A 576,716-nucleotide genomic window follows, 5' to 3' on the forward strand; every position below is an offset into this window, starting at 1 on the left:
TTGACATTCCTATGGTCGTGGCGATTGGTCTAAGATGAGCCTGTGTGTCAGTCCATACCCTGTTAGAGTCCTTCCCGGGGATTTGTAAAATTTAGAACTGGCTCAGAGTTGTAGATTCTGGTAGTCATTACCTACCCCCCAGAATCTTAATCCTACTAGGCCCCCTGGAGCAGCTTTATGTGGGGTTCCATCTTATGGGAAATAGTATATTTGCTTATTATTTAGTCCCACCGGGCCTAGGTTGCTTGCCACCAAGGACCTTATAACAGAGCAAATGAGTGGAAGAACTGAGATTTGAGCCCATACGCACGATTCTAAATGAGAATAGAACCTATTAACACACCCACGGACAAAAGCTTCAACCTCATTAGTAAGCAACAGGAAAGGTAAATTAAAGAAGTTTGTGACTCCATTTTTTAAAAACCATTATAAGATTAAAGGGTTTTTGTTGTTGTTGTTGTTGTTGTTGTTTGTAATGGTAAGTACTGTCTTATTTTGTGGATGTTAAAGAATGTAAACCACTGGGTTGCCTGAGTGGCTTCACCAGTTAAGCATCTGACTCTTGATTTCAGCTCAGGTCATGATCTTACAGTTCATGGGATTGAGCCCCATGTTGGGCTCCACACTAACATCACGGAACCTGCTTGGGATTCTCTCTGCCCCCCCCTCCTTTCTCTCTCCTAAAATAAATACATAAACTTAAAAAAAATGTAAACCATCAAATATCAACAGGGGCAGGGAGCCTGGATGGCTCAGTCAATTGACCTCCAATTCTTTATCTCGGCTCAGGTGTTGATCTCAGGGTCCTGGGTTTGGGCTCCTCACTGGATGTGCAGACTACTTAAAAAAAAAAAAAAGTCAACAAGGCACTTGGCTGGTTCAATCATAGAATACGTGACACTTGATTTCAGTGTCATGAGTTCGAACCCCATGTTGGGCATAGAGATTACATTAAAAAATAAATAAAAATATCAACAGCAGCTATCATTTATTGAGTGCTAACAGGACAAACACTGTGCAAAGCAGCAAACAATGTTAACCCCTGAAACAACCAATGAAATAGATATTGTTATCTCTGGTTTAAAGATAAGATTTAGAGCGGTACCTGGGTGGCCCAGTCAATTAAACTTGTGACTCTTGATTTCAACTCAGGTCATGAACTCACAGTTTGTGGCATTGAGCCCCACGTGGGGCTCTGCACTGAGCATGGAGCCTGCTTAAGATTCACTCTCTCCCTGTCTATCTGCCCCTTCCCTGCTTGTGCCCTCTCTTTCTCTCTCTCTCAAAACAAATAAATAAACATTTTTTTAAAAAGGGTAAGATTTAGAGAGACCCATTGAACTTGCCAAGTTCTTGAAGGCACAAAGGGTGGCTCTCTGGGACCCTCTCACTCTACAAGTGAACCAAACATGTGTCAAGGGGACTAGTAAAGTAGGAGCAACAAAAAAGAGAAAACATTTAATAGAGTTTGAAGTTTGGTGTTCAAAAACTAAAAACATTAAAGTCATCACAGGGAAACATTTATTCATTAGCCTCCCTCGCAACCTATTTTCAGCTGGGTGTTATATTTACTTTGAGCTACCTTTTGCAGGGAGGGCGGGGAAGCAGGTGGCACCCTTATTATGAGGGATGGCCTCTTAGAGCCTCACTCCGGCCCATGGAGCTGGGATTCAACCCAATCTGACTCTGAAGCCTGTGCTTTTAACAAAGACTATTGGGACCCAACTTAGAGAGCAATTTAGCAAATTAAATCAATAGTGTCAGAAACATTCATAATTATTAATCTATTAAATTAAATATTGTGAAAAATTGCAAAAGCATTAATAAATGGGTTAAAAGCAGAGCTCTTCATAATAGTAAAAAAAAAATGAAATTAATGCAAATGTTTAACCATACAGGCCTTGTGAAATAAATTATGTAATGCTGCCATGGAAAATAATCTTTATGAGGACTTTAAAATAAAGTGGGAAACTAATTGTATTATATCACGTCAAATGGAGAAAAAAACAACACATAAAACTACAAAATGTAGTCAGAACTGTAAAAAAGGAAATTTTAAATGTGTGGGGGAAAAGATGGAAAAGAAACACACTTAAAAATGTTAACAGAGGGGCGCCTGGGTGGCGCAGTCGGTTAAGCGTCCGACTTCAGCCAGGTCACGATCTCACGGTCCGTGAGTTCGAGCCCCGCGTCAGGCTCTGGGCTGATGGCTCGGAGCCTGTTTCCGATTCTGTGTCTCCCTCTCTCTCTGCCCCTCCCCCGTTCATGCTCTGTCTCTCTCTGTCCCCAAAAAAATAAATACACGTTGAAAAAAAAAATTAAAAAAAAATGTTAACAGAGACTGCATTTTGGTGTGATGGGCGATTTTCTCCAATTTCTTGTAAATTTCTATAATGAGAATTTTCTCTAATGAGTATTACTTTTAAAGTAGAAATAATCTTAATAATACTTATTTTCTTAAAAAGTCAAAACAATCTTGAAAAAGGTCTTTATTTAGATAGTAAAAAATACTGAGTGATGGAGAGGCTTCACGTGAAGATATAATTATAATTGTGATTTCTCGGTGCTTAAGGCTAAGAGGAAACACCCCCAGCTATCCTTTACTTACAGTTTTCCAGTACAATGTGATGTCAATTTTTTTTGCCCCGCTGTCAGCTTGTGTGATTCAATATTAGATTTAGGAAGCATGGTCAGGGTAGACTTATTCGAAACTTATATACTTCATGAAGCATCTGGGTAGGTTATTTACGTTGCTGGATCGCTAATCCCAGAAATACCCTGGTAGTTACAGAACTCTCTGATCCTGCAGGAGCTAAATCGAAAAAAGAAAATACTATCATGGAATAAATCTACAAAGCTTATTATTGTAATTTATGAAAACTTGCTCCTTTGTTTTGGAAACACTTTCTTCTCCTGGTGTATCACCCAGTGACCATTCCCGGTTTTCCTCTGGTCATCTCTGGCTGTTCCTTCTGTCTCCTTTGAGCCTATTCACTCTGTGCTGCTCCGAAATGTACATGTTCGCCTTGTCTGTCCTAGGCCCTCTGCTCTCCTCTCTGTACCTGGACAACCACATCTACTCTCTTGGTGCCTGCTACCCTCTGCGCAGTAGCCATTTCCCTAAAAGCTAGTACTTCATAACTTAGAAACAGGCTCAGTATAAAAGTTGTCATTAGCCTTCATTTCTTAATAACAGATAGCTCTCAGAAATGGTTATCAAGGAACAGATGTATAAACCAAAGTGTTATCTTTTGACTGCCTTTTCCCTCCATCTATCTGATCACTGATGTTTCAGTGTTAAGATGAATAGGTCATCTCTTACTTTCAGTGTGATTTCTCTGAAGTTATTTCACCATGGACTAAACAACTGTCAATTTCATGTGGTACTTAAAAATATTTTTTTTAAAGTTTATTTATTTAAGAGCTAGTGAGTGTGAATGCAGGAGGAGGAGGAGGGGATTGAGAGAGAGAGAGAGAGAGAGCGAGCATATCAAAAGCAGGCTCCATGCACTGTCAGCATGGAGTCCAATGTGGGGCTTGATCTCATGACCCATGATCTGATCCTCAGATCATGACCTGAGCTGAAATCAAGAGTCTGCCACTTAACCAACTGAGCCTCTCAGGCGCCCCTCATGTAGTACTTAAAAAAATTCATCTGAGAAATCCACAAGTTTCAGAAAGCACCCAGGGGGTACAGCCACTCCATGGCTTCCCAGCTGGGCATGTCTCATGAGGGACCAGAGTGACACCTACTAAGTAGGATGTCCACTCCTGGAATGAATTGATGTATAAATGGATAACACAATAACCCCCAAGTTGTCCTTCCTGACAAAACTCCACCTGTCCTTGTAAATGGTTTAGATCAGCTACACAAACTCTCTCAGCTACACAAACACAGATAAGTATTGTCATGTCCCCACTTCCTGCCCTTATTGTGTTTGTCCAGTAGGTGGTAATCATTTCAACAGATATTTTTGAGGGCCAACTATGTGCCAGGAGCTGCGCTAGGCACTGTAGAATGCAAGTTAATTGGAACAAAAGTCTTCAAAAGTAAATCACAATTCTGTCTCCTTCCTCTAGCTTTCAGGCATGACCTGAGCTCAGCCATTACCCCCCACCCAATACAATTGCTTTGTGGCTAGAGCTCAAAGTCAAAACCAGTTGGGGCTGATGCTGTTTATTTTGTTCTTTCTTGTAACCTTTATTGCAGACTTTAACGAATCAGTAAAAACTTAGGTGCAAAAATACCCGAATTCAAAATTAGACATTCCAAATGCTCCCCAGCTAACCCACCTTAATGTTTTACATAATCTTTATTAGACCAAATACTCCTTCCACTGTCCCTTCCCACCTAGCAGCCTCTTCAGGCAGTAACATGACTTAAATGCACACGAAACCTACTTTCGCTAGACTATCGGCTTTCTGTGGCACTAAGTGAAAAAGACTGAGACACCCCCAATATCATAGCTAGCCTAGTATTTGCTTCCTCTTTCACAGCAAATTAGAGAATTTGATGATCTCTATTATTCTTCTTCATTATTTTCAAACACCGACACTGGTTTTAGCCTTGAGAGCATTTTTTTCCTCCAAGTGGCAAACAAAGGAGAGTAGACATTATTCTGCATTCATTAAAAAATAGCCTTGTGTTTATTCTCCCTGAATTTCGTATTTAGTGCCGTATGAAAGCCCTTCCTACATAGTAAATGCACAGAGCCAATGCCATCCATTCAAGAGCACCTAGGTTCTGAGGAGCAAGGCGGACTGATCAGAGCTGTGAACTAATCCCCTTCTGCATCACAGCAGCGCCATCTGCAGCGTGTGGCTGGACCCCCTCCAAGTGCTCACCACCTCCTTTAGAACTTTTACGAGCCTGCTTTTCGAAAGCATACTCATTCCATATGCAAAGGCTTGGATACATATGCACACCAACGGCCTGTATGCATGCAAAAGGTGCAGATGGGCAAAGGAAAATGAAGCCAGGGGTTTGGCACTAAGACAAATTATTAACCCCGGGAATTTTTAAAAGCCACATAGGAGTCCTATGGAAAAGCAGCCGCTCTCAGAACTGGCAATTGGAACTTATTTTCGATTTCAAAAACTGTACTTTAATCAAAGCATAAGAACAACAGCTTTTAGAGCTTCAGTTTTTTGGTTTTGTTTTCCTTTGTTTTGCATTGTTCCCTTGGAAAACAAACATCTAAAAGGTCGCAGAATTTCAACCAGCAGCACCATCACCAGATTTGATCTGTTCTCCGTGGCTCCCACCGCATACGAACCACGTCATTCTGAGCTGGTATGGTGCAAGAGAATCATAGAAGAATAGACGTCCTTAAATTAACTAACAGCTGCATGACTCTTTGTAGGAAGGGAAAGTGGGTAGAATTACAAGAAATTATAATGCATGTGCAAATATTTAATATGCCCACAATATGTATAAATACATACTAGATCTTGCAACAGATATACTAAGGCTTCTTATTAAGATCATTTATTTCAGACTAGTTTATAGAATTAAAACACTTAAGATTTTCAGGTCATATTTAGGTCTAAGGACTTCCAGAATTGGAGTCAGCATTTCTCCTTTATTCTTCTCCCATTTTTGTTTTTTATGGAGACATAATTAATATATAACATTGTGTTGGGGTTCCTGCATGGTTCAGTCGGTTAAGCATCTAACTCTTCATTTCGGTTCAGGTTGTGATCTCACAGGTTCGTGAGATGGAGCCTCGCATCGGGCTCTGTGCTGTCAGCACCAAGCCTGCTTGGGATTCTCTCTTTCCCTCTCTCTCTCTGCCCATCCCCCATGCGCGTGCATACTCTCTTTCTCTTCCTCTCAAATAAATAAACATGAAAAAAGCCTCATTGTGTCAATTTTAGGTGTACGACATAATGACTTGATAAATGTTTATATTGCAAAATGATCACCACAATAAGTTTACATCCATCAACTCACATAATTACATTTTTTTTTCTGATGAGGAGAACATTTGCGATGGACTCTCTCAGTAACTTTCAAATGTGCAATACGGTATTGTTAACTATTAGAGTCAGCTTCTCCAAATGAAGATATATGCAATTTATTCTATCCTCCGCCAAAGAATTCACTTGGAATCAACTCAGCAGACCTACTTATTTGTGAGGTGTTGGACTGAAATCAGGAGACTCTGCCTACTCCACAACCCTCAGCTTGTCCCCTCAAGCCATCTATGAACAGTCATAACTCAAGCAGTCCTCTTACAGAATATTGAGTCTTGGACGTACCCATGCATTGTTCTGTTTCTGTTACAAGGTTCAATGATCTTCCCTGAAAGAATCTGAGGTGGAGGGGGGCAGGGGAGTGGAGGGTGCAGGAGCCAGATTATGCTTCTAGAGGCATGAATGAGGGGGTCAGAGAAAGGAGATGGCATGTCAATATGACAGTGAATGAGGAAGATAGGGGTAGCTGGAGGAATAGTTAAGTTAGATCAGTGTTTCTTAAGCCTGGCTGCAAAATGGAATCACCTGGAGAGCTTTAAAAACATTCTGACACCTGGGTTCCACCCCTGTCGTTTCTGACTTAATTGTCATGAGGTGCAGCCTCCCAGGATAAAGTTTTTACAGGTGCCCAGCTGATTCTAATGAATAGCCAGAGCTGAGAACAACTGGGATGGAGAAATAATATCTTTTACAGATGGGAGCAAATTAAGCCCGTATAAATGCTGAAGAACAGAGCCATACAGAAGGAACAACTGAAGCCATATAAGGAGGCAGAGGTGATGATAATTGACATCCTGGGAGGTAGGTGAGGACGGAGTAGAAGGTAGACTATGCACTTAGAAATAAGAAGTATTCTTTCATTTTGGCAAGAGAAAGGGAGAAACGGGGGTGTGGATGGAGTCAGGGTTGAGGTTCTGCTAGCAGGATGGCAAAGGGGCAGGCTTTTTTTTTTAAATGTTTATTTTTGAGAGAGAGAGAGAAAGAGAGAGAGCGTGTGAGCGAGCAGGGGAGGGGCAGAGAGAGAGGAAGACACAGAATCCAAAGCAGGCTCCAGAATCTGAGCTGTCAGCACAGAGCCCAAAGCAAGGGTTGAACTCGTGAACTGCGAGATCATGACCTGAGCTGAAGTTGGACGCCCAACGGACTGAGCCACCCAGGTGCCCCAAAGGGCAGGCTTCTAATGAGCCTCTTGAATCACAGGAAAGAGAGGAGGGCTGGTAAGCTTGGCATTTGGAGAAGAATAGAAAGGATTTGGCAATGTTAGGTGCCTAGTTTATTAGAAACCCTGAACTTGTATGTTAGCAATATATGAAGCTGATGGTTCTTAGCATTAACATGGTTCTTAACTTTAAGAAATGGGAAAACAGTACTTTCCTAAGCACGAGATTTACATTCTTCATACCATGTTGTTAGATGGGTTCAAAGTTGGGGCACCTGGGCGGCTCAGTGGGTTAAGTGCCCCACTTTAGCTCACCTCATGATCTCACAGTTCAGTTCGTGAGTTCCAGCCCTGCATCAGGCTCTTCAGCTCTCAGTGCGGAGCCTGCTTCGAAGCCTGTCTCCCTCTCTCAAAATAAATGAATATTCAAAAAAAAAAAAAAAAGGATTCAAAGTTGAGCAGCTATGGGAAGCCGTGGGGGGACATAGTTGTGAATTAACCAATGAAATCCCTTGTAAATATATCCTCTAAATCCAAAACAAATCAACAAACTTCACTGATTTAAAGACATCAATAATAAAGAAAATGTCAACAGCATTCTACATGTTTAAGTGAGTAAAGGGTAAATTCTCTATCCTTTTACGATTGTGGCCTTCCTAAAAATGATGTAGAATCTATCTCCCCTGCATTTGCAGCAAGAGGTTTACAAATGTGTTCCACAGACTGAGATTCTCCCCGTTTCCCACAGTCATTCAGTCCCATACTCGCTGCCTTTCTGGTTTTATAATGGAGTGACTTGGTACTTGTGAAGATGTAATTTGAACATTCTGAAGTTGTGACAAAAAAATTGTAAGGAACTGAGGGATTTCCCAGGATGCAGGACCCTTAGTGCTAAAACCCAGAGTCCCAGGCAAAAGGGGAGGGTCGGTCATTCCACTGCTCTCTCCCTTCCATGACTCCTTTATTGGTGTCAAGGGCTTGCTGTCATGTGGCCTGAGAGACCAACAGAGTGCCAGGCTCGAGGTGGAAAGCCAACATGGTGAAAGGAGATTGAAGGCTACAAACTCTTCTATTAGCTTCCGTCTGCTCCATCGGGATTCTTACTGCACTGTAGGGGAGCATCCTCAAAGAGTCAACTCCTAAAACCCCTGTCCCTTTTGTCTTTGAGACCACTGGTCCTTTGAGGTATCTGTTCTTGACTTTTTTTTTTTTTTTGGTCTTGGGGCTAGTGGCCTGAGAAGGCTTCTTCCCTTCCCGAACCACATTTCTTTTCTCCTTTCATCCTCAAATAAGATCAACTAAATCAAATACATACCTTAAATTATCAGGCCAAAGCACTTTTTGATTAAGGAATTTTAAACATCTCAACACAAAGAGGGTGCTTTGCTCTTTAGAAATGGAGACCACCACCTGCCCTCTTCTGCCCTTCAACAATGGAAGCCAAGTCTTTATCAGGAGGAAACTCTGCTTTCTTCTTTATTCTACATTGTGCTTTGCTTACAAGCCAATTTTAAAATGATCAACAGATGAAAAGTCACATTCTTGAGGGAGAACAGAACAGCACTTTGTACAACAGGCTGAAAAAATGAGTTTTATCTGTACTAAACCCTCCATCCGTGTTTGTTGATTTGGTGAATAAATGAAGACAAATCAGGGTTTTTAGTGATTGAAAAGTTTCTACTCGCAACCCCCATTATTTTTTCTGCCTTCACTAAAACTTGGCAAGTGTGTATATCGCAACACTAGGTGTAAAGCTCTGGATGGAGGCTATGGATTGTACCCCGACAAAGTAAAGCAAGGCCTTTGCCATCATAATAAGCTATCCTCAATTGGGAGAATGTGGTAAAGGGAGGAAAGAAAATTACAGAGAACAGAATACCTTTTCCAAACTCACATGGCGAGTCAATCCAATTATAAAATAGAAAGGTATTAAACATGTGTGTGAAGGACCAGAGAGGAAAAAAAAAAAGTGAAGCGAATAAATTCTACACATTTATAGAATTGTAGAATTCTAAAAATTCTATGAAGATCTCCTGTAGATCTTCTGTAGAATCTCCAGATTCCTTTCCAAAGAAAACATGGTGGCTTGTGTTTTGGTTGCTTTTAAAAGTTTTTCCTAGGTTTCATGTCCCATCTTCTGGGCAGAGTCACATGCGAAAAAAACCATAAATCTGTCTCTGGAAGCCTTGAAGATTCATGTGTATCTTTGATGTTGGTGGTTTTTAGAGCCAGACCAAATATATGGCACCTTACAGAAAGCATCCCTGAATCCTCCTTGGCCACAGTTCTTTTTTCTAAAGCTCTGTATTCATGGCAGCCCCTAAATGTCTCTGTTACTCACCCCGCTCCCCATAGTGGTCCCTCTCCAACTCTTCCTTCACCCATTGATCCATTCCAAGCCGCACAAACCTGTCAGGACTCCTGTTCCTAATTGCCGACTCTGCCCGTCTGCTCTACAAGGCCGGAGAACTCCATTTATTCTCGTTTCCCACAGAGCAGAGTTTGTAGAGTCCTCTGGGGAGTGTTGTTCTCTTTTTGACTGATGTGGGAAAAAAGACTATGGAACATTTCTGGCAAATAAAATTCTCTACTTTGTTCTACTTGCATTCCTTGGTAGAGAGAATTCTCTCTGAGGGCAGATGGGGCTCAAGCCAGCATAGAAGTGAAATGGAGGTAAGGGGTGAAGAGGGATTTGTTTTTCCATTGGTCCATCCACTTGTGACAGCTGTGTAAGTTAAAATGAGAACCCACATCATCTATGTTAAGATTTGATCCGTTGAATGGCAACCTACACAAATCTTGTCTTTTCCCCATGGGGCCGATGTTATAGCCCTCATGTTCCAGTTAGTTCTTGGCTTCCCACCATCCCCATTCTGACCACCTTGGGCCTTTCCAAATGTTGTCGTTTCCTCTCACCTTAAACCTTGATAGAGCTGACCCCAGGCCAATTTGTGTGACTGTATTCTTAAGACTGTGCCCATGCTTTGGCCCAATATCTCCACTTCTGGGACTCTGCTAAAGAAATAATCAGAGATGCAGATGAATAGTTATACCTAATATAGACTTACTTGTAATAGTGAAAAAAATGGGTACAACCTAAATGTCTGCAAATAAAGAAGTGGCTAATATTTTCTGATAGGTTATATGATGAAATACATATCTATCAGAATGCTAATATCAAAGGTTATTCAACTACCTAAAATGTTTCTAATTCAGCTTTAACTAAAATCATGAATGGAAATTCTACATGAAGTATGATAGCAATTTTGTATGTGGACATATATGTATATGTGTGCAGGTATATATATATATATATATATATATATATATATATACACACACAATGCACAGATAAAACAACCACACACACAATTTGGTTGCTCCTGGGTAGTAGAAATATAGGTATTTATTTATCTTTCTGTATTTTTTCATGAGCATGTATTTATTTTATACCATAAGTGAATAAATATTATAGTAAAATAAATGAAAAAGGAAGTTCTTAGCATAGTAACTGATGAAAAGGGAAGCTTGGAAGAATACTTAACAATATGGAGTATTGGGGGCACCTGGGTGGCTCAGTCAGTGAAGCAGCCGACTCTTGATTTCGGCTCAGGTCGTGATCTAATGGTTCGGGAGTTCAAGCCCCACATCAGTCTCCATGCTGACAGTGTGGAGCCTGCTTGGGATTCTCTCTCTCTCTCTCTCTCTCTCTCTCTCTCTCTCTCTCTCTCTGCGCCTCCCCTGCTTGTGCTCTCTTTCTCTCTCTCAAAATAAATAAATAAATAAGCTTAAATAAAAAACAATATGGAACAGTTAAATAAATAAAAGTACATTCATATGTCCCATCTCCATTATGGCCACACCTCCTGCTCTTGGCTCCTGAATATGTAGGAATGTACTTGGTCACTCAGGCCCAGAATTACTCCCAGACTGCTCCTCTCTGCCCTCTCAGGATCCCGTCGCCTGCGATGTTGCGACCATTGACCTGTTACCTGCTTGGACATGACTGCCGGCATTTCTTCCTTGTTTGGAGAACCCTACTTCTCCTGCCCTGCAGTTTAGTAGAACTGGCCCCCTGCACTCCACTAAGTGTGGTCCTCAGATACCAACTTGGCCAATCAGGTACTCTATCCTCCTGGCCACAGTGATGGGTTCAGCTCAGGTGACCAGAATCCCTGCCGATAATGTTCTTCAGAAGCCACCAGAAAAACTACTATCTCTTCCTCAGGGATCAAGATCTATAAAGATAAGCCAGAGAGTCTTATGACCAGCTTTCTTTCAAGAGAATCCACATATTGTCCATGGTGGAGAGAATGATACCAACACAGATGAAGAGAGGTGAGAGATAACGAATAAGAAAGTCCTAAGGACATTGTTTGAGCTTCTGTTACTGTTTCAGCAGTAACGGAAATTGTTTTTATTTTCCTCAGTTAACAATTTTCTCCCTCTCCTCCCTCCCTTCATCCTTCCCTGCTTATCGCTATTTAAAGAAAATTTTTTCTGTTGTTAATTTTTTTCTTTTCTAAACTTGAGAAAGGGATCTGTCACTCATAACTAAAGAGTTCTGACTCAGTTACCCTACCTTGGATTTGATGACCTGGCTTTTGGAAGCAACCACTTTGCTTTTGCATGCCAAGTAAGCCTGGATTCCTTTTAGAGAAACTCTTGACTTAGAGGGCATGGTTTTATATAGAATTTTTCCCTCTATTTCTGGACATTTCTGTCTTTATTGGCCGGAAATTTCTTTCCTCCCTGCCAGTAAGAGAGTGAGATCAGACATGTATCATCTAATATTTTAAAAGCACTAAAAATTGTTTTGAAAGCATTGTTAATGACATAGAAAGATTCTCATAAAATATGACCTCAATTATGTTAAGTATGTAATAGCTAGTCACAGAAAAATACTAGAAGGAAATATATCAAAATATTAACAGCGCCTGTATCTGAGCAGGAGGATTATGGGTGATTTACACATTACATTTTCTAATTTTGTAAATGGATATGCAATTATTTTGTGATTAGAAAATAAGAGTTATTAAAATAAATACACAAATTATAATACTTTCATCCAAGGGACAATTTTGTAGTCCCTAGAAAGAATATTTTGAAGACCTTCCAGTGACATTGAAAAATGCTCATAATAGAACAGTTATAAGGGTGGACAAAACTGTATACAGTGCTGATCTCAACTATTTTATAATTATAGGTGTGTAAATAGATGCATAGGAAATTACTAAAGAAATTGCTTCAACGTGTTAATAGTCGTTACCTCTGAGTTTTGAAATCGTGGTTGGATTTTGGCTTCTTCTCCAACTTTCAGAATCAGAATTATTTTATAACTAATAAAATAGGGGTGCCTGGATGGCTCAATTGGGAGAACACGTGGCTCTTGATCTTGAGGTCATGAGTTTGAGCCCCACGTTGGGTATAGAGATCACTGAAAAAAATAAAAATAAAAACCTAAAAACATTATGATAAAGCAGTAGAATGTTACTTGGTGGAGAATGGGTTTGAGAAGGCAACTCTTCCTCATTCCTGTCCCTTTGATGTCAGAAACTCTACACCTTTCCTCCTTTTCCCTGGGCAAGGGTCGAAGTCCCCTCTATCTTTGCTGAAGGAAGGAGTGAACAGGGGTCAATTTCTGTTCTGGGCAGAAACTGAGGCTTTGTAAACTTCACAGAGATGATTCTGTCTACTTACAGCCAAGTTTCCCCTGCTTTATCTCCCAATTTAGCTATACATCACATGCACACATTTGTTTATTTACCAACAATTAAAGCAGAATTTCTCAGAAAGGAAGGAGCTAAATCTGGGGATGTAGCACAAGAAAAATATTTACATACCATATCTCGAATGCAAACCATGTTTTGCATTGTGCTAAGTATTTTATGTACATTTTCTCATTTAATCTTTTCGAAATCCCTGTGAAAAAATGCCATCGTTTCCCCCTGATTAATAGATTAGCCAAAGAGAGTCTTAGAGAGTTTTAAAATAACGTTACCAGTTCACACAGTCAATAAGGAGTAGGAGTGGAATTAAAGCAAGGCAGTGTTACTCTAAGGCCTGTGTTATTAACCAGCTGTATGGCAAACTGTGGTAATATACACCATAATTTTTGTATTAACTCTAATGCCTTCTTAATTGAGAATTGGTGAAACCCTTGCAAAAGGTGGTTAGGAGAAATTTCAGTTATTTTTCTGTGTTCATTATTGTCTGATTCTGTACCATCTGTATAAGATGCCTAACTGATATACAACAGAATGAAGACTCCTTTGGATCTAGGGTGTTAAAAATAATTGTAGGAAAAGCTCAACTTATCTGTAATTGATTGGAGCTCAGACTTTAAATACAGTGTTCAGCAGTTATGTGTGTAGTTTTAGATGCTTCTGCTCCTACCAGCTACTGTATTGATCTGTGTAGAAATGGAAGACAAGGAAGAATATTCTCTAATGTGCTCTCTGTAAAGCTCTGGATACGTTTTCCGGCTTCCCCTCTCTTTGTTCTGTGTTGCTGGCGTATGGAGCAGTTTAAAGATCATCTCAGGTTTTCTGATAGTTTTTGTTAGGGAGCAATATAGAATTTAAGACTTACATGAATAGGTTATCTCCATGTTGCCAAAATTATTGCTAGTGTGGTCCTACTTTTGAGGGCTCTAATTGGCATTACCATGGTTCTGCCCTTTGACTCTTTCATATCCATAAGAGTAGGAAATCTGTTCCAAGGAGCCAGAAAGAGCAGTGGAGTCAGTGCAGAGTCAGGGAAGGAGCCATCAGAAAGGCGGGGAAAAAGGGATGGGGACAGAACCAGGGGCTCTTCCAGTTGAATGGAGACTAGAGAAAGGAACGTTCTGCAGGATAAGATGTTCAATGGTGCTGGGGTTCCTGGGTGGCTAAATTGATTGAGCATCTGACTCTTGATTTCGTCTCAGGTCATGATCCCAGGGTTGTGGCTTTGAGCCCTGTGTTGGGGTCTGTGCTGAATGTGAAGCCTGCTTGGGATTTTCTCTCTCTCTCTCTCTTTCTCTCTCTGCCCCTCCCCTGCTTGCAGATGCTCTCTCTCTCTCTCTCTCTCTCTCTCTCTCAAAATAAATAAATAAACATTAAAAAAAAGATGGTCAATGGTGCCCAAATGTTGAGGACAGGTTAAGTGGCTAAAAACTAAGCAAACAATGTTGGCTTGGGCAATAGAGTAGGCATTCCTGGAGCAGATTCAGATGAGAGACGGAGGCAGAATTCAGGCGTCAGTGTGGCAAAGAATGAGTGGGAAGTAAGGCCCTGAATGATTCCAAGCATACTCTTCTTTCTTTGGCAGTGAAGGGCAGGGGGGACGTTTAAGCATGCCATAGAGTTGAGGGAAAGTGTGTGTATGTGTGTGTGTGCACACGTGTTCAGGAAATGAGACAGCTGGGCAGGTTTATAAACTGAGCAGGAGGCAACACATCAAGAGAGAAGAGAGGAGAGAAGGATAGTAACTACCATTGATGAGAGCTTACTATTCTAGGCACAGTGCTAGGTGATGGGACCTATGAATGTGCCTTCATATTATTTGTTTCATTTAATGCACACAGCAACCTTGGGAGGAAAGTGAGGCTCAGAGAAGGTGGGTAATTTGCCCAGGATCACACAGCTATTATTCTGGCAGATGAAACAGACAGATCTTTCTGACTCTAAAGACATAGAAGTTCTATTCATTAAAGAGAGGGAAAAGAGGAAAGGATATTTAGTGCAGAAAAGGTCCTAGAGGAGGGAGTTGAAGTTGGAATAAACAACATGGGTTAGTAAGAGAGAGGGCCATATATACCCCAGAAGCAAATCCTGTAAAAGGGATTAGAACTTCATTTCATTTTACTTCATGGATAAAAATAGCCGAGGTAGCTGACATATGTATTCAGCTAGGTTCCAGGAGACCATTGATAATTCCTGATGCTTATAGCACTTTGATTCCCTTATTGTGTCTGACTTTGGTCGTCACCAAAATGATCTCAAATAGTATCCTGTGCCCTTGCATGACTGTGTACTCCTCTAGCTCTTCCTTTTACCTGGAATTCCCTTCTTCATCGATTTATGTGTATAAAGATGGAGCCTACTAGTTCATTGGCAAGCCATATGAGACAAATACTGAGATTGAATGAATCCCATTCGAAGATCTGGTCTTTGAATTTTTATCTACCAGATTGTTGTTAGATTACATTGGCTGGGGCATGTGAAACACAGGAATTTTTAAATTCTTTAAATAAAGACCCCTAAAAGATGAGCAACACATTACAACTGAGCTTCTGTTTCATCTAAGCCATTCTAGTTGAAATTCGTGACCTACTTTATCTTGTGTTCTGTTGCCATAGTGCTTAGGTTAGATGTGTAACTAAAGAAAATTGATTTCCAGTGCAAATCTTAATTTTTATTGTGCCCTGCAGTGCTGCATAGATGATGTATGTATGATAAGTCTCACATTTAGAAGATTCCAGGGGAAGTTAAAGTATTATGGCCTCTATCTGTGGATATTAAGATAATATATTTTCTGTAGATGTGTATCATTTTCTTAAAAAAGTAACTGAGTTTATGAATATCCTTAGGCAAAAAAGAAACAGGATTTTCTGACTGCTTCAGAAGCGGTGTCCAACTTACATGGGTCAACCAGTATTTGCTAAAAAGGAAAACAATATTTATCTTGGAAAGCATAAACCTCAAGCTCAAAGATAAATGCTTGTCCCTCAAATGTCTTAATGCTTCATTTGATTTAAAAATCTGTTCTGCAAGGGCACCTAGGTGGCTCAGTCAGTTAGGCATCTGACTCTTGATTTCAGCTCAGGTCATCATCTCACAATCCATGGGTTCGAGCTCCACATCAGGCTCCGGGCTGACAGTGCAGAACCAACCTGCTTGGGATTCTGTCTCTTCCTCGCTCTCTGCCCCTCCCCCGCTCTCTCTCTAAAAATAAATATATGTAAGAAAACATCTGTTCTACGGTAAAGTGCGCATTTAGAGTTCTCAAGACCCCATCTTTTTTAAAAAACAAAAACCAAAAAACCCAGCTGGCAGACATTTCCTGTCAATGGCAGGGTATGTGTTTGACGGATGGGAGAAGAGGCCGGGCCAAGCCTACTGGGCCAACATTCCCCTCCATTCTCTGTAAATGGGAACATTTCTTTCTGAATGGCGAGGCTTTTCATTACACCAGTGATATTGTGATTTCCTAAGTGGGGAGAGCAATGAAAATGTCTTTTGTTATGTTGATGACTTTTGGAAAAGTCACTAGGTAAACCAAGAATGGGGGCTGCTTGCCTGGGGAACCAATCACGATTAGAGGGTTAGACCGTTCAGTCCCACCCCCCTGACCTCTGGGGACAGGTGAGGGGCTGGAGGTTGAATCAATCACCAGCAGCCAATGATTTAATCAACCATGCCTGTGTAATGCAACCTGCATTAAAAACCCCAAAGGAGGGGGGTTTGAAGAGCTTCCAGGTTGGTGAGCCAGAACACTTCCCCGTGCCAGCCCCTAAATCCATGGAGGCTGAAGCTCTTGTGTTCAGGACCTTGCTCTAGGTATCTTTTCATCTTGTTCATTTGTAGCCTTTAATATTCTTTTCAATAAACTGGTAATCTAGTGAATAAACTGTTTTCCTGAGTTCTGTAAGCTGCTCTAGCAAATTAATCAAACCTGAGGAGGGAGTCATGAAAACCTCCAATGTATGGCTGGTTTGGCATCTGAAGTGGGGGCAGTCTTCTGGGGCTGAGCCCTTAACCCAAGGGATCTGGCATGATCCCCAGGTTGATAGTGTCAGAATTGGGTTCAGGTTGTGGAACACCTTGGTCAGTGTCTGAGGAGAACTGAGTTAATTGCTTGGTGGGGTAGAAAAACACACACATTGTAGCACCTTGAAATTTTTTTCTCCTATATTGAATACATTCAAGTCTCCATAAATCTGGGAATTCATGGGGCAGATTACCCCCCAAACATGTTGTGTTTGGCTTACACAATTCACTTATTGCAGTTATAAAAGGAAAAAAACCCATTTCCTTCTACTTTCAACACTCTGACACCAATGTGTGGGTTTTCCACACTAAGCTATTCTCTAATTTTCAGTGGACTCCAACTGGGTGTCCTAAAGTTTCACTCAATTCTGGTGGTTTTTTTCTTTTTTAATGCTTATTTACTTATTTTGAGAGAGAGAGTGCATGAGAGCAGGGGAAGGGATGGAGAGGGAGAGAATCCCGAGCAGACCCCCTGTTGTCAGTGCAGCCTGTTGTGGGGCTTGATCTTACAAACTGAGATCATGACTTGAGCCAAAATCAAGACTCAGACTCTTAGCCAACTGGGCCCCCAGGAGCCCCTCACTCAATTCTGACACTAACCGCCTGGAGTTAGACCTCATAGGTTAAGGGTTGAGTCTCACAAAACTAAAGCCCACATCAGACGCTAATCTCAAATCCCAAGTTGTCTATGTCCCATCTATGCTTCTGATTAACTGGCTAAGATCAAGGACTCCCACAACTCCCTCCTCCAGTTTGATAATTTGTAAGAATAGCTCCCAGAACTCGGGAAATTGCTTTACTTATGATTTACTGCTTTATTATAAAGGATACAACTCTGGAACACCCAAATAGAAAAGATGCATAAGGGCAAAATATTCAGGCAAAGGCACAGGGCTACAATGATTTCTCTGGACACCCCACCTTCCCAGCAGAGGCTCTCTGAACCCAGAGGTGATGGTGGAGTGGGGCTGGGAGTTCCAATTCTCTAATCAAGAGTTTGGTTTCTAGAGCCATAAGCCCCCATTCTGGAAGAGCCAGCACATTAGCATAAACTCAGGTGTGGTTGAAAGGGGCTTAAAAAAGTGAGACCCTTCTCTCACCCCATCACTTAGGTAATTCCAAGGATTTTAGGAGTTCTGTGTCAGGAAGCTGGGCAGAGACCAGCTTATTATGTCAGGGTTACTTGTCTGGATCTTGTATGCATTTGATCTTGTTACCTTTGTCTTAAACAGTTTGGGGAAGAGACAATAAATAATAGATAAGTTATGTGGAGTACAATTATTCATCTGTTTTCATTTGTATGTAAAATATGTTTGTATTATTTATTTTACTGTATTTCTAGTTGTTTTTCACTTTTGAAGTTAAATTTATTTTTAATTTATTTTTATAAATTTATACATTTATTTTAATTTTTTTAAGTTTATTTATTCATTTGGGGAGAGAGAGAGAGTGCGGGGGAGGGGCAGAGCGAGAGGGAGAGACAGAGAATCCCAAGCAGGCTCTGTGCTGTCATCGCAGAACCTGATGCTGGGCTCCATCCCATGACCCTTAGATGGTGACCTGAGCCAAAACCAAGAGTTAGACACTCAATTGACTGAGCCACCCAGGTGCCCCGAAGTGGGCGTTTTGGCTTCACTGCAGGTGTTGGTAGTGTTGTTCAGGCTTACAGAGGGAAATGAGAAAGCCCTGAGGCCCTTTGAGCATCTCTCTAATTTCCCTTTCTTTAATTTATGGCTGCTGGTGAGTTACGGTTTACAGTTGCCATCTCTTCTTAGTTGGCTCTGTTTCTGTACTCCTCTAACAATCGTGTTTCTTCCTGAGATCTTATTTTCACACTCCTTGAGACAGACTCCACTGGGAGAGCCCAGGCTTGCTCACTGAGGTTTGCCTACGTGTTAGGGGCATGATCCTATTTATGCAAGGATGTGCTGGCTAGAGGTGCAGTGTGACGTGACTCTGCATGGCAACTGGCACACAAGAAACTACCGTTGGTTGTTTGCTAAAAAAAGGGCTTCGTGGGGGAGGGGGGAAGGCACCTACATCTTGAGATTCTGTTGGCACAGAGGAGGCCAGAGCTCCTGTGTAGTTAAGAGAGTGCATACTGGCATCATATTGTATGCGGTTCATAACTTGACTCCACCAATTACTGGCTGTGAGATCTTAGGTAAGCTACTTTACCAATCTGTGCCTCTGTTTCTTCATCTGAGAAATAGGGATAATAATAACACATATCTCGTAGTGTTGCTGGAAGAATTAAATTAGATGACATATGAAGAGCCTAGCATAGAGCTGGATGTATAATAAAGACTCAATATATTAACACTGGTTATTATAATCATAATTACGATTGTTATTTGGGTCTTTCTAGGCTCTAGCACAGTACCTTTCACATAGTAGCTTCTCAATAAATCTTTGCTGAATGAATAGATGAACCGATGACTCAATCACATACCAGTGCCTGAAATATGTAGTTGGGCTGAGTAAATCATCTCTCAGGTGGGACTTTAAAATATTATACCTAGAAACCAATAAGTGTATCATCTCCTCTTTCAAAAATCATTTCCATGATGAGATTTGCATTTCAAATGGATTTTGTATAATAGAGGTCTTCCTCCTCTCCACTCGTACCCCAGAGTAGCCCATGATGAGTCATCTGTTATTTCTCATAAGGTCCCAGTGAAAGCTGTGTTTTTCTTTACTGGCGAGGCAATTTGCAGTGGCCGTTACAAGAAAAGTCTATTATTTTTTAACTTGTTGTATTTTCTTCCCGAAAGCCATCAGTAGTGGACAAGAGGAATTTGTTATCCATATTCCTCCCAGCAATAAATACTACTTTAAATTTCCCCCTCCTTCTCTCCCCACCCCCAATCTAAGTGTGAAGGAATACAATGGAACTGTTAAGCCTAAAGTCACAGATTATAATCAAGATGATACGGAATCAAGTCCATCTGGTTCCCTCATAGAGGTGAACTGTATTGAAATGGCCAAAATATATTGCAGATCTTTGCATAGAACTTTTGCCTACCCTTCTTTCTGTTTTTCAGCATACTGTTACTCTGCTTGTCCAATGTGCCATTGCCACATATGCCATATACAGATGATCCTTAGATTTTGCAGTTCTTCAAAAAGAACTAGATTGCACTTGGTAGAAGACACTGCTCCACTACTTCAAGGGTGCTATTTTCATGTCTTCATTGTTCCCATCACCAAACAACCTTCTCTGTCATAAGCATCTTGCTTACATATCTCTTTACCTTACCCCTATAAAAAGTTTAAATTCCTACTAGTTTAGATTCTTTTCTGTTTATTATCTTTAGTTTTTATTCTTGGTTTACAAAGTGTGTTAATTCTCAGCTCCTTTTGATCATTTCAACTTTAACATGTTTTATCTACTTAACATTTCAAACTTTTATCTTTCCTATTTTGTTTAAATATTTTTCTCAGGTATAATTCTTTTTAATTTCATCATTGTTTGTTTTCTTCTGATTTTTCTTTTAAATACCTTGATGATTTTTGTCCTTTTTGATCTTATAGTTTTCTGATTTTATCTTTTATCTTTTCATATCCTTGGTTTATAACAAGCAAAAAAGGGGCACCTGGGTGGCTCAGTCAATTAAACTTCCAACTCTTGATTTTAGCTCCGGTCATGATCTCGTGATCCTGAGATCAAGCCCTGTGATGGGCTCCATGCTGAACATGAAGCCTGCTTAAGCTTCTCTCTCTCTCACTCTCTCTCTCTCTCTCTCTCTCTCTCTCTCTCTCTCTCTCTCTCTCTCCCTCTCCCCTCCCCTCTGCCCCTTGTCCCCCACTCCCTTGTGTTCTCTCTAAAAAAAAAAAAAGGGTGGCTCAGTCAGTTAAACCTCCAACTGGATCTTGGCTCAGGTCATGATCTCAAGGTTCATGGGTTTGAGCCCCATATCAGGCTCTGTGCTGACCGTGTGGAGCCTGCTTGGGATTCTCTGTCTCCTTCTCTATCTCTGCCCTTCCTCTGGTTGAGTTCTCTTTCTCCCTCTCTCTCTCAAAAATAAATAAACATGCTGATTTGAAGGGGCATAAGCACCCCAATGTTTACAGCAGTGCTATCAACAATAGCCAAATTATGGAAAGAGCCCAAATGTCCATCAACTGATGAATGGATTAAGAAGATGTGGTGTATATATATACACACATATGTGTGTGTGTGTGTACACATACATACACAACAGAATACTACGGGGTGATAAAAAGAATGAAATCTTGCCATTTGCAACAATGTGGATGGAACTGGAGGGTATAATGCTAAGTGGAATAAGTCAGTCAAAGAAATACAGACATCACATGATTTCACTCATCTGTGGAATCTGAGAAACTTAACAGATGTTCATAGGGTAAGGGAAGGAAAAATAAGATAAAAACAGGGAGCAAACCATAAAAGACTTAAATACAGAAAACAAATTGAGGGTTGATGGGGGTGGGAGAGTGGGGAAAATGAGTGATGGGCATTAAGGAAAGCACATGTTGGGATGGGTACTGAGTGTTATATGTAAGAGATGAATCACTGGATTCTACTCCTGAAGCCAAGACTACACTGTATGCTAATTAACTTGAGGGTAAAAATAAACATTAAAAAAAAATAAAAACAAACAAGAAATCTAGTTATACAGATCCAAAAGGTTTTGCTGATGAATTGGTCACAGATGGAGAGGGAAAGAAAGGAATTAGTGTTGAAAACTAGCATTTTAGCCTAAGCAAATGGGTGTGAAAAATGGTGTGATGTACTTCAGTAGAAAAAACTTAGAGAGAGGGGAGTAGGTTGAAGAGAAATAAGAGTTTCTTCTCTATCATCACCATTGCATAAAAAAAGAGCATTTTACCATTTAAAAAGGACATAGTGCAGATATTTTTATTTTTATTAAAATTTTGTTTAATGTTTATTCATTTTTGAGAGAGAGATTGTGAGTTTGCGCAAGTGGGGGGGGGCAGAGAGAAAGGGGGACAGAGGACCTGAAGTGGGCTCCCCGCTGACAGCAGAGAGCCTGACTGAGGGCTAGAAATCATGAAATGTAAGATCATGACCTCAGCCAAAGTCAGATGCTTAAAGGACTGAGCCATCCAGGCATCCCATGCAGATATTTTTAAATGAATACTTTTAAGTTTCTGAAAAAGTCATTAGATGAACACTTCTGGCATTTACATGAAAGATTTGTATTTCAGGAAAACTCACTAGGGTACCTCTATAGAGAATAGACTGAAAAGTTACAGACAGAAAGCTCCATTAGAATGGAAACCGTGGAGGTCAACTGCAATTTGGAGAAAATTTAGATGAAAGATCTGCTTACCTGTTGATAGGGAAGCTGAAGGTTGGGGAAGTCTGTCTGATGCTAGTAATGTAGATGCAAGTTTTTTCTATGTATGAAGTGGTTGAGTATTTTTTAAAGAAAAAGTGATAATGTAATGAGTTAAAAATGGTATCTACCTGTTTTAATAGGCATATTCATTTTTTTCTGAGCTTCAGAGGGGGCCTGTCTAGCTAACATGTACTTTTCTTACCATCATGTTTCATTTAGCATGGCTGTGGAGACCACATTACTCTAAAGATTGAGTCGAAATAAAGTGATAAAAATGTAGTAATTTGTAAATGTATTGGACTCATTTTAAATATTCATCAGTGAGACCACGAATTCCTTAAAAGCCACAGTGCCTTCTTTTTCGTGCAAAGGTAGCCTGTTATTTTGTTCAAAAGAGCCAACTACTCCCTGGTGACTAGCACGGCCAGTCTCTCACCCTCAGGTTCTTCACCGGCAAAATGAGGACAATGAGGTGCATGTCATAGGATTTTAAGGATATTTAATGAAAGAATGGATGTGCAAAGAAGAAAGGATTTCACACGTGTTTACCCATACTTATCTTTCTCCTCTTCCTCCTCCAGTGCCCCAGTGCTGGGTATACCCAGAGGATACTAACCGTATACGTTTGTTGAATGACCGGCTGAATGACTCGAGGCCAGAATAGTTTCCTCGTTTGTAACGCCAATGACTTGGAAAGCGTGACGGCACCTGTGAAGTGGAATGGCAATAAAGTTTTGCTCATTAAAAAAAGCACCCACGAAACTACAAATCCCGTCCTTCTTTAGGAAGCCGGCTAGCCAAGGGGCTGGCCAGGAATACGGAAGTCTGGCCCTCTTGCCCAATCACGCCGGGAAACGTACATAGCGGTGGCCAATCCTGGGGAAGTTTGCTCCCGCTCCGCGCCGAGTCCCGCCTCCGCGTTTAGCGCTGACGGGTCGTTAGTGGATAAGGCGACCGCGGAGGCGGTGCCAGCGGCGTCAGCCAGCTCGGCTTTCTAGGCTCGAGGCTCGGCTCCACCATGGCTCCCAAAGGCGGCTCCAAGCAGCAATCTGAGGAGGACCTGCTCCTGCAGGATTTCAGCCGCAACCTCTCGGCCAAGTCCTCCGCGCTCTTCTTTGGGAACGCCTTCATCGTGTCCGCCATCCCCATCTGTGAGCGCCGGGAACTGGCGGGCCGGGCAGGCCGTCAGCGGGTCGGGCTGGGCGGGGACGTGGCAGGGCCCGGCGGACTGGCGGGAGTGAGTGCTAGGGCATTTAGCCCGCGGCTGTCTCCAGCTCTCCCAGAGCACGGGGAAGGCGTGTAGCCTCTGTGGGCCTCAGTGTTCTCGTCGGGGATGGGGCTGGGCGGCATCACAGGAAAGTCCCTTGTGAACCCACTCCCAGAGATTGTGATTCATTAGTTCTGGGATGGCGGCCCCTAATCTGGAAACGACCGGATTAGGATTTTGTGCTACATGCATGTGTGACCTGCTCTGTTCCCCCCTCCCCCCACACACAGTTGTTTATCGTTACGAGTTTTAAAACTTTATCGTTAATTATTTTGGAAAAACTAACGAATTAGGCGAGAGTCAGATTCCCATTAACCTTCGACTCGAGAATTGTAGCTTTAGGTGAAACACTTCACGCTGCTGAACGTCGTTTGCCTAATTTGGTGAGAGAGTTTGGACCAATGCCAAGAGCCCGCGCTCTAAATGGTTTAAACTTTTTAATGCTATTAGGTCATTTCTAGAATTCTCACTTGGATGAAAGGACTTTGCATACTTGGGCAAAGTTGGTTCTATAGCTCAGGGTTCCCGGATTTGAATCTCCTGTCTCTCCTCCTGCTTGCACGTTTGTTAGGCAGTTAAATCGAGGTTTATTTTCTTTCGGCCTTTTAAATCCCACCGTGCCTTTAACGTGTCGTGGAGCTCTGTGCCTCCTTGATTTCATATAGCCACGTCAGCATGTAAACTATGGCTTGGGACTGCACGTGGTGTTTTGGAACAGCTGTATACTTAGTATAGTAATAATACCCTGCTGATTGAAACGGGAAGTGTGAATTGTGATTTTTGTGTGTTTTTGCTCCTGAGTTTATTCTCATTTCAGAAGAAGCAGAAATCGCATTTGGACTAGTAATGGGAAGGTTCTGTTTTTAAAGTTTTCTGAGCTGGGAAAGTTTGAGACTGTAACTTTATCACTTCTAAAGATCCACGTATACTGACCGTATTGGATTTCCTAACCTGGACTGTATTTTATAGGCTTAACTGTAATTAATTGAGCAGGCCTTTGTAGCTGGGTGGTAATGTTTTGTTCCTTTTTGTACCCCCTCCCTCCTATCTTCATTCAGGGTTATATTGGCGAATATGGCATATGGATCTTATTCAGTCTGCCGTTCTCTATAGTGTGATGACCCTAGTAAGCACTTATTTGGTAGCCTTTGCATACAAAAATGTGAAATTTGTTCTCAAGCACAAGTAAGTATATTTCTCAAGTTGAAGTATATATTACATGTTGCACTTTTTTATAGAAGAATATCTTAAAGACCATTTGTACGTCTTGTTTTCAAGAAGTATCAATTTGAGCTGTATATGCTGGGGGGAAGGCATACTAATGCTATAAAGAATTATTAACTAAGTGAAGCAGAGACCATGCTTCTGACATTGTTACGCAAGTAGGTTTTGAGGGAGACGTTCGAACAGTTAAGCACTAGCCTTAATCATGGGGTTTATCAGAAAAACAGGAGCAACTGGGTGACTCACTTGTTTAAATGTGTGACTCTTAACATAGGCTCAGGTCGTGATCTTGCCGTCATAAGATTGAGACCCATATCAGGCTCTGCTCAGCAGAACCTGCTTGGGATTCTCTCCTCCATGCCCCTCTCCCTCTCTCTGCCCCTTCCTCATGCATGCGCACCCTCTCTCTCTCTCTCAAAATAAGTAAATAAACTTCATCAGAAAAACCACCAAGTAAGTAAGTTAACATTTCTGAAGCCAAGTGGAATTCTTTCTGCAAAGAATAGTTCTGAGTTCTCCATGTACTACTTTTGGACATGAAAGAAATGGTCTTTTTTTTTTTTTTTAAACTCTGACAGATTTAATGCTAATTACAGTTTTTCTTCTAAGTGTGTGAAAATGTAAAAGAGTCTCCTATTTCTTCTATCTTAGGATCACACATAATATGAATTCTAAGTTTGTTGTCCGTATGTTAGGCTTGGGGTGACAAGGAATAGAAACATGTTTAGAGGATCTTAATTAACAGGGATTTATTGTAAGAAGCCCAGAAATGGTCTCAGTGGCTGAAAGTGGCTTCAAGAGCTTTTCTGCTGCTGTTCCGGACCCATAGGAGCTCAAGTTTGTGTGACTGCCTTTCTGCTAGACCAGCAGAGTGATCATCTTTGTCATCTTTCTGCTTGGCAGCCCTCTTCACCAACTGCCATTCCGGTTTCAGCCCACCTTGGACTCTGCTGTTCTGGGCTGTCTTTCTCGTGAGGTGTGGCCATCTGTGGATAGCGAAGGCCTCAGACCTGGGCACCCTGTATGACCCATGCTTTGTGATGTCCTTGGAATTCGGTTCTTTGAGACCTGACATCTTTTGACTTGTTTTGGGTATTATTTTTCATTAACCTTTTTGGAATTAAAATTAATGGTCTTTTTACCTTCTCATTTCTGCTTTAGGCTTCTTAAGGGCCACTGCCATGTCTTTTATGTCCCTTACAACAGTTAACGGTACATCCAGCTCAGTAAAATTTCAATGACTTACTGACTTGATTGCATAGGTTCTCTCATAGTGGAATTGTTTTCTTTAATTGTAGTTTTGATTTAATATTAAATCCTGCCACTCACATTGAAACTCCTACAGATTTACAAGGTGCATCAAAGCTCAAAGACCCAGGAAGAGGCAGAGTATGGGTAGCTGTTCGTAGGAGAGGGAAGATAGCTTATGTGTTGACAATCTGGATTCCAGTCCCAGTTGTGTTTTTTTTGTTTGTTTTTGTTTTTTTGTTTTTTAACTTTATTTCTTTATTTTTGAGAGAGAGGAGCAGAGAGGGAAAGAGAGAATCCCAAGCAGGTTCCTTGCCGCCGGTGTGGAGCCGGACACGGGGCTTGATCTCACAAACTGCAAGATCCTGACAGCCGAAATCAAGAGTCTGATGCTTAACTGGCTGAGCCACCCAGGTGCCCCCCCAGTTCTGCTGTTTTTAAATATATAGCCTTCGGCACACATTTCATCTTTTTAGTCGTTGGATTCCTGAGATGTAAAATGGGGATACTAATGGTGCCTCATAGATGGTGAGGATTAAATATGATAACACGGATAATATGTTGAGTATATAGTGTTGAGCACATAACAAATGTTTATGTGCAGTGTCAGAGACATTGAGGGTGAGAGCCTGTAGGAATTTTTTTTGAGTGGAATGAGTTAAAAAAAAATGTTTGCAAAGATGTTTTTCTTTAAGAAATTAAATAGATGGGGGGCGCCTGGGCGGCTCAGTCGGTTGGGCGTCCAACTTCGACTCATGATCTCACGGTTCTTGGGTTCGAGACCCTGTCAGCCTTGCTGACAGCTCGGAGTCTGGAGCCTGCTTCTGATTCTGTGTCTCCCTCTCCCTCTGCCCCTCCCCTGCTCATGCTCTGTCTCTCAAAAATAAATAAATGTAAACAAAAAATTAAGAAAAAAATAAATAGATGGTATTTTTTCTTTTTTTCTGGAGAGGTTCTAAAATAGATAAAAAATAATAGAAGAAAAACAGTTGATTTTGCAGGTCCTCTCATTTGGCTGATTGCTGGGCCACTGGAGTGACCCTCGTTTTGTTTCAGAGCATTCAGTGCTGCGTGAGATTTATTTTTTAAGAGCCCTAAGAGAATAGAGCTTCTTCTTGAGTTATAATAAACCTGACAGGTTGTTATATGTTTGTTAGGTGAATATAGAAGAGAAATTAACTGGTTAATCTGGTTTGGTCTCTTTGAGATGATTTGTCCTATGGACAGATGATCTGTCCTAAAGACACTTGGAGGTAGCTAACTCTTTTGCAAATAGTTTGTTCCTGTGTCCTAGCATCCTGATGGGTGTGTGTGTGTGTGTGTGTGTGTACACATACTTGTGTGTATTTTTTTCTTTCTGTTCATCTCAGAAAGGTTTCTGCTGTAAACCACATCCATTTCTTATCAGCTGGCCTTAGAAAAAGTGGTCTTATGTGAAGTTCAAGAAACACTTGAAGTTGGTTTGCTAAAGAGGTTCAGAGATCAGAGTCTCTGCCCTTAGGAGCAGGACTTTTACATAATGAATCAAGTGAAGTTGGGAATTTGTGTTTAATTTGTATCCCAGAAGCCCTGTGGTTAAAGAAATGTTGAGAACTATTGCCTTGAATGATCTTGGGCTTTCTTTTCAGGGAGCCATCCTAATTTCTCCACATCTTTCCTTGATACACTGACCAGAACTAAATATAGCACAGTAACAAGGGATTAATTAATTGAACATAGAGTGAACAGATTTCTATGTTCCACATCCTGTTGCTTTTAATACATCTCAGTATCATGTTGAACATTTTCATAGTGGGACTGTTGGTATATTTTGCTTATATCAGTTCTTCTATATTTATGGCTAACCAGTGTCTCCTATATTATCAAAAATATACCATATTGAATTTACATGTCATAAACTTTGGCAGGCTTTTTGCATTTTATCGTAGGTTAAATTTTATCCTCTCTTTGACTAGCAATCTCATAAAGTTCACCTTAAAGATTTTCTGATGAATATACATTTTAATTTTTTGTTTGACTTGTCACTGAAGATTCTGATCTGATATTTAAAAAAAATTTTTTTTAATATTTATTTTTTGCAAGAGAAAGCGCATGAGTAGGGAGGGGCAGAGAAAGAGGGAGAGAGAGAATCCCAAGCAGGTTCTGCACTGATAGTGCAGAGCCCATTTGGGACTTGAACTCACAAACCATGAGATCATGACCTGAACTGAAATCAAGAGTCCATCACTCAACTGACTGAGCCACCCAAGCACCCCTGATCTGATCTTTTGAATACCACTTCTAGCCTTTTCTGGCTGATAATATATTGTCTTTTGATACAACCAGTGGTTCATTTAATTACAAGTGCTATGGTTAATCCCTCATGTGGTATCATTTTTAGTGAAATTAGACTCTGGAGTGGAGTTAAAAGCATTACTTTAATATGTTACAGGTGTTATTTCCCTAATTCTCCTTTGTTTTTTTTAAGCCTAGTTTTATTTACTGGAATTGAAATGGTATATCATTTGCTAATACCTTACCAAATTTATTTGTTGAGCAAATAAATTTAACAAACAAACAAAATGGGGTTACAATAATTTATAAATGCATTTGACTTGTTTACCCATTTAAATACCTAAACTTTGGAAAATTATCCCCCCCCCCATTTTTTTTTTTCGAGAGCAAGAGAGTGTGCAAGCAAGGGGAGGGGCGAGAGGGGGAGGGAGAGAATCTTAAGTAGGCCCTACTCTGTGCACAGCCCTACACAGGGCTCCGTCCCACAACCCTGGGATCATGATAGAAATCATGAGTTGGACACTCAACTGACTGAGCCACCCAAGAGCCCTGGAAAATTACCCTTTTAAGCAGAATTCAAAACATATATCTAATAAACTATATTTCAGAAGTTCTTGAATTCTATTATATTTGGCTATTATAATAAAATACTTGAATTCTATTATAATATTTGGCTATTATAATAAAATAAACTTGGAATTTTCTGTCAAGATTATTTCTTGAAATGTAAAGTATCATGTAGTTGCCAATATAAGAGTACAGAGTGTTTCAGATAGTGTGATGTTCATTCCTGGAACATGTGGAAACATTTTTTCTTTTATTTTCTAGAGTAGCACAGAAGAGGGAGGATGCAGTTTCCAAAGAAGTGACTCGAAAACTTTCTGAAGCTGATAATAGAAAGATGTCTCGAAAGGAAAAGGATGAAAGGTTTGACTTCTAAAATGTTGGTGATAGTCAAAACTGGGGATACTTTGTAGAAAATAAGTGTTGGTTTCTGCCTAGAGAATGTGGATAATGGAATTGCTGGAGGTTAAACGTTGATATTGTAGAAGATATAATGGAATGACAGTTACTGACATTTTGAATTTTTACTACCACCAGAGCCATGTGAGGTAGGGCTATTATTTCCATTTTACATTTGAGGAAACAGGTACAGAAAGCTTGGGTAATTTGCACAAGGTCATAGATTAATTAGTGTGTGGTCAGTCTGTAACAAGAACACGGGCAGTGTGGCTTGAGACTTTGTACTTGTAACTGCTCTCCTGGAGTTTAGGAGCTTGCAGAACTTCATCCAGTGTTGGCTCTGCCACTTGACAGCTGTGAGACCTTGAGCACATCGCCTCACCCCTCTGGGTCTGAAGAGTTTACATTGTATTGTGTGTTAGCATTTTTAGGTGGTGGTATTTCCGTTCCTGAGCTTCCCTAGGGACATCCAGTTCTTGGTTATCTGCATTGGTTGGGAGAGAACTCTGTCTCCCGTTGCCCAAATCTGTGCCACATTTGTTAGCCCTTACCCCTCAAATTTTCCTGCCAACTGCTCTTAGAAGGCTTAATAGTCTAATAGCTGAGTAGCAGAAGTCTCTGAATGATTGAATAAACTTGTGCCTAAGAGTTGTTACATGGGCTTAATACAGTCACAAGTTGAGGTGGTTTTCATAGATCTTAAATTTTAGTGTCTGCAAAGTGCTTTGTGAAATGGAATTTTTAACCCACCTTGCTCCAGAAAGACCTTGTGGAGACTTGCAATATTAAAGTGCATATGAAACAAAACAGTACAATTTTGAAAGATCAGAAACTATTTAAAAGTAAAGATGGGTGAATAAGGACCTTGGAGTTAGTTACAGCAGTTGAGCATTGAACTTCGCTCTGAGCTTCCAAGTGTCAGGGTTAGCGTCTGAGGTCCTGCACTTTCATTTTCTGATGAGAAGCAGCATGTAAGTCCTTCTGAAAAGAAACTTTCTTGGCACTGAATCTTGGAAGGACTTTATCAAGTCGGTCCTTATTTAAGGGACGCTGAGTAACTTAAACGAATAATGTCTTTTACAGTGGTTTTGAAAAGCCACTAAAACGTTATAGAAATGGTTATCTCCTAGATCCTTTGTAAAAATTGAAGGGTACAATATATATGTGTGTTTTTAATCATTTATTTTAAGTAATCGCTACACTCAACATGGGGCTTGAACTCACAACCCCGAGATCAAGAGTTGAATGCTCTACTGACTGAGCCAGCCATGTGCCCTCTGAAGGGTACAATATTAAAATAGTGACAATGAAGGCCTTTTTTCAGGGAGCAGCTTTAATTTGGTCTGGCTGCATAGCTTTCTGATTGTGAATTTTTGCATAGCGTTAGAGGTTAGAGAATTTAGGATTTTTTTTTTAATCTTTTTACTGAATTTATAGTATTTATTAGAAAAGTGGTTCTTAAATTGGAGTATACATCATAGTTACCCATTTTCAAAGTGCTTGTTACAGCTCTGTACGTTTTAGGTGATGAATTATATCAGAGGTGGCAAATGGGTCTCCTCTTGCCTGATTTGGTCTGGCACGTGTTCTTGATCCTGGGATATGTCTCAGAATTTTTCTCAGCATGGTAGTCAGGTAGTCACTCTGAGCGAAGAAGAGTTGGAAGTGGAAATGAAATATCTTTGCCATTCGCTGGATCAGATATTTCAAAGTAGAATGAAGGGTAGGTTTTGTGGATACATAAAATGCAGTGTCAGAGGATTATAAAGTTTCTGTTCCTGTCATCAGTGGAAATTTGTGCTGTTACTATTCATCTCTTAGAAACCACAGTGGATAAAATTGTACCCAGGTCTCTACTCAGAATTGACGCTGATACCTGGGACTAAGGCTTTCACTAAGATCTAGTGTTTTTCAAAAAAAAAAAAGCTAGCATTTTTCTCCCTCAAAAGTAAGTTGTTTCAAGAGAAGGCCTATTAGCACCTCTTTGCTTAAGATGTGTATGCCTCAAAGCTGCCATCTACAAGTCACTTGGAATGGGTACTCCATGCCACTTTGAAACTGCTTTGCCATCCATTCAAGGTTGGAGATCAGCTGAGGAGAATCAGAGGTTCATTGACATTTATCCCAGGATGTGAGTGTTATTTTTTTCTCGGTCTGTCATTTAGCATTATGTGATGATAACAGTTCTTGAGTTCTCAGTCTTCCTCTTGTAGGAAGTGTTCCTTGGAAAAACGAGTCTTTGGGAGTGCTCTCCCAAACTAGATTTCTTACCAGTGAAGTTTTGGGAGAACTATTGCTGATGATAGCATTTGAGGGTTTTCATTTTTTTCCTAAATGAACCAGGATATGGATGGGGTAGAAAAAGTTCTGAAGGCTGTCCAAGACAATCCTGTGTATACACTGATATACAGTGCGTATTGGTCATGCCTGGTCGTATTGGGAGCAGGGGCAACCTGAAGGATTGAGCCCTTTCTTTCATCCAGACTGTTTTTGAAGATGGTTTTGAGTCAGGGCGTGGCAGGGAGGTAGGGAGAGGTGCTCTGATAGAGGTCGGATAATCTAAGCAACCATAGTGAAGGCATGCTAGTAACCTATTTAAGGAACCTGTCTTTTTTGGGTCTTATGCCACAGTCTTGAAAACAGGCAATTGTTCGAGTGTTTTCTAGAATTAAACCACGTTGGGCCTTTGCATCTTTCTGAGGTGGTGTTTTCTTTGATCATTGTTAAAATGGTATAATGTATTTCCTCCCAGTTCCAAGTCCTATATATTTTTAAACTTACATTTAAACTTCTCTGAAATCAGGAAGTGTGTTAGAGTTGATGGCTGTGCATTTAATGTAGTGTCTTTCACTTCTCCCAGACTTAAATAGAAGTTTTATTAGGTTGACTCTATCCATAGAATTAAGGAACTATGGCATTTATGTTTGAGACCACAAATTTCTTGTGATAAAGATAGTTTATCTCATTTAACTCCTTTACTGTCAAGCTTGTTGACTTTGTATTAGAACATTTGGTGAATAAAATGTAGGAGTTGCCAAGGACATTAGCCATAGTGCTGTCCTTAGGATTGGTGGAGGGGATCATCTGGCCCCGGAATAGTATATATCTTTTGGGAGGATAAAGTGTCAGTGGTGATGGCTTTCAGCCTTTTTGATAATGATCCACAGTAAAATACTTTGTCTTTTGACCAAATACACTCAAACATGCACATATGCAAATATTTCAAAAAATGATAATTATCTAAGATAATTATCTAATTATCCATATACTTGATATTTTTCTATTTTGTTTTTTAATGTGGGTCTCAGCCCACTCACTTGTTGTCCCTGAGTGTTGAATCCACCCTGTTGATTTCACATCCTACTAGTCACAGCCTATCCTTTTAAAAATTGCTTTACAAAGTTAACTAACCAGGTGGAATAAAGGCTCCCTTATTCACAGGCCACCTGGAATTTCCTGCTGCCTGTGTGAAGAAGTAAACGAAAAGGTTGATAAAATTTTAGTAAATTAATAAACTGTAATAAAGTGGATTAAATAAAAAAAATTTAAAAATCCTCCTAATGATCAAGCAGATTACTTGTTTGAATTATCTAAAGGTGGCTAACGGCATTTGCAAAGAAGTCGGCTTCTGTGAGCCACAGCTGGTTGTAATATTGAAGGCTGAAATCTGTAGGCTATTGAGAGTCTCAAGCCAGCAAACAGCCAGGAAAGCTTCATCTGGCTACTGATCATGGAGTTTGTTTTAGGTGAGGACCTAGAGAAAGATGTCTCTTTAGGCTGTTGATGAAACCAGGCCAATTATAATTAATCTGTCCCTTCCTGCAAAGCTCTGACTGCCTGGGAGAAAAGGTAATACACCCAGCAGCTATTTTCATTAAGAGTAAAATACCTTTTTCAATAGGAAAAGGGGCACAGTGCTGATTAAATATTAAAAACACATTCTGTTCAGTGAACTAGAGCCATGTGGCATATAAAATATTATAATACGTATTTATAAACTTGATTTGTTTGTCTGCAGAATCTTGTGGAAGAAGAATGAAGTTGCCGATTATGAAGCTACAACATTTTCCATCTTCTATAACAACACCCTATTCCTGGTCTTGGTCATTGTTGCCTCCTTCTTTATATTGAAGAACTTCAACCCCACAGTGTATCCTTTTAAAGGTTGCTTAGCATTTTTCGAAGTCTAGAAGCAGTAGTTCCTTTTGGTTTTGATTTGCCTGAGTATTTTACTATAAAGAAAAACTGTCTAGGGAATCGGTCCACTAAATAGCTCGAACTCATGAGATTGTGACCTCAGCCGAGACCGAGTCAGATGTTTAACCGACTGAACCACCCAGGCGCCCCGACAGGTGGAGTTTTTGATGTAATAAAACAGCAGACACTTCCAACTTGAATCATCTGGGAATACTAGAGTGGTTTTCCCCGAACAGTCCAGTTCTGTGACTGAGAGTAGCTCTGAACTTTCACAGCCTCTTTGCTTTCACACACCAGCTGTAGCCAAAACACTGCTGGGCGGGGGAGACTTCTTTTTCCTTTGCTCTTGGGGGGAACAAGGATAAGTTTCTTCTTCCTGCTCATATTCTTTGATTAGCTCTTCTTTAGGTTAAATGGAATTCAGATGTTTTCTTTGTGATCGTGTGTTCTAGGTTTCTGGCTCAAGTGTTTTCTTTTTAAAATTGGGACACATTTCCTGTGAATGCGCTTCATTCTTTATAGTCTTCTGTAAATTGTATTTGCAGACAATGGGACTGCACATCATTGTCATTTCATAGTGTCAGGAGGAAAACTGCATTCCATAGAGATGGGCTCTTTTTGTTTTGTTGAACTGCTTTTGGGCTTTTAATTTTTCCTTAACATTAAATTTTTACAGGAACTATATTTTGTCCATAAGTGCTTCATCAGGCCTCATCGCCCTCCTGTCTACTGGCTCTAAGTAGACCATGTCCGCTTTGCCCCCTGGCTTCGTATCTACGGGTGGCCTGTGGTATATGGAAAAGTAGCAGGGTGGTCAGAGTGAGAGACACACAAGATGTTTTTATAGTCTGGAGTTTGAGGGTTTGAAAAACCCAACAAAATGTAATTCAGTATTTGTGTATTGGCTCTTTTTTGACAGATTGTTGAAATTAAAGGAATTGGAAAGGAAACTCTGAGTACCAGGACATTTATTAAAAGGTAAAAAGTGTCATGCAGTGTGCTGTAATCACAAGAGGAGAAAATAACTTGTTTCCTTGATCTGTCAGAGGTCACAGTAACCTGGACTGAGCTGTTATTTATAATAGTAGCAAGAAGTTAATAACTGGTTCTCTGTGTTCTAACCACAATATTACAACTTTTTTTGAACCATAAATATCAGAATGAATCCTTTCCCCTGGGGATTGAACAGAAGCCTCATGTTTACCAGTCTCTGAATTTGTGATTTGAAATAACTCAAAGTTAAAAACAAGGTGTCTCCAACTTGGGGAAGAGAAACTTGTGGAAAAATTTGTTTGTTTGCTCTTCTTTCTTTCTTTCTTTCTTTCTTTCTCTTTCTTTCTTTCTCTCTTTCTCTCTTTCTCTCTTTCTCTCTTTCTCTCTTTCTCTCTTTCTCCCTCTCTGTCTGTCTTTCTGTCTTTCTGTCTTTTCTTTCTGTCTTTCTTACAGAAGAAAGGCAGCCAAGGCAATAGGCTAAAAATAGTGGACAGGCATACGAGGGTAGTCCTGTGGGATTAAAGCATATACTGTTCACTGTATAGTTTTGGTCTTGGGTGGCCAGGGAAGTCAGCTCAACACTACCATATTGGTTTGACTTGTTAAGAGACTGGAGTCATTGTGTTCCTTGACTAGGGTCTCACACCACTAGAGGAATGTTCAGTAGAGAACTACTTTCCTGAATATTGATATGTGAAAGGCCAAAGTAATATTTATGGTCTTAGTTCCAGAATTCTAAGAACTCTCCAAGGAATTGCGGTGGTTTTAGTGCTTGTCAGCATTTTTCCATTAGGACCTTGATAAATTTGACCCCTTGGTCCACAGGCTCCTATCGATTATGAGCAGAACCTCTTCACATTAACCTCTTCACCCCTGGGTCTAGCCAAGAGCAGTCTCTTGCACTTTTTAACCAGTGTGTGCAGGGATAATTACAATTTTTCTGGTGCATGCCATGATTTGAAGAAGTTTGGGAAGCTTTTTAACCTGTAATACTTAAAAGGTTATGGAATCACAAGTGATACAGGTTCATATTCTTATAACTTTGACCACACCCAGTAATTTCAAAAGAACAAACAGTACTTCAAAAGAAATACCCTATCCCTAATTTCTAACCTTACTTTTAATCTTTAGTTTCCATTTCTAAGTTTAAGGTGAATGTTGTAAATATTTGCTGTTTTGTTATAACTTTATAGAAAAGTGTTCCTCAGAAGTTCATCTTCTGTGCTATTGGATATTTTTGGTAGGCCCACATCTAAGAACTTGGAAGGAGGACAGGGGCAGGAGCACATTTGCTTAGTGACTTACATCATCATTGTCTTCATTGAGGATTATATTTCCTCATTGCTTCTAGAAGTTTGCAATTTATTTTTCTTTGGTGCATTATTATCCATAGTACTGTCACTGGATAATATGGAACTAACAGGGAAGTTGCCAGAGAGTCATTTGCAAAGTAGTGAAAGACGTAGGAGGTTTATTTTTCGTACTATGTTAACTTTTCTTGTAGATAAATAAGGGGTCAGTAGTTTGGTAGCATGGAATTTGTGTGCTAAATGCATTTGCATATTTGACAAACCATCAGGGTCTGCTATCAGCTGGGTCAAGTATTTTTTTTTTCTTTAATTGCTGGTAGAGAATTGCCACTAGATGTCAGTGTCTGTGTAGAAGGGGGGAAAATTGCCACCATTCTTACAATAGGGTGGTGAAAAAGGGCATCGGCTTAATATTCTTAATAGAATGTTTCTTGAGTTCATAAACTGAGTAATTTGTAGAAAAGCATATAAGCAAAATTTGGTTTTGTCTTGATTTTTACCTATAGCATTTTTTGGTTCTGATAATGATTTCTAACTTTCTATACTGTTAAATTTCTATGCATAAGTTTGTAAGGTATATACTCACATTGCCAATTTTCGTTCAGGATTTACTGTACAAGTACTTTACTCTTGGGAATTACAGAACTTTTCCTCATCTCTAAAATGGCTATGTGGCACATAGAATCATGATGGGCTGTATCTGGTTTAGTTCCTAAAAACCTGCTGTAGAATTTGTATTTTAAAAGACCCCATGTCCAATACCAGTAAAATAAAAAGGATTCTGCTGTAATTGAGATTAAAATCGATTAAATAGCCCCTCCCCCTACACTCCTTGTGGTAAGTAGAGGCTTAAAATGTTGGTTCATTTTACATTTTCCTATTTTTAGTTTCTCATTTACAACTTAATAAAAATCTTAGCTAGAAATTATTCTTATAAGCCAGTAAAAATCTACCGGTTGTCCTCTTTGGTAAATTATTCTAAATTGGAAAGAATAATGTACAAGGTTTGAAGTTAACCAGAATATGGAGGTTGGATTCACACCCAGAATTCTTGTGAAAGGTTTTATTGGTCAAGTATGATTAGACTTTGCTTTTTAAAATTTATATTTTCCCTTGACATCTTTGAGAGCCATATGAATAAGTACATAATCTTTATTACATTATTCGACATTACTGTTTAAATTCTTCACACATGTAAAAGTGCATCTTTGTAGTTCCTGAGATAGTAATTAAATGTCTGTGTGGCAGCGACGGGCATAGTGTGGTTCTATTACAGAGCAGCATGTCAGGCCTCTGCCAGCATGTGCCTGCCGTGTTGTCCTGCCCACCCAATTTCTGTGTTTTCAGCATGTGTGCCAGTCACTGCTGTTTCTGGAGACACAAAGGAGGCATAGACCTGGACCGATAGAGAGAGAACTAATCTACAGATCTATCTATTTAGGCTCTAGGGGATTATCTCCTACCTCTTGGGACTCTCAGGGGAATTAATTGAAGTTTAGGGTTTTTTGGGTGGTTTGTTTAGATTTTCATGGATGTGGTTAGAGACTAACTTCTCATTGGCTCTTATGAGTGTTCATTGCACCTCTTCTTTCACTTTTGCCTCTTTTTAATGGATTCTGAATTTGGATTCTTACTCAAGCTTTTTTTAACTTAAAATTTTCCCTACAGAATTTTTCATAAAATTCATCCTTAAAAGAGCACAGGACTGGAACACTGAATACTTGGGTTTTAGGCCTGGTTTCCTCATTTGCCAGGGAGTTGTGGCCTGGAAGCTGGCTGGAGTGAGGCTCTGACATCTGCTGACAGATGGTGCACTATTGATGAAGTGACAGTTCTTAAAGTGGGCAGCCAGGCACACAGCGTCTAGTTTGCATTTCCGCTGGCTGAGATTTCAGTATGCAGATGACTGCTAGCCACGTTACCCTTCGGAATGGTATGTTCTCTGCCAAGACATTCTTTCCAGAAAAGAATATGGGGGTGCATGGAAATTTTTCTTAAGGATATAACTGACATTTCTAATGTATATTTACCATGGCAGACGATTTGTCGGTCAGAAAACTAATGGCTAAGCAATAATGTTTGTATTTGGTTTTAATTGCAGGTGTTTTTAAAAAAGTTTGAGAAGCTTTAGCTTTAGTGCAGAGTATTTCTAAAATCCAATGAGAGATGATATTGTTAGCAGTTAATCATTTTCTTCATTAATAAGAGGAAAATTTTTGGATTGTTATTGAAATCTTTTAATCCTGTTTCTGTTGGGTATCATTCAGTGCTGCTTACTTGCCAACATAATTTTTATTCAGATGATTCTTCCTATCTTATGGAGGTGGGAGATATATATATATATATATATATGCATATATACACACACGCGTGCACTCTTATGATGAAAGATCAGAGAAAAACTAATTGAGATTAAGTGCACAAAATGCTTTTATTACTCTAAGCAAAGAAGTTAAATTGCAGTTCGAATTAGCCAACTTCAGCTCATTTATGCATATAGTAGTTCACTGGATTGAATACACAATGAACAACTGAAAGATGATCCATTTCCATCATTAATCTGGTACTCCTGGGCAAAAACCCAACTGTTTCCTTAGTAGAATACAGGTAGTAGTAACAAAAAAGAAAATTCATTGGTATTTCACACTAACGCTGTAAGATTTAGAACTTAATCATGAAATACATATTTGGAAATGGTGGCAGAAAATAGCATTTTAAGCTGATGGTATAATCTTTAAACGTCAAAGTGATTTCTATATGGGGTACTGGCTAGCCAGAAAATTAGAATTTTGTACATGCTCATGTGTCCAAATAGAGAGCTAGGATCCCACCCCCCAAAGTTTTCCTTCCTTACAGGTACACACAATATAGTCTCACAATTTTTCTCAAGAGACATACTCATGAGGGTAGGTAACCAGTAATGGCAAGGTTAGACTTCTGCTTCTGTGTGCAACAAGGCTAGGCCCCTTTAATCCATGCAGAGAGCTTCCATGCATTTAGTTTAGTGCATATATAATGTGGTTTACAGAATGAGGAAATTCTTTAACATTTGTTTTTCACTAGGCAAGTTAATTCACCCAGCATATTCTGAGTAGTGATAGCATTTTTCACAAAGTCCATGATTCACTTTCATGATGACTGCTCAAAAACAAGCATTATATTGTAAAATCCCAGTGCTAATTAAACAGCAAACATTTGCCTTTGTGGATATTTTACAGGTTTACTTACAAAACTGAGCATTTGTGTATTTATTTTTAAAGCTCAAATATTTAAACTTGCAGAAGCTGTGCCTACAAGCAGTCAGAAGTATAAAGCAGGTTTTAATAAAATGTAGTCAAAAGTGAACACTTCAGTTGCATGTACATTACATTTTATTCAAAGCTAAGCTTCCATAGCAGTGTAATCCTGCCTTTCGTAAATTAGCCATCCTGTCTCAAGTTAAAGATTGGGTGTTCATCCTTTATCTCTGTATGTGAATGGACAGAACGTTAATAGAATCTTAATAGAGACGCTTTGGGTCGTTTACAATACGAGGTCATTCTCGGGGCCAAGCAACAGTGAATATTTTTAAAAGGTAATGAAAGCAAATACCTAGGAATTTTAGTTTTGTTTAATGACAAGTGAGACAACCTTTGATAACCTTCATGTGAAAATGGGAAAAAAAGTAAAATTGTTTGTTCTCCCAAGTAAGACTTCTGAGTGAAGGTAGCCTCCTCTTTCTGATGCAATCCACATTGCATCTGTGGATTTTATTCATTTGAAAAAATAGATCTGTACAGCCTACTTTAAGTTACCAAGTGCCTGAAGGCACTAGGTCTTCCCCTCATATCCTTCCTATGGCATAAGCATGAGGCGTACAGAGCAATGCAAGAACAGGTGACTCCAGTCCAAGGTAAGAAAATAGAATGGATTTTCTTGGTTGTGAGTTTTCAGATGTGCTCGTTATTCAGGTGCACAGTGGTAGCGACAGCAGGTACCTCAGAATCCAGGAATACTAGAGGTTGAGCAGCAGGCTGCTAAGTGACTCAAAAGACTGGCTAGTAACACCATTCTGTACCAGTGTAGACCGCAGTTTTAACCATGCAGGTCCTATGGCTCATGCACTGCTTTATGATCTATAGTCCTTTTTGCTGTAGGGCTTGTTTCGCAATATGTTATCAATCTCATTTACCACGTGTGATGTCATCTTTGGGAGAACCTAGAGCATGAGAAGTACAAAGGATACGGTTGGTTAGTACCTGATCATTTGTTCTTTGTGCTTAATATTAAGCAAAGTCGTCTAGACTTACGTACATTTATAAACCACAACTAGAATGTAAGGTCCCTGGCAGACTGTAAGCTCCTTGAGGTCAGGGACCTTGTTTTTTTCTGTCACTGACTCTCCTATGATAAGAGTGCTTGGCTCATAGTTGGTGCTTCTAAGTATTGCTTAACTGAATAAAGGCATGCTGTGTAAATGAAATACACATGGAAATACGAGTCACATGATTTTAGATTTTCTAATGGCCACATAAAAGTGAAAAGAAACATGTGAAGTTCATAGTTTTACCCCATTTTATCTAAAACATTTCAACATGTGGTTGGTGTAGAAAATTAAGATGCTGTACGTTTTTTAAGTACAAAGTCTTTCAAATCCAGTACATGTAACACTTAGAGCACATCTGCATTCTGACAAGCTGGTTTTGTGCACTAAAAGCCACGTGTGGCTAGAGGCTAGGGTTGTGGACAGCAAAGATCTAGAGACAGAGAGATTTTTTGCCACTGGTCACAACCCTGGGGAAGGATGGGCAGGGGTTAACAGGCATCCCTCGTAGATGGAATGGCTCATGAGAGAGAAGTCTGTGAGATGAAGAAAGTGTAGAGTGGGTGGTGATGGTAGGGATAGGAAAGGGGAAATTGGGATAAACAGCGTGGAAGCCCTCAAATGCCACTTTCTGGAGTTGGGACTTGATTCTGTGCTCAGTGGGGAACCTCTCAGGACTTCTGAGCTGGGAGTGACCCTGTCAGGCACCTGGAGGTAGTTTGAAGGAGATTGAAAGGGAATGCAGATGCTAGAAATTTCTTGCTGTTGGAGCCAGAGATGATAAAAGCATGAACTAACGGGTGGCAGTGAAGTAGAAAAAGACTGGATCAGAAGGACATTTTGTAGGATGATGATGGTTTTAACGCTAGAAGGATAGAGGTGTAGATTATGGAGACAGCCACAGGAGTGGTTTGGAATACGAGAAGTTTGAAGTAGGAGGTGTTGAGTTTAAGGTGTCTAGGGGAGATCCACAGAGGCATAGCTCTGTAGGCAGCCGAGTGCAGCTGTGGGTTAGTGCTGGCAGGAGGATTGGAGTTGAGGGTTTGTGAGTCATTTGTGTAGACATGCTGAAGCCCTGGGAGAAGATGAGATCACCCAAGGCTAGCGTTTATCATGAGAGGGGGACCAAGGGCACACATTACACCATAAGAAGAGGGGCAAAGGCAGACTTTTTCACAGGAATAGACTGACCCTGTGTGGAGACTCTGGCAAAATACAAGCATGATGGCCAGTTCTGAGGTTTCGGCCTCACCCTTCCTCTGCTGCAATCATGCTGGCCCGGGTGACCTTGTCTCCACTCAACTGCTGTTCTCAAAAGCCTTAGGGTTTGGCAGAAGAGTAGAGCTACTCCGCCTAAGAAACTAGTTCTGGTTAACGTTTTCCTATCTGAAGCTAAAGGGAGAGTTTCATTTCCCACCAGCTTTGGAACCTCAGAATTGAAACTAGTGTGTTCTTTCAAACGAGACGACAATAAAGAGACCCAAATCTAGAAACTAGATTTGTGGGAAGTTTTGTCTAAAATATAATGGGTTAGCCATGTGAGGGAAAAAAAATTCTTCCATTACACCAAAATAAATTTCAGATAGAGATTTAAACATTAAAAAAAGAAACCATAAAAGTACTTGAATAAAACATGAAAAAATGTATATATAGCCTTGTAAGACTTAAAATTTTTAAGAGAAGCCATACCTCCAGAATTTTATGTGAAGTCGCCCGATTTTTTAATGTTGGCAACTGTTGTAAAACATTCTCATCCACTACAGATGACACAAACATCCCACAGGCTACCAGTTTGGCAACCTTGCTGTTCTACTGACTGGAATAATCGGTGGATTGAGGATACCAAGGAAGGAGAGCAGTGAGGGGAGATGAGCCCTGGATGTGAAGGGCCTGCCTGCTGAGAAGCCTGGATTTCTCTGAGGAGGTGATGGGGAGCCTCAGAAGGGAGAACATTGCTTCTCTCCACCTTCTAGGTGGAAGTGGGGCGGTTGGGGGCCTGTGCAGGTGATGGCTGCCTGCCTGCCTGCAGCTGTGGTTTATCCTCTCCAGTCAGCCATTTATTGAGGCTCTGACTTGTATGTCCCTCCAGTTTACGCATGGCTGAGGCACATTCCATCCCTTAGAGCAGCTGGCTTCTCGTGCCCATTAGAACTTTCCTTTAACCACTGTTGGCACTGCACACTTCCTGTCCTGCCGCCAGTCCCACCACGGCTGGGTGCCCCCAGCTGCCCAGTCACAACGGGTGGAAGTTTGCTGGGCTGGCCGGAGGTGGGAGTGGAAAGGGGGAGGGGATGATGGAGCCTCCAAGGTAGCAGCCTCCCAGCTTGGGTAGCATCCCTATTATCTTACCTTTTGAGCATCTCTTACCGCATCCTGCTATCAGCCTGAGCCTTGCTAGGGAGGAAATGCTTTGAGAAGATGACGGACTCCGGAGTTTTCGTCTGAAATACATCTTTTGCTGCCTGGAGTACTCCCACAGCCCAGGAATTCCCTCTTTTTACTGTTCCCAGGCAGTATTAACTGCCCCCTGGGATGGCAGTGGTCACTATTCGCATGATAGGAATCTCAGTTCCTCCCTTTTCTGGCTGAGCCATCAGCAAGTCATGTCTGTGTCCAAAGCCTGTGGAATCCATCCACTTCACCTCTATAGCCGCCATCCTAGCTAATCCAAGCCAGCATCTCTCGTCACCTGGACAACTGCCTTTGCCTTTCTTCATTCCACTTTCTACAAAGCAGCCAGCACAGTCTTTAAAAATTCAAATAACAGCATGTCCTTAAAACGCTCCGAAGGATTTGTTGCACATACAACAAAACTAACCTTTGTAGTGTCCTTTGAAATCCATCTCCTGCCTGACTCCACTTTAATGCATCCACTGTCCCTTTTGCTCACTACACGTTGGCCACGTTAGCCTTAGGCTGGCAGTTCCTGGAAAAAGCCAAGTTCCTAATGGTCTCCGGGCCTTCGCACTGTTCTCCACTGTGTCTGGAATGCTCTTGCTTGGGTTTTTCATATGCTGCGTTCTCCTCTTTTGGACTTCAGGATACACCTATCCCAGAGGGGCCTTTGGCACAAACATTATCTGAAGTAGGCCCACCCATTTCTCAGTCTCTGTTACAGAACCCTCTCTAGTTACCTAATAGTCCTCACATTTTGAAATTATTTCATGTTTATTATGTGCTTCTCCCACTGGAATGTAAACTCCTTAAAGCCTGGACAGTATCTTTGTCTGTTATGGTGTCTCCAGTGCCTGGTGCATAGTAGGCTCTCAAAGATCTGAATGAACTAAGGGATTGATTGATTGATTTTTTTTTTTTTTTTTTTTTTTTATCTGATTCACTCTTAGCCAGCCCGTGATCTCATGAGGGCAGAGGCCAGTTCTTTGCTCAGTACCTTCCATGCCTAGCGTGGTGCCAAACATACAATACATACTAAATAACTGTTAATGGAATTGAAATCATTGAATTTCAGTTGTGTACAGACTGTTCCTCTATTTCCTCCTTGTCACCGTGTAGTCTTATCTTTTCCCAGAACATCAGTGAAAATAAGGTAGGGGTGACTTTCATAAGAAGGAGCATTCCCCATACGGGATGGAACCCCATAGAATTCTGGGAGGAGTTGGGGGGCTGGAGAGGTTCTTCATAGCAGGGGCAGCTGCACAGCCCTAAGAAAGTGATGATGGGAAGGAGGTTGGCACCATTTATCTCCCAGCATATTCTGGGCTATTTGCCAAAAGGGTTTTTAAAAAATGTTTTAAGTTTAATCAAGTTTGTTCGCACCACCATGGGTTTCCTTTTGGAAGGGTTAACGGGGCTTGTTTCAGGGATGGGCAGGCAGGGGAGACCTTTCTGTTCCCCAGTGAGCAGTAGGAAAATAGACAACCATACCTGTTGTGGCAGGTGCTGGGTGTGGCAAGAGTAGTGGGCAGGGTCCTTAGGACCCTCAGGGCTGAGCGTGGGGCAGGCTCAGGACTGAGGTATGGCCTTTGGGGCACGGGATGGTCACAGCAGCCATTAACCTCACCCTCTCCACAGAGCCCCCAGGAACATCTCTCTCCCACTTTCTCTCTCACTACCGATGCAGGCTCCTACCAAATCCAATCCACTTCTTCCCCAGGGAAGGTGGTTAGTCCTGAATTCGCTGCTAGAAAGAGGTGATCCTGGAAATCCAAAATAGAATTTTGAGCCTATATCCTCTTAAAATGTGGGAAACATTCATTCAACAGGTATTTGATTGTTGACTAAGAGACACAGTATGCTAGGAACTGGAAAATCGGTGGAGATGCCATAAAGTCTCTGACCTCCGGGAGCTCACATTCCAGTGGGGAGACAGGTAATCCTACTACATGATCACAAATACTGTGGTGGGGAGGAGGAATACAGGATGCTATGGGAGCAGAAAGGGGTGGGGGGCTTGGCACAACGTAGATTGGCAACTATTTGGGGAAAGGAGTAATGCATAATTTCAGGTAGGTTATTAAGCAGGTTTTTATGGTCAGGCTTGGGAATTCAGTCGCCCAGTGTAACATTGCTTGGGTCTTGGAATGCACTGTCCCACATACCATCCTGAAGAATGTGCTTTGACCGTATCGCCTGTTCATAAGAGGACACCCCTGGATCCATGTCCTGTAAAAGTTCTGTTGCTTCTTGGGCCTTTGTGTACCCCCCTTATCCTAAGCACCCCCTTCCCACACCCCCCAGCTAGAAACAGATGGCCTTTCCCTCTATTAGAGGCCTTCATGCAGCTGTGACACAATGAAGGACAGAGGTGGAAAGAGATGGGACACTGCCTGGGGACATCTTCAAAGGACCATGATAGTCTCTGGAGTTTACCGGAAAGGGCTGTAGTACTTGCCTGAATGGCACCGAGGTTTTCAATGAGTTGTTCAGGAGTGGATGATCCCAGGAGCACGGAACTCACACCCTCATTTCTCAGGCACCAAGCTGGGAAGAAAGAACACTTGGTCAGGATGTCAAAACACTTCTGCTTATCGATTAGCTTATAAACACCACCTGTAACGCCAGTTGTTGCAACCAAAACTTTTGGGGGAGGACAGACCGTGCTTTCCAGGATTAAATACCTCAGCAGCAACAGCTGTCATGGAGAGGGTTTAGTACAATCTCTGCATTTGAGCTGAGGGCTTAGGGCTTGTACATTTTCTACATGAGTAGAAATGGCTGGGATATCCAATCCGGCTGTCCACGCCAGGAACACACTCTTGCTCCTGAAAACACCAGATCCTGCTTCCTGGCAGATCCCTGTGTTTCCGTTTCCATCTTGGCGCACAGTCTCCTGTCTTTCCATCTTACTCGTGCTCTTTTTTCTCATCTGTTATGTAGAGTCCTGTAGACCCTGGGTGTCTTCTTCCTTTGTTTCCTTCTACCTGTCAAACTTCTCTGGATCTCCCTAGTCTAAGATTCAACCTATGTTGATTATCTGCTTCTCACCAACCTTCCACCTCCTCTGCATCTCTAGCAACCTCCGCCCTTAAACCCTCTAGCCCCTGTCCCCTCTCTCAGCAGATGACCTGGTATCCTACTTTATGTAGAAAAGTCTGTTCTGTGGGATATTCTTCAGTAACCTACAAGCACATATATATACCCTCTGTTTTCAGATGAGGTGTCTGGTTTCTGTCCAAGACCAAAGTCTGCCCTGGATCTGACTCCTTTTGCCTTTTCTTAGACTTGTTTCATTATTGTTTCTGGCTTTCTCTCCTGAATCTTAAGTCTCTTACTGTCTTCTTCCTCTTTATCAAATTTGTCCCATTCTAAAATTAGCCTCCTCTAACCCTTCATAACTTGACTAGCTACTGCCTCACCCTTTTCCCCGTAAGCTTCTAAAAGGCATATAAAATGCCTTCCTTGCCTCCTAGTCCCCTTCTTAACTGTGTCAGAAGCCAAGTTCCCTGGGAACCTCCTTGTGGTTACAGTAGATGTCTCCATTCATAGATGTCTGGAACTAGAAGTTTCTGGAGAGTCACAGATGCAGTGTCTGCTGTACATCCTGCTAGGTGTCCTGCAGGCGCTGCACACTTCTTGCTACTTAACTACGAAGCCTGTCTTTCTTGTGTTCCCAGCCTCATTTAGTGGCCTTCCCAGCAACTGGGCCTTCCAATCCCCAAACCAGGGAGCTACCCTTAGGAACTTTTCTGAGCCCTCATTCCCTTTTAATTACTGTGTCTAGTTGATTATTCCTCCTAAATACTTCTTTAATCCGGTAGCTCTTGCATTGCAGCATGCATCAGGATCACCGAGAGGGCTTGTGAAACAGTTACTGGGTGCCATCCCGGAGTTCGTGACTCGGAAGGTCTGGACTGGGGTCTGGGGATCTGCATTTCTGCAAGCTTCCAGGTGCTGCTGCTGGTTCAGGGATCAGGCTTATTGTAAAAACTTGATTAAAATTTACCCAGTTAAAGTGTATAATTCAGTAATTTTTCATAAGTTGATCATGTGCAACCATCACCATTGATAGTTAATCCCGTTTGTACCTCCACTCCCAGTAAACCTCTAATCTATTTTGTACCCCTATAACTTTTTATTACTTCCAGACATTTCATTTAAATGGAATCCTATAACCTGGATCTTTAAGTCTGACTTCTTTCACTTAACATAATGTTTATAAGGTTCACCATGTTCTAGCACGTATTAATATTTCTTTTATTGCTGAACAGAATTCCATCCTGTGGATGTAGGACTACACTTTGAGAATCACTGCTCTGGTTCCACTGCCTACTGTCCTTATTCAGGACCTCACCTTCTCTCTCCTGCACAACTGTTTTTCCCACCTCTTGACTGGATTTTCTCTCCTTTTCCCCCATACATCTGTCACACGTCAACCAGCAATGTTTCCAGATGTAAATCTCATCATGTCACTTGCCTGGTCAAAAGTTCTTCAATATAATCATTGTCCTGTGAGACGAAGCTCTCATTTCTCACCCTGGCAAACTTACTAGAACGCTGTCTCTCCAGCTTCAGGTCTTCTCATTCCTTGCCTTGAAATTCGGGGTGCAGTAGCACTGAACTGTTTGTAAATCCTTTCCATCCCCAAACATCATGCTGTTTTCCTGCCCCTCAAGCCCTCGGCTCAAGTGTGCCCTCGACCTGGAATGTCCCTGTGCCTCACTAACACCTACTCATCATTTGAAATTCTTCATAGATGCTTCACTGCTTTCTCCCAGAGTCCTTCCCTTTGAATCCCAGGTGGGGTTAGCCCCTGCACTTAAGACTTCCATGATCCTCTGTGCCCTTCTCAATTATTTTATTACAACACTGTATTAATCTATTCTCTTGCCCACCAGGCTGTGAGATATTTGTTACTTGCACTGGGATGCTCAGCACCCAGCCCAGTACCTGTACATGGTAGGTGCTTGTTACATGTTTGTTGAATAAACACAGATGTGAATGATGGGTGGCTGTCCGGAAGCATTTCTTCTGTCCCCATCTGCTCAGGCCCTGCAACACATACTCTTAAGCAGTTAACATGCTCAGGCCTTTTAAGGCAATCACTAAATCTTTCCACGTGGACAAAATAAAACTATGAAGGCAACAGGCCAAGAGATCCAGGACTTTTTCTTTTTCTTTTTTTTTTTTTTTTTTTTTCCTTGGCTGCATTGTTTCCTGCTTTGCACTTAGAGAACTCCTTTTGGCCCTAGTGGAAGTTCTGAGGTCAAAGCAGGGCCCTGGGAAGATTATTGCCCATAAACTACCTGATGCCAGCAACAGCCAGTTTTCCTCATGGGCTGTAGGACATAGGAGGACTCACTGGGCCGAGCTGACCAGTGTGATAGGTAACACACACAGATGATTCAAGATAATTAGCGTCTAACCAAGTGTCCTTAACCGTCCTATCCAGAATGCCTATGATCAGGGTGTGAAAGCTGGCTCCCGTGCAGGTGTGTGCCTCGGGAGCTAGCCCACAGCTGGGTTCAAGGAGTTTGTTTCCTGCTAAAGGATTCCCTTCCCCCTACACCCCTTCTAGCAGATCAAAGGAAACATGCCTGGAAATCATTTCCCTCTTGGTTTGAGAGTTCTGTGCTTGAAAGCAAAACTACTTGTTTATAAAGAAAGAAAAAAAATGACAGGCAAGACATCTAGGGGCACAGAGGGAGGAAAGGGAGAATCAGAGCATGTTTTAGACTGTAAAGAGCATCTTTCATGTGTATCTAACATCTAGTGAAAGTCTAAATCTGGTAAAGGTTTCCTCTTTAGAAAGACCGTGTTCTTTCAGAGCTAAATTCAGTACTCACTGTCACGTCACTGCCTAAAACCATGTTTACGACCATATTTGAAGAATAGATGTTTCTCTCTGTGCCTGTCACTTTGACCACATGCCGAGGCTAGGAGTGGACAGAGTTTTAGGTCCAGGGTGTCTAATTCTTTGCAAAAACAGCAGCATCATTGTTACCACTTCCTGGGTACCTACTCTTTGCTTTATATCTATAATTTTGCTCTACTCAACAAATTGATAAGGTATCTATTATACCCCTTTTATAGATGAGAAAATTAATAGGTTAAATAACTTGCTCATGGTCAAATAGCTAATACTTTTTACTGTGCCTGTTAAAGTTACAGGAATGCTAATAATATCATTCTTTAGCTTTTTTGTTTTTTGAAAGAAAAGATTAAAACAAGGCCTGTATATATACTTAGGTTAAAGGATAGTCCCCTCCTCCCCAACCACCTCCCCTTTCTGTCTCTGATGGCAGCCATTTTTTTCCTGCCTTGCAACCACAGACAGATCATGCATCTAACAAATATTCTATCACGTCATTTTATTTTCATAAAACTTATCTTGAGCTTTTTATCTCATTTCGCTATCAGATTAGCCCCAATTCCTGCTATTTCTTAATCTTGAGGATTTTTTTTTCTAGACTCTACACCCATTTTATTCTTTTCTCATAACTACCATGTGGATTTTTTGTTTTTTTACCTTCAGTTTCTTTTGTAAAGTGGAGATAATGGCAGCAGATACTCTGGTAACATCTGTAAAGTAGGGCTAGTGATAGCATACATCTCATGGGAGTGTTTTGATGATTAAGGAGACAACAGTGTGTATAAAGTGCTGCTGTAGAGCAAGGAGCTGAAAGTCTCCAGTCTTGTCTTTTTAATACTTAGCCTCAAAGCCACATGTGGCAGCTGTTGGCAACATGAGGGGTGTTTGGCCTGAATCGAGACGTGCTGTGGGTATAACATACATTCTGGATTTTGAAGACGTAGTATGAAAAAATGTAAACTATCTCAACTTTTTTTCTTATTACATATTAAGATAATGTTTTGGCTATATTGGGTTAAATAAAATACATTATTAAAACTAAGTTCGCCTGTTTCCTTTTTAATTTTTTAGTATGGTCACTAGAACATTTTAAGAATGTGGTTCACATTATATTTCTATTGGACAGCACTGGTACATGTGGTTTTCAACTGTATGAGTGACCGTGACCTTTCATCGGCTCCACAGTGTTAATAAGAGGACTTTTCTTCATGGCCCCTCAGGAGGTTTCAGGGCAAACACGTTTCCCTGTGGCAGTAGCCTTGGGCCCCCGGCACAGCCCTGCTTCTGGCCTCTCACCGGCCCTGCCTCAGCTTCCACAAGGAGGGAAATTTGAGCCAGAAGACATGGATATCCCTCCATAATTGAGGGGCGCTCACCCCTGACACCGTGAGGATGTGCTTGTGTTCACTGACTTGTTCTCCTCTGAACTGTGTTATAAGGGACAGAGGAAAGAAATAACGTAGTTTTAGCATCTAGAAAATTCTGGGGAACTCTGAAAAACTTCATTTTAGATAGTATTAACTGGGAGTCTGTGCTTCTGACGTCAGTCTGCCCCTACACTAGATGTTTTATCATGACAGAGTTGTGAAAACTCTATTTTCTGTGACCTAGAAGAGCTTCCCCTCCCGGGTAGTTTTCTTACCGACAGCCAGCTGAGGTAGTGTGCACCCGAGGCGCTCAGCAATTGGGGAGAGGTCTTTTAGTTTGTTCTGCTGTTTTCGTCCCTCTTCACTTACAATTCTTTCCTTCAGCCACTGGTAGCACTAGGGAGACGAAGAGCGTTTAAAGGTTAACGTCTGGTAAGGGCTGGAGGCAAAGATTATTTAAAGTCTGTAAAATAGGAGAGCCCTCATGATGAATTCCTGAGTCTTCTTCACTAACCTTCATGTTAGTGTCGTGTTATGTAACATGTTAGTAACATGTCACCTTGTACCATGGTGACAAGGATGCCTGTGCCTTTAGGCAAAGAAATGTTCCCCACGGTCTCCTTGTTTACTGGTTCAACATAGATTGATTTTTGACTAATAGTCACCATTCAAATCCATCAACATGCACAAAAGTTGTTAGAATCCTGACATATAATCGATTATACGTAGTCTGCTAAGTGGAGGAAATGATGTTTCTCATTGCAATAGCCCAATTTTAGCATGTAGAAAAGAAATGGACGTTTCGCCAAGGTCTATTATGTTTCCTTTTTGTCAGGAAGGCCAGGTGCCAAGCTTTCTGCGCAAAGAAAGCCATTATCTTACATTCTGTTATAACTATCTTTCTGCCTCTTGCCTTCTATTTACTCCCAGTCTCCTCTTCTCACAGCAGGGCTTTATTATGAGCTCTCTCATCTTCCTAGAAGCAGACAAGGCATAACTGATAGGTACCAAGTACATTTTTAAAATTTTTAAGTGGATAAAGACTATCCCACATGTGAATTACCTTTTGTATAGCAATTGAAACTTAAAAAGGTAAGGAGGCTCAAAACGGGAAACTGTTCTTTAAAACCTGTGAGAAGAGATTGACTCTGATCCGTAGCCTGTAAAAGTGAGCTAATTTCCCCGATAGGAGAAAAATCTTTCACAACTTCTCAATGCCTTACTTTCCAGAAGGTTCTGCTCTTAAGAAATGAGGGACAATAGACTGTTCTATGCAAAACTAACACTAAGCAGCAACACCCAAAGGTAAAGAATATTTGTAAGAATGCGTTAGTCTGTTTTAGTGAAAATAACAGCAACCATCCCCCTGTGTGGCAATGTGGACTTTCTCCGCTGCCCGTGTTTGCGAAATAATTGCCACAACAGACCTTTACCTTCCCAAAGGCAATAATGGTCACAGACACGCCACCCACATGATTTCAATAAGACTGCTTGCTTTTGTTTTTGAAGTATTTTTTTCCTCACTGGAAGACAGTATTTCCAAAGAAAAGGGTAACCACATTATGTTTTATTATGATTTTTGGAATAATTTTGCAGATGTAAAAACGAGAAAGGGCAAGCTGCCCCAGTTCTGTTTGCTTCCTAGATGTCAAAGGCTTACGGTCTGGCTCCTCACTCGAGAGTTTGCTTAGGGAGATGGCCAAGAGGTCTCTCAGTCTCAGCTCTGGGAAACCTCAGCGTCTTCCAGGATGAAGGGCCGCCTGCAGCAGCTCTCCAGAGGGGACAGCTGGTGCCAGTGGTGAGGAGACGGGCACCATCATTGGGGCCCAGGGGCTTCCCTGGCCAGACCCGCGTGCTGGGTCAGAGAGCCCCTGAACTTACTTTTGCTGTCCTCAATGGGAAGACATTACCAATGCTTGCTTTAGTTTCATAACATCTTTCAGGGGACCAGTATCTCTGAGTGTTCATTCAAAGGGGAAAAAAAAGGTTGAAAACCAATAGCCAGATGATTGTTTGTTTGTTTGTTTTATCATAACTAGGAGCATTCTTGAGTTTCAGTATATGCCACACGTAAGGAATGATTGTTTTATTTATCACTTACGGAACTCCAGTTTTGAAATCTTTATCGTGTGGAATGCATTTGTACCCTCAGGATTGAGGTACAAGTTTTGCGAGTGTGTGTGTGTGTGTGTGTGTGTGTGTGGATTGATTCCACCCACGCACACACCCACACACACAAAATAATCGAGAGGCAGACTTCTAAAAGTAGCAAACATCAAACATTCATTTATTGAGTCACTCTCTCCCTACACTCAAAACACTATAAATCTCGTTGCTTTAATCATTGGAAAACACAAGCAGGCTAGGATTTTTAAAAACTAGACGCATAGTATTTATACTGCTTTCCTCACACTAAAAGAAACAAAAGTGTTTTTGGAAATAAATAGCTCTAACTGCTTTACAAGTGGGAAAATGTTAGCATAGGGAGGAGATGAGGCTTAATTAAAATATAAATATGGAAGCGAACCAGTGTTTTTTTCTAAGAAGATTGGTGGTGGGTGTGGTTGTGTGCAATAATAAACCCAGTTTGTTGACTAGGCAGCAATCTATGAATCAAAAGCTGAGGCTTTTTCTTCCAACCCTATTCTACTGCTTACCCCAGTGCCGTAGTGATGTGGTTATATGTTGACCTAACTGAATGGGAGGCAAGGATGGGCTATTTGTTCATCGCAGTCTCCGCAGTCCTGACACAGTGCTTGCCATAGAGGAGGGGCTCAGCCGATAGTACAGTGAGGGAGGAATCTGAGCAACCAGGGCTCCACGGGGTAACACCAGATCTCTCCAATGTTTCAGATCAGGCACAGACACCCCTTCCTCATTCCAGTGCAACTCTGCCGATAGTCCTGTGTGACTCCACAATGCCTGTGGATCGATTCCACATCGTTTCATAATTCACTCCTTCGCATCTCTAACAAGTCCCCAAGTTACCCTTTGAAGGTGGAGACTGACCCTTCTTCCCCCTATCCTCAGCACTCAGCACAGCCCAGCACTGAGTAGATTGTTTGCCAAAGGGGGAAAAAAAAGAGCTTTTCTGTGCAGATTAGTGGGCTGTTACTTTTATACAAAATTCTCTAAATTTTCCAAAAGCCCATTTCTTTGCCATCTCCCAATGCTGGGACCATTTTACAGGTAATGATGGGGGCCCGGTGGGGGGGGGGGGTGATGGGTAGGAGTAATCTGTGGGACTGGCCCTGAAGCCACCAGTTGGCTGTTAATAATGGATTGAAAGGCAGCAGCTGTAAAGCCATGGACAGAATCAGCCACATGTCATCTCTGGACCTTGTCTAGAATAATTAACATCCAAGATCACTGACTGTTGTCATTAAAACTTCAAAATCTCTGGCTCAAAAGAGCAGCAAAGTCTTTGATATTAAGATTGAAATCTCTAGGTAAAATGCTGAAGCTAAAAAAATTTCCTTTTGAAATTACACCATGATGTGCACTATCCTTAGTTTCTTTCTTTAAAAAAATTTTTTTCATGTTTGAGAGAGGGAGAGAGCACAAATGGGGGAGGGGCAGAGAGAGGGGAGACACAGAATCCAAAGTAGGCTCTAGGCTCTGAGCTGTCAGCACAGAGCCTGATGCAGGACTTGGACTCATGAGCTGTGAGATCATGACCTGAGCTGAAGTCGGATGTTAACTGACTGAGCCACTCAGGCGTCCCAATACTCTCAGTTTCTTCATGTGAACACCTGGAGTATTGGAACTGCCTCTTTTTTCCCATTTGACGCACCTAAGTTTGCATGTTCCCATTTTCATTTGACATTCCCATTTTCATTTATGATTTTTCTATAAGGCATTTCGCCAGCAACAGGAAAGAGCTGCCCATAAATTTTATTGTACTTTTCATTTCTATTTACAATTTCTATTTAAAAACTACATACCTGGTCTGCTGATCAGACTTTGTTGATCTTCCCTTATGGCTCACTGCACTCATTCAACAAACACTTACTGAGTACTTATCATGTGCCAGGCTCTGTGACGTTACCTGAGTTTCACTGTCCGTCCCAGAGGTATTCACAAATCACTGTCCAGTAACTTGAGAAGTGTTTTGTAGTTGGGGTGTCTCCCTCCGTGATTGCCTCAGAAGCCATGCTTATACTGCCTCCTTGGGGAAAATGCCCCTAACAATGGTGCATAATGTGAGCCGGTCATAGCACTTTACCCTTTGGGCTGTCATTGGTCTAACAGGTTGGCACATGACCCAGGCTTGGCCAGTCTTCTCTGAAGTCATAAAGAAAAGATAGATCGCTATTCTCTCATGTTACATACCTTTACAGATATAAACCTGCAAACACCAGCTTTCCTGCTCCTGGCCTCATAGGGAGGACCCATTTGCAGTAGAAGATGATGCACACATGCAGAGAGAAATAGAGGAGATGGGGAGTCCTGACACTGTACAAGTTTATGGATGGAGTCAACCCTGAGACTGTCCCCATCCTGCTCTTCCCAGTGAGTGTCTGTCCTCCTTCCTTGATTAAATTAGTTTGAATTAAGTTCTGTGGCTTGCAAATGGAGAATTCTGACTCTGTAAGAAGTGTTAATGGGATAATAGAGGAAGATGCAAATGATTCAGTTTTATAAAGTGAGGACAGGCTTCATAGAGGTGAAGAATACCAAGCTTTGTCTTTAGAGATTAGGGCTTCTGCAGCAGAATGAAAAGGAGGGCATTTCTAGGAGGCAGAGAACAGTGCGTTTTGGGTGAACAATATAGTAATACAATATAGGGAGAGACAATAGAAGAGTGTGCACAACTTAGATCCCAAGGGTACTTCCTTGGATGCTTTTCTGTTGAATTTGGGTTTTGTCCTATAAGCAATAAGTGGGAAGTGAGTAACAGATTTTAAGCAGAGCTATGATATGGTCAGATTAGTCTTTTATTATTTTATTTTATTTTTTAAAATTTTTATTTACTTTCAGTGAGAGACAGAGAGCAAGTGGAGGAGGGGCAGAGAGAGAGGGAGACAGAAACCCAAGCAGGCTCTGCACTGATAGGGCAATGTGGGGCTCCAACTCGCAAACCGTGAGATCATGATGTGAATCGAAATCAAGAGTCAGACGCTTAACTGACTGAGCCACCCAGGCGCCCCAGATTAGTCTTTTAGAAAGATAATTGGTCACCGTGATGGGCAGTTGGCAAAAGGGGAAAAAAAAATCAGAGAGTATAGATAGGAGGTTACTGCAGCAAAATAGGTAAGAAATGACAATCTGAACAAGGGCTGTGCAGGGGATGGGCCATAGAAAGTCAGGATGTGACCTGGAGGAGTGGGTGCCCCACTGGACAAGAGAAGGGAGGGAGAAGAGTCTGACATAACCCTTGGCTTCTGACTGGGATGGCCAGATGGAGGGTGGAGGCACTGTTAACTATGAAGGAAGGTCAGGTTCTGGGGGCGGGGGTGGGGGGGGGTGAGGGGAGACAATAGATTCCACTAGGCATGACTAATGCCCATGGGAGATGTCTAACAGACGTGAAGAAGTAGGAGTATACAGCTCAGCAGTGGAGACAGAGCTGATGACAAAAGATCTAGAAGTCATTGTTAGAGCATTGGGCCAGATGCAGCCTCCAGAAAACCCCTGGGTAATACTGCTTTCTAAAAGACCCCTAGATAGGTTTTGTTCTCACTGTGTTAATTTACCTTCAAATACAAGTTCAGTACTTACAACGGCAAGAAATATCAGTGTCTATTTTATTGGTATGACTTACAATAGCTGATGTGAAACGCCAGCCATTCTATTTGGGGTGGGGGGAGGTAAAAGTTGCTCACTGACTTATCTACTTGCCTAGCGCTCTATCTTTATTTTCTTTATTTTTAATTTTTTTTGCTTCAATTACTCTATTCAAGTGGCCTTTCTAAGCGCACATATAGCACTATGGAAAATACTCAGGCTAATGATTTAGGAAGCCTTGAGAGTCTGGAGCTCTAAAGAAGCTGCTTTGGGATCAGATAGATGCCTTTCACCTGTTGAAAGCCTTTCACGTTTATTGTTAAGGATGTTTCAATAGATGTTGGCTTTATCAACGTCAACAATAGAAATATTTTTCTGAGTTGCTTTTGGACTTAGCCATCTTCAAGTACTTCGTCTCTCTTTTTATTATTTATTTATTTAATTTCTTTTTTATTATTTATTTATTTAATTTCTTCTTTTGTTGGGTTTTTTGTTTTTCTTTTTTTTTTTTAGCTGTTTGTAAGCTTTTCCCAAACAATGATGGAGGTCAACCAATCAACGCTCCAAATACAGTGTAGCTACTTCTTCCTTCATTAAAAACCTGGGTTTGCAGGGAAACAAAAATGTCTCAGGGGGAGATAAACCGAGAGCCAAGACACCCGGGTTCTAGTATAAACTCTATCTGACTCTGTGCTCTTAGATTGTTATCTTACCTCTGTGCTGGCTCAGTTTCTACATCTGAAAAGGTTTACCCTCTTGTATGGCATATGTGGAAGTACTTTGAGTGTTTTAAAACGTCTCTGAAAGAATGTAAGACAACATGCCTATCTACAACTGATCAAGAGTCATCTGTATCCATTCACGTTTGTGCGGATAAAAGGAGATGAGTAAAGACAGCCCTGGGCGTGGCACATAGTAGGTGCTCAGTAAAATCGCACTTTTCAGTGCTTCCCTTCCATCTTCACTCATTCCTCACCATTTTTGTTTCATACCTTCCCTAAGATGCTTTTAGTCTTTCCTTGCTAATATATTTAAACTTGGTTCAGAACAATCTGCAGTTTTCAGAAGCAAGACCACAATTAATATTCTAGGATAATTACATCTTGTGACAATGCTAAGCTAGGAACAGCCCTGTCACCATGCTTTAGGAGATATTTATAGTGTATTATTTTAGAGAACAAACTAGCTAATAGGTCAACTGTAACAAGCAGAAAGGAGAGCGGGAGACGCAGAACCTTGAGACTGTTCTGATTAGCGAAGCACATAGTGGTCCCAGACAATTGATTACAGGGTTGGTGGTTTGAGCCTGACTTGAGCTGTTCCCCTGCTAACTTTGGAGGCAAGAGGCAGTGTCAGACTTCGGCTTTCTCTTAGGGGGCTTTGGTGTGTCAGTTTTAAAAATGTCTTTATTCTCTCTCCATTGACATTACCATTTGTGATTCTAATGTTATTATACATTGTCTCAAGTTTTTAAAAACAGACATGTTAATGATAATAATAAAAATGAGGGATGTATGGAGTACTCTACAATGAATTAATCATCCAGATACTCTGAATGGAGGTAATTTTATGTCACTGCTGTTGAATACCTTTATGCTTCAGAGAAGAATTTAAACTGTAAGACTCAGCGGCCAGTTGACCCTGTGAAAATACCAGCCTTGAGCCTGAGTGTCAGATCCTTGCTTGGCTATGCATTGGCTTCCCAAAGCCTCCCTCCTTAACCTGCCCCCCCCCCCACCCCCCACCCCACACAGTAAACAACATCAACCAACCTCAGGCCATACTCAGCTACAATTGGTCAGGCCCAACTGTTTGGTCAAATAAAGTCAAAATAGATCCTCTTATAAAGAAAAGGGATTTTACATTTCATCAGTTTCAAAGCAGGAATGAAATGCCTTCTTTAACCTAAGAATAACAGCTAGGGATTTGATCCCCCGTAAGTGCAACCAGGTCATTGGGCACTTCCTCCTCGTCCCCAGAGAATTTTCTGTGCTGACAGATTCTGAACGCCTGACTGACGCCCAGCCAGGAGCAGAGGCCTCCCCGGGGCTCAGGAGAGCCTGCCTAAAGACAGTGGCCCGGCCGGCCAAGGCCGCGCTGTGCCTGAGCCAGGAAGCCACAGGCTGCTGCCAAGCTGCTGTGTTCAGTCTTCTTCCCTCTCTCCCATCCCCAGACTCTCTCTCTAGAAGTGGAGGAAAGTACCTTCAGCGAAGCCCTAGAACTTTCAGGCACTCCATTTCCATATTTTCCTGAGATGATTCCACAGGCAAGTGGAGACCACGTCATTGCTCCAACTCCTGCAGAAGAAGGAAACTGAATATGGTGCTTGTGCAAACTGAGAGCAAAAGTGTGGGAGTACTTAAACAGGACTTGGGTAGTTATAGGAAAACAGCCAGTCAGATAAGTCAGTATACTTCTTTCCATTACATTTTAGTTATTTACAAGTTGTGCTTCATTTTAAAATTTCTTTTAATGTTTATTTATTTTTGAGAGGGAGAGAGAGAGGAACAGGGCCTGAGCAGGGGACGGGGAGAGAGTGAGGGAGACACAATCTGAACCAGGCTCCGGGCTCTGAGCTCTCAGTACAGAGTCCAATGCAGGGCTCAAACCCATGCACCATGAGATCATGGCCTGAGCCGAAGCGGGACGCTTAACTGACTGGGCCACCCAGGCGCCCCGGTCGTGCTTCATTTTTATAAACCAGTTGAACATGTCCTGTCAGTTGTAGGGAGCAGGCCTTGTCTTCAGGCCAAACAAGCCTGAAACTGTGGCTCATTCATAATTTCCTGATGTCCAAAATTGACGTCTCTTTTTATACTCAGAGACAAGCACTATGACTTGCACAGGAGGATGCGTCAGTGCTTCTCTGGTCCACTCTGCGCGAATAGTGCCTGGTACATAGAAGCCCCGTGCCTGCTGCATGTTGGACACACAGCAAGTGCCAGCAATTGTAACTGTTATTGCTGTTGAATTTTCTATTCTTTTTTTTCCCCTCAGCCAGTACTTTTCCTGCTCTATAGTTTAGGAACCTCTATTTTTTAGGAAGAAAGTTATCTCTGAACGGTGTTTTCATAAATAAGTCTGGACACGGCTTATTCATATTTTTCTGATAGTCCAAAATTCTTATGTATATGTTGCATATATATTTCTTTCCTTGAAATTATGACATCTACCTTCATAGATACGCAGTGCTAGGCTTGTCAGGTATTCTAGAACTCCCCGTGTCTAACTTCTAACAGGCACGGAGTTGAAGATTTAGATGTATATACCCATAATTTTTTTTTTTTTTTGGAAAGGCAGTTATAATCTACTCAAAGATGCCTGCCTTGACTAGAGAAGCACCCTACGAAAAAATGAGTTCATTCCTTGTTTCTGCCCTTCTTTCTATATGCAGTTTTTGGAACACCTACAGAGTACAGCTTATACGCCAGTCACAATTTACAACTGATTGGATTTCATCAGTAATACCCTATAGACTACCCTTTAGGGACTTCCGATGTCTTTACAGTCTCTGAAATGGAGAGTTCTTACAATCTCTATGTTAATTAGGAACATTAAGGAAAGCATTTCAGTAATACTTTTTTTCCAGATCACTGATACTTCTATTGTTAAAAATAATCAGTAAATTTGATTGTGAAGATTACCTATTTTATGGTAGAGCTCGGGTAGCTGAACCTCCACTTTCTCTCTCTGAAAAAGATGGTACTCAGCTTGTTCACAGACCGGTGGGATCATATTGAACTGCCTTGCTACAGAATAGGCTTCCTGGGGAGAAATAAAATTGCAGCTGAATTGATACTGATGAGAAATAAGGCTGCCCTGTGATTCGTATGCATGAGCAAACTTCGTTTTAGTGAAATCAATAGAAACCAAGAAACATGTAGGATGCCAAATAATAAGCGATGTTAAGGCCATCAATCTCACTAAGAGCAATATCAAATGCAAGAAATCCTTATTCTTTGGGAGGGTCTGGACCGAGTAAAGTCCAGGGCAAATAAGTCAAAGTGTGAATCGTAATAGTCCATGATAAAACCTATAATTTAAGTTCCTAAAGAAATAACTCACACTAACATATAAAGATTAGCATGTTATAAACAGTATAGTCATTTAACACAGTTTTTAAAAAGGCAGCCAGACTATTTTGTTCATGTATGTCACTAGCTGGGGAATCCATTGTATCCTCTTGCCACTGAAGAACATGACAGAATATGATTCTTGTTAGAGACCTGCACCTTCACTGTTGTATTGTGACCTGATGAGATCCGGCCCCATATCCATCTCTGTAACGACAGAATTGATCATAGCATTCTAGTGCCAGGGTGATTGTTAAGAACGTTTGCGAAAGGCCTTGCAATTTACACATTGTATCTGAAAAATAATAATAAGGTATTTAATGGCCGTTTAAAAACAGAAATGAAATTACCATGATCTCCATAGCACTCCACCGGGAGGTCCCCCAGTACATTGCCATTCCTTGGTTTATCACATGTGTCATGGCTCGAACAATTTCTGTAGAAGCCCAAACAGCATTTCATTAGTTTCTCTAATTCTCAGAGTTATGTGATCTTTTTTTTTTTTCCGCCTGCCCAAATGTTAGAAGCTTAATGCAATTATTTGTTTTATTAATAGAATTACTTTGACACCGGTGACAACATAATAGTCTAACATGAAATATTGACGGTGTGGAGGCTGCTGGTACTTTTGGATAATTCGACTTTCCATTTTCGGTTTGCAGCAATACCACTAAATGATATTAAAAACATAATGACCACTTTAAGTTCTTCCTTTACTTTTATTACTTCATGGTTGCTGGCCTGATTAAAGGACATATGATTAAACCTTTCTCAAAACCTGGGTACCTTGTTCACCAAAATAAGAAGAGGAAGCATTTATCTTGACTGTGTAGAATGTAAGGTCACTGAGGATAGAAGGCCTGTCTTCGTGTGTTGGATTTGCAGAGCTGGGCCTCACACAGGGTGTCTGTTTAATAGAGATGACTCAACAACAATGTGTTTAGCAGAAAGATAAACATATTAAATGCTGAACAAACAGCTGAGCCACAGTGGCTCCCAGCCCACAATGGCACACCCTGTCCTTGACCACTTTGAACTAAACTTTATTCTAAGACATCCATGTGATGCGTTTCACCAGGGCCTGTTTGTGGCCCCACTGAGTTTGCTCATCAGCTTCTTTCAGCTTGACATCACATTTCCTAAACGGGAGAATGAATCCTTTCCCCAGAGAGCTAGAGTTGAGCTAATTCTCCTGGCACCAGCCAGATGTGATACAAAACCAGAGACCATGGAGAACCTCACGCTCAATGGCGTGGAAAAAGTCAAAGACGTGGCTGGATTTCTTTTACAAAGCGGGTCAAAACACCTAGGATGCCAGGTTATTTGACAATTTTCAAGGGGTTGCAGGCCTCATACTTCTCTGTGTCCTACTAATACCCGTAGGGTACATGTCTTTCAGAAAAAGCAAATCCTTGTCTCAAAGTTGAGTTGAAGTGGATATATTCTTATTTTATTTGTCACAAGCAAATTGGTATCTAAATGGGTAGGGGACAGGATATGGAGTGAAACAGCCAGGGTTAGAGACTTGGCTTTCTTGCTTGTTTGGCTTTTAAATTGCCCTTGGTTTATTTGTTTGGACGATGGGAATGCTTTTACTCACCATCGTCTTCTCAACAGAGGTGGAATTTGGCTGATAAGAAAAATATTTTTCTTTCTTGGAGAGAGACTCCTACGTATCAGGTAAGAACTCAGTAATCACCCAGCAACTAAAACTCTAAGGTCCTTCTCCCTTATAAAGCAAATGAGATACAAAAAAAAAAGCTACTTGAAACACTTTCCTCTTATTATACAAATGGAAATGAGCGCTTTTGATGAACATTTCTAGAAGTAGAAAGCCATCATTTAAATCTCTCCCCAGAAGTTTTCACTCTGCTCCGACACTTCCACGGTTGCACCGGCCCCCTTCCTTTCACATCCTGTTTCATTCAGAGCTCAGGAGTTCATTCCATCAGCAGTATTCATTAAGTGTCTGTAGCGCCGGGTGTTGGGGATATTGTGGTGAATCAAACATGTTGGTAAATACGGATGAGGTAAACAGGGAATAAACTGAACCCAAGACACTCCCCTATCTCTATTCTGTAATCAGTAAAATGAGCATAGGACAGTTTAATGGCTTGGCCACATCGTTGTCACTGAGGCTTTGACAAGAGCAGTTAAAGTCAAGTGGCGGTTGTGACTTCCTGTACCTTCCCTCACTTATTCACCATACACGTATTGAAAACCTAATTATTTGCCAGGGACTGGGCCAGCTGCTGGGTTCATCTGTGAGCAAAACACATACAGAGCTCCTGGACTCAGGGAGTTTAGAGTTGAGAGGAGGAAGAATGGGGACATACACAAGTAAGTAATTACAAAATGTGAAGTGTTATGAAGAAAACAAACAGGGGGCTGAGATAAGGAATGAGGTCAAGGAGGGTCTCCCCAAGGAGGAAGGTGTAGGCATCAAGAATAAAAAAGGAGCCAGCCACGTGAAGCGCAAGGAAAGAACATTCTAGGCAGATGGAACAGCATGCACAGGACAGAGCTTAGGGAGTTCTGGCAAAAAAGTAATCTAGCCATTGTGGCAGGAGCTTACTTAGGAAGGAAGGAGGACGGGGTAGAAGATACAGTTGGCAGAGGGCAAGCCATGTTGTTTGTATGTTATTCAAAGCTTAATGGGAAGTTAGCATTCTCTAGGTAAGGAAATGAGAGGATGTCGTTTACATTTTTGAACACTATTTCTGCCTCTGCTACAGGGAATCTGTTGTGAGGGGGAGGGATTGCAGGAAGCAGGAAGATCTTCAGGAAGGAATGCAGTGTTCCAGGCAGGAGATGAGGGTGGTGGTAGTAAAGACAGCAAAACATGGATGGATTCAAAATATATTTTGGAGGTAGAATCCACCAGACTTGAGGATGGACTGAATGTAGCAAATGAGGGAAAGGAAGGAATCAAGGCGATCCCCCAGATATCTGGCCATTTACAGGGATGAGGAAGACTGAGGGGCAACAGGTTTAGAGAGAAAAATTAAGGGTTCTCTTTTCTTTTCTTTTTTTTTTTTTAAGAGAGAGAGAGAGTGAGTGGGGGAGAGGGGCAAAGAGAGAGAGGGAATCCCAAGCAGGCTCCATGCTGAGTGCTGAGCCTGACACGGGACTCAATCCCACAACCCTGGGATCATGACCTGAGCCGAAATCAAGAGTCAGACGCTCAAGTGACCGAGCCAACCAGGCACCCCAAGAGTTCCTCTTTGGACGTGAAACATATGAAAATGCCTGTGAGATCCTAAAGGGGAAAATATCAGGTAGAAATCAGTGGACAAACGACATGGTCAGCAACCCGGGCAGGAGAAGATATGTTTATCAGTGATCAGTCTGTTAGTTGTATTTAAATTCACAGAAGTGGATGAGCCTACATACGGGGAGTCTGTCAAGAAAACAGAAAAGGTTCTACAAGCCAGCCCAGGAGTCAAAGGGGACACTGCAGGGTTCCAGTTTATCAGCTGCCAGAGGAGTGGGAAGGAAGCCAGGGTATGGGATGTTTCAGAGTCAAGAGCAGACAGTGCTCTGAGAAGGACCTGTGCCCACAGAGTGGAACACTGTGAGCGTTCAGATCAGAGGTCACTAAAACAGTGCCTGCTGGGTTTGGCCAAACAGTAGGGAGGTCCTTGTAGGTTATGAGAAGAACTGTTTCAGTGTCAGTTGTGCGATGGGACCACAGCCAGGCTGGAGCAGATGGAAAAAAAGGGTGTGGGGAAGACGGGCTTTCGGCATAACCTGAGTGGACTCTTTCAAGTTTGGAAGTGAATGAAACACAGAAATGGCTCAATGGCTGAAGGGGTACTGAGGGTCAAAGGAGAGATTTATTGTGAAGATGGGAGATGTGAAAAGTAAGCCTGTGTCCCATTGGAGTGATGTAAAAGGGCGGGGGGGGGGGGGAGGGATTGTTGATGATCCCTGCTGGGGGCTAGGCCAGAAGGGAGAGAAAGACTTGTTACAGTGAGATAGAGGACGGGCAAAGTACCCATGAGGTGCAGAGGACACTTCTTCCAGATGGTGGAACCCTAACAAGTTTGTCAAACTCACTGGGGGAAGACATGGGAGCTCCCGACGAATTCTATTCCCAATAAGCTATCACTCAAGTGAGAAAGAGGTGGGTGTGAGGACAAGGTAAGCATGAGTGGTTCAGAGTATGGACAAGCCGATGCAAGACTTTCTAATGCCCCAAATCTTTTAGTTGCCCCAAATTTCTTGCTCCTCCCGGATTTGTTGGGCTTCTGACTCTGGCAGAATGAGGAACTCTTGGTAGTTCTTATCCTTGCAGGAGGCTGCAGCACTGAATGCAGGCAAAAATGGCGGGAGAACTGAGGGGCCGCAGTTGGAGATTCATGTTGCCATAGATTAAAAATTAAACTTAATGAATGTTAAATTTGTTTTCCTTCCTTCCTTCCTTCCTTCCTTCCTTCCTTCCTTCCTTCCTTCCTTCTTTCCTTCCTTCCTTCCTCCCTCCCTCCCTCCCTTCCTCCCTCCCTCCCTTCCTCCCTTCCTCCCTTCCATCAGAGAAAAATCCCCCAAGTTGTTTAGCCATGTAGCAAGAACTTGCCATACTGCTATGGCTGAAGGGGGCTTTTACACAATTCTACTGTTTAAGGACACAAGAGGGCAGCATTGTTGAAAGAAAAAAATCAACTGAGTCTAGGTGGTTTTACTCCTGTCTCCTGGAGAGGCGGTTTAAAAGCACCCCTGTCACGGCATGCATTCCAGGTGGGAAAAGGATGTTAGGAAGGTTTTTATGTGCATTGTAATACACCTGCCTCTGGGAAAGGATATGCAGACAAACATGATTAAATCTGGCAACCCAGGACAGAATGCAACTCCCTCTGCTTTTCCAGGAAGCGGTGGTTTTCATCAGGGACTGCACATTAAAACACACTACAACATGAAAACTATACTATCAGACCTCCACTGAAGTTCTTTTATATCAGAATCTTTAGATGTGAGGCCCCAGCATCAGCAGTTTAAAAACTCATCCCAGGTGATTCTAGAGTGCAGCCAGGGTTTAGAACCACTGTGCTTGTCTATACCAATCTTAGCTAAGTGTACTCCCTGCCCCGCAGCCCCCTGGCCCCCCAGCAGGATCAACAGCATCTGGAAACTTGTTAGAAATGCAAATTCCAGGGTCTTACTCTAGACCTACTGAATTACAAACTCGGGGTGGGGGGGGGGGGTGGGCAGCAGTCTGTGTTTTAAGCAGCCCTGCAAGCAATTCTGGTGTGTTTTGAGAATCACTGCTTCATCCCATTCCTAAGTAAGCCATTACAGGGTGTATAAACTTCCTCCCACATTTCCTCTTCTGCTCTTTCATCTAAATGCTTCATACTGTAATTTAAGCTTTAATTATTTGCTGTAGTACACATGCAAACAGTCACTATGACATCCATGCGCACACACACACACACACACACACACTTTGGTATACATTGAAGTCACCCAAGGAATTTGATGAAAAGGCAGAGGTCCAGATCCTAGCCTACTTCCATGTGCCTAGGCCTTTGTGTTATTTTCATTGGCTCTCAAACCTCAAAGTTTGAGAAACTCTAAGCTTATTGAAAAAACTCTCTCTAAGCTATTGAAAAACGTTGTTAAATGTTCCCCGTGTACTCCTTTCCAGGTTGAAACATTCATTATTCTTTGACCCAAGGGCCACAGACAAGCTCTCTCTTACTCTCTGTATCCTTAGCACGCAGCTGGCCCTCTGTAAATGCTGCAAGTCAGTTTTGTTCCTGGGGGTATTCCATTTCATCATTTGTAAAGTGAGGACGACATTGATCCCGTGGCATTCTTCAAAGCTTGACCTGAGATAATGTGTGTAGATCAATTTGTGAAATCTAAAATTGTAACACAAATGAGAAACAAGCAAGCAGGATGTGGCCCCGGTTGTTTCTTCCCAAATAGGCTCAGATTTTAGTTACAAAATTTTAGTTACAAAAAAATTAAAATGTTGACATTCTTCTTGCAATAATGTAGGTCATCTGTATTTTAAAATATGTATTTTATGGTAAAGGACTTCATAAAATTGTTTATTTTGAGTGCAAAAAATGTGTTGATAAACATGTTTTTTAATTGGTCCTTATACAACAAAATAGTTGCTTCCATTAAACTGATTTTCATGGGAAATGTACCCAATAGCTTTGAAAGTTGTAAGCAAATAGTTACACTGCATGAACAATAAACCATAAGAACCACAGATAAAAATATGCAGAAATTAGTGTTTTGATCAAATAAAATGGACTCAAGTTAATCTGGCCACAGTGACACGGAATAATAAAAACAAAAGAAACCTCAGAGATAATCCAGTGCAGTTTCCTCTTACCCTAGATGAGGAAACAGGCTAGAAGCTCATTGTGTTAAGGTATATTTAAAATATTTCAAAAATGCTTCCAAAAATGTTAACAGTGAAATACACAAAATAATAATTGTACTATATGGTGGAACTCTACATAATTTTGTTCTCCATTTTCCAAGATTCCTGGAAATTTCTGGAAACGTGTTGTCATACTTTTACAATATAAAAAAGACAAAAAGGATATTCCCTAGCAAACAAAGGTACCGCTTTAAAACACCAATGTTGTAGATTAATTCACAAATATTTTCAACCGAATGAAATTGCCATTGTTAGAATTCAGAAATGGTTTGCTATTGATAGTCTCATTCATATGGTTCAACCTGATCCTGTCTTTTTTCAGAGGAGAGGACAATGGTGGAGGCTTGGTTTCATCCAAGGAGTTATAGACACTAATAAAAAAAATAAGTCTAAACTTGGGCACACTTTTTACTCCAAACCAGCTGTTTGTTTATTTAACTACCGTTGTTTATTTGTCTATTTAATTTCAGAAACTTCCGGTGGAGGGTTTATAATGGTGCCTCTTTGTGGCTTAGAGGTTTCTCCTTGCTTTATCAATCTATTATCTTCCTGGCTGTGGAGAATCCTCCCTCAGTGCCCAACTGAGTGTCTGGAGACAGAGAACTACCCTTTCTTATAGGAATGGAAACAATGGAGTACATCACGTTCAGCCTTGAAGCTTTGCTGACTGAGGAAAGCCTGACTTTTTTTTGCCTCACAGAGCACACACCAGGATTCAGGAGACATGGTTTTGTCCCATCACTGTCACTACCTTGGGAATATCCCTTGACCTTGCTGGATCTCAGTTTCTTCAACACAGGTGAGCAGACTGATATTAACTGAGCACACAGGTAATGTTTCTTAAACCTGTTTTGGTGGATAATATGTTAACTTCCATTTCACTGGTGAAGAAGCTGAGGCTCAGAAAGAGTCACTTGGCAAGTTCTTAGCAGAGAGTCTATGAGGACACTTCTAGCTTTGAAGTTCTAGAAGGCTTTGTGTATAGTGCACTGTGGCAGAAGGTGGGCTGGGGACCAAAAAATAATAGGGTGTTTGCTTAATTCCACTGTGTATCTGTGAACATGAAATGCCTTGTGTGTGGTTATATCCAGCCCTTTGCATTTAATACATGATGCCTATCATTCTTGCGTGATGTGTATGAATGACTTGGGAAATGTAAGCTCTTTTTGCTTCCTTGAAGAAAGATTTCCAATTTGAGGACTCTTTGAAAAAAGAGCCAAAAAAGGGATTGTGTCTGCATCTGAGCTGTTGAAACTCAGAAAAAAAGTGGTCTTCACAAGATAGCTTATAAAGAATAGCATTCTGGGTCAAGACATAGGCCAAAACGATCAGAATAGACAAGATTCAAGAGACTAGAAAGCGATACGTGGACTGAGCCAAGTCAGTAAAACCTTTCAAATTAAACCTTGTTCAAAACTCTGACCCCAGAATGGAGCTATATCTCTCTGAGGACAATGCATTGTTCTTACCCTGTAGCTACCCTGTCCCTAAAGGGAACATGGTCCTCAACCAAACACTGTATTTCCTGGACACTTAGAACTGGGCCTCTGATATTGCCCAGATGTGATTTCTGGATCTTATTCTGAAATGTGGAATAAGTTACTGACATGGGACACTTTTAGTCTCACTCTGACCTGAAGTCCAAAGGACCTGAACAAAAACAGTAGTTGGTAAGTACCTGTAAGTTCCAAAGTGAGTCACTGGACCACCTATGTAGGACTGGTAAAAAGGCCTGGCCATCTTTAGCCTAACATCCACCTTGAAAGAATAAATGGGTGGAGGCTGAGAGATAATTTAGTTGGATTTGAGTTCCATGGCATCTCCCCACCTCCTTCTGTGATGCCTCTCTCCCCTTCCACGTTTCACCTCCTCTCAAACGAAATAAAACTCCAGAACCAAAAAATTCCCATTTGCAGAGCTTGCAAATAAGAGCAGCTCCCGGAAGCAAGAGCCTGAAATTGCTGTGGCTTTTCCAGAACAGACACTGCTGTTCTGGGGACTCCTCATTCCTTTTCAGCTCCCCCTACAGAGCGGGGAAGCTATGCGATGCTGTATGCTTTTAATATGATTTCTTCCTCCACCAGACATGTGCCCTTTAACCCTAGCAAAAGAGCAACTGTTCATTTTACACTTAGATAAATATGGCCAAGCGACTTGCCTAAGGCAATGACAGAACTTTCTTTCGGTGCTGCTATATCCTCATTATTTCCCTGTAATTCTCTTATCGCCACCTCCAATCTTTCCAGCTTTTCACCTAGCCACTACAGCCTGATGATACTCTCCAAGAAATAATTATGTAGAACGTGGTTCATAAAATCCTACCTCTTCCTTCAACATAATCTAAATATGGCCCTACTATTTCCTACTAAAATGAGGTTATTCCAAACTATCAGTTTGGAATACCTATATTTGGCTAATAGTAAATGATAGTAAAGAGATGATTTCTGCCCTGATGAAAAGGAGGTAGCTTCCACGATGAGTACAGTGCTGTGCTTATATATGTCAAATTCTACAGATTTGTGAACAGTGGAATGAATTCCAATTCACTTAAAAAAATTAAAAATGGGAGTAAATAAACCCATTGCCTTAAATTTGGTTTGGAGCAAAGCAACGAATAAACAGACTTTTAAACATTTAAGTTAACTGAAATTCCAGGGTTGTGCAAATTTCCTAAATACCTAACTTATATCTTCATCTGTAAAGCTAAAAGTTATACCATCAGTGGATTGTAGGAAACTAGCCTACAGCCTAAGTTCCCTTTGACAATGTTACTAGTCAATCTTTAAAAAAGGAATTTTTATAGTTTGCACATGGGTCTTTTTCTGACGTGGGATATCTCTCTGATACAAATGAAAATGTTAAAATTAGAGAAAAGATTTTCTTTCCTTCTGCCAAAACGTCTAAAGTTTTGCTTTTGCCAATTAAGCCCCACAGATTTTATCATAGAACATGGCTGTCTTAGTCTGTTCAGGTTGTTATAACAAAAATACCATAAACATATAACAAAAATACCACAGGTGGCTTAAACAACATTCACTTCTTATAGTCTAGGGCTAAGAAATATAGTATCAGGGCTCTGACAGATTCAGTGTCTGGTGAAATCTCACTTCCCGGTCGGCAGACAGCCATCTTTTTGCCGTGTCCTCACAGGCATGAGGGAGATTGCTGGGGTCTTATTTACAAGGGAAATGATCCCATTCATGAGGACTTTACCCTCATGACCCAATTACCTACCAAAAGTCCTACCTCCTAATACCATCACGTTGGGAATTACGTTTCAACATATGAATTTTAGGGTAACACAAACCTTAGTTTACAGCAAACGCCAAGATAATTTTGGTCTAGAAAATTCTAAAGCAGGTGTTACCAGCTGCTTATTACTGCCATAGGTGACATGCCTGTGAACACCTGACTTTAAATAACCTTTAAATTTCCCCCAGTCAATGTAACAGAATGAATGATCTATGAAATGTATGCAGAAATGAAAAAAAAAATTAACCTGCCATGTAGATTTATTTAGTAGAACCAACTTATTTTAATTTAAAACCAGCTAAGTGAAAACTTTCTTATATATCAGGAATAATTATGGTAGAAGATAATTCTGGCATATGACAATAACACCTAATCAGCAACACATAGAAAGGTAAGATAGATGTTATAGAGACCCCCTCATTTAGCCATAATATACAAACGATCTAAAGATGATATCTTTGAGAATGATCATCTTTGTATTTCGTGATCTGCAGTTTTACTTACTGATAAATGAGGATGTATCTAGCTTCTTGATGTATGAGATTCTGGGTTGTTTTTTTTTTTAATATATAAGTAAATTATTAAAAGCTCAATGGAAAGTTTTTAAATTGTAAAAGATTTACCAGCTCTTGTCACTGGAAGTGTAGAGGTTATATATGCTTCAGATTGATTGTTCCAACAAATCACTGAGGACCAACTTTTTTCTCACTCTGCTATCCCCATACTGGTTTCCTCTGTAGCATTAATGTGGCTCTCAGCGGTGTCTATGGCCATGTGCTTCCCTGTCCATACTTAGCAGGGCCCTTTTGCCTCAGTGTTCCGACTCCTGAGATTCACTCTGATTAGTCTGTTTGGGGCACGTGAACCACTGACTCTGACCAAAGGTAAAAAAGGGACTAATTGGTTTACCATAACCCAGAACCCACATCGGAACCAAGGACCAGCAAGGGGAGAGGAAGCGGCTTTCCTATGGGTCACTTGGTGGTTTGGGGGCAGGGTCACCACCCACATGAACACCTGGGTATCTGAGAAAAGAGAGATGATTACTTAGCAGACAACCCACAATTTCCACTGTGCTCTGATCAGGACTGGTTGGGCATGCCAAAAACAGAGGGACAGGAAGAAGGCTAACTCTATTGAGTACTTATAATTCGCTGGTCTCTATCGTGGACATGTTTATCAACATTATTGCATCTAAATTCTACTACAGCCCTCTGAGGTGGTATTACTACATTTCGATTTCACAGTTGAAGAAATTGAGGCTCAGAAAGATGAAAAACTTGATGAAACCAAGTTTCCACTTTTTCGCCAAAGCCAGCCTCACCCACTGATCCTCATACTCAAACAAAATGAAGCAAAATCTCTCTTTCCCTTTCTCCTCATCCATGTTTATATATTTCATGCCCATTCCTTTGGCTTTGCTATTTGAAGCACATAGAGGGTTAATAACTGGCCTAAATAGGCCTTTAGGTATGTACTATCAAAAAACTCACTAAGAAACAGTTTCCAAATGTTCATTGAAATACTAAAAAATAAATTTAACCCCCACCCATCCTACATGGTGCCTGATATTTGTATATTCATTATTAGTGGAATATTTTTATAGCAGGGAGCCTCTGCCATTGCCTTGTAGATATCTGACTCAAGCCTTGAATTTCTGATCTTTTCAGTTGTGAGATGTCACCGTCATTGGCCACACAGATGTGGAATCCCGACCTGTAGCTGCTTATTCTATTATCCCGTCTGGAGCCTTGTGTGTGTACAGCTGTCTGAGTGTCAGCTCCTTGGGACACGCTTTTAACTTTATTCTGAAAGGAATTCTATCTTGTCGATGTAAGAATAAAGCAAGCAGGTTGGCAGAGGATCGATAAGAGTAAAAAAAAATATTTATCCTAATGAGATTTTCTACTGGCAAATCCATTTTATGCTGTAACAGGAAGCAATCTTTACTGCTTCTTTAAAGATGTAGAGCTGGCCTTACTTCCTGGTTCCACCACGGGAGACATCTGAGAGAAGATGCTATCTTAATCTCAGTGATGCCAAAGCCTCCATTCCAACGGCAGATGCCACTTACTGGAGCCCCAAATCCCTGTTGGCTCTGCAGAGCTTATCTATATTTGGCAGGTATCTGGTAACTAACCAAAGACAACTAACTAAAAGGCAACTTTTAAACTTGATACGGTGGAGTGGGATGATTTTTCTCAGCTCTTCAACAGTGAACTACCTGGTAAAGAGGGAAAACTCACTCTGTTCATGTTTAAAGCCAGGCACCTGCTGCTCTGTGTGTTAAAACATAAGGCCGGCTCAGTGGTGGCTGGGCCACTTTCACTGCAAGAGCCATGTGGCAAGAGGCTAGTCTGTCCCCCTGGGTCTGCCCTGGGATGCTCATGTTCTTTTCCTTGTGTCTGTTTCACTGTTCCACATGTTGTCTGTCTGTATCTGAAGCCCTTAATCTCTTTCTTACAGGCTTTCTTTCCTATTTTTCACCTTCTTCCCCATTCCCCACTCAAGGATGGATGTTTCCCCTGACTTTCCTTATTAGAATCTTCTGCTAAGAGAGAATTTACCAAGTTTTTTCAGGGTAAGACAATGCTTCTTAAACGCTTCTAACACATGAGCCACCAAAGTGGCCACAACAGCAAATGTTATTAGACAGATTTGGCTTTACCATAAAAATTTATGCAAATGGCTATTCTACACCATGCTATAAAGTATTTGCTTTAAAACAATAAGAATGTTTTTCTTTACACGTCTTTGAGTAAAACTGACATGGAAGGAAAATGTCTTCTGTTTAGTCTGTGGCTTTTCCAGCTCCCGTCACCCTCCCATATCCACCTTTTCCACACATAGCCAACTTCCTTGTGCTTCAGGGGAAAGGCTTGCCTAGTTGTAAGGCAAAGAGCGGCAAGAATGGGGTCAGTGACTGAAAAGTTGTAATGAATTGTCCCTCTTGGGGGCTGGTCTTTAATTAGACACAAAACCCTAGTTTGACCTAGTCCTTTTTGCTCTGAACTTTTGTATATGTCCATGCCACATTTTGTGAGGCTCCCTCACATAAATATAACGGTCTTCTGTCTTCTGGAGTATTAAGAATAACAATGAACAGTAATTTAGCACTTATAATGCACCTAAACTGGGGCGTCTGGGTGGCTCAGTCGGTTGAGCATCCAACTTCAGCCCAGGTAGTTATCATGAACCATAATTATCTTATGGTTCATGAGTTCAAGCCCTGCGTCAGGTTTTGTGCTGACAGTGAGGAACCTGCTTCCGATTCTCTGTCTCCCTCTCTCTGCCCATCCCCTGCTCATTCTCTCTCTCTCTCTCTCGCTCTCACTCTCTAAAATAAATAAATATTAAAAAAATTTTTTTAAAAAAAGCACCTGGACTTTTTCGAAACACTTTACATATATTAATGCAACCATCACAACAAAGATCTTACAAAAAAGGACTGTGATTGTTACTCTTATTTCTTATTTTGCACATGAGAAAACTGAGGCACAAAGAAGGTGAATAAATGGCTCAAGGATACTCAACTAGTAGGTGGAAGCAAGCAGTCTGGCTCTAGTCTGCTTTTAAGCAGGACATTTCAGTATTTTAGAAATTTCAGACACTGACAGATTTGTATGGGCAGAGTAGACCAGAAGCCCTGATAGAGCATGACAGGTTATACTAAAGGGATGAAATGCTAACTACATAACTCCTTCACGAGCTGACAGGAACCATTTTGTTTTCTGAGATCGCTCATTTCATACGGGTGCCTGCCCAGTGTGTATGTATAACCACATGGTGCTTCTCTGTGACACAGCGACATGGACCATTTCTCTTCCCTACTTGGCCTTCATTGCCTTTTACACATGAACCTCTTTCAATGTGGGAAGTTGACAGGATACACAGAACCATGGAGAAGGAGATCATTAGTTCCCGAATTGTTCTTCTCTCTTGAACTACCATCGACAACGTAAGGCGGCAAAAAGGAAGTGCGAAATGGAGGAAGAAGCATCATGCTGTACACGTGAAAAAGGAGGAGTGCCTAATTCCAGCTAAGGGGATCAGGATGTCTTCCTAGGGGACATTTCAGGCCAAGGAAACAATGAGCAGTGCTTCTTGATTTCAAAAATGTTTTTGCTTCCCAACATGTTTGTTTTTTTTTTTTAAGTTTATCAGGTAAAATAAGTACCTGTGCTTCAAAGCTGTTATGTTATTAAAAAAAAATATGTAATAGAACTCAGATCCTGGCTGCAAAATACTATACTCCATTAAAAGGGCCAGGGCTCCTTGGAGAAATGGCTGGTTACAGGGCTGGGGAAAGCACAGGTGAGCTTGGAACATTTTGTGCTGGGAAAGCAAAAGTCCTCGAAAAACAAACATGGAGGCACGTCAGGTGATGATGGAAGACATGGCCAAGATACGTCGGATGTACACGTTGGGGGCAGCTGGAGTAACAAAATAGATAATGATAGTAATGAATTCGAAATCATAGAATAACATCAGAATCTATGAGTTCATATTGATATAAATAATTGAAAAAATTGAATAACTATTCAATAATTGAATAAATAAATACAAGGGGAGAAGGGAAAGCACTTCATTACAGTAGAATGCCAACCGAAAAAATGTAAGTATGATAGAAATAGAAAATCACCATTTGGCAAACACCACAGTACTTTTTTTCAGGCAGGAATCATTGAGGAATGCTAAAATTAAGTAGGCAAAAGTGTGATGAGAAACAGGATATTTGCACAGTTCCTAAGTATTTTCCCCAAACATACTCATTAGGTATATAACCATATACATACTTTATATTAGGCAATACAGGACATACTACAGGAAAAAGAGTAACTCTACAGAGGAGAAATCTGGTAGACATCATCTTAACCACACGATCAAAGTTAACATCCTCAGTAACAGGGAAAATGAACATTATGTGCACCCTACCGCCAATATGAAGCACCAGAAAGGACACAACATCACTTGTGTGGTACTCCGGCCCAAAATGTCTTCATCACTAGCAAATATCTGAAAATTGTCAACTGAGGGACATTCTACAAAAGAACTGGCTAATTACTTCCTAAACTGTCAAGATTGAGAGAGACCAAGGAATGGATCCAGCTTAAAGGAGACCAAAGACCCAGGAAGACGAGCTGCAATGTGTGATCTTAAAGTAGAAATGGACCAGAAAGGAATATTAGTGAGACAATCAGAGAGCTACAAATAAGGTCTGTAGATTATGTATTATTATTGTGTCAGTGCTAATTTCTAGATATTAATAATTGTACTCTGGTTATGTAAGATGTTAACACTTGAAGGCATCTGGGTGAGGGGTACGTAGGAATCTTTTTTACCGTTTTTACTGCTTTTTAATGTTTGAAATTCTATCAGTGGATGGTTTAAAATAGCAAAATAAAATATATTCAATAAATAGAAACTTTAAAAATAGTAAGATGTAAAATAAATGGAAATTATGTGTTCTTCTCATCCTGCAACAGATTATATAGCACAGCCTGCTTTAGAGGTTTCTGAGGAAAGAAGTCTGGCTCAGCACAGCTTGTTTGGGAGATGGCGGGTAGGTCTCTGGTGCTGGCATGTTTCTGGAGGGAGGCAGTGAGAGATGGGTTGGCTTCTGATCGTGGAATCAGGAGTAGGAGAACTTGACTGTGTATTTATAAACCCCAAGGACTGTGCCTGGACCTTGACAGCCACGAGATCATAGTTAATACTGACAACTCAATACCCCTGGCATTTTTATCTCATCTGTGTGTGTATGTGTGTGGTTATTGATTGACTCCTCGGCTGTGTCAAAGTAATACGTGCACATCACGTACAGAGTCCGTGCTAAAAGGCTTGTAACCAAAAGCCGCAGACCTTTGACTCTGCTTGTACCCCAGAGGTAACCACTTACAACATACATTCTTTATTCTAGTATTAATCTCTACATTTCTCAATAATATTTACGCATTACTCCCTTGGTCCTGCTTTTTTAGACATTATCAGTTGACCTCTAGTGGAGGTCAGAGTTTTAGCTCCCGTTCATACACTGTTCTATCCTATCTTCTCAATATATTCACATCTCAGTTTAGGGTCAAGTTCATATTCTATGTTTCCATTTTTTTTAAGAGACATTTTTTTAAATGTTTATTTATTTTGAGAGAGAGAGAGAGAGTGCACAAGCAGGAGAGGGGCAGAGAGAGAGAGAGACAGAGAGAGAGAGAGAGACAGAGAGAGAGAATCCCAAGCAGGCTCCATGCTGTCAGCACACAGCCTGATATGGGACTTGATCCCACAAACCGTGAGCCTGAGGCAAATCATGACCTGAGCCGAAATCAAGAGTTGGACGCTTAACCGACTGAGCCACCCCGATGCCCCAATTCTGTTTTCTTTTTAATGACTACCTACTTAACATCCACTAGTGAGCAAAGTAGTTTACAATGATTATATTTTCTTCCCTCTATAACTTTTCATTTCGCCTTTAGTTGACATTTTCTTCATTAACAGTTTTATTTGGAGCTTTACTAAATCTCCCCATACTTTGTGCAAATGTCTCTCCATACAGTTTTGCACACGGTCAAGCCTGTGAGAAACTGAGTTCCTTTTTTCTTTTTCCTGGCAACGTCCCACCAAGAGCCTGCCGTCCTCCTGCTCCAGCCTACACTGCTTGCTCTCCGTGCCGCTGCACAGCTGTCGTGCTGTCACCTCTCTTCCTGTCACCCTGGAAATTCCCTTCTTCCTTTAAATGAGTTGGATCCGATGGCTTCCTCTTTGTGGTGTTATTCTCTCATTTTGGTGGAGCACAGTTTCCAAGTAGCTTTTGAGGAGTTGTGTTTGGGAGAGGAGAAAGTCAAAATGTTATGATTTCCTCAGCCTTGGCTGTGGTTTGCTCCCCATCGCTTTGACTAGGATTTTGAAGTCTTGCCACATGGTGTTCTGGGTCTCAGTTGTGCTGCCGAGAACCCTATACAATCCTTATTCTCAGTCCTTCATAGTCTCTGGAATATTCTCGGATGTGTTCCCTCATCTTTTCAGTTGTGAAATTTCATTATGATGTTCCTTTGTGTGAATCTTTATTCATTCATTGTCCTGGGTACTTGACAGGCACTGACAATCTGGAGACTAATGCTCTTCAAATCTGGAGATTTTCTTGTATTATTATTATTATTATTATTATTATTATTATTATTGATAACTGCCTCTCCTCCATTTTATCTGTTCTCTCTAGAAATCTTTTAGTTAAATAGCTGTTGGACTTCCTGGACAAAAATCTTAATTTTGTTATTTTTTCACTCCTATCGTCCATGTCTTTCCTTCCCCCCGCATTCTGAAATATTTCCTCAACTTTAATGTCCAGCATGTTTATTGACTTTTACAATTTTCCAGATTTTTAGCCATTATATTTTCTAATCTGTATAAATATTTTTCCCAATTCTGTCTTGTTGATCTTTCATTCTGCTCTTGTTCCGTCAATGCAGTATCTTTTCTTATCTTCCCAAGCATATTAACTGTATTTTCTTTGGAATTTTCGGTTAATTATTCTGTTTTCTTCTATTTGGGCTTTAAAAAAAAAATTCATGCTGTGGGCTCTCTTTGAATGTTGGGTAATCCTTGGGTTTCTGTTCATGTTTACGAGTAAAGGGCTAAAACTGTGTTTGGTTGGCATTTATCAACTGGTGCAAGTCACTGTGAAAACAATAAGGGGATTTGCCACTTTTCCCCACGGGGGTTATTTTCCCCAACGGTGTCTGTATCTGTTAGATATTTTTTCTTGGAAAAAAAAAAATACTCTCTAGAGAAGTATTCTCTCAACTTCTGCCTGGGGCAAGTGTAACCTGGCTAGAGTGACCTGGCAGTAAGTGAGAGGAGACGTCTGAGGTCTAACTTCATAATCTTTTTTTAATTTTTTTTCCCCCCAGCCTAGCCCCAACTTCCCGTCTGGTATCTGCTAGACTATAGCCCCCTCAGCCATTTGCTCTAGTTTATGTCCCCCTTGCTTCCTTCATTGGAGGCGAAAGGCAGGACCTTGCCTGCAGACCTGGGTAATAGACATTCTTAATATCATTTAAAATCATAAATACAGCCTCCATAGATCTCAATCGAAAGTCCAAACTCAACTACTTTTCCTTTTCCTAGCTGGGACCTGCTTAGAGGAGCAGGCTACAGGAAGGGGCAGTGAGATGGGACGTGGCTGGTCTATTTCTCTACTTCCTTCTTCGCCTCTGTGCCCTTCTCCTACCACATCGGGGTGTTCACCTCCAGCCCCCAAGATTCTAGGAGGCTGTCCTAGAGGATCAACGCCCAAAGAAGCCCACACAGGAAACATTCAGAGATGCCCTCTCTGTCACCCCCAGAGGAGGCATACCTTTTTACCATACCACTAAAGGAGAGAACCAGCCCACTTTTCCATGTCTAGGTTTGCCAGGACACGAGTCAGCTCCCAAGCTGCTATACTCCTTAACTGTGGGGCTCACATTTTAAACAATCTGAGTAGCCTTGCAATTCTCCACCCTCAGCCAGGGTTGAAGTGAAGGGGCAGTCCTTTACCTCCTAAGGTGGGATGGTGCTCACAGCATAGTTTTCTCCAGGTATGCCCTTCTCACGAGATCCTCTCTCCTCCTCTCACTCAACCTTTATATTCTTGAAGCAAGTGAGTGGGCTCCAGAGTGATGGCACTGAGATTTGGGGAGGAGAATGGAAAGCTCATCTTTACTGAAGAATGTCCACTTATAAATGGAGAAAGGTTGCAACCCTATTCCAACCACTGGTGTGGTCAGGAATCTTCAGTGGATGCTAAAACCAGGTTGTGGAGGACGAGGCTATTCATATTGTCTCAGAATCACATACTCAGGTTATTTATTAACTACCAAGACAAAGAAGTACCATCATGCTGGGAAAACCTGGCAGATGTCATCTCAACTAAGTGATTGACCTAACCATGGCCCATAATGGGACAAAGGGACACTCCTGGGTTCTCTGAAGGACACACTGAGAAGGACCTAGCATCATCTGTGTAGTTTTCTTGCCAAAAATTTTTACTCTTGATCTAATCATGAAAAAATGATCAGACAATCCAGACTGAGAGACATTCTCCAAAACAATTGACTTGGAATTTTTTTTAACGTCAATATCATTAGAGAGAAAAAAAATGGTGGAGGAACCATTTTAGACTAAAAGAGATTAAAAAGCCATGACACTAAATACAAGCTGGGCTTCTTAATTAAATCATGGATCCAGTTAGAGTAAGAGAAGATGGCAGCGGAGTAGGAGAATCCTAGGCTTGCCTCATCCTATGAATACAATTAGGTAACTATCACATCATCCTAAATATCCAAGAAATTTATCTGAAGACTGGCAGAACAAATCCCGCAGCTAAAGGTAGAGAAGAGGCCACATTGAAGAAGGTAGTAGGAAGTGTGGAGATGCAGCTTAGAAGAGAAACAGATTGTGGAGACTGTGGTGAGGAGGGAGCCATGGTCACGGAGAAGGGTGAAAGACTAACACATGGGAATGCACAGAGAAAATGAATCCCTATAGCAATTGGCTGGAGAGTCAGAGGGCCCAGATTTTGTGAGTTCTTGCAACCAGTAGGGCTTGAAGCCTGGAGTTTTAAAGCTCAGTGTGCTTGGCTCTTGGAGAGCTTGGAGGACATTGGGGCTGCTCTTAGAGAAAAGGCAGGGCAAACAGCCCAAAGACATATAGCATGAAACGGTGATCTGAAAAGCGACTGGGGCACAAAGAGGGAAGGCTATTTGCTCACCTTGGAGGGTGTCCTAGAGAGCAGCATTCATGGAGAGACCTCTCTAGGAACAAAGGAACTGGCAGGTGCCATTTCCTTCCCTGCCCCTCAGCATAAGCACAGAGCCACCTGCAGAAACCAACGTAGCACTGACACCCACTATCTAACTTGCTTATACCAAGCCCCATACTCCTGTGTTCTGGAAGAACTGCCCTTCCAAGTCACTCTTACCTCAGTTCCACCAACAGGCACTCTACCCCAGAAGACCATCCCAAACCCCTGCCAACACTATGTCTCTCAAACCAGGAGTTTTGGAAGGCTCCAATTCTAGTAACTGTGGCGACAGGTCTCATTTCACAAGCAGACCAGAGCACACGTAGTAAAAACATGCCACATTCAGGCCAGGGACCAAACACTGCCAAACAGGCAAAGAGCCTCTGCAGACAACCAGCCTTAAGGATAAAGCAACCAAGACATAACAGCAGAGCACATGTGGCATGCTTTGAAGACACTTTGGAAGCACCAGGCCCTGGGGAACAAGGGATACTACACACCGTAGGATACTAAAGGACCTCATCTTTATAAAGCCATTACCCTCAAGAACAGGAGACAGAGCTGACTTTCCTAACACAGAGAAGCAGGCATAGAGGATTAGACAAAATGAGAAGACAGAGGAATTTGTCCCATAAGAAAGAACAGGGCAAGGCCATGGCTGGAGATCTAAGTGAAATAAATATAAATAACATGACTGTTGAAGAGTTAAAGCATTGATCATGAAGATACTCACTAGACTCGAGAAAAGAGGGGAAGACATCAGATAATTAACACAGAGATAAAGAATAACATAGCAGAGATAAAGGACTGAAGTGAAATGAAAAATATGTTGATGGAATGAACAGCAGGATGGAAGAAGCAGAGAAATGAAGGACCTAGAAGGACCTAGAAGACAGTAGTGGAAAGTAATCAAGCTGAACAAAAGAGAGAAAAAGAATTATGTAAAATAATAATAGACTTAGGGAAGTCAGTGTCTCTGTCAAATATAATAACGTTTGTATTCTAGGAGTCCCAGAAGAAGAGAAAGGAAAGGAGGCAGAGAATTTATTTGAAGAAATAATAGCTGAAAGTTTCCCTAATCTAGGGAAGGAAACAGATAACCAGATCCAAGAGGCACAGAACCCCCAACAAAATCAACACAAGCGGATCCACACCAAAGTATACTATAATTAAAATGGCAAAATATAGTGATAAAGGAAAAAATATAAGCAACAGAACAAAAGAAGACAGTTATAAAGAAAGGAAACATCGTAAGGCTATCAATGTATTTTTCAGTAGAAAGTTTCCAAGCCAGAAAGGAGTGGCATGATATAGTCAAAGTGCTGAATGGGAAAAACTTGCAGCCAAGAATACTCTACCCAGCAAGGCTATCATTCAGAATAGGAGAAATAAAGAGTGTTCTAGACAAACAAAAACTAAAAGAGTTCACAACCACTACACCAGCCCTGCAGGAAATATTAAAGGGGACTCTTGGGGTTGAAAGAAAAGACCAAAAATGACAGCAGGAATGTAGAAAAAACAAAAGCAGTAAAAGTGAATATTTTGGTAACAATTCAGTCAAGGAGCTCACAAAATAAAAGGATGTAAAGATGACACCATAGGGGCACCTGGGTGGTTTAGTGGGTTGAGTGTCTGACTTTGGCTCAGGTCGTGATCTCATGATTCATGAGTTTGAGCCTTGCATTGGGCTCGCTGCTGTCAATGTGGAGCCTGCTTCAGATCCTGTGTCTCCCACTCCCTCTGCCCCTCCCCTGCTGGTGCTCTGTCTCTCAAAAAAATAAATATTAAAAAAAAAAAGGTAACACCATATCCCTAAAATGTAGGGAGGAGAGAAGTAAAGAATGGGTTCAAATATAAATGACCATCAACTCAATACAGATTGCTATCTGCAGAAGATGTTACATACAAACCTAATGGTAACCACAAATCAAAACTACTAATAAACATGCAAAGAATAGAGGGAAAGAAACCCAAATATATCACTAAAGAAAACCAGCAAACCATGAAAGAGAGAAAGACAAGAAAGGATCAGAGAAAATCTTCAGAACAACCACAACACACTTAATAAAATGGGAATAAACACCTATCAATAATTACTTTGAATGTAAATGAACTAAATGCTCCAATCAAAAGATAGACGGTGACGAAATGGTTTTTAAAAAAAAAAAACACATCTATATTCTGCCTAAAAGAGACTCATTTTATTCGTTTTTATTTATTTTTTTTAATGTTTATTTATTTTTGAGAAAGAGAGAGTGAGTGTGTGTGTGTGGGGGGGGGCTGGTGCAGAGAGAGAGGAAGACACCGAATCCAAAGCAGGCTCCAGGCTCTGAGCTGTCAACACAGAGCCCGACGTAGGGCTTGAACTCACGAACTTGAACTCATGATCTCTCTCACGTGAGATCATGACCTGAGCCGAAGTCGGACTCTGCTTAACCAACTGAGCCACCCAGGCGCCTCTAAAAGAGACTCATTTGAGACCCAAAGGCATCTGCACTTTGAAAGTGAGAAGGTGGAGAAACATTTATTATGCAAATGGATGTCAAAAGAAAGGTGGAGTAACACTACTTATACTGAACAAAATACTTAATTTTTATTAGTTTTAAAGTCTATTTATTTATTATTTTATTTTTTTGAGAGAGAGAGAGAGAGAGAGCTCACAAGCAGGGGAGAGAGGGAGACATAGGATCCAAAGCAGGCTCTGTGCTGACAGCAGTGAGCCCAATGTGGAGCTCAAATTCATGAACTGTGAAATCATCACCTGAGCCAAAGTAGGACGCTTCATCAACTGAGCCACCCAGGTGCCCCCTAAAGTTTATTTATTTTGAAAAAGAGAATGAGCAGGGTGGGGGCAGAGAAAGAGAGGGGACAGAGGATTGGAAGTGGGCTCTGTGCTAACAGCAGAGAGCCTGATGCAGGGCTCGAACTCACAAACTGTGAGGTCATGACCTGAGCTGAAGTCTCTTAATCAACTGACACTTAACCAACTGAGCCACCTAGGTGCTGCTGGGCAAAATAGACTTTAAAACAATGATGGTAACAAGGGTGAAGAAAGGCACTATATCATAATAAAGGGGACAATTCAATAAAAAGATACAACAATGGTAAATATCTATGCACCCAACATCGGAGCACCCAAATACATAAAGCAGCTAATAACAAACATAAAGGAAGTAACTGATATTAATACAATAATAGTAGGGGACTTTAACACCCCACTTACATCAATAGATGGATCATCTAAACAGAAAACAAGGAAACAATACTTTTAATGACATATTGGACCAGATGGATTTAACAGATATAGTCAGAACATTCCATCCTAAAACAGCAGAATACACATTCTTTTCAAGTGCACATGGAACATTCTCCAGAACAGATCACATATTAGACCACAAAACAAGACTTAAATTCCAAAAGATTGAAGTCATACCATGCCATCTTTACTGACCACAATGCTATGAAACCGTAAGTCAATCACAAGAAAAAATCTGCAAAGACCACAAATACATGGAGGTTAAATAACATGCTGCTAAACAATAAATGGGCCAACCAGGATATCAAAGAATAAATTAAAAAGTACATGGAAACAGGAGCACCTGGGTGCCTCAGTCAGTCAGGCGTCTGAGTTTGACTTAGTTCATGATCTCATGGTTTGTGAGTTTGAGCCCCACCTTGGGCTCTGTGCTGACAGCTCAGAGCCTGGAGCCTGCTTTGGATTCTGTGTCTCCCTCTCTCTCTGGCCCTCCCATGCTTGTGTTCTGTCTCTGTCTCTCTCTCAAAAATAAATAAATAAATATTAAATTTTTTTTATAAAGTACATGGAAACAAATGAAAATGAAAACACAATGGTTCAAAACCTTTGCAACACAGCAAAAGTAGTTCTAAGAGGGAAGTTTATAGCCTCAAGAAGCAAGACAAATCTCACATTTACAACCTAATCTAATGTGTAAAGGAGCTAGAAAAAGAACAACAAATGGAACCTAAAGCCAGCAGAAGGAAGAAAATAATAAAGATGAAAGCAGAAATAAATGATAAAGGAACTAAAAACAATAGAACAGATCAATGAAACCAGGAGCCGGTTCTTGGAAAAGATCAGTAAAAATGATAACCTCTAGCCAGACTTCTCAAGAAAACAAAAGAAAGGACTCAAATAAATAAAATCACAAATGAGAGAGGAGAAATAACAACCAACACCACAGATATACAAATTATAAGACAATAATTATAAGACAATATTATGAAAAACTATATGCCAAATAAATTGGAAAACCTAGAAGAAATGAATAAATTCCTAAGAACATCCAACCCCCCAAAATTGAAACTGGAAGAAAGAAAATTTGAACACATTGATTACCACCAAAAAATTGAATCGGTAATCAAAAAACTCCCAACGAACAAAAGACAGATGCCTTCACAGGTGAATTCTACCAAATATTTATTTTTTTTAAAAAAAAAATTTTTTTTCAACGTTTATTTATTTTTGGGACAGAGAGAGACAGAGCATGAATGGGGGAGGGGCAGAGAGAGAGGGAGACACAGAATCGGAAACAGGCTCCAGGCTCCGAGCCATCAGCCCAGAGCCCGACGCGGGGCTCGGACTCACGGACCGCGAGATCGTGACCTGGCTGAAGTCGGACGCTTAACCGACTGTGCCACCCAGGCGCCCCTCTACCAAATATTTAAAGAAGAGTTAATACTTATTCTTCCCAAACTATTCCAAAACAAAAACAAAACAAACAAACAACAAAAAACAGAAGAGGAAGGAAAACTTCCAAATTCATCCTATGAGGCCAGTAATTACTCTGATACCAAAACCAGATAAAGACACACAAAAAGAGAACTATAGGCCAGTAACTCTAATGAACATAGATGCAAAAATCCTCCACAAAATACCAGTAAACCAAATCCACCAATACATTAAAAAAAATCATTTACTATGATCAAGTGGGATTTATTCCTGGGTTGCAGGAGTGGTTCAGTATTTGTAAATCAATCAGCATGATACATCACGTCAATAAGAGAAAGGATAATGGCACAAAAACAGACACATAGACCAATGGAATAGAATAGAAACCCCAGAACTAGACCCACAAATGTATGGCCAACTCATCTTTGACAAAGCAGGAAAGAACATCCAATGGAAAAAAGACAGCCTCTTTAACAAATGGTGCTGGGAGAACTGGACAGCAACATGCAGAAGGTTGAAACTAGACCACTTTCTCACACCATTCACAAAAATAAACTCAAAATGGATAAAGGACCTAAATGTGAGACAGGAAACCATCAAAACCTTAGAGGAGAAAGCAGGAAAAGACCTCTCTGACCTCAGCCGTAGCAATCTCTTACTCGACACATCCCCAAAGGCAAGGGAATTAAAAGCAAAAGTGAATTACTGGGACCTTATGAAGATAAAAAGCTTCTGCACAGCAAAGGAAACAACCAACAAAACTAAAAGGCAACCAACGGAATGGGAAAAGATATTCACAAATGACATATCGGCCAAAGGGCTAGTATCCAAAATCTATAAAGAGCTCACCAAACTCCACACCCGAAAAACAAATAACCCAGTGAAGAAATGGGCAGAAAACATGAATAGACACTTCTCTAAAGAAGACATCCGGATGGCCAACAGGCACATGAAAAGATGTTCAGCGTCGCTCCTTATCAGGGCAATACAAATCAAAACCACACTCAGGTATCACCTCACGCCAGTCAGAGTGGCCAAAATGAACAAATCAGGAGACTATAGATGCTGGAGAGGATGTGGAGAAACGGGAACTCTCTTGCACTGTTGGTGGGAATGCAAATTGGTACAGCCGCTCTGGAAAGCAGTGTGGAGGTTCCTCAGAAAATTAAAAATAGACCTACCCTATGACCCAGCAATAGCACTGCTAGGAATTTATCCAAGGGATACAGGAGTACTGATGCATAGGGCCACTTGTACCCCAATGTTCATAGCAGCACTCTCAACAATAGCCAAATTATGGAAAGAGCCTAAATGTCCATCAACTGATGAATGGATAAAGAAATTGTGGTTTATATACACAATGGAATATTACGTGGCAATGAGAAAAAATGAAATATGGCCTTTTGTAGCAACGTGGATGGAACTGGAGAGTGTGATGCTAAGTGAAATAAGCCATACAGAGAAAGACAGATACCATATGGTTTCACTCTTATGTGGATCCTGAGAAACTTAACAGGAACCCATGGGGGAGGGGAAGGAAAAAAAAAAAAAGAGGTTAGAATGGGAGAGAGCCAAAGCATAAGAGACTGTTAAAAACTGAGAACAAACTGAGGGTTGATGGGGGGTGGGAGGGAGGAGAGGGTGGGTGATGGGTATTGAGGAGGGCATCTTTTGGGATGAGCACTGGGTGTTGTATGGAAACCAATTTGTCAATAAATTTCATAAAAAATAAATAAATAAATAAATAAATAAATAAATAAATAAGAGAAAGGATAAGATCCATATGATCATTTCAATAGGTGAAGAAAAAGCATTTGACAAAGTACAACAAAGTAGGTTTAGAGGGAACATACCTCAACATAATTAAAGGCCATATATGAAAAACCTACAGCAAACATCATCTCAATGCAGAAAAACAGAGCCTTTCCCCTAAAGTCAGGAACAAGACAAAGATGTCCACTCTCACTACCTTTATTCATCATAGTACTGGAAGTCCTAGCCACACCAGTCAGATAACAAAAAAGAAATAAAAGGCATCGAAATCAGTATGAAGAAGTAAAAATTTCACTATTGGCAGATGACATGATACTATATATAGAAAACCTGAAAGACTCCACCAAAGAGCTGCTAGAACTGATAAACAAATTCAGTAAAGCCACAGGATACAAAACCAATGTACAGAAATGTTGCATTTCTTTTTCCTTAATTTTTTTTTTTTTTAGAGTGAGCAGGGGAGGGGCAGAGAGAGAGGGAGACATAGAATCTGAAGCAGACTCCAGGCTCTGACCTCTTAGCACAGAGTTTGATGGGGGGCTAGAACCATGAACTGTAAGGTCATAACCTGAGCCAAAGTAGGACGCTTAACTGACTGAGCCACCCAGGTGCCCCGAAATTGGTTGCATTTCTACACACCAAAAATGAAGCAGCAAAAAGAGAAATTAAGAAAACAATCCCATTTACAACTGCACCCAAAATAATAAGATTCGTAGGAATAAACCTAACCAAAGAGGTAAAAGACCCGTACTCTGGAAACTAAAATACTGAGAAAAGAAATTGCACAGAACACCAAGAAATGGAAAGATGTTCCATGCTCACAGATTGGAAGAAAAAATATTGTTAAAATGTCTATGCTACCCAAAGCCATGTACACTTTTAGTGCAATCCCTATAAAAATATCAACAGCATTTTTCACAGAACTAGAATAAACAATCCTAAAATTTGTAGGGGAACACCAAAGACCCTGAATAGCCAAAGCAATCTGGAAAAAGAAAAGCTAGAGGCATCACAGTTCTGGACTTCAAGTTATATTACAAAACTGTAGTAATCAAGACAGCGTGGTACAAGACGGTGTGGTACAAAAATAGATATATACATCAATGGAACACAATAGAAAATCCAGAAATAAACCCACAATTATATGGTCAATTAATCTTCAACAAAGCAGGAAAAAATATTCAATGGGAAAAAGACAGTCTCTTCAACAAATGTATTGGGAGAACTGGACAGCGATGTGCACAAGAATGAAACTGGACCACATTCTTAATCCATACACAAAAATAAATTCAAAATGGACTAAAGACCTAAATGTGAAATCTGAAACCATAAAAGTCCCAGAGGAGAACACAGGCAGTAACTTCTTTGGCAAGGGAAACAGAAACAAAAATAAACTATTGGGACTGTATCAAAATACAAAGCTTCTGCACAGTGAAGGAAACAATCAACAAAACTAAAAGGCAACCTATGGAACAGGAGAAGATATTTGCAAATGACATATCCAATAAGAGGATAGTGTCCAAAATATATAAAGAACTTATAAAACTCACCATCACAGGGGTGCCTGGGTGGCTCTGCCGGTTAAGCCTCCAACTCTTGATTTCTGCTCAGGTCATGGTCTCATGTCATGAGATCAAACACTGCAATGGGCTCCGTGCTGCATGTGGAACCTGCTTAAGGTTCTCTCCCTTTGCCTCTCTCCCACTCATGCTCGCACTCTCTCTCTCAAAATAAAACTCAGCATCCCCAAAACAATTAATCCAATTAAAAAATGGACAGAAGACATGAGTAGACATTTCTCCAAAGTAGACATCCAGATGGCCACCAGACACATGAAAAAATGCTCATCATCACTTATCATCAGGGAAGGCAAATCAAAACCACAATAAGATATCACCTCACACCTGTCAGAATGGTTAAACAATGTAAGAAACAACAAGTGTTAGTGAGGATGTGGAGAAAAAGGAACTCTCATGCACTGTTGGTGGGAATGCAAACTGGTGCAGCCACTTAGGAAAACAGTACGGAGGTTTCTCAAAAATTTAAAAATAGAACTTGAAAAAATAAACACCCAATATTATTCTCCTATATTTACCAAATTGTGCTGTGATCCCACAATTGCACTACTGGGCATTTACCCAAAGAATACAAAAAAACCAATTCAAAGGGATACATACATCCCTATGTTCATAGCAGCATTGTTGGCAATAGCCAAAATATGGAAGCAGCCCAAGTGTCCACTGATGAATGGATAAAGATGTGGGATGTGGTGTGTGTGTGTGTGTGTGTGCGCGAAATAGAATATTACTCAGCCATAAAAAATAATGAAATCTTGTCATTTGCAATGAAATGGATGGAGCTAGAGTATAATGCTAAAGTGAAATAAGTCAGAGAAAGCCAAATATCATATGATTTCACTTATATGTGTAATTTAAGAAACAAAACAAGTGAACAAAGGTAAAAAGAGAGAGAGAGAGAGAGAAATCAAGAAACAGATTCTTAACTATAGAGAACTGATGGTTACCATGGGTGAAATAGGTGATGGGGATTAAAATAAAAACTTTAAAAATAATAACTAGTATATATTGAACATCTATATGTACTATCTACAATGCTTTATAATTATTATAATATTCAATCTGCACTAACACATATTGAGGTGTTCATTTCGAGTTAGAGATGAGGACACACAGAAGGAGAAATTCAAATTAACTTTCTTAAAGCACAGGGTTTGTTAAGAGTTACTGTCAGGACAAAGAACTATCTATGCATTTTCAGAGTCCTTGCATTGTTCAGTATACCATGTTGACTTATGATCTATTTCGATGCTCTTTTTCATTGTTATATGTACAAGAGGCTTTGGTCTTAAAATCTTGACTGTATCAAAAGTTGTAATAGGATGTAATACTACCAGAACTGATAAAATGATTTGGATTTTGTTGATGTAGTAGAAAAAACGTTAGTTTTAATTTTGAAATAAAACATGAATTTGAAAAAAATCGTGGATCCACTTCCCTTTCAAAAATAAAAACAAAAACAACTAAATCCTATAAAGGACATTTTAGGAACAATGAATATGGCTTGCATATTAGATAACAGTGGTATATCCATGTACAAGTTTTTTTTCAATATATGAAATTTATTGTCAAATTGGTTTCCATACAACACCCAGTGCTCATCCCAAAAGGTGCCCTCCTCAATACCCATCACCCACCTTCCCCTCCCTCCCACCCCCCATCAACCCTCAGTTTGTTCTCAGTTTTTAAGAGTCTCTTATGCTTTGGCTCTCTCCCATTCTAACCTCTTTTTTTTTCCCCTCCCCTCCCCCATGGGTTTCTGTTAAGTTTCTCAGGATCCACATAAGAGTGAAAACATATGGTATCTGTCTTTCTCTGTATGGCTTATTTCACTTAGCATCACACTCTCCAGTTCTATCCACGTTGCTACAGAGGGCCATATTTCATTCTTTCTCATTGCCACGTAGTACTCCGTTGTGTATATAAACCACAGTTTCTTTACCCATTCATCAGTTGATGGACATTTAGGCTCTTTCCATAATTTGGCTATTGTTGAGAGTGCTGCTATAAACATTGGGGTACAAGTGCCCCTATGCATCCATGTACAAGTTAATAACTGTGTAACGGTTATATAGAAGAATGCCTTGTTCTCAGGAGATAGAAGAAAGTATTTATGGGCAAATGTCACAATGACAGCAGGAGAGGGCAAAATAGAGGCAAAACACAGCACAATTTGGTAAATATAGGAGAATAATATTAGGTGTTTATTTTTTCAACGTTTCTGTAGGTTTTTAAGTTCTCAAAATAAAACATTGAGGGAAGGAAAAACAGGGACCCAGCTCTTGCTCATTTCCTCTGCAAATATACAAATAAAGATTTGGCATCTCTCTTTGAAATTTCTTTTCAATCCTGTCTTGGTGCCTGGCTCAAACTTCAGTTATTACACCTTGTTATGCATCTATATTCCTAACACGGTAAATATATGTAAGAGCAATAACAACCTCAAAATATTTGTACAGGGCATTAAAATTTACAAAACATCTCCTCTTATACTACTTCATGTTATCTTCACAACAATCTTAGAAATAGCTAGGCAAGGTAATGTTTTTATTCTTGCCATTTTCCGGGTGAAAAACCAAGAAGCAGAAAGTCTGAGCAACTCAGTCAAATTCACACACCCAAGATTAGCACCGTCTTCCTCTGATTGCAGACCCTGTAGTTTTTCACAATACATATTAAGCACCCCAAAGGGGGAAGTGGGTTAACAATGGCATTTATTTTCTCATTGCTTCATTTTTTTTTCCCCAGAAAGAGATTTACGTGTGTTTGTTTATCCCCACTATCTGAGAATTCCAGATTAGCAATGACAGAGGTGGCTCTGCTCACCCTAGTGAATCAGCATGCTGGGAAACCCTGAGTGAGATGCTGCAAAGTGACAGGCTGCTAACATCCCCAGCCCCACCTTCCTGGGCTAGGGTGTTGGATAATGTGTCTCCAATTCCTACCCGTGTCACTGCAGATCAGCTGGAGCACAATAAGAAATTTACCGAGATTAATTCCCCTGAGACTGAGTTGACATCCCCTCAGAATATGGCGGTAATTCTTGTCACAACTCCAGGGAAATGACAAAGCACACAGAAGGAAGTTCACATGAGTCACAGACCCACAGCTTCAGAATACTAAGTGGCTCCGTCTCCACCTGACAGCTGGGGTGAGCAGAAGCCATCTCTGTTCGTTCGTGTTCTCTCACTCTCTCTTTTTCTTGACTGAGAACAACTTAAGAACAAAAGAAAACCAAAAAACCATCCTTTCTGAGCTTGGTGAGGGCCACAGATTTGTGGTGAGGAAGTACCATAGGCTCCCAGACACATGGCCCACATTTCCTTTTTTGTATCTTACTGGTAGGGGTTACCTCTCTTCTGCCTTCACTGTTGACTTCAGATGTGAAGAGAGGGCAAGGAGGGGGAGACAATAGAGGGAGTAGCTAAATTGCATAGAATATAAGCATATTCTTCTCCAGCATCTTCCATTCTAACCAGGACATTATGAAATGAGGTTGGGAATCTTCAACATCCAAAGAGAGCACAAGATACAGTACTCGATGATTACAAATTGTCTGGAACATAATTTTCTTTAAAGCCAGCTCATCACATATTTTCTGCAGCCTTGGCAATCTTAATTTCTCAGTATGCTCTAGTAAAGGTAGTGTTAGGAAAGCTCCTGTCCTCTCTATGGAACCCAGTTGGAACAAGATAATTTGTTAGCCACGGCTCTGACGCCTATCAGAGTGATCCACCTTCAGGACTTCGGGGGCCTCTGTTAACTCTGGACAGGTTTTCAATGGCCCTGGAAGGCTGCACATCTGAAGCAGCATGTCACCTACTAAGAGTGGTGAACTCTGTAATGTGCCTTTGCTATGTTACTTAAGATCAGTTCTGCTCAAGACAGCAAGAGAAATGAGGATAAATGAAACCATGTAGAGAAACAGGTAGCTTGTGAAACACAGGAAGAATTCACATAATGCATATGGTATGACTAAGTGGATTAGTAACCTCTGAGTCACGGCAGACATAGACAAAGTAGGAAACCTGTGTGCTGAGCAGAGAGGTGGAAGGATGGAAAAATGTGATGTTCACCATGCATGTAGTATGCACATGACACCCAACGTTCAAGATATACTAAATATACATGAAATATACGAGGATTCAAATAAGGTCTTAAATCAGCCCCGTTTGGTGATCCCCTTCTGGCTTCAAAAATCCTGTGCACAAGAAATGCAGAGTCCACGGCTACGTCAGGCTACAGCTATCAGGTGAGCTACAGCTAACGGCCAGGTGAATTTGTCCCTGAGAGCAAGAAAGCAAGTGTATGATTGACCCAGACACCTCCTGTCTACTGAGCTGTCTTGCCCAAATCTCAAATATGATCATCATAATACACCCTCATAGGGAAGGACACTGTGGCATAGAGAGAGGACAGGCCATATGACCACTGCGTGCCGTAGGATTTAGATAGTTGGGTCCCTCTACCTGCTTATACTCAATCCTAATTGTTTCAATTGCCCCATCTCTCCCCTCTTGCTTCTCACTACGCTTTTTACTTGATTTAATAAACCATGTGATGCATGCATCTTAATTTGTTGGGTGAGCCTTTCTGTTTTGGGACCTTCAGGATTGCCTGGTGGTGGACTTGGAGGCTACTAATGCATCAAGGTCACTTCCCACATGACAAATTCACAGCAGGACCACACACACAATAACAACACAACAACAAAAGACACAGCTTTAACTTTTTAAGGAATTACCATGTACTAAGCAACATTCTAAGCATTTTGTATATATCATTCCAAAAAATCCTAATTACCCTATAAAGGAGAGATTAATACCTGAATTTTATAGATAAGGAAACTAAGGAAAAGAGAGGTTAAACAATGGGTCTAAAATGACACAACTAGGAAGAAGTGGAAAGATGATCAGAATTAGGGTCTTATTCCAAAATTAGGTCCTTCCCATTTTGTAGGAGGCCAAGCTATTCCCCCCCATATCCTTCTTAGACTTCCCTTGGACACCTTATCTACCCCTCATACTTTCTTTTCTTTTTTTTTTTTTTTTATGAAATTCATTGTCAAATTGGTTTCCATACAACAGCCAGTGCTCATCCCAACAGGTGCCCTCCTCAATACCCATCACCCACCCTCCCCGCCCTCCCACCCCCCCATCAGCCCTCAGTTTGCTCTCAGTTTTTAAGAGTCTCTTATGTTTTGGCTCCCTCCTTCTCTAGCCTTTTTTTTTTCCTTCCCCTCCCCCATGGTCTTCTGTTAAGTTTCTCAGGATCCACATAAGAGTGAAAACATATGGTGTCTGTCTTTCTATCCTCCTCCCAGGATTTATTTTTTCTTCATACTATGATCACCATCTATTGTAACTCAATTAGTAACTTATTGCCTGTCTCCCCCACAAGAATGTAATTTCTATAGAGGCAGGATGTTTGCCTAATTTATTAACTTCTGCTTCTTCTAGTGCATGAAAAGTGCTAGTCAATGAATATCAACTGAATGAGTAAGTAAATCCTGTTACTGACTTTTTTCTAGGTATATTTTTGAAAATAAAATCACAGTCTCAAGATTACCTTTTGACTGAATATATTAACCCCAGAAAACCTATGATTACATTAACTGTAAAGGGCATGGAGCATTTCAGAACAAAACTCCAGGGAGAAACAACGGGCTAGAAGAAAATTCCATTGCCAACTCTGTATGTTAATTTCTACGTGGCCTCCCTGAAGACCCTAGTTGTTTCTGCAGCCTGGCCACCTTTATGTGATTTTCATCACATTATAATTTCAGGGCCTTGGACTTCCCCTATGGTTACCTCTGAGAAGGAATCCAGAAAAAGTGGATTTTTATATGTATGTGAATTATATGGAACATTCTAGAAAAGGGGCTTATGCTTGCTTGCTCTCCTATACCCACATTATTAACTCATTCAGAAGTCACTGTCTGTGTTGTCTCCATTTCCAGGTAAGGACACTGAGCCTCAGTGGGTTGTAACTCGCCCTGGGTATACACTCTAACAAGTGGCAAGGCCAGAAGCTGTGTTCCCCATCTAATGTCCTGCAGTCCACTTTGCAGAAATACTGTCCTAATAGGAAGGAGGAGTACAGTGAGTAGAAACATGAGATTTTCTAAAAAGCCATACCAGAGACTGAAAGAACCCACGTGAACCCATCCAGCTCTAATGCTGTTTCTTAGAATGAATGAAATAAATTTCTCTTTTTATTAGGGGCGCCTGGGTGGCTCAGTCAGTTAAGTGTCCAACTTCAGCTCAGGTCATGATCTCGTGGTTCACGAGTTCAAGCCCTGCATCAGGCTCTGTGCTGACAGCTCAGAGCCTGGAGCCTGCTTCAGATTCTGTGTCTCCCTCTCTCTCTGCCCCTCCCTCACTCATGCTCTCTCTCTCTCTCAAAAATAAATGAACATTAAAAAGATTTTTAAACAATTTCTTTTTTTATTAAATGTATTGTTTTATAAAGGATAAAACATTAGCTGAATAGGTCTAAGGTAGCAGTCCAATTTTTGGTGAATTTGTAGTTAAAATGGAAATAAAACTGATTTAGTAAAATTGGAACACTTTTTTTTTTCCTCGCCATAGGGTTGGTAGGGTTTGGCTCATCTTCTTGGATACAAAAATAATTTTCTCCAAATCACTATCTTGAAAACTCAGCTGTCCCAGCCTTTCAACCAAAATGTTAAACTGATCTGATTGGCACTCAAGGCTCTCAGGAGCATCCTGGCTAGGGGTCATAAATGAAATGCATTAGATAATTTTAATTTGATATAGTAATCCTCAGGAGCAACTGAACTGCCAAAGAATCACCCTCCATTCATTTCTGCTCATTTAGGTATCAGTCAGATTTCTAGAGAAAGACCTGGCATCTGGATGTGGCTGCTGTTGCTGATGAGGAAAAATGGAATGTAAGAGTGTCCTGGGGATGTTTACCAGCAATCTGTCCTTAGCATCATCCTGAAATGTTGAACCAGATCAGACACCAGAATGCTTATAGATGTTAGGAAACCAAAATAGGTTTTAAGTGGAGAAAAATAAAGTTGGATCTATTTAACTTTAAAGCTTCACTCATTCAATCTTCAAACACTTGTTCACTTATTCATCCAATCGTTTATCCATTCATCCATCCATCCATCCATCCATCCATTCATCCATCCATCCATCCACACAATAAATATTTATTGAGCTCCTACTCTGTGTCTTGTGCTCTGCTAGCCTGGAAATAGAGTTTATAGAACTGTGTGGTCAAATTTAGTTCTCAGCAGCCACATGTGGCTATTAAACATTTGAAATGTGGCTGACCCAAATTAAGACATGCCATAAAAGTGAAAAACACAACAGATTTCAAAGGCTTAGTGTGAAAGAAAAATCTCATTAAAAATTTTTGTATTGATTGCATGTTGAAACGATGTTTTTACATATTGGGTTAAATTTTTTAATTTTTTAAATGTGTATCTATTTTTGAGAGAGAGAGTGTGAGCAGTGGAGGTGCAGAGACACAGAATCTGAAACTGGCTCCAGGCTTTGAACTGTCAGCACAGAGCCCAACGTGGGGCTCAAACTCACAAACTGTAAGATCATGACCTGAGCTGAAGTTGGACACTTAAACTGACTGAGCCACCCAGGTGCCCCATGTTGGGTTAAATTTAAAAAATATATATATATATTTATTTATTTATTTACTGGGGCACCTGGGTGGCTCAATCAGTTAAGCATCTGACTCTTGATTTTGGCTCAGGTCACGATCTCATTCATGGTTCATGAGATCAGGCTCTGTGTCAGGCTCTGCACTGACAATGTGGAGCCTGCTTTGGATTCTCTCTCTCTCTCCCTCTCTGCTCTTCCCCTGTGCACATGCTCTCTCTCTCCCTCAAAATAAATAAACATTTTTATTTTATTTTATTTATTTTTAAAATGTAATTTATTGTCAAGTTGTCTAACAAACAGTATCTACAGTATGCTCTTGGTTTTGGGGGTAGACTCCCGTGATTAAATAAACATTTTTAAAAAATAAAATTAAAAATACATATGTATGTATTTTTTAAAGATTTTATTTTACTATTTTTTAAAACTGTGTATTTAGTTTCTTTCTTTCTTTAAATTTTATTTTAGAATGAGAGAGTGTGAGCAGAGGGGAGGGACAGAGGGAAAGAGAGAGAAAATCTTAAGTAGGCTCCAAGCTCAGCTCGGAACCCAGTGCGGGGCTCAGTTCCATGACCCTGGGGTCATGATCTGACCTGAAATCAAGTCAGTCACTCAACCAACTGAGCCACCCAGCACCCCTAAAGATTTTATTTTATTTTATTTTATTTTATTTTTATTTATTTAATTTTTTTTCAATATATGAAATTTATTGTCAAATTGGTTTCCATACAACACCCAGTGCTCATCCCAAAAGGTGCCCTCCTCAATACCCATCACCCACCCTCCCCTCCCTCCCACCCCCCATCAACCCTCAGTTTGTTCTCAGTTTTTAAGAGTCTCTTATGCTAAAGATTTTATTTTTAAGTAATCTCTGCACCCAACATGGGGCTTAAACTCACAACCCTGAAATCAAGAGTCACATGCTCTATCAACTAAGCCAGCCAGGTGCCCCTAAAATATATTTCTATAATTATTCTCATCTGTTTTTTTTTTTTTTTACCTTTTGAATATAGCTAACAGAAAATTCGAAATATATGTGTGGGTTGCATAATATTTCGATTGGACAGCGCTGCTAGTGACTATTTGCAGAAGATTTCTTCCTGCTCTTATTATGGTTTGGAGGAAAGATTGAGAGAGTGTCTTTCCGGGAAGATAATAAAATATAAAGGCAGAAGAGATGATCCATTGTGCTTAGATGATATTTCTAGGTTTTATGTCATTAAATTTTTGTTCTGAAAACTTTGCTTTGGATAGGAATTATCTAGGAATTGAAGAACATGTAGAAAATTTGGGATGCTGCAATACTGGCTACTTTCTGGTATTTTCTGAGCTGTAACTGGACATCCTAGAAACCTGAATATCCATGGATTCCTGCTTGCCTATGGCGACACTAAATAAAATGGCTTAGAAGGAAGTAAATATTTATGGAATGGGTTGTTTGACGTGATGATACTGTGGGGACTAAGTGAAGCTAACATTGATCTTGCCTCTCTTATGTAAAAAAGATATCCTGTGTTGTTTATGTCTGCATTAACCTGCTAGCAGGAAAAAAATAAATAATTTGAACTGTAATTAGGTTGGGAGTAACATCTAATGACTAAGGGAGTCTGTGAGATTAACTAGTTTTGGCAAAAAGCTCTAAATAAAAGTTAGAGCTCAATTCCAAATGTTTTTTAAATTAAAATATGATTTAATTTAAAAATCGTCATATTCTCTCAGATCAACAAATTAATGGGATTTCCTCTTTCCTTTTTAAAAAGCTATGTATACAAAAAGGGGTCCTCTCTCTCTTCTGTTATTCACGAGTAGTACATGATTTGTAGACTCCTCTCCTGCCCTCAGTCATATTCAATCACTTCCTCCCTGGAGCAATGAGAAGAATATAGAGAGACAAATTAGCCTAGCACTTGGGCATGACAGAAAGCCAAACCAAAAAACTCCTAGTGTAGGTCCTCAGACACACAAATGCTCTGTGTCTATCCCTGTCTAGCATGACTCGTGTTGGAATGAGCTTTCTTTTGTCTAATAAGCTCAAGAGAAGGTTTTGAAATACATGCAATACATGCTGGGATTTATGGAAATGAGAGAATTAAGAATATGAGTGGCACCGAGCACAAGGAACTGTCAGGGACTCTACTGGTAAGAACACAGCAGCATAAAGAAAGAAGAAATGGGAGTGGGGCTGATTTTTTCTGGGACTGGAACACATGCCATCGATGCCAGATATCGTAGCAGAGACAGATGGCATGGCAGATGCTGTGAAAGAAAAATGACTTACTACTAGGTGAACCAGAAAAAATAAACAAGAAGGACAGAGGAAAAAGTCCACAAGTTCCCCTCTGTTGTCAGAAACATCTTCCCATGGCTATAAAATATAATCGCATCCCATAGGGTTGCAGATTGCAAAGTAAGTGTCTTACTACTTTCTCCACTGATTGCACACTTAGAATTTACAGCTATTCTTTTGAGAGGACTCGCTTTCTGTCTATTGGTTTTTCAAGCAAGAAGCGAAGACAACAACAAATTGGATATATGATGCCTACATATTATGAAGAAGATGCTACTGCTAATCTTTCTTGGCTCAGTTGGTTGCTGTGTGATATGTAGAACCCGGATGAAACTCGTCTTGGTTTATTTTAGAAATGTCCCCAATTAACATCCTTTCAAGGTGCAAATCAAAGGGGTTGGCATTTTAATAAATTTTTTAAAAACATGTCTTAGAAAGCTGGGCTGGGCTCTTTCATTACGTCCTTGGGGTTTAAAACAGGTGCCTATAAAAATCCTGTTAGCATGTGTTGTGGCCCCATGGAGTTCATAGGAATGGTTGAAACCAATAAAAATGATTTTCAAATGCTAAGGGTCTAATATGGGATACCCAGACACACACATACAGCACAGTGCCAACATACGTAGATTTAATATAGGAAAATTCATCAATAGGCACTTGGCAACCACTGTTGCATCACTTATATTAGACAGGAATGGAAGCAATCAAGCCTAAAATCGTCAATCTGAGTTGCTGAAATAAAGACAAGTGTGTGAATGATATTAAGGATTTTCTGGCCATTACAAAAAAAAAAGGGCTGGGGACTGGCAGGTATCCAATGATGGTTTTGTCATATTTGCAGAAGAAATTGAATGATTAAAAGAATATAGAGTAACGTTGGCTAACAAAGAACTACTGTGGGGCCTTTAAGGGTAATTTTGATTATATATAACATTTACTTTCTGTAGTGTTTTTAGAAACACTAATAGCTCTCTAAGGTAGACCCCCATTGTATATGTATAACTTTCACTCACACACTTGTGACTTTATAAAATCATTGCAAAAATGAATCTTAATAACATGGAAGCCAGAAATAGCTTAGACACCTCCCCCCCTCCCATTTTTAGGGGAGCAAATGCACCCAAGGCCTCCTGGCAATCCCTATTTCTCATTTTCTTCTTATTTCCTATTTCTTCTTCCGTTGGCCGGATCAGCCCTGTCCTCTGCTACAGTAAAGTAGAAGACACTACATGCAGAGAATGGGTTTCCAAAGACTAGTATCAAACTGGCATTTCCATCAGGCCCACCTTGGAACAAGTAAGCGTACCAAGTTTGAGGATACACATTTTCTGAAAGCCAGGGAGAAATTATAGGGAAGCTCTTTCAATCTGGAACAAGTCCTACTTGAGGAATTTCTGTGCTACATTCCTACTAAATCCTCCCAGAGAAATAAGTCTCAGAGCCTGAGGGACCAGCTAAGAGCAGATCCCTTCTTGGGGGAGGGTGGGGAGAGCTGACTACATTCCAGCATCAAGTGGTTGATGGCTGCAGGGCTACAAAATTCCACGTTCCTTGACCTAATCATCAACAAATGCAAATTTCTATGGTCTGACATCCTTCCTTAGACTTCTGAACTTGGACATTGACTCTTGATAAAATGGTTGACAAAATATTCTGCTCTGTGGAATTTTCTATGAGAAACTCAGGGAAAATTAAAATGTTCTCTGATTCTAGCAAAGGCCGGACAATGTTGTAATTACAAATTCTATGGGGTAGCAATTTTGTGTGTTTAATGTTAACACTCTGAAGCTCCCTTCTAAAAAATTTCAACACATAATCAGTGTTCATACTGCAGACACCATTATCATATCGGTATCACATAGCTTAGATCCTAATTGAGAACTTCTCCCTTCTAGAGGTATATAATGCAAATTATAATGTTTTCTGCTTGAGAGACTCCCGCATTCTGTCTCTACAATTAGACATGAGGGTGGGGCGGGGACAAAATGGGAAAAAAAAAAAAAATCTGAAAAATCCTATACATGATGTAATTTAATTGCAAAGGACTCTTTCCCAAGGAGGAAGACAATGCCACAAGCACTTAAAATGGGAAGCAATTTCAGTTTTTCACAGCCCCCACTAAATAGTATTTTATTTGACACTTTTGTTCATCAGATAGCTTTAGTGTTCTCTTTTTATGTGTCATTGGGAGGAGGGTGACGTCATGTTATCCTTGCGATGAGCACTTCTTACTCTAATAAGATGTTTATGGTTGCTTTAAAACCTCTTTTTTACTTTGATAAAAATATGTATTTCTAGATTATTTCCAGAGATCATTCTTTTTTTAAAATGTTTATTTTTGAGAGAGAGAGAGAAAGAGTGAATGTGTATTGGGGCGGGGGGGGGGGGGGGGACAGAGAGATAAAGACACAGAATCAAAGTAGGCTCCAGGCTCTGAGCTGTCAGCACAAAGCCCGACAGGGGCTCAAACCCACGAACCGTGAGTTTATGACCTGAGCTGAAGCTGGACACTTAACTGACTGAGCCACCCAGGCATTTATGAATTTCGAACACTGCTATTCCTTTATAATAAACTGATTTTCTCAGAATTAAAAAAGCAGAAAACTCTAGGAGAAAATTAGACGTATAAATACTTATATTTTAACATTTCTCTGTAGTTGCACAAGAGATAAACGGCAAGGAAAATAATTTCCATGATATTCTTTTGTCAGAAATGCAACCTACCAAAAAACTCAGATATGCTTTCGTATGTACAATCATTTGGAACCTCTGTAACTTCTATAACCCTATAGCAAGAATAAACCTTTATAGAACCTGATTTATTCCAAGACCCTGGACTACTTTTTGAATCATCAAGGACAAATTTATCGTCAGTGTAATTTTTTGTTGATTACTATATTCTAAGTCCTTGAAACTGCGTAAATGTATGTCATATTGTAAACCTCAAATGACTTTTTGCCCTTTTCCCCCCGAAAATCTTTGTTCTCATTCACCTCAGGTAAGTCGAATCCATGCCTGCAAATCTCAATTAACTAGGACATTGTTATTAATTTGTCCTCCCAAACTATTTTCTTCCTCATTCATCTTAGGTAGCCTCCATAAATAAATGCAAATTGAAGAAAATTTAGTTTTAGGAACATTTTCAAAGTTTCCTTGGGGAGATGCCTATTGTCTTAAATTAGTTGTAACAGGAAGGCGATAGAATGTTGTAGCTCCTTGAGAATCAAAACCCAAATTGCAATGAAGAGCCTCATTTTGAAGTAGTCATTCTTATAAAACCTCTGCTCATGGCACCACTGAGCACTTGTTACCACAGATTGGAAGCTAATCAGACCCAGTCATTACAAAAGAGAAAGATCATCAAGGGACTCCCTCCAAAATAATGATGGCTGGGTTATAAACTCCCCTTCCAATTAATTTTATTGGTTTAGTTGATGAAATAACAGAAGGGAAATGAACCTGGAAAAAGTGAGCACTGTACCCGGCAGGAGCCACAACCCCAATGCCTGGGACTGCGTACAAAATGAATGAAAATGCAGGACGCAGAGCTTTGCTTTGAGGGTAAATACCGAGGCCAAAAGGCATCCCCTGGAAAGTTTTTAATTTTCCATATGCAATCAACTAAGTCTGAATAGACTTCATTTCCTGCCGTTAGTGAAAGAAGTCGTCAAGCTAGAATCAATAACTCAAGAGTCACTTATCAAATTTTGTCACTCACCTTCCATGGGGGTGTTACTGTCTGGTCGATTTGCAAAGACTACATCCACATACTCGAGCTGCAGCCTCTGGAGGGAGCCCTTCAATCCTGGGAACAGAGGCAGGAAAAATCCAAAAAATGTAAGTGTAATAAGCACTATTAGAAGTAGTTGAAGTTTGGTTTCCTTTAAAAAATTTACTTTAAAAAAAAAAAAAGCACTGGGGCACCTGGATGGCTCAGTCTGTTGAGCGTCTGACTCTTGATTTCAGCTCAGGTCATGATCTCACAGTTTGTTAGATCAAGCCCCACGTCGGGCTCTGCACTGACAGCATGGAGCTTGCTTGGGATATTCTCTCTCTCTCTCTCTCTCTCTCTCTCTCTCTCTGCCCCTTCCCTGCTCGTGTGCCTGCTCCCTCTCTCCTCTTTCAGCATAAAAAAATAAACTTAAAAAAAAAAGCACTGAATTAATTTCAAAAAGACATGGAATACAATGAGGTATTAATTGGCCCCTAGAACCTTTAAAAAATATATTGGGGCACCTGGGTGGCTCAGTTGGCTAAGTGTCCGACTCTTGATTTCTGCTCAGGTCATAATGTCACAGTTTGTGGGCTAGAGCCTGGCATCAGGCTCTCTGCTGATAGACTGGAGCTTGCTTGAGATTCTCTCTCCCTCTCTCTTTGCCCCACCCCTGCTCATGTGCACGCTCTCTTGCAAAATAAACAAACATTTAGAACAGATATATAGATATAGATAAAGATACATATCTCAAAGGCTGACTTTGTCCTTCACAAAGAGGAGTCTTATAACTTTCTCAGTAACTTCAGTACTCCTACCCCACCAGAAAAAAAACATACTCAGTAATGATCTTTCATAGTGACTCATCTGTGGCAGTATCTAGAAGCAAAGTTTAGAATAAAAAGTAGCCTACGAGTTTAACTTCTTCCTGAAAAGTGGGATGGGATACATTTATTGCACATCAAAAACATTAAAATGGTATAAATAAGAAATAAGTGACTGCCAAATCCATCTTAACGTACACATGGGTTGTAACAGGAATAAAAGGATTGGCAAATGAAGGTTTTGCTCAACATTTTACTAAGTGGAACAAAGCTTGAAGAACGTTAAATATAGCTGAGCTCTACCATTTCTATTATTCCCTTTCTTTGGGGAAGAAACAAAAACACAAGAAGCTATAAAGACTTAGGGCATATAAAGGAGAGAGTGAGAGCTTAAAAAAAATCTGGAACCAATAATCTAAGTTCCAACCTAGCCATTTGGTTACATTCCTGTGACTATGCAGAAAAAAAAAATATTTAAATTCAGTAAAATTAATACTTCCCTGAAATAGAATGTATTGTATATAATATTATGCAACCAAAAGGAGGACAGTTCAAGAATCATTTTATCTCATTTCCATGAGACACAGCATTTCCTTATCAGCCTATTTAATTCCTCAGGAAGACCGGTGGTTTTTCTCTTTTTATTATAGGCATAAAATTAATTGCATGTTAAATGAGGCTCTTATACATTTAAATTTGGCTCATTTAAATTTGATTTTTCAAACTGGTTTACCAGCCAGCCACAATTACTTTTCTGACAGGAAAATGAAGTTGTTGGATATAGTTCCGGAAATATTTTTCATTCATTGAGAAAGGATTGTCTGTGTTGATGGCTTCTTAAAAGAAGGATTGATGAAGAGATTAAGGCAGACAGGTGTTATAAGTTCCAATGCCCGCTCTCAAAAAACTGCAGTGACTTTCAGGCCCAGAGGGTCACCAGCTCTCTCAAGGGGCAGCTTGAAATAAAATCTACCTTAAAAAGCACTATGATATAAGCCACTTTTTAGAAGCAATTATACATATGGAGGAAGTAAGGGAGGACAGGATAACCAAGTGAACAAATAATAGAGTATCACAGGTTGGAAAGGTTGGAAATCTGTGCTCTAGCATGCTGCATGATTCAACTTGGGTTATTTGACCTTTTTTTGGGGGGGGGGGTGTGACTCAGGTCTCTAATCTGCCGCGGAGATAACAATACTTACTACCTTCAGGATCACTGCTCCAGAGAGCAAATAAAACCAGCCGTCAAGCACTTTGTTAGTGTAATAGTCTGTAGAAATGTGGTGATTATCACAGTGGTGCTCACATCTGGAAAGGTTTAGAATCAGAGGTGCCAAAGACTAAATGCTAAAGATTTTCAGTGGACCTCCTGGTTCTGGAGGGAGGCATTTAGTGACAGTTCTGGCCCATGCTTGGCCCTGGAAACAAGTGTCCTCCTTTCTGATAATGGCCCTATCCCTCAGTGTCTCTTCTAAACAGCTCAATGTGGGCAGAGCAACCAGGAGAAAAAGCTACAGCTGGCTTGGCCACTTTGTAGTGCTATGTGATCGGCTATGACTTGAGTCATTTACTCTCCCATGCCCTAAGCATGTGCTAAATCCCAATTTGATCCTCAAACTGTGCTGGGCTCTGGAGGTATAAAGATGCATGGACACTGTATTTATTTCCAAAGAGCAAGCAGTGCATAGTGAGAGCATCTGTTGGCACGGGTTCATTGCTCAAGGTAATAACGTGTACCCACTAATAACGGCATGCACTTGATATGAAGGTCAGTCTCATTGTATTTGGTCATTCCTCACCTCTCAATTCTTTCTCTGGAAGGCATTTATTTTTCCTTGATATTTAGGCTGAGATTCAAGTGTATTCATGTGAGAATAAAAGAAATAATGTGCTGCATCACGTCAGTGATCCACCTGAACTCCCACTCTGACTTTGAAGTGAAGTAGGAGGAGATTGTGTCTTTCAGAGATCCTGTCCCCTAACTTCGAAAATGTCAATCATATAAAAGTCTTGAAATCCACGGTGTACATTTTTGGGTTTTACTGTCTGTGAGATGGAAAGTCATTGGTAAGGGGCTGGGACATGAGGAAATAGGAGTTAAGCAGGGGAAATGACATTATCAGATCGCCATTTGAGCTGGCCATGGGCCTGCTGAGGACGATCTGTCACAGGCAAGGGTGAAAGCGGGGAGGGAGGCCAGTGAGCAGGTCACCAAGTCGGTAAGAAGTGTGCAAATTCCGGACAAGTTGTGGAAGTAGCAATAAGAGGACTTGCTGTTGTGCTGGATACAGAGCGTGGAGGTCAAAGAATCAGGGATGACTCTTAGCTTTTTGGCCTGAAAAGTGACGTGACCGTTAGTAAGATGGGGAAGTCAGGGAGAGCAGGTTGGTGGGAGCCGTGGTCTGAGCCACTTAAGTCTGGGCAGCACATCAGTCAAGCACATGGAGCTCTTGGCAGCTGGATGGACCAGCCTGGCAACCAAAGGCCAGGTCTGTGTGCAGGTGAGGAACGGAGTTTGGGATCCAGGGTATTCATTCAGGCTGGCCTGAATGACCTTGCTGATGTTGCTTAGCCTCTTTGGGCCTTTGGTTTCCTCATCTGTCCAAAGACAAAATAGAGTTAAATGACCTTTCTGCTTTAATGCTTCATGTGACTACAAACCAAATCAGGCACTCCTGTCCTTTCCTGTTTGGATGCTCTAATCTTGTAGAAATAAACTATAGCAACATAAAGACATGCTCAACAAATGTCTCCTTGAAAGCTATTTAGGGTTTATCTCTAATAAGCAAATAGTCATGTTCCAGCTGCACTTAGGAAATGTTTGTTGAGCACTGGCTTGGGGCCAGGTATTGTTTTAAGTTTAAGTAGACGTGCAAAAATACGTTAACCTTGGCTGCCGAGGAACATCCGGGCAGCTAATCACAACTTAAGGGAGATAAGTGCACCAGTGCAGTGAATGCACTTGCTGAAGGCACTTTTGACTTTAGTCTGTCCCTCAGCACCAACCCAGTGTCTGTGGGAGCAAATATAGGAGAAGCAGGAGAAAAGCTCCCTGTCCTGGAGATGTCTACGAGTTAACTGGCAATTCCTCAAAAGTCCACAGGATAGTAAGTTATGTTATATAAAGAAAATAGCTTTCAAGTGAGAAAAGAAATCTAAGTTCATTTTCCTTTTAGGTTCTGCAGATTAACAGGAACTCTATGGTTCATAAGGTAAACTTTAATTCAATTCAAGCCTATTTCACAGGCATCTAAAGAAATATGCCCATTCCAGATGTTAAGCAGACTGGCATGGTCAGACATGGATCAGATGTTCAGTGTTGCCCGTTGAACTGTGTAGAAACAAGGAAATCCATAGTTTGGAGATTCTTCAAGGGTTCTACTTGAATATGCGGTGTCTACACACTTGCTTTCCTTTCTAGCTTGAAAAACAAATGTTGCCTTCAACGATGGCCACTCTTTCCCTATATAATTTTCCACCTTCTCGGCAGACCTCTCAGTCATAATTTAAGACATGTCTGTTTATTTTTATAAGGATTGTGCTGTATTAGAATAATCCATGTGGCTGCACCTCGCATTATGAAACATGGTTATCCTGAGTGGGTGATTTCAGTTTAGTATGAACATGGAACACTGGGAAGGAATCTGTGGTGAATCCATCAAGAAATTTAATCTTTAACTGAAAAAGTCATAAGTTATCTTTTTAAAATAAAAGTTCAGATAACTGGGTTTAACATTTGCCATTCATTAAAAAGTTTTAAGCAGTACTTTCTCAGATTATTTTCCTCTTCTACTCCTAAAATAATGATAGTGGGTTTGTGTTTTGAATCATATAACAAAACTGTCATTCATCTGGAGGACAAACATACACTAAGACATAACCTTTGCCTGTAAAAGTATACAGTTTATGTAATCTTACAATTTGACTTACCACACTATCATATTTTTTCATATAAGATACTAAGAAAATTTGATCTGCTAAATTTTAATCCTGGAAAAAATTGGGGCTTCAAGAGTATTTGTGGAATGGCTGAATGAATAGAATTTCAAAGCTTAATAAGAACTTGGGATTCTAAATGGCTATAATAAACCTATTAGTGAAATTTCTACCTTCTTCTTGTGAATCCAAGAAGCATGTTGTTCCTAATTGGCTTTAAGTGAAGGACCTTGAGCTCACTGAAACGGTCTTTCATATGAATTTTTTAAAAACTGCATTATGTACAAGACAAGCTCATTTTATATACTCTGTAAACCAGCTCAGGTGGCCAAAGTCACCCAGCATTCAAGTGGCCTGAATTGTACATGAATTGAACTTCTGTCTTGTCTTCTAAGAACACTTAAAAATATATATATTATATATATTAAAAATAATATATTATATATATAATTTATTGTCAGTAATATATAATATATATAAATTATATAAATATATATGTATATAAATATTTATATAAATACATATTTATATAAATATTTATATATAAATTTTTAAATTTATAAATAAATATATAAATATATATCAATTATATATATATAATTCATTGTCAAGTTAGCTAATAAACAATATATACAGTGTGCTCTTGGCTTTGGGAGTAGATTCCCCTGATTTATCGCTTACATACAACACTCAGTGCTCATCCCAACAAGTGTTCTCCTCAATGCCCATCACCCATTTTCCCCTCGCCTCTGCACCCCCCCGTCAACCCTCAGTTTGTTCTCTGTATTTAAGAGTGTCTTAGGTTTTGCCTTCCTCTCTGTTTGAAAGTATTTTTCCCCCTTCCCTTCCCCATGGTCTTCTGTTAAGTTTCTCAAATTCCACATATAAGTGAAAACATATAGTATCTGTTTTTTTCGAACTGACTTGTTTCACTTAGCATAATACTCTCCAGTTCCATCCACGTTGCTGCAAATGGCAAGATTTCATTCTTTCTCATTGTCACATGATATTCCATTATATATATAAACCACATCTTCTTTATCCATTCATCAGTTGATGGACATTTGGGCTCAAAGAACACTTTTTAAATTTAATGTGCATATGAATCTCCGATGTTCAATAAAGTCACCTTCATCACAAAACAAATACCAATGAAATCCAAGGATAATGATTTGTAAACCTCTTCAAATTTTATTTGAGGCCTAGGAATCTAATGTACACTCCCCCCCACCTTTTTTTTCTGCAAAATTCACTCAATTCCCTGATATCAGCCTGCCTAGAAATATCCTTTCAGCTGACTCTTTTGGACTCATGAACATCTTTCTCTTAGGCTGAAACTATGACCTGCAAAATAAACAGTAACAACATACTAATAAATAATCCCAATTCTTTCTCAGTCTCAAAAGTTTGAAATGTGTTAAAGTTTGAATCTGGGTCATTTTGAATTTTCAGCTGAACTGGTTTATCCATCCTGAGAGATTAGTTCCTAAGAGAATTCCTGACTTCTTTAAAGGGACAGAGAATTTAAGGTTTTTCTGTTACGTTGTCTGGGGCTTGCAGAAAACTGATTTAAAAAAGAGAATTTTGAAATTATGAACACACTGGTAAATACTGAAGCAATGGAGATGCAGTAAAAAGCACAGCGGCTTCCTCCATTCTTTCTTTCCTTGATTTTATATTCTCGTTGATTGCCATCCTGTACCATTTTCTGAATCTCTTTTTTAATCGATTTGGGTTAGATTAAAAAGAAAAGAGAAACAAGAACTTTCCAGGCAGCACACCGCTGCCTTGTTTTTCTGCTTAGTACAACAAGCTTACACGAGTTACTTCTCTTTGGGAGGGGGCAGTTATTTCTTATGGACAGGTTTCACGGTAGATGACTCAAGTCACGGGGGCAAGACTAGAGCAGGAATAGTAACAGTTTTAAGAGGCAGGCTGGATTTTACTTTGCAAGGTCAAAGTGGGCATTATGGCCTGAGAAGGGATTTAGTTTGGTTTAGGAATGTGAAAGCTTTCTCTAGTGCTAGAATGTACTTATTCCTTGTGGCAGCCTTAGAACGTTACTTGGTAAAAGGGGCCCTTAACCATGATATGAAGACTAACAGTGGTACTGTTAAGAATGATGACATAATGACAAAAATAACATTTATTAAGTGCTTATTATGTGATGGATATTGTGCTCAATGTGAATTCTCTAAAATCAGTTTCTGTATAGTAATGTTGTAAGTAGGAATATTTATAGCCCTTTGTATAATCAAGAAGATGGAGGCTTAGTAAGGTTGAATAACTTGCACAAAGTCCCCTAGCTCCTAAATGACATAGTTGAAACTTGAACCACTGTTTGTCTGGTTTCAAAGCCCAATGCTTAGAAATATATTAAAAATTAGTTAGTGAGGGGCGCCTGGGTGGTGCAGTCGGTTAAGCGTCCGACTTCAGCCAGGTCACGATCTCGCGGTCCGTGAGTTTGAGCCCCGCGTCAGGCTCTGGGCTGATGGCTCAGAGCCTGGAGCCTGTTTCAGATTCTGTGTCTCCCTCTCTCTCTGCCCCTCCCCCGTTCATGCTCTGTCTCTCTCTGTCCCAAAAATAAATAAACGTTGAAAAAAAAAAATTAAAAAAAAAAAATTAGTGAGAAATACCAAACTCATACAAACACTTTGCAAGTGTCAAACACTTTGGAAACAACTGAATGATATATTTATTACTGTTAACAAATTTATATATAATTTATAATTATATACATATATAATTATAAATTATATATATTAACTATATACACATGTAATTAATATATAAATTATACATATTAATTATATATGTGTTATGTATATAATATATAAATTTATATATAATTTATATAAATATATAGAGTATAATTTTATATATTTATAATTTTATATAAATATATTATATATAAATATATGGATTATATATAAATTATAAATATATAAAAATTTGTATATATATAAATTTGTATGCATATACATTTATATATATATATATATTATTATTATTATTATTATTATATAGATTCTCCAAGATCTGGCTTAAAAAACTTTCTATTTTGTTCAATTTTTAATTTTTTAATTTTTATATTTTTAAAGTAATCTCTATATCCAATGTGGAGCTCTAACTCATAACGCTGAGATCAGGAGGGACATACTCTACTGAATGAGCCAGCCAGTCGCTCCAGAAGTCTTCTTTTTAAATTAAATGACTGAATACCAAAACTATTTTTTTTTTCCCCTAGTGGAAGTCCAAGATCTTTCCAATAGTTCTCTTTACACATTAATAAAGAACTCCAGTTTCTAAATTGGGATGAATGTCTTCACATTAGATATTATTCTTCAGATTAGGTTCATGGGGAGGGAAAAAACTTTATAATGAAATGAGAGCCTGGAAGAAAATATTTGCAACATATGTAACTGACAGAAGTGAACATTATTAATATACAAAAAGCTCCTAAAAATTAATAAGATCAAGACAAACAACTCAAAAGAAAAACAGCTTAAGAATACGAAAAGTTAATTCTCAGAGAAAGCACAAAATTATAAAAAGTAGCTCAAATTCATTAATAAATAAATGTATAACTAAACAAATAAATTAACTCATCCATCGGATTGGTATATTCCTTTTTAGAAAATAATTTAAAATACGCATTCTTCTTTGACCTAATAATGCTGTCTCCAGTATCGATCACATTTACATAAGGACAGCCATTTGTATGATATTCTGTAATACCAAAACCAAGAAATAACCTGCAAATCATGTGTACATGTGCATGTGTATGTGGGTGTGTATATGTCTAAAATGTATTTCAATTATAGAAAAAAGTAAACTTTTGGTTAATATGTATAGCTTGATTCCATTGGTTTCATACCTATGTTTTTGTATTTATAAGTAAGTGTGGATAGATAGATAGATAGATAGATAGATCGATCAATTTAACTGTGGGAATAAGTTGGGAGGACAGGTACCAGACTGTCACACTGTGAGATGAGATGAGGTAAGGAAAAGGAGGACTTCTTTATTATTTTTAAAATGCTGAGATTAGAGAGTATTTCATGTTTTTATTGACTTTGGCATTTCATAAATGAAACTAATTATAAAAAGAAGAAAAATCATCTGTCTTAATAATTAATCAGGAACCTAAAGTATAAAAATCTTGTATTTATACAGCTCCATCTAACATCTTTCTCTTATTGCAAAAGGTAGAAGTGTAACAGTTTTTGTAATACATAGACAAACAAGAAATACATAAAAATTCCTCACAATTCTTATAGTCTTCCCAATGAAGTAGAGTAGTACTCTACTACGTAAGAGTTCTAGAAGACTGTACTATTTCCTGTTCATTTCCAGGCTCTACAAAGTTTTTAGTACAATTACAAAAGCAATGCCTCTCTGAATCAGTTACAAATCCCTTACAAATGCACTGAAAATAATAAAGTATCTGGGAATAAAGTTAACTAAGGAGGTAAAGACCTATGCTCCAAAAACCATAATACACTGATGAAAAAAACTGAAGATGACACAAACAAATGTAAACATACTGCATACTCAGTAATTGGGAGAAAAATTTTGTTAAAATGTCCACACTACCAAAGCAATCTATACACTAATGCAATCCCTATCAAAACACCAACTGCATTTTTCACAGAACTAGAACAAATAATCCTAAAGCTTGTATGGACCCACTAAAGATCCTGAATAGCCAAAGTCGTCTTGAAAGAGAAGGACAAACTGGAGGTATCACAATCCCAGATTTCAAGATATACTACAAAGCTGTAGTAATCAAAACAGTATGGTACTGATACAAAAGTAGACATGGATATCAATAGAACAGAATAGAGAGCCCAGAAATAATTCCATGAATATATGGTCAATTAATCTATGACAAAGGAGGCAAGAATATGCAATGGAAAAAAGATAGTCTCTTAGACAAATGTCCAGTTTGGGAAAACTGGACAGCTACATATGAAGGAACGAAATTGGACTTTCTTACACAATAACAAATTCAAAATGAATTAAAGACCTAAATGTGAGCCCTGAAACTATAAAATGTAGAAGAACACGTAGGCAGTAATCAGTAATCTCTTTGACATCTGCCACAGAAACATTTTTCTACAGATGTCACCTTTGACAAAGGAAACAAAAGCAAAAATAAACTATTAGGACCACCCCAAAATAAAAAGCTTTTGTACAGCGAAAAAACCGCCAACAAAACAAAAGACAATTCTCTAGATGGGAGGAGATATTTGCCAATGATATATCCAATAAGGGGTTAATAGTCAAAATATATAAAGAATTTATACAGGGGCGCCTGGGTGGCTCAGTCGGTTAAGCGTCCAACTTCAGCTCAGGTCACGATCTCACGGTCCGTGAGTTTGAGCCCCGCGTCGGGCTCTGGGCTGATGGCTCAGAGCCTGGAGCCTGCTTCCCATTCTGTGTCTCCCTCTCTCTCTGCCCCTCCCCCGTTCATGCTCTGTCTCTCTCTGTCTCAAAAATAAATAAACGTTAAAAAAAATTAAAAAAAAAAAGAATTTATACAATTCAACACCAAATAAGACAAATATTCCAACTAAAAAATGGGCAGAAGACATGCACAGACATTTCCCCAAAGAATATAGGTAGATGGCCAACAGGCACATGAAAAAATACTCAACATCACTCATCAACAAGGAAATGCAAATCAAAGTCACAATGAGATACCACCTCATACCTGTCAGAATAGCTAAAATCAACAACACAAGAAACAACAGGCATTGCCCAGGATGTGAAGAAAGGGGAACTCTCTTGCACTGTTGGTGGGAATGCAAACTGGTGCAGCCACTCTGGAAAACAGCATGGAGGTTCCTCAAAGAATTAAAAATAGAATTACCATATCATCTAGTAATTCTACTCCCGGGTATTCACCCAAAGAATACAAAAACACTCATTTGAAAAGATACATGCACCACTATGTTTATTGCAGCATAATTTACAACAGCCACCATATGGACGCTCTCTGAGTATTCTTCCATAGATGAATGGATTAAGGAGAGGCTGTATATATATATACAATAGAACACTACACAGCTATGAAGAAAGAATGAAATCTTGCCATTTGCAACATGAATGGATCTAGAGGGCATCACGCTATGTGAAATAAGTCGGTCAGGGAAAGATGAATACCATACAATTTCATTCGTATGTGGAATTTAAGAAACAAAACAAATGTACACAGAAAGGCAAACCAAGAGACACACTCTTAAATATAGGGAACAAACTGGTGGTTACTAGAGGACAGGTGGGGGGAGGGATAGGTAAAATAGGCAAAGGGAATTAAGAATACACTTATCGTGATAAGCACCAAGTCATGTATGGAATTGCTGAATCACTATACTGTACATCTGAAACCAATAAAACACTGTATGCTAATTGAATTGTAATTAAAAACACAAAAATTTAAACTAAGGTAAAACTATCATCGCCTTAGCATATATCCACCCAAAACCTAGTATGTAGATATTCACAGCAGTATTATTCATAAGTCAAAAAATGAAAACAACCCAAATGTACATCAACATGAATGGATGTAACAAAATGATGAATGGATAAACAAAATGGGGCCTATCCATACAATGGAATTTTATTTGGCAGTAAAAATGATACGTTATGATACATGTTACAACATGAACATTATGCTAAGTGAAAAAAGCTAGTCACAAACGATTACACATTATATGATCTCATTCATATAAAATATCGAGAATTGGCAAATCTATAGAGACAAAAGTAGATTAGTGGTTACTTGGGGCTGTGGAGGAGGGTAGAGAGAGGGTGGGAACTGACTGCAAGTGGGTACTAGGAATTAGGAAATTTTTAAAATTGAATTTAGTGATGATCACACAACTCTGTTATGCTCAGAACCAGTGAATTGTACACTTTAAATGGGTGGACTTTTATGTTATATAAATTATATCTCAATTAAAACCTTTTAGAAAGTCTTAGGGAAGTGTTTTATTAATGTCAGCCTGGCTGTAAGGGAGAAGAGTTCTAGAAAATTTGCCCTTTTTCTTTGTGTTCTATTGTCTTCTCTGTATCACCACACTCCTACATTAAACCCCAGAGAGATTGTGGTTGATTATGATTCTTTTTATGGAAATTCCTCCCACCCCCCCCCCCACCCCCCACCCCCCACCCCCCGCCGCAATGGGTTTTGAACCCTTTTGGTTGATACCTTTCTGGAATCAGCAGCCCACAAATGAAGATAAAATGGAAGCAGCTGTACCTACCTTCGATAATATGTTTTCTTGACAGCCCTCTTTCCGTTTCAGCTCTAACAAGAAAGAAAAGCAAATGACTTTGAGTGGGGGTGTGCTTTCTCTTTCAAATTACTGTTTCAAAAGTACAGAGGAATACTCATTCTAGATTGAATTGCTAATTTTATACCCTGTTCTTGGCAAATTCTGTACTGCAGGCTGAGGAGAGAAGGCTGGTGGGCAACACACTGAGCCCCTTTTCTTTGGAGATCCAGGTGATGAATTAACCATGACGCTCATCACACAATATTAATAACTCAGCCATACACACCCCATCCACATATAACATGACACACAGCTCAGCCTTCCTACCTTGTTCTTAATCAATCCCCCCCCAAAAAACACCTTGACATAAGTTTGTGAGCTACTGATAACATTAGCTTTTCTGAGAAGGTAAGCAAATTTGGAAGTGCCTTTTGACTTTCAAAAGAAATCTAACAATTACTTTCTGTTAAAATGTGACGCAAGTCTTTCTTACATCAGTATCCTAAGAAGACAAACATTTAACCAGGACTTTTGTCTTCTCAGACAAGCTTCAAGATCTGGCCAATTAGAAAGAAATATGGTCCTTGTGTTTCAAAGTATTCATGAAATGTTTCTTCAACATCAATACCTTTGGCATCCTCTTTTTAAAACACAGTAGTTTACTCTTTGCCTTTGGTGATGTTTTATCTTTTATAAAAACATTGACGATTATTGTAGGTAGTACTTTACTATGTAACGACTCTTGCAGATTATCTTCCTCTCTGTTTCTTTCTAAAGCATAGGCAAGGTTTTAAGTACCACTGCACTAAGCAACAGCTACACGAATCAGGGCACAGACAATGTAAATCTGTATTTCTCATGGGCACCATGTTGCTTTATTTTTATATAGGTTCCGGTAGTAATAAAAATCTAAATTCCATCTTTCTGTCTTCATAGTCATCATAAACAGACTCAAAAACAGTAATAAAATATGAGTGTGTGTGTGTACACATACACATTTTGATTAGAAGACTCCAAAGGAGAGGTCCTCTGTCTCCAATTGTAACTATTCCCTCTCAATTATAGGGAGGCAAATAAGATTTGGTTGGTTTGTGTTTGTTTTTGTTTCTTTGTTAAGACTCCATAGTTGTGATTTCTACAAAAAGGTATATGAAACAGCTTGCTGTTTTCTTACATGTTTGTCAAAAAGGCCAGACTTCTAAGTTCTGTTGAATCATGTAAGTACCAGTTCAAACACCAGTAGATTCATCAGAGGCCAATTCATCTTGCGAAAATTGTTTGCATCCTACAACAGAGAAAGGACCTCTCTTTCATTTGCCTGCCAGTGAGTGATATAGTAGCTTCTGTTATTCTCCAAAAGGCGGTCCTTTTGATCAACACGTTTGGAGCCTTCTGCAAAAATGACCAGAGACAGGGGCGCCTGGGTGGCTCAGTTGGTTAGGCGTCCCACTTCGGCTCAGGTCATGATCTCACAGTTCGTGAGTTCGAGCCCCGCATCGGGCTCTGTGCTGACAGCTCAGAGCCTGGAGCCTGTTTCAGATTCTGTGTCTCCCTCTCTCTCTGCCCCTTCCCTACTCATGCTGTGTCTCTCTCTGTCTCAAAAATAAATAAACATTAAAAAATAATTTTAAAAAAAATGACCAGAGACGTACACGTGGGGTCAGACAAGATATTTTCATCTTTGCATTCCGTGGAAGTCTCTGACTTTTGGCAGATTTGAGTAGCTTTTCTCCTGGGATGCTATGTGCTTATTTTCTTTTCCCAAAATTTGAACTGTATTTTGGAAATGGTTCTTAGAATGAGGTTGGTATTTGAAAATCTCCGTGAATCACTTAGTAACAAGTGACCACTAACTTTCTTTGGGGCATCTTGCTAACATTGAATCCTAGGCTAATTGCCATTTCCTTCAGGGCAGGAAAAATACTCTTTCTCTCCAATCCAATTAATTTTAGTACATTAGATGTAAAATGGTTGCCCAAAAGGATAAAAGCATGAGCTACTAGTTGTCTCCTGTCAAGTAGGGAAAAGAAAAGGTATTTAACTTACTTTCCACCCCAGTAGAGTTTGGTTGTTATGACCAGGCTGGACCTCCTGTACGTTAGACAAACACACACAGAGAAATATTAAGTAAATTGCTGGTTATTGTACTGAGTCAGGATATTATAGCATTGGAAAGAATTTATCGTACCTCCCATTTAAAAAAAATTGGTAAAGTGGTAAATCTGTTCATTCGTGTCACTGAAATATGGGGACAAGGGGAAGGTGGTGAGTGGGGATGTGAAGTCAGATCCTAGGCGAAGAGGTTGAAGGGAAGTGACCTATACCTGGAGGGATAGGAGAAGGAGGCTGTGACACAAGCCACCGGTTCAGGGGGGGGTGTGGTGAAGAGGGTGAGTGGTAGACATGGAGGGGCAGAAATGGTAAATGAGAGGGTGAGTGAACTGGCATAAAGGATGGATTGCTTTAGTAGCACCAGCTAATACTTATTTAGCATCTGACATAACGTTGATTGAACGTGAGTTTTCCTGGGGCTAAATCCTCTGCCAAGGACCACGGGCCCTAGTGGCTCTGAGTTATTATGCTTTCCAACCATCACATTCACAGGCAGGAACTGATTGCATGGAAATATGAATGATAAAGTAAATTATAATAATCAATAAATAGGGATAAAATTTCTTTGAGTGTCCTATTAAATGGAAATGTTATTTTAGGAAAACAGTGCTAAAATTTTTAACGCAAGGTTTTAACCACTTTACTCCTAAGGGAATGAACCGCGGAAATCTTGTCAGCAAACTAATTGCCTTCTCAAAACCACACACAGGGCAGGAAATGGCAATCGTCTCGTCATGATGGTGGAATAAGAAACATGTCTTGAGACCTACAGCCATATGATTTAAAATCGGGAGGCAGATCTCAGTATAATTCAGTTTCTCCAAGTATGTAATTCAATTGAACTGGTCTAGGAAAAAAAATCCTTTGAGATTCAAAGGTTAAGACCGAACTTTGGGACTATTTGAAATAAGGCATTCATAATTCCATCAGCTGTAGAGCTGATGCCCTGGGGCCCGCAGGTATGAGAGCCTCGTAAGATTAATGATAACCAATGGGGAACAAGGGTGACAATTCCGACAGCTTAGCTGCAACAAGAAAAATTTGTAGGAAATGTCAGCAACCCCATCCCACTGAAGTTAATTCCCTGAAAAGTAATTTGAATCACTGTAATGGAAGCTCTACAGATACACGCATCTGGAGATTACACACCGCAGAAGGGCTGATGTACTTTCCAGGTTCATCCATCAACCTCACGATACCTAGTGTAGCGGCAATCTGCCCCGGGGGAGCCAGATCTCTGTTAGCAAACATTTTCACAGCTTCAACAAAAGGCTGGATGGAATATTATGAAAAATTAATGCAGTCCTCTCGATTATTCCGAGAGGCTGCACACTCTATGCAAATACCATCATGGACTTCTGTTTTCAAAGTTAGGCCTTCTGGAAAACGTTTGGGTGATGCGGGTGTGCACACTAACATGTAGGCTCAAAGAGCAAGAATAGACAGCAACCTGGCAGATGACCAGTGACCATCACGGAGGCATTTCCAGCAACTCTTCTGAGTGGGTGGAGAACGATAATGTGAGTATTTTATACCGATATAGCACAACTTTCAAAATACTCTGGCATACTTTATCTCACTTTCACAGTACAGCACTTCATGAACAGTTACGCCGTCCATTTTGCAGGTGGGGAAACTGAGACTCAGAGAAGTGAGGTAGCTGGCACAGTGGGCAAGTGGTGGTCCTGGGACTAGAAGCCAAGTGTGCCAGTTGAAATTGCTTTTATAGACTCCGTACTAGGATGATACGGTCTATCTTTCCACCAGCCTTGTAGGGGCAGCTGTGTGCTGATTTCAATATTCTGTAGCATGGTGACAGCTTGGGTTTTTATTTGCAAGACTGAAAGGCAGTTTGTAAAAAAAAAAAAAAAAAACATGTTAATCCGTTTTCCTGTAGGTGTATAATAGGCTCTGCAAACTGTGGAGAGTGATGGTTAGGTGCCCTCTGGGTGTTGAGGGGAAAGAGCTCCTGCACTGATGTTCCGCTCCTTCCTCAGGTGCTCTGTCAGCCTACACCTCGCTGCACAGCTCACCAGGGCTGTTAGTGGGCTCATCTCTAGGGTCTCTGTTTTGGGTTGAGTTGTGTCCCCTAAAAAGACATGGTAAAGTCCTAACCCCCAGTAGTACCTCAGAGAGTGAGCTTATTTGGAAATACGATCATTACAGATGTAATTAGTTAAATTAAGATGAGGTGATGAGGTTATACTGGAGTAGGGTGAGTCCTTAATCCAATATGACTGGTGTCCTTTTAAGAAGATGCACAGACACACATGAGGGGAGGACGCCATCTGATGACGGAGGCAGAGGTTGAGCGCAGGCCCAAGATTGCCCGCAAAAGCCAAAAGCTAGGAAGGGGCAAGGAAGGGTTCTATCCAGACTTACAGAAAGAGCAGGACACTGCTCAAACCTTGATGTTGCACTTCTGGCCTAGAGAACTGTGACAGAACACATATCTGAAGCCAGCACTTTGTTCCAGGAGCCCTAGGGAAGTGATTTCGGTGATGGACAGACCAGCCTTGTGAGTGGGAAGGTTACTCAGGCAAGGTGGAGGACTGGGCAGGAATATGAAAATTCTTCCATATTTAAGGGTGAATATCGTTTTTTCCTAATCCCCTTATAATCCCTGGAGTAGGGGAGGAGGAGAAAGAAGGGAGAGAAAGTAGGTCATTGAACTTCTTTTGTTCACATCTCCATAAACTTCTGGGTCTCCATTTCCACTAATACTACAGAGCTGTTGTTTATTTGGCCAATGGCAAATCTGCCAGACCAGAAGAGGACCCAGACTTGTTCCGTGGTCTTTGCCTGATTCTGTACTCCTGCCGGGGAAGAAGTGGCTGTCATGGTTGACACGCATAGTGAAATGGAGGGGGATTGCCGCCCCACGCCCCACAGAGGCAGCGTTCCTCTTTACCACTGGATACGAACACCATGGAATGGGATGCAACCCCTCAAGGACAGCAGATGAAGCACTTCCCTGAACGCCCAGATAATAGGGCTCCTGGCACACATCAGAGACGCGGGCTAATTGTGTTCAGATAAGAGAGCTTTGTGGTATTTATCACAAGGACTTCTCTTTTCATCACTTCTTTGCATCCAGAGTTGTCAATAAGATGAACAGTGAACATAAGTACATGTATATAATCAGCTCCCTATCAGCTGTCTTTCTTCACCAAATTATCACAAACAGTGGTGAGAAACCATGGAAATAACCCTTTCTTTTATGCATGAGTATCTCATGAACCTCCCCTCCTCTCTGCTCAACCCCATGGTAAGTCATTGTGATCAATGACTAGTCAATACTTACTAAAGCACAAATAATGAACTTGTTAGTATTTATTTCCAAACCACTATAAATCGTTTCTTCACCAAAAATTGACTTTTTTTTTTTTTACAGCCTTTTGTTTAGTTGTCATGCAATTTTATTTTTCCTTCTCTGGGACAAAATAATAACAGTCTTTTGAAAGAGAAGTACATGATTATGGTGAATGCATTACCTCCAGCCTTTCTTCTTGATGATGCTCCCCAGAATCACTTCAGCCCTGGAAGGGAAACAGATAATAGCTCAGGATACAATGTCCTGGAAACACAAGAGTCAATCCAAAAACACAAGAGCCATTCGTTGTTTGAACTCTCAGTGCCTACATGTCCTGAAAATAGAAGCTGCTCTCGGCTAGTAGCACAGTTTCCGCTGTTTCTGCTTGTGCCTGCAGAATCCTACTCCTGGAGCATTCCAGAAGCACCTGCCAAATCCTGACACACTGGCAGGAGACCGCCTGTGGTCCTGATACTAAGAAACAACAGAGTCACTTGGCAGTTCGGTGCTTTTGAACCGCTGATCCCATTTATAAATATCCTGCTTGGCGGAGTCCAGTGGGAGTCAAGGTTACCCTTCTAATTGCTGTGGTTTTCAATTGTGACCAGGGAGGACAATGAGACCTTGTCCTATTTAGATAGAAAATACGGATTCCCCCGAGATCTTGCAGGATGAAAAAACAAACAAACAAACAAACAAACAAAGCAAGCAAACAAAACAAACCATGTGGGTGTTTCGATGTCCCAAAGGCTAGGGCTGCAGATGCAGTGGCCCACATAGAGAATGTCCTGGGTTCTAGTGACAAGTGTTGCCACAGAAGGAAGGTGCAGGGAGATGTAGAGAAGTGTTCTTCCCGCCCCTACAGTGGGTCGTGGAGAGGTACAGCGAAGACATCTCCGCTGTCTTCTCCCCTCCACCTACCTGAGCCAGGACCCAAGGTTAAGGAGACTGAAGTTTTATTGTAGGTCCCTCCCGGTCAGATCAATGTTGTAAGAAGCAGGTGGGCTCTCAGAGGCTTTGTGAATGGGGACATAAATGGAATTAGCACTTTGTTCATTGGGGTCCTATAGATGGGGAATTGTCACTAAACACTGTTTATCTTAGCTGAAAGTTCTGTCTGTGTTGGAGTACCCAGCCTGGCATTAACCATGCTGCAGGGTAGCTATGGAGCATGCTCCAGACAGACATGCAGGGGACGTTACACCAGTGTTCTCTTCCCCAGCCCTCTGTTTCTGACACTGTCTTTTGCAACTTTGCATTTCATAGCGGGAACCTAGCTCAGTTGCACACTGGACAGTCAGTCAGTAATTAACCAGGACTGACTATCAATCATAGTAGAAATACAAACAGGACTTCCCTTTTCCAAACTTAGCAGGATTCAACAAAAGAAGAAAACACTGAGAAAGGCTCAGATGTGGGAAGGAGGAAGGCCTTATCAATTGTATTTCCTCTCCTTGGACTCAACAGAAAACATCAGGGACGTGGGCTCTGAACTTCCCCGATCGTCCTCAAACATAGATTTGCCGTTGAGAAGGAGGAAACCACGCAAGGACAACACAGATTGGGCAACGATGAACCTGATTCCTCGAGTCCAGCAGTTTGATTGTGCTCCTCGCCTGGAAGAAGGTGCTGGGGAGTGAGGCCTGTGGAGGATTAGGCGCCACAGTCCTGGTAGAAAATGGCAGAGCTGCTCAAACAGTCCTGGGAGCTACGTGAGTCAGTCTGTCTGTGTTGGCAGCAGGTGGCCAAGGTGCGCCAGTTCTGTTCTGAGACGTGCTTCTCGTGTCAGGACGTAGAGGGCATGAACCTTGAGGTCTCCCCAAGGGCACATTCCCCACATGGTGTGACGAGCAGTGAGCCCAGTGTCAGAGCCCGGAACCTGTTCTCAGGGCCGTGGGAAGGTTGTAGTTGGTGTGGCTTCTCCAGCAAGGCCCTTTTGCAGTCCTCTCTGTCCTCAGAATGGGGTCTGAAACGCCCTCTCACAAAATATACTAAATTTCTTGGCATCTTTGAGGACCCCTCCTTTAATCTCTGATCTACTTGTCATGCTAGGTGGAGGGATGGGCCTGCAGACAGGAAAAGCAGTCCCTGGTTCCCTGCAGAGAGGACGTCCCAGTTTCCCTGAAGGGTTGAGTAACTACGAGACATGGTTACGAAATAGCAAGACTAGCTTTTGAACAACTACACTGGAATCTGCTCCTTTATTTCCTCACTCCTATATCCAACTAATACTTCTTTTTTTAAAAAAAAAATGTTTATTATTTATTTTGGGGGGGGGGAGAAGGGACAGAGGGAGACAGCGAGAGAGAAGGAGAGAGAGAGTCCCAAGCAGGCTCTGCACTGTCAGCACAAGGCCCAACACGTGGCTTGAACTCACAAACCGTGAGATCATGACCTGAGCCAAAATCAAGAGTCGGACACTTAACTGACTAAGCCACCCAGGCATCCCTCCAACTAACATTTCTTGATCTTCACTGCCACCACTCTGGTCCCAGCCGCCTCTGCCCCTCAGGAAGGCTATGGCAATTGTTTGCAGTCCATTCTTCATACACGGGTCAAGGATAGGAAGGTTTGGGGTGGGGGGGGGTGGGCAGAAGGGGCCAGAGGCAGCCAATATCCCCAGCTCTGGTGAAGGGGCTAGTGGAAGGGAGAAAAGCAACACCACCAAAGCGTGTGGGAAGGGCAGACCCTTCTCACCAGCATGACAGCAATGGCCTGGGCAGATTCTTGGTGCCACAAATACCACGTGAGGGACACAAGGAGGCACTGACTCACTTTCCAGCAGCATAGACTTCAGCAGTATCGAAGAGATTAACCCCACTTTCGTAGGCAATTGTCATCAGCCGTTCGGCAACCTGCAAGAGGATGTAAAGGTCAGTCAGAAAAAAACAAATGTTTGCTAAACCTAGGAAGCAAGCAACGTTGAATCCTCTGGTGGTGTTTAAGAACACTGAAATCTCCCTCCTTGTTTTTATCAGTCGTAAAACAATGAGAAAAAAAAAAAAAGAAGATTCTACCAGCATATATAGGATAAAAGTATCCTTTCCCTCAGATAGAGACTGGGCACTACGGGAGACTTCCTTCAGTGCAGGGATTAGTCAGCCCTCAGGAGCATCGAGGTAAGGTGGATGGATTTGTGTTGCTCACTCTGCCCGGAAGATCTGGTCTGACAACATTCCCTGTGGCAGCATCATCTCTCTGACAAAGAGGGTCAGTTGTATCACCGGCGACTCCATTTCTCTTCTTCCTCCTTTCTCTCCAAGCTAATGGGTTTTGGCAGCTGGGTGACTCCTGACCTAAAAGCGTGTGCCTTTTTTCCTTGAGGCTTAGAGGACTGCGCTGATGAACCAGAGGCTAGACAGAGTCATGACTGTTGTAAAACTCACGCCACCCACAGCTGAGCAAAACCCCAGCCGCTGTCACAGAGCAACCAGCCAGCTGAATGGCACTGGGTACCCCGGGCCCCCACCCGTCAGCCTGCAGATATACCTCCAAGCATCTCGTTCCTTCCTTTGTGCTGCTGAGTGCAAGGGGCAGGCGTGACAGAAGAGTACAGGCGTCGCTAGAGACAACAGCTTGAGGGAGAGCTAGAGAGGGATAGCAGTGGAGAGGGGACATTTTCCCATTTTGCTGCTAGACTTATGGGCCAACTGAAAAATGACACATCTCACAAATAATTAAAATTGATTTTTCCATTATGTTTTTGATTGTGGGCTAAGGGTGCTTCATCAGCATTTCCAAGATAAACTGTTTTCCTGTTGTTTTTAAAATCGGCATATCAAGAAAATTATTAGGCTAGCAAAAAAGGGAGTCCATGCCAATCTTTTAGAGTAATAGCAGCAAAAATGTGATTACTGCTTTTAATTTGCTACCATTATGACATTTCTCCAAAGGAGAAATGGAAAGTTAAGACAAGTATAGTTTTTCCCATCGTGACTGCCCTACGTTTAGGAAATTACTGTGCTTATATCGTATGTTATCCTCGTGTTATGTCACACCACATACTAGCGGATTATTATTGGGAAAGAGGCCTTATATTATCTAGAGAGAAATTTTAAGATAAGATAAGGAATCCTGGATGGAAATTTGGACTAAGTAATGGCTGAAATGTTTCCCAACCATAAAGTTTAAAGACCTGAATGTGAAAGAATGAAGTCACTGACTTAACAAAAACTGTTTTCTGGCCTTGAGTGTACCACTTACTGGAGAAATGAACGTGGACAAGACCATTTGAGCTCTTTCTATTTCAGCTTTTTCATCTGCAAAAAGAGGACAATTCTGTTCAGGACCTCCAGGTAGCCAACAGGCCTCAGTAGAAGTAGACACCTCCCTTCCAACGTGGCATGGCGGGCCTGCAAATAAGTGGTTCCAGGGAAGGTCATGTGACACCTTTGGGCCAATGAGATGCAGGGACAGATATGCTGAGGCTTCTGGCAACATCTTTCCATGTTCTTACAGGGTTTCTAGAAGAACACCTTTTTCCCTAGAGTTGCTGTTCTGAGTAAGGCTTAGAATTTCTGCAGCTGTCTTACTACCTGAGGAGGATGTCGCTATACAAAGGAACACAGGGCCTTCCCAGGGAATCCCTGGGAAACGCAGTGAGGCCACTGATGGAGTCCACCCTGAAGCTTGCCCTATATCTACACTTCTAGTATGAAAATCAAAATACTTTTCCCATACTGGTTGAACCAATTTGACTTGAATTTATTGTTACCTACAATTCAAGAAACCCTCACTAGCTTATAGGTAAGAAAATCTAAGTAAAACTCTGAAAGTTAAGTGCTATAAGGTATTATTATTTACAGGAGTAACATCTCTCCTGGCTTTATGATGAAGCCAAATCATCTTTGGGGGGCACCTCACGGAATTATGTGTTGTGGTGTGTGGGTCCTTTTGATAATATCCCTGTCCAGTGGCTATTTAACACACAGGTGGATTCTCCCAGCAATAGGGATGTCATCACCTCCTGAGGCAGGACTCACGGTTGTGTCACTCAGCACATCACAACGTGGTCATTCTGGGATTCAAAATTTGTACCTGCTTTGTGCTGAGCTCACGTGAAGCAGAGAGAAGGCAGAAAAATCGGGAAGGTGTATTTATTGCTATTGGTCTGCATTTTTCCCACATGGAAATGGCTGAGCTCAGGCAAGTCAGCTGCTGGTGGGACTGTGGTCTCCCTGTACCTTCCTGTCTTCTCCTTGCTGGCATTCTCTCTGCAGGGACCTGAGGAAAGTCACAGCTCTTCTTTGGAAGGACACTAGCCATTTGTCTGGTCTGCATCTGAGGTGAGGGCCTGTGCAGCCATTCATGATAGTGTCATTGTGCAGTTTTTAGAACGGTAATTTTGAAATGATGTATTTCAGAGCCCAGCCTAGCACACTCTGACCTGGGCAAGCTGGGCTCGTGGTAGCAGAGAGCAGATGCTGTAAAGGGGAGGGCAAACGTGAAAGGGGAAATGGTGCCCTTAACGGTTGGCCCCTCTGCTCCTAAAGCGAAGATATTTTTGTCTGTTTCTCCTCTCAGTACTGTAACAGGAAGGAGAAGGTGCTGCACGTGCTGGATACGGTGGACTATTAATTTGAGATCCCCCTCCCTGTCACCTACGTTCTATGTGACTTGAGCCTGTGGCCACTGTGTTGATATTTGTGGACTTGCCTCTGTGCTCCACACACCCTACCTGATGCCAGTCAGAGGGCCCCATAATGAACCCGGTGATGGCCACCCAGATCCTCCTTCAGAACAGAAGGACTTCTCCCCCTCACTGCTAGGAGTGTTGCCATCAGATGGCCTGCAGCTGTCGGTTCTCTCTGGAAATTGCACTTGGCTAAGCACGGCTGCCTAGCCCAAGGTGAGACCTGCTTCCCAGGGCGGCCTCTCTCCAATGATTGGTCAAACAAAGGATACAAATGCTCAGTCCTCTTGTCCCAACCTGGGACAACTTTGCAGGGCCATCTCAGCGTTGGGGCTCCCCATGGGGTCAGGTGTGGTCATTGTTGAGACTGCATCATGGCCCAACTTTCTAGTAACGGTTCTGTATGCTAATCTCCAGTGCAGTCTGCCTTCCAAAGCATCCTCCCCATGACAACCTCTCTGTGGCGACCTAGGCCCAATACTGGGGACATGCATTCAGACAGAGGAGAATGTGCAGATAAGACTCTACCCCTCCCCGCCCCGAATCTGTTAAAAAAACACTGGTGACCTTGGGAGCTGTAGAAAAGACCCTCTGTTCCCCCGAGCTTCTCCTTAGGAATGATAGTAAGAACTACCTTTATAAAGAGCTGGTTCGGGGCCAGGCACCGGGCTGAACACTTCACAGGTATCGTCTCATTAATCTTAATCACAATCCTGCTGAGTAGGGGCTCTCCCCTGCAGTTTATGGATGTGGCAACTGTTAGTAAATGTTAGTAAATCTGGTGGCAGAGTGGGCTGGATCCCACTGAGCGTATCCACTCAGACATGCTATCCCAGACTCCTCAGTGGTGCGCAGGCAGGCAAAAAAGGATCAGAGGGACTTGAGGACAGTGTCCTTGGGGGGTTATTGCTGTTCAAGGCCTGCATGACTCACTTGTGCCAAAAAGACATTCCTTAAACGCGGTGATAAGAATATCACTTTGGTAAGCCCTGTTTTGAACGTACAAACCAAGATTTAAAGGAATTTTACAGTAAATAAACTATTACAGCTGCCATTATTGGGTGTCTGCTACCTACGAGTCAAAGGGCTATATAAACATCTCATATGTGGAACATGGTTAGTCCTTTCAACAAACCTCCAATGTAAACTTTATCATCCCACTTTACATCAGAGGGACTGAGGCTCAGAGAGGTTGGATTAACTTGTCCAAGCCAGGGTGACCAACTGTCTTTTTTTGTCCAGGACTGAGAGGTCCCATGCTAATAAGGCAAAGTTCCTACAAACTAGAACCAGTTGGTCATGGTAGGTGGAGCTAAAACACACACACACACACACACACACACACACACACACACACACACCAGCAATGAAATCTTTCCATAAAGCTACTAAATATTAATTGCAAATTGGTTTGTTCTCTAACAATTGAACCTGCACATATAATAGATAGATAGCCCCAAGGGCTATTAATAGTCTAAATGTGAAAAATACAAGGAGATAAAACTGAAAATAATCTTTGATTCAGTCTTAACCACTTCGCGTGATTGAAACATTATCCTTATAAAATGCCAGGACCCCAGGAAGAAGACTCCCACTGTACAGCTTTACATTTTCTTTGATCAGCAATATGGAAGCCAAAAGTAACTTACCTCATCTGAAATTTGACCTCCAAATGTCACCCATGTTCCTAGAAAATAAATATTTGCACATTATTTATAATCATTTTTCTCTTTAAAAATTATTTACTTATTTATTTATTTTAAGAGAGACAGAGAGAACGACTGGGGGAGTGGCAGAGAGAGAGAGAAGGAGCGAGAGAATCCCAAGCGGGCTCCACATCGTCAGCACGGAGCCCGTTGTGGGGCTCAAACCCATGGACCGTGAGATCATGACCTGAGCCAAAACCAAGAGTCAGATGTGTAACTGACTGAGCCATCCAAGGTACTGAACATTTTTCTAATATTATATAATATTATATATAATTTTTCTTGCAACAGGGCTACTTCAGTTGGTTGTTCACAAAGGTATCTGGATAAGGGGCACACGGGGTTCCTGGATGAAGTCCAGCCGCCCTCCTCCCCTTGGGAAATACTCCAGCAGGGGTCTGCATCCCTCTGGAGGAAGGGCTGTCTTTCTTCACCCAAAGGCCCCATCTATGCTATGGCAGCCCTGTCCTACAAAACACTTTTTCTTCTGCTACGGGACCATGAAGGCTAGTGTGCAAGAGTGCAGGGCAACCAAGCCCATTTTGGCTACACATGCATTGTCGCGGAAGCCACCAGTTCAGAAGGCACAAGGGAAAAGGTACACGAGGCCACCATTTCTGAACACGAAGGTGAGACCTTGCGTTATGGTTCTTCCCTTCTTTACCCCCAACAAAGGACTCTGTTTTGTGTTCCCTATTACTTTTCCAAAGGTATCCTCTCAGATGTCCTTCCTCTCCATGCTTTCAAGCCCCAAAAGGTGACACTTAAGCACCTTCTCTGTTTGAGCCTGTTACTCCAGGGTGGAAATCTCCATCGGTTTGGGGATGGAGTCAAGAGCTGGAGTGAGGACTGGGAAGGCAGGGCGAGAGAGGCATAATCAGCAGCCAAAGATCTGCATTTAAAAGCAAGAGGGGGGCACCTGGGTGGCTCAGTTGGTTAAGCTCTGACTTTGGCTCAGGTCATGATCTCACGGTCTGTGAGATCGAGCCCCGTGTCAGGCTCTGTGCTGACAGCTCGGAGCCTGACACCTGCTTGGGATTCTGCGTCTCCCTCTCTCTGTTCATTCCCTGCTTGCACACGTTCTCTCTCAAAAATAAATAAAGATTAAGAGCAAGAGGGAAGCAGACTTAGTGGGCTCTCCCCACACCAGTCTACAGTCACCGCAACCATTCATTCCCTCTTTGATCCGTTTTTTGTCTTTAGCCCGAATTGCATGCCTGGCAAAGGCATTGCACCCAAATGCTGGGGACGGTGAGATGATCGACCTAGTTCCTCCCTCTCAGGAGCTCACAGTTGACAATAGCACAAGGCTAAACCCAGGCGAACACAAGGCAGGAAGGGAGGGAGTGCTCTACTAGACTGGTGGGAGGTGGCAGTCAAGAAAGACTTCTTGGAAGAGGTGACATTTTGGTTGAGCTGCACGGGAGGTTACTGAATGATGAAGGAAGGAACAGGCATTCCCAGGGAAAGCCAGAGGGCAGAAGCATCAGTGTGTGCTGACAAGCTGTGGCGGGCCATTCCACAGAGTGAGGAGACGTGATGCAGACAGGCAGGGGGGCAAGAGCGAGAGCCAGGGCACAAGTGGCATGTGTGGGGCATACAAAGACATGTGTCTGAAATCTTTGGTTCTGCATTTCCTAACAGCGAGAGCCCCCATGCTCACACCTCACAAATGGTCACAGGAATCCGAGAAACGTGTATACTTTGATCTCTGATCATTTCATAAGCTTCCAAGACAGTTTTATCATCCCTACTTCCAGATAAGGAATCCAACATCAGTCAATCTATTAAGTGAAATATGCAGGACTTCCCAGACAGGCCTGGCTTCAAGAAGGGTATCCTTTTCACTGCATCGCGCGGCCTCATGAGAATACTTCCGAATTAATTACCGCATTTGGATTCCACACTCCACAGAAACACGCCGATATCATCGGACCTTTTCTCTTCTTTGTTCTCAGGGACTATGAATTATTTTCCTGTCCCACCCTCCATCCCCGGAGGTTCCAAATGCTTGCAGACTTGTTGTGTCTGGCTAGAACAATGTCGACCTGCTTGGTATTTTAATATATTTTGAATAAGGTACCATTATTTAAATAATTAGGAAATTTTCCTTTAAAATGTCTGATTTCCAGTTTCTCTGAACCACAGAAGACTAGTGTCCCCACAAGGCAGACATGCCCTGAACAGTGCCCTCTGTGTAAGGGTTATGCCCTCCCTAGGTAGCGAGCACCCACACACCTTCCTTTGCATCCAACATTGGAATCAAATAGCAGTTATTTACTACTACACATTTACTGCTATTTTTCTTACTGTAAAATTAAGAAAAAGATGAGCTTGTGCATCTTCTAACAAAGAGAGTTGAGTATAAAAAAAGAAAGATAGGAGCGCACTTTTTGTGGGGGTTGGAGGGGTTGGATGCGAAGAATATCCAAACAGAGACTGTGCGCCCAGAAAAATTACAACTTAAGGCACCATAATAAAACCAGCCATGACGGGTGCACAGAAAAGATGGGCGCTGAAAAACTTAATGGATTGAAGAAACGGTCGCGTGTGTTTTCCAACAAGAAGAAAATAAGCGATCTCCTGTGAAATGTAATTCTCAATTAAAGAAAAAAATCGCCTGGGCATCAAAACCTTTTTACAGACAAATGCTTTTATAAGAGTTTCTTTTGAATGCAGCAGAAGTCCAGAGCATAAACAAGCGTTTGCAAACGTTAGTGTAACCAGAAACATTGTAGCTCAGCATGTTCAAACTAGGGTTGAGAACTTTCAGGGTAAGTTCAGTCACTGGTGGTACTTTCTACTGTAGCAAATGAGAACGTGGATGTAAGAGCAGACCTTTAGCTGTATTTATTTGTGATGCGGGGAGAATTTTGGAGGGGTCTGAGAACTTTTAGACAAGGAGTCCCTGAAAGGCAAAACATCGGGAAATGGCTTCTGTGGTACTGAGGTCTCAGACCAATGGAGGTAGAACACACTATTCCCAGCTATGAGTGTTACCGCAAGATGAGGCTCCCGCAGAGGGGAGGGCTGATGTTGGATCTTCAAGCAACAGACTGGAGGTGGCACTATTTTGTAAGGGCACTATACATAAGTCCATTAATTTCAGCACTCATTAGGAATTGCTTTGGGCTACAAAGCTGAAATGGGACAAGTAATTAGTACCACGGATTAGCTAGTCTTCTGTATCTTTGAGCAAAATCAGGTCAGTGTTGGGTTGATAAATTTGCTGGCTTACTTGTGCTGTGAAACTGAAAGAGATTTCTTGTAACTGTTCATGTCATCAGAGGGAAAAGTCCTAGCTCCACTCAGCAGCAAAGACTGGCCCAAAGTTGCAAGCTTCTTACTGATATTACAACCCATTTACACCTTTTGAATATTTCTCTACAGGGCTATTTGCAAGTATTTGTACAAAGGTCTCGTTTGTTTCTCTCAGTCCCGATCACGTAAGAGTCTTTGGGAAATTCATTTGTTTAGGAATAATGTGGTCCACTTGCCCATGTTGAAATCAGTTTCCAGAAATGAAAATAATAGCTTGAAATTCATTTTCCACAACTGGGCCATTGAATACTGGCTTACAAACTTTATGAAAAGAAACCACCATTATTCAGCTTACCTTCCTTGGTTAATTTTTGATAGCACAAATGAAGGGCTGTCATTTAAAATTCTCGAGCAATAGTACAAAATGGTACTGAAGACTGAATATGATAATGTTGAAAACTGGGATTGCACACACATCTTGGAGATCACCTTACTGGTAACCATCATTTACAAAGATGCGATCCATATTGGGAGAGCCTATGTTTAGAAGAAGCTTTATTCCAAAATAAATCTGAAAACAACTACCTACCACTCCCAGTTGAAGTATTTAAGGCTACATTCTATATATCATGGTGAAAAGGTATAGGGTCTGATTGACATTTTGGTTCAGAAGAAGTAGGTGTCACGCTTCCGATTTCAAATCAAAGCAGTAATGAATTATGAAAAAAAATAGCAATAAATGTTTTTCTTTTTCAGTTAGTTAAAACATCTTAATATAAGTAGAATATGGGCATCACATATATATTTACACTCAGTTACATGCCTACACTATAACTTAGCAAAAACAGAGTTTGGTTCTATTTCGGGGACTTGGTTATTCTTATATTCAGCTTACTTAGTTCAGGTATGCTACCTCTCTGGTCCTTCAGACATTTCCTACCCATTTATCTTATAGTTATTTGCTGACAAACTTCTACATCTTTTACAAGGAAGTAAGCTATCTGAGGGTTAGGATTTTATTCCATTCATCTTATGTCCACAGCCCTAGAACAGAAGAAGTGAGTCAGTCCTTAGAGGATGGTCAGTAAGTTTTGGTGAAATTGGATGTAATTGCCTCTTTGCTGGTAATCCACAAAAATACTGGGATAGTTTCCCACCAAACAAACATGTTTGTTTTGACTTACAGAAACATGAGTAATGCTTGTCAACAGCTCTTCTAGTCCTTGGGTGATTGATATATTTCTCCCTGACCCCAGGAGCCCAGCTAGCCAGGCCCCCTCCCGGAGAAGGGCAAGGGAAGGCCCTTCTCCCTGGCTGCAGGGCCTCCAGTGAGGAGGGGGTGACCCAGTGCAGGCAGAGTTCACCAGCCACCCCCAATGAAGACCTACCACTTACCAATAGGGTGAATTCCTTTCTGATGGGGAGCTATCAAGCAGCATCCTTCAGACAGGAGAATGCTGCTTGTACGATTTTATTCTTTACTGCTCCTCTCCAGAAAATATAAGGTGGTTTATTAGTTAATGTCATTCTCAGAAACCCTCTGTGACAAGTTTCTTAATCATTTTTCTGCTTCTAATGAGAACATGCCTTCTCGAGACCTAGAATGGTGTATGATTACTTCACTGTGAAATCTTAAATTAGTGGGATGTTACTTAGAAGATAACTTTACTAAACTGACACTTGTTATTTCTAACCTTTTACAAGCAGAGTATAAAGAGAACTTTGAACTGTTATTATGTCTTCTGATGAAACTCCTTGATACATCAAGGAACATATGCTTTGAAAATCTGTTTGTATCCGGAGCACACAGCTATGATGGCATAGAAAAATTACTGAACTGTAAAAAAAAAGAAAACTTCCTTTGCACATGTATCCATGCACACACATAACCACACACACACCCTATCTTGGTTACTTGGTTGCTTTGCTGGTGGTTTACAGGGTAATTGCTTGTTATTCATTCAGGAAACATGTTTATCATTTAAATAACCTCCTTGCTTGAGTAGGCAGAGATATTTCGACATTTAGAATGTAATAATGTTTTCAAGTAGGCTACCTCCCTTTAAAATATACATCATCCTAGTGCCCTCATTACAAGCAGGATATTAACATTGGTACAGTTAAATTGTAGACCCTTTCTGAAGTTCAGTGTCTATTTCTGTCCCAGCGTCCTACACAGGATCCAGCATTGCATTTAGGCATCACGTCTCCTTGGTCTCCTCTGATCTGTGACAGCTCTTGAGTCTTCCCTTGTCTTTCACGACCTTGATGTTTCTCAAGAGTCCCAATCAAGTACTTGTAGAATGTCCCTCAATTTGCGTTTGAGTCACTTTAAGGTTATAGATTTGGTGACCTCCTTTTCTATATTGCAGTTTGACCTGCTTATGGCCTGGATTTTTTTTTTATAACTATCAGGAAAGGAATCTATAAATGCAATTGTAATATTTATTATGTCACAGGTAATTTTTCTGTTCTCTCTCATTCAGCTAGTATTTATTGAGTATACCATGTGGAAGGCATTATACCTAAATGATCAGTATGCAACAGTGAACAAAACTAAAAATTACTTCTGGAGTAGATTTATGAGGAAAGACAAAATAATAAGAAAAAATAAATATGCAGTACTTATTTATGAATGTTAATTTTATAAGGCAATAAAACATAAAATACATAGTGTTTACTGACGACCGTTAAAGAGAGTCATTTTTATAAGGCAGGGATGCGGTATATGAAATGTCAGGGGGTGAGCCTTGAGATTTTAGATAGGGTAGTCTGATAAAGTTCGCAAAGAAAGTGATTTTGGAGAAAAGATGCAAAGAAAGTGGATGAGCTCACCGTGCAGCCGTCTGAAGGCAGCGTTCCGGTCTCAGGGTGAATAATGGAGAAGGGGGCTCGCTTGCCTTTTCGAGGTCAGTGAGGAGGCCAGTACGGTCAGAGAAGAAAAAGTAAGGTCCGAGAAGTCAGAGAGAACAGATCACGTGGGGTCATGTCAGTCTTAGGAAGGACCCTGGACAGGCCAATACCAACAGAGAAGTGACACAGTCTGACCCTTCTCAAAGTGGAGCATCTGTGGTAGGGAGGTCACAGCTCTGAGGCTAAGTCTGAAACACAAGCACCAGCTGGAAGGCTGTTGTGAAAATCCAGGTGAGACAGGACAATGGTTGTGGGTCTGAGGTGGTAGTAGTAGCAAGGATGGGAGAAGTACTTGAATTTTGGATAGACTTTGAAGGACAGCCAATAGGATTGGCTGATCAAAAGGATGTAGGGTATGAGAGAAGGTGAGACTTTATTTTTTAAAAAAAAATTTTAATGTTTATTTATTTGAGAGAAAGAGAGAAAGAGAGAGACAGAGTGTGAGCTGGGGAAGGGGCAGAGAAAGGCAGACACAGAAACCAAAGCAGGCTCCAGGCTCCGAGCTGTGAGCACAGAGCCTGACTTGGGGCTCAAACTCATCAACTGTGGGATCATGACCTGAGCTGAAGTCAGGTGCTTAACTGACTGAGCCACCCAGGTGCCCCAGAGAGAAGATGAGACTTTAAAGACAACACCAAGGTCAGAGGAAGGGGAGAATGGAGAACCAATTCAACACATTTCATTATGGATTTAACAATTCTTGTTTTGCAAGTAGAGCACATGCCAACTCTAGGTAGTCAAGGCTGACCAAACGGTCAAAGGGTGTTTAATCTGGAGGTGTGTGGAGTTACGAATCTGTTATATCGCTGAAAAGTTTAAAGTTAGAAGTTGAAAACCCAGATCTCATTGAACTTAGACAACTCACTGGGCAAAATTAATGTGTTTACTATCTCATTTGAATAGAATGATTCCCAGAGAAATGTGGAGCTGGAGGGAGGGGCATCCCCCCTAACCTGCACTGGAAAGCAAGAAATCATGTGAGCCCAGGACCAGTGCTGACTTGGAGGAGGGGGCACTCAGCTGTTGGCCACCGCCTGAGATCAGGTCCGGAGAATGACCCTGCAGGCCCTTTCCTGTCTGAGCTTCAGGCTGAGTCTCTGGAGAACGGAACCCTCTCCCATGTCCTTGTGCCCCAATCCTGCTTATTCTTCAGCCTCAGAATTCAGTGCTGCAAGACGCAGTTCCCTAACACTTCCTCCGGTGAGTCAGAATGAGTATTTTAGATCTTGTTCCATTAATTCTGTGTTCCTGAGAATGTCCCAACCTCTTGATTTCTCGTTTCCTTGCAGAAAATTGGGGACCTCGGGCTTCCTTCGTCTCTAATTTCACGATTCTGTGGCTGGACTTTGAGGGGAGTCACGCCATTCACTCTCCCCCTACCACTCTGAACAAACCGCTCTTACTGTACTGACCACATTGTTTTGCAGTTACATACTTTCTTTTCTCATGCGACTTCCCCATCAACTGTCCTGAGGGCAAGGACCGAGTTTAATTTAAAATTTTTAACCCTAGCCATTGAAGTGGAGGCTGCACACAGTAGGTACTTAATAATCATCTGTTGAATCAGTAAGTAAACATTTTGGAAGCATGTGCATTCCAGCCCTAGTGAGAAAGGGTCTCCAACCCAAGACTGCGTGCAGCGTGTTGATCGTTTCCCCCATTCGCTACCGTGGATGAGGGGTCGTGGTCTTCGGCTCTGGCTGCACATCTGTATAGCTTGGGGAGCTTTACAGGGTGACTTTTTTATGGTCCCTCACCAGACCAGATACATCAGAATCTCTGGGAACAGGACCTTGGCATCAGAATGTTTAAAAGATCCTCTGGTGACTCCAGTTGCAGCCAGGGTTGAGGACCCCAGTGCTCGACGCTTCTCATACTGAGATATTAGTATCTCCTCCTTTTCTTTATACCTGTGTGGCCCCTACAGATAAACTAGACACGGGTCTATGTCTGGGGGCCTGGGACACAGCTGAAGGTTCTATCTTTTTCAAATGGTGCAGACAAAACGTTCTTCCCTGTTCTGGTTTGCATCTGTTGATGTTTTCCACAGAGCCTGGCCCTTATTTTTGGATCCAAGCTGCAGCCTGGTTTTTCATTTTTGGCTTCTAGTGTATTGCTAATGAGCATCTGGCCTGAGTTAACAAATACGATAACAACGTAGCCTTTTCTTTTTTACTTTGATTACTTCTTCTTGCAAGAACCAGTAATACCACTCCAGCTCTGGGGAAGGGGGAGGTTGAGGGGGCTGCTTTCACACCTGCACTTCAATAAAAGAACTTGAAATAGCAATGAAACTAGGTAAGGAAGGGGCAAAGACCATGTGGAATAAAAGTGGGCTTTCAGACAGGTTCCTTATCGTAAATGGGGAGTAGGATTCCCATCTACAGGCAACTCTGGAAGATCTGAAGAGTTCCACATATTTTATAGATGAGGAGGTGAAATGATAGAGAAGTGTCTTTCCACGGTTGGTCAGTGGTGGGGCCTCCAAGGCCATGGTCTCTCCCAGCCCCGGGCTGCTTTCTGGTAATGATGCCTCCCCTACAACCCCACTACTCTGCTCCAGATAAGTGGTATGCATAGTGGCTGCTGGAAATGCTTGTAACAACACCTTCTTTCATGAAACTTCCTATGTTTTCCCTCTGCCAAATGCCTCCTCCACTGAACCTTCCTTCTGATGAGCTTTAAACCAGTTTCTGCCCCCAGATTGCCTCATCTGTGGTGTAAGAATGGCATACACTTGCCCCCAATCTTCTGAGCCACCTCCATGCTCGCAGATTCTCTCAACTCAACCTCAGGACACGTTTAGCTTGACTTCCCATAAGACCTCATCACAAAACCATCCTGGGCTTTAAGCTCTCAAACCCTTAAGAACCCCAGAGCCAAGGCTAAGGGCTGAGCAATAATGACATGTGCCTGTCATTGAAGGAATTCTGGGGCACGGGATACCAGTGGGCAAGGCAGTGGCAAAGGGGAGTCAGTCTTGGATTACGCAAGGCTGGGGTGGGGGTGTCTGGCCTCCCAGAAAACCTGTGGGGAGTTGGACCCTGGACCTCGTCTAATGCCTGCACATAGGCTTGATGTTTTGAGGGTTAAATGGCTGGGACTGATGTAAGCTTCTTCATGATCCTTATTGAGAACGTACAGATATTTGATATTTTCCTTCTTTCTTTGATTTAAAGTCTTATGTACTTCATTGTGCAGGGATGCCGCCAGCTCCGTTTTGTTTTAAGATTTGTTTCAGGGCAAATCTGCCTGCAACCATTTTGTTTTGTTTTCCCATGAATCTGCTCAGTACGTTTAAAGACAAGGAAGTAGTGATGGAAGTGTTGGATGGGGGGGCGGGGAGCGGGTATGGAGATTAGAAGAAACAGTTTTGCATTATAAAGCAGAATTGTGGGGTTGACACTACTCAAATGGGGCTCTTGTGAATGACATTTCACTGCTCTCAGTCTTCCACCAGAAAACGATAATCCCTCCCCGACATTTAGGGGTTAGAATTAGTAATACATGGTAATTTAAATCCATGGCTTAAGCCCCTTTAACTTCCTTATGGAGCTAGGACTCCTGCACCTTGAGCCTATTATGAAAAGTTAAGATGAAGCCAAAAAGATTCTCAGATGATTTATTTTCTCCGTGTGTTTTAATTTTGGGCCCACACTATTGAAATGAATATTAAAACTTTTATAACCGGAAGCATTTTTTAAAAATCATTATTACTTCCCTGGGAAATCCATTCATAAACAAGGGTTTCACCAAATTATAGCTCTTCCTACTTCCTGAACATGAAAAAGAGGCTGTGTTCATATTTTGTTAGTATTTTGTATTAAGTTTCTCGGTTAAAATTCCTCATATTTTCATGTACTGATAATTACATGCTGAAAATTATTTCTTACAGTGAAGTTTCCAGGGTGCTTATAACCACCAAGCATCATTCAGATGCTTTATTCATTTTGGTTCTTTGGAAGAACTCCTATAAGAAATGTACAGAATAGTGAATGTAGGTGAAATAACACAGTATTAGAATAAAATCAGATAACTACTATGGGACACCAGGGTTAAATGGCAATTGCTGGGTTTTGTTTTTCAACAAATTAAAGTATTCCCAATATCTTCTTTAAAAATGGGATCTGCTAATGGGGAGCCTGGGTGGCGCAGTCGGTTAAGCGTCCGACATCAGCCAGGACCGCGATCTCGCGGTCCGTGAGTTCGAGCCCCGCGTCGGGCTCTGGGCTGATGGCTCAGAGCCTGGAGCCTGTTTCCGATTCTGTGTCTCCCTCTCTCTCTGCCCCTCCCCCGTTCATGCTCTGTCTCTCTCTGTCCCAAAAATAAATAAACGTTGAAAAAAAAAATTAAAAAATAAATAAATAAATAAAAATGGGATCTGCTATTAAGATTCAAAGTCCTTTTTTTAAATTTTTTTTTTTCTGTGAATTCACAGGGCCTGGAACATAGTATACATTCAAATATATATGTGTGTGTGTGTGTGTGTGTGTGTGTGTGTGTATATATATATATATATAGTGTGTGTGTATATGTGTGTATATATATGTACTTATATATGTATATATATACATATATATGCTTATATATGTATATTTATATATTTTTTTAATTTTTTATTTTTATTTATTTATTAATTTATATTTATTTTTGAGAGAGACAGAGACAGTGTGAGTTGGGGAGGAGCAGACAGAGAGGGAGAGAAAGAATCTCCAGTAGGCTCTACACTGTCCGCGTGGAGCCCCACATGGGGCTCGAACTCACAAAAACCATGAGATCATGACCTGAGCAGAAACCAAGAATTGGACGCCTAACTGACTGAGCCACCAAGATGCTCCCGTTCAAATATATTTTTAATTTATTTTTTATCTTTTGCCTTTCCACAGAAGTTAACTATAAATGAGAACTGTCTAGAAAACAACATTGTCAAGAAGTCTGAAAGTTGTAACCTCCTTTATGCTTTCTTTTATCTCTGAAAAATTTATGTCTAATCTTTTTATATTTGTGCAGGGGTATAGTTTTTTCGAAGGTTCAGTGAGTTCTCGTCTCTCCAAACAGTAAAAGTTTTGAATAACTCTGTTGTGTCTGTACATAAAAACTATGGGGTATGTTCATAGGACTATCAGGATATGCTAGGAGATAAATGTTAATTCCATGGCAAGGCAAAGAAACTTTTAGTGAAAAGAAGATAAGGGTAATACGTTGTAATAAGGAATGAAAAACACTTTGTGATAGTCTTCAAATTTTTCCTGTTGGAGTCTGAGCTTAATGATTTTATAGTATTAAATGAGTTTATAGTATTAAGTATTACTAATGAAAGTAGGAATACAAAATGATTCACACATTTTTCGACTAAGAAGTTTTTGAAATACAGAGAAATTAAAACTGAGGAAATATGTAAGGAATAATTTAGCAAAAACCTAAAGATTAAAAAGTCCCCAATCTTGTTACACTCAAATTAACTCAGTTCTCATTTCCCTGTAGATTTATGATTTTAGATATAAAAATTAGCTTATTTTATCTATCTCTGATTGCTACCAACTGTTAATGATTTCAGCTTTGTTCTTTTTTTTTTTTTTCTCAATCTGTAACATCCTTTTCCTAATGGGAAACTCATAGCTGTATTGAGTGGATGGGGTATTTTTGCATCTTCCATAGAGCTATACATGAGTGTTTTTTAATGCATTACTTCTAACTAAGTGACACAGGCCTTCCCTTTTCAGAAATTATGTATGGAAATTTATCATGTTAAAGAAGAAAAGGAAGCAATAATAAATCAAAAGCATGTTGATATATTTGTAATCTTTAGGAGATCCCATTCAATCCAAACTCTAATAGAGTCATTCTCCTTTGAAATGGTATATTATGCTATACTGAAAAAGTAATTAGGATATGAGAGAAGCCCAGAACAGCTCCTGGAAGCCTGATTTGGACACTGATGTTCCCAGCCAGGCTTTGGCATTGAGGTGATGGCACTATAACCACATAGTCCCAATTTTACAGGAATGGAAGGAAACTCCCTAAGGTACTGTATGAAAATATATCTATAGGGGTGCCTGCATGGTTTAGTTGGTTAAGCGTCCGACTCTGGCTCAGGTCATGATCTCACGGTTCACGATTTCAAGACCCACGTCAGGCTCTGTGCTGACAGCTCAGAGCCTGGAGCCTTCTTCCGATTCTGTCTCCCTCTCTCTCTGCCCCTCCCCTGCTCACTCTCTCTCTCTCTCTCTCGAAAATAAACATTTAAAAATATATATATATAACTTTAGGTAACCACAGACATCAAAGAATACAAAAGTGATATTTCTGTGTCAATAATATTTTGGATTATTCTCAAAAACAGAAGACAGGCCTTCTTGAGACATTTTCAAAACTACTAACATCTTAGCATAATCTTATCTCCCCAGAGACTATATAAAACCTGGTACATAGGAGGGACTTAGTGTTTTATGAATGAATGAATTCAAGAACAGCAGATAAGAAATGATCAGCATAGAAGTAATGTTCAATACATTTTTTATTGCCTGCTGATCTTCTTTTCATTAATTCATTGCTTGGAAACAAATTAGTCTATATGACTCCATCTATGGCCCTTATGAGTTAGTAATCTGTGTATCCACCAACTAGTACATTAGCACATACAATGAAAGAACATTCCATGCAAACTAGTGCAGCCACTCTGGAAAACAGTATGGAGGTTCCTCAAAAAATTAAAAATAGAAATACCCTATGACCCAGCAATTGCCCTACTAGGTATTTATCCAAGGGATATAGGTGTGCTGTTTTGAAGGGGCACATGCACCCCAATGTTTATAGCAGTGCTATCAACAATAGTAAAAGTATGGAAAGAGCCCAAATGTCCATTGACAGATAAATGGATTAAGAAGACATGGTATATATATACAATGGAGTATTACTTGGCAATCAAAAAGAATGAAATCTAGAACAAATATTGTTAAAATGTCGATACTACCCAAAGCAATCTACACATTCAATGCAATCCCTATCAAGTAACACCAGCATTCTTCACAGAGCTAGAACAAATAATCCTAAAGTTTGTGTGGAACCAGAAAAGACCCCAAATAGCCAAACCAATATTAAAAAAGAAAACCAAAGCAGGAGGCATCACAATCCCAGACTTCAAGCTATACTACAAAGCTGCAATCATCAAGACAGTATGGTACTGGCATAAGAACAGACACTCAGATCAATGGAACAGAATAGAGAACCCAGAAATGAACCCACAAACGTATGGCCAACTAATCTTTAACAAAGCAGGAAAGAATATCCAATGGAATAAAGACAGTCTCTTCAGCAAGTGGTGTTGGGAAAACTAGACAGTGACATGCAGAAGCATGAACCTGGACCACTTTCTTACACCACACACAAAAATAAACTCAAGATGGATGAAAGACCTAAATGTAAGACAGGAAGTCATCAAAATCCTCGAGGAGAAAGCAGGCAAAAACCTCTTTGATCTTGGCCACAGCAACTTCTTACTCAACACGTCTCTGGAGGCAAGGGAAACAAAAGCAAAAATGAACTACTGGGACCTCATCAAAATAAAACCTTCTGCACAGTGAAGGAAACAAGCAGCAAAACTAAAAGGTAACCGACAGAATGGGAGAAGATATTTGCAAATGACGTATCAGATAAAGGGTTAGTATCCAAAATCTATAAAGAACTTATCAAACTCAATCCCCAAAAAACAAACAATCCAGTGAAGAAATGGGCAAAAGACATGAATTGACACTTCTCCAAGGAAGACATCCAGATGGCCAACTGACACATGAAAAAATGCTCAACATCACTCATCATCAGGGAAATACAAATCAAAGTCACAATGAGATACCACCTTACACCTGTCAGAATGGCTAACATTAACAACTCAGGCAACAACAGATGTTGGCGAGGATACGGAGAAAGAGGATCTCTTTTGCATTGTTGGTGGGAATGCAAGCTGGTATAGCCACTCCAGAAAACAGTATGGAGGTTCCTCAAAAAACTAAAAATAGAACTACCCTACGACCCAGCAATTGCACTACTAGGCATTTATCCACAGGATACAGGTGTGCTGTTTCGAAGGGACATATGCACCCCCGTGTTTATAGCAGCACTATCAACAATAGCCAAAGTATGGAAAGAGCCCAAATGTCCATCAATGGCTGAATGGATGAAGAAAATGTGGTAAATACACACACACACACACACACACACACACACACACACACAATGGAGTATTACTTGACAATCAAAAAGAATGAAATCTTGCCATTTGCAACTACGTGGATGGAACTGGAGGGTATTATGATAAGTGATGTTAATCAGAGAAAGGCAAAAATCATAAGATTTCACTGATATGAGGACTTTAAGAGACAAAACAGATGAACATAAGGGAAGGGAAACAACAATAATATAAAAACAGGGAGGGGGACAAAACAGAAGAGACTCATAAATATGGAGAACAAACAGAGGGTTACTGGAGGGTTTGTGGGAGGGGGGATGGGCTAAGTGGTAAGGGGCATTAAGGAATGTACTCCTGAAATCATTGTTGCACTATATGCTAACTAATTTGGATGTAAATTTTTAAAAATAAAAAATAAAATTAAAAAAGTAAAAAACAAAAATAAAATAAATGAAGTAGAAAAAAAAAGAATGAAATCTTACCATTCACAACTACATAGATGGAACTGGAGGGTATTATGCGAAGCGAAATTAGTCAGAGAAAGACAAATACATGACTTCACTCATATGAGGAATTTAAGATACAAAACAGATGAACATAAGGGAAGGGAAGCAAAAATGATACAAAACACGGAGGGGGACAAAACATAAAAAACTGTTAAATACAGAGAATAAACAAAGGGTTTCTGGAGGGGTTGTAGGAGGAGGGATGGTCTAAATAAATAAGGGGCATTATGGAATCTACTCCTGAAATCATTGCTAACTAACTTGGATGTAAATTAAACTACATAAAATGAAAGAAAAGAAAAGAGAAGAGAAGAGAAAAGAAAAGAAAAGAAAAGAGAAGAAAAGAAAGAATGAACGAACATTCTAGAAGGGGTCTTGGAGGCTGCCATGGATCTGGGACTCATCGTAGAATAACACCTGTATTTGCCCTCTTAAAGCACTGATAGCCTCTTGTTACTCCTTCTGCTACGCTAGCACCAGGGGCCCTGGTTTCAGGAAACAAGGGAGAGTCTTCCCAGAAGAAACTCCTGAGGTAGCAAAAAGATCCACCTGGTGACTCTCCATCTTTGAGCATTTTGTGATTAGTCAAGACCCTTAGGGGCTACTCCCTATGAGGGACTAGAGCTGTCTATTAACTAGGAAAGAATACATAATCGTGGTGAAGAATGTGCTACCAGAAGATCTGGTACATACAGTGCCTCATGGGTCCTGAAGGTCAACAGAGAGCTCTGCCCACTCTCCACAAAGAGAGGGAGTCTGTCCGTCTTATTCATCATTGTCCCTCCTCTCCCCAGAACAGAGCTCACTTTTGCAGGTTAACTCTCTCTCAAGTCCTGAAATTATTTCTCTTAATTTGCAACAATCCTAAAATGTGTCCATGGATAAATAGGTTGACTTTGAAGACTTTGATCATCTCTAAAACGAAGGATGACACCCACTCCAGGATCGCTGTGAGAATTCTGTGAGACGATGATAAAGCCAGCCAACGCTTTTTCAAGAACTCGCATTGTGCCAGCCATTGTGCTAAACACTTTATAGACGTCACGTCACTTGAAACTCAGGACCACTCTGGGCTCTCGAGTGTATTTGTTGGGAGTAGCTCAGCCAGGATGTAAGCCCAGGCACTCTGGCTCCACAGCCCATGCTCTAAATGATTTCAACAGCATGTATCAAGTGTTTAGTACAGTACTACACATACAAAGGATGCTCACTAAATGTTACTTCCCTTCTTATCTTCCAAAGAGGTACTATTTAAAGCACCAAAAGTTCCATAAGAAGATAAATGACTTTTCCAGAGACCACAGCGAAAGGCAAAGTCAACATTGGAATGTATCAACTCTAACAGTATACCCACCTTAACAAAGCTTAGGAAAACTTATTATTTATTTTGGATTATTCTGAAGCGACCCATGGAGAGTGGTGGATAGACTAAAACATTCAAAAATGCCACAGAATTTTTGAATTTTAATTGGAGGCCAAAGCTAAATGAAAAACAAACTCCACACTTGGCATTTGCTTCTTTCAACTGGACACCAAAATTGCCTCCTCTAGGGCTGTGCCTCTTGCACACTGCCTCGGAAGTGAAATTTCTCAGGTGCTCAAAGCTTCCGTCTTAATTTTTTTTTTTTTTAAAGTTTATTCAGGGGCGCCTGGGTGGCTCAGTCGGTTGGGCGTCCGACTTCGGCTCAGGTCACGATCTCGCGGTCCGTGAGTTCGAGCCCCGCGTCGGGCTCTGTGCTGACCGCCTGGAGCCTGTTTCAGATTCTGTGTCTCCCTCTCTCTCTGACCCTCCCTCGTTCATGCTCTGTCTCTCTCTGTCTCAAAAATAAATAAATGTTAAAAAAAATTTTTTTTAATAAAAAGTTTATTCATTTGGGGCACCTGGGTGGCTCAGTCAGTTAAGTGTCCAACTTCGGCTCAGGTCATGATCTCACAGTTTGTGAGTTTGAGCCCCGCGTCAGGCTCTGTGCTGACAGCTCAGAGCATGGAGCCTGCATCACATTCTGTGTCTCCCCGTCTCTCGGCTCCTCTCCTGCTCATGCTCTGTCTCTCAATAATAAATAAATGTTTAAAAAAGATTTTTTTAATAAAAAAATAAAAAGTTTATTCATTTTTGAGAGACAGAGAGACTGGACACGAGCGGGGGAGGGGCAGAGAGAGAGGGTGACACAGAGTCTGAAGCAGGTTCCAGGCTCCGAGCTGTCAGCACAGAGCCTGACGCGGGGCTTGAACCCACGAACTGTAAGATCATGACCTAAGCTGAAGTTGGCCACTTAACTGACTGAGCCACCCAGGTGCCCTTCAAAGCTTCCCTCTTAAACCCAGCCATGTGATGAACAAGTAACTCAGCCGGTGAGCCAGGGTTGCCCCCTCAACTGTTCAGAAGCAGAGTTTGGAGCTCCTTGTCCAGGTCAGTGATTCTCAACACTGGCCCAATTAATAGAACCACTTGGAAGCTCATGCCCTGCTACACCCCAGAGAGTCTGATTTACTTGGTCTGAGGAAGAGCCCAGGCACAGGTATTTTTCAAAATCTCCCATGTGACTGTGATGGCAGCTGGAGTAAAAAACGTCCAGGCAGCAGTTGGGACATCACTGGAATGGACTCACTCCTTCTACAAGATCCCAGTATGACATTAAGTGCAGGGCCCAGAGAGTGAAGAACAATTCAGCAAAGAAGGTTGAAAGTGGCCTTCACCCCAAACTCAAGGCTGTAATGTCTTGCAGAGTTTTTAGCCCTGACCAAATAAAGGGTTACAGACTATTCTTTCAAGGTTCTCTCTTTGGTGCTTTGCCCTTCATTTTATTAGTACTATTAACCTTGTGCAAAAATCCCAGTGGCAGTAAATGACTGTAGCGAAAATAGCTTAGTAGGAAGAAAAAACGGGTGAAATAAAAAAGAGCGTCAGCAGTCTCATTTTCTGGGACAAGATGACAAGGACCACCAATCCTGACAGAGGAGGGTGCAAGTGTGACACATCAGTCTGATGGGGTCAAGGTGGAATTTCTCCCACTGGTGCCGTGTAGAATGATTAATTCAATATGGAGATCTAAAAGCTTAACAGAAGTCTAGGCAGAGACGGGCTACTAGATCATTATCCCATTCCTGCATATTTTATTAAGTCTAGATAACTCTTGATTTTCCTTTAATAGGTTTTCATGTCTATGGAACCCATATTCAAACAGAAATTAAAAATTCATTCCAAAGACAAACATAAGAACATTTTCAATTTTTTGTGTCACCATTCCCCACAGAGGTCATTGAGAATCCATGGTCTTCTTCATATGGCTCAGTGGGACCATTGGAGACTGACACAGAAGCCACTGATCGATCTAAGATGTCAAGGCTTCTTAAAGTTACGCTGGTATAGAAACTATATACATTTAGCACACCTTGGATATTGCAAACTCCCAAGTATAAACCTCAATTAAAAAAATGTATGCATGACAGGCAGTGACTCTTAGATGGAAAGGTAGAAAATGTTGATGGAGTGGAAACAGAAGACCACGAAAGTGCCAAGAGACATGGAACTGAACTGGGGCACAAGAGAACTTGGGTGGAGGTGTGCCTCAATCCTATTCCAAACATATATATAAAAGATCTGGTGATTAGCCTCTGTGTAGCTGCTAGAATTTCTCATTCTTGCTCATCTTGTACAGTTACCTTCCCTCATACACTCTGTCCTTAAACTCTTCACTTTCTTCCAGTCTACTCTGTCTTCAATTCCTTCCTTGACCAGGAAGGTTAGGATGGCTGAATGATGTGATTGAGTATGTAAAAGCTTCTCTTACCCTGTTCTCAGCTCCATTGTCTCCCTGTTCTTTTATTGCAGCTGCCTGGCAAAAATCCCCACCCGGATCAATCTGACTGTCTGGCTCTCATCACCCATAACCAAGATGCTGAGCCGTGCTGGAGAAAATCACAGAAGACAGAGACGGACGTGTTGTAAATTCTCGGTCTACAGTAACTATGCACTGATGGGCTCTGTTTTTGGATCATTTTCCTCCACTGTTTGGATTTCAAAGATGCTCTACTTTTCTCAGCCTCAGGCCCCACTTTTTCTTCTTCCAGCATCAGCAGACCACTCACACTTCCTGCTTCACTGAGAACATAAAAGCAGACAAATTACTCTCCCCTCTATTTCTTGCTCCTAAGTCCAGCAACCTACCCACCACAGACACAATGGATGTCCTGCCCATTTCCCAGTGGTCTCCAGCTGCCTGAGGACTCCCTCTGGGATGCAGACACCCCACCTCCTTCACCCTCAGATGGGTGTGTACTCATCGTTGGCTCCTCAGTTAAGGGATCATGAACTAAGATGACACCCATCCTTTCCCCCTCTCTTCCTGTCACTGTGGAAGAGGCTTCCTTCTATCCGAGACCTGTTTCTCCATGGATCCTCTGGGTCCTAGCCCCTTGCTCCTTCTTAGGGAGCTCACTCCACCAATTATCACCGCTCATTACTGTATCTTTTCTTTGCCTGAATTCTACTTTGTTCATTTAATATTAATTTTACACCATCACCTCACCTCCTTTTTGTTCATGTTTGTCTGATTTTTATTTGCCCATTCCTATATTTTCCGTTTATTTTTGCCCTTTAATGTAAAGAACATATCTAGAAACCAGCATTTTTTTTTTTTTTTTTTTTTTTACCGAATCTCTAAAACTTTGCAATTTGTTATGCTGACACCTATTTTAGGCCATTTTTCTGAGATTTTATTTTATGCTTTTAAAAACATTTCCTTTTGTGTTTTCTTTACCAATCTTTTGCTAATTTGATCAAGCCTCATTTACTCACAACTGCCATATGTGTTCTGTGTAGGCTGTCTGTCTAGGTACACAGTATGATGAACTGGGCTCACAGTTAGTGAGCAAGTAACTGATGGTTACATTTAATCTTCTGTAAAAGCCAGGATATTGAGTCCGGTGCAGCGAGTCCGGTGCAGCCTCTCTTTTTGCCTCTATTTCCAGTCCTAATTTGCTGTCTGCTGTGACCACTGCGACCGGAGTGAGCTTCCTAAAATGCATCTGGCCAAGTGACTCCCCATCACAAAACAGATCAATTCCAAGCTTTGTGGCATGGCCTCCAATGTTCTTCATCATCTTTCCAAAGTCCTCTCTTATCATTTTCTCTCCCTATATAATTCTTCCTCCAGGCTGTGCTAACTTAGACTTCCTCCACGCTTTTCTTCCTGAGTTTATCACTTCATTTAGAAAATACTTATCGAGGCCCCATCATTCCCCCAGAACCATGCCAGATGGTGGGGTCAAAATGGCAAATGATAATAATGGTCTCTGTTTCCTGGGGCTCCCAGTCCAGTGGGGAAGACAGAAAAACACTCGAACAATTACAGCACAGGACCCAAAAGGCCACACACACCACGGTAAGAGGGGTTGCAATGGGGACTAATAGGAAGCCTCTAGCTGGACCTGGAAGGTCAGGAAAGCAACACTCAAGCCTAGATCTGAGTGAGGGTCAAGTGAGAAATTAAAAAAAAAAAAAGAAAAGTAAAGAAAGAAAAAGAAATGGCTGTAGATTTCTTTCATATCACCCTAACAGATTCCCCTGCATCCCTCAAAATCCCACTGCCTCGCCCAGCACCTTCCCTGACTCCCCAGAAGAGGTGGTCACTTCCTCATCTGTGCCATTTCTGTGTCTTACCTCTCTATCCTCTGCCTCTCTACTCCTAGCACTGTTACTAGCACTAGTCACTGTTACACTGCTTTTTACCTTGTTTACTCTTTGGCCTCGCCCTTTCCTACCCTACTGTCCTCTCTTACTCGGCTGTCTCTTCCTCCAGGAAGCCTTCCACGACCTGCCCACCTCTCCCTTAGGCAGTCCTCATATGCGTTCCCACAGCACCTCAGATTTCTCTCAGAGCACTGGTCACACTGTGATTCACTCATTCATTCATTCATTCCATGAATGAGACATACTGAACGCCTTCTCTGATCTAGGCATGTGATCTGAACGGATAATCCAGCAAGAAATAAGTCAGACTGAAAAAGCTCACCAGCAAACATAAATACAGGGTGTCCCCTGGGAGCACAAAGACCAGAGATGTAATCCATCCCAGGAATCTGGTCGCTGCCCCCCCCCACCCCCTCCCCTGCACTCACTCACTGTGTGAGGCCAGGCAGTGGTGCTCTGGTGCATCTTCCCTCCCTTTCCTCCAGCACAGCGTCTGGCACATCTTCACGCAATCCACGAACGTGAGAATGAATGAGGGGTGCCAGCCTCCGTGCTTTATGAGGACGATCAAATCTGTCGTCATGGTTCCTGGCCCCCTCAGAGCTCACAAACTAAGATGCACCAGCAGGGCCGGGACAAGCCAACCGCCCCTCCCAGGAAGGTGCTGAAAGGGAGGGTGACTGCTCTGCTCCTCTCCCTTGGCCCCGGGAATGATGTGACAGTAACAGAGGCACAGACAGCCGCTTCCAGAACTGTGTCTCAGGACCAGTCCTGTCTCCTCTCTTCAGCCAGTGGTTACACGTTTCTGCTTTGCCATATCTGCCGAGCAGGCTGCACTTTCTGCCCAGCAAGGGCTGAAGGACAGAGCAGCATTGAGCAGCATGGGGATGCTTGGGAGGGAAGGGGAGTGAGCGACCGGAAAGAAAAACGACAAAGTCCCACAGAAAACTTGTTTCCAGTCACCATAAGCAGAGCCCCGCCAGCACGTTCCATCCTTCTGCTTCCTCCTGCACAGCCTGAAGGGAGCCCCATGGCTAGGCCGTCAGCTCTAACTCAGCTACAGCTCGTTCCCTCCTCACGTTTTCTATAATTACATGTTGGGTAGCCTCTCCCCCCTTCCCATTTTAATTAGTCGTCAGACGTAAAATGACCACTGATGGTATTTTCTGCTTTGCTCTTCGGGAGGTTTTGCGTATTTTTGTCATCCAGGTGTTAGGATGACGTTCTTATTTGTAAATGAGCCTGGGGCTCTCTGATCCTTCAACACTTGGGGGCCAATGTAAAGGAGAGTATATTAAAAAGACGAAGGGACGTATTTCCCCTCTGGAGGAAAAGTATTGTCGATTAGGCAAACTGAGGGAGCAAGAAATGAACACCACCGAGGTCACCAGGCTCTGCGTGTACCTCACACTGTAGAAAAGCCTGGGAGACAGTCGTTTTTAACCTTGGCCGCCAAAGGCATAGAAAAACTCAGAAAAGCAAAAATAAGGGTGGGGGAGGGTTTTCCGGTTCCAAGGATTTGTCTGAACTCGGAGCAGAGGAACACAGTGCTTTTTACGCAAGGGTCCTTTAAATTTCCTTTGGGCATCTGCATTCTGTAGATTTAAGCCCTTCTGCAGCTTCAGGGCTGGTTCTTGGTTGACTGGATTCCTTCAGTAACTGGTTCAGGGACAGATACATACGCCAGCCGGAACCAATATTTATAGGAGGCTTGGGGCTGCTACAGCCATCTTGTCGCTCTAAGGGCAGCCTGAGAATGAGACCTCCAGCGTGCAGAGTTCACAGTCTGATCCCTGGATCAGGCCATTAAAGTGTCCACTGCCCACACGAGGCTAGACTTTTCTGTTTTGGCTTAAGCTGAGGTTTTCACTTTGCTTTGGCCGAGTTTTCTGTTCACTTATTCAAGAAGGCTTCTGACGGATTCACACTCAACAGACATAAAAGGAGTTGGGATTTTATTCCTAATTTCATCCAGCTGAGGCCTCTAAGGCATAGGTATGAAACGCCATGCATTTCCCCTCCTGTGTGGACCCACAGCCGGTCACCCCCTCAGGCATGTGTGCCGCCCTCCGAGGGCTCCCCTCAGCCCCATACTCTCTTAATCTGAGCACCCAATTCCACAGAAGGTCAGCACCCCAACGGATGGGTCCCTCGAATTCTAGCCTCACAATTAGAGGAACTCAACTTTGCTGATTGAAATTCAGGAACTTTCTCAAACTTCCATTTGGGTTTTTATGGTTTAAGAAAATAGTCTTTTTTTTTTTAATTTTTTTTTTCAACGTTTATTTATTTTTGGGACAGAGAGAGACAGAGCATGAACGGGCGAGGGGCAGAGAGAGAGGGAGACACAGAATCGGAAACAGGCTCCAGGATCCGGGCCATCAGCCCAGAGCCCGACACGGGGCTCGAACTCACGGACCGCGAGATCGTGACCTGGCTGAAGCCGGACGCTTAACCGACTGCGCCACCCAGGCGCCCCAAGAAAATAGTCTTATAAGTGTAATCTTTATAAAATTCGTGTACAGGGCAAATGCCAGGTAAACAACACGAATAGACTTGCATGTACATAAGGTGTGCCTTCGTCAGGCTTCTTCTTAGAGTAGAGGAACCACAGGCAGGACTAGCTGACGTCTTTAGGGCAATGTGCCCAGGAGGTTAAGTCGGGAGTTAGGAGCTTCCTTCAGGGCATCCAGGGGAACACAAAAGGTCTGCACTCACTTGTATTCTTACTTGGAAATCTATTCCAGGGAGAGTGCACTGGGCCATGGGCCATGAGATGTGCATTCTGGCCCCCATGCTGTCTGTGGAGCTGTGATTGCCTGCCCTGAGTGATTCCCGGAGTCATTCCGACACCCCCATTCTCCAGTTCTACAGTAGACTGTGGGCATTTTCACCCAGCTGCCACTCTGGAGACATGCGGAACTTGATCACTGCCCACATCATGACTGTTAGAGCTAGAATGAGCCTCCCATGTCTGGTCCAGCCATTCACTTCTCGAGGAGGAACCTGAGGCCAGGAAGAGGCTGTGGGCACTTGGAGGCTGCGGGTGGAGAAGAAGTAAGGATCAGGTGGCTGGCTAGTGGCCGGGCCAGAGGCAGGAGGTGTGGGCTCTGCTGTCTCTACCACTGGACTTGGACAAGACATTTCCCCTCTTTCTGATGAGGGAGCCTAAGGCAAGTTACCCGTGCTGCCATTGCCTGTCCCCCCAGGTGGGATATGTGTGATATTCCCCGGGCACTCCTGACTGCCCAAGAACAAAGGAAAGGGAAAAACAAATGGTTAACTGATGGAGATCACAGTCATACAGGACAGGAGTCTCCATCAGTTCACAAATATCTTAGTAAATTACAAGAAAAAGGCCATGTTATCAGTAGCCTAATCTTCAGAAACCTATAGACTCAGTTTCCTGGACCTCCGACATCACCTTCCCTTCTGGAGTGATGCGGGGAACAAAGACAAGAAGAAAATGGTAGGTCAGATTAAACTTCCTTATAACCTGCAGCTCACTGACGAATACTTGAGGCAAATACAGACTGAACCATTTCTCCAGGAACCCCCTACTGTCCTACTGTTAATGCCTGACTAGAGGGAAAACAACTTTAGCTTGACAAGAGCAAGGCCTCCAGTATCTTAGGAGTCTTCTTTGACATATCAAAGTCCCTCTGGAGCCCTTCCTCTTGCCCTTACCTCCCTCAACTCCATAGTATATAACCAGTCACTCCTCACAATTCCAGTGCAGCTCTTCCTGCCTGTGGGTCCTCTCCCCGTGCTTTAATAAAATCCCCTTGTTGCAACAAAGATGTCTCAAGAATTCTTTCTTGGCCATCAACTCCAGACCCCCACCACTCCAACCCCCCATCATCCCTGCCTCTGTTTTTCTCATCTGTATAGGGGGTGGTGACTGCAAGGACTAATGACCCCTCTCATACGTGTGAGACCCTGTGGATAATTATCAGTTCCAGCAAACGGCCTGCGTCTGGGTCTCTCTCTGGAGGACCTTCTCGCCCCCGCTACCTGACGGTTGTACAAAGACTGGCTTCATTTGTCAATCATAGGTTAGGAAGTGAGGACCATTCATCCTTGTAAAAGTGGGGGGTGAAGATGGGGTTGTTAGAGACTCCTTTGTTTTCTCTTCCCAAGCTCTTCCCTGGCCCCAGCTCTGAGGCAGCTGCTCTCTCCGGCTGGCTCTATCTTAGCTCCTAATACACTCTAGGAGGGAAGGCAAAGGCACACGGCCCGCAGTCACTGGCCATTCACAGTATAAGCAGGTTCTCAGCAAACCTTATGCATTGAATTGATGAAAGTAGGAAATGAGGAAGAAATGCTCTAAAACAATCTCGTACAAGTACAAATGCCTGCTCAGTTTTAATGTGTAGGCACCACGGCAGTTATTCAAGGTAGACTTTCCAGCCCCAGATTCTCTTGTCGTATGTTTGTTATCCACGCAGTGTTTCAATTTTGTGGGTATTTTGGTCTTAAGATAACTCACTGTGTCAGGAAGAAAAATTGGTAAACTCTCTAAGGGAAGAAACTGTACTTTTTAAATTGTTTCTCAAGTGTCTTAGAGGCACTTCATAAATATTTGTTGTGTTGTTATAATAATAGGCAAAGTGGCTCGTTTACACTGGCCTTGCTACAAGAATGAGACTCACGAAGGGTGTCACAAAAATAATGTCATCCATGTGAAATATTTAATGTCATCTTCTCCTAGTGTCAGAATATTTAGTTCAGTGAGAGCATCTCTCAGGCAGAGGCAGACAGGCCAGTACATTCTGCACATATGCAACACATTAAAAAGAAGCCCACAAGGTTTATTCTTACGACTCACCGCTTTTGCTCTGGAAGGTTGCCCTGATCAGGGAAGGGCATAAGGCAAGACAGGCCCAGGTGGCGGGTGCTGAATGGAAGGGAAGGCGAGCTCAATCTGGGCAGATTCTCCTCTGGGAGCCTGCCGGTCAGGTGGAGATGCCTCAGGCCAGCTCCAGGGGCTAGCAGGAGGGGGTCACAGATGCTGGCTCCTGGCTCACCAGTCCCAGGTCATACCCGTCTCAGTCTCCTTCCACCTGGTTGGGGCAATGGCTTCCAACCCTGTCACCGTCTCAGAATCATTAGTGAGGCCTTTTAAAAACATCTGCAGCCGGAGTGGGCCTCAGGGGCTTCTCACTCCAGAGGCCTGGATAGAGACTGGCTACCTGCATTTTTTAAAGCACCACACGTAATTCTGATGTGCAGTCACAGTGGAGAAGAAACACCTCTTGAGAGAGTCAGTGTAGGCTCTCCAAGGTGTTAAATATTTTACTCTAGGAGAATGAAGTGTGAAGGGCTGCCTAAAGAACACAAAACATGCTGAAGGTAGAGGCAGTTTGCACAAGCCCTGTAAGTTACAGCCTCAAGGCTTGTGTAAAACAGGGCCCTGGAGACATGGGATGTTCCTTTTCACTGCTTACACCCAGACCTAACCCTGTCTGGTAGCACTGAAGAAAACGCCCTTCCTGACCAGAGAACAGCCCAGACCTCCTGTGGGATGATGGTATTATTAATTTTTTTTAAGTTTATCTACTATTTTGAGAGAGACAGAGAGAGCATGACAGTGCGAGTAAGGGCAGAGAGGGAGAGAGAGAGAATCCCAGGCAGGCTCCGTGCAGAGGCCAATGAGAGGCTCTATGACTGCGATCATGACTTGAGCCGAAATCAAGAGTCAGATGGTTAACCGACTGAGCCACCCGGGCGCCCAGGATGATGGTATTCTATAGCATTCTATGAGCATGTGACCACATATCCCCCCATCTGTGTTCCCTCATCTCCCTATATCATGTGTCACTTCCTGGAAACATCTGGCCGCTTGGCTTGCCACACACACCTGTGTGATGTTTTAAAAAAACTAGCAAAATGTTTTCATTAGTCAGGGTTCTCTAGGGAAACTGAATCTTGTAATTTTTTTTATATAATTCCTTATTATATACCTTTTTATATGTAAATATTTATATAATTATACTAAAATATAAAATCTCTTTCTATATAGACTTGTGTATATAGATAGATATATATATATATATATATATCCATCTCAATAGACATATACATATAGATTTACTCTAAGGAATTAGCTCACATTATTGGAAGGCTGAGAAGTCCCAAGATCTGACATCTGCAAGCTGGAGACCCAAGAGAACTGCTGTGTAGATTCAGTCCATGTCTGGAGGCCTGAGAATGGGAAGAGCCCATGGTTTCCGTTCTAGTCCAAAAGCCAGCAGGCTTGAGAGCAGAGAAGAAACAATATTTCTGTGCAAGTCCAAAGGTCTGAAACGTCTGCTGTTCCAGCTCAAAGCACTCAGGCGGGAGGAGTTCCCCTCCTCCAAGGAGGGTCAGCCTTTTTGTACTATTCAGGCTTCAATTGACTGAATGAGGACCACCCAACCCACATTCGGCAGGGCCATCCAGGGCCTTCCGGCTTTACTTAGTCTACCAATTCAAATGTTAATCCCACCCAAAAACACCCTCAGGACACTCCCAGATTAATGTTTGACTACAAATCCGGGCACCCTGTGGCCCAGGCAAGCTGACAAATAAAATGAACCACCACAAGCCTTTTTTCTTGCAAACATCTTATCTGGAGGGAAGCAAGTGTATCCCAGAGTACACAGTGCAGGGTAAAGTCAGCCTCTTTCAAGCACCTGTAGGAGCAGCTACCCACTATGGTGTGTCACTTCCCATGGCATCAGTCAGACAGGCCTCTGCTTCTAATGTGAGACCGTGTGGGGTAACTCAGAGTGTGGGCAGATACCCTTCTAACTGTTGATACAGCTCTGAGCCCCACCCCAGGCTGGACTCCATGTCACTGTGTATGCAGCACATCCCCTGGCCCCTAACCCACTCTGGGACAATCCTCAACATTGGACCTTTCTGTGTCCTCTCCCCACTTGCCACCTCCCACTTCCACTTGGCCTTCACTGTTTCGGCATTGATACGCTGCTGGAAAAAACCCAAAGAACTGGGCTGGCTGGTCCTCAGCGATTCGTGACTTCTAACTTCAGCTGGATCTTCACTATCACCCCGTGTGCTTTTTGCCATTACTTAGCCAATGATCCATCTATCTTGTCAGCCATTCAATAAACACTGTTGATCGCCTACTACTTGCCAGATATTGTGTTCTGCTAAAGATACAACAAGGGTACAGGAAAAAACAGAGTTGGTCTCTGCTCTCAGGGAGCATACAGCCTGACAGACTCTAGAAGGCAGATGCCCTAAATCTGCCCCAAAAGGCCAGTCCTCTGTATTCGCAGGTGACCTCAATGACAAGCACAGGTTTGCCTTGCTAGAAGTTCCTGGGTCTCTGTTTGCAGCCCAGAGCTCCTTCCATTACTCCTTATGCCCTCTGGATCTCTGAAACCAGAAGCTGAAGGGCTCAGGGTGCTCGGGTGGCTCGGTCAGTTATGCGTCCAACTTCGGCTCAGGTCATGATCTTGCAGTTCATGAGTTTGAGCCCTGCATAGAGCTCTGAGCTGATGGTGTGGAGTCTGCTTGGGATTCTTTCTCTCTCCCTGCCCCCCCCCCCCCCGCCCCTCCCTCACTTGCACTTTCTCTAAGTAAATAGATAACACTTAAAAAATAAATAAATAAATTGAAGGTCTCTCTGGTCACTGCCCCCACAAGGCTCCTGCTTCTTCAAGCCCTCCTTCCTCTTACTGTTCCTTCTGCATTTCTCCCTTCTGAGATTTTAGCTCCTCTACCTTGATGCCCCATCCGGGAACCCTAGCAACCTCCCCTGCTCAGGGAGACTTCTCATTCTGCATTCCCAAGTTGCCAAATCCTGTTTATTCTTCTTCCTAAATAATTCTCTCCTTTCCGAATATCTTTAATGCTTCCTGTAGTACTGCCTCATCACTTGACTCCTAATTCCTCTCCTTGTCTCCAGTCTCAACCCTTTCCCTCAAGCCAGCCTTCATATCGCTGTCAGAAACAAGCCTACTACACTGGACGATGTCCTGCTCTTGATCCAAGTGCTTAAGTGGCTTTTCACAGCTAGAATAGGATTTTCAAACTTTTTGGGTGTTTTGGGTTTTTCTGGCAGAAGGATCTTTCCTGCCCACCTCCTTCAAAATGGAATCTGAAGCCCTACAGAGAAATGAGCTATTAAGCCATGAAAAGACATGGAGGAACCGTAAACGCATACTGCTAAGTGATAAAGCCAATATGAAAAGGTTACATACTGTGTGATGTCCATACTCTATGAAATTCTGGAAAACACGCAACTATGGAGATAGTAGAAGAATCAGTGGTTGCCAGGGGTGAGCGGGAGGGAGAGATAAATAGGCAGAGCACAGAGGAGTTTTAGGGCAGTGAGATTACCTGTATGATACTATAATGAGGATTATACATTATTATACATTTGTCTAAACCCACAGAACATACGACACCAAGAGTTATGCACACACCTAAGGTAACTACAGTTTGGGTGATACTGACGTGTCAACGTAGGACTGTCACAAAGGTGACACTCTGGTATGGGATGTTGATAGTGGGGCAGGCAGTGTATATCTGGGGCAAGGGGAGCCATCTATCCTTTCTACTCAATTTTGCAGTGAACCCAGAATTGCTCTAAAACATACAGTCATTGGGGCACGTGGGTGGCTCAGTCAGCTGAGCATCTGGTTTGGATCACGATCCCAGGGTTGTGGGATCAAGCTCCACATTGGGATCAGTGCTGAGTATGGAGCCTGCTTAAGATTCTCTCCTCTCTCCCTCTACCTCTCTCCCCCACTCATATGCTCTGTCTCTAAAACAAAAAAAAAATAAAAAAAATAAAAAATAAAAGATGGTCAATTATTACACATTGCATTAAAATTTTTTAATTTATAGGTGGCTCAGTCAGTTAAATGTCTGACTTCGGCTCAGGTCATGGTCTCATGGTCCGTGAGTTCGAGCCCCGTGTCGGGCTCTGTGCTGACAGCTCAGAGCCTGGAGCCTGCTTCAGATTGTGTCTCCCTCTCTCTCTGCCCCTCTCCTGCTCACTCTCTCTTTCTCTCTCTCAAAAATAAACATAATTTTAATTTACATTTAAAATATAAATTTACTTTAAAAAGTTTACATTTAAATTTACATTAAAATTTGTTCTATTTATCTTTACCTTTAGAAAAAGTGGAGCTCCTTTGATAAAGGCTGTGGCAATGGAAGAAAAAGGGTGGAGTGAGATGGAGCCCTGTCTGTGTCTCACCCCCAAGCGTTCCCTTGTGACCTGGGGACCTCAGGACTTGGAGGAACACCAGAGATGCAGAAGACATGAGCTAAATGACTTAGCAAGGTAAACAAGGGCTCTCATGGTCAGGCCTGGCTTTCCTTCCAGGCACATTCCTCGTGGTTCCCTGACACCCTGCCTTCACAATATTCTACACAAACACTAGCATTTCTCCAAGCACCTCCTGCTCCACGGGGTCTCCCTCCAGGCTCGTGCTTCTCCCTCTGTCTTGAATCCTTTGCCCTTTCTCCACTTGGTGATTTCCTGCAAGTCTCAACTCTATAGCAGCACCTTCTCTTGTGAAGTTCTCCCCAAGTTCTTCAGGAGACTTTCCTCAGGCTTGGTTCATCTTATCCTGGCATCTGGCAAACGTACTGTCTGTTTCCACACGCCTAACTCCTACTGTGTGAGCGATGTGAGAGCAGGATCCTTGCTGCTTTCATCTTGGTATCCCCTATAACCAGCAAAATGTCTGGCTTCCTAAGCGTTTGCTGAGAATGAATGAGTAAACGAATGAACAAATGAATGAGTGAATACATCAACTCGACTCTTCCTGTCTCAGAAGATGATCCCACATTCTAGGAGATGATTTTCACTCACTCCTCGGTAGATTTACTTTTTTTGCCACAAGCTTCTTTGACGTTGGGGCTTGATAGCACTGGTCAATGTATTTACAAACCAGGCCAGCCATCAGCAACCCATAGATGGGTTTGGCCGCTTAATTTCTTCCCACATTTCAATAGCTGGCAGAGCCATGGGCCTTCAGAGGTGTCTTCAGTTTATCCTTAAGTGATTTCACCTTTCTGTTCCCATTTACACATGTTCTTAGTTTATGAAAAGGAAGCTTGCCAGCCTGTCCTCTGGTAGAACAGAAAGTCAGGACTGTTAGCTTTAACTATGACCTTTAGAATATTTAGATAAAAGACAACTGTAATGGTGTGATTGCTTGGTACATTTATGTATCTACTTATTTTTATTTTCTTTTGAGAGAGAGACAGCACACGTGAGTGCCTGCGGGTGGGGCAGAGGGAGAATCTTAAGCATGCTCCATGCCCCGTGCGGAGTCTGACCTGGGGATCGATCTTACAACCATGAGATCATGACCTGGGCCAAAATCACGAGTCGAATGCTTAGCCCCTGCTTGGTACATTTGATACCTAATTTCCAAAGCCTCAGTTGAACATGGGCTGTAACTGAGCAGACATCCTGAGCCTGCAGCGGTAAAACTGGCTCCTCCTGGATTTGAGAGCTGGGGTCTGCAGAGCCAGATAGATTAAGCCTGGTACATATTCCTTTCTATGATGTTTTCCGTCTTCTCTGGCTTACAGAGGCCTTTAGAAAAGCGCTCAAAAAAATGCTCATTCAACCAAACGTTTTACCTGTTTTGAATTAAGTCAGTCCCATGAACTTCTTTGTTTCCTCCTATTTTTCATGCAATGTCTTATCACAAGTGTTTAGGCTCTCAGAAAAACGTAAAGCTCAAATCAGGACTTGCTACAGCTGAATCAGAGTTCTGTTTCAAAGTTCACCAAAATACCAATAGCACACACACACACTGGGTTTTTTAAAAACTATAGTCTGCCCTCTGGAGACTCATTTCCATGTGGCCCTTCAGAAACACCTGGATTTTTTTTTATAACTTGAAGGGCTTTGGCTTGAGTTTTCTATGTACTTTTGACTAACTTACTTTCCTCCATAGATACGGACTCTATGAGATCATTGGTCTATGATTTTTTCACTATATTTCTTAATTTATATTTATAGGTAATTTCTTTCAAAAACAAATAGTGAATAATTATTTACCATAAAGCACATTCTTAAAAAGACTAAGGTCAGACTATCTCTGATAATGACCCTCCAGAGTCTTTCAAAGACAAGTAAATGACAACAAGATCAGAGCCATAAATTACGCAAGTGTCAAATTTCCTTTGACTTACGGTAATCGAAGACCACCCTCACCACCCAAATCATATCATTAGGGAGAATCAGAAAAACTCGGGCGTCGATAGCCTTCAATATCTTTGAAATACAGTAAAAGGAGGCAGAATTGCCACTACCTTTAATTCATTCACTACCATCCCCTCCCTGGTCCCCACACTCTCGTTCAACAGGGGCCAAGAAATCCGTCCAATGCTTTCTTGGTGCCTGCTCACCACTTTGAATCCCACATCACCAGGCCCCAATGTTGTAGTTGCTTAGCCACCCCTAGTCATTCTCTCCTGGCTCTGAAAATTTTAGCTCTGGCTCAGTGTCCCTCTCTTCAATATTAATTTTGTCATACTTTAGAGTGATTTCAGGGACTTCAAAGATAATCCTTCCCTGCGCCTTTATCTCTCGGTTTCTTGACCTCCTCCTCTCCACCGATCTTGTCTTCTTTTTTTTTTTTTTTTTTTAATTTTTTTTTTTAACATTTATTTATTTTTGAGACAGAGAGAGACAGAGCATGAACGGGGGAGGTGCCGAGAGAGAAGGAGACACAGAATCAGAAGCAGTCTCTAGGCTCTGAGCCATCAGCCCAGAGCCCAACGCGGGGCTCGAACTCACGGGCCACGAGATCGTGACCTGAGCCGAAGTCGGAAGCTCAACCGACTGAGCCACCCAGGCGCCCCCTGATCTTGTCTTCAACACAACCTCAGCCACCCTCTGCCCATGGACACATCTTAGACTTGTTACTACCCAAACTGAATGTCCCAAACCTCAGTTTCAAGCATCCTCCTTTCTAACTGCCACTTTCTATCCTTCAAACTTACTGTCTCTACTGCTCTTATTCCAACAATGCTCTGGTCCTTCTGTTTGTACAATTCATCAATCCTACCCATTTTCTATTGTCCTGCCATCTCCTCATTTACTTGTGGATCATAACCCTGGATTTAGTCCTCATTTTCCTCTCTGCTCGGTTTAAACTCTGAGGTCCACCATTATAATCATCCCTTTCCATAAACTCTCGGTTTCTTGGCTTCTCTTTTTCATCATATGCCCTTGAAAAACCCCATCTGAACACCTGAGTGTGGCTGCAGGAAAAACACCCAGCCACAGAGATGGTCTCACTTCTAATTTATTAGCATGAATCTCAAGCAGATCCTTCATGCCATCCAGCCACTCTGACGTATCCCTCGGTCCATACACCCTTCTGCTCTCCTGGATGTCCTCTTTCTCACCCGACTTTCAACACCTGCTTCCCATCATCACTAACAGCCGATGACCCTTGCTCCTGATTTGCACTGAGAATATAGAAGCAACAAAAGAACGTCTACGAGATACCGCCAACCCACCTAGCAGCTTCAAAGCGCATGTACTCTGCCTGCTTTCAAGTTACTCTCTTCTTGTGTCTTCAAGAAATCATTCTAGGTATTTTTCTCTCCTCTCCTACATTATTTTTTTTTCCTTCTCAAAAGGATTTCCTTCTCAGCGTACAAATACGCTGTCATTTCTTCCATGTGTAAGAGCACTCTCTCTGACTGTGCCCGCCTATCCGTCTGCCTCTCCATTCTCTGCTTCCTTTTATAGACAGAGTCATGAAAAGTGTATCCACCAACTATTTACTTCCCATGCTCTCTTCAATCATGCATGAGCTCTCCACCTCCCCAAACTGATCTTTTCAAAGTCATCAGTGACCGCCTTGCTGCTGTACGATTAATTCTTGGACCTCATCTTGCTTGACCCGTGAGCAGCATTTGATAGGGTTGGTCACTTTAAATAATTTCCTCCTTTAAATAATTTCTTCAGCTGGATTCCAGGCCTCTGCGTTCTCCTGGTTCTCTGCCTACTGCCCTGACTGCTTCTTTTCAGTTTTCTTGATTGGCTTTTGCTCATTTTCCTGATTTCTTAATGGTGGATTCCCCAGGTCTCGGACCCCGTGCTCTTGTGTTTCATCTATACTCAGTCCCATAGCGTTCTCATCCAGTCTTATGGCTTAAACAGCATCCTCACGTTGATGACTTTCGAGTCATGTACGTGACCCACGCCTCTTCTCTAAAGTCCAGATTCATACACCCATTTACCTATTTGACCTTTTTGTCTTGGATATCTAACAGGTATCAGAAACAATACATCCCAAATCAATCTCCCTTCTCCCCCTCTCTAAATCTTTCCTCCTTCCTTCTCCCACATCTCATTTGCTGGTAGCTGCATCCTTTCCGCTGTTCAAGCAAACCCTCCCACCCCCGTCATCTTTGCCTCTCCTCCTTTGTCCTCCACTCCACAAAGAATCAAACAAAGAATCTGCCAGCCTCTACCTTCAAAGCAGAGCCGTAATCTGATCACTTGTCGGCATCTCCTCAGCTGCCATCACGGTCTAGACCCTCTTAGGTTACAAGGATAGTTCTCACGGTGTCAAAAGGTCCAAACACCAGGGCTGCTTTTTCTCATATGTGGGAGAAATCAGGAAGCCTTATTCCCTCCCCAAGTCTCATACTCACATTTCACCATTTCAGACTCATTCTCATGCTGTTACCATTGCCATCTCTAACTTAGTCTTGTTTAGATATTAACATTTTCTGGGAAGAATAATATATGTATTTACATATATATATTATTTATATATATTGCCCCAGAGTATTTAAGGTACATTATAAAAGTACACAAAATACGTAACAATAGAAAAAAATAAGCAAGTAAATTAGGCAAAGGGAAAATAAGGATAGAAAAAAAATCCAGATGAAGCTATAGGCGGGTGAGCGTACAAATGCATACAATGAGGTTCTTCACCTTTGCTGAACGTGAGTAACAGGGAAGTTTCTTCCACTAAGGTGTGCTTTTATGATCAGATTTGTTTCTGCTTGATGGGCCCCATATGGCATCATGAGCACAGTGGCTCTTTGGGCCTAGAGACGGAGAGGGCTGCGTTGGGCAGGAAAGGCTCAGAGGAGAAGGGGAGCAATGTTAGTCAGGAAGTCCCTCCTTACCTGAGACCGGGTCTCAACATAATCCTAGTCACTCCTTTAGTGTTCTCCCCAGTCTCCCACCTCCCGGGCCATCCCCACAGGATACCCCTGGTACTTACCAAGACCCAAGCAAGAAACTCTGAGTCCTGATTTTCCAAGATTCCTAGAATAAAAATAAAGCAACACATGGTCATGACTTTGTCAGGTGAAACTATCCACATTTAACTAGGAATACTGTATCTCCCTTTGGACATTGTTTTTGACTAGAGTTGTGGTAAAGATAGAACTGCAGGTGCAGGTTTGTGGTCCTGGGAAGAGTCTTTTGTCTCCATCTGGGTGCTGAGAGGCTCAAAATGTGCTCAGGCTCAGCACAAGATGAAAATGTCCCCCACTAAATTCAGCTTTTCAGGCCTGAATGATCTTCTTTACCCATTTGTTTACAAATCTATTTTCTCTCTCTCCTTCTAGAATGTGAGTTCCCTGGGGCGCCTGGGTGGCGCAGTCCGTTAAGCGTCCGACTTCAGCCAGGTCACGATCTCGCGGTCCGTGAGTTCGAGCCCCGCGTCGGGCTCTGGGCTGATGGCTCAGAGCCTGGAGCCTGTTTCTGATTCTGTGTCTCCCTCTCTCTCTGCCCCTCCCCCGTTCATGCTCTGTCTCTCTCTGTCCCAAAAATAAATAAACGTTGAAAAAAAAAATTAGAATGTGAGTTCCTTGAGGGCAAAATTTGTATTTTATTCACCATCCAGTCATTCGTTATTCATTTTTCATTTATCACCAGAACCTGACACACAGCATACCCTTAATAAATATTTGTTGGCTGAGTAACCAACAAACTGATTTCTAAAACAGAATATTATTACTAATGGTTGGGAATTATTAGAAGAATAAATTCAAAATGATCCTTTAGGCTATTTAAACTAACTTACAGATATCTCTTGACTTATGATGGGGTTATGTCCTGAGAAACCCAACCTAAGTTGGAAATATCACAAGTTGAAAATGCATGGAATTCACCTAACCCAGCAAACATCATAGCTTAGCCGAGCCTATCTTAAACATTCACAGAACACTTAGGTTAGCCTATAATTGAGCAAAATCATCGAACGCAAAGTCTGTTTTATAATAAAGTGTTGAGTATCTCATGTAACTTATTGACTACTGTACAGGGAGGAGGAGGAGGAAGGAGGAGGAGGAAGAAGGAAGAAGAGGAGGAGGAGGAAGAGGAAGAGGAAGGAGGAGGAGGAGGAGGAAGAGGAGGAGGGAGGAGGAAGGAGGAGGAGGAAGGAGGAGGAGGAAGGAGGAGGAGGAAGGAGGAGGAGGAGGAGGAGGAGGAGGAGGGTTGGACGGGTCTACAATGGTTGCAAGTATATTGGCTATTTACCTTCCTGATCGCAGGGCTGCCCGGGAGCTGCAGCCTCCTGCCCAGCATCATGAGACAGTATCCTAACATGTATTTCTAGCCTGGGAAAAGGTCCAAATTCAAAGTCAGAAGTATGGTTTCTACTGAATGCACATGCCTTTCACACCATCACAAAATCAAAAAAAACCTTAAGTCAAACCATCATAAGTTGGGGGAGCCTCTCATGTCTTTATGAAAGGCTCCATAAAATTGCTACAAGGTCAGATAATGGGGCACCTGGGTGGCTCAGTCGGTTGAGCATCTAACTGTTGATTTTGGCTCTGGTCACGATCTCTCAGTTCACGGGATTGAGCCCTGCATCAGGCTTTGCGCTGACAATGCAGAGCCTGCTTGGGATTCTCTCTCTCCCTCTCTCTCTCCCTCCCCCCCCTCTCCTCCTCCCCTTGCTTGTGCTCTTTCTCACACAAAATAAACAAACATTTAAAAAACCCTTTTTTTTAAAGATCAGATAGTCCTTTTTAACTGATTATTTTTTCCTTCATCAATCCCTTTGATTTTCATCCCTAAAAGCTTATCAAAAAGAGGGGATATATTTTCACTCTCTAAATAGAGAACTAAGCACTCTAGTCTTCATTGTAAGGTATTCCGTGGAGACCCACACCCATCCCATCTTCCTGCCATTTCTGCCAAACAGCTGTCATAGAAGAGATCAAATTCTCAGAGAATGCCTCATAGAACCTTGTAGGGGTCTAATGTGAGGAGGTGAAGCTTAAATAATTGATCGTGGTAGAAAAGTACACCCCTGACTCTCTGATCAGATGCTCTTAGGAGAACACAATCCCCCAGCCCCTGCCCGTTTCTACCCCAAACAAGATAGCACAGACTTTTCCAACTGCCACATAGCTCAGTTCTTCTAAGTGCTCTCTTGATTCTTCCACAGTTTGGCTTCTTTAGAGGCAGTAACTAGTGCTCTCACTTTTCTATTTCTTTCCCCCGTTTATTATTCCTGTCTATAAAATGCTGCCTAAGCAACACATTGAGTTTCATAGCATAGTCCAAAGTGCATTATGCTGCAAGGAGTTGAAAGACCTGGGTCTGCGACCTATTGTTGAAATTAGCCAGGTAACCTCTGGGGTTCAATTTCTTCACTGGTAAAATGAAATATTAATGCCTGGGCCATTCATCTAGCATCACGTCTGTGGGATCGGAATGTGATGATGCATGCTGAGGTGTTGCAGAGCAGACAAATGCAAAGCATAATTATTTTTGGTGTTTTCGGACTCTGCACCCCCTCTCACAGACCTAGTGCTACATTTTCCCATTTGAAGTGGGTGAATCCACCTGGAAGGAAACTATTGCATAAACGAGTGTGTGAAAAACACTTTGAACAACTGAATAGGAGAAAACTAACTGAACTTCTCCCACGGAAATAGTTTGCGTAAGAAATGATCCTTTGAGGGGCGCCTGGGTGGCGCAGTCGGTTAAGCGTCCGACTTCAGCCAGGTCACGATCTCGCGGTCCGTGAGTTCGAGCCCCGCGTCGGGCTCTGAGCTGATGGCTCAGAGCCTGGAGCCTGCTTCCGATTCTGTGTCTCCCTCTCTCTCTGCCCGTCCCCCGTTCATGCTCTGTCTCTCTGTCCCAAAAATAAATAAACGTTGAAAAAAAAAATTTTAAAAAAGAAATGATCCTTTGAGTAGTTTCTCAGAGAACCACAGGATATAAAATCAGAAGATTTTTCTTTTAGTCTAAAAGTCTGATTTTAAAAGATAGAAATATAGAACCAAAGCTCTATAGTAGGGAGAATAAAAAAGACTACACCAAGACAAAAAAGTGTATATATATACATATATGCATATGTATATATATATATGAAATAAATATTAAAAAATAAAATCATAAAAAATTTAAAAAAACATAAGTGCAGTCAACCCTTGAACAACACAGATTTGAACTGCATGGGTCCATCATACATGGATTTTTTTTTAAAGTAAATACAGTACAGTACTACAAATATATTTTCTCTTCCTTATGATTTTCATAATAACATTTTCTCCTCTCTAGCTCACCTTATTGTAAAGATACAGTATATCATACAAAAATATACAAAATATGTGTTGACTGCTTATGTTATCAGTAAGGCTTCCAGTCAACAATAGGCCATTAGCAGTCGGGGTTTTGGGGACTCAGAAATTATACACAGACTTTCAACTGCGCAGGGGGTCTGTGCTCCTAACCTTCACATTGTTCAAGTGTCAACTCTATGTGTGTAACTAACAGTCTTCCAGGTGGAGATATTCAATACTGACGCCTCAGGAAGAACTTACTGAGAGGTCACCGCATTCCAAGTGATGTGCAGCTCATGGAGATACAGAGGGGAACCCATTCTGGCTTTCTACCTCCAGGGAGCTCTCTATCCTCTACCTTTTCCGAGGGGCACAGAAAAATATCCACGTAACTACCATATAGTGAGGTATGTCCTCCCTGGATGTCTTTGGAAGAATACGAAAGGGCTATCTCAGACCTGTATTCACGTAACTATGTAGGTGTCATGGGAAAAAAAATCTCAGTAAGAATTTCCACCTAATTTTAATCTTTCCATGATTCAGAGGACAAAAGGGAGTGCAGAAAACTATGCGGAGCAAGACACTGCTGTGACAAAATCAAAGAGGACAAGGTCCTGTCACTGGGTACTTACTGAACAACATCCCAGCACCAAGGTGGGGAGACCTGACCTATTTTCCTTATGACAGTGACTTAGGAAGATAATGATCACTCTGCTATGGGTTTGGAAGGCCAAACTTGAGAAACGAGAATTGTCAGCAAAAAACAAACTGCAAAGTAGCAAGTACTAAATGTGGCCCATTTTCTTGCCATTGATGTTTAAACACCCAGGCCAGCTTTTCCGGAATGAAGGCCTTAGAATATTTTGCGCTATGTGAAAAGTTCCATGACAAATGTTGATCCAGAGGTGACAGATCACGCATTGAACTTGGGTGTTTTTATTTCCTTTAACTCTCTCTAAATGTCTTCGTTCTCTACAGGGAATGGCGATGAAACTCCGGTGATTGTTTTTCAAGTGAGAGACATTTTCTGTCTCTCACGGAGCCCTATCTGGTCTCTAAATCCACTGCCCTTACTGTGTCCAGCGGTGAGTCTCTGTGAGACTCCTACCTTGTAAGACATTCTTAACACGTGATGATACTTCTCGTTCTGTAGATGTAGAAGGTGGGAGGAACCAGCTCCCTCCAGTTCAGCTCACAGAATTCCAACACAATTTCCGTGATCACGGAATGGAGGTGTTGCAATTGTCCACATATTCTGATCCATTTCAGCTCTGCTGGGTAACAGAAATCCAAACACTGGACCTATTTGATCCAATGAGTACAAATGATATTATCAAGGCTTGTTTGTGTGGCTATCACACCAGATAATGGTCAGGTTTACATACCGTGCTAGGCTGTAACAGATGCCACGGAATGTTCTTCACCCCACATATGGAGTTTTCATAACTACTTCGTGATCTTGCATGACTTTATGCAACAGAACAGCTTTACAGAATTTCATTTTATTTTCTAATTCCTCAGCGTTCGCACAATTGAGGCTACATAAACATTCTGTGAACACATCCAATTTCTAATTAGATTGAATTTCTTTCCCTTTTGATTCAAAATAGTCTCACTGCACTGGTTTACCTATTTTATCTGTGTCAGATATGCCAGAAGGAAGACTCACCGTGTCCATTTTTAGTATCTGCTCCTGTTCAACTCAAAATAAAAGCTCCTCTTTCCCAGGTGAACCTGGGCCGCTCTGCTGCTAATATTAGAAATGAATGACATCAATATGGGGGAACAGGACACTTAGCTTTGTCAGTCAAATGCTGGAAACCCTAAATCTGAAATCAGAGCTTCAGGAAAGAGTTATCTGGAAAAGGGATACAGGTTCTTGAGAACACCACGATTGCATCTCTCTCCCTCCCTCTCTCTCTCTCTCTTTTTCCTGTAGGCTGGACTGTCCCCTCCATGAACGCGCGCCTGAACTTATTTTAAGCCGAAGGTTAGTTCTGTGACAGAAGCATTAAATATAATTCCTAGTGGCATTTTGTGAAGCATCCGTCAGGCTCTTTTTGAATTTAAAGCAATAATGGAGCGGTGAGAACTGAAATCAGGGGTCACGTAGGCACAGTATTACAAGCCACTCCCAGGCTGCAGTTCCTTTACAAATCACAGATGCCAAGGGGCGCCTGGGTGGCTTAGTCGGTTAAGCATCCGATTTCAGCTCAGGTCATGATCTCGCGGTTCATGAATTCGAGCCCTGCATAGGGCTTTGTGCTCACAGCTCAGAGCCTGGAGCCTGCTTCAGATCCTGTCTCCCTCTCTCTCTGCCCCTCCCCCATTCATGCTCTGTCTCTCTTTGTCTCTCAAAAATAAATAAATGATAAAAAAGAAAATTTAGACAAATCACAGATGCTAAGAGGGGAAGATCAGCAGCCCAAGCGTCTTGTCTTAAATTGTTTGCTCCTGAACACCCATGTGTTGGACATCATTCACAGTTGTAAACAGCTCGGCAAAGAGGAGTAGCTAGCTAAATTATGTACCTTGCGTTTGGCCAGGAAAGCAACACAACGTCGCCTGGGACACAGGGGATGACTAAAAGCACAGGAGTTTGGCTGGACCTGTTTTCATGTGCTCAGGTCATTCTGTCAATCTGCTGGCTCATCTATTGGAACATCTTTCTGATCCCTGAATCACACCCTGCTGTTCTGAGGTGCCTCACCTGGAAGTTACTAGCCAAATCCAGGGGAGGGATTTTTTTTTTTTTTTTTAAGAAATGTACATTTAACCTTTCTTGAAAAACCCAGAGCCAAAGTAGTATCTGTCTGTCTGTCAGTCAGCTGGTTTTGATGGTTGTACAAGCACACACATTTTGACAGTCGTGAAGGTAACTACAAATGGTAATAATACTTTCTTATGAGGGCATCGTTCATCACTGCTAGTAAGTGAGTAATGACTCATTTGGAAACCACCAGGCACAAAATTGATGTAGCCATGCATTTTGATGACAGACATTGTCATGCAGTGGAATGAAACTGTGTTTCATTCCTACCTTCACTTAAGTAGCAACAAAGTAGAATGGGATTCTATCAGATGCTTTGATTTAATGGTTTCAGTCTTTTGTCAGTTGTAAATTCCAGCTAGATTCTCATTTTCACTGAATATACAAAATCATCTGCTGACCTATAGATTCTAGAGAAGTCTAAAGAAGCATGGCAAAAAGAGACTTCCCTATACTTAATTGATTAGTTCAGTAGTGATACACCAAGTTTCAGCTATAAACCAAGCCTTGCATTAGGGGTGGGAATGGGCTGAGTAGCAAGATAGTTGCTATTCTCATGGAGCTCACATAATAGAAAGGGAAACAGATATTAAATAGTGACTTAATAATCTGATTGTAATGCTAAATAGAAGGACACTATGCCCTAAGTATAAAATTGGGATGTTGGGAAGCTGACCTGGTCTGGATGGTTAGGAAAAGCTTTTCTAGGGAAGAAGCATTTAACCTGAGATCCAAAGGAGGAATAGAAAGTAACTTAATGGAAAGAATAGGGCTTAGCATTCTAGGCAAAGTGAACAGAATGTGCAGATGCTCAGAGGCTGGAGGAAGCACCTGTAATTGAAGAACTAAAAGAAGGACAGGGCAGTGGAAGAGGAGAGTGTGAGTGACTCTAGCTGAGCGGTAGGGGTCACAGGAAGAAGATGAAACAGGGTCTTACAGGTCAGGTTATGTTATCAATTTTAGACTTAATAGGACAGAGTTACGGAAAACTACTGGAAAACGTAGAGGAAATGGGTTGAAAGGAAGGCACGAAGAGGAGCTAGGAGGCTACTTTGTTAATCCTGATGAGAAATGATGGTACCTTGAATTCCGATTGAGCAGAGATAGGAGAATGGGGGAAGTTTCCAGATATTCTTAGCAGGCAAACTCTAGAGGACTTGGTGTTTGGTTAAAGATGAGGATGAAAGAGAAGAAGAAATGGGCCATTCTCAGATTTCCGACTCTGGCAGCTGGGTGAAGAGGGGTGCTTTTCACCGAAGTAGGGTTCATTTAGGAAATAGAAGGGTTTGACTCACCTTTGTGCATTTGGGCAAAGAGATTTGCATGAGATATCCAAGCTAGTTGCCCGGAGCTCAGAGTAAGGAGAGGGTGTTCTGGGTACAGAAGGTAAAAGGGGCCAGGGGCTGGGGCCAGCTGTCAAGGGAGAGAGTGTTCAGTGAGAGAAGAGGGGCCAAGCCCAGCCCTGAGAAGCTCCACATTGTGCGTGGCAGAGAGGATGCACGCAGACAAAGGAGACCGAGAAGGAGCGGCAGAGATGTAGAATGGGAAAGTGTTGGTGGAGAAGCCAAAGGTGGAGGTGGTTTCAGTGGGGCGTGAGTGACCAGCAGTGTTGAAGGCTGCAGAGCGATCCAGACCCGGGAGGAGGGAGAAATGCCCTTTCCTGTTCAGCCCTGCGGGGACTGCTGGGACTCCCGCAGCAGTCATCCCGGGGGCCCGAGAATGGGAGGCGTGGAACCATGCTCACCAGCCGCGGGTGACCTTGTGCAGGGTACTTAGCCTTTTGAAGCCTGTCTCCTCAGTCATATGTGCAGATATTAATAGCCCACTACTTTTTTGTTTTTGATGATTAAGTGAGAAAATATAAATGCAGCACCAATGCCAGCATGTTTCAGTGTTCAATAAATGTTAGTTGCTCTCTGCCCTTATTTCCTAGGAAAAAATGGTGCCTTAAACACGAACCCCGGTAGGGTTCTGGTTCTGGCGCCGAAGCTGGTAGGAGGCCACTTCTGTGACTTGCAAGGCCAGCTTCGCTTCCCCTACCCTAGGATCCTCTTTGTGCTTAGACACTGTGCTTAGACACTGCAACCATCCCGAATCTATTATGTGCAAATTGGGAGTCATTTTGCTAGAATCGTTAGAAAAGTGGGAAGCAGGGGATAAAGATAGATAAGGGAGACAAAGGAGAAGGTGGCACTTTGTTGGCAAAGGCAGTTTGGGGATGTCAGGTGGGTCTGAGGAATTTTGAACAGTTCTTCTGGGATCACCAGGAGGGATGAGATGGAGATATGACATAAGGTTGTACGGATAGGGCTATACAAACTTGGGTGTTCTGCAGGGGTGTGGTGGGGACTGAGAAACGGTTGCCCAGGTCTAGTTATTGCTTAAATAAAAGTTATTCTGCTTTTACTATCTCAAGGAACCCAAGACATCAGAATAGCTGGAAATCAAGAACTCAGATTTTCAAATCAGAAGAATGTAGGACCTTTATCTGGGGGGGCACATAATTTGGAGGTTCACGAACTTGGAATGGAAAAGATACATTTTTGTTTTTCACCAACTTCTTACTGAAACTTAGCATCTCCTGCAATTATGAATATAGGCAAGAAACCATAGAAGTACCTATGTTACTGGTGACTGTGCCACCAACAGAAATTATAGGCATTTTTCTGTCATCATCAGTTACTTCAGAGAGCTCAAAAAATTACACTCCTGGTCCCTGGAAATGGTGGTATTCCACCTGCCCCTAGAGCTGGTTATTTAATATACTAATAAAGAAATGTTTTACTAGGTTACAAATTCGGATTTTAGGTATTTTGAACTGTATTTCAATTTAATTGGAATCCTGTGTATTTTAGGTTATATACTTAACAGCTATTTTTTTGAGGAGTCTGTAGGCTTCACCAGATTGCTGGTGTGGGGGGGGGGGTCTATGCATCAAGAATCTTGGATACAGATTAAAGATAAAGGTTGTTTAAAAATGCCTTTGGGCATTCATCTGCCACAAAGCAATGTGGGTTTGCAAGCATCTCTTTCAAACTGGGAGGGAAGACATTCCTGAAAAATATTTGAAAGCAAAATTAAATATGCAAAACCCCACTGCTACTATTTAAAAATGTGTGTAATGTTGTTGAAACTGTTAATGTTCTGGTATCTCTATTTGTTTCATTTTAGTAAGTTAAAAAAGATTTCTTAGGCCCTTACTGGATCTACTTCCAAAATCAGGCCCACTGCTTGCGTTCTCTCTGCTTGGACAAAAATCCTGGTCTCTGAGGTCTTACATTACAGGCTTCATCCACCCACCTGCAAGGTGGAAAAGCCATGTTTACCCCCTGAGGAAGAGGAGAGAGGAGAGGATTTGCCAGTCTTGGGGCTCTGGGGCCTTAGCAACAAGTGGCTTGTCTCATGCACAATATTTCTTGTATAAAACACTTCACTTTAATGTGATTTATTCATTCAACAATTTCATATTCCATTTCATATTTTTGTGTTTGTTTTAATATAAAAGTATGTTTCCTCCCTAAATCTTCAAGCAAGCCTGTTGTCTCAGAGATGCCCCATGTTGGTCCCATGGCCTTACTGGGTGCCCCTGGGCATTCTCTGCTGTCCCCGTTTGAAAGGCCTGGCTATAAACTACTGTCAGTCATTTACACCTTAGTGTGAAAGAGATTCAAACCTTTTTCTTACATCACTTTGGAGAGATTTGAAGGAACAGATCAAGAAATAAAGCACTAACTATCTGAGGGAGATGGAGAGGACAATGAAGGTGGGATAGAGGGAGGAAGGAAGCTGGGTGAAGAAAGCAGGCCCTCCAAAGGGGAGAACCCTCTTTGCCCCTTCTAAATTTCATTCAAGATCACATCTCTCCTCATGATGGCATGGTCACACTGTCTTATATATCATACACATACTTGCCATTTTCAAAGCTAAGAAGAGAAAAATCGAAAGGTTTCAAAGTTCTCTTCACCCAAATGGTGATGATTTCTTTTCAAAGAAATTCCACACAGTGAAGCAAAGGTAGAGCTTTCCCTGGCATCCGCTTTGTAACGAGGGCTATGATTAGTTTCCACTGTAATGAGCCGTGCAGCTTTCAAAGGCAAAATGTAACAAGAAAGCACCTGCAGTAGGAGCTCCAAGCTCCACAGCCTTTCAGTTCCATTTACTGTGGGCGAATCCGTTGCTTTCTGGAGAGAAAGCAAAGTCAGCAATATGATGGAGACGGAGGCATGAACCGGACTGAGGGGCCGGTTGATATTTAGATATGCGCTTTAATCAAAAGTAAATGCTTTCAGCCGTAAGGCATCGGTTTGCCTTTCAGTTTCCTTGACAGAGGAATGGAAAATTAACGCCTGTTTTCTCTGTGCGTTCACGTCTTTCACATCTGCTGCCAGGGTGCCATATATCACAGCGCGTATTATACTTCATTCTGCACAAGGTTGTTGCTCCTTCCAGAGGGAGCTCTGTGAGGCTCGGGACTGTGTCTAATGCACCTGCTCTTTCCAACGCGCAGCACAGGGCTGGGTGCAGAGTAGGTGTTCGGCGATGCTCACGGTGGGTGCTCTGATGCCAGTATTGGCTGCGGCTGAAGACTGCATTGTCACTTGCTTGTTTTGCTCTTGTTGGCTAGGGACGCTCTGTGGTTTACTGGAAAACACCAGCCAGCACAGTGCAGTGGTGGAGTATGACACAGAGCACAAGTGCCTCTGCCACGTCCTACGGGTGAAGCCCTGGGAAAGTTACGGAATCTCTCCGTGCCCCATCTGTTCCTGGTGATAATAATAGCAACTACCTCCCGGGGTTGTCGTGAGGATTAAAGCATTTAAGGCAGTGCTTGGCACGTCATGGTAGATGCTGTCTAAGTGCAAGCTGTTATCACACAGACACAGGTTGGAATTCAAGCTGTGGTCCTGGGCATCTCGTTTCACCTCGTACAGGTTCCCTCTTCTGTAAAATGAGTTTCTCCGCTCTCCCTGAGGAGAGGGACACAGTGGACGTTGAGGCCTCTCACTCTTTTTTTTTCCAACCGATACAGGTGTTAGGGCTGCTTCTCCTAATCTCACAAGAGGCCGGAGCTTAGGAACCTGCTTAGCAGGATGCTTTCTGTCTCCACCCATACCTTTCCTCTTCTCCCCCTTGCCCTTCTGCTAACTCCTGCCCTCTGACATTTACAGCCTCAGAGCCTGGGGGGGGGGGGGGGGGGGTTGCTAAAGGAGGAGTCACGACCAGGGTCTACTTCTATGCTCAGTCTTAATCTTACTCTTTCTTCCAGCCAGCTCAGCATTTTAAACCACCTGCATCCCGACTTCTCCATAGCTACTACCAGGGCAGACCCTTGTGCCCAAAGGCTCCCTACCTGCTCTTTGGCCTCCAGGTTCTCTCTGTTCTTTGATCAGCCTTACCACCTTCTTATTTGTATGCAGTAACTTGTTCATGTCCTATCACCTTTCCTCAGTTACAAAGTACTCAATAGGATCCAAGCCTGATCTGTGTTTGACTTTATAACAAAACATGTTGCGCTGTGAGGTACAAGTAAATATTTCACTGACTAAATGAATGTTCAAATGACTAAGTCTGAGGAGCCTTTCTTACCTCCTTGATGCGAACTTCCAGAGTTAGATATTATTTTAGTCCTAATTGTTTTGTGTTTAGATTGACCATAAAGATTCAAGTGGCCTACTAAACGTCATGGTGCAATAAGGCATTAAAAAGAAACAAAAGGCAGGCATATTAGAAAGGAGTAACTAAAACTCTCATTGCAGACCACATGATTGTCTATGTAGAAAAATCCCAAATAATTTACGAAAAGGCTCCTAGAACTAATAAGTGAATTTAGCTAGTTTGAGGATATACGGTCAATATATAAAAGTCAAGTGTATTCCTAGCAATAAACGATTGGAATTTGAGATTAAAAAAAAAAAACAACACTACTTGCAATAGCAGCCTAAGACTGAAATATTTGTTTACAAATCTATAAAAACATGGTCAGTATCTATATGCTGAAAATGACAAAACACGGAAGAAATGAGAAGACCTAACTAAATGGAGAGATACTCCAAGTTGATGGCTTGCAAGACAATACTGTGAAGATGTCAATTTCTGTCAATTTGATGTCTGAAGTAAATATAATCCTAATTCCTATCCTAGCAATTTGTTTTATAGACATCAAGGTGATTCTTAAATATATATGGTAAGGTCAAGAAACTGGAATTATGCAAAACAATTTTTTTTTTAATTTGAGAGAGAGAGAGGGAGTAGGGGAGAGGGGCAGAGGGGGAGAGAGAGAGAACCCCAAGCAGGCTCCACACTCAGCTCAGAGCCCCACTCGGGGCTCAATCCCACAACCCTGTGATCATGACCTGAGCCGATTTTAAGGGTTGGACACCCAACCGACTGAGCCACCCAGGCGCTCCTCGAAACAATTTTAAAAAGAACACCAAAGTTGGAATGACTCACAGTACCTGATTTCAAGATTTTACATAAAGCTAGAGTAATCAAAGTGGTGCGGTATTGTTAAAAGGAACGAAGCACATAAAAATGGAACAGAATAGACGGTAAGTGGAGCAGAATAAACAGGCCAGAAATAGCCCCATGAGTATAGTCAACTGATTTTTGACAAAGGTGCAAAGATAATTCATTGGAGAAAGGATAGTCCTTGCAAGAAATAAGGCTAGAACAATTGTTATATGGAAGAAAACGAATAAGGTTACAAGCCTCACACCTTATACCAAAATTAAAATGGATGATACATCTAAGTGTAAAACAAAACCACAAAACTTGTAGGAGAAAAAAATGAGAAAAATCTCTGAGACTTTAGGTTTGGCAAGAGTTTTTAGATGTAGTACCAAAAGGATGATCCATTAAAAAAACTGAAAAATTGGGCTTTACAAAAATGTAAAAGTCTTGCTCCATGAAAGGAACCAGTGGGAAAAATGAAAAGACAAACTGTGCTGCAAAAGCCCACTAAAAGATTGCCAGCGTACTGAACAGCACTTCACCAAAGAAGATATTTGGATGGCAAACAAGCACATGAAAAAATGCTTGGCATCACTGGACACTGGAGAAATACAAATGAAAACCATAATGAGATACCACTACATGCTTGTTCGAATGTATAAGATAAAAACAAAACCAAAAGCGAACACAATGCCAAGCATGGGCGAAGATGCATTGCTGGTGGAAACGCGAAACGAGACAGCCCTCTCAATCATTTTGAGAGTTTCTTACAAAGTTAAATATACCCATACCGAATGACTCCACAATTCCACGCCTAGGTATCTACCCAGGTGAACTGAAAACTCCTGTTCACACAAACAGCTAGAGGCAAATGTTTATAGCAGCTTTATTCATAATCACCCCAAAGTGGAAACCACCCAGAAACCCGTCAACTGATGAATGGATAAAACAAGTAGGGAGCATTCACACAGTGGAATATTATCCAACAATAAAAAGAAATGAAGTTTCGATTCATGATTCACATGATAACATGAATGCATTTTAAATGCATTTTGCTAAGTGAAAGAAGCTAGGCTTCCAAAGCTACGTATTGTCTGAGTCTACTTCTATAACATTCTGGAAAAGACTATAAGGACAGAAAACATGAATAGTTACTAGGGGTTGGAGGTGGGTGGAGAGGACTGCAAAGAGGGGGTATGAGGGAATTTGGGGGGGGGTAATCGAAATGTTCTGTATGGTACACTGTGGTGAACTGACTGCAATTATCAAAATCCATACAACTGTGAGAACACAAAAAGTGAATTTGACTCCATGCAAATTAAAAAAAAAAAATCTACCAGGTGGTCAGAGGAACCCAAGACGACATGCACACTGTGAGAAACGAATGTAACTGTATGGACAAAAAAAAACCTGACTTCACTAACTTCAGAAGAGTCTTTTGACTGGAGACCATAAGGCTAAGAATAAAAAGAACTGTAACCAAACACTGAACTCTAGTCGCCAAATTTGTTTCTCGCGGGGGCAAGGGTAATTCTGAAATTACGGCTGACAAACAAGAAATGTAGTGAGTGAACAGTAGACCCAGAAATGGAACAAAAACGGGAGAAAATTGAGGACCCCTTGAGGCCAACATCCTTGTATCATTTAATTTCATTTTATCTTAAGTACCCTCATATCGCCAGAACATTGGTTTTTGTTTGTTTGTTTGCTTTTTTTACTTTCTAATTCAGCAAATGTTTACTCAGAAGCTGCGAGGATGCATCAAGAGTTAGTAACTGACAAGCAACTAACAAGAGTTAGATGAGGCTAAATGAAGGCTCTTTCTCTTCGGAATCATAGATAAGGGCACCTGGGTGGCTCAGTTGGTGGAGTGTTAGTTTCTTCATCTCAGCTCAGGTCCTGATCCCGGGCTGTGGGATCAAGTCACACTTCAGGCTCTGTGCACTGAGCCTGCAGCCTACTTAAGATTCTCTCTCTCTCCCTCTCTGTTCTCTCCCCTGCTCATGCTCTTTCTCTAAAACAGATAGCTAGATAATTCGGTAGCTAGACAGATAGAATAACAGATAAAACAAAACAAAACAAAAAAAACCAAAAAAACCTATCCTGGTGGCTGTGAAAATGGAATGTGGTTGGCCCAGGGATGGGAGCCAGGACTTACAAGGCTATTCACAACTAGCTGCACTGCTCTCTATCCTACTCATAGGATAGCCATTATAAATGGCTAATGATTGGTCAGGCTGAAGTTCTGGTTTCAGTTCATCTTCATTCTTCCACCTCTACTTTGGTCTTTGTATTCTATTTGATATCTTAGTTTGCTATGTCTCCGAGTGGGGACATTGCATCTCATTTGATGGTGTCAGCCGTGCAGTAACACCAACAGGGATCTGTGCCTGTCACTCAAAGAACACCCGCCACAGCCATGAGAATTTCTCTCTGTGCCAATCCTTTCTGACTTTATTTCATACAAAGGGGAAGCTCTTTTTTACAGATCCATGAAAGGATCATGAAAGGAAGGGAGAGAAGACCACCAGTCTCTCGTGAAACTGTAAGGAATCAGATGAATACGTTCTTTAGGATCATAAAACAAAAATCTTATTGAAATCCTCTTGAAAATGGAATCAAAGCTACCTTTCCTTGGGCTTGGGTAAAGTTTTACGCATGCAAATAATTTTTAAAAATTGACTTCAGGGGCGCCTGGGTGGCGCAGTCGGTTAGGCATCCGACTTCAGCCAGGTCACGATCTCGCGGTCCGTGAGTTCGAGCCCCGCGTCGGGCTCTGGGCTGATGGCTCAGAGCCTGGAGCCTGTTTCCGATTCTGTGTCTCCCTCTCTCTCTGCCCCTCCCCCGTTCATGCTCTGTCTCTCTCTGTCCCAAAAATAAATAAACGTTGAAAAAAAAATTAAAAAAAAAATTGACTTCAGGCATTTTAAATTAATCACTGCATGGCAGCTATGGAACTCTGTGAAATAACTTTGCCTTATGCTTTTGTGAATTAATCCATCCTAGGAAACTAAAGTAATTAATTTCAGTTGGTTAAACTCAATAGCGGTACTTCATTCAAGTCGACTGACTTAACTGGTTCTAAGCAAGATTTAGGTAACAGAAATTCATAGGATAGTGCCAATATCGATGGCAAAAGTAGCTGGGGACCTGACAATTCTTTGATGTGGCCCCAAAGAAGTCAGTTTCCAACACCAGAATCACCATCGTATGACAAGAAGGAAAATCATTGTGGAAAGTACGTGCAATGGCAGTCAAATAGCTGCTTATTTTAATCAAACTCCAATGAAGCCTAATTTTTTTTGACAATTCAATGTTGTCAGTTGAGGAAAGCTTTGGATCCACTTTGTACCTTCCTGGGTATTTGACAGCTATATCTTTGACTTTTAAAGTGGAAAAGCACAGGACACATGGGTGGCTCGGTGGGTTGAGCGATGGACTTCAGCTCAGGTCATGATCTCGAGGCTGGTGAGCTTGAGATCCACTGGGCTCGCTGTTGTCAGCACGGAGCCACTTGAGACCCTCTGTCCCCGCACTCTCTGCCCCTCACCCCCCTCTCAAAAATAAACAAACATCAAAATAAATAAATAAAATGGAAAAGCACAGCTAATTATATTTTTCACTTATTAGGTAAACAGAAACATGCTTTAGTTATTTTCCCTATACCTGAACTCAGCTTAAATTTTTTTTTTTAACGTTTATTTATTTTTGAGACAGAGAAAGACAGAGCATGAGTGGGGGAGGGTCACAGAAAGGGAGACAGAATCTGAAACAGGCTCCAGGCTCTGAGCTGTCAGCACAGAGCCTGACGCAGGGCCCGAACTCGTGGACCGTGAGATCAGGACCTGAGCCGAAGTCGGCCGCTTAACCGGCTGAGTCACCCAGGGGCCCCTGAACTCAGCTTAATGATAGCAAATATTTATAGGGCACCTATCACATGCCAGCTTCACGCCAGGTGCTTTTATACATAATTCAAGCATATAAAGGCCAGTAGTCTTTCCAAGTAGACCCTCTTGGGTCTGTTTCATCTGGGAGGAAATGGAGGCTGAGAGAGGCTAAATAAGGAGCCAAGGCCCCACACATCTGGCGCTGGGCAGGGCCGGGGCAGAATTCTGTCTGTCGCTCAGGTGTGTGTTCTTCCGCTGCACCTTGCTGCCTTCATGTGGCCTTTCCAACTGAAATGACCCAACCATCACCTGTTTCCTAGAGGGATTATTAGCAGGACTGGGGTCTCTGCCTGGCTTGGATCATTTTTGGAGACCTAGAGAAGAGAGAAAAGGAGTTTCTGTGGCTCCTGCTAGGCATGCACACCCGCTCCTGACGTCTGTTCCGGATCCCCCACACCCTGACGGCCACTTTCCACAGTCTCCCCGTGGTGGGTGCCGTGGCAGCGGTGGGGGCCTGTGAACTGCCACTCAGCTCAGGCTTCTCCCCATCAGCCTTCACATAGAGACAGCAGGGGAAGAAAATAGAAGAAAATGTACAACTCACATTGGTTCAAAATGCAACAGAACTTTGGAAAAGGGAAAAAAAAATGAAGTCATCTTCATGCTTTGCTGAGTGGAGATGGGATGACCAATGGCGCCTAAACAGACCTTATTCACAACTTGTGGGGTGTGGGGACAAGGGCTTGGAAAGGCGAACAGAAAGGAAAGTTGGAAAGAGCTGCGGTTGTCTTGTCTGAAAAAGAAGACTGGACCAAGAATGATTTTTAGTGTAATTCAATCCAACAAACACTTTGGAACTACTGCAGGCCAAGGAGCTCAGGACATAAACCTGACTAAACTGGATCTCCAAAGCAGATTATTCATTTGTCCAGTAGATGTTTATTGAGCACCTACTGTTAAGGCAGGCACTCTTCCAGGCAGTGAACAAAACAGATCGAGTGCCTGACCTCATAAAGCTTACGTTCTAACGGGGCAGTCCACAGCGATCAAGTGGCACAGAAATAACTTCAGTGAATAAGCTGCTTTCAAAGCATGATGCTGGAAAATGGCAGCCACTCTGAGGAGGTGACCTCTGAGCAGGGACCTGAGGGAGAGGAAGGAACCAGCCTTAAAAAGATCTTGGGGAAGAATTCTAGGCAGACACATAAGGCCCTGAGGTAGGGACACATTTAAAGAGAAGAAAGGAGGTGAGTATGGTGGAGGTGTGTGTGTGTGTGTGTGTGTGTGTGTGTGTGTGTGTGTGTGAGAGAGAGAGAGAGAGAGAGCGAGCACGCTGAGGTTAGAGAGGGATGGCAGCCAGGACTTACAAGGCTATTAGCAACCAACTTCACTGCTCTCTGTCCAGGCACAGGAGAGAGAAATGGTCCCACAATTGCTCTGGTCTGTATACTAAGAGCGATTTTATTGAAATAGAGCTGTAAACAGAGCAGACTAACCTTCCCCAGAGAACTTTTGGAAGAGGACTGAGATATGGTGGATCAGGCTTCCCTGGGGGCCAGGCCATGCCTCCCCTCATTGCCGAGGTTTTGGTGTTTGGAACCTACGGTTGCCTCATTGCACACCTCTGGGGACACATTTTATCCTACGTGCATAACCTCCTCTTCCCAATTGTACAGTTCAGTGGTCCTGTCTTGGGCTCCCCGCTTCCCCTCTGCACACCTCTTTCCTTTATAGTATTCTCCCTTGCCCCTTCTGGTCTCAAGTATCTTCAGGTCTCAGGCTCTGTCTCCTGTCTCTTTATCAAATTCCACACTCAGCAAAGTCTGAACAACTCTTTCTCACTAAGGTGTAAAAGACCAACAGGATAGAGTACTGCCTGGGGTACGCTATGGTCCTGAGGAATTAGGAAGAATGGCTCTTTGCATTTGCATCTGTTTGGAATGCTTTCCTCACATTTCACTCAGTGTTTTCACCCAAGACCCAGCCCCCAAATTCCTTCTCAAGGAGTCTCCCTAGGGATGAGCTAATTCTTTCACAGAGCTTGCGGCTCAACTCTGCTTTTCCTGTGTTATTGTGTGTTGTCTGGATGATCTGTCTGCCCATAAGCTCATGGACTTGTTGAGGATAGATTCCATGTTTCATGAATCTGTTCCCAGGCCTTGGCATGATGATGCCAGGCTCATTGCGACTGACTGACCTAGGAGACAGGAAGGCTCTTAAGAGCTGGTTACTTTAATCACAGTAGGCTATGGTCTTCACAGAGTTAAGTTGAATTAAGACTTTTTAGAAAATCTTCCTTCCTTGATAGTCCTGCATTTACAATTTTTAGTTCTTCAATATTATAAGTATTGCTGCTTAGATTTCTACCAATTTAAGATGTATTTGTCGACAAATTCCCTCTTTTAAAACCCAAAGACTCCAGGGGCGCCTGGGTGGCTCAGTCAGTTGAGCGTCTGACTTCAGCTCAGGTCATGATCTCATAGTCCGTGAGTTCGAGCCCCACGTCAGGCTCTGTGCTGACAGCTCAGACCCTAGAACCTGCTTTGGATTCTGTGTCTCCCTCACCCTGCCCTTCCCCCACTCATGCCCTGTCTCTCTCTCTGTCAAAAATTAATAAACATTAAAAATATATATAAAATCCAAATATTCCAAATAGGATTAAGTCCATTCATTTATACACATTTATTGTGTCACTGCTCTGTGTTAAATATTGTCCCATTGCCCACACCAAAATACTGAGGAGTTTACAAGGAAATGCTTTTCTTCCATATAATGAATCAAGAGTCCCAAGTCAAGACCTGATAATCCTACTTCTTTTTCTTTTTAAGTTTTATTTATTTAAGTAATCTCTATACCCAACGTGGGGCTTGAACTCACAATCCTGAGATCAAGAGTCACATGTTCTACCGACTGAGGCAACCAGGTGCCCCCTGATAATCCTACTTTTAATAATCTATCTAAAAGAAACATATAGACATCTGGAATTAGGTTTAAGTACAAAAATATTGATTATAGTCATTATAATCATTCAAAAAAACTACCCAGTAATAGGAGAAGAATCAAATTAAGTTTCATCAATATCAAGGATTATTATGTAACCATTTAAAATTATGTTTTAAAAGGTTTTTAATTTTATTTGAGAGAGAGCACACATGAATGGGGGAGAGGGGCAGAGGGAAAGAGAGGGAGGAAGGGGGAGAGAGAGAGAGAGAGAGAGAGAATTTTAGGGAGACTCCACGCTCAGCATGGAGCGTGATGTGGGGCTTAATCCCATGACCCTGGGATCATGACATTAGCTGAAATCACAAGTCAGACACTTAACCAACTGAGTCACCCAGGTGCCCCTAAAACAATCTTATTAACACAAGAAAATGTTTACATTACTATGCTAAATGAAAAAAAGCAGGATGTAAACTTTGTTGCAATAGGATCTTTAAAAAATGCATGGAAGAAAGGCTAGGAGAAAATTCACTAAAAATTCAGATACTGATGGTCCTTCTAGGTGATAATGATTGGCTTTTAGTTTCTGTATATTTTCTAAATTTTTTGTACTGAGCATTTATTGCTTTTATAGTGGAAACAAGAAAGTTACTGTACTTCAAAAACAGAACCACCTCCCCCTAGATGCTAAGATCAACCACAGAAAGGGATGGGGACAACTTCATGGGCAAGATGAGGCCAAGCGTGCGTTGCCAGGGCATAGAGGGCAGGCTGGCAGTCTGGGGATGCTGGTCCCTGCAAGGGATTATTGGCAAGAGTCGCTACCAGGCAATGGGAGGGTGTAGGAGACGCATTTTAGGATAGCTCTATCTGGCCTAGGCCAAGCCTAAAATAGAATAGTGATTTCTTCATGTGTCGGCAAGTACACGACAAAGGCTCTGGTCCCAGCCTGACTGTACAGCGAGCAAGAATTGCCTCCCTGGGTTTCCCCATACGGGTAGTGAGCTTCTAGCCTCAGCGGGGTTCACTTTTCTTTGGCCATTTTTGCCGTTTAAGAGTTAGTTATTAGTGTGGATTATCACCATCCAGCAATGTTAATTAAGCAATCATCACCAGGAGCTGAACCTTGGAGGCCTGGACTATAAAGTTTATAGCAGATCTCCAAAGGCTATAGAAACCCAACCCTGACCCTGACCACGAACAAAGCACCCACCTACAGCCTGGGACTCCCCGTGAGCTCTCTTGAGCTTTGCTCCTGAATCTCAAGTTCAAATCTTTTATGGCTGACACCTTCCTTTCTCATTCTCCCCCAAAGAGACACACTTAGTAACAGCAAAACCATCAAACTGTTTTGTGTAGACTCATTTCTGACCAATCTCCTCCTCCCCTCTATCACTAAATAAATAAATAAATAAATAAATAAATAAATAAATTTACAGTTGAAAGTGGAAACAAGGACACAGGGAGGTACAGCATTGGAAAGTGGAAGGTGGAGTTAGCAGCCAAGACCCCGCTGGCTTTAAGGCTGGGGTCCACCCCTCCCAAGCACCAGAATGTAGTCCTAATCATCCTCCCCAAGCCTCAATGTCTTCATCTGTTATACAGGGCCGGCCCTAACCTGCTTACAGATTTTCTACATATAGAAAATATACAGAGTTTTAGAGTTCTTTATAAATGTCATTGACATGATAATGACCCTTGGGATTAATAGTTTTGGGAATGGCGGCCTACGTCAAAACAAGTGGGGGGAAAATCCATTATGAGTGTGCTTTCAAGGGAAACAAGGGGCTTAGGTCCTATGGGCTGATGGACAGATTTTGTAGCAAAATCAAATCATTCACACTGTTAAGAACTCGGCTGAAATGTTCTATATAGCCGGTTACATGGGAAAAAAAGGATTAAGAAATGCTGAACAGAAGTGAAGACAAACATTTTGTGAAGAGAAAAAGGTTCTTAGTCTTTGTTCATTGAGATCTGCACTCAAATTCAGCTCAAGAAAAGAAGTTAGGAAGTGATTTCACTTAAATTATAAAGGTAATGAATGATGTGTATAGGGGGAAGTCAGGAAAAATTGGATGGAGGAAGAAAAGCTAAAATCGCATTGAACCGAAGTTTCTTTGTGCAAATGCAAGTTGTTTCATAAATAGTTCTGAGACTCCTTATTTCATTCATTTATACAATAAATATGTGTTCAACATCTCTGATGTTCAGGGGCTGACAACGTAGTAGAAAAGACAGTCACAGTCCCTGACCGCGTGGTCTTTAAATCTAGTTGAGGAGGTAAGTATTACACAAATAATTATGTTATTACATTGTGTTATTACAAAGGAAAAGAATAGGGTAGAGTGAGCACATGTCCTGTGTTGCCAACAGTCCAGTGGATCACAGCCCAAAGTATCCCCATTATGAAGCCCCTCAAGAAGTTACTGTGAGACCTTAGAACCAAAAAGGGGCGAATTTATTCTGAGCATTTAAGATGGAGAGCTAGGGCTCTTAAGGCAGTCCTTTGAACACTTGATTAGGGCTATTTTACCTATTCTCTATAAGCCTTCATTTCCACATCTCTAAGATGGGTATTTCCTAGTTTTGGTCTCATAAGATCACTGAAGCCAACTTAAAAAATTACTCATGCAGAAAGCCTAACTCAGTGCCCAACAAACAGTAAGCACTCAATCGGTGTTAACTATTATAATTATCTTAATAGCTATTATCTAACAGACATGAACTCAGAAACTTGCAAGCGATTTTTCTGGTTGGCTCAGAGTCAAATTTGTGACCCACAGGACATCAATTTGTTTGTCATCATAGTGTGCTTTTTAATCTCATTCTTGGCTCCATTCTTGGCTCTTGGTCACTACTCTTTTTTTTTTTTTTCTTGACTGAAATAATACATGGTATGGGTGAATGGACAGATGGAGGAAAGAGGATTGGCTGGATAAATGAATAAAATCTCTCTAACTAAGTCAAGAAATAGCTCTTTTAGCTAGACAAATAGTGCTCAGGAGTTGGACATTTGCTCCACAATTTCACAGAACAAGGAGAACCAGGACTCACATTAGCTCATTCCTTGGCTTTTATATATATTCTGCCATGAGCAGGTATATTGATTCCAAGTTAACAATGAATAGATCTAAATGTTATAAACAACAACAACAATGACAGCAAGATTCAAGTAAACAGCCGACCCACTAGGTAGATTTAGAAAATGTGTTATAGGGGTACCTGGGTGGCTCAGTCGGTTGACCATCTGACTTTGGCTCAGGTCATGATCTCACAGTTCGTGAGTTCCAGCCCCACATCAGGCTCTGTGCTGACAGCGGGGAGCCTGGAGCCTGCTTTGGATTCTGTGTCTCCCTCTCTTTCTGCCCTCTCCTGCTCATGCTCTGTCTCTCTCTCTCTCAAAAATAAACAAACATTAAAAAAAATTTTTTTTAAAAGGTGTTGTAGATGAAAATCTGCATGTGCTTCTATCCTCTTTTGTCTTTCTTTCTGTAGATATAGTACAAAGGAAGCTGCCAAGGTAATCGCATTATTGAGTTCAGCCAATGGCTACTTACGTTACCAGACCCTTGGATACATATACACACAGGTGATCTTTCCTTTAAGAACTCTAGTATAGAGCTCTTGCTAGCTATAATGTTGTGCGTTGTTATTTAGGAAAAATCATTGTAAGGTAGAGCAAAAATCCTAAATCTAGAAATGGAATACATGAATTTTGGCCCCATTTAACTAGACACCATACATTTTGGTTAACCCAGATTGGCCTGTTGCTTGATACATAATTCTTTATGGGGAACCCCTCCTCTTTTAACTTTCAAAGGTGTCCTACTTTGAATGATAAATTATGTGGTCACCCTAACCTAATCCAGCTACTAATATGTGACCTTGAGACTCAGACAGAAAGGAAAATAGAATCCTCTTCTGCCAGAGAGAGGAAGAGAAGACAAGAACTAAGTCAGAGGTTAAGTGCCTAAGCACTTCTCACTTTCCCTGACCTGCCCACTGTGGTTAAGATTGGCCAGAGGATAAGGAAAGATTAAAAATAACCACAGAGGGGCACCTGGGTGGCTCCATAGGTTAAGTATCCGACTTTGGCTCAGGTCATGATCTCACAGTTTGTGAGTTCGAGCCCTGCATTGGGCTCCCTGCATTGGGCTCCCTGCGGTCAGTACAGAGACCATTGTGAATGCTCTGTCTCCCTCTCTGTCTGTCTGTCTGTCTCTCTCCCCCCTCCGCCTCAAAAATAAACTAACATTAAAAAAGAAAGAGGGGGGAAAAAAGGACTAACCAGAGAGGTTTGTGGGAACTTCAGACCATGTATTTGCTCCTTGGGCCCCAGGGTTCCCAGGAGAATTCCAGGTCCTGGTGGGACACTTCACAATAACCTTGTGTAGCCAGCAGAGCAGGACAGCACAGTGGTCTGGAAGTTTCCGAAGCTGCTTCTCACTCACTAACACCATTTTAGGAAGAAGGAAAAAGGAAGGAAGAGAGATCCATGATAGAAAGTTTGGTCTTTAATTTTTTTTTTCAAGTTTTACTTATTTTTGAGAGAGAGAGCATGAGTTGGGGAGAGGCAGAGAGAGAGGGAGACACAGAATCTGAAGCAGGCTCCAGGCTCTGAGCTGTCAGCACAGAGCCTGATGCAGGGCTCGAACTCACAGACCGTGAGATCATGACCTGAGCTGAAGTCAGATGCTTAACCGACTGAGTCACCCAGGCACCCCAAAAGTTTGGTCTTTTAAATCAGAAGAGACAGAAGTAGCTTCATATGGGAGACATTAAGTTTCCCCTCAACTGCCATCAGCAAGAATGGAGACCTCAAAGAAAAATAAGATCAGCTATAGGAAACAGATAAAGTCCTTTTTTTCTCCCCACATCTAAATGGAGGGGGCAAATATCATCCTATCTATATTTATATCCTCAGAGCTCAGCACAAGGCCAGGGGCAGGCAGGGCCATCAATTCAACAAATTCCTGTTGAATGGAGATTCTAGCTTCAAATCACAGGGGGGAAAAAGGACAAGAAAGTCCTGGACTATTTGAGTATAATCCTGCACAAATATTAAAAAGCCTTCCTGAAATAATATTCATAGCTATAGTTACCATAACAGGAGGGAGAAAGAGAAACAACCAAAGAATTCAGAGAATCATCTTTGTCAACTACTGAGCCTTAGACAGAACTATCTCTCCCCATGGTATCATATTCCAAGCTGCTCTCCAATATTACAAGGATTTAGCCTTCCTTAATAGCACTTTACATAGGCTACTGCCAGAGGCAAGCTAATAGAGTACAGTCTTTATTGATCTTACTTAGATAAGGGAATCCCTGTGTCTCAATCTTTACCAGTTGAACAAAGCACATCCTGAATAATTACATATCATTGCTTTGTCTGCTCTGCAAAAGGAGAAAAAAAATACACTGTAGATTTATTATTACAATGGTGGATGTTGGAGGAATGCGGATTCAGTTCTTTGAGAACCTATTTCTTTAACTCTGGGCATTTTGATGATAATTATATCTAAATTCCCTAAAATAAACATTTTCAATGAACATATTGGTAATCCAAAAGGATGTTTACAAAAAGAGCTTGTGTGAAATTTGGGAATAAACCCATTTCTTTTCTCTCAGTGCACAGAAAAATACATCCTTTAGAGTAAGCTGTTAATATATTGTTTCTATATCTAGATTATTAGATTCTGGTAGTAATATTAGTCTCAAGGATTACGAAACACTATGATTATTGCTTTTTGTAACATGGTTCCACCCACAACACTTTTTCTTTTCTTTCTTTTTTTTTTTTTTTTTTAAAGCTAAATGCAATTTGCTTTCCCAAATCCTTTTCTAACTCGTGTAAAAAATAAAGTTGAAAATCTTTAGGGAGACTTTGCCCTTTTCTCTTAATAGTGCCTTGCCAAGCAGTCATTCTTTTACAAATGTAAAGAGGAACTGTTTTGGAATTAGTTTTAAATTTAATTTGGCTCGTTTTGGAGAGAGTACCTTGGGAAATTGGCTATACGCCTTTGTTGCTGTTCTGCAAAAAGTGCGGATTCCACTGGGTGGCTGGGGCCTTGGTGCAGGGAATCGCTTGCCAAAGGGAAAGTGGGCTCTAATTGTTAGACAAAGAGAATGGAAATCTGGGCTCAGACCCTCCTGGTGGCATTTCTGTGGATTAAATGAACGAACTTGGACACTGATGGGTCAAAGTAGCCTCATTGCAACACCAAGATGCATCTATTAGCTGAGCCACCCTCAACTGGATTTCACTGCCTTCCTATAAAAATAGAAAAAAGAGACGATCAAAACCCAATTCAGTGACCCATTAGGTACATTTTCAATGTGGAGGGCTGGTCCAACCGTAGAACATCCAGTGTAGAACTGCTGTGAAATCTAACTTGCGGCTGGTTCACCAGGATCTGTGTGTTCTACGCACACACGCGCGCGCGCGCACACACGCACACACATGCATAAAGCAGAACTAACATCTAAAAAGTGGCCAATATCTGTAATAGGGAAGAAGAGTTGGCCCTGAAGGACACTTTCTGGATAGTGTTTCTTTTTATGTTCTATCTCAGCTTGAGATTTTCTGTTTATTTACAGAAAGCCCTCTAATTTGATTCAAGATATTTATGAATAAGTGGTGGTTAAGTCAGAGGTCATCTGCATCTAAACCTGGGGATCAGGCCACCGACAAACAAGAATTCTATAAGCCCCTTGGGAAGGAGATCTCCTTAATAGGAAACCTTAAAGATCAGTAATTTCCCTCTGTGCAGCCATTCCTGAGGATTTATTGAGTAGCCCTTGGGTATCACTGATTCAGATTCTGGGGGTATAGAGGCAGGGAGGCCACCAAGTAGACAAGAATCCATTTATGACAATGCAGCACACAGCAGAGCTAAGGAGGAGGTGGGATGGGAGCAGAGAAGAGGTTGGGGACCTCTGCTTGGTGGTGTTTGGAAGAAGCTTCCCAGGAAGGAAGGCTCTGAGCTAAGTAAGACTTGGGGAGAGGAGGTATTCAGCAGGTAAAGAAGTAAGGGAAGGTGTTCTGAGCAGAGGAACCAGTTTGAGCAGAGAGATGCACCCAAACAAGAAAGTACATGGTGTGGTTAACAGATGAACCATGGGTCAAAACAGAACTGGGCGCCTTGAAATAGCTAGAAGGGTCAATTGGGGCTAAGGTCAGAAGGGCTTGAATGCCACGTTTAACCAATTTCAAGTCTAACCTGTGGGTGACATGGAGCTATTAGTATTTAAGCAAGGATAAAATATCACCCAATTTGCATTTCAGAAAGATACTGACAGCAGTGTGGAGGATGGATTGGAGGAGGCAGTGATTGGAGGGAGGGAGATCATTTGGGAGGTGATTTTTGTAGTCTGAAGAAGAAAGCATCAGAGTCTAAACCAGAGCAGATGCCTTTGATTGCCAAGACTTCTGTAAGGGACCTGGGGTACAGGATCTGTTGTCTTTGTAGACTGCAGAGCCCTACAGGCTTGCAAAACCATTGCTTGTGTGCTTAGTGAATGAAGGGAGCCAATCCAGGAAACATCCTCAGGAAATGCAAGCATTTTTTAGCAGTAACATCAAACCTGAATCTTATCTCTTTTCTGTCACTGACAGATAACTTATTTTCCTCCCTATGGGGCATCAAAAACAAACGAAAAGCTCACATTTGGGAATCACGTGAAGAATTAACTATGGATTCATCTTGACTCTCAAGTGCTTAGAACTGTGGCCATCACAAGGGTCTCCCTTACCATGAGGTACACGGGGGCGTAACGCTGCCTCTATGGGGTAGAGAGAATAACAACTAATGATGATAACTGGGCTGGATGATGGAGGGCAAGCCCCCAAAGGAAGAGTTATGGTTTAGAAGGTAGTGGAGTAATATGGTTTTGCTTCTGAAGTGGATGATTGCAGATTGTTTTACAACTGAATGATTTTTATCTCTCTGCTCCTGGTGATGGAAAATGCTCCCAGTGATAAGACTTGCCCTCCCCTTAAATTTTACTTTGTGGTCTGCCTTTTCTAGGCAGATTCTTATTCATCAAAAATGGCTTCTGGCACCATTGGAATGGTTGTGCTCAGTACTCTGTGCAGCGTGCATTTCCATCTCCAGCCAATTTGGGCATCTCTTTAGGGGGGTCATAGTCTCACAGACTGTGTTGGCAGGACTCGGGACACACAGACCTTCCCCTGGATGACTTCACTGCGTCCTGTTATTACCAGCTGCTTGCAGTATGCTGTTGCCTCTCCAGTGAGAACTCACTGAAGACAATCCTGTCTTAGAGTTCTCAGCCTATAATAGAGCTTCAGCACATATTTGGTGACAGAGCTCTTGTGTGGGTTCCCTGAAAACCCACAAGATGGCCCAGGTTCTACCGTCACACATGCCCCAGTCTATCCCACCACTTCCTTACCACACCACCATCTGCATCCCGGAATGGAAAGCAGGATTGCTTCTGCAAAGAACTTTTTCCACGGTTTTTGTGGGTGGCCATTCCATACGGCACACCTAACATGACTGAAACACCAGGAGGACTGTGGGATCCTTGCAAACAAGCAGCCTCCAGGGGCTTCTTATATTTATTAGCAAGAGGGGGAAATGCAGGCTGCTGGTCCAGGAAAATAATCATGGAAAACAGGAGTGTAAGCTAAGTAAGAAATTAGCTACCCAGAGGTTCCCCCCAGATACCAGCAGAGTCCATGTGTATGGGGGAGGGGAGCATTGAAGAAAGAGAGCGTGGTGGGCAGGAAACTGATGTAAAGAAGATGCAACCCAGATTACGTGTCTAGGTCCTGGCCAGTGTGACTGTTCAGTCCTAAAACAAATCCGCCCATCCCTCAGTGCTCTGGGGCAGCGGTCTCCAAAATGGATGTATGTGCCCCTTAAGACAGCCTGTTGCCATGGGAGAAGAAAAATTAGAAGTATTTGCATGTTTAATCCTTTCTTTTAACATGTTCTACTTTTTTGTATATTCTATACTTACTATAGTATTAGCATAGTAGTACATGCCTATATCTTAAAAATAAGTATTTGTGTATCAGAAGCGCCTGCTTTTCCTGATTAAGACGCACAATAAAAGCAGTGAGAGACATCTGCCATGGTACAAAGAAGCCACATGTTAGAAGTCTTGTTTCCAAGGGCCTACATTCTGGTTAGGGAGCTGAACAAACAGATCCACCAAAACATGCACTCGGTAGTTGTTTTTCCGCAGGTAAACACACCCACAATTAGCACGGCAGTGGTTCTCGAAGATTAGGACAGATGTGGGGAAAAGAACTAGAATAGAGAGGAGAAGTAAAAGCATCCCTCTAGGGAGGTAATAGGATGGGTCTCTCTGAGGGTTTGAGGTTGTCATTTGTGTGCAAATGGGGTTCTTCAAATACCAAAGGAAAAGCGTCCTTAATGTCTTTGTGGAAGGAAATGACAAGGAAACACAGACATCTCCATACAGGCTGTCAGGAGCCAAGTCATTACAGTTTCCCAGGAGGCGGGGAGTGTTCTTATAAAGCAGAAAAGAAAGGCACGGAAAACTCTGATAATTCCATTTCTTTACAAAGGCAGCTTAGCTTCCCACGTGAACCATTCTGGAGCTTTTTCTTCAAGTTAGTCCAAACTACACATGGAGACATCTCAGAAGTTTGAGGAGTAAAGAGATTCAAATCGGCACAGTAGGTAGCCAGGTGCTCATGGTAATGTTCTTTTTACAGAGAACTGTGCCAACCTCTACATACGCCGCCTCATTTACTCCTTATATGTGAAAAACATAAATTGGTATCTCCCCCATTTTTCAGAGAACACGGAGTCACAGAGAGTTTCAGTGACCGACGCAAGGTCTCTCCGCTAGTAGTGTTAAAGTGAGAGTCCATCCGACCCTGCCTGAGATGCCACGTCATGCAGCTCTCAAAAGCTTTCCAAGATGGCACCCACCTTCTGATCACCCAGTGTGGTTTCTGGTAGCCAGAGTGTATTACTTCTCTTGCCTCGAGGCACAGTGGCGATTCCTACTCTTTAGCACAATATTTTTACATGTACACATCAATATATTCTAGTAAATACCACCAGACTAGCAGCCAGCAGTCATCCCAAATGTTTTATAATTCTACCATATGTGTTTGATTGTGTCATTACGTCGCCTGTCCTAATTAAGATGAAAGGAATCTGAATCGAAGTAACTGGTTATGTGAATGCCAGAGCCACCAAAATAGAACCACCATGAACCTCAGTCTCCCCAGGCCCAAGGCTATTTGTATAAACTTCCCGAGTGATTACATGTCTGCTGTCCACCCCTACGTTTACAAGGATTGGTGTTGCAACGGTTGAGAAATTAATATTCCTGTCAAATATATTCCCGGACTGATAACGTTTATCCAGAGAACTTGGGGCAGTGGAATGTTTTATGTTTTATTACATTGTGTATTTGCCACGAAGCTTTAGATCCTTCTACAGTGTTCTTTTGGCCCTATAATTGGTGGCAGGGCCTGAAGTCATGGAAGGCACAGAGGAGTAAGTAGAGATATTGAACATTTTATCTGGTTGACTGCTCCTGCCGTGTTGTGACTGAGATCTCCGGTAACAGAGGCTACCTCTAAGCAAACCCTGGTGAGACATGTTTGCCTTGCTCCGGTGGGAAAGATGCATGTTAACAATAGGAGAATGAAAGTGTCTTCCCTGTTCGATATTTCTATTTTGAATTTTGGTTTTAGAGCTTTCTGGGGGTTTTAGTCCAACAAAATTAAACAAAAGAGAGTTTCTAACTGCTTTTTAGAACTTGCATAGCCTACGTGTGGAAATAGATCCATCCGAGCTCGCTCCACCTGCCTGGGACCAGCAAGATGAGTGCCAGCTACGCAGGAAAAGTCATGTAGAGCCAATAAACGTATTAAGATGATTAGAGCTCCCTTCAGAGAAGAGAAACAAACCAGCCCTGGCCAAACAGGGATGCTCTTCGGCCTTTCAAGATCATCTAAATGAGGTTTACTATCCTTTCAGAGCACCAAGCTTGGGCAGGACTGAGTAGGTGCATGGTAGTAGGGAACACAAGATGTAGAAAGAAGGAGGCGTCCGTCTCTATGGTCCTTTTCTTGCCTGCCCAATCTCCCAGGCTCACGCCCTTGGCAGTATACATGTGTAAGCCTGGAAAGAGAGAGCTTCCTACAGTGAAACACTTTGTGCTGGGAGTGTTTATTTGAAGTCCACAAACTATTGTTTCCTTAGGAGAAAAAAGGAAAGAATAGAAATTGTAACGCCAGCTTCCTTGTGAAAAGAGTTGGTTGAAACCCACAGCTTTCCCAAATCAAAACTCGTGGTTTTGAGACCGCAAGTTACAATGTGGCTGAAAATTTATTGATTCGGTACGCAAAGGGAAGAACGAGGCATTGTCCTGAGAAATGAAAACTCGGCTGTGTATAGCGAGCGTTTGTATCTGGAAGGAACGATTGCAACACTCTTATGATTAAAGAGTGTTGAGTCCATTACTTCAATATTTTGAACAGAGAAGCTGAAGAAAACTAATTTAGGGAAGTTCTACTTTACATCTGAATGTCATATGAAGCAGAATGGCAGAATACTAACAGTAGCTTGCATGTAAAATGGCTCACCAATCACTGTCTTTGGCTATTTGAGACTATTTCGATGTTTGCAATGAGCAGCTTTCAATAACACCGGATGATTGACATATAATTATTATGTTCATTTATATCCTGGGCCATTTCCAAGTTTCACTGAACACTGGAGCAGGAACTCCTACTGCATTCTTTCTTGGACTTGAAGAGGACAGAATAAAACTGGGAAACAAAAACATGCAAAAACTGGAAAATAATTGGTAGTTAACAGGGACGCGTGCAGAGACTACATTCGGGGTGCTGCACTGAGGGGTGGCACGGGGGGTGAACAGCTTCACATGAGGCAAACATGTCAACTTCCTCTATGTGATTTGGTCTCAAATGTTTGTCGTTGTTTTTTTCCCTCTCCAGCCTCCCAGGGCTTATCTTCACTGCGTTCAGTACAGTTCAGAAGTTGGCAAATGGCCGTGGAGGCAGTTCCCTCCCTGGCACAAATCAGCCAAAGAAGTTTCTCTTCACCTCTCCTCTGCCCAGCGTCAACACTGTGTGATATCCCCAACGGCCAAAACACCTCCACTGCTTTTTGTTCCTATCTTAGCCCAACTGCCCCCGCCACTTCTGGTCCCTACCTTTGAAAATAGATTTCACCCTTGTGGGCTCATTTTTAGAACATGGTAGAATCAACATTTGTCTCACTCGAGCTCCCTCACTACTGCTGAGCTCTACTCTACAGGAATCTAGCAGAGAGCACGCGGCTAATAAAAATGGAGTGTTGATTTAGCATAAGCCAAATCTTGCCTCCAGAAAACAGCAACTGTGTATTTGCATAGCGCTGTCTCATTTGAACCCAGTACATTCATTATTCTCACTTAAAGTGGGCAGGGTAGGTATTGTTCTCATCTCATGGATGTCTAATGAATGCTCCGGGGGTTAACCGACTTTGCAGAGAAGAAATGGAGGGATGGAGTCTGGCCTCAAGCCCAACTCATTGATGCCTGGACTTGTATTCTTGCCCTGTGCCATGCTCTCAGCTGGTGAAGAAGAGGTATTAACGATAAGAAAAATCCTTCTCTCTTTAGCATCTTCTACTTGGTGCTGCTGTGGTGACCGCTTTCAGCTTGGCAACTTAAGACAGGTTCCAGTTTATGCAGAGGAACAGACTCATCACCTATCCCTTAACTCAGTCAAGCTCTGTGCTTTCGAACACCTTGTGTTCAACCCTCCCTGGAACGGGGGAAAGGAGGGAGAAATAAGACCTCACCGCTTATTCTGTCGCACACTGGCGGTCATTATTTAATTCGGAGCATTTATTGAGAACACAAGGATGGGAAGCTTGATCCTCGCGTCGAAAGCACTGTCCTGTCGTGGGCAGACACAGACAGTACTTTGCAATAACTGCTGCAGAACAGCAAAGCGAGAGGGAACTAGATGCTGACGTGTGCTTGCTGGGGCAGTAAGGAAGGGAGTCGAGTCTGGATTAGTGAGAGGAGGGTCCACAGAAGAGGCAGGACCTGGCGGGAAGGTGGGATTTAAGCAGCCACGTGGGGGAGGAGGGTCTCCCCGAATAAAGGGTAAGGCTGCAAAAGTAGAGAAGTGGAGACGAAAAGGGTGCGGGGTTGCTCCGAGGAATGGGATGCGTCTAAGGAACAAACAAACACACCAGAGAGACCATAAAGTGATGTCATGTTAAAAGTAAGCTCAAGTCATTTTGACAGATGAACTACTCCGAGGTAAGTAAAGGGCCTCTTGAGAGAACCACCACTAACAGTTGCCACGCCCAGCCTCGACTAGTTACGTAGGGAGGGAAAAGAGAGCAAAACATGCCTTACAGAATGTCATATGCAGCCTAGGTATCTCCAATATCATTCTAACTTACGAGTAAAGCAACAGCATAGTTTAAAGTAGGCTTAACGGAAAAATAAGCAGTAAAAAGCCTAGGTATCTCCAAGACATGCACAGTCCAATATGGTAGCCACTCACCACAGAGCGTTCGTGATCACTCGAAATGTGGCTACTCCAAAATGACAAAATACATATCAAATTTCAAAGACTTAGTAGAGAAAAAGGATAGGTCACGTCTCCTTGAATATTTTTATACTGTTTACACGTTGAAATACTATTTTTGATACATTGGGTGAAACAAAATATTTTATTAAACTTTTAAAAATAAATAAATGAGAATAAGTTCAGCCCTGTCCATCCAGAGGAGTATCATCTCCTGCAAAGCAATCCCCTTGGGAGTCTTAACGCTAATTCTCATAACCCTGCCTCGTACAAGCTGGTCTTGGAACTCCTCTTTAGGGGGGGACCTTTCCACGTCCTTCCAACCCTGATATACATTTCTGATTATTCCCAAGAGTGCTCTAGGTTTTTTTAATAGCCAGCTAAAATGAATGAGAACTCTGTTTTCCCTATTCCCTACTATCCATTTCCTCTACGTCACATGTGCCAACAATTTATCGAGTGTTTGTTAGGTCCTAACTAAATATGGTTTTATGCACTTTACAAGTGACCTCTCTTTTAATTAAGCTGTCTTAGCAGGCAGAAAACGGCATTATCCCTAATTTATAGAAGGGCCAACAGAGGCTTCAAAGGTTCATTTGACCAAGTCTCTCAGACTCACACAGACTTCACACAGGTGTGTCCCACTCTTCACCAGTGCGCCATATTACCTCTCCACTTGTCCCTCTTTTCTCGTTACGCTTGCTGTTCCCTCTCCCGGAATGACCACTCCTCTTTTTCTTCGCTGCTAAATTTCTGCTCCTCCTTTAGAACGCAGGCTAAAGTGTAACCTTTTAACCAACTCCTCTAGGAAGAATCAGTGTGCGGTCTGTCCTCTCTGCGTAAATAACCTTGGTCTCTGTCTCTGTAAGAGTACCTGCGTTTCACTGTAATTTTTCTGCCTGGATGATCATCTCCTCAGTAGATTGTGACTTCTTTGTTATTCAGCTTTGTATTCATAGTTCCTTGCATGGGCTATCTGGCACCAGTAGAAACTTAATACTTTTTGAATAATTGGATGTAGATCAAGCCTGACCCTAAAGATGATGCTAATGAAGAGATCCATAGAGTTTCTTGACAGCATATTTGAAATAAGCAGGTGGACCACCATAAGCGATTATTCTGAAAGACTTCATTGGGGTGTGCAGGTTCTAATTTGTTTTTTTTTTTTTAATTTTGTTTAACGTTTATTTTTGAAGGAGAGAGAGACAGAGCATGAGTGGGGGAGGAGCAGAGAGAGAAGAAGACACAGAATCCAAAGCAGGCTCCAGGCTCTGAGCTGTCAGCACAGAGCCCGACGTGGGACTCACACTCACAAACCGCGAGATCATGACCTGAGCCGAAGTCGGACGCTCAACCGACTGAGCCACCCAGGCGCCCCTCTAGTTTGCTTTTTTATTTGAGGAAGACAACACCAAATTACTGAGTGGTAAGAGTGGATTAGGTAATCCAGAAAAGCTACCCAACCAAAGAGGGTAAAAAAGCTGGACAAGATAAAAGCACATATGTTTGAGGGCATCAGAAAGGGAATAGGTCAGTGTAGAATTTCTGAACCAGGCTCTGGGAGAAGCCAGAAACCCAGAGCAATAAGCTTGGCCTTGACAGCAGCTCTACCCCCAGGGGCTTCTGCTGGTAAGCAAAGGAAAAAAGTTGTAAGCTGCACAGCACTTTGGACATCCTCCCCAGGCTCGGGGACACATCAGGAGAACTGGATGTGGGAGGGTGCTTGGTAAACTCTCTCCACTTTGGTTTGGGGCCCTGAGTAGCCAAACCCCAGAAGGAAGAGCAAATTGGAAATAGACTGGTCTTTGAAGAGACGCAGCCCAGCTTTGAGTCCCCCCAAGTCCTGAAACTGGATTAATATGATTTGACACTTTCCTAACACCTAGGAAGCATAGGAAAACTCCAGGCCTCGATGGCTTCATTAGTGAGTTCTATCAAATATTGCAGTATTTGAGAAACAACACCCATTGCACATAAGCTTCCAGAAAGCAGAAAAAGGGAACGTTCCTACTTCATGTTATGAGGCCAACACAACCTTGGTATCAATACTGGACCAGACCTCATGAGAAAGGAAAATTACTGGCCAATCTCACTCATGAACATGGATGCCACGGTCCTAAGCAAAATGTTAGCAAATTAAGTCCGGCAGGAAATGGAAAGGATAACATATCACGGCCCAGTTAAATTTGTATCAGGGATGGAAGAGTAAAATCCTATGATCATTCCAACAGGTCCACCAAAGGTATTTATTTATATTATCATCCATACAGGCTTAAGAAAAAAAAAATTAGCAAACTGGGACTAGAAGGGAACTTCCCTAATCTGATAAAGGGCATCTCAAAAATCCTATAGCAAGTATTATATATACTTATTGTTGAAATATTGAAAGCCTTCCCTTAGAGACTGGGAGTAAGAAAAAGATGCCCATTAGTAAGACTATATCCAACCAAACCAGTACAGTAAGGCTAGAAATAAAAGGTATAACACTCAGAAAGGAGAGAATGAATGAAAACCATGAGCGTAGATGTAGAAGAGTATCTTTCTAAAACAGGAGACTATTGTTTGATTCCAAACCTTCCTTTTATACTGGGACACAAATTCTAAGTAGAATTTTTTTTTTTTAAAAAAAACTGTTTTGGGGGAGAGTAAGCAAATACTGTATCAAATTCTCACCGGTTGCATATCTGTCAGACGCTGCTCTATGCCCCGAGGATACCACATTGAATAAGGCAAAAGCTTTTTCATCTGGCTGAAGAGACTGAAGATAAACAAGCAACCAGATAAATATACCATATCTTTTCATATAATGATATGGTGCAGTGGGTTACGGCTAGGGCAGTGGCTGGCAAGAGCGATTACTTTAGATGGTGGGTGGGACTTCCTCTCTGAGGGGGAGAACATGAACAGTGCATGAGAATTCATGGTGAATAATGAAAACGTTTCAATTCTTTTCTCTAAACAATTTGATCCTTATGAGAATGGTGGGTACAGCCTTTAATTAACAGAACACCCGCTGACAAGGTATTTTTATTTATGAAGATCATAAACATTCTCCTTTTCATGATCCATAGGTTTTGGGGCACCTGCACACTACAGGGGCTAAGGCATCTGTTAATAATTATTTTTTTAAGTTTATTTATTTATTTTTGCAAGAGGGAGGTGGGGGCAGAGAGAGAGAGGGAGACAGAGAATCCCAAGCGGGCTTCGTGGTGTCAGCACAGAGCCCAATGTGGGGCTTGAACTCATGAACCGTGAGAGCATGACGTAAGCTGAAATCAAGAGTCAGATGCTTAACTGACTGAGCCACCCAGGTGCCCCAGTTAAATATTATTATTATCTTTGTGGTGTTCTATCTCTTCTCCCCTGTGCCACCACTTTCCACTGCCCCCTACCTACAGCCAAGTCACATGCTGTTTTGAAAAAGGTAAATGCTAGTGGAGGCTACTTTAGGTGCAGTGAGCTCTGGAATAAAATGACTTGATTGGTCAATGTCTGAGGTAGGTCTAGAACCCCATTCCATTAGGATCTTGCCATTTAGGATTTTTTTGTCCCCTAGGTGTAAGGAGGTGCATGGAATTCTTGTTCTCCAATTGAGAATTCCTCCTCCAGCATCGTATAGACAGATGTTGAACCCAGAACTCAGTCATTTCAAAGACAGTTACTCAGGAGAGATGAATAGATGAAGCGCTTCTCTCAAATTAGAGAAGTTCTTTTAGCTTTCTTAAAGCAGCGCAATTTGTTTCCAAAGCTCCTCTCTTTTCTTAGTTCTAACGTTTCTGAAATTACAAAACCGAAAAAGCCTAAAACATAAAAGCAAAACTTCTATCAACAGGCCAGGGGAACAAATGAAGGTACCATTGATTGAGTGCCCCCAAACCATGATAGAATCTTATCAAGTTAATCTTTGCTCTAGATGCAATTATCCTTATTCTGTAGATGAGGAAACAGGTTCAGAGAGGTTAAGGTTAAATAACTTGTCCAAGGCCACCCCAGTAGAGAATTACAAGACTGAGATTCTAATCTGGGTATCCAAATTCCAGCTGAATTCCAGCAACTATTTGCCACTGTACCACACTGCTTTCTTGACCTTCAGAGATCACTGTCTCAGAATGCCTATGCCCATTTCCCATTGTATTTCTTAAGAAAAGGTGAAAATATGCTCTTTTTAAAAGCAGAGAATCTCCCCCTCTTCCCCATGAGTATCAGAAGCTAAACCACACATCTAAATTGGAGGTCTAATGGCATTCTCCGGCTTTAGTCATTTACAGATGACTCTTGTTCTGGAAAAGCTTGTAACAGGGAAGTGGGGAGAAAGCATTTTCAGTCACTGTAGAGAGAGTCAACAAAGAAAAATGGAGTTTCTTATCTGCTAAGGGGAAGAGTTCAAACATCCTCTCTTTTTCAGTCCCAACTAATCAAATAAACCTTTAGTATAAAAACCTTTCATTTTATAGACAGGTTGATCTGAGAGAGTCATGAGCATACTGCCTTTAAAAATCTGTAGGTTTTTTTTTTTAAGTCAGGAAATGCTTAGACTCCCCCAAATTAGCCTCTCCTATACATGACTGGCAGCCCAGAATTTCCAACTTCCCATTCCTGTGCACCTATAAATTCTGCCAATGGAATAGCCATCAGTCCTGGGCTGCTCAGGGGCACACTGCCAGCAACAGACTCTACCAGAAACTTCTGATCTTAACTGGAGCTGCTTTCTTGGGTTTGGAGAAAGCCCTTTCATTTCTAGACAGAAAACATACAAGCAACTAACCAGTTTCCCATTGTGTCATTCTTGTTACTGTCTTTGCCTGTCTGTACTCCATTTGGCAAGGGGCCAAATTTGTCCCAAAGGAAATATGTCTGTGGAGGGCAGGGGTCAACAACCCTTTTACTATAAATATTTTCAGCTTTTCATGCAGGCCATATGGTCTGTGTTGCAACTATTCAACTCTGCCCCTGTAGCACTAAAGCAGCCATAAACAACATGCAAATTATGGGTGTGGCTATGTTTCAATAACACTTTTTCACAAAACAGATGGTGGGCTGGACTGGGACCCCCCAACTGTAGTTTGCAAAACCCTCGTATAGAATAATTGTTTCCCTAAGCCCATAAATGGGTGGTTCTCAACGTGTGGCCCTCAGATCAGCAGAATGAGCAGTACCTGGAAAACTGATAGAAATGCAAATCATCAAACTTTGGCAAGTATCAGCATCACCTGGCAGGGTTGCTAAAGCAGAGAATGCTGGGCTCCAATCCCAGTATTTCTGATTCAGTAGGTCTGGGCTGGGGCCTGAGAATTTGCCTTCCTCACAAGTTCCCAGAGGACAGGATGCTGTAGGTCTGGGACCACACTTTGAGAACCACTGCAATCAATAGATGTTTTCCTACACTTAGGATCTGGGGATCTTAGGTGGTCATAAGAATGCAGTGGTACCAGGAGCTAGAGGGGCAGGAGCAGCTGGGAGATTCAGACCTGCCTGTGCTAATCAACTTCCCGCTGGGGTGAGAGTAGGATAGCCAAGGAAGCAAAAGGAGCCAAGGTCATGGCAAGGTGAGAAGCTTCTGGAGCTGGTACTGCCAGGAAGCTCTGCAGAGGGAAAAGCTTTGAGACGGATGAACCGTCCCCTTTCCGTGCAGCTGTAGCCACCTAGCTGACTGCATGTGCTTGTGTCCAGGCATAGGAGAGAAGAGGGGAACTTTCTAAGGCATGTAAGGAATGCACAGGGAGAATTTACAAAGACCTAGCTTGCCATAAGAGGTCTGCAGCCCCTTCGTTTTGCCCTGGTATCAGATCACATGCTTTCAGACTGGACTCGCAAGGCACACACTTGTGGAACAGCCGGGTATCATGAAACATCCGGACAGGAGTAAGGGGAGGGAACAGCCCATCAGGCTAGCTCTAGTCTCTCTTACGAGCCAGGGAGAACTGAGATTCCTTAATCTTTAAATGCCCCTGATGTGAAAGGACAGACTCATCCAAGCCAGAGGCTGGTGTGTCAGAGCTTGGATACTAAGCCCTCGACTCTCATGAGCTTGTCAAGGGATTTGCAGGCCAGCTGGCAAGCAAATGCCAGAGATAGTGAGGCCTGGTCCACAGGATGTGAGGTATGCGGCATGCCCTTGGGGTTCTGCCAGGAAGAATGTAAATGGACAGAACTGTTTCCATGGCCATTTGGTCAAACGTGTATTACGTAATTCACCCCTGCCCCGCCGGGATGCTGGCTGGGTTGAGGCCCACACTAGCACCGCCCAAAGAGCAGACTGAAGAGAATCAGCTCAAAGTCACAAGGTATTGGGATAGACAGGGTTGGAAAATTATTAGGATGTCCAGAGCTTAATGTTGGAACCAGATCCAGGACCTCTGAACCTAATTTGACTCCGGGTTCCTGTTAAAGATCTGGCTCAGATCTTGTCTCACAACGAAAACTCTAGATAGACGGTTGCACCTCCTATGCTTTTTGCTGGCTTACAGAGTTCTAGCACTGGTTACCATGCCTGTATGTCAATCGGCAGTTACCAGGAGATGGGTGATGCCACCTTGGGCTTCAAGCCCAAATTGACTAGGTGTTTCCCACACGTGGACAATAGAGAGCAACACTTTGACCACAGGTGTTTCTTTTTTCTACAAAAATAAAACTCAGCATAAACAGCAAATGTTTCCAAAATTCACAAATGGAACCTGAATTTAGAGTAAATCGAAAAAACAAAACATATCTGAGGTTAATCTTCTTCACCATTTAATTTAGCCCTGAATGTATTCATTCTTCACTAGGGAAAGACTTTTTTTTTATTCACCTAGAATGCTTTAAATAATGATAATAATAATAATAATAATAATAATAATAATAAAGGTCCATATCTTACACCTATCTCCAAGATCTCACCTACTCGTTCACTCACTATTTCAGGGTTCAAAGGTGCTCGTGTCTAAACACTGATTCACCTGCATGGCTTCCCTGTTTTTTAAATAGATCTATATTGTTACTAGTGAATATCTAGATTTTTCTTCCTAAATTGGTGAATCCAGACCTATCTAATAATTTCTTTTTTAATTTTAAAAATATGAAAAATGACAAATACTTAAAAACCACTGTAATTCAACAATAGGGAAAAGGTTAAGGGCCTCACACTACAGCTTTACGATGGAATATACGTGGCCATCAAACGTGTTTTAGAATACGATATAGGGACACCACACACCAGGTTAAAAGACAGGAGTCTGCACTTTCAGCAGAGAACACGGAGCCATCCTGAACCTCCTGTGTCATTTTCCCTTGCTCTTGGTCTCCATTCCATCCCTGTCCTCTTTGGTTTCTAACCTTTAGGCTTGCCTCTCATTCTTGCTCTGTGCTCACTCCCTGGGATTCTGTCATACCATTCAGCTCCCCTAGATTCATCCCCCAGAGTTTCCTGCCCTGGGCTGCTTTAGTACCCACCCTGCTCCATGGGTTTCAGACCCCTGGGACCTCAACCCTGCATCACCCACACACCCAGCACCCTGACCACATGTGCCCTGCCCCAGTCAACCTCTTAGAACACATAGAGCCCGTTCACTTTTAGGAAGAAGAATTTGCAGTTTCGTGGAGATTGTAGAGCAGCATGTTGGCTCTCTCTAAAAAAAAAAGAATCAGGCTCAGATTTGCCAAGGTCAGCAAAGGATGGAGACTTGATATGGAAGAGAAGCTGGGCTTTGTGGCCGTGAATCTTGTGCTCCAAGATTCATTGTTCCTTTGGGATGTCTAAGAATGGTGGTGGCCACCACTCATTGGTAAGAAGTCTTAGAGGATCTGGGCTCAATTTAGTAAAGGAGATTTCCTCAGAGAGGTGAGGTAACTTCAACCAATGCTCTGTACCTAATGAGTAAATTGGGTTCAGTCTGACTTTGATATTGACAGTGACAGTTGAATCATTTGCATCTGTTACTTGGAAGCATGGAAGCAGCAGAAAGGGTCCTATCATCTTTTTAGGTTCCTTCTTAGAGGCCTAGTGAGGTGATCAAATCTTTAATGATTTTATGACCAGAAAAAAATACTTCAAAAAAAAATCAAATTCAATCTGCAGAATAAAATAAATACACAAAATAGAAAGTACTCACTTTAATTTATACATATACTTAATTAGCTAGACATCATAGGGAAATTGTTGCTTATGAGCATGAATACACTTCCAAAAGATTCTAACATTCTGAAAAATTTCAATAATTTACTTTGCTATCTTTATTTTTTTAATTATTACTTAAGCTTCATTTGCTGGTTTTACCTGTAATAATATTCTATCAGTTTCCTTCACTATAATTTATTTTTGCCTTCATTACCCCTGCTAGGTAACGATATCACACCTGATTTTTTTTTTTTTATCTAACTTTGAATCAATTTTCAAAACATGCTCTTTTGAAAAATGTATTAAAATAATCAATTTTTATTTTAGGCAATATCTACACCTTCAACTTTCTTTTTCCTCCATTCAGTCTTTCTTTTTCCTCCATTCAGCCAAATCCTCCTTTTGTCTACAGGGGAAGGCAAACTTCTCTCACAAGTTCTTTCTAGAGTAATAAAGATCTTGAAGGCATTGAAGTCCATTTGGTCTGCGTGAGTGATACGGCCTGCTGGTCAGACAAGATTCCTAGGGCAGCTTCTGTCTCATTCCTGGAGCTGAGCTTCCTCTGGTCACGTGTTTCTCAAACACTGGCATTTCCCTCTAAGCACGACTTGGAAAGCCATGAAGGCATGCTGACTGGCACCTTGGCATTGGCAGGAAGAACCAAAGTCTTATAGACATTAAAGATGTGAAGGCAAGATCTACTTCCACAAATCTTGCCGAGATTAAATTCATGAGGAGGCTGGGATGGCAAAAAGCCCAGTTCAAACAATTTTAGGCTTTCTTGTTTACTTTTCCTTCCCCCAGGGTCAGCGATTGCAAAAGTGCGGAAGTAGGGCAAATAACCTTTGTGGCATCTTACACTTGTTCCTGTACCTTTAAAAGCCTTCTAGATCCCCTTACTCCTCAGGGGCCATGCTCTACTGCTAGCAGAAGAAAATCTATGTGATATATCCATTCATTTGTAAGGTTATCCCATTCCAAAAGAGATTTCAGTACAATGGACGTTTTCTGAGGACTGAATTTATTCTAAAGGAAGAAAGAGTATTGTGGTTCCTGTGCAGCAGGAGGGTATATGTGACACAAGAAGCCTGTCTCAGCATTTCTCAGACTATATTCCTTGGCACCAAGTGACATGCCTCCCACACGGGCGATCCCTGCCTCAAGAAATGTCTTCACTTCCCTTCCTTCCTTTCCATTCATTGCATTTAGCATGCTGTTCTCTTGTGTCTTCCTAAGTCTGTCTCCCTGGAAGTGGATTATTCCTATTGCACTCCATTTCTCTTTTGTGCATAGCTCCAGGAGCAGATTGTCTCTATACCGACCTCTGGTCTGGGACCCAGAACCTTCTGAGCATTAAAGGAATGTGATAAAGCTGGAGGCAATCTTGCCTTTCCCATACCCCTCTCTTTTCTATTGGGCTGCAGAAAAGACAGACGCTCAGGCAAGCAGTTGACTTCAGAAGTATTTTCTTAAAGTTAAATATAATCTTAGTCACTTTAGAATACGTTATACAAGCCAGAGGTAAAGCAAGTGCTATGTCAGCTGCAACCGCTCAGGGTTTCTGCCATTTTCCCACAGGTGCCCATTCGGTCCTTCGATACCTAGTTTTTCATGACCATTTTCAGCAAAAGGTCAGTGTGTTTATTTCACTGCAGAGCAAAAAGTGTCTACCCTTGTAATTCTTTAAGCAGACTCTTCAAATTAGGTACAGACCAGTCTCCAGCATTTGCTATTTTCTGAAACAAATCTACTCTGGAGTTCGTCTGTCTTGAAAAGGAACCACCCGAGTACTAAACACCCTTCAAAAGACATCTTGTCTAGCTGTCAGAAAGGGAAAATTCAAAGCTGCCCTGATGGTGACAGACTGTGGCATCCCTGCCAGCGTCTGGAAACCTGGATGCTGTCAAGTGGCAGAGCTGGGAGGTTTAAAACCAGCTCAGAAGCGAAAAAACTCCGTTGGAAACCACCCATCTCTGCCATTGCCTATCAAGCTGGCAAAAGAATCAAACTGAGAATATTTTTTTCTTTTTGGCTGGCATATTGAAATCTGTAAACCTCTTTCTGTAGAACAGAAGCTGTTGAGGGTTTATTTTTTCCTGACTTGAGTTAGAGCACATGGAAAGAGCCTGAAATCTAATTTTGCCAACTATCAGAGTGGGGTGGGGTTGGGTGGTGAGAGTTTATCTTTGTAGTGACGTTTCTGGCCACACTGGTAACTGGCCTTCTATCGCTGGGTCCACCGCTTTAGTGAGATGAGACGTTCTGTAAATGTCTCCACGGAGCCTATTAGGGAAGCATCTCCCAGACTGTGTGTCTCCTAGGAGGGTACCCACATAAGAATGCCTGCATGTGAGAAATGTGACCCCCAACTTTGGGACAGAGCGAATGCTCTTGTTCTCTCGGTCACTGGAGGCACCACCCTCTTAACCACACTGTCCTGGCCCACCTCCTCATTTCCGCGGTATGTAAAATACCTTACATTGCTTACATTCCATACATGCCTTACATTCCCCTCAGTGGTGGCCCCTGGGGCTGTCTCTGAAACTCCATGCACTTTGGTAGATCTCATGCTGTTCCCTCAGTCTGAAATGCTCTTCCCTCTTTTGCTGAAATCTCCATTCTTTAACCAATATTCTTGGCTGTCCTCAAAAATTGTTTTCTTTTTCTACCCTGTTATAAGTTAACTTGGAGGCCACTGTTTCCCTCAGCAGACTGTGCCCCTTGAGTGGGGACCTTGAGAGCAGTCTATTTTGTGTGTTTCTATACCTAGCATTCTGCATTATTCCTATAATATTTGAGGTTGAATACATGTTTCAGGAAGGAAGGAAGGAAGGAGGGGAGAGGGGAGGCTGTTTCACCGTTCTCCCTCGATTCCAATCTCTCTAAGGCTATATGTTATTTACCTTTGAGTTTACACCTCATCCCCTACCTCACTCAATTTAGCAATGGTTTCATATAAGTTCTCTAGGATTTGGTTTGACCTGGAGACTGAGATCTAATCCTGGTTTTCTATGAACTAGTTGTATTGTTTTGAAGGCCTGGGCCCTAGTTTTCTTAAATCTAACTCAAAAGGATTCAAAATATCATTCAGGGCTTCCCAAATGAATGCTAAGTACCAAAAGGAATGCATATCACCTCCAAAAATAAATATTGGCCACGTATAGAATATATGATTCACAAACCAAATCAAGGCACCCTGAAGGAGAATGGTGGTATTTCTCTATAATCCAAACCAGCCAAGAAGCCAAAGCTGCTACACTGTGGTTGCCTTGGTTTTCTGTTCTCCTTGCTGGCACAGAGGATAAGAGGAAGATTCTGGAGAAGTACTAAATGCGTTTAGAAGCCTCAGCTGATGGGAAGGTGTCAGGAAGCAGAAAGTCATCTTGCTGCAACGTGACTGTTCAGCGGCTGACGTACTTGCAGTGGCAACCCCCGTACCTAGAATCACGAGGCATAAAAAAGGAAGCTGCTGGAAATGTGACTTGGAGCAACCATATTCTTTCAGGCACTCAAGCTAAAACCTTGGCTTCTGCTCTGGTCTGAGTGTTCTGTCCCCCCCAGTTTCATGTCTTGAATTACTACCGTCCATTATGATGGTATGAGTAGGTGGGGTCTTTGGTTATGAGGTGCTTATGGCTTAATGAGGTCAATGCCCTTATGAAACGAACCTCAGAGAGCTCCCTCACCCCCTTCCACCAAGTGGAGACACAGCGTGAAGTCTGCGTCTCAGAGGAGAGCCCTCACCCAACCATGCTGGCACCACAATCGTGGACTTCCAGCCTCCTGTGAAGAAATGAATTTCCACTGTTTATACGCCATCCCTTCTGCGGTCTTTGGTTGTGGCAGCCCAAAGGCGCTAAGATGGCATCCGTCCTGGCTTTTCCCTTCAGCTCACTCTTCCACACCCAACCCATCTGAAGTAATTCCTTTCTGTTTTACCTTCAAAACACACCGGGGGCCGGATCATTTCTCCTGACCTCCACTGCCACCATCCCTTGCAAAGATCATTACAACAGCCTCACCACAGTCTCCCTTCCTCAGCGGTCAGAGGAATGTTGCTAAAACACAAGTCAGATCCCAAAGCTGCTCTGCTCAGAACCCTCCAGGGGATTCCCACCTCCTGCCATACAAAGGCCTACAGGAGAGTCGTGCCCCCAGCCCCTGCTGCTTGCCTGGCTGCCTCTGTTATTCTCCATGGCTTCTCTCTAGACACCACCCAGCCTCCTTGCTTTTCCTCCGTATTCTGGGCACGCTCCTACTCCGGGCACTGGCACAGGCTGCCCCTCTACCTGGTGCTCTTCCCTAGGATCGTGGGATGAACCCCCAACTTCCTTCAGCTCGAGTCACCTTCCCAAGGGTGCCTTCCCTAACTACTCAGTTAAAAAATAGTTTCCACACCAACACCCCATCCACCGTCCTCCATTTTTATGCCCTTACCACCACCTAATATAGTACACATTTTCCTCATCATTTATTTTCTATTCTCTCCCAAATAAAATGTGAGCCTCATGAGGGCAGGATTTTTTTTTTTTTTTGGATTTCTATTTTTTTGCTGTATCCCCAGTTCCTGGAACAGGGTTGGCAAGTGTAATAGGGGCCTAGGAAATACTTGAGTGAGTGAGTGGCACAGGGTAGCTCGCAGAACTCACAGGGGGATGCTAGAACCCAGTATGGAAGTGATCAGCAACCTGGCTTTTCCCAGTGTCACCTGACTCGACAGCACTGCCATGGGACACTCGCAGTGTCCCAGACTTCTTCCCAGAGGGGTTAAAACAAATGAATCAGCAAGGTCCCCTCAAACCCCCTGATTGTGGGTGGTTGGCTAGAAATCCCATAAGAAGCATGATCTGGGGGTTTTCAGCAGAAACTGTGAGAGACAGCCTTTGACTCTGGAGTGGCTTCCGCAGTGGCTCAACGTGTTGGGAGATATTCTATTTTCTCTCCTGAGCTCCCCTCTTTCTGTTCATGGTCCTCTACTCCTGGCTGTGGTTGAGGCTGGCTTGGCTCTTGGCTCTCCTGGTTCCTGGGCTTAGAGCCACCTCGAGGCACAGGAGAGTCTGACCAGCAAACATGTTCTGAGAATCAACCATCAGCTAGGCACTGTGCTGGGTTCCAGGGACCCCAAAATGAACCAGTCAAGGACTGGGCTCTCTAGGAACCTAAGACTCCCCTTGGGCAGAAGAGGTGGATGCACACAGAAGGGAAACGGCCAAGCAGGACCCCATCTATGTGTTGAATGAGTGATGCAAGGCTGGAGTTCAGATGAGGGGCGAGGGAAGCCTGGGCCAGGGGTGTCCAAAGGTTAGTGGAGGAAACAGGGTTTAAGCTGGACTGAAGGGCTGAGAGGAAACAGGCCAACCCAAAGGAGCACGTTTTCTGGAAAACCCAAACATCTGTACATACTTCAGCACCTAAATTCAAGGGGCAAAATTGCGGCGTGAGTGAGGTCAGGGGGCCTCCTTCAAGCTCTGAGCTAGAAGCACTTGCCTTCTTTCTGTGTGGACTCTACATGTGGAGCAGCTTCTCGGCACAGCGGCTCCCACTCCCACCTCCTCTAACTTTTGTTCTGGGATCATGGGGGTGTCCTCTCTGGCAGACCCAAACGTGGATAATCTCCACTTCGAAGCTCTGGGACATTCAGATCCTGAAGAGCTTGTAGCCTTTACTTCTCTCCTGAGTCTGTTCCTACAACTTGGTTCCAGAAAATCTATTTTCTTCATAATCTGCTTTGTTTCTTTTCCAAATTTCTGAAGTTTGTCCTGAAGATAAAGCCTCTCTGCATGTCCACATGCACATTAATCATCCTTGTTCAAAAACCCAGGCAAACTGCTCACCAGCACCTTCTATAGCACCTCCCTGGAGACTTTCCCATGAATATTTACACTGACAGTGTCTCTCTCCGTGCAACACTACTGGGACCAACCATTCCTGCCCGAAGAAAAGTTGAGGTAAGTTATAAAAATAGGGAGACGCACCGAGAATAAACCAGCTTTTCTCAGCACTTTCCATGAGCTTAGCTTGTTCTTCTGGAAACTTTACTGGGCCTTTCTTAAGTAATGAAATTGGAGAGCTATTTTCCCAGGCTGCCATGGCTTGAGTTTTCTTTGCTTCTCTGTCTCCTACACATAAAGGTGTTTCCACCTCTGCATGGGACCTCTTTCATCTCATGGCAGGCATTTCTTTCCTTTGCTGTCAATTCGCCTCGTCAACTTTCATTCCCCCTCACTCTTACCTCACACACAAAGCGGAGGCTGCCAGCTTGGACTTCCTCAGGGTCCCCTCCTCCAAAGTATCCTCACTTCTTTGTTGTTGTTTTTGTGGGTTTCGCTGACCCATCATCCTTCCCCACTTTTCAGCTAACAGCATCCTGGTTTTCCTCAAGAACTCTTGGACACTGGGTTCACATGACTTAGGAGGGGCCCATCCCACCACTAACTCAAGACAGGGGCATGTGACCAGCCAAAGCCAATCAGTTCTCCTTTTCCTCTAACTGGAATCGTTGGTCAGGAATGAGCATGTGAACTCAGTTGGCTAAGACAGATTAGTTCTGAAAATGGTATTCCAATGAGAGAGTGCCTCCTGAGAGCCTCCGTGCCTGAGGGTACGAACAGAGACACACGGAGCTCAGAGATGGAGGGAGATTTCGTCCTAATTCTCTTGATCCCACTGCTCTTAAAACTAGATCCATCCTTAGACATTTCAGTTATTGAGCCAATTAACTTCCCTCATTTGTTCAAGCAGCTTGTTTCATTATGCAAGCTAGTGGTTAATTTCTACTCGTGCTGTTATTTGCAACAAAACAAGGGTCCTGCCCCTATCTGGGGAAAAAGTGTCCTTCCTATGGACCAATGTCTTTGTTCACATCTCCTCCTATCTCCTTGGGTAAACTTATTCTACTATCTCCTTTCTCAGGTCCAGTGCCTTGGGTTTTGCTCAGTCGTATTCTGTTCTTGCAACCCCCGGACCCTCCCTTTTCTTCCCAGCCACGCTTACTGATAGTCATCTGATCTCAGAGGCTTTCCTTCTTTGCCTCCCATTACTCTTCATTAGAGTCTAGCGTCTAGCGTCTGTCTAGCGTCTTCCCTTGTACTTCATTAAAACTGTGCTCATTAAAACCAGACGTGACCTCCCAACAGTCCTTTCCTGTGGCTGACCCTTCATCCTTGTCTTCTTTAACTCCCCACAGGATGTTACAGCGCTGGCCTCACCTGCCTATTCATCCTCTTTCCTGTTTGTGCTCTGCAGTCTCTGAACTTTGTTTTCTAATCTCTGCTGACCCGGCCTCTTCTGTCCCCCTTGCAAAGTCTGGAGACAAGGGCCTGGCCTCAGCTCTCCTCCCCTCTCTCCTCCTGAGTATGACATCATCTACTCCAGTGTTTTCCACTGTTGCTCACACACTGCCTCTACTCTTCAGTTCCATTTGGGCATTTCCAACTGCCCGTGGATACCCTGCAGACATTACAGGGGCCTCAAGCTTATGGAGCCCCACACATAGTAGATGCTCAATAAAGAACTGTTAAAAGAATAAATTAAAGCATCCTCAAAATGTAATTTTGAACACCGAATCCAAGGCACACAGAATTTTCTGCCTAACCAGCAAAAAAGTATTTCAAGCTTCTGTTCTTGGCAACTTTGGTTTCCCCACTACCTACTGTTCCTTCAAGTGCCTACTTGTCCTTCAAATATCAACTCCAGTATTCTTCTGGGAAACCTTCCCTGGACAACTCATACCTTTACGTGTACCACACACACAGACACAATATTTTCTTTCACCCCTGCACTCCACAACATTTCATAGTTCACTTGAAAAGGAATACAACATTTATTATATTGTTTTGATTTGGCTAGTATGTTTCTGTTTGTGTCAGGAGACAATGAGCAGGTTCTGGTCTGGTCTCCGATGCTCATCAGCCATGTGAGGCTGGGAAAGTCATTTACCTTCCAGAGCATCAATTTCCTCACCTAACAAATGGAGGCAATAATGTCAGCCCAGCTTCGTACAGAGCGTCTGGGAGTGAGAGGCTGTAGACAGAAGAGCTTTGCAAGCTCTGCAAAGAACAGAGGGCCAGGACACTGCATTCTGTTCCCTGCTCTGCTCCTCACCAGCCCTGCAAACTAGAGTTAGTCTCTTGTTTGAAGAAATTCAAGTTATTGAAGATAGAGGATAATGCGCATGAAATTGCTTTGTGAACTGTGAGGGCCTTAATGCAAGGCATTGCTACATTATTATTTTTGCCTTACCTGATGGACTCTGAATACCAAACTAAAGTGTATCAGTGCCAACAGTCCACAAAGGGAGAAGTGAGGGAGACTTACATATTGAGTATTGTCCTTGTATATTTATAACACAGGAATGATATCGGCTTGACATTTTTAATTTATATTGCCTATCACAAGAGCTCACTTTTACTGAGCACTTACTCTGAACAGCAAGCTAAGCGCTTAGTCTCCATTAAAAAAAAAAAATCTAACCTTTACAAAACTTAGAAGCAGAGATTGTTAATACTCCCGCTTTACACGTAAGGAAAGCGAGGCTTAGCAAAGCTGACTGACTGTCACAAGGGGCAGAGTGGGGCAGGGGACCCGCATCGGTCTCAGTGGGACCAAAGTCGGTGCCCTGCACCACGGCACTCTGCCGCCTGTCTCTACTGAGGAGGACAAAGGGCCACTGGCGCCCAGTGCTCGGGGGTGCTGACAGCTTGCTGAGGACAGAATCCCGCTTCTCAGTTTTCTTCCCACTCGACCATAAAGGCTGTTATTTCTGCTGCAATTTCCCCCACAGGAGGCTCTTGGGCTGGAATGATCTCGCACTACGAATTAAACCTCAATATCAATATACTTTCTAAAAATTGACGTTTGACAAATAAACACTGCTACGTACAAAGTGTCATGAACAGATCACGCTTCCCAAGGCAACTAAAATGTTCTCTGAGGGTGGGTCAAGCTCTAAAGTAGTTTAGAAACCCACGGCCAAAGTCAGCGAGGGGAGCAGGCCAAGCAAGTGAGTCTCTGCTCCTCCCGTCTATCCCTTGCTCCTCTTCCAACGTGAGGGCAGCACATTCACAGCAGAGCCACACGATCAAAGAGTTTACGAACGGGAAGTCTTTCAGAGATAAACTCATCCTCCCGCCTCATTTTCTGAGAAAACTGAGGCCCAGAGATGTTCAGTGAATTTCCTAAGGCCACTCAGCTGGCAACCATGTCATCCCTGTCTCTTGCATGCGTGACATGTAAGATCTAACTCATCTAATGTTCGCTACAACTCTGTAAGATAGGTACTGTTATCATTCCCATTTTACGGATGAAGAAACTGAGGTATAGAGAGGTTGGGCGACTTGCCCAGTGAAGGCACAGCCAAGAGTCTCTCCCAGGCTTTTTGGCTCCTCTTGACTGTTTCTTTCTTCTGGATCTTCAACAACCCACTCCATTTTCACACAGGACAGACACAGCCAGGGAACCCATCTCTTGTCTGGCTGGTACAGATCAGACAGAAGCCCTTAAGACTTCCTCCTCTGATCGACGCCCGAGGAAGTTAAATTCTTTTTGTTTCTGCTCATCAAGGCCTACCACAGTGGGGACAAGAAAGGCCATTTGGTCCAGGGCCAAGGACCAGGAAAGGTCATATTTAGACCTCTGACATTCCTCTTACAGTCTGAGAGACATAGAAAAAATGGACAAAAATTATCCTCATCGCACAGCCTAACAACATAGCTTATCTTTTTTTAAAGTTTATTTATTTTGAGAGAGAGAAAAAGAGCATGTGTGCATGCATGTGGGGGAGGGGCAGAGAGCGAGGGAGAGGGAGAATCCCAAGCAGGCTCTGCACTGTCAGTGTGGAGCCTGATGTGGGGCTCGAACTCACAAACCGTGAGGTCATGACCTAAGCCAAAACCAAGAGTTGGATGCTTAACTGACTGAGCCACCCAGGCGCCCCACAACATAGTGTATCTTAAAAAGTGGTTTTCTTTTTTAACATAAATTCTTTTGTTGTTCCATGACTGACAATTATTTTACACTTATATTTTATGTTGATGGGGCAGATTTATAGGATATAAACATTTCAAAGCACTTAGCTTTTGTAGCTTTTGTTTTGCATTTCTCCTTTTTTTCTTGTCTTTATGGTGAGGCTCCCCCTGAGCTCTGAGCGGCTTTGACTCTCACTTCCCTGAAGCCTCTCCAAATTATTCTTTACGGAAAATAAAAATGAGATTAAGCTCTCCATTTAAGTATAGGCTGCAACAAGAGAGATTAAATCTGTCCCGATATCATACACCCTGGCTCTCAGGAAATTTCCAAGGCTTTTCCAAGGCGGTGTTCTTCCCTCCGCCAGCTGTAATTGTTTCTCAGTAGATAAAATTGCTTTGTGGATTTGCCCTGTTCTGTTGGGATGAAGTAACAGAAGGAGACAGTTTCAGCTGCTCAGTTGCCTTGAAATCTTGTGTTTGGCCTACAAGCTCAGGGCTCCTGTTTCTTCCAAGTTAAAAAGTTACTAACTGGTCAGCTGCCGCCCTGTGAAACTGACACAGGTTTTACCTTTGCGCTAATAAACATGCCACCCAGAGGCAAAAGCAGTAAACAAAATCTCACTATGTGCCTGACCTGTGCTAACATCCCAGGCCTGCCTTCCAGTAGCTGATGCCTTGTAAGAGAGAGAAGGCGGGAGAGAGAACTAGTATCAGGGGCTCACACAGCCATGATCTGAAGTCTCTCCGGGCACTGACAGGCATTCACACACCGTTCCTAATGTTCCTTCACAGCCTCGTCTTGGCGCTCCCCAACCCCAAGCCGTCCTGCGTTCCAGCTATACCAAATCTCTGATTTCTCCCTGCAGTGTTGTGCTATTTCTTTTGCCTAGCGTGTCTTTTGGATCAGAGTCCTTGTTCTTGGAGGGTCTTCTGCCACCTGGCAAACTCCTACTCATCCTTTTAAATCCAGCTCAAAAGCTCATACATAATAGCTCACACATATTGTCTGCCATGTGCCACACGTTGTTCTGAGTCCGTCGCTCGTGTTAATTCAGAACTCAATGGTTCTCAAAGTGTAGCAACCTGTGCCAGCATCAGCATCACCTGGGAGCTGGCTAGAAAGGCAAACTCGAGAGGCTCACCCTAGACGGATTGGATCTGAAACCGACTCAGAGCAATTTGTGTCTTAACAAGCCCTCTAGGTGATTCTGACAGGCACTCAAGGCAGAAAACCAGTAGCTTAACTCATTTAATCCTGACAATAGTCTTAGGAGATACATATTTTAATTCACTTTACAGCTGAGGCACAGAGAGGTGAAATAATTTACCCAAGGCCATACTCTTAACTACCCAACATTCTTCTATTCAGTGTTCTTCTCTCCATTTTTTTTTTTGCCCTCTATGAAGAAATACCTCTCTCCTCTAAATTGTCTTCCTTTCTGTGTTCCCCGGGATGTTGTATCCAATCTACAACCTCTCTTTTCACATTCTATTATTTTTCTATTAAGAATTTTTTTAACGTTTATTTAATTTTTGAGGCTGGAGGGGGAGGGAGAAAAAGAATGAGTGGGGGAGGGGCAGAGAGAGGAGACACAGAACCCTAAGCAGGCTCCAGGCTGTGAGCTGTCTGCACGGAGCCGGACGTGGGGCTAGAACCCACGAACTGTGAGATCATGACCTGAGCTGAAATAAGATGCTCAGTGGACTGAGCGTCCCCCCAGGCGCCCCCACATTCTATTATTGTAATAAATGACTGTTTTGCAATAAAAGTTTGGTTTGCAGGAGACCAGTGAGGCCCTCCAGGACAGGGATGTTGCAAGTAATTCATCTGAAACCTTGTGCTTCATCTGGCCTAGCTGGTCGATCAACATTTGTTTAATGAAGGAAAACATGAAACAATCACAAGGTTTTATCCACACTTTGGGGGAATAAAATAAGTTTGAAATCATTTTGAATATTCTCTAAGGAGCAAAGATTTATAGATTCAGCCTCCTTGTTTTCATCGCCTCCTGGTTATCCAGGATAGTTTTTGTGAGGAAAATTGGCTTGGGCTGTGTTCCTGCTGCGTGCAGTTAGAATGAGCACCGTAATTCATTTCAACACCTATTGGCTACACTGAGTATTTATTCTACGTAAAACCCTGTGAAAACTGAGGGTAAGATTTAATTGGGTCTTACTCAAATTGATTAACATTGCAATTATTTTAAGCCGCAATCCCGATTTTTTTCACATGGGAAAAGTCTGCCCAGAGTGTCCCCTGCCAACCCTTTTAAATTGTGATTCTCGGGGCGCCTGGGTGGCGCAGTCGGTTAAGCGTCCGACTTCAGCCAGGTCACGATCTCGCGGTCCGTGAGTTCGAGCCCCGCGTCGGGCTCTGGGCTGATGGCTCGGAGCCTGGGGCCTGCTTCCGATTCTGTGTCTCCCTCTCTCTCTGCCCCTCCCCCGTTCATGCTCTGTCTCTCTCTGTCCCAAAATAAATAAACATTGAAAAAAAAAATTTTTTTTTAAATTGTGATTCTCAAAAGCTGTCATAGACCCTAGTCCGAGGTAACTATTTTCCTCTAAATAGTCACAGTATTAGCATGTGAGACAATCTCGAGAGGAAGGAATAACGTACTGACCTGCTCAGGGTATTTGAGCAGAAACATAGAATGGGGGAGAGCTGGGGAGAGGTAGGAATCAACATTTGTTGGACTTCACCCTTGACCCTCACAGTGATCCTGTGTTGGCCAATGTTGATCCCAACTTGTTCAGGTAAGGAAACTCAAGCTCAAGAGGTTACTTTCTATTCACAAAGTCACAGAGCTGGTAAGTGGCAATTTGGAGATTTGAACCTGAGTCTGCTGTCTCCCAGGATATGCTGTTTACTAACCAATATTCTTGACCTCTTGAGGGGGATGGTGGGAGAGGCACGATTCATGGAGTGCTTTAATTTCTAAATCCTGGAGGTCAGGCACCAACCCTTCGGCATCGTTTGTCTCATGTCTCCCTCCCTGTCCAGTGACCTGTTCAGTCCAACACACCAGTTTCTATCACATAGAGTTTGTATAGATTCCATACCAGAACCCCCACTCTTCTAAGTGCCCTATAGCATTATAAACATATCCTCTGAATGCTTCATCTTATAATCCTGGCACTGGGCTTTTGGTATTGATTATTTTGGGGCTAAAAAAAAAATATCTTCAGTGGTGCCTGGGTGGCTCAGTTGGCTAAGCATTCGGCTTTGGCTCCCGTCATGATCTCACAGTTCATGGGTTCATGCCCCTCGTCAGGATCTGTGCTGACAGCTCAGAGCCTGGAGCCTGCTTCGGATTCTGTGTCTCCCTGTCTCACATTCTGTCTCTCAAAAATAAATAAATGTTGGAGATAAAATTTCAGGCAGAATAATACATTTCACAACAATTGACAAAGGACTGCACTTTGCAACCACATTCTCAACTTCCCAGAGCCTTATTTGAAGCACCTCTTGTTTTGGTGACTCTGCTTCTTCTCCCTGACATTGTCCCACAGGCCTCCTTCCCTGAGGAGCTTCGAGAGTGGACAGCCCAGACCTGTGGGATTCAGTACAGAAGTCAGAGGAGAATAAATGCAGGTGGGGGTTCAGCTTCACAGTCAATTCCTCCCCCACTTCTAGGGTCAAATGCAGCAGCATCCAGTGTCCTAACCCAGGAAGGAGAATCTGAGCCCTGCACTGGGAAATCATGGTAAGAAGCATGGATTGCTCAGGGGAGTTCAAAGTGGCACCACTCTGGTGTCCCTACTTGTTAAAACTTTATTTTGCATGAAATTCAATATATTCTATTTCTTTCCCAAATGGAAACAACTTTAATGGCATCTGGTGTATCTTTTGCCTTCAAACCTGATTGGTCTATGAAATACTTTTATATTTCTAAGGCTAATCTGCTACGATGCGACGGGGCAACGTGAGAATGGACAAAAATACTCTGAAGATTCACATAAGGCAAATGACATGAAGATTTGAACATAAGTTTTATGGAAGACAAAACTACCATTTTTTTCCTTAAATCAAATGATAATCGTTAACTGATAAAATCACTCTATCATTACTAGATGACCAAGCATATAAGACCCAGATTCTCTGTGGATTCTGTTTTCTGAACTGTCTGGAAGAAGCTCTCCCTCTAAATTCAGGGGCTTCTCCTACAGTAAAATGTGAGTTGAAATATGTATCAATGTGTGGTGAGGTTTGATGAAGGAGCTAGGCTGGTAGTTCCTTCCTTTTTCCCTTATTTAATTCTGTTCTACCTACTCCTTTTAAAAACGTATTTGCAATTTACAACACAAGCAATGCACTTTTACTCTACTTGGAGTTGGAGAGAGAACTCAGATATCCTGTGACTCAGCTATTCCCTCCCATGCATTTAAGAGAAACAAATACGTGCTCACAAAAAGATATGAACAGGAATGTTCACGGTGGCCTGATTACTAATAACTCAAAACTGGAAACAACCCTTATGTCCACCAACAATAAAACGTGTAAATAAACCATGGTATATTCATATAATGGAATATCATATGGAAATGCAAAGCTCAAACTGCTGATATACACAATAACATAGATGAATCTCAAACACAAAATATTTAGTTTCACTTACGAGGACCTTACGAACCGGGAAGGCTAATCTACAGTAACAGATGTCAGAAGGGTGGTTATCTCCGGGGAGGGGGCACTGACTGGAAGAGGTATGAGGTTAGCTGGCAGGGAGATGGAAATGTTTATAGATATTGAACTGCCTGTGTTCCATGTGTATATGCATAAGGAAAAATTCATCAAGTTGTACACTGAATATTTGTGCAGTGTACCATATATAACTTATACATCAGTAAGAGTATTAAAAAAAACAAAGAGCTGCACCAAGAAAACCTACCCACTGATGTTTTACCAAGAAGTCTGGGGACACAGTAATCCCAGTATTTCCTTTGCTAAGGGGCACACTGGAGGCCACATTGACCATTGTCTTATATACTGCTGTTATGTTAGATTTAGTTTCCTTTCTTTAAAAAAAAAAAAAAGTGTATTCATTTACTTTGAGAGAGAGACAGTGTGTGAACAGGGGAGGGGCAGAGAGAGAGGAGAGGGAGAATCCTAAGCATGCTCCATGGGGTCAGGGCACAGAGCCTGACTCGGGGCTTGAACTCACAATCAGGGAGATCATGACATGAACCGAAATCAAGATCAGACACTTAATCGCTTAATCGACTGAGCCACTCAAGCGCCCTGCTTTGGTTTTCCTTTGAATTCTCATTCCAATCTGGGAGGGGTGCAGAACAGGTATTTTAGTGTGAGATCATACTGCAAATAGATGTCAAAGTTGGAATCACATCCAGGACATGTTGAAGCCAAAGGGGGTGCTCTAGCCATTCTACTGAGCTGCTTTCCAAGGCAAACTTTATTTGCAAATAAAGGTGAGCAAGCACACTCTCTCCAAACAATGACAACAACAAAGGGTAGACTTGTTTTTCATCTAAGACACTGGCTGGCTTTGGGTGGCTGAGGTGGGGGGGGGGGCAGGGAGGGTCCCTTTCATGAATAGATGCATTCACTGAGATTTCAGGGGCACAGGGAACCGCTCCCTACCCAGGAAACTGCCTCCCAGGGTTGCCAGATAAAATACAGGATGCCCAGTTAAGTTTGAATTTCACACAAACAATGGCTTTATTTTTTGACATACGTATGTCCAAAGTTTGCACAGGATTCTTACACTCGTTGAAAAAATTATTTGTGACTTATGTGAAGTCCACAGTGAAGCGGGAAATAGTGTTTTTATTTGCTACATTTGGCTACATTTGGCACTGTTTCCTTCCCACCTTTTTTCATGATCCCTGCGAGTCCTAGAGCCTTTCATTTCACAGTCAGGGCTTAGAGGTAACTACAAAAAGCCAAGCACACACATAAACACAACTTCGAAAGCAGCTTCGATGAGAATGTTGGGGTTTCGGGGTGTAGGAAGGGACCCTGTGGAGAAATTGTCACCAAAAATTCTACCTTCTTCATTTTTTTGGTAAAAGATCTTCAAATTTCAAGAAGTTGGGGTGGGGGAGGTCGCCTGTGTTTATAAATGAATTATGACCCAGTTCCTTTTCATTTCTGGCTTATCTGGGCACCGTGCTGGAGACTGGGAGGAGGCAGGGAGACACCATAGGCCCTCGCAAGCCTACAAGATGTTGCTTTACTTGGCAATTTGTTAAGGGAAATAAAGAGTCTCCTCAAAATTTCCAGCTGCTAAAATAGCACCAGCTATAATTTTTGAATTATCCTTTTTTTTTTTTTTGAGCAGGGAAGATTGCTTTTTCATGTTCTCTAGACAATTTTTTCTATAAACACTCTGTGTTAAGTTAGATAACTCTGAGATCCCACTTACTGGGGAGGGGAACTGTTAAAGGTACTAATCATTCAGGCAACAACTTTTATGAAGTACAGAAATCTCTGTCATGTTTCCATCTCAATTCAAGAGTCTACTCAACCTGGGGCACCTGGTTGACTCTTAATTTTGGCTCAGGTCATGATCTCACAGTTCGTGAGGATTGAGCCCCGCATTGGGCTCCCCGTGCTAGAGCCTGCCTGGGATTCCCTCTCTCTGCCCCTCGCCCTGCTCGTGTGTGCATGCGCACTCTCTCTCAAAATAAAGAAACATTAAAAAAAAAAAAAAAACCTGTCCAGGTAAGTGGGTTAGCCATGGTGATACGATTGACTTTCTCCTTCTCTTGCAGGTTTCCTGTAACACTCCAGGGACCAGGTCCTTTCCTTCTGCTCACGAGATGCTATTCTCAGTAGCTAAATAGGACTATTTGTGAGAGATATGTGGTTTAAGTTTAAATGCGGTGAGACCTTAAAAATGAGACACACACAACCTGTATACCGCACAAGAGGTCACGGTGAGCTAAGTAGATTCCCATTTGAATGTTATTAAAATTAAGATGCAGAGACACTAGATTCTGCTTCCAATCGGGTGAGAATTCCAAATTATAGCTTTAAACGTGGGTTCCGGTGGCACTGCAGCAGTCTTTGCTGCAGGCTGGGGTGTCATTTAAGAAATGAGATGCTGGCAAACCTAAATTCCTGATGTGGAGTTCTCCCTCAGATGACCTTCTAGGAGGAGATCGTGGCTGCTGAGAGCTGGACGTGCCACCCCCACTGCAGAGGGCCCATCATGCCTGACTTTATCAACCCCGCAACCTCAGGAGGTCGAAAATTCTGTTCTCTATTTCCTTATGCTTTAATGGATGTTTATTGAGCACCTACCATACACCAGGCTCTTGTAGGTGCTAGGGGTACAACAGTGAGCTTCAGCGTACCTGCAGAGTCCCTACTGTTAAGGTGTTCACGCTTCAGGAGAGGGGACAAACAACAGAGCGGTGACTAAATGCACAATTCCAGATTTTCTCCCAACACTGTTCACTAGCATCATCCCTCTACGCTTTCCACTTCTGCTCAATCATTCAAAGTTCACCCTCTTTCCACCCTGTCATTTGTTTTCAACACGACAGGAGAGAAGGAGAAAACAAACAGTCGCGAAAGAGAAACTGTAGACCATAAAGGTTTGCTATTTTCCATCTTCACTGTTCAGGAAAATGTCATATTGCATGCATAGTGCACATACTCTGATATTTATCCATCGGTTCTAATTTTTGAGGGCCAAGAACTTTTGCTTTTATTAATTTTTGTCAGAAGGCCAAGTATAGGACAAAAAAACTAAGTGTACAATAGGGAGAAAAAGGCTGAGGAGAGAAGCATTCTCCCCTCACTCCCAGCCTTGCTAAACAGTGAGCCCACCCGCCAACCCATAAGTGGGTTCATCTCTTAAGCTTTCCCAGTCTGCACAAAGAAGTTAATTTCTGCGGTTTTTCAAAACTTGTTTGCCTGGGTTATGTCTGGTCTGTATCCATTTGAATTGTATGAGATGGTGAACTCTTGGAGGCTGGGACCCTGTCTATTTTCATTCAATTTAGAAAGGGCAAAGCGGGGGCTAAATGCCCTGCAAGATCATGAGCAATCAGGAGTAGAAATTCAAGATGAAAAGGCTCAGGCCCTTCCTAACAAAATGGTTTGTTTGGCCCTGGCCCAAAGCCCTTCCAAACCACAGCAGACAGAAGAACACAATGCATGGCTCAGCGGGAGCCCGAACTCAAAGGAAAACGAAGAGAAAATATCTGAATACGAAAGCATGCAATCACTATGATTACAATTGTGAAAAGTAAGGGGACATAAGAGAGAACATCAGAGGGGGTGCAAAGCTCAGAGAAGTGCTGTCTTGGAAAGGGAGAATCTGAGGAGAGGAAAATGCCTTAAACCTGTTGCTAACATATCGCAGGGCTAAAAGTTTAGTGGCAACTTGTTTCCTTAGATCAGGAGATGAGCCTCTTGCACTCATTTGTCTCCTATTCTACTCTGCACACCACGCAGGAACCAACAGTTATCGGTACTATGTACCAGGTACCAGACACATGTACTACCTTTAAGCATCTTAACCCCCTTCCAATGTAGGTGTCATTGTTACCACCGTCTTCATTTTCCCCAGTTTATTAATGGGAAACCAAAAGGTTCAGCAAACTGACTGGGGTCACACATTAAGTAGTGGGTAGAGGCAGGACTTGAACCCTCACCTTGTGAGTCCAAAGCCCTGCTTTTAACTCTTACACTACCCAGCCTAGATTTGGGACAAGCTTCTTGTCTCTGAAACGAAAACACTAGAAAAACCCTAATTTCCTCTTCCTTTTCCCAGCTCAAGACTCAGCCCCTCAAGTTAATTATGTTACATTTCATTTCTGGAGAAAATGCTAGATCTTCAACACTAATGGACTGTGTCTGGGGATATTTAACTTCGGCTTACCTCTTTCCTAATATCCTAACCTGCATCCCCACCCCCAACCATGATCTCTTTTTTAACGCTCTTCCCTAACAACCTAAAGGTACTTTTAATGAAGTAAAGTTTTGAATATTGCCTCTTTCCCCGCTCAGATGGCTATGTTTGTTTGTGACGCAGCTTTGACCCGGACCGAGGCATTTGGTTTCTGTCATGAGGGGCACCTGCTCCGAATTAATTCCTCCTCTGCATTGTCATGAGCCGATGATCATTTGATATTCATCAAAGGACTTGGTTTCCTGCTCAGCTGAGGCCTGAGGGGAGAATTCCTGACATGAAAAATGGACTGAGCTTAACTGGAACTAAGCACTCTAGCCTGGTGTTCAAACACACCTCATTTATCACACATACATCTCAATCGCTCAGAGAGGGTAGAGGACTGTGCCGGTTCAGACTCTTAATTGTACAATTCAGCCTGAAGCCAGACGAATGAAGCAGACTGCCTCTGATGCTTCCTTCAGACTGGGGACGCTGTGCCCACTTGGGATGCTACCCTGCTGTCTCCCTTGGAATTATAAGCAGTGAGCAGGTAGTGACTGAAAGACTTGGGAAGAACGCCAAGTATTGTGTGGAACAGAAGTATTCAAGTATCAAATATGTAAGCAAAGCACCCCTAAGCCACTAAACCAGATTTGTAGTTTGTCACTTGTGTCTAGCTGTTGAAATGGAAATGGAGTGATGGAGTCTCGCCTCTGAACATTCTGGTCTTCTGTCTTGGAGAGCAGGGGTTAAGGTGGAGATCCTGCAGCCCTCTCTGGAGCTGCCTTGAAAACACCCCTAATCATCAGAAATACAACTGCTGAAGTGTACAATTCACAGATGACTTAACACTTATTCCTGCATTAAGCAGTATGCTCGGTCATATTTAATTAAATGATTGGTAAATGACTATGATAAAATGCTAACGGAGAACATTTTCAATTAATAATGTAATTGCTTTTGGGCTGGACATACAGTCAGAGAAGGAAAAACAAATGAACAAATAAGTAACTACCCAGGCACTAAAACCTTCTAGGCTGAATTTGGTAAAGCATAACCGCTTGGCTGACTAGAGCATTTGAATACATTTTTCAAAGAATTACATATGTTTACCTAATACACAATAGTGTTATTAATTTTAAATGTGATCTGGGGCTGAATTAATTATTTTTTCTGAGACAATGTAATGGTTTCTCCAGTTAACGTAATTAACTTCACATCGGGCATCCATGCATTCACACTGGAGTGCCAATTACACAAATTCATTTTCAATGCTCTTTCTGTGGCAGCTCAGGAGGCAATACCCTGACTCTCTACTCACATGGCCAGAAAATCGGCTTCCACAGACCCCATTGGAGACAGCTGTGAGAGCTGAGCTGGCCTTCTCAGGGTGGACTGCTCCTATTCTCAGAATGGGTCTTTAATTCCTGCTGAATTTGCCAACAGAAGACCTTACTATAAATAAGTCATTAAAACATGTGTGTGTGAGAGAGTAAAATTCTACATAGAAGCCAGTGGATGCACAACGCGATACAAAATGGGATCGTCCACAGAATACATCTTTCCCCTTTTTCACTCAATAATGATAAGGATATCTATACTGCCAACAGAAACAATAATGGTACTTACCACCAATTGAGTATTCTGTGTGCTCTGTTGCATGCATTTTACATGCATTAACTCAAACCTTACATCAACCCATAAACAAGATACTCTTACTATTTCCAATTTTCATATGAGGAAACTGAGCTACAGAGAGAGGTTAATTAAGGTCACACATAACTAGCAAGGATTAAAATCCAGGTAATTTGTCTCCAGCAATCTAGTTCTTAAATTCAGTGCCTCACTGCCTCAGTAAGAGCAAGGATATAAAGGTTTAACAAGTAATTATATGTTTGACTGAGCTCACAGGAACACAGGATTGATGTCAAAGTTTCCCTTTGCATTTAACGGTTCCTTTGTTCTCTTTTCCTATCTGCGTAGTTGCTTCTGATCACAACAGTAATCGTATGACAATTTAGAAAATTTAGACAGTATGGAAGAACACAAATAAGGAAAATCACCCATAATCCCATCATGATACACGTTCCCATTTTTGACAGGTAGATAAAAAGATAGGTAGGTAGTTAGACATATACAGCTGTACACATGGACATATACGTACATGTATAGATAAGGATAGAGATATAAAATAAGGCTCCATGAGAATAGTATCTTTGTCCATTTTATTTACTGTGGTATTTCAAGTTTCTAGAACAATGCTTAGCATAGGGTGGGGGGTCAGTAACATTTGTTGAATGAATATAAATAATGCACTTACTGATTCCAAAAATATTTACCGAGAGCCTTCTCTATGTCAGCCACTGTTCTGGACACTGGGGTTGGAACAGTGATAAACAGAGATCCCATCCCTATGGGGGGTAGCGGGCAGTGGCCAACAATAAACAAGTAAATAAATTACATATATGCTTGTGCTTGAGTGCATGTGTTTATATGCACATACATACCCACATATGCACATCAAGTGATAATATCATATGATAAGCTTCATGAAGAAAAATAAAGCAGGGAAGGGGGTTACAGAATGTGGAAGGGGATGGGGTAGCAATACGAAGTAGAGAGCCAGCAAAGACCTCGCGGAGAAGGTACCATTTGAGATGAGACATGAAATTGGTCAAGAAGGGTCACATGGATGGCTGGGGAAGGACAGGCAGGGAGATGCCAGTGCAAAGGTGTGGAGCAGGATTGGGCTTGATCTGTTGGGGGAACATCCAGGAGGCCGATGTGGCAGATGCAGAGTGAGTAGAGGTGGGAAGAATGACAAGAGCCAGGAATTATTGTGGAGCTGGGGATGTCCAATCATGTAGGGCTTTGTTGGACCATTGTGAAGCCTTTGGCTTTGACTCTGAGTGAATGGGGAGTCACTGGAGGATTCTGCACAGAGCAGTGGAGCAGGAGAGAAAAAGAAGAGTCAAGAATGATTCTAAAGTTTGGCTTTTATGACTGGAAGGATGGAGACAGGGAATTGAGATGAGGGATGCTGGAAGAAAGGCAGTTTGGATGGGACTAGGGGGAGAAGAGTCTGGTTCTAGATACACAAAAATCTGAGGTCCAAGTAGAGAGGTCAAGTGGGCAGTTGCATATACATATCTAGAGCGTGAGGGAGATTTTCAGGCTGGATACAGTGATGTGAATATCTAATTACAAAATTTAGATTATTTTATGAATATGGTAATCTACTATTTTCATTTAACAATATATTATGAAAATTTTCTGATGTGGTTAAAATTACATATATTTAAAATGAGTTCAATCTAACACTTAAGAATAGTCCTAGAAAGCCACATTTGTTATCTTGTTTAACCCTCACACAAACACCACGGTGTAGATATTGCGATGCTCATTTACGAATGAGGAAAATTAGGCTTGAATGGGGTAAAATGACCTGCTCACGGTCACCACCAGCACATGGGAGGCTAGAATACAAATAAGGATTTTCTAGGGCTTTTTCTACCACACTACGTTTGCTGCTAAGGTGACATTCCTATTTTCACTTTTCTCAAACTATGACAAATCTATAGAAAGTTTATTGCAGTTAAATATCCGTTAAGTATCTCAGGATGTTGGTCAAAAATAGAATCTATAATGACACACTACGTATTGCATAACATGGTGATGTGCAGCTTTTATCTAATCTGATCATTTGCAGATGGCATAAATTCACATAATGATGCACACACACCATGGTGATCATTTCCTCACTGTTACATAAGAAAATTGCTTATTGCTTTCCTGGCATTCCTTGCTCATTTTTGTCCTCTTGGATCCTGGTTGAAGGTCACTGACCTTCCTAATCCGGAGGCAATAAGAGTCTACAGATCTGAGCTGATGAGCTGGAAGGAAACCATTGTTTATTCATAGGGCTTCAACTTCTGAAATTTCTTAAAGCACCAATGGCAATGTGTTATGGGAGAGGAAAAACAAGGTGTAAGGTCATCACAAATTCTCTTAGAGTCATGGAAGCAGGGCTTCTGATGTCCCTCCCGAGTCATAGCCTGAGGCTCATGGTACCACAGGATGCTGAGAGGACAAACTAGGCAAAGTAAAAAGAAGTCATGAGCTCATACAGAAGAGCAGGTGAGTGTCCCCTGGCAAAATTTGTATTTTTCGGCCATGCGGGGGGTTGCATTCATTTTTCAACAGAATGACTCAAATGATCCAATTTAGAAAGGAGGCCTGCAGGTAAGATATACTCCTCTTCAGAGTAGGGCTGGGGTGGTGCTGCTGCCCATCACATTCCCAGGAAATAAGCCCAAGATTTGTTTATTTCAAAATACTTTTTTTTAAACCAAATCATGCAAGGCATTTTCTTTTTGAGTACCCTAGGATATTCTGTCCTTAAAATACTCCTGTTTTATGCATAGCAGTTACATAGTTCTTGGTTGATAAACTTTATGAGTTCATAGTTTAAAACAATAGTGGGGCGCCTGGGTGGCTCAGTCGGTTGAGCGTCCGACTTCAGCTCAGGTCATGATCTCGGGATCTATCTGTGAGTTCGAGCCCCGCATCGGGCTCTGTGCTGACCGCTCAGGGCCTGGAGCCTGCTTCGGATTCTGTGTCTCCCTCTCTCTCTGCCCCTCCCTTGCTCATGCTCTGTCTCTCTCTGTCTCAAAACTAAATAACACCATTAAAAAAATAATATAAAAAAAATATTGATAAGTTCTACTGATTCTCAAGGACTTTTTATCCACCAGACTACCAGGGAAGTGTTTTTAAAAACTAACTCATTTCATCCTCTTTGAAGCCATGTTTCACTGAGGGGAACTGAGTCATCTTTTCTGAGGCCACACAGTGGTAAGAGGGGGAGCTGGAAGCATAATCTAAAGGGCAGTCCAGTCCCTTTCTTCAAAAAAATGGGGGTGGTTCAGTCTGTTGAGTGTCCGACTTGATTTCAGCTCAGATTATGATCTCACAGTTTGTGGGGTCAAGTCCCACATCGGGCTCTGCGCTGACAGTGCAGAGCCTGCTTGGGATCCTCTCTCTCCCCCTACCCATTCCCCTGCCCCACTCACGTGTGCACTCTTACTCTTTCCCCAAATAGATAAATAAACATGAAAAAAATGAGGGGGAAAATGTTGAGGGAAATTGAGTGTAATCATTTCCACAGGTGTATGCAGTGTTTTCTAATTTGCTTGAAAACCTCTAGCCTTTCCCAAGGGTTTTCCAAGGAAATTGCAGAGATCCAAGTGGGTGCAAGCCAGTCTGTAGTGTCTGGGAAGCAACACGAGGAAGGGGAATGGAAGGACATAGCAGAAGGTGAGAACACGGTGAGTGAGGCTCTGGCTTCCTCTGGGCTCCCCCTCTGGTCTCCCACTCCGGCTTCTCTGTTGTCCTTCTCTCAGAAGGAATTAGAACACAATTCCCTTTTTCCCTACCTCCTTCCCATGGAAGAAATGGAACTTTTAAAACCCTAGACAGCCTTTGATGGAGGGATAGAAATGACCAACCAAAATTATGGCATGACATTAAGCGTTTTTTTGTTTTCATCTTTTTTGGTCATAGTTGGTTTGATTTAAGTGACGGTATAATGTGGAAGAATCAAGAAGAAATCTCAAGCCTTATTTGGCCCAAAGTTCCAATCCTTTCAAATAAATCCATGTGGGATTCTGGAGAAGATGGCAAGGTAGGAAGAGCCTAAGCTCACCTTTCCCACAGATACAACTAGCTGACACCCACATCAGTGTAAATAACCCAGAAATGATGTGAAGACTGGCAGACCAGACTCTCCACAGCTAATGTGGAGGTGAGGCCATGCCAAAGAGGGTAGGAAGGGTAGACATGCTGTCAGGAGATAATTGGACCAGGGGGACTGTCCTCAGGAGGAAGGGACCGGTTAAGCTCAGAGAAGGGAGGGAAACAGACCCTCACACCAGAAACCCCAGGCAAAGGGAACCTGCATGGGTAAGATGACATTTGACTTTCAAAATCTGAGGGGAAGAATTTCTCAAATTCTTACAATCAGCAGGGCCTCACACCTGCAACTGTAAAAATCAGCTGACTCAGCTCTAGGAAAGCTGGAAGGCTAAGAGGAAACTGAGGCCCTCCCCTTAAAGAGACAGCACAACAAACGGCCCCATGGAGATACAGCACAGAAGCAGCAGTCTGAAAACCACCTGGGGTATATGAGAAGGAGATTTACTTTACTAACCTCAGAGTGTGTACTAGAGAGGCAAGGATCACTGGGAGACTTCCAGGAACGAAGGAGTTGGTGGCCCCTATTTCCACTCCCCACCCCCCAGCCTGGACGCACAGACACCTGTGGGAACTGGCAAAGGGCCAACGCTCACCTAATTTGCTAATAGTGTGCCCTACCCCCATGTTCTCCTGTGGACATGGCCCCTCCTCCCCCCACCGCCCAGCCAGCTCTCTGCTCCCACAGCAAACCTCTGCCAACCTTGCTGACGCTGCCACCCCAGCCCCCAAGTCTCCGGCAAGCCTGCCCCTTCCAGTATGCCCTTGGCTAGAGCCCATCCAAAGTGGTGCCAGGAGTCTGGCGGTGTGCAAGCAGCCCCAACAGGGACCAGCAGCACTCCAAAGTGACTTCTGCCCTGTGGAGAGGAGAAGCTAACCACACACACGAGTCTGACCTCAGGCCACATCCACCAACAAAAGCTTCTCAGGGGACAGCACAGGGACGGCACTCTTTGGTTCAGTGCTACCGCATCTCTGGAAAACACTTGGTATGACTCAACTCAAGCCCAAGGCAGCCCCAGACTGGCCCACTAACAACACAAGGACCAAACCCTGCCTGCCCACCACAGGCAAAGAAAGCCATTTTAGACAACTGGACTGAAGGCAGACAGGACTCAGCCACAACACTAGTATGCATGCAGCACACATAGGAGACACCTGTGAAGCACCAGGTTCTGGTGAACAAGGGACAGTGCACTACAGGGCACTACAAGACCCCTTCTTTATAAGGCCAATACTTTCAAGAGCAGGAGACATAGCTGACTTTCCTAACACATAGAAACAGACACAGAGAGTCAGGCAAAACGAGGAGACAGATGAATATGTCCTAAATGAAAGAACAGGACAAAAATCACATCAAGAAGAGCTAAACAAAACAGATAAGCAATATGCCTGACAAAGAACTTCAGTGGTCATAAAGATACTCATTGGGCTTGAGAAAAGAGTGGAGAACCTCACTGAGATGTTTAACAAAGAGAAAACAAAAGAACCAATCAGAGATGAAGAACTTAATAACTGAAATTAAAAATACACTAGAGGGAATAAATAGACTAGAGGAGGCAGAAGAATGGATCAGTGACCTGGAGGACAGAGTAATGGAAAGCAATCAAGCTGAACAGGAAAGAGAGAAAAATATACAGAATGAAAATAGATTTAAGGAACTCAGTGACACAAGCAGGCATCATAACATTCACATTATAGGGATTCCAGAAGGAGAAGAGACAGAAAAGGGGGCAGAATATGTATTTAAAGAAATAATAGCTGACAACTTCCTGAATCTAGGGAATAGAATCCAGATCCAAGAGGCATAGAGAGGCCCCCAACAAAATCAACCCAAGGAGGTCCACACCAAGGCACATAGTAATTAACATAGGAAGAAGTAGTGATAAAGAGAGAATTTTAAAAGCAACAAGAGAAAATAAAACAGTTACATATAAGGGAGACCCCACAAGGCTATCAGTGCATTTTTCAGCAGGAACTCTGCAGGCCACAAGGGAATGGCATGTATATTCCAAGTACTGAATGGGAAAAGCCTGCAGCCAAGAGTACTTTATTCAGCAAGGCTATCACTAAGAATAGAAGAAGAGATAAAGAGTTTCCCAGACATGATCGCTAAACCAGCTCTATAGAAAATTGTAAAAGGCACTGTGAGTGGAATGGAAAGACCATAAGCAGGAATAAGAAAAGGAGGAAGCAAAAAAGCAGTAAAATTAAGTGTATCTATAAAAATCAGTCGAGGGATCCACAAAATAAAAGGATGTACAGTATGACACCATCCATATACCTAAAGCACGGGAGATTGGGAGAAGAGTAAAGAACACATTCAAACTTAAGTGACCATCAAGTTAATATAGACTGCTATATACAGAAGATGTTATATATAAACCTAATGGTAACCACAAGTCAAAAACCAGAAATAGATATGCAAAAACTAAAGAGCAAGGAACCCAAATATATCACTAAAGAAAGTCAACAAACAATGAGAGAAGAAAATGAGAATAAAAGAACAGAGAACTACAAAAACAACCATAAAGCAAGTAACAAAATGGCAGTAAATACATACTTCTCAATAATTACTTCAAATGTAAATGGACAAAATGCTCCAATCAAAAGACATAGGGAGATAGAATAAATAAAAAAGCAAGACTCATCTATATGCTTCCCACAAGGACTCATTTCAGAATTAGAGACACATACAGATTGAAAGTGAAGGGGTGGAAAAGCATTAATCATGCAAATTGAAGTGAAAAAAAAGCCAATATAAGTAGCAATACTTATATTGGAAAAAAATAGACTTTAAAACAAAGACTATAACAAGAGATATAGAAAGATACTATATAACCATAAATGGAACACTCCAACAAAAAAGATACAACAATTATAAGTATTTATATACCCAACATGAAAGCACCCAAATACATAAAACAACTATTAACAAACATGAAGGAAATAATCGATAGCAATACAATAATAGTAGGGGACCTTAACACCTCACTTACATCAATGGACAGATCATTCAAACAGAAAATTAACAAAGAAACAGTGGCTTTGAATGATACATTGGTCTAATAGATATATTCAAAACATTTTGTCCTAAAACAGCAAAATACACATTTTTTCAAGGACACATGAAACATTGTCTAGAATAGATCACATATTAAGCCACAACACAAACCTCAACAAATTCAGAAAGATTGAAGTCACACCATGCATCTTTTCCAACCATGATGGTATGAAATAGAAATCACCCACAAGAAAAAATCTGGAAGAATGAAATATATGGAGGTGAAATAACATGGTACTAAATAATGAATGGGTCAACCAAGAAATCAAAGAGGAAATCAAAAGATACATGGAGACAAATGAAAATGAAAGCACAATGGTCCAAAATCTTTGGGATGCACCGAAAGCTGTTCTAAGAGGGAAGTTTACAGCAGTACAGGGTTACCTCAAGAAGCAAGAAAAATCTCAAACAACCTAACCTTACACATAAAGGAGCTGGAACAAGAAGAAACAAAACCTAGAACCAGCAGAAGAAGGTAAATAATAAAGATTACAGCAAAAATAAATGATATAGAAACTAAAAAAAACCCAATAGAACAGACCAATGAAACCAGGAGCTGGTTCTTTGAAAAGGTTAATAAAATTGATTAACCTTTAGCCAGACTCATTACAAAAAAAAAGGGAGAGAGAAATAAAGAAGACTCAAACAAAATCAGAAAAAGAAGAAAGAACTGATACCACAGAAATACAAAGGATTATAAGAGGATATTATGAAAAATCAGATGCCAACAAATTAAACAACCTAGAAGAAATGGATAAATTCCTAGAAATATAGAACATCCCAAAACTGAATCAGGAAGAAATAGAAAATTTGAACAGACTGATTACCAGCAAAGAAAATGAATCAGTAATCAAAAAACTCCTAGCAAACCCAAAGTTCAGAACCAGATGGCTTCATAGGTCATTTCTACCAAACATTTAAAGAGGCATTAATACAAATTCTTCTCAAACTATTCCAAAAAAGTAGAAGAGGAAGGAAATTTTCCAAAATCATTCTATGAGGCCAGCATTACCCTGATTCCAAAACCAGATAAAGGCCCTACAAGAAAAGAGAACTACAGGCCAATTTCTCTGATGAACATAGATGTGAACATCCTCAACAAAATATTAGCAAACTGAATCCAACAATGCATTAAGAGAATCATTCATCACGATCAAGTGGCATTTATTCCTGGGATGCAAGGTGGTTTAACATTTACAAATCAATCAATATAATACATCACATCCATAAGAGAAAAGATAAAAACTATACAATCATTTCTATAGATGAAGAAAAAGCATTTGACAAAGTACAGCTTCCATTTACGATCAACAACAACAAAAAAAACCCTCAACAAGTTTAGAGGGAACATTCCTCAACATATTAAAGGCCATATAAGAAAAACCCACAGGTGGCATTATATTCAATGGTGAAAAACTGAGAGCTTTTCCCTTAAGATCCGGAACAAGATAAGGATGTCTACTCTCCTCACTTTTATTCAAGATAGTACTGGAAATCCTACCCGTAGCAATAGGACAAGAAATAAAAGGCATCCAAACTGATAAGGAAGAAGTAAAGCTGCCATTATTTGCAGATGACATGATATCATGTATAGAAAACCCTAAAGATTCCACTAAAACACTACTAGAACTGATAAATGAATTTAATAAGGTCACAGGATACAAAACCAACATACAAAAATCCATTACATTCCTATCCACTAATAATGAATAAGCAAAAAGAGAAATTAAGAAAATAATTCCGTTTTACAATTGCACAGAAAATAATATCTTGGAATAAACTTAGCCAAGGAGGTGAAAGACCTGTACTCTGAAAACTATAAAACATTGATGAAAGAAGTTGAAGATGACACAAATAAATGGAAAGATATTCCATGCTTATGGATTAGAAGAACAAAGATTGTTAAAATGTCCGTACTACCCAAAGCTATCTAAAGATTTAATGTAATCCCTATCAAAATACCAACAGCATTTTTCACAGAATTAGAACAAAGAATCCTAAAATTTGTATGGAACTACAAAAGACCCTGAATAGCCAAAGCAATCTTGAGAAAGAAGAATAAAACTGGAGGTTTCACAATTTCAAATTTCAAGATATACCACAGAATTGTGGTATACATATAGATCATTGGAACAGAATAGAGAGCCTAGAAATAAACCCACAAGTGTGTGGTCAATTAATCTTTGGCAAAGCAGGCAAGAATATGTGATAGGAAAAAGTTTCTTTAACAAATGATGCTGGAAAAACTGCACAGCAACATGCAAAAGAATAAAACTGGACCACTTTTTTACATCACACACAATAATAAACTCAAATTGCTTTAAGGACCTAAATATGAGACCTGAAACCATAAAAATCCTAGAAGAGAACACAGGCAGTAAATTCTCTGACATTGGTTGTACCAACATTTTTCTAGTATGCCTCTTGAGACAAGGGAAACAAAAGCAAAATAAACTATTGGGACTACATTCAAATAAAAAGTTTCTGCACAGCAAAGGAAACAATCAACAAGACTGAAAGACAACCTAATGGGAGAAAATATTTGCAAATTACATATCTGATAAAAGGTTGGTATCCAAATTATATAGAGTTCATAATAGAGTTCATACAACTCAACACCAAAACCAAACAATCTAATGAAAAAGTGGGCATAAGATATGAACAGACATTTCTCCAAAGAGTCTGTTCTCCATAAAGATGGCCAACAGATACATGAAAAGATGCTCAACATCACTCATCATCGGGGAAATGCAAATCAAACTACAATGAGATATCATTATACACTGTCAGAATGGCTAAAATCAACAACACAGGAAACACCAAGTGTTGACGAGAATGTGAAGAAAAAGGAACCCTCGTGCACTATTGGTGGGAATGAAAACTGGTGCAGCTACTATGGAAAACCGTATGAGTTTCCTCAAAAAATTACAAATAGAATTACCATATGATCCAGTAATTCCACTATTAGGTATTTACCCAAAGAATATGAAAACACTAATTTGCAAAGATATATTCACCCCTATATTTATTGCAGCATTATTTATAACAGCATTATGAAGGCAACCCAAGTGTCCATCGTAGATGAATGGATTTAAAAGAGGTGGTGTGTGTGTGTGTGTGTGTGTGTGTGTGTGTGTAATATTATTCAACCATAAAAAAGAATGAAATCTTGCCATTTGCAACAACATGGATGGACCTGGAAGGTATAATGCTAAGTGAAATAAGTCAGAGAAAGACAAATACCATATGATTTCACTCCTGTGTGAAATTTAAGAAACAAAACAAATGAACAAAGAAAAATGGACAAACTGGAAAACACACTCTTAACTACAGGTTACAAACTGATGGTTACAAGAGGGGAGGTTGGTGGGGCGATATGTGAAATAGGTGAAGGGGATTAAGAGCACACTTATCATGATGAGCACGAAGTAATGTATATAATTTTTGAATCACATTATTATATGGCTGAAACTAGTATAAAACTGTGTTTTCTATACTGGGATTAAAATAAAATAAAATTTAAAAAAATGTTGTTAAGGACCAATTTCACATATCATTGGTGTCCTTTCTTAAAAAAAAATAATGAGGATAACATCAAACAAGTAGAGATTATTTGGCAAGGTAAAGAAAAATAATAAACCCATATGCAGAGAGATTCATGGGGCTCAAAGGATGAAAAGTTTTATTATTCTAAGCCTTTGCTATCTAATATGATGGATACTAGCCATGTGTGTCTATTGTTCACTTGAAATGTAGCTAATGCAACTGAGAAGGTGAATTTTTAATATTACTTAATTTTAATTAAATTTAAAAATTTGTACTCAATTCAGCTATCTTCAGTATGTCTGGACCAACTTGGAAATGTGAATGAACGTTTTCAAATATAAACTTTGTGAAAGTTAAATACAGATAAAGGATTTCTGATAAAAATTTAACATCCAAATTGAGGGTTTGGTTTTGTTTTTAGTAGGCTCCATGCCCAACACAGGGCTTGAACTCACAGCCCCGAGATTGAGACTCACATACTCTACTGACTGAGCCAGCCAAGTGCCCCCAAATTGAGTGTTTTAAGTTTAAAATACCCACCAGACAGGTCTGGATGGCTCAGTCGGTTAAGTGTCCAACTTTGGCTCAGGTCATGATCTCATGGTCTGTGGGTTCGTGTCCCTCATCAGGCTCTGTGCTGACAGCTCAGAGCCTAAGCCTACTTTTGATTCTGTGTCTCCCTCTTTCTGCCCCTCCCCTGCCCATGCTCAGTCTCTGTCTCTTAAAAATAAAATGTTAAAAAAACTTTAATAAAATACCCATCAGATTTTGTAGTACGAAAAAATAATGTAAAATATCTCAATAATTTTTATATTCATTATATATCAAAATGGTAGTATCACAGATACAGTAGATTAAATATGTTATTAAAATGATTATCACCCACTTCTTTTTATATTTTTTTACCATGGCTACTAGAAAATTTTAAATTACATATGTAGTTTCATTATATTTCTATTGGAGAGTGATAGTCTAAAACGTCCTACAGTTTGTTAATTAAACCGTATCAAATGGTACTGTGAGCATCAAATAGGTTTTGGTGATTTTTAGTTGTATAAATGAGAAAATAGTAAAAATCTTGTACTACACACCACACAGAGTCACTAGATTTGTGAAACATTACACTGTCATAGAGAAAGCAAGAAATGGAATTCTTAAGTGTCTAATAAAAACAATTAACAGTTCTCCCTATAGCTCAAATATTATGGCTTTCTTTTCTACTTGCATCTCTCTCCAAAGTTCTCACTCGATGCAGGATGAGCCTCTTCTCAGACCGGCCAAAGGATTCACTGTGGCAACTTCCAGCATTTTTATTAAGAGTCAACATGCATTGATTCAAGCCTGGTAACAGAACCCAGAGTCTTCAGAACAAGGGTGGGTAAGAGAGACAGACCGACAGGGAGGTGTGAGTGTGTGCTCATGAAACATTCCTATTTCATGACTTTGGCCACTGAGACTTTGTTTCTTCCACATCACCATGTCGAACAAAACACCCACCCACGTCACAACACACAGGAGGCATTGTGCCAGCTGAGTGGGCAGTTGTAGGAACTCCCTATTGCTATGACTTGAGAAGACAAAGCCCACAAGACAGAGGCATTCTTCCTGAGAGCTACTTCTGAAGCCACAGTCCCTCTCCTCTGACCTACTCTTGTCTCTGTAGGATTGCATCATTGCTGGAAAATCCAGAGAAACGTTGCTCTTTGAGCTCTTCTTTAAGCTGGTAAAAGTCATTTCTGCAGAAACTTGTGCAGCCAGTAAGGGAAATTTGCTTAGAACCCTAATGTGTACTTTGTGGGGCCAGTGGTGATAAATCCCCAAATTAACTGCAGATTTGACTTGTGCTGCATTTTGTCGTATTATTTTCGTGAAAGCTCCGAGAAAGGGAGCTCTGAGACTTATTTAATTTGTAAGTTTGAAAAACCAGGAGCCTCTTGGGTTTACAAAGGCAGTGAGTGAAAATCAGGAAGTGTGGGTTTATTAGTGCCTGACTGCTGATGTCACCCAGGGTCTCTGTGACTCCGCCTTCCCATTAGCAATTTCGGGTGGATGATCCCTGCCTAAGGCCAAGGGAATAATATAAACAACTTTAAGTGAGCTCTGGAAGAAATTATCATATTTGGAAAATGAAGGCCGACTTTATTTTCTGTGGTCACCACCTTTGCCTTACCTGATGCATTGTGGAAATTGGTTTTGCTCTGTGAAAAGCATTCGAGCTCACTTTCATCCCCTCGATAAGTGATATATTGAGATTGGTTTCCAGGATTTTCTTCAGTGATTTCTAACTTGGGGTCACAATTTCTGCAGTATGAAATTCCGAGCAGTTTAGGATAATAAAATAATAATACCTGAGGTTCTGAGGGTTCAAAATCAAACCCCCCCATGTGACTACAGGTAAATACCAAAAAAACATGTACATTCTATGGAATACTCCTAAGTTAAAATTTGAGTTTTTGAGTCATAGAGTACATTTTTTTAAATGTGTATTTTTGAGAGAGACACAGAGAGAGAGAGAGCGAGAGAGCGAGCGAGCAAGCATGAGTGGGGGAGGGGCAGAGAGAGGAAGACAGAAAATCCCAAGCAGGCTCTGCACTGTCAGCACAGAGCCTGATGCGGGGCTTGAGTTCACAAGTTGTGAAATGACTTGAGCCGAAACCAAGAGTCGGATGCTTAACGCACTCTTGGTTTCAGCTCAGGTCATCTCAGAGGGCTTTCGAGGGCCTCTGCATTAATGCTTATGAGACTGAGTTAGAATCTAAGGACATGAGTCTCATTTCAATGCTGGCAACTGGTATAAATTAAAATAGTAGATTCTTTGGTGATGTATCATGCATTCTGTTGAAAACATTTAGATCTTTCCAATCTGCATTTGTTTCTTCAAAAATGATGGCACAAGTGTGAGCATACTCTTAAAAATCTTAAACAAATTGCACTGCAGGATCTGTTTGTGTGATACATTATTAATCTTTCAGACTGAAACATGAATCGCTATAACTCGGGTCTAGCAAACACTGAAATATCAATTGACTTCGTCTCAAATGCGTTATCCCAAGGCAGCCAATTAGGAATGCCTTCAGACTTTCTCTCATCTGACACTATAAATGAATAATAACTGGTCTCGTAAGCTAGATTCTTGAATGGAAATCTTTCATTTGGACATTGTAGTGTGAGCTATATTCTTAAAGTTGCAGGTTTTGTTGGATGGAAATCTGAACACAAACCTATTGAGTCAAAGTAGATATATCCCAAGTTGTAATGCCTTAGTTTCTCTGGAACTAAATAGGGATGCATACTGAGTTGAATGTTGAATATTCAGTTGAATGTACTCGACTTGCCTGACTGGAACTGATCTTTTTTGGGGATGGGTGCGAGGATACGCTTAAACGGGATTGGTGAGGTTATCTCAATTCTCCACGTGAGACAGCAACTGAGATGTAGGTTTAGGCAAAGTTGGGACACAGGAATGATGACCCACTTGATTCGGTCTTTGGGGCTTTATTCCAATGCTCCTCAAATTTCCTCCCCTACTTCCTAACTGAACCTTTAGGAAAGGGTAATTGATGTTTTTAACTCACTGTGTTGGGCCAGGTGATTTGAGGCTTAAATGTTTTGAAAGATGCTATTGTAATACCTCCTTGGTAGGCAGCCTCTAGCATCTCCCAGTGATCCCTGCCTCCCAGTGTTCACACCCTTGTGTAATCCCCTCCCTCTGATTGTAGGCTGGACCCGGAGACTGGTTCCTAACAAATAGAATATAGTGAAATGATGGCTTCTCTCTACCTTCTCTTGCTCACTCATTCTGACGGAAGCCAGCCTCCATGTCGTGAGCTGCTCCATAGACAGGCCCATGTGGCAAGGAAATGAAGGAGGCCTCTGGCCAATAACCAGCAAGCAGCCATCAAATGTTCAAGCCTGCCAAGAGTAACATGAGGGAGTCTGGACGTGGATCTTCCAACAGCTGAGCCTAGAGACGACTGAGGCCCAGACCTACACCTTGTCTGTCAGCTCCTAAGATGCCCTGAGCCAGAGGACCCACCTAAGCTATACCTGGATTCTTGGTCCTCAGAAACTGTGAGATAATAGATGTGATTTGGGGGCACCTGGGTGGTTCAGTCAGTTAAGTGTCCGACTCTTAATTTCGGCTCAGGTCACGATCTCACGGTTTGTGGGATCAAGCCCCATGATGGGCTCTGCACTGACAGCGTGGAGCCTGCTTAGGATTCCCTCTCTCCCTCTCTCTCTCTGCCCCTCCCCTACTCATGCTCTCTCTCTTTCTCTCTAAAAATAAAGAAACGTTAAAAAAATAAATACGATTTTAAGCCACTAAATTTTAGAGTCGTTTGTTATGCAGCAATAGACAACTAATACAACCTACAACACCTTTCATAATAATGTATTCACTTGACTGTGAGCGTCTTGAGGCTAGGGTCTGGGCCAGATTCGTCTTTGCATGACTGGAAACTTGGCACACAGCCTGGCACATAGCAGAAGCTCAGGAGATATGTGAGAAAAGGAAAAGGAAGAGAAGGAGAAAAGGACAGAGAAAGGGGGAGAGAATGGGGAAAAAGATAGGTGTCCACGAAAGAATGGAAGCTCAAGCTGACGGAAAGCTGAGAATTAACAGCTGACCACCTGAAGAACACTCAGTTGACAGATTTTACCTCCACTTCTAACTAATTTTCTATTTGGTGAACAACCTCCCAATTGCTCGTAGCAGAGTTCTTCTTCCAGTGGCTATGCACTGGAATCATCTGAGGAGCTTTTTGTCACCCATGGGAGTGCAGAGTGCCAGAATCGCTCTCTTAGTGCAGAGGGACTCAGGCACCTGCGCCTCCCCCGGCTGACATGCCCAGCCTCAGCAGCAGCACAAAGGCAGTCCAGACCAGGCTTGGTAACATGCAGCCAATCCCACGCCACGGTCTTAGGTGCCCACGGGGAATCCCTGAGGCAGACACTTGCCAGAGAACAGCGAAAATGGCAGAAAGGAGCTAGCTGAATGTTAATGGGGCTACAACCTTTCCCTGCCCAGTATCTGCCAAAGCCTTTTGTCCGTGTGTGGGGGTTGTTTCCTTTTCGGGCCACTCACCTGCGGTCTGGGCAGCAAGGAGCATCAAGGGAACATGGAAGAGATCTATTGAATGTGACCCCAAGGGTAGAGGATGGAGGCATGGATGTTACTGGGAGATTTGGTAAAGAAAAGACAGCCAACAATGGCGGGGGTTGTCCCACGGTTTAGTGTGGTTCCTGCCACTAAAGTATCATATAGGGGAGAAAGGTCCAAACCGGGGTGAGGACTTGGGGTGAATTCTGAGCTCTTTTTCAACTGGGTCAACTCTGTGTGGACATGATGACATATTCACTGAAGCATCTTTCCCTTACAGTTCCTGTACCTCAACCTTCCCCATCCCTGCCTCTACTCCCATGACCATCTTATTTTTTAAATGTTTTATTTTTGAGAGAGAGAGCGAGCGAGCAAGTGAGCATGAGTAAGGGAGGGGCATAAAGGGAGGGAAACAGAACCCGAAGCAGGGTCCAGGCTCCAAGCCATCAGCACAGAGCCTGACGTGGGGCTTGAACCCACAAACCCCAAGATCATGACCTGAGCTGAAGTTGGATGCTTAACCAACTGAGCCACCCAGGCGCCCCATGACCATCACATTTTAGAAGACAGAGCTACAGTATTCACAGCTGTAGCTGTGACTGTGACACCACAGAATGCAGACGTTCACCTCCAGAGAAGAGGGGAGGCGCTGGGCACAAATAAAGCTTTGGAAGAATCTGTGATTAGGCACAGCCCATATTCCTCCCAGCCTGTGCGCAACAACAGTCTCTGAAGAGGGAAGGAAGGGTACCAGACATCGATGTGGGTCCCTGAGAGGAGCTCCCAGGAGAAGTGTTATTGGCAGATACTCAGGGAGGTCAGGGTGACAGTGGGTCTGAGAGCAGAAATGCGGCCCAGGATGCAGCAACATACCCCGGTGCCCTGGCCCTCATTGTGGACTTGAGCTGGGATGGCTGGTAGGAAGTCTGGGCAGATAAGCCTGAGCCACTTCCCGGAGCTCCTCGGTGGATGGAGACGCTAGCCCCAGCCCTGACAGAGGCACAGTCCAGAGGAAAAGCAGGGAGAGACCCTAACTTGCCTGAGATTGCTTCGTCCACACACTGGGATGGGGGACAGGATCAGTAGAATGAACCACAGTTACAGAGAAATCAAGAATGTCACAGATCTAACACAGCTTACTTGACAGGGTAATGTTCGCCCACCTTAGAGCTTTCCATTTATTGAGAGGATAGATCAGAGAATTTACGGAAGGACGGGAGCTTCCGGTCATAATCTACTACCCCAGGGCCCTCCACCCTCGAACAGGCCAGAGGGAATTTTCTGTGTGAGTCCAGGAGTTTGTACTACCAGTTAAACCCTACATGAGGACAAACAAAGAAAAGGAAAATGGGGTGGGGGGGGCGGGGGGCGGTGAACAACAAGACTGTAAGTGCTGAATTAGAGATAAAGTAGAATTTAATGCACTGACGTCAGGTGGATGCTGGGAGATGGTGGACGGAGCCCAGCACACCATACAGCATGATGGAAAGCCTGCATCTGTTCACGCACACCTCGTCCTCAGAATCCCACGCACTCCCGTGACGTCGAGCTCGCCTTTGTTACCACAGAGCTGTCCGCTTAGCCCTGACTCTTCCGTTTTGGAGGATTCTGTTTGCTTTCATTGCTCACCTTCCCCAGCTCACGCAGCACGGTGTTGCCAACCGGGAGCATAACAATAGCATTGTTGTGTCTGCTCTGAGATCTCTTGAGCAACTGCAAAGACGTTTCTTAGGAGAGCTTCCGGATTAGTTCAGGTATTCACGTGCTTTCCATACTAGGTGATTAAAAAATTAAGTTGCTCTCCCTCCCAACCATGTATTCCTCTGTGCAATTCCATTCCTTCCCCGAATGCCTGCTCTGGCACCCCATGCACATCGCTCACAGAACCTTTAATGCCCAGTGTTCCAACCCGGGAGTCCCTCTTCTGCTCCCCTCTGCTGGGGAGGGCAGAGGCTGCCTCTGTCAGTACCTCCCTCAGGACCTCCCCCAGGGCCAGGGACAAAGCAGGATGGAGCAATTCTCTAATTCAGCCAGGTCTTACTGAATACTTAGTAGAATTTTGGTCCGGGGTCTCTGACACCACACATATAATATTTTCCAGGGAATTTTGGTGAATCATAAACAGGTCTTAACTTCTGAAATGCTTTATTTTTATTCCTCGCTCATCCCCAGGAGGAAATGGCTATGAAGTAATTTAGAATTCCAGTTTTCTTCACTCAACCTCCCAGGAAAATGCTCTATGAACAAAAATCTAAATGTTTTAAGAACACTCCTTTCCTGAGAATTTTCCCCCAAGAAGGAAGCCGCCTTTCTTAACTGATCTGTTTGATGAATTCGTTTTATCTCATTTATTTAAAATTCAAAACAAACAAACTTGCATTTCTGTGTGCTCAGCACCAAGCCACAGTTTAATGATCCTGACATGTTCCCTGTCTGCTAAGGTTTTTCAGAATAAAGTGATGGCAGGTGCAGGTAACAGTAACATAAAAATAACAAGATAAGCATCCAAACGTTGGCACATGTGAAACCGCACATTTAGCTTTGCATTTTAAAAAGAGTTTGAAAAAGATAAACAAAATCCCAAGTGAGTACTGTCTTAACAAGTTCAGAAATTACTTAGCTAACTGCAGTAGGGCTTAGTCTACGTAGGAATTAATAGGGAGACAAAGAAATTACAAAGAGGAGGAAAGAACTCAGTAGGAACTGAAAAATAAAGAAAGCAGCCGCTGGAAAACATGAAATAGATGTAGTGGGATGGAAGATCACCAACAAGTCCCTCAGTGCTAAAGATGATCTTTTCCTCTTTGGAAGGTACTTGGGACACAAATAGCTTAACCAGGGGATGTTGCTATGACCTCCTGTGGAACCTGAGTGGGACTACTCTTGGGCTGGTGGTCTATACAGTGCAGGACTGGAGACGGAAAAGGCAGTTTCGGTGGCAGTCCCACCGAAACGGGAACGTGACATGAATGTACCGCTTCAAGATTTCTCTGCATTTGGTTTTTCTTCCACTTGCCCCCCATAATCTCACAAGGACAAATTAGTGCCTCTAGAACTGATTACCATTTCCATTCGTCAAGGTAGTGTAACGGAGTGTTTAAGCATTCAGGAGCTATATACCCAAGTACAAGGTACTTACCCTCCCTGTGTCTCAGTTTCCTCATCTGTGAAATGGGGAAAAGAGCAGCTACCTCATAGGGTCACTGGGTCATTGCGAGTAGATGCAAAGTGCTCGGAACAGCGTCTGATATACAGAGCGCTCAGTGCACGTGGACAGTCGTCATCACCACCCTCACCATGCTGCCATCAATATCACCATCATTCTCATCCTTGCCACCATACTGGGTAAAGGTGGGGCTGCAAACTCAAATGCTGCTTCCATGGGGCCAGATACGTAACAAAAATGAGAAAAGCAGCCAGGTATGCAATAGGAAGTGAAGGAGACTGTGGCTATTTACAGAACACATGCTTGTTTAATGTAAGTAATACAATTAAAATATTTAAAATCTCTATGCTTGCCAAAATTAAACAGATCTTAAGTCCAGATGTTAGTTTATGACCTCTGGTACGATACAATCAACAGTCTCCTCGGTAATATCCTTACAGTATAAAAACAAAGAGGGAGGCATAAGAGACTCTTAATACAGAGAACAAACTGAGGGCTGCTGGAGAGGAGGTGGGTGGGGGGATGGGCTAAATGGGTGATGGGCGTTAAGGAGGGGACTTGTTGGGATGAGCACTGCGTGTTACATGTAAGTGATGAATCACTAAATTCTACTGAAACCATTATTATACTCTATGCTAACTAACTAGGATTTAAATGAAATAAATTAAAAAAAAAACACACAACACATCCTTACAGCAAACCCCAAGGATGAATTCCTTATATGGTTTCTCCTAAAGTGCTTCAGTATGGGCTGATATCATCACCTAGTGAACGTCATTCTGCTTTAGTCCAGAGGAGAGTTTTGGAAGGCCCAGGGGAATAGAAGAACTCTCCATAAATACTAATTTTTAAGCTGAGCTTTTGAAATGGAGACGCATCAAAGATGAACACCATAAAAGGAAGCTTCTTTACTTTCACTCAGTGGAGGCCCCGATCTAATTACTTGCCTCATAGGGAATCACGTCCATTCCCATGGATTCAATAACAATATTGAATTTATGTTGATGAGGCCCAAATTTCTTTCTTCAGACCCGAGCCCTCTTCTGAGCTTCAGACACAATCATTTTTATATAGTTCCACATGTCATAGGCAGATTTCTTAACCTTTCATGGCCAGAATGCAACTCAATTTGTTTTACCCTAAAATCTGTTCCTCAGCTCAGTAAATGACACCATCATCCTCCCAATTACTCAGACCAGAAAGCAGGGAAGACGGTCTCATGTCCAATTTGCCAGCAAGAAATGTCATGCCATCTCCAATCTAAGCCTCAGTTCCAACAACTGCCCCGGATCTCTGCCGCCGTGGCCCTCATCTAATCACCAGCACCTCTTGCCTGGGCTGCGGCAATAGTCCCTCATCTGGTGGGCTTCTCCTCCTGCCCCTCTCCACACCATTTTCCCAAGCCAATGTCTTGTCTTTCTCCACTCACGACTTTTGCATACACTGCTTTCACTCTCTGGACTCCCCCTCTTGACTATCTCGTTTTTGGACCTCAGCTTAAATGTCACAGCTTCAAAAAGCCCACCCTGAGCACCCAATCTTAAAATAAGTCTCCTCTTGTGATTTTTTTTTTAGCTCTGCCCCTTGTGGTCTTTTTCTGTTACAGCTCTTACCACTTCCTACATTCTTTTATTAATGTATTTGTTTTTTGCTTGCTTGCACCTTGAGAACAGGGGCCCTGTGTACCCTATTTTGTGTCTCCACTGTCTAGAACAACGTCTGGCTCTTTGGTAGACAGATAGATGTTCCTTATATATTTCCTGAATTAAAAAAAAAAAGAAAAACGGTCGAGAATGCTCCTGATTCCTCTCTTTCTGCTTTCATTGGCTCTACCCTGTTGGATCCATACTGCACACATTGACAATTTCCCCTGGAAATCTCACAGCAGCACTAGGTTAAAGTGTATGAAGATACAGGAATCGTGAAATAATTTAAAGGTCATAACTTTGAAGAACTAGAAATTCATGTCTGAAAGAGAACTATCACTCAGAAATGATGGACAAGCTTTCTCAATTAGTTGTTATGTGAATCTGAAAGAACTTGAAGGCTTGAAATTTCCAGATTCCTTAAGTGCTGTTTTGACAAAGCTTTTCACAGAGGCAATCAAATGCTATAATGGATCCATTTCTGTACACAATGCGCTAACTGTGGATCCGTTTCTTATATGAAACCAAACAAGCCCCATTCTATTGATTCTCGAACTCTCTCCAGTGAATCAGTTTCTCATCGCTGACAAACCCATTTAAGACAGAGACATCTCAGAGTCTTAGGGAGCCTGCAAAGGACTCAAGCCCAGTAAAATGACCTTCTTCTCCAACAGTAAGCAGTGGTGTCCTAACCCACCTGTGATGGCTGATTCCCAGGGGCTGAAAACTGCATTTCAGCTGAGATAGAGGTGACCAATGATCTCATTTCTCCTGGGATTATTTCAGTGCTGTGTGCCCTGTTTTTCTGGTTTCCACTGCTCTCTTTGTCACATTCCAAATACTGAATCGTACTTTTCGCCTGGTCCTTGAAGCTAAATGTCTTTTAATTTGTCTTCTTTCAGACTTATTAAAATTTGCATTACCTTTTTATAACCTTACAGGTAAAACGCTAATAAATACATGTTTCCTATTTCAGGATTTTTTTTTGTCTTTATATAGTTATACCACATAGACTTGGCATACCATAGAAGAGATGTACTCTGAAAAGAAAATAATGTCATTTTGTTTCCCTCTCTCTCTCTCTCTCTCTCTCTCTATCTCAGGAGAGTTGGGTTTATTCTATCACTCTGATCACTCATAAATTTTAAGATTGTGGCAGGCTGACAAAACAACCAGGTGGGCAAGATGTCTGAAAATTCATCTGATGAATTATTGTGAAGGCTATAACAGAAAAAAACAAAAACCCTATCTCCATAACATTAATCAGCTTCTGCCTTTTTCCTAGACTCCTTTACATTTGACTTTTTCATTTTTGATGATTATCAGGGCTAGCATTAGATAATCACTTATTATGAATAAGATAATTTACATATATTATTTAATTCTTACACTAACCCTGAGGCTTTAGCATAACTGCTTTTTTAGAAAAAAAAATGGTACTAAGATTCTTCTGATTATAAAGCATTTAAGAGACACTGTCATGATTGCAACTTAAATCTTGGTCAACTACAAATGCTGTCCTTCTTCCTCCAGGCATCACTCTCCTTAATGAGGTGTATCTTGTTCCTTATGTGGGAGAGACGATGCTCCTGCTAATTTATTTCTTCACAGGCTGCAACGTGACCACAGCTTTTCATGGATCACATATACATCAGCACTTTGTATACTATAAATTCCATGATTTCCTCTGAGCTTCTCTCCTACCAGTCCAAAAATAACGAAATGCAGACCTTACACTGTAGTAGATTTGCTTTATTTCCTTTCAGGTGTGGGCTATAAGAACTCTTTGCTAATAACTACTCCAGAGCATATAATTAACTCTATGAACACGGAAAACATACTTATCCGACAGTAACAGATGCAAATACGTCGCTGCTTACGTTCGTTTAACTGAAGCTTGCACTCCCCCATTTGTGCCTTTCGGAACGATGAGATGGATGCAAAAATTAGGCTCAGCGAAACTGGATTTGTTTTAATTCAGTTACCTTTATGGTGCAATGCTGCCAGGAAGGCAGCACCAGACAGCTTCATTGATTTATTTTTTTCTCCTTACTTTCTCTCGGTCTCTTCTCTTTTCCTTCACCTCTTTCATATACAGGCTAAAGTTGGTGATTAGTCCTCTGTTTCTAGTTCAGATTAAGGTTCGTAGACAATATTCCCAGTTGGGGAAGAGTCCTTGCGCCAAGCTCTCCCCAAGTGCCCCAACAGCCACATCCCCGCTATTATCCTGCCCTTCTATCTGTCCCCACCCTCCGGCAACTGACAGCTAAAACCCTGCTGCAGCCAACTTAGCAACCCTGCATCTATTAGAGTTTGTTCCAGCAAAATGTAACAACGCAAATAGCTTCTCACATTTCTATTACCTTGGGTCCAGGGATCTTAGATGGAACATTCGCAAACTAAAATATTTTTGTTTTGTAGCCCATAATGTGTTCACAAATCCATAAATCTGTTTTAAATTCAAGTTTCATAATCTCAACTTCCAGAGCTCTTGAGTGTCCATGAACTTGAGTTTTTCCTCATGTTAACAAAGATAGGGTATTTCTTTATTCTCAATTATATAATAAACTTAGAGAATTAAGGAACATAATAAAAGAAAAAGTAGCCAAATTAAAACACAACTTTAAAACTGGTACATTTGTTTTTAAAACCTCATTCTACTTTTTTCTCCCCAAACATTATTAATGGAGTAATTCGTTTTTCCCCTTTGTCACTGGGAAAGGAGAATTATAGTGCCTTCTAAATCTCATCCACTGCCTGCTGAGCAAAGCATGCAATTAAAGTACAAATAAATAAAACAAATTATGCTATTTATTTGTTTATACTTCTCATTCTGGAAAGGAGTTTAGACAGCTTATTGTTTACTATAGGGGAGAATGCCTAGGAACAATGTAATTTTAGTTGGTTCGGCCTGTTTAGAATGTGAGCTTGGGAGGAAGGGGCCATACTTCTGGGGTGCCCTATATGGATACCCAAAAGGTAAATTTTCCATTTTCACCATGGAGGATAAAGAGTAATTGGGGGTGATCAGCAAAATAAGCTGGAAGAAGCAAAAATTTATACCAAAGAAATCTTTTTAACATTCAGTAGTTGTGTGAAGTTGTAAACTTTATTTATCCTTTAATGACCCATGGCGCCCTTATCCCCCGTTAATGGACACCGTATGTTTCTGTTTCTTTCTTGAACGGGTATTAGGCGTATTGTGTTGGATTCAGATGTGATTGCCCCTTTTGACACAATGGGATATGGGACACCTTTCTGGCAAGGGTAAGGCCTTTGAAGAAATAGAGGGCATTATTATCAATTATCAAAGAAAGAGGCCAGCCTCAGAACTTGGACAACTAATGTTGGACAGGAGGGGGTAGGGAAGCCTCTGTTTCTGGACCTCACCCTCTGGGTCTAGACTTAGTGGTAAGCAGAGGGCTGGACCTGGATATAAGGCATCATGGGCTCTCAGAGGACAATTTTAGAACCTGATCTTATTTAATTGTATGCTATTCTCTCAGTTTATTTCTTTTCTATTTTTATTTTTATCTCTTAGCTGGTATTTCACAAAGTATAGCCTTTGGTCAGACCAGAATCATCCTAGATGTATTAAAACAGAATCTTTGGGATTACGGCCTTGTTATCAGATTAAATGGGCCCTCCAATTTGAGATTCACTGCCCTGGTCTTTAGAAAAGGCTAGTTTAAATATTCCCATCTTTTCAGCCATGACTGTGAGCAGATATTAGGTATGCTTGTGGTGACACATGTGGTAAGAATGCTAAGAAGGAGCACCCAGCACCTAAGACCTATGGGCAAGGGGTGAGTGGTCAATGACAGCTAGTGGTAGTTTCTGAAAAGACAAAGTAGCTCTTGGCCGGAAGAAGAGAACCAGAGCAAGGAAGAATCTGGGCTGGGAAGTGGAGGAGTCCTTTTCCACAAGGTAATTTGCCCTCTCTTCCCAACCTTAGAGGACAGAGTTTGATTTTATTAGGGGAAATGGTCCTTTCCTTTTCAATCCTATATTATTTGTGGTTCACACAAATGACCACTTTAAAAAGTTAACCAGAGAGAATTCAAGAGGCAATGATACAGATTCTTCTAATAAAAAGAAGCTTTGGGTGGGTGTCCCTGGCCAAGACAAGCTCCACTGAAAGCACCAAAAGAAGAAAAGGGGCTGTGTTCCAAAGAAAGGGTTTCTTCAGGCTGTTCTAGAAGAGGACTCTGATTGCCTGTCAAAGAAGATTGGACGGACTCAAGCCCCTGAGGTGCTAGCAAATGATGGAGTAGGAAAGTGAGCACGTAGTATCTCAGCCAGGTCGTTAACTGCTAAAAACATCGAGAGGAAGCTGAACCTGTCAAAGCAGATCTTCACTCTCCAGTAAGAAGAGGCAGGATACATTTCTCCACTTACAAGTTCTTTGTTTTCTTTGACTTCCCAGTATTTCTTGATCTATACGTTTAAGTAAATTAGCCATTATGGTGTCACTGTAAATAAGTAGCCTTTTTGTATACTCACTGGTGTTTGTTCCCTGGGCTCAGTAAATTCTCCAGTCCTAAAGATGCTGCTGCCTACACCACAGTGCTTTTGAGGCCATCAGAAATAGCAGTCAGCCATGGGGGCCAAGAAGGGAAGGTCTCAGTAGGAGTAAAAACCCACCGGGGACGTTCCGGCAAGGTCCGCATCCTCCCATCAGCTGAGGACACTGAAAGAGCCCTGACCTTGGAGGCCAGTTCACTGAATGAAGCTTCTCTGTAGCCAAAGAGGCTTAGTCACACCTTCTCCTCTGACCCCAGGTCTCTGAGGAGTCTTCACGGAATCATCATAAACTCCCACATGGCTGCTCGCCTGCTTACAGCAGTCACCCAGGGGATCTCTGACCAGAAGCTGATCCTTCCTAAGGCCGAGGCAGCAGTGGCATCATCTGAAAGCTTGTTAGGAATGCAGAATCCCAGGCCCCTCTCCAGACCTACTGAATTTTAGCCAGAATCCTTAGAGTTAATGATTAAACCTGAATCCTTAAATTTAAGAAATACAAAGCTGAAGCAGCTAGAGAGCTCTGTATTTGGAGCCGATTTTATGCAGGAAGATCTAAGTTCAGTCTGGACGGCAGACATCGAATGAGAAGGTCGGGACAGGAAGGCAGACACAATTCTTCACAACAAAGGGAGTCTGTGCACATTATGTTGTATATAAACGTTTATTCCTCAATGTGTACGTAAACTGCACCAACTTTAATCATGAATGATTGATCTTTGGGAGAAGTAACTGTATCTAATTCCACTGCTCAAAGCTATGTTATCAGGCGGAATCCTCCCTGTGCTCCTCAGGGTGGTGAGAGCATCTCAGAGAGCATGGAAAGTGGACACCCCCCGCCCGCCACCTCCCTCCTAAAGTCCCCTGGGAAGTCAGTCCAGCCCAGGGTTGCTCTGCCCTGGTTGTTCATCAGAAACACCTGGGAGCACTCAAAACCACCACCATCCCGGCCCCACCTTGGACCGGTCAAATGGGAATTTCTAGGTTTGAGGCTCTGGGCAGGGAGATTTTAAAAATCTCTGGGGTTTGCAGGCCAGGCTAACTCACAGTTAAGAAATGAACAGTGCGTCAGAGACCACAGGGGCGTGGGAAAGTGGCATTTACATGTGTTCCTAGGGCAACCCAGGGGATGAAGTTCCACGGTGTAGAGACAGGAGGAGCTCGGGAGGCTCACGGACACGGGATGACTAGACACCGGGGTTTGTCCACAAGAGGACCCCACACGAAGAGCTGAATGCCTTTTGGTGCTTTCCCTTGGATGAAGAAAACAGGCAATGCAGCTTATGGTCATCCGCTTTCCAGTTGAACATTTTCATTCCTTTTAGGTCTCTCCAACCCTGGAATGTAGTCTACCCTCTATCACCACCCATGGTGTTGGCAGCGTAGAGAAAAGAAAGAAATGTGGATGTAAAGTGAAGTTTCGCTTCCCCCACTTTCACACTTACTTTGAAATTTGTGTGTTTGTTGACAACAGGGTATTATTGAGGGGCTTCAGCCAGGGGGGCAGGGTGGTGTCCCTGAAGAAGCTGAGGGCACCACAAGCTCCACTGGGAACATGGGGGAGCTGTGGGGGTCAAGGAGCAGATGCCAGGAATGGCTGTGATGTGGGTATGGGAGAAATCTTTCCTGACATCCACTAGCTGGTATTCATCAAGTTGATGGCTGTGACCCATTAGTTTGTCATGAAATCCATTTTAAAGGTCACATCCAGTGTTCTTAAGCAGGATGAAATGGCATGGACTAGAATAGAAAATATCAGAGCTCACAGCCCATCCACCATTATAAGGCTAATTAGTGTTTTTTTAAACTTTGGCTTATAGTATGCATGTACATGTATATGTGCATTGGTATACAATAGAACCCGTATTTCTTTCTATGGTCAAGCATTTGAGAACCACTGAATTGCATTTATTTGCAGCGGAATAAAAGATAAACTTTATTGGACACTGTCCGTGGGTACAGCTCTCCGTGGTGCCATGATACAGGCGACAGGGAAGATAAGCCATCATCTCAGCCTGACAGAATTCAGGCTGCGAGAACAGGCAGAAGAGGGGCAGAAGGTCTAACAGCCTGTGCACTGATGTGCAGGGGCAGGGGGCGGGCCTTAACTGCAGGACAAACTCAGACAGTGTTGTTAAGATGGGGAGAACAGAGCTTGTCACCAGAGCATTTTCTTGCTACTCACCCCCAAACTTAAATATAGTCTGATGGGCTTATGGATCTGAAAAGAGCTTGACCCATTGTCTACACCTGGTTTTTATTTTATAAGTTTCCTTCATTGAGACTCGATAACTTTCTACCAGTTTCAACCCTATCATTTATCCACGAAGGGAGGTATGTTGCTCCAAGGAAACTAGTATTACTATCTATTATAAATACATATCTTTAAATCATCACTTTACATTACAAAAGACATTTTTGCATTTCTGATAAAGTCATCGAGTTTATACGTGCATTTCATATGATTAAATTTACCAGAAAAATAAGCTTGAATGTACAAATATGCTACATTTTCCAGACTGTGTATTGCATTCAGGGAGGAGTGTCTTTTTCATTAATAATTATTTGATAAAATCAAGATGTCTCTATTCACCTTAATTTGGGGGGGTGGGGAGTGTGGGAGGTGATAGCAGAGTCTAGTTCTCTCAATAAGAAACAACAGGGGCGCCTGGGTGGCTCAGTCGGTTAAGCGTCCGTCTTCGGCTCAGGTCACGATCTCACCGTCTGTGAGTTCAAGCCCCGCGTGGGGCTCTGGGCTGATGGCTCAGAGCCTGGAGCCTGCTTCCGATTCTGTGTCTCCCTCTCTCTCTGCCCCTCCCCCGTTCATGCTCAGTCTCTGTCTCAAAAATAAATAAACGTTAAAAAAAATTAAAAAAAAAAGAAACAACAATAACAGAAGTGGAACACCCTACTATTATGTACAAGGAAGATACAACTGCTATCTGGGCAGCAAAGATGGCCAACGAAGAAACAGCAGTAAAGGTCTGGGCAGACTCTCAAATTATAAAACCCTTTTCCTCTCCTCACACTCACTGACTTGGCCCATCCGTTGAGATGATCACACACCCACTGAAGATGCAGGTGGTGATTCTGCCCACAAGGTCCCTGAATTGGCTGTTCATTTCAGATAGCCTGGTCTGAGGGTGTAGGGAGGACATGCCAGCTGGAAATGGGAAGGAGGTACCTGGAACTCTCAGAAAAGGAGCTTCCCATTGGGGATGGTGGGTTGCGGAGGTTTTCAAAGCCCCCAAACTCCGGAAGAGGTGTTGTGTGGTTAACACAATGGCTTCTCCCCCTTTCCAGAAGGAATCCTGCCTGAATCACTGCTAAGAACTTAAGGGATCATAATTATTTAGCTTATCCAGAAGTCAGTTCCCAGTGGATTTTTCCTTTTACCGGAGTTGGATGGTAGTCAAGACGGACTTTTCCACTGGGCCCCAGTGAAGGATAGTGTGGAGCCACACTTTCATCTGGGCAACAAGATGTGTATGATTCTTTTGTGAATCCCTCAGAAGTGCTTCTGCCACAAGTATTGAGAAAGAACGCTTCCCTTAATTTCCCTTTGATAGGAATCATGATAATATACAGCCGTCTACCTTCAGAAATTGTGTTTATATTACGTTATGATTATGGAAACATATTCGATGTTTATGACAACCTTTAGAGGGAAATTGAACAGATATTATCATCTACCATCACAGATGAGAGAACAAAGACACAGACACTTGATAAGAGGATAGGAGTCTCCCTCGTGTAATCAGGTAGCAGAAAAGACCAAATGAATCAGATTATACTGTCGTCCAGCATCACCTCTTTCCAGGACCTCTCACAGAGTGGAGACAAGCAGTCATGAAACCAGGACTGGGGCTCCTCATCCCTGGTGGGCTATGAGCTCCCTACCCTTGTCTCTGATACTGTGGGTGGCAGGAGTGCAAAGGCAAGAGGAGGCACCCACAGCGGGGCAGGTCTGAGGCTATTACTATCACACGCCCTGCTGCTGGCCTGAATAAACCGTCAGTAGACTACAGACACATGTGCTATTGGAACTACAACAGGCTGGCCTTTGGGCTGGACTGAAGTAAGCAGAGTCGTGGGGAGAGGCCCCAGTAACACAAGCACTGGGGCTACACATGTGAAATTCAAATGATGGCTTTGCCACTTATTACTCATGAGGCTTTGGGCAGGCACTTCACCTCTCTGAGCCTCAACTCCTCTTATATAAAATGGGATGGCAGTTAACATTCAGGGCCAACGTAAAATCAGAAACTTACACATAGTAGGCACTTAAATAATTGGAGGGAGAGTGTTATTACTATTATCTCAGACCCCAGCTGGGGCATACTATACTAGGAAGAGACTCTGTTGCCACAAGTTTCATTATGGCAAGTAAATAAAATAGTCCTTATGTTCCAGGATGTCAAAAAAGAATGGCTAGGATATCAAATATTCTGAAATATTTGATAAAATAGAGATACCACGCTTATATGTGGCCTGTAATATTGAAGTCCACATTTTTGCTTTCTTGGGAAAAACTTCACAATCATTTAGTGTAGACCAGCACCCCTGGTTCATTCATATCCTTAACCAGGCCAGGTTCCTGCCTGCCTTCAAACTTGGGTGCCTCCGTATCCTTCATCATGTCCTTGGCAGTGAATAATTTTCCTCTCCTGGGAATTTCTCTATATTCTGGCTAAATCTTCTTTAAGGCATGTGTCAGAAGTGTTGGTGGGGTCTGGGTAGTATGGTGGTGACCCAGGAGTGCCTGGTCCCACACTGTGGCATTCCACCTGCCCATCCCCATGCCCCATGAGATGCCAAGGGAGACACACGCACAGTATCAGGACTAACATGAGCGGCAACGAGCATAACGCTCATGCTGCTGTTGGCTGGGGGTCCACTGGAGGTCCCAAAGCAGAATCATGGAGACCGGCAGTGAGGATATGAACAAGGATAAAAATCTAAAAGGTCTGGGGGCACCTGGGTGGCTCATTCAGTTAAGTGTCTGACTTCAGCTCAGGTCATGATCTCACGGTTGGAGAGTTTGAGCCCCACATTGAGCTTTGCACTGACAGCACAGAGCTTGCTTGGGATTCTCTCTCTCTTTCTCTCTCTGCCCCTCCCCCACTTGGCTCACTTGCTCACGCTTGCGCTCTCTCTCTCTCTTTCAGAATAACAAATAAACTTAAAAAAAAAAAACCCCAAAGATTTAAAATGTCTGTGTGCTCCTTGTTCTGCTTACACCTGAAATTGATCACACTCTGGGAAGTTTAATGAAATGAAAGGAAGTGGAAATGGCAACAAAAGTAAAAGGACTGGCTTCCCAAGCTAAAGTGGGCCATCACTTTTCAAACTAAAAGGAAGAAAAGAGAGTTCTGTGCTCACACGCAAAACCTTTGAACATGCAGCGATCCTGCCCACTGGCAAACCGGCAGCCTTGACCCAAATCGTGTGTCCTGGAACTTGACCAATCAGCATGGAGACTCCCTCTCTGCAAGGCTTGCAGTGAGGGGAGGGGCGCTGAGAGGTGCACCTTCCCTGTCTCTGGAGGCCGCCAGTACGGCTATGGCAGTATGTATCATCTAGTGACTTGTGCCATCATTGCGTGGAACACAATCATCCTCCCGACCAGATTATAAACTTCCTAAGAATGGGATCTGCTGTTAGTTCATACTGCACAGGGTCTCAGAGAGATCGGGGTAAAGGAGGAAACGGAGGATTTACCAAACATGTGCCATATCACTGTGCTAGGCGCTCAATCTATCACTGTGTTTAACTCCCGTCTATTCATTCGAGGCGGCCATAGGGCATCACCCCACGCTGCAGGTACTGTGGCTCTGCTAGGGAACTTCACTAGCGGAGAAGCAGTGATCACCAGTGCCTCTGGAGTCCCGGGGGGGGGGGGGGGGGGAGGAGAAAAGGAAGAAGGAATAGGAAACAGAAGGAAGAGTGGGGGGATAAGAGAAAAGGAGGACTGAGGGGAGGAAAGATAAAGGAAAAAAGAAGAAAGTGAGAGCAAGTCAAACCACGGTTATTCGGTTCTCTGACTCCAGTAAGAAATGCTCTGGTCTCTGCTGGCAGATAGCTCCAAAGCCATCAATCACTACTCCTGGAAACAGCAGCTTCCTCTCCCCACAACCTCCAACTACAGCGCCTCAGCTGATTTATTTCCTACTTAGCTCACTTATAGATAATGATAATGAAATTTTATTTCTAGAAGAGTTTTGACCTTTTATGGCAGAAGTAGACAATTTGAATAATTTCTGGGCATCTAAATGCCATGCGGCTTATGTGAGATTTAGTAAGGTGGGTGGCAAAGGCAAAAAAAAAAACACAAAAAAGAGGCAAGACACTCTGATTTTTACCAATTCTGTCACACTGTAGCAGCATTCTCACTGGCTCCTATGCCCAGTCCAGGCCATCAACACGTACTCTAAGTTCCTCTGCACGTATCACAAAACTTTTAGTTTTGAAATTGTGGTCCTTGACTATCATCATTTGAAACTTGCTTATAAACCCAGGTACACGAAGCTGTGTATATCAACTCACTGAACCCCACAACTGGTTCAGCACACTGGGCTGCTCAGGTGGGTGTCCTTCCTTCTGTCCCACTCCTTGTATTTCTTTCTCAAGTTAGAGCACTTGTTCAAAAGAGAAAAACCTCCCTAAGAAGAGGGGTGAGCTATAATCTCTCCTAAAATTTCCAAAAATCATCTCCTTGTTCATCCTTGGAAATTTCAGGACCACATATGTACAAATAAATTGTTCTAATTTTTCATCACTATAAACATCAACAGCCAAACTTCCTTGATCTTTGCCATCCTGAAGAGGTAAAAATCCACGAATCATCAGAATTAAGCTTTATCTGATCTTCAAGTTGCTGACCAGAACTTTAGGCTGTAGACGAGCTTAAAAGAATTCTGGTGTTTTCTCCCATCAGTTATGAAACTAATTCAATAATAGCCAAGATTTTAGCACTATAATTAGTAGTATTGTTAATCTTAAAGATGCTCTTAGTAACAAAAATTAGACAAATAATTACAGTTCTTTGAGTTGTAACCAATGTTACTGATATTTTACTCCCAAGGAGATAAGTACAAATCAATCTCATAAAAATGACATCTCACAGTAAAATGTAAGATGCACAATGTTGGCCAAAGGGGTGTCCAGCTATTTTTTTCATATTTGTATAATGCAAAATAAATAAATGAACAAAACCCTCCAAACCAGAGAGCTTTACAGCACCCTCCTTTGACAGATTTTAGTATTTTTAAAAAGGCACTTGTGCTATTATCAAAGTACAATTTGATTAATTAGCTAATGTTTTATAATAGGCTTATGTTATAAAATCCCCAAGAGGTGAAATGCTGACAGTGAGAAGAAAAATGGAAGCTCTTTCTCAAGGCATTTTGCTATTAGCTAAAAACTACATGTTCCAAAGGCAACAATGTGTAGGAAAAGGAATCCTCATACACCATTGGTGGAATGCAAAGAGTGGTGCAGTCACTCACGAAAACAGTGTGGAGGTTCCTGAAGAAATTAAAAATAAATAGAATTACTATTGATCCCATAATTCTACTACCAGCTATTTGCCCAAAGAAAATGAAAACACTAATTCAAAAAGAGATATGCACCCCTATGTTTAGTGCATTATGTACAATAGCCAAGATATGAAAGCAATCTAAGTGTCCATCAATAGAGGTATAAAGAAGAGGTAGTATATAGATACAATGGAATATTTTTCAGCCTTAAGAAAATGAAATCTTGCCACTTGCTAACGACATGGATGGATCTGATGGTTATAATAATTGAAATAAGTCAGAGAAAAATATCATTTCACTCAAATGTGGAATTTAAGAAAGAAACAAAAAGGAAAAAGAGAGGAACAAAAAAAAAAAAAAACAGACTCTTAAATACAGAGAACAAACAGGTGGTTTCCAAAGGGAAGGGGGGTGAAATAGGTGAAGGAGATTAAGAGTACACTTATTATGATGAGCACTGAGTAATGTATAGAAATGTTGAATTGCTATATGGTATGCCACATTGTGTGTTAATTACACTGGAATTTTTAAAATGCAAAAAATAAAATTTTTTTTTACATGTCCCAAAGCCTGGATTCCTGCCTCAATTATTCCTTACCTGGAGGCCCAAAAAATGTCTGGATATGAAAGGATGAATATTTTTAATGCCTAATTTTGAAAATGTCCTATGTACTAGGCAACATGCTAGGAGTAAATAGAGCTGTAGCCCTCAACTGTAGGGAACTCACCATCTAGGGAAAAGCAGACATGGATAGGAATAATTTAATAACATTGGAGGATAATGGAGTGTCATGTGATAAGTAATCGATATAATCAATTATAATCCATATGTGTATAAAGTGTTGACTCAAAGCCACTCTCCTGGGGGTGCCTGGGCAGCTCAGTCGGTGAAGTGTCTGACTCTTAACTTTGGCTCAGGTCATTCCTGGGATGGAGCCTCACATCAGGCTCTGTGCTGACAGGGTGGAGCCTGTTTGGCATTCTCTCTCCTGTCTTTCTGTCCCCCCCCCCCCCCCGCCACCCCCCGCTCATGTGCTCTTTCTCTCTCAAAATAAATAAATAAACTTAAAAAAAAAAAAAGCCACTCTCCCTGGATAGAGGCAGAAGCAGAGGCAAAGTGGTGAAAGAGGAAAGCAGGAGAGTTATGTAAACTTGTAGAGGGGAGGAGGTGGAAGGGAGATACGGTTAGACCTTTCCAGGTGAACGAATAAGGGAAAGAGCATTCCAGGATGAAGGGAAAGCAGGGGAAAGCCACAGAGGTGTGGGAAAGAATAGCGTGTTTGGAGAATCTGTAAGCACCTCAAGAGAAGGCTCCAGTAGGAATGAGCTCACGGAGAGCTTTCTTTGTCATGCAGGGACACTGGGGTTTTACCCTCTAAGCAGGGAAGTAACGTGATTGGATTTGTTTCTAGAAGCAGAATTTAGTAATTTAGGAGCAAGCTCACGCATGGATTTGGAGAAGGGCAAGGCTGTAGTCAGGGAAATGACCCACTCAGGGGAATGATCAGGAGGAAAGTGTATGATTTTAGTGCTGAAGTAAGAAAATCTGGAAGTTAGGGGAATACAGATGGAATATTCCAGGTTTGGGCTTCGAAGTCCACAATAGATGCATGTGATCAGCGAGTTCTGATGGGCGTAGTGGGGAGAGTCTCAGGTAAGAGTTGGTGCCGAAAAAAAGATGGATAGGTTGTGAAGAGTAGGCCCAAAGGGGAAGCAAGGGACCATGATTACTGACTGAGGTTGACTTCTATTTATAGGAGGAAAAACAAACAAACAAAAAACCCAAAGTTAAAATGCAAAAAACCCCAAAACTCCAAAGGAAAACCAAGGATTAAACTAACACTGGGCAGCTTTTTAGATGCTGGGCACTGTGCTAGACAACATTGTAGCCCTTTCATGTCTTAATGCTCACAAGATCTACCGCCCGCGTCCTGTAACTGTGGTCCTTAGTTTCGCAAATGCAGAAATTGAGCTCAGATAAAATAACTTGTCTGAAGCTTCACGATTCACAAGAGCAAGGTGGAGTTTTTTGTTCCCAGGTTTGTGTAACTCTGCACCCATGCTGTGAGTGAGATTCAAGAAAGGAGAAGGCCCTTCCATAGGTCCTGCTATTGAGAAGCCCACAGTGGCATTTCAGCAACACATCACGCATTTGTTCAAAAAGCCCGGAGCCAGAGGGGAGAACCTGTGGGTCAGTGAAAGGTGCTCATTGATGGTGCCACTGGTCCACTGGACTCTGCAGCTCTATTTCCCCGGGGCCTGTGCTGCCACAACTGGGAGTGGTCGTCTTTTTTTTTTTTCTAAAACAAAGAAAGGAGCACACTCTCCACACCCAAATAAATTCCAGAGAGATCAAGGATTTAAATGTAAAAACAGAAACAAACAACAACAACAAAAAAAACCCCAACCAACCAACAACAAAAACATGAAAGTTTTAGAAGAAAATTTGGAATTTAAAAAATGATCTGGACTTTCCAAGAATGCACGAACTCCAACGCCTGATCATCTGATGACGTAAAAACTAAACATTTCCGGAAAAAAGACCAACAGCCCAACTGAAAAGTAAACACATTCACAGAAAGCTGAATAAAAGAAACACAAGTGAATTTTGAATGTGTGAAAAGATGTAAATTAAAACTTCACATCGATACCACTTTTTACCTATCAGATTAGCAAAGAGCAAAAAATTTGATATTATTATTCATTATTGCGCATGGGAAATAGGCATGCTCAAACATTATCAGGAGTGTATTATGAAGCAATCTTATTACAGAGCAATTTGGCAACACACGTGAAAAGTTTAAACAGACATTACATTTGATCATGTGATTTCACTTCTAGAAATTTTTCCTATGAATATACCTGTACCTAAAAATGCATGTATCTTGCTTTTGAGTGCAGCTATTGTGTATGTATATGTGCATGTGTGTGCATGCACAGAAAAGAACTAGAAACAATTTATTCATTGGCAGGGACCATCCTATGACAACTACAGTATAGCTAAACATAGAATATTCTCCTAAGATGAATGAGGCAGATATATACTGATGTGACCTGATCTTCAAGATACATTCTTTTTAAAAAAATATTTATTTATTTATTTTGAGAGAGAGAGAGAGAGAGAGAGAGAGAGAGAGAGTCAGTCAGCACAGAGTCTGACGCAGGGCTTGAACTCACAAACCCTGAGATCATGATCTGAGCCGAAATCAAGAGTTGGACAGTTAATCCACTCAGCCACTCAGGTGCCCCTCCAAGATATATTTTTAAGGAAAAAAAGCCAGATGAAGAACAATGGATATAGATGCCATTGTTTTTAAGGAAAAAAGGTATACACACATATACACGTATGTTTATGTGCACAGGTGTATACTTGTATATTCACAGACTATTAAAATGCATGGAACACAAGTAACAGTCCAAGGTAGAGAAGCCAAGAACAGGTTAAGGTGGGAGATTTATTTGTCACTCTGTACCATTTATTGTTTCACTCTGTGCATTTATTTCTTCTTCCAGAATAAAAGGAGTAGGGGAAGGAAGGCACAGGGAGTGAGAAATGATGTGTAAGAGGGAGGGAAGCGGAGGAGCACGACTCAAACAGATTTTAGCTCTGTTCCCATTTTATCTCAAGCCAGCTTCGAGGATCTTTGAGGCTTTACACTGGTAAGGCCAACTCCACAGAGGGTTGGCTAAGGAACCAAGGAAAAGATAACTTTGAGAACTGTTTTATAGGTAGGCTTCCGACCAAACGTGGTTCTCTAAAATTAAAAATGAAAATCATAAAATCCAAGGGTGAAACTGGTCTCCTAAGAGGAAGTCACAAATCATATGCACAACTCTGTTGCTATTTTGCTTAATCAACCTAAGGATAAAGCAGCTTTCATGACAATCAAACACTTTGAAACAATGGGTTTGTATCACAATGGCCATATTTTCTCAAAGAAAAATCAGGCCTCTTGGTCTGACCATGTTGTGAGCGCAGGGTGGAAATCACGGCATTTCCAGGAAGGGTTTAAGTGTACTGCGTACAGAGACCTCGACACCATTTGTCAAGTGCAGACATGGTTCATTTCAGAAGCCAAGATGTTCTCTATGGAAATCTGTGCTTGTACCGGAATGAACCAGGACAAATACTGGTTGGAACTGACCCACGCGCTAGGGGGCGCACTAACCCATTGCGAACAGACCTTTCAAAGGGAATGCAATGCACAGGTATATGGGTAAATACGGTACAACTGAGGCTGTTAAAGGGAGAAGGCAGAAGGGATCCACCGAGAAGAGAGATTAGATGACTAAACTTGGTGAAAACTGGTGAAGGAGTGGGATCCTTGTGTGAAAGCAAAAAACCTGGCGTCAAATTACTTATGCCTGACCTTTTTACTCATACATAAAGTTTCATTAGTGTTTTCTCTTTTAAAATATACCTTTCAAATAAAGGAATGTCCACAATCTCTAATTAAGAATCCAAACATATAAAGAATCCAAACACATAAAACAACAGCAACACACACACAATTTTAATCTAAAAAACTCATATACAATTCATGGCTTTTTTCTTTTTTTTAATACAATTTGTCAAGAGATGGAAGTGGTCAGAGTTAAGCTGAGTGGGGGCACGTATTCACATGTGGCAAATTAGAGAAAGGCTGCAGGGAAGTCCTACCGCATTCCATCCTTAGAGCCCCGAGCTCAGGCACCTTCTGAGGGGAACAGAGCAGGGAGAAATTTCTAGATCCCTGCTGACGCCTGTAGGCGGTAGACCTCCATCCCCACCCCCACCCTCACCCCGCCTCTTTTAATGGTCCCAGTGGGTCTCAGGGCACAAGACTTCGAGGAAAAACTCAACTCCTTGCTGCCAAAACTTGGCCCACAGCGAATTCATCAACACTCGGGGTTTCTAGGTGTCTAGAGCTCCAGTAAATATTCTAAAACAATTTGGGACTTAGACATAAGGTTGCTTTTATTTTGCCACATTAGGATATGACAAACACGCAAATGAAATGCCCACCACCATCTGCTATCACCGGGGCTTCATAAATTAAAAAATACCTTTCGATACCACAAAAAGTGAAAGAAAATACTCTTAAATTGTGCTTTAAAAATCATGTATATGCTCTCCTTTGTATCAATGAGTATGAGTTTATATGTAAAAGTATTTTCTAAATCATCTTAAGAAGGAATTAAAAGGGATTCTTGTAGATTGAATGGTTAGCCTTGAAGAAAACTTCGCTCTGTTGTCCTAGTTTTTCTCATCCAGCCACGTACTGTGGAAAATTTCTTCCTGAACCAGCACAGTACTTGTGCTGTCGACTGGGCCCCACCGATCTGCACAACACCGGCCCCGTTCCTGCCTTTCCTCAGCCTGACCCCGACTCTTCTCTAGCAGCCCCTGGATGCCATGCCCCACACAGGACAGCATTGCCCACTGTCAGACCATCTATGGGGCAAATGAGACTCAGTGTTCAGAAAGAATCTCAGGATGGTTTGAAAGAACTGCTCAGAAAATGTTTGTTTGCAGAGATGAATCCATCACTTCAAGTCTTCTAGGAGCACATTTCCAGTGCCTGAGTGTTGACAGTGGACAAGGAGGGCCTGTCCAGCAGTTGCCCTGGCGCTAGAGTCATATCCACAGCCCAAGAACCTCTTCCTGGGCTGAGGTGTTGGCTGTACTCAGGATAAGGAGGAGGTTCAGTCTCCTTGCCGTTTTCATTACCAAAGAGCTTTAAGAAGAGATAAGCTACGCTCTCAAAGAGGAACATCAAAATAATATAACCTAGAAACAGGAATCCTGGGGGTTTTGCTACAAAGCCTATAAGGCCCGCAAGCTTCAAGAAGGCCTGTGGTGTGCCCTGGGTGGACACAAGTCAGTGAGGTCAGGTTTACCAGAAGTACTGCAGGACCACTAAAAAAGCGTCAGGGACCACAGAAGAGGATGCTGGGAGAACTCATTCATTCGACAGACATTTTCTTTGTGTCAGGCATAGTCTTAGGAGATTGATGAAAGAATGATCACTGCTTGGGGCAGGTGATGTACTGTGACTGGTAACAATTGGAGGCAAAAACTTCTCGGCTTTTCTTTGGAGCCCATCTTTCTCCATTAAGGACAATTTTCTCCAGGTGAAAATGTCAGCAGAAATGCCTCAAAGTGGGACTGAGACCCAGCATTTGGAGAAGTGTAAAATAGCCCTTGTGGCTATTCAAACAAACAAACAAAAGCAATTCTAGAAGGCTTCTGGGTCATCATCTGTGAGCTTAGAGACCCAGACTCTAGAACCTGTCAAGGGTCTGGGAGAAATTACGGGGAGCAGAACTGCTTGCAGGCAGAGACAGGCAAATGCTGCCCTGATTTCTCAAAATGAGCAAGAATGGGCCCCGGAAACTTGACATTGGTACCTCTGATGTTGATTCAGGACCAGTGATATGCACTTAGCAGAGACAGAGGTGATAACTCGCAATTAGCCACTAGCAGGGATAAGCATACAAAGCTAGTCCTATTTGCTCACTTCTGTTTACTATGAAAGTGTGGCAGATGGGATATAGTTAGCAAGAAAGCAAGTTTTAAATTTTTCCTGTAAGTATCTGAGGGTCTCATTTTCAGGAAACTTAATCTAATTATATGTGGGGAAAGTCAATGAAATTTCTAAGATTTCAAAGTTTTGCAAAGAAAACTTGGTCTCAGTAAGGATTTCTTTCTTTATTGGCTCCCCTTTCCCTGGGGTGAATTATAAGCTCTGGGTTTATGCAAATGTCAGTGTTGAATGAAGAAAGGTATTTACTTCTACGTCTTAATATAGCGGGGTCTGGACTCCCTTGAAATGTAGAATAGACTTAAGATAAAGGACAGTTGCCTCTATGTCCACATCTGCTAAGTCTCTGATTTGGTCCTTCTACTGTCTTCTATTGGGTTGTCTCTGCCCTTCTGTTCTCTGGTGTCCTGTCTACACACGTAAAATGACTTCGACCTTCAATGCGCTTTCTCACCTAAATTCCCACTTTACTTGGGATACTAGGTGAGTTCAGCTGCTTGCTCACTCACTCTCCTTGGGGCTACAGAAAGCTCTGTGTGCCCACACTATCCTCAGCCCATACCCCTGGTGCATACAGCCTGTCTGCAAAGCAGCTTCCTTCCAGAGCTCCACCTGGGCAGCAGGTCCCTGTTTCCTCTACTCTTGGATCCCTAAAGGTGGTGTTCAATCATCTCCATCCTCTTCTTGCCTTGACCTGTGGCTGTTGTCAGGGGAGCATCTAATCCTTTTCACTTTCTCCTTCCCCTTAGCAGCTTAGAGTATCTGTATTTGCATCCACACAAGGGGGAGAGGGGAAAGAGGCAGGAGAATGGGGACACACTCTGTCTGGTCTCAAGGCATTTTAAGTATTTTTCCTTGTCCTTTGACTTTTTGATCCTTAAACAATTTCGCTTTTGGTTCCAAAACTCCCTTGAAGTATTGCAGAGCTCAAGCTGACTGGCCGAATGCAAAGTGGTCACCAGCAAAAAAAAAAAAAAAAGGGGGCGGCAAAAGCAAATTTGTTTAAAACTCACTGTAACTTCCTATCTGGAAAAGACTTACAATAGCAAATCTGAAAAATACACAAAGGTAGACTCATTCGCCATTTTGATACTAGATATTCTACATATACTAGATTGGGAGATTACAGAAATGGTGAAAATATCAAACACCTCCATTCCAATAAGGCAAAGACTCACCACATGGGCTGTGGACACAAGTGGTTTTATAGCTGACTGAAAAATTTGCTAGAAGGTTCTTGAATTATAGATCAATTTCTGCCTGGGAGGAGATCGTTAATGCTGTGCAACACAGTTTTGTACTGTACTGCATTCTGTTCAACAACTCCATTAATGATTTTGCTGAGAACAGAAGATGTGATTACTGAATTTGTAGTTGGCTCATAGCTAGGAAAGACAGACTGGCCACAACAATGGGCCAAGACTAACTTGATGAAACTCAACTCCATAATAATTAGGTCTTGTAGTTATGTTGAATATAATAATGTCACAGCTACAAGATAGAGGTGGTCCAGGAAAATGGTACAGGGGCACAAAATTCATATCCTAGAAGACTTCACCGTACTAGTAATATGTTCCAAAAGGGAGACATGACAGTTGGGAAATCTAGTGGATTTGGGCTGTGTTAACAGAAGATCTGTGTTAGTAGTGTCCAGAGAAGTATTCATCTTGTTGTAGTTCATCCTGGAAAACTACATCTTCCTTCAATCCAACTTCCAAGTGTTACAGTTCCTCCTCAAAAGCAAACCATAGCCCTTCACTGCCTCCAAAACAAAGCTCAAAGTCTTTTCATGGTGTACCACGTCCTTCATGATCTGCTTCAACTATCCAGCCTCCTTTACCACTGTTTTGGTCTCCTTCCACATGCATTTTTGTGCCTTTGTTACTCTCCGTCCAGGTCTTCCTTGTCTAAATTTTCACCTCTGCTAGGAGGTATGGGAAAATGCGGATAGGAAGGGATGCTGACTAGTGGCCCAAAACTTTGGGGTAGTGGAAAGGTGCAGGCAACAGAATTCCATGGATTCAGGAGCTGGACAGAATGAGGACCCAGAGGAAGTATGAGGCAAAGACAAGAGTTATGCAAAATTAGAGAAGTCCAATGCTGGGTGGGTGTCAAAAGGAGACATCAAAACTACGGCAAAGAGATAAGAATTTGAAGAAAGAGAGGTAAGTGGGGAGAAAGAGGGCCGCCTACCTGGAATGCCTGTCACCTTTGCTATCGTAATTATCTCCCCATACCTTTTTGGTATTTATCTTTTCCGTCTCTCTTGACTCTAAGACAGAGCTGACCACTCTCTTCTCTGTGGCAACTCTGTACGTTGAATATTTCTCTATTAGATCCCATATGGCCCAGATTTTCAATTATTGGTGTATATTTCCAATTCTCACATTACACTGAATACTTCCTTGATGATGGGGCTGTGATTTACCCATGCAATCTTAGGGTCTAGCCGATAGTACTATATCTGCACCAAAGCATCTGGCACACAGCACACAAACCCTAACACTCACACATACATTTATATTATATACACACACACATATTTATACAAATATGTATATGTGTTTAATAAATGGTGGATCTATCTTGTTAAATCTCGCTTGAAAACCATACTTCTCAAGGTATCATGCCAATATTAGCATATAAGAATCAGTACACCTTTATCTCATCGTAAAAGAATCAACTTCAAAAAAAAATTATTGAGTAGAAAATGCTTTTCAATCCATGTTCTGAGTTAGTCATATCTCCTAAAAGGCATTTAGATCGTATGGTGTCATTTTGTACGCTTATGACTACTTAGTACCTATTTAGATAAATTTTAAGTCTTCTACTGAGGGGAAATAATCTATCTTAATACAAAATACTTCCACTGTTCTTCAACCTTGAATATGTGATTGGCTGAATCCCTACCACAGAAACGTGCTATTTTATTATTGCTGTCACATTTGCCTTTACCATATTTATATATATGCTAAATTTGGTCGAATAAACGTTGAAAAGTATTATGTTTTACTTAGACACAGAGAGGTTCATGGGCCACCATTCTTGTCAATTACTTTTTTTTTTAAGTTTCTTTTTGAGAGAGAGTGTGAGCAAGCAGGAGTGGGGAGAGGCAGAGAGAGAGGGAGAGAGAGAGAGAGAGAAGCCCAAGCAGGCTCTGTGCTATCAGCGTGAACCTGATGCAGGGCTCAAACCCATGAACCATGAGATCATGACCTGAGCCAAAATCAAGAGTCAGATGCTTAACTCACTGAGCCACCCAGGTGCTCCTTGTCAATTATTTCTTATCTGCTTTTCAGAGCATGGAGTCTGAGCTACAACATTATAAATGTTCCTTCTACTCTTAATACTACTAAGTTTCAGTCATTCATTTATTCTACAAATATCAATTGGGTACCCACTACGTATTAGGTGCTATTTGAAGTGCTGGGAATACAACAAGTAACAGAACTGACAACATCCTACCCTCAGGGCTTTATGTTCTAGTAGGAAGAACAGAAAAAAAAAAAAACCACAAATAAATATAGCTTATTACACCAAGTAGTGACAAATGCTATAAAGAAAAATAAGTGGAGTAAGGAGGATAGAGAATAACAGTGATTAATTACAATTTTAGATAGGTGTCCAGACGATATCTCAAAGGGTAGGTAATATTTGAGCAGAGAACTGAATGAAGTGAGGGAGGGTGGGATGAAGGGAAGGAGGAGTGCCAATTTCTGGGATGAGAGCATTCTAGGTGGAGGAAACAGCAAGTGTAAAAACCCTGAGGTAGGAGCACGCTTGGAATGCTTGAGGAAAGGACAGACCTTATCACCGTTAGTAGGGTGAATGGGGAGCTACGAACTGAGGTTGGCGAAGTTGCCAGAGGCCAGATTTTATAGAGTCAGAGTGGGATTTCAGATTTCATTCTCAGTGTGATGGGAAGTCATTGGAGGTTTGAACGGCCTGTGACATGATGTGATTTGAATTTTAAAAGGGTCACTCTAGCTGCTGAGAAAGGGGGAGCAGTATAAAGCCAGTTGCTGCTAGATGGTAAGGAATATGGCAGGACTCCTGCAATCTGCGTTAACTTCTTTCTTCATTTTGTTGTAGAAAAAAAGCTCTTGTTCAGCAAATCTACCCTCCCAAGTGTCTACCCTCTGGGAGGATTGTCTTATGAGCAGCCCCATGATGACAGCAAGTCCTCATCTATTGGTGTCAGCAAAAAAGGCAGATCTGTCTGTCTTCTCATCCTTTGCACTCTGGTCTGGGACTTCCTCAAGAGGCTGACACTTGTCTTGTATTGGCTTGAGTCAATGGAAGCCCCTATGGATCAGTTTCAGAGCTTCTCTATTAATAGAATTTATCAACGTTTATTTATTTTTGGGACAGAGAGAGACAGAGCATGAACGGGGGAGGGGCAGAGAGAGAGGGAGACACAGAATCGGAAACAGGCTCCGGGCTCCGAGCCATCAGCCCAGAGCCTGATGCGGGGCTCGAACTCACGGACCGCGAGATCGTGGCCTGGCTGAAGTCGGACGCTTAACCGACTGCGCCACCCAGGCCCCTCTATTAATAGAATTTATGAGACCCTAAATTGCCTGACATTTTCCTTCCTAGGAACTCAGTTTATTAAACCAAATCCAACATGACAGTGTGTCAGATCTGCTGATTGACTGCACTGTGAAAGAAGAGGGGCAGAAAGACCATGTCTGTGGACCTCGGGGCCTTGTCCTCTACCTGATTTTTCACGCATGACTAACTTTATGATACCTGAACAAGATCCACCTATTGTAAGGTTAGAGTGCTGACCCATACAAGGCAGTATGCATTCTTGGCCACTGACCAATGCTGGGTAGGGAGGGCTCTGCCCAAACCATTCACAATGTGGTCTACAATTGGCAAAGTGGCCAATTCTACTTCCTGTAATGGTCACATAAGCTCCTGTCAGAATGATCCTCCTGAAGATAACAACTATAAACTCTGGAGAAAATATAAAACAACAACTACCTGAAGGCACTGAAGAACAATCAAAACAAGATACATTCTGGGGAGTGTCAGGAGAAACACTCTGCCATAGACCCTGAGTGTCCCTGCGTGTTCTTTCTAGGTGTGCCTACGATGGAAGGCCATGACTGCTTATGACTTGGGCCATTACTCAGGACTGAATTTGCAGTGAGCAAATGAGGGATTACACAAGGTCTCCCTGAGACAAACAACAAGCTTTTTCACTACATAACACGAAAGAGTTCGGTTCCCCAAACTCAGTGTTCCTGTCCTGTAATGTATCCCACTGTGCAGTACAGGCATCCATCTGGGCCCACGGAGCCATCCGTGTGGGACTTGCGGGCAAGGGAAATCAACGCCAGCATGTGGAGACCCATAATTCTTACTGTGCCAGGAGTAATAAAGCCCTCCTTTCTGACCCACGGAACAGTGACTGGTTTATTTATTGGCTGGTAAGCAGGATAAAATAAAATCTCAGACTTGGACAGAAGGGAGTCGACACTTGAAAGAAGGGAATGGCACTGGCTAGACCTCCCATTTTCATGACTTCTGGCTTGACAGGTTTCAGTCCATGCCATGTGGAATGGCAAAGACTCTGATAGAAAGCCTGCAGTCTTTCTGGTTTAAAGACTCAGAGGGCAAAGTTTGGACAACCACACCCGCTGGAAAGTGAGAGGGAAATCACAGAAATGAGAGCCAGAGGGAGGAACTATAAATTCTGTCTATTAATTCTGCCCAAATGTCTGGCTGACCTCCGCACCATGCATTTGCAAGGCAGACTCCAGATGGCCCAGGAGAGACTACAATTTCAGAAATGAGATTGCAGCTGCTGCCCAGGAGACAGAGTTTGCACTCTGAATTCAATTATGTTAAGTGGCTGCTGTAACAACAACAACAACTCTTTAGAGAAACAGAATAGCATCCGGAATCTCTACAACACTTACAATGTCCAGAATATAATCCAAAGTTACTCGACACACAATGAAACAAGAAAATAGAACGCATTCTCAAGATTTAAAAACACAAACAAAAAACCCAACAGAGAAGGACCCTGAGATGACCTAGACATTGGAATTAGCAGATGAGGATGTGGAAGCAACGATTATCTCTCTGTTCAAGAGTGAAAAGGAAAACATGCTCATCGTGAATAAAAAGGCAATTTCGGTTCACAAGTAGAAGCTATGTATTTCTTTACAAGGTGCAAATTCCAGAATTAAGTAACACAACTTATGGGAAAATAATCATTAGATGAGTTTAACATTAGAATGGAGACAGAAGAAAAAATAAATTTGGAGCTCCATAAATAGAAGTTGCCCAATTAGAATAAAAGAAAAAACAAACCCGGATTTTAAGAAATGATCAGACCCTCAAGGACTCAGGGGAGAATATTCAAAGGTCTAACATACATGTTATAGAATGTGAGAGAAATTCAATTTAAAAAGTAATTACTGGAAATTTCCCACATTTGGCAAAGACATTAATTTACAGATTCAAGAAGGTCAGCAAACTAAACAGGATGAATACAAAGAAAACCATCTCCAGGCACATTATACTCAAAGAGCTAAAAAGCAAATATATAGAAAAACACTTGACTAAAGCCAGGCACATGACATATTATCAACAGGGTAACAATGACCCAAGTCATCTAATTTATCAACACAAACTGTAGAGGCCGGAGACCAGTGGAAGAACCTCTTCAAATTACTGAGGAAAAAAATTCGATTTAGAATTCTGTATCCTGAAAAAAGACAGTATAAAAATATTTTCAGATAAAGGAAAACTTATTCCCACCAGATCTTTAATGTAAGAAATGCTAAAGGAGTATAGCATTTCAGGTAGAAAGAAAATAATACTAGACAGAAGATTTTTAGGAAGGAACAGTGCTAGAAATGGTAAATATGTGGATAAATATAAAAGATGATTTTTTTTCTTTCAATTTCTTTACAATCATTTGACTCTATGAAATAAAAATTATAGCATTGTCCTCAGGGTTTAAAGTGTATATAATCTAGGGGCGCCTGGGTGGCTCAGTCGGTTGAGCGTCCAACTTCAGCTCAGGTCATGATCTCACAGTTCGTGAGTTCAAGCCCCGTGTGGGACTCTGTGCTGACAGCTCAGAGCCTGGAGCCTGCTTTGGATTCTGTGTCTCCCTCTCTCCCTGCCCCTTCCCCACTCATGCTCTGTCTCCCTCTGTCTCTCAAAAATGAATAAACGTTAAAAAATTTTTTTTAAGTATATATAATCTAAATGGTATGGGTGGCTGTAAATGGACCTATACATTTGCAAAGTTTCTACATTATTTAGAGTTAATATTTTAGCATGGTACGTATAGACTATAAAGAATTAAGGGATGTGTATTATACTTCCTAGAGAAACCACTTAAAAATAATGTAAAGTTGTGTAGCTAAAAAGACACCAAGTAAACTAAAATACATTTCTTTAAAAAACACAATTTTAAAATGCCAAAATAAGACAGTAAGGAAGAACAAAAGATCAAAAAGCAAAAGGACAAACAGAAAACATAGTCCAAACATAAATCCAACATTATCAACCATCATTAAGTGTTAATAAATGAAACACTGACTAAAAGGCAGGATTTGTTAGAATGAATGAAAACACAAGATCCAAATGTATGCTGTCTTTAAGAGATGCACTTTATATATACAAGTAGGTGGGAAGTAAATGGATGGAGAAAGTTACACACTGCTGGCAGTAAAAAGAAGGCTGGGGTGGCCATACTAAGGTATATTAACATAAGAAAAAGTAGACTTGAAGACAAACAGTGGTATCAGAAATAAAGTGACACATTTAATAATGATAAAAAGGTTAATTCGTCAGGAAGACATAATAGTCACAAATATAGAAATCCTAAAAATAGGCCTTCAAAATGTACGACACAATTAAAAATGAAAGAGAAGTAAGCCATTCTACTTTCAACAATGGCTAAAACAACTAGAACCAAAGAGTGTGAGTTAAAAATATCCTGGTCTAGGGGCGCCTGGGTGGCTTGGTCGGTTAAGCGTCCGACTTCGGCTCAGGTCATGATCTCGCGGTCCGTGAGTTCAAGCCCCGCGTCGGGCTCTGCGCTGACCGCTCAGAGCCTGGAGCCTGTTTCAGATTCTGTGTCTCCCTCTCTCTCTGCCCCTCCCCTGTTCATGCTCTGTCTCTCTCTCTCTCTCTCTCTCTCAAAAATAAATAAACGTTAAAAAAAAATTAAAAAAAAAATATCCCGGTCTACATTGAAGGCCCCCAGTTAGAAAGCCCAACCTGTACAACTACTTGTGACAGGGTTCTGGAGACATGCTTGGAATTTCGCATATTGGACCTAAGTGTCCAGAATAAGCGAGACATGTCCGTCACGGTACCAACCATGTCTCTGGTTCCATTTCATGGAAAGTGTCATACTCATGACCTTACTGAAGCAGCACGAAGAAAGTCAAGATCATGAGAATCCCATATTCTGCTATTCCCACCCTACTGCACGGAAAGCTTGTTGGGGCTAGAATGGGCACTCCCTACAGGCACTGAGAGGTCTATATTCTCGCCAGCGTTCTGTGACATATGGGGTCAAGGACTCTGCCTGCACAGACTGGCCATAAGCTGGACCTATCTGATGCTCTCTCACAGACCTTTTAGCTAGGAGATACTGAGAAAATGAGGTTGTTAGTAGGCAGTACTGGACCTGAAAAGATGTATAGAAATGTCATGGCAAAGAGAGTTATGAGTTATGTGTTACAAATAGGCAGATCCAATCTGCTAGGTGAAAAAAACACAGGAAAGAAGAAAGAAAGTCAGACGTACAGAAGTAGAGAGCAGACACCCAGAGAGTAGCTAAGTCTGACTGGTGGAGAAGCCCCCACCACTAGTGGATGATGTACCAACTCCTGTTTCTGGAATCTCTAGGGCTGCCTGGTATCCACCGTGGGGGAGAACTGGCTGTTCTATGGTTATTTTCCTTGGAGTCCTAGGAGACTTGTCATCCATGGGCTATTACATAATGGGTATCCAAACAGTAAACCTCATCTTACTTGAGGCAAAGCAAAGGGGCCTTTGTTTTGTGCAATTAAAAAACCTAATTAGGTCAAAGTTATTAATAAAATTCAAGCTCTGCTCGATGCTTACCAACTCTAGGAGTTGATATTATAATTTTAATTTGGTGAAGGCATTAATTTACAGATTCAAGAAGGTCAGCAAACTCCAAGCGAGATAAATACAAAGAAAATCATCCCCAGGCATATTACAACCAAACTGCTAAAAACAAGAGATAAAGAGAAAAACCTGAATGCAGCCAAAGACACAGGACAATCTTAGGCTTTCATGTTACGCTGAAGCCTTTATGTTCCTTAATGTAGAAGCGGCACTATTTTAAAAAATAAAATTTGCGGGGCGCCTGGGTGGCGCAGTCGGTTAAGCGTCCGACTTCAGCCAGGTCACGATCTCGCGGTCTGGGAGTTCGAGCCCCGCGTCAGGCTCTGGGCTGATGGCTCAGAGCCTGGAGCCAGTTTCCGATTCTGTGTCTCCCTCTCTCTATGCCCCTCCCCCGTTCATGCTCTGTCTCTCTCTGTCCCAAAAATAAATAAACGTTGAAAAAAAAAAAAAAATTAAAAAAAAAAAAAAATAAATAAATAAAATTTGCATTTCTTAATATATAAAATTTATTTTTTAACATGAAACAAATAGTCAAAGGAAACCAAGAGAACTTATTTAATTTCTAAATCTTTCTAAAATGCATTAAATAATAGTATCCATTTCTTCCTGGTCTATGAGTCACGTTTATTTTGAAAGAGACTTGTAAGAGACATATGTTTCTCAATAAAGTCTAACAATAAAAATAGTGGCATGTATACTGCAGTTTATAAATAAGAATGGGCACAGACTAGAACTAGATCCATAACTTGCTATAGAGTAGTTACCGAGGTACAGAAAAATGTAGAAGCTCCAGCACCAGAGTCAGACAAAATGGAAAAGCCAAGACCCAGACCCAGTTATCTACCTACAAGATATCAGAATAGCTCCTCTGAGCCTCGGTTTCCTCCTCTGTAAGACTGCAATAATAGTAACATCTACCTCATGTGGCTTTGTAAGGATTAAACGAAACAATAGGTATTAGAGTGCTTCACATCCCATCTGGCACGGAACGAATCCTCAGTGAGTGAAACTTGTCGTGCCTTGCACTGCTGGGCTTACCCAGCAAAAGCAGCTCAGTGCCATGAAGTTGGGGACTGCACCCTCATAAGCCCTTGCTTGGAGGGGGGCAGGGGAGGGGAGACATGCAGAGAAGGGAGAGTTTGAAGAAGGTCCAAGTAGCATTGCAGGGGAGTCGATAAGAAAACAAGCTCTTCTGGCTCTCGCTCTCAAGGACAGGATTTCAGAAGGGCCTGGGGTAAGCCTCTCAGGGGAGGGACTACTCTTGCCTTTATAGCCCTGGTGCACGATAGAGGCCCTGGCCTCTATCATAAATGTCAGTTGAATGAACGAACAATGTTGCGATGAAGAGCCGTGACGAAATGGTTACGGCCGTGAGGGTGTGGGACAAAGTGCCCCGACTGGCGAAGCCCCAAACGGGGGTGGCCTTGGGCATCTGGCTCCCACTTGGTGCCAGTGAGAGAACTCTGTCAGCCAGGTAAGTGTGAGGCATCAAGTTATCATCCTTGGCACAAAGTAGGTGCTCAATAATATCTACTGTATGATGAATATATAAATAAATAGGGCTTCCTCTGAAAAACCAGTTCACCGGGGCGCCTGGGTGGCTCAGTTGGTTGCACATCTGACTTCAGCTCATGTCATGATCTCATAGTCTGTGGGTTCGAGCCCCGCATTGGGCTCTGTGCTGGCAGCTCAGAGCCTGGAGCCTGCTTTGGATTCTCTCTCTCTCTCTCTCTCTCTCTCTCTCTCTCTCTCTCTCTCTCTGCCACTCACACTCTGTCTCTCTCTCAAAAATAAACGTTAAAAAAAATTTGAAAAAAAAAAAGTTCACCAAAATCACTAAACTGTCACTGATTCATGGAAAACAGATGTGGGCAACATTTGTGGATGTTATTGATGGATAGGAATTCTAGAACAGTCTTAAATGGAATCGCTTTGTACTTCTCTATATTGCTTCCTAATTAAAGTGCCTTGCAACATAGATCACTTTAGAAAATATACCTTGGCCTACCAAAGGTTTGAGAGAACCAAACTGTTGCCAAGGACAGGATGAACTTGAATTATTTAAATGAAAATACTTGTCTATCCATTCAGCTCAAAAAGATGCTGACCTAACAGCCTCTAGGTTTTGGCTTTTACTTTCCTAATAATTCTGACTCACATTTCTGACAAGACCCTGAAAACGCACCCGATTCTTCATGTATTTTCATAAAACATATGTGTTACCCTGGGAGCAAATGTTTAAAAATGCAAAATAAATTGTTCCAGTTTTTGACAATTATTCTACAGGAGGTTCCTTGGCTTTAAGAAGCAGAAATAACGCTTATGTGAAAGAATAAAAAAAAAAATGCTCTACGTGTTTGAAATGCTGTAAAAATCACGAGAATTTTGTTTCTTTATAATACCTGTTACAAAGCCATTTCCATAATGATTCTCTTTTTGGTCGTTCTAAAAGCAGCATGATGTATGAAAAAGGCAGCCTTGGGGTAGAAATGCAAATTCCTATTATTATAAAAGTATGGAAAGATTGTTTGGGACCAAGAAAGCCAAGGTCTGCCTAGGCTATTATAACAGGAACCAATATGGAATTGCCACATGCAATGTTCCTAATGCACTTCTCTGGGTATTTCACAATAAGCCATTACCATGGCAACTTAACCTCCAACCACACAAAAGAAACACCTCAAATTCTTTCTCCAGAATGACACAAATCTCACATAGGATCAAGGGATTTGTTTTAAAAATACTTCTCTAATGCTATTTTTAATGGCTAAAAGAGAGATTTAGGAAGGGGGTGGTCAGTGTAGACAGAATAAAGATGAACCAAATACATGAATGATTGTTAAACATTTCTGCAGCTTTAAATGGCTGGAAGTTCTACTGTAATGAGGTAAATAAATACCTATCTGTGTACATTGGTGGAAGGAGTGTAGTGAACGTGTCATTTTCACCCCCAAATACCGGTAGAAGAGAAGTGTTGCAGTTTTATGCCGTTTTGAAAGGCACTTCCAACCCACTCCAGCCTTTGTCCTTAATATCTGCCATTTTATTTAAAGAATCTTCCTGGCAACCAGTCACTTAAGTGCATACACCAATGTAGGGGGAAGAAGAACTCATTTCCAATGTGAGTCCCAAACCATGAAAAATTAAGAAGGATTCAGGAGTCAAAGAGTGGAGGGTAAGTCGGCCAGATAGCCCAGGGACCCGTTGACCAGGGTACAAGAGGCAGCCAGTAAGAAAACACAGCTAGTTAACACAGATTCACCCTCTTGGAAAAAAAAAAACCCAGAAAATATGGGCTTCCTCTTGGCACATCACAGCATCATCTTTTAATAAAAGGAAAGCTGATATGCCATAATCCAAGCAGCTTCCTCTATAGCACAATGTCTCCCTCAAATAGGTCAGGCCTGATGTGAGCTAAGGCAGCAGGCTCAGTAAGTAAGATACTCGGGGACCTTGGAAGCCCTTTGAGTCGTCCAGTAATTCCTTTGTTCCTGAATGTCGTGTTTCTGGTGGAAAATCTCTTGGAAACCTGTGGTTCTGCTAAATATTAAAGTGCTGCACACAGGTGGGTGAGAATGTGTGAAGCTTTATATTATATATATACATATATATGTGTATACATATGTATATACACATATATACATATACATATATATGAAGCTTTATTACATATAATATATATATATTACATATATATATATATATATATATATATATAGTAATTTTTTGACAGAGAGAGAAAGAGGCCATGTGTGCATGGCAGGGAGGAGCAGAGGGAGAGGGGGAGAGAGAGAGAATCTCAAGCAGGCTCCACACTCAGCTCAGAGCCCAACTCAAGGCTCAATCCTATGAACCTGGGATCATGACCTGAGCCAAAATTATGACTGGGACACTCAACTGACTGAGCCGCCCAGGTGCCCCCTGTGTGAAGCTTTAAAAATCATTCTGTGGTCCTAGGTATTTGAGTGCCTGCCTTACTATACATATTTTGAGTTCAGTCACATCGAACATTCATTTAACATACTCGAATTCAACAAAGGCACTGTGTCAGAGAAGTGAAAGGAGCAGAAATAACTCAAGCTGTTCTGTTGATGATTTCCTTCATCCAAAGACTGTTCTGGGATGATATAAGTCTGGTGTTCCCTCAGTGGGACCCGTTCTGTGGCTGACACAGAGCAAGCGCTTCCCTTGGCTTAAGGGACCCTGAAGTTCATGGCCCTTAAACACAGGCTGACTTCTTCACTTGCTGTTCAACAGTACAGGAGGAAAAAGTAGACTCGGGGGTGGTACAGTGACCTCCAAGGTGGAATGTTCCTAAAGGATTTTCAAGGGTAATTTTGACAATACCTGCCTTTCTCCTTACCTGCTAACTTTGGAGCATAATTGACGTATAAGATACACCTCTACAATTTTTAATTTTAGGATATATCAGAGGACCATGACTTTCTAGAACCAGACTTCATGGTCTCTTTAAAATATTGTTTTCATTACCTGAAATTTAAAACAAAATTCAAAAAAATATCCAGTTTATAAATAGAGGCTCAAAAGTTTATTTGCAAGCTGGCTGTTTGGAACTCAGAATGCATTTTGCTATAAAAACAAATGTTATAAACGGTGCAAAAGGTATGTGGGTTCCCAGAATAGCCTACATACATCTTTGTTGTGAAATTTATATGTTTGCAAAGGAAGAGTAGAAGGAAAGGGTAAAAAGGGCATAGAAAGGGGTACAGGGTAAAATGGCTAAGAGCACTCGAGCCAGGCTATCTGTGTTCAAATGCCATCACTCACTAGCTTTTGGCCTTGACAAGTTCATCTCCCTGTGTCTCAGTTTGCTCATCTGTGAAATGGGGCTTAGAGAATGTTTCTCTCAGACACACGTGTAAGGATACAATCAGCCAATATAATGCATGCTGTACAGAAAAAGGGCTCTGTGTTTGCTCCCAGGGTTGTTTTCTCTGAGTGTGAACGGCTCGCATACACTCCTGAGAGGAGGAATTCTCAGATCTTAACCAAACCATGCCTAGTACAGAAATATCCGCTCTAATGAGTATTTGTTTTAGCTTGAAAGGAAGAAAAGGAGAGGGATGTGCTGAAGGGAAGGAAGCTTGTGAAATGTTCCTGCTCTCTCTTCTTTCCTTGGTCAACCACCGTGCTGACCCTATTCTGCTCTCTTCCAGTCCAGGGATGTCTGCAGCAAGAGGAAGATGAGGACATGGTGAGAGGGAGGCTTGCTCCCCGGAGCCCACTGGGCAAACCTCATGGAAGCAGGTTTATAGAGCAGCCCCCGAGCAGTAAGCCCAAGGGTCAAGTGAGAGCTCCTCCTATCTACTTCCTGGGGCTCACCCCTCCACCCTGTCTCCCCACACGCAGCCTGTCAAGCAGTCACCGCACACAGTGATGCTGGGTGGCCTCTCACCTTCTGGATCTTCTCCGTGATCTCTCAAATGTTCTCCGTGGGAACACGGCAAAAGGTTGTGGGTTGTATGCAGGTGACAATAGCTAGAATCCTGTATAGACCCTCACCACTTTCTCGACCTCGAGAAAAGCGCCCTCAAATAAAACATATTTGGGGGAAGAAAATAGTATTTCCTGACCTCTTTCAGTGCATTAAAGCACATACCAATTGCTTGCACCATCCATCCATCCATCCATCCATCCATCCATCCATCCATCCACTTATTCAATAAATCTGTAGTGTTTAGGATTATGAGAATACCTTTTTTAGGATTTTTTTTTGACAATACCTTTTTTAAGATTTTGAGAATACCTTTTGGAATTTCAGATAGTACATATTTATAATATGATATTTAAATTTTTAAGGGGTTACTATGAAGTGTAGTTACCATTCTGTGTATGCAAAGTCAGATGCATAATAAAGCGGTTACTATAAAGTTTTTAATATTCAAAAACAGGAAAATAATCCTTTTGTTTCTTTTTGTTTAAGGGAAATTTCCTGGCTTCAAGGAACTCACAGTTTCGATCAGGGAGAACAAACAAAACAGTCAGCCTTGATTAGGGGGAGCCTTATTCGTCTCCAGTTGTTGACAAACCAAAGCTTTGTTTTTCAGTGCAGCTGGACCACAGCAGAGAAGCCTACAGTTTACAGAGTATGGCTCCCTAGCCTCCTGTGTGCACAATGCCGTCTGATGGCCTGGAGAATCCTCAGAGTACGCGGAAAGGACACATGGTGTCTCTAAACACACTTTTAATTATCTGGAATGGACCCAGCTCTGCTACTGCCCTGAGTGAGTATGCTGGTCATATGTATGTACAAGATGCTCATGGAGTTGGGGAGAGCTTTCACAATCAACATTAACACTACTTCATTAAGGGGTGCCTGGGTGGCTCAGTTGGTTGAGCATCTGGCTTCAGCTTATAATCTTGCGGTTTGTGAGTTCGAGCCCTGCGTCGGGCTCTGTGCTGACGGCTCACAGTCTGGAGCCTGCTTTGGATTCTGTGTCTCCCTCCCTTTTTGCCCCTCCCCCACTCACATTCTGTCTCTCTCTCTCTCAAAACTAAACAACAAACACTAAAACAAACACTTGGTGATATGCATTTAACTTTCCTTTATGCCTTTTCATGGCTTGTACATTTCTTTTTTTAGCACTGAATAATATTCTGTTGTCTGGATTAAAACAGCTCTAAAAAAAAAAAAGCCCATTTAAAAAACAAAAAACAAAAAAACAAAAACTACTTCATCAGAAGAGACTGCACACTTATTTGAAAATCTCGAATACATGGTATTAACAGTGAAGCCCTGTTTCTAAGCTTTGTGTTTTCCTCCATTGGATTGAGCACTTGATTACCAGGGTATTTGGAACAATTGGAAAAAAAGAGATTGCGAGAGAATATACAATAGGAAATGTTGACGAGCAGGACTCTTCGTTTTCCTTTCACTAGCCTATGTCTAAGAAATAAACATGGAGGCCTAAGTCGGTGCTGTTTGAGAGGGTGCTTTTTTTCTCCGAGCTCTCAAGCTGTGCTAAGTGAGGTTGTACGCGGTTCACCAGGAGATCTGACCACCGCGTTCCAAGCACTGTAAGAGTGTCCTTTGCCGCACTTTTAAATTAGGTGTGGCCACATGACTTACAAGGCCAAACGATGTGTGAGCGGAGGTGACAGGCATCACTTCTGGGCAGCAGCTCTAAGAGCCAGGGGTGCCGCTTGCCATACTCTATTAGTTTGCCGTAGGTCTCAGAGGCAGCTGCTTGTTCGCTTAGGGCCCCAGAGTCAGGACTCCCGGAGCGAACCCCCAGCTGACCCATGAAGAGATCCAATGTTAGCTTAAATAAGCCTTATGCTTGAAGCTGCCGAGACTTGGGGCTGTTTGCTCCTGTAGCCTAACTCGGACTCCAGGTTCTAACAAACAAAATGTGGGCCAGGAGACCTCTGCCTCACTGCCAGTCTGACTGTGTAGAAATCACTGGAAGGATTCCTCCTGTGTATTTCCACATTGGTCTGTTGCTCCCCGTGTAATTTATCTTTTAATCTCAAAGCTCTTGGCTAGCCTTTGACCTCTGATAAACATAACTTTATCTTTTATGGTTGCTGTTGTTGATTTTGTGTTTGTTTTTGAAGCAGCGGCAAGGTGCGAAGGAAGAAGCAGCTCTAAACGGGTGAATAGAGAGTGGAGATTGTTGGTTTACCAACTCTGCCATTAACCATCTGTGCGACCTCTGCACAAAGCATTGATGTTTTGGAACCTCGGTTTCCCCCAAGTAGCATAGGCAACTTGGATTAGACCCCAGATGGCAAAGTAGCATCCCGTGATGAATTATACCCAGCCCTGAGATAGGTTTTGTTCAGTTCACATGGTGAGGGGTGGGGGTTCCCTACCCCCCCTTTTCATTAAACCATGACAACATAAAAATCGATATTCTGCTTGCTTGCTTTTTCACCTGCATTCATTCAACAACTGTTTATTGAGGGCTTCCTGTGTGCCCCTCATGCTTCTAAGCAGGTTAACAGTTATACACAAGACAGGCTAAAAAAAATCCATGCCCTCCTGGAGCTGACATTTTAGAGGATTTCCAGTTTCTCTTCACTGGAGCATCCAGCAACATCAAGCCCATATTTCCACACAGCAAGGACTTTAGTGAAGCTGGGGAACAGCTGTACCTCCAGACTGGGCATTGGGTCCCACCTCTGCAGGGTGGGGAAGGACTGGCCAGGTGCTCGTTTTCCCTGCCTGTGCCTGTGGGTAGCTGCATTTGGACGCTCGGACTGAGTGACCTCTCAGAGTCCTTCATTCGTAACAGCCAGGATTATAAAGTCTATGCCACATAAAATAAAAATGAGTATTTCCCAGTACATGACAGAAACTCTATATCTTCATACTGTTACGAATTGTGTAAGTTTGGCTGCAGGTATATGTAGAAAAGGAAATGGCCTCTGCCCTCTCTCCCTCTTCACCCCAGTATCTCTCACTTGACTGACTCTTCTAGGAAGAAAGAAAGACACCTGTCACACTCCCTATCTCCGTCTCCATCCTGCTCCCTGCCTCCCGGTGTCACTGCTGTCCTGGCGGGCGTTTATTCTGGATGCAAATTAGCTTTGTAAATAACCAAGGCTGCATATACCTTAGGTCTCTTAAATATTTAACTACCTGTCTAAAATTGTAGTTCAGCAGTTGGGTAGAAGTTAGCATATCACTTTAACAAGATTCTGGAAAGTCCTCTGTTTGCAACGTTATTTACTAACTGCATGGTCGTTCTCCTTTGCAGGGAGTCCAAGAAGGCATGTGGGTGCAGAGTAATGGTTATGTGTTTCAGCTCCAATGGGAACAGGCTTTGTGGAAAATATGTGGGCTGGTAGACACTAAAAAATTATTTGCGAGGTTATTGTAAGTCATCTGTACTAAAGCCATCCTTTCCCCTCCTCCTTCCTTTTCTTGTCCTTTTGCTCTCTTTCTCCCCTCTTCCTTTGATGGGATCGTAGATGAGTCATCTTTTTGAGTAATTTCGTTATTAAGTAGCAGGGTTAACGATATCAAGAGAAGACAGAGGTAAGACGGAGCACCAAAGCTATTAACACATGCATTAATGGATAGATCCACACGTATCTACACCCACAGTGCACACACATATATTCCATTACTCAAGTGAAAGACAATTAAAAGGTCATTTTTCTCTGTAAACATTTTCATCTCAAAGCTGAGACACAGTAAGCCAAGTTTCCACCAGAGCATAATTTCATAACCAAATTATAAAAGCTTGAAAATAGCAAGACACAATGGAAACCCTGCCATAATCTTAATTACACTGTCACCAGACACAATGTTAAAATGTACACATAAATGTTCCTTTTTAATCCTATGAATTAGTTCTGGAGATGTGTCTAGAATTATCTTTCTAATGCCTGACATACCTATCCCACCTCAGAGCAGAACTATTACTCTAGGTTCCAGATCAAAGTAGGTTCTGTTCAGTCAAGTTTCTAGAAATATCCCCCTGAAGTTGAAAACCATCACCACATATTAATGAGAATAAAAATAATTTCAGCAACATTAATTGAGCACTTGTTATGTTTTAGGCACTGTGATAAGCAGGCTACCTGCCTCATCTCATATAATCACCAAGACTACCTTCTGACATGGTCCTCCTGCAGGTGATTTTCCATTTGGGCCCTCCCCCCAGTTTCACTCTCGCATCTTCCTTCACCCTGAACAGTGCCATGGTGCTGACCTTTACGGATGTCATCTTCTGACTTCCTATAGTGGGATAAGAGTGAAGTCTAGGTATTTATTCTCCCAGCTCTGTCTCTTTGGGGCCCTGTGTTGGCATTATTTTTCTATTACCCCAGCTCCTGTCAGGGGCCCTCTCCCATGGTTACCACACTCTTATCAGCTTCCAGTAACTTCTCCCCATCCTCATATCTTCAGACATGGAACTGCTTTGCTATTCCCAGGAAGCAGCTTTACTGTCCTTTCTTGAGTGCTCTTAATTCTGCCTACACTCTTGCCATTAGTCCCTTAGTAAATGCTCTCAATTCCTTTGAGTACGCCATCTATTTTCTGGACCCTGAATAATATAGTACTCCCATTTCCCTTTTATAGATTGAGGAAAAATTTGAGGCTCTGACATGTTATGTGACTTGTCCAAGATTGCATAGATGGTAAACACCAGAGTCAAGATTTAAACGGAGATCAGCCCAGGCCCTTACCCAATCCAGCGTCTGGGGTCTGGAACAGAATCCTCATTGTGTTGGTTTTCCACAGGTTTCAAGAAAAGGATCTGGATTTCCAGCCCAAGAAGAGGAGCTGGCTTTCCTTTAGCACTGTGGAGCTGGGCCATGCTTTTCTAAAGCTACTTGGCTTCTCTGCACCTTGGTCTCCTCTATAAAATGGGGGAAAGACTCGCTCTGCTTATTGCTCAGGATTCTTGTAAGAATCAAAGTGAGATAATAGATAAGGAAGCACCTTAAAGAGATGTGAGGGCTTTGTAAGTGTAAGGTATTTATCCTCAGGTTATACACTTTGTAACAGTAGTAAAGTGTAGATCTCTCTGGGGTGCCTGGGTGGCTCAGTCGGTTAAGCATCCAACTTCGGCTCAGGTCATGGTCTCACGGTCTGTAGGTCTGAGCCCCGCGTCGGGCTCTGTGCTGACAGTTCAGAGCCTGGAGCCTCTTCGGATTCTATGTCTCCCTCTCTCTGCCCCTCCCCTGCTCACACTCTCTTTCTCTCAAAAAACAAACATTAAAAAAATTTTAAAAGATGCAGATCTCTCCAAATATTTGTGTGTGTGTGTGTGTGTGTGTGTGCGCACACACATGTGGAATTTATGTCTTATTCATTTTGTAGGTCAAAACACCATTGCGCTTCCAGGGTACAAACCTTTGTTAGGGTATCTACTGTTATTTGTCCACAGTTCAAATTTGCACATGTTCCAACTATTAGGATCCCACATTTATATACAATCATTTTATTTTATTTTATTTTTATATATAATTTATTGTCAAATTGGTTTCCATACATACCCAGTGCTCATCCCAACAGGTGCCCTCCTCAATGCCCATCACCCACTTTCCCCTATCCCCCTCTTCAACCTGCAGTTTGTTCTCAGTATTTAAGAGTCCTACAGTTTGCCTCCTTCCCTCTTTGTAACTTTTTTCCCCCCTTCCCCTCCCCCGCTGGTCTTCTGTTAAGTTTCTCAGGATCCACATAGGAGTGAAAACATATGGTATCTGTCTTTCTCTGCCTGGATTATTTCACTTAGCATAACACTCTCCAGTTCCATCCATGTTGCTACAAAAGGCCAGATTTCATTCTTTCTCATTGCCAAGTAGTATTCCATTGTGTATATAAACCACAATTTCTTTATCTATTCATCAGTTGATGGACATTTAGGCTCTTTCCATCATTTGGCTATTGTTGAAAGTGCTGGTATAAACATTGGGGTACAAGTGCCCCTATGCATCAGCACTCCTGTATCCCTTGGATAAATTCCTAGCAGTGCTATTGCTGGGTCATAGGGTAGGTCTATTTTTAATTTTTTGAGGAACCTCCACACTGTTTTCCAGAGTGGCTGCACCAGTTTGCATTCCCACCAACAGTGCAAGAGGGTTCAATCATTTTAAAAAGAAAATTTCATTCATCATTGATAATTCTATGTATAACAAGACATACCTATAACTTTAGGGAATATGATAATGTAGGGATGAGGGTGCATTTCATAAAACGGCTGTACTCACATGAACAGGTAAGGAACCGTTTTTCTTAAATTGGGCCCATTTATATTACAGATACAAAATACGTATGAGTCATAGTTGAGATAAAAAATAAAAGGCTTCCGTAAGGGATGGTGAAAAGATGGATTCTACTCCTTGAGATCAGCTGGGAGGTAGGTAGATATTTGACAATATTCTAGGACACTGGCCTGCAGTGGGAATCAGTGCTTAAAACTACAAAGCTTCAGGTCGTGAGGAATTCCAAGCCACCTTGGTAAGCAAGATGCTGTAGAAGTGGTGGCCAGGTGGGCTCCCAGACTCCCTCAGCAACTTAGCTCGTGTTACATTGTCAGATAGAGGCAAAGCCAGAGCTCCTGCGTGTACCCTGGTCACCAGTCCACTCTGCTTACCGATCCAATGATGATCATCTCCTCCCCTCAAGACAAGGGTGCCTCAAGAGATCAAAAGAGGCACTGCGGTGCCTGGGTGGCTCAGTCAGTTAAGCATCCAACTTCAGCCTAGGTCATGATCTGGCTGTTCCCGAGTTGAAGCCCTGCATCGGGCTCTGTGCTGACAGCTCAGAGCCTGGAGTTTGTTTCAGATTCTGTGTCTCCCTCTCTCTCTCTCTGCCCCTTCCCCACTCACACTCTGTCTCTCTCAAAGATAAGCATAAAAAAAAAAAGAGGCACTTATTCAGCCCCACTCAGATAAGCCTCTCCTTTGGCCACCATCCCAGCTTCTTCTCTGCTCTTGAGAATATCATCTAATTGTTTGATGCCTCAATTTTCCTATCAACAAACTATGTACCAGCTTCCTCTTTCTCGCTCACAAGATTGCTGAAGATTTTTTTTGAGACCCCTAAAAATGTTGCCACAGAAAGATGAAGGGCAATTAATTCGTTGTATCTTGTGCTGGAGTTATCCATGAACTTGTCCCATGTTCCTAACCTATGGCTAGCTTTTAATTAGACAATAGGCATTTGGCATTTAGTGTCTTTGATGCTCAAGATCCTGACTCAGGGCCATGAAGGCTACTCATCACTGAAGGTTGTGTTCACGGTGCTTTCTTGTTATGCAGACATTTTGAGGCATGATGCAGAGGCTGGCCTCTGGAGTCAGGCAGATTGGGTAACGTTTGATTGATTTCCTCTCTAAGCCTCAGTTTACTCACCTATAAAATGATGATTATAGCATCAATCTCCTAGGGATGTTTAGAGTTTTAAATAGAATAGATGTAAGCACTTAGCAATGTGCCTATACACTTTAAGACCCCAATGAATGTTAACCCCCCCGTATATTTTTGACATAGCATTTAATATATTACTAAATTTACTTACATTTTTGTCTTTTCATCTCTACCTCCTACTCTGCCCTTCTTCCAGTGCTCTGAACTGTGCCTAGTATATAGCAGGTGCTCCATAAATTTTGGATGAATCAGTCAAGGAAAAATACAAGATGGGGTCCCTGCACTCCAGAAAATTACTATCAAGTTGGCAGATAAGACATTTACCCACCAGATAACTAGTAATTATGCTTGGCAGAAGGTAAGAGGCACGTAAATTGTATACACAGAGGCAAGAAAGTAAGAATCCTTCTCAACAGATGGGAAAGAAAGGCTCTATGAAGAAGGGGGCTTGGAGCTTAAATCATTACCCCTTCAGTTGGTCAATGCTCACTGAGAATGTCATTGCATGCTCTGGTCACTGAAACTTCTGTTTCCTCTCTGCTTTCCTGGTTTTAGCTTAGTAGGATGCAGTATTAGTTTCTGATTGTTGTTGTAATGAATTACCACAAACTTAACGATCTTGAAACAATACAAATTTATTCTCTTGCACTTCTGAAGGTCAGAAGTCCCAAATCAGTTTCACTGTCAAGATGCAGACAGGGCTGGTCCCTTCTGGAGGCACTAGATGAGAACCTATCTCCTTGCCTTTTCCAGCATCTACAGCTTTTTTCGTTCGTTGCCTCTCTGCCCTGTCCTCCATCCGCAAAGCCAGTAGCATCACATCTTCAAATCTCTTATCACTTCTGTCGTTCAATAGCCTTCTGACTCTTCCCTGCCAGCCTCTTGTAAAGATACTTGTGATTAAATCGAAGACCTACTCAGATAATCCAGGATAATCTCCCCATCTCAAGAGCCTTAACTTAATCACATCTGCAGTCCTTTTTGCCATGTAAGGTAACATTCACAGGTTCCAGGGATTAGGACTTGGATATGTTTGGAAGCCATTATTCAGCCTACCACAGTAGCCAACAAAATAGAGGAGAGAGGAAGTGCCGACCAAACACTTGGATTTTTTCCAGTCCATCTTAATATTGAATCCAGCAAATGTGTCAGTGAATTAATATGACACACACATCCTTGTCATAATTGTCTACCATTAGTCAGAATTTGCTTAATGTCCTCTACTGAGTTACATTTGAATGTACAGATCTGAGCTAATGTTTGCTACTGACACTCTGGGAGTATAAGATAGTCAATATTTCCTATGAAATAGAAACGTGAAGCAAAAGAGGCCAAAGGTATTGGTAGGGTGAGGGGTTAAGGAGACCTGGAGGCAGGGAGAGGAAGAGTCACAATGTGAGTGAAGCCTTCAGGGATCATTCTGGCTGGAGCCAGGCTTGTGGCCATTTCTGTCAGAAAAGGCAGCTGCTGACATTTCCCCTTCCCTGAGAGAAATCTCCACAAACCATGGGGAGGTGGCCAAATGAGCAGCCATCCTGCACCCTCTGAGCTTGCAATAATCATCCTATTTCCTTGGAGTTTGGGCCATTCAAATAAACATAGATCTATGCTCATTACTAGGAGATATTTGATATTTCCACGACATACATCCTTTGGGAAAATTTAATTTATTTTAGCACATTAAACGTGTCCTTCTTTCCGATACTCTCAATACTTCCCTTTCCACGCTATTTGAAACTTCTGGGAACTTGTCTTGTTCAAGGTAAAGGTGTAGCCTTGTTTCCCGTGTAAGTGTAAAATCCACATCCTCTACCAGAGGTTATGTTCTACATGTATGTGGTCGCGGTCTCTGTCACCTCCCTTACTCAAGGAAGACATCCACGCTGCCAGCTGTCCCCTAAAACCACCTTAACGCCACAATGGTACACGCCACTAGGCTCTGCCCATTCTAATAACATCATGTTTCCATAGCTACTAATGCATTTCATGGGGGTGGGGAAGCATAGAGCAGTTTGAAATGATAGGTAACAGGAGGCAAGCAAGTAGCATAAACAAAGTGTGTGATGGGTGGGGTGCTCCAAAGCGGATTGCTGCACGTGTGAGCATATGGAGATTGGCTTATGCATGGAGAACTATCAACAGGCTGCAGAGCTTCAGGTCCCCCCGCCACACCCCCCCCCCCCCCCCGCAGTGAGCCCTTGAATGCTTAAGAGGAAGGGACGCACGGGCACAACTTCATTATTTGTAGTCAATAAATAGAACTGAATAAAAGTAGGGGTATACAGGCGTGCTCCTGAGTCCCTCTGCCCTGCACATGGGGTTGGAATAACATCCTAAGGTGCACCTTTTCCTCTTCTCTCTTTCACAGACTGGTCATCATCCCGAGGTACTCTTGTCATATTGCTCGCTACAGAAGGATACGCAGTGACCACGGGCTGTCTTGCTGGCCACGCCCCAATCCCTCATCTGGGAGCTAAGGACACCTCTGGACCAGGTCAGCTGTGTGTGCAGACGCGTGTCACCTTCCCTGGGGCTGTACTCCCTCCAGGCTGGGCCCCTCTCCACCCCACAAAGCTCCCCTGTTCTCCCCTTAGATGGTAGGATTCAAGCCTCACCTTCTCGTTGAAGCCTTGCTGATAATTCTCTGGTCAGAATGGACCTCTCTCTTCCCTTCCTGCCCACAACATATGCCCTTACCTCACCTCATTGGACTACAAACACCACTCAGTTTTCTTTATCCCACAGCTTTCAACTCTACTCCTTGAACCTGCCTTTTCTCAGCTTCCACTGAGGCTATGTTGGGTCAGTTTCATACCTTTTCAGTCACTTTTCTTAAAACTTTCTCAGGCTCAGCCCTGTTTCTTTTTAAATGTCAACCTCCTATCTAATTCATTTCTCTCTTCTCTTCCCATCCCTGACCCTACCATAATCAAGATACCATTGGCACATGAGAATGGAAGAAGACAGGGCCTTCTGCCCCTTAGACACCACTCCCCCTCTTCCTGGCATGCTTCTTCTGGTGTTAGTCCAGGAAAACAAGGGATAAAGAGAGACAGAGACGTCTTGCTCTTCTGCTTGTGGAGAGTTCCAGTCCTTTCCACATCTAGGGCCTAACTACTGTCCTGGGTTGTCTTCTTAGAGCTCAGAAGGTGTAGCCTTTTATGAAATTAGTCTGTCAACCCTCAGCTGATAGATTCTTACCACCTCCTCTGATGTGTACTCCCTGCACCATGGAGAAATCTCTAGCCTACAGTCTTACCTGTTGGGCTTCAGTTTCTAGGGTCTGCAGCTCCAACTGAATCCTGACTTCACACCTGTTCATACTTCCTCATGCCCTTGCCCCATGTGGCACCTGCCGTCTTTCCCCTGACCCTTCCTCCACATGCCAGCAATTGCCAATGGCTTGAAAACTAACAGGATGGCATCCATTACCAGCCCTGGTTTGGGGGATGGTAGACAGTTATAGCAGAATTTTGAGCGCTTTTCCTGTAGCCTCACTCTTGGCTTCGGGGTGGGAGGAAACATACCCTATATGCCGTTGTTGGTCGGTGGGAGAAGGAAGAACACTTCCCTACTCCACAAGGAGACTTCTCATTATCTCGCCGTTGCCCTCTCCATATTCATCTGGGAGGAGGGGGTAGAGAAATAGTGCTGGGACTGGTTGCTGAAATCCTGCTCTCAGCAAGCCCTGGGGGAGGTGGCTGACCACCGTCCTGGGCAACTGTCTGTACAGTACTAGTCTCATTCCCTAAGTGATGGGAGACATCGCACTCGACACCTAGCTTTCTCTCTAGTTCCTAGTATTATGAAGCCCCAGTCTTCTGCCCCTGCTTTCTCTGGCTTGTGACATTTGACAATCAGGTTAATCACAAAGACGGGAGGAGGACTAAGGAACCTCCAGCTGTCGCCTTGCTCCTCCTTTTGGGAACATAAGTCAACTACCTTCTCTTTCTCTGATGCTGACCACCAGGACTGGGTGAGTCAGGATCCATGGTTTATAACATTGAATGTGATAGAGTTTTCTAATTCTACTGAGCAATCTCTATTACTTCCGTTATTCTCAATTCAGTTAAGCAGGTGAATCTTGTCTCCCCACTAAGGTAAAAAGCTGAGATGATCCTCAAATAGTAAGTACAGTATTCAGTATTTCTTTTGCTTCATGCAGGGACTACCAGAGTGCTATGCACACAACAGATAGGGACTAAATAAAGGTTTGTTGGCTTGAGGGAGGACAGCATGAGCAACAGACTCCAGAAGCCTATACTGTAGCAATCTGTGGTGGCTGTCTACTGCCACAGTGAACCAAAGAGGCCAACACCTCTGTGGTAAAGAGCGCTGGAGCCTCCCTCAAGCCCAAAAGGCTATGTCCACGTGACACTCAAGATTAATTCCCTCCATCAAAAACTCAAACAATCCAGAATTAAAACCCAGATTTCTAGAATCACAGAAATAAGATACTCATATGATTGAATGCTTGCCTTTTACTTAAAAAAATGATTTATTGTTTGCAACTCCGTACAGTGCCAGAGAGAGTTAGGTAAAGCAGGGAGAAAGTCAACAGCTAGCATTCCTGAAGGAATGTTTGTGTTCCAGCTTTGAAATTTGAAGGAGGGGGGCTGGTAAGTATTTTTGTTTTTCTTCTTTGAAAGGGAAACACAAGGAAAATAAGGACTGGATCTCTAACTAAAAGGGAAAAATAGCTTTTAGTAAAAATCTGAAAGCAAATGCTAGTAAATCCTCAGGATATGTGTACATTCCAGTTTTTTTATGTTGACACACAGTATCTCCTAAATTGTAAAGTTCCACCAATTGAAAATGTACCATCCATTTAACAGGAGCTGTTCAGAGCAAAGAAACATGACCAGAAGAACTCCTGGTATTGATCATAAGACATTTCCTAATGTGAACAGGATAGAACTAAAACGTTGAACTATTAAGATCAGTGTTGTTCTGGGCCTTTTGCTTAATCTTCTTTACAGCCTGGAAGGCAGATATTGTCACCGTCTACATTTGCTGATGAAAAGGTAACCCAGCATCAAAGACAGTGTAAGTGGCGGAGTTGGATTCAAAAAGGCTAACGATCGTAGCAAATAGCCCCAGATTAGCACTTCTGCAGGTAAGACCTTCATTGTTAGCATCATGGGCTTGTCTACAAGATATCTGACCATTCCCCACCACTTACATCCCTGTCTCCCCAGTTCAAGCCACCTTCTCCTGACTGCAGCATCTGATTGGCCCCTTGACTTGCTCTTGTCCCCCTCCAGTGAGCAATCCTTACAAAGCCCACACAGATCTTGTCACTCCTCAACTCAAGATCCTGAAATGGCTCCATCCCACTCAGAATTAAACCAAAGTCCTCATCACGGCCCACAAGGCTCTCCCAATCTGGCTCTGGGCTGCTACTCTCCCTCCCTGGCTCATTCCAAGCTCATTGGACTCATAACTGTTTTTGGATGCAGCAAGGACACTCAGGGCCTTTGAACTTGCTGTTTCCTCTCTCTGGATTGATTTTCCTCCAGATGCTCAGAAGGCTCACTCTCTCATCTTCTTCCAGCCTACAGTGCAAAGTTATCAAAAAACATCCCTGTCCATCCTCTTTAAATAGGACTTTCTGCCCCTTGCTCTGCTTATCTTCATAGTAGGTGTCACCTCCTGATAGGCTAAACATTTTTTTTGTTTCTTCCTCTCCCTCTTCTAAAATGTAAACTATTTTATTTTTTAAATTATTTTTTAAATGTTTGTTTATTTTTGAGAAAGAGAGAATACCAGTGGGGGAGGGGCAGAGAGAGGGAGAGAAGGGATCTGAAGTGGGCTCTGCTCTGAGAGCAGACAGCGTTCGATGTGGGGCTTGAACTTACAAACCATGAGATCATGACGTGAGCCACCCAGGTGCCCCTAAAATGTAAACTTTTAAATTTTTTTTAATGTTTTTATTTTTGAGGGAGAAAGAGAGAGGCAGAGCGTGAGCAGGGGAAGGGCAGAGAGAGAGAGGGGGACACAGAATCTGAAGCAGGCTCCAGGCTCTGAGCTGTCAGCACAGAGCCTGACACGGGGCTTGAACTCATCAACTGTGAGAAAGTGACCTGAGCCAAAGTTGGACACTTAACCGACTGAGCCACCCAGGCACCCCTACACCGTGAACTTTTTAAAGGCAAAGACTGTTTTGTTCACCCCTGATCCTCAACACCCAGAACAGCACCTGGCATCGAGTGCTCAGGAAATATTTGTTGAGTGCATCCATTCATTAGAAATCCTATCAACCTTGGTAGCTAAGAATACATATATATATGAGCATAATGCTCTGCTAGGATCTATTCTCTACAACCCCTACTCCATTCTGAATAATCATAAGATGAGAAAGATTTAAGGCCAATAGTTTAATAATGAGACAGATCTGTCCACTAACTCCTGCTACACTGTGGTTAGAACAGTGCGTGAGAGTTTAGTAATAATGTGGTCCATCAACAGCCTCTCCAAAACAGCGTTGCTCTGCCTTACCCCTACATCTGTACTTTCCTTGGCCTCAGTTCTCTCTCAAAGGGACAGTAACAGCACCAGGATAACTTCACAGTCCTTAATTTTCTCTTTATACACAGCTCTGTACTACCAAACTCAGCTTCAATTTTAATAACATTCTCTCTTGTTCTAAATCAAAGTGGAGACATTTAATCATTCTTTTGAGAAATAAGTGCACCTGGGAGAGGAAGGTTTTAACCAAATAAATAATTTCTATTGTTGTGAAGGCGGAACAAAAAAGAAATGATGGGAAAATTCAAGTAAAAAGAGTTCCTTATTTCCGTAAAAATAAATTCTCTCTTAAGACAAATATATGCAGTTTCTGCATGGCTATGCCTGGGGACTCCTATCTCTGCAGCATGAAGAATTTATCCTCTTCCTCGTCCTTCTTTGGTTGGCTGACTTCCCATCTTGAAATGATGCCTAGATTGTCCTTCCTGCCCAACCTGTGCATCTTCCAAAATACACACAAAGCAAGTAAGAATCGCAGACCATAAGCTCAAGTGTTTGGGAAATATAGCACGTTAACGTTTTTCCATAAATTAATTTCAACGCAGGGAGCCCTTCTGCCAAGCTGACAAGAAATTCTACCTTCAGATGATATTGGCTCTCTTCTTGCCCTCTCCATGCCACTTGGGTTGTCTTAGGTCCCAGGGTCTTACCCTCCCAGGGAACCCTCCCACCACTGCTCATCTGTCCACTTTACCCCAGAGATTACACAGTGGTTGATTATGCACCTTCCACACAACACAGGAAGCTTCATAGATCTCGGGGGAGGTTGAGCCCCTGACTGGGGATCCAGTCTATACCACAGGGCCATTCCCTATGAGATCCTATCACAATCTTTGCATGCTATCAGGGACCAAGGCTTATGGGGCCTCAGACTTCCGGCCGAACCTCCCATCTAGCAGAATCTCAACTTAATCTGAGATATGCCTTTTCTCTCAAAACTGGTTCTCTTCAAGTGACCGAGGCTTTTGGAAACAAAAGACACACTTTCTGCAAGTAAGGAGGCACAAGCTACTTGCTTGAACAAAGACAAAAATGCGGAGGTGCAGGGAGAAACCACATATATTAATATCTTTAAATGGTCTCACCACATCTGCCCCAATGCAACCAATACAGAAGATCCCTCCTCGTTCATGCACCTCAGAAGAAAAGGGTAGATAGCTCAGTGTGGGCTGGAGGGACTGGATCTGGATTTGGAGTATCAAGTGGTCCTGCGCCTAAGTCCTCAGGGAATTCAGACCCTCAGGTTGCTGCAGCCATTGAGAAAAAGCCAGAGTGACTGGATGTGCCTCGACAAGACTTAGCCAGCTCTATTCGCACATGATGTTCTGTTCAAAATCCAAGTCACTGAGGGGCTTTTGGAATTGTTATATCCCGTATTTTAATTGACCAATACATACCTGTATTATTTATCAATATAAATAATTTTCCCCTGAAGTATAGTTTGCATGGAGGTAGTCCCTCTTTACGACGTAATCCGCTGACTACCACAAGGAATCTAGGTTTATAAACCACCTTGCTTTCAATGTCCCCTTCTTTGTCAAGGATCAAGCAAGAACTCGAGAATCACCATCTGACACAGACCCACGTTCTTCGCAGAAAAACAACACAAACAAAGACTCAGGCAGTCCCTGCACGATTCTCCCTCAGGACCCTGCACACAGCTGCACTTTCGTCTTTCCTAACAACACAGTGTATGGCCAGCAGATGCTTCTCAAGGACATGTGCGTTGTTAAGGGTGAGAATAAGACAAATGTTACAAGCGTCGTGAATCCCTGTCTCAACCCTGCCATTTTTAGTCTTCTTCCCTGTAAGCCATGCGATTTGAGGTATCGCCTCATATTCTTTTCTGGTACAAGGCCAGGTGTAAGTAGATATAACAGACACGATGGGGGACAGCAAGCACAGGTCAGGCTTTTCAGCAGCCAAGGTCAAAAGCAGATAGGATTCTTGCCTTCAAAGGAAAGAAAACTCTTCATGACTGTCAAGAGGACAAGTCGGGTAGAGAACGAAGCCTGCACCAAAAGTCAAGAGAGTATATTGTAATACAATCCCCTGGAAGACTTTGAAGCTTATAAAAATGAAATCATTGTCCATTTCTCATCACCCACCCAACAAACTTCTATTGGTCACCTACAACAAGCCAGACATTGTGCTACACGGGGAATGACTAAAATATGAATATTCTCATGCAAAAACAAACTTTTAAAAAAGACCTATTGCAATGCTATCACCATATGCTTTAGAGCCTCATCTATTTTTGTCCCCATGTTATTGGTATTGATAATTATGATGGATAACAATGGGTATTTTACATGCATTATTTCATACAATCTTTCAAACAACCCCATAAAGGATTACCAGGTCCATCTTACAAACACTGGGGTACAGGGAAGTTAAGTAATTTGCTAGTGAAGACAAAGCTGGGTAAACAAATGTTGTAGTACCCTTGGCTACTAGGCCGTGGAATCATTTGCTACTATTATCCATGTTTTGTGTTTGTACCTTAAACACACACACACACTTTGCTGGACTAAATATTTATCCAAAAAAATCAACTGTACAATATCTGTTTCCTCTCTGAGCTGCATGTAACTTTAGCTACTGTAAATACCTAAAGATGCACTTATTCCCACTCAAGACAAATTTCTAATAATATGAAATACAAAAAAAAAAATCCACATCATCTCTCAATTTCCTGCAGCCTATGGATGCTGGGATCAGCCCTGAGCTCAAGTATACATTCCTTGTGCTACTATACTGATCTAGTCCTGTCTTTGCCCTGGTTTTCTGGATAGAGTCACAATGAAGGACACCAAGCACCTGGACCATTCCACCGCCTCATGCTAAAAAAGGGAAACAGAATCCTGCCAATGTTAGAGTTTTTTTGTTCTGAGTTGCCCTTGGCATAAATACATGCTGGTCACTATAGGAAAATATTGGTCAGAAGCTGTCTGAACTTAAAATTGAAAACAAAAGACTACACAACATGTCATTAGGTTTTGTTTTTGTGCCTCAGTTGCTGTAATTGAAAAAGGGCATAATATTACTTCTACCTCCTTTCAAAGTTCTCCTCAAAGATAAAAAATAATATTAAGTTCTTTCAATTCCTTGGTTAAAATGTTTACATGAGACAATCAACAAAGATTTTAGTAACATAGAATGTTATTCAGACATTCTGATAATGATTGTATTTGTCTTTTGTTAAACCCTGTCCCCAAAGCCTTTCCATCTCAAAATATCAAGTGGTCAAATGGCTAACATCCTTAGCAGCAATAACCAACAAGAAAAATCATAAACATTTTATGACTATGTCTATTGCTACAACTAGTCGCTGCTAAAAGTCAAATACTTTGATCAATGGTATTATCGTGCGATCGTATTGCCTTCTTGCTGAAAAATGAAATGGAAGCGTACTTGTTAAACTCATCACATTTGCTTCATTAGTGGTCATCGATGACCTATAACCAGGCAGAGTTCATTACTGCAATAAACATACAGACTTCAGTTGGTTTATCTTTCTTTTCTTTGGTCAACATTAAGCAATGTTGTCAGTGTTGTATTTGTGTTAGGACAATGTCTTCTCTACGTTAGAATACAGACCCTGTTGGCGGTAATTTAGGGGAGAGCAAAGACAGGTCTGGCTCCTTCCCTCCCTGCTCTCAGGGTACTACAAGTAGTGTTTGGTGTTCACTGGTGGCTCTAAATACACTGTTACATATATACAAAGGCGATGTGATGGAATTGGAAAGGTACATGGAGTTGTCCATCCCTGTGAGGGATTATAGAGCAATACTTGTCTAGTCCCATTTTATTATTTAAGTAGGTTTCCCACCTAGCACGGAGCCCAGTGTGGAAACTGAACTCACCACTTGAGATAGAGACTTGAGCTGAGATCAAGGGTTGGCTGCCCAGCCAACGGAGACACCCAGGCGCCCCTCATTCCCATTTTAGAATTACTTCCTCCACACTGCATTCTAACAGATGCCTTGCATCCAGCTCTAGAGTTCGGGGTGGTAGCACAGTCCATGACCTGCAAGGTTCCCTAAGAGGTCACTTCCTCACTCCCCTCTCACCGGAGCATTGCCTCCCTAACACCCTCCAAGAAACACTATCTGGCCGTGAGAGACTCAAGTACACGCCAAAGTTGTGTTTTAACTCTTGACTCCCTATTTCTGAATTCTCAAAGCTTCCTGATTCCCAGTGAATCTTTTCTTCTAGCTCACTTTGTGCCCACTAATATTTCTCCCCCAGTTTGATACAATCTGGTACTTAATGCTTGCATTCCGAGAGAGGGTATATAGATTTGAATGATTTGGCACCAAGAGTGCTATCTTCAAAGCCCACTACTCTAGACCTTGACAGAGGAGCTGGGGGCCTTTGGAAAGGGATGGAAAGAACTGAGGAACAGCCCCCTTCCTCTATTGGTATGTGAGACAAAGATTCACAGAGGAAAACTGCATAAGATTAAAACATTTGAAAGTTTGTGTCAGAATAAGGACGCCTGGGTGGCTCAGTCAGTTAAGCATCTGACTTTGGCTCAGGTCATGATCTCACAGTCCGTGGGTTTGAACCCCACGTCGGACTCTGTGCTGACAGCTCAGAGCCTTGAGTCTGCTTCAGATTCTGTGTCTCCCTCTCTCTCTACCCCTCCCCTGCTCCTGCTCTCAAAAATAAATATTAAAAAAATTTTTTTAATAAAATTTGTGTTAGAATATATGCAAATTTTGTAAATAAGAAGAAAAGCCTTTCTGTGATTAAAATGACTGGTCAACATAATGGCTTCAAGAGAACAATAGTTAATAGAAGGGTTCAGAAAAAGAATTTCACATCTCTGCAAGAAACTCCTTTCCTCCCCCACAAGGTTGTTACAACCACATTAACGAGGTAGGAACAGCAGGGGCTTTATGGAAGGTCTGTTATAGGATGTGCACAGAGCCTCACAGATGCATCATGTCAGGAAGAAAGACACGCTGCTTCAGCTCCTGCCACCCCACATGCTATAGGATGGAGTGGGATTCACATCTCACTGATTAGTTATGAAATTTGGATGAAGATATATTTAATATTTGGGGGGGGGAGAGAGAAAGAAAGTGGGGGAGGAAAAGAGAGAGAGGGAGACACAGAATCCGAAGCAGGCTCCAGGCTCTGAGCTGTCAGCACAGAACCCAACGCAGGGCTCGAAGTCATGAACTGTGAGATCATGACCTGAGCCAAAGTCTGACGCTTAAGTGACTGAGTCACCCAGGTGCCTCCATCCATAGGTTTTTCTATTAATGTCCACCTCCAAATCTTCTCATTTGTACTTAGATCATAAAAGAAAGGCAAAAAAAAAAAAAAAAGCAAAAAGGGGTATCTCCAGTAGCTGTTAGCTTGAGGGGCTAGCAAGCAGAACAGACTCAAGCGATAACTGCCATTACAGTCACTGCCAAGGTCAAGATAATACTGTTTCAACTTTTTCACACTGGAGCTGTATGTTGTGACCAGGAATTTTTATTCTGATTGGAAACCTAAGCTGTAGCCATCCACAGAGAAAATCCCCAGTGCCCTGCATTTTCAGTGACCTCATTCTTCCTTTTGCGGTCTTGCCTCGCCTAAATCAGTCTTAGATGTTAGAGAAAGTGAGGAGGATGTAATGCTTGATACTCTGGGTCCCTTTAACTCTCCCCTCTCTTGCATAACATAGCACCATGGTATTACAGTAAGCTGCACACCAGCCCCTGGAAGTTGTTCATGCCCTCATTTCTGAAACCTATGAATAGGCTACCCAATGTAGTAAAGGAGACTTTGGGGAGGTGATTAAGTTAAAGATTTCGAGATGGGGAGATTATCCTGGATTAGCTGGGTGGACCCAGTGTTTTCATAGGAGTCCTTGTAGGAGGGAGGCAGGCAGATCAAAGTGAGGAAAAGGAGATGTGAAGACAGAAACAGATGTGGAAAGATGTGCTTTGAAGGAGCCACAAGCTATAAAATGCAAGTGTCCTTGAGGAGCCGGAGAAGGCAAGGACACGAACTTCTACTTTGGAGCCTCCAGAAAGAGCACGGACCTCCTGACACCTTGATTTTAGACTCCCGACTTCCAGAACCGTTGGTGAAGGCACTAACTTGGTAGTTTGTTGCGGCAGCAATAGGAAAACGACTATGTTATGCAGTGTCCAGGTTTGCTTCCTAAGCATACTTGCTGTTTCCCCTTCTAAATTACCTCTCTTTCTGAAACAGGACTGTGGAAGGTCCTGCCTAAGGGAAACAATTCCTGGAATCTGACATTCTCAGGCAAGTACACACTCACTTCTCTGGGTAAGGGGTGACCCAGGGCTTTCGTGGACTAAGATGGGAGCCTCCTGATTTCAGAAGATGGCTTTGGGAGAAACTGTGTTTGGGTAAAAGTGAAACCCCAAACTTCTTCCTTGCAAATGAAAGAGAGGCCATTATTAAGAGAGAAGTTGTACGTCAGACCATGAATTTCCCAACTCTTTTTGTTTTAGTTCATAGATCTTCTCTTAAAACTGAACAAATATGTTTTCCATCAAGACGAAAACCCTGTGAAATCAAACAAAGACTCTCCGAGCATTTCCAGTCTTTTCAGTATATGCAAAGACTCCATAATGCAGAGGTGCTTGTGAATGAGGAGGTAGGTGATAGAGTATTAGTGAGTCAAAAGGCCTGTTTTCATCAAAATGCCTCAGAGGAATTCTTTGCTGGTTCTTGAGTTGAAAGAGGAGTAGCATTCATTAAAGCCACGCTATTTACACAGTCAGTTTTTATAACCAGCTTGTTGCTGTGGTCTCAGGCCAAAGACTCTAACAACAAAAACCCAGTAACATAAAAACCAAGTTTAAAGTGGAAATTAATTTCAAAGAAATGGAAAAGAGTGTGCTTTATTAGCATATGTTCTTCAGGAAAAAGCTCGCTTTTCTTATATAAGAGCTCTGTTAAACCAGATGGGCCTTCTAGTAGATAGAAACTCATCATGGAGAACTCTGTGGTTGGAATTTCCTGCAGCTAAGTCCCTTCAGGGCCACTGTCTTGGAAGATGCTAATTACCAACACAGAAGACTTTTCTTGTTATTAATACTGGTTCTGTACAATTGCCTTGATCTTTAAACCGGGAAGATTAAAAAAAAAACTTCCCTATAAGAGGGTATCAGAAAGCAAGTGAATCCTATTATCAGCTATTAGGTTTTTCTATTTGGATACCCAACTACCACTGAAACCTATAGATTAGATATGCACTTATTTAACCCAACAGACTTCAACTGTTCTTGTAACCTTTAGAGCCAATGATCTCTTAAGAGTTGCTATGTATCAGCACAGTCACCCTCCGTGATTTTAATAAGTTATAATTTTAAAACATATTTCTCAGGAATTTTTTCCAAAGATTAGTTCAAAGTGTTAAAAATGGTTTCTCCCCCGGGGCGCCTGGGTGGCTCAGTGGGTTGAGTGCCCGACTTCTGCTCAGGTCATGATCTCACCGCTCATGAGTTCGAGCCCCACGTTGGGCTCTGTGCTGACAGCTCAGAGCCTGGAGTTTACTTCCTATTCTGTGTCTCCCTCTCTCTCTTCTCCTAACCCACTCGCATTCTGTCTCTGTCTCTCTCAAAAATAAACATTAAAAAAATATATTTTTTTTAAAAACATGGTTTCCCCCCCTAAAAACAGTAAGCATGGCCATAAAATGCAAACAAGGGGACAAAGCAGGTTTCTGTTATTAGGTGATCTTGCTATTCCTTACTGAGAAGTCTAGGCCTTTCCTTGGAATTGTATCCAGTTCTGGGTGGCCTAAAGAAGATGTAGACATTGTACAGGGGCTTTAAAGGAGCATCCTCATTACTGTGGGGAATCAGAAAATGAAATCTAGGAGGAAAAAACTGGAACCATCCTGAAAATTAGGAGGCTAAATGTTAGTAATGGTTTTCAAGTTCGGGAACACTTATGGACAAAGAAATTATAGCTATATCATTTTCAGTTCAACAGGGACAGGCCAAGAAGCTTCCAGAAGCTTCCAGCGCACCTTGAAAGGGGCCAAGTCAATTGCCAGAAGGAATTTTGTCATGGTCAAAAAAAATTTTTTTTTTAGACTCTTGGATGGTCTAGCAACAGAACAGTCAGGCCAGGTGAGCAGGTGCTGGACCAGAATGGGAGGGATCTCCTGCCTCAGGCATCAATAGTAGGTTGACATCTTCCAGCAGGCCTCTGGGTGCCTCCCCTTGCCTTACTGCTCCACCCTTGCCACCTTGCCCCTCATTCTATCTTCACTTTCCAAAATGACATGACTGTTAGGGTCCAGACCACAGACAAGAGTTCTCAAATACCCTCACTTGATGGCTTCCTTGGGAGGTTTCAGAGCTTAATGAATGATTCTAATTCTTAGGAAGAAGAGCCAATTTTTTTTTTTTCATGACTGCTGTGAAAGGGGATTACACAATATTTCTTTAGGGGCCTTTACAAGTAGCTGCTGCACAGCACAAATTGGAAAAACAGGACAGATTTCTCATGAGGGCTGGACCAGATGGCCTGTGCGAGTGCTCTCAGAGTCCTCCCTAGTTGTCGATTCCAAGAAAAAGCATCACTGCTGGGCTTCTGTTTTGGTTTCCAATCTGAGTAACTGAAAATCAACCTGCAATGAGGATTTTTAAATGTATTTTGATTCTGACTCTCAGGAGCAGACTTTCAAAGTAATCTCTAAAAGCATGGAGGAGAGTAACGTCTGTTCAGTACTGAATGTCCCAATGAGCATTTCATATCCCAGGTTGACATGGAGCACTGTCCCATCATCTGAGCCCATGGTTTTGTAGGTCTCTGAGACACCAGTTCTGTAGAAACTGTGACACTAAGCACACTATCTTCTAGAACTGAATTTTCATCCAGTTTCAGAACAATGTACAAGTAGAGAGAGCCAGGGAGCTCCTCTGGGGTCCTCACAATTCTGTAATAGATGGAGAAAGTTTCTTTGGCTCTCTTACTGCACAATAAGGCTTTGCTTCTTCTAAAGAAAAGTTTGAACTGGAAACTGCGCATTTGTATAGAAGAAAATTGCCCTTTCTAGAAGCATTTTATGTACTGTCCTTTTCGATGTTGAAAAATGGAGGGTAACCAAGAGGCTACAGTGTAGAAGCTTAAGGCAAGTAAGGAATCCTGCTCCTGCAGTCAGGACACCTGAGTTTGGTCTTGACTCTCCCATCACCTCCTTAAGTAACTTTGATGAAGAAACTGGCCATTCTGTATAAAATAATAGGACTGAATTGGACGGCATCTAAAGTTCCTTCAGCACTAGCCTCCACTACAAATTTACTTATTTCTAGTGATCACATAAGATTAAAAATTCTAAGTATTGAAATGGATATTTTTAAGACTTTTGCCTTAAGTTCTTCACTCTCTATCACTGTTTATTTTCTAATTCTGAAGAGCAGGAAACTGGTGACCAAAACATTTTTTAACATACGACAATGATTAATTGGCAACATTGAATAATTTTTTTTATCATAGTCTAATAATGACTACCAGAATGGCTTTGATATTCCTGTAAAGTAGGAATTAATGCTTCTGAATTCAATTCTTCTCATACCGGGGTTTTCTCTCCTAAAAGGAATGTCAAATTCAAAAAAAAAAAAAAGCCAAGAATCCTATGTTTTGATCAGATTCACTGGACCTAAATCTCATTCCATTCAATATACTAATGACAGATTATATACTTGAAGAAATGAGTTTGAAAATTCAAAGTCAAATATATGAATCTGATTTCCCTTGTGAACATAATGGGATTTCTTTCCTCCCTTCAGAACATTTCTCAAAATTACCACAAGTTCAAGTATTTGCAGAATTTTCTTTAAAGAAAGGATTTCTATAAAAGGAGTACACTTCTGAAGGGGGGCATTGCGTGGATTGGGGTTAGAGACTTCATCTGCAACAACCCAGTTGAAGATTACAGCTGGAAGATGAGCTGTTTCTGGAAACACTTTGGAAAGATTCCTTCGCTTGTATGTGCCCCACACATGCACACACACAGGCGCACGCGCGTGCACACACACACACACACACACACACTCTTCCAGAACCATGGAACTGGAACGACGTTTGCCTAACAACTTCCGGGAGGCTGCCTCCCCTCCTACCATTTTCTCACCAGCCCATGGATGCCAGACTTCTGACTGCTGTCTTGCAGAGGTGGAATAAACTCTATGAGACTGAATCAGCAACTAATTTTCAGGAAGGTTTCTCCACCTCCCCATTCTCACCATTTTGCTTTGAGGAAGAGAGGAAAGCCCATGCTATCAGTGGAAACGACAACGGTACTCTTAAAAAAAAAAAAAAAAAAAAACCCTGACATTCTAAAAAACCAAGCTGCTCTCTTCTCTGGACTGAAATCAAATATTTCTATTTGAAACACAGCCACAGAGCAGGCTCTTCTCTTCCCCCCTCTTCAGCCCACCTATTTCCTCCCACTTTTCTCCATACGCATGTGCGCAAACACACACACATACACACATTCGGTGCCTTTTACGTAATCGGCTGACAAGACTGATCTTTCACTTCAATTGCTTTGATTCAAAACCTGCCCACCATTCGTGGGAGGTAAGGAACGGTGGATGACACGTGTGCTTTAATAAAGAGGCTGCGAAAGGAGGAGCATGGGAAAAGCATCTGGTCTGAGTCTCCTGTGTAGTCTCGATTCTCTGTAGGAAAAGAGGGAATGCTACGGAATTAAAGCACATTCTCTTACCTCACATTTACAACTCCGCAAATTGTTTTTGGAACAACTGCCAGGTTAATCCTTTCTTAACAGAACTTTAAGGAGGCAACCTGTTCAAAAATCAGCAACCTCCATTGCTGCTGTTCACCTGATGCCTCAAACGGGTTCCCCTGGCCTCCGAGGTGCCATAATCTGACCCTTCTTTACCTACAAGATGCTCTCTCCCCCACTTCCCTGCACGGACCCTCTGCCCTATTCTATGGTTTCTCAACCCTGCAAGTGCAGTCTTTGGGACATGCTGCCCACCTGCTGTAGCCTGTTCCCCTCCTGCTCTGGGCCCATCTTGGCGTTTCTCCTTCTTCAATGCCAAGCTTCCCTGGCTTTTCTCATGTGACCTCTCCCTGACTCCTACAGCCCCTGCTAAATGAGGTCTCTTCAAACTATAGCAACAATCCTTCTTTGTATCACTCACATATGCAGCCTTTTTGTGTACATACCTAGTCGCACCAAACTGTAAAGACTCAAGAGACAACCCTCCCACTTGGCATTTACAATAGCATCCCACAGACATAGCCGTTCATTTTCCAAGCATTTATCGAGTAACTCTCATGTGCCAGGTGCCAGATTAGATTCCGGGGTTACAGAGATGAATAAAATCCAAAACTCAAGCTGCTCACAGACTGCCGGGGAAGACACGGATGCAAATAGATAATAGCAACAGTATGCCATCAATAATCTCCATCCCAGAAGTAAGAACCAGTTGCAGTGGGGGCACGAAAGAGCGAGTATTTAATGCTAAGTGGAGTGGAGCCGGGCAAGGTTTTATTGAGAAGGTTATGCTAGTGTTTGGTCTTGGGGAATCCATAGGAGTTTGCCTGGTCAAGTGAGGTAGGAGAATTCTAGAATAGAACAGCCAGAACGGGAAATGATACAGAAGCACCAAAAAACCAAGAAGGTTCCGGGCACTGTGATGGGTCCTCTCCCAAGTAGGTACTTCTGAGAATGCACGTGGTCATCAGAGGAAAGATGAGAACAGAGTCACAACTGGGAAAAAATGATGGAAGCCACACCATGAAGGACCTCAGGTGCCAGGTTAGGTACTTTGGATTTTTATTCCCTGAGCTACTGAATGGCACTGAAGGAATTTGAGGATAATGTTGTAATCTGAAGTTATCTAATGCATGCTAAAAATAAGGACAACAACCTGACTTTTTTTAAACCATTCATCCACCAAAGGACAAACTGAAATATCCAAACCATGGAATAAAAAGAAATGAACTGAGACACACAGCAATTCTGTTGGGTCTGAAGAGAATTATACTGAGTGGAAAAAAAAAATCCCCAAAGATTACAAATTGTATGATTCCATTTACATAAAATGTTCTTGAAGAAAGAAAATTATGGAGCCAGATCGGAGAGCGGTGGTTGCCAAAGACTATGTAGGGATTGGGGAAGGTTATACGGATGTGGTTACAAAGGGGAAGCATGAGGGACCCTCGTGGTGATGGAATAATTCTGATTCTTCACTGTGGTGGTGGTTACACAAACTTCTACATGCGATAAAACTGCATGGACATACAAAGATACACACATACGAATACACGTGTACTGGTAAAATCTGAATAAGTTCTGTGGATTATGGCAATGTCAATTAATTGGTTTTGAGGTTGTGCTATAGTTATACAAGATGTTACCACTAGAGAAAACTGGATTAAGGGTACACAAAAGCTTTCCATATTTTTCTTACAAATTCCTGTGAATCTGTACTTATTTCAAAAACACTTTTAAGTGACCAAAATGGTACAAGGCGATTAACCTAAAAAACTGGGAAAAGTGGGGTGCGTGGGTGGCTCAGTCAGTTAAACATCTGACTTTGGCTCAGATCATGATCTTGCAGCCTGTGGGTTCGAGCCCTACATTGGGCTCTGTGCTGACAGCTCAGAGCCTGGAGCCTGCTTCTGATTCTGTGTTTCCCTCTCTCTGCCCCTCCCCTGCTTGCTGTGTCTCTCTCTCTCTCTCTCTCTCTCTCTCTCTCTCTCTCTCTCTCTCAGAGATAAACATTAAAAAGCTAAATAAAACAAAAAAAAACTGGAAAAAGTAACTTCTTAAAGTGGAATTTAAAGATTATTGCTCAACAATATTGATTCTTTTTTTTTTTTTTTTTTTTGGGACAGAGAGAGACAGAGCATGAACGGGGGAGAGGCAGAGAGAGAGGGAGACACAGAATCGGAAACAGGCTCCAGGCTCTGAGCCATCAGCCCAGAGCCCGACGCGGGGCTCGAACTCACGGACCGCGAGATCGTGACCTGGCTGAAGTCGGACGCTTAACCGACTGCGCCACCCAGGTGCCCCTACAGCAAAAAGTTTTATTGATATGGGTGTATATATTACAGGTAAGATTTTTCTCAATGAATTGAGTCCATCAATATTCAAATTGTTCTAGGACTAAAGTAACAATATCAGAATGGGGGTGGGTAGATATCAGTACAAATATGCTCAAATCTGAATGACAAAAGTCCTGAGACCATGTCAAATATTAGTAGTATCATTGTAAAAAGTTATTTTAAAAAAGACACCCAACCACCCAAATAAGCAAAACCAAAAAACAAAACAAAACAAAAAAAAAAAAACAACCCAAAAAACAAATCTGACTTAACTTCTATTCTCAGTGATTTGGCTTCCTTATGATGAAATGTACGTACGGATCTACATCGATCATGTATGGTTACAGAGCATACATCAAACTTTAACACAGTGTGATGAACTCGGATTTAAAACACACACAAAACTAAAATAAAGCAACTCTCCTGCATTAACAAAGCACAAGTGTAAAAACTGTAAGAAACACAATAGTCTTATGTTGTTTACATACAGGATAGTCCCCAGAATAACAGGTGGAATCTTGTTCTCTTGGGCTAAAAGTAGCCTTTGAATAGCAGATTTTTCTAGTGGATTTTTTTTTTATCCTCAGCCTTGAAACAATAGCTAACTTTAAGCAAGCTTTTAGCACAATGGTGCTGTGAAGGTTATTGAGTATTTATTCTTGCAGAATTCAGATGCTTCACACAAGTATAAATTAATTCTTTCTAAATCCCAAGTTCATGAGTTCCTGATTAATGAACGGTAATCATGGGCTATTATAGGAGTTGGGCTTTCGAAATTATAAGGTGAGGGCATCTGGGCAGCTCAGTCAGTTAAATCCTCTCGGTTTTGGCTGAGGTCATGATCTCACAGTTCATGGGTTCAAGTCCCACACTGGGCTCTGTGTGACAGCACACAGCCTGCTTGGGATTCTCTGTCTCCCTCTCTCTGTCCCTTCCCCACTTGCACTCTCTTTCTCAAATAAATAAGCATTAAAACATAAAAATTATAAAGCATCAGGTAAGTAAGAGGCATTCTACTCTTTTATCAGGGTTGTAACAAGTAGGTCCTCAATGTCCAGGTAGCACCTGAGGGAAGTCCCTGGGTTGGCAGATAGATGGCAGATATGGGCACATTTTCACTCATGCCCCAAGATGCAGGTGTAATTCTGGAACTGAAGCAGGGACAGTAGCCTCAAGGTGAAGAAGTTAGCCCAGGCATGACCATCATCTTCCCCAAATAAAGTCTTCCTACGAATGTCTCCTAATAGATTTTATGATTTGTTTTCTTGCTTGTGGTCTGCTTCCCCAACCTGAATGTAAGCCTCAAACCTGTCTGCTGTCTGCACCTTTGGGAGCCCAGTTCTAGTAGGGCTCCTAGTACAGAATAGCTGCTCAATAAATATTTGTTGACTAAAATACCTCTTCACTCTGTAACACTGCTTTTAGATAAAAAAGAAAAGTGAGTGGTGGATACTTTTCAAATTCTGATGAAAGCTATGAGCCCTCCCCTTGGCAAAAAGATGAATGAAAAGACACTGGGTTTTTTTTGTTGTTGTTGCTGTTGTTGGTTTTTTTTTTTTTTATTCTGTAGAATTTATAAATCCTAGCTTAAGCTATTCCTATGGAAATCATTTTCAAGGATGACAAGGTTATTGTAAACACAGTTAGCCACTTTTTTAAATTTTTGCTATTTGTTATCAATAACACATGCTATTTTAGTGACATTAAGGACAAAGAAAATGATAATTTGGCTAATAATAACATTTCTATCCCGTTTTTTTTCTTATAAAGTGCAGAGCTTGTCTCTCGCCCTCCCTCTCTCTTTCTCTCTCCAACCCTAAGTGTACATTTGGCATAATTTCAACCTCTTTCCTAAAGGCACTGAGTGGAATTTGAAGGAGAGAGGGGTTAAGTCGCATTCACACACACAGAGAACCACCTGCCTGTCATGGGTAGGATGGTTCAGAATAAAAGGCAAGTGGAGAATCTTGTCCAGTCACCATAAGTCACAAAGGAGTCTAAGAATACTGAAAAACGCAGATGGCTAACTTTTTGTCAGAAAAGAGCTGTCCTTAGTTGCCAGGAATGGAAGGTGCCCACGTGAATCTTACTCGCACACTGAGCTTTTGTAAAGAGAGACAGTTATTATCCAACCTGAGCTGAGCTGCACATATCACCAGAAAAACCTTCCTGGATATCTCCTGCCTTCTGAGAAGCTTCGCAAAACCAAACTCTTCCAACACAATGATCCATAAGCAACTATGAAACTCTGCCACAAGAAAGGAAGGGTATTACTTTTTATTTCTTCTGGTTTACAGAAACAAAGCTCATGGTGCTGCTAGAATGCTGGCGGCCACCATTCAAGTGACCTCTGCGATCCGCCTGATCTCCGAGAGTCCCATTCCTAGGGGCCCTGCTGATCAAGACAGCAGCTTGTCTTCCCTCACAGCAGCCGGACTGCAGGCAGACCAGAGCCCTCAGGGCAGGGTTGGGTGTGTGCCACACAAGTCAGCTGCGATACAAAATGCCAATGCACTGGAGGCTGCGGTCTCAGTTAGCTAACAGTCACTGTGGGCCCCCCGTCCCCACCATGTAAACACTGGGAAAAACAGAGTTGCATGAAGGTAGGCTGCTAGCATCCTTCCGGGTTGGGGCAAAAGCTTTCGCTATGGTATTTTAGTGCCTCCCCCAAGCACATGGCTTGCTTTCTTAATGGCTCAAAAATCCACCAAAACAACAGTGCCTGGTGCTTTTGCAAGGAGGAGCTCTCCAGTACCTCTACAAAGAAACTTTTTCAAGGGTAACTTTTGTAGAAATGGGTTTAAATGCCTATTGCAGAAACCCCACGTGGGAAGCCTGAGGTGTGCATTATGTTCATTGCATCAAGTTCCTTTCATCCTGAAACCTGGCTCCTAACAGAGATGAGGGATAGTTAAATGTGAGTAATTGACAAAATCGTATCTGCAAAGTAGAATAACCAAAGCCTTTGGAAGATGCCTCATTAGCTTCTCTCCTCTACCTCTGCAACCACGTTGAGACTAGAAGGACAGCAGTTTTAAAGAAATAAAGCCAGGAGGGCTCAGTGCAAGACAGCATGAGAAGGCAGGAGTCACATAATTGAATAATGAAATTTTCTACTTATCAAATTTAAGTCATTCTCTATGAAAGAGAGCATCAACTAGTACTGGGAAGGCCTCCAGCTATGGAAAATAAGCTAGAGGAAGAGGGGTCTTAAAAATTTATGAGGAAACGCATATTAACACGAATGACTTTTTCTCCGTATGTCACAAGAAGGTCTCCATTTTATTCCGAGTGGTAATTTAGATTTAAATGTGTCAGTGTTCAACCTAATCTACCTTTATAGGCGTTTCTTCCTGCAACAAAACTTCCTTAAGAGCTTGCACAGCATTTGCTGCCTTAGTCTTTCGAAAGCTAAATAAGAATGCAGTACTAGATGGGAAACTAATTTGAATAGTATAAGCACAGAAACTACAGGCTGCACCATAAACTAGGACCAACACATTTGCTGTTGAAAAACTACCCTGATCTCAATACCAGTTTCCAGCAGTTGTGTTAGTCTCTGCAGACTGGAATTCATTCAACTGCTAAAGGTGTTCGTAACACTTTAGAATATACAAAATGGGCTGCATTTTTTAAAAAATACCACACACACACACACACACACACACACACACAACACAACACAACCTCTTTGGGTGTCCCCTCTCCTAAGGAGCTATTTTAGAGACACCTGAGTATTCTAAATTAAGCAACCCATCCATGGGCAAGTCACTTCTCAAAACCGATGAACTGTCCCCCAGTGCACCTGTATAGAACACAGAAACCCCGGGCAGATGGAATCTTACATCCATACCTATATTTCATGCCAGTCTGCTTTGCGGTGGACTCTTTGAGAGAAATGTGATGCTGAGGGGTGAACGTCCCCAGGCTGCGCGCGATGATAGCGACCGTGCGGAATTTGGCCCGGGCTGCGTTCACCACATTGGGGGCGGTGGAGCTCTGCTTGCTCAGAAGTCGGTCCTCACCATTCCGGCTCTTCAAATTGTGCTCTGTGCAGGCTATGGAGACTTGCATTGCTTCCCCGGGCAGCGCACGGTCCCTCTCAGAACCCCAGAACACAGGCAGTCACGAGAGGTTGAGCAGCTGGGGGGGTTTCTGCTCGTCTTTTAACCCCTCCTTGCTCCCCCTTCCTGGGGATGCCGTCAGACGAGTCCTCGCGGCAGAGGACTTCAGAGCCGGGCAAGTGGCAGGAGTGGCTGCGGTGCAGAACAGAGTCCCAGGCACCGAGAGAAGTAAACAGCCAGCCCTGAAGTTGTCACAGCAGCTGGAGCGCGGATCAGGCTCACAAATCTTCCCGGGCAGTAATCTCGGCTGATTAGACTGCCAAATCCATGCAGTCGGGAGGCTCTTGCAGACGCCTAAAGCTGAGCATTCGCGCTGACTGCCGGGGCCGGTCCACCGTGTCTGAATGCGGGCTCGCCTCTGGGCGATGGCTCAAATCCACGCAGGCATATACCGCAAGATGCGCCGCCAGCACGCTCTGGACCTCAGGCAGGATGCTCAACTGGCACGCGGAGCATCCAAGAAGCAGCTAATCACAAGCTGGTCCCCAGGGACCGGTGGTCTCCATCCACTCAGACTGTCAGCTTCTTCCCCTCCCCGCCCCACTCCGGGAGGTCTGGGGTGGGGGGGGAGGGGGAGTGCTCAAGACCCCTCCCCACTCATTTTCAGGCGAAAGCCTGGGTTGCTGAGCCCACACTGACAAATGTTTGCAGCTGCACAGAAGCGCAGGCTGGCCCCTTTAAAGAGCTCCTAGCCTTTGTGTGCGACAAGGCAGGGACCACTTTCACCAGACACTTGCTTTAACAGAATCTGGAGGGCAGCTCATAAAGGGGGGGGGGGGGTCTGCCTAGATTCAGACCAAATCTTGCTGCAGCACAACAGTTGGAAGTGGGGGAAGGCAGAGTGGGGGTGCTTCTGCCACGGAACATGCCAGTGAATTAACACGTGAATACTCTGTGACTGGCTTACTAAAACACTACTTGAAATCCCTGTTATTAGCCTTGTTAGAGTTCATTTCCCCTTCCCGCGTTATTCCTGAAGACGGTAAGTTTGAAGTTTCTTGAAAAACCACAGTGCAGACTTTTTGGAGTCAGCTAACTTGCCGTAAAAATCTATTCTGGATCTCAGAGGACCAGGGATAGGGGGAGAGGCAGCAATTTGGCACCACCCAGAAGGGGGCTACACAGGGTGAGCAGCAGGTCCACCCACCCAGAAAGTCCAGGCCAGGCGGCTGGAACTATGTCCATTGCCCACCAGTCACTCAGGGCCACTGGTGATGACAAACACTGTCCCCAAGTCAGGGGTGGGCAGCAAAACACTCCGCTCGACTTTGAATCCACGTGAGGTAGAAACATTGTGTGGTTCAGTGTCAGGTACAAAGCAATGGCTCAAAATATGTGGTTGAACAAAACTAAGCATCAGTTGGCTGATGAACACTTTATCTCTCCGTTTGAAACGCATGGAAGCCAGACTCCTTTTATAGGCGCCCTTACAATAAAATTGTGGCTTCTGCAAGATCAGTTTTCTGAACGTGGTCCCCAACAGACATTGCTGTCCAGTGAAAAGGAACAGGGCTTAAATTGACAACATTTGTGAGCACCATCTCTGTGCTAGGCAATAGAAACATGGTGGGGGGGTGGGGGGGGGGGTTGAAGCACTGTCCTTCTCCCTCAAGGAACAGGCAATCTGTGTGGGAAGGACAAAGCATCCAGTCTTAAAGGGGCTAATTAACAAGTCAGAGGTGCATCAGTGTTCAAATGAGTGGTACAGGCACTAAATATGTTAAGAGTTAAGCAGAGGAGTAATTACAGAAGGCTGGAGAAAAGTTCTTTGATTCATTCCCCACACTTCTACCGAATCTCTATCAGGTACCTGGCTCTACTTGTTGCTAAGGTACAAAGATGGCTTAGATAGAGTCTGGACCGCAAGGAGCTCGTGGGTTCCCAGGCAACCTTCGAAGAGGAGCAGGATTTTGCACAGGGCATGAATCTGATTAGCAGGAGAGGAGGAAGGTGGTCTTCCAAGGGGTTGGCAAGTGTGGGGAGAATACACATTCTGTCAATGTCTGTGTGATTGAAACAACAACAACAACAACAACAAACAGGTCTGACCACTTCTTGCCAAATTAAGTTATAAGAATGAATTAAAAAAATTGTTTTTTTACTATTTATTTTTGACAGAGAGAGAGAGAGAGAGAGAGAGAGAGAGAGAGAGACGCAGACCATGAGCAGGGAGGGGCAGAGAGAAAGGGAGACACAGAATCTGAAGCAGGCTACAGGCTCCGAGCTGTCAGCACAGAGCCCGACGGGGGGCTCGAACTCACAGACCGCGAGATCATGACCTGAGCCAAAGTCAGACGCTCAACCGACTGAGCCACCCAGACACCCCAAGAATGAAGTTTTTAAGCAGAGTATGTGCTTATTTTGGATTCTAATCCAGAGATGAATCTTAACGTTTTATAACCTGCAGATAAGGTTTAAATCACATTGTGGAAGCTCAATCCTTAATCCTTCATGACTTTAAAAAATAAATATACGACCTAACGCTCAGTGGTTGGGAAATAGCTTTCAGATGCGATGAGGGATGTGGAAAAGGACAAATGATGCTTTCTTTTTCCCTTGGCTCCAAGGAGGGAGTTCTTGATGAGCTCTGTGTTCCCTGGAATAAATAACAGTGGGCAGAGAGGAAGCAGATCATTAGAACCTTTGTGTTTTCACACGAAGCTGGCTCATCGGAGATGATCGATGTGAATCAGGAGAAGAGGAAGAAGTGGGAGGCATCAAAAGGAAGAGCTCAGAAAGAGAGGAAAACAAAGCAGCCTGGAAGGTGAGACAGAGCCTGGTGATCCCTATAGGCCCGGACGGCCAGGAGCTTGCCTGGGCACTGACGGAGGGGAAGGAGGTGTGAGAAGGTGGCCGAGGGCTGATGAAGTAGTGCCACCAAGTTCCCAGGGAGGGGGGAGGAGGGAGGGCCAGAGATCAGCACCGTTAGCCAACATGGCTAACGCAGTTCGCTAACCCAAACCAGAGCAGGGGTGAGGTTAGCAGAACAAAACCTACAAGGCCGAGTGCCTCAGAGTCCCCTTCCTACCTCTCACAGGACTGAGCCCAGTGCCTTATGCCTAGCAGGCCCTCTCCGTATGAATAATTGAAAGAGGGAGATAAGGAAGCAAAGGAAAGAACACGGCAGGAAGGGAGGAAGGAAAGCATATGGGAAGATGCCAAATTCTTGGATAAACTTGATTCCTTAAAAAGAAGGAAAAAGAAAAAAAAATCCTGCACGTTCTAGCTTCACACAGCCTGCTTACTTTAAAGGAGCCAATAATTGCCCCACATTCACATCTGCACCCCTTGTGTATTGACAAGTGTCTGCCTTTAGTCTGCCTCAAAGAGAATCAAAGAATGGAGACCAGAGAAGCGCTCCGGTGCAAGCTTCTTTCTTGCTACCCGCAGTGTGCCTTTTCAGATCTGACACCACACGGGCTTTGATAGCCAGCCAGCAGCTCGGTGACTTCCCCAGCTGTGCTCACCCTTCCCAGCATTAATGGAGCAGTAGGTCTCAGGGGCCAGGGAATTACATAGTTGGCTGTGAGCAGCTCATTTCTAATAAGTTTGTGCTAACAGGCCACGTGCTAATTAAGGTGGGGAAATTAGAGATGTGTCCTGTTATTGTCATACAATAGGATTTGGAGGAATTATTAACATTATTTTGGGTTCAGATAAGACCCACAGACAATGATATAAGGATAGACGTAGACATAAATGTAAATGCAGGGCGCCTGGGTGGCTCAGTTGGTCAAGTGTCCAACTTCGGCTCAGGTCATGATCTCAAGGTTCATGGGCTTGAGCCCCGCATTGGGCTCCGTGCTGACAGCTCAAAGCCTGGATCCTGCTTCCGATTCTGGGTCTCCCTTTCTCTCTGCCCCTCCCCTGCTTGCTGTCTCTCTCTGTCTCAAAAATAAATTAAAAATTTTTTTAAACTCTTAAATTAAAAAAAAAAAAGTAGATGCAAATGTGAGATCTATTGTTATGGGTTGAATTGGGTCCCTCCACCAAGTTCGTATGACGAAGTCCTAACTCTCAGGAAGTACCTCAGAATATGAATGTATTGGAGACACAGTCCTTAAAGAGGTAATTAAAGTAAAATGAGGTCATTAAGGCAGGCCCGAATCCAATATGACTTATGTCTTTATAAGAGGAGATTCAGACACATACACAGACGGAAGGAAGCCTCTGAAGACACACGGAGAAGACAGCCATCTGCAACCCAAAGAAAGAGGCCGCAGAAGAAACCAACCCTGTCGATACCCTGGTCTTGAACTTCTAGCCTCCAGAATCAAGAAAACATAAATTTCTATTGTTTCAGTCCACTAATCTACCCTATTTTGTTTGTTGGAGGCGGGGTGGGAATTCAGAGAGAGAGACAGAGAGAGGGAGGGAGAGTGAGCACTCGTGCAGGGGAGGGGCAGAAGGAGACAGAGAAAATCTTAAGCAGGCTGCACGCCCAGGCTCAGCGGGGCTTGATCCCATAACCAACGGTGAGATTGTGAGCTAAGCTGAAATCAAGAGTCGGAGGCGAGGTGCCTGGGTGGCTCAGTCATTAAGCAACCGACTCTTGATTTGGGCTCAGGTCATGAACTCACAACAGTCATGATCTCAGTTTATGAGGCCCAGCCCTGCCTGGGGAGCCCACTTGGATTCTCTGTCTCTTCTCTCTCTGCCCTTCCCCCTGCTCACACACGTGCTCTCTTTCTGAAAATTAATAAACGTATTTTAAGAAAGAGTTAGACATTTAACTCACTTAACTGATTGAGCCACCCAGGTGCACCCCATCTGTAGTAACTTGTTATAGCAGCCCTCACAAACCAGTACAGATATTAGATATTGTTTGATTTAAATTTTTTTAAAAAAATGTTTATTTTGAGACAGAGAGAGCAGGGAAGGGGCGGAGAGAGAAGGAGAGAAAGAGAATCCCAAGCAGGCTCCCCACTGCCAGCCCAGAGCCCGATGCAGGGCTCGATCCTATGAACTGTGAGATCATGACATGAGCCTAAACCAAGAGTAGAATGCTTAACTGACTGAGCCATCCAGGTGCCCCCATGTTTTTAATTCTTATAACTGGTCAAGAGAAATGACCGGAGCACTCTAAAGAAGATGCTCCTGAAAGTCATAATTAGACGACAGGGATATTATTGTGCCACTCCGTATGTCCCGAGCCAATGTTACAAATGTGCTACAAAGAAGACCTCCAGATAGAACTCTGTGCCTTTGTTCCTTTCCACAAAGTTGTAAAGCCTCTACATGGTAACTCTTGATACAAGAAGTGGTGCTTTTTAAGGCATTTCTAGCACTTTCCCCTGTTCTTAATGATCTCCTTATTCTGTCAATTTTCCCTTTCAAGGGCTCGCTTTATACTGGGCATGTGTAATCAGCACCCCCAGATGTGTCACGAGGTGGTAGAGAGAGGCCTGCGGGCAAAGACCCAGATTCCAAACCCAGCTCTGTCACTCTGCCTCTGACCCCGGGTGTCATTATAGCTCTCTGCCTCTGTTCTCTCATCTGACATATGAGAGGGCTCCATATAGATTCCACAGGGTGCTTTCACAGAGAGCTGTGGAGGTTACAAGATCACAGGGAGCCAAATTATCACTTACTCTGAGATTTCACCTGTGTCTCAGCCGGTCTTGATTCAGTACCCAATATTCGGAATTCTTGGGCGTTAATGTCGAAGGGTCATTGAGTCATGGCAGAGCTGGTTAGGAACAGTCCATAGGCTACTTAACCTGCACCCTAGCCTCTCATGATCAGCAAAGAGTCTTCCTGGCCACATGGGAGGACTCGAGAGCGTGGGGTCAGCTAGAGCTGGGGGTGAATCCCAGCTCTGCCCTGCCCGTTCCTTGCGTGCCACTGAGCAGGCTGCTCCACCTCCCTGCACCTCAGAATCTTCACCAAAAGAATGGTGCAAGGACATGCCTCTTTGGGTAATTACAGAAATTGCACAAAATAGGCACTTGATAACTGCTAAGTACCATCTCGATTTACTAGAAGCAAGGGCTGTTGGGAAGTCCTTTATTAAGCCAGCTCACCAGGAGACCCCGGCAATTACTAACACCGGTAAGACTTACACTACGCCTCCTATAGCCTAGGAGTTCTTACCAACACTCCCCGTGTATTAACTCATTTAATTAGCACGTAATCCCATGGGGAGGTAATAGGTTTTCAACACCACTCTATAGATGAGGAAACATGAGACACAGCGAAGTTAAATGACCTGCCCAAGGTGACACAGGCAGGAAGCTGCACAGCTGGGGTTTACTCAGGGTAGCCTGGCTCCAGAGACTTGGTTCTCAACGCTGTGCATACTGCTTCTCCCTGAAAGAGCCTCCTTGTGAGAAGGGCCTTAAATAGTGCCATTTTATGGGGGCGCCTGGGTGGCTCAGTCGGTTACGTCTGACTCTTGGTTTCAGCTCAGGTCACGATCTCACAGTTTCGTGAGTTTGAGTCCCGTGTCAGGCTCTGTGCTGTCAGCGTGGAGCCTGCTTACCATTCTCTCTCTGTCTCTCTCTGTCCTTCCCCCACTCATGCAGTCTCTCTCTCAAAAATAAATAAACTGACAAACAATAAATAAATAGTGCCATTTTATGAATTTTTAAAGGCTTTATTCTTACTATGAGTGAGGGGCAAAATTCAATATTAAAATTCTGAACATTTTGGAAAAATCAAATCATCCATAGCTTGGTAGCTATCAACTTTTTAAAATACTTCATAATACTTTATTCTTAATGCTCAAGAAAACATCTATTCCCAGTTAGCTGGCACACTTCTGATTAACTCAATTTCTTACAAGTAATGTCACAACAAAGGCTTTTTGCTGGGTCCACTTAGAATTTGTGGTTTATATGCTATCGGCAACCAGAGCCAGTGGGGGCCAGGAAACATTCAATTATGCAGCCAGACAAAACCGGATTCATTCAAAACAGAAAAGAATCTGCTACTATCTCAAGAATTTTAAACATGCAAGCATACAGATGGCAAGCCACTTTATGTGCCTGTTATTTGTGGTTAAAAGAGCTTGTTAGGATGAGAGTTTGCCATTTATCAGAAATTCTTAACGTCTGGGTTTGGAGAACAATTTATTATATTCTGACGAATTGAGCCAGCCATGAAGGTAACGATGGGCCTACATTTGCTTGGGAACAGGGTTTGGAATAACAGAGAAAGCAAGATTGAGAGGCCAAACTGGAAATTCTTGAGGCTCTGACGAATAGAAGAAACTTCCAGATATCAACCCTTCTGCTACTCTGGAAGAAAGTTTCACCAGAGAACCCCCACTACGAAACAGAGGACGAACTCAATACACATTTTCTCACACCACTGGCCACATGTCGAAAACAAAAACATGATTAAAGGATAGTTAAGCTTTTCAATTAACACTCGAACCATACTCACAGCCACAGATAAATGTTTCCTTAGTTGGAAATTTGTGACATATCAGATGGTCGGCAAGGTCTCCATATTTGTCCATTACTTTATACGTTCAAGATGAGGTGCTACAGTGCTATAGGAAGCAAGTGTGGAAAAATAGGAAATTCACAATTCAGATGGTTTTGTTCAGGCCTCTTCATGGTAGATAATTTCTCATAAGCTCATCTAGAACTTGGGCATAGAGCTGGGTGGGGGGGGAACAGGGACATATGGTCTGTTTGCTTTTGCAAATGTTTTTAATTCCTCCTCAATTATTAGCCATTAGTATGATTTCTGTCATTGCCTTACAATAGAGTAAGTTGGTCAGAAATATTTGTCAATTTAAGATTTCATTAACCTTAAGAAAGACACATTATTGTTTTGTATACCATTAAAATAAAAACTGTGGTCAATTAGTTATGACACAATGCTTTTCTTTTCTTTAAACTTTGTATTTTAAAGTTATCAAAAGAGTTGTTTTAGAATTAGTTGGGATTTCCTGCCCAAAATTTTACTCTTGTACATACAGGAGGGGGAAAATATAAGAGAAATTGGTTAAGGTACTCCCCAACGTGTTCACATTTAGAAATTGATGCTTCACTTCTGCTTCTTTTACTCTGTCATCATCGTCCACATCTTTTTCCACAATCATCCTTTGTGTTGGTGACGTGGCAATTTTTTGAAAACATACTCAATAGGCCCTGAATAGCTAAAGCCATCTTGAAAAAGAATAAAGATGGTGGTATCACAATCCCAGATTTCAGGATATATTATAAAGCTGTAATAATCAAAACAGTATGGGACTGGCACCAAATATAGACACATAGGTCAACAGAATAGAGTCCAGAAGTAAACCCATGCTTATATGGCCAATTAATCTATGAAAAACAAGGCAAGAATACACACAAAAAATAGTCTTTTCAACAAATGGTGTTGAGGAAACTGGACAGCTACAAGCAAAATAAGGAAATTGGACCATTTTCTTCCACCATATACACACAAAAAACTCAAAATGGATTAAAAACCTAAATGTGAGGCCTGAAATCATAAAATGAGTAAATCAGTAATCTCTTGGACATTAGCTGTAGAGAACTATTTATGGATAGGTCTCCTGAGACAAGGGAAACAAGAACAAAGTTAATAATGGGACTACACCAAAGTAAAAGCTTCTGCAGAGCAAAGGAAACCATCCACAAAACAAAAAGACAACTGAATGAATGGGAGAGTATATTTGCAAATGACATCCATAAGGGGTTAATATCCAAAACATGTAAAGAACTTATGTAACTCAATACCAAAAACAAACAAACAAAAAACAAAAACAAATAATCCCATTAAAATAGGCAGAGGACTTAGATATTTCCCAAAGCAGACATACAGATGGCAAACAGACACATGAAAAAATGCTCAACATCACTAATCATTAGGGAAATGCAAATTAAAACCACAATGAGATCACTTTATACCTGTCAAGAAACAACAAGTGTTGGTGAGAATGTGAAGAAAATCAAACCCTCATGCACTGTTGGATGGGAATGCAAATTGGTGCAGCCAAGATAGAAAAGTCAAAAAGATTACAAATAAAATTACCGTATGATCCATATGATCCACCTTTACTAGGTATTTATTCTTTACCTCCAAAAAAATCAATAACATGAATTTGAAAAGATACATGCACCCTGATGTTTATTGCACCATTATTTACAATAGCCAAGATATGGAAGCAACCCAAGTGTCCATCAACTGATGAATGGATCAAGAAGAGGTATTTATACACACACACACACACACACACACACACACACACACACACACAATGGAATATTACTAAGCCATAAAAAAGAATAAAATCTTCCATTAGCAACAACATGGATGGACCCAGAGTGTATAGTATGAAGTGAAATAAGTCAGAGAAAGATGAATACCATATGACTTCACTTACATGTGGAACTTAAGAAACACATGAACAAATGATAAAAGAGATAAAAAAGTAGTCGTAAATACAGAGAACAAACTAGTGGTTCCCAGAGGAGAAATGGGTAGGGGGGATGGATGAAATAGATAAAGGAGATTAAGAACACACTTAGCTTGATGAGCACTGAGAAATGAGTAGAACTGTTGAATCATTATATTGTACACCTAAAACTAATATAACATCATATATTAATTACACCTGAATTTGACAAAACACACATACTCAACTATTGTCTCCGGAACTTTTCTCCAAGCTGTTGATACCCACTCTGAAAGTTGTAATGCACACTTACGGTCATTGACAGCCACATTATGATGGTCACCTAGCCAGCAGCAATAGGAAATATCACAATATCACCAAAGGAACCATATGTGCTTCAGAGAACTGATGAAATATAACGATTTCTAAAATCATATATTGTAAACTCTTATTTCATGGCCATTTAAACCTAAAATATATAGAAAGGGGGAAGGTAAAATTTTTTCAGCACCCACTATGTGCCAGGCATTGTGTCAAAGGCTTCTATATCCACTATCTCATTCCAGAGGAAAGGGAAAAAAGAATCCACCTTTGTTAAACATCTAAGTTAATTGGGCTCTCAACTAAGTACCCTATAGATGGAATTACAGAACCATTCATCTTCACCCTTGCAAAACTAAGAAGTGAATCAGACGCCAGAAGGGCTTTCTACATGAAGTCATCCTTGCCTGATGGGGATGAGAAAAATAAGCAATCTGAAGGCCTTTCTAAAAATACATCAATGGGTTAAAACTTCCTTGTTTCAGTCAGATATGTTGGGCTTTTTAGGGTGAGAAAAAGTATTGTCATTCTACTTCATATCTAATGTATTTTTTCAATGTTTATTTTTGAGAGAGAAAGAGACAGAGCATGAGCAGGGGAGTGACAGAGAGACAGAGACAGAGAGACAGACAGAATTCTAAGCAGGCTCCAGGCTCTACGCTGTTAGCACAGAGCCCAATGCGGGGCTCAAACTCACAGACTGCGAGGTCATGCCCTGAGCTGAAGCCGGAGGCCACCCAGGTGCCCCTAAGGTATTTTTATAAAAGATGTATTCTCTCAGGGCACCTGGGTGGCTTAGCCAGTTAAGCGTCTGACTGTGGCTCAGGGCATGATCTTGAGATCCCTGAGTTTAAGCCTTGCACCGGGCTCTGTGCTGACAGCTCAGAGCCTGGAGCCTGCTTCAGATTCTGTGTCTACCTCTCTCTCTGCCCCTCCCCCACTCACACTCTGTCTCTGTCTCTCTCTCAAAATTAAATAACCACTAAAAATATTACAAAAAAAAAAAAAGATGTATTCTCTGACTTCTTTGTTCCATTCATTCTCAAGGGGGAGTTGTTGTAAAAAGCAGATCTAAGATCCTAGGAGATTCCTTCTCATTTAAGTCCTTCCTTTTGACAGTTCACACAGAAAGTCCATGGAGACAACTCCTTAGGCTTTCATCACATTTAAAATAAAACTCATTTAGGGGCGCTTAAGGATTAAGTCTCACTCTGTGCTCTATCAAGCCCTGTATTGTCTGAAGTTTTTATCGTGGATCATTCTTGTAAATAAAATACATTTTTAAAATTATTTTTCTATCATAGCCTTATCGCAAATTCATCTAAGAGAAAACAGGAATACATGAAAGCATGAAGGAAAAAAGTCACGTTAATCCAGACTTTCGATTTTTAGCATTTTTGTCAGTATCTTTTGGCTTGCACATTTGTATTTGCCACACGTAGCTCTGTGGTTGTTGTTATTGATGTTGCTGTTGTTGTTTTATATAATAGAATCTTTTTCAGTGTATGTGTCAACTACCTCATGCTATCATTTTGGATTTGTTCCTCTGTCTTTTCATTTTCATACAGCATCTGCCCTTAAATCAATTATGTGTCATCACCATGCATTGATTACCAGGTCAATATGTATCGTTCACTGTCCAGTTGACAAGTTCTATATCCCGATGAAGCAAAGAGGTGAAGGGTTCAGTCCCTCCCCATACGGTTCCCTTCCTGATTGGGGAGTGTGCAGAGACATTCACTGATGACTAGCTGTCTACCCTGCATGTCGGAATGAGTGATCTAGCTGATGTACACTCTAGAGGAAGAGATCACTAGAGGTCAGAGCAGTTACAGAGACTATAGTGGTGTCAGAAAAGATTGGGCATTAAGGACAGGGAAGAACCTAGGCAAGGAAAGAAAATTGGTGAGGGAGGCTACATGAGCAGAGGAAATATTTTTTAGCAAGGATGGGGAGGTTGAGGAGCCTCTTAGAGAAAAATGAGCAAAGTTCTCTGGATGGAACCTTATTTGAAAAAAGGATTTATGTAAGAAATGATGCAAAGCAAATGTACATGAATCAACTAGAGCCTGCTGAGGACAGCCGGAATAACAGTGTGGGCAAGACTCAGGGAGGTTGCAGGGAGGTTGAAGGTAGAAAGTTTAGCAAGAATTCGGGTCTGTGGGGAGGAGTATAAGCAGCATTTTTGGAAGATCACCCTGAAGGCCAACAGAGTGGTCCAGTAGGAGATTGCTGGAATCTGCCAGCTGTAAGATGAAACTTGCTGATGAAAGAATGGTACTTCTTACTTCCAGTCCTCACAGGAAGAGTATGAAAAAACATTCACAATGCACTGTGTGCTCAAAACAAAACAAAAACCCAGTTCACAAAACAATATGTATAGTATGAGCCTATTTTGACGAAGCAAAATTTATCTATCTCTGCAGAGAAATAAAGGGATATACCCCGATATATTTGGTACGTTGGGTATATTTGAGATCCCCAAATATTATCAGTGGTTACCTGTGAGTGGCAGAAGTGTGGGTAATTTTTGTTTCCTTATTTTGATAGTATATTATTTTCTGCTGCAGGTATATATCCCGTTTGTATTATTGAACAACAACAAAAAAGTGATATCCATAGAAAACGAAATGATGTTTGAAGCAATGAGGAGTCTGTGGGTATACTTATCATGAATGGAAGGCTAAGATTTTTTCTTTTCTATTTCACAGCACCCAGTACTGTGAGATAAATGGAACCAAACCAACCCAGTTTATTTTTTTAGCAAACAAGTATCGAGGAATAGATTATCCAGGATGTGACCATTAAGCTATGCTAACTGATGTGGAGAACCATTTATTAAATCAAATCACTCTTTTGCTATCGATCTCTCATGGATTCCTGCTGGGGAGGCAGGCAGGAGTTGTCTGGCCCTCTAAGGACAGTAATAATTAAACATGGAATATTAAGGGTATTTTTGGTAATACTATCATTTCTGCCAACCTAAGCCTCATTGACCCTCCCTAGAGTTAGTCTCTACTAAAGGAAAGAGAACCTATATAGGTTCATAGTTAAATCACATTAATGTGAGCTGAGCCCCTTAAGAGAAAAGGCATGCCTCAACCTATCAGACAGCTGTGCAGACAGGTGCTTTATGAATTCCCAGTGGCTGAATAAATGAATTGATACCAACCTCTGGGTAATGCTAGAACTCAGTGGAAATATGTCATATAGAAATCAAATAACTAAGTTGAAATTTCTGAGACATCTCTAATCATTGTGGTTTGTCCCAGTATTCTGCATTCACCCTTTACCCCAACTCCTACTTGTTGTATACATAGTCGGCTATGGTGATGAAATGAGAGGAGAGAGTAATACAATATGGTATTTCTGTATAGATGTTAGGAAATATCAGGAAAGGAATAGGAATGACGAGAGGACTGGGGAAGAAAAGAACTTTAGCCAAAATCAAATGTAGGGAAGGATTTGAAGACAGACATGAAGCTTGAGCCTAATCTGCTAACTGAATTCCACGGGAGGTGGTTGGTCTATTGGGAAAAGATCAATGTATTAGTTTCCATTGGTGTTGTCCCAAATTATCACAGAGTTGGTGACTTAAGACAACGGAAATGTATTCTCACAATTCTGGAAGCCAGAAGTTTTAAATCAAGGTGTGATTTAAAACTTGCTGTGTTCCCTACAAGGCTCTAGGGGAAATTCAGCCCCTGCCTCTTTCAGCTTCTGGTGGCTCATCAGCATTCCCTGTGACTATCTCTCCGTTCTCTGACTCCACCTACAAATGTCCTTTTCCTCCCTGTGTCTTTGTCTTCTCTTGTGTCTCTTTTAAGGACACTTATCTTTGGATTTAGGGCCCACCTAGGTTGATCTCATCTCAAGATCTTCAGATTCATTACATCTGCAAAGACACCTTTTCCAAATAAATTCACATTCACAGGTTTCAGGGATTAGGATATGAACACACCCATTTAGGGACAACCATTCAACTGACCACTGCTATTTTGCAGAAAGCACGTGTTAAATGGGAGGGAGGTGAGGGAAAGACGAGGAGAGGAAGCAGCAAGACCAGATTTGCTTTCTGGACTGACAAGAGAACAAAGTTGAAGATGCAACAAAACAGCCCAAGCCTGTATGGAGACAAAAACTCGGAGTACAGGTTTGAGAGCTCCCATCTGAGAGTGGTTTCTTTGATGGGATGAAAACAAAAAGAAACAAGAAGAATCCTCATAGGTAAAATATGGGAAGGTGGGCCTGCCCATGCCCTACAGTGTCTCTTTGCCCAGAGACAACCATACTGGCTCAGATAGAGAGATGAAAGGATCCACTAACGTATCATCAATAACCATACCCTGGGTGAGAATCCACTAAACCAGAGGGCTTCTCTGGAAAAAGCACTGGCTCAGGAATGGAGAGAGAATGGCATAGGGACTACTTGGGAATTAGAAATAGCATGACACAATACTATGGAATTTATGAAGCATACAAGCTCTGGAAGAAATAGCAAAGCATTGATACAACCATAATTGGTTGGTTTTTATTTTTACCATTTTCCTGATCAAAAGTACCCCCAAGTGTTTTTTTAATGGATGCCTTTCTTTTTGGTAAAAGTGCGAACGATCACGTCAGCAGAGATATATGTTAGAAGCTGGGAGTCATAGCATCATGTGGTGCAGGACTAGAGCAGCTCAAGAATCAGTTGGAGCTCAAGTCCCAGACTCAGTTATGAGAATAGAGGATTTGAATCACGGGACTTACGATGATGTCAAGGAGCAAGGAATGGCATTAAATCTAAAAGGACTAGATACTTCTCATTAAAAAAGAAGCTTGGCATCTGGACAATTTAAGGCAGTTGTAGTATTCAGCAGAATGGTCACTGAGGTCAGAGTGAATCAGTCTCTAAAACAGAAGCATAATTCTGAAAATCAATACTAAATCAAAGGACTTGTTAATCCCCATAAATCAAGATTTTCAGAACTTATTACAAGTCAAGATTTATGAGAAATTAAAAGTACTTTGGTTTAATATTAAGACATTAACACTATATAAATCAATTTTAACACTGTATCATTGAGATTATAAAATATAAAGATGTATTTGTTTATATACTAGTACAGATAGTACTATATATACTATGGGACAGTACATTATATTGTTATTTTTTATATAATACAGTATATAGTAGTACAAAGGATGGAGAATAAATGGTACATGGAACCATAGTAGAGCAAAATTTCTACATTTTAACAGATTTAAGTTAATTAACTTATACATAAGATTAAGTTAGATTGTGGTAAGTTTAAAGTACATATTGTAATCATTAGAGCAACCCAGTAAAAAATAACTTAAAGAAATAGTTTCTACAGTCAAAGGAATAAAAGTGTTTAACAGAAAGAAGGTAATCAAAAAAACTAAAGGTTGACTACAACTAATAAATTAATTTAGCAAGGTCACAGAATATAAGATCAATATACAAAAATCAATCGTATTTTTATACTAGCCATCAACAATCCAAAATTAGTTAAAATTTGCAAAAAATCAAAGAAAATAAAATACTTAAAAATAAAGAAATTCAAGTCTCGTAAACTGAATACTACAAAATATTACTGAGAAGTTGAAGAAGATCTAAATAATGTTAAGGATCACAGATTGGAATAGTTACTATTATCAAGATGGCAACTGTCCCCAAATTGATTTAGAAATTCAAAATATTCTCTATAAAAATTCAGCTGGATTTTGTAAAACTTGACAAGCTGATTCTAAAATTTATATGGAAATGCAATAAATTTAAACAGCTGAAATAATTTTGAAAAAGGACTATAAGACTTACGTTATCTAATTCAAAACTTACTACCAAGCTATATTAACCAACAGAGTGTGGTATTGGCAAAGGATAGGCATATAGAGTAATGGAAGGGAACTGAGAGTTCAGAAATAAGTCCCCATATTTGTGGTCAATTGGTTTTCAACCATGGCACCCAACAAAATTCAACTGGGAACCAACGGTCTTTTAAAAAAAAAAAATGTTGCTAGTACAATTGGATATTCCCATGCAGAAAAACAAAGACCTTACACTCTTACCTTACATCCTGCACAAAAATCAAATCAAAATAGTTCATAGACTTAAAGAGTTAAGACTCTAAACCATCAAGAAGCAAACATAGGATAAATCTTTGTGAACTTGTGTTTGGCAAAGATAGGACACCAAAAGTACACCCCGTAACAGAAAAGCAATGATAAATTGGACTCCCTAAAAAGAAAAACCACTTCACTTAAGAACAGATCGCGAAGACATAGACCAATTTAAAATTTTCCAAGTCTATACATGGTAAAGAGGTTGTATCCAAAATACATAAAGAACACCAATAACTAAATAAAAAGATAATCCAACTTAAGAAATGGACAGAAGACTTTAATAGATATTTCACCAAAGAAATAGGATAGAGATGTGAATGGCTAACAAGCACCTAAGGAGAAGCTGAACCTCATTAGTTACTAAGGAAAAACACAAAACACTACAATGAGACACTCCTATACACCCAGTAAAAATGCTATAATTTTTTAAAAATTTAACCAAGAGTCAGTGATGGTATGGAGGAACTGGAACTGAAATCCTCATGCATTGGTGGTGAGGATGTCAAATTTCCCACCATGGAAAATAGTCTGATTGCTTCTAAAAAGTGAAGCACAAATTTACCATATGACCAAGGAATTCCACTCTTAGGTATGAAAACATATGGCTACGTAAAGACATGTACATGAATGTTCATAACATTCATAACAACCAAACCCAGAAACTTATCCAAAGATCCATCAAATGGCAAGTGGATAAACAAAATGTGTTGTATTTATATAATTCTATTCAGCAATTATGAGAATGAACTACTGATACATGCAACATGAGTCATCCTCAAAAACATTACACTAAGGAAAAGAAGCTAGACAAAAAGGCTGTGTATTATACTATTCTATGTTTATGACAAGTCTAGAAAGGCAAATTTATGGAGACAAAAACAGACCAGAGGTTACTTGGGTCTGGTAGTGAAAACAGGGATTGACTGCTAATAGGCACAAGGAAATTTTTTGATATTATAGGAAGGTTCTAAAACTGAATTTTTGTTATTGTTGTACAATTCTATAAATTTATTAAAATCATGGAGTTATATATTTGTTTTGGGTGAATATTATGGTATGTAAGTTATACCTCATAAATCTGTTAAGACAGAAAACAAAGTGCCATGCCATGATGTAGAATAAATCTAGCACTAAAAACAAGCCAACAAAAACATGATTTTTCTGAGAGGTTTTGTTATCTTTAAGGACCCGATTTCTACTTCCAATCAGAAGCAAAGATTGGGAGTCTGAACACAGAATTTAGTACAAGCCATAGTAGACAGATGTCAGAGAAGAGGTCTGGAAAGTTTCTAAGAGGAGTTGCAAGACAGGATCAGAAAGAACAATGAGTTTAGTTGCTGTGGGGTTGTCCGGAAGAGTCTGCTTCATCTATCACATGGCTGACATAGTAGAATCCCTAACAAGGTTGAGGGAGGATCCAAGGGCATCCCAAAGAAGTTCCACACTGGGCCCACACTGGATCTGCACTAGTGTGGAAGGATGGCAGACCAGCAATGGCAGAAAAACAATGGCCAAGGGTGGTGCTAGATGCAGCCTCATAGAGTCACCCCCATTATGGAATGAGTCGACAAAGCAGCCAAGGATCATCAGGGTCTCCACAGCACATGGGAGGTCACAGAGCACTGAGCTGGATACTGAGGCAGTGCAAAGTTTGCAGTCATGGATACTGGAATGCTCCCTAAGCCCAGATAGGACAACTTTTAGACATAGCGGGTAGGCAAGGAACAACTCAGAGGAGAGTAACAAGAACCTGGTGGAGGGCATGAAGACCACCTCTGATAAGGAGCTGTAATTTTCAACTAGCTAAATATTTATCCAAACTCCTCTTTGAGAAATGGATTAATTACCTTAGAATACCAAGTTATGGGCTTTCTACTGCCCTTAGTGGGACTAGGGACTTTAGAACCAGAGGAGGACAGCCAATAAAAATTCCTTTTTCTGACCACTGACGAACATTTCCAAGATGTAAAAGGTTCCCAGTGAGCTGAAGAACTAATGCTGGTCACCTTTGACCTCAGGCTTTGATCTGCTGGGAAGAACATCCTTTGCCCCCCCAAGAGCCAGCCCTTCTGGGTTTAAAGTGGCCTCAACGTATCAGATTAGGAAGTCCCTTTGTCTCTATCGGGGTCTGAGCAGATGGACAAGGCGCCCCAGAGACAATGGCTGGGGCAGGATCTTCTTGTCACTGGAATCTTACCACTTTTGGCCTCAGTCTAAACCCGTAGTTACAGGAGGCCCTGCCCGGGTGTTGAAATGGTTTGATTCTGCAGCAAGCACAATGAGTCACTAGATCCCAAGAGTGTTCTTTGGTTTATGCCCCAGGTGTTTTCTAGGTTCATTTACAGATCAATTAACCATTTGTAACTCTTTAAGTGACATTTTGAAGTGAGAGATCATTAAACAAAACCAATTGGAAGCAGAGTCATTCCATTTCCCCGCTAGTCAGACTGGATTGTCTGTATAAACCACTGTCGTGTTCCACATCCAGAAGGGGATTTGCCATTCCACAGCTAACATTATTTAGGCCCAGTGCTCACTCACTCAACAGCATGGCACATTATTTACAGCAATAAGGTTGTTTGTTATAAAAGTTGTCTTGTGGGGGAAGGGGAGAAAGGATATTTGGATTTCTAATGTTTTTGGCTTAGGGCTTTTTCTTTTAACTGAGTAGGAGTGAGTTATTTAATATTAAGTGTAGGTAAATGAAAAAAACATGTCCCTTTCAGGACATGATTTTAATTTCCCTGTAATCATTCTTAATTGTTAACTATCTTCTGAAATTCAAAAGGCTGTCATGTGGAGGAGGGAAGACATTTGGGAACGTTGTTACATAGGACAGAAACAGGACCAAGGAGAACTGGCAACAGGCAGGCTGGGGACATTGTAAAGAAGGCCCCATTGCCAATGTGGGTTGCTCAACAACCCATCAGGCTGCCCACCTAGAGATCTGGTAATCTTGTTGTCAATGGATGTACTCAAATTGTGGCCACGAAACCAGATGGCAGTACATGATACAGGAAATAGAGTATTTACTTCTCTGAATGGTAGTTGCATTCCATGGGCTCTTCAGGTGGTAAGAAACTAAATCGTGCTTAGATGACTTGGGTTCATTCTTCTGGCATGTTCAATATCCCTTCTCCCTTCTGATAATAGCATGTTATGCTTCAAGTGAGATAGACCCCATTCCCAGTCTCCTAGTAAGGGCATGTGACCCAGTCAATAAGAGTTTCACTGCCCAAGTTACAGTGATTGACTCAGGATAGTCATGTGCCCCCAATCATTCAATCATACTTAATCCTGGGACTTCTATTAGAAAACAGAAATTCTTCCTTCCAGACTTGTGACTCCTTAAGCCCTAAAACCACCTAGGGCTATTTCAAGGAAAAGACCTGCTTGAAAATAAAGTGGATGGTAATTAGGGAAATCATCTTCTCTAGTGGCCTCCCTCAGCAGGTGGTATCTGCTTTTTCCCATTCTGGTGCTTTACCCACCATTTTGTAGTGACTCAGCTACTGGGTCTCTGCTTCTATTGTTTCCAGGATTATAGACTAAGTGCAAACCTCCTATTCAAAATTTTTTAAAAATTTCCTTATGTTTATTTATTGAGAGACAGAACACCAGTAGGGGAGGGGCACAGAGAGAGGAGACACAGAATCTGAAGCAGGCTCCAGGCTCTGAGCTGTCAGCACAGAGCCCAACACGGGCTGAAACCCATGCACCATGAGATCATGACCTGAGCCAAAGTCAGATGCCCAACCAACTGAGCCACCCAGGAACCCCTCAAATTCTTTAAGAGAAGAACCTGACCTCACCAACCAGTCACCATCCATGTGATACACCCAAGTAAACGTTGGCTCTTAAACTCGACCACCATGAAAAAGCCATCTTTATGTCAGGGACTGTTATAAACTGAATATTTGTGCGCCCCCCCCCCTCCCCCCGTGGTCCAGTTCATATGTTGAAGCCTTGACCAGCAATGTGATAGTATTTGGAGGTGGGGCCTCTGGGAGATAATTGGGTTTAGATGAGGTGATGAGGGTGGGGCTCCCGTGATAGGATTTGTGTCCTTATAAGACAAGACCAGAGCTTCAAACTTTTAAAAAAAAAATTTTTTTTTTTAATTTTTTTTTTCAACGTTTATTTATTTTTGGGACAGAGAGAGACAGAGCATGAACGGGGGAGGGGCAGAGAGAGAGGGAGGGAGACACGAATCCAAAGCAGGCTCCAGGCTCTGAGCCATCAGCCCATAGCCCGATGCGGGGCTCAAACTCACGGACCGCGAGATCGTGACCTGAGCTGAAGTCAGACGCTTAACCGACTGAGCCACCCAGGCACCCCAAACTTTTTTTTTTTAATGTAAAGATATTGTAGACATGGAAGCTGTCTTCAGAACGTGGCTCTAGGCCTGAACCAGATCCACCCCCCCCCCCCCCACCAAACAGTTGTCAATGTTCTTTCCAATTCCAGTTTTCTAGAATCCTTTTTTCTATTGTTTGAATTGTTTGAATTTTTATTAGCGTTGTGATGTTTCCCCTAAGGATTGATAAAGGAAATTGCCTAATGCATTCTGCTCTTTCCCTCACCTATTACCCAGTATTTGTTTCACTAAGAACTTAGGAGTTTTTCACAAGAAGGTGATCAAAAACAAAACTATAGAGGCTGCTTTTAGGCAATAAGTTTGAGCAATGGAAACTTGAGCAAGCCAACAGGGCCCACAGTGACCACCGAGCTGACACAAACAGGCTCCTTAAGCGACCCACTTTGAAATATCCATAGGCCCTAATGGGCCATTTACAACCAGGCACAGTTCCTAAGATTACCAAAAAAGGGAAAATTCCATACAATCCCATACTTCCTCATTCCATCCTACAATTACAGCCCCCCCCCCCCACCACCTTGAGGCAGACATTCTCTCCTTTGCTGTCCTGCCCACTGCTCCCTTGCAGTGTATTCAGTAAACTTTTATCTGTTTTGTTCTACCTTGGGTGAATTCTTTCACTGCCTCTGCTGCTGGCCCCAAGCTATAGGGACGCCCCAGGCTTGTCTGATGTAACATGGTGACTCAGTCCGGTCCCAGCAGGAAAAAAGATGGCGCAGTCATGGGTCATCTGAAGAGAGTTTGTAACAGAGACAATTGACAAGACAAAACAGGAATATCCCTTAAGATAAGTATATCCCTAAACCGCAGTGCCTCAGGCCTTGTAACAGGTGGGTCCATTACCACTCCTAAGTCTGAAGGGCTGATTGGAAGAAGTCATTACCAGAACCCAGAGACAGAGTGGGCTGACAGAACCTGTGATCCTCATCTGAAGGAAATAGCCAGTTCACGGGAATAAACATAGCCCTGCCCTCTATCTCCTGCCAATTGGCTGAAACCAACTGGAAGCCAGAAGCCCCGGGAACCTCCTACAAGTACAAAACACAGCAGAAAAGGGTAGGAGTGGGTCTGGAGGGGTAAATGGAAACTATTCAATACACATAGGGGAAAAAGTACTTAAGCTACCTTTTCCTTTATGCGGGCAAAAATAGTTCAACCCATCACGGTCTACTGAGAAGTCTTATCCCAGTAGGCTGACCCAGTACTGCTTTTGGCATAAAGCAGAGGACAATGCCCACCCAGGGAGCTTCCACTCACACTGGTGGGCTAGCTTGCCCAGCCGTAGGGGCTCATGAAAGGAGAAACCACACACTTCATTAACAGCACAGTGACCCTGGAGGAGACAACAGTCTCGAGTGATCTGCTCAAGGTGACACCAGTCACAAAGGCTGGCCACGTCATTCTCAAGGCATTTTCTAAGAGGTAGGTGAATAGAACACTTCCATTCATTCTGTCAAATACCTCATTTTAATTACAATGTGGAGAAATATTATGGTTAAAAAGTAGGAAGTGAAAAATACAGAAAAGAAAGGTCAGGTTTCCAGAAGTATTATCTTGCATTTCAGATTCAAACAGGAAGACCATATGTACTGAAAACGTAACACTTTTTCATTTTTTAATTTAAAATTAATCCACTCAACCCTAAAAACACAAATAAATGCACTAAAATTTATTCACTCAGCAATCAAACTGGGACTGCATTTTTTTCCCCCTTTTTCTAGGGAGGATCTAATATGGGAGAGAAATCACATTGATTCTCCCATCTATTAAACAAATATTTACTGAACATTTACCACACGCTGGGCACTGATGTAGGTACTGAGAACAGAAAGAATGGCCTAAGGTAAACAAGGCCCATCATTCCCTTAATCAGCTTAAGCTCTAGTAAAATGGACATACACAGGGTCCCCTGGGTGGCTCACAATATTGAGCTTATGACTTGATTTTGGCTCAGGTCATAATCCCAGGATCATGGGATTCAACCCTGTGTCAGGTTCTGTGCTGAGTGTGGAGCCTGCCTGAGATTCTCCTTCTGCCCCTCTCCCCCTCTCATGCATGCTCTCTTAAAAAAAAAAAAAAGATGGACACAGAAACAGCTAACCACAACCCAGGGCAGAATGAAATACATGCTAAAAACAGTTCAGTGGCTTTGGTGGGAGGAAATGCCAAGCAGAAATTCATGCTGACAAAAGGGAAATCACAGAAAGCTGATAGAGGGGACAATGCTAGCTCTGGGCTTTAAACGATGAGCAGGGGCACCTGGGTGGCTCAGTTGGTTGATAGTCTGACTTCGGCTCAGGTCTTGATCTCAAGGTTCCTGAGCTTGAGCCCCACATGAAGCTCACTGCTACAAGTGCGGAGTCCGCTTCGGATCCTCTGTCCCCCTGTTCCTCTGTCCCTCCCCTGTCATGCTCTCTCTTAAAAAAAAATTTTTTAACGGTGAGCAGGATAATGTTAGAGGGCACAGTGGCCCATTCTTAGATACCTCAAGTCAGGGTCAAGCTTGAACAGAGACACAGATGCATAAAGTGTTGGGTAAATGGATACCAAAGGGGGCAGTGTGACATAGCCGCATGGGGGGGGGAGGTGACACAGGGTGTCAGGGGGAGGTGGAGCAGGACAGAGGTGTGGAGTCAAACCACAGAGAATCTTACATACCAGCTTACTTAGGAGGTAATAGGAGGTCTAATGGGGGCCATATCTGGTTCAGATGAACGTTACATATATTTTTTGAGGTTGTATCTTGAGCAACATGGTCTGTAACAGCTCTTGTTGCCTCTTGTCTGTGCCCAATTTGCTTCCCTGACAGTAAAATCTGTAGTGCATTCATCCCTTATGTGCCACGTTAAATCACTGCAACCAAAATGATATTAATGGCCTCAAACTGTAAATAAGATCTGGCTCAGAGCACCCCCATGGATAATGGAAGTAGTTCAATACCAACCAGACGAAGGAGCTAGAATGAAAGTGGTTTGTTGGAACAAAGTAGCCTATAAATAGTCATACTGGGGCAGATAGGCCACGTTGCTAAAAGGCCCTCCAACTAATCGGCTGAATGTTCCATAAATCAGTATGAATGTGGGGCCGGTGGGGGGGGGGGGAAGTGGGGGATGCTGCGTGTCACCCACACAGTCAGCTCTGCAGGGGAAGGAGAGGGAGGCTGCTAATTAATCTTCACAGTCTGCCATTGTAGCTCACTGCAGTTTCCTTTTCTACCAGGGCAATTGGTATTAAAAATAAAGAAAAAGCCAGTGTGCTTCCTTTATAGGCTAGATTACCTAACCCCAAAGGCTAAATGGGAAACGCTTCGGATTGTGATGTTAAAGAACACTAGAAGATGGACAGGAGGTGGTGGGAAATCCTACCAACCATTGCAAAGTTACCCCAGCTGGGCTCTTAGCAACTAATACTTCACCTGCCTTAAGGCTCCGTTAACAAAACGGAGCTAAATGAAAGGTCACATTTTCAGTGGTGAGCCTCTGTAACTAAATATCAAATATTGGGTCGCCCTTGTGCAGGGTTCACACGGAGACTTCACATAAGCCTGCGGAGAACTGCAAATAGCCCTTGAGGAGTACTTCCGCTCTGCAAACACTGCAGACACCTGAGCAGCAGTGAAGACAACTCTGGGAGCCTGCTTTGCCTTAGTGTGGGTGAGCCAAGTGGCGTCCACATGTGGGCATTCTCTGCTGCCCCAGGAAAATGCTTTCCTGGGGGTGGGGGGGTCCGATCGTTTGGCAAGGGATCTGCACAATGTTAACAGCCCCATCCCTGCCGCCAGTGCCTGACCTGGAGGAGAGGTCAGCGTGTCCCAGCTCCCAGCTGACAGACATGTGGTCCTGCTGCAAGCGGGTAGTGGAAAAAGGCCTTCCCTGGCCAGAATATTCCAAATAAGTTGTCACAGAAACTGCCTTTAGCCCCTCCTCGCTTTTTTTAATATTTTAGTTTTTTTCGGAGTAACACAGTGATCTGTCGAACCTCTTTATACATCTGGCTGCAAAAATATCAGAAGTTTACTAGATGCATCGTATCTTTACGCATTAATGTTCAGAGGGAAGGAAAAATGGAAATGTGCCTGCCTTTTGTCTTTTTTTTAAAGAGGCCTCAGTTTCCCCTCATGTTTTTTTTAAATGTTATTTTTGAGAGAGAAAGAGAGATAACATAAACAGGGGAGGGGCAGAGAGGGAGGGGGACAGAGGATCTGAAGCAGGCTCTGTGCTGACAGCAGAGAGCCCGGTGCAGGACTCGAACTCATGAACCACAAGATCATGACCTGACGTGAAGTCCAACACTCAACCAGCTAGGCCACCCAGGCACCCCTGAAGTCAGACACTTAGCCACCTGAGCAATCCAGGCACCTCTCCCCTCACGGCTTATTGATGGAAGGCATCACCTGCTCATACCTAAACCAATCACACGACCAGGAGCACGAGCCTCCATGTTTGGCTTAAACCAGTGGTTCGAACTGGAGAGGGTGTTAGAATCATGTAGAAGCCTTAAGAAACACACAATCCTGTCCTTTTCCAGGATTTCTGGCTCAGTAAGTCTGGAATGGGGTCTGAGGATTTATATTTCTAACAAGTTCCAAGATTGAGGTTAATGCTGCCGGTCTACATGGGGAGAATACAACTCAGACGAGTGCACTTTCACCCGGTACCTTCCTGTGGGGAGGAAAAGTGACCAAATCAGGTTCCCTCAGCAAGGAAAAGGGTGGGCATGTTGCTGTTGAATGGTGACCAAGGTCTTCTGAATCAGAAGCCAGCTGCTAACACCTGAACCGCTTCACAAAGAGGCATCTTTTAAGGTGTAGGTTGATTCTGGCTCCTGGCTCACCTGGTTAATAGCACTCAGTGCCTACTCCCAACAAGCCCAGGGCCAGAACTGAGGCAGAGCTAATGCCAGAGATGGCCAATGGCCCACAGCACAGGACGGAGCCCAGGGGAGCCCGTGGAGAGGGTACAGTTACCAAAGCATCAGTTTGGAGTCCAGCTTCTTCAGGAAAGTAGCTCTACTCTCTGAGATCACAGGATAGAAACAAAATAAAACAAACAATCAAATGATGATCTTAAACTGCTCCCTTAAACTGAAATACGCCAGACTTCATAAACAAGCCTGGCACACCAGCCTGCCTTTGAAGTGTCTTCTGTGTGTGTTCAGTAACACCCAAGTATTTAATTACAGCTACGTTAGAAGCCAGGCCAAATATTACTGCTCCATCAGTGCTCTGCGAGAACACAAACCGTTTAATAATCTGTTAATTTGACCCTTTCTCGGCCACTCCTCACAAGCGAAGGCTTGCTCTCCGAACAGTTTTGATTTTCATTAGCTTAGGGTTTAGGCTGTGTTAGGAAGGAATACCTAGGGTTGTTTAACAGAATTCAGACGTGAGGTGACTAATGGGTGAGCTCATTCAGATAACCCAGTAGGCAGGACATAAAAGCTTACAAAGTGATGTGTATTGGGAAACTGTTGATTCTCTTTTGCCCCAAGTCCCCATCCAAGCTACCGCACTAAGATAAGAGTCTTTCCTAAGTACTTTGGGGATTAGGATGGGAAGCATTATAAGTAATGCATCTTGGGCACTCAGCTTTCCACAGCCACCTTATCTCCAGGGCCCGGGGTATTTTTTTCCCATATATTTGAAGTGAGCCAAGAGGCACTTCTAATCTATTTGCCATTTCTAGAGAATACTTTAAAGGCGGTCTCAGTAACTCTGTATATTGAAGGAAGAGAAAAATATTTGGTATACCATACTAATACTGACTTTCAACGAAAGATGTCAGCTGCTTGAAATAAAGGGCTGTCAAAGACAAATCCATTAGCTGTGCCTTTCTCCTTTAGATTTAGGCAGAATTTGAAACACCAAAAGGATGAGCAACAAAAGAATAAAAATGTTGGCTCATCAACTATACACAGTATTGCTCTGTTTTCCACCCAGCGGGAAAGCAAGGGTTTTAGCTCTGGTATGAATAATATTCAACATCGTTGCATTCCCAGGAGACAGATCCACATGTACATGGCTCTCTGCCTGGGCACATGTGTCCCTCTTACGAGATGTTGAAGCAGTGTCTCAGGCAAGTGTCCTTGGCTGTAGGACTCCATGATGCCTTCCATCAGGGAAAGCCAGGTGCTTCTCAATTGCCAGGCCAAGTGTGTAAGAACTTTCCATTTCTTGGGAGTCATCACAGCTCAGTAAAAAGGCCCAACTCATCAGCAATGAGGAAACGAGAATTGTCATCAGAGTGGACCAGGGCAGAGGGAGCAGCCTTCTAAAGAAGGCTATGTGACAAATACAAGCTCTGGGTCTCCAACACTCCAACACAGCTTGGACTTAACACAGGTTTTGACACTTAGCGTGGTTTTACCTACAATAGGTCAGGCAAACTATAAATTTTCATAGACAGCTTTGAAGTATAGTTAACAGCCTAAATTTCAATTTCATAGAATATCTAATCTCAAGAAGCACATCTATGGAAATGTGAGGCTCCTTCTTGATGTTTGACCATACGTTTACATTTTAGAATGTATGAACAGATTTACTTTTTCTGTCTGTATAAATCTATCCACTGAATAGGTAGGAATCCCCTTACCAGATCATCCTCTGAGGCCACCTATACATAGAGAGAAACTCCTCCCAGGCCCAGACCCAGGAATGCGGCCAGATGGACAAAAACTATCAGTTCTCCTGGGAATGCTGACAGGTACTCTATCCAGGGGCAAAAATGTTTCCATATCTCTGCCAGCATTGTGATATATGCCCAAACATTTAATACAATTGCTGTATTCTTAGAACGTCCTCCCTCCCTCCCTCCTTCCCTTCCTCTTCCAAAGCATTTAAGACGACAGCAGAACATACTACCTCAACTTAGAGATGGCAAATCACAAATGCAAATTAGAGGGCATGTCACCACCCCGATTCGGTCTGAGCTTATCATTTTCCAACACATAAACTCAATCACTTATAGTTGGAAGAAGGGACAAACCTTAGAGAAAACATGTGAAAATGCATCAAATGTCATTAAGAATGCTTTATTCAAATGCATCCATAAGGCAAAAGTTGAATACCATTTAAGTAACTGCGTTTTAGAGCAGGCAACTGTTCCCTTGTGTACCCCTGTTTGAGTTGGAGGTCTGAGTCTAGGAAATGAACCTGGACTTGAAGGGGGAAACCAGCTTCACCTCTGAGCAGTCCGGGAAGGCCATGCGAGGTCCTGGGAGTTAGAGCAACGCAGCAAATACAGGTAGGGGGCTGAAGAAAGAGCTAGAACCACTCAGATGGAAGCCAAGAGGCAGCTGTTGTGCTACCGAAAAAGTAGAGAACAGAGCACCAGGAAACTAACCAGGTCAAACCAAGAGAGAGCAGAGAAATGTGAGCCCAGAAGCAGGGAGGGCCACGCAGTGTCCAGCAGCCCACAAGCCTGTATGAATATGGTCCTACGCCTCCTTCGAGGCTGCTGTGGCCAGTTTCAAAAGCAATCCTTCCCTTAACATGCTTCAAAGCCTCTAATTTACAAGTGGGTTGCATTTTATGGACTATGAATCTTAGAATTAATCATGTTTCTCACTCTTCTGGGTCACCAAGAAGCTCAAAGTTCGTTTTTCTCGTGTAAGTACAGAGAACTTTTTGTTGTACATTTCTCCATACTAACTTTAGCCCTAGTGTTTTTTTAAATGTTTGTTCTGAATAATCCAGTGAAGAAATGGGCAGAAAACATGAATAGACACTTCTCTAGAGAAGACATCCAGATGGCCAACAGGCACATGGAAAGATGCTCAACGTCGCTCCTCATCAGGGAGATACAAATCAAAACCACACTCAGATATCACCTCACGCCAGTCAGAGTGGCTAAAATGAACAAATCAGGAGACTATAGATGCTGGAGAGGATGTGGAGAAACGGGAACCCTCTTGCACTGTTGGTGGGAATGCGAACTGGTGCAGCCGCTCTGGAAAACAGTGTGGAGGGTCCTCAAAAAATTAAAAACAGACCTGCCCTATGACCCAGCAGTAGCACTGCTAGGAATTTACCCAAGGGATACCGGAGTACTGATGCATAGGGGCACTTGTACCCCAATGTATATAGCAGCACTCTCAACAATAGCCAAATTGTGGGAAAAGCCTAAATGTCCATCAACTGATGAATGGGTAAAGAAATTGTGTTTTACATACACAATGGAGTACTACGTGGCAATGAGAAAGAATGAAATATGGCCTTTTGTAGCAACGTGGATGGAACTGGAGAGTGTGATGCTAAGTGAAATAAGTCCTACAGAGAAAGACAGATACCATATGTTTTCACTCTTATGTGGATCCTGAGAAACTTAACAGAAGACCATGGGGAGAGGCAGGAAAAGAAAAAAAAAGGTTAGAGAGGGAGGGAACCAAAACACAACAGACTCTTAAAAACTGAGAACAAAATGAGGGTTGATGGGGGGGTGGGAGGGTGGGGGGGGTGGGTGATGGGTATTGAGGAGGGCACCTTTTGGGATGAGCACTGGGTGTTGGATGGAAACCAATTTGACAATAAATTTCATATTAAAAAAAAATAAAGTTGTTCTGACTCTAAAAAGAAAGATGTTTGTTTTGAGAGAGAGCATGCACACATGAGCGGGGGGGGGGGGGAGAGAGCCGGGGGGGGGGAGAGAGAGCCGGGGGGGGGAGAGAGAGAGACGTGGGGGGGGAGAGAGAGACGTGGGGGGGGGAGAGAGAGACGTGGGGGGGGGAGAGAGAGACGTGGGGGGGGAGAGAGAGACGTGGGGGGGGAGAGAGAGACGTGGGGGGGGAGAGAGAGACGTGGGGGGGGAGAGAGAGACGTGGGGGGGGAGAGAGAGACGTGGGGGGGGGAGAGAGAGACGTGGGGGGGGAGAGAGAGACGTGGGGGGGGAGAGAGAGACGTGGGGGGGGAGAGAGAGACGTGGGGGGGGAGAGAGACGTGGGGGGGGAGAGAGACGTGGGGGGGGAGGGAGAGACGTGGGGGGGGAGGGAGAGACGTGGGGGGGGAGGGAGAGACGTGGGGGGGGGAGAGAGAGACGTGGGGGGGGGAGAGAGAGACGTGGGGGGGGAGAGAGAGACGTGGGGGGAGAGAGAGAGACGTGGGGGGGGAGAGAGAGACGTGGGGGGGGGGAGAGAGAGACGTGGGGGGGGGAGAGAGAGACGTGGGGGGGGAGAGAGAGACGTGGGGGGGAGAGAGAGACATGGGGGGGAGAGAGACGTGGGGGGGAGAGAGAGAGACGGGGGGGAGAGAGAGAGACGGGGGGGAGAGAGAGAGAGACGGGGGGAGAGAGAGAGAGACGGGGGGGAGAGAGAGAGAGACGGGGGGGAGAGAGAGAGACGGGGGGGAGAGAGAGAGACGGGGGGGGGGAGAGAGAGAGACGGGGGGAGAGAGAGAGACGGGGGGGAGAGAGAGACGGGGGGGAGAGAGACGGGGGGGAGAGAGACGGGGGGGAGAGAGACGGGGGGGAGAGAGACGGGGGGGAGAGAGACGGGGGGGAGAGAGACGGGGGGGAGAGAGACGGGGGAGACGGGGAGAGACAGAGAGAGAGATGAGAGAGATGAGAGAGAGAGAGAGAGAGAGACAGAGACGGGGGGAGAGGGAGAGAGAGAGAGAGAGAGAGAGAGAGAGAGAGACGGGGGAGACGGGGAGAGACAGAGAGAGAGACGGGGGAGAGAGAGAGAGAGAGACAGAGACGGGGGGAGAGAGAGAGAGAGAGATGGGGGGGAGAGAGAGAGAGAGACAGGGAGAGATGGGGAGAGAGAGAGAGAGAGAGACGGGGGAGAGAGAGAGAGAGAGAGACGGGGGAGAGAGAGAGAGAGAGAGACGGGGGAGAGAGAGAGAGAGAGAGACGGGGGAGAGACGGAGAGAGAGAGAGAGAGAGAGACGGGGGAGAGACGGGGGGAGAGACGGGGAGAGAGAGAGAGAGAGAGACGGGGGAGAGAGAGAGAGAGAGAGAGAGAGGGGGGAGACGGGGGGGGAGAGACGGGGGGGGAGAGACGGGGGGGAGAGACGGGGGGGGAGAGACGGGGGGGGAGAGACGGGGGGGGGAGAGACGGGGGGGGAGAGACGGGGGGGGAGAGACGGGGGGGGAGAGACGGGGGGGGGAGAGACGGGGGGGGAGACGGGGGGGGGAGACGGGGGGGGGGGAGACGGGGGGGGAGAGACGGGGGGGGAGAGACGGGGGGGAGAGACGGGGGGGGAGAGACGGGGGGGGAGAGACGGGGGGGGAGAGACGGGGGGGGAGAGACGGGGGGGGGAGAGACGGGGGGGGAGAGACGGGGGGGGAGAGACGGGGGGGGAGAGACGGGGGGGGAGAGACGGGGGGGGAGAGACGGGGGGAGAGAGACGGGGGGAGAGAGACGGGGGGAGAGAGACGGGGGGAGAGAGACGGGGGGAGAGAGACGGGGGGAGAGAGAGACGGGAGAGAGAGAGAGATTGATTCCCAAGCAGGCTCCACACTGTCAGTGCACAGCCCGACACAGGGCTTGAACCCACCAACTGTGAGATCATGACCTGAGCTGAGATCAAGAGTAGGATGCTTAACTTACTGAGCCACCCAGGTGCCCCCCTAGTGTTAATCCTGGTCCTGTTCCTATTAACCTTTCACTCCACCCAGGATCCTTTGTAGATTTCTGCTAATTACCTTAAATATTAGTAATAGGCACAATTAGGCAATTGAGCATATTCACTTTCACATGATTTGCACTGTACAACTTTGGCATAGGACCATTGCTTGGAATTCAGAACATATTTTACCACAGAAATCACTTAAAGACTATCTCACTTAATGTACTCTCACTTAAATGTACATTGTAAGCATATTCAAGTGGTCTCTTTGCTGGTCATGTCCCCTAGCATCCAGCTTTTAAGTGGCACCTAGCAAGTCACTCGTTAGTAATCCAAACTCTTCAATGAAATGGGTTTCTAAATTCGGGTTTCTATTTTTCATAAATACCTCCCTATGAGCACCAAAATAACTTTTGGTTATGCATCAAAGAGTGATGTGAAATAAAGGAGATTCAAGAGAAGCCCGTGCAGGCAAAATTTTTAAATGAACAGGGATTCCTCATACACTCACAAAACTACTTCTCAATTTCTAGCAAGATAACTGAAGTTTGAAGGAATATTCTGGTTATAGGACCTGAGGCATTATCCTATAGACGGCTTGGGTGTTGAGAGAGGTCTGTGACATCTGTCATCCGTTCATCCGCAGAGTGTTGGCTGATCTAGCTGAGAGGGCAGACGTGCTCTCTTCTCTCACCCCCGAGGCCACCCATTCGGGGCAGAGGGCCCTCCTTCTGGGTCCCAGACCGGGATGGTGGCCCAACGGTCAAAACCATCAGCTCTCCCGGGAGTGCTGACAGCTGCTCTATCCAGGGGTAAAAAAGAGAATGGCTTCTCACTGACACGAAGTACGCCTCATCCACATGCCACACCACACACTCGGGAACACCACCCTTTGCAGAGTGGTTGCACAAAAACCTTGTTGAACAAGTAAACGGTATTAGCTGGAACCCTGGGATCTGGGAGCAAAGATCCATATGGCACACAACAGAGGGAAGAGGAGAAAATGAAATCCCTTTTCCTAAAAAGCTGGCTTTGGGCAAATTTATTAAATGGGCTTTGAGACAGACCTGACTTGGATCTAAACTCCACCACTTATAAGCTCTTTGAATTCTCTTTTTCTCTGTTGAAAAGAGAACTGCCCCTGTGGTGTCATAGGGCCAACCACCCTGGTACACTGGATTCCTTCCTCCCTTCCCTTCTCCAAGTGTTTGATCTTGCCCTCTTCTACACTGTCCATTTCTCCCTCCAAACTGGATCGTTCCCGACAGCATTCAAAGGTGCTACAGAAACCGCGGTTTAAAAAAAACAAAAACAAAAACAAAAAACAGACAAAGGATCTCCCAGACCCCACATCCCTCCAGTCACCATGTTATTCACTCACACATAATAGAAATCCTCTCAAAGTTCTCAACCTGATCAAACTCCCTCCTGGCTTCACTCCGACAGCTTTTGTCAAGGGCATCAATGATCTGCATTTGGCTGAATCCAGCGGTCCATTTTCAGCTCATCCTACGGAGATCTTACTAACGCGGATTCCCCCAAAGGGTTGTGTTCCCCATTCCGTACTGTGGAGCCAGGGCTGAGAGACGCCTGCCGAACTAGACTTTCCCAGGGACTCTTACCACCCCCACAACCACTTGTGGCCATGGCATTAGTTCTTGCCAATGGACAGGGATCAGCTCACACTACATCCTACAGAGCCTAGTAAGGAGTTTAGATTTTCTTCTAAGATTGATAGGAAGTCATTAGACTGTTTTTAGCAAGGTGTTCTTTCTCCTTGAACCTGCAAAGCTCCTTCCTGGACAGATCCTGTGCATTCACTCTTCCTTATTCCCTCTTATCATAGACCTTTACATGGCCAGCTACTTCTTATTCTTAGCATTCCAGGTCTCTGTCAAAGACATCGTCACTAACTTACAACTCCAATAGCATACCTTCCATCACCTCTCACTCTAGTTTTCTCCATAACATTTATCATTGCCTGCCATTATTAGATTCACTTATTTTCAGACTCCGTGGTACATCAGAATCACCTGGGCACTTGCTACAATTACAGATTTCTGTCCCTAAGCCCCCGGAACTCAGGAGGTCCGGGAAGGTGCCCAGTAATTTGAATTTAACCAGATGACTGACCCGCAGTTAGGCTCCTCAGATATGCACATGAACTCCTGGTCCAGTCAAAACGTGCTGCCCTCCACGCTCAACCCCCAGGATTCAAATGACTCATTTTCGAAGAGGAGGGATCTCTGTTAAGGGAGGACTTTTAGCACAGGACTTCACCTGGTTTAAGTAGAGGGAAAGAGCCATCTGGCTGGGCAGCTTGTTTCTCTAGAACATTTCTGAATTATTCCAACTGCACAAATCCTGTTCCTAAAGCCCTAAAGTCATTGTGTAACTTTGAGTAGGTCACTTCACCTCAGTGAGCTTCCGTCATCACTTCTATAAAATAAGATGATCTGGAACTATAGATCAGCTTTGACCCCGCTCAACCACAGGGAGTCTTAACTACAGACACTCATTCTAGAGTGTTTATACTTTTAAGCAAGAACACACAATAAGAGGCAAATGTTGTGAAACAGAGGTGTTTGTTACAAAAGGGAAATGTCACTATAGGCTCTCAGAACCATGTAACAACTTCCCCCTGGCACCGAATCGCCAGTTAAATAAAAGTATTTTCAAAAGCCAAGTACTGTAGAAGTACCAGGGAGTTCTGAACATTTGACCATATATTTCTGTGCTTGCAAATCCTAAGAACCTGGGCACTTATCACTGTAGCATAAAAAGGATTTAGAACAGAGCCACCCCAAACAGAAGAAATTAAAGCAGAAATGCTCCATTGCAATTAGTAAACTTGACAAACCCTTAAAACTCGAACTGCCAAGTGGAGAGGAACAGGCTACCATTGTTTTATTGATTACAGCTTGACAAGTTGTACAATTTTTGTTAAGGCATTCAAAAGAGAGGAAATTAAGAGGGGAAAAATAAAGTCTCCTCAGGAGGACAGCATCAAGACAATGTAGGTGGGGGAAATTAAAGAAATGGCCACGACCTCATTTCATCAGAAAGTATTTGTTAGGCCAAGTACTATGCTGGGAATTAGAGATATGAAAGTTAGAAAAAAATCCCTGTCCTCAGGGCCGACAATAGCAATATTATAAACAGACAATAGCAATACAGTCAGTGGAGACACAGGGGAGTCTATGTCCACTCTGCTGGGGGGAGGCCAGAGAGGTTCTCCCACAGAAGCTTCCCTCAACTGGGCCTTCAAGGATGAGTAAGAGTTTGCCAGGAGTATAAGGGGGGGTGGGGTGGTAGGGAAGCCCACCAGGTGCAGGAAATAACACAGGAAAACACTAATTGGGTTATTATATTCGTATGTTTCTCTCAGCCATTGGGATCAGCCCTGGCTGCTGATAGCTTTGGGAGTTACTATGGCCAAGAGAGAGCAACAGAAGTAGTGGTGTGCCAGTTTCAGCCCTAGACCCCATGAGGCTTGGCACGTTTTCAAAGATAGCTCAGACCCCTGGAACCATGTAAACAAGCCCAGGCTAGTTTTCTGGAGGATGAGCAACCATGTGGAAGAGAGTCATTCCAAACCAGCCAGCCCAGCCAATCTGCCAACTCGCCATAGATGCATGTCTGAGTGTAGCCAAGATAACTCTGACCTGGTCAAGATCAATAAATTTTCTCCTGGTCAACTACAGACTCCTGAGCTATAATAAGTGGTTGTTGTTTTAAGCTACTAAATTTTGGAATGCTTTCTTACACATTTATACATAGGTTGGAAACAGCTCCTTCCAATTTGAGTTTACAATAATTTTATTAAACAGGGTTAAGAAAAATAATTAACTGAGTCCTAACTTAATGTAGTCATCAGCCTCTCAGAGTTTTCATCAATTCTAAGCCATCATGGTTTCACTTAGAGTCCTTCAATAATGCAGTTCTCCTAACCTAAATCAACATCACAGATAAACTTAAAAAAAGAAATTCTTGTTATCACTTCTGTTCATCAATGCTCATCACATTCATTAACTCTCCTGCCTGTTCCTGATCAAACACAACAGACGAAACCAGTTATCTTACCAACACAACCTCCCAGAAGAGCTCAGTAAAAATAGGTAAAAGTAATATTCCTTTTTTTCACCGCAATACATTCTGTAATAAGACACAATATACATCAATGACAAAGCATAAAATGTTGGGCTTCTATCACTGCCTTTGTTAACTTCTAGTTTAGATGTTGCCTGGTTTTGACTTGCATATACAGATTCCACTCCTAGTTCTAGCTTTTGGTAGAAGTACACACTGAAAATTTTCCATGACTACATTGAATTGAGTCCAAGTGGCCCATTGAGACAAATGAATCATCCAAAAGCCCAACTGCTAAGAGTGATTTTAGGGGATTCAGGTACAGCCACATATCCAAACATAGAACCCCATGGTGTCTCTATGCATTCTACTAGGTAACTTTTTATCCCTGCAGAAATCAGAAATACAATTTTCCTCTTCTAAAGGAGAACGTGGAAATTTGAAAACTCTAAATCCCTTCTTGTCCAAGCCTGATTACTATAACTCATTATTACTAACTCATCAGTTATAATTCAGTCTGGACAAGGAAACTACCACACAGAGCATACAACAGAACCTAAAACTCTGTTCACTCAGTTTTGTATTGCAAAATGCTTTTCTCTGGGCAGAGAATATGTATGTTTATTTATGTATTTATGTATGTATATTTATACATAAATATTATATTAATAATATATATGTATATATAATTATATACATATTATATATTTATATAAATATATTACATATAATAATATGTATGTATACACACACACACACCTATTTACAACCCAGTGAATTAAATGAAGAGCCTTGTTAACTCACCTGTCAGTCCATGGGCAAGGTTGCAGGTGGGATTAAGAGAAGAAATTTTGAGAGATTATCCTGGATTATCTAGATGGGCCTAATGTCATCACAGGAATCCTTGTAAAAGGGAGGCAGGATGATCAAAATGAGAAAAAGGATATTTGAAGACAAAACTAGAGGTTGTAGTGACACATCTTGAGGACAGAGGAAAAATCCAAGAGCCAACAAGCATAGTTGGCCTCTAGAAGCTGAGAAAGGCAAGGAAATGGATTTCTCCCTGAAGCCTCCAGAAGAGGGCATATTAATCTTAGACGTCTGACCTCCAGAACCATAAGGGAATAAATCTGCGTTGTTGTAAACCACTACATTTGTTGTAATTTGTTACAGCAGTGATAGGAAATAAATACATTCAAGACATCTTAAAGGATGGGCATGGGTGGAGCATACGGGAAATTTTCAGAATGACTCCACGTTTGGCCACCCAGGTGCAATCATAAATGGGGAGCCCATGGCAGGTCTGTGGAAGTTATGGCCTCCGTGGGGATTGTGGTCAAACACTTGGTGGCTTGGGGCCACTCCTGAATAGTGGGGTCTTGAGAGGAGAGCTACATCACTGTCTCTGATCACTGTGACTTCTGAGAGTAATGGCTCCTACCTCACCTCTACTTTCCAAATCTTGTGCAAGTTTGCCTCCTAGTCCAAGTTAAGGAAAGGCAGATCTGGCAAAGGTAATTCCCAGTCTTAAAAAGCAACAGTAATGCCACCATGACAAAATACACCCAAGCTTTGGAGGTTTCCCCATGAAAGGCCCAGACAGCTCACTCCTCAGTAAAGCTCAAAATCAACAAACCCCACACATAGGCTTGGAGCTTCCAATCAGGGTTTTAGTTTCTCACTCTTAAAAATAAGCACTCGAGGATTATCAAATATCTGGCAAAGCCTTAAATGTGAAAAACATATCAAAACAGGGCAATCAATATCAAAGCTGAGAAAAGCAACTAAAAAAGAGACTATGCAGAGAAGAAAATGTAATAATGACAACTGAAATCAGTGGTTTATTTAAGAGGCTAAGAGACTTTCTCCTTCTCTCTCTCTCTGCCCCTACCCAACTTACATGCACATACTCTCTCTCTGTCTCTCTCTCTCAAACATTTTTTTAAAAAGGCTAACAGAAAAATATTGCAGCCATGAAATACTATTAACAGGGTGCTCCTAAAAGTGAACTTGCAGAAAACTAAAAAAAGCTCTCAGAAATTTGAAACATGCTATCTGAAATGAAAAAAAAATTAATGGAATGATTGAAAGGTAAAGTTTTTCAGAAAGAAGATCTTGAAAAGGGATAGAAAGTAAGAGAGAAAATATAAAATGATTAGAGGACCAGAGCAGCAAATCCATCATCATAACAGAAGCACCAGAAAGAGAACAGAGAAAGCATAGAGGGGGAGGGTGGGAACCAACAAAATAATTTAAGAACCTTTCCCAGAATGGAGGACCCGAGTTTCCAGATTAAAAGGACCTGACCCACAGAGCACACAGCACAGAGGATACAAATCATCCCACACCAAGTGATTTCATCAAAGTTTCAGAATATGGGAGCCAAAGAAGGGATTCTACAAGCTTCTAGAGGTTTAGAATTAACATCAACAGGCCAGATACAAGGGTTTACGTATCCGGACTGCTTTCTACTTCTTCATGGCAACATTGAAAGGTAGAAGACTACAGAGAAATGTCTTCCAAACCTTGAAGGTAAATTATTCCCAACATAGAACTCTTTATCCAGGTAATCCCTCGATCAAGAGGAAAATAGAGATAATTTGAGACATTCAAGGGTTAAAACATTCACCCCCCCCCCCTCAGGCACCTTTTCTAAGACACTGGAAGGAATAAACGTGAGGGGATAATCTATGAAAAATAAAAACATAGGAGAAAAGAGAGAGAGAGAGAGAGAGAGAGAGAGAGAGAGAGAGAGAGAGAGAAGAGCTCCAACACAGGATCCTGTTGAAGGAACTGTCCCTGACAGTGGGAAGGTGGTGTTAGAATGAAGCAATGCAGAGGCCGGCACAATGGGAACAGCAGGACTCAGGAGCCACTCTCCCCCAAATGGCCTTCTAACCCAACTATGCTCTGGACAATGTGTTCCAACAAGAAATAAATCAAGACGAAGAAATACACTTAGACCAGGGAGCAAGGGGCCAACTCAGAGGGCACAGCATATTCCTGGCATGACAGCACAGGCAGTCCCAGGATGTCATCAGTGTAAAAGATCCTGAGAATGTGCAGTCCACAGGGGAGAACAGAGGCCTCCAGGATGTCTACAAGGGAAAAAAAGGGAGCCAACTACCTGAGGTATTTAATTGTGCGCGACATTGTGTTGAGAAACCATTGGAATCTGTGGGGGGAGTTTATAACTGGTATGAAGAAAATTAAGCAGATTTTAAAAGGCAATTATTAGTGCAGGAAAAAGCTAGAAGATGAAAACATAATCATAATGAACTATAGAGTTGGTGTTCTTGGCCAACTTCCAACTGCCAACATTTGCACACAGCAGGCTGGAAGTGCTGAGGAATTAACGGTCCTTGGGAGCAGCCTTCCACAAATGACTGATAGGAGCTGGTATAAATACCCCAGCTGCCTCACCCTCCAGGTGGGAGGACACGGAGTGGTGAGTTCCACGCCATTTCCCAGAGTGCCCCCCACCACCCCAATGCATGAAGCTCCAATTACCTGTAGTGGTGAGCACTTGACAATGCACCCTTTATTACTCCCTTCCCTTCCTTGATCACTACCTTATTCCCCTATTGGTGTCCCCTGTGCCTCCCTCGTATACTGCTTGTACCAGAATCCTGGTGTCAGGGTCTGCCCTGGAGAACCCATATAGTAAAATGTCAGGGGATAAAATTTTCACAGGGATAGTAATGTAAGCAGTGAATATGTATTTAATCAGAAATTGGAGGAGAATTCTATTAGGATACTAGGGGAAGAGACGTGGAGTGGATGGTGATCTAAGGGAGTTAAGCCCTCCTCTACCACATTAGACATAGGTTAGGTCGCAGATGGATTAATCAAAAGAGAACAGTATTCACATCTTATATAAAAGTATGGAGATCTGGAAATTCAGGAAGGAACAGTTTGAAGAGTCAAAAGTGGTTGTCTCAGGGACCAGGGAGTTAGAAAAATGGAGAGGTTGGGGCAAGAAATTGCCTTAGGTGACACATAACTCCTTTAATACCATTTGACTTTTAAATTGTACTATTATTTTTAATAGCATCACTGCTTGCATGTACTTTTTTGATATAACTTAAGTCATATAATAAAGGAATTAAGGAAGGAGAAAAGGGAGAGAGAGGAGGAAAGAAGTTTTTAAAAAAAGACAAAGATAAAGGACACTAGCTCTCTCAGATATGTCAAAGTGTTTTACAACTGAAATTGCCTTTCTTCTGCTGAACTGCAGCTCCTTAACCCCAAAGCTTGTGTTCAATCCAAAGCTGGGAAAATATATTTTGGAGAACTATGAAGTCATAAAATATGTCTATTATAGGAAATATTTTTAAGACCATGAATTATACCTGCTATTACTCACTTAAGTTATAAATAAACTCAGTGTGTGTGTCTGTGTGTGTCTGTCTGTGTGTGTCTGTCTGTGTCTGTCTGTCTGTCTCTGTCTGCATGTGTCTGTCTCTGTGTCTGTATGGGTCTGTCTCTGTGTCTGTGTGGGTCTGTCTCTGTGTCTGTGTGGGTCTGTCTCTGTGTCTGTGTGGGTCTGTCTCTGTGTCTGTGTGGGTCTGTCTCTGTGTCTGTGTGGGTCTGTCTCTGTGTCTGTGTGGGTCTGTCTCTGTGTCTGTGTGGGTCTGTGTGCGTGTGTGTGTCTGTGTCTGTGTGTCTGTGTCTGTGTGTGTGTGTCTGTGTGTGTGTGTCTGTGTGTCTGTGTCTGTGTGTCTGTGTCTGTGTGTCTGTGTCTGTGTGTCTGCATGGGTCTGTGTCTGCGTGGGTCTGTGTCTGCGTGGGTCTGTGTCTGTGTGGGTCTGTGGGTCTGTGTGTGTGTGTCTGTGTGTGTCTGTGTCTGCGTGTGTCTGTGTCTGCGTGTGTCTGTGTCTGCGTGTGTCTGTGTCTGCGTGTGTCTGTGTCTGCGTGTGTCTGTGTCTGCGTGTGTCTGTGTCTGCGTATGTGGGTCTGTGTGGGTCTGTGGGTCTGTGTGTGGGTCTGTGTCTGTGTGTGTCTGTGTCTGTGTCTGTGTGTCTGTGTGTGTCTGTGTGTCTGTGTGTGTCTGTGTGTGTGTGTCTGTGTGTGTGTGTCTGTGTGTGTGTGTCTGTGTGTGTGTGTCTGTGTGTGTGTGTCTGTGTGTGTGTGTGTCTCATTCTCTTTCCTTGTTTCCCTCATGATGTTTTTCCTGTAGCTATTGGAGTTTAAAAAATCTCTCCGGCTCATGAAGACTTGTTTTCCTCCCATCCTTTCAAAGACACTCATCCCCTTTCTGAGTAAATGCCCAGCAAGGGGGTACAGACCTGCTCCCCATCAGTTTGGAGCACAGAGGACAAGAAAGAGGAACAAGACCAAGTACTGTTTTTATGTACTTGCTTTTTTCAATGTACTTGCTTTGCTACATCCTGTGGAGGAGACGGATAATGAATATAAATCAAGTCACTGCCAATTATGATAAATGCCATGAAAGAAATGGTGGCCTGTGAATGAGAGCAAGTACAAAAGGAAGCCCTTAGACGAGGCCCTGAGCACGGCCTCTCTGAGGACTGCAAATGCCTGTGGAAGACCATTCCAGAGGCTCTGGCCCAGAGCCTGGGCTGACATTTAAAGAGGTGGCAATCAGCGTGGAGGAATGGTAGCCTGGGAAGGAAACCAGCTTGGGAGGGAAGAGGAACCGGACAAGGTTAACTACTTGACAGTTTCACTCAGCACTGACTCTACTAGCTGAGTGCGGAGAGGCCCGCGCTAACAGCAACAAAATGGATTTTCTTAGTGATCATTTGGAAGGACAGACTACTCCCTTTAAATTTATCTTTTTATCTTTACATTACGCTTGAAAGGACAGACAATAAAAACTATTTCCCCAATGACTACAAAAAAAGCCAAGAAAGTAGCAGAATGGCTCCTTTATGTATAAATTCATTATGTATTTCACAGGCAGTAGAGGGTGTGCCTTCATCCTCTAGAGAGAACTGAGTAGTAGATAGAATCCTCTTAGGTTTATTGCCGGTCCCACACTAATATTTGATCAAAACACTTGATTTTCCATTATCTTTCTGAAATGGGAGTTACAACATTCTCTTTTCTCTCCACCCCTCCCCTGCAAAGTGTTAAAACTTAAGGAACCTTTCCTTTTCTGCCTACCTCAAGTCAAGGTCCTATGTGGCATGAAAGCAAAGTGTTATTGTAGACATTTTTCATAAGAACTTTATTGTCAGCTAGTTTATAGTCTGAGCATTCGTGCATAATTTCACATCGCAACATATTGTTCATTTTTCATAATTTTAGATCACAGGCAAGAATGTGCCAGTGAGCCGAATCGAAGACAAAAGGCAATGCCATTTGGAAAAATTACCCGTGTTTTTCTAGAGTCAACTCCTGGAAATTGATGACAAACCACAAATGTTCAGTCTAAACAATCAATCTGAAAGAGACAAACCTGTAACCAAAAATGAGGTTATTAAGCTCAAAGGTTATGAATCGAAGGTAATTGTAGGATCATTTGAATTCTACCAAACCTTCAACTGGGGTTCAGACTTACACTTTTCTCTCTTTTTGCTACTTGTCATTTGTTAGCAGCCAAAGCAGAGCCCGGAAGATCCCTCCGGACCTATCAGGAGTGATGGGATTGTCCTCAGAAGAGCTTTCTGAACTCCATGATGGTTGCCCCACCAGGATCTGCAGCTCACCTTCTCTGCTGTGCCTCCCGCCCACCAGGCTAACAGTCTCACTCACTTATTCCCTCTCTCAGTCTGTCATCTCCTTACTTGTTCGACCAAAGGCTGTTAACCCCATACTCCAAGGGAGACGTTGTTCTAGGAGATGGGAATACAGTGGGATAGGACAGAAAGGGCCCTGGCTCAGACAGCCTCACCCCATAGAGAAGAGAGTCAGAAAAGGAAGAAACTAACTCTGAAGAAGGGGACAGAGGAGGTACTGGGGCAGGGGATGACTGGAGAATGGGGGCAGCTTTAGACTGAGTAGTCAGGGAAGGTCTCTCTGAGGAGGGGACATTTGATCTGAGACATTAAATGGGGAGAAGAAAACAACCGCTTAGTGGAGGCAGGTCAAGCATTGCAGGCTGAGCTGCAAAATCATTGTTTCTACAAGTTACAAAACAACATGTGTAATGTGTGCGTGTTCATGTGTGTTCCTGTGTGTGTGTGTGTGTGTGTGTGTGTGTGTGTGTGTATTAATGGAAGGCTGTTCCTCAAAACATCAACAAGCATTTTCTGTGAGGTAAAAATACAGGCACCTTTTATTCTTTCCTTTACATTTGTTGCTATTTCCAACGAATCTACAATTAACATTAAATGCTTATGTAGTAAAAAAGCAACTACTCTGAAAAGTTCCATTTTCTTAAGAACAGTAAAATATAAATTCTTTTTTTTAATTTTTTCAACGTTTATTTATTTTTGGGACAGAGAGAGACAGAGCATGAACGGGGGAGGGGCAGAGAGAGAGGGAGACACAGAATCAGAAGCAGGCTCCAGGCTCTGAGCCATCAGCCCAGAGCCCGATGCGGGGCTCGAACTCACGGACCGCGAGATCGTGACCTGGCTGAAGTCGGACGCTTAACCGACTGCGCCACCCAGGCGCCCCATGAACAGTAAAATATAAATTCTGGCAAAATGACTATTTTTGTCCATTTAGTAAGCCTCGATTAGACTTCTAAAATTCAAAATCCAAAATCTGAGCCAATTCCAGTCACATTGGACTGCAATTTGCCCTGCTATCATCTAGGAACATAAATTATTTAGAAGTAATTCAAAGAAAGTGGTTCGTTCACTGAAGGGCTTGGAAACCATCAACTGTTCAAGCTGCTCCTGTCGGCTTCCTGTTCCAAGCATCCTACAGACAGCAAATGGCTATCTACCTGCACTCCTCACAAAGAGCACAGCCCTAACTCTGCCCCAGGTCATTGCCTGCACTTAAGAACAATGTTCTTTTAACTCCGCCTTTTACCAGGTCCTGCTTCACTCTTTGCCCCAGTCAGGAAACTGGTGAGCAGTTTGGCACGGTACAGTAAATATAACATGTTGGAACGAACTAAGAAGTCATTACGTGCCTCCTTATAAAGGCTAGAATCCTAAAATCGTGGAGTAGATTGACGATTCTGCAGAATAAACCATTCCCATTTGCAGGCAGGTCTATCCCGTGACCAGACACCACAGTGAAAGAGCAAGGGAGTGGCTACGTGGAGGGAGGCTGTGAGTGAACACACAGAAGGGTGCCAGGAGCAGAGGTTAAGAGAGGGCAATGTCTGAAAACTGTTTTCATGGAGAGGATTTTAGGTAAGTGCAAACTGTCAGGTGTGATATGATCAGGAAAGGTGCGGTCTGAGGGTTCTTCTGCATTTTCATCCACCTGGCAATGCCTGGAGCACCTCTAAAGGGCTGTGATGACACCTGTATGTTGGAAGTTCCCACCACATTCACAGACCTGTGGTCCCCAAACCCGATTCATACTTGCAGCCATCTGGGGGGGGGGGGTCTTTCTGAAAAAGGGAAGATGCCTGAATGTTGTCCCCAGAGCCCACGATTCAGCCAGTCTGGGTTGGAACTTCAGGATCTGTGTTCCTTCAAATCTTCCGCAGGTGACACAACCGGGTTTGGGAACCTGAGCTTCCGAGGTTGGGGAACCTGAGCTTCCGAGGAGCTAAGCTGGCGGGCCCTCAGTTCAGCAATGGCAGCCAGAGGTGCAACTCTATGGTGGAACTCTCTCAGTGAGCCTGGGTGGCTCAGTTGGCCGAATGCTGACTTCGGCTCAGGTGATGATCTCGCGGTCCGTGAGTTCGAGCCCCAGGTCGGGCTCTGTGCTGACCGCTCAGAGCCTGGAGCCCACTTTGGATTCTGTGTCTCCCTCTCTCTCTGCCCCTCCCCTGCTCATTTTCTCTCTTGCGCGTGCGTGCTCTCTCTCAAAAATGAATATTAAAAAAAGAAAAAAAATTGGTTTAAGACAAAATTTTCCAACACAAAGATTTTTATTTTCCTCCTGAGCACGTACCACTAAATAATATATGTTTGAATTAGTATTACCCACATATGCTCCACAACAGCAAAGATACTAACGTGCTTTGCTTATTCCTAACTGTATCCAAAATGGTTCCTAAAACAGTGCCTGACAGATTTTAGTGCCAAACTATTATATTTCGAACGAACATAAGAGTTGAACCATGAGACTTCAGACTTCCGCAGAGCATAGCTATCCTCTGGAAGACATGACCGCCCCAAGGTGTAATAATCCTCAAAGCCCTCTTAGATCAAGAAAGTCAGAAAGTAAGCCAGAAAAAAGAAAAGAAAAAAAAAAGGAAAAATTTAAAGAAAACCTTTTCTCTACAGCTTTTGTGTTTTTCTGAAAAATCAAAAAGTTTTACATTAGGGTTTTATTTTTAGAATGGTGACTCAGGTATTTGAGCATTTACTGATTACGACCCGCCCTTCATTCTCCCCTTCCTTCTCCCTGCCCTTCATGGCTTATAAAACTCTAGTTATGGTTATATTTTATCTTAAAAATTCATAGTTCCAGACAAAAATTCCTATACACTCGGGAAAAACATTATGGCCTCACTCTGAAATGAACACCCAGTCTTGCATTTCTGCCTCCTGGGGCATTCACAAAGACAGGAAAAATAATTCTGTGCCTTCTTCCCATGCAGGCTTCTGCTTGTTCATCAGCTGTAGAAATTCTTGGCCACGCCAGTCCCCTCTTAGCCAAGCCTGAGGTGTAGGAGGAGTGCCGGCCCTGCTGGGAAGTTTGTTTCTTTTTCTACAGGAATAAACCTAACTCATTGGCCTTCTTACACAAAAGCATCAGGACAGAGGCAAGTAAGAGCCCTTCTGAAAAGATCTAGCTTCCTGGACACGGAGATCCAAAATGGAAGTACTAGTAAGTCACCAGTATTTCCTTGTTGAAAGAGAAATTAACATTTGCCAGAATTCAGAATAATTTTATCTATTTTTAGCTTCCCTTGCATATGTTCACCACCTGTGTAAATCAAGTCTACATTTGCACTTAACGGATGGGGGTGACAGTTTTGATGAGCAAAAGGGCCTAGGAGGCAAGTGATCGATCTCACAGTTCCAAGACACTTGCGTTTACTATTAATGTCTAAGTCAAACCATCGACAGGTTTCTACGTACTGTAACGTCACATTTATAACTAGATTATGCACGAGACATCATTTTCTTCCTTCCTTCCTTTCCTCCTTCCTTTATTTCTCATACGATAGCATGAGTAAATGGCTATGATCTAATATTTGGAAATGTCGTACTTTCTTCCTTTCCTTCCCACTCACAACACCTTCTCCAGCAACTGACTTTACATTTACACATTCGTATTCTACCTTAGGGACAAATTCTTCTCGTTAACTATGAAGCAAACAAACAAAAATATTTTCCTTGGTAAGGAATACGTATTTTAAAACCTATAAATGAGTATTGTGGTTAAAGCTTTCTAGACTTCAGTGAGAGGTACTCCAGAGGTCTTGAGAACAGAGCTCTCAATACGTCATTTCTTTTTAAGTATGTAACCCTCTAAAACGATCAGTGAAAACATGATGATGTTTATACATTCCCTTAAGTGATTTGCCAAGCTGAACTTTGAATTAAAGAATTCACTAGGAGTCTTGTGATAAGACAGATTGGTAAAGAAAACAATTTTGGGTGGTGAAGACAAGTATTCTTTTTTTTTTTTAATTTTTTTTTCAACGTTTATTTTTATTTTTGGGACAGAGAGAGACAGAGCATGAACAGGGGAGGGGCAGAGAGAGAGGGAGACACAGAATCGGAAACAGGCTCCAGGCTCTGAGCCATCAGCCCAGAGCCTGACGCGGGGCTCGAACTCCCGGACCGCGAGATCGTGACCTGGCTGAAGTCAGACGCTTAACCGACTGCGCCACCCAGGCGCCCCATCTTTTTAATGTGTTGGCCTCTGTAACTGTTTATATATCACTACCTCTGTCCAGAAAATAATGTAACTCATAGATTACAGAATTATTACCAAATTACCTACTTTGAATTTCAAATAAATACAGCAACTCCAGTTTCTTCACAATATTGGTCATTTGTTGAATCAACAAGTTATTTTTTTCTTAAGTAAATAAACTAAAAAATCCAAGTCAAGTGATATATTAAACTACAATGAAAATGAGAAAAGCATACTTAGGAATGTTAAGATTTGTAAGGGTGCTTCCTCAAGTCAGGGTCTTAGATTAACGCTTACATTAAAACCTGTATCTTATTGTAATAAGATGCATTACATGAGGGAAAACAGTAAAGAAGAACATTTACTTATAGTAGCAGTTGGCAACATGCCAACATACCCTCAGTCTTTTTACTCTTTTTGCTATTTAAACACCTGTGACTTATCAGGAAAACAAAGAGCCTTATAAAAATGGTTTTCTCAATTGTGCAATAGTCTTCGGAGTCCAGATCTACAAAAGCCTCTGAATAGCCACGAAATGATAGAATATTTGTCTCTCATGTGAAATGTTTCTCACCCCAACTTTTTCCCTTTTTTGTGAGTAGTGCCATCATGCATAGGGTTGCTTAATCAAAACCCACAGTGCTTACCCTTGCCCTGCTCTCCCTCACTCCCCCCATTGGTCCATCAGCAAGTCCTTTGTTGGTACATACAAAATACATCTTGGATGGGGCGCTTGGGTGGCTCAGTCGGTTGAGTGTCCGACTTCAGCTCAGGTCATGATCTCGCAGTTCGTGAGTTCGAGCCTCGCATTGGGCTCTGTGCTGACACCTCAGAGCCTGGAGCCTGCTTCAGATTCTGTGTCTCCCTCTCTCTCTGCCCCTTCCCTGCTTATGCTCTCTGTCTCTCAGAAATGAATAAACGTTAAAAAAATTAAAAAAAAAAACATCTTGGAGCCCTGCATTTCCTTCTATCTGTCCTGCCTCTACTTGGCCCATCCTGGTCATTTCTAGTACAGGCCGCAGCAAGGGACCCCACCTTGCTCTTCTCCAATGCATTCTCCACCCAGCAGAGGAGTGATCATTATAAATGTTTACTTATTTATTTTGAGAAAGGGTGTCTGGGAGGGAGAAGGGCAAAGAGAGAGGGAAACAGAGGATCTAAAGCAGGCTATGCGCTGACAGCAGAGAGCCTGTTGTGGGGCTCAAATCCATGAACTGTGAGAACATGACCTGAGCTGAAGTCAGACACTTAACCGAGACACCGAGGCACCCCAGTGATCATCTTAAAACAGGACTCAACTACTGTTACATCCATTCCTTGCCTTGAAGCCTTCACGTGGGGACATACAGGTAAAGGTGGCAGCTTAAAACATACAATGAATTTTATTCTCTCCCAAACCTCACTAAATCCATAGGAAAGGGATTTCAAAAAGACAAACTCAAAAAGATAGGGCAAGAAGAAAAGGAAGGCACAATAATAAAATTCTGGAAGCTAGGAAGCAATGGAAAGTGAAAAGGGTCAGCAGTTTTGAGAAAGAGGTTTCCTACGCTAGCAAGGGAAGGCCAAGAGACAACCTCATTTACACTGCAGAATCCTAAAAAATGGCTCATAAAATGGCGGCACCAGATACCTTAGAGAGTGGGATGAATGGGGAATAAAGTAAGGAACATTGTCCAAAGCTATAAGAAGTCCATCCCCTACGCTCTGTGACTGGGCAGCTCTTGTCCCTCCCACCTGCTCCCAGTGGGAAGTTCAGCTCTAGGAAGAATAATGGGATATGCGAGCACCAGGCACAGTTGAGGGTAATGGTAGGATACTGAAAACAGAGGAAAAATGAAGTCAGGCCTGATGTATGCTTAGACCTCCCAGCCCTCTTTCTCAGGCCTGCACTCTCCAGAAAGAGTTTGGAAAAACTTATCAGGGAATGTGACCAGTCCAGAGGAAAGACCTCAAGTGACTAACATCAGGAGTCTCCCACAAAAATATCCCAGCCAGATCACCTTTGGTGTGATCTGCTGGGAGTTAACAGGCCCCCATCCGCAAGCTCCAAGTTTCCAATCAGCTTTTAGGTCATCCACTCGTAAATGTGAGCAGACAAAAAAAACAAAAAATCTTACCACCTACTTAATGAAAGACTAATAAGAGAGAGAAATTGTAAAAGGCGGCAGGGAGAGACTGTTTGAAGAAACAACTATGTAGAGAGAAGAAAACAGAACACTCTTACTAGTGGCTCTATAGATATAAGAGAAAATGAAGAGAAAGAAGAGAATGCCTTTTTTTTTAAAGGAACATCTAGAGAACAAAAAATGAGATCTGTAAATTAAAAACAGGATAGGAAAAAATAAGAAGTCAATAAAAAAAAATTTGATAAAGTTGAGGGCATCTCCCAGAAAGCTAAAAGGACTGGATGCTAAATAGGAGAAAAAAACAATAAGAATGTTCAACAGTTCAGGAAGCCTTACATTTCAATTAGAGGACTTCTAAAAAGAGAGAAGAGAAAACATAAAACAGAGGGACGGAAATCAACAATAAAATAATTTAAGAAAACTTTCCAGGCAGAAGGACAGGAATGCTCAGACTGAAAGGGCCCACAGCACGCCCAGCACAATGGATAGAAATAGGTTCGCACCATGCCACATGCGGTATGAGAGCTCAGTTTACTAGGGCCAAGGAGATGATCTTAAAAGCTTCCAAAGAGGGGTGCCTGGGTGGCGCAGTCTGTTAAGCGTCCGACTTCAGCCAGGTCACGATCTCGCGGTCCGTGAGGTCGGGCTCTGGGCTGATGGCTCGGAGCCTGGAGCCTGTTTCCGATTCTGTGTCTCCCTCTCTCTCTGCCCCTCCCCCGTTCATGCTCTGTCTCTCTCTGTCCCAAAAATAAATAAACGTTGGAAAAAAAAAAATTAAAAAAAAAAAGCTTCCAAAGAGAAAATAAAAAATCAGCTATATATAAAGGACAAAGAATCAAAATAACTCTGGATGGTTCAACAGCAACACTAGAAGATAGAAATGACACAACAATGCCTTCCCAAATCTGAAATGATTTCTGGTGTAGAAATCCATACTGCCAGATTATTAAGCAAGTGGGAAGACACAATAAAGATCTGTTTGGCCAGGTAGCTTTATTTCCCCTGATCCTTTTTCCAGGAAACTATTGGAAGATACACCCCAGGAGAAGGAGGGATAAAACCACACAGGGAAAGCTAGGGGATGGAGGAAACCAGTCCAACAAGGGAGGGCGGGAGTGGTGAGAGCTGGGCTGGAGGCACAGAGGCCGACCCCAAAGGGTATAGCTCAGAAGAATTCAGGAGAGCCTTCTTTGAGAATGTGAGTGGATATTTTGAGAGGATATTTTGATAAAGAAGTACTTGAGATTGAATACAGGGCGCCTGGGTGGCTCAGTCAGTTAACTGACTCTCAGTTTCAGCTCAGGTCATGATCTCATAGTTGTAAGGTCAAGCCCCACATCGGGCTCTGTGCTGCCAGTCCCAGGCCTGCTTAGGATTCTCTCTCTCCCTCTCTCTTTGCATCTCCCCAACGCATGCATGCACACACTCTTTTGCTCTCCGAGTAATTAAATAAACTTAAAAAAAAAAAAGGATACATACATGGGAAATATACTTCACTCAAAAAGCAAAGTTATTGTTAATTTCAGGAAAAGCAGAAGATTGTATGGGATAAGAAAATGTGATTATGAGTAATCGCAGCCCAGCCATGAATAGTGTTTGCAAAGTCTTAAGTAGTGAATATTGCTTTAATCCAACTGAAGGTAAATCTGTATTAGAAGGAAAGATTTATCTGTGTCCAGGGCAGGAGAAAAAAAGAAAGCGATCATACCCCAAGTACCATAAACACAGACAAGGGCCAACACATCTGTCTTGGAGTAGAAAGCAGCTGTCCTCCATGGAGAAGGGGAAATAAGAGAGGCAGAAAGACTTTTTCCCAGCAGAACTGAAGAACTAAAGTATGTGCACACAATTTTAAACCAGCCTTTTTTGTTAAAGCAAATCTCTTTACGATATTGTGTAATCATCTACATCTCACAATCAGGACAATACATCCCTGACTTCTTTTTCTGAAGGACTGCTTCCCACAATTATCCTTAATCTCATCATCCTACAAGTTTACTTCATAGCATGAGTTGGGCATATTTATTTGCCTAACTTTTTTTAAAGGTATTTTGAAGCGGGGGTGGGGGGGGCCAGCGGGGGGAGAATGAGTGGGGTGGGGGCAGGGAGAGGGAGAGAGAGAGAATCCCAAGAGGACTCCGTCTTGTCAGCGTGGAGCTGGATGCGGAGCTCAATCCCACAAACTGTGAGATCCTGACCTGAGCCAAAATCAAGAGTCGGAAGCTTAACCAACTGAGTCATCCAGCTGCCCTACATGCTTATTTTGATGTTGACTTGTTTGTTGACTTATTTACATATGAGAGGGAGAGGTAGACAAGTCTCTTTATCACTATATACCCAATGCCACTGTATATTCCACATCGTGGTCCCTAAAAACTGAGAAGTGAAGGAATAAATGAACACATGGTCTTAAATAGGCCAATGTGTCAGTGCCACAAAGAATTTTAAAACCTCCTGGAAAGGAGCTCATGAAGCTCATGCCTAATTTCAAACTTTGTAGATGGGGAATCCAGGTATCAGAAGAATGAGTATCGTTGAGGACTTGCCCAAGTAAATAAACGTTGTAATAGAGTGAGCATCCAGACACAGGCCCCTGATCTCCAGGCCAATGTTTTCCCAGGACACAAGCCTGCCTCAAGAGTGCCCGCTTTCAGATTAATTCGTGAGTGTTATAATATTCCGTAAGTCCTGACATTACAAAATAAAACATGTATACTCAAATTTTGATAAATTGCAAAACAAAAACAAAGCCATAAAACCTTCTTCCCCTTCCCTAGGTCTATTAGCAGCGGCACAAAATTTGTCGTGAGTTCTTTGTCAACGTGCAAAGCATACTGGGGCTTTCTAGGTATGGTTTGGGTTTCTGCACTTTGAAAGTCAGGCTTACATAATTAGATAGGCCTGTGACCTTCTATTTACAAGCCAAATGTTCAGCACTAGGCCTTGAAACATAATCAAGTCCTCAATAAATATGCATTAAACGTTAAATGGAATGCTTTCCTAGGTTACACCAGCTATCCCATTTTTGGGCATCAGATGCCTCCTACATAAGCAGATAGTCTCTGCTTTAAAAAAATCCTGGCTTTTTAAATTATAGATTGCAGGGTAGGCACTATCCTGCCACCTAAACATAATCCTCCGGGCACAGCTGATACTTACCAACACCCAACTGACAAGGAAACCAGGGTTCACCACAGTCAAATGGGGTGATCTTTACTACACGTCTGCTTTCCTCCATGGTCTCTCTTGCGTATCCTTCTGCATATCCCTTTACTTCAGACCTCCAGTACCTTCCTGCTTTCTTAACCCCATCTTCCTGTCACACTAGGGCATCACCTTACATCATTTAGCTCCTCCACTGAGGATGCTTCAGGATGAGTAAGTGCTGTCCTTTCCATTAATTCGGCCCACATAATTGCATCAGGTCTTTTAGCGCTAAACATAGAAAGAAAGCTAGTCTTGTTCCTTGTTAAACAGGGTTTCAAGCCTCACCTTTGAAGAGAATGTGTGCGGGGCTGGGCACCCTCAGAGCCTTCCCCACGAAAGAGGGGAAGAGTGGCTGTAGGGTCCGGTCCAGTGCCCTCTTCCTGAACTCCATGCTGGCACAGCACCTGCTCAGTGAGCCCCTGACCGCCCACTGGGGTTCCGGCAGGCTGTGGGACTCGCAGGCTTCAGTTTCACTAAAGACTCTGCAAACCACTGGAGGCCCTCCAACACAGGGCAATGCAAAGAGGAGAGAGGCGCTCTCCCCAGCTCTCACCTCCTGAGCTAGCACATCCGCACCGGTTTCTGGTGGGACAGGACAGGACTCAGAAAAGGCAGGCTATGGAGAAGAGGGTAGGAATAGCAGATGCCATGTGAAAGCCAACCAGGCTGGTTGCTGACACCCACATGAGACACCTCTGGAGGCTTCCACAAACGCTGGAGGAAAACAGGACAGTGAGGAGGAGGCAAAACCATCACGTGCTGCTGTCATGTTCAAAGCACATCATAGGGCAAGGGATAAGAGATGTGTGGCTTTCTGTGAGTCACCAGGTTTTAGCCACCTACCGCCTCCTAACCAGCACTTGTTCTTCTTCTCCCATCCCTATCCCCGGAGGACCGTGCACAACCTGAGGGCAAGGTAAGCACCTGCCCTCTCACCAGCTCGGCGACTGCCAAGCAACTGGTGCTCCATCAAGGGGAGGAATGGGTGAACGGATGAACAGAGGGACAGAATCCAACCACTGTGGTACAAGCAATTATTGTACAAAACCTTAAGGGAGAAGGTGTTTCTGATGTTTAACTTCACTGTATGCAACCAGAAGGGAAGTTTAACATCGTGTCCTCCAGTTACCTCCCCCTCTTCCGTGTCTCTAGGATGCCACCGCTAAGTGGACGGTCGATTCCCACGTCAGTTGCCGACTCGGTGCGTCTTTCAGACCTTGAACCACCGACCTGACAGAAGGACTGGAGGGGAAGGCCATGTGTGAGCAGAAAAGCTCTGTTCAAGGAGTGGCCTCCTTCCACACAGCTTGCTCAAAGGGCAGGGGTGGCATCCTGGAAGGGTGGTGCGGGTGTGGGTTAAGAAGTGATCACTGTGCTTGCTAATGGGGGCCCCCCACTCCCATTACCCGAAGAGAACAGTCACTTGGTGTCAGTGTGCCTGGGGTTCATGACAAGCATTTCTTTTTACTAATTGCATGACCAGAAGCAAATCTTTTCACTTCTCTGGGTCCCGTTTTCCTCCTTTCCTAAAATTGGAAAAGGCCCATCTTTCCTACCTCACCTAACATTAAATCAACCCAGAATCCTATGATAAGTTGCATGTTATATACACAAGGTATATAAATATATTTATTTGTATATATAAATATTTATAGAAGATTCCCATTCTAGGCCAGCGGTATCACAAAAAAAGAATTCTGACTGCAATCAGAGGGACAATGTTTTTCCAGTCTCAGAATTGTCACACTTGACTGAATCCTTGGTATGGATATATTCCAAGCACCTTTTTTTTTTTCTAAGTCAAAGTTTAAGGGCCTATTAAATGCCTTTGAGAGCAATGTTCTTTGCCATTTTCCTTGAAGTTAGATTCTTACAAATGGTGGGCCATTTCAGCACTAAATCAAAATAGGTTCATGTTGTAAAAGAGTAAAAGCGACTTTTTTCCCTGCACCGGCTGCCAATCAGTGCATTAATGGCCTATACTTGTTCACACAAAAACCAAACGGATACATTCTTTTTGCTAACTTAGATTATTGAAACCATTCAAAAACTAGAATAGAATAACCCGAAAGTAGCTTTTTTTCTTTTTTTAAAATCTCTACTTGAAACTGTTTACATGCTTTTAGTTCCATGCAATCCCCACCAGCCCCAGGCTCTGGGTTTTTCTCTTTTAATAAATGTTTATCCCTCATGTCAGTGTCGCATGGTCCACCATGGTTTGATTTGCCCCAAAGTCAAAACACTCTCTTGATCATTGTGCACAGAATTAATCAAGACTGACAGGACTATTAATGGTGCTTCTCGCGCAAGAGGAAGGAAGAGAGCCTGGCAGTCAGGCCTTGGCTGCAGGCTGTTTCCTGAATCTGGGGTGAAAGGAGAACCCCCAAAACATGGAAGGTTGTTCACAAGCTTTTGGAGAGAAGGTCCTGGAGGCCCAGCTGCGGGCATGGGACTTCAACTTCGGAGTTACGGCAACTCCCGGCAAATGCATATCTAATGGGACATTATGACCAGCCTGTTTCAGAGCCACCCTAAAAGGGACTTCTCCCCTGGAGGGAGGAGCAGGCCTATTAGTGATTAGCTCCTTTTTTTATATATATCAATAATAAATGCCAGAGCATCTCAGGCATTCGTATATTTTTTATTTATTTATTTTTTAATTTTTTTCAACGTTTATTTATTTTTGGGACAGAGAGACAGAGCATGAACGGGCGAGGGGCAGAGAGAGAGGGAGACACAGAATCGGAAACAGGCTCCAGGCTCCGAGCCATCAGCCCAGAGCCCGACGCGGGGCTCGAACTCACGGACCGCGAGATCGTGACCTGGCTGAAGTCGACGCTTAACCGACTGCGCCACCCAGGCGCCCCTCGTATATTTTTTAAATGAGAAGAAAATCAGTTCTGTATGCTCTATACCCCTGGCACCAAACTAACGAAGGAGTTGCTGGTTTTCTTTGTTCACACCAAACTCTGGTGAAAACTCAAGAACTTTTAAGAAGAACAAAAACCTTTTCAGGCTAAGTTGGGAGAAGTTCTTTTTACTCAAGTCTGCAGAAAATCATTTTGAAAACTCAGAAAATGGAATTCTTGGCTTATTTTACTCCGGTTTCCTGACGGTAGATCTCAAAACATCGTGTGACATGAGCTTTAAGCCCTATCAACTTTTCTGTGGCTGTTGTTTTCACACATTTGGGAGAAGCCAAGGTGATGGTAATCATGTCACCCAAATGAATAGCACGACCTCCGAGTTGCAACTTCTACAAATTCATCAAAATAGGGACCAAGTCTCCAACGCTTGCTGATTCTAAGCAACATCTTTGTACTTTCTCGTAACATAGCAATCCTTGTGGGATCTGACTCACTGAAACGCTGCTGCATCATTACTTTGGGTTGGAAATGTTGTTTTCATGCCTTCTGCAGATGTCAGCCGCCTGGCCCTGACACTCTAATTCCGTCTCTACAGCCTGCAAGGCCATTGTCGACAAATGGTTAGGATTACACTATTCTGGTTCTATTGTGGCTGAAGAGAAAACAAGCCCCTGGACAAATAAGAGTTTGATCCCCCAGGTTTGTCATGCAAAACCTAAAATCGCTTCATACGTTGGGATGCTGGTGGAAAGCACTCAGGCTTTGAAGACCAACAGATCTGAGCTTAACCCTGGCTTAACACCTTCTGGCTGGGTGACCCCCGACAATTTTCTCAATTTCTCGGAGTATCAGTCTTCCCATCTGTTAAAAGAGGTAACAACACCTCTTCTGTCCAGAGCCAGGAAGAATTCAAATAAGATAATCAGCCAAAAGCCCAGTGTCTGTCACTAAGTAGGCCCCCAGCAAACGTTACTCTCTCCCCCAACCCACCCTGTCTCCACACAGACCACTACTCTGCCACATTCTTGAAAAGGGTTGACACTAGATAATCTTCTGAACGAGTTTAATCAGCTGCTATTCATTCTACTTTTGCCCCAAATCTAAGAACCAGATACACAAATAGACATTTAGACACTCAGAAACATTTAGACACTCATGAAACATTTAGACACTCAGAAAACATTTGATGGATAAAGAAATGGAAGCACCAGTCCCAGGACATCCAAGGTAGCTTAGGAACAGGGCTAGTCTACATTCATGCTAGCTCTTAGTGGCAGTCTCCAGCAATCAGTACTTACCCATCAAGGACCTTCTTTAATCTTCATTCCCTAACCACCCTCTTTCCCAGAGATACTAGACATTTCTGATTTCCTCAACAACTAATAAGTGCCTCTGATCTCCATGAAGCAGCTAGGGTTACTGTCTTGAGTTATCAAGTCCAAGCCTAAAATATCATTTAACTTCCTCACCTTATTGGGTAAACTAAGATATTCTAAATACTCACTCAACCCCACCAGTACTTCCGAGGACCTCCAAAAGCCAAGAAACCCCAATTGTATAACCCTACACCATAAACAAAGGCTTTTCCAGAACCAGAAGAAAAACCCCAAAACGTATTAGGTTGAACCATATGAAATGATCATTCTCGTAGGTCAAGACGGTCAAATGTCAGCCATTTTATGTAGTTTAATCTAGTACCTCACAGAGCACCAGCCAACAAACCATAGGTACTTTGCTTTCCCACAGAAACAACAGGACCACGTCCCCTCTCTCCTTGAAAAATCTTCCATGGCTTCCATTCCATATAAACCCCTTGGCAAGCACAAGAGGTCACTCTCACCCCCAGCCTGGCCTCCCTCCAGACTCCCCTCCTCCTTCGTCCTTAAAGCCTATGCTGCCTCCATGGCTGGTCTTTGAGCACCAACACACCCACCTAGCACTCTCTCACCTCAGGGCCTTTGATCAAGATGCTCTGTCCATGCGGAATATCCTTTCTGTCTCTGTGGGTTCGCAGACTGGTCCCCATACACCGAGGGCAAGGAGAGACTGAAGAAAGTGGCAGGCCACTCCAGAATGGTAGGTGGTAGTTTGAAAAAGCAAAGGGAACTAACTTCTCAGGCTTGTCTCTGGCAGACACAAGAGGCATAGATCTCCACACCTGACACACAGCATCTTTGAAGTTTATATAGTTAACTGGGTCTCAACAACCCATTATTCTCTCAAGGCCGTGTCCTTGAAATGGCTCCCACTTGTGAATAATTGGCAGAACGTACATCCCATTAACAGGGGATGGGGAAGAGCCTCCAGGTGCCCTTCCCAGCCCCAGGGTCAGCTGGAGGTCATGTCCTCTCCATGACCTTCCCCAACAGTCTCCACTTCTTGTCAAATGCTTGGTGGTCTTTTAATCTGCACTTGAAAAGATAGCAACTCTCCTAAACTTTTCCTAGTCTCCCCCGCCTCCCAACCCCCACCCCATCAGACTTTGCCTGTCACCTCAGTGTTCCCTTAACATCTGCTTGACCTCCACTTTAGCACCTACTATAGCATGTCTTGTGTTATGTGGATTTCTAGGTTCAACTTCCCAACAGACTTTAAGCCCTGTGAAAGGAGAAACTCAGTTTCTCCAACTTGCGTTCCGCAGACTTGAGCCCGGCACCTTGCACCCAGCAGGTGGTCATTAAATGGTGATTGCCTTGAGTCCTGATTGGGGTTCACCAACCAACTTTCCATGACTTATGCCTTGCTCAATATCAAGTACAAGGGCGTGGGTCTTGCTTATCTCCACCTCTGCCATTCAATATCTGATCTACATTCTGCAAGTTACCTAATTTCTATAGCCTCCGTCTTCTCATCTCACAAACAGACTCATAGTTTCTGCTTTTCAGAGTTCATACAAAGGTTAAATGAAATAACATGGGAAGCATGCACAGTGTAGTGCCTGTCACAGAGTAAGCACTCAGGAACAAGAACAAGTACAATGTTATCCCTTTTATAATAATTATGATCGCCTCTTAAACAATTAACTGATAGGCACTGGGTTTAAAGAGAGAGTCGTGCCAGAAGCAGATAGAGGAGTAGACATTTTCAAAGGAGACTTTCCACCCTGAAAGACTGGGGTTGGAAGGTCCTGCTAATGTGGGCGACACAGCCTGATGTGTTTGATGCAAACACACCAATCCCACCATCCCCAGGTGACGAGAATGAATTTTTTCCACCTTTATTTCTCACATCCACTGGGAAGATAGGAGTGCATCTGAGCTTTTAAGAAATTAGGGTCTGGCGGGGCGCCTGGGTGGCGCAGTCGGTTAAGCGTCCGGCTACAGCCAGGTCACGATCTCGCGGTCCGTGAGTTCGAGCCCCGCGTCGGGCTCTGGGCTGATGGCTCAGAGCCTGGAGCCTGTTTCCGATTCTGTGTCTCCCTCTCTCTCTGCCCCTCCCCCGTTCATGCTCTGTCTCTCTCTGTCCCAAAAATAAATAAACGTTGAAAAAAAAAAAAAGAAATTAGGGTCTGGCTTCAACCAAACTGTGAATGCTTTGTAAATCATTCCATTTCGCTGCCACCGGAGAACACTGGAGGGTGGTTTCCTGACTTTGTTCAGCCTCTGGTCGGGCCCACAATTTTTTAGCCGGACGCCCTGCCCAGAAGTCACGGCAGCAGTAACCACCTGCTTGGAGCTAACAAAGTCTCCCCATCTTCCAAAACTGGGGGCGATGACAGGAAGCTGGGGAATGTCAGTGTTTAAAGAGGCTTCCATTTTTCTTTTTATCTTGGGTGGGGAGAGAGAAGGAGTACTGCTTATTACTTATTATCAGATTCCCCCAAACAAAGGCGAACACAGGTGGAAAGAGTTTCCCCACAAGCCCCAGCCTCCAAGGGGGAAAGTGGGGCATCCGCCGCTTACCCCAGAGGCTGTGCAGAGATGTGGTGTGTAGTCTCCCTCACAGGGTCTTCCAGTGAGCACGTGCGTGCACACACACACACACACACACACACACGAGGCTTATGAAAGGGCAAGAAGGCTGATAGGACTCTAAGCTACTAAGAGAATGCAGGCCCAGGACCGTGGGACAGCTCCCTCCCCTTGACTCCACACTCAGCCCATCACGAATCTGACTGGTTTTTGTCACTAAGTAGCTTTGAAATCCGGCACTGACCTCCCTGCTTCCCCACTTGCCCCATTAAATCCAGTCTACAAACGGCAGGCAGAGTGCTGTTATTTTAAAACATCACTCTCGGGGGCGCCTGGGTGGCGCAGTCGGTTGGGCATCCGGCTTCAGCCAGGTCACGATCTCGCAGTCCGTGAGTTCGAGCCCCGCATCGGGCTCTGGGCTGATGGCTCAGAGCCTGGAGCCTGCTTCCGATTCTGTGTCTCCCTCTCTCTCTGCCCATCCCCCGTTCATGCTCTGTCTCTCTCTGTCCCCAAAAATAAATAAATGTTGAAAAAAATAAAAAATAAAAAAAAATAATAAAACATCACTCTCCACGTCTTAAAAGCCTCTCTCAGCTCCCCAACTGCCCTACAGGTACAGTCACAACTCTTCAGGGTCCACAAAGCCCCATGGCCCAGCCCTCCTCCATCTCCGCCAGGGGCTCCTCTCACCACGTTCCCTCTCGCCCTCTCTATGTGCTGTGCTCTCACAGACCTTGCCTTCCCAGACCCTCCCATCCCAGGCCTGCACCCCTGCTGTCCCCACCCTGCCGCAGTGCTCACATCCTCTCCCTGCTTCTCCTCCAGATCTCAGCCCAATCACTGCCCTTCCTGACTAGATCAAACTTCTTTGCAATAAACTCTCTGAGTAAAAAGTATCATCTTTTACCACTTGGCGGTGGGGGCAAATTTATAGTCGTTTGTCTAATTCTATCCCCACTGTGTCCCCCAACTAGACAGCTCCTCAAGTGCCCGCATCAGCCCATTTCTTTTTTCTTACATTTTTTTAATGTTTATTTATTTATAAGAGAGAGAGAGAGAGAGAGAGCACCATCAGGGGAGGGGTAGAGAGAGGGAGGGAAACAGAGAATCTGAAACAGGCTCCAGGCTCTGAGCTGTCAGCACAGAGCCCGATGCGGGACTCAAACTCATGCACTGTGAGATCATGACCTGAGCCGAAGTCACTTAACTGAGCCACCCAGGCACCACCCCCACCCCCATCAGTCCGTTTCTGCCCCACCAGGTCTATCCCTGCCTCTCGGCCTATGCCTGCGCGTAGTAGGAGCTTCACAATTAGCTGTTGGTTATTGCATGATTGCAAGGGAAAACATTTTCTCTTCTATTCATTAAAAAATACCTACACTGTCTTCCATAGTGCCTGAAACCATCACTAAAACTGTATCCCCTTTATAATGTGGAGGATTTTCAAGTCTTCTGGAGAGGACAATACGATGAAATGGTCTCTGGGAAGGAGTTGAAAGGTTTTCTCTGCTCACACCTGAGCAGTCCAGGCAAAGCAGGCCCTGCCTCTCCCACGGCACTGCAGCAGCCCGTGCTGTTTCCATCACTCCCTCTCCTAGATCCACCTTCCTAGGATACATTACCACCAGCTTTTGGGACAAGGAAGATACTTGATTCTTGGCAAGAACTAACATGTTTGAGGGGACATGAAGTTTCCTGACACGGTGTCCTTTCACCTCAGGAAAGACCCTCTGCCAGTATGTTTGGATCCCTGCAATCTGGAGGGGAAAGCTCCGGAGGCAGCACCACCCTCTCGGCCCCATTTCCCTTCCCTTTTTGATCTGAGAGCTCAGCCTCTTCCTCTGACTCGGGCCCAGCCCCTCCTCTGAGCATCTTCCTGTGAACGGCTCTTGCTGAGCCTGCTACATCTCAGATGAGAAACTCCGCTGGGCAGCCTGCCACATGCTTGGACACCATCTGGGATCGTCACATAGACACAAGCGTATCCCTGCGTTTCCTGGAGTCATTCATTTCCTTTGAGTAATTACCACAGAATTATGAGAAGCATTGAGGTAAGCAAGTCACTTGGCCATGGGTAAGTAAACTAGCTTATTTTTTCATTACCGCATCATCTATTTTGACCTTCACGGAGGCATAACATGAGAACAAAGAGCAAACTGGATGCCTTTTCCACAATAGCTCTTAATTGATCACCCTGTATGTGTGCATTGACCTAGCACCTGGGGTTGTGGGGCAGATTTCAGAATTGAGTCAATTACATTAGGCCTGAAAGGCATCTGTCTGCCTCTTCTGATGCTACTCGGAAGAATCCACTGCTGATTACCCAGAAATCCAACTCACTGCATTGACCATGTGTCTAAAAATAATGCATGTTTGCATATTCCAAATATTAATCATGGCAGATCATTACTCAAAACATCAGAAAGGAATAATTTTCTGGAAAGCATCAGGCAGTAAGCAAGCCTTGAAGACAATTTCTAATCAGTAATTCATTTTGTGACTCCTTTCCTCATTTTCCCCCTTTGATTTGTAGTCCTCGGAATAAGGTGTTAAAAAGTACAACTTCAACGCCCTAATTTGGTTCTTGTCCCTGACTAATCTACACTCTTGTACTCAGCATGAACAAGAGATACACCCCACTACACTCCCACACTCCCATTTCTTGCTGCCTACACTCACACTGAGGGCCACCTCAGATCTCCCCTTGTTGGACATCAAATACAGACTGACGACTCATATTTCGTTACCATTTACAAAGGAATTTTTCACTCCTTTTTTATAATGTTTGAAATCTCCACCCTGATTTGTTAAACCCTGATTCCTGGACCAAACATTGTAAAAAATCATACTTTGAGGCACCTGCCCACTCGTTTCCCTACCCCATGTCCTCTTTGAGCAGATGGAAAAAAAAAAGGGAACTTGAATATGGCAGGGAAGTTTCCAGAAGAGCAGTTGTGTAGCTAAGACAGACTGAAGATCACCTCCAGATGCAGGACCTGCCCGGGGCTGTACTCGCAGGGGTACAGTGAAGGGTAGAAAAAGCACAACGTCTGGCATCAGAAGGCATGGCTTTCAGTCCCAGTGCTGCAAAACTTACTCCTGTGACTTTCAGGGCAGTCTCCAGACTTGGTTTGGTGATGGGTGGGGTGCCATTTTAGTTAGTGTGGCTGCTCCTAGCAGCCTGGCACAAAATGTGATCAATAACTGTCTTTCAGATGAGTGGATGAATTAATGATGTGAGTGTTTTATAAATGTTAAGCGGTTGGGGCGCCTGGGCGGCGCAGTCGGTTAAGCGTCCGGCTTCAGCCAGGTCACGATCTCGCGGTCCGTGAGTTCGAGCCCCGCGTCGGGCTCTGGGCTGATGGCTCAGAGCCTGGAGCCTGTTTCCGATTCTGTGTCTCCCTCTCTCTCTGCCCCTCGCCCGTTCATGCTCTGTCTCTCTCTGTCCCAAAAACAAATAAATAAAAAACGTTGAAAAAATTAAAAAAAAATAAATGTTAAGCGGTATAGCCTCCTGCTTTCGTTAGTGCAAGCTAGACAAACAACCTCCATCTCCTCTAGCCCTACTGCCTCCAAAAAGCACAGACAGAACCTGGGAGGAATTACCCAAATGTTGTGTAGCACAGAAGCAATCGTGCTCACTGCCTAAGAGATGGAGGGGCAGGAGGACTGTAATCCAGGATAGCATGAAAACCAAGGATGCAAATCGACACACATTCAAATCTAGCCTGAATTTTGTTCTTGATCCCAAGTCCCAGAAAAAGTGAAATGTACACAAATTTTGATGGAGGGACAAATGTCTTCTTAGAGCAGGACCAAACTCTAAAACAGAGAGAGAAAGCAGAGGTGTTCCTGGTCAGCAAGCCACCCTCCTGAGCAGCAACCCTGGGCTTGCCAACAGGGGCTCTGCCCATGCCTCGTTGCCTTCCAAGTCAATAATCCAATATGCCTTGACAGTTGCTTAATGAGCATTCGTGATGAGTCCAGACCATTGTAGATGTCCTGCTGGGGGGGAAAGGGAAAATCGGCACAATCTACTAATGATTCCTAGCTTTGAGAAAGTAACAGCAAGGCAACATTTTAAAGATCTCTCTCAAACGCTCTCCAGTGTGGAATATAGAATCCATTAGTGTGAAATTAGTTCCTTTTGATTTCCATCACCTGCTCTAAGCTACAATTTTTCTTTCTGCCACTCTTAAATAAGGTTTACTATGTGATGAATGACATGAACAAGATGCTAGAGGTGTTTAACCTTAAGAGAATAAACTCTTTGAAATTAATTTAGCGGCCTTGCCGGCACACCTATAATGAACATGTTTGTAAGCCTCCCACAACATGCTTCTGTATGCCTCTGTGCTGTGATGGAATTTTCCAGATAGTTTGTGTTCTGTTCACATATGTGGCCTGCTATGGAGTATTTATATTCCCAGGTTCTAGAAAGTATCTGTGTCAGTATGAACTGAAATGCCTGCAATCTATAGCTTGTCTAAAATATCAAAACCATAGCATCTGTCATTGATATTCAGGAAATATTTACACAACTGTTTTATTCTCAAAGACTCTGCTTTTTTTTTTAATTTTTTTTTTCAACGTTTATTTTTTATTTTTGGGACAGAGAGAGAGCATGAACGGGGGAGGGGCAGAGAGAGAGGGAGACACAGAATCGGAAACAGGCTCCAGGCTCTGAGCCATCAGCCCAGAGCCCGACGCGGGGCTCGAACTCACGGACCGCGAGATCGTGACCTGGCTGAAGTCGGACGCTTAACCGACTGCGCCACCCAGGCGCCCCTCAAAGACTCTGCTTTTATACTAAGGTTGATTGACATGGGTGTTGGCTTATCAATTATTTATAAGCATTGAAATAATGCAGTAGCTCTTCAGGATCCTGTCCCCAAAAGACAGCACTCTCCACCCTTCCGGATAAACCCCAAACAGGATACAAACGCAGTCTATCTCCCAGTCTATTTACCTTTGCACATGCTATTTGCTCTGCCTAGAAGGCCCATCCCAATCCAACTCCATCTCAACTGCCACATTTCTTCCAGAAGCCTTCCCTGGCCCTTGCTCCTCTTCCCACCAAGCTAAACTGTGTCTTCTCTGAGTAACAGTAACTCCAAACACACTCTATGACATTTATCACCTCTACATGTTATTGTATACAAATGTACTTCTCCATTTGACTGTTTCTTTAAAAAAAAAAAGTTTAAAAAACATAGAATCTATTCCTCTTTCAGCTGAATACATGAATACTGAATATATGAATAACAATGGATGGTTATCCACGGAGGCAGGGCTGAGGAATACCTGCCTGTTAGGCATTTTTTGTTACAGCGAGTCTTGAAATCTATACCCCTGAAATAAATATTACATAGCTGATGTTTCCGGTTAGGTCTCATTAGCTATCACTTCCAATTTGTAAGAATAGTGAGGTGTCACTATGCAACTTTTGGCTTACCTTGTGTATACAGCATGCCCCTAAATAGTAAGAGCGCTGGCTAATTAGTGGCCATTGAGGTAAAAGGGCAGGTGGTCAGAACAGGGGCTCTCAGACAGCTGACTTACTCAGAATTAACATTTTGTTCTATTTGCTCACAGCATGGAGTTCAGCTCATCAGCAGCATGGGCAAGTGTTTTTTCCCTCCTTATTAACATAAACACTCATAACACACACAGAGTACAACACAGGAACACCTCTCTCCCTCTGAGTTGCCAGAGATGTTCTTAGCCAAGCGTGTTAATGATTCCAAAGGGGCATTCAGAAATTTAAAGGCCCTTAATGAACATGCTCTCCGCTCCCCCCCACCCATACCCCTTCTAGTCTCTCAAGATGCTGTTATTTTTAACTCCACGCTGCTACAGCTGCTCTTCAGAGAAAGCCAAGCGGAAACAGAGGCGCAGCCCTGTTCACAGGATGAGAAGCAAGTCCTGGGAAGCATGGCGTGAAAAAGAGAGGACGTTGGCAAGGGCAGGCATCAGAGAGGAGTTCAAAACATCTCTTGGAAATACGAACTGTTACAGGATCAAGTAGGACCAGAGGCAATCTTAAGGAATGGGAAATCATGATGATCAACCTACTTCCCAAACTTGGGGTGCAGGAGGGGACACTCCCAGCCCTGATCAAAGAAATGGACAAGGATTCAGTATGACAACTCTAAGGAAGCTGAGAGTTTTGCCAACTGGTAATCACATAAAAATCTTAGCGGCCACTATATATTTTAACCTAAACCAAAACCTCCAAACCAAAGTTAACTCTTCGTCTTTACTCTGATATACAACTCTTGGTCTGTGTTAACTTAGGACTTTGGAACCAAAGGAGCAAATTCCAAGGTCAAAAGAAGCTAACTAGTTTGGGAATTTCTTTTTTTTTTTTTTTTCCCCTGGTGGCTTTTCTCAGCACCAATTTTAACCTAATTTCACCCAAGTAAAATTGCTTGATTTGCTCTCATTCTCTTCTTACTAAGCAGAAATGGTTCTGGTTGACAAACGTTCCTAAAGTTAGCCTGAATCATCCTGTGAATGGCACCCCTGGGGTTGTGTGACAGGAAGATTTGCTTGAATAAAACCAGCGAAGCCCTCTCTCTAAGCATTTCCTTTCCTGGTTTGACTTTTTTTTATTTAAAATTTTTTTTTCAACGTTTTTTATTTATTTTTGGGACAGAGCGAGACAGAGCATGAACGGGGGAGGGGCAGAGAGAGAGGGAGACACAGAATCGGAAACAGGCTCCAGGCTCTGAGCCATCAGCCCAGAGCCCGACACGGGGCTCCAACCCACAGACCGTGAGATTGTGACCTGGCTGAAGTTGGACGCTTAACCGACTGCGCCACCCAGGCGCCCCTGGTTTGACTTTTTAATTCACTTTCACTGGGCACAACTTACATGGACTCTATTCTTCTGTCCGTCCGGAAAGATAGCGTTTCATGTAGCAGCATCAGTGTGCGTTAGCTTTGCATTGTTCATGTTTAATATTTTCATTTCCAAAATAAATATGGATCACTTGAGATCTCAACAAAAAACAGATGGCACACTCAAATTAGTGAAGTCAAACCAGGTTTATTTGCATAGGTGTGGAAGAATCACAAGAGACACCGCGGTACCCAGGGCGAGCAACAGCAGAGAGGAAGAAGCAATTGCCAGTATCAGGATGCAGAGAGTCACATAAGAAAGACTGTCATGAGTTCCTTGTCCAAAACTTAAAACATGTGGTCGGGACATACAGTCAGCCTAAGGTGATCCCTGCGAGCAAAGAGTCAGTACCCCAACCTCACTTTCCTCCCCGACTGCTGGGGCTTCCCACTGGCCAAACCAGATGGTAAGGACTCCCACGTAAGCCATGCAGGTCAGCTTTCTGGGGCAGAAAGCAAGGTGGAGAAGTGGGGAGAGAGGATCTGGAGAAGCAAATAGAAGATAACTGGCACAAAATAGAAGGTTTATTTTTTTTAATGCAAATTTAATACTTTTTTTTCACCTCAAACAGTTACAAAGTCATAGCCTGAACTTCTTCATTTCCAACCCTTTCCAGGGACAATGTCAGATCCTGCAAACTTCTTTTAAGACAGTCTTTGAAAAACATTAATACAAAATAGGAATTCCTGAGGATTTTTACTTATGTGAGTCCTTCTTTTTTATTGACATGTTTTTCATGTCAATTTTTTGGCCAAGAAATAAAATGTAAAAGGATTGAAATCTAAAAATACCACCACAAAGCTTTGCTATTCACATAACTAAGTTTAGAATGTTCAGATAAAATTACAATCCTCCTTCCTCCCCATCTTTCCACATTCATTGAACAACTACTATGTCCCTAAGTACCCTGTAATACACAGAGATGCAAAGATAAATAAAAACAAACCTTACCTATGTTGGCCTAATCAAAAAAGATGGCAGATGGGTAGACAATTGATTTCTGTTTGTTTTTAGATCACAAAGGGTAGCTCACAAGGTGTCACTGGCTCCGGCCTTGGTCTGATTTTGGCCTCACTGATGTTTCTAAGCTCCTTCTCTCAGTTCTTCCTCCTCATAGTGCTTATTTGACTCCTCATGAAGTTTCTCTTTGTGGTAGGAAAATGGTGATAGGACTCCAAGCCTCCTACCCTCACACCCACAAACCCAGAGTCAAAGTGATGTCTACGTGTCAAGTAAAATTCTGGGTTCACTCTGGGCAGGTTTAAATTACCCTTAAACCAATCACTGGAACCAGGAAAATGAGATGCTCTGATTAATTTAAGTCAACAAGAGTGCATGATTTGGGTTGACTATGGAGACAATCCAACCCCAACATCCTGATAATGGAGGAGGGACAGATCCCCAAGGGACAATCTGATAGCTGTTGGTGAAATGAATGCCAGGGAAGCAACCATCACAACATCAAGACATATGCAAGCCTAAGAAATCTTTTTTATGGTTATCTTTTCAAGTGGTTTACAAAAATCACATAAACATGTAATTATCAGTTGCCTGAGCATGTAAGAGACATCTAATTTCGGTGTCATATATATTGGCTATTTCATTGAAAATTTTCTCTTTTGCCTAAATGCCACAATTGGAAAAGCAAAGAAAATCAATTGGCATCTGTTTCAAAGTTATCAACCTAGCTGCCCAATTCGCAAGCCTTTATTTCTCCTCAACTTGGTAGAAGTGGAAAATTTATGTCAGTTCTAGACAGAAGGAAGTGTGTCTTCTATGTTTCAAGAACTTTGAGAATATTTGTAAGATGTAATAAATGCAAGACCAGATTTAAAAAAGAGTTTATCAAACCCTGAGTCATGACTTAAAAAGGAATTGTCCACCTGGACAGTAAGGGGTGGGACCCTGAGCCAAACTTGTACAAGTGGCAAAAGCTACAGAAAAGGAAAGGCCATGTAGAAATTAGTTAGGAGAGCAAACATCAGCCCTCTACTGCCCGGGAGTGGGTGACTCCTAATCATGTAGTCAATGAGATGCTTGGAAAGAGGATAGAGCTCATAACTTATGCATGCAATAATAATCATATGAAAATAAACTTGTTTCGACAGACGCAGCTTTTGGCTTCATAGCTGAACTTAACGATAGTGGATATCCCACTGACAACTTGGTTTCTGATCTAAATTCTTTCTTTCACTCTTTACCCACCCCTAAAATATTGAAGAAAACCCTAAATAAACTCAGTTTGGACCGATCTGCAATTCCAGCAATGAGTGAAAAGAGAGCCCCCTGAAGGCATGAATAGAAGTCACTGAATATATGCAGAATCACAGAAGTTGAAAGGAAGGGGATGTGAAGAATCAAAACAAATGTTTTCCTATGAAAGAGGCTTGCTGAAAATACAGAGTAAACTTTAGAAATCTTTATAATTTCAGTGAGATTTTAAAAGGCATTGTGTTTCATTAAAAAGAAAGAATCTGGATTAGAAAAATATACTTTAATATAAAAACTAAAATTACTGGGGGCATCTGGGGTGCCTGAGTGCCTCAGTGGGTTGAGCATCCAACTCTTGGTTTTGGCTCACGTCATGATCCCAGGGTTGTGGGATCAAGCTCTGCGTTGGGCTCCAAGCTGAGCATGGAGTCTGCTTAGGATTCTCTCTCTCTCTCTCTCTCTCTCTCTGTCTCTCTCACCTCCCTCCTTCCCTCCCTCTCTCCCTCTGCTCCTCTCCCCTGCTCTCTCTCTCTCTCAAAACAAAACCAAACAAGCCAGAATTACTGAATTTTAGGATACCTCATTAGCACCAATGAGGCTGTTGGGTACCATAGAAAACAAACCATGATTTGAAGACAGTGTCAAGAAACTATCCCAAGAATAAAAATTGTATTTGTTAAGAAACTATGCCATGTACTTTGAAAATACATTAATATATTTCATCTTCAGAGTGTTGTTTTAAGCAAGGATTAGTATCATTATTATTCACATTTTATAGTTGAGGGAAATGCTCCAGACATTTAAGTATGTTACCCAACAGCAAACACGCAATTATTAATGCAGACTGGATATGGGTTTTAAACCCACCGCGACTTTACTCAATAGCCCGTGCTCTAGTTTCACAAGTAAGCTCCTCGAGATCCTCAAGAAATGGATAGCATTTCTATACTATCTAAATTATTCTAGACCAGGGGTCAGCAAACTTACTCTATAAAAAGCCAGAGAATAAATATTTTCAACTTTGTGGACCTCACAGTCTCTGTTACAACCACTCAGCTCTGCCACTGTAGGGAGAAAGCAGCCGCAGGCACTAAATTAATGGTCATGGCAGTCTCCCAATAAAACTTTATTTACAAAAACAAGCGGTAGGTCAGATTTGGCCTGTGTGCCATAGTTTGCCAACCCATCCATATGCTAGAGCATGTAAGAGATGAGAACATAATCATTTTTCATGAAACTATCACATACCAAATAATCATGCACAAAATTTTTTAATTCTCTCACATATAAAAATGCAAAGTACAGGGGCCCCTGGGTGGCTCAGTCGGTTAAGCGTCCAGCTTTGGCTCAGGTCATGATCTCACAGTTCGTGAATTGGAGCCCCACATGGGGCTCTCTGCTGTCAGTGCAGATCCTGCCTGAGATCCTCTGTCTCCCTCTCTCTCTGCCCTACTCCCCCTCTCAGAAATAAATAAACATAAAAGAAAAAATAAGTACAAAGTACAAATAAAATTTTTGCAAAATGACACTGACAGGAAGACCATTACACAGTGACTAAATAGGGTTCATTCTAGTGGTATAAGGAGGTCTAACTTTTTAAAATCTATTATTATAATAATATAAATAAAATAAATGAAACATATCAGTTCATCAGATAAGTTTTTTCAGAATTCAACATCCATTTCTAACTTAAAAAATCTTGGTAAAAACCAAATAACAGTATTTAATATGATAAACAGTATCTATGCCAAAAATTGTGGACATTGTAAAAAAAGACTTAAATACTAAGACATGTCCATGAGAATCAGAGATAAAGATAGCCTTTCCCAACACTGTTAACGTTATTTTGAAAGTTCTAGCTGAAGCAGTATGATCAGAAAAAAAATATTAGAAAGTAGAAGCCAAAATTATAATAATTTGCAGATGATATAATTGCAATGAGAACTAATAACAAGTAAAAAAGCAAGTTACAAGGGAAGTCATCACTCCATCCTCACAAAAAATAAAATGCTGAATAACTGAAAATCAATAACTCTTCTTTGGACAAGTGAAAACACAGAATCACAGCTTACTGCAGCACAAGCCCAGAAGGAGAAACTTCCATGGGAACCAGTGCCAGGGTAGGAAAACCTAACTTGTAATTAATGAAATGCTGGAGGCTCAGTGTGGACAATTCTGAGAATTAAAGACTCAAGGTGGGGATGACTCTTATGGGGGTAACCTACTTTAGTTAGTTTTATCTCCAGGAGCTCTGCCAGAGTCTCACAGTGAAGATCAGAGAAGAGAAAAATCTGGCTTCTGGCAGGAGGAGAAAAAGTAACCATTTTGAAATATGCCAAAGCATTCTGTTCAACAAGCTCTGCCCTCAAAAGAAACTATTTTACCAGAGATTAACCTACTTGGTATTTTATTATAGCATAACTGACCTAGAAGAAAAACTATATCCAACTCCAGCTCCTTCCAGCCACCAGAATGGTAAAGAAAATCTTTCAACAGAAAACAACAACAAAAGAAACGAGTTCCACACAAAGAAATAGTAACTACAAGGTGCCTGGGTGGCTCAGTTGGTTGAGCGTCCAGCTTCGGCTCAGGTCATGATCTCACAGTTTCGTGGCTTTAAGCCCCGCATCAGGCTCTGTGCTGACAGAGCAGAGCCTGCTTTGGATCCTCTGTCCCCCTCTCTCTCTGCCCCTCCCTGCTTATGCTCTCTTTCTCTTTTCTTTTTCTTTCTTTTTTTTTTTCAATTTTTTTAAACGTTTTATTTATTTTGAGACAGAGAGAGACAGAGCATGAATGGGGGAGGGGCAGAGAGAGAGGGAGACACAGAATCGGAAGCAGGCTGCAGGCTCTGAGCCATTAGCCCAGAGCCCGACGCGGGGCTCGAACTCACGGACCGCGAGATCATGACCTGAGCTAAAGTCGGCCGCTTAACCGACTGCGCCACCCAGGCGCCCCTATGCTCTCTTTCTCAAAAATAAGTACACCTTAAAAAAATAATAGCTACATACATAGGTTATAGATAAATACAAAGTTTTTTTCTTAGTATTTTAAATCTTTTTAAAGGATAATTGACTGTTAAATTAAAAATGATAGTGCCATATTATGGGTTGTATAATACGTGTAGAAGTAGAGAGCATGAGAACAATTGTACAAAGACTGGGAAGTGAGAGATAGAAGCACACTTTGTAAGGTTGCTGCACTATATGTAAAATCCTGTATTATCACTTGAAGGTTGACCATGATAAATTAAAGATATATACTAATACCCTAAAATAACCACTAAAATAACAAAAGAAAGAGTGATAGCCAATAAACCAAAAAGGGAGGAAAAATGGAATCATAAAATATAATCCAAAAAGCAAAAGGGAACACAGAACAGATAAGATAAATAGAAAACAATTTCAACCATTATATTTAAATTAAAACATATGAATAATCATATTAAATGCAACTGGTCTAAACAACCCAATTAAAAAGAACAGAAACTGTCAAGTTGAATAATAATAAAAAAAACACCCAATTGTATACTATCTAAAGAGATTTACTTTAAAATTTAAAGACACAAGTCAAAACAAAAAGGATTGAAAAAGATATACCAATCATAATACTAATCTAAAGAAAGGACTAGCTATATTAATATCAGACAAAATTGATTTCGAGGTAAAGTATATTACTAGGATCATAGACCCTCATTTCATATTGATAAAAGCATCAATTTATCATGTGACATAATATAAATATTTATATACTTAATAACAGAGCTTCAAAATGCATGAAGCAAAAACTGATAGAATTGTAAAGAAAAATCCACAATTATATTTGGAGTATTTAATACCTCTCCTCTATAATCAGTAAAAAAAAAAAAAAGATGTAGAGAATCTGTAATGATATAGAAGACTTGAATAGTATTAGCAACCTACTTGCCATAATTGACATTTATAAAAAATTCTACCTAAGGACTTCCGGAGAAGATGGTGGAGTAGGAGGACCCTAAGCTCACCTCATTCCATATATACAACTATAGATAACAGTCACATCAGTGTAATAACTCATAAAACGATGCAAAGACTGGCAGAACAAACTCAACAACTAAATGTAGAAAACAGACCACACTGAAGAGGGTAGGAAGGGTAGAGAGGCAGTCGGGAGCTAAACCTTGGGGTCTGTCCACTAGAGAGAGGGAGCTGCAGGTGTGAAAAGGGGGAAGGAAACAGACTATTGCACCAGGACTAAGCACCATGAAGAAGACAAATCAACATAGCTTTGGCTTTGAAAATCAGAAGGCTGCATTTCATGAGTTCTTACAACCAGCAGGACATAAAACCTGGAACTTTGAAAATCAGTGGGATCAGCTCTGGAAGAGGCCAGAGGGAGACAGAAAACTGAGTCCCTGCTCTTAAAGAGACAGCACAAAAAAACGGTCTTTGGAAATACAACATAGAAGCAGCAGTTTGAAAAACACTTGCCTCAGTTCTGGCATTGCAGGTCCCCTCCCCCAGAAGGCCAGCACAAACACTGCCAACACCATGTCTCAACTGCACATTTTGCAGGGCCTTGATCCTGACAGCAACAGCAGATGGTCACCTCCTGCAGAGGATTCATGTACCTTGTTATAAATGCACACCCCACTCATATGCATTTCATGGAGTGGCCGCGGCCTGTCCTAGTCTCAGGAGTGGCTGTGGAAGAGGACATGCGCCACCTCGTTAAAAGTGCCTGCCCCATCCACTACTTTTGACAGCAAGAGATGTAGCTGACTTTCCTAACACACAGAAACAAACACTGGGAGTTAGACAAAATGAGTAGACAGAGGGATATTTCCCAAATGAAAAAACAGGGAAAATCATAGCAAGAAACCTAAGCAAAATGGAGATAAATAATATACCTGACAGAGGATTTGAAGTAGTGATCATATACATACACAGTGCACTTGAGAAAAGAGTGGAGGACATCAGTGAGACCCTTACCAAAGAGATTTTAAAAAGAACCAATCAGAGATGAAGAACACAATGACTGAAATTAAAAATACATTATATGGAATAAATAGCAGGCCAGAAGAGACAGAAGAACTAATCAGTGACCTAGAGGATAGAGTAATGCAAAGTAATCAGCAGGTGAGGAAAAAAAAAAGTATGAAGAAGGATTTAGATTTAGGGAACAAGTTGATTCCATCAAGCCTAATAATATTCCCATTATAGGGATCCCAGAAGAGAGAGAAAAAGGGACAGAAAATTTATTTGAAGAAATAATAGCTGGAAACTTCCTGAATTTGAGGAAGGAAACAGAAACTCAAATCTAGAAGCGTAGAGATTCCCCCAATAAAATCAACCTAGGAGGTCCACACCAAGACACAGAGTAACTAAAATGGCAAAAAGTAGGGATAAAGAAAAATTTTTAAGTTTGCAAGAGAAAAGAAGCCAGTTACATACAAAGGCAATCTCTAAGGTTATCAGCAGATTTTTCAATAGAAACTTTGCAGGCCAAAAGGGAGGGGCATGATCTATTCAAAGGGCTAAAAGGGATATCTAGCAAGGCTATCATTCAGAATAGAAGGGAAGATAAAAGGTTTCCCAGAAAAACAAAAGTTAAAGGAATTCATGACTACTAACCAGGCTTCAAGAAATGTTAAGTGAGTGGACTTAACTCTGTGAGTGGAAAACAAAAACCATAAGTAAGAGTAAGAAAAATAGGAAGCAGAAAAGCAGTAAAAATAAGTGTACCTGTAAAGATCAGTGAAAGGACTCACAAAGTAAAAGGACGTAAAGTATGACACCATATACATAAAACGTGAGGAAAAAAGGAGTAAAGAATGGACTCAAACTTAAGCAACTATTAATGTAGGCTTCTATATACAGAAGCTGTTATACCACCTAATGGTAACCACAAATCAAAAACCAATAAAAGATATGCAAAAAAAAAAAATGAAGAGAAAGGAATCCAAGTATTTGCTAAAGAAAGTCAACTTACACAGAGAGAAGAGAGCAAGGGAAGAAAGGAATAGAGATCCATAACAACAAATATAAAACAAATAACAAAATGGCAGTAAATACATACCTGTCAATAATTATTTTAAATGTGAAGAACCAGGGATGCCTAGATGGCTCAGTTAAGTGTTCGACTTTTGATTTTGGCTCAGGTCTTGTCTTCACAGTTAGTGAGTTCTGGCCCTACACTGGGCTCTGCGTTGACAGTGTGAGCCTGCTTGGGAGTCTTACTCTCTCGCTCTCTCTCTCTGACCGTCCTCACCTTCCCCACTCATTCTCTCTCTCAAAATAAATAAATGAACTTTAACAAATTAAATGTAAAGGACTAATGATCCAATCAAAAGACATAGGATGAGGGGTGTCTGGGTGACTCAGTCAGTTAGGCCACCAACTCTTGGTTTCAGCTCAGGTCATGATCTCATGGTCAGTGAGTTTGAGCCCCACATCAGACTGTGCACTGACTACACGGAGCATGCTTGGGATTCTCTTTCTCCCTCTCTCTCAAAATAAATAAATAGACTTGAAAAATATTTTTTAAAAAAGAGATAGGATGACAGAATGGATAAAAAAACGAGGACCATTTATATGCTGCCTACAAGGACTCTCTTCAGACTTAAAGATGTCTGCAGATTGAAAGCGGGGAGGGATACGGAAATATTTATCATGCCAATAGATATGAAAAGGAAGCCTAGGTAACAATGCTTGTATCAGATAATATCAACGTTAAAACAAAAGCTGCAACAAGAGACAAAAAAGGACACTATATAATCATAAAGGGGACAATCCAACAAGAAGACATAACAACTGTAAATATGTATGTACTCAACATGAGAGCACCCAAATACATAAAACACTTAATAACAAATATAAAAGAACTAATCAATAGTAAAACAATAATAGTATAGGACTTTAACACCCTACTTACATCAATGGACAGATGAGAACACAATGGTCCAACATCTTTGGGATGCAGGAAAAGCAGTCTAAGAGGGAAGTTTATAGAATACAGACCTACCTCAAGAAGCAAGAAAAATCACAATTAATTTACACGTAAAGGAGCTAAAAAAAAAAAGAACAAACAAAACCCAAATCTAGCAGAAAAAAAGGAAATCATAAAGATTAGGGCAGAAATAAATGATATGGAAACTAAGAAAATAATAGAACAGATCAATGAAACCACAAGCTGTTTCTTTGAAAAAAAATCAATAAAATTTATAAACCTATAACCAGACTTATTAAAAAGAGAGAGAGAGATGGGTGGGGGCAGGGAGAGAATTGAAATAAAATCAGAAACGAAGAGGAGAAATAACAATACCACAGAAATACAAAGGAATGTAAGAGAATATTATCAAAAATTACAATGCCGGAAGATTCTCAAGATGGCGACGTAGGAGGACGCTGGGCTCACCGCGCGTCCTGCTGATCACTTAGATTCCATCTACACCTGCCAAAATAACCCAGAAAACCGCCAGAGGATTAGCAGAACTGAGTCGCCGGAGCCAAGCACAGACGAGAGGCCCACGGAAGAGGGTAGGAAGGGCGGCGAGGCGGTGCGCGCTCCATGGACTGGCGGGAGGGAGCCGGGGCGGAGGGGCGGCTCGCCGGCCAAGCAGAGCCCCCGAGTCTGGCTTGCAAAAGCGGAGAGGCCGGGCGGACTGTGTTCCAACAGCAAGCGCGACTTAGCGTCTGGGAGGACATAAGTTAGCAGCTCTGCTCGGAAAGCAGGAAGGCTGGAGGACAAAGGGAGGGAGAGCTGCTGAGCCCCCGGACGACAGAGCTCAGTTTGGCGGGGAACAAAGGCGCTCGACAGCGCCATCTCCCCCGCCCATCCCCCAGCCAAAATCCCAAAGGGAACCAGTTCCTGCCAGGGAACTTGCTCGCTCCGCACAAACACCCAACTCTGTGCTTCGGCGGACCCAAACCTCCGGCAGCGGATCTGACTCCCTCCCGCTGCCAAAGGGCCCCTCCTGAAGTGGATCACTTAAGGAGAAGCGAGCTAAGCCTGCCCCTCCTGCCCCCGTGCACCTTGCCTACCCACCCCAGCTAATACGCCAGATCCCCAGCATCACAAGCCTGGCAGGGTGCAAGTAGCCCAGATGGGCCATGCCACCCCACAGTGAATCCCGCCCCTAGGAGAGGGGAAGAGAAGGCACACACCAGTCTGACTGTGGCCCCAGCAGTGGACTGGGGGCAGACATCAGGTCTGACTGCGGCCCCGCCCACCAACTCCAGTTATACACCACAGCACAGGGGAAGTGCCCTGCAGGTCCTCACCACGCCAGGGACTATCCAAAATGACCAAGCGGAAGAATTCCCCTAAGAAGAATCTCCAGGAAATAACAACAGCTAATGAGCTGATCAAAAAGGATTTAAATAATATAACAGAAAGTGAATTTAGAATAATAGTCATAAAATTAATCGCTGGGCTTGAAAACAGTATACAGGACAGCAGAGAATCTCTTGCTACAGAGATCAAGGGACTAAGGAACAGTCACGAGGAGCTGAAAAACGCTTTAAATGAAATGCAAAACAAAATGGAAACCACCACGGCTCAGATTGAAGAAGCAGAGGAGAGAATAGGTGAACTAGAAGATAAAGTTATGGAAAAAGAGGAAGCTGAGAGAAAGAGAGATAAAAAAATCCAGGAGTATGAGGGGAAAATTAGAGAACTAAGTGATACACTAAAAAGAAATAATATACGCATAATTGGTATCCCAGAGGAGGAAGAGAGAGGGAAAGGTGCTGAAGGGGTACTTGAAGAAATCATAGCTGAGAACTTCCCTGAACTGGGGAAGGAAAAAGGCATTGAAATCCAAGAGGCACAGAGAACTCCCTTCAGACGTAACTTGAATCGATCTTCTGCACGACATATCATAGTGAAACTGGCAAAATACAAGGATAAAGAGAAAATTCTGAAAGCAGCAAGGGGTAAACGTGCCCTCACATATAAAGGGAGACCTATAAGACTCGTGACTGATCTCTCTTTTGAAACTTGGCAGGCCAGAAAGAATTGGCAAGAGATTTTCAGGGTGCTAGACAGAAAAAATATGCAGCCGAGAATCCTTTATCCAGCAAGTCTGTCATTTAGAATAGAAGGAGAGATAAAGGTCTTCCCAAACAAACAAAAACTGAAGGAATTTGTCACCACTAAACCAGCCCTACAAGAGATCCTAAGGGGGACCCTGTGAGACAAAGTACCAGAGGCATCACTACAAGCATAAAACATACAGACATCACAATGACTCTAAACCCGTATCTTTCTATAACAACACTGAATGTAAATGGATTAAATGCGCCAACCAAAAGACATAGGGTATCAGAATGGATAAAAAAACAAGACCCATCTATTTGCTGTCTACAAGAGACTCATTTTAGACCTGAGGACACCTTTAGATTGAGAGTGAGGGGATGGAGAACTATTTATCATGCAACTGGAAGCCAAAAGAAAGCTGGAGTAGCCATACTTTTATCAGACAAACTAGACTTTAAATTAAAGGCTGTAACAAGAGATGAAGAAGGACATTATATAATAGTTACAGGGTCTATCCATCAGGAAGAGCTAACAATTATAAATGTCTATGCGCCGAATACCGGAGCCCCCAAATATATAAAACAATTACTCATAAACATAAGCAACCTTATTGATAAGAATGTGGTAATTGCAGGGGACTTTAACACCCCACTTACAGAAATGGATAGATCATCTAGACACACGGTCAATAAAGAAACAAGGGCCCTGAATGAGACATTGGATCAGATGGACTTGACAGATATATTTAGAACTCTGCATCCCAAAGCAACAGAATATACTTTCTTCTCGAGTGCACATGGAACATTCTCCAAGATAGATCATATACTGGGTCACAAAACAGCCCTTCATAAGTTTACAAGAATTGAAATTATACCATGCATACTTTCAGACCACAATGCTATGAAGCTTGAAATCAACCACAGAAAAAAGTCTGGAAAACCTCCAAAAGCATGGAGGTTAAAGAACACCCTACTAACGAATGAGTGGGTCAACCAGGCAATTAGAGAAGAAATTAAAAAATATATGGAAACAAACGAAAATGAAAATACAACAATCCAAACGCTTTGGGACGCAGCGAAGGCAGCCCTGAGAGGAAAATACATTGCAATCCAGGCCTATCTCAAGAAACAAGAAAAATCCCAAATACAAAATCTAACAGCACACCTAAAGGAACTAGAAGCAGAACAGCAAAGGCAGCCTAAACCCAGCAGAAGAAGAGAAATAATAAAGATCAGAGCAGAAATAAACAATATAGAATCTAAAAAAACTGTAGAGCAGATCAACGAAACCAAGAGTTGGTTTTTTGAAAAAATAAACAAAATTGACAAACCTCTAGCCAGGCTTCTCAAAAAGAAAAGGGAGATGACCCAAATAGATAAAATCATGAATGAAAATGGAATTATTACAACCAATCCCTCAGAGATACAAACAATTATCAGGGAATACTATGAAAAATTATATGCCAACAAATTGGACAACCTGGAAGAAATGGACAAATTCCTGAACACCCACACACTTCCAAAACTCAATCAGGAGGAAATAGAAAGCTTGAACAGACCCATAACCAGCGAAGAAATTGAATCGGTTATCAAAAATCTCCCAACAAATAAGAGTCCAGGACCAGATGGCTTCCCAGGGGAGTTCTACCAGACGTTTAAAGCAGAGATAATACCTATCCTTCTCAAGCTATTCCAAGAAATAGAAAGGGAAGGAAAACTTCCAGACTCATTCTATGAAGCCAGTATTACTTTGATTCCTAAACCAGACAGAGACCCAGTAAAAAAAGAGAACTACAGGCCAATATCCCTGATGAATATGGATGCAAAAATTCTCAATAAGATACTAGCAAATCAAATTCAACGGCATATAAAAAGAATTATTCACCATGATCAAGTGGGATTCATTCCTGGGATGCAGGGCTGGTTCAACATTCGCAAATCAATCAACGTGATACATCACATTAACAAAAAAAAAGATAAGAACCATATGATCCTATCAATCGATGCAGAAAAGGCCTTTGACAAAATCCAGCACCCTTTCTTAATAAAAACCCTTGAGAAAGTCGGGATAGAAGGAACATACTTAAAGATCATAAAAGCCATTTATGAAAAGCCCACAGCTAACATCATCCTCAATGGGGAAAAACTGAGAGCTTTTTCCCTGAGATCAGGAACACGACAGGGATGCCCACTCTCACCGCTGTTGTTTAACATAGTGCTGGAAGTTCTAGCATCAGCAATCAGACAACAAAAGGAAATCAAAGGCATCCAAATTGGCAAAGATGAAGTCAAGCTTTCGCTTTTTGCAGATGACATGATATTATACATGGAAAATCCGATAGACTCCACCAAAAGTCTGCTAGAACTGATACAGGAATTCAGCAAAGTTGCAGGATACAAAATCAATGTACAGAAATCAGTTGCATTCTTATACACTAACAATGAAGCAACAGAAAGACAAATAAAGAAACTGATCCCATTCACAATTGCACCAAGAAGCATAAAATACCTAGGAATAAATCTAACCAAAGATGTAAAGGATCTGTATGCTGAAAACTATAGAAAGCTTATGAAGGAAATTGAAGAAGATTTAAAGAAATGGAAAGACATTCCCTGCTCATGGATTGGAAAAATAAATATTGTCAAAATGTCAATACTACCCAAAGCTATCTACACATTCAATGCAATCCCAATCAAAATTGCACCAGCATTCTTCTCGAAACTAGAACAAGCAATCCTAAAATTCATATGGAACCACAAAAGGCCCCGAATAGCCAAAGGAATTTTGAAGAAGAAGACCAAAGCAGGAGGCATCACAATCCCAGACTTTAGCCTCTACTACAAAGCTGTCATCATCAAGACAGCATGGTATTGGCACAAAAACAGACACATAGACCAATGGAATAGAATAGAAACTCCAGAACTAGACCCACAAACGTATGGCCAACTCATCTTTGACAAAGCAGGAAAGAACATCCAATGGAAAAAAGACAGCCTCTTTAACAAATGGTGCTGGGAGAACTGGACAGCAACATGCAGAAGGTTGAAACTAGACCACTTTCTCACACCATTCACAAAAATAAACTCAAAATGGATAAAGGACCTAAATGTGAGACAGGAAACCATCAAAACCTTAGAGGAGAAAGCAGGAAAAGACCTCTCTGACCTCAGCCGTAGCAATCTCTTACTCGACACATCCCCAAAGGCAAGTGAATTAAAAGCAAAAGTGAATTACTGGGACCTTATGAAGATAAAAAGCTTCTGCACAGCAAAGGAAACAACCAACAAAACTAAAAGGCAACCAACGGAATGGGAAAAGATATTTGCAAATGACATATCGGACAAAGGGCTAGTATCTAAAATCTATAAAGAGCTCACCAAACTCCACACCCGAAAAACAAATAACCCAGTGAAGAAATGGGCAGAAAACATGAATAGACACTTCTCTAAAGAAGACATCCGGATGGCCAACAGGCACATGAAAAGATGTTCAGCGTCGCTCCTTATCAGGGAAATACAAATCAAAACCACACTCAGGTATCACCTCACGCCAGTCAGAGTGGCCAAAATGAACAAATCAGGAGACTATAGATGCTGGAGAGGATGTGGAGAAACGGGAACCCTCTTGCACTGTTGGTGGGAATGCAAATTGGTGCAGCCGCTCTGGAAAGCAGTGTGGAGGTTCCTCAGAAAATTAAAAATAGACCTACCCTATGAACCAGCAATAGCACTGCTAGGAATTTATCCAAGGGATACAGGAGTACTGATGCATAGGGCCACTTGTACCCCAATGTTCATAGCAGCACTCTCAACAATAGCCAAATTATGAAAGAGCCTAAATGTCCATCAACTGATGAATGGATAAAGAAATTGTGGTTTATATACACAATGGAATATTACATGGCAATGAGAAAAAATGAAATATGGCCTTTTGTAGCAACGTGGATGGAACTGGAGAGTGTGATGCTAAGTGAAATAAGCCATACAGAGAAAGACAGATACCATATGTTTTCACTCTTATATGGATCCTGAGAAACTTAAACAGGAACCCATGGGGGAGGGGAAGGAAAAAAAAAAAAGAGGTTAGAGTGCGAGAGAACCAAAGCATAAGAGACTGTTGAAAACTGAGAACAAACTGGGGGTTGATGGGGGGTGGGAGGGAGGAGAGGGTGGGTGATGGGGATTGAGGAGGGCACCTTTTGAGATGAGCACTGGGTGTTGTATGGAAACCAATTTGTCAATAAATTTCATGTAAAAAAAAATTACAATGCCAACAAGCTGGACAACCTAGAAGAAATGGATACATTCTTAAAATTATATCACCTACCAAAACTGAGGCAGAAAGAAATAAAAAAATTGAACGGACTGATTACCAGCAATGAAATTGAATCAGTAATCAAAAAACTCCCAACAAACAAAACTCCAGGACCAGATAGTTTCATGGGTGAATTCTACCAAACTTTTAAAGAAGAGTTAATACCTATTCTTCTCAAACTTTTCCAAAAAATAGAAAAGGAAGGAAAACTTCCAAATTCATTCTATAAGACCAGAATTACCCTGATACCAAAACCAGATAAAGAGAACAGCAGATCAATATCTTTAATGAATATAGATGCAAAAATCCTCAACAAAATATTAGTAAACTGAATCCAACAACACATTAAAAAAATCATTCACCACAATCAGGTGGGATTTCTTCCTGGGTCGCAAAGGTGGCTCAGCATTCACAAATAAATCAATGTGATACATCACATCAGCAAGAGAGAGGACAAAAACCACATGATCATTTCAATAGATGCAGAAAAAGCATTTGACAAAGTACAACATCCATTCATGATAAAAACCCTCAAAAAAGTAGGGTTAGAGGGAATATACCTTAACATAATAAAGGCCTTATACGAAAAACCCATAGTGAGCATCATATTCAACAGTGAAAAGCTGAGAGCTTTTCCCCTAAGGTCAGGAACAAGATAAAGATGTCCACTGTCACACTTTTATTCAACATAGTAGTGAAGTCCTACCCACAGCAATTAGACAACCTAAAGATATAAAAAGCATCCAAATCAGTAAGGAAGAAGTAAAACTTTAACCATTTGCAGATAATACTATACAAAACACTAATTCAAAGACACATGTGCACCCCTATGTTTATTGCAGCATTACTTACAATAGCAACCTAAGTGTCCAAAGGTAGGTGAATGGATAAAGAAGAAGTGGTACACACACACACACACACACACACACACACTGGAATATTATTTAGCTATAAAGAAGAATGAAATCTTGCCATTTGCAACGATATGGATGGAGCTAGAGAGCATAATGCTAAGTGAAAGAAGCCAGTCAGAGAAAGACGAATACCATATGAATTTATTCATATGTGGAATTTAAGAAACCAAACAAATGAACAGAGAGAAAACAAAAAAGAGACAGACCAAAAAATAGACTTTTAACATAAAGAGCAAATTGATGGTTATCAGAGGGGAGGCGTGTGAGGGGATAGGTGAAGAAAATTAAGAATACATTAATCCTGATGAGCACTGAGTAGTATATGGAATTGTTGAATCACTACATTGTATACCTGAAACAACATAACGCTGTATGTTAACTACACTGTCATTAACAATTTTTTTTAATTAAAAACCTTAAAAGCAGAACACCCATTATTTTCAAGTGCTCAAAACACATTTATCAAGATGATCATATTCTAGACTATTAAAACAAAAGTCCCAATTACCCCAAAATTGAAATCATAGAAAATATGTTCTGTAGTCCCATTGGCATTAAACGAGAAATTAATAACAGAGTGATCACTTAAATACCCTCAAAGACTTGTACAAGACTGCTAATGGCAACTTGAAACTCCCAAATACCTATCAAAAGGAGAATACACAGATTGCAATCCACCCATACAGTGGATTACCATTCAGCAATAAAAAGAATGAACTTGTACTATGCACAATAGATGAATCTCAAAATAATTTTGCTGAGTCAAAAAAAAAAAGCCAGACCAAAAAAAAAAAAAAGAGTGTATACTACATGATTCCATTTATATAAAGTTTTACAAAATTCAAAGTAATCTAAAGTTACAGAAAGCAGATCAGTGATTGCTTTGGGATGGAGAGGGGGGACATGAAGGAACATTCCTAAGGAATGAAGCTCTTAACTATAAAAATTCAGGTATTAGCACTCAGGAGGGGAAGACATTTGGAGAGTCAGAATTCTTTTCCTTCTCTTCAAATTCAGTTCTCGTCTGGGAGGCTTTCCTCATCTGGCATTTAAGATTATGCCTGTGGCTCTCTGTTCATGGTGAGAGCGTTAAATGAGAAGTGATAGGCATATAAAAAATTAGGGAAAACAGGGGTGCCTGGGTGGCTCAGTCAGCTAAGCGTCCGACTTCGGTTCAGGTCATGACCTCACAGTTCGTGAATTCGAGCCCTGCATCGGGCTCTGTGCTGACAGCTCAGAGCCTGGAGCCTGCTTTGGATTCTGTGTCTCCCTCTCTCTCTGCTCCTCCCCTGCTCGGCTCTGTCTCTCTCTCTCCTTCAAAAATAAATAAAAACATTTTTAAAAATTTTGTTTAATTTGGGAAAACAAAAATGCAGCAAAAGAAAATGTCATGAACAGCTAGTAAGTAGTTCTTCATTTAGGTTTATATCTGTGGGACAATAAAGATTTTAAGTGGTTTTTAATTCATTTCCCTTATATGATAATAACTTTGTCTGGACCCATTTTGTCAACCTCTGATTATGCCCTTTCCCCACTTACAATAATTGCATTATGTGTCTCTAAATTGGATTCATAAAAAATATGGGGGTCACATGTAGGTTTCACTGATAGGAGCAGCCAGTTTGAAGAACAAAAGACGAGAGAGCATTTAACAATGCCCCATGGAAGGAAGCATTCCTACGAAATCATCTTCAAATGAAACTCATGCCCCAGTCAGGAACAGTGCCACTGTAAAGCAAATTGGCCCTGAGATGGGAGCTCAGTTTCCGTGCAAAGACTGAATAACTAGGTTCCCCGGTGACAGATCACAAAATCATAAGGTGCTGACATTTGAAAACCATGGAACTCATATGGCTGCTGCAGGGATGGGGCAGATCCTCACTTGACCAGCTGTTGCCATGAGGTCCTTTCTGTATGTTCTTGATCTGATGCTCTGAGGTGACTCCTCTGTGATCTAACCGGTAGGTATTTATTTCTACGAGTCAATTATAAATGAATCCACCTTTTCTGCACATCTCTAGCAAGTGCAGAAATTCTCAAGTTATAAATCTCGTGTCTGCATTTTGGAGGAGGCGTGCCTATATATCATTTCTCTAGCATGCGTCTATTTCAAGCCATTTCCAAACTGCTTTCCTCTTTCCTAGGCATCCCTTTATTTGGCCCATACACAGCCCTGTTATGTCAGCAGGGCCAGTGTGATTGTTCCCATTTTACAGAAGAAGAATCGGGCTCAGAGAGGTTGAGTGGTTTGCCCTCAGTCTCACAAGCTGGCAGACACCTAACTGTTCAACAAACGACAGCCATTTACTTTCTTTAATTCATGTTTGTACCTTAGAAATGATTGCCTGTATTTAGAAATAGGCTAAATTGATTCTTTTTTCTACTTTTTGGACTTGTTTATGCTTTTGTGCTGTCATGAGGAACATGTGAACTTCTATAAGTGAAGAATACAATAATACATAGAGCTGAGCCTTTTCTGTTTAACAAAGAGTAAGAAAAAAAATCACAATCTACAGGTCCTAGTGGCAGAAAGAGACAGGAAGGCAATTGGAAGTAATTTGCGGCTATACCGAGGATGGAGAGGCAGTGGGAGAAGAGACGAAAGGAAGAAGGGCTTGCAAATACTCTAGCAAGTTGCCAGGGAAAACCAGCAAAAGCAAAGCAGGGAAGGTGAGGCCGTGAAATTCACAGAACTCCCTGGGACTGAAGATTTTGATGAATCAGACAACACAGCTCAGATATTAATTATAATTGAACTTCTTTAGTATACTTGTATGTATTTTCCCAAAATAAGTGTTTTAAAATTATTGTTTTAATAATTCCTTTTGGGTTATCATTTACCCAAACCCTGTGTCTGTCCAAAGACTTCTTCAATTCAACATTATTATCTGAATCTGGAAGAGATTTGAATGGTGATGTATTTTGCAAAGGAATACGACTGTACTCCACTCTGCCCCAACAAAGTGATCTTAGCATATGTCTTCTCAGTTTACTGAGGGTCCCATATTGCCCATCCACTTGGGAGACAGATACTTCCTGACCTGTCTCTGAAAAGTATAAAGCATGGACCATTGTGAAGTTTCAACTAACAACTACTAGAAGCAATAAGCTTTCCTATTCCTGAATTTCGAGATTGCATCCATTTAACCACACATTCATTTTATGGGTATTCTAGAGATTTAACTGATAGAAAGATAAAGGGGGACATAAAAGATGAAATGAGAAAGAAGCTTTTCATGACTTATCAATACATGAGCACTGGCCCCAGCATCCCATCCCCCAGCACCCTTTTACTAAAACGCTGGGTTTAGCAATGTGGTGGTGCAGCACATACCAGCCAAAACAATAACATTCTGTCCTTTGTAGGGGTACGTGGAGCTCCTGACCCACCACCTGCTGCTTCTTCTAGCACTGCCGATGGATCGGTGCTTACTCTCTTGGGGTTGAGGGAAAGCCTGTATCTGTGAGATGGCTGCCTGGATTTAGGCAGGTAGCTCTCATTGTGGGACAAGTTGACTGGACTACACAGGAATTGGGATAGGTCCTGAATCCTCAGTCCCATGATACCATCAGCCGAGCTCCCATGATGCTACTCCTACCCAAGAAGTATCACAAGGCCACCGTTCCTGGTCAGTTATGGAGGCTGAGAATGTGTCAGCTAAAGGGACACGATGATCATTCAACATGAACAAAAGTACCATGAATACTCTGGGAGAACAAGAAAAGTGTATCCTTGGATTTATCTTGAGGCCAGGCACATTCCAGAGCCAAGGGCCTTGCTCATCCAACTGCATCCACAGCTGGCAAGGGCCTCTACCTGTCAAAGCTTGGCCAGGCTCTGATGCTCATGAGAACTCATCCACCCCAGAGGGCATGGAGTCCTCTGGAGAGAAGGGGTCACAACTGTCTGTCTGATATTCTCTCAAATCACTCAGAAAATAATAAATTAAGTCCACCTACAGGAAAACAGCTTGGCTTCCAGGGCCTCAGGGCGTACGAGAAGAGGAAAATGCAAAATGGTAATTACAGTTGAGACATCATTAAAGTCTGTTTATACATTTTCAAACATACGTTGTTAAATATTTTTTAGAAAGAAAGTTTCAGAACAGTGTGAAACATATTATCCCATGAATGCAAATTTTTAAATGTTTAAGTTAGTAGAAGCACAGGAAAAATAATCTGAAAGAATATGCCACAAACTATTTTAAAATTATGACCAAATTTGACTTTCGTTTTCTAAATTGTACACTCTGTATCATTTTAAATTTTATTTACAATGAGCGTTTATTTCTTCTAAAACAGAAGATATGAATAAATCTTTTAAATGAAGTCAAGCCTTTGAAGAATATTTAATAACATGGAAATTTTTCTCAAAAAATCATAATATAAAACAATATGTATATAATATGGTATTGATTAAATACTAAAAGGAAATCCATTAAAATACTAAGAGTAAGTAATTTCTGGGTGAATGGATTGAAGGCGATTTTTTATTTTTTCTTTTTCCACATTTTCCAGTTTTCTAGAATTATGACATTTATAATCAGGGCAGGGGGGACACAACAAGATAAGCCATAAAAAGGGAGTAAATAACTCTCTGACAATAACCTATCTAGGGAAATTGGGAAAAGACCTATCCAAGTAGGTAATGGCCCTAAGATGTCTGAACTATTCATAGCAATTCACCAAGGCAGGGGGCGCCTGGGTGGCTCAGTCGGTTGAGCGCCTGACTTCAGCTCAGGTAATGATCTCATGGTTTGTGTGTTCGAACCCGGCATCGGGCTCTGTGCTGACAGCTCAGAGCCTGGAGCCTGCTTTGGATTCTGTGTCTCCCTCTCTTTCTGCCCCTCCCCACTTGTGCTCTGTCTCTGTCTCTCAAAAATAAAAATATTAAAAAAATTTTTTTTTGAACAATAAAAAAAGAAATTCACCAAGGGGATGGCAGCAAATTTTTCTCAGAGGGAACTATGTGCAAAAGGACATGGAGCAAGAAAGAGGATGAGGCGTGTAGTCAGGAAACGTCATGTGAGCTTGTGAAGTGGGAAGGGGTGAAATTGACAAGAAATTAAACTATAAGGTGGGGCGCAATGAAGGAGCACGTATGCTGTGTTAAAGAATCTGGAGTTGAATCTGTAAGCCAAGGCAGCCACTGATGGATTTAAAGTAGGGGAATGACATGATTTGATTGGCTTTGAATTCACTGGCCTCACTATGGATGAGGGAGTGAAACACAAGAAGACTAAAGTAGACAGATAAGGCTTTGCAGTGGTAAGGTAGGAAATAATGAGGATGAAGCCAGATTCAAGAGATCATTACAGAATCAAACAGATAGGACTTAATGACTTACTGGAAGCATGTGGGGCAGGGGTTGGAGTGAAGGATGAGTCCAGCAGGATGCTCAGGTTTTTTGATCTCAATGATTATATACTTCACAGTATTCTTTTCCAAGACATAGGGATGGAAGGATGGAAGGAGTATAAGACAGAGACTGGGGGTGGGGAGGTAAATGAATAATTTGTTTCATTGTGGATATGCTGAGTTGAAGGGACTATGGGCCATCCCAGTGGAAATATCCAACTGGCAGGCAATAAGAACAGTATGGATCTTAGGGGCGCCTGGGTGGCTCAGTCGGTTGAGCGTCCGACTTCAGCTCAGGTCACGATCTCGCGGTCCGTGAGTTCAAGCCCCGCGTCGGGCTCTGGGCTGATGGCTCGGAGCCTGGAGCCTGCTTCCGACTCTGTGTCTCCCTCTCTCTCTTCCCCTCCCCCGTTCATGCTCTGTCTCTCTCTGTCTCAAAAATAAATAAACGTAAAAAAAAAAAATTAAAAAAAAAAACAGTATGGATCTGGCAGTCAGAAGAGACAGTAGACAAGAGACAAAGATTTCAGAGCTACAAGTTATAAGTAATAATTCATTTGCCAAGGGTGTGGATGAGATAACCCATGGGAGAACATACAAAGGGAAAAGGAAAGTTGGCTGAGCATGGAGCTCTCAGCAGAACCACTGTTAGAGGATCCATGATGAAAGAGAACCCAGTCAGAATGAAGTCAAAGAGGGAGTCAAAATACTCAGGAGAGCAATGTTCTGAAAGTCAAGAGAGGTGTACGAAAGAGAGGGAGAGTTCAAAGGCCAAGCCAAACAAGGCTGGAAACCTCTTTGTTGGCTGTTAGGAAAAGCAAACTCCAGGCCATGCTCCTGGAGTGATGGAGGTTGGAGGCTACAGGGCAAGGAGGAAAGAAGCTGAGTGGAAATGAGAAGATGGATGCAGGTAGGACAGGCAGGAATGAGGCCAAGCAGCAGCAGGAGTATAGTGCATTGGAGAGGGTCTCACCGTGTTTTTAAAAAGGGAGGCACTTGAACAGGTTTGTATTCTGAGGGGGCAGAGGCAGAGTAAAAGAACCTAGAAGAAAGGAGATAATAGATGGCTCCAGGCCCTGGAGGGATGTGCTCCACAGCGTGGCCTGGGAGAGGGTGTTGGCTCTGAATGGGAGGGGAACCCACTGACAATATGGGGGAATAAGGACAGGAACTGATACAGATAATGCAGTAGATTGAAAGTCTCAGTTTTAAGGCAGATCTTGAGGATGGTCTCTAATTTCTTCCCAGAGAAAAAGACAAGGTCATCGGGTAGGACTCAGACAATCTAAGAAGGGAACTTGAGGGGTGCCTGGGTGGCTCAGTTGAGCAATCAACTCTTGATTTTGGTTCAGGTCATGATCTCATGGTTCCTGTCAGGCTCCATCTCGAGCATGCAGCCTGCTTGGGATTCTCTCTCTCCTTCTCTCTCTGCCTCTCTCCCCAGCTCACATTCTTTCTAAAATAAATAAATAAATAAATTATATTATATATTATGTATTTATATAAATATATTATTTATATATTTATATAAATATATATGTATTTATATAAATAATATATTTACATAAATAATATATTTATATTATATAAATAATATATTTATATAAATTAATATATTTTATATATAAATACATAAATAATATATTATTTATGTATTTATATAAATATATATGTATTTATATAAATACATAAATAATATATTTATATAAATATAAATGTTTATATAAATACATATTTATATATTTTTATATATTTATATTTATATAAAATGAAAAGAATGTATTTATATAAATACATATATGTATTTATATATACATATATGTATTTATATAAATACATATATGTATTTGTATATACATATATGTATTTATATATATACATATATATATTTATATAAATGTATAATGTATACATATATGTATATATAAATGTATAAATACATTTATATAAATACATAAATAAAAATGTATTCATATAAATATGTATTTATATATATATACACATATATATATAATAAAAAGAAGGGAGCTTGAAATAGGACTGAAATGTTGAAGTAGCAAGTAAAATTGAACTGTCAGAGTCAAGGAATAGGATCATGAAGCATTAGCGAGGCCCCCACTGAGGCTGGTCATTGGAAACTTGAGGTCCACCAACTGGCAAGATGATGTGATTCTTTCCTCTATGATTCTCAGCTGTTGCCCATGTATGGATGCAGAGAAAAGAATACAGTAAAACCTTGGTTTGTGAGCATAATTTGTTCTGGAAACATGCTTGTAATCCAAACCACTTGTATATCAAAGCAAATTTCCCCATAAGAAATACTGGAAACTCAGATGATTCATTCCACAACCCAAAAATATTCATATAAAAATGATTACAATACTGTAATATAATACAAAATAATAAAGAAAATATAAAGAAAAATAAGTTAATCTGCACTTACCTTTGAAAACCATGACTGGTGTGAGGGAGACAAGAGAGAGGAGGGTTATTGTGTAGGATGACTTTCACTATCACTAATGCAATCACTGCTATCTATTGGCTTAATGGAATCTTTTTCTGCTTGGGGACCATTGTATATGCTTGCATGGATATTGACTACAGTACAGTATTAATAAACTCTTGTCATATACTGTATTTAATGGAACTGGCAATAAGGCAGCAGAGGAAAGGGTCTATATCTGCAGGCAGCCTGACCTAGAGTGAAGCAAAGCATTCCTAAGCTTACTCTTGTATAGAAAAGCGAAGGACTGTCCATAGGTGCTTTGAAGTGACGAAGTTGTGGGCAGTGCCAGTTGTGGGCACCTTCCAATGTTCTAAAAAATCACGGATTTCTGCCAAACACCACAGCCTGAGACTGAGCATCCGAGCATGGGAGACAATTACCCACAATGCCACAGTGAGAGAGACAGAGAGAGAGAGAGAGAGAGAGAAGAAACATTGGCTCAGTTGTGATCATGTGACATTCAGGGTCACATACTATTCATATTGCGAGACATTGTTCGTTTCCCAAGTTGAAATTTATTAGAAATGTTTGCTCATTTTACGGAACACTCGCAGAACAAGTTATGCACAATCCAAGGTTTTACTGTATTTAAGTATTTCCAAGGCTGAGAATTTAGAACTTGGGATTTGCAAGACCAGAATCACAGGGCTGGGAAATAGAGAAGGAATTAGCCCAGCGATTGCTGAGGTGGGTCTTGTATGCTTGGCTGGCTGGGGAAAAGAAGAAGTCCAGGATACTGCTGGTAACCAGAGATGGTGAGGCAGGAAGATGGCCAGGGGCACAGGCCGGCTGGTGGGAAAGGTGGCTGTGGGGAAAAGGAATCCCAGAGCCCAGAACATCATAAGGCACGTGACCAGAACGCCTCATGAGCTTTCGAAGAAGTGGCAAAAGGGGGTGGAGTGTCAACCAAGGTCATTGAAGATCACCAGTGGTGACTCACTGGGGAGTGGCCGTAAGACCTCTGGACCTGTAGTCAGGAGTCCTGGGTTTCAATTTCATCCCTGCCACTTCTTGTCTGCATGACCTTGAGCTTACCCTCACGCTTCCTGGGTTTTTGTTCCCTTGTAAGAATAGAGATATGAGGCACTGCAAATATTAAATTACATGTGGGGGCTCCTGCCATGTGGCTGGCCTCCATCTACAGTGACTGGATCTGGGGAATGGCATGTCAGGCATGGAAATGGGGGCATCAGGGCCCAGTGACTTGAGGGAAGATGGCCCAAAGAATATGGGAAAGGAGAGAGGAGAAGCGATCTGGGGAGAGCAGATACATTTTGACAGCTTCCCAGTTTTGCTTTGAGTTGACCTTACTACGAAGTGGTACAGGCAAAGAGAAGCTGCCCTGAGAGATATTTTGGTCATGATAGTCTGCAAAAGCTGACAGCTTTATTTCACTTGATTTACGACGACTGTTTAAAAAACACGGCCAACTTTGTTCTGAGAGACCTCGTTCTTGAACCCACCTCCTCCTGCCCGCTCCAGGCAGCCACTCCATCAATTACCCCCTCCTGCCAGCATTCCCCATCTCTCCTCCACTGGCAACTTCTCTTTGGCCTCCAAATACCCTGCAGCTCTCTCCAGTCTCTGTCCGCTTCCTCATGAACCACACTTGGGACCAGCACAGAGCTGAACAAAATATAAGACTTCCTCTGGGTAGAAGAGGGACCTGGAACTGCACCAAACTGATCCCAGCCAGGTCTGACAGGGGCAGAATCTAAAATGGCAAGAAACAAGGTCAGAATGGAAGATGGGTGCACAAAGGAGGCAGGAGCATGAAGACAGAAGGAAATAACCATCTTCTTCCCTTACTTTTAATTCATCTCTCTGTACTGTGTAAACCTTTGGCTGACTCGATTTCTTTGGGGAACAAGACATGGTAGATATACATAAGCATATTACACTCATATAATAACAATAACAATATGACACATACATAGCATTTACTAAGTACCATGATTTGTTCCATGTTTGTTCCATATGTTAACCTCTTTAAAGCACACAACCATCCCATGAGGTAGGTATTATTATTATCCCTATTTTAGAGATGAGGGAAATGAGGGGCACAAGAGTTTAAGTAACTTGTTCAAAGTCACATACTTAGTAAGGAATAGATATGGTGGCCAAACCCAGGAAGTCTAGGTCTTTACTATTTTGTAGAGCATTCATGCCTATACTTTTTCTCATTTTGTCCTCATAAGAATGTTGAGAGGTCCAGATGGCATGTCTAATGATGCTCGTTACCATTTAGCAGATAAGAAAGCTGAGCAGATAAGAAAGCTGAGGAAAAAGGTAATTGTTTGAGGTCCTATTTAGGAGATGGCAGAGTTAGGAACTTCTGGTTCTCTACTACAAATCCCTGCCACTGTGGAGTTAGAGATGAGGGAAGAGAAGCTGGTGTCTGAGACAGTGATAGACAGACAGTAGGGATCCAGGAAGGGTACAAAGCCAGGCTGGCTAAAAGGTGAATCCTCAGGGGCAGCTTGATACAAGCTCTGACAAGATGAGTTTGGTGCTAGAAGCTTCTCTGGCCATACACATGAATGTACTGTCACTGCTTTAAATGGTTAGTTCAGGATTTCTGAAGTGCACCTATTCTTTTTTTTTTTTAACGTTTGTTTATTTTGAGAGAGAGAGAGAGAGAGAGAGAGAGAGAGCAAGCAGGGGAAGGGTAGAGAGGGAGGGAGAGAATCTCAAGCAGGTGCTGCATTGTCAGTGTGAAGCCTGATGCAGAGCTTGATCCCAGGAAGCAAGAGATCATGACCTGAGCAATCAAGGCTGAGATGATTAACCAACCAAGCTTCCCACATGCCCCTGAAGTGCCCCTATGCTTTAAAAAAATTTTTTTAAATATTTATTTACTTTTGAGAGAGAGACAGACAGAGTGCGAGTGGGGGAGGTGCAGAGAGAGAAGGAGACACAGAATCCGAAGCAGGCTCCAGGCTCTGAGCTGTCAGCACAGAGCCCGACGTGGGGCTCGAACTCACGGACTGCAAGATCATGACCTGAGCCCAAGTGTGACTGAGCCACCCATGCGTCCGTGAAGTGCCTATATTCTTAAAGGCAGTGGTAGATCCTCCAGTGCGTGTGACAATCCCAACAAGAGTCCTAGTCTGGGTGCTGATGGCACCACTGTCCTAAACCCTATGGCCTCAATGACTTTGTCTCCATCTTCAACTTCATCCTCCTTCATTGTGTCCCAGGAGACGTAAGTCCTACCCCTTTTTAAAGCTCTCACCTCCTTGACTTGCTGCTGTCTCCCCTGGCTCTCTCCCTGGGCTCCCTACACCCTTCGTTGTAGGCATCCTCAAGGCCTCATTTACTTCTAGCTCTGTGCACTTCCCAGATGGTCTCATTTCACTTCATGACTTCCAATATTGTTTTTAAAGTATTATTTAAATCAATTATTGCAGGGCTAAAAAATCATATTAAAGGCTGACACTAAAATTCTTTTTTGAATGAAACTATTCATTTAGGAAAATACCCTATTGGGCTTCTTGGGTGGAAATAGACAAAACCCAGGGCAAAATCCGGAAAGACAGGGCTGAGCATAAGGAGGACCAAACTCATTTTCTTCAGAAAATGGGAGGGGTTTTAGAAACGAGTGCAGAGGGTAGAGGGTTCCCAAGGGGAGAAGTAGAGATGAGTGGCATGAACTCGTGCTTCAGAGAGTTGGTAGAAATGGCTGAGGGACTCTTTAAAAAGAGGAATGTTCCTAGGTCAGTGTTATTTCCATATTTGCAATGTAAAGCCCCTCAGTTTCCCCTGATCTTCAATAAATTCTACTACCAATAAAGGACTTGTGTGAGCCTGTTTCTATGAACTCTCTTCTCCAAAATAAGGACAATTGCTGCTGATTCAGTGTCTAGATAAATGAGGTGTGGAATAGGGGCAGTGCCCGGGAGATTCTAGACAATCCACACACTAAACTATTTAATGAGGGACTTCTAAATTCTTAGATATATGGTAGAGAGTATTGGACTTGCCATGAGTGAGGAAACAGAGCCTACATTCATCTTGCACGGGCCTTAAGAAATATGGAAAGCCTACTACACCATAATGCAATTATAAAGTGAATAATTTGCACAGGGTAAATGTTTTAAATTATAGCAAAACAGTAAAAGGAAGGAATACAAATTATAATGCCAACCCCCAATACAATCATTATTAACACTTCAGTGTACAACTCTCCACTCTCTCTCCCAACAAAACTTTTCACATAATTTCATATATTTTCATCACTTTCATAGACTTCATGTACTTTCCATATATTCCAATATCTTTCCCAAATTCTAGACCCATCTTTTCAAGTTTACATCTATTCAACATTCAACTCGATATGTCCCAAATTGAGTTCAACATCATCCCTCCCAAACAGAATCCCCTCACTCCAACCCTCCCTGTCTTTCCTCTTTTCATTAATGACAAGACCATTTCGCTCATGAAGGCTTGGAGCCATCTTTGACTCCTCCTTTCATTCCCCACTCCTCCCCCAACACCAGTGAGGCACCAAGTTTAAGGAGTTAAACCTCCATGGTGTTTCTCTGGTTCAACTGTTCACAGCACCACCACCTTATGTACCACCACCTTGGCTAGCTTCCTCATTCATACCCTCATCTCTTCATGACTGGACTTCTGGATAAGCTTCCTAGATGGAAGCCTCCCACCTTTATTCCTTCTAGTAAACCCATCACATCACTGCTTGACTGATAGTCCACAAGTAGAGCATTATCAAGTCACTCCATTGCTAGAAACTTTCAGTGGCTCCCCATTGCCCAGCAACATAAAAACCAACTTCCCCCCAGTGGCATCCAGGATTCCCCTAAATGCAATCTTTTCCCCATCAAGTTAGATTACTAAATTACTCCCCCGGAATAAATTTCATATTTTTCCCTTCTAAACTTTGTCCCTTTTGATAGTTCACCCATCTGTTATAGGCTGACTTGTGTCTTTCTAAAATCCACATGTTGATGTCCTAATACCCAGTACCTCAGAATGTGACTGCATTTAGAGATGGGGCCTCTAAAGAAGGAATTAAGGTAAAATGAGGTCATATGGGTAGGTTCTAACCTAATATTACTGATGTTCTTAGAAGAAGGACAATTAAGATTATGATGCAGACAGAGGGTGGACCATGTTAGGACACAGCGAAAAGGCAACTATTTGTAAACCAAGGAGAGAGTTCTCAGAAGAAACCAAAGCCGCTGGCACCTTGATCTTGGACTTCTAGCCTCCAGGACTGTGAGAGAATTATTTTTGTAGCTATTTTCTGTTGTTGATATTTCATTGTAGCTGCCCTAGCAAACTCATACACAACCCTTCAAGGTCCATCTCTATTTCTAACGTCTCCATTTTCTTTTCTCTATTCTTGGGACCTATGGTACTCTGTTACTGTTCATTTGCCTACTTGATCTGCTATGTGATGTCCGGGATTGTGCCTTGTCCCCCACAATAGACTATGTTTTATTCATCTCTATAGTCATCACTGTGCCTAACTCAGAACCTTGCAAAGGGTACATACCCCAAACGTACTTATTGGATTGTGTTAAAAGGAATTTTATTGCAGAATAATCTTTTCAAGTATTACTATATTCAAAAAAAGGAATAAAATGAATTATTATAAGCAGGAGCAAAAATGTCATACATATTCTACATGTCCTCCAAGTACCAAGCATTTTTCTCTGACATTGAATATCCAAGGAAAGAAAGTTATTAAGCAAAGTAAATGGTTATAATTTTTAAAGTTTTGATAGGTAAGTACCTCCCTTTCTACATTATAACATGCACTACGTCCATGGCCAGCCAGTGTGGCATAGTGAGACAACCATTGGTTTATGAGTCTGACTAATCTGGCTCCGCACCTGGCTCTGCCATTCACTAGCTATACGACCGTTATCAGAGTAGTTCACCTCCAGGGCTGTTTTCTTATCTGTAAAGCAAAATGTCTGTAACGATTTTATAGGACTGCTGTGAGGACCGAATTAAAAATAAGGTTAGAGAGCTTGCGTTGGAATTCCAGCTTTCCCCCATTTATCAGCTAATGACCTCTGACAAGTTACTTGATCCCACGAAGCCTCAGCTTTCTCAGTTATAAGAGGAGGATTGTGGCAATAATAGTTCCGACCTAATACGGCTGCTTACATGGATACCTGAAAGAGTAAATATGTAATATGTGTCAATATAGTAAGTCGATATTAAAGTGCCTAATGCAGAGGCACCTGGGTGGCTCAGTCGGTTAAGTGTCTGACTTTAGCTCAGCTCATGATCTCACAGTCCACGAGTTCGAGCCCCACGTCGGGCTCTGTGCTGACAGCTCAGAGCCTGGAGCCTGTTTCAGATTCCATCTCTCTCTCTCTCTCCACGCCTCCTCCACTAGCACTCTGTCTCTCTCTCTCTCTCATTCTCTTTCTCAAAAATAAACATTAAAAAAAATTTTTTAAGTGCCTAATGCAGAGACTACCACATACAGAATATCCAATAAGTAGCATTTTTATTACTATTACTCGCACCAGGAGGATTTACATCAAAACCACAACTACTATCATGAAGGAAACGCGGTCTTTATTGTATGTAGTCAATCATAGTTTCTAAGAGAGGATTCCAGTATTTGAAGCAATGTAATCTTCTCCTGAATGAAAGTAGTTTTGAGCTACAACACTGACAAAGCTGTAGACAATCTCATCACTTTTCATCTATTCTATCGATGCCTTTGGTGTCTGCAGTTACCCTCCTCTTCAAGCAGCCACAACTCTGTATCATAGTTTTTTCGTGCAAAGATGAACAGAGAGATAACGCTCATGGTGAAATTGGCTCAGCTGTATAACACGTACTTTCTGAGGGATCCCAAAATGGGCTGCTCCCCCAACCTAAAAGCACTTGCATATGTGCGGGCCCTTCAATACGAAGCAAAAAGAGCAATCAGCCAGAAAAACTCAGGAGGGGTATAAACCAGGAAATAATAAAGGCCATTTTAAAAAATGCCTGCTGTTTTACAAAAACTTGTTTATAGCCTCCTTTTGGGAATGGGGAGAAAAAGCAAATATGGATTATAATTTTTTTCAATAGTGGGTATTTACATATGATTTTTGGTAATAGCACAGGACTCTAGATTCTCATCTTAAATCCCTACCATTTAGAAAACTCTACTGAATCAAGCACATATTAAGAGCTTGTAAATACTCCTTGAATTTCAATTAAGAAGTTAATATCTATTCCAATGACCTCAGGCTAGTAAAACCTTAGACAATATTGGTAATTCTCAACCAGAGTGAGCCAACAGGAATCCATCACATTATCTGGTTAAAAAAATCAAAGAGAAATAAATGTATTTTAAAAAGAAAGAAACAGGGGCGCCTGGGTGGCGCAGTCGGTTAAGCCTCCGACTTCAGCCAGGTCACGATCTCGCGGTCCGTGAGTTCGAGCCCCGCGGCGGGCTCTGGGCTGATGGCTCAGAGCCTGGAGCCTGTTTCCGATTCTGTGTCTCCCTCTCTCTCTGCCCCTCCCCCGTTCATGCTCTGTCTCTCTCTGTCCCAAAAATAAATAAACGTTGAAAAAAAAATTTTTTTTTAAGAAATAAACATATTTAGTCAAAAAACATTTATTCTGGATCTATAATATGCCAAGCACACAGGCTTTCAAAAAATAAAGATAAACTAGATCCTCTATCCTCTCAAGATTGAATATCTCCCAATTTAATGAACTTTCAAGAAAGAGAATTCTAGAAGTGTTTCCTTGCCTTCCTACCATGTTGATCCATAAAACAATGGGAGAGATTTGTAAGAAGGAGAAAGCTAAGCTTCTGGCCTTTTCCACTGTGCTATATCTCCTCTTCTCCCCACTAGTACTTGGAAGAATAGCCTCTCAACTTTGTGGAAAATTTCCAGAGCAAAACCTGAGTCATCGAACACTGGAGCCAGAGGTCCCTTGGTTGGTCAGGTAGGTGGTTGCCTCATTCTCAACCCTATTAGGGGTCTATCAGCTCAGTTGCAGTTTTCAAAATAGCATTCTCCTGTCCCCCAAATTGTATATGTTCCGGATGGGTATGAAGGGTGAAATATGCCTGTAGCAGCATTCCTAGTTAAGAACTATTGGCATGGAAGATTTTGATATAATCTATAGGAATGCAAGGAACTTGCCTAAGATCACAGCAGAACCCCACATCCATCTCTCCTTACTGCAAATACCAAGCTTTCTCTAATTCTGGAATCTCAGGATGAGCTCTAGAGAGTCTGGTGACCCACCTAAAATTGTATGTAAAATTTGGTTATGTATGCATAAGTACATTTAGCAGGGGAGGAGATCCATGGTTGTTAACAGATTCTCAAAAGGATCCACCACCCGAAATACTTAAGAATCAAAAGTTCAAATTTGCATTGGCTATTTCTCAAGCAATGCTACAGAATCTCTGGGTAGAGGGAGGCAGGACAGGCCACATATGACTGGGAATTAGAATGCTTACATACTGTGATTTGAAGAAGGTAGTATAAGCCCCACTCTGTAAGAGCCCCGCAATGTACTCCCAGTCTTTTGCCTGAAATCTTGTACATTAATGGACTTTGCCCTATTCAAATTAGATGCTCATGAAGAAACAGCATAACTTGTTATCACACACAATGGAGATGAAGTCACCATATTGCTTCCAAAATGCGCAGATTTGAAGTATGGGGAAGAGGAAGAGAAACCACAGGGGCCCCGCGCAGAAGAATGGGGACAGGTCCAAGAGAAAAGAGTGTGAATATAGGAGAGAGGTGGGCCTCCAAAACCCAAGCCACCCCTGTCCTCCTTAATGACATATATTGAAGGGCACAAATCCAAACCCACTGCAGCAGATCAGAAGCCACGTGAGCTCATCATTTGGTAGAGACCACTCTATGCTCTGTGGCATCCTCCGTCAAATAAATAGTTCAATAAATAAACAACTCACTCACGCACACGACAGCCAAAGAAGCATCATGTCGACTTGAAGGATTCCATTTACATTTTGAGGAGGAGTTGGATAACTAGTATCTGGCAGAGTTAGCTAGAAGCTGGCATATCGTCTAAAGATGAAAGCTCACTGACAGACGCCCCCGCACTGGCTGCCCAAGTCACAGGCCTTCCCAGTGCCTCTTTACACCCCTGCATTGGTGGCTCTGTGCCTTCTGCTCTCCCTGGGCTGCTGTGGAGGGGGCCAATGGAAGCAACCATATTTGCTAAATATCAGCTCCTCCAGCCCTTCTGGACCCCACCCACCACTGACATTTAGGGGCATCTAGTCACCTTTAAGAAACAGGCCTAAAGAAGGATTTGGCAGATATGTAGGTTTCTGGTTTCCTTTGACTGTATGTTCATACTTTCCTTTGACTTTATGCTGATTCTATATGTTGACGTTGATACTTTGACTATATGCAGAAACGATCAAGGTGGCAGGGAAGGGCTCATCCCATTTCTTACTGGGTGAAGAAGAAGGGCCATTCTCTACTGGGAGAAGACTATTTTATTTTGTAGAGTGCCCATAGATCCTGCTGATGAGGTACCCTCTGACAGCTGTCCACACAGCTAAAAAGGCCCTCCTGCTGAATTCTTATCAAGGGACTAGCTATGAAAAGCAGCTCCTCCTTATAAACCCTGTATGTAGTACTGTCAGCCATATAATGTTTCTAATTCCTGCCTGCAAACAAACCATTAAAAATCAAGATTACTTGAAAGGGGCAAAAATAGAAAACACCAAGAATTAATTCCTAAAGTTATGTTCAGTGAAATTGGAAACAAGAAGGTTAGACTTGAACAGCATCTTTGTTTCCCAATGGACAGTGTAACAGTTAGGGTTATTTATTTATTTTAAGGAATTGGTTATGCAATTTATTTGTTGCATAAATAAAGAGGAGATATTTATTTTAAGGAATTGGTTCATGCAATTATCGAGGCCAAGTCCCACAGTCTGTCATCTACAAGCTGGAGACCCAGGAAAGCCAGTGGTGCTGTTCTAGTCCAAATCCACAAGCCTGAGAACCAGGAAAGCTGATGGGGTAAGTCCTAGCCTGAGAACAGGAAAAGACTAATGTCTCCACTCAGCACTCAGGCGGATAGCAAATTCTCCCATTTTCTGTCTTTTTGTTCTATTCAAGGTCTCAACTGATTGGACGCTGTCCACTCACACTGAAATGCTAGTCTCTTCCAGAAACACACTCACAGACACACCCAGAACAATGTTTAACCAAATATCTGGGCATCCCTTGGTCCTATGAAGATGACACATTAAAATGAACCATCATTGGAGCGCCCGGGTGGCTCAGTCGGTTAAGCGTCCAACTTCAGCTCAGATCATGATCTCACAGTTTGTGAGTTTGAGCCCCGCATTGGGCTCTGTGCTGACAGCTCAGAGCCTGGAGCCTGCTTCAGATTCTGTGTGTGTCTCTCTCTCTGCCTCTCCCCCACTCGTGCTCTCTCTCTCTCTCTCTCTCTCTCTCTCTCAGTCCTTTGGCCTGAGCTTCTTATCTCCTTGTCTTGTCTTGCTATATGACTTCACAATGACTACATCAGTTTACCTGGAAAGGATCCTATCTTCCCTCAGTAACCATTTGCCACTGACCACTGGCCTAGATATAAGTCACCAACCACTTCACCATCCTTAATTCTCTTTTCAAGAATTCCATTTGAATTACATAACAGGAGAAGGCTTAAAAATTCTGTTATGAAACTCCACTGACTCTGTGCCTGTCACACCCCACCAGAGGAGAGTGTTTGCTCACAGTATCTGTTTTAATAACAGCTTCTGATAAATACAGATACCAAGAAAATTGTCAGGTTTATGTGTGAATCCACTGGGCATCAAACGTTCATCTTGTTCCTAGTTCAAGGATCATTCTCTAATTTTCTTTGAATCCTGTATATTTTAAAAATTATATATGCTCAATATATTGCCAAGAAATACAAACCCAGTCTAATGTGTCCAGGTTGAACTGAAATGCACTTATAATTTCTTAAATTAAATGAAATTTAATAATTTTTTATTAAACAACCTCCTTGCCTGACACACACATTCTCAGATACATTCTGCTCCCAGGAACCTCTTAAAACTTACTCAGGTTGATCGATTTGAAGACCTCAGAGTAGTCTGTGCTCTTTAAGGGAAGTTTTCAAAATGGAATCCACCAATCGTTTGGGTATTTTTGTCACTGCTTTCAAAAGGAATTTCCAGAAACTTTCCAGAGAGGATAATTATTTATGTACATAAAGACTTCAGGCTCTGTGGTGTTTCAGCTCTCTGGAGGCTGGAAGGAACATGGAGAGCCCTTGAAATAAACTCTCAGAGCACAAGAGTACATACACATTGAACCTTCTTTGAGATTAATTCATTCAAAGAAGAAAATGTTAGGCAAACATGAAGAACTGTCTTTCGGGAGGACAGAGTTCACACTCATCCTTTGGAGGGCCTAATGATATAAAATTGCATAAAATGAGTACTGCCACTAAATGAAAAGTATAAATCTCTTTCCCTCTCGCTGGCCCATTCCCTCAAGGAGATTCTTTCAGGCATTCTGCTTTATAGCCTGTGCTAATTTTTCCATAGACAAAGGACCACTGGGGAGAAATTCATATTTAAAATGTAGCCATATGGATTAGAATTCTTCCAGAAAGCTACTGTTCAATGACATTTATAGGAAAGAGAAACCGATATAGTCCATTCTTAACTCTTACAATGATATTCCTGGAAAGGGTGTCATAGGTCAAAATGATAGAGATGGAAACTAATGTGGTGTGTGTGTGTGTGTGTGTGTGTGTGTGTGTGTGAAGTTTCTGATGCTCAGATTAAATAGAAGTGGCCCTAAGCAACATACTTAAGCAACTACAAATTTCTATCCTCATGTAGATCTCGCAAAGGTATAGACAACATAATCGGGTAAGCACAGAAACTCTGAGCAGATAGGCTGCAATAACCTCTAAACCATGAGTCAGGAAGTATCCTAGCAGCAACGCTTTGCCCAGTTCACTCCCAGAGACCATTGTGTGAAGACCCCACTTTAGAGAAGAAGTATAGCCGATCAGACACAACATACTCAGATCCAAGAGAAATGGGAGGCTGGGGCCTTGCAAACCCAGAGAGAAACCATTCTTGACATAAGTGGTCCTCAGCAGTAGAGGAAAAAAGGGCCTCTTCAGAAATGTGACTGATAGGGACACCGCTTAAAATTAACTTTGAACAGAGACTAAAAGAAAAAGGCAGTTAGAAATATTCAAGTATCCCATGCAAGAACATCTCAAGAAGAGAAATACAAACAGAACAAAAACAGAAACTGTTTTTTCTAGGTTTTTTTTTTTTTTTTTGAGAGAGAGAGAGCTCATGCACGTGTGCAAGTGGGGAAGAGGGGCAGAGCGAGAGAGAGAGAGAGAGAGAGAGAGAGAGAGAGAGAGAGAGAATATTAAGTAGGTTCCTTGCTTAATGTGGAGCCCAACACAGGCTGGGATCCCACAACCCTGGGATCATGACCTGAACCAAAATCAAGAGTCAGACGCTTAACAGTCTGAGCCACCCAGGTGCTTCTCAGAAACTATTCTAATCAGCCCTGACTAAGGCTTTTGCCAGTTCCTTTTTGAAAAGAGACAGAACATCATTTGTTTATTGTTTATAGGTAGGCTTAAAATCACTACATAGGGTTTCCATTCTATAGAATGGGTTCAAGCATTTTCAATTAATTCTTTTACCATCTTCCACAGGTCCTAGCACAACCTGCATAAATGAAAATACTGGGGTTGAATGAACTTTGTCACTTGTCTGGTGAACTCAAGATTCTGACTCAGAGTGAACACATTAAGGCAGTATCATTCCTTACAAAATGTTGCTTTAAGCGCTTATTAATATCTGGGGGTCCTATTAGATACAAACGGATAATGTAAAGATTTAAGTATATATAAATCAACTTAACGTAGCACAATAATGCCAAATAAAATTGTTTCATATTATACAGTCTAAAGGTGTTTCGTATAAAACTCATTCCTTGCCTTATTTCTACCGGGAAAGAAATGAAGAAGCACATTCATCAGAGTCATGGAATTAAGAAGTGTCGTACAGGCCCTTGGACAAGGAGTTCTAGAATTCTAGGCCTGTGGATAGGATGGTCCAGAAAGGGGGAGCAGCTGGATGAATACACCACTTGGGTCCCAAGGACCCTTTGCCCTGTTGGGGTCAGAGGACAGTCCCGGACTGCCTGGGGCATGTCAGTCACACTGTCCTGAAGGGACCGTCCAGCACAACCAAGTGGTACCCATGTTCTGGACAATTCCCAAATATCCTGCCAAACTAAACCACTGCAAATATAAACAGGTTCATAAAAATCCTATTAAGTCTTTACAGTTACATACACAAAAAGCTCAATCTTCTGGGAGAACTTTAATAGGAAGAGAGAAGCTTAAATGGAATAAAGATCTTGTCATAAAATGACTGACCAAATCATTCATTCCACACGTTCGCTCTACCAATTTGAACTATACATTTAGTTGAAAGCGGTATCTGTGCAATAATGCAATTACCACAAAAGCTAAAAAACTATCTGCAAACAGCTAGTAGGTAAGATTTGAAAGCACTTCAACAGATTTAAAACCACGTAAGAGGACAGAGGTCTTACTGAATAGCATTAATTAGGGTTGTTTTCAAGTATATTAAATTATTGCTTACATATATATATAATTTAAATTTTTTCTAGTATAATGATAAAAATGACAAATAGGTTGACATCATTTATTTGGGGGTTACCTGATACTTTTGAATCTCACTCTGTTATTGCCCCTCCAGTTCTCCCACACAATTTCTGTAAAGATCCTTACATTACCATTTGGTTTTTTAGTTTTTGGGGGGTTTTTAAATTTTATTTTGAGAGAGTATGAGCAAGGGAGGGTCAGAGAGAGAGGGAGGGAGGGAGAGAGAGAGAGAGAGAGAGAGAGAGAGAGAGAGAATCCCAAGCAGGCTGCATGCTATCAGTGCAGAGCTGGACGCAGGGCTCAATCTCACCAACTGTGAGATCATGACCTGAGCCAAAATCAAGAGTTGGACACTTAACTGATGGAGCCACCCAGGCACCCTTTATTCGTATCCTCCTTACACTTTGCTCCCCTTCACGACTCCCCCCTATCAAACGCTAAGACCTTCAGCACCTTTGAATGTACTAGAAACTGCGTGCCGGCTTCCAGAGACCGCAGGACTTCAAGGCAGGAAATACGTGCCACCTCATCTCCACTTTGTTCCATGCCGTGACACTGAGAATTATTTGGATACTATACTTAAAAGTAAAGACCAGCATGTTATTTGCAATGTTACCCTTTTCTCATTACTTCTCCAGTTCATGTTGATATATTATCTCTACTTCAGGTGAGGACATGTCCCTCTTTCTCTTGTAATATATGCATGTTCACGGAACATCTGCATGTAGGGGAACAAATGAGGGACGTGAACTCCAGCCAGAAGCCGGGTGATTCCGACACTGCGGTCCCCAGAATCACAACAGGCTTCCTTCCGCACATGAGCACAGCCTGAGAACCCCTCACACACCTTCCAGGAGCCACTCCGCGACCCAGAGGGGAGGCTCTGTGTGAGCGCAGTAAACAAGTCCCTGATTCAGCAAGATTCCAAATGGTATCCAAAAGTGAGAACTAATCACGTGTGAAAACGAAAACAAGGAGAGCTCAGAAGTACAACACGGAATTAAACACAAGTAGACGAGTGACGTTAAAGATAAATCTAAACAAAAACATAAAATATAACAAAACATCATGTGCTCGGAAGGGGAAAGGTGCCTATAACCCAAAAGATCTGTAAAGGAGATAGGAGGTGTGTCAATAGAGTAAACTTCACACTAGAGTAAACTTCACTCCTCTGGTTGGTAAGGAGTGTTGGCTCAATACATCAAACACGAAGTGCTGCTGACTCTGGAGATGGCCACCTCTTCAACCTCATTGAAGTTCTGTCTCTCCCTTCTCTTGAATCTCTAGGCTGAGCACAGAGTGAGACCTTTGCTGCAGGCCTAAGACCTGCACACACACAATATCACATGCCTGTGTCCGTTGGTGACCAGCAAACACAGGCCAGCCTGTGCTTACAGTCCAGGTTATGACATAATGCTGTGGTCACATATTAGCTCTCATTAGGCTCTCCTTTCACATTAAAAGGATTTTAGACATCATCCCCAGGACCGGGGGTGTAGGTTTTCAATTCTTCTTACGTAAGCATGTGTAATCTCTTTCTATTCAGGATGCCGGTAAAATTCATTTTCCCTTTTGCTGGACTAGCTACAAAGAAAGATGGAATGTCGTAAAGATTCAGTGGTATAAACCAACAGAAAGCTTTAGTGGGAAAAATACACTGCAAAAGGAGACTCCAGTCTGAGATCCAACACCCTCACTGGGGACTGTATGACCCAGATCAACATCCTCTCGGACCTGGATAGGGCAAACACCCTGAGCAACAAACACAGCAAAATGTTCTGAACCTCAAAAAAAATCCCATAACCCCTTTACAGATGTTTTTGTGTCCCATTCACCTTTCTGCTCCCAGGCAAACCAACTCATACACCAGGCATCATGCTAGATGCCAGGGAAACAAGATGAATTAAGAACAACTAAATTCCCCCTCCAGGTACCTTCAGGTCTAATGAGAGAAATGATCATGTATACAAATAATTACAAGCAGAGGCATATGGGGAGGAACAGAGCTAATGGGGCACAGGTGGGAAAATGATCAATTCTTCTGAAGAGAGCTGTCTCATTTGTGACACTTAAACCTTCCCAGCTTGGATACAGAACGATGTGAGGATCAAATGGGGTATAATATGTGAAAGCACTTTGAATAGCACAATGCTCTCTTCTCTTCAGGGCACTCATCTTGTTTCCTATTCCTCTTATCCGGTCACATCTGAGCTGCAGTGTTGGGCACACTGTCAACAGCCAAAGGAGAGGTAGGGCAAGGCATACTTCATACCTCACCATTTTCCCTAATTAATTCACTGTATTTAGGTAATTGATTTTGAAAGGCAGCCCTCCCTGAAGCCAACGGTCGAGAATCAGATCGAGAAGGATAATATGCAATGGCTCCACGCCCAGCATTGACTTTTGTACATTAGTATGCATCTGCATCCAACTCCTCAGCTGGAAGACACGGTAACAAGTGATGAGTCACCTTGTAGATCGTAAGCTCGTATGCACACAAAATGAATCTTTGTACCACGGCACCCGTGCAACATTTGGCCTTGATTTATAATTCTGTACGAAGTTTGCCATTGCTGCCAAAAGGTAATGAAATCATAAGATAAAGTTGAATTAAAAGTGCTTCTTCATTTAAATGTCTACACCCAGCAAAAAGTTATGGCTGGATCTGAACCAACACAAAGACAAAACTCGTATTTCTCTTTCCCTAATCATAGGGCTTAGCTGGTGCCAGGAATCTGCTCATTGTGGTAATTTAATCACCGGGACCAAATAATGCTTCTCATTGACTTGAAAAATAACTGGACATTGGAGAATAGCATGCGTAAAAATGATCTTCGGTGAGGTACATTCTGACATCTCCTTCATAGCAGAGTTTTATTTACAAGTTATTAAATCAACCCCACTGCTGGGTAGTAATTTGATACTTGATGATCATTATTCCTACACTTTCACCATGAACTTGACACGGTGGTTGACCAGAGTCTCTACTATTTGACTTGATTCAAGGTAAATGAACTATGTAGAATTTTTTTTAATGCCATAGTTCGTTGGAGAACCTGAAAAAAATCCATAAAAGTGAAGATTCTTGCCTTGAGTTGACCTTTCAATACCGAGCTATTCTATGGGATAATGGAGATGGTCTGTTTCTTCACTGTACAATACAGTAGCGACTAGCCTCTTGTGGATATTGAGCATATGAAATACGGTTAATGCTACTGAGAAATGAAATTCTAATTTAATATTAATTACCTTTAACTTAAATAGCCACAGGTGACTAGTTGGCTGCCATATAGGATACCCTAGTATGAGTCCTATGTTCAAATACCATTGAATAAACCACATCTAAACCTACGTCTTAAAAGCGGTTTTCTAAACTACCTAAGTATGATTCTTCTGCAATTTGTTGTTAACTTCAGAGCACCTTAGTTTTGTGAACTACATCATTGAGTTTCTAGAATGGTGTTCCTTATTCTCCTCATCTTATTTCTATCTTAGATAAATGTCAGTGGAGATTTTAGCTTCCTCTGGTTCAGAGTCGAGCAGCTAATCAAAGGAAGGCGATGAAGAGTTGTTTTTATTCATTTGGAGCCAACAGAGTGGGCAGACTCTTCCAAAGGCAAGCTCTTTGGTGGCCTTTTTTTTGTAACCCAAGGGTATGAGTTACTAAAGATGTCATAGTGCTGGCTGGCAAATGGCCTCACTTGGAGCTACCGGCAGGAATGATCTGAAGGAACTTCACAGATACCGTATGACTACGAGGGATGTTAGCAACTACCTTATCTGTCCCAAGTAAGAGACTCCATGTCTTAATAGCATCTGTGATTCTCATCGCTTCTCGGCCTTTTGGCTAAGATCAAGTGTAATAGCATCTGTGATTCTCTCCATCCTGACTCTAAAGTGCTGAAGACTCAGATGAATGTACAATGAAAATAATATAACAGTGCTCTCTAGACAGTCAGAAGGAAAGAGATTAAAGGCAGCTGATGGGAGGTTTTGTTTTCAGAGCTAGTTGGTCATGCATTTAGCATGTTTTACAGGTAGCAGGTGGTCAGAATTATTAGCTGATCGTTTGCATAATTGATAGGCCTGGAATTGGAAGAAATAGTAAATTTACCCATTGCACAAAAATAAATAAGTTTAGGTTATTTGCATATCTTCCTCGCTTAAAAACATCCAGTATAAATACGTCCTAAATACTCAATCTATTCAATTTGGCCTCAAGCAATGTTTAGAGACCCACTTGATTATTTCATATGATGAAAGTACTTCAGACGTGAGTTTTTCAACGACTTCTTTCATGTACCCAACACTGCAGATCAGGTATCTCAAGCATGGTGTTCTAAACGTTTGTTCTGAGGCTTTGTGAATTCTTGGAATGCTTTCAATGTGTAAATTAAAAAAAAACCCTCAAAACCATGTCATATCTAACAAAATTGTGTGAGTAGTTTTTTTTTTGAAATATAGGTAATGCACACAGTATTTTTAACAGGTAAAAGTTCAAATGCCTCACCAATAACCTGTCACTCATTTTCATCTGAACTTATATATATAGATATTTCATATTTAAGTAAAAGACCAATCGTCTTATGAAAAGTACAAAGCACTGATGCTTTGCTTATGAGGACCAGCCTTCACAGATTATGCAGAAACCCATATGTGGATAGAATTAAACATTCTCCAATGTGTAGAGAGCTATTCATATTCAAAAAGAAAATATTAACAAAACTGCAATAGTAGCTAGATCTAAAATCAACACGAAATGTCGTTAAGGGGGTGGGAGAGAACCTTCCTCTGACCAGAGCCTAGCACATCCATATTAGGACACTGGAAGTCAGATAACAACATTCTCTTTCTTGGTATCAGTCTTGGGGGTGTGGGGGTGGGGTGGATTGCAGTGTGGGTGAACAAATTACTCTGTCTTTCAGTTTGGTCATCAGTAAAGGGCCATTAAAACTAATGTGAAACAAGAAAGACAAACATAGAGTAAAGGTCACAGGGCTTTTTAAAAGGGCACAGAAGGTAAGGGATGGAGGCAATACAGTTGATGTGAGGGATTTGGTAAACACTCCCTAGGGCCCGCCCCGCATGCACAGGGCCTTCCAATGTCTGTAGCAGAGGAGATAAGGGCCAGCCTTAGAGGAGAGTCTTGAACTGCTTAAAAGTGATGCATTTGAGGTTACTGTGAGTTAACGAATTATAGCAAAGAGATAATTGCCTCAGGAATGTAGTAGTTTAAGGAGCTGCTTTAAAGCCAGAAAAGAGAGAAAAGATTTGAGAGTGCAGTGGCTCTCTCTGAGGCTTCTTTTCATGTGAATGAGAAGGTGGATGATTTAAGTGATTCTGTGGAAGCACTTCAGAGACACAAGAGCCAAAAGCCACAGCAGCTGCTGCAGAGTTGTGCCCTTCTTCCTCCTTCCTGATGCCAGAGTGCCAGACCTTGGGGCCTCACCACATCAATGAGCATTTTCTCTTCTACACAACGTCTGATGTACGTGTGGAAATGAAGACCAGAATGCAGCCAGCAAAGCTCTACCAGAATACATTCTGTTCATTGAACCCGCCTAAATCACGCGATCCATGCTTTCTTCTCCTTTCCGTTCTACTGTCCTTGCAGCTGTCCCCAGCCCTCTCCCCTGCATTAACAAACTAGCTCTCTAGCAACTTCCTATGCACAGCTTGTCCAAAAACATCTTCTTAGGATATAAACTGGATCTCATCACTTCTTACCTATGAATCCTTCAACAGTTTTCATGACCAGCCCCTCCAAAGATCTTCCATTCCTTCCTCTCCAGTGCTCTCCTCACCAAGAAGGTTTGGGGGGAGCAAGGAGAAAGAAAAACAGGAGAAGGAAGATGGAGACAAGTGACTACCTGCTCCCAAGTTCCACTCCACGATGTTAGGTGCTTTATAGCTGTAACATTATTTAATCTTCTTCATAATCCTGTGGGATAGATATTATTATTTCCTTTTCACTGATGAAAAGTAAATGTGTAGAAGGCATAAATAAGTTGTGTAAGTGATCTATTTAGTAAGCCTTAGAACCAACATTTGATTCATATCTGTCTCCAAAAGTTGCTTTTATAACCATCACCTCTAAACCTTCAGATATACTATTCCCTTTGGATCAAATGCTCTACCAGTCTTAGACCGACTGTCAAACTCTTATTCATCCTACAAAACCCTGCACATGAATCTCCAACTATTCAAAGTCATTCCGGACTCTCAAAAGAGTATTCATCACTTGCTCTACTACATTATGGCTATGTCTTAAGTAGCAACATTGCATGTATCATACTAGACTCTAATTATCTGGTTGATATGGTTCTTTCCCCTACTGAACTGCTCTTGGAATTGCTTAAAGTCAGGAACCATATCTTTCCTGTTGTGGGCTTAGTGATTGGCATACTGCCCAGGGCGCAGCTGGTGTTTAGTCAATCTTTTTTTAATCTGAAACTTCTATGGTGAAAAGAGTAAAGTGGTAGATCCAAAACCTTTGGTTAAATTCTTAACTAGAACTTAGCAAACCGTCTGCGTGACTGTTAGCAGATTGCTTAACCTCCTAGGCCTCAGAAAACTTATTTGCAAAATTACTCGAGGGAAAGGGGGAGATATTAAATGGTCTCTAATATCTCCTCAGATTCCAAAATCCTATTCACTTACCCTTTGCATACAGAGAGGGCATGGAAGGAGAACTTCTATAATCAGACACAAAATGAAACATGGCATTTGTATAATTGTACTTACGGCACAGTTGATGGAACTTAACCATATTTATTGGGGCAACGGAGGGGGAGGCTAACTACTTTATAAATAAACCACTTTGTGAGTTTTTAATGTGTTCCTTATTAAATATACATTACTTTCCATACTAAATTAAGTAGCATTTAAAGCCAATGTTTCCTTTCATACCTTTAGTTAAATGAGATTCCTGTTTATTTTAGTCATGTGATTAAGTAGCTCAAGCTACTAGGGATGTAGACTAATAGAGGAAAATATCCTCTACACATGAAAAGTTAGAGGATTTAGAGCAAGAGGAGAATTAAGAATCAAGCCCAAAGCCCAAGGAATGGAGACAGCACATCACTGGTTAATAGTGGAGTAGCCTCTTTCCCAATTGTCAGGTGACTGACCAACTGCAATCTTATTGCCATGAGTTCATTGCCATGCTACCTTATGATATGTCCATCCCCTCCAGATGTGATCATTAGAGAGTGTGGTCAACATATGTAGGTTGCCTTCCCATAAACTACTTCCCTCTTCTCACACCAAGAGTATTCTGCCTCTTCCTTCTCAGCCAGGTAGTTTAGGAAGGGCTGAGCATGATGCTACAGAAGTCAATCGGCATCATCCATTGCCAAGAGGCGGTCAGTGGTCCAGAAGTGGAAGGGACAGCCAATCAAAACAAGGGAATCAATAAGAAGATGCAAATTCTAGGAGAAGAAAGCTCCTTCTTTCTGCTTTCTAAAAGTGAATGAGAACATTTGTCAGCCATCTTGAAGATGAGAGGAGGGGCTGCCTCAGACCTGGACCCGACAGTGGGGTCGTTGCCAAAAAGGGTCACAGATTCAGATGGAGAGACCAGGTCCTGTCCACAATGGTTATACCTTGAATCTGCCCTTTCCTGAAGTTTTCCCTACCTCTGGACTTTTTAGTTAAGTGCACCAGCCAGTTTCCTTTATTACTTAAGCCAGTTTATATATATATATATATATATATATATATATACACACACATATATATATACACACACATATATATATACACACACACACGTATATATCCAGTAGAGATGGTCTATGCTATTCAAAGTTATCTATAAAATAGAAGCATTTTGACAGAATGCACCTCAATTTTTTATCTACATAAAGACCCCAATTTTTCTTCAGGTTAACTTCTGAACAAGATTCTTTTTCTATAAACTTCACTACAAATTGGACTGATGAATTCCAATACTTGTTTCAGATCTGAGGTATATCAAAAAAAGAACTTCAAAAGCACATATCTTAAATTCTTAAAATCTAATTTTAATTTCAATTTTCCACCCTTTTATAAGAGAAATATACACACACATTTGGAAATCGGGAATAGAAGAAGGGGAAAAAACTGTCCACATTCCTACCACCTAAAAATAACAACTGCTGATATCTGGTTGTTGTGTTTTGTTTTTTGTTTGTTTGGTTTTTTCTATTCTTTGTGCAATGCTTTTAAAAAATATAATTGGAAGGGTGCCTGGGTGGCTCAGTCAGTTGAACATCTGACTCTTAATTTCAGCTCAGGTAATGATCATAGGGTCTTGGGATCAAGCCCCATGTAAGGCTCCATGCTGAGCATGGCGCCTGCTTGAGATTCTCTCTCTCTCTCTCTCTCTCTCTCCCCCCGTCCCTCCCCCACTTGCATGCATGCTCTCTCTCTCTCTAAGATAAAATCAATACAAATAATTTTTTAAAATAAATAAAAGAAAAATATAATTGGGTCCATTATGATTTTTAGTATAACCATTTTTTTTGGTTTAAAAAGTGAACTTCAGAGGAAGCCATCAAAATCCTCAAGGAGAAAGCAGGCAAAAACCTCTTTGATCTAGGCTGCAGCAACTTCTTACTCAACACGCCTCTGGGGGCAAGGGAAACAAAAGCAAAAATGAACTACTGGAAACCTCATCAAAATAAAAAGCTTCTGCACAGTGAAGGAAGCAATCAGCAAAACTAAAAGGTAACTGACAGAATTGAAGAAGATATTTGCAAATGGCATATCGATAAAAGGTTAGTATCCAAAATCTATAAAGAACTTACCAAACTCAACACCCTCCCCCCCCAAAATAATCCAGTGAAGATATGGGCAAAAGACATGAATAAACACTTCTCCAAAGAAGACATCCAGATGGCCAACCGACACATGAAAAAATGCTCAACATCACTCATCATCAGGGAAATAGAAATCAAAACCACAATGAGATACCACCTCACACCTGTCAGAATGGCTAACATGAACAACTCAGGCAACCACAGATGTTGGCGAGGATGCGGGGAAAGAGGATCTCTTTTGCATTGGTGGGAATGCAAGCTGGTGCAGCCACTCTGGAAAACAGTATGGAGGTTCCTCAAAAAACTAAAAATAGAACTACCCTACAACCCAGCAATTGCACTACTAGGCATTTATCCACGGGATACAGGTGTGCTGTTTCAGAGGGACACATGAACCCCCATGTTTATAGCAGCACTATCCACAATAGCCAAAGTATGGAAAGAGCCCAAATGTCCCTCGATGGATGAACGGATAAAGAAGACGTGGTATATACATATACAATGGAGTATTACTCGGCAATCAAAAAGAATGAAATCTTGCCATTTGCAACTACGTGGATAGAACTGGAGGGTATTATGCTAAGTGAAATTAGTCAGTCAGAGAAAGACAAAAATCATATGACTTCACTCATATGAGGACTTGAAGAGACAAAACAGATGAACCTAAGGGAAGGGAAACAAAAATAATATAAAAACAGGGAGGGGGACAAAACAGAAGAGACTCATAAATATGGAGAACAAACTGAGGGTTACTGGAGGGGGTGTGGGAGGGGGGATGGGCTAAATGGGTATTAAGGAATTAAGGGGCATTAAGGAATCTACTCCTGAAATCATTGTTTCACTATAAGCTAACTAATTTGGATGTAAATTTAAAAAATAAAAAATAAAACAAGTTATATAAATAAATAAATAAATAAATAAATAAATAAATAAATAAAATTATTTTTAAAAGACTAAAAAAAGTGAACTTCAGGTCAACATATTTAAATGACCTTCAGGTGAACATATTTAAATGATGTGGAACATTCTACACGCACAGACACAATCTAAGCAAGTAGAATTGCTGAAGAAAATATTACAAAGTAAATATATATGCAGGTTTAAAACCTAGAAAGGGAAATCCCCAGATGTGAAAACAAAGGGAGCATCAAAGTCAGAAACAGTAGGGTAAGGACATAGTGTCTTCCTACCCTCCCTCTGGGGGCAGAGAAGCTCTGTTTCACGAGGCAAACATGGACAACTCTATGAGCATCATTTTGAATAATCTAGCTTTATAAATACCATCAGAAAATCTTTCTGTATTCTGGTCACAAGTTGGGCTAATTTAAGTTTTCAAATATGTTTTTTTTTATATTTTTTTCTATGTTCCTAGTAGGAGGAAATCCAGAGAAGCTGCTCAGTGGATGGTTGTCAGACAGAGTTCTGTTAACTAGGAGCTCAGAATTAACTTTAAAATTTTTCCTACATATGTACATGGGCCTTTGCTTTCTTCTATCAAGTAGATCTCTATGTATAAAGTGAAATCTGTATCTCTCTGTTCTTGCTAAGGTTAAGAGTGACTTCCATGTTCCTAAATTCAAGGTCTACTCTTCGTCCACATCCTGCTTGACACATCAGCAGTATTTAACATAGCTGATCCCCTGCCTCTTCATTTAGCTCCTGACACCACATTCCCCCATGGTTCCCCTGCCTCTCGGAGTGTTCACCCCCAGGCTTCTTTGCTGTTCCTCCTCATCTCCTTCACCTCCTAGCATTAGACAGGCTGGTCTCAAGGCTTTATACTTGCATGCTAGATGGATGACTCCAAGACTTATATCTTTATATCCTGAATATAATTCTCCAGACCAGACCTCTCTCATAAACTCCAGACTCTTGTTTACTTGACATCTTCCCTTGGTTGTCTAACAGGCATTTTGATGTCTCACGTCCACAAACCGAACTCCTACTCTTCTTCCCATGAGATCTGCTCCCTTGCAATCTTACTCATCTCATTTAAGGGCAACTCAACTGTCTCAATTTCCTAGGCCAAGAAACTTAAAGTCATCTTTGGGTTATTCCTTTTATCACACATTACATCCAGTTTGTAGTGCTCTTAAGTCTACTCTTAAAATTGATCCCTTTCAGGGCGCCTGGGTGGCGCAGTCAGTTAAGCGTCCGACTTCAGCCAGGTCACGATCTCGCGGTCCGTGAGTTCGAGCCCCGCGTCAGTCTCTGGGCTGATGGCTCAGAGCCTGGAGCCTGTTTCCGATTCTGTGTCTCCCTCTCTCTCTGCCCCTCCCCCGTTCATGCTCTGTCTCTCTCTGTCCCAAAAATAAATAAATGTTGAAAAAAAAAATTGATCCCTTTCTACCCTGGTCCAAGCTATTGTTACCTCTTGTCTGGATCATTATAGTAACTTCCTAATCAGTAACCCTTCTTCTAATGTTTAGTCTATTTTCCAACTTAGCTGTCAGAGTTATCCTGTTATTCATTCCATGATGATTTTGGTAAAAAATAAATCATGTAGCTCTCCTGCTCAATACTTTGCAAAATCTTCTCTCTCCTAGGACTAGAAGCCAACATCATTTTTTTTAATTTCAATTCCAATATAGCTAACATACAGTGTTATGTTAGTTTCAGGTGTACAAAATAGTGATTCAACAATTCCATGCACCACCTGGCGCTCATCACAAGTGCCCTCCATAATCCCCATCACCTATTTCACCCATGCCCATACCACCCTCCCCTCTGATAACCATCGGTTTATTCTGTATAATTAAGGGTCTGTTTCTTGGTTTACATCTCTCTCTCTCTCTTTTTTATTCTTGGCTCATTTGTTTCTTAAATTCCACATACGAGTAAAATCATATGGTGTTTGTCTTTCTCGGACTGATTTATTTCACTTGGCATTATACTTTCTAGCTCCATCTATGTCGTTGCAAATGGAAAGATTTCATTCTTTTTACAGCTTTTTACAGCTGAATAATAGAATATTATTCTATTATATAGAATATTAGAATATATAGAATATATAATAGAATATATAATAGAATATATTATATAGAATATATTAGCATATATAGAATAATAGAATATTATTCTATTATATGCATATACCACTTCCACTTCTTTATCCATTCATCTATCGATGGACACTTGGGCTGTTCCATAACTTGGCTATTGTAAAAAATGCTGCTATACATATAGATGTGCATGTATTGCTTTGAATTAGTGTTTTTGTATTTTGGGGGTGAATATCCAATAGCGAAATTACTGAATTGTAGGGTAGTTCTATTTTTGACGTTTTGAGGAATCTCCTATACCAGTTTTAGAAGCCCACATCTTTTAAATGACCTACAAAGACCAGCATGACTTGGCTTCTGTGCAGGGAAGTATTAAGCTTGATCAAAGAAAGCATTGGCCCTTTGCCCCCAGCTCCTGGGAGGTAACCTCTAAGCCCTTGGAATGTTCTACCCAACAAGAGTATCTTTGTTTGCCTGGACACTTTGGACCCTGCTGAACGGTGTATACTAAATGTATGGTTTATAGTGAGGCCTTGGGCCACTGGGAATCCGCTCATTCTTCACATGGACTGAGCACCAAGGTCACCCATGCAGGTGGTCAGTGTGTCTATAGGGCCAATCTCCAGCGAAAAGTCTGGAGACCAAGTCTTGGGTAAGTTGCCCTGGCTGACAATACTCTGTCCATATTGTCGCACACTGTTTCAGGGGGAAATGTGCTTTCCACATAACTCCACGGGGACAAGACAACTAGAAGCCCTAACTGGTTCTCCTGGACTCCATCCTGGGCCCCTTTTCTCAATGGTGATTTTAATCTGTATCTTTTTGCTGCAATAAAATATAACTGTAAATATAACACTTGACTGAATTCTGTGAGTCCTTCTAGTGAAGCATATATATACTCTCATTCTAGGCCTTTACACATACTGTGCCCTCTGTCTGGAGTATTCTTCCCCCAAGAAACCCAGGTGATTGTCCTTTTCACCTCCTTCAGATATTTATTCAAATACTGTCTTCTCAGTGAGGCCTTCCCTGACTAAACTGTTTAAAATTGTAACTGTCCACTAACACATACACTCTCCCTTCCTCCATGGTATGTGTTTCTGCAGAGGTCTTATCTTTTCTGAAATGTTATATACTTTATTTAGTTAGCTCATTGTCTACCTAATCCTAACTAGAATGAAATCTTCAAGAAAACAGGGAACTTACTGTTTTTCTCTGTTTTGTTCATTGCTGTGTCTCCCAGAATAGTGTATAACACAAGTGAGAACTTGGTAATAGCTCTTGAATGAAAGAATGAATCCGTGTATACTGGGGAGGAAATAAGGTAAATAGTTCAACCAAAAATCGACCCAAAACAGCAAGGACTGATTAGTGGCCCTAGAAAAGAACTTCATAAAGAGGGCCACTGATGAATTATAAAATAAGGATTAGTAGACTTGGCTACATGAGCCTGATTTTCTATCTTCTAAGAAACTGTGTTTTGGATCACCCAACATTCTAAACGGGTCATGAGACATAAGAGGGATAATATTTACCCACATAGGACATCCAGAAACCAAGAACTGGTGAAAATAGAGTAAAAAAATGGTAGGTCCTTGGAGAAGAAGTGGTTTTGAGGACCCGTTCATTGTCACTGAGGCCCACTCAGGTTCCCTCAGGCAATGAAACCCCTTGAATGGAAAAGTGTGACCCTACTGTCGCTATTGCCCAGTCCCACCAACACTGAGTAGAATAGGTCTGGTGTTTCTCAGGATGTAAAGCGTGGCCAGAATAAAGTGAGAAACCCCACAATGACTCAATGACCTAATGATACCACCAAGGTAGCATCCTCTAACTGCTAATCTCCAGCTGAAGAGTTTCTTAGTTACAGGCCAGATTATTCCTGGGAAAGTCTGATCTATACCAAGAATAAGAGGTCTAATCAGAACTCACAATCATCCATAATTACTGTGTAGAGAGAGAATCCTTTAGTGTATTTAGGATGGTGGGTCATCTAGGAATCCCAACAGGATGGCTGACCCTATAGATTTGTCTCCCATCTTTTGGGAGATGACATATAAATGTTATAATGATATGATGAACCTCTTGCAATGAGATAAAAACCAAAAATGATCAGGACAAGAGTAAACCAACAAGGGCTAGCTGATGGGATTGATGGACAAGGGGTAGAAAGGGGAAGAATTCATGGTGGAAGGGGTGATAAAGAAGAGACCTATGGCTCTGTAACATTGGTACATAAGAACCACATCTAGGAGAAATGAGGAATATGCCCAGAGGGAAGACCATGAGTATTTTGTCTGGTCTCTGTAACTCAGGACCCCCTTGTGGATAGGGCTGCACAGTGACATCACAGAGAACTTTCTGGAGGAAAGTACAGTGACGCCTTCATGAATGCAGTGAGGTAAATAAATGAATGAAAAGTGAAACAAGATGAATGTCTGAGGAGAAACAAAAATAAAGTGGGCTTATGACATTATGATAGGTATGAAAGGCAACTTCAACCGTCTTAAAATGCAACCTATTTCCTATGAGAACAATGTTGTCCCCAAGTACCACTATCTCAAAGGAGGACATTGGGAGGCTTTTAGTAAAAAGAGAAAGGTAGGAAGTAAATGGCAGGAGACTATGGGTGGAGAGTCTGGCGGAGCAATTCCTTGTATCGGATAATCCAGCTGATTGTCAGCGAAGAATGAAGGCTTATTTGTTATACTCCTGCCTAATAATTCATTTACTCAGCAAATGTTTACTGAGTTCTACACTAGAGACTAGATTCTAGGGATGAAGCAATTAGCCACACAGATAAGATCCCTGTCTTCCTGGGGCTCACACGCTAGTGGGAGAGACAGACATTACAGAAATAAACAAATCAGAGTGCTAAGAGAAAAAAACAGGCAGAAAGGAAGGAGGTACTAATTTGATGAATCTTAGAAAGAAGTTACAGTGAGGATTCAGCTCTCGGGAAATTATGCATGGAGGTGCCAGTCATGCACAATGGTCATCTCAGGAGCAATGACAGCTCCTTTTTAAAGCCTTAACCACCTTCCAAGTGTATGTGTTGTCATTGTGTGCTGAATTATAGAGTGCTGCAAAATTACAAAAGCAGTGACCTGTTACAAACCCTTTCAATGCTAAAGCAGAGCTTAGATACCTAATGAGCTACACATTCTACACCCACAGTCTTCAATTGTCAGAGCCTCTAAAACATTCTGCCTTTACAAATTAAAAGGATCATCATGAGGGAAAAAATAGACTAAAGACAACTGGGTCAAAAACTCCTTGTCTAAAGATAGTCCATATACCCCACTGGGCACCTGAGTTTCCCTGGCTGCTGGGCAGCACACTACCTCCTCCTCTCCCACAGCGGGCTCACTGGGACCTTGGGCCAGAATCCACGCCATCCCTCTGGAGACTGTTTGTGCCAGGCCCCTCCCTTTGCTGCTGCTCCAGCCTTTTGGAGGTGTCTCTGGGCCCGTTTCCTTGGTACTTGCCTTTGGAGCTGGAGAGCACCTGCTGACCCTCCCAGCCCTCTTCGCTCTGCGTGTCTGTGCTCACAGGGCCTGACTCCAGTTCCTGGTAACTCAACAGCCCCACCGCCAGCACACTCCCCTCAGCGGATATGTTGAGCAGAAGAACACAGATGACTGAATTTATGTGGGTCAATTAGGTCCGTACGTCTTTGAAATCCGCCTCAGCCTTGGACCTAAAGTCCAAGATGAAAACGTTGTGGCCCTTGTTGGGTAGCTGCGGAAGACATGGGCTTGGACGCGGAACTGGGAGCAGTAACCAGCAGACTGTAGGACAAGCACAGCAATTAGGCGGCACGACAGCACCACCTCCCAACCCCAAGCAGAAATTACGAAGAGTCACGGCCCTTTTCCCACCCACCTCCTCCCTGAGCTAAATTTAATTCCAGCCTGAACTGCTCCAGATTGACGGAAACTAAAAAGACATGACAACTAAACTGTGATCCTAAACCGGATCTAGTACTAGTGGAGAAAAAAAAACATTGCTTGAAAGGGCATTACTGTGTCAGCTGACGAAATTGGAATACAGATGGTATACATCATATAAAAGTAGCATACCATGGAAATGTAACTGAAGTTGGAAATCGTGTAGGGGTGTATGTAAGGGTTAAAGGGCCATAACATACGTAATTTACTCTCAAACTTACTCTCTTGGAAAAACAAATTGGGAGGTTGGGGGGAGGGGTGCAGGGAGCAAGCACGTAAGAAAATGTGCAAAGGTTAACGCAATTGGGGCAAAATCTTCACAATATGTTAAAAAATCAAGTGCCTAAAAATTCTTTGTTATAAGTTCCTGTGAGACTGAAATTATTTTCAAAATAATTTTTTTTTATAATCTGGTTTTAAGAACTAGGTAGGTTGTCTAAAAATAGCTCCTCTACTACCTGGACTGTCATGATTAGAGGTTCATTTCTTTGGATGTGACATATCTGCAGACCACCCCAATTTCTCCACATCAACTGGGTCCACTTTGTTTTCTCCTTTTGAAAACAAAATGTCCTTTTGCTTCATAATTGTTTGAAACACAAAGACTTAGAACATATCTTCATCTGAACATTGGCATACATCACAAGATATATAACTGAAATCTTAGGGAGTATCAGTTCATAATTAGCTAGGGACAGGCAGAGGAATCACTAGAAAAGAAGCTAAAGCAATAGGTGTGGAGAGGTGTCCCGTGTAAATGAAAATGAACCATGAATACAGAGGAGGAAGGGCACCATTATTCCTCCACCTCTTAATTTGGTGCTGAGCCAGACCTGAGGGGTAATGTTCTACAAACTACCGTGGAATCTAAGCTGCTAGCCTTCTCTCTGACAACGCTGATGACCCTCTCCTTCCAGATTCCCTACACCTGCTCCATCTCAACTGTGCAACAAGGTGCCTGCAACCAAGATGGGGCAAAAGACATCAATAAAACATTCTCTAAAGCAAGGCCAAGGAGGTGAGGCGTATGCCTTTCTTTTCTCCACCAGCCATGCCCCAGAGGTTTGTGGTGGGCTTCAGAATCCCCCGTGTTGGAAACTCCCAGACACAGAAATTTGCTCTATCAAATATCTAACTTATATAGGTTATAATAACATAGGCTTGCTATGGATCAGGCTTCTCAGAATCCTGAGAATATGCTGGCCATAATTTATTTTTTTCTCGCTATAGGACATTTGCCACGTGGTACCAAAAAAGATACTTCTTAATTTCCAGAATCAAGGAAAAGATACAGATTAGAATTTAAATTCTGGTCTAGGATTATCTGGGGAAAGTGTAAAGATTTCTGCCAGCTGTGGTTAAGGAACCCGGGGGCTTAATTTTCTTTATGAAATAGCGCATCCTAGTGGCATTCTCAGAAACTGCAGGGCAATTCAGAAGTCTTCCCCCCGTCCCCTCCCCCCACCTTGAGTGAGTACATATTGGACCTACAGTAGCTCCTTGGTCAGAAAAACCAGGTCTCAGTGCTATTTCTTTTTTTTTTTTAAACCGCCATCAAGAATTTCTATACGAGAAAACGTGGGTTCATATAACCCACTCTTGTTCTGGAGCCGTGAATTTCAAATGTTTTTATTCAGTTACATAAACAAAGCAACTTTTCCCTTGGAAAAACACAAGTGGAAATTTCAAAACAGAACAGAAATAATATTTCAACTCCAAGTGGCAGCATCTCTCACTTTTGCTTAAATTTTAAAGCATGTTCTATCTAAACTGACACTTTTAAAACCTACTTATTTTAGAACTTGTGTTACATTCAAAAGGAAATAAACATTCTGCTCCATTCTGAATAGGCCCCTTTCACTAAGCCTTCGAGCCCCTTCACCAGCAGCCTATTCAGATTTCAGGTCATCACACACGTTCTGGGTCTGAACCATCTCCCTGTCACTGAAGTTCCTCCAGAAATGTTGAGGCCAGGAGAGCCACAGAGGGCTCAGAGCAAATTAGCACAGGCCTCGCGACTGACCAAAATTAGGCCAGTCTAAAATAAACCATGTAGGGGTTTTTTTTAATGTAGAAAATATAACCCCCTGCACAGGGAGCATGTATTAGTTTTTATTTATTTATTTTTTTTTTAAATTTTTTAGCCTTTTAATTTTCACGGTCATGGCCATAGCTCCTTTTCAAGTAGGTCTGAGTGCGCCAAGCATTTTGTGAAAAAAGTAGGTCACGGGAATGCATTGCAAAGGGATTTTGTTTGGGGGTTAGAAGTGGGGGGCTGGAAAGAAGACAGTGAGTTCGATTTGGGAATAGAAATAATTTTCAGTTTCTACGCTGTACTATGGAAATGATGAAAAGGAGGAAGAGCAAGATGGGGACAGTCTTTCCTGAGTGCCCACTATTTGTGCCTTTGCATGAATATTATTATCCCGTGAAGGAGTGTTTGTTTTCATTTTATGGGTAAGGAAGCCAGAGATCAGAGAAAGAGGGAAGAAGGAAGGTGGACTTCAAATCCCGAAGCTGGGACATCATCTTATCCCTAGGACACAACCCAGGAAAAGGTTTTCAGAGTGAAAATAATTCTACTTGTCCTTAGAATCTCCATTGAGAGACCAGTGAAAACTATCAGTTAACGAATGCTCTTAGTCACTTTGCCCCACCTCTTTGAGAAAGCAGTCGAGTGAGTGAGGTTTCTCTCTAGCTTTCCTATCCTCTTCCTCAGTTCCTTCCCTCCTAAGTCCCCGTACGTCAACTTGTAGCTCCGTACCTGTGCCCTGACACACAAGCTTTCCTCTTGATCTGGTCTAGAAACTTTCTTTCTGCCTTCTCTGTTTTCAGGTCAGGTCTGGCCAATATCTTGTCTTTGCCTCGGTCAGCTGCCTCTTAGCTTGGATTAATACTTCTATTTTAACAGCACTGATGCCTCTAGTTGGAGAACATCTCAGATACTGTGGCAAGCTGATGGGAGAGGTATTGTGAGCTGGTGTCAGTTTTGGGCTTTTAATTATATTCTGTTTCAAATATTTCTGTTCTGGCCACAATGCTAGGCACTGGAAATACACAGATTGATAAAAGATTATCTTTACCTTCATATACACCATTTGGAGAGTAATTTATTACAATGCTTCATGAAGCTGTTTTGGGCTATGCGTGAGGTGAAAGGAAAAAACCCCACATTTTCTCAATAGATCCTAAGGACAGCTTCCAATAGAAGAAAAAATTATAAAAGCAAGTGAGGAAAGGAGGGTGGTATGCCCAGTGTTTTGCAAAACTCAATTTGTAGGTGTTATTTTTCCCCCCCTCTCTTTGTTAGATACATTGTTATACACATTTCCTTTCAACCCTCTGGAAACTGACTACATCCTGGGTTCCCAAGATTGGCTGAGAAGGAGGTTGGAGCAAGAGAACTCAGTCTCCCAATCCGGCAGGGGGTGACCTAAGCCATGTGTGACTTCATTATAGTCTTACAACAGTGTTGTAAGGTAACTTCAACTGGGTCCATTTTACAGATGAGGAAACTGAGGATCAGCAAGGTTAGGTAACATACTGCGTCTAAGACACAGGAGCAAATATGAAGTTAGAGCACTATTAGTGGGGGAAGGAGAAGTCCCTACTTCTTGCTCTTTAATGTCTTTCTTTCTGCTCCCCAACTTCTAAATAGATGCACCCCAGTCAAGCAATACACATGTACTGAGCACTGTCAAAGGGAGGATTGCAAAATATTATAAGCTCTGGTCCTTGGTCCTCAAGGTAACAGCAACATAATTTTGAGAATAAGACACACACACAGATACACACGTGCACACACACACACACACACACACACAAATAACTAACAATCCAAGTCTATGTGGAACAAAGACAGGTCATTCTGTAAGAGAGAAGACTGTGAGTTGGATTTGCCTAGGCAAGGAGGATGTATAAGAATATTCTAGTTGCAGCAAGTTATGATGAGTGGAGACCCAGTGGTCCAGGGCAGGAGTGGAGGATCTGTGTGCAGAGCAATAGGACCCAAGCAGGTTGCAGAGCAGAGCAAAAAAGACAGGTGACCAGAAAAGTAGACCAGAGCAGGATGGTGAATGTGACCGGGACTGCAGCATGCCCAGGAAGCAGTGTGGGCACACGGGCGTGTGCACACGTGCGTGCATGGATGAGCATGGGCTGGGATGGGAACTAGGGGGCTGGGAGTAAATATGGAGAGTGTAGAGAAAGCACTGGACTGGGTCCCGAGGTACAGGGGTTCTCGTCCCAGCTTTGCTGCTGGCTGCAAATGCAACCTCAGGCTAGTCACCCAACATTGCAGCCTTGCTTCTCTTCAGCTGTAAGACCAGAAATTGGAGATCATCTCCAAGATCTGTCAGTAATCTTAAGACATCCCCCTGCCTCTCCTTTTCTTCTGCTCCTTCTTCACCATCAGCTCCAGAATATGAGAAGTGTTCTCTTTGGTTTGCAAATAGCATAACTTTTTTTTTTTTTTTGAGAAACAATTAGTTCAATGCATGAATCTGGACAAGCCCTGTTACTGTAAAAGAATCATTAATAGGGAATCATCATTAATAGGGAATTTTTAAAGTGTAAATAATCTCAAACTGATGTTTCTATTAAGCCAATGTCATTTCTTCGCTAGCCACCTGCTTGCTTTCGCTGAATTATTTTTTGCGGCAATGCCACTGTTAATGTTAGGGGCTCCACAGTAAAGAGCCCTAGGAACCTCACTGCTGTGTTTACTGTAAGGATTTTTTTTTTAATTTTTTTTCGACATTTATTTTTGGGACAGAGAGAGACAGAGCATGAACGGGGGAGGGGCAGAGAGAGAAAGAGACACAGAATCGGAAACAGGTTCCAGGCTCTGAGCCATCAGCCCAGAGCCTGATACGGGGCTCGAACTCATGGACCGCGAGATCGTGACCTGGCTGAAGTCGGACGCTTAACCGACTGCACCACCCAGGCGCCCCACTGTAAGGATATTTTTGAGGATGTTACTAATTACATAAAGAAGAACCATGAGAGAAATTTTGCTCCGGTATCCAGATTAAAAAAAAGATGTGCCAACACTGCTCAAGTTGCCTATCCTTAACTACCTCAAGGACTCCATGACTGTTGTAAAGAGCTCCATTTCACTATCTACAATTTGGTGCTGCTGGGAAGCACAGAGCGAAATCTGGTCCAAGCACATGGCTTGCTCAACTCACCCCGGGCAACATGTCTTCCCTGGCTGCTCTTAATCTTTCTTGAACTCATTTCTTCCTCTTTGTTATTTTTATCTTTCTGAATTATATGCATTTGGGTACCTTAAATACCTCTGGAAACAAAGAAGTTTAAAAATAAATACAGGGGCGCCTGGGTGGCGCAGTCGGTTAAGCATCCGACTTCAGCCAGGTCACGATCTCGCGGTCCGTGAGTTCGAGCCCCGCGTCAGGCTCTGGGCTGATGGCTCGGAGCCTGGAGCCTGTTTCCGATTCTGTGTCTCCCTCTCTCTCTGCCCCTCCCCCATTCATGCTCTGTCTCTGTCCCAAAAATAAATAAAAACGTTGAAAAAAAAATTTAAAAAAATAAATAAATAAATAAATAAATAAATACAAATAAATAAATAAATAGATAAATAGATAAATAAATAAATAACTTCATGCAACTGAAAGCTTTGTTTTCTAGACCAGAGGCCAGCAAACTGTGGCCTATTGGCCAAATCCAGTTGTTTTTGTATGGTCCTCAAGTTAAGATTGCCCTGTACATTTTTTCAACGTTTGGGAGAAAAAAGGAAGATGGCTTATGATGTGCAGAAATTATGTAAAACTCAGTGTCATAATTCAGTGCCCATAAAGTTTTATTGGAACACAGCCACACCCACTCGTTCACTTACTGTCAATGATTGGTTTCACCCTCCCACAGCAGAGTTCAGTAGCTATGACAAAGGTGGATGTGGCCCCTGGCCTAAAATATTTACTACCTGGACTTTTACAGAAAAAAAATTGCTGATCCCTGAATTAGACTTTCATTTTACATCTGTGTAAGTTCCTCCCGGCTAATTATAAAATTGCTTCAAAGCTCGGTGTTTGCTGCATCCTTACTCAGTCTAGATATTTTTTGTGTTTTGTCCATAAAACTATCTCTCAGTGTACTTTAACCTCGACCTAAGCTCAGGTTTATTATCTGGCTCAGATTTCAATGCTGTGTAATAGAGACAATTGACTTTGTGCCTCTTAGAAATGACTAAAGGACTCTCTTGGGTAACTATTTTATAGACACTAATAAAATGAATCCACAAAAACCTTCTATTTTTGCAGAAAATTCTAAGCCAACAGAAGGATCTACACAGCAACTTGGCACTTTTTACACCACGTTCAAACAATTCCCTCCAGTTTCTTTTCAGTTGATACATGTGTTTGCATATTTACTGATTTTTTTCCTCTCCTGGTCACCCTCAGTTAGAAATAAAACAAGTCTCCATGGAAACACAACAGAATGCTCTCTCACAGATGATCGAGGGACCCAAGCAGCTGGTATTGGGCTGAAGGCTGCAGTGGCATCTGACCAAATTAGGAAGAGAAAACAGCTCACCGGCTCCTTCAGACCTCTCAGAATTCTAAAGCTCAGCATGAAAACCTACACAGATTGTGAATTACTGCAGATTTCTTTTTATTCCTTCTTTTCTTTCTGAGAGATGTTCTATCTTATCATGTGATATTCTTATATTCTTATAAAGTATTCTGTCTTACCCCTGTGTACATTTCAGCCATAGGGGTTTTCATCCCGTCCCCTAGAATGAATGACAGAGTCTACAAAATAAGCAGGAGAGGAGCTTCTATCAATGAGCACCTGCTGTGTGTCAGGCACTTACATGTCACAGCCAGATTAATGTCACACAGTTTGTAAAGCAGAAGAGCTAGGATTTGAACTCTCTTCTGGTTAACTCTAAAGCCCATTCTCTTTCCAGTACACATGAAATAATATCCTTCAGAAAGAAGAAAATAGAAAAGGCAAGATGAAACAAGGTATTTTGTTTGACAAAGCCATGGTTGGAGGGCAGTTGGAAATCAGGATAAGGAAATAAGAATACGAAATTCACCTTCTCACTTAATACTAAGTTTATGAGAAGTCACAGCCAATATGATTTCACTCATATATAGGATTTAAGAAACAAAACAAATGAACAAAGGGGGAAAAAACCAAGAAACAGACTCAACTCTAGAAAACAAACTGATGGTTATGGGGGAAGGTGGGTGGGGTGGGTGAGATAGGTGAAGGGGATTAAAAGTACACATATCATGATGAGCACCGAGTCATGTACAGAACTGCTGAATCACTATATTGTACACCTGAAACTAATATAACATTCATTGTGTGTCAACTATACTGGAATTAGAGTAAAACACTTAAAAAGCAAAAAAGAAGTCACGGCCAAAAGCCAAGTTGGTGTTAGAACAGAGAGAAGCTGGGTTCTCTTCCCTAAAAATCCCTCCCTAATGTTCAGAGGAGGATGTTTTAAATAAGGGTGAGTAATAAGGGTCTTGAAAGAATAGACAAATTACTATGGGAATCTAGAGAAAGGAGACGTGCTTCAGGTTGGAGGGAGGGGGACGGGAGGAATAATGGAGGAAGGGGTGGTAAAGCACAGCAACCCATCATAATACAGAGCTTTGGCTCTTCCCTGGGGCCATGTATCCATTTAACTGAACTTGTGTCTCCTCAAATTCTGGTCCCGGAGCTGCACTCTTCTAGGTCCCACTTGTTACTAGTGTTGCCGAGTGAAACAGAACCTTGCCCAAGAGCCCATCTCTGTGACAGGACCAAGCACCCTCAAGGTCACAGAGCCTTGTTCCCCAAGCCTTATGAAGAGTCACCTTGGAACCGTATTCTCAAATCATGGAGTATGGGATTGACAGGGGGGCCTCCAGGGCCAGACTGGGGGATGGCTGCTCCCCTCAAGCAGGTGGGCTCCAGGCCCCCAGCTTCAACAAGGACACCCTTGCTTTTACCTACTTGAGGAGGGATCATTCCTCTGCTTCAGAACCATTTAAAAACATATTCAGAACCTATCTTCGTCTGAACATTGGCACACATCACAAGAGGTCTAACTGACATTCAAACCAGGACTCCTGAGAGAAAGACGCATGTCCTCTGAAGGTTTATAAAGAGTTCATGGCTGGGACGCCTGGGTGGCTCAGTAAGTTTGGTGGCTGACTTCGGCTCAGGTCATGATCTCACAGCTCATGAGTTCAAGCCCCGCGTAGGGCTCTGTGCTGACAGCTCAGAGCCTGGAGCCTGCTTCAGATTCTGTGTCTCCCTCTCTTTCTTTTTCTCCCCTGCTCGCTCTCTCTCTCTCTCAAAAATAAACATTAACAAAAAAAAATTCAAGAGTTCGTGGTAAAACCACCCATCCTGTGACAGAGATGCAGAGAGAGATTTTTTTTTTTAATGAAACAGTTCATCCTCAACTGATCTACATTCAGACATCACCATCCTGCCACCACTGAGGGTCAAGGAAAGCGTAGAGAAGAGAATGGGAGGAGATGGAGAGAGAAGACAGCTCCTTCTTGTGGAAGCCAGATTCAGGAAAGGTGATTGAGGAACATCAGCATCTCCTCCATCACGGTGTATGGAGCCATGAGTTCTCTTGGAAAGGTGGATAGATTCTTCATAGGCTCCATTTCCAAAGCATGTTGGGGTGGGCTGTGGTATGTTTATAATCTCCGTAAACCTAGAAGAGTTCCTCTTCTGCATGAGCCCTTTATTGCATAAAGAGTCTGTGTGAAACACATTGCTCTCCACAGAAAGAAGTCATTTCGTTGCAAATTGCTTTATTAGCCAAATTAGATGATAAAACTAGGGCAGTATCTACTACCCTAAAATAGACCTTTAGATTATGGAAAAGTGAAATCATTGGAGACATCATGTCCATGCAAAAACAATCTTACTCTGGAGAAGGAAAAGCTTTGACTTGAGCTGGGACAGCCGTTCTTCACGAGTGTTAAATTCTTTTTTCCGTTTTCAACACCCTTGTCCTTCTGAATGGCTTTTGCTCAGTTTCTTGGATATTTAAAACTCTAGGCATTTGTCAGGCAAGCATTAGTGCCGGTGCCCCTGGGTGATTCAGCTAAGCACAGGCATGTCTTAGCGAGGTTTGGACAATAATTGCTCTGACAAAGAATGATAACTTCCCATCTCAGAACAATTTATGAAGATTACACACCCAACCCCACACCAGGGGAAAACTTCTCCCTTTTGTTAATCTTTCACAGAATAAATGATGGTGTTGGAAGTTTAGAGAACAGCCAGTAATTTATCTCAGGCTGCAATGATAAAAAGTGCCGTCGTTTCAAGAAGAACTTGTTCGTGAGCTACTTTATTAACCATTAGCACAGACCACATGATTCAGACTTAGAAGAAAATAACAGCCTTAACATCCAGGCAGCCTATTAAAAATTCCTACTCTTAATTTATAAATTCCCTTAAGAAGAATAGAGCCCCCATTCTTCATTAAGACCTGCTACGTCACCTACCTCCTCAAAGCCAAAGATATTATTTCTACAGGCAACACACGGTTAGGATCCTCCACAGAGAGCCTGACTATCCTCTATGTAACCCTTTAAGCAAAGAGAAAGTAGACAATATAGAGCGCAAGAAACTAAGGCAGACCAAGAAGAGGGCTCCCTGCATTCATTTTTCTTTTCCTTTTTCCACACAGTGTTTGCTTTGTTATTTCAGTCCTTATTTCTTTAACAACAAGAACCCTTGACTTCCGTGCAGTGCCCTGGTTGAATAACATTGCAACCGGCCAGTACCTGTAAGCCATGCCCGTCTCTGCTCTGGTGGTTTCCTGCAATGAAATTCCATGGACACGTAAAAACTTCTCCAAATATTTCCGTTCCGCTGCTCCACTAGGCCTCACCGGCCAGCAGGCTGCCTGAGGTGGAGGCTTGGTCACTGCTACGTGCCGTCTACATTTCAGAGCCGATTCACTGGATTTGGGCAGACCCAGCTTGGGGCTGGGGATGTCTGCACAGGCAGGTTTATACAGATGCATGTTTCCAAAACCCAAGAACGCAAAGCTAATTTCACAGTACTTAGCTCTGAGACTGGCTGTATCTTGCTATGATTACTTGGGTTATCTGGCTTTGGTGTGTCCCTAAAAGGGATCAGCTCGTTTTCCTTAGCTGCCCCTTACTATTTTTTGTATGTGAGCAGACTCTGGAGTCCCCAGCAGAGCTCCTAGATACATGTCTCTGTTGAAACCTTAGAAAACAAAACAAAACAAAACAAAACAAAACCCTGACAAAGTCCAATCCCTTTTCTTGTCCCCGTTAAGTTCCCAAAGTCAAGCTTCAGCAACTATGTATTGGCCCCTGGGGAAAAAATACGGGCACTCTTTCCCATGTCTTTCTATTTAGGTAAAAGGAAATATTTGGGTGGGATATAGGCCAAATGTTCTGTTCTCATAAGGATCATAAGGCCTTGGGGATGATTCATGAGTGTGTAATGAGACCTTTCTAAGTACTTCATAATCAAATAATTTATTATACTAGAGACATGATTCATTTGGGTAGAAGGTCCATCAGTCTTTTTCTTTTTAAGATGTTGCTATCAAGTGATAGGAAATATCAATAGGATGGTTGTAAAAAGCAAAAGGCCTACACAAATAGGACCAGTGATTTTTGACAGAGATGTACGAGTGATTCGATAGAAAAAGGATAAGCTTTTCAACAAATGGTACTGGAGCAGTTGGACACCCATAAGCAAAAACAAACAAAAACAAATGAGCCCTGACTTCAACTTCATATTTATACAAAAAAATAAATCAAACTGTGTCAGAGACATAGATATAAACCATAAAACTTCTAGGAAAAAAACAGAGGAGAAAATCTTCAAGACCTAGGGATAAGTGAAGAATTCTTAGAGCTGACACCAAAAACACAGCCCATAAAAGAAAAAATTAGTAAAGTAGATGCCATCAACATTCAAAACTTTTTCTCCATGAAAGACCCTGTAAAGAGGATATGAAAACAACTGGGACTGGGAGGAAGTATTTGCAAACCATGTCCAACAAAGGGCTTATATCCAGAACATACAAAGAAGTCTCAAAACTCAACAATAAAAACATAAACACTCCAATCAGCTGGTGGACAAAAGACATTAACAGATGTTTCACTGAAGAAAATATACGGATGGAAAATAAGCACGTGAAAATAAGTTCCACATCATTAGCTATTAGGGAAATGCAGATTAAGCCCATGAGATATTACTACACACACCAGACTAGCTAAATAAAAATACCAATAACACCACATGCTGGCAAAGATTCAGAGAAACTGAATCACTCACACATTGTTGGGGGAGATGTACATCGGAAAAGAGTATGGCAATTTCTTATAAAACTACACATACCAAACCTACCATAGGACACAGTAGTTGTACTCTTGGGTTATTTCCCCCAGAGAAATGAAATCTATGTTGACACAGAGAAACTATACACAGATGTCCATAACAGGTTTATTCAAAATAGCCAAAAACTGGAAACAACCCCAATTTCCTATAACAGGTGAATGGTTAAACTGTGGCGTATCCACACTATGGAGTAGTATTCAGCAATAAAAAGGAATGAACTACTGATATGCGCAACGACTTGAATGGATCTCAAGGGAATTTGCTGAGTGGAAAAAAGCCAAATTACACATATCAAATAGGACTCATTTTCTCTCCCTTTCCCCCACCATATCACAAACACTCCTTCCCAGCTTCCCAATTTTCCTGGGGAAAATCATTACTTACCTGGTTTTCTAATTGTTCAATATATGTCTTATCTTGCCAATGTTTCAATAAGGTCCTTAAGAGAAAAAAAAAATCATCATACTGCATGATTCCATCTAGATCACATTCTTTAACTGATAGAATGACACACATGGATAACCAATTAGTGGTTTCCAGGGGTTAGAGAATTGGAAAGAGAGGGAGGTGGCTCAGTCTATAAAAGGGTAGATGAGGGATTCTTGTGCTGGAATTGTTGTGTCTTGACTATGGTGGTGGCCACATCACTCTACCTGTGTGATAAAATGGCCTGGAGCTCACACACACACACACACACACACACACACACAAATGAGTGCATGCAAAACTAGTGAAATCTGAATAAGGTCAGTGGCTTGCATCACCATCAATTTCCTAATTGTAATAGTGAACTATAGTTATGTAAGGTATCATCATTGGGAGTAACTGGGTGAAGGAATTTCTCCGTATTGTTCCTTACAACTGCATGTGACTCAGTAATGATCTCAACAGAAAAAGTCAAAAAGAGAAAACAAAAAGTCCCTCACATAAGGGTCTTTTCGCTTTGTGATCCCAGCTGCGTCTCTCCTCCAGCGACCACTCCTGGGCATAAAGGGTTCATCCAATCCAACAGGCTTCCTATTCCCACCCCACCCATCACCATGGCTTTGCTCACATGAGCTCCCCCACCCCATGTCCTGTGAGAGCTCACCTCCTCTAGGAATTCTTGCCCCACCTCCTAGACCCTGGTATATGATTACCTCTTGAAATTCCTCTTGCAATTCATTTCTAAAGCACTCACTTGACACCTCTAAACTGTTTCCAAACATTTGTACAAACCTGATGATTTCTGTCCTATTTTTGGACCACGTTTACCATTATTTATTTACTATTTGGAATTCACCTGCTTTTTTTTTTAACCTAAATGAATATATTTAGTGTTATGAGCTGCATGTTTGTATCCCTCCCCCAAATTCACATGTTGAGATCTAATCTATGATGGCATTGGGAAGTGAGACCTTTGGGAGATAACTAGATCATGAGGGTAGAGCCCTCATGAAGGGGATTAGTTCCTTCCTAAGTAGAGGCCAGAGAGCTAGCTAGCTCTCTTTCCACCGTGTGAGGACACAGCAAAAGATGGCTGTCTATAAACCAGGAAGAGGGTTCTGGCCCAAATCCAACCATGCTGTCACCCTGGGCTTGGAGTTCCCAACCACTAGAACTGTGAGAAATAAACGTTTGTTGCTGAAACCACACAGTCTGTAGTAATTTCCTATAGCAGCCCAAGCTAAGAAATTTGGTAAGGAAACCTTGTATTACTTGCATTACACATAGAAAACCTTTATCACTTGAAATAAAAGAGAGCGTAGCCTGTAGAAAATAAGTGTAATAAAAATGAAGAATATTATTAAACTGCCAGGCACTGTTGGTGTCCAAAGTTGCTGACCCGAGTCCTACCTCTTTTTGCTTTTTATATCAGAAATTAAAAGGTATTATTAGGTGTTTAGCACAAATCTGAGACTTTTTTTCTCCTTTCTCCTGTTAATGTTTTAAAGGTAATCAGAAGAATTGACAGGAAATTGACACAGGAATACACCACCTTTACAATATGAATCCAAGTTAATGCCCCATCCGTGTCACCTCCTTGTCTGCCAGTGGTACTGGTACCTCCTTTGGGAGACACGGACTCATAACACATTGTCCCCGAGTACTAGATACCTCCTCCTGCAAGTGCACATCTAACTCCCCATCCAAGCTATAAGCTCTTTGAAGAGACGGACAGACTCTATCTGGTATAAGTTTTAACCTCCATCATAACCAGCATGGTATTTTGTGCTCAGTCAACATTTCATAGATATTAAGAGTTCGCCTGCTTGAATTTTAAAATTCCAAAAGCTACTCTTGTCAATCTTTCCATTTTCAAGCTCGCAGCCAAAGCTGAATCTCAGGGGAGAAATAAGAGCTTAGAGAGAGGGGGCCAGGAAAAGTTAGAAGAGGACACAAGCAGCAGGATGGAGTCGGGGACAAACAGGCGTGCCCAAGTAAAGTTGTACCTACTGTTCCACCACTTACACTAGCCCATGGTTGCATCTGACTTTGTGAGCCGTGGAAGTGGCTCCCCAGTGGGAATACCCAACAAGGAAGAAGCAGAGGTGAAGTGAAAGAAGTCATGGAAAATGAGACATGAGCCCTGTTCAACACATCACTCTCTTTTTCTGCCCTCTGAATATGGAGCCAAGCCCAGGAGAGGACAGAGGGATGAGAAAGCCAAGATTTGTCTGAAACCAACATCTCTTTTCATTAAGTTCTAAAAGCTGATCACTGTCATAAAAGGTCCCAGTTTGAAGGTGGGGAGTAAATATATATATATATATATATATATATATATATATATATGATTTTTTTTAAGTAATCTCTACACCCAACACGGGGCTCAAACTCACAATCCTGAGATCAAGAGTTGCACACGCTACTGACTGGGCAGCCCGGTGCCCCAAATAAAAACTATGTTTATAAGAGAACTTTAAGCCCCTTTGGCTGTCAATGCAAATCTTGCAAATGTACAATACTATAAGAAATGCCCCTGAGCAGCTGACAGGGGCAGTTAATGTCTGCTTTGCTGTCTTTCTCTGTCTCAGGAATGACTACCATATACTGTTCAGAATCTTTAAATACTATGTAATCTCAGTGTGGAGAAAAAGTGACAAGACCACTGAGGACAGAGATGTTTCTGGTCATGTTCTTCTGATGGGATGCTGAGAATCAGAAGTCACAAATAGAAGCTCATATAGCTCTGGGTGGTGAGCAGGCTTTAAACACACCTGTTCAAGCATTCATAGGTAACAATGTAACCATGGGCAGGCCTTGACATCTCTGGCCCCTTAGTTTCTTTATTGGCTCAGACTTAGGTAATCTCTTAAGATTCTTCTAGGTCTGGTGTTCTGTGAATCATAAAAACAACTTGGGGGTGCCTGGGTGACTCAGTCGGTTGAGCGTCCAACTTCAGCTCAGGTCATGATCTCTCAGTTCGTGAGTTCGAGCCCCGCGTTGGGCTCTGTGCTGACAGCTCAGAGCCTGGAGTCTGCTTCAGATTCTGTGTCTCCCTCTCTCTCTGCCCCTTCCCCGCTCATGCTCTGTCTCTCTCTGTCTCTCAAAAATGAATAAATGTTAAAAAAAAACAAACAAACCTACTTAGGCTAGGGGGCACCTGGGTGGTTCAGTCAGTTAAGTGTCTGACTTCAGCTCAGGTCATGATCTCACAGCTCATGGGTTCGAGCCCTACGTCGGGCTCTGTGCTGACAGCTCAGGGCCTGGAGCCTGCTTTGGATTCTGTGTCTCCCCCTTGCTCTGCCCCTACCCTGTTCACACTCTCTCTCTGTCTCTGTCTCTCTCTCTCTCTCTCTCTCAAAAATAAGTAAACATTAAAAAAAATTTTTAAGAAGAAAAACTACTTGTACTAGACATTCTACAGAGGTGAGGATCCTGCCTGTGTTGACTGGAGAGGCTTGGAGGCTATGAATTATTAGCTAGCTCTCTGACACCGGGACCCAGGAGATTGCTGCTATTATTCTTGGAATATACCAGTCACACATATAGCCTGCTTTAAAATTTTTCTTGGCTAAAGAGATGGCCTGTTAAACACTATATCTTGGATTTATGGGAACATCACAGTCATCTAAAAATTGTCTTGGCCTACAATCGAAAACTGAGGCCAGAGCCAGTGGGCCTGGGACAAGGAGACTGTGTTTCCATGGCTGGGGTGAAGGAGGGCTGGCTCTGCTCAAATGAGTTTGGACAAGGGACACCAGACCACAGATCAGAGCCTGTCTCTCTATTCCAATCATTTATGGGAACTGTGGCTCTTACTCCCGCTCAGGGGTCTGCTGGCTAGTGCTCTGCAGGCGATGCTGTGATAAGAGAGCAGTCACCTGACCGAGATGTCTGCCTTGTTCCACTGGGAGTCATCACAGGGCTTTCTCCTCTTGTCATTGCCATCTTCTCCCCACCTTTGCAGAAGCACCTGGGAGTCTAGTTGTGTGCAGTGAGACCACAGGTAAATATGTGAGTGTCATATCAATGCAACACGATGAAGAAAACCTCACCCCTGCCCTTGAGGAGTTCCCAGGAGGGAGAGGAGAGACCAGTAAAGCTTATAAAGCAGTGAGCTATGAGCTAGGGCCAATCCGTCTCACCTCCTTTTAGGACGAAATGTTCCTAATAATAGACAACAGCAGTTCCGATGGGATTGGGGAGAGAACACATGTGACAGTGCGAGGGATGACAGCATGGGACAAATGGAAAGCCCTGCCCAGCCAGCCTCAGCTCTGAAGGCAGGGCCTCCCCTCAGTCCCAGTCTCCTTTACATCTTTTCCTTATCCCTGCTGCTTGTATATTATGTACTTTTTCATTATAACATAAAGCAGCCCCTCCTCAATGTACAATCATATTTCTAATACATACAGAGGCATATACATTATAGCCTTGCTTTACAAAAATGAAGCATACTTATGGATGACCACATGTACAGGTCTCTTCCTTGGCCTATGAAGGGCTTATGGGCGGGGCTGACCCTTGGGATTTCACTGGCATCCTGCATTTATCCCACACTGACCCATATCCACAACCAGAAAGCATCTTTGAGTAGAGTTTGCCATTTGCAGCAAAATCTCCCCTTATCACTTTGAGGGTAACCATCTTGTTCTTTCTGCAAAAGGTCCCCCCCAAAATGCCAAAACGTGGCCTTTAGTCTGAGACTAATGCAATGGAAATGACCAATGGGACCCAATGTGCAAAAGGGTGCCCTGTGGCCAGAAATACCTTGAAAGGTGGCTGTTGGGGACACAGAGTACCTTGGAAAAGAGGCAGGTGAGGAGGAAGGAAGGGTGAGAGAAGGGGCCACAGTCCTATTATACAGGTTTTACACTTTCTTTTTAAGTAATCTTGGGCCATTAAAGGTTTGAAACCAGGATAGTATTATGGTTATAAGCTGTTGAGTCATTACTGAAGTAATGCTCTCAGGATGCTAAGAACATGCTCCTCCCTTATCCCAGCCTGCATTGGCCATGGAGTGGGGGTGGAATATAGTGGAAAGTGCATGGGCTGCAAAATCAGAAAGACTTAGATTCGAACCCTACCCTTTACAGCACACTAGTGGATTGACCACGGGCACTTGCTGAGCTCCAATTAATTCCTCTGGAAAATACACCTTTCCATATTACCTCATAAGGTTGTTGTGAAGATAAAAGGAAGCACAGTGTTTGGTGTGCCCGGCTCAGAATGCACAGCCCAATAAATGGTGGTTATTGTTATAATATCTGTGGCATTACACAAGGCCAAGGACTGCCTTGGGCATTGTCGTCGGTGTGGATGGCGCCCCCTAGTGTCACACAGCAGCGAAAGCTTTACGTGGCCGACCTAGTAGATGCAGCAAGCAGTCATTTTCAGGGGACATCGATGCTATGAGTTGCATGACTTCAAAATGATGGGATGGCTTTAAATATATGACTTCCTCTTTTCTAAAGAGAAGGGAAATATTATCTAATAAAGTTGATTTGCTCTTCATCTGGCAAGAAATCCCCCCATCACTCCTTAAGCATCTACTCAGAAAGCAGATTTGAACGTTGCAGAGAATCCCACATCTCCATGGTCCCTGCTCCATGTGCTCTGCCATAGGCTCACCCATCTTCCACACATTATCCTTTTCGGGTCAGGAACGTATCAGAGACAAGGCTGGGAGTCTGGGACACAGAGCGGCACCATGAAAAGTGAATCCCAGCTATAAAAGCAAGGCCTAATAACATACACGTTCAGTTTTGTGATACAATGCACTGCTGTGAGGTCTTCTTGGCATCATTCCAGCTGAACCAATCTACCTCTTCATCATCTTCTTCCAGGCATGTAACAATAATCTAAAAAATCTAGGATTCTAACTACAGCTCTAAGAAATCTTGGAAATCACCTGGTTTAGGGCACCTGGGTGGCTCAGTTGGTTAAGCATCCAACTCTGGATTTCAGCTCAGGTCATGAACCCAGGGTAGTGAAACTGAGCCCCATGTGGGACTCCACACTGAGCATGGAGCCTGGTTAAGATTCTCTCTCCCTCTCCCTCTGCCCCTCCATGGCTCACACTTGCTCGCGTGTGTGCACACATACTCCACGCTCTCTCTCTCTTTCTCTCTCTCTCTCAAAACAAAAAAGGAAATAAAAGATAAGAGAAGAAAAGAAAAAGGAAAAGAAGAAAAAGAAAAAGAAAAGAAATCGACTGGTTCAATTCTCTTGTTTTACAAATAAGGAAAAAACATCCAGACCAACCGGGCAACATTTAGAATCAGTTATTGTGAGGACTGGAATAAAATGCAAGTTTCCAGGAGCATGGGCTTAGAGGTAGACAGACAGATTTAAATCCTTGGCTGATAATATGCTACTGTGTAATGCGAGTGTCTCTGAGTTTTTAGTTTCTTCCTCATAAAAACAGGGGGAAAAACACTACTTCCACAAAGTGAGCTAAATCAGTCTATATTTTTTAAATTTTTTTTACTGTTTTTAAATTTTTTACTGTTTGAGAGAGAGAGAGAGGGGGAGAGAGAGAGAGACAGAGTGTGAGTGGGGGAGGGGCAGAGAGAGAGGAAGACACAGAATCTGAAGCAGACTCCAGGCTCCGAGCTATCAGCCCAGAGCCCGATGTGGGGCTCGAACCCGCCAATCATGAGCTCCTGACCTAGGCTAGAGTCGGTGCTCAACCAACTGAGCCATCCAGGTACCCCCAGTTTATATATTTTAAATCTCCAAATACACCGCACCGCCTCTTGCAATGTCATTTCACCATGTAATAATTGTGAATGTTTAACCATTGACCGATGTTCCAAGGAATACTGTTGAAAACATGATCCACTGGAAAGCCCTCCGTGTATTTCTGCTGTGGAAGACAAAGGAATAGCTTCATTTTGCTTACTTTATTTGTGACAGAATGTTCTGTCTGTGGGGAAATTTATAAAACATAGAGTACAAGGGTCCCATCCACATTTTGAAAAATTGTGTTCTTCATGGTTTGCTCTTCTAAAATCTCTAAGGAGTATTCCAAGATAAACTCCAATGTGAAGCAATTTCAGCATTTGGCATTTTCCCAAACACATTCAAATGCTAGCTCAAATAAAGTAACGACCGAATTTTTTAGAGGTCACCTGTTTAGCAGCCTTGCTAGATAGAACACAACCGAGAATAAACAAATGAACAAATAAGACATCACAAAGCCCCAGTCCCAAACCTCCTGGGAGGGCACCTCAGTTTATAAACCATTTACTCTCTCTTGGTCATAATTCAAGCACAACGAAGCTTCTTATTTCCCACTCCCCAGCAGAGTAAGGGTAGCAAATGAGATGAAAAAGCTATTAGAGAGGCAGGCATATTGACAGCAGCAAGAAAAATTTACAGCAAGACGCGGATACAGAAAAAGTAATGGAGGGGGTGAAATACAGAAGACAAAATTTAAGAGCGAATAAAGCCTCTGATTTTCAAGGCAAAGAGTTCTATATTCCTTAATCGTCCCCGAGGACAGTTTAACATAGCACAATAGCTGACATTTACTAAGATAAACTAGAGTTGTCGAGTTGTTTCTTCAGGTTTAAAAAGTTAAAAATAGAGCCTTGACTGTGAAATTAGGAAGTTTCAGGTACTGGGGAAATCGCTTGAGTGAAAATTTCCATTCTCTGACAGTGTCAGATGAGCAAGGCCTAATTGTGACTAATCTCCGCATTTAGAAATAGTGTCTTGCCCCTTCTCACAAACTTCTTTCCATCACTAGCAACTTGGTGGTTTAGCTGATGACTAGCCTAAGAAGAGATCAGCTTTGTTCTTGAGCTACAGAGCACGCATTTTCTTTCCCTTGCCCCTTCCTCCCTGCCTCCTTGCTGGCTCATGGTCTCACGAGCTCCTGCACCTTCCTTGTAAAAATCCACCAAAACGGTGCATCTTGTGTTTATTTTTTCCTGACATTTCTCTTCCTTGTCTCCTTACCTCCAGGCAGAACTAATTACTCCTTTCTTTCCATAGCATTCCATTTCTACTTCTCATACGGCACCAATAAAACTTTATTGTGGTCTTGTCTTTTCTGAAAGGACTCCAAGATTACTCAGAGCAAGGACCCTATCTTATGTGCCCTACATCCCCAGAATTGAACATAATAGATGATCGAAACTCTTGAATGAAGTTCTGCTTAATTTTCTAGTTTGCTTGTTAGGAATTCTTTCAATAATACATAAACAGTAATATAAGAGCAATCCTAAATTCTGAATATTGACTTCATCGGATATTCATTTAACTGGAAATACTTTAAAAAACACATTTCAATTTGATACTTCTTTGCCATTTCTTTTGGATAGATGACCATCTGGAACCTAAAGTATTATAAACAGATTTAAGCATTTAATGTTTTGTTCAACAAGCAACTGGTGTTTGGATCACATCATTCAAATTACTGCACTTAGAGACAGAAAGAGCTGATCTTTCAAATGCATTCCACTTATGGAATAGTTTGCCCTGACTACACCTCCTTAGTCCCTGAGGTAATTAAATAATTCAACAGCCCTTTTGGACAACTTGTCTCATACTTAATGTTTATTGCTATAATCAAATAAGAAGATGAAGCTATAGAATACACGTTGGACTTTGACAAGTGAACTATTATAAATATTTGTAATAATTTGTAATAATTTTTTTAAAAAAGTATATTGAATACAAACCCAAATTCTCTTAACCAATTTTTCCTCAAATTCCTCACCATTCCACACAAAAATATGCACGTATCTTGTGTGAGGCTCTTGTTGAGCCAGGGAAGGAATGCCAGGACATCATAAATGATAAGCCATATTATTTAATAATATTACATTCAAAACCATATTGGATCCTGCTGCTGAGAACAGAGTGACCGGCTTGTCTGTTGTCAAGACTCCTGTAGGTGCCTTCCAGAAAAGCGCGAGTGTTAATTGAATGAACATGCTGTCATAGAAGCTCTTCTTAAAAACACACCTGACCAGTTCTGAAATAACAGACGAAATTAATGAGCCCTCTTGGCTCTCAACAAGTGCTCTCCGACTTCTGTTTCCATGTGCCTGATCCCGCCTCATAAGATATCAGCGTGCGTCTGTGGCGCCAGCGCCTTTGGCTGTCACCATGGGAAGAGATGACCTCCTGCCCTGCAGCAACTCCATCTCACAGCCGAGTGGAGGAGGAATAAAACACGAACTGCAGGAAGCTCCTGCTCACCCACCCATCAGTGATCTTTAGGGCAATAAGAAAAATTCTAAGAGGTTCAAAATGGGAGCTGAGCACTCATGGATTGATGTAAGCAAGGCTGTGTTCCAAGTCCTTGCCAAGCTTATAGCAGATCACCATCTACGGGTTTCTGAGGGATACTAGGCTTCTCAGTAAAACAGGAAAAGAAGTTCCAATTAGAGAAGCCAAAAGAGACTGACCCACCATGTGGCTATCGCCAGGTGGGTGCGTCAGGCTTTGAACAAAGAGAATGGCCTTGAGGGTAAAGAAATGCCCTTCATCTCTCCCTGTTATAAGAAACAGACTCTGCCTCAGCACTTCCTTTATTCTGCTCTGACCATGGCTTTGTGACAGAGTCTGGCCAGCTGTTCATCATGCTCATTTCTCTCTTCCTAGGCATGCATTTGGACTCCATTTCCATCCTCCCTTGAAGTTCAGAACGGTCATGTGATTGAGTGCCAGTCAATGTCACTTCTGCCTGCAGGTGCCACTTATAGGCCTGGGCCATAAAGTACCTTTCAAATCAACCTCCAAACTCTCTTCTGTCTGCTGGATCGATGTCAATTCTCAGTCACTAGCCAGCTTAGAAAACAAAAGCAAAAATGACAGAACTTTCATCAGCCTGGATTTCACCTGATGGGACAATCCTACTCTTGACTGGGCTCCCATGAGTAAGAAATAAACTTTCTTAGGTCAAGTCACTGAACCTGCAGGATTTAGCAGCAGGAGTGTCCCTTAATAAGATCAATGGACTCTATTTAGTGAGGGGCATTCACTTTTAGCCTAACCATAATAAGCATTCAAGAACTCTTCCTAGATTGGGAACCAGAATCAGATATCTGGTCTGGAGCTAAATTTAATTTCCTGGTGAGAAATATTTGGCAAGTTTCTGTTTGCAATTAGCTTGTGATGTGTGTACCAAGGCACATGAAACCCCCAACCTCTCTTGCCTTGGAATGGAGATTTTTCTTCCAAACTGAAAGACTTGATGCCTGATGACTCAAGAGGCTGTGGGGGGAGGAAACATCACTTCAATCATCATCTCCAGACAGATGTGAGCATGTGTTTCTCAAAACCACACTGCATCCTCCCAGAGAGCAGAAAAGCACCTAAAACAACAGCAAGAATCTCTGGCAGCACATTAGCATGTGCCATTTAGTGATGACCACGAGCTAAAATTGGAAAGGTCAAGGCAGCTGTTGCTGTGTAATGTTTGCCTCCTCTTGGAGTTGTGTGAGAGAGAGATGGCCAAAGACCCTGACTTAAACCAAAGATCTGAAATTCAGTTAAATTCATCTAATAGAGGATTCCATGTGAGGGCTTCCAGAGCCTCTGCTCTCACACAGCTCTTTTGATGGAAATAACTTCCATGGAGAGAAGCCTGAATAAATACCGAAATTCACAGTCCATTGTATCATGCAGCCCTTTGCTCTCCATCTGAGGGACTTTTTTGCCATCTAAGCTGCTCTCCAGCCCCCACCCCCAGCCCTTGGCTAGACTCATGTAAGGCCAAACTCAAGGACCTCAAACAGGGAGAAGGAGCTATGACTCCCACATCCCTCATCAAGGAACCTTATACTGTGATGGAAAGTGAAAGGTAAAATTACTCAAGTGATATCTCAGTAGCGATCTATAATCAAGCCAAATGAGGGAAAGGGAGTGTTCTGTGGGGTTAAGAGGTGACATCTGCCACCCAACCACCCAGGTTCAAGTTCTGGCTCTGTCACTTACTTGACTTGGACCCAAGGCAGTATATTTTGTAAGCCTTCCTCCCATGAAGTGGAGATAACAATAGCCACCTGGTTGATTATTGGTAGGGATTAAACTGAATGGCCAAAGGAAAGTGCCCAGTAGATAATAAGGATTCAATAAGCACTTCCTGATATTAAGAAACAAGGCAAGATTCCTAAACCAGACAGAGACCCAGTAAAAAAAGAGAACTACAGGCCAATATCTCTGATGAATATGGATGCAAAAATTCTCAATAAGATACTAGCAAATCGAATTCAACAGCATATAAAAAGAATTATTCACCATGATCAAGAGGGATTCATTCCTGGGATACAGGGCTGGTTCAACATTCGCAAATCAATCAATGTGATACATCACATTAATAAAAGAAAAGATAAGAACCATATGATCCTGTCAATTGATGCAGAAAAGGCCTTTGACAAAATCCAGCACCCTTTCTGAATAAAAACCCTAGAGAAAGTCGGGATAGAAGGAACATACTTAAAGATCATAAAAGCCATTTATGAAAAGCCCACAGCTAACATCATCCTCAATGGGGAAAAACTGAGAGCTTTTTCCCTGAGATCAGGAACACGATAGGGATGTCCACTCTCACCGCTGTTGTTTAACATAGTGTTGGAAGTTCTAGCATCAGCAATCAGACAACAAAAGGAAATCAAAGGCATCAAAATTGGCAGAGATGAAGTTAAGCTTTCACTTTTTGCAGAATGACATGATATTATATATGGAAAATCCGATAGACTCCACCAGAAGTCTGCAAATTTAGCAAAGTTGCAAGATACAAAGTCAATGTACAGAAATCAGTTGCATTCTTATACACTAACAATGAAACAACAGAAAGACAAATAAAGAAACTGATCCCATTCACAATTGCACCAAGAAGCATAAAATAGCTAGGAATAAATCTAACCAAAGATGTAAAAGATCTGTATGCTGAAAACTATAGAAAGCTTATGAAGGAAATTGAAGAAGACATAAAGAAATGGAAAAACATTCCGTGCTCATGGATTGGAAGAATAAATATTGTCAAAATGTCAATACTGCCCAAAGCTATCTACACATTCAATGCAATCCCAATCAAAATTGCACCAGCATTCTTCTCGAAACTAGAACAAGCAATCCTAAAATTCATATGGAACCACAAAAGGCCCCAAATAGCCAAAGTAATTTTGAAGAAGACCAAAGCAGGAGGCATCACAATCCCAGACTTTAGCCTCTACTACAAAGCTGTCATCATCAAAACAGCATGGTATTGGCACAAAAACAGACACATAGACCAATGGAATAGAATAGAAACCCCAGAACTAGACCCACAAACGTATGGCCAACTAATCTTTGACAAAGCAGGAAAGAACATCCAATGGAAAAAAGACAGTCTCTTTAACAAATGGTGCTGGGAGAACTGGACAGCAACATGCAGAAGATTGAAACTAGACCACTTTCTCACACCATTCACAAAAATAAACTCAAAATGGATAAAGGACCTGAATGTGAGACAGGAAACCATCAAAACCTTAGAGGAGAAAGCAGGAAAAGACCTCTCTGACCTCAGCCGTAGCAATCTCTTACTCAACACATCCCCAAAGGCAAGGGAATTAAAAGCAAAAGTGAACTATTGGGACCTCATGAAGATAAAAAGCTTCTTCACAGCAAAGGAAACAACCAACAAAACTAAAAGGCAACCAACGGAATGGGAAAAGATATTTGCAAATGACATATCAGACAAAGGGCTAGTATCCAAAATCTATAAAGAGCTCACCAAACTCCACACCCGAAAAACAAATAACCCAGTGAAGAAATGGGCAGAAAACATGAATAGACACTTCTCTAAAGAAGACATCCGGATGGCCAACAGGCACATGAAAAGATGTTCAGCATCACTCCTTATCAGGGAAATACAAATCAAAACCACACTGAGATACCACTTCACGCCAGTCAGAGTGGCTAAAATGAACAAATCAGGAGACTATAGATGCTGGAGAGGATGTGGAGAAACGGGAACCCTCTTGCACTGTTGGTGGCAATGCATATTGGTGCAGCCACTCTGGAAAACAGTGTGGAGGTTCCTCAAAAAATTAAAAATAGACCTACCCTATGACCCACCAATAGCTCTGCTAGGAATTTACCCAAGGGATATAGGAGTGCTGATGCATAGGGGCACTTGTACCCCAATGTTTATAGCAGCACTTTCAACAATAGCCAAGTTATGGAAAGAGCCTAAATGTCCATCAACTGATGAATGGATTAAAAAATTGTGGTTTAGGGGCGCCTGTGTGGCTCAGTCAGTTAAGTGTCCAACTTCGGCTCAGGTCATGATCTCACGATCCGTGAGTTCGAGCCCTGCGTCAGGCTCTGTGCTGACAGCTCAGAGTCTGGAGCCCTTTTCAGATTCTGTGTCTCCCTCTCTCTCTGCGCCTCCCCTGTTCATGCTCTGTCTCTCTTTGTCTCAAAAATAAATAAACGTTAAAAAAAATTTTTTTTAATTGTGGTTTATATACACAATGGAGTACTACGTGGCAATGAGAAAGAATGAAATATGGCCCTTTGTAGCAACATGGATGGAACTAGAGAGTGTTATGCTAAGTGAAATAAGCCATATAGAGAGAGACAGATACCATATGGTTTCACTCTTATGTGGATCCTGAGAAACTTAACAGAAACCCATGGGGGAGGGGAAGGAAAAAAAAAAAGAGGTTAGAGTGGGAGAGAGCCAAAGCATAAGAGACTCTTAAAAACTGAGAACAAACTGAGGGTTGATGGGGGGTGGGAGGGAGGGGAGGGTGGGTGATGGGTATTGAGGAGGGCACCTGTTGGGATGAGCACTGGGTGTTGTATGGAAACCAATTTGACAATAAACTTCATATATTGAAAGAAAAAAAAAAAAAAGAAGAAAGGCAAGGGGCACCTAAGCGACTCGGTTGAGCGTCTGACTTCAGCTCAGGTCATGATTTCATGGTTTGTGAGTTTAAGCCCCACAACAGGCTCACTTCTGTCAGCATAGAGCCTGCTTTGGATCCTCTGTTCCCTTCTCACTGCCCCTCCCTGATGTGCACTCTCTCAAAAATAAATAAACATAAAAGAAAAAAAAAAAAACAAGATAGATGGTCTGGTCTTTGTCAGTGTACCCAAGAAACCTGTCCAGGATCTGGGAAAGAAATATGGTGGGATTTACCCCTATGTTTACTAGAAAAGCAGATTAGAGTTCATCATTTTCTCAAGCCATGTTCTAGACTGAATTACAGCCAATGTCTCAGAACAGAGGTAATAAAAATAATAGCCAACATATAGTTAGTAGTTTATAACATACCATTTCACCTATGCACTTTCATCTAATCTTTAAAATTGTAGACAATAACTCAGATGCTTTTATTTCCGTCCTATAGATGGAGAAATTAAAGCTCAGAGAGGAGAGATGATTTGCTGAAATTGGCACAACTGGCCCACAAAAGAGCCAGAATTTAAACCCAGACCTCTCTATTTTAGAGACAAGGGGCCAATCCACTGTGCATGGAGAGAGGACATGTCAGAAAGACATTTGATCCTTGTTAATCAGAAAAGATTTTAAATGAGGGCGTAAGTGAAAATCTTAGAAGAACAGAGTTCTAAGTGAAGCAAGGATGGAAGCAGCAAGTCCTGCTGTTCTCTTATGGCTGGGGAATTTTCCCAGGTTAGGGAGCTCACAGAAGGAATCCAACAAAAAGAAGAGTACGGGGATAAAATAACAGAAGGCCCTTTAAAAGGGGGAATGGTAATAATAGCATTTGCTGAACGGCCCTCTCCCTGCAGTCACCGCTGTGCTAAAACTTTTATAGATGTTCTCCCACTTAATCTTCCCCACCCTATGAATGTGCAGTAGTGTTATTCCCATGTACAATGGAGGAGACTGAGATCAAGGTCACGTAGAGAACGTGTAGTAGAATCAGGATTTGGACCTAGGTTGGCCTGACATCAGAGCTTATGTTAGCCTGCCCACAGTTTATGTAGTCCCTGAGGCTCACAGAGAAGGCAAGATACACAACATCCCTCATTGGCTGATACCAGAAGTGCACTGTAAGCTGCAGGGCAAATTAAAAGATTAATCAATGAAGCTGTATAAAATAAAATTAATCTGTATAAAATGAAAGTGGGGCGCCTGGGTGGCTCAGTCGGTTAAGCGTCCGACTTCAGCTCAGGTCATGATCTCACAGTTCGTGGGTTCAAGCCCCGCGTTGGGCTCTGTGCTGACAGCTCAGAGCCTGGAGCCTGCTTCGGATTCTGTGTCTCCCTCTCTGTCTGCCCCACCCCCACTCGCACTCTGTCTCTCTCTCTCTCTCTCTCTCTCAAAAATAAACATTAAAAAAATAATAATAAAATAAAATGAAACTAAGCCATAAAACTGAGGCTAAATTTTAAAATCACAGCATGATGTTACCCCAACCCATGGGAAGCAGAACATTCAGTATGTAGAGAAAGAGCTAGGAAGGCTGACCTTAGACAGGGAGTAGCATAGCAATGGCTCAAACAGGTAACCTGGAATAGAGATGAGCATAGCCAACAAAGAAACAGTCCAGGAAATACTCTACCCCCTTCATGGGAAAAGAAGAAAAAATAATCAACACTAGACTGAAAGTGAATAAGCAGAGCCATACTCTTCACCCCTGAGGGCTGTAGGTTAAAAGTCTGTGGGGCTGCTGTATGAATTAAATGGAAAGATATAGATGTGACATGTCACAGGTGCTTAATAAATGTGAAGGAGATAAAATAGTCTTTGTGTACCATGTTCAGAATTTCTGTCAGATCTGAGTTCCACGTCTACTCATATTCAGTGAATATTTTCCTCTAAGTTGACTCACTTGTTTTAAAACTTAGTCTAGGGGTGCTTGGGTGGCTCAGCTGGCTAAGCATCTGACTCTTGGTTTCAGCTCAGGTCATGATCTCAAGGTTCATGAGTTCAAGCCCCATGTCAGGCTCTGCGCTGACAGTGAAGAGCCTGCTTGGGATTTTCTCTCTCCCTCTGCCCCTCCCCTGCTCGTATCTTTTCTTTCAAAATAAGTAAATAAACTTAAAAAAAAAAAAAAAAAACCTTAGCCTTGTCCTCTGCCCTAACAGCCATGAATCTGCAGGTTTGAGGTATAAGCTATACGTTTCTTCCCAATATTCATGAAAATAAATATAAAACCATTAGCACAGAGGATAATGTATGTGAAAGCATTTCATAAACAGGGACATTACAGATTGAAGGTGTTTGTGTAACTCTGTCTCCTTCTTTCAAAGAAAACTTTAGTGGCGCCTGGCTGGCTCAGTCAGTAGAGCATGCAACTCTCGACCTCAGGGTTGTGGGTTCAAGCCCCACGTCGGGTGTAGAGATTACTTAAAAATAAAATCTTAAAAAAAAAGAAAAGAAAACTTAAAAATAATCAAACATATCCACGAATGGTCAACCAATCGCTAAAATAATTCACTTTAAAAATCAGAGAATTTTCTACTGCTCCTACACTTCAAAACAAAGCATCAACATGTTTCCTTTTCCTTGCAGAGACAACACAAAGGCACAATCTCTGTGAAGGTCAGTGAGCAGGAAATCAAACGCTACCCCTTTACTCTGGATTATGATATCGTGATACCAAGTAGGCTCAGAGCTCAAAAGAGCCTGAGAGATCATCTTGTCTAGTATTCTCATATTACAGAGGAGACATTGAGTCCTGGAGAATTTTAAAACCTTATTACAATCAGGGCAAAATGGAATCTGAATCATGGATGCAAGCCCCTCAACGAATGCTGCTGTCATTACATGAGCCCACTCCCCAGAATGGCAGAAGCCAAGAGGAGCCATTCCTCCTCTTCAGGGGAACCAGGGCTTCTGCGCTCTCCCTAATCCACTGACATCCAGTTGGAAAGAAATGTGTGGGCAAGTTAGAAGACTAAGACATAGACGCTGCCTTCAGTGTGTCCACAATCCTTCAGAATGAATTGGACACACACAAATATGACCCAAAATTGAGAAACTGCCTTGACTTTCCCAAGTAACCCAAAAGGCAGTCACAGGGATGCAGAAGGAAGCCAGCACCTATGTATTTGGCTACTACTGTGGAGGTTGGTGTGCCTGCCCAGGGATGCCTACTTGCAACTCACCACCCTGGGGGTACAGCGGCACAGAACACTGACAGCCTCATGGCCCTACGTCAAAGGATATCATCGTCACCTTTAGAAACCATAGCAATCCCACCCTTCCCCAAGGGCTGCTGCTGGGATCTTGGGAACTTTCTCTAATTAATCAAATGCCTGTCTTACTGAGGTTCACCCTCCCACTCACCCAGGCATTCAATAGTCTAAGATTTGCACTAACATACAAAACAACAGAACAAAGAACTAGGAAGCAATCTTTCTAGCTCATGGTCTAATTAAGCTACACAAAAACACCTTCATGTTCTAACATGTCTAGAAACGCACCTCTAGGTGACTTCTCATATAAACATTGCATGCTTGCTATAAGAAACATGTATCACCTTTTAGAAAAGAGCTTTTTCTTTAATAACCAAAGAATCTAATCAATGGTATTTTCTAACAAAAATAATATTGGCTTAAAAATTTAGGGGCGCCTGGGTGGCTCAGTCGGTTAAGCGTCCGACTTCAGCTCAGGTCATGATCTCATGGTTCGTGAATTGAGGCCCCGCATCGGGCTCTGTGCTGACAGCTCAGAGCCTGGAGCCTGCTTCGGACTCTGTCTCCCTCTCTCTCCGCTCCTGCCCTGCTCACACTCTGTCTCTGTCTCTCAGAAAGTGAATAAACGCTAAAAAAAATTTTTTTTTAGTTATTCCATTGTAGCACATTTCTATCTCTCTATATTCTGTCCCTGATATCATTTTACTGATGCTGTCCACTATGCCCTAGGTCATTAGAGGAGGAGTAGGGGGCAGGGGACCAAAACTGATTGAGTGTCCAGTCTTCACCAGATGTTTTTTATAATTTCATGGAATTTGCACAACAGTCTTCTCAGCTAGGTATTCTTACACCCGTTTGCAGAATGAGAGTAGAGTTCGTACCCTCCAGAAAGGGGAGGCATCTCTAATAATAGACCCAGTAATAGTCGCATGATAAAAACAAGGCATGGAGCGTGTGTCAGGAACTCTGTTAAGGACTTTCATATAACAATGCACTTACTATGCACCAGACTCCATGTGCTTTCCTTATTTAAAAGTCATTTTATCTGCATAATAACTGTACAGAATTGGTATTCTCATTATCCACCTTTAACAGCTGAAGAAACTAGGTCACACAGCTGGTCAGTGGCAGAGCCGGGGCTTGAACCCAGCAGCCTGGCTCCTGGACTATGGCCTTAACCTCCAAACCAACTGTGTCAGGCAAGGGGCCTGCCCAGAGCCGCTGGTCAGTAGGTGACACTACTGGAACGCAGCCTGTAGACCACGGGACTCCAGAGGTATGTTCTTCACCACCAGGCTCCATCAACACTTCCCTTTGCCAAAGCTAACAGCTGCATTTATTGGCCTTGACCTGTCTTATTCCTCTTTGGGGTCATGGCTTTATTACTTGCATTACATACTTTATCTCTCCACTGGACTCTTCCTTTCTGCCAAAAAATATCTACAGACCAGCTTTCTCCTACAAACTTCTCCCTGAACCCTGATTGAGACTTCAAATATCATCCACTCTCTTCTTCTCTATTGCCTCTTCTTGAGAAGAGTCTACACACACTGCCTCCCCTCCCTGTCTAGTCTCTGCTTGACTCCCAAGTCTCTGAAAATGATCTCCTCTCCTTCATTCTCCTGGCCACACTCCTGGCTCCAGCCTGCAAGAACCTTTCCGAACAAAAAAAGCAGCTCTCCATTTCCATTTCACACTTTCATACTTCTGTGACCTTGCTCACACTCTTCCCTCTACACGTATTGCCTTCTCCAGCCCCGACCTCCTCTTGCTCAAGTCCTGCTCACTTTCCAAGTCCAGATCCAAGCACTCCAGCTGAAAGCACTCACTCCTTCTGAGCTTTATGGACTTTATGATCCCTCAAGAATCTTGAGGACAGGATTCTTACCTAATTCATCTTTGTGTCAGCTACAGGGTCTTGTACAAAGAGGAGTCTCAATCAGTGGTTGTTAAATGTTCACTCACTGATCTCAGGCTTGATTCTCAACTCCAGATCTCCCTGCATAAACTCAACCCAGAGGTTACTAAGCTCATGGATCACCTGCTGCCCTATTGGCAGGAAATGAATCCACCAAAACCGACGTTGGAGAACTACTTGTCCTCACGCAGAACTACATCTGATCCTCTGGAAGCAGGCAGAAGTAAATGATTTCTAAGAAGTCAAGGAGTTTTGACAGCAGAAAGAGGAAATACTAGAAATGTGGCCCAGTGTAACTCTCTGGTTAAGAAGAAACATTCATTAAGATGGTAGAAATCACTGTTGAAATGCTACAGCTAAATGTTCATTTGTGTGTTGACTTGCCCCACTGAATGTCCCCAGTCATTTCAATTTAATAGGTTCACTCAGCTATGGTTTGGAATGTTAATACTGTATTAAAAAGTACTTAAAAGCTCTTTGTATTCTATCCCCAAGTCATTTTTCCCCAGGAGGATGGTGACTGTATGAATCCCCAGAAAGCCTCTATTAAGAACACAGTGGTATCCCATAAATATTAATTGAGCACAACAGGATCCTCTCAGCTGTCAGGTGCCAGGTGAGGTGCACATTTTTGCCAGGTATGTTAAGAGTCACCCCATCCTTAATTACCTGCATAAGCTTTCGACACACCATGAACAATATGGGGTCACATCGCAACCTTTTAGAGAATTCGGAAACAAAATATATTACTCTTTTCAAATCATTTGTACGTTATCTCACTTAATTTTTACTAACGGTCCCTTATAATGCTATTAGTCCTCTTTCGCAGTCAAAGAAATTGAGACTCAAAAAAGTTAATTAACTTACCTAACAACTTGTTTAACTATAAAAATCAGTGCTATAGGGCAGGGATTAAAGAGTGCCCCTGTGATGAGCACCAAGTAATGTATAGAATTGTTGAAGCACCATATTGTACATATGAAACTAATATAGCACTGTATGTTAATTACATTGGGATCTTAAAAGCTTAATTAAAAAAACCCTCAATGCTATGGATTCCATATAAACACTATGCGTATAGAGAAAGCAATGAAATAGGTATCCCCAAATATTGCTGGTAGCAGAGCACATTGAGAAAATATTTTCAAAAAGCAATTTATGATGTACATTAAGAATAAATATGTATGTGTTTGTATATATGTGTATGTAATGTAGTATGTATAACATTCACCCATTAATTATTCTTCTAGAAGTAGAGCCTAAGAAAATAACCAGAGATATATTTTTCAAATCTGATATAAAGACATTATTATAATATTATTTATGATAATGATAAACACTAAACAAAATAAGAATAGCTAAGCAATAATATAATAAGATATAGTCCTTAGAAAGAAATTTTTAAGCTGTCTTTAAGATAATAAAATGGACTGGCATAATATTAAGTGAAAAAAAAGGTAGAAAACAAAATGTATAGAATGATTCCAATTCAGAAGGCTGGGGGAAAGCACACCAATTATTAACAGTATTGCCTTTCTTCTTTATATGTGTTTGCTTTCAAATTTTTCTACCTTGTTTAGATGCTGCTTTTGTAATCTGAAAAAAAAATGCTATTAAAAACAATAAATAAACTCTTTAAAACTCATATCTATAGTTACACAAGAACTTAAAGCCAACTTTTTGCCTCCAACCTCAGGACGCTGGCCCCTGCACCACTCTTTCTCACTATGCAGAGAAATGGTGCATAAAATACACCAGGATCACAGGGTGATCAGTCAACTCTGTAAAGTGGCCAATCAGTATGAAGCAATTATATTAGATTGTTTCATATGTAATCCTATGTAGATACAGATCTCTCCCCGGAAAGGGGGTCAGAACCATTTCCCACAAAACGAATGTGCTTTCTCTGCCCTGCTTCCTGCAATTTTATTTCTTAAATATACCAGGACGGCTGGGGCCCTCTCAATTTCTAATGCTTTCATTTAATCATTTAATAATACTCTTTTTTCAAATATAGGTTATTATTGAATCTGAGGATAAGACAATTCTCAAATCCCTCATGAACTAGAATTAACTTGCTGGAAAATATTGTCACTCCATCCTCTCAGAAAGGAAATTAGAGTTAGAGCCCTCTAGCATTTTCCTATTGATGGCCATTAACCAACAACCCATAAAATCCTTGCCCATAGCAAATGTGTATATCTTCAAGGACTCTTCAATGCATTTCATATTCTGTCCTATAAGTCAGGTTTCACAGATGAATACATTTGTTCTTATTTTAATCATATTTATATTCTACATACAGGTCTCTAATGGAATTATCACTCTTGGGCTATGCTTTTCATCTATAAATGAAAGAAAAGCAGGTGGCTTGGGGGAGTGCACATTCTACTACTTACATTACTATTTAAGGGGATTGTACCATTAGTCATGGTCATTATCCTAATGATCTCAAGGACTCAACTGAGGTCGGTAGTCCCAACACTGTGGTATAAAAAGGAAAAGAGCTGACAATGAGAACTCTTTTTCTGAGATATGCATGTACAGAGCTCTGAGATAAATCTAATTTATAAATGGACTTAGTTCCAACTGCACACACTAGTTTCCTCCTAGGAAATCATGTTGCAAAAATAAAGGGGGAGGAGAATTTTTTTGCTGCTTTTGATGGTGTAAGATAGAAATGATTTTCACTCTTCTTGAACTTCTCACTAAACAAAGGACACCCAAAGTTACTGCAAATCAACGATTAATAACCCTGCCCCACAGATTACCATAGAAACCATTAATTCTGGGTCATGTCTTCTGACTAAAGGACAAGTTAGTATTGTTTGAGTAAAGCAAAAAAAGAGTAGATATTAGTTTCTTCCCAAGAGTTGCTGGCTAAATCTGGTTACCTTAATGAATATTCCCCTCTGACCTGATAAATGTTATTCCACCATCAGATAACAGAGTAGGAATTTTATGATCATAAAACAGAACATAAAACCGAATCATAAAATTCCTGTGTAAGACTGCTTTAAGGAGTCTTTACTCCTTTATTCCTTTAAGCTTCTGGTCTACAGTAAGTAAAAGAATGTGTTACGGAAGGAAATCATTATCAGGGCTTTGCCACTTAACTCTCTTTCCAGAAGCTCATTAATGATAGCTCTAAGATTTATAGATGTGAAGTCCAACACTGACAGGTCATTCAAGCTTTCTCTGACTTGAGGCCATTCTCTTTGGTCCTTCCTCCTTGTACCCCAAATGTAAGCACGACAGCTTACAAGAGCTTCAGACAAATCACTCTGGCCATAAATAGTAAATGTATTTCACAGAACATTTCTAGAAACTTTATCTTGTTCTATTTCTTAAATGTTGATTTTTAAATAGTGGCTTAGATTTGGAAATATCTATTTTATTCCTGCCATGAAAAGGGAATGGAAAAAGGGAAATTCGGGCATTTAGAAGTGTGTACTCCAACAAGTGGTTAGTCTACAGGCATCAATTGCTAAATCAATTGATTTCATGGCCAGATAAACTTTTCTATAGTGTCCTTTTGGAATTAGAAACATAAAAATAGGGACAGTGCAGAGCACACTGGGATGCTTTAGTAAGTACATTCCAGAATGTCCATACTACTACACAGTTTCTACAAAAGAAGTTTTCTATACTTTGACCATTTCATTTCTGATTAATTTTTATTACCATCTAATGAAAATAGTTATTTCAGGCTTTATTTTCACAATAACTTTCTTTGCAAAATTATCCTTTTCCTAAGAGATGTTTTTTGTAGCAATTGGGAATAAGCACTCTTAAATTTCAGGACTCAGACCACTTTTACTCAGTGCATTTTGCCTTATAACATTAAGATTTGCGAAATTATTTCTGTTCTGCAGTATTTGAAGCTGAGGCTGAGAAAAGAACAGAAATTAAATCTAGAGAGATTCCCCACTTTTTTGAAATGTGCCCTTTGTCCTGATGCTGTCTTCCTTACTCAGAGGAGGGTCTCAGACCCCCATATTGGGGTCAGATTGGGTCATATTGCAGATTGCACATTGGGTCATATTGGGTGTTCTACTCTGCACTCCGATTGCCAGACTAAGTTGTCATTCAACAAAGTCACACTATTCAACTGTACACTTTGCAAACAAGCAAAACACATTTCCCTCCTTCATCCCCAAGTTCTCAAGGTAAAGGAAGTGCAAAACGACTGCAAAGTCTTTTTTGTTGCTATGGTGGAAAGGGGCATTTTCCTGCAATCTTTGAGCTCCTCTGATTTTCACTTAAAAGAGATCTGAATGCCATACCCTCTGCTCCTGCCAGCCCTTGAGGGTCTTTTGCCTCCTTACACGGGGTGTCTTTTGAGTAACAATCCAGGGAGCATTATTTGCCATTTTCGCCAAGTTCCTGCTCTGTGGTTACGCATTTGGGAGTGTCAATCATCCATGAAACAATTAGAGCCATTAAGATCTCCAGCAGCACGGGAAAAGAAATCCGGCATCCACTCTGAAGAGTGGAGTCTCCCGAAGCACGCGCCGAGAGGGGCGGAGGCTTACCTGTGGGGCATGCCGGCAGTGTGAGCGGCGGTGTGCTCGCTGGACAGGTCGTAGAGTTTTAGGTACCAGTTCATCTCCACTTCGCGCACCAGAGCCAGCTGGCGAGCCCTGAGCTGGGTTTGCCCCGTGGGGCTGAGGCTGCGGTCTTTCTCATTCTCTGAGGCTTTCTTGGGAGATTTGTCTTTGCCCCCCGTGGAAAGCCCAGATTGTCTCCTGAACTTGGGATTCTCTTCTGAGATCTGACTCCCGGCTGCCCCGGTCCGGGCCGCCAGCATCCTGGAGCTTTCGTGTCTATCAGAGACGACTCTGAGTCACTGTCGTCAAAGTAATTTGAATTGATTTTTCTGTCTCCCTCGTCCTCCCCGTCCTCCCCCATCCCCTTAACCTTATCCTGCAGCAACGCTGTAATTGAGCCAGGTCTGTGGCTGGGGGATGAAAGGCTATCTCTAACTTTCCTGAGGAAGGGCTAGGGCGGCCACTACCTGTGCTACCTTGGAACGTGGAAATTTAAAAAAAAAAAAAAAAACAACCCCTAGCAACTTTGTAATGCTGAAGCTGTTACGGTGCTGTTTCTTCTTCAAAGTTTGGACTTGACTCATTTTAAAAATACGGAACCTGAGATCATTAAGGCTGGTAAATTATATTTGGTCATCATGTCAGAGTTATATTTAAAAACAGACGTCTAGAGGTTCATTAGCCATTCTTAATTAGAGTCCCTTTAGAGTTTTAAACGTTTTGGTGTGAATTTCCTCGAATAAGTTTCACAATATCAATGCAAGGGGAGGATCATTCCTCTCGTGTAAGCCTTAAAATAATATTTTTAACTTATCTCATGATCCTTTGGGAGAGGACGGCTTTTTGAACGTCAGTGAACCACATAATATATGTCAAACATTCTTTCATTCCTAATGAAGAAAGGTAGGGCCACCATCAGGGCTTCGGTAACTGACCCTTTCCATACTTTTGAGGGATGGAAGGCCTGAGAATCACGTTACAACTAAATAGACTGAGGCTGAAGCTGCCGTAACCAAACTAGGAGGCTGAAAGGAAGTGGAAAGAGCCAGTGTGTGCACATATAGACGTGGGGGTGTATGTGCTCAGAGCCCATGAAAACCAGCCCTGAAGATGGAAAGAAAGTTCAGTTAATGGCCCTGTACTCAAGACCCATGTGACTGACCCACACATGCCCACCAATCAGTCCTAGCTCAAGGGACGATGACATTAGTGCCCACCTATGTGTCTACTACAAAGTTGTTTGATGAGCCGCTAAGCCCAGGCATCCCCCCAATCAACCTCAGTCCTTCCTATATCAACTACTCAGTGTTGGCTACATCTAAAGAACTTGAGACAGTTTGTGAATTTGTCTATCCAATAAAAATCAGGGGCACCTGGGTGGCTCAGTCGGTTAAGCACCCGACTTCTGCTCAGGTCACGATTTCACGGTTCGTGAGTTCGAGCCCTGCGTCGGGCTCTGTGCTGACAGCTCAGAGCCTGAAGCCTGCTTCAGATTCTGTCCCCCTCTCTCTACCCCCCCACTCAAAAATAAAGAAACATGAAAAAAAATTTTTTAATTAGAGAGGGAATGTGAGGTTTTATAGCCTCTGCGAATGACAGGGGAGAAAAGAGGAAAGACAAGGTTCTTCTTAAAAAGTTGACTCCTGTGGAAATCATAGAGATGTCTTTGAAGATGCCCATGGTTGCTAATTAATCAAAGCTGAGAATGAGAGGACAGCAAATCATATCATGTGGACTCTCCCGTATTTAGGCAACAGATGTTTAATATTAATATCTAGTAAACTAGGATTAGAACTATGACCATAAAGCAATGTAACACCTGAAATATTGACCAAAGAGCAAGGAGGCAGCTGCTACCAAGTTATGGGGTCTATCCTACCCAGCACTGAGGAGGCTTACGAATGTTTAGCACCAACAGCTGCAACCTCTCCAATTCCTCACCCTGCCCTCCAACCCTTGAGCCATCAAGGAGCTCTGACAACAATGGTATCCAATAGACTTCTCAAAGTGTGGACTCTGAGGACAGTCTCCCTACTTTGATATTGTTGGTCATGTGTCAATTGGGGACTCTGTAGTGGAGCTGGGGAGAGGGAAATACATTCATTCAGCCAAAGGTGCTTCCCAGGTCCCTTGGCTTGCCTTTCTTAGGAGGCAGTGCTATTGTGTTAAGGAGCTCTGCTGTAAAGTCAGACTGCTTGGGTCTGAAACCTAACTCCATCACTTACCTGCTCTATGAACTCAGGCAAGTTACTTAACCCCACTATGTTTTCCTTTGCTCATCTATAAAGACAGGAATAATTATCTACCTGTGGCAGTTTTAAAACATAGCCCTCATTCTTTTTTATGGATGAATAATATTCCATTGTCTAAACGTACCACAATTTCTTTATCCATTCATCCATCAATGGACACAGGTTGTTTCCGTTATCTTGGCTATTGTAAACTATACTGCAGTGAACAATGGGGTACAGATATCTTTTCAAGTTAATGTTTTTGTTTTCTTTGAATTAATAACTAGAAGTGGGATTGCTAGGTCATATGGTAGTTCTAGTTTAACATTTTTTTAGGAAATAAACTAAGTGTCCACCAATGGATAAAAGGATAAAGAAATTGTGATTGTACACACACAGAGACACATATGCAACGGAATATTATTCAGCCATAAAAAAGAAAGCTTGCAATTTGTGACAACATGGATGGACCCCAGAGCATTATGCTAAGTGAAATAAATCAGACAGAGAGAGACAAATACCATATTATCTCTCTTATATGTGGAACCAAAAAAAAAAAAAAAGGAAAGAAAAAGAAAGCTCATAGATACAGAGATTAGATCGGTGCTTGTCAGAGGCAGGGTGGTGGGGTGGGAGAAATAAATTGTTTTTTTAAATGTAATCTATATATTTTTTAGCCAATATGTGTGTGTGTATCTGTATCTTTATAAATCTTGGATTCAGTCTTTTATTTATTCATTATAATTTTTGAAGTTCTACCTAGGAGGTCCCCAACAGTAAGCTAAGCACTATGCAGTATTGAAGGAGAATGAACAAGGCTGAACCTTACAGTATTGAGCTAAGGAAGATTCACATGCTAATTAAAAAAAAAGAGAGAGAAGCCATGTAACTTAAGGAAAGACACTGAAATATAATAGCAAGTGTATACCATAGAGATTTCCCCAGTCCTTCTCCAAAAAGGCTTTTCTCAGGTAATACATACATACTGAAATTATATGTATGTTATATATATATAGAGAGAGAGAAGTTTATATATATAAACTTGATTAATATATATATAGAATAATATATATTGTATTATATATAATATAAACTTTGATATAGATATAGATATAGATATAGATATATAGATATACATATAAGTTTTTGAGGGAAGGAAGGAAGGAAAGGAGAAAAAAAAAATGAGTAGGACTGAGTCAGGAGGGGAAAATCGGGCATAGCCTGGGCACAGGCTAAAGCTGGTTGTCTACAGGCAGTCAGGAAAGGAAGACGATGGAACTCCAGGGGCACAAAAGGAAAAAAAAAAATAACAAAATAAAATGAAAAGACAAAAAGGAGACAAACCTCAAGCAGAATGAAGAAAAAAGGTCTTAATTGAGGGGGGGAAGGCATATTAAAAATTAGAAACAAAAATAAATGTAACTACAGAAATAGCAGTATTTAAAATTAACAAGAAAAACAGAAAAACACATGACCCTCAAATTCTTTGACTCTCCTTCCATTGACAGGTGGATGTATTTTCCTTCCCCTGATTCTGGGTGGACTTCTGATTGCTTTGATCAGTAAAATATACCAGAAGTGATGCTATGTCAGAAAGGCCAGATGGCTTTCACCCATCATTGTTGGAACGATCATCCTGGGGAAACCAGCTGCCATGTAAGGAACCTGACTACCTTGAGATTGCCATGGCGGACAGTCACGTGAAGGTGCTCTGATCAGTAGCACCCGATGAGCTCCCAGACAATAGCCAACATCAACCACCAACGCTCTGAGCCAGCCAGCTTGGGTGTCCAGGCACAGCTGGTCCTTCAGATGACGGCAGTCCCAGCCAACACCAGACAGCAACTGCATGAGACACCCCGAGTGAGAACAGCCCACCCAAGTCCATCCCCAAACCCTAACCTCCAAAATTGTAAGATAAGTGATTGCTTTATTACCCCCATTAAGTTTTAAGGTTTATTGTGCAGCAATAGTAACCAGGGTATTACTCATACCCTTATGATAAACATTTCACAAAATATGTGTGAAACTTAGAACAGTATCTAGCATATATAAACATTTAATAGATATTAATGACTTATTCTCCAAGTTAGATGCTATTAAAACACTCGAATTCAAACTTTCTGCTTATGTTTCCCTTTTAAAAATTTGAAAAACTATCAACTTAAACATTTTTAAATATATTTGTCATCATAAAGTTAAAAAGTGGCAAAGATGCCATGTCCAGCATATAAGTATTGCTGTTTTAAAAATAAAGTTGTTATGCCACTATCTCAAATGTATCCAGTGGAATTTAAATCCCATGGCTACTTGATATCTATCACCAAACATTTAAAAAATTCATGAACACTCTCTTCTTTAGCAGTTGGAAATTTTACATTCTTCCTTTTTCTCCCTGAACTTGTTTTTCTAGTCCATTTCTCACCCAGAATTTTATTCTGATATAAAATATTAGCATGCTTGAAAATATTTTACAGATGATACTATCAAATAATTCTGCAAGGAAAACAAATATAAATAAAACTGTTAAAAATTTTATTTTCTTTTTTTTTAACATTTATCATTTTTGGGAGACAGAAAGTGAGTGGGTGCAGAGAGTGTGAGGGAGACACAGAATCCAAAGGAGGCTCCAGGCTCTGAACTGTGAGCACAGAGCCCCATGTGGGGCTCAAACCCATGAAACATGAGATCATGACCTGAGCTGAAGTTGGACACTTAACTGACTGAGCCACCCAGGTGCCCCCAAATTTTTATTTTCTATATCCATAAGACTATATGTGTTATACGCCAGTCAGAGTGGCTAAAATGAACAAATCAGGAGACTATAGATGCTGGAGAGGATGTGGAGAAATGGGAACCCTCTTGCACTGTTGGTGGGAATGCAAATTGGTGCAGCCATTCTGGAAAACAGTGTGGAGGTTCCTCAAAAAATTGAAAATGATCTACCCTATGACCCAGCAATAGCACTGCTAGGAATTTACCCAAGGGATACAGGAGTTCTGATGCATAGGGGCACTTGTACCCCAATGTTTATAGCAGCACTTTAAACAATAGCCAAATTATGGAAAGAGCCTAAATGTCCATCAACTGATGAATGGATAAAGAAATTGTGGTTTATATACACAATGGAATACTACGTGACAGTGAGAAAGAATGAAATATGGCCTTTTGTAGCAACGTGGATGGAATTGGAGAGTGTTATGCTAAGTGAAATAAGTCATACAGAGAAAGACAGATACCATATATTTTCACTCCTATGTGGATCCTGAGAAACTTAACAGAAGACCATGGGGGAGGGGAAGGAGAAAAAAAAAAGGTTAGAGAGGGAGGGAGCCAAACCATAAGAGACTCTTAAAAATTGAGAATAAACTGACGGTTAATGGGGGGTGGGAGGGAGGGGAGGGTGGGTGATGGGTATTGAGGAGGGCACCTGTTGGGATGAGCACTGGGTGTTGTATGGAAACCAATTTGACAATAAATTTCATATAAAAAAAAGACTATACGTGTTATAAAATGTCCTAGAAATTGAATTATCGTGACAATTATTAGACATAACTGATCAAAATTAGATATTCCAAATTTTGAAAAATTATTGCTTACCATAAGAAGTAAAATTATATTTAAAATGTATCTTTATTTTTTTATTTTTAAATTTTATTTATTTATTTAAGTAATATCTATACCAAACATGGGGCTCAAACTCATGATCCCTAGATCAATCATCGCATGTTCCTCCAAATGAACCAGCCAGGTGCCCCAGAAATGTATCTTTTCATGACATGGATAGGGTGGAGTTTTTTTTTTCTGAATTAGGTCATGTATCCATAGAGTAATATTCTTCACTGGTAGAATGGGATAAGATTCAACATCAATTCTAGTCTCTCTTTTTTTTTTTTTTCATTTTTAAAGATACATGTTCTGAGAACTTTGTTCATATAAATGGAAATGGAAGGCTTTTTTTTATTATAATGAAATTATTCGGTTCTTTAAATGTCTTCTCAGATACATATGAAAATCACAATGCTGTATCATTTAACAATGTGTTAAAGATCCATCCAGCAACATCTCTGAGATGGAGAGCTTATGGAAGGAGATGACTGAAGAGTGAAACAAACAGTTTTATGTAGTAAAAGGATTGCTCTGGCTGCTTTGCTGGAACAGACTGCAGGCAGGGGCAAGCAGAAGGAAGACTAGTAGAGGTTGTTGCAATGACCTAAGAGAGAGGAGAGAGATGATGGCAGCATAGACATGGTGAATCGTGGCCGTAATAAAAAGGTGTAAAACTGTGTACCTATTTCGAAGGTGACAAGCATAGAATTTCCTGGTGCATTGGTGCCAGGAAAGCAGGTATAAAAGAATGATGGGAAGGTTTTTGGCCTGAGCCACTTGCTGAGACAGGGCAGAGGCAGGTGGATTGAGTTTGCTGGGTGCATGTGGGCATAGTTTTTCTATTCACTCACATATTCACCATTTTTAATGCTCTTGGTGTCTTCCCAAAGATCCACGTTTCCACTCACTTTCATTTCCTACAGTCAGAACTTCCCTGAACAGTTCTTTTAGGCCTGCTAACAAGAAATTCTCTTTTATCTGAAAATATGTTATTTCAGCTTCTTTCTTGAAAGGTATTCACTCTGAGTTCTTTATCTTCCATCACTTTGAAGATGTTTTTTCATTGTTTTCCGGCCTCTGCATTTTCTGATGAGAAATCAATGGTCAAGTCATTTTTCCCTTATCTGCAATCTCCTACACTGTTTTAAATATTTTCTTTTTATCTTTGGTTCTGATTAGTTTGACTATCATGTGCTCCAGTTTTGTACTTGTTCTGCTTCAGTTTGCTTAGCTTCTTGAATCTATAAATTTCTGTCTTTTACTAAATTTAAGAATGTTTTGGCCATTATTTTTACAGTCTCTCTCCTCTTCTCAGGGACAGCAATGACACATATATTAGGTCTTTTGAAATTGTTCCTTGTGTCCCTGAGGCTCCGTTCATTCTTTTCTTTTTTGTTTCTCTCTTCTCTGGATTGTACAGTTTTATCGATTATTCTTCAAGCTCACTTTTTCATTTCTATTCTAAGTGCATCCTGTAACCCTTTAATTCCAGATAATATATTATTCAGTTCTGGAATTTTCATTTGGTTATTTTCTAGATTACTCTGATGAGATTTCTTAGCTTTTCATTCCCTGAAAGCTTATTGTCCTTTACCTCATTGAGCATAGTAATAATAGCTGATTTAAAATACTTATCTGGTCTTTCTTTCTCTCATCATTCCAAAGTTTTAGCCAGTCTACACGCATAACTGACAGGTAAGTTTCTCTAAAATAGGAAAATAGACAGATGGAGAGAGGGGCAAGAGAAACCTGCTCTAATTATATCTCTCTCGTGCTCAAAACCCTTCAGTGTTTTCCTTACACCATAAAATACTGCTGAAACTCATCAAATTGATTTTAAAGGCCAGTCACTATCTCTGTCCAGTCTGCTTTTTCAATTTCATGTGTAGCTGCTTCTCTGCACAAAGTGTATTCCAACTAGATTGCCTCACTCCTGGTTCCCCTAAAGTGCCTGCTGCTTCACACCACATTTTTATCATTCCTTTCCCTTTCTCCCTATCAGTAAAGCTCTCTGCCTACCCCTTTTCCAATTTCTGCATTGAGATTCCAGGCTATCATAAAGCTTCCTCTGATCCCGACAGCCTGCAGGGAGCATTTTCTCTCCTGCTCTTATCATGGCTATGGGCGAGCTAATTAGGATATGCTGTTCTACATGGCTTTACGACAATTTTACTACTGTCTTGACCATCTGCTCCCTTTACTGTATGTCTTGCCCCCTATCACCTGCCCTTAATCCGTCTCCCTTTCACCCCCCTCTTTGAGGTCCCACCTTTCAGGCACACCTTCAGCATCTTACCCACTGGATCTTTTCCCTTCACCATGGGTTCTTGAAAGTCAATGACAGGGCCAGGAACCTAAAAAAGGTTTTGTTTCGGAGCATCTGGGTGGCTCAGTCAGTTGAGCGTCCGACTTCAGGTCAGGTCATGATCTTGTGGCTCCTGAGTTCCAACCCCAAGTCAGACTCTGTGCTGATGGCTCAGAACCTGGAGCCTGCTTCGGATTCTGGGTCTCCCTCTCTCTCTGCCCCTCCCCTGCTTGCACTTGGTCTCTCTCTCTCTCTCTCTCTCTCTCTCTCTCAAAAATAAATAACCCTTAAAAAATTTCTTTAAAGGTTTTGTTTTGCTTTATTTCTAGAAAATCCTATGTAAATAGTAAGAGAGAAAGCTTAGAACATAGTCATCAAGAGGGGAAGGACATTCGATTGCATGATTATTATTTTCTTCCTCTCCCTTCCCTCAGGGCCAAGAAGAAACTAGAGGCCAAATGAGAGTATTGGAGTAGACTTGATTAGGCCTGAGGTGCCACTGGCCCTACTTGCTCTGTGTGCAAGAAGGTATCTGAGTGACAAGGAAGCAATGGCTGATGGAGGTGTTTGGCCAGGTAGACTGAAGGGGGGGCCTCCCTGAGTCGTGCACATCAAGGTAACCCAATATGTTGTGAAACTGGGCCACTGTGGGGAGGGAAGAGAGTGCTGTTATTAATAGTCACATAGAAACAACAGGCAAAAACGGTAATGTCCTTCCAAACAGGAGGTATACGCATCCCACACATACCCTGAGCGTGATGTAGAACAGCAACCTAAAGGTTTCTCTAGCAGTGGTCCCTCCCACATAAGGCGCGCAGAAATGACAGACAGAAGCCAGCATCCAGGAAAGCTGGGCTCAAGACAAGGGAACTGCAAAGTGCCCTGCTGTGGGCCCTGGTGCAAGGGAAGGTGTCTCGCCCCTGGGGGACTGGCAGCCTCAAGAGCAGGCATGTCAGGACGAGGACGGCACCGGCACCAGACGCACCTCCCACAGTCAAGAAAATATGTAAGGTCCCTAGAAACTTAGAATTACCCCAAGAAGGGAGGTAAGGAGACAATCTGAAACTGACTGAGTTGCCATTCAAAAGTGACTACCTGGAATTGGCAGCATTTCTGCTCTGCTCTCAAAGGAAATGAAGGTTTTTATGAGCTAGACACTGAGGGATGAGTGATGTTCTTGTATCCTTGCCATGAATTCAAATGTTTATTATTTTTTAAAGTTCATTTATTTATTTTGAGAGAGAACACGAGTGTGAACAGTAGGGGAGGAAGAGAGAGAGAGAGAGAGAGAGAGAGAATCCCAAGCAGGCTCCACATGGTCAGAGTAGAGCCCAACACAAGGCTTAAACTCACGAACCATGAGATCATGACCTGAGCCAAAGTCAAGAGTCGAATGCTTAATAGACTAAGCCACCCAGGCACTGTCCCACACACCCCCCCCGCCACTGCCCCACTGTGTTTTCAGTTGTTTTCCATTCTCATCCTAAGATGATCGATACTTTTATTACTGTCAAGGTTCCTCTGTCTTCTGAACTTGGTAGAACCCAGTAGAAGCTATGAGGCCATTTCCGGATAAGTGAAACACATCGGCAGACCGGCAGGGCTGCATTTATAGGCTATGACGGGCAGAGCACAAGGGTACTAACCTCCAACTCTCAGCAAGGAGAAGTTTGAGCCAGAGCCTTTTCCAAATGAGGGCTGCTACTACTGGTCAGAATAACAACATCTATCACAACAACCCATAGCCATGTAGTTACAGATCTGAATGGTTGTCATGTATTCTCACTGCGGGTTCCATCCTTAGATGAGGAGATGTCGGCCCAGAAAGGTTCTGTGACTTGCTCTACTTTCAGCTCCTTTGAAAGAATCAAAGCCGGATGCTGTGTTTCACCAGTAATGTGGATTCATTCCAGGAACAAACTCTGTGCACTGAATTTAAGAGGTCAGTTCCTGTCACTCCTGCTTTATGATGTTAATAAACGCACACTGCTCCACTAAAGTTTTGGGTTTTATTCTTTACCTGCCTGTTGCAAGGTTGGTTTCTTCTTTCCTGTTAATTTGCTAACCATGAATTACTATGGGTCATCTTTATTACCTTTTAAATACTTAACACTGTATAGTGAGTCACTTTGTATTCCTACTGCATTTCTGCTGCTTTAATATGCTACACATTTCTTTTTTTTTAAGTTTATGTATTTATTTTGAGAGAGAGAGAGAGAGAGAGAGAGAGAGAGAATGAGTGGGGGAGGGGCAGAGAGAGAGCGTGAATCCCAAGCAGGCTTCTCACTGTCGGCATGGAGCCGGATGCGGGGTTCTAACTCACAAACCAGGAGATCATGACCTGATCCAAAATCAAGAGTTGGATGCTTAACTCACTGAGCCCTAATATGCTACACGTTTCTTTTGGAATGTCATCATTGAAAGAAAATACAATTCCTCTTCATAGATTTTAGAACATTGCTACTTATAAAGCAAGGAGCAATCCTCTCTGAAAATAAAGTGTTTGGCAAACAAAGAAAACACATCGAAGCTGTCAATGAAATGTGTGCTGAAGGCTATGCCATCTCTGTAATCACTGCTTCAAGGAAATTTGAAGAAAAAAAAACTATTCTGTATAAGCCTTCAGCAGCCTCTTATAGAATCTAGAGACAGAGAGGTAGAAATCATCTACATTTTCTCCATCTCCTTCCCTTTAAAGAAGGACTGAGCATAATCCCAAAAAGGAAAAGTCACGAGCATGAAAAATGGGAGGTAATTATTTTCTTGTTTTCAAAAGCAGACAAGTCTGGGGCACCTGGGTGACTCAGTCAGTTAAGTGTCCGACTTCAGCTCAGGTCATGATCTCACGGTTCGTGAGTTCGAGCCCTGGGTCGGGCTCCGTGCTGACAGCTCAAAGCCAGGAACCTGCTTAGGATTCTGTGTCTCCCTTTCTCTCTGCACCTCCCCTGCTTGTGCTCTGTCTCTCTCTCTCTCTCTCTCTCAAAAATAAATAAAACATTAAAAAAATTTTAATAAAAAACGTGTAGACAAGTTCTAATGATAGTTAGACAACCAGAATCAATGACATTCTGTGATCTTACAGGAAACATTTAAATGTCAGGCCAAAGTAACCTGTCCCAACTATTGCCCAGTAATCCTGTAATTTACTCAGACTTGTTTCTTTAAAGCTTGAAAGATGACTCCACAGACTTAAAGGGTCTTCTAGCTCATAAACACTATTCGAGGAGCCCAATCTTTAAGTCACTCCTCCCTTGTTGGAGCATTGCTGCAGTGATGACTTTGGCCCAGTTCCTATAAAGGTCTCATTGCCTCAATTCCCATCCTGGGGCCTGAGCCCAGTTCAGTCACTCGCAACAGAAATAATATACCAGGGCTCTTAGCGTGTGGTTCGGTATGAACTCAAGTATTCTGTCAGCCCTACATTGGAAATGCAAATAACGGCCCACATTTCTGATGCATTCACACCTTCATAGACAGACACTGCCTCACTATCTGGGATAAACAGTGACTCCATTTCCTACCCATTCTGGATCCTCAGGATTGCATTTGTGTAAGATTAAACTCAACCAGGGGAGCCTGGGTGGCTCAGTCGGTTAAGTGTCTCAGGTCACGATCTCATGGTTTGTGAGATCCCCCGCTTGCACTCTCTCTCTCAAAAATAAATAACAAACATTAAGCTTTGTGCTGACAGCTCAGAGCCTGGAGCCTGCTTTGGATTCTGTGTGTCCCTCTCTCTGTCCCTCCCCTGCTTGCACTCTCCCTCTCTCAAAAATAAATAATAAACATTAAAAAAAATTTTAAATGGCTTAAATTCAACCAAATATTTTGAGGAAGCCCCTCACTGATATTTCCCATTGTGATGATCACATTGTTTCAAGTTAAGGGGAGCCTCATTAATGAAATCCACAAATGTTATTGATGAGAAAGTAAATGGCAAAAGTAAAACACGATATGTATTTAAGGAAGTGGCTGTCTACTGAAAAGATAGCATGAAGAGCAGAAGTGGTTTAGCAGGATTTCACATGAGACACAGGTGGTGGATCCAGGCTCTCCTGAATAGGAGCGATGTGACCCGGGGACATTGTCTAACCTCTCTGAGTCCCAGTATCCCCATTGGCACCAGAAGGAAATACAGATGACGATGTTTCTATGAAGATTACAGATATTAAATGTATAGCACCTGGGACATAGAAAGTGCTCTAGTAAAACCATAGACATTGTTATGATGACATCTGGTCATTTATTGTGATATTATTTACATTTTAACGCCTAGAGTATTTTTCAAGTGTGTCAAAGTACACTTGCTTTATTTGACTGTAATAAATACACATGGAAGAGCTTGGCCCAATACTTTTTTGGTCCCAATTTTTTCTCAGAGTCTAAAAGCTGATTTATACTATTATGGCCCAATACTCACAAAGTTTAAGGCATGTCAGCAGGGAATATTTCATTCCAAAATGTCCAGACCTTATTTAGGAACCAGTCCACACAGGCTAGTTAATGGAGGGGAGACTGGAAAAAAAGAGGTTGCCCTATAAATATCTGAAGTGCCTGAAAAGGGCTAAGATGCCATGGCTGGCCAGGACATGAACTGGGAGAATACAGAAGTCAGAACCAGTAGGGCAAGCAGACCTGGCCACACCAACATCGAAGTGACAGGAGTTCCAGCCATTTGCAGGGCTGCGGACTCTCCAGAGCTACTCAGAACACTCCCATCATCCCTATAAAAGATCTTGAAAAAGGCTAAGGGACATTATGAAACTTCCAGTTGCTGTAAGAGACGGTAACTCATTTTGTTTTTTCATACTCATATGATCAATGCTCGGAGAAGCTTTTGCTACTCAAAGTGCAGTCCAAGGATCAGCAGTTTGGGTAGCACTTGAGAACTTCTTAGAAGTGCAGAATTACTCCAGACCCACTGAACCAGGACGTATATTTTAACAAGATCGCCCAGGTGATTCATATGCATATAGAAGTTTGAGAAGCACTAATCTGCATGTACTGGGAGACTGTGTATATGAAGAGGTTGAACAGGGAGAATGCATTTTGACTAATACAGAAGAAACTGAGACCTAGAGAGTTCAATAACTTTCCTAAGATCACCCAAGCCTGTCTGATTCTAAAATTCATGTTCTTTCATTATTGAGTAGCTGCTCTTTAAACATGAGTTGGAGGTCTGTTGAAGAATATGCTTTGTATATAAAACTTCCTTCTGATTATTGGAGGTCAGCAGGATTAACACAGATGTTCCCAGGTGGAGATGAAGGAGAATAAAGATTACATTCAAGACGAATTTAGGACTCTCTCCTAAAGCACCACAGACTCTGCCATCTACAGGTGAGAACTATGTGTGAATGCACTTTGCCTCAAACCCTCAGACCCCACTCCTGGCTTTGAGCTCCTCTCGTGGCCATAGTTTTTGCTTCCTGCCTCACAGAAACTGATACATGCCTCCCCTTGCCCTGATGCCCAGTGCTGAGGTACATTTACATTTTCCCAAGGATTCTTTCGTGAGTTATAACTGAAAAGTAAGTATGAAATGCTGGCATTAACAACATTTAACAAATATTTCAGACTTATAACCCATTTTCTTTTTTTTTTTTTTTAAGATTTTTTTTTTCTTCAAAGTTTATTTATTTTTGGGACAGAGAGAGACAGAGCATGAATGGGGGAGGGGCAGAGAGAGAGGGAGACACAGAATCGGAAACAGGCTCCAGGCTCTGAGCCATCAGCCCAGAGCCCGACGCGAGGCTCGAACTCGCAGACCGCGAGATCGTGACCTGGCTGAAGTCGGACGCTCAACCGACTGCGCCACCCAGGCACCCCCCATTTTCTTTTTTAAACATAATTTTTAAAAGAGAGGCAAGTAAACTCCTACTAAAGATAATAAGCCAGATTCAGCAAAGGATGGTATGATCCTTTAAACAGATAAGCTTCCCATTAGGGGCTAGAGAGGTCACCCTCAGCAAATGGGAGGTGAGAATACGGAGATTGCACATGATTGCTGTGATGTGGAAGAGAGAAATATGGTGGCTAAAGAGAAGGAGGTGTTGAGGGGGGGTGTTTTAAAGATAGGAAAGCCCGGGGCACCTGGGTGGCTCAGTCAGTTAAGCGTCCAACTTTGGCTCAGGTCATGATCTCACAGTCTATGGGTTCAAGCCCCACATCGGGCTCTGTGCTGACAACTCAGAGCCTAGAGCCTGCAGCCTGCTTCAGATTCTGTGTCTCCCTCTCTCTCTCTGTCCCTCCCCCGCTCACACTCTGTCTCTCTCTTTCTCTCAAAAATAAACAAACATTTTTAAAAAATAAAATAAAGATAGGAAGGTCTTAGGCAACTTTGACTGCTGGAAGGAAGGGAGAAACTGTGTGAGGGACAGTCTGAAGACTATAGAGAGAGACAACAACAGACACAACAAGGTCCCCAGGTGGATGGGATCATAAAATCCAGAGTGCAAGTAGACAAACTGGTCTCAGGCAGGGGCTGGAAAACTTGTTAATATAAGAGGAGAAATGGGGGGAGGATAGAAGCAGATGCAGGAAGGTTTTAGGCTTAATGGAAGGAGGTGAAGTGGTTCCCTTCTAGTGGCCTCTGTTCTCTCTGTGTTGTAGGAATGAAGGGATCACTTCATTCTGGGGGTGAAGGAATCATTGGAGAGTCCATGTGTTTGAGGAGAGTGAATGTGCACAATCACTTTTCAGCAGGAAACCAATGGCATGCTCAAAGAGTATCATTATAGGCCTGGATAATGTGGCCACCAATATGAACAGGACTGTCACTAAAGAGGGTCAGTTATGGGGCAAGTCAGTTAGATGTGGGTTGGGTTGGGGGGTGGGTGCGAAGCACCCAGGAGCTAGCAATAATGGGCAAGAAAAGGGAAGTGCAACCTTGAGAGCTGGAGCCATGAAGGGGGAATTGCCCAGCAGAGACATTAGTCAGACTTATGGTGAGGCAGAGAGGAAACAGGGAAATAGAGGACCCGACTTCTCTGTCCTCTTTCCATCTGGTTCTTCTGCTAGTGCCTCCCTTGACAAAACCCAACAGGAAGCCAGAGGGCAAGGAGCCCGAAGATGTTGCCTGTTGAGGTCAATCAGTGCCCAGAAAAGATATAGGTGGAGAATCTATCCACAGTAGAAACAGCAAATAACCAGCAAGTGGAGAATGTTTGAAATGGCCACTGGTGGAGGATGGATGAAATTACTGCCAAGGAACAGGGCTTGCCTGAAGTTGGGAGCCATGAATGGATAGTGGCCTTTATCAGTGCAGGCCCATGATTATCTCCTGGAGTGCTCAGGAGTACAGGTGTAAGCATAGAGAAATGGGATGTTTTGGTTGACCCAGGGTTGGGATTTTTCAGGCAGGTGGGGGAGCGCAATGGGAGTGAGGAAGTTGGCACTGGGAAAATATGTGATGGATAATTACATGTAAGATGTGAGAACAAGATCAAAAAGAGGAAACTGCTGATGAAAAAAGGAGAAGTTCAAGTCCTTGAAGGCCAGCCCAGGAGTATATTGCTGTGCTTCTCAGTAATCTCAGAAGGGTCAATGCATCTCTGGGCAGACAAGAGGCTGAGACCAATACTGGGATTTAGTTCTGCTCACTGTACCTGCCCTCATGGATATCTTTGGGTTGTGTTTGTTTTTGCCTGGCACGTCTTTTTTTATTGGTAAACTGCAAGTCCTCTGTTCCACATAGATATCATTGGACTATAAATCACAAGGCCCACCTGGTTCCTGTTCCTATTGGTGGCCACATCATCCAGGCCTATATATTCTGAGAACTGTGGTATGCTACTTACATGCTACTGTGTTCTCACCCAAGGAATGAACACATATCCTAATAAAATCCAATCAGAGTCCTTCCATAGGGTGTGAAATATGGACATGGTGGGGAGAACAGGTCTCTTTCTGTTGGATTGTAAGCCTAAACTTGCCAGGGTCCAACTTGGCTCTCAGGTAGAGAAACCCTATCAGAAGCAGGAGGAAAACTAAAAGGCTAATATTCAAAAAAACAGAGCAGAAGAGCTGAAAGATGTGGAGGAAAAGGCCTGAGGACACCTTGTGAGCCCCTTGTCCAGCCATGTGTGGATCTATCTTTTGGACATCCTGCTTTCATGGGACTAGGACATCTCTTTTGTGCATTAGCTGGTCTTTACTAGATTTCAGCTGGTTTTTATTGGGTTTCTGCTGTTTTCCACCAAAAAAGTGCTGAGTAATATAATAGTCTGAACATGTCAGAAATGCCCCACTTGCCCCTGGAATTGGTTGGTCATTCAGAAATCCAAGCAGGATTTGGGATAAACATCCCTGGACTCTTTGAATCCCCTGAAGGGTTCCGGCTGTTTTCCACCCTGAGGCCCCACTGCTCTTTTACTTTCCTCAGGCCGAGCTTAAGGGTCATGGTGACACATAGGCCAGCAGCTACCTGGGTTTATTCCATCTTTCACCTTGGAGCTGATTCAATCCAGTGTTGGAGCAGCTTGTCAGGGAATGATAACAATACAAAGAATCTCGGAATCATAGGCTTTTCAGGCCCCCCGGTGTGTTGAGCTGGCCAAGCCCCTTAATTTTACAGATGGGTAAACTGATACCAAGAGGGCCTAGGAGACTTGCCCATGATTGCCTAACTATAAACCAGTAGAGGAGGTGAGGGAAAGGATATAATATTTATTGAACGGTATTGAGTGCTTACCATATGCCACACATTGTGAGCTTTATATAAGCCTCTTTGTCCTCAAACCATCCTGCAATGTGGATTTATGACTACCATTTTCCAGATGAGGACACTGAGGGTTATAGGTTTTCAATAACATGCCAGGGGCAAGTTAATGGCTGGGCTGGAATCCATGCCTTGGTCTCTCTGCCCCAAGACCTCCCAGTCTCTTTTAAATTCCACAGGGCCAGCTCCCTATTACAAAGAGAGAATAAAAATCTGAAGAAGAGTTATAATATAGCTTTACTTTGAAAACTTCTCAACTTGCTGGGATACATAGAAAGTTGGCCTTTTTCATTGTCTTTCCACCATAAAATATTTCTAGTTGTGACCTTTGGAGAAAATCTTAGAATATAATGTGGCCTTAAAGAACAAAATATGTTACGAAAACTCCAGGCTTCCAAATAGCTTTTGCCATTATTACAATGGAATAGGAAGAAAAAAATAGAAGAGTCTTTCACTGTCAGAATAAAATGTAGCTGACTTCTGCCAAAGCAGTTATTCCTGGAATGTCTAATTATTAAACCAGAGGCTATTATCAAGAAGTCAAGCATTTCATTCTCTTCATTCTGGCAAGAAGTCCTTAGGAAGCTCAATTCACAAACAGAGGAAAATCTCTTCCTGAGAACTGTGCAAAATTCAGCTTTATTTGAAAGAAAATCCTGCCATCTCCTTGGCAAGAGCTGTATAACATGCACAGTATATAAAACAAGATGACTCAAAGGGCCCAAATTTCTTCCTGGGGCCTCCAGGCTTCCTTGAAGGCCTGGGCCTGCCCCAACTCAACTTTAAAGGGCATGCCAGTGACAGCAAAAAAAAAAAAAAAAAAAAAAAAAAATCAAAGAGGTACAGGGCTCACCAGCTCACCGTTCCTGTGACTCCAACAACCCTAGATTCTTAAATGTTTCCATTTCTATTATTATTAATTATAGTTAATATTTATTGAGCACTGACCACGTGCTGTGTGTTATGCTAAGCATTTGACATGCATTTTCTCATTTAAATACCACAACTTTATATCTCCACTTTGGAAATGAGGAAATTGAGGCTTGAGAAGATTGTGTAACTTGCTTGAGAGAAAACCTCTGTTTTTTGCCTCCTGGTGAATCAGAGTGAAGCTGTTAGGCTTAGGTCCCTCAGAGGGAAAAGAGAAGGGAAGGAAAGAAGCCAACCTTCTTAGCATCTACTATGTGTCCAACACTATGCTAGGCACTTTGTTTCTTGTCTCTCTCTTCTCACAAAAACTCTGGTTTTTATAAACAACCTAATTTTCTATAAGAGTTCGTGGAGAGAGAGATTAAGTAACCAGACCATAGTTAGCAGATAGTTGAGTAATTATTGTACAGATCACGTATTCTAAACATCCCTTTCTACATATGCCCTAAGCGTGTAGAGGATTTAAGTCCTGGCTCTGTGATGCAAGCTGCCGGATCTTGGGCAAGTCCCTAATAATCCCGTTAAGTCAACAAGGTCAACTAAGATAATGTATGGGGATCCTTACTACATTCCACTTTTCCACACACAGCTCCCTCCTCTCGTTTCTGGCACTTCTGTCAGAGCCCTCCTCGCTTGGCAATGCTCCTTAGTGGCTTATGTGGGGTGGGGGTGGGGGGGATGGGCACCAGACTGTCTCGAGAGCCCCAAGGGATGACACATTCCATAGAACCCACATCTTGGAGCGGAGTTGGCACTAATCTATTTAGTAAATGTTGACTATTGAAGATCTCCTGCTGTTTTCAGTCATAGGAACTAGAGATGTCTTTGCAAAGTCCTGAATCCCTTAAGAGGTCATTTGACCTGCTGGTCACTTTTGGGTGACTTTAGTCTTGTTGCTTCAGAAACCCTGGCCACAAACATAACGGCCTCTTTAAAATTCAAGCTACTAAAGCAATGACCTCCCCCCTCACACCTCAGATATCCATTATTATATTCCTTTGCAAAGCTACCTCCTCCAGCAAACATTGATTAGATTTTATTTTTTGACATCTCATCTTCAGCAAAAATTTGGGAAGATATAAAGGAAGGTGCACTCATACCCAATCATGTGGCATTCAGTCACAGTAAGAATGAGGTGGTCCCAGAGCTAAAGATTTGCCTTTCTGGTCCTCAAGTCAAGTAAACATGGCCTATCATGTATCATGTTCAGGTGACCCCCACAGATGAGAACCCCACTGCACTGACTGAGCAGGGATCAACAGTGCAGGTCAGTCAGGGAGAACATGTACAGAGGGCCATTTTATAGGGTGATGCCTGAGTCAGTATCATTGGGTGAGGAAATTTAGACCTACACTGCTCTTGAGCTAGGCATTTTACTAATACCACAGAGTATAAGAACAAAAGTTCTCAAAGGATTAAAAAGAATATAACACAGGTCACTCACAAGACATACAGTTTCACACTAATTCTCCAAGTGCAGTTGCTTGACCGGAAGCATTAACATCACCTGGAAACTTGTTCGAAACTTAAATTCTCAGGCCTCAGAATTAGTGTGTCAGCACCAATCTGGCAGCCCCATTTCGTGTCCTCCTACAAGAGAAATACCATGCTAGCCAATAGAGACTATTTGCTCACTGGATGCACTTCTAGAATCAGGGCCCTACCACAAAGCCCTGAAACAACCCTGTAGTCATGAGTCCTGAAGCTTCTGGACATCTAGTCAACTCCATGCACAAGGAGGTGGGGGTACAGAAGGCATCATGAAGGTGAGAATGGGAGACCAGAGCCTATACCAGACCTGGTCCAAGCCCAGAGCACCCTTCTCAGATGGCACTAGAGGCCCTGACTAAAACTAATCTCACCAGAGAGTCACTTACAAAATTTTGAGGAAGTGACTCAGTTGGTTGAACGTCCGACTCTTGGTTTCAGCTCAGGTCATGATCTCACGGTTTCGTGAGTTCAAGCCCCACATAAGGCTCTGTGCTGGCTGCACTGAGCCTGCTTGGGACTCTCTCTCTCTCCCTCTCTCTCTGTCCCTCCCCCACTTGCGCTGTTTCTGTCTCTCTCAAAATAAATAAATAAATTTAAAAAAAAAAAAGAAAGAAAGAAACTTTTGAGGAAGAGATTTCAAAGTACAAAAGCCCTTGGGACCATGGGGACAGAGAAGAGAGGAGTAGTAGATGGCATGGGGAGCCCCGCTTGCCCAGGCCTTGGGACAGTAATGCTGTTGGCTTCTGTCTGCACAGGCTGCCCCCGCTTATTAATTAGAACCAGACTCTACTGCTCCTAGGCCAGTCTTTGCAGCCTCCACAGAGACCAGGATAGCACTTCTCATGTGAGAAAAACTCAGTAAAGTTTGCTAATTGCTCCACACATAAATCTTACTGTTGTTTTTAACTAAAGGAAAAAACATGTTATTTATGGTCTAAATTAACCACCTCCACTCACCGTGGGAAGCTTGTCTAAGTCACAAGGCAATCACAGCAAGTCAGTAGCACACCTGAGACTGGGGGATTATTAATCAGGTCTTTCTGACTCTGGACACCTGCTCCTTCTACTATATCATGTTGCTTTGGGACCATCAGAAGTTTCAGAGAACTGAACTTGGGAAGGTTGGGTTAGGAACCCATATACAGTATAGGAGGAGTCAAAAATTTCTCTGGTAAGAATCCCTGAAACAAAAGGGTCTACAAAACTATAGCTATAGCAGTAGGTTTCCTCTCCCCTCATTTAGATGGCAGTGTTTTTTTTTTTTTAAGTTTTATTTATTTATTTTGAGAGAGAGAGAGAGAGAGAGAGAGAGAGAGAGAGAGAGAATCCCAAGGAGGACCCATGCTGTTAGCACAGAGCCCTACAGAGGCTCCATCTTATGAACAGTGAGATCATGACCTGAGCTGAAACCCAGAGTCCAGACGCTTAACTGACTGAGCCACCCAGGCACCCCAACTGCAGTGAGTTTTAAAACAAATTATTTGACCCTCCCCCTACAGAAGGTGGAGTCTAATTCCTCTCCCCTGAATATGGGCTGGCTTTACCAATTCATTTCTAATAACTTGAATGTAGCAAAAGAGACACTTGCTATCTTCCAAGGTAGGTTAGAGAAGGCAATAGAGCTCCTTCCTGGTTTCTCTCTCTCTCTCTCTCTCTCTCTCTCTCTCTCTCTCTCTCTCTCTCTCCCTCTCTCCATGTCTTGCAAGCCCTCCACCAACATATAAAAGAAGTCTGGATTTCCTGAAGCCACTTTACTGAAGAGATCCCATAGAAATGGTGACACATGGCCATGGAGCTCCAGTTGTTCCAGACCCCGCCTTTCTGAGTCTCCCCAGCAACAACCACCAGACATGAATGGGCAGCATTCAGATAATTCCATGCCTCTGCCTTCAATCTGCCAAAGCTGACATCAAACGGATTAGAGACAGACTTCCCCAGACAAGCTCTGGCTAAGTTACCGACTTACAAGCAAAATACTGTTGTTGTTTTAAGCTACTAAGTTTTTAAATGGTTTGTTAACACAGAATTCCATAACTAGAACATGGCCCCAATCAAAAGAGGTGAATGGTACCCAGTGAAAAGTAGAGGAAAACCGGCAAATGTTAACACTTAGAGAGGGTGATTTTCAGTATCTATAACTGACTTATTTTTGCCTTTTTACCCCAGTAAACATATGGACAATTATGCAAAAATCCTCCCTGTCAGGGTTTCAAAGAAGCCAATAAAATCAGGAAGGTAAGTATTGATACCTCTTAGAGTTGCCCACGACATTTGAATATTTTATTCTAAATGAGATTTTCATATTCAGATCAAAATTACTGTGAAATCAATTCGGGATTTTTTCCCCCAAAGACTTCTCTTTTGCTGGTATTTTACAGATTTTTGGGGTGGAGGAAAAGTTTACTTTGTGGTCTATTTATGGATATCCTTGTTGATGATTTTTGCTTGTTCTGCTTAGAGAATCCATTGATTTTACACTCTGGCATATCTTCTGGTTTTCCCAGAGCCCAAACTGTTGTATCTCAATTGGCTTCTTCTCTCTACCCAAACTTGTCCTGCTGATTCCTCTTTTAGAATGAGTGGCTCCCAATTTTGGTTTCCCCACTGAAGCCTCCTGAATCAGTCAACCACTCTTCCCTGTCTTTAAAGTCCTAAGTGTGATACCCATTCAAGCCTCCTAGGCCCTGGCTTGGTCCAGAACCCTTGGCCTCTTGCTTTTCTACCATGATCACGCTCCTGTCCCAATACTTCCCTTGTTTCTTTTGTGGATAATTATAATCCTCTCCTAACTGGTTTTCTTGTTTCCAGTACCTTTCATCTGGAATCCAGGTACCGTGTTAGAATCTGGCATATCTTTCTCAAACGACAATTTCACCAAGTCACCAGTGCCTCTAGAGTCCGGACCAAGCACATGATAGCACAAGGCCATTCACGTTCTGGCCATTGTCCCCTCAAGCCTCATAACACACACTTTCCTCTTTCCGTAGCATTTTTCCCCAATAATACCACTGTATGTATGGTTTTCTAAACACACCATATTGTTTTAGGCCCTTTTGTGTTTAGAAACATTGCTCTCTCTTTTCTCTCCTCATGACACAACCACATGTGGAACTCCTATTTATCCTCCAAAATACATTTCACCTGTCACCTCTTTTAAGAAGCCTTCCCTGACCCTCCATAAAGAGTTGCCATCTCTTCTACCTCGTACACGCTTCTGTGGCTGCACAGGCTACAGTGAGAGAATCTAGGTATTTACACATCAGCCTCCCCTACTGGACCTTGATCTCCTTGGGGGAGACTGCCCTACTCATCACTGTGCCTCAGAGCCTCACATAGAGTCATCTACCAAAGGGACTCAATAAATGTTTCTTTCAATTAAGTAGGGCAGAATAAAATGAACAACCATTCAGTGGTGGATTCTTAAATGATGGACCAAGTGCCCTTGAAAAAACAGCCTCTGGTAGCTAGCCAGGCACACCTTAACTTATAAAGTTTATATCACAATAACAAAACTCCAACTTCATCAACAGCATGGAGGTGAGTGACTGAGCTGATTCAAACAGAGATGAGAGGAATAGGGGCACCACATGAACATAAACCATTTTGGGAGTAAGTTTTGTTAGGTTCACAGCTCATGTAATTCTGGTTGGAATTAACAAGACTTATAAACTATAAGAGCCAGAGAGTCATCGCTATCTTGTCCATAGCTCCGGTCTGATCTGATCTTAGATTAATAGTTCTGAGTTTAATCTTCACACTTTAATAAAAATATAAACAAGTTGAACTGGATCTAAAGAAGAAAATAATCATTATTAAGATTTGGAAAATAGAAATGATAGGAAAACATTAAAGATGTTCAAGAACCAATTTCACTTGTAGAAATTAACCGTAAGAAATTAACTAAGAACGTGCACAAAATATTTGCTACAATATAGTTTGTAAGGACATTTTTTTAATCATGAAAAAAAATGAAAACACTTAAGTGACCAAACGAAGAGATCAGATAATTAAACATCCATAAATTTGATAGCCAAGAGATGGAAATATAGAAATGGAGTTATATTCAATGATATAGTTATTGAAGCAATTAGATTATAATCCAGTAAAATTCCATTTTATAAGTTTACATATGGCAGAAAACACTCTGAAGGAAAATGCAGCAAAATTTTGGAAGTAATTATCTCTGAGAGTTTGAATTTAGATTTTTTTTGTTTTGCTTATCTGTATATTCTATGTTTTCTAAAATCACCATGCACTACTATGTGGAATTTTTTAAATTAAAGTGAAATAGTGGTAGAAATTAGCTTGATTTAGCAGCAGATGTAATTAGGAAACCTCTATAAACTTGGCTTCCCATGAACATAAAATAGACAAATGGGTAAATTAGACATAAGGCCAAAGCTAAGCTGGAATAAAGACAAGGAGATTCTATAACACCCGGTTGAGGAATTTAATCTTTATTTTGTAAGAAATACGGAACATCGAATATTTTTGTTCAGAAGAGCGACTCAAACAAAACTGTTATTTAGAAAAATATTTCACAGGTGGAATTGGGCTTTGTGGCTAATTGGAAGGAAAAGGGGAAAGTAGAAGCCAGTGTTTCCAACTATAAAAGGTTTGAACCCTAAGACATGGGACAGACAATAATGGCTTGGACAAGTCCAGAGAAAGACAGGGAAGAATTTGGAAATGCAGAAGAAAGGTAATGAATAAGCTGGACTTGAATCGTGCTCTAGCAATCAGGCAACTGCTACTATTCACTCCTGGAAACTTGAAGTGGATGTTCCTCAGAGGAAAGAATAGGAAGGAAGGAAGGAAGGAAGGAAGGAAGGAAGGAAGGAAGGAAGGAAGGAAGGAAGGAAGGAAGGAAGGAAGGGCAGGAGGGAGGGAGGGAGGGAGGAAGGAAGGAAAGAAAGAAGGAAAGAAGGAAAGAAGGCAGGGAGGAGGAAGGGAGGGTTTGTACATGTGGAGTTGACACAATTCTTGTAAGTTTCAGATTTCCTAGGCCAAGATTAGATTTTGGAGGCTGGACTTAATAGAAAGTTAAGTCTGGAGAAAGATTAAACTGAGTCTCTGAAGAAAGACCTATCAAAGAATCAGAATAAACTACACAGAAAGCAATTCCTTTAATCCTGAGCAACTAAAGCTGAAAATATATTAAAGGATCACAAAACCTGAAAAAAAAAGAGCAAAGGAAATAAGAAGCACAATATTTGTAAAATCTCTTCACTGATATTTTAATAATTCTTTATAATTTATCCTTTGCCTTCTTCCAAAGAGGTGGCTTGTTTTATCCCTTTAATGTATTCATAGTCATTTATAATTTCAGATAAGCCCTTTTGGTTCATTCCAAACTGGGTTTTAGTGAAAAATAACTGAAATGAATGCTGATGTGATTTCTCATTGACTCCATTATCTCCACTCCAGGCTGGAAACTTGGTACAATGAAACAACATTCTGTATAATCATTAACCTCAAAGGGCATGTTATTAATTAAAGGATGTAAGACTCGTCTGCATCCTGAGTATTAGAAGAGAGATAAATGTTTAAATAGAAGAGCCTGCCCATTTATAAGAACTGTGGGAAAATTTACTTGACCAAGAAGTAATTGCTTGGTGTTCTGTTGGAAAACCATTTTACACTGATTACCTGTGAGCAAATGACTTACCCACCCCCCCAACAGTATGAGGACAGACTGATTTAAAACTTTACATAAATCTGAATTCATTTCCTCTGATTTTTCTGGAAAGAGAGAAGCCTGCAGACCCATGCAGATGTCTAAGCTTTGATTGTGAATACCATCCAGCTCCCTTTACATAAGCCAGACAGATGTTTTGGGAAAATGGATCTAGTCATCTGGATTTGAATAGAGGCATTTTCTTAAATGACAGCAATGAGCCCAACCAACATATGTCATCAAAAGTGTTGGTCTCCAACTGAGATGTCAGAGAGAAGATCTGACAGTCATAACCCCCAAGTGATGGGGAAAGTATCTTAAGAGACATTACCAAATACATTCTAGAAAGTCTGCAGTGCTGGGCAGATTGCAGAGCTTGTGGTTCATATGACTCAGAAGCTACTTTTTTTGAAGATATTTCTTAACAGAACCACAGTGAGGACAGCATGTGGCCCAGGTCTGTGAGGCGAGGGGCATAATTACATAGACTCCAGTGTTTCATGTAAAGCTCTTTTTAAATGTTTTTTTAAATTTTACTTCCAGATTTAATGAGCTATAATTGACAAAGAAAAATTGTATATATTTAAGGTGTGATGTTTTGATATATTAATACATCGTGAAATGATTACCACAGTCAAGCTAATTAACACATCATCACCTCATATACTTGCCATTTATGTGTACGTGTGGTGAGAAAACTTATGATCTACTCATAGCACATTTCAATAACACAATGCAGTATCATTAACTAAAGTCATCATGCTGTGCCTTACATCCCCAGAACTAATTCATCCTGTATAACAACCTTTGTACCCTTTGAACAACATCTCTGGGCTGCCTCACTGTCTGTTTAGCCGTACCACTTTTCTAAAAACTTTTATAACCACTTCCCCACACTAAATTCCCTCTATTGAACTACCCAGTGAGGACTCTGTTTTCCTGGTTAGATGCTGACTCATACAATGTACTATCCCACTGGTCTGGAGACAGAGTGGGAGAAAAGTGTGGTAAGGAAGAGTAGAAATGCTGAGTAGCCCTTCTGTGAGAGGGGTCTGGAGTGGCCACAGGAAAGGAGCCTGGTGCCATAGGGAGCCAGTTGGCTCCAGTGTGGGAGTCCAAGCTCATTTTGTGACCACCTCTGGCATCTGTACATCTTTTCCACTTTGGCAATCTCAGCTAAGAGGCTTAGAGGTGCTAGATACTCCACTGCCCCAAGTGAACAGCCAACATTTGGCCTGCCTGCCTCTTCAGGGCTATGTCACCCCTGGTTTCCATGTCTGAGCACAGGTCAGGATACATCCTGTGGGTTCCTCCTGTAGGGGAGAAAAAATTTTCCCTCCAACTCTTAGGCTCAGCAGCTGGGGACCCTGTTAAATAAACTGACAAAAGACAGATTAACGAGATAAAAACAGAGTTTATTAACAAGTACAGTACATACACATGCAGAGGAAACTCAGTGATGAGTAACTCAAAGAGATGGTCTAGAACTTGGGCTTATATAGCATCTAAACAAAGAACAAGAAGTTTGTAGAGAAATGACAAGACAAAGGAAAGGGGTGCAGGCTTCTAGAGTTAGCAAACTTTGAGAAGATAAATATATGGAGGGAAACTAATAGAAGATAAGGTTCAAGTCTGTAAGGTTTGTTGGGTAGATTCATCTCAGTGCCATCTCTGCGCTGTTAAGAGTCTAGAGTTGTCTCTAATGATTAAGACTCTATCTCTGATTTTAAGCAATGGTAGGAAAGGTACAGAACTTTTTTGGCAACTGTTTCTCAATTATCTTCAGCTCAAAATAATCCTTATGCCAAAGTGCCATATTTGCAGTGGCATATTCTGATCCCCCAAACTCTCCTTATGGTTCTCTGTTGCCTCAACTTTCCCCATTTCCCCCCAATACACTTCATTAACTGTGACAAAAGGTAGAATTTTCAGGATCCTCAGACCAATTCTGCAGCCGGAAAAGAGAATCCCCACAAGTGGATGTACCTTGTGGTGACACATCCAGTCCATTACATGTTCCACGGCCCCTTCTCCACTGCCTATCAGGATAATTTCCCTCATGTCATCATTAACCAGAAAACTTCATCCTGTCTCTTCTAGGTGATAAAAATGCTGCTGTACTTCCTACCATCCCAATAATTTGCTTTAAACCAGCCTAAGTAAGGCACTACAAAGAGTGGGTTTGGATCTTAAATATGTGACCTCTTGTGGATGGAGTCTTAAAATTCTCCATAACCTATAACCCACATGTAGTCTGTCTCTGAGACATTTCATTCTTGTAATATTTTCTTAATATGTTCTACCCTCTACGGACACCTTCTCTGAGGTTCCCACATGCCATAAAATCTTTGTTTTTGATTGCCTGGTAACATGAACACAGGTCACACTGCTTGTCTTCCTGTCTGTTCAAGGCCATCTGGCCAGGGTCCAACTAGAGTCCACAGATCCAGTGCTGCTTGAGTCATTTGACCAACTTTGCCATATCCCTTTGATAACTGACGATTCAGGACATGTACCTCTCTCCAAAGGTTGGCCTTCTGGCATCTCCTCCTGGAATTCTCTGCAGAAACCAGTCTGGTACCTTACCTAGCAAGGCAGAGTCCCCCGTTTTCTGGCTGAAACACTGTCACCGTGTTTCTTGCTGAAAATCTAGTCCCAAGACTACAGCTATTTTCCTTTCATTTCTCCCTTTCTGAAAGTATTCAGAACCCTTTTGTCACTCACGATGGATCCAGTGGTGTATTCAACACCTCCCTCCTAAGAGTTCAGATACCATGATGACCTCTCCTTTTGATTCAGATGCACTGGACGCCACAGCACAGTTCAACATCTCTAACACTGGCCCAACCAAAAGCAATCAGGTATTCTCTCCTTATGGGGTGATTATCTACAAGCCCCATGAAGGGGGGCAATGGAGGAAAATTCTACATGGCCATATCAGCAAAGCAACTGGGTAAGCACATGCATGTTCATGGAGTTTCGATTTTATTCAAAGACATGGAGAAACAAACTGAGGTGTCTGATCATTTAAAACTGTATAAAAATTAATACGGATGTTAAGAGTAGAAAAATATTTACATGTATTTTTAAGACAAAATGAGAGAATTCAAAAGTATATCAATGGTCAGCTTCAGGCTAAGTCCTTCATTCCCTTAGAGGTGTGCATTCTTTCTTTTCCACTTATAAGGATCCAAGGATCAAAGCAGTAAGAGCTCTCATAGTCCATGCCTTCTTGCACTGTGAGGGATTTTCCAACCATGTACTTCCTCCCACCAAAAGAAATCTTTCACATCACTTACTGCACCAAAACTTACGGGGAAATAGGGCCATGGATAAATGGTTCAGGAAAACTCTCCTCAAGAAGAACTTTTGCTTCTTTCTCTCTAAGTGGAAATAAAGAATCCCCAAGAGGAAACCACAGGGTGTAAATCTAGGGAAAGAGGCCTCCTAACCTCCTACTGGAGGCCAAACTTAAAAAAGAAAAAAACAAGAAAATTTTCAAGGTTCATAAATGGGCCCAGCTGATCAAGAAGGGAATACAGCTGGGATGTCTGCACTGTTGAGATTTGGAACCAGTCAATTCTTTGCTGTGAGGGAGAGTCCTATGCTCTTTTGGATATTTTAGTAGCATCCCTGGACTCTCCAGTCACCAGATACCAACAGCACTAAATACTCAGTTGTCACAATCAAAAATGTCTCCAGACATTGCCAGTGTGCCCACGGTTGAAAACCATTGAGTGAAGTTAAGGAAAGTGTAGCTTAGCTAGCAATAAAATATTTTATTTCTTAGAGTGTCCTCTGTGCTACATATATCACCATGGATTTAGGGAGAGTGCAATGTCCATAGTAGATGTGACAAAATTCAAAATGCAAAGATTTAGACCCCTTGCTGGCCATCATCCTCAGGACTAACTCTACCTGAACTGAGTACTAATGAAAGGTAGGAATTATCCTAGTTTCACTAGGGCCATGTACAGCTGGACAGGCTGGGCACTGCACAATTCCAGAAGGTGCTATTCACATAGACTATGATATGAATGGTGCTCCCTGCAGTTGTGCAATACAACAGCCCTGGATGTCACAATGTTTCAGCCATCTGTCTCCTGTCTGGTAGAGAGAATCTTAGGAAAAAGAAGAAACAAAACTAGTACACAATATATATGGGTCAGGAAATCATGACTCACCATCTGAGCTTTAAAATGGGATACCGCTTCCAGATGGCATCACATTCTCAAAAATTAAAAGAGAGCTTCACATCTAAAATATCTTGCAACAAAAATTTATTTTACATTTCTTTTTTGTTCTCAGGACTCTCCTGGATTCCTTGAGAACATTAGAGAAATGGTGCAGTACAATGGAGTAAGCCTGGGATTTCTCATGAGAAGATCTAGATGTGACGTATATTCCTACCACCTAAAAGCCCTGCATTGGCTTTCCAGTGGTTAAGTTGGAAATGATGGTAATTGTTCCTGTCCCAGAGTGTTGTGAGGATTAACAAAGAAGTGAGACAATGCGTGTGCATGTGCATTGTAAAGGGTAAAGTACAATCCCAAGGCTGCTCAGTTTCACAAATAGCTGATGTCACTTGATAGCTTGCCAAAGATTTGAGACTTTTTTTCAAAATGTCAAAGACATCTGTCTTCTAAAAGGTATTCATTTTTAACATTTTTGGAAATCCTCTCATCCATGTAATTTTAATTTTTGTTGTTCCTATTTTATATTACTTTATGCTTACAGGTCATAAAATTTCTCTTACTGATGGAGACTAAACAAATAGACTGATGACTAGGATGTTAAAAGAAAGTGGCATTTTATAGAAGCCTTTTTAGCGTTTGCCCAAAAGAGAGTATAATTGTCTACACTTATCCTAAGAATACTTTTTTTTACTAACTATAAAAGCAATGTATGATCATTATGAAAGATTTTAAAAAGTAAGGAAGACAGTAACGACCATCACAATTCCACTCTTCTAAAATAACCCCCCAATGTCACATTTCATCCATTCTTTTGTTATAAAAAATATTATATATTGTTGAGATTATACCATAGACCCGGCTCTTGCTTCTTCTTTTCTATATTATACAACAAAGTCATTAAAAACCCTAGAAATATTTTAATGGCTACATAAGATTCCTGCAAATGAATGTTTCATAATTTATGAACTATTATCCCACCAACAATTTTCATGTTTCTTTTGCATCCACCTTTTTTTTTTTTTTTTCTAAATTCCTAGAAGTGGAACCAAAGGGTCTGAATTTCAATTTGCTACCAAAAAGGTCCTGGTCTCAGTTTGGTACCAGATTAAAAAAAAAAAAGCCATATGAATTTTCACACCTTTTAGCAATATGAGGATGCACTGATTGGAATACACTAACCAGAACTAAGTATGCTTGGTTTTAATGTGTATCCTTTTAATTTCCATATATTTGATATGTGATTTTATTAGTCACTATTACCTCCTCTTACTTCTATGCTCTGCTCATTTATTTTTATGGTGTCTCAGTGTTTTAATTGATATGTATGAATTCTTTATATATAAAGGTTATTCATCACTTATCTCTAACATTTGGGTAAAGAACATCCCAGACTATTTTTTTTTCCTTTAGTATTGCATGCTTTTTTTGATGTTGTACTTTTAATCTTGATGTGATCCAAACCACTAGCATTTTTCTTGTAATTTCTTCTGTTACTTTTAAGTTTAGGAAAAACTTTATTTGTATCCTGAGACCAAACATCTATATTTATCTATATGATCTTTAGTGTCATTCTTTTTATAATTACCTAAAATTCACATTGGCTTATTGCACCAGAGAAGGAGGGAGGAACTCCAAAACAAACAAGCAAAATGATAAATACATACATACATATATACACACACGTATATTTTTAATATATTTGAATACATATATATATACATATATATGTGTGTGTGTGTGTGTGTGTATACACACACACACACACACACACACACACATATATGTACATATATTCAAATTCTTGGCTTTGAGTATAAAAATAGGCTTTTCAAATCCAAAGTAGAAAAAGCATTCTTGAAGACAGAGTCCTTTTGATCTTTCAAGAGCTTCTCATTTCAAGAGGTAAAAAAAACAAAAACAAAAACAAAAACAAAAACAAAAAAAAAAACAACCCTGGAAGATCAGAAGCACAGATTTTAAACTAGTAAGCAGAGGGCACAGAAGCACGAGTGAGACCTATAAGAACGGAAGTAAGAATCCCTTCTGGACTGGGAGGCGCTAGGAGCCAAACACAAGAGTCCCAGGATGGAAACTTCCCAGTTTGTGAAGGACAAACACTCCAAGGATTCAGCGTTCAGGTGCCCAGAGCCACTTGGAGCAGCCACATTAGAGTAAAAATGGCAGCACCGTGGGTTTAAGAACAGAGCTCCCCACGAGGGCCCGAGAGAGTGATAGATCTGGGTGCTTTCCGTAGCCGCCCCCCCCCCCCCCCGCCCGCCAAAAAAAAAAAAGACCTGCGGAAAGTAACAGAAAATGGAAGGTGGGCCTGGCCGGGGCAAGAGCAGATTGGGGCAGGGCTGTGGCGTGAGCAGTGGAGCCCGAGAGGCGGCAGTGAGGCTGCCCCGAGTCAGGAGGGAGAGAGCTCCTCAGCTAGGGACATTCGGAGTAGGCACAGTGTACAGAGAAGCCAACCACCTGACAAGCCTCGCCTTGGTAGGGCCAGCAGAAGGATCCACTTCTGAGACCGAATTCCCACGCTAAGGCCATGCCTGACCCCGTGGAGGAACTAGGTGGGCCCGGTGCGCAGGAAAGACAGAGGAAAGAAAAACCCTAAGAGACTGAGTTCTTGGAGAAGTGACTGAGTTACCGAGAATTAGCCAGATTAAGTTTAACACTCTCAGAGAAAACAGGGGCTCATGGGCCATATTAATATTATAATGTGAATATTATAATCCTAGAAACATAGAGAATATAAATACACATATAAATATATAATAAATATTAATATATTTTAAGTATATATAATATGTAACTCATATATTTATACCTCCTTTCCCACTGATTGGGATACCACCTTCATCATGTTAAATACATATACATGTATTACATATACTGACATATGTTTGTGGACAGTTTGGCTCCATTTATCTGCCCACTGTTCTAAGATGGTATTTAACAGATTTAGGCACAGCAACTCATGCTTGCTTAGTCTTCAGCTTTCGTTTCAACTGTATTCAGGTCCTGTATTTTCCTGCAGCCCTCTCTTAAAAGCTGCTTACTGCTTAAATCGAATCAGTCCCTTAGATATCCCCCATTAATAAATCACATCATCTCCACATTCCTCAGCATACCTATCAATTGAGAATATTCAGGAATGTCTCTAAAGGCCCCTTAGGCTCAGGACTCTTCAATATCACTAACTATAATACAACAAATAGATTAAAAGTCTAGAATGAATGAAACCATTATCTGGGCACTAGTTTTACTGCATCAACACCTCAATAAACATGAGATTTGAAAATGTGTAACCTAAGGCATTTTTTCTATAGCCCTTTTTTTTTCTCTTTCTGTCCTTGTTGGATAGGATTCTTGGAGGTTACTAAGATAGAAATTATCCGCGTTCAAATCAGGTGGAAAAGAAAGACACAACTTTGACCTAGAAGAATGTGACACTTTGGATTGTGAAAGGAGAATAAATAACATTTTCTCATATGAGCCTCTGTCCCGGGAGGTCTTAGGTTATTAAATATAACTGCTCGAACAAATAGTATTTCTCCTCCTGGGAGAACTGGCTCTCGTTCTGCTACTCCCAGGACAAGCTGTGCAAAGCCAATTAGTCAAACAGCCTGCACCAGATTAAAACCCTCTCCTGACTCCTCTGGAAAAGCCTAGTTAGGCCTCCGTTAAAATCACCCGGGACAGCCTTACCTATCTGGAACGTGACGCCAGCCAAAGGAAGCCGTGTGCCATGGCCTATCTGCTGGAAGCACATGGCTGTAGTGGGCTGTCTGTCTATTCAGTTTCAAGTGTTCCTTATTCATAAGAGCCCTCTGTTGAATCAAGTCCTTCAACGAGCCTCCCTTCGTCCAGTCTCCTTTGGACTACAACTGTTCCCAAAATTCAGTTCTAAAGTCATATATTAGTAGACCCAGAAAGGGTCTCAGGCACAGTTTTCGTCCAATCTTCCTTTTACAGGTGAGGTCCTGAGAAACATGGTCACTTGCCCGAAGTAACAACAGAGCCCTGACCAAGGTGGAACTAGAACTCAGGCCTGCCGAGTCCCAGTCCAGGGCTCTTCGTACTGACATTTTGCCCTCCTCTCTTTCACTGTCTCCCCTGGAGGTGGGAGAGAGAAATGGCACCTTTGGGGGAAAGGAGACAGCATCTTTATTTACCCATACACTACCGTGCTCACAGTTTCCAGAGATCCCTAAATCCATGAGAATGTCAAGGGCCCCCCGCCCCACGTACTCAACTAATGGACAGAGATTTCACTGATTTTAATTTGTGATGCAACTATTCTTTTTAATTGATCCAGTCATTTTTTAATGTTTTATTTATTTTCAAGAGAGTGCAAGCGGGAGTGCCTGGGTGGATCAGTCAGTTGGGCATCCAACTTCGGCTCTGGTCATGATCTCATGGCTCATGAGTTCAGGCCCCACGTGGGGCTCTGTGCTGACAGCTCAGAGCCTGGAGCCTGTTTCAGATTCTGTCTCCCTCTCTCTCTGCTCCTCCCTTGCTTGTGCTCTGTCTCTGTCTCTGTCTCTGTCTCTCAAAAATAAATAAACATTAAAAAGAGAGAGAGAGGGACGCCTGGGTGGCGCAGTCGGTTAAGCGTCCAACTTCAGCCAGGTCACGATCTCGTGGTCCGTGGATTCGAGCCCTGCGTCGGGCTCTGGGCTGATGGCTCAGAGCCTGGAGCCTGTTTCCGATTCTGTGTCTCCCTCTCTCTCTCTGCCCCTCCCCCGTTCATGCTCTGTCTCTCTCTATCCCAAAAATAATAAATAAAAAACGTTGAAAAAAAAATTTTAAAAAGAGATAGAGAGAGAGAGGAGGCAAACCGGACGTGGGGGCCTGAACCTACGAACCATGAGATCATGACCTGAGCCGAAGTTGGACGCTCAATGGACTGAGCCACCCAGGTGCCTCAGATTGAGTCATTTTTAAAAACCTTTTGATGGATCCCCCAAATAATAACTGAGTTACAAAGCCACAAAGAGGAGGGAATTTATTCAAAATATTTGAGTGCCTCCTTTCAGAAATAATTCAAGGACAAGTAAATAAAAAGCCTTACTTCATTCACCTAACTGAATAAACTTCTCAATAGATCCTTCCATGATGCCAGTAACAGAAAACAGAATCTTCCATTCAATTTTTCAATGTGAAAACTAGTTTCTAAGCAATACAGACCTTAAGAAATCATTTTAGCCTCAATCTAGCTTTTAAAAAAATGTTACATTACTTAATGTTTTTGCAAATTCCTTTTAGAGCAGAGTCAGAAATTTTAAGAATAGATTTTCTGAGTGGCAACACAAATATTTTAAAGGAAGAACAGTGGGTCTAAGTTTTTATTTATTTATAACCTGACTTGCAGTTGGAGGGTTCCCATTGCCTACACGGGATAAGCTCCTTCATTTGTACATCACGGAGAGAATTATCAAGTTAGAAGGGTAAGCAATATATGCATCAGAAGTCCTAGAGACAGGCTCCCTCACCTTGTAGATGAGAGAAGTGAGACACAAGGAGGTCCTCAGACACACCCAAGGTCGAATAGCTAATTAGCCTCAGAGCCAGAAATAGAACCCACATCTCCTGACTCCCCAGAATGTATGCTGTGACTCATTCTCACACTTTATAAAGCCTCTTTTATTACCAATTTCCATGAGTTTTCATTAGATACATGAAAATTATAATAGTGTTATTCCTAACAAATGTTTTCTCCCCATTGTTACATATTCAATGTATATATGTGTAACAGCAGAATATATATAATTTGTCAATGATTCTCCCCACGGGTCCTTAAAATATCACAATTATTATAGCGGATGGGGGAAAGAGCCCAGGTTTAGGACTCAGATGGGATGCAGTGTTTGAGCCCCAATTCTGTTGTGTATAAGATAGTAGAGCTGGTTATTTGATCTACTTAAGCCTTTGAACCTCAATTTCCTCATCTAAAAATGGAGCAATGAATGCCTACTCTAGTAAGATTAATGCAAAGCCCCTATGACAGTGTCTGGATTTAGAGGAGCTGAGGAGAGAATTTTTTTGACATTTGAAATCTACCATATTTCTGGTCTGTCTAAATTTATTCATTCATTCATAAAATATTTATTAGGCACTTTCTGTAACTGAACATTGTTCTAGAGGCTGGAGATACAATAGCGAACCGGATGGACAATACCCTGGGGGCATCAGCCAGGATCTCTGAGGGGACACACGATGAAGATGGTTTTACACGTGTTAGAGTAAGTACAAAATGGACTCAGCTGCCACTAAGGGAATAACTGCCGCTGCCAGTGTAAAGAAACTGCTGGGATGGTGCTCTCAGAATCAGAAGGCCAGCCTGAAGTCCTTCTCCCGCCTCCACGGTCCAGGCTCCCTCTAGTGCCCCCTACCGACAGAATCTAGCGGAGAGCGACTAGCAAAGCGGAAACGCGGTTTGCGGTCCCAGCCCCAACATCACAAAGCAAAGTATCAAGGGTAGGTTTGGATCGTAAGGACAATATTTTAATAACTGGCACAGATACATCCTGAAGAATCTAATCCTGAAGAATCTAAAGGTCTTTGCAAATTTGAAAAGAACACTTGCCAACTACTGCAAAGAATTCTAAACCTCATGCTGTGAAATCAGTTACTCAAAACAGTGCACACCTGTGTGATTTCTTTTCTTTCTTTCAAGGAAACATCTCACTGTGAGTTTGTTTATCCTGAAGTATGTTACTATTGCAGTAAACTGAATCAAATGACACGTGGGAATGAAGGATTCAGAAGGTAAGAGAGACTTACAGGGGCAGAAGTGGGAAAAAAATTGTAAAATAACAACTAAGATGAACTTTGGTAGGAAAACTGAGGTCTCTATGCAGAATTTTTTCTAAGTTTTACCAAGAGGCATGCAAACACTAGTCTGATCCACCTCCCTACAAAATCTACAATACAATTTGCATCCCTCACAAGGTTTGTGAACTTGGATTTTAGCAGTGGTAGGAATGCATACATTGGTACAAAAGGCAAAAAGGAGAAAGAGCATTATTATAATTAGGTCTTCCCTACACCCTACCTCCCAACTGATAAAAGAATAAATATGATGGCAGTTGTATTGTGTCAGGACTCATTTCAGAAAACAAAATCCATCCAATTAGCACAAGGAGAATCATTCTAGATCTTAAGCGCCGTACCAGATCCACTGGGAAGGTGAACAAAACAGAACCTGGGCTGAATTTCCAGGGACACCTCCCAAGGGTTCAATACAGAATTAGGCCACCAATGGAGCAGCTGCCTCACAGAGTCATAAAGTTACTAACTGCATAATGCCCCCCATTCGACACAATCTACACCAGACTGGGAGCTAGGGAATGGCACCACTGCTATAATCACTGTAGAAAAACCAAATGTGTCTCCCTCTGTGCTCACCAGCACAGATGGTAAAGAACAGCCTCCAAAATACTGTGTTCCGCTTTTGCCTTCTAAATAGTAAACTTCAGGGGTGCTTGGTGGCTCAATCAGTTAAGCATCCGACTCGATTTCAGCTCAGGTCATGATCTCACAGTTCATGGGTTCTAGCCCCATGATGGGCTCTGTACTGACAGTGTGGAGCCTGCTTGGGATTCTGTGTCTCCCTCTGTCTCTCTGCCCCTCCCCTACTCACTCTCTCTGTCTCTCAAAAGTAAACAGACACTTTTCAAAAATAAGGTAAAAACTAAATTTCAAACAGAACTGCAACTGCAAGAAAACCTAGGCAATGTGACCTTTAGCCAATACTTTTGGAAAAGATCAGAATGGAAGTTGAGTCAAGCCTCTCCACAGGACTGCCACAGAATTCCTCTATGAGATGGCAAAACATAGGAAGTTCTCTAGAAGTAAAAATCATATGGTACTAGGGGCACCTGGGTGGAGCAGCTGGTTAAGCATCCAACTTCCGCGCACATCATGATCTCACGGTTGGTGGGTTCGAGCCCCACTTCAGGCTCCAGAGACTCTCTTTCCCTCTCTCCATCCCTCTCTCTCTGCCCCTTGCTCACTTATGCTCTCTCTCTCTCAAAAATCAACCAATCAATAAATCATATGGTACTAGCAAAAATGTAGAAAAATAGGGCAAAGGGACAAAAACCCGAATCCAGAAAGACACTCATTAATATATGAGCTTCTTTGATATGAACATACTTAGTAAAAGATAAATATGGAGGAGTGCCTCGGTGGCTCAGTCGGTAAAGCGTCCAACTTTGGCTCAGGTCATGATCTAATGGTTCATAGGTTCAGGCCCCACATCAGGCTCTGTGCTGACAGCTCAGAGCCTGGAGCCTGCTTCAGATTCTGTGTCTCCCACTTTCTCTGCCCCTCTCCCGCTCCTGCTCTCTCTCTCTCTCTCTCAAAAATAATTAAACATTGGGGCCCCTGGGTGGCTCAGTCGGTTAAGCATCTGACTCCGGCTCAGGTCATGCTCTCATGGTTGGTGACTTTGAGCCCCTCATCAGGCCCTGTGCTGACAGTTCAGAGCCTGGAGTCTGCTTTGGACTCTGTGTCCCCCTCTCTCTGCTTCTCTCTCTCTCTCTCTCTCTCAAAAATAAATAAACATTAAAGATTTTTTTTAATAAATAAATAAATAAATATTTAAAAAAAATTTTAAAGATAAATGTGGCATTTCAAGGTGGTGGAGAAAATATAAAATATTCAATTAAATGAGAGTTGAGACAACTGGTTAATCACTTACACAACTATAAAGCTACATCCTTCTGACACCACACAGAAAGAAAAAAATCCAGATGGACCATAAAGAGCTAAATGTTAAAAAGTAAAACTATATTGCACTACTAGGCCTTTATCCAAGCGATATAGGTGTGCTGTTTCGAAGGGAGACATGCACCCCCATGTTTATAGCAGCACTATCAACAATAGCCGAAGTATGGAAAGAGCCCAAATGTCCATCGATGGATGAATGGATAAAGAAGATGTGGTAAATATAGATGGTGGAATACTACTCAGCAATGAAAAAGAATGAAATCTTGCCATTTGCAACTACGTGGATGGAACTGGAGGGTATTATGATAAGTGAAATTAGTCAGTCAGAGAAAGACAAAAATCATATGACTTCACTCATATGAGGACTTGAAGCGACAAAACAGATAAACATAATGGAAGGGAAACAAAATAATATAAAAACAGGGAGGGGGACAAACCAGAAGAGACTCATAAATATGGAGAACAAACTGAAGGTTATTGGAGGGGTTGTGGGAAGGGGGATGGGCTAAATGGGTAAGGGGCACTAAGGAATCCACTCCTGAAATCATTGTTGCACTATATGCTAACTAATTTGGATGTAAATTTTTAAAAAATTAAAAATTAAATTTAAAAAAAAGAAGAAGAAAAAAGTAAAACTATAAAAGTGTCAGAATAAATTATAAAATAATATTTGTATTGTCTTGGAATGGAAAAGCCCTTGTGAGAAAGCTACAAACTCAGAAATCATAAAAGGATAAGAAGCCTGACACATCTGACTCCATACCATTTAAAACTTCTACATCCCAAAGCTGACCATATTAAATTAAGATGAGTAACATCTTAATAGTTACAACGTGCACAAGATTAATAACCAGAATGCATTAGAAGTATGTACAAATCAGATAAGAGACGCTAAACAACTGAAGGGAAATTTTACAAAGGATATATGGAGGCAATTCTAAAAAAAAAACATTGAAGTCAATAAATATATTAAAAGACATTCAACTTCACTAGTAGTAAGGGAATGCAAATTTTAAAAATGACACACCATATCCATCTGTAAACTGACAATAATTCAAAAGATTGAAAATATTCAATTTTCAAGGATGTCTACTTTTACTACTCTATTAAATATTTTACTGGAGGGTTTGGCCTGTGTGAAACAGCAAAAACAATGTAACATAAGAAAACTGGAAATAAAGAAATAAAACTCTCTACAAGGCAAGTCTCAAAATTTTACAAAAATGCTAATAGGATATAAGCGGGTTTAGCAAAGCTGCAAAATACAAGGTCAATATACAAAAGTCAATTTCATCTCTATAAATTAGCAGTGAAAAAATTGAAAACTGAAATCTTAAATAAAAAGTTTCCATTTAAAATAGCATCAAAAATCATAAAATATTTATGGATAGATCTAACAACACATGTGCCCAATCTGTATGCTAAAACTATAAAACGATGAGATAGATCAAAAAAGACCTAAATGAATAAACATATGTACGGTTTTCATAGATGGGAAGACTCCATATTGCTAAACTATTAATTCTTTCCAATATAACCTATCAATTAAATGCAATCCCAATAAAAATCCCAGCTTACTTCTTTTTGTAGAAATTGACTAGCCGGATATTTATATTTACACAGAAAAGCAAAGGACTTAGAATAGCCAAAATAATTTTGGAGAAACAAAGCTGGAGAATTTACACTACTTTATTTCAAGACATCCTATAAAACTACAAATCAAGAGAGTATGGTGTCGGCATAATGAAAGACATATAGATTAACAGAACAGAATAAAGTCCAGAAGTAAGCTTCTACGTATATGGTCAAATGATTTCTGACAAAGGTATCAAGGTAATACAATGAAGAAAGGATAGTCTTTTCAATTAATGGTGCTGGAACGTTTGGTTCTCCATATGTAAAAGTATAAACCTTAACATACACCATGTACAAAAAATGTATCATACACCTAAACGTAAAACCTAAAACCATAAAACTTCTATAAGAAAACATAGAAAAAATTATTTGCAATCTTGGGTTACGCAAAGATTTCTTAGGTATTACACAAAAAACACGAGCTGTATAAGGGAAAAATCAATAAACTGGACCTTATCAAAATTAAGAACTAGTGTTCGTTGAAAGACATTATTAAGTAAATGAAAACACAAACCACAAACTGGAAGAAAATATTCACAAAACACATATGTGATAAAAGTCTTGTACTCAAAATATATAAAGAACGCTTTCAATTCAATAAATAAAAAAAAACAATTTTTTTAAAGTGGGCAAATTGTTTAAATAGGTGCTTCACCAAAGAAGAGATACCAGTGTTAGATAATTACCCAAAATAATGCTAAACATCATTAAAAATTAGAGAACCACAAACTGAGGCCACAGTGAGATTCTACTACATACCTACTAGAAAAGCTAAGATTTAAAAAAAAGAAAAAGAAAGAAAAACACCTGACAATACCAAGTATTATTACAGATGTGGAGTAATTGGAACTCTCAAACTTTGCTGGTGATAATGCAAAATGGCATAGTCACTTTGGAAAACATTCTCACATTTCTTTTAAAGTTAACCATATATGCATACTACCCAGCAACCCCACTTCTAGAGATTTAATGACGGGAAATGAAAATATATGTCCACAGAAAGAACTATACATGAATGTTTATATAGTAGCTTTGTCCATAATTGTCAAAAAACTAGAAACAACTTAAATGATCAGTTGATAAATGGATAAACAAATTATTCTATATCCATACAATGTAATGCTACCTTGCAATAAAAGATTGAACTACTCATGTACAACACTGATGAATCTCAAAAGCATTATGCTAAGTGAAAGAAGCCATTACCTACTGTGATTTATATCACATTATAGAAAAGGCAAAACTATAAATCACATCAATGGCTGCCAGAGGCTGAGGTTGGGGGAAGAAGTTGACTACAAAGGGACACGAAGAAACTGTTGGGAGTGATGAAAACGTTCCATATCTTGGTTGTGGTCTTGGTTACACTATTTTGTATGACTTTGACAAAGACCATTGATTGCACACCTAAAAAGGGTAAATTTACTACCTGTAAATCTGACCTAAAAAAAATCTATCTGTACAATACAACTTTTTTAATTCTATGCTTTGAAAGAAAAATTTTTTAAATATGTTTCTGTGCTCTTTTTCCCCCCCTTCCTTGTATGTGAATTTCTTCCAATTCAACAAGAGACTGAGGATTGTTTCAGCAAAAATACAAAATGAAAAAATGATTCAGTGTTAGGCAGGGGATTTATAAATGAGAAAGTTTTTGTCCATAGCAGAAAGAGAGGAAAGAAGGGAGTGAGGGAAGAGAAGGAAAGGACAAAGTCCTGAAAGCCAAAATATATTGAGAATGAATATCATTATTCCAAAGATTCCCTTATAAACCAAGGCTTGGCCAGCTGAGCCTAAAAATTTCAAAATCCAAACATACAGAAAATTCAACAGTTAATACCCACCTAAGGAGGAAGTGAGAACATTTTTGATTGAGAGAAGAGGAGGAGGAGGAAAGAAGAAAAGGACACAATATCAGATGCCCTTGGGGGGTCAGAAGAGTGGAAGGGAGGGTCATAAGGAATTCCCAGGGAGATCCTATTTCCTTGGCTCAGCCAGGGGACTGCGAAAGCCTCAGAGGAGCCTCACATTCATCCGAACACTGCATCCAGAAGAGCCCAGAAAAAAATGGCTGAAAGCAGCCACTCTGGCTTGCAATCTGTAGAAGGGTGTAGAGAATGCAGTGTGGTGTTCCTGAACCCCCCAGAAAGGGTATGAAGAGATTCCCCAAAAATGTAACTAGTGAGCATCAATCGGTATTTGTGGCACTTGGAGGTAACACAATGAAAAACAGACTTCCCACTTTTTACTCTATACTTCTACATTGTTTGAATGCTTTATTACAGAGAATATATGTGTGTTATCACTTGTATAATTAAAACTAAATTTTAATTTTTCTTAATTTTACATTTTAAAAGAAAAATCAGTAAATATGGGAAAACATAAATGATGAGATTAAAATCATACATGATCTGGGGCGCCTGGGTGGCTCAGTCGGTTGAGAGGCCGACTTCGGCTCAGGTCATGATTTTGCAGTCCGTGAGTTCGAGCCCTGCATCGGGCTCTGTGCTGACAGCTCAGAGCCTGGAGCCTGTTTCAGATTCTGTGTCTCCCTCTCTCTGACCCTCCCCTGTTCATGCTCTGTCTCTCTCTGTCTCAAAAATAAATAAACATTAAAAAAAAAATCATACATGATCTCAGCTTCCAGAAATAATCATTGTTCACATCTGATTTTTAGTGTTCCAATGTCATCTAAAAATATACATTTAAAAAAATTTTTATGTTTATTTTTATTTTTGAGAGAGAGAGAGAGACACAAAGTGCAAGTGGGGGATGGGCAGAGAGAGAGAGGGAGACACAGAATCTGAAGCAGGCTCCAGGCTCTGAGCTGTCAGCACAGAGCCCAACACGGGGCTCAAACTCAGGGACTGTGAGATCATGACCTGAGCCAACGTTGGAGGTTTAACTGACTGAGCCACCCAGACACCCCTAGAAATATATTTTTATATAAAATTAGAATTGTACCATAATATTGTTTTGTAACCTATTTTCCTTAACTACATAATATATCATGAACCACATAACTGGAATCATGATAATTATGAATGTCATTTTTTAGTACAAACTTTCAATAAAATCTTGAACACCCTGTACTTTTTTCATACAATGCTATAATATGAAAGCGTTTCCCCATTAAATAGCCCTTGAAATAGCTGTATTTCATATTTCACTGTATTTCTATATCATAATTTATTTAACTAACTTCCTGTTGTTGTAGTTTAAGGATGTTTTTTGGGAGAATACAGCAACTATGAGCAATGCTGAAGATAAATTCTCTCATATACCCATAACTATTTCCTATGGATAAATTTCTGTAAGTGGAATTATTCAGTTAGATAGAACCAGGAAAAATCTTAAGATGATTTGATACATATCCTCGAGTTCCTTTCCAGAAAGGTGGAACCAATTTCCACCTACATTAGTATGAAAAATCTCACTTTGCATTTTACACTGAGAATGTGAACTTAATAAACTTCTCCTGCAGGAACCAGAGAAAACACGATCCAGGCACAATGCTTTACGATATTTTAATGGATATTAGACAGGTGGCCACCTAGCCACCAGTCTAGCATGTAGTGTTTTAAAGCTGACATCGCAAGCACCTGATAAGCATCATCTCATATAATCTTCTCAATTCTATGAGATAGGTACTATTAGGACACCCTTACAACAGATGAAGGAATTTAGACATAGAAAGGATAAAAGTCTCAGGGATAGCAAGTGATGTGACCAAAGTATTTTACAGGCCCTTAAATTGTCTCTTTCAAATGACCAAACTCCTGGCACTCTTCAAATGACTGTGTACATCTGCTTGTTTCCCTGGCTGGAATGTAAGCCCCCAAGGCGATGCCCACGTGTTCATTCTTCCACAGCTCACCCCTCCACCTTCCTTTCCCTTCACTGGCCAATGGACTTCCCTGCTGGGACCACCACAAGCAAAACCTTGGTGAGTTTTCAAGCTGACCAACGGAATCCTAACTCTTGTCATTAACTACTATAAAAAAAAAAAATTAGAAGTCACCTACTCCAACCCGGATCCTATAGTCCACTCTACCAGCAAAATGGCCGCTGACCATCAATGGGCAAATAGAGTCATATCACTTCTTTTTCACCACCCCTTTCTGTGGGCATCCTGGGTGGAGAAACCTGCCAGTTGGCACAGTTTTATATCATAGGTCCTAAGACTTTCTAAAGGGTCAGCTAGCCTCACCAGTTCCCTCTGTATCTTGGTTACACTCACCCCAAACACCAGCCTCCAGGTCAGCAGGCACTTGATACTGCCCAGTGATAGGGACAGTGATATTATTAAGTGATCGGACTTCTAAATCTGAGAAACATCACCTGGTCCTATATTACCCTGCTTTTAAAATGCAACATTAATGTGTTAAGGTCAATGCTAGGTATCCATTTACTGGCCTTTAAATTGGAAGTCTGAAAGGAAGTTACAGTTTGAAAATAAATTGAGTTGTTTTTATGGATATTTTACTCCCTTTGAGTAGAAAACAATGCAAAAAGATCATTTAAAAAAGGCCATTATTTTTTTTTCTCAAGCTTTAAGGTTTAGAAACATTTTCAGTCTGAGTCATAATTAGTAGCATTAAAATACAGGCACGATATATGGCATACATTTTATGTGAGCACCATTAGAGTTCATGGTAAACCACCTATAAATGCTTTATCCCATCATCTCTGCAACATTACTGTGTATTGATTCATACATCATCCAGTACAGCAAGCAAACACAAGAACTAAAAGGAAAAAATGCTGAGGTGGAATAATAGCACCTAATATATGTTTTTACTGATTAAACCACAAAAGTTATTTGAGCCCCTATCTCCGCTGGTGTTGAATGGGAACACTTCTTCCCTACTCCTAACTCCTGCTGCATTGAGGAAGTTCAACTAGTTTATCACCCTTGGCATCTCTCCACAGCTCACTCACCCTGAGGGGAAGTAGAGTGACACAGCTGAGCTCAAACACCTTATCTATCATTTTCTTTGGGAATGAAATGCCCACAGGGTGTGGGAATATATCCTTGTTTTCTACGACCCAAGTCTTCCCTAGAAAGTTTCTCATGGCAGGGAGGCGGGGGGGGGGGGGGGGGGGGGGGGGGCTCAGTCTGCATTGCCAGTGACTAGAGGGGTCAGTCACCTTAATTCTTTTTTTTTCTATTTTTTTTTTAGTGTTTATTGATTTTTTGAGAGAAAGAGCGTGAGTGGGGGAAGAGCAGAGAAAGAGGGAGACACAGAATCCAAAGCAGGCTCCAGGCTCCGAGCTGTCAGCACAGAGCCCAATACGGGGCTTGAATTCATGGACCATGAGATCATGACCTGAGCTGAAGTCAGACACTTAACTGACTGAGCCACCCAGACACCCTCAGTCACCTTATTTCTTGGGATCAAATTTAGGAAATCCATTTGACTCTTAAGAAAGTCATCCTCAACCCAGTGTTTATCCTAAAAAAGATGGCATTTGACCTCTCATTTGCTACTGTTTAACTTTTATCTTAATTTGTTATAAACCCAGAAAGGAGGCTATACTTTGGTGCATTGTCAATGACCGCAACATTTCATGGGCTGGGAAATGAAAATTCCCACACTAAAAATTAAGCAAAAGTATGGAGTTGGGGAAGACAAATACTCATGCAGAGAGGCTTTTGGTAGGGCCAGGAAATATAGTTGTGAGCCTTGAACTTCAGTGGGTAGGCAAGGCATTTTTATCTTCGTGGTTTAATGCAGTTTATATTAAACCAGCTTTAGCTGCTGTGGCCCAGGCCAGTGGATGGAAGGCTCTAAGCCGGAAGCATGCTATGTTGACCTTGATGGGTGACTATTGCTTGTAGTGGCTTTGTCCACAGGCTAAAGACTGTTTCTCCAGAGGCAAATCATCTCAGATTCTGTAACGGTGTTTTAAGTACCCTTTAGCATGGCATTTCTTACAGAGCAGGGCCATGTTTGAGAAAGGTTTCATGCAGCCACAACCATGAACTAACATAAAATACAACTTGATGCCAGTAATGCCTAGGGACTTTAAAAATGAACAAAAACATATGTATAGTTCCATTTGTATCTTGATTACACTGATGCAAAATGCCAGTCTCCCAGTATAGCAGCCGCCAAGGATATTCAGAATGCATTCATTAAGCACCTATCATGAATCAGGCCCTCTATGAGGACCAAGGAATAAAGAGATGAGCAGTAGAGAGCTCCCTGAGCTCATGGTGCAAGGTATCTTCCAACAGTCATTACAACACAAGATGCTAAGTGCCATGATCAAAGCAGGTGTGGAGTGTTACAAAGCATGAGAAGTTCCCCCATGCCAACTTAGCGGAGAGAGCCTGCTCAGAAAGCTTCCACAGAGAAGTGACGTGATACCTGAGTCTTCATGGATTGGAGAAAGATGTTTGGCAAAAGAACGACAGAGAAGGAAGGAATATTCAGAAAGAAGGAGTTACCTTTTCTCAGAGAAGATGAATTCAGGATATTATAAATAATCTAGCTAGAGGGAAGGGAAGCCCCAAAAGGTCAAGGAAGAAGGAGTTTCAAGTAGGAGAAATAAACAGAGAACAAGAACATAATGGTGAAGGATTTTAGCCAAAAAGTGACAAAATTAAACACACATTTTAGAGGACTCTTACTGCAGAGAGAGGCAAAGTAAGAGTACCAAAAAGTACCTAGGCCAAGAGTGTCTAATGGGTTGGGTAAACAAAGAGGAAAGGACTGATCTGAGAACCATATTGATTTTGGAGTTGACAGAAATTGGTAGACAATTGTGGTGTACATGGGGCTTAGAAGGGGGATGGAGGAGGCAGCTGAAAGAAAAGAAAATGTTGATAATGATCCCCAAGTTTCTGATTTCAGAAACTCTGTGGCCTGAAAGTGCCACTATCACAGGAGCTAGAGCAGGGCCCACTGCGCCCCCTGGAGTTTAAAATACTCAGTGCATGGGGCTGGGACTAAAGAGACATTGGAGCCAACAAGCTAATAATAGTATTACTAGTAGTTCATGAAATAACTTGTATAACTAGCTGCTACAGTCTGAATGTTTGTTCCCCCCTCAAAATTCATAAGTTGAAATACCAACCCCCAAGGTGATGATATTAAGATGTGGGGCCTTTGGGACGTTAGCTCGTTAGGAATGAGCGACCACATAGAAGAGGCCCCAGAGAGATCCCTTCCACCATGTGGAAGCAAACCTTCACCAGACATTGACTCTGCCAGTGCCATAATCTCCAGACTTTCCAGGCTCCAGCACTATGAGAAAGAAATGGTTTTTGCTTATAAGCCACCCATTCGGTGGCATTTTGTTACAGCAGCCTGAACAGACAAAGACACTAACAGTTACTGACTGTTTACTATATGCCAGGCTTTGTGCTTAGAGAAGTAAAAGAACGTGCCTAGGATTAAACAGCAAGAAATTGTAACATTGGTCCCAAACCATGTTATTCTAAACTCTTTGCTTTTGGTCATTTTGCTCTATCATGCCCAACCAGTTCTGAGGCTAGGGCACCAAAGTAAATCATTGTGCTTTGTCTTCCCTGATCAAGGCCCTCAGTGAGGGTGCTGGCCACTCCATCAGTGTGATTAACACTGTGGGAAGATTTACTATGAAACTGCAGCTGATAGAGAAAAAAACAAAAACATAAAAACAACCTGAGAAGGAAGTAGTAATTTGCACTTCGCCTGAGAAACCCTTATGCTTGACCTATAAATCAACATACTCCAGCTCCAAAAAATGGGACACCGTGGAGAAAAGCTTCAAAGAGAAAGGCAGAAATGAAGTTTAGTGTCTTTAGGAGGAAGGAGAAAGGTATTTGCTGGTTAGGCTGTCACTCTGAATCCTTACAGAAAGGAGAAAAAGTGTTTACTCAGTGAGATTTTAACTTTAAAATGGGAAAAAGGAAACAGGAAACTTTGCATTCATGTTTTTCAATTACTGGTGAGCTCTGGCAGCCACTCTGAGAAAATCATGTTCCACCCAGGTGGCTTTATCAGCTTAAATGATCCCCTTATTAATCAGAATTTCAAAAGGCAGTAAAAGCCAGTTCAAAATAATGGGATTATCTTTGGAGTTGGTGCTAAGTGCTTAAACTGTAGCCTTCTGACGCGTCCCCCTTTTCTTTTGAATATTTACTTTGAGATGCAACTGCCAAATGTCTAAATTACGTCAGGAAATCTGATGTGACAATGTCCAGCTAGCCACAAATTGTTGAGAGCTCTGCTCTTGGTCCAAGATGGTCTCTTGATCTCTTGCCCAGATGACAGTAATCACTTCTAAATTGGTCTCCCAGCTCTCAACCATAAAGCCCTACAGTCTTTTCCCCCACAAAGCAGCCTGTTCGTTCTCACTGCCGCACAGTATCCCACTGTGTGGGTTTATCTTGATTTATTTATTTCTTCTCCTGCTGATGGGCATTTGGGTGGTTGGGTCATCACAACTACCCAATTCATCTTTTTGATAAGCATACAGACATAGTTTAGTTAGTGGATTCCTGGGAATGGATTTGCTGGGTCATGGGTATATATATGTTCATTTTCGGTAGATGCTGAAAATAGTTTTCTAACGTGCTAATCAACATTGTGGTTTTGTTTTGCTTTACCTTTCTCCATATTCCATTCAGCCTTTTACAGATCTTGTTTTCCCCTTACATTTTCTTTCAATGTTTAGCAATAAATAAAAATTTTAAAAATTCTATTCTGAAAAAGTAAAGATTCTTCATAATTGAGGATATTCAAAAGAGTATGTTCCAAACTCCTAAGGCATTTCCATGAGGCAAATTGTTCTGAGTGATGGTGCATTGCTGGCAAAATGGGCAGCCACATACCACATCATTTTGTAGCAAACACATGAAACAGTCCTGGAATGTCTATTGATACAATCAGTCATATGACAGTAATAGCTTATGAGTAATTTGAGATTATCTTTGCCATTGCTTCACCCCGTTAGCAAAAATAACTGAACATGATCATTATCCTAAAGCATCTAAAACCTCTGTTCTCATTCATGTCCGGGTCTATTTATGTTTCAAAATGACACGAGTTTAAGTAAGATTTACTTTGATTATATGGATTTGAACCCTTTCTCTCTTTGCCCCTGCTGTCTTTGTCCTGATCAGTTTGGATCTTCCTCCTACTCTTTCCTCTTCATTGGAGGCTTTGTCTTTGAGAGGTATTCTTATTTAATGGTTTCAAGAGTTCCTAAGTCCCAGACCCCAGACTAGCCACCATCAGACCTTCCCACAGTCTATTTACACTCATCCATGAATTAGAGCCTATGAAGTATACTTCCAGCTTGCCCTGGCAAACACTGGCATCATGAAGCAAAAGGAACTTGGGTCACTGGATGAGTCAGGGTACCAACAGGAAACGCTGGTACGCTCAGAAGAGAAGAGAGTTAAAGTACAAAACAAGTGAACATAGGGTGGGAAAAAAAGAGAGAGAAGAAAACCAAGAAACAGACCCTCAACTATAGAGAACAAACTGATGGTTACCAGAGGGGAGGTGCGGGGATGGGTGTTAAACAGGTGATGGGTACTAAGGAGGGCACTTGTTGTGATGAGCACCGAGTATTGTATAGAAGTGCTGAATCACTAAATTGTACACCTGAAACAAATATTACACTGTATGTTAACTAAGTGGAATTTAAATAAAAATTAGAAAAAAAAATAAAGGACTATAGACATGAGCAAAGTTAAGGGATCTAACAAAGGATAGTGAACCCCCTGGGACTAGCAACAATGAAAAGTTGTTTTTACACTCAGTTCTGAAAGGATAGGTCAGCAAATGTGGCACTTGGTGAGAGCTGTAGTCACAGGAGAGGAGGGGGAGGGGCCACAGGAAAGGAATGAGCCATGGCTGAAAGAGCAAAGACCCTGACCTCTCTCCTTGCCGTCCAGTGTCCCATTGGTTCCTCTCATTGACAGAACCCACTGGAAGCCACAGGACAAGGGAATTTGTGTGATGGAGACTATAGGAGCACAGAGCAGAGTGGGGAAGGCAGCAAATGGGTGTGTGGTGGGGCAAACATAGATTATCTAGCAGCATCTTTGAATCACCCCCTGAAAGAGGGCTGTCCAAGACAGCAGTCTGACTAATAGGACATACATTCATCTCAAATGCGTGTTAAGTATTAATCTGTTAAACCCCTGAGATTTAGGGATTGTTAACCTACCCAAACTAATGTATCTGGTTTATTTGCATTTCACATTATGTCTTTTATATTTAAATTGTTTTCCCAAAACTATCAGGGGAAATGTGTAATAATCTTCTAAAAATGTAAATGAGTAAATTTCACAAAGATTTTTTTATATAAATTGTTAATAATTCTACCTTGAGATTATGAATAACTACTCTGCCTTTAGATGTTCCGAACAGCTGCTTCCCAATGACAGCTCAAAAGGGAAGAAATTGCAGGAGGGTTAAAACACAGCATTTCTTCAAAAAATAAGACTATATGAAGGAGAAAACACCATGGGAAAATAGTAAAATGAATACCATTGAAAAATTCTTTTTAAGACTGCTCACTCCCATTTCAACTCACCTCCTTCCTCTTAGCCCTGCTTTCCCTTCTCTTCCCAAAGAAGTGCTTGTTGCTCTCAAACTGGCCCCTACCCACCAGGTTTCCCTAACAGCCTCTTTCCACTTCCTCCATCCCTGCTATGCTCCAGGCCTCCTCAGTTTATATGAAAACATCACCCCTGGGCCTTTCTAGGTTACTGGTTAACTATCTTAATAACTTTATTCATCCATCCATTCATTTTAAAAAAATCATTGGGCACCACTTAAATGCAAGTTATATTCTGTGATGTTAAGACTATAAAGATTACTTATATACATATAAGGGGTCCCTTAATAAGTTATAATGCAGCAACAGAGAAAAGATATGGAAGCAGATAACCCTAGTATGAGGCAGAGAATGGTCAATGACACAAAAGAGGCATAAAGTCCTACAGGACTTTAGAAAAAAGGAAAGAGAAGGTGGCACCTACCATGCCCCACCACTAGACTAGGGAGAATGCACACATTAGTTTATCTTTCTTGCTTATGGCTAATTCCTTCTTGTCCTTAAGGAAGGTATTCAAATGTCACCTCCTTGACCTCCATGCTCCCATAATCACGGCTTGATCACATCATAGGATCATTGTCAGTTTATTATCTTTCATTTCAAATGACGGCAATTACCTGTACATGGGGGACAAGACTTGTCTTTGTGCATCTTCTATGCCTCCCTCTGAATCTGATGCACACCATCCCTTCAGGGATGGATGGATGGATGGATGGATGGATGGATGGATAGATGGACGGAGTACTATTAGCACATTAGAGGAAAAAGGAAATAAGGTAATTCTAGGAATTTCAGGCACCCAGTTGGATTGTGTTGCAAGGATGTGGGTAGGAAGGTGGCAGGTGACAAACGTTGAAAATAGAAAATGGAAAACAGTTCGTAAGGTCTCAAATATTTGGCTAAGGCAGCTGGACTCATGCTGCAGAGAACTGAGGAAACACTGGGAGCTGATGAGCAGGGAAGAGATGAGATCAGATTTGTGTTTTAAGGAAATTAATCTGGCTGTTGGAGTATCTTTCCCTTTTTGATAATATATTCACTTTCTATCAAGAATTTTCTTTGCCTTATCCCAAACAAATCAATCTTACATTGTGGGTTTGAGCAGCTCTGATAAACATTTCTTTTTCCAAAAGAGCTCAAGCCTGCATATGTCTAGGTCAGCCTCTAATAAAGTGTTGTTTTCTACTTTTTTTTCTTTCAATTAGTCTTTATGCTACTCCCCAAGCCAGCAACTGCATTGTTTTGATGCAACACCCCGAAATTAATTCTGAACTATTCCCCAAGATCCAGCATGTGGTTACCAGAAAATGCTCACCCCCAGCAGGGAGCGTCACGAATGACTTCTATGTGAGATTCTCTTATGAGACAACATTTGCTGATAGAGATTCTAGTAATTTTTTTTTTACTAGAAATCATTTTAAAATGACACGTTTGAATGAAATCTTGCCATTTGCAACGACGTGGGTGGAACTAGAGAGTATTATGCTAAGCAAAATAAGTCAGTCAGAGAAAGATAACATACAATTTCAGTCATATGTTGAATTTAAGAAACAAGGGTGCCTGGGTGGCCCAGTCAGTTGAGTGTCAGGCGCTTGATTTCGGCTCAGGTCATAATTTAATGGTTTGTGAGATTGAGCCCTCAGTCTGTGCTGACACCATTGAGTCTGCTTGGGATTCTCTCTGCCCCTTGCTCTCTGGCCCTCCTGTACTCATTCTTTCTCTCTCTCTCTCTCTCTCTCTCTCTCTCTCTCTCTCTCTCTCTCTGAATGAATAAACATTAATAAAAAGAAGCAAAACGAATGATCATAGGCGGGGGCGGGAGGTGAAGAGAGAGGAAAACCAAGAAACAGACTCTTAATTATAGAGAACAAACTGACTCTTACCAGAGAGGAAGTGGGTGGGCGGATGGGTGAAATAGGTGAAGGGGATTAAGGGGTGGACTCATTGTGATAAGCGCTGGGTGTTGCATGCCTGTGTTGAATCACTAAACTTGTACACCTGAAACTAATATTATACCATATGTTAGCTAAATGTAATTTAAATTAAATGAAATAAACAAATAACCCATTCGCCCAAGGAGAAAAATTATTTTTTAACGCAGTAAGGACCATTTTAATACTTGATAAGTAATTGAATAGATCAATATTAAAAATTAGACCATCATCTTTGACAACACATATTATTCAATTTATCTGCCATAAGCCAGTCTTTATGACAATGTATGTGTACCAAGTCAACAAGTGATAACTTCAGATCATTTTAGATGAAAGTTGTATCTTAAAATTATAAAATTTTACAAGTTAACATTAAAGTTAAGCATGCAGGGCGCCTGGGTGGCTCAGTCGGTTAAGCGACCGACTTCAGCTCAGGTCACGATCTCGCGGTCCGTGAGTTCGAGCCCCGCGTCAGGCTCTGGGCTGATGGCTCAGAGCCTGGAGCCTGCTTCCGATTCTGTGTGTCTCCCTCTCTCTCTGCCCCTCCCCCATTCATGCTCTGTCTCTCTCTGTCCCCAAAATAAATAAACATTTAAAAAATTTTTAAAAATTTAAAAAATTAAAAAAAATAAAGTTAAGCATACAAGTTCAGTTGATACTTTGTTTTAATAATATTTATTCTCTCTACTTTCCCAAACCTATTGCTGATCAGAAAAATAAATAATTGCAAGGAACACAAGTCCAATAAGACAGTATTACTGAGCCATCTGGTATGAAAGGAAATAGTGAAGTCTTCGATATTGCCCAGGTGGACTTCTGGAATTACCTTTTTAGATATATATTCAGCAGTCAACATTTCAGGAAAAATTAGTTTGAGATTGAAATATTTTGAATATAAAAGTAAGGCAAATCACTAGACTTGAGTCATCTTTCAGCATTTTTTAAAATTCCAAAATGGATCACTGAGAAGACTCAAGCTGCATGCATTATTGAGCAAGAAATTGACTCGGATTCTCATTTTCGTATTATTTGATACCTTGACAAACAACCCTGTCTTTTCCAAAGTCCATTCCTGGATCAAGTATAGGGACAAAGAAAGCAATCTCCCATGCGTCACGCCGTGATATAGGCTCTTCTCTCAGAGTCCTAGGGCCATGATGCAAAGCACTGTACAAGTTTTGGGAGATGGGTAGGTGAATAGATGCCGGCCCAGAAAGCACTGGGATACCATTAGCCCTCCAAGAAATGAGCTCACTTTGGGGCTTTGCTGAACCGTGGTGTAAACTTCCTATTTAAATTACAGGAAGCTTATCCTCTTCATCTGGTCTGGAATTATCTTTTTTTTTTTTTTTTTTAAATTTTTTTTTTCAACGTTTTTATTTATTTTTGGGACAGAGAGAGACAGAGCATGAACGGGGGAGGGGCAGAGAGAGAGGGAGACACAGAATCGGAAACAGGCTCCAGGCTCTGAGCCATCAGCCCAGAGCCTGACGCGGGGCTCGAACTCACGGAGAGCGAGATGGTGACCTGGCTGAAGTCGGACGCTTAACCGACTGCGCCACCCAGGCGCCCCTGGAATTATCTTTCTTTAAAAATTAATAAATTCCTGACAGACCTGTCCTGCTAAACTAGTCATCATGGTTTCACTTTCTGCTCCAAAGCCTGTATGAATCTCTCTGCCTAGTTTGGCTAATTGATATTCACAAGACTTCATAACTTCTCTTGAAAAGAGAGTTTCTGATCCTACTGGTTTCCTAGAGTCAAGTATGCACACAGCTATTTGGTTTATCAGCATTTCTACAAATTCTGTTTTTCCACACATTTAATTCATATTCATATAAATATATGTAGATCACTTTTAAGTTTCATAACTGGAAGAAGATTCAAAATATTTTTATAACATTTTAGTTAACTCTGGATGACCAGAGAGTAAATATCTATCATTTAATTTATTCTAAAAAAATCTTGCATTCTATAGGAACTCAAATATTTTACTACTATTATCTAGGAAAATCTGGAGGAAGTAGGCCTTGCTTTCCCTCTAGAAGAAACTTGTCTATTGCCATTATGAATTCAAGAAGGACCTGAGCTTTGTTCACATCTCAGTTCCTCCAATATCATCTGTATGCTGCAGAGTCCTTCGAAACATAAATTCTCTTACCAAATGCCCTGCTCCAAGGGAGAGTTTATGAGCTATAATTCTTACCTCAGTTAGAGAAAAGCTATCAATAGATGCATTAACAAGATGTCTTTGTTGGTCCCCACAAGGTGACTTTGTTTAATGTAAATTTCTAGATAAGACACCCATGATATAAAAAAAGAATATATTCGGGGCGCCTGGGTGGCGCAGTCGGTTAAGCGTCCGACTTCAGCCAGGTCACGATCTCGCGCTCCGTGAGTTCGAGCCCCGCGTCAGGCTCTGGGCTGATGGCTCAGAGCCTGGAGCCTGTTTCCGATTCTGTGTCTCCCTCTCTCTCTGCCCCTCCCCCGTTCATGCTCTGTCTCTCTCTGTCCCAAAAATAAATTAAAAAAAAAAAAGAATATATTCATGAGCCAATTTTTTACCCATTATTTTAGATTACTTGTACCCTCTGCTATACACTCCTTATACGCAAGTATTGAGATGTTTGAATGTAGTGGTTTACAGTTTCAGGAGTAACAGGTATTCTAATTCATGCTCAATGGTATCTTACAGTATGAGATTTCATATCTCATGCTAGGACCATACTACCAGAGCCCAAGTCCTCAATATTTCCCCAGAGCATCAGGCAGCTGCTGCAGGAGAACCTGAGAGGGAACATTGAACCATGTCACCATTGCAGCTTTGAAAGACACATTTAACTCACAACCCTAGTCATCCAGAACACTTGACACTGTGTTCTACTTCTGCTCACAGAAGCTAAAGTCAGTTGGATGCTTTTATTTATAGTGGGAACTCTTCCACCAACAATTTCATCAGTATTCCTCACTGGCGTCAGCAGAATAATGAAACACTCGGGAGCAAATATACAACCCAACAAACGATAGCTGGATGCCAAGATTGCAAACATTTCCACAGCTACTTTGAACTTGCCTTTGGTGCTCAAGTAAGCAGGGACAAAAAAGATCCAGAAGATGAAAAAGACCAGCATCACAAAGGTGATGCATTTTCCTTCATAGTAATTATCTGGCAACTGGCAAGCAACCAAGGTTGTAAGAAAACATAGCAAGGCCAGATAGACATCAATCCCAAACATAGAGCATAAAAATTCTATAGAACCTTCAACACATTCCAAAATGATCTTTATGTTTCGAGATTCCATGTTCTTGCACACTCTTGGAGGCTCCAGTTCTAAGTAGGTTGTGCATGTGCCAATCTCAACTAGAACAGAGATTAGCACAATGATTTTTCGATAAAGGGAGTGGATGGATAAGAGTCGGGCTCTGGATTTAGAAATTCTGTAGGCTAAACACAGTGAAATAGTCTTTCCAAGAATACAAGACAGGCAAAGAGAAAATCCCACTGCCAAAGTGACATGGCGGGTCATACAGGACCAGTTGTATGGCTTGCCAATGAAAAGCCTGGAAGACAGCCGTATGATGACAAGAGAAACCTGAATAAGAAAGCCCAGATCCCTGTCATTGGCATTCACAAGTGGAGTATGCCTGCATATCACATACACAATTGTGGCTGCCACGACCACAAGCACCCCAAAGATGGAGAGAATGACAAGCAGGAATCCCAGGGCCTCATTGTAAGCAAGGAATTCCATCTCTCTCAGTATGCACTCACTCTTTTGTGCATTTGACCAATAGTCTTCACCACATTGTTCACACTCCCTTTGACCTAATGAACAAACAGAGGATTAACTGCAAGAAAATTAATTGTCCCCTTTAGCTATGAATAGCTCGGAGCAGCCAAAGACCCAGGGCAGGACTCACTGAAATCCCTTTATACAGAATATACAAAATCTAAAAAAAAAAAAAAAAAAAAAAAAAAAAAAAAAGAAAGTAAGAAAGAAGAAAAAAAGCAGAAATACAATGGTCTTAGAGTCTGCAACCAATATTACAAATTGAGAATTATTTTTAGTTGTGGAAATTTGGACTGCCTTCTTGGTTTCAGCCTTTCCTATATGGGCCTTTTCCAGTAAGATGCCTCTTTCCTTCTCTTCCCATTATCCCGTTGAGAAGAGAGGTGTGTATCCTCATAAACCTAAGAACAACCCACAGATGGTTTGCCAGGGATGGGAAAATTAAAGCTACTCAGGTGAAACAAGAGAATTATTGTGAGAAATTTGATTAAAATACAAGTGTTTTCAGTCTTCCATTCAACATTACTGCCACCTACTGAGGGGAATCTTGTCTTTGCTCCTTCAGCTTTCTCCTCCCCACCCTCCAGATGCAGATTCCAGAGAACAGGCAGAGAAGGACTGAGAATAAGAAGTGAAACAAGGGTCCCTGGGTGTCTCAGTTGGCTAAGCTTCTGACTTTGACTCAGGTCATGATCCCATGGTTTGTGGGTTTGAGTCCCATGTTGGGCTCTGTGCTGACAGCTCAGAGCCTGGAGCCTGCTTCAGATTCTGTGTCTCCCTCTCTCTCTGCCCCTCTCCCTCCCCCACCCTCTCTTTCTCTTTCACACACACACACACACACACACACACACACACACACACACACACGTAAATAAGCATTAAAAAAGTTTTTTTAAAAACAAGGGAAACAAAAACAACAGTGTTGACAAAGCTACATGGGAGTGTGTTACAACATAGGAAAAAGGTATTTGAGATGAATTTATGGTAAATTATCAAATGGATCACTTTAGTGTTCTTTGAAATGTATAGGTGATGATTGGAAATCCCTTTTAACCACTTCTCACTGTTGGATTGGACTTCTCTTGATAAAACTCTTCAGAGAATGAGTCACGTGGGCTCAGGGAGTTGTTCAGGTTACATTGTGCTATTTTCTATTTGGGGAACTTTTACATTTTTTAAAATTCTTCTTGAAATAAATTGTTATGGCGGGCCTTTGGGCAAAGGACAAGTACAGCTTTTGAGTTATCTTTAAAGATAGAGATAAGCAGAGATAAAAGTATACCTGCTCCAACATGCTTCATAAGGCTACGCACACCAAACCCAGGTAAGTTCCTGGTCATGAAGAGCAGAAATTCATCAGGTTGTAGAGAAGAATTCATGGAGCAGTAAAGAATTCATCTGTAAAATTCATCCTACAAACCTTGAGCAATTATGGCCTTAAGTCCACTGTCTTTAGGGATGGAATTCTATATCTTACAGTTCCAAACTAGAGATAATTCAGTAGAATACAGAACTGTAATTCACCTGTTTTTCCAATTATTCACTATTTCTTACATAACTGATGTTTAATGTATTTTATAAATACTTTTTATGATTCCATTTATTCACATTTCACATTTCATTTTTAAATTTTTAAATTTTTAAATTTTAAAATTTTTCTTCTCTTAAATTCCCAACTGTAGCAGCTTTAGAACTGAAACCCAATATTATGGTTTTTTTTCAAACTACACAGAATATCCAACAGTTTGAAGGATTGTAACGATTTTTGTTATAAGTTGTTTACACCTATTTATAAAGATCACTCCTAAAGCCCTGTTTACCAAAGCATGCTTACTCTGATTGCATTTCAGTATCAGTGAAAAATATGATCATCTCTACCTGGTTCCCATGACACGTGTCCATCAGCACATGCGATGAGGTCAAAACAGCATATTGGTTCCCCCTGATGAATCCCCTTCCGGGTCCCAGGACGACATAGATCAGTACACACCAAATGGAAAAGCTAGCAAAGACAAATACAATCAATGCATGTAACAAAGCCTTTTGTCTCCACTGGGGCACCAGGGGAGGACAGAAAGAGTTTACATCTGGATTTCTAGGGGGTTTGTGATATCTCAGGAAACCCAAGATAGCTAGGCATGGATGACACTCCCCCGCTCACACTCTGTCTCTCTCTCAAAAATAAATAAAAACATTAAAAAAATAAGATAAAATCATCATGAACAATGAACTGATGCCTTTTTCTCCATTTCTAAGTATCCCTTTCTGTCTTAACCCCTGTAACCTAGCTTCTAACCCACTCATCTCACTAAAATGTTTCTTGCCGTGTCTGCTAGCTTTTCCTCTAGCTAAATTCTCTGGTGTTTTTCTTCAATATTTGGCACTCTTGATCAATCCTTCCTTGAGATTCAGGCTCCCTTGGCTTCCATTGGGCCTTTTATTTACTTTGTCAGCTCTACCTCCTCCACCTTCCTCATCACTGTGGGCATTTTCTTAGGTTTGCTCCTTAATCCTCTGCTTTAATCTCTTCACATAAAGCAGTTCATTCACTCTTTTTTTTCAACCAGCAGCTCTATATAAGGACTCCCAAATCTTGATCTCTGCCAACCTATCCCACCTGACCTCTAATTCCATATCCTAAACTTCCAACGTGTCCCTACTTTTAGTTTCTACCATCACCTCCAAGTCAACATGTCAAAACTATTCCCATTAAGCCTATTCCTCCTCCCAAATTCCCCATTTCTGTCACCAACACCACCATTCTCATCCATATCTTTATCTTGCATTACTTGCATGCATATATACATCCTCTCCTTCACTCAGGCTCGTCTGCTCCCCAACCTCCAGATTCAGCTTGCCATGATGAGTTAAATCATACCTGGTACTGTCCACTAATTATTTGGGGCAGAACACTTGCAAGTCCAGGGGCTTCTAACTGTAAGACATCCAGAATGTGACTATTATGTGTCACTTCCATCACATCTATCTTAGTTCAAGCACCCGCATTATTTTGCATTATTTTATTGGCCTTCTAATTGGTTTACCTTTTTCTACTCTTGTTCCCCACCCCAGCCCACTCCTTAGGGCTATTTGCAACATGGCAGACAGATGATCCTTTAAACCCTAAGTCAGACCATTACTCTCCTCTCTCAAGACTCTTCTGTGACTCCCCTTTTCACTCAGTGTTAAAGTCAAAGTCCTGAAATACCCAATAAGGTCCTATGTGATCTACTCTCTCGCCTCTCTTTCCTCCTCTCCCACTACTCTCCTTCTCCCTCTCTCCTTGTAGCCACACTGACCTCTTTGCTGTTTCTCCAAAATGCCAACCACACCCCTGCCTCAGAGCTTAGAAGTTGCCATTCCCTCTGTCTAAAATACTCCTCCCCTAGATAATGCATGGATTCACTTCCCTTTTTGTTCAAATGTCACCCCAGTGAGGCCTTCCCTGACTATATTATGTAAAATTAAACCCCCGACTCCATCATTCCCTATCTTAATCCTTATAACTTTTTCTCTACAGCACTATCACCATTTAAGATAACATAATTTACCTAATTTACATAATTGCCTATTTCCTTCCACCAAAATGTTCCATTAGTCAGAGATTTGTTCTGTTTTGTACACTGATGTATTCCCGGTTCATAAGATAGTGTCTAGCATCTATAATATTGTGCTCAACAAATATTGGCTCAATTAATTGATTTCACTGTAAGTCCTGTGAAGGCAGTATTTTGGGGTGTGTGTGTGTGTGTGTGTGTGTGTGTGTGTGTGTTTGCTTTTGTTTTTTTACTTCTTTTCCTTTATTTAGTAGTCTGTGAAATAACAGGTTGGTTCCAAAGAATCTTCCAAAGCTGATCAATTTTGGAAGGAGGAGAGAGACTATCATTATGAACTTATGGATTTTAAAATGTGTTTTATTTTACTGCATTTGTTTTCCTTCTTGATGCTCAAGTTGTCCAATTTTTGACCAGGGAGAACCCCTGCTTTGCTCCTGCATTCTTTTTTTCTTTTTTAAAGTATAGTTGACAATGTTATGTTAGTTTCACATGTACAACATAGTGATTCCATAAGTCTATACGTTACCCTGTGCTCACCACAAGTATAGCTACCATCTGTCACCATACATTACAGTACCATTGACTATATTCCCTATGCTCTACCTTTCATTCCCCATGACTTATTTATTCCATAACTGGAAACCTGTACCTCCCACTCCCCTTCACTCATTTTGTCCATCCCCCTCACCCCCTTTCTCTCTGGCAATCATCAATTTGTTTGCCTCTCTCTCTTATTTCACCTAGCTTAACACTTTCTAGTTCCATCTATGTTATCACAAATGGCAAGATCTCGTTTATGTCTGAGTAATATCCCATTATATACATATATACACCACTTCTTTATCTATGGATGGACACTTGTGTTGCTTCCATATCTTCGCTATTGTAAATAATTCTGCAATAAACAGAAGAGCATACAACTTTTTTAGTTAGTGGGGTTTTTTTTTATTTTCTTTGGATAAATACCCAATAGCAGAATTATTGAGTCATTTGATATTTCTATTTAATTTTTTCAGGAAAATCAGTACCATTCTCCACAGTGGCTGCACCAATTTACATTCCCACCAAGAGTACACAACAGTACCCAAGTGTTCCCTTTTCTCCACATACTTGCTAACACTTATTATTTTTTATCTTTTTGATTCTAACCATTCTGACAGATATGAGGCAATATCTCACTACAGTTTTCATTTGCATTTCCCTGATGATTAGTAATTTTGAGAATCTTTTCATGTGTCTGTTTGCCACCTGTATGTCTTTTTCTTTTGAAAAATGTCTATTTAAGTCCTTTGCCCATTTTTTTCGTTGGATTACTTGTTTTTTGGTGCTAAAGTTGTATAAATTATTTATATATTTTGGATCCTAGCCGCTTATCAGATATGTCATTTGCAGTATCTTCTCCCATTCAGTATGTTGCCTTTTCATTTTGTTGATGGGTTCCTTTGTTGTGCAAAAGCTTTTTTTTTTTTTTTTTTTTTTTTTTTTTTTTTTTTTTTTGCTTGTTTCCCTTGTCTGAGGAGACATATCCAGTAAAGTGTTGCTAAGGCTGATGTCAAAGAAATTACTGCCAAAGTTTTCTTCTAGGAGTTTTATGGTTTCAGGCCTCACATTTAGGTCTTTAATCCATTTTGAGTTTATTTTTGTAGATAGTGTAAGAAAGTGGTCCAGTTTCATTCTTTTGCATGTCCAGTTTTCATAGTACCATTTATTGAAGAGACTATATTTTCTCCATTGTATATTCTTGCCTCCTTTGTCGTAGATTGACCATAAAATCATGGATTTATTTCTGGGCTTTCTATTCTGTTCTATTGATTCTGTGTGTCTATTTTTGTGCTAATACCACATTCTTTTGATTCCTACAGCTTTGTAGTATATCTTGAAATCTGGAATTGTGATACCTCCAACTTTGTTCTTCTTTCTCACAATTGCTTTGACTATTCAGGGTATTTTGTGGTTTCATACAAATTTTAGTATTATTTGTTTTAGTTCTAAGAAAAACGCGGCTGGTATTTAATAGGGATTGCATTGTATCTGTAGATTGCTTTGGCTATTATGGACATTTTAATAATATTAATTCTTCCCAATCCATGAACATGGAATATCTTTCCATTTGTTAAGCTGTCTTCAATTTTTTTTATGAGCGTTTTATAGTTTTCAGAGTATAGGTCTTTCATGTCCTTGATCAAGTTTATTCCTGGGTATTTAATTATTTTTGGTTCAATTATAAATGGGACTATTTTCTACATTCCTCTTTCTGCTACTTTGTTACTAGTGTATAGAAACACAAACAATTTCTGTGTATTAATTCTGTATCCTGTAATTTCAGCAAATTCATTGATTACTTCTAATAGTTTTTTTGGTGGAGTCTTCAGAGTTTTCTGTGATTAGTATCATATAATCTGCAAATCATGACAGTTGCACTTCTTTCTTACCAATTTGGATGCTTTTATTTCTTTTTCTTTTCTGACTGTTGTGTCTAGAATTTTCACTATGTTGAATAAAAGTAGTAAGCATGGATGTCCTTGTCTTGCTCCTGATCTTAGAGGAAAAGCTGTCAGTTTTTCACCATTGAGTATGTTAGCTGAGGTTTTTTCATAAATGGTCTGTATTATATTAAGGTATGCTCCCTCTAAACCAACTTTGTTGAGAGTTTTTATCATGATGAATGCTGTACTTTGACAAATGCTGTTTCTGCATCTATTGAGATGATCATGATTTTTATCCTTCATTTTGTTTATATGGTGTTTCATGTTGACTGATTTGTGAATATTGACTATCCTTGCATCCCCAGAATAAATCCCACTTGGTTGTGGTGAATGATCCTTTTAATGCATTGTTGACTATGGTTTGCTAATATTTTGTTGAAGATTTTTACAAGAGTTCTCCTCACCTATCTTCCTTTTTTTAAATACTTTTTTTCTGGGGTGACAGTGTTGCTCAGTTGGTTAAGCGTCCAACTTCAGCTCAGGTCATGATCTCACGGTTCATGGGTTCAAGCCCAGCATCAGACTCTGTGCTGACAGCTTGGAGCCTGGAGTGTGCTTCAGATTCTGATTCTGGGTCTCTCTCTCTCTCTCTCTCTCTCTCTCTCTCTCTCTCCCCCACACACACACACACACTCTATCTCTGTCTGTCTAAAATACATAAACATTTTTTTAAAAAATTTTTAATACTTTTTTTCTTTTCGCTATTTTGCTGGGGTGCTTTCCTTTACCTTATTTTCTAGATGTCTGATCCATTCTTTGGCATCTTCTAATCCACTCTTGATTCCCTTTAGTGTATTTTTCATTTCAGTTATTATATTCTTCAACTCTGGTTCTGTTTTTTACATTTTCTATCTCTTTGTTGAAGCTCTCACTGAGTTCTTCTACTTTTCTCTCAGTCCCATGAACGCCTTTATGGCCATTACTTTAAACTCTTCATCAGACATATTGCTTAATTTCATTTAGTTCTTCTTCTGAGGTTTTCTCTTGATCTTTCATTTGGGGCATATTCTTGTCTCCCCATTTTGCTTGACTTTCTGTGTTTGTTTCTATAAATTAGGCAAAACAGCTACTTCTCTTACACTTGAAGGAATAGTCTTATGCATGGTTGGCCCCTGTGTGGACTGTGCCTTGCGACTTTGGCGGGCTGGCTAGAGCTGTGTCTGGTGTGGCCAGAGTATTCTGCAATGGAGCTACCCTGGTAACATGGCCAGAGCTGAAGTGGGTTCTGGGGCTGGGGTGGTCCCGGGACTCTCCACAGAGAGGGTGCCTTGGCAGGACAGCTGAAGCTGAAGTGAGTATAATCCAGGGTGTCCCAGGGTGCTGAGCACAGGGGTTGCCCTGGTGGGGCAGCTGGAACCAAGGTGGAGTGTGGGCTGGGAGGTCCCAGGGTGCCCTGGTTGGGTGGCTAGAATTGAGGCAGGCACGGGCCAGGCATTCCCAAGCCACTCTGCACAAGGGGCACTTTGGCAGGATAGCTGGAGCTAAAGCAGGCATAGCTCTGTATCAGGGGTGCCCTAGCAAGCCATCTGGAGCTGAAGTGACTTGGGCCTGGAGTGTTCCAGGGTGCTGTGTTCCTGTGTCATCTTGGTCTGATAGCTGGAGCCATAGTGAGCACTGACTAGGGATGTCCTGGTGTGCACTGTCCTGTGACCTCCTTGGTGGGATGGGTGGAGCTGGTGTGAGCTAGGAACCCAGGAAACACTGGAGCAGCAGGCCAGTAGGGTACACAGATCCTGTTCCTGTTCACACTGTCAAGGTGGAGGGGGAACATAAACCCCGGCACTCACTAGCCCCTCTGACCCAGAGAGAGTTCCAGCAGCTCCCCACCTTTAGGCGAAGTTCTAGGGCCAGTCCCTTCATATTCTAGTTGCTCTTCAAATCTCAGCTTTTTTTTTCCTGTGCCCTTGGGCAGACAAACCTGCTCAAGGTCATCTCAGGGTACTATCCCTCCTCACTGCAGTTCCCAGTATTGGGGGTGGGGGTTCCTTTTGTTACCAAGTGTCCATCTCCCCTGTCATTCTCAGTGTGGTCGCTATCTTTTGTTGTGCAGAAGCTGTTCAACCAGCCCTCAGTTCTTCTTCAGGAGGAACTTCTCTATAAACAGGTGTACATTTGGTGTGTCCATGGAGGAGGTGAGTTCAGGGTCCTCCTATGATGCCATCTTGGACTGGAATTCAGGGCAGTGGTTTTTTCCAGTGCTTAACAAGAGGTGAACTCATAGTAGATGTTAAGTAAATGTGTATCGAATTCATTTGTACCAATTTCATTATTCAAATATAACCCCAATTTTAATAAAGAAGAAAAATAAAATTATTATGTTCTAATGAAACATTAAAATAAAAACCAACTACTACATTTTACTGTTCTTCCATCAAATTTTAGTAGAATGAGTGTTCTATGAACCTATACAAGCAGTAGCATCTCTTTTTTCATGCACAATAATTATATTAAGTACCTGCTATATGCCTAGCAGTAGGACTACAAAGTGAAAAGTCTCAGGCCTCATTGAGGGAGAGACCTCCAGACTACAGGAGATAGTTTATACTCTAGGCCTAGGGACGTAGAAGTGTTATACGTCTAGTACGGTACTCCTAGTCACAGGTGGCTGTTGAACACTTGAAATGTGGCCAATGTGACTAAGGAACTGAATTTTTAATTGTATTTAGTTTTAATTTACATTTTATAAGCTACATGTGAATAGGGGCTACTGATTTGGGCAGAACAGCTCTAGGTCAAAGAAATAAAACGCAGAAGAGAGCTGTGGCTCCTCCAGCGGTACCTACTGATAAGGTTTTATTTTTATATCCTGTCATAATGTTTGAGTGCTGCCTAAGGATGGGCCAAGAAAGGGAGGAACTTGTGTGTAAGTGTGTGTGCTTTTGTGAGTCTGTATGAGTTTGTAAATGTTTACTGCCATCCATGAAAAGCAGAGAGCAAAAAAAGAAAACAAAAGAGATGAAAAGAGATTTAAAAAAAACCCACAAGATCTTCTAGGTGTCTGGCATAGGACAGGATCTCAAAAATCTTAATTTCCTTGTCACTTTATTCTTAGATCTTTCCCCAGCAGGATTTGGAAGACCGTTTGGGTATCTCCGATCTCAGGTCTAAAGGGCCACACAAGAAGAGGGAAGATACATGAACAAGAAACAAGATGAAAACAGACCCCACACCCCTGAAATAAGTCTGCACCATTAAAGAAAAACCACTGGCTGCATGGACTCCCACATTCCACTCTCTCACTCCTGCTAGGTCCTTCATCTTGAGATCCCCTTGGAAGATTAAACTGCCAGTGCTTTTCCTCCACCTGACCATTTTACTGTGACACAGCAGGTCACCATGTAGTAAACACTGAACTAGAATATCGAAGGCCATAGAGTCCTACTCTCCTAGAACTAATATTTCATGAAGGATAAAAAGTTCAGCTATCTGGTAGGTAATGGGGTTTCTTCATAACTTCTGCTAAGTGATGAGGTTTCCCCTAACTTTCTCTGTTACTTCTCCAGGTACTGTCTTTACCTCATGTACCCAGGGGGGCCCAGTCTCTAGCTCACCAACCACTCCTCAGTCCTGCATATCAAAGCCCTCCTGTTGCTATAGGAGGAAGAGAAATAAAAATTATAATAATAAATAAAATAATGAGACAAATAACAATAATTCACAATCAGTAAATAATAACAATAGGAAATAAAAGGAAAATAACAGTTTTTATTGTGTAGTAAACATTACTTCCAAACATAACACATTTAATCCTCAAACCTTATTTCTATTACCTCTCAAAACAATTTTGAAGGCAGTATTTTGGAAACTCATCTTTCTCTCCTATAATCTTCTCAGTAAAAGGTTTATTGAATGATACATCAAAGCTTGTTGACATACATGTGCACACATATGCATACTATACGGGTAGCTAGCGTTCCCTACCCCAAATCATATTATGAATTTGTAAATCCTCCCTCCCACACTTTGGCCCTGAGAATAAATGAGAAAAAAAGGAGGAAGAAATTAAGTCCCTCTAGAACTACCACCAGAAAGAGAAAGAAGGACTTCTGGGTGGCCTGAGGATAATGGTAACTGCTAAACTGTGACTTTCCACACATCCTATCAAAAACACCACACAAACTTTAAAAACAAAACAAAACAAAACAAAACAAAATAAAATAAAATAAAACCATACATGACAACTACTGTACCATCATGAAGGACCTGAGAATACTATGAACTTCAAAGTACTTGTGTGTAGAGAAATGTCACCAAATTCCAGCAATGCCATCTCTAGAGTTCCTCCCTCATCTCTGGGTATGTGGAAAATGACACTTAAGAAACTATGCAGGAAAGGGTAAGGGGGAACAGAGAATCTAAGGTTGATGGAAAGCAGACTAAAAACACTCCTAGAAAGAAAATGTCCTAGTCTGCATTGAAACAGGTCCAAAACTAGGGGCGCCTGGGTGGCGCAGTCGGTTAAGCGTCCGACTTCAGCCAGGTCACGATCTCGCGGTCCGCGAGTTCGAGCCCCGCGTCAGGCTCTGGGCTGATGGCTCGGAGCCTGGAGCCTGTTTCCGATTCTGTGTCTCCGTCTCTCTCTGCCCCTCCCCCGTTCATGCTCTGTCTCTCTCTGTCCCAAAAATAAATAGATGTTGAAAAAAAAATTTTTTTAAAAAAAAGAAACAGGTCCAAAACCATGTAGAGACAGCACCGGCTAGAGAAAGGTCTTGAAAGTGGGACTCAAGGTGCCAGTCTCAGGACGGCACCACTTGTATGGGACTAGAAGGTGTATGAAGATGGAGAAGTGCCTTTTTGAGATATGATAGAAAAGGAAAGAAGAAGGGAAAATTAAGAGTCCTACAGAAATAAGAGTGAATCATAAAACCAAGAGACACATCAAGATTTCTCTTACCACAAAAAGTCATTATCTCAAATGTACTATTCTTTACTAACAGAAGAAGGCAGTCTTGAAATAGAAATTTATAAAACACCAAAAACCCTTATCCTTGTCTATGAACAAAAATGGAAGAGTGCCTTGATGTAAGTTTACTATAAGAAGAAAACAGGCAATGAAAATCAAAACATTCCAATAGAAAAAAAAAAATATTCCAGCAGATTAAAATTCCCATCAACACATATAAACACATAACCATTAACCAGAAAAATAATGTAACAGCATTTTATTTTATTTCTTAATTTTTTAAAGAAGTCTTCATGCCCAGTGTGGAGCCCAACATGGGGCTTGAACTCATGACCCTGAGATCAAGACTTGAGTCGAGCCAAGAGCAAGAGTCAGATGCTTAACCAACTGAGCCATCCAGGTGTCCCGTGTAACATAGTATTTTAAATAAATATTCTAGCACTACAATTAAATACTCTCAAAAAAGCACTTGGAGATGTGCAAAAATATGTTGATTCAGATATTTAAAAATTAAAAACCTAAATAAATATAAAACTGGAAAGAATGAAAACAATTTCATTTTTTAGTTCAGGAAAGAAACTAAAGACAAAACAATATCAGTTCAGAAATTAAGATAAAAGTTATAAGGTACTCAAAAACAAATATACCTGAGTGTAAATTTAATAAGGGACATCGAAAAGGCAGGAAAATAACCAAAAGAAAAAGGAGGAAATAAAGAAAAAAAGCAAAAATGAGAGAAAATAGATAAAACAGAAGACAGACCAAGGAAGTCACACTCTTTGACTGGAGTGCTTGAAGAAGAAAAACCAAATGATAGAACTAATATTTAAAACTACAGTCCAAGAGAATGTTCCAAAAACAAAAGACTGGAATCTGTACATAGAAAAGATATGTACTATATTTGAAAAAATTGACTTGGAGTAGCCAACTCTAGATTTCTGATATTCCACAGTGCCTGAAACAATATAAGCATATAATTCTCTGTGTATATAAACAAAATAAGATGTCAGAGTAACTAACCTTTGATGATTCATTGTTCCAAAATATGGTTGCATTGTTCTTTTTCATCACGAGCTCAAACTTAGAGTTTGTGAATATATATTCTCCAACCTTCACAAAAGCAACCTCTCCATTATCACCTAATCGCCAGTTTAGAATGTCATAGTCACATCTCCATTTTCATCAATTTCTATTCTCTCTCCATTATGGGTGGTAAACTTAAGTCCCTTCAAATAGTACATTAACTAGAAAAAGAGGAGGAAAAAAAGCAATTTGTAAATATTTGGTTGCCTAGAAAACAGGGTTTATAAAGAAAAGAATCTCAGAACTCATATCTAATTCATGTGATTGGACTTTTTCCTTTTCCCTGATACCTCTGCTATCCAATACAACAACTTCTGGCCACATGAGACAATTGAAAAGTTGAAAGTGGCTGGCCAAATTGAGATGAGCTTTAAGTATAAAATACACACTGGTTTGCAAAGACTTGGTTTAAAAATATGTAAACCATCATTAATAATTTTATATTACTTTTATTTATTACTTTATATGTATAATATTTATAATAATAAATAAATATTATTTATTACTTTATATTTATAATATTACTATTATATTATCATGATTACGACTTCATGTTAAAATACTATTCCAGATCAAATAAAACTTACTAAATTTAATTCTGTTTCTTTTTATTTTTTAATTTAGTTACTAGAAAATTTTAAATTACCTGTGTGGCTCATACAGACTCATACAGATTAGGCATAGGGGTGCCTAATAATATCTGCATATCTAGGGAATCTTCCTTCCCTCCCAGATTTCTTCCACTTATGGATACCAGTCTACCTCCCCAACCATTCCCTTTCCTACATGTCGGGTGGTAGAGACATGAAGATCAACCAGATCCACTCCCTACCTTGAAAACCTCACAATCCAGCAGAGAGGTTAAACAAATAAACAGGTACAAATAGTAACATTCAATGTGCCTCTATGTTGCTGTTGTGGAAAGTGTTGAAAAGGCATGGGAGAGGGGGTGGCTAACTAATTGTCTTAGGAAAATTTAGGAGGTTTCCCCAGGAAGTGGCTATCTGAGCTGGGTTTTAAAAAATTAGTAAGAATTCACCTGACAAACATTGGTGACAAGGAGATTCTAAGCCAAGAGAATAACATGTGGACAAAGGTCCCTCCACAAACCAGAGAGGCCAAATAACTTGGTGGAAACAGCCTGAATTATGATGTCTGATGAGCTGACATCATATTTTGGTTCTTTCAAATGTCATGACCTTGGGCAAGTCATATATCTTGTAAGCACTAGCTTCCTGGTCTGTTAAAAGAAGGAAATTATTCCTGCCCTATCTCTGTCATAGAAATTAATATAACTTTCAGCCTTTAGTAAGTCAATATACCAAGTTAAGTATTATAATAATCACCATCCAATCTGGAGTAGGACCACTCTAGGTCCCCTGCCCTTTTATCTCTCCTTACTTTTACCACATGCTGTTCTCAAACAACATAAAATCTACATCAGAGTTCACAACATGGTGACTTTCACTGGCAAGTCCATTGGGAAGAGGCATTTTGTTCCCCTTTCCAATGTTCAGAAGCGTCAAGAAAGGAAATGTTCAAAGAATACCAGTCCCTGACCATTCTCTAGAACAATGTTGCCATAATTCCATCTGTTTGTCACCATTGGATGGTAGGATACAGTTCCCTATCACCCAGCTATACAAAAGAATTTAGAGATATGTCCAAATAAACCACAAGAGTAAAAGGGTCTTACCAAATATACATATTCTGATCAAGTCTGCTAACGGGATAAGCTGAGAAGAATGAGTATGGAGTACATTGTCATTTTAGTTTTAAATAAATTTAAAATTTTTACTTCAATACATTTATGAAGCATTCTCAATAAGCCTCTTAACCATCTCTAGGGTAAGGTCCTGCTTTTCAGGCTTAACTTACTGACATCATATGGGGTATGTGTCAAGGAACATGAATCCCGTCATGGACTATCCCACGAACATTCACCCTGACACTATGTGGACCTTTGATCTTCACTAAAGTCTCTTCTCTGCAATTCTAATACATGTTTGCTGTTCTTTGAGCAAATTTAAATTGTAATATTGAAATATTCAAATAATGAATTAGACGGTTGTTATTTACCATATAGTATCCTTTCTATTACAAAACAAGTACCCAAAGGATTTCTTTTAAAATAAAGGAACTGCCCTAAGACTTTAAAATATAACTTAATTTCTTATTCTGAATTTACCACAATTTCCCCAGTACCAAGGAATACACCTTGCACTCAGATCTTGCTTTACAAATTCCATTCTCCAATAAATGGAAATAGGAGTCTTTACAGAAATGGCTGACTTGACTACTGACCTGACGCAGAGAAAGTACAAGATGAGCCCAGAACATCTTGGGGTTCCAGAAAACAAGGAAGTACTTAGAGATGATAAAGATGTGTCAAAGAAAAAAGAGCTAGCTCAAAGTGGCTCCCAACAGCCAAATCTGGGAAATTTTGAGCAGCAGAATAAATAATGATAGTTGTGGACTATTCTCATAGGATGGAAATAAGTATTCTTGCATCCATATTGATATAATTAAATCAGAGGGGGAAGAGTAGAATTCTGGTTAATAAATGTAAAAGAAATGAAGGAAACAGAAAATGTCCATTTTTTAAACAAGACAGTAATGGTTGTTTCAAGCAAAACCCATTGTCAATGGATGTTAAAATTTGTGGGCAAAGGCATGATGAGAAACATTATTTTCAGATCCTCAGAATACTGTCCCCACAATATAATTACAAAGGGAAACACACTTTACAGTAGAAAAGGTGACATCACTATTACTTAGTGATGAAAATTAATGTCAACAATAATAATAAGACATAATGACATCATGTACCTCCTGATATGAGACATAAAAAGGATACATCAAGGTGCCTGGGTGGTTCAGTCAGTCAAACGTCTGACTCCTGGTTTCTGGTCTGGTCAAGATCTCATGGTTGGAGAGATTGAGCCCTGCATCCAGTTCTGCACTGACAGCATGGAGCCTGCTTAGGATTCTCTCTCCCTCTCTCCACCCCTCCCTACTCACACTCCCTCCCTCCCTCTCTCTCTCAAAATAAACTTTAAAAAAGAAATTTTTAAAAGGATAAATCATATCAAAAAACATATGATTTTTTTTTAATTTTTTTTTCAACGTTTATTTATTTTTGGGACAGAGAGAGACAGAGCATGAACGGGGGAGGGGCAGAGAGAGGGAGACACAGAATCGGAAACAGGCTCCAGGCTCCAGGCTCCGAGCCATCAGCCCAGAGCCTGACACGGGGCTCGAACTCACGGACCGCGAGATCATGACCTGGCTGAAGTCGGACGCTTAACTGACTGTGCCACCCAGGCGCCCCATAAAACATATGATATTTTTGCCAAAATGCATACTCTCAATGTATCCATGAGAAAAAAAATAGAAAAACCAAAATTGAAAAACATTCTTTTTTTTAGTTTATTTATTTATTTTGAGAGAGAAGAGAGTATGAGCAGGGGAGGGGCAGACAGAGAGGGAAAAAGAGAATCCCTAGCAGGCACTGTCAGTGCAGAGCCTCACGTGGGGCTCGATCCTACAAACCATAAGATTCATGACCTGAGCCAAACCAAGAGTGGGAAGCTTAACCGACTGAGCCACCCAGGTGCCCCTAAATTTAAGACATTTTAAAAATAACTGACTAGTACTTATAAAAAATATCAAAGTCATGAAAAACAAGGAGGAATGGAGAACTACCACATACTGGAGGAGACTAAGTAGACACAAATCAAAATGCATTGTGGGATCAATTTGAAAATAAAAATAAAGATGTGGTGGTTCAGACTACTGTGGACTCTGTTGGGAGTGACAGGCAATTTGGTGTTGCTAGAGAATAAAGTGCTGAGAGTCATGGAAAGAACGATAAAATCAAAGATACTGATAGTGCCAGACCACAGATGTCATGCTTTATCCTTTACAGGTAAGAGGGGAGGGACTGAAGGCTGTAAGCAAAGGAGCACTCTGATTAGGCGTGCATCCTGGTGAGATCATTCGGGCTACTGTGTCCCAACACGAATTTCTTGGACATCAGAGTTGAGACAGGAAAGAGGAGAATCATATCCTCAAGATGACCCCCATTAGTCTTCTTCTAGTGTTCATGCCTTTGCATGGCCCCTCCCACACTGCATAAAGGCTAAAGTTTCCCTCCCAGCTAGCTATGACCATGTTAACTAAATTCTGGCTAATGGCATGTAAGGAGAATTGTATGTAATTTCCAGGAAATATCCTTAAATGGAGGGATGTACACATCATTGCCCTTTCTCCTTCCTGCTGGTTACAGTATGGACATGATGGTTGAAGTCCAAGTAGACATTTGAGATTATGAAGTGAACCCACATAGTGAGAACAGTGAAACAAGGTAGAAGGAATCTGGATCCCTAAGTCAGTCTTTCAGTCCCAGAATGTTAATCTCTAAACTTCACTTACATGAAGAAAAAAAGAAACAAAACCTACTTTGCATAAGGTACTGTTTAGGGAGGATTTTCTACCATTCAAAACAAACCTAATAAGAATTCTGTTAACAAACTAGGTGTTGTATGTAAGTGATAAATCACTGAATTCTACTCCTGAAACCAATATTGCACTGTATGTTAACTAACTAGAATTTAAATAAAAATTTGAAAGGAAAAAAAAATGTTAATTAAAAAATAGAAAAAATTGAAAGGCTTCAAAAATCCCACCAAATAGGAACTTAAAAATGCTCATTTAGGTCACACAAGCAAGCTCTTCTCTTAGGTAGACAATTATATCTATTAAATACAAAAGCAAGTCAAAGGTTTTATTTGTATGAATTCTTTTAATGTCAAACTCTGTCATGAAGTAAAAGAAACAACCCAATAACTTACCTGCCAAGGCTCAAAGTCAGGTATATATGCACAGGTGTTTCCTGGCATATATGGCCCATGTCCTTCTTCACATCTACTTAGACCATCCAAGGCATAAGTCAGAGAATATACAGCTTGTTTGACATTGTTTGTGATTCTTAGCTGAGACACATCCAGATAGGTATTTTTAAGATCTTCCAACTTCTCCTCTCCAATACAGAATTCATCAGACATGGCATGTAATCTGTCCTCCTTACCAGTCAACTTCACTCTATGGTCAATGTTGTAAGGAACACTCCTATCCAGCTAAGTACAGTTGAAAGCCATTTATCAGAATTCAATGGTCAGGACATCATTTGGATCCTTGCCAGGATGTACATCATAAAGAAATTCTTTGAGTCATAGTATATCAGCTCTTGGAATCGCAAATCCAATACTTCCACCAAAATATGGGAAATATTCAGGCTTTGCAATGAGGGCAGAGGTAAGCCAGGCTTCACTGGCTACCCATGTTCTGTCAGTTATGTTATGGTGAACCATTTCTAGCACAAAAGGACTGAGGTCAGTGTCAGATGCTTAAAGCACAACTCTGGCAGTGGAACTCAACCACATCAACAGTTTTCTGCATTTTCTCATTGGAAGAGGCTTTGGGAATAATTTCAGAGCATGCAATACAGGTCGTACTGTTGGCACTCAATGTTGCAATACAGGTTGGCATTCTCCATTCTTTCCTTAAAATTTTCACTCCATATTTTCCATAATCATCATCAGTTGCTATTGTGCCTATCCAGATCCAATCAAAGTGGTGGATAAGTCATACCATGGCTTCTGACTGGATCTTATCACTGCCTACCGTGTGAAGGTAAGATGGAAACTGGTGTTTGTCACTTAGAATCAAGCAGGTAGAGGTGTAACTCACCTACAATTGAAAATGTCCTTGCAGTTATTAGACAGCAATAGAAAAACTTCAAATTACACAACCTCTGAATATTTTTATTGGAGAAAGAAGGGACTGATCAGTTCTCCCTTCATTCTCACATCCTTCCACAATAAAACCTTGTACTCCACTCCCTATCTCATGGGTGGGGACCATGCAAGGGAACACTGGCCTCCCTGTGCACCCTTTCCTCACTCCACCCCAGGGGAGTCAGAAAAGCCAATTATCAAGATAATGACATTCAAGGCACCACTTTTCAGAGTTGGGGTCACAACACTGAAAAACAGATCACCTGACATTTCATCTATGTTCTCGTGACACTAGGTGTGAGGGTCAAGGTCCTTCCTCAGCTCTGCTTTCTCATCCACACAGATGATGGAGTGAGTGGACTCACAGTCTATTTGGAAGACTCAGTTCTCTCTTGTTCTTCCTCCTTCCCTCTGCCCCTCATGTGTGTGTGTGTGTGTGTGTGTGTGTGTGTGTGTGTGTGTGTGTCTTTCTACCACCACTCCTTTTCCTCTTTCTCTTCTCTTATGTTGTTTTTCTCTGCCAGGACTTGTGAGCATTTAGGTTCTGAGACTTACTGGAGGAAGGTTGTAGGAAGCTCCACAGCACCTGCAGGTCTAGCTACATTCTCCAACAAAGTTCTAGAAGGCCTCGTTTTATAGGTACTTGTCCAGATAAATTAAACAGTATTTTTTTTCATTTTGCCAGTGATCCTCGTGTATATTTCCATCAGTACCATGAATGCCTAACAATCTTACATGCATTTCTGCTGTACCTTACCCCTAGCCTCACTGACTCTGCAATGAGGAACATACGCTACATTCTTGCCCAACCCATCTCTTGTTATTAATATGTCACCTTCAGTAGGACCCCCTATATTATAATTCCATAGTTCCATGACTGTCAATGCCTTTGTGAGTGACGAAATATTCCTATTTTCTCTTTTCTATACCATTTGTCCTATTCTTATACTCTTAGCTAAAGTTTACATTCTTCTTTGGAAACTCATTAGCAGCAGCATCATGGAAGTCATATGTAGGAAAGAATCTCATTTAAGAAGCAGAGACACCTGATTTTTAATTCTGGCTACATAATTAGTGTAAGACTGTGGATAATTTACTTAAACCCTCTGAACCTCGGTTTCCTCATGAACAAAATCAGGGTAATGGTATCTACATCTTAAGTACATTAAGTACACCTAATATATACTCAGTATAATATAATGAATAACATACGTATCATACATGTTAATATATAATATAAAAATTTTAATATGATCAGTATATTAAATGAAACAGCCAATGTGAAAGTGTCATATAGAAGATTACTTTTACCTTCTTTGCATATTTACTGCAAAGATTTAAACAAGAAAATCAATCTAGAGGTTTCTAGCCAGTGCCTGGACTGCAGCTGGGTTTTGGTAGAAAATAGAGTTCACAGTAACCATTTAACTGAGCTACATGAAGCCCACGGCTAAGGCGTTAGCTGTGTCACCCACCCACCCCCCACCCACTTGGCCAGTTTCTCGGTATTTTTCTGTTCCTCCTTCATTTTTATTTGTAATTTTATAAGAAATACCATGTAAATGTTATTTTTTATGATTATTTCAAATTTCCCATTACTTTAGTAACACAAATAGGCTTAATCATCATTCACATTAATAAATCCTGACTATACTTTAATCACCCATCCTTAGAAATAGAGTTTTATTTATATTTTCTTAATAATCCATTCTCTCTTATGTCATCTTATTCTTAAGTAGAAACATATCATCTGTCTCTGAATTTAAAATAATCTAATGGTTACCAGAGGGGAGGTGGGTGGGGGGATATATAAAATAGGTGATGGGGATTAAGGAGTACACTTGTGATAAGGACAGAGTGATGCGTGAACTGTTAAATTACTCTATTATACACCTGGAACTAAGGTAACACTATTACATTAACTAACTGGAATTAAAATTAAAACTTAAAGTAAAAAAGTTTTTTAAGTCAAAAATAAAATAATCCATAAAATTAGCATCCCAAAACTCTAGCTATCTTATGAAATTCCCAGGCTCATTTCACTATGTTAGTGTATGGAACAAAAAGGTCATGAATATTTAATATAGGCAAGAAACAAAATGAATTCCTTATACCATCTAGCAAACAACCAACCAATTAGTATTTCTCCATCACCTACTCTGTGCCTCTGTGTTGTGCCTAGTGAGATGTTAACTTAGAAATCAATAACTCACAGCCTCAAGCCAAAAATTAAAGTAGTATCCTGAAGGGTATGGAAGAGTCTGAAATCACCTCTACATGGTCACCACGTCATACCTGCTGAGGCTAGACTGGACAGAGTAATTAGGGGCAGTAACTTCACCATCATCCCTGTTTGTCTCTGCAATTTACCTCAGCCTCATCTGAGTACCTTACTATTTACTGCAGTTTCCACAAACACAGCTTATGTTTGCTTATAAATTAGTACCCAGCACAGTATTCTGAGCTGAGTATTACCTGTGGTAAATAATACAACCCTAGAATTCTTGACACAGCAGATGATAAGGACGATCCGCATACTCCAACAATTCCTGTTTCTAAAACTGGGCTTGTTTTCTCCCCGCCCTGTAAGGAATCCCAACGCTTCTTCTACAGATTTGGAGATGGTGAAACAGGTGTCAAAAATCTGATAAACCAAAGTGATGTTGGGCAAAATATCTTTCCTCTTGTTAATCTCCTTGATTGTGTGGATCATGGTTTTCATCCAGCGGAATCCCCAAAAGTTAAACCTGAAAAAGAAACAGTTTTGTAAGGCTTTAGTCAGTGGGTGGAACCTCAGGGTCCGGGAGAGCAACCTTTAACTGAGGGTGGTACCGGGAGCATTTTGCCAGAATATCAGCAGGCACCTCACTTGCGTGAGCATATGAATATTGCATGAATAATAGAGCAAAGCTCAAGGGTTCACATATGAATTGTATTCACTGTTGATTGGTTTGGGCTGAGAAGTACCTTTTTGGGACATTTTCTAGCTCTATATATCTTTCATATGATATAATCTCCCCAAACTGCTGATTATGTCTTTTCACAAAAATATCTTCATATTCTCAATTCTCTCCACCACACAGGGCACTAAATAACCCCTCAATACATTTTCGCCATTCATTGGAAGTCCTTGATGCCATACGACTCTCCTTTCCCTCCTCTTTACTTTCCTATTAATTATAATAAAAATGATGTAAATATATGAAAATGTGATAAAAGTATATCATAGAAGAATATAAAGTTTATCTACACCATATATCCTATGACTCCAATTTAATCATTTTTTTCTGCCATGATTTGATGGTTAATGCTGAAATTTTTTTTAATTGAAAACTGTCTCCTTCCCACCATTCTCACATAAAACCATGATTCAGATATTTCCCCCTTCATCCCCCAGCCACTAAAGGGAAAAACATTTCTCTTATAATCCATCACCACATTTTTTTTCAGGGTCTTCTCCACTGACAAATATCTATTCTATTCCCAACTCTTGTTCTCCCCAGTTTTAGCTAAACTTTAACCTATTTAAAAGTATCTCAAGAATTTTTGTCTTAATATCTTCTCACCTATATAGTACCTAACTCTGTATCTTCTACTCAATAAATGTTTTTGATTAAACGTCTAATAGCAAATAGCCCTGCTAGTAGATTAGTATTTCTTTAGTTGGGTTTTTTAGTTAAGGCTAACTTTGTTTTTTATTTGTTTAATAAATAGTTACTGGAAAAAAAATTAAAAAAAAAAAGGGGGGGTGCCTGGGTGGCGCAGTCGGTTAAGCGTCCGACTTCAGCCAGGTCACCATCTCGCGGTCCATGAGTTCGAGCCCCGCGTCAGGCTCTGGGCTGATGGCTCAGAGCCTGGAGCCTGTTTCCGATTCTGTGTCTCCCTCTCTCTCTGCCCCTCCCCCGTTCATCCTCTGTCTCTCTCTGTCCCAAAAATAAATAAACGTTGAAAAAAAAAATTTTTTTTTTAAATAGTTACTGGGTGTTCCACCAGTGCTAGACCTTATAGGTATAACACAGAACCAGATAGGAACTGCAGTGCACAGGTGAAGACACAGAAAAATAGCCAATTCATGCACCAAATTATAAAAATAGTGACAGGGATACACATAGGGGCCCTGAGGATGGACACCTCACCCTGGAGGACATAATGGCCAAGATGAGGCTTGAAGAATGACATAAAAATGGGGATGAAAGCTGCAGACGGAGGGAATGGTGTGTGTGAAAGCATGTTCTCAAGAAGAGAACGTTCTAGGGATGGAAAGATCAGTACATTCGAAGGATAAAAGTGGGAGTGGGTATGGCACAGGGAAATGGAAACTGGACAACCAGAGGTGCCAGAACATGAAAGTCTTCATCATCCTAAGATAGCTGGCTTCCAAATCTACATGGGAGCAATATAAGTTGGCATACATGTTTTTGAAATAAATATAGCAATATCTTTCTTTAATATTTAGTTATGCAATTTGAGAGACAGAGAACAAGAGAATGGGGGAGGGGCAGAAAAACAGGGAGAGAGAGAATCCCAAGCAAGCTCCATACTGTCATCGCGGAGCCCGATGCGGGGCTCAATCCCATGAACCACGAGATCGTGACCTGAGCCAAAATCAAGAGTCAGACACTTAACTGACTGAGCCACTCAGTATCTGTAGCAATATCTTCTTTAAGGGAACGTAGAAATTTATTTCAAGAGCTAGGAAAACGTTTACCTAGTTTGAATCAATAATTCTACCCCTGAGAAGTTTTCTGAACAAATTGTTCTTCCTGAAGGAAAAAGCTACGTATACCCCCAAAGTATTCATTACTGAATTATCTATAATATTGAAACACCAGAACTTACATGTTCACTGATAAGAAATTATGGTATAGTGACTTGATGGGAATATTTTCCATCATTAAAAAACTATAATTAGATTACACAGTAGCATGTATATAATATTAAGTGAAACAGGCCATATGCAATGTTATTTCCATATTATAATTAAAACATACATACAAATTATGTGAACATTTGGTTAAGTATCAACAGAGAAATTTTTAAATTTTTTTAATGCTTATTTATTTTTGAGAGAGAGAGAGAGAGATACAGAGTGTGAGCAAGGGAGGGGCAGGGAGAGGGAGACACAGAATCCGAAGCAGGCTCCAGGCTCTGAGCTGTCAGCACAGAGCCTGATACAGGGCTCAAATTCACAAACAGTGAGATCATGACCTGAGCTGAAATCGGACGCTTAACCAACTGAGCCGCCCAGATGCTCCTCAACAGGGAAATATTTTAAATGAGCACAGGATAATTACTGGAACGATGAGATTTGGGATGATTTTTCTTTCATTCTCTGATTTCCATTATGATATTCAAGTACTGTTGTGCAACATATACCTTCCCCCCCCCCAGAAAATTTCTCTAAACCCTAACCTCATTTAGATCAACCAAAACAAGAATTAAAATACACTTTCACCTCCCATGTCACTGCCTTTATCTTCCCTGAATGACATTTTCAAAGTAACAGTAAAGTCTTCCTCTTCTGTATGCCTAAGCTGATGGCCAAGCAAAACTAGTATTTTGGTAACATTAGAGCATGAGACTTCTCCAAACCCCAACTTGAATTTCTAGATCAGGTATAGGTGGGTTGATGATGCTAAAATCAAAATACTACCAGATTAGGCCTGGCTTGGCCCCTGAGCACGTCCCAGGCCAGGCCAGTCTCAATGCAACTGTCCCACTGAAAGGGAAAGTTGCATCACAAGAAGGAGTGTTAAGAGTCTCGGAGAACACTGGTGTTGGACGGAGATTGGAAGAAACTGCTGGTGGTGTGGGTGAAAATGAATTATAATCTTGAAGAACATATGTCAATTTTTAAAATATGGAATTTTGATATCCAAAATATATAGGTATTTTCAAGATGGACTAAGGTGCTAAGGAAAGTTTTAGCTTTGTATAGCATAAAGATGAGCAATATGGGTTTCAGTCAAATGAGACGGGGAGACCAGCTGAACACTCATAACGACGCCTTGCATTGCTGAGTCACATTCGGGATGAGAAACTGTCTTTTTAGGGGCGCCTGGGTGGCGCAGTCGGTTAAGCGTCCGACTTCAGCCAGGTCACGATCTCGCGGTCCGTGAGTTCGAGTCCCGCGTCGGGCTCTGGGCTGATGGCTCAGAGCCTGGAGCCTGTTTCTGATTCTGTGTCTCCCTCTCTCTCTGCCCCTCCCCCGCTCATGCTCTGTCTCTGTCCCACAAATAATTAAACGTTGAAAAAAAAAAAAAAAAAAGAAAAAAAGAAAAAAAAAAAAAAAAGAAAAAAAAAAAAAAAAAAGCTTTAAAAAAAAGAAACTGTCTTTTTAGAGGCCCTGCACCGCATGAAAGAAGCTTCACACACAATGTCATGAATCAAAGTGTCACAGACTTCTCAGTAGCAACACTGAGAGTCAGAAAATGACTGAAGAAATCCTTTCAGAGACTCCTCAGGTTTGAGTTAAAGAGGGAATAAATACACACCTTATCTCTCCCACTGATTACAGTTAAAACTGCTGGACAGAACATATAAAGCAACTATTACACTACTCTGAAACTTACATAAGAACAGGAAGGGGGAGTGCCTGGGTGGCTCAGTCAGTTAAGCATCCGACTTCAGCTCAGATCATGATCTCACAGTTTGTGCCCCACATTGGGCTTTCTGCTGTCATCGCAGAGCCTACTTTGGATCCTCTGTCCTCTCTCTCGACCCCACCCCCCCCCAAAAAAATAAACACTTAAAAAAAAATCAGAACACGTGCACTACATAGGAAAATCAAAATATCCCTGACATAGTGAATTACTTTGTAAATGGGACATACTTCTCACCACTGTTTCAACCACATTGAACATGCCAAATTATTTTTTTAATGAAAGGGGTAGATTTTTACTAAAAAGTTCTATATTGGCTTTTTTTCTAGTTAGCCTTGCTAGGATGATAACCTTCAAAAATTCTGATGAAAGGTGAGGAACAAATTAAGCGATTCCATTTACAAAATATTAGTGTACAAACTCTAGTTTTCATTTTATATTTTAGGGATTGAACGTGTAAACTTCCAAAAGCCCTTCTCATCCCTCTTTCCTTTGCCTAGCTGTAAGTCTGGAAAAGAATTAGAAGGTCCGGGAAAGAGATAAGAAGGGATGGATTGCAATCCTTTCCTTTGCCAATAACATTACTATTTATCTACTCCTCTAATGATATTTCAAATATGTATCATGAAATAAGATCAAAGGAAAAGAGTTGTGATCATGAAAGATTTAATTGTATGAGAAGTTGCTAAAATTTTTATAGCATTCATTTATAATTGAAATTACCATCCAGCCTCATAGAAATGCTTACTATGTAATGAATTGTGGCCATGCTATAGTCACAACTATGCAAAAATTATAGTTGCATTTGTATAAAAGGGTTGAGAAAGAATATAGGAAAAGGACTGCTTTGTTATGGTAGTAATATAGTGGATAGTTGTTTTCCTTTGTTTCTGGCACTTTTCATAACTAAAATGCGTGTTTGTGTGTGCGTACTCACATGCATACATGCAAATCTAAGCCCTGTTTGCCTTTCTTACAAAGCATTATTAGTAAATTCAGATTATCCGTCATGGGTCCCAATTCCTGACATGGCAATTCCGGCATGAGGAGAGAAGGGCAGAAACCTTCCAGGGGAAGGAATCTTACTATGAATTTTAGCTCCGATATAAAATCGGCATCCCCACACCGTGTATTTTCACTTGAGGAGAATTTAGTCTAATTAACAATTCACATTAAAGCTATAACACTGCATAACTCTGCATCAGTGCTTCCCAAACTTTACCGTACAGGAATCATCGGGAAGCCTTATCAAAGTGCTGATTCTGATTCAGCAGATGTGGGATGCAGCCTGAGATTCCACATTTTTAACAAGCTTTTAGGTGCTGCTGCTGGTCCACAGACCAGCCTCTGAAAAGCAACGTTTTACATTACACAAAACCTATTGTCCTTTCTGCGGTACGGAAGTGGGAAAGGACCCATTTGAGACCAAGCTTTTCTTGTTTCTAAGCAATCCTAGAGTGTCCACCCTGGAGAAACTGAGGCGCAGAAACAGATAGTACCTATCCTGTATCAAATAAATAGTGTCGGAGTCAGGGCTGGTTTCATGGTGCCAGCTCCAGACCCTGACTTCCACCCTCCCTCCCCATATTCCTTCATCCCCACCACTGTGCTTGATGTAAAAAGAAGACAAGAAAAGCAGCTTACCCTTCACATTTTGCTGATACTGGCTCCAAAACAGACTCATTTGAAAGGATGGCCCTGTAGTGAATAGGAAACAGTCCTCTAATGACAGGTGAATGGTTTTTGGCATCTACCTACCCATTCAGATCAAACTTGCCCAGCAAACGATAGGTGTGTTCTTCCTTTCTCTGACCTTCAATGCCTAATTCAGCCCATAAAAAAGCAAGAAATCCTAGAACCAAGCATTTCTTTTTGCTCTCCATTTTAATAAAGTGAGTTTGGGAGAAATGACCAGTGTTAGAAGCTTTAAGGACGCACCTTAATAGAGTGTTTCAGTGAGTGTGTGCATGCTATGTCCCAGTGGGCTTGGCTTACCACTACTTGCTACATAATCGTCAGGCCTCAATCAATCACCGGGCCTTATACTCACCTGCAATTTATCAATCTGGACTAGACACTGAGTAATCCCTTTGAAATGAGCCTCATAAAAATCTCTTCTATGCTTAGCAATAATATATCATGACAAAATAGTGGGTTTTGAGTTTGAAAGAGTGATTTCATTTTGTAAAAATTGTCCCTTTCTTGTTTGTCATGTGTCAGCCTCATTCACTCTCACTTCAGCCACCCTTGTGGGAGCAGCTCTTGCCCCAAAGGTGAGGAAGGGCATTCTGCTTCATCACCAAGTATTTTTAAAAAGGTGACATCATGGGGCGCCTGGGTGGCTCAGTCGGTTGGGCTTCCGACTTCGGCTCAGGTCATGATCTCTCGGTCTGTGAGTTCGAGCCCTGCGTCGGGCTCTGTGCTGACAGCTTGGAGCCTGGAGCCTGTTTCGGATTCTGTGTCTCCCTCTCTCTCTGACCTTCCCCCATTCGTGCTCTGTCTCTCTCTGTCTCAAAAATGAATAAACGTTAAAAAAAGAAAGAAAAAAGGTGACATCAGGCCAACCTCTTTACTTAGAGGTGTAGAAAAAGCCAAGTGGAAAACCATGGTGGGTTTGGAAGGCATTGTTTTGAATCTGCATTCTGCCACTTGTATTAGTGTGATGTGGGAGAGTCGCCTAACTTCTGGGCCTCGGGTCCTGCTCAGTGACTCGTGGTAAGCTACCCTAGAACAATTTTGTAAAGCCCACAAGAGTTCAAGGAAGAGGTCATTTTTCACATACATCATTTTCTTGAACCCCCTCTTAAAGCTGAAGTAAGGCCCTCAGTGCACTTTGCTGACTCTGTCACTGGTTCAGACACAAATGCCTGAGTATACCAGGGTTCTTTCATGAGAAACTCCTCTCCTACTTTCTTGCTAGGCCCCTCTGAGAGATGTCTCCCAATTTCTTCTTTCTTCAGGTCAACTCATCATAAGATCCCCAGCCTCCACCTTTGATGCTTCTCAAACATCTCCTTTTGGAGTGTAAATTCATAGAATATTTTCAGAGAAAAACCCAATAAAATGTATCAGGAGCATAAAAAATGTGTATTCCCTTTGATAATGTGATTTTACGTTGAAACAGTTATCTCAGGGAAGTAGTAGAGATCCACACGAACATTGTGTATAAGGAGACTAAGTAAAGTTTTATTTATAAAAGATGAAACTATATATATACAATAGAGAATTTCTAAGATCAATTATAATCTATATTTGCATAATGAAATACAAAGGAGCTATTTAAATCATATTTTAAAAAAATATTTACTCACAAGGCAAAAGCTCACAATATGCTAAAAGTGAAGATAACAGAGAACAAAGCAGTTCTATACAGTATAGAGTATACAGTTCTATACAGAAATATACAGTTACGTCCTAAATATAATTTTTTAAATATTTATTTGTTTCTGAGAGAGAGAGAGACAGAGTGCAAGCTGGGAAAGTACAGAGAGAGAGGGAAACATAGAATCTGAAGCAGGCTCCAGGCTCTGAGCTGTCAGCACAGAGCCTGATGTGGGGCTTGAACCCACAAACTGCGAGATCATGATCTGACCCAAAGTCGGACGTTTAACCGACTGAGCCACCCAGGAGCCCACGTTCTAAATTTGTAAAATTTACCAATATATTATAGTTCTTTTTCACCCATATATTCCCATTAAAAACACTAGGAAAAAAAAAAAAACACTGCAAACTGAAATCAAAAAAAGGAAAAAGGACAAAAATCCCTTTCCTCATTATTTTAACAAACCAATAGTTGTCATATTTTCGTGTGCATTTCCAGTCCATATCGACATCCATATAGAACTTTTAATTACTTTTTGGTGGCAGATTGTGGGTGATTTCAATTTTCTTCTTTATATTTTTCTATATTTTCCCATATGTCCAACAATACTCTTATATTTCTTTTATAAACAAAGAAATAATACCGAAAAAACCCCACATCTTTTTAAAAGATTTTTTTATGTTTGTTTGTTTTAGAGAGAAAGAGACAAAGCACAGTCACAGGAGGGGCAGAGAGAGGGAGACACAGAATCCCAAGCAGGCTCCAGGATCTGAGCTGTCAGCATGGAGCCCGACGTGGGGCTCAAACCCACGAATTGTGAGATCATGACCTGAGACGAAGTCAGACGCTTAACCGACTGAACCACCCAAACGCCCCTCCCACATCTTTTTTATAACTCCTCCACACAGGCACATTCAACTCTAATACCATCCCTGCCACACACACCCACCCACCCCACCCTCGTATCATTAGCATTATCAGTCACGTGGGTCCCACCAACTTCCACACAGAAGTCATTTCCTTCACCTCAACCCACTGAAGGATTTTCAGCACATATTTGTTGGTTAAGTGTAATCTCTACCCTACCCAAGGAATCCCAAAAGAGAGTTTCTCCTATTATTACTTCCCATGCCTCAGTCTCCCCACAGCCTCACAAGTGAGCATACCCCTGGCCTTTGAGTGACATCTGCTGAATGTCTGACTAGTCTCAGCTTTCTAAAATGTGGATGATCCACGGGTTCTACCCTCTTTCAAAAGGATACTGAAAGGACTTAAGGAAAAAGACACATTTCCAGAGGACTCTCTTCCCTGATAGGCTTCAGAGTCTGGCTTCGTCCAAATTGGCCCCCTGGGTGACAGACCACTCCTCACCAATAGTCTGAGAATACCCCTCTTGAGCCGTAAAGGTTTAGTCCATGGCCTTTCTGGGAACTATTTGGAAGTATTCCTCACTCCTTTTTGCTCTTTCTCTCTCTTACCAGATAGAAGGCAGCTGTTTCTAAGCAATTACCCCTCTTGTTGCCAAGGGCTACCCCTTGCACAAAGATATGTTTATCACCAAAGCTGATTTGTCTTAATCCTCTGGGCAAAAGCTGTGCTAGGGACCGCTAAAAAAAAAAAAAAAAAAACAAAAAAAAAATCACTAAAATAGATTAATTTACATTGATAACAAAAACTAGCATTTTTATAGCAAGTTACATTTTGCAGATTGTTTCCACATACATTATTCTTCCTCTAGGTCAGGAACAAGATTTAATGTTGATGAGGCTTCTGATTTGTGCAGCAGCATCTGGTCTCCAATGTTTTTATAATTCCCAGGGTGATAGTATATTTTACCAGGGCCACAATGACTACATTCTCCAAATGCAGTAGAATTCATCAAAGATGAGGCAAAGACTAGGAAAACAACATCAGTGCTCTGGCACAGAGGCTTTTTATTAAATGCAGTGATGGATGCTCAACACCTCATTTTTTCCTTATAACATCCTACTTGACTGGTTTTCTTTTGTTCATTTTACAAATGGAGAAACGTGAGTTCTCACAGCTAGTACATGATGACATGCAGATAGCAAAGCCCTTGTGGTAGAGAGGACACAGACCAAGTCCAAAAGGGTGGGTCCTAGGTCCAGCTTCTTCACTATCCAGCCCTCCCTTCATCTCTTTGGACTACCAGCCTCATCCGAAAACAGGGGGGCTTTAGACTCAATGGCGTTTTTCAGAGTCCATGAGTTGTAAGGAGTCAGTGATGTTCTAGTTCTGGGTGAGTCTTTCCAAGGCTCATATTCAATGAGAGCTTAACAATATGCTGCCAGAGCAAGAAGTAGCAAGTTGTTTTGTTAACTGTCAAGATGAGATTAATAATACTTCAATAATACTTTAAACCTAAGTACCATTTCCATAGGACTCTGATTTCAAGAACTCTCCATCAAAGCAAAAGACACCAGATGAATGTTTGTGCAAATGGTCATGTGTCCACACCCAGACTCCTAAATCTAAGTCTGTATGTTTTTACCACCCACCCCTGGACTTGTTTGATTCTAGCTGTTCTCCAAGGGCACTGGTGAAGGTCAGGCTCCCTTCCAGGAATAATAACACATTCTGTCCAGACTTGTCTCTGGCTTCAAGCAAAGGAAAACACCTGAGCCTCTAAAGTTTATGAGAACCATCTTATTAAAAAGGCTAAAAGAGTATTTAAAGGCTGTTATGAGATTTACAGGAAAAGCTCAAATTCCAAACCAACTGCAGATGACACTTCTGCGTGCCTCTGAAAAGCCCAAGCATTATAACAATCAGTGAACTCACAGCTGGATTACAGGCACTTGGTCAGATACAGTTTGTCAGATAATATTTGGCTTTTATATTCCTCTCTGCCTTTCCCTTAGCTTTATAATCATTTAGAATCCTAGGTAATATCCATGCCATACTTTCAGATGAATGGATATTCATGATGAATGAATCCTACTTCATTTTCTTATATCTCATCCAGAGTTGTCCTTCTGAACAGTCAAGAAATGAACACTATTTGTTTAAATTGCTGTTTTTGCTTTGTGAAATATATACTAGTGTTTTTTAATGTAAAAAATACAGTTAAAAAATTACTACTTGTATTGAATTTTGTGACATTAGGAAATTATGGTTTGCCTGTATTTTTATCATGAGAAGAAAGGAAGACTAAAAATAAATTAGTTTTCATAAGTGTATTATTATGTGAAGTGCTAGTTATCGATGAGTGGCCTTGAGGTACATAAAAAGCAGGCTTCGGGATTTTTTTTAAATATGCCAATACTAAGTACTTGTTACAGAGAGCCTCCTGTACATCTAAATAGAGAAAGCCCTCAATTATAGTCAAGGAGAGAGACACTCAGACACTGCAGGCATAAAAAATTTTAAACAGCTGCCTTGCTGAATTGAGAAAGCCACAGGTTACTATCTCTTCTGCTGCATCCATTTCCAGGGAAACAATTTGACAGCCTGATTAATCCCCTGCCTCGAAATCAGCTGACTCGCTAAGCAGCAAACTCCTACCATATAAAACCTAAAGCATCCTTTCTCCTTGGATGCATCAAATGTGACATAGCTACGGTGTGCTGTGGCTATAACAAAGATTATGTGATGACGATAAGCAATTGACTAGAGCTGGGAAACTGTTATAATCACAGTCTTCTAGAGAATAAGCATCTATTTTTAATAAAATGTGAAATTAAAACAGCATGGCCAGCTGTAACTCGCACCTGAAAATTTTAACATGCCTGCCTGCCTCCAATCCTGTCCTCCTTCTAATCCATTCCCACACTGATGGAAATTGACTATGTCAATCCCCAGTATGTTCTTAAAAAGCATATATATCTTTATTTAGATATAATTTACATACCATAAAATTCACCTACTTAGAGTGTGCAGTTCAAGTTTTTAGCATATTTACAGACTTGTGCAACCATCACCACAGTCTAATTTTAGACCATTTTCATCACCCCAAAAAGAAGCCCATAACCATTAGCAATCATTCCCCACTTTGCCCAACCTCTACTCTCAAACCTAATATAACCAATCACTGATCTATGTTTCTACTGCTAAAGGTTTCCCTGCTCTGGATATTTATATAAATGGAATCATGCACTATGTGATCATTCTTACTGGGTTCTTTCATATAGCATGTTTTCAAGGTTCCTCCATTTTTAGCACGTATCAGTACTTACTCTTTTTATTATTTCCTTTTTATTTCTCATAACATTCCATTGTATCGATACACCACATCTTATTTATCCATTCATCAATTGATAGACATTTGGGGTCTTTCCACTCTTTGGCTGCTATGGACAATGCTGCTGGAAACATTGCTGTACTAGGCTTTGTGTGGACATACGTTTTTAATTCTCTTGGGTAGATACCTAAGTGGAATTTCTGAGTCTTATGGTTAAACTGTATGTTTAACATTTTGAGAAAGTGCCACACTCTTTTCTAAAGTGCCTGAACCATGCCCGCAGCAATGTATGACAGTCCCAACATCACATCTTTGCCACTACTTGTTACTATTAGCCTTCTTTTATCATAGCCACTAGTGGGTGTTGTAACGTGGATATGAAGTGGTATCTCATTGTGGTTTTGATTTGTGTGTCCCTAATAGCTAATGACTCAAAGAAAACTATACATTTTCTTCTAGATATTTTCAAATTTTAACTCTTAAATTTAGGTTTACGACACATTTTGGGTTGACTTTTATGTATGATATATAGACAGGCCTAAGTTCATGCTGTCATTGTTTAAATTTTAAATAACCAACTATCCCAACACCATTAGGTTATTTACTTCCCCATTGAATTATCTTGGCTCCCTTGTCAAAACTCAATTGACTGTGAATGCAAGGACTTTTATTCCATTGGTCTCTATGTCTAGCTATCCTGATGCCACTGTTGTGCGATTTCATTACTCTGGTTTTGACATAAGTTCTAAAATCAGGAACTTTAAGTCCTCCAAACTTTTTGTTCTTTTTCAAGATTGTTTTAACAATTCTGAGCCCTTTCCATTTCATTTTAGAATCATCAGCTCTTTAATTTTTAGGAAAAAAAAAAAGAGGAATCTTGATAGGGATTGTGTTAAGTCGATAGATCAATGTGGAAGGGTGCCTGGCTGGCTCAGTTGGTAGAGTATATAACTCTTGATCTCAAGATCATGAGTTCAGGCCCCACGCTGGGCATAGAGCTAACTTAAAAAGAGAGCGAGGCTAATATGGGTCAGTGTGGGGAGTGTTGCCATATTAGCAATATCAAGTTCGTGTATTAGAAGATCCAGGTCATTTTCAAGGGCTCTGCAGTTGCCTTAAGATAAAATCCATACACAACAGGCCCATCTTGATCCAGCTCCTAGTTAACTAACCAGCTTCCTCTTTTACAGCATCCCCCTCCCACTGCCAACTCAAAATATACTACTAGCCACATAATCCTGCCATCAATTCCTGAAACACAGGACCCTCTCCCATCTCCAGGTCTTTTCTCACTCACATATGCACCACATTCCCCATGTCAGGACCTTTCTTCCTGAGGCCACATCACCTGATCCGCTTCTTTCCCTTCATATCTCTGCTTAGTTTTCACTTCCTCTGAGACTCATATGTGAGATGCACAACCCCCCACACTCTACCTTATTTTGTCTTCACATGATGGACTTTGGGGAATTTGTGGGAAACAGGCTGGTCAAGACCTCAAACTGGTTGAAATGTCTCGGTTAAAATGGACACCACTGATCCCTATTTTAGGCAGTATTAGAAATTTTGCATGTCTTTAAAATTTTTATGTCTTTAAACATTGTTAATCACTTTTCATAAAATTTTCAGGGTGATTTTTCCTATAATTTTCCCCAGACTATTTTACCTGCTCACCTTGTTTATAATGTTTGTCTTTGGTTGGCTGAATAATGGCCTCTCAAGATGTGCATATTTTAATTCCCCAAACCTAGGAATATGTTACATTATATCATAAAAGGGACTCTGCAGATGTGATTAAGGATCTCGAGATGGGGAGAGTAGCCTGCATTATCCAGGTGGGCCCAAGGATGTAATCACAAGTGTCCTCATAAGAGAAAAATAGGGGGAGATACCATACCAAAGAGAAAGCAATGTGACAAAAGCAGAGATTAGAACGCTGGCAGCCTCTAGAAGCTGGAAAAGGCAAGGAAATGAATTGTCCACTCACAGCCTCCAGGAGGAACCAGGTCTGCTGGCATCTTGACTTTAGCCCAATGAAACTGATTCAGATTTCTGATCTCCAGAACTGTAAGAGAGTAAGTTTGTGTTGTGTTAAGCTACTAAATTTGTAGTGATATGTTACAGCAGCAATAAGTAATACAAGAGAATACAATAGTAATGAGTTGGAAAAAAAATCTAATAGCCAACAAAAGGGACCACATGGAAACAATCTGGATATCCAATAAGAGAGTTAATTGGAAACAACCTAAATGTAAACAACCTAAATGTCCACAGGATGGAATTGGTTGTATAGCCTCTGATAATTTTTGAAAGAATAGGTGTGGTTTGATCGTTTTAAAAAATGAATTAACAATTATCTGGAAGGCTATCTATCAAGTTATTAAAGTGTATAGAATAATTATTATTCATTATGCTTATCCTTTTGTTTTTATGTGCAGTGAGCCTAAGGCTGCATCAGTTTTGTAAAGATAAGGGAGAAAAGGCAATAAAATAAACTTAAAAAATGAAAGAAATGAGAAAATAAAGGAAAAAGATCTGGAATTTTTAAAAGCTTGATTGGATTTGATTTCTTAATTTCTAATTTCTATGCATCCAGCTTTTCCTGTATTATTTGTTCGGCATTGCTCTCAAGAACTTTACTGTCTTGTAAATTGGTTGAAAATGAGTATTTCTGATCTCCAGTTCACACTTTTTATAGCTTTTGTAAGTACCTTACATATCATCTTAAAACCCCTACTATTTATGCACCATAAGACATAGTGCCTGCCTAGAAATGATCATTTAGATGGAAAGAATCAACAAAACTAAGTAAAATAGAAAATGAGGCAATATGCGATAACATGTTAAGGTATACAGCTTGGATTTTAAAAGAATGATGTTGTGATGCTTCACAAAACCATACACGTAGCTTTGCATGCGCTTATTTTATACATATAAGGTCCTCCAATTGTTAGCTCAAAATATATCAATTAATAACAGTAATGGCAATAATAGTATTACTAATGATAGCGTTATATTCCATAGTATATTTGTCTCACTGTTCATCAACCCTTACAAAAACGATACACAGAAAATGTTATTTTACTATCATTTCCACTTTATACATACAGAATCTAAAGCTCAGAAAGGTTAAGCAATATTCTCAAGGTCACAAAAGTCCTGAGTGGCTTGGATGAATTTTCTAGCCAATGATCTGCCCATGAGAGTACACATATCCCGGCTGCCCATCTGTCTGTAAAGACAAAAAGTAGGAGGCATCACCAGTTGGTCTCCCACTCCACTGATTTCCAGTGAAGAGGAAAATGTAGCCAGAAACTGCCCACTGACATCTGCTCAAAGCTCAAGGAATTTCTTGTGCCGAAGGGGTCATGCTGGTCAGTTTGTTTTTAAAAGAAGTTACTGCTCACCTGGTCTCATCTTGCACCAGCTTGCTCTGGCTCTATTTCTGCTGATAGCCATTGACGTAGAGTTGGAAGAAGACTGGGGAGGAACTCTAACTCTTCAGTGGCCATGATACAAGCCCTGGGGAATACGGACATACGGTCCATAAAAGCACCTCTCTCTAACATTACTTTTTTTTTAAAGTTTATTTATTTATTTATTGAGAGAGAGAGAGAGAGAGAGAGAGAGAGAGAGAGCGAGCATGCATGAGCAGGGGAGGGGCAGAGATAGAGGAAAAGAGAGAGTCCCAAGCAGGTTCCACACTGTCGATGCAAAGACTGACATGGGGCTCAATCTCAACAACCCTGAGATCATGACCTGAGCTGAAATCAAGAGTCAGACACATACCCAACTGAGCTGCCTAGGGACTCCTCCCTGACATTACTTCTAAACTGAGCCCATGCCATGGCGTTGTGTTGAACAAGGTGCCATAACAAACTCAAGGCTTCCCTCAACAACATATAGTCTCCCCAGCCTGGATACCCTCTGACAGCCCCAAACCTGTTTAGATGCTTAACCACACCCACCCCTGTTCAGCCCTGAGGATATGGAGAGCCAAGAAACTTGTCTGGTTCTCCTCTCTTTCTCAGCTCCTTTCTTCTGACAGCACCAGAAGGATTTTCTACCTAACTTTCCCTTCTGGAAGGAATTCTATGTCATAGCCTCCTTCTTACTTATCCAATGAGCTTTTCCTTTTTTTCTCATTAATCAAAATTTTTTATTGAAGTATAACTAACATACAATGTTATATTAGTTTCAGGTGTACAACATATTTATTTGACAATTCTCTAATACATGACTCAACCCATGAGCTTCTTTTCTACAGACGGATGGATATTTTTTCCTTTCCTTAGCAGAAAAAGCCTTATGATCTGACCCTAATGGTGGAAGGACTACAGAAAAGAAAAATTTCATAACCAAAAGACAAGGACATGAAGAATTATTTCAAAATATTCATTTCTTTACAACAGCAATGGTAAAGTATGAGGCTCTGTCTCCAGGATTTGGAGCCTTACAGCTATACTACTTACCAACTGCATGACCTTGGGCAAGTCATTTAACTATTCTATACTTCAGTTTCCTGATACATAAAAAATAGAGACAATACTAACCTTGGGATGAGGATCAAGAATGACTATGAAATAGCAGGTATAGCACTCAACATAGTCACTGGCACACAATGAAGTACCTAGCTAACATTAGAAACGAAGTGTTTTCTTTGTCCCTTAACTACTAAAGTAGTCATTCACTCACCTTATTGAATTTCATACGCAGAAAAGGAACACTGAATGAAGGATATCCATTATTTTCTTTTCCTACAACAACAATAAAACTCTACCGTCAGTGTTTTAGATCTCCTCGCAGAGGGTCATTGCTGAGATGCCTGACTAACCGTGGATGGCAATGTTGCTTTGAGTAGAATTTATTAAGACCTTGGAAAATGTGTTCTGGATTTCGGAGTAAGGGCATAGTTCAAACCAACAAAAATCTTGACAAAAATCTTAGGTGAAAATCTAGGGTCTATCACACACATGCACATTAAAACCAGCCAGCAGATATATCTAGAAAGGGTACATGCACATTTCAAATGATCTATTTAATACCATATGTTTTATTAGCATTGAAAATGTCTCTATACTATTTAGTAAGTGCTATTATCAGTATACAGTTTTCCATGTACAATTATTAAGTGTTCAGGAAGATCTGATTACTGTGGCTTTATTGCCCAAGTCACTTCTCAGTGGATGAGAAGCACTTCGAAACCTGGCTGAAACAATTTGTCTCATTGTACAAATGCAGTTCAATGAAACAAGCTAATAAATTTACTTGGCTCACAGTCATGCACTCAATCAAAGTTGCTTGAATAGCAAAAGATTATCATACAACTGCCCTGAACCAAATGCAATTCTTTAGAAATCACCATGATGGAAATATTTGGGGCATAAAAGAAATTTTATTTAATTTATTGAGATACATATAATAACTCAAATCAGGCAATGATATTTCTTTGTTCATTGGTTCATTCACTCAACTGTGGTTGAGAGAGATCTTCAAAATGAGCCAGATTTGCAATTTCAATAACCCATACCAGAATGCACAATTTTTCCATTTTCCTCTTAGAACCTAGCAGTCTAAATAATAAATTAGTGTTTAATTTAACTAAATATCTTAATGATACTTCTTAGATGCCTGGGATATAGTTGTGTTATAAATCACACACACCCGAGACACTACCAGAATCTTATTTATAGCATTAATTTTCACCATCTATGAAGAAAGGGTTTGCAAAGCAAACCTCAGACTCGTCCCTCCGGAATTTAAACTATGTGGAGCTTGAACTAAGGAGACTTTATAGCATTTAGAACCAGAGGCAAGCTGTTCCCCTAGAGGATATCTGTCTTCAGAAGTAATCCACTTCTTTGGCTTAGCAGAGTCTACATTTAAGAAAGTGTGAATAGTATTCTAATAAACAAAAGTTTTCTGAAATTTTTCAGAAATTTGGTCTTTCAAGCAAAAGAGAGGACTTAGAAAAGACTTTACTGCCCCACCCTGAGAGGCAGTACCTCCTCCCTCTACCAGGACATGTGGATACTGTCCCTGGGAAGCAAACAGGGAAAGAATCTGACTGATGCCACCTCCAATGTGTCCTTCTTACGCTAAGTTTCCAAAAGCAAATGGCTCTTGTCTACAGACTGCAAATGAATTTTGTCAGGTAGAGGTGCAAATCGATGTCCTTCTCTCGCCAAGAAGCCAGTTTTACATTTATTAAGCAAATTCATTTCAGCACTCCTGGTTGTCTATATACATGCCTGCTCTTTGAATTCTCTTGAACTGGTTCCACATCTCACTGGTTCTACCTTAACTAGTGAATCAAATAAAATTACTGCCATTCTTCATTTTACATTTGTATGAGAATCATGATTTTTAGCATTTTATTAAAATAATCTTTTAAACAGATCTAAGACATCCACACCGTGCTCTTCCCAAAGGGAATTTCAAATTTCCCTTCCAAAAAAAAAAGGAAATATTAATTCTAAAATTATACCTCAGAGAGCATCACCAGCGACAAATCACACATTCCACCATCACTGCCATTTTAACATTGTTTCATTTTTGTTTTTGTTTTTGTTTTTTAATTTTTTTTCAACGTTTATTTATTTTTGGGACAGAGAGAGACAGAGCATGAACGGGGGAGGGGCAGAGAGAGAGGGAGACACAGAATCGGAAACAGGCTCCAGGCTCTGAGCCATCAGCCCAGAGCCTGACGCGGGGCTCGAACTCACAGACCGCGAGATCGTGACCTGGCTGAAGTCGGACGCTTAACCGACTGCGCCACCCAGGCGCCCCTGTTTCATTTTTGTTTTTAACAACTTAATTAAAAAACAAATTAACCCATAAAATTTAAATAATATATAAGCGTAGAGAGCAAAGTTTGGTGACTTCGTCTGAAACCCTTACGGATCAGTTCCCAGAAGTAACCAGTGTTAATAGTTTACCTCTCCCGTTTTCATCTAGATAAAATAAAGTTTAAAATGAAGACTATGTTTTTAGATGCAGACTATATAGAGAAGAATCATAGGAAGGTAATAGGGAGGAAGAAGGAAATAATTTGGCCTTGGGGTTGGAGAGAAAATCTGTCACTGGATTTAAAGTCAGGAAATAGGAATCCTGCCTGGCTTTTGTGGACTCTCACATGTACCCATGTACAGACCCGTGCCCGATGAGAAGCTGCACTCTGTCTCTGGAAGTGCTTCAGGCCCACAGCCCGTTCATTCACCCTCCCTGACAGGCTCCGCTCCTTGGTGTCTATCAGGTGGTTCCCCCTTTTGTTTGTGAACTTTAATTCTTATTCTTTATACAACCTCCAAAACCCAGTTAGGGACAGTCTGCCCTAGTGCTCAGCCCTGGCACGCCCTAGAATACGACTTCCTTCTTTGCCTTCTGGGAAAGGGGGTGAATAAATATACCCCAAACCAGGTGAGAAAACAGCTCTGCTGGCAGCTAGGCCGTGATGCTCCCAATTGAATATAAGCCACACTCACAGAGTAGGAACAATGTCTAACCAAGGCTACTCCTTTACCATATTTGGAAGGGGACAAAGATAAGGCCACTCCTGAACCACAAAAATGATGAAATATCCCCCTCTTCTGTCTAACAGAGTGATTGCTGCTCCTCTGCTTTACCAAGAACACCCACACCACTGCGGTTCTCCTGTGTAATCAATAAACATTGTTAAGATACACAATCATAAAATTGTTCCTGCTTCTGGAAACATCCAATCCAGAATTGGCCTTCACTCTCTTCAACCCACCTTGAATCATCCAACACACACCCACAGCCTCTAAGAAGCTTCTCTCGGGGCACCTGGGTGGCCCAGTCGGTTAAGTGGCCAACTCTTAATTTTGGCTCAGGTCATCATCTCAAGGTTCATGAGTTCAACCCCCTCCTCGGGCTCTGTACTGACAGCGTGGAGCCTGCTTGGGATTCTCTCTCTCTCTCCCTCTCTCTCTCTGCCCTCCCCCCCTTACTCTCAAAATAAATAAGTAAACTTAAAAAGAAAGAAAGAAAGAAAGAAAGAAAGAAAGAAAGAAAGAAAGAAAGAAAGAAAGAAAGAAAGAAAGAAAGAAAGTTAACTCATTCCATTTAAGCTATCTTCTCAGAGGCACTTTCTCTGGTGATTGCACACAGGGGCTATGTCTCATCTCCCTAACCAGATTTTTAGTTCCTGAGGACTAGGACTGTGCTTTCTATCCATTGCACATTTCTCTTAGAATGAGAGAGGAGAGGCTGGCATTTAATGAGCATCTACTATGTGCTGAGCACAAACAGACCTCACTTAATTTGTTTCAGTAACTCCAATTACCAACTTTCATATAATTTTAAGTAAACTGAGCCCCAGAAATTGAGGACACTTACCCAAGATCACAAGGGAAGTTAATGGAAAACTTAATGCTTAAGCTATTATGTGAATCTGGGGTCCACCTACTATATAGTACTGTACTATCCACCATACCATACCATACTTACCACACCTCACGATATAGTACCGCATCACACCATGCCACATCATACAATAAATACCATATCACATTATACTATGCCTCACTCAAGCACAGCATGAAGGCAGGTGATATTTACTAAAACCTAGCAGTGAAGCTTACGGCTGACTGAAAATTTAAGTCAGTGATAAGACACCCATATTTCTTCTTCCTATTTCCAAGAAGATCAACTCTCTACTAGTTTGAAAGGCATGCAGCAAATTGACAAGAGAATGGCAGCTTGATTTCCAGCATTTATTTGCCTGAAAGAACTATGATCAGATCAGTCCAATACCCACAGTACAAATCTCATCACCGGAGGAAGAGGACAACCTAGCAATTACCTGGTTAGAGTTAGAGCCACATACTGACACCTACGTTCAGAAAACACTCAGTGAATGAATGAATGAATGAATGAACGAATGAATGACTCAGAACTAAGGGAAAAAATCTTGCTATGTTAAACATTGTGAAGTCATTTCATTTACTCCTAAACTAGAAACATTAACACTAAGCATAAGATATTGAAAGGAGAGAGGCACAAGATATACTAATTCAACTATTCACAAAAATCACACCCTGTGAGTGTGGTGTCCCTGAGGCTGGGGAGGTGAGGCACGACATTTAAGCACATGCTGCTTTGCAGCCAAGTTGGAAAAGTTCAGCGATTGTTCTTGGACCCTGGGGTTATAGGCCTGCAGTGTTTTATTACAATCTGGCTGAATTTCTCAGCTTTAAAACCCAAACTAGTAAAAAGTATTTGGAAATCCAAATGGTAAAGGAGAGTGAAAAAGCCAATAAATCCAGCCTGCCGGGAGGCTCTCTGCCGAGAAGACAGACAAGCCCTACCTTCCCATCCTGCATGTGTGTTCTCTCTAAATACCACAGTTGCTGCAAAACCTTAATATGGGAAAGGCCAGTAGGGGCTCCCCAGACTCTGTGAATGAAAGGTGACTCTTTAGAGACCCAGATTTGGGCTTATCATTAATGCAGCTCCTTGGAGGGTGATTCACACACCTTGCCAGATCTGCACAGAGAAGATTAATGTAAAAACAGGCAGAAAATGAAGGAAGAGGGCAAAGGGGCCTTGTAAAATCCAACCAACATCTGCTACTTCAAACCCAGCAGCATTAAGGTAGTTTAACATGCAGGAATTTTCCCTCTGGTTCCTATAAAGGCGCTGCTTAGGCAAAAGTGGTATAGGTCATCTGGCAGTTACGTGCCGGAGGACTTTACTGGGTGGAAATAAATGAACACAGCGGGAAGACCACAGATGTATGCCTGGGTAACAGGAAAGAGCAGCAACAGCAGAGTTGCTACTGTTGCTACTGAGTCTACTGTGTATGGCCCCAGTAGAGTTTCGCCATGGAGCTGCTCAAGTCAGACCAAACCATGCAATTCATTCCATACCCGCAAGTTAAAAAAAAAAAAAAAAAAAAAAAAAAAAAAAAAAAAAGATTAAGAGGTTATCTTAGAACAAAATTTAAAAAATGGAAAATTTTTCTTGACTTTTTTTACATCTTTAGGTTTACAGAACTGAATGGATCATATTCCTCAGTTCATAGTATGCTACCATTGGTGGCACCTGCAAGGCTACTCTATTCTATTTCGATTTGTCTTATTTTGATTCTCTTTACGTCCAATCCCAATCTCTCCCCAGGTATAGACACCCACTCTAGTATATTTAGAGTCTGATATAGACACCCACTCTAGTATATTTAGAGTCTGATCTTTCACACCATCTTTCATATATATTCACTTACAAATATGTGTATCTGTATTGTGACATGTGAATCTTATTTACATCAAGCTTCTGCCAGCTGCATAGTCTTCCATTAAAATGCATTACCACATTCTACTTCTACATTTCCCTGAAGATGGACACCTATGTTACTTCCGACCTTCTGTCTGTTAGAACATGTAACATTGCCATGAACATTCTCATATGTCTTTCGGAGGTCTTTTTTTGTTTTTTATTTTTCCGAAACTCTATGCAAGTGATTCTCTGGATGTTGAAATTTCTCCAGGCAAGGAATTTCTAGGCATAGTATATGTGTATTCTTAATTTCACCCCTGCTGCCAAGACAGCTCACTGGAATAGCAGTTTATAGTTCCACCAGCAACATATGAGGAATCTCATGTCCCCCGATCTTTGGCCATTATTCGGTGTTACATGACTTAATAAATTTTTGCCAACTGGATTGTTGCAAGATGGAGTCATTTTATTATAAATTGCATTTTTCTGGTTATATTCAGAAATTGAAGAAGAATCCTTAATTTTGATTAAAAATAAATTTTTAATGGATAGTGTTGACTATCTGGACTCTTGTTTAAGAATCTATCCTCGGGGGGTGCCTGGGTGGCTCAGTCGGTTGAGCGTCTGACTTTGGCTCAAGTCACGATCTCACGGCTCGTGAGTTCAAGCCCCACGTCAGGCTCTGTGCTGACAGTTCGGAGCCTGGAGCCTGCTTCATATTCTGGGTCTCCCTCTCTCTCTCTCTGACCTCTCCTGCTCACGCTTTCTCTCTCTGTCTCTCAAAAATAAATAAAATAAACATTAAAAAATATAAAAAACAAAAAAAGAATCTATCCTCGGGGCGCCTGGGTGGCTCAGTCGTTTAAGCATCCAACTTCAGCTCAGGTGATGATCTCACGGTGCATGGGTGGAGCTCAGGTGATGATCTCACAGTGCATGGGTTCGAGCACCATGCCAGGCTCTGTGCTGACAGCCCAGAGCCTAGAGCCTGCTTTGGATTCTATGTCTCCCTCTTTCTCTGCTCCTCCCCCACTCACACTCTGTCTCTGTCTCTGTCTCTGTCTCTGTCTCTCTCTCACTCTCTCTCAAAAAATAAAAATTTTTTGAAAAAACAAAAAAGAATCTATCCTCAAACAGCATGACAAAGAGGGTCTCCTATATTTTTTTCCACAGACTTCAAAGTTTTATTTTTCATATTAATGTGTTTAATCCATCCAGATTCCAAATAGAAAGCTGGAGATTCATGTTGCTTCCCAAGGGGCAACAGCAATGCTGCAGCCAATTTTGCCAAACAGGGATGTTGGCAAAAGTTAACAAACCTTACTATTTTTCATGAGAAGTCAGAAACCTGGATTCTTTCAATGTAGCATCTCCCTTTTTTTTTAAATTTTAGATGGGAGGCAGGGGCAGAGGGAGAGAGAGAATCTTAAGCAGGCTCTATGCTCAGCGTGGAGCCTGACTGAGGCTCGATCTCGTGACCATTAGATTATGACTAGAGCCAAAATCAAGAGTTGGACGCTTAACTGACTGAGCCACCCAGGCTCCCCAACATCTCCTGATATTTAAAACATTGTGTTGTCCAAACAAAAGGTATATATGGCCCAGATTTATCCTGCGAGCTGCCAGCTTATGGTCTTTGAATCACAAAGTATCTCTTTAATATTTTCACCTGACTTCTGAAGCTTTGTACTCCAGCTATTGCTAGAACAAGTACTTCCTGCATTTTTTTCTGCCCATTTATTAGTTTACCTATCCTTAACGTGTTCCTAGTCCTGCCCATTTACTAATTTTATCCCCATCTCTGAACAGATGGAATAGCTGACCATCACTCCATCGGCATATTTCCTTATTATTACACAGATGTATCTTGGCAATGGGGTAGCCACATGCTTCTCAAGAACCAAAATCTGATGTGGCATAAAAGAGGAGTCATTTTTCTACCATCTGTCTCCCAATGCAGATTCCAGGAACAAGGTTTACACCAAGGACTTGCTGGAGAGCACTGTTTTGTAAGTACCTCAAATGCAAGTGCCTGTTTTCAGCCCCACCTGATGCCCAAGAGTGCCTCACAAAAGTATTTACCTGATGAATTCCTTTGTTCCCTCATCCTCTAGCAAAGGAATGTAAAAGAATTCAGCCTCAAAGTAAGCATGGAGGTGGCCAGTAACAACTGCCCAGTCCTGCAACATAGATAAAAGAATTCTACACAGGGGTGCCTGGGTGGCTCAGTGGGTTAAGCGTCCAGCTTCAGCTCAGGTCATGATCTTGTGGTGCATGAGTTCTAGCCCCGCATCAGACTCTGTGCTGACAGTTCAGAGACAGGAGCCTTCTTCGGATTCAGTGTCTCCCTCTCTCTCTGCCCCTCTCCTGCTCATGCTCGCTCACTCTCTCTCAAAAAATAAACATTAAAAAAATTTTTTTCATGGAAATCTACCCCCAAAACCAAGAGCACACTGTATACACCATATGTTAGCCAACAAGACAATAAATTATATTTAAAAAAAATTTTTTTTTAAAAAGAGAGAATTCTACACTGACAATTCCCTTACTCCTGGGGCAAAGTTGGTAGAAGCTATATAGTAAATTGTATTAACATTCAAAACATCTATACCCCTCTCTGTAGAAAGGTTATACCTCCCATCACACTGATGTCATGCTTGGCCATGTGACTTACAGCACCCTTTCCTGGAACCCACCTTACTGAACACAAGAGCACCCAGATGACTTTCTTTGAGCAAAGAAAGGTGAACAGAGGGGCTGTGTGGCTCTCTTGAGCAAAATCTTCTCTCTTCCTTTGACTGGCATGTCCCAGAGAGCACCCTCTCCTTCAAACTGCGTTGAAGAACACGGCATGGTGCAAAGGCTCAGCTGACCTTCAGTGGATTTGTAGCACGAGTGAAAATAGGCCTGTGTTGTCATAAGCCACTGAGATCCTGGGTATATTTGCTACCACAGCACAAGTTAGCCTAAGTTGACAGATAAAATTTACCACAATAAATTCAGGTTACTTGCATCTTGGACACTTTCCTTCCAAACTATTCATGGAGCGTTATGTTCTCTTGTGAATTCTCTTCGAAGTACCGGGTGATTTTGTTTTGTTTTGTTTTGAAACGATCTGTTAATAAATACAATTACTGTCATGGCATCTGTCCCCTAACACCGAGTACTCTTTTCACGAGACTACTAAGCACACTGCTTACTTAATGTCCTTGAAAAGTGCTTTGAGAACTTAGGAGTGAGTTCAACTTAAAAGGTTTTGTTTGTTTCTTTGTTTGTTTGTTTGTTTTTAATTTTAAGAGTTCTTTGATGTACCAACTTCCAGTTTCCAGTCTCGTATGTAAGGTGCTTAGAAGTTGCCATTTTGTCCGAACCAGCAAGTAAAAAACTGGGCCAACAGAAAAAATCAACAACTCTTTTTAGGTATGTCAGAAAAGAGAGGTCACAGGGCAAACTGCTACCCTCAAAATTGTAGATAGGCAGATACAAGGAATCACAACTTACCAGAGCAGAAGCCTCCATGGAAACCAGTACAGGGGTAGAAAAACCTAAACTGTAACTGCTGAATTGTTGGGAGGCTCAGGGTGGACAAATATGAGAGTTAAAAATCCCAGGGAAGACGGACATAGTTTTATGCTTCACCTCCTGGAGCTGAACCTACTTCTCACAGTGAATATCAGACAAAAAGCCCCTCAGGCTTCCAGCAGTGGGAGAAGAAAAGGAACCATTTTGAAATATACCAGAACATTCTTTCTTAACAAGACCTGCCCTCAAGAGAAACTATTTTATGAGGGTCTAACCTACTAGGGAAAGGGAAATAGCCAACCTTGGCCATGCTAGACATCCTGTCCCAGCTAAGCCAGCCATCCTGTCCCGGCAGTAGATCTGAAACTAAGAAGCACTTGAGACATTCACAGCCCAGGGCCAGAGACTCACTACACGTCCAATCACAGGACTGTAGGACACTTCCCTTACCCCCACACCTCATATCTCCTCACCATCATATCACTAAAGGCTTATTTGTTGGCATTCCTTTGATTCAGTTCATCATGTCTGGCTTTCAACAAAATTACGAGGTATACCCAAAGGCAAACAACACAATTTGAAAATACAGACCGTGAGAACCAGACTCGGATATGGCAAGAATGTTCAAATTATCAGACCATGAATTTAAAACAAATGTGACTAATATGCTGAGGGCTCTAATGGAAAAAGTAGACAACATGCAAGAACAGATGGGTAAAGTAAGCACAGAGATGGAAATTCCAAAAAAAGAATCAAAAAGAAATGCTGAAGACCAAACATAGTAACAAAATGAAGAAGAAGTCTTTGATAGGCTTGTTAGTAGACTAGACACGCCTGAGGAAAAAAACTGCTGAGCTTCAAGATATGGCAAGGGTTCTATTATTTAGGGCTTTAAATATAAAAATGTAAATTTTAAAAAACATAGAAACATCTCTATTTGGAATCTTTGAGTTTCAAAGCGTTAGCTTTAAAGGACAGCTTCCCTTTGGGCATCATTCAAAATGATGAGATGGAAGAACATGAAAAAAAAATAACCAATTACAGCTGTGAACACTCCAACATCTTTACCTGCCAGAAGAGAGGTGAGGTTTCCCTTTGCTATTGGATTTGTCACCTTCTAGGGTAAAGTAGGGGAACCAGCAGCCCAGTGAAAGTGAAGCAGTGAAACACCAGTAAAGTATCTTAGAATACTATCCCCAACATCCATTTAGTCCTGAAGCTCTGAGGACAGCCCTGCCAATTAAAGAAGGTTGGGTTTCTCTTAGACAGTAGAGAAATTCAGGGCATACACAAGGGAAGTTCATGTAAATATCTAGAGGTTTCTTTCTTCTATTTTTATTTCTGAAAACTCTTCCTTACTTTCCATCTGGCTTCCTAGGGAGAAAGGAAATCCAATGTGCATCCAGTTGTTATAATAAGTATTTTAGCATTCCCTAGCTATTTTATCAGGATACCGGGTCATGTCCACATTTTGACGCGGACATTTCTAAGGTATATAATATTCTACATTTGTGCTGAAAGTGGACCAAGACTTTGGGATCACAGCCTAGAATATCATTCAACAGTAAATAGCACCTGGTTATTTAAAAACTTGTAAGCTCTGGGGTTTCTATTCTATTCCATTGGTCTATGTGTCTGTTTTTGTGCCAATACCATGCTGTCTTGATGATGACAGCTTTGTAGTAGAGGCTAAAGTCTGGGATTGTGATGCCTCCTGCTTTGGTCTTCTCTCAGAAAATTAAAAATAGACCTACCCTATGACCCAGCAATAGCACTGCTAGGAATTTATCCAAGGGATACAGGAGTACTGATGCATAGGGCCACTTGTACCCCAATGTTCATAGCAGCACTCTCAACAATAGCCAAATTATGGAAAGAGCCTAAATGTCCATCAACTGATGAATGGATAAAGAAATTGTGGTTTATATACACAATGGAATATTACGTGGCAATGAGAAAAAATGAAATATGGCCTTTTGTAGCAACGTGGATGGAACTGGAGAGTGTGATGCTAAGTGAAATAAGCCATACAGAGAAAGACAGATACCATATGGTTTCACTCTTATGTGGATCCTGAGAAACTTAACAGGAACCCATGGGGGAGGGGAAGGAAAAAAAAAAAAAAGAGGTTAGAATGGGAGAGAGCCAAAGCATAAGAGACTGTTAAAAACTGAGAACAAACTGAGGGTTGATGGGGGGTGGGAGGGAGGAGAGGGTGGGTGACGGGTATTGAGGAGGGCACCTTTTGGGATGAGCACTGGGTGTTGTATGGAAACCGATTTGTCAATAAATTTCATTAAAAAAAAAAAAGGAGAAAAATAAAAAAAATAAAAAAAAACTTGTAAGCAAATTTTTTCTAACTCTTAACTTAAAAGATCTTATCATCTGAATATTTCTAAAAAGGATTTGAGTTTGGGTAATACTGGCCCATTGGCTGCATCACCAAGCCATCTTCATAGTACCTAAGAATTATAGCTATGTGACCTATCAACACATAGATATTAGCAACACAGATATCTAACCAAGAATCAATAGCAAGAATTAGTAAGAACTCCTACAAACCAATAAAAAAGGATGCAGCAAAAAAATGTGCAAAAGACATAAGCAGGCATTCAAGGAAGAGGAAGAATCGTGAATATAAATACAGAAAGATGTTCAATCTTCTCAAGAAAACAAAGTAAAATCACATCAAGACACCATTGTATACCCCCTGCTTTGACTGACAATAGCAAGTATTGGGAAGGAAGTAGAAAAATGGAAAATTCTATACCCCTATATGCATATGGGTAAATATACTACATATGCCCCTATACACTATGTGAAATTATAAATTGATACCAAAAACTATAGAAGGTAACTTGACATTATCTTGTAAGGGTAAACGTGTGTATCTTACAAACCAGCAATTACACCCCTTGGTATATATACCCAAGAGAATTTCTTACACATGTGTACTAGGAGACTTGTACAACTACTTTTCATATAACTAGTGTTAATGATAGAAAAAACTAGAAACACCCAAAGAACCACTGATAAAAGAATGGGTAAGTAAACTGTGTATTCATATAATGGCATACTATACAGCAATGAAAGTGAATTATGATTCAAGCAACATGGATGAATCTTAAACATAAAGTTGACTGAAAAAAGCATGTTTTAAAAGAATAAATGTAGTACAAAAACAATATGTGATCTAGTGATACATATACAATAAAACTACTTTTTTAAAAAAGCAAGAGAGTAATAAATCTAAAATATAGGATAATGTCTCCCTTTGAAGGGAAAGGCAGAGGGCTAGAATAGAGGAGGTTAAATGGCATGTTAAAGCTCTAGCTCTCACACTAGCTTGTGGATTCATCAGTGTTCTTTTTATTATTATGCCTTACAACTTGCCTCTATGTTGTACATGTTTGTATATAAATAAAATGTTAAATAGTTTTTTAAATACAATTTTAGACTATGAAACTGATTTCTGATTGGCAGTAGCCTTAAGTTCTAGAAGATCTGAATGAAGCATGGCAGCTCCTTAGTCTTTCATCATGTAAGACTCTCTAACAGTCTTAACATGTCCTGAGAGTCTTAACTCTTAAATGTCTTATACAAGAAATGTTATATACTACCTATAATCTAAATTTTGATTGCTGAGGCTAAGTTCTACTGCTAGAGCAAGAAGTTCTAATTTTTTTCTTTGAAAATTCTATTTCTATTAATCAGATTTTCATGGATACAGGGTGACTTTTGTCAACATTTTCCCTTTTCTGTCTTCAGAGGATTTTGATATGTCTACTTTATATAGCACTGTAGCCTATCACACGTGTGCTACTGGTTTGAGAATATATTGCTTGATTAGCAGCTCAGTCTGGTTTTTCTTTTTCCACTAGAAGAATAGTTCTTAAAATATGGTTTAAATATTGCTGGGAGGACCAAGACCCTTTCAAGAATTTCATGAGGTTGAGGAGCCTGGGTGGCTCAGACGGTTCATCTTCCGACTTCGGCTCAGGTCATGATCTCACGGTTCATGGGTTCGAGCCCATGGTTTGTGGGTTCAAGCCCCCCACCTGGCTCTGTGCTGACAGCTCAGAGCCTGGAGCCTGCTTTGGATTCTCTCCCTCTCTGCCCCTCCCCGACTTGCATCCTCTCTCTCAAAAATAAACATTTAAAGAAATTAAAAAAAAAAAAAGAATTTCATGAGATCGAAACTAGTTTCATGATAACATTAAAACACTGTTGGCACTTTTTTGAAGTGTGTTAACATTTGCAATGCTGATGCAAAAACCACGGTGCATGCAATAAAACTGTTGGGTCTTTAGCATGAATCAGGATAGCAGCACCAAACTACACTAGTAGTCATTGCATTCCTCACTAGCAGCAGGTGAAGGCTTGCAGGGAGGAACCAGTTCCAACTACAAATGTCCTCAGGGAAGGAGTTAGATACCATTACATTTTATAGTATCTCATTTCTTGAGTAATAGTCTCTTACCTATCCTTTGGCATAGAGGTCTTCTGTGTCATACCCAAGTTTGATAGTTGTCTCAAGGGAAATCACTTATGCATCAGTTTGATTTACAAGGTGAACTGCTTTTCACATGGAATACCATTTTTTCTTTGAAAGAATAGCTGATAGATAAAGTAGGTTTTTCTGATTTGGGATTGGTAGACATTTTCTCAAAAATGAAAAGTGAGCCTGTCACTTCAAGACAAACAACTGGCAATATGTGTTGCTAATAATAAAATTCAAGTTTCAAAGATGAAATTTGGACTTTTGAAAACTTGTGATCACTACCATGAACTTGACAGTTTCTTAATCCCAAAGACTTTTCTGATGAGATCAGTGGTGATGTTAACAAATGTGACTTTCTTTTATGATATAATGAAATATGCCACTTTGGAAGATCTACATAAGGACAATCCAATAGTTTCCAAATGACCCATGTAGGAGCTTATAAAATTATGCATGGAGAAAAGCTCAATTAAAATTGCAAAACATATGAATTAACTGTTTAAACAGATTAGTAAAATTAATAATCTTGAGAATATTATCAAATTAACTCTTACGAAATCAGATTATTTTAATAACTTTAACAAAAAGTTATTTCTCCCTCTTAACTGCAAGAGAGAAAAACATTTGCTGCTTCTCTTTTTTTTAACTGAAAAAGTTATTTGATTAACAATAAAGGCTATTTTTTTGTTTTCTGTTTTTTTAGGATCTTAGCACTTATAAACTAAAACAAGGCCTGTATAAAACTATAATGACAAAAAGCAGATCAGTGGTTGCCTGGCCCTGGGGTTGGAGGATAGGGATCGATTGTGAAGGGTCAGGAGGAAACTTCTTAGATTAAGGATCTGTTCTATATCTAGATTGTGCTGATGGTTACATGATTTCATAAAATTACTAAAATTCATCAAAATAATACCTTAAACAATAAGAGGGGGGAACCTGGCCTATAGATTTCAGTTTTACTGGCAGAAATGGAGAAAGTGATAAACAGATTTCACTTAATAAAAACTAAATGAGCAGCAGGGAGCATTTTTCTTTCCTGGGCCCAGTGGTCCATCCTGGAAGTACTATACACATAATGGCCATAAGTTCAGATGCTGGAGATGCAGTCCTAAGCCTGAAACCTGGCATTGCCACACACCATCTGTGTGACCTTGGGCAGGTCACTTATTCTTAGCTTCACTTTCTTCATCTGTGAAATGAGGATCAACATAGCACCTATCGCATTATTTTAAGAAGGTAACATGCATAATGTGCCCAGCCCATACGAATGCTCAATAACATTAGTAATTACTTTATTGAACCATTTAGACACCTGATTGCTTCACACATATTCCCTTAGATACTGTTTTGGGTTGAAATATGTCCCTCTCAAAAAGATGTTGAAGTCCTAACTCTCAGAATGTGACCTAATTTGGAAAAAGAGTCTTTACAGAGGTAATCAAGTTAATAGGAGGTCATCCTAGAGGTAGGCATTATGACTGATATCTTTATAAAAAGGGTAAATTTAGACACAGATATGGACACAGACACAAGGAGAATGCCATGTGAACAGAAAGGCAGAGATCAGGATGATGTATCTACAAGTTAAGGAACACAAAGATGGCCAGCAAAACACCAGAAGCTGGGGGAGAGGCCTAGAACAGCTTCTTCCTCACAGCCTCAAAAGGAACCCACCCTGTCGACACCTTGATCTTAGACTTCAAGGCTCCATAACGGTGAGACCACAAATATCTCTCATTTAAGCCACTCAGTTTGTGGCACTTTGTTACAGGAGCCCTGACAAAGTAATAAAGATGCTAACTGTGTAAAGATCAACCTTTATCAACTCAGGTCACCAAGTAACTGAAAGAAACTATTCAACATGAACAAAAATGAGTCACTGCAAGCAAAGAAGGAACAAAAGGAGAGGCACAGAGAGGAGGAAGAGGAAAGGAAAGGGTAAGGGTAAAGAAAACAGAAACAATGGTTGGGACTCCAAAGGTGAAAGAGAAATGCTGAGAAGAACGGTTTGCATTAACAAGAGGAAAAAGCACAGGGGCCTCTGGCTGGCTCAGCAGTAGAGCTTCTGACTCTTGATCTTGGGGTCCTGAGTTCAAGCCCCACACTGGGCATAGACCTCACTAAAAAACAAGCAAACAGGGACACCTGCGTGGCTCAGTCGGTTAAGCGCCCAACTTCAGCTCAGATCATGATCTCATGGTTTTTGAGTTGGAGCTCTGCGTCGGGCTCTGTGCTGACAACACAAAGCCTGCTTGGGATTCTCTTTCTCTCTCTCCCTCCCTCTAAATAAATAAATAAACAAACAAACAAACAAACAAATTTATTGAAAAAAGTAGCAAATGAACAAAATTTTAAAAAGAGAAAAAAGCACAGAATCCTGCAAGCATGTCTCTCAATACTCAGATGCCCATCCACCATTTATCACTACATAATAATTTCAAATCTGCACAACACATAGCCTGCATAATAATGACTGTCATCTAAAGATTTCTTGTAAGAAATATTTCTTATTTATTTTTGCTTTAAATTGCCCAGCACCTTGAATTCAAAGTCGGTTGAGCATCCGACTTTGGCTCTGGTTCATCATCTCATGGTTTGTTAGTTTGAGTCCCACATCAGGCTCTCTGCTGTCAGTGTGGAACCTGCTTTGGAACCTGTTGTCCCCCTCTCTGTGCCCCTCCCCCGGCTTGCATGCACAAACTCTCTCTCTCAAAAATAAATAAACATTTAAAAAATGAGTAGTCTGGGAGTGCCTGGGTGGCTCAGTCAGTTAAACATCCGACTTCGGCTCAGGTCATGATCTCGTGGTTCGTGGGTTTGACCCCCCATGTCAGGCTCTGTGCTGACAGCTCAGAGCCTGCAGCCTGCTTCGGATTCTGTGTCTCCCTCTCTCTCTGCCCCTCCCCTGCTTGCACTCTGTCTCTCTCTCAAAAAATAACCATTAAAAATTTTTTTAATTAAAAAAATAAATAAGTATGTGGAGTGTGAGAAACTTAACAGAAGACCATGGAGGAAGGGAAGGGGAAAAACAGTTTCAAACACAGAGGGAGGCAAACCATAAGGGATTTGTAAATACAGAAAACAAACTGGGGGTTGATGGGGGTGAGGAGGGGAAAATGGGTCATGGGCATTGAGGAGGGCACTTGTTGGCATGAGCCCTGAGTTATATGTAAGTGATGAATCATGGGAATCTACTCCTGAAGCCAAGAGCACACTGCATACACTGTATGTTAGCTAACTTGACAATAAATTATATTTTTAAAAAATGAGTAATTTGAGGGAACCAGAGTATCTACTTACATGATTTTCTTTAAAAATGTCCAGGGGAAAGGGTTTTTTAAGATAATCTGAGTTAATTCAACCACCAAATATTTAAATTCTGGTCAAGAACACAAAGAATAATCAAACCAGGACTCACGTATTAAATTCTTGACTTGTAGTACAGTGCTTTTTCCTGTATATCATTCACTCCCTGTAACTTTATAACAAAAATAGTTTCACAATTAAGTAAGGCCAATCTGGATGCTGAGTTTGCCCTTCTAAACAGAGTGTAGACTCCTTCCTTTTACAAGAACAGCTAGTTCTAAGTATACCTTAGCCTGTGGTATGGAAAGTAGGAAGAAAATGCTTGACAGATGTGTATACAGATGTTGGCAGCTATCTGTTCCTTTCTGTTGTAAGAACTCTGAAGGCCAAGTCCCTGTGTCTCAGGGTGCCAGTGCAATTACAGGATGCACACACCAGTGACAGGGCTCAAAAACACCTGTGCCATGCACTGTCCTCAGGGTTGAGTAAAGAAGTAGGTCAAGGTGGAACCAGACGAAGAAATATATACACACACACGCACGCACACACACACACACACACACCATATATATTTGTACAACACAATCACAAACCCACCTAACACACGATGCGGATCAGTTTCATATTCCCTTCCAGATTTGGTCTATAAGCACCCACATTTTTATCAAAGCATGATGATAGGGAAAATATAATTTTGAAATGTGCTGTTCTCATTTAATGCTAAATTTTGTAATTTTCCCAATTACAGAATTATATAGCATCATGAAGAACAGCTTTGAATAACAAAGGGTGTCCTTTCAAAGCATCCACTCACTTTGGGTGGCTATCAATGGGATTCCACACCTAGTATGAAAAAACTGAGGCAGAAAGTAATAGGTCTACTGGGCTGGGCTAAGTAGGGCTGATTATTGGATGAATGATCTCCTCCACATTTCCACACCTCAGAGATCACTGTAGATCCTAAGATTCCATAGTTATTTCCTTGAGCTCTACCCTATGGACCCTGGAACACCTCAGTGGGAATCTAAGTGCTCCCTAGAGGCAAAGATAATCTGAGAATCTTTTCTTCTGTCTCAGAAAACAGCATACACACACACACACAACTAAACACACAAAAATAAAACAAAACAACAAAAACTTAAAGGGAAACCTAAAAGAGTATTTCTTAACAGCAACCAGGAAGAGACTGAATATACTCTCTAAAGGAGCTTGGACTAGGACCTCTGGCAGGGAACTCATTTAGGATCTGCCTCAGCCATGTGAAGGTCAAAATGGAATAGAGAACTGTGGGGTCTGCTGGACTCCAGTAGCCAGAGAAACATTGCTCCCTGGGAACTAAAGATAGGCCTGTGTTTTAGAAATAAACTTCTCAAGAGAAAGTCCTCTTAGAGGGGACTATGAGGTGTTTCGGAACTGATACCATGTCTCATAATCATCTTCCAGAACTGAGCTTGTTAAGGTCCTGTTAAATGTTTGCTGAATGAATGGAACTGACCCAGCTGGCTGAGGAAAGCACCACTAAGGGCAGGCCCCAAATTAGCTTCCCTGAAGAAGGAGCTGCTGCTCTCCAGCACCACCTGTGGAAACCCTTGGGAACTCTGACAGAAAGCCCTTGGTCCCCTGCCTGGAAGCTCTGACTAGGAAGACTTGCAACCCCTGCCTGGAAACTCTGGAAAGCCCTCCAGTCAGCTCTTAGACTCTGCTCAGAAGCCAGGAGGAACAGAGCAGGGGCTACTGCTATAATTGGTAAGGAGCAGAGCAGTGGTCACTCGTGAGAGTCAGGTGAGGGGATATTTGATATTTTTGCACCATGTTCTTGTCTGTGCTCAGACATGATTACACAGTGGTCTTGTAATCATGACAAATTACTCACAGGAGGGACACTAAAGGCTTTGGGACCGAAGCAGGGCATGACTTGATATCTCTGGTGAGGTGCCTAGTCATATTTCCCACTGGGAAAAGGTAGAGATTGATTTCTTTTTAACCAATAGATTAATGGTAGGGAGGAGATAGGCAGCATATCCAACTAAGAAGCTTTAAGGAGTTTGGGCTGATAAAGGTGACTGGAACTAGATGTAGCATGGGGCCAACCCAGACCACAGAGTACCAGGAAGACTGTTTTAGGAGAAAGGAGATTCATGGAAAGTATTGAATTAATTGTGACATATTCTAATATGTTTGGCTTCATATTCTGAATGTCTACATACTAGCCACTTTGGTTCTGGCTCTTGTGAAAGATATCTACCTTTGTTTGACATCTGAAATTTCTAGGTGCCTCTACTCTGTGGAGGAAAGAAAAATCCTGAGGGCTGAGCTGGGTCTTGAGACACAAAGGGACATTGCACAGGGAAAAGTTAAAGAATTTCTCTCTCCCTAGAAGGTAAAGTATTGCCAGTCATAGGACAGAGCAAAGGGGATTGATGATCCAGAATCTTAGGGTATCTTTTTTTTTAATGTTTTATTTTAGAGTTCACATATCTTAAGGCAGAGCTTCTCAAGTGTCTGAGGCAGCTACATGGAATGGAAGGGCCATAGGATCATTGCAAATTCAGCCAAGTAGGCTGGGCTGAGAAGGAAGATAAAGTGTTGCTTTTTTATTTGCTCATGATAAAAACAAGGTAAAGGGGACAGGGGAGACACATGGCCATCAAAACCATAAGAAACAGTGGAAGCATGAAGCAGTGTAACTATTGGAAACATGGCCACTTCCTAGTCTAAAGCTGGGACCAGAACATGAGGAACTGGTTGGCTGAATTTGAGGAGAATGGCACTTGTTTTACTCCAACAGGAGAGAGTCTATGGTGTCACTTCTAAAATCATGTAGACAAAGGAGGGACAGAGATGAGAACAGTAGAAAGCAATAAAATGAGATATGAGGGCACAAGGAAAGGGAGAAGCTGCCAGTCAATGGAGATTTAACCAGGGTCCTAGTGTTACCCCTTACTGAGTATCACCTATGAGGCTACTGGGAGGATGTCCAGACATACGGAATCCAAACTAAATCTGGGAACACCAGACTGACAAGTGTCAATACTGGTGGGAGTAGAAGGACAGAAGCAGAGGTGTTAGGGAGTCTTCTCCAGGATGTAGAGAACAAACATCTTAATTAGGAAGGAACTGGGTCCCAAAGTGGCTTCTTTATTAGTGTGCTTGAATCCTGAAAGCCAGGTGAGGCCCACATTAGTGAGCATTGAACTCCAGAAAATGTTGGCTCCCCTGCTAATGATAACTACAGAAGTGAAGGAGAGACTACAGAGGGATATAGAGTGAAATTGTGGTAGGACAAAGCACGTGTGACCAATCTTAGTTAACAGAGACAACCCTGGCAGCGTTCACACTAGGTCAGGAACTGGTGCTGGAAAACGTTAGCTCTTTCGTTGATGGTAATTAGTGCTTTACAGTCACCATATAGGAGCCTATAGTCAAACAGATAAAACTCAGCCAATTTTTTTATTCATAGAGACAATCCTGGTTGTATCTACATTGAAGGAGGAACAAGGTACTGGAAAATGTTGGTTCCTTTGTTGATGGTAATTAGTAGAGCTTCAGGGTGACTAATGAGATTGGAGTCAAATGGTAAGGCAAAACTCGGATGCCCAGTTATTCATAGGGACCAGCTAATCAGTGCCTATGATTGGTGAGGCTCTGGGCCCCTGAAAACGTTAGTTCCTTTGTTGACAGTAATTGGGAGGGCTTTAGGATGAATAAACAGGAGCCCAAGAGAAACTGGTTTAGGATAATACCTAGAAGGCTAAGTTGGAACCAGGACAAGATTGGGAAAGATCTACGTACTTAAAACTATTGACTGGGTCAGTGGCCCTGCCCTGCAGGTGGTAAAATGAGAAGGCTTCCCATGAGGTCTTATTCATTAAAAAAAAAAAAAAAAATTTTAAGACAATAGGGTGAGACAAACCAAAAGTCTGTCACACAAAAAAGAGGGAGCTTCAAACAAATAGAGTTGAAGTTGACATTGAGAATAAAAAGAAATGTAGATACAGGGAAAGAGAAGGGGAAAATGCATACTAGAAGAAAGATCAACGGTACTGAAAATGAAATGAGAAAGGGCAAGGAGGCAAGAGAAAAGCAGTGTCACACATGGAGGAGAGGCAAAGAAATCAAATTCTTCTTTCCTTCTCTCTCATTTACTCCTGCCTTTGTTTTCCTCTTTTCACAATTAAGGAATGCCTACTATATGTCAGGCTAAGTACTAGAGACAAAATAGTAAGAAGACTCCACCTCTGCTCTTTAGGTCATTGCTTGGGAGAACAATACTTGGGAGATTATAACAATAAAGTGCTAGTCAAGTGGACTCCAGCTTTTAAGAGAAATTAAGGACTGACACAGAATGAGGACAGATTGTATATCCAAGAATTTGGCTACCAGGGATCCCATCCTGATGAAGATGGAAAAGTGAGCCTGCTGTGGAGAACAGCCAAGGTTAAAAGGATAGGTAGGTAGCTGTGAAAAGCCACTTCCCAGGGCCCAGAGGCTCTGAGGGGCCACAGACTCGCCCCCCCGGCCCCACCCCCACCCCCCCTTCCGCCCCATCTCATATTCCAAGATCAATTTGCCAGTGGCTGCCATTCTTGGAGTAAAAGAGTTGGATGGCCCATGCTCAGACACCTCACCACCAACCTTCCATCATCACAGGAGCAACTCACATCATCCTGCATCTAGTGTCTTGACTACCTCTGGAAGATGCTGCCATCCAAATGCCTTTAGTCAAGGGGATCACTCAACACTGCAGGTGTGAGGGCAAAAAAAGGAGATTCTATATCTGTATTTGTGTTTGGAGTTTGGATTGGACCAACTAGAGTATCACCAAGCAAAGTAGATTGAGTAGATTGTGAAAAATTCATATTTTTAAGCATTACCAGCTAATGCATGGTTACTCTTCAACGTATTGTTGAATAATGCTTTTCTTCCAAAGGATTTTGAGGTGGTTTGTTGTTGTTGGTACTACATTCCCATTTTCACTTAATAGGAAGGAAAGGTCCCCAAGAAAGAGAAATTTTAATGGGAACAAATGCAGCAACCCTGAGTATTAACATCACAATGGAAACTCTTCAGAAGCTGCTGGCTACTGGAGAAGTTTAGCCTATGTGCTAAGAATGGGAAAAGGATTTCAAGAGGAAGAAAACTTCTCTTCAGATATCTACAGTATTCTACCCACATACACAAAAGGTAAAAATCATTGTATCCCTAATGTGGACTTAAATAATAATAATACAGAAATAGAAATAATACATTAATTTATTCTCTTTAAAGATTCTAGCATACAGAATACAGAGTAAATGTTGAAACCCCAATTTCCCCCCTCACTGACCTATCCCAAAGGTAACTAATTTAGACAATTTACAGTTCTTTTTTATGAATTTACATAATTGTATTTTTTCAATATAAGCATCATTAAGCTATATATTTTTCATATAAGCACATTGAACTTTTTATTCTTTTAACAGCTACATGAATACTAGATTATGCATGAATCCTATTTTGTTTGACATTTTCTGGATGGACAATGAGTTTTTTTCCTATTGTATTATTAAGTACATTTCTACCAAGATAATCCTTATAGAAGGATCTATGTGCCATGAATTATTACATAAACTGAAGTATAATTAAAGTCAACTTAAATAGTTTTCCTTTATAAGAACTGCGAAATGTTCCAATAGCATTAAAACAAAAAAAAAATTAAGACCAAAAAGCACAATTTTTATTAAATATATGTAATTTTAAAAATAAGTGTCATTTCTTTAGCATGCATAGGGGAAGGGAGAAACAGGGAAGAGTTGTGAAGGAGAAAGGAAGACACAGGTAAAATCTTTACTCTTTCTGAAGCTCAACGGGCAAGGTATTAATAACACACTTAACACATTTTCTAAAACAAAGTTTCTCTGCTTTTCAAAGCTCAAAGATATGGATAAATTTGCCAAGTTTAAGAATTCCTACGTAAAACATAAAAGAGAAAACTTTCCTCAGATCCTCTGTTTTCTTAGTTTTCAATGAAAACAAAAACAAAAACAAAAACAAAAACACACCACTGTGGACCAAAGAAAATGGCTTTACAGATTTGAGGAACCAGAAGTTGAATTTCGTAGAATAACACCCTTGTCCCACAAGCCCCTAAGTTCTAGAATATTTTTACAAAATACCTTGGAAAGTGCATTTTTGTCTGTATACATGGACCAGCTCATATTAAGCAAAGGTAGAGATCAGATGGGGAACAGTTTATCCTCTTCTCTGTTGCAGTTCTAGTCACCAAGCTTGGATTCTTTTAAGACTCTATTTACTGGGATATCTGGGGGGCTCAGCTGGCTAAGGGTCTGACTTCGGCTCACGTCATGACCTAATGGTTTGTGAGTTTGAGCCCCACGTTGAGCTCTGCAGCGATAGTGCAGAGCCTGCCTGGGATTCTCTCTCCCTCCCTCTCTGCCCCTCCCTCACTCTCTTAAAACAAATAAACTTAAAAAAAAACGTATTAAGAATGTGTAGTACCCAGTGATCAAGACGCAACTGAAGATCTGACTTTAATTATTAGTCCGGAAAATAACTTGACACTAATCATCTTTCATTTCTCAGAGGCTGAAAGATCCAAAAACAGACAAGGTCACAGACAGGGCACGGTCTTTTAGTCTCCTTTTATGTATGTATTTATTTAACCAACTCATACAGAACTTTCTACAGTCCAGGCTCTAAGTTCTTTGCACTCTGCCTGTTCCTCATCTATAAACTAGGGGTAATAATAATAATACCTACTTCATGGAGTGGTCAGGAGGTTATATGAGGTTAAGTAACTTGCCTGCGGCCACGTATCTAACACCATGCTTCATCTCCTTTACAACTGGTTTAACATCTGCTTCCCTTCACTACTGGTGCATTCTCCCAATTTACTGCAAAGAATGACAGAGGTACGATTCATCTAAAAGATCTATTCGATACCTTT

At 41.7% G+C, this 576,716-nt stretch overlaps 2 protein-coding genes, 1 long non-coding RNA gene and 1 pseudogene across 7 annotated transcripts; 2 read left to right on the plus strand and 2 right to left on the minus strand.

Moving 5' to 3' along the window:
• Positions 1 to 23,123: 23,123 nt before the first annotated feature.
• On the plus strand, positions 23,124 to 34,337 carry SSR3 (signal sequence receptor subunit 3). The gene is made up of 5 exons (XM_043595058.1): positions 23,124 to 23,365; positions 24,540 to 24,666; positions 29,056 to 29,154; positions 33,209 to 33,340; positions 34,064 to 34,337. Exons 1-5 carry the CDS (start codon positions 23,233 to 23,235, stop codon positions 34,128 to 34,130), a joined length of 558 nt encoding a protein of 185 aa, XP_043450993.1. The 5' UTR covers positions 23,124 to 23,232; the 3' UTR covers positions 34,131 to 34,337.
• Positions 34,338 to 38,096: 3,759 nt separating this feature from the next.
• KCNAB1 (potassium voltage-gated channel subfamily A regulatory beta subunit 1) lies at positions 38,097 to 461,000 on the minus strand. Of its 5 annotated transcripts, none has more exons than XM_043595052.1 (14): positions 460,428 to 461,000; positions 160,145 to 160,188; positions 125,294 to 125,331; positions 120,788 to 120,867; positions 118,194 to 118,238; positions 114,634 to 114,678; positions 112,576 to 112,619; positions 100,551 to 100,637; positions 59,780 to 59,865; positions 59,001 to 59,121; positions 57,559 to 57,653; positions 49,905 to 50,025; positions 44,846 to 44,934; positions 38,097 to 39,888 (listed from the first exon to the last, which is right to left on the minus strand). In XM_043595052.1, the coding sequence occupies exons 1-14, from the start codon at positions 460,700 to 460,702 to the stop codon at positions 39,799 to 39,801; spliced, it is 1,260 nt and encodes a 419-aa protein (XP_043450987.1). In that variant the 5' UTR covers positions 460,703 to 461,000; the 3' UTR covers positions 38,097 to 39,798. The 5 variants fall into 5 exon arrangements, with proteins under 5 accessions (XP_043450987.1, XP_043450988.1, XP_043450989.1 ...); XM_043595053.1 differs by lacking the exon at positions 460,428 to 461,000 and adding an exon at positions 434,834 to 435,251; XM_043595054.1 differs by lacking the exon at positions 460,428 to 461,000 and adding an exon at positions 306,280 to 307,275.
• LOC122491818 lies at positions 64,525 to 74,828 on the plus strand. The gene is made up of 2 exons (XR_006299454.1): positions 64,525 to 66,625; positions 73,885 to 74,828. It is a non-coding gene; the product is annotated as an uncharacterized LOC122491818 (long non-coding RNA).
• A 54,207-nt stretch (positions 461,001 to 515,207) lies between the features above and the next one.
• Positions 515,208 to 542,575, minus strand: LOC122491018 (annotated as a pseudogene).
• Between the last annotated feature and the right edge of the window lie 34,141 nt (positions 542,576 to 576,716).

The sequence above is a fragment of the Prionailurus bengalensis genome, chromosome C2 (assembly GCF_016509475.1).
Source record: "Prionailurus bengalensis isolate Pbe53 chromosome C2, Fcat_Pben_1.1_paternal_pri, whole genome shotgun sequence".
NCBI classification, from domain to species: Eukaryota; Metazoa; Chordata; class Mammalia; order Carnivora; family Felidae; genus Prionailurus; species Prionailurus bengalensis.

Bases quoted from the DNA above. Each gene is read 5' to 3' on its own strand.
- SSR3 (XM_043595058.1), top strand. From the start codon at position 23,233: ATGGCTCCCAAAGGCGGCTCCAAGCAGCAATCTGAGGAGGACCTGCTC. The intron at 24,667-29,055 runs GTAAGTATATTT...TTTATTTTCTAG, and splicing joins AAATTTGTTCTCAAGCACAA to AGTAGCACAGAAGAGGGAGG. The intron at 29,155-33,208 runs GTTTGACTTCTA...GTTTGTCTGCAG, and splicing joins CGAAAGGAAAAGGATGAAAG to AATCTTGTGGAAGAAGAATG.
- KCNAB1 (XM_043595052.1), bottom strand. From the start codon at position 460,702: ATGCTGGCGGCCCGGACCGGGGCAGCCGGGAGTCAGATCTCAGAAGAG. The intron at 100,638-112,575 runs GTAGGTACAGCT...CTCTGTTCCCAG, and splicing joins AAGAAAACATATTATCGAAG to GATTGAAGGGCTCCCTCCAG. The intron at 59,122-59,779 runs GTAATTTCATTT...ATTTCTCCCCAG, and splicing joins GGAGTGCTATGGAGATCATG to GAAGCCTATTCTGTAGCAAG.